General features: G+C 41.1%; 3 protein-coding genes, 1 long non-coding RNA gene and 1 pseudogene across 16 annotated transcripts; 2 read left to right on the top strand and 3 right to left on the bottom strand.

Annotated features, from left to right (window-relative positions):
- Positions 1 to 26673: 26673 nt before the first annotated feature.
- LOC114021031 lies at positions 26674 to 26852 on the bottom strand (annotated as a pseudogene).
- A 14765-nt stretch (positions 26853 to 41617) lies between these two features.
- VCAN (versican) lies at positions 41618 to 175915 on the bottom strand. 4 transcript variants are annotated; one of them, XM_027828734.3, is made up of 15 exons: positions 175565 to 175915; positions 162620 to 162695; positions 154632 to 155009; positions 140215 to 140389; positions 139963 to 140090; positions 126443 to 126736; positions 112197 to 115679; positions 77625 to 83189; positions 75536 to 75649; positions 73624 to 73737; positions 66366 to 66524; positions 64930 to 65012; positions 45901 to 46045; positions 43262 to 43444; positions 41618 to 42763 (listed from the first exon to the last, which is right to left on the bottom strand). In XM_027828734.3, exons 2-15 carry the CDS (start codon positions 162687 to 162689, stop codon positions 42633 to 42635), a joined length of 11022 nt encoding a protein of 3673 aa, XP_027684535.2. In that variant the 5' UTR covers positions 162690 to 162695; positions 175565 to 175915; the 3' UTR covers positions 41618 to 42632. The 4 variants fall into 4 exon arrangements, with proteins under 4 accessions (XP_027684535.2, XP_043403153.1, XP_043403152.1 ...); XM_043547218.1 differs by lacking the exon at positions 77625 to 83189; XM_043547217.1 differs by lacking the exon at positions 112197 to 115679 and having other exon boundaries at positions 175565 to 175845.
- On the top strand, positions 146245 to 148069 carry LOC122465934. Its single transcript, XR_006291084.1, has 3 exons — positions 146245 to 146335; positions 146728 to 146833; positions 148002 to 148069. It is a non-coding gene; the product is annotated as an uncharacterized LOC122465934 (long non-coding RNA).
- Positions 175916 to 226682: 50767 nt separating the features above from the next.
- XRCC4 (X-ray repair cross complementing 4) lies at positions 226683 to 501732 on the bottom strand. 9 transcript variants are annotated; one of them, XM_043546372.1, is made up of 8 exons: positions 501324 to 501732; positions 462746 to 462895; positions 452136 to 452323; positions 359197 to 359363; positions 351891 to 352043; positions 351014 to 351120; positions 311225 to 311369; positions 226683 to 227609 (listed from the first exon to the last, which is right to left on the bottom strand). In XM_043546372.1, the coding sequence occupies exons 2-8, from the start codon at positions 462882 to 462884 to the stop codon at positions 227501 to 227503; spliced, it is 1008 nt and encodes a 335-aa protein (XP_043402307.1). In that variant the 5' UTR covers positions 462885 to 462895; positions 501324 to 501732; the 3' UTR covers positions 226683 to 227500. The 9 variants fall into 9 exon arrangements, with proteins under 9 accessions (XP_043402307.1, XP_043402306.1, XP_007066498.2 ...); XM_043546371.1 differs by lacking the exon at positions 501324 to 501732 and adding an exon at positions 501143 to 501289 and having other exon boundaries at positions 311225 to 311372; XM_007066436.4 differs by lacking the exon at positions 501324 to 501732 and adding an exon at positions 501143 to 501289.
- Positions 501270 to 527281, top strand: TMEM167A (transmembrane protein 167A). 2 transcript variants are annotated; one of them, XM_027828740.3, is made up of 4 exons: positions 501270 to 501424; positions 516132 to 516241; positions 520540 to 520574; positions 526840 to 527281. In XM_027828740.3, the coding sequence occupies exons 1-4, from the start codon at positions 501422 to 501424 to the stop codon at positions 526908 to 526910; spliced, it is 219 nt and encodes a 72-aa protein (XP_027684541.1). In that variant the 5' UTR covers positions 501270 to 501421; the 3' UTR covers positions 526911 to 527281. The 2 variants fall into 2 exon arrangements, with proteins under 2 accessions (XP_027684541.1, XP_043402311.1); XM_043546376.1 differs by lacking the exon at positions 501270 to 501424 and adding an exon at positions 515070 to 515108.
- Positions 527282 to 536892: the final 9611 nt, after the last annotated feature.

The following is a 536892-nucleotide window of genomic DNA, read 5'->3' as shown; positions in this document are numbered from 1 at the left end:
CATGAACAAGATTATATTAAGCTATTTTATAAGACTGAGAATCATATTTACTGCACTCAGAGGCTTATTTTTCAATGCATCTTTCAAATTGAATGGTTTTCACAGTGAGCCAGAGATGGATGGACCTGATAATTTGTCAGTCAATACTGTGATTGGTGCCTCATAAAAGCTTATACTAGGTAGTAGTAAGTGGCAGTAGTAAGAGTAGTTAGATGTACAGTGTTTCCCCTCATTCAGTTACAAACATTTTCGGAGTAAGTTTAATATTTCCTAATTAAACTTCACATGGACCAGCATCTCTTTTATTCTCCTGAATGGCTAGCGCATAGAATATCAGGGACTTCAAAAATCTGTAGCATCAGTATAATTTTTGGCATTATGAATATTTTCATGTGATTTTATTTGTTAGTTTATAGAATGCTGTTAGTGCTATAGGCAAAAAATATAAAAAGCATATGCACAATGTCAAAACGAATTAAAAATGCCTTATCTCAGAACTAATTCTCTGCATCCTTTCGGAAGAAGGTGTAACCATAAGAATAGGTGCTGCATTGTGACCTGAATGGTCAATACATTCAGGCTTTGTTTTACCAGCATGGAAAGAAAATTCAAGAGCTGAAGCCTTTCCACCGAAAGCCACAAAGAGAGATCTCTAAAACAGTCAGGACCCAAGCCATATAAGGTTTTGCGGGTTAAAATCCATCACCTTCAATTCCATCCAGAAACCTACTGGAAGCCAACACAGTCTATGATATAGGAGTAATAGGATTCTTGCAGAGAATCGTAAGGCTTGTATACACTTAGAGATTAGATCAACCTAGCTATGTCTCTCAGGGCTGTGTACAATTTCATGTCCTGAGCACCATAGTTAGGTTGACTTAATCCCTAGTGTAGACACAGCTGAGTAGACGGACGGATTCTTCTGTTGACCTAGCTACTGCCTCTCAGAAAGGTGGATTATCTACATCAAGAGAAAAAACCCTTCTGTCACCATAGGAAGTATCTACACTACAGCGCAATAGCAGCAGAGTTGCATCACCATAGCCGTGTCATTGTAGTGTAGATGTGCCCTAAGGAAGAGAGCAGTCCTGTTCTGCACTAGCTGAAGTTTCTGAGGTTAAATGTACATTAACCCTAAGGAGAGTGCAATGTAGTATTCAGTCTGCAGTTGACAAAGGTATGAATCACTATGGCAGGGTTGCAATAGGAAAGGTTGCAACATTCTTGCCAATCAAAGATTTAAAAGAATACAGTTGGCCACTGCTATTATCTGAAACTCTAAGGACAACCATACTGCCCATGCTGTGAAATGTATTAACAAAAACTAAACTGAGAGAGTACATGCCACCTTTGCCACGTGATGCTGGTAACCAAGTGCCAGCTCTGGCCAAGGCCGTAGGCTAAGAACTGACAAACTTGTAGCTGGAAACCAAACCAGCTCACCTCCATGTTAGTTTTGTTCAAAATAGGTATTAGTCTTATAAGAATGTATTTAGTGTTTAGACTCTAATGCATGCAGCAACTCACAAGCATTTCATAATCTCACTTGTAACATCTGTATTCCATGCTACAAGGTAAAATGTAGGTTTGTTTTATAACAGCAATAATGCCTGCTCTGAACTTGTGAACTCAGATAGGAAGTGTGGTTCCCCTACCTTTCAAGAAGGACTATTAAGACTTAATGGGTCATCTAGGACACAAAGCTTTTTTGCTTGCCCTGTCCACCCATGAAGATGCTATGTGCAGGAGCTCTCATCCCATCAGTTAGAGCTCTGGGGAAAGATGATATAAAGGAACTCTCAAGAAAAAATGGTTCTCTCCGCTGTTTGAACTCTCACAGGGACAGCAACACTAAACTAAAGCAGAGATCTCCTGGGTCAACCTGGGTTCGCCCTGAAAGACATTTTGAATGGACAGATTACTACATCTCTGTCACCTTTAGGAACCATAGATGTTAACTCATTTATGTGTATATGTTTTTTTGCTTGCTTTAACCTGAAAATCTCTCTTATTTCTTTTACCATCTTCATAAACCTTTAGATAGTTTATTACAGGGTTGGGTACAGCTGTTGTCTTTGGTGTAAGATCTAGAGTATAATTGATCTGGGGTAAGTGACTAGTCTTCTGGGACTAGAAGCAACCTGAATACCTGATCTTTAGTGCAAATGATCAATTATCATGAAGTCCAGCTTGCCTGGGTGGCAAGACAGACTGGAGTGCCGGCCCTAAGGGGACTGTCTGTGCTCCATGTTAAGACTGTTACAGTGATTCAGGAGTTCATATTTGTTACTGGGTTGGTGAAATCTAATTATAGACCACACCACCAATTTTGGATGTCTGTCCTATTTTTGACAGTCTGCCCTGAGGTAGGCACTCATGGTCGTGAACCTCTCCAGAGAGTGTGACAGCCATCTGAGCACATCTAAAACCTGATACCTGTCAGAGTTTGCATCAGGAGGACTAGATGCAGGCCACCAATCAGTGGGGAGGCAGCACAACACCCACAAAAAAGACAGCCAGGGGCACAGGGAAATGTAGAGTGCACATGAGAAAAGTAGTGAGTGTAAGTAGAAGACAGACGGAGATGGTTTTGGCTGCTAGGGGCTGGGCACCTAAGCCAAGATAGAGGCTTAATTCCAGGAGAGGGATCATGACTGAAGATCCTGAATGGAAAGAGATGCCTATGTGTGGCCCTTCAGCCAGGTGCACTAAGTCAGATGCCCTTCTTCTCTCTCCCCAGCATTTCACTCCTGGCTAGTTTAGGTGGCTCCCTGCTCAGCTTGCTGGCTTCTGAGGGTTCCTTTCTTAAACTCCTAAGTCTTCCCATGCATTGTATGAGGAGGCTGGGCACCTAGGTCAGGGCCCAAGGATTCCACTGAACAGCAGAATGCCTATGGGTTCGTCGTTGCAACACTACCTTTGAGGATCTGGGCCACAGTGCTTAAGAAGGGTGATACATTAAAACTCTGCGATGCCACACATGCTTTCAGGGCAGATGTGTGGTTCCCTACCAGCACCTCAGAGACTTCTAGACAGGAAGACTGGAACCAGTCAGATACAATCCCATCTCCTTCTGCTCAGTGTCTTGTACTAAAAGATGTTGAAATCTGCTAGGTTTAACTTAGATGACTGCCAGTTTCTGCCAGTCACTAGTTGGATCATCAGTCACTAAACTACACTGAAAAGGGACAATGAAAAAATTAGGCAATTTAAAAAATGCTTCTCCACAAGCTCTGAATAACCTTCCCTAAAAGAGGAAGGTTAGATACTAGACAAGACATGTAGAGATCATCAATATCAAAAGCTAGCTTTCTGAGCATAAGTTTGACAATCACTCATTTAAAAGATGCTGGCACCTTTCCCAGATAGCGGCACTGATATTCTCCTCTAACAATGAAACCAAACACCCTAATTCCAGATTTTGCCTGCCAAGAAAAGTAAAGGTCCAACTTAGAGGTCATAGGAAAAAGTCACTATTTTCAGTTAGAAGATCAGGATTTAGGATGGGCAAATTGACAGACAAGATAAGAAATGACCTGAAAGTCACCACACAAACCAGTTTTGGAATGGTTTATTTAGCTTGTTCTACTTCTTTAAACAGGGCCCAGCTACCAGGCTATTTAAATCCACTGCTTGCAAATCCACCCGAAATTAATATGACAACAGAAATGAGACAATAAGGATTATAAAAATTGAAAGAGTATTGAACACATTGGCAAAATAAAGTAATAAGAGGAATGATGTGTAAATTACTTAGAAATATGTATAAATTGATGAGAAAAATGTATAGAAGGAAAGAAAAGAGGAAGGAAAGTTAAGGAAAATGAAAGGATATTTTATCTTTATTTGAGACCACTGATTGTCATGTACTGTAAAGTATACCCTCAGTAGAGCATTCTCTAATCACCACCCGCTTTTGCAAACTCACAGGTCCAGCAGGCCCCTGCTCCTTTGGTTTTAAGGTGATGACTGTTTGGACTATAGGGGCCATGCCCCAAATTGAAGGGATCTATAGGTAGGGAGTAGCCCAGGAAAGCAATTTAGGTTATGTCTATACTTGCACTTTTGTCAGTAGAACGTATGTCGCTCAGGGAGGTGAAGAAAACCACCCCTCTGAGCGACATAAGTAACACCGACAGAAGCAGTGATGTGGACAGCGCTATCTCAGCGTGAGATGCTCTCCCATCAATATAATTAAACTGCCTCCAATGAGCTGCAGTAGCTATGTCGATGGGAGAGCTCTCTCCTGTCAGCATGGCTACAGGATCGATCTTACAACAGGACACCTGCATCAGTACGGCTGTGCCTCTGTAAACTTAGATATGGCTAGTGTAAATATGGCCTTAGACCCATTGCAGTGAGGACCTTGCCAGTGTTGTGGCCCAGTGGAGAGGGAAGGCCTGGTCCCCCTACCACACCCTCTCAAGGGCTTAGGCCCAGATGTGTTGTGGAAAGCTGAAGATCCCAAGCTTTAGGTCAGAAACAGTTACCTCTACCAGAGATGCCCAGGGCTGGAAGTTGGGAGTTTTAACCACTAGACCACCTGGCCCTCCAAGCTCCCTATCACATGCTATAAGATTTGAACATCTGTTAAAATAGGTAAGTTCCAAGAGAAATCTTTAAAGTTACTTTAAAAATACAGCTCTCTCTCTCTCTCTCTCTCTCTCTCTCTCTCTATAACTGAACATATTGTATTTTACCCCCTCTCGTTTGTCTAACTTATACCGGGGCTAGACCATCCCCAGGACTCAGGCTACGTAAAGATGTCTTAGAGCCACCCACCCCTGTTTACACTCCTGCATGTGCTACTCAGACTGTAGGCCCTGATACATAGGAGTCAGCAACAGTATGTTGATGCTGCCATTAGACATCTGTGGTTGGCCCATGCTAGCTGACTCAGGCTAAGAGGCTGTTTTAATTGTGGTGTAGACTTTCAGGCTCGTGTTGCAGCTTGATATCTGTGACCCCCCACGTCACAGATTCCTAGACCCCGGGCTCCAGCCTGAGCCCAAACATTTACAGCTCAGTTAAACAGGTGTAAGGTGAGCCGAGCCCTGCAAGCCCAAATCAGCTGGAATGGAGCAGCTGCAGATTTTCAATGGCATACCCTCAGTGGGCAGGTAGCAATGAGAAACAGGCGGAGTCTTAGCTCCAACCCCTCTTCTTACTGACCAGCTGAGGTGCTATTTGCTACTCCTAATGGCCAGCAGCAAGTTATTACTGCTCCCCTCCATGGAGAAAGGGAAGGAAATGTGCCTCGGAAGGGTGTCTGGAGTACAGTTGCTCCCAGTCAGGGCTCCTTTGGGGTGCTCCATGGTATCGTCTCCCTGGTACCGTCCATGAAGTTACAATTTAGTCACACCTGTCAACTGTGCTGAACTACACAAAACTTAAATCAACCTCCTTGAAGCTCACACTCATGCACACCTTTTGGTTACTTTTAACTAATGGAAATTCAGAGTCATTCACCAGAAAGAATAACGAGAAACATTATTTGGTTTTTCAGATAATTGGAGGTTGCCTGGCCAAACAGCACAGAAAAATGAGAGACCCAGAAACAGGGCCATCCTTAGGATTTATGGGGCCCTACGCAGTATTATTAAACTGGTGCCTGCGGACCCCCAGAAGAACCCCTCCCCCCATTGCTGACACACACTGAGCTTCGTATGCAGCAGACGCTGTGGCAGCCCAGGCTCACAGCCTGGTGGGGGGGGGGGAGGGGAGGCAGCAAAGGATACCGAGCCGCCCAGCCCACCTCACAGCAGTGGAGAATCACAGCTCCCCACAGAGACCCCTGTACCCTCTCCCTCAAGCAGAATGAGCTGTGCCGGCACATTCAGCTCTGTGAATACAGCCCCTGCCTAATGGCTGCAGGACGTGCTGGGTGTGTAGGAGCTGACCCGCTCTTACCTGCTGTCCGAGTGTTGCCCCAAATTTTTGGGTGCCCTATGCAGTTGCATATGCTGCATATGCCTAAGGACAACCCTGCCCAGAAACATTAAAAGTTGTTCTCTCTCTTGTTTGTGTCTGGATCACACTGGCATTCCATTAAGGGCATCAGGAGGTCCAACTACCCTGCAGAGCACATGGATAAAGAAGGTATTATTTAATGTTCAACTAAGCACCCAATCTACTAATTACCCAAACCAATTTGGGCCTGATTGTGGCATCTATCAGATACTCTGAACTGCGGTTTTATAATACAAAGAGAAAAAGTAAACAGATGCCTGTGAGATACTGTTTGCCACCAGGTTCTGCCATAGGCAAAGACTTTGTGCAGAGGTTATTGTTAGCCAGGTCTCTCCACCCAAGATTATGGGAAAAGTACAAATGGAAACCAATTCCCTCCATGTCTCATGAAGCTGCTTTTTCCATTGCATTGCCTGTGTCCATGGGTTTGCTTCCTTCAGCACTACTCAATGAAAGGGAGCATAGGGGCCATGGTTTTCAAAATGCTTTAGGATCCTTTTGTGCTACATAAATGTATCTAATATGCAATATAAATTTGGTGACCCATATGGAATAAAGTAGTGGTTACAGTCCATTTCCTACTGGACAGGTGTCCACATTGTAAAATCAACATCACAAGAGCCAGAAACTGGCTGCGTGACTAATCGCAACTGTACAGATAAAGCTAGGAGAGAGAGGAGCTGTCTTCACACAGCACTTTCTCAAACACTTACCAGAGAGTGGAGCTCACAAGTAGGGCAGGGTGAAGAAGCTTACACTGGCACTGCCCAGGCTGTATTTCTTGTGTGCATACAAGGGAGCTCAGCTGCCAGTACTGCCAGTTTTAGAACCATGGCCTTTCACTACATTTTCATTATTATATCGAAAAAGTAGAAAACTAATATGGAACCAGTATTGGTGTGATGCTAAGGAGATATTTACTTTTTAGACTGAAGCTGATTAAGAAGCAGCCATACTTTGACTCTCTATAATGCCTATGTGTGTGGGTATGGATGGGAGCGGTCTCTAGGATCACCAGAAACACTGAATGTGTTGGGGAGAGAAGTGCTTAGGCAAAGTAAAACGAAGGCGTCACTCCCTGTGCACCAGATAGACCCTGGACAGCTTCCCTAGAGATGTAAACACCATGGCTCTGACTTTCTAAAGTGACTGGTCAGTTGGATGCTTCTGTTTTTGGATGGTATCTTAAGGGGGCCTGATTTTCTTAAAGTGCTGAGCTCCCATGCTCAGCAAATCAAGTCCCTGAAGGTCCCTCAAGAAAGATGAGGCTGAAGCCATTCAGCAAATCCATGTCAAATTTGTGAGTAGTCCCAAGTTGGCTGAAACTGCATTTTTCAGCAGATAAACTATTCACCTGAAAAATGTCACCTGGCTGTATTCCACACCGTGGTGTGTGGATCCAGGTACAATGGTCCAGATTTTTAAAGGTATTGAGGCACCGATAGATGTAGATACGTGCCTAGTGGGATTCCATGGAAATTAGGCACATAGGTTCCTAGGTCTTTTCAAAAGCACTTATCTGTAACATTAGGCACATAACTACCTTTAAATAACCTGACCCTGTGATTCTGGACACCATTGTTCATACCACCTCCCACGGTGACTCAGGCTTCCAGACCCTTAAGTTAGTCCTTAGTTTTCTCAGCAATTACAACTCAAGTCTATGTCCTCAAGGTGTAACCTGAATAGTCTTCACGCAGGTAAACAGCTTTCACTCAGCCTAGAAATCTTCTGTTACATACAAGGCTTGTTATCAGGCTAACCTGCCGAGGATTCATTTCACATATGTGGAACAGCAGGTAAGGTCAATTCAAGCCAACATTTCCCCATCACAGCTGTCTTTATAAACTATGAAAGACTCTGCTTGTGTCACTATGGAATGGTGCATTCTATAAATAGGAGGCTTAGCCAAACAGAGCAAGGGCGGGAAAAAGAAACAAGCCTAAATTCAGTATTTAGAGAAGAGTGGAAACCATTCAACAGAGCTGTTCAGTTTAGCGTACATCAAGGAAACCATAACCTTTAATGCTCTTACAAATAAAGTCTGTATGAAGAACTGTGACACGTTGCAATTTCCTTTGTGCCCAATGGGTTATGCATTTTTCCTTAGTTACAGTATGTTCTCTCTATCTCACCATGCTTTAGATGAGGAGGTGAGGGGAAAGTGGGCTTATTTATTTAACAGCTCCTCCCAAAGCACTAAACCTTTTCCTCCTCTAGTTCACTGAGATCCCTGAGGTAAAATAGCAATACAGTGTGAAGACACAGATTAAATTTGGGTTTGCTGTGTGGCCATGTGTTTCGTTCAAAGCCCTTGATATATGCCAAGCCCCTGACACCCTGATCAGAGCCAGACATTTAATGGAAATTGTTTTCAGCCCTTATTTCCCATTGCAGGTTTTCTGAAACACTCTCTGTGAATTTCTCCCAAAGGAAACTGTAATAATATTCCATGTAAATATTTATCTAAGGGTGTGGAAGAGGAATCACCTTCCGCACCGCACCCTACAAAAATGTTGGAAAAAATGGTACATTTTTGGTAGTTTGTTTTAAACAAGGACAGTCTGTTAAATTATTTTACTTGCTGGCTGTGTGCCACTTACGACTTTGCTCAAGCCAACCAATATGGAGAATATTCAGTGTATTTTGTATAGAGCAGAGAGTTTCATTTTTTTCTTTTCATTTTCCCTGGGTTTGAGCTTAAAACTTGCTTACAAAAAAAAAAAGTCAGTACTAGACTAAAAAAATGCTTACCTGGTATATGCCTTTTTAAAGGATGTTTCCACACTGTGAGTATAAAATAAGCCCCCTCTGTACACTGTATAGAGGGAAAAGATCCCTAGCTGCTGATTCAGGAAATTGCAGAAAAGTCCCTATATGAGTTTCTCATGGAACACCAGAGGCAAGGGTATTTGAGAATGGAGGGGTGGGCCCTGCCAGCTGCTCCCAATACAATTTCTTTGGGCTCAGCCCCTGCCTTTCTGCAGGGATCGATAGCTGCTACCTCCTGCTGCTCCTCTACTTTTCATGGGATGCAGGGACAAGTCAAATGGAGCAGGCTGGCCCAGTACACTTTCCACAGGTGGGAGGGGTGAGGAAGTGGTGAAGCCCGCCAGCATGTGAAGATTTCAGGAAACTGACTCCTCTCCCTGCACCCCATCCCTTCCCTCCTGTGAAGAATGTAGCCCCAGCCTGCCCCCTTCAAATAAACCCCTGCTGACTTACCGAGTTTCCTGCCTAGGACCTTCTTCCAGCTCCTTGGAGTGGCAAGGAAAGGCAGAGAGGGACAGGAGGTGTACAGCTGCCAGGGGCAGGTCTCTTCTTTCCTCCACCCTGCCAGCCACCTGCTGTTGCTCCCTGTCCTGCAGGACACTGCTTTAGTTTTGGGGCACAGGGTGGGAGAATCTGTGGTGATGTTGTAACCCACACACCGCCTGGGTATGGTGTTCTGTCCCATCTAGTGGCACTAAGACCACTTAGAGAGAGAGAGAAATAAACTGAGTCTGCTCTACAGCCCTAGCTAACAGCTAGTTGGCTTTTAGCTCATGCGGTAGAGGCTCATGCACTGAGGTCCCAGGTTCAATCCTGTGCACCGACAACTGGGGTCTGTCAGCATTACAATGTACCCCCCACAAATGTGGTAAACATGACAGGTCTGTTTAAGAGGTTAATTTGCATAGCTTTATTTAGGGATAGCACTTGGCAGCCTACCTCTTCTCAGCTAGTTTAAGATAAATGTATACTGCTGGAGGTGTCCCAGGAGGAAAGATTTGTCTGCAGTTTCCTGTGTCAGAGGGAAATCAGGAAGCTGGATCTCCTTTCACTTACACCATTTACTTCTGTTTATTCCGTGGAGTTACTCCTGATTTACACTGGTGCAAGTAAGAAGAACCAGACTCCACAACTCCTACCAAAATAAAAACAAGTCCTTTACCTAGTGTGCATGTATGGTTCCTAGGCATATGGCATTCTGCACTTTCCAGCCCCTTGCAAGTTAGTCCAATATTTTTGATCTTGCTGTCTGTTGTCCGGGAAGGAAGCAAGGTGTATGACATTCAATCAAAGTTTCTCTCTCCAAACTCCAGAAAAGATGCTGGTGTACCAGAATATTTTTAAAGGATTGCATTAATATTTTACCATTCTGCCCTGAACATTGGGTCTCATGGAAGAGCTCTGAATGTCTCTAATTCTTAGAATCTGGGGCTGCAATGTACGCACCCCAGGAGACATTCTTCTTGTCGGTCTGAAAGTACAGTTGGTAGAGCCTGAATATTATCCTTCAACCTCATAAAGAACAGAAGATTCACAGTTTGCATGACTAGAGTTACAGTATGTGCTATATTTAGTGAAAGGAAGCAAGAGAGGAATGTGTGTATTGTAACTAATAAACAGAAGAATCAATAAAAAATTTTGAGTCAGGACTTAGCTCCCACACTTCATGAACTGGCTTCATTTATTTTCTGACCCACATGGCTACGACTCCATGTCAGCTGGTGTTCACAATGAATTTAGACAGACAAAATGAGGCTGTTAAAAACCTATCTTTTTTTAAACAAAATAAAAAACTCTCATGTTACATAAAAGGTTAATAGTGCATGAGTGTCTAACTTCTAATTTAAGAAATAATTATCAGTGAAAATTTAGCATTCTCAGTCAGATTATTGAAGACTAAAAAATTAGAATATTTCTTCTCTTACCCAGAAACGAATGAATATATATATATAAATTAAAAAAATTCTAAAGTTTTTGTTTAAATCAAATTGGGGGTGATATATTTGGTGAAATTTATAATTTGTGGTAAATTCTCAGATTAAGTTAAGGCTCCTGGCTTTAAATTAAGACCAGATATCTTTCTAAAATATATATTCCAGTTCATCCACTAGTTATTGGGCTAGGTCACTGATGAAATGTTATGGCTGCGTTAAATAGGAGGTCAGATTAAATTTTCTAAATGGTCCCTCCTGGGATTAAAATCTATGGGTCTAATTCAGAGGTGAGCAAACTATGGCCCGCGGGCCACATCTGGCCCACGAGACTGTCCTGCCTTGCCTTTGAACTCGCAGCCATGGAGGCTAGCCCCCGGCCCCTCCCCTGCTGTCCCCTCTCCCCTGCCGCCTCAGCTCGCCGTGCTGCCCGTCCTCGGGCCCGCCACTCCGGCCAGGCAATGCGCTCCTGCAGGGCAGCGCAGCAGCATGGCTGGCTCCGGCCCGGCGGTGAGCTCCTGCTGCTCTGAGAAGCATGGTAAGGGGGCAGGGAACAGGGGGGTTGGATAAGGGGCAGGAGATCCCGGGGGACAGTCAGGGGACAGGGAGCAGAGGGCAGTTGGATGGGGTGGAGATTCGGGGGGGGGGGGGTCAGGGGAAGGGAGGTGAAGGGGTTGGATAGGGAGTGGGGTCCCGAGGGGGGGCGGTTAGAGGCGGGGGTCCCGGGAGGGTGAGGTCAGGGGACAAGGAGCAGTGGGTTGGAGGTTCTGAGGGGGGCAGTCAGGGGGCAGGAAGTGGGAGGGGGTGGATAGGGAGCGGGGCCAGGCTGTTCGGGGAGGCACGGCCTTCCCTACCCAGCCCTCCATATAGTTTCACAACCCCGATGTGGCCCTGGGGCCAAAAAGTTTGCCCATCCCTGGTCTAATTGCATCACTGAAATCAATGAGAGGTTTTTTTTGTTACTTCAGTAGGAGCAGGATTAGAGTTTATGAATCAAGTCATGTATCCTTGAGGACCATGGCAAAAGGGTGGAGAGGGAGGAACCTGCTGAGGTGTGAAGCCTCAGCAAAGAGTGAAGCCTAAAACGGAGTATGTTTCAGAAGAAAGAAGTGTCTGGGAGCTGAGACTGAGAAAAACTGAGCAACAGCTGTAATAGAGTGAAAGAGAGCCTGGAAAGAAGGAGACTGTAGATGTGAATTTTCTAAACATATTTTCATACAATAGATTTAAGAAGATATTTTAAAATAGAAAACAACTTCACAAGATAAAATTCAGACTAGCAACAAAATTGCTAATGCTCTACAGGTTGAATCGACTCTTCCTATTGAGTCTTAGAGGGCAGTTAGAAAGATGATATATACAGTTTGCTCCTTCCGGGCTCATTCTGCAGCCCACTGACTGATGCTGCAATAACTGTAACCAGCATCTGCTCAGCACCTGTGCAGAGATGCCTCCACGTAGTGTAGAGATACATGTATGGTGCTCAGGAGCATGAGCAAACATCTATGCCTACACTGAACTGATTGCTGGGGAGAATGTGCATGAGGAAGGGGGAGCATAGTGTTTTAATGCAACACAGTGAACACCCATAATGGGTGCTGTTTTTAAGATTATCACTTCTCACTGCTGCCACCCAGAAGTAGTGACTTCAGAGCTGCACTCAGTGGCTGCTTCTGCTTTCAGTTACTTCGGAGACAGATACATGTCAAAAAGGGGTCCTAGGAAAACAGCACCAGCAATAGCCAATTTCCTCTGTTTTACAGGACCACAAGTACCTAGCGCTGATGGTCCTCTTACAACCCCCATCTACCGGTTGGAGCGCTTACAGCGGAAGTTGATACAATGACTCAGGGTTTCCCAAATTGTGAGTTGGGGCCCAGGGAATTCAGGGGCCTGGTGATTACGCAAAAGATGTAAACTAGGACTCACTAGATTTAATATGATGACAATTGGAGACAAAAGATAAGCTCTGTAATGCTGTGGCCCTTTAAGGCCACTATTTTGTTATAATCTGAGAAACTACTTAGTGTTTCAGTGTACATTAGTGCAGGATGTGAGCATATGCAACAGATCTTTAATAATAAAACAGTATTAAACCTGTGCATACTTGGATTTACCTTATACAAAACAGTACAGAGGGGAGCAAAGAAAGCGGTTAAGAAAACTTGAAGCCTTGAAAACTCCACAAGACCAGTTACTCAGATTGGCAGTATCAAGATGGATGCCGTCAAGTGCTATCTAGTATTTCTGTGAATCATACAACACAATAAGGTTAAGGTGCATAACATTGTAGAAAATTTTATTCTTCTCTGTGCAATAAATATAATTTCAAAAGTTATTGGGCCTGAATCAGGTACCAAACTGGAAACAGAGCCTTTGTTACATTTCATTGCTTCACGCTGCATTAGCAGCATTGCTGAAGATGCCCAAGAGAAATGAGGTTGAATCCTCAGCACTGCAGCTCTGAGCAGAGGCCATTCTCTTCGTCTCATCTTCAGAGCCAAAATGGTCCTGGGAGTAACCTAGAGCAGCCCAAGGTCTTCTCTAAGTTCTGCCAGTTACAAGAGTTCCACACAGACTTTTCTACCAGATGAGGCTCAGCTAGAATGCAGTGTATTCCATATGCATACCCAACATACCTCTAATCATTTCTGGCATGCCTCTTTTGCATAATGCAGGTGAACAGGTGGCTGGCACTAGATTTCCTGGGGGATTCCCTTATGCCAGGGACATGCCCAGCCACCCTTTAGGACAATTTTGTTGTGCTGTCTGAGCCCAGAATCTGACCCACCACTTTCCAACTTCAGGAAGTGATGAAGCAAGGGGTCAACTGATGTCTCCAGTGCTGCACACAGTGTGTTATGCTATGTTTCTGATAGTTGTATTGAAGATGATTTGTAAAGACATGCCAGGGTGCACAACAGGAGAATGCTGATTCAAGACATCTCGAGAAGCGCTCAGGATTTCCACATTCAGTGGCACCAGTGAATTTCAACCTGTACCAAGACAATGACAGCAAAGAGTAGGGGCCTGGCCACACATTGAAAACATTACACTGAATGTTTCATGGGTTCAAAGTTTCATACAAAATCAAGTTCTTGTTGCTATGAAAATCCTTGAAACTTCTGCCAGCTGGTAAAGTAGCAAACTTCACTGAAGGCCATGCAATGAACTTATGGCTTTTGCACTGCTCTTTGATGACAGGGGTTCTCTCTGCACCAGCAAGTCCTCATGAGGGAGAGAAGAAGGATAGTCCAGTGGTTAGGAGACTAGTTTAGGACTAAGAGATGTAGATACAAGTACCTGCCCCAACACAGACTTCCTGTGTGACCCGAGGCAAGTGACTTACCTGCTCTGTGCCTCAGTTGCCCATCTGTAAAATGGGGATCATAATGCCATCCTACCTCAGAGATGGTGTGAGGCACTTGGCTAGTATAGTAATGGGGATCACTTATAAATAAGGATCAAACTCTATCACAGATTCCATGATTTCAACAGACCTCTGTGACTTTTTTGGCTTCAGCTGAAGCAGCTGTCCACAGCCCCCACCACCAGCCCTGTGGTCAGTCCCTGGGGCTGGAGCAGTGACCAATGGTCAGCCCCTGGTGGGAATCCAACTGTTAGTCCCCCCATGGGGTATTTTTAGTAAAAGTCGAGGACAGATCACGGGCTTCCTTGAATTTTTGTTTATTGCCTGTGACCTGTCCATGACTTTTATTAAAAATACCTGTGACAAAATCTTAACCCTACTTATAAGTACCTAAGATATATAAATAAGCAGAGTACAAACTTGACTGAAGAGCACAAGTGTAGGCTATCCTGAAAAACCTGCACTCTCCCCTTGCGGACCCTTTCAGTAATCCCCTGTGGGTGGCATGCTTCTCTTCTCTTCTCTGGGAGTCTTCTCACCTCTAGGGTGGAATATGAATGTTCTGTTCAGGTACAACATGGTAGAAACATTTATCAGAAAACTTGGAAATTGGCTTTTCTAAGTGCAATGGAGAAACTTGGATCTGCAGCCTCTCTTTTAGACTGCACAGAGGGAACCAAGAAGCCATCTGGGAACCATCAGGAACTTATAAATCAGTATCTAAAGCAACTTCAGACCCACAGAGGGGAAAAAGGTGGATCACCAACCCCTTCATCCTGTTTGTTTATGACTCAGCAGCACGGGCGAGATCATTGCAAAGAGAAACATCTTGAGTGATGAGACTCTGCTGCTGATTGTCTCTAGCCAGGAACAAAACTGATTTTGGCTGTGTCTAAGCAGGAATACACAGAAGTAGTCACAGAAGCCTTGAATGTTTCTCATCCTAATTTTGCTCTCAGACCTCTACAAGTCAGGGTTCTCTTTAATAATGGCAATAACACTGAAGTATCACAACTAGCTAGCAATCAAAGACTACTTAAGATGGGGGTCATTCCCCAGTTCAACCTTACATTTGGGCTGTAAGGCAATGAAAGAGTTTAACTGTACATTACACTGAACACATTATACTACTTTCAGCTTATTTTATCCGTAGGAACACAGAACTGCTGTTTTTTGCTCCTGCCTGCACCACAATGCAATAATGAGGAATGTTGTTGTGGTTTAGGTTAAACCCTGTTATTATGGGTTGGGGAATCTTCCTTTCATGTCAAAGAAGTGATTGACGCACTGCATCCAAAACGCCGGCAAATTGAAAAGCTTGGCTAGAAGTTGAATGATGTGGCCCAACGGGTATCAAATGCAGGGGCTAAGGAGGCATTGACTGGTGGAACTGCTTGTCTATCCACCCACACAGAAGGCCAAAGTGGGAAGGAAAGTTTGCAACAACAAGCAAAGAAACTGTCTTTCCTGCTGTTTGATTTCTTCCCTGTTCAAGGAAATAGGTCTTTATGTATAGGGTGACCAGACATCCCGTTTTAAAAGGGACAGTCCCGTATTTAAGTCTTCCTGCAAGAGTCCTGACTTTTTCTTAAAGATGAGCCCTGGAAAGACGTGGGCCAGTTCATCCCTCCCACCCCCCCACCCCCCAGCTGGAAGCAGCTCCCATCCTTTCCTTCCCGCACAGTGCCGAAAGGCTGCTGCTGGCCACATTCTGGTGTGAACCCTGGCAGAAAAGTGGGGAGGGGGACATCTGACCCTGCATGCCCTCCCACATGTGTTGCCTCGGGAAGACGTGGCGTCAGGTACCAGGAGAGTCAGGTCTGTCCCAGGAGCCCAGCCAGGCAGGGAGTGCGGTGAGCGCCGGGTTGGTCGGTCATCCCCAGTGTGAGAGAGGTGTGTGTGAGTGTGTGTATGTGTATCACCTCTCCCTGTGTGAACCTTAAAGATGAGTAGGTAAATAAAAAGAATGCAACTATGCAGGGTCTCAGTTAACAGGGTCTCAGTCAACTTGATGTTAATTTAAACGTTTGTACTGCATAGTTCTGATTGACTGCAGTTGAACTCACTTGAATATGAGTAATTTTACCAGGTGTCCCATATTCAGCATAGGGAAATATGGTCACCCTATTTTTGTATTATTTTTATAAATAAACAAGACTGCACCAGAGAAAATACCTGGCTCGATCATCAGTTTCTCCTCCTAGTGGAAACAACTTGCAAGGCCGCAAACTTTGACTAGCTGCTTGGGTCAAAAGGGGTAACAGTATCTTTCATCAGCTGCCTCTTCCACCCCAATGAATTGAGAGTGTATTTAAAATGTTGTACCTTCTTTACTAATGAATGACACTTGAAGTTTCATTATTAGTTGTTATCTCTGCTGTAGTCCTGGCTACAAAATGTCACCTGCTCCTGGCAAATGGTGGCATTCTCGGAAATGCAGATCACAAAATATTTCTTACTAATTGTGAGAGCATCAGAATCTTGCCCTGCCTGGCACCTGACTGCAGGAGTGGCCTCACTGATTCCAGTAGGAGTGCTTAGGATACTAGTCACCATGAATAAGCGTATCAGAATCTGGCTTAGTCTGGAAGGGAGGTCACCAGCTCTGAACCTCCCGAAGCTCTGCTATAGCTGATGCTGAAAATTGTTATTAGTTGTGATATGGAACCTGATTCTGAATTCCTTCCACCTCCTATTGAATCCACTGGGAGTTAGGAGTGCATGGGCAGAGAACAAGAACCATTTTTCACTGATGCAGAAAGTGCTGCTTTTTAAATAAGAAACATTTACTCAGCACCAGAGCTTTCACATATCTTAGCACAACCATCTCATTGCATTGGCAGAGTTTAAATCAACATAAATGAATGCCTTTTGTTAATGCTTGAATCATACTAAAGTTTACATGATTCATCCAAAAGGAAAAAAAAACATGATTTTGAAAAGAAATCATGTTTACATTAATCAAGTCAATAAGAGTACAAATATCTTGGCCTCTCACTGTAAAATTTTAGACAAACAAATTTCAGTCCAGCAAAGATTCAAACTCTTGGAACTTGTCTTTGCATCTGGAAAACAGCTGTTTTAGGAAAATATTCCAAACCTTGGGCTTGATCCTCATTGAGTCCCATTCCATCCCTTCACACTACCCTGGCAGCACAAAGATGAGAGAAAGTTGGCTCAAACGTGGCAAAATTGGCAAGCAGATATTCCTCTTGCACATGGCAACATGAAGCCTATTCAGATAGTTACATAGTCTGGGAATGAGTATATCATGGGTGTGTTGGGTGCCAGGGGGAAACACACACCACTGTGGAAATTCAATACCAGTGGAATTGCCTCATGAGGTCATTACTGCTGTCTTAAGTTAGAGCAGCACTGGGGTTGGTGTTTCTTGGAAGTCAGACCAGCCCCTGGCTGCCTGAGAACAGCGGTAATTGAGTAACAGCATCTCTATAACCCCACTTCCCTCCCTCCAAATCCTAGTCCATACGTAGCTCAGCAAAACCTGAGGATCTAGCCTTCTGTCACTGCTATGTCAATAAAATTGAAACTTTTTTTGTAGTCCAAATTTACTGTATAGTGGCTCTCCAAAAGGACTCAGTCCTACAGTGCTTGCACTGCCAAAACTTCCATTAACTGCTATGGGGTTTTTAGTGGAGAAGGCATGGAGGAGTGGGCCAAAATGTGTAATGAAACAACATGGTTTGATTATGTTGTTGTATCTTTAATGTTACTTACCCTAAATGCTGTAATCAACCTAAATTAACTTTAATGAGTATAATCAAACCACACATGCTCCTCCCCAAGAAAGTGCATGTGAAATGCCACAGCTCACGGAGAATGAGTATATATTCATGTCATCTTGTAGTCTGTCTCCACTATTTAATTTCCTGCAGCAACCCACAGACTGCAATAAGTCAATTGTTGCCCAGAAATCCTCACAGCTGTATGAAATGTGAGTGGATGGAGGATTCTGAAGTAACAGCAAACTAAAGATGTGATGTGTCTAGCCAGAGATGTGATCCGGTCTCTAATCGCTTCGGCATTATGCAAAATTAATATTTTGGTTTGCAATTTTTTTTGCAGATGGAACACAAATGGGGACCCAGTGCAAAAATGTCAGTACTTCTTTTGATGGTGCAAAAATGTCAGTACTTTCTTTGCTCCCATCTTCTTTGCTTTAGCACAAACTGTTCAGAGACCTTCCTTTTGTAGATACCATCATGTAGTTATTTACAGTGCTTCACTTTACCAAGTTTTACATACTCATGCAGCCATAATATTTATGGAGTCATTCAGCCTAACTACCCCTTCTCCCAAGGTGGGGAAGATGGGAGAGATTGGGGAAGGTCTCTCCTCACAGAGAGCTCCCTTTATCAGAGCAGGTCTCCCTCCCTCCCCTTGCACTTCCTTCCTTTGCTCTTTTATCCAGTCTCCTTGTTAGTGAGCTCATTAGCTATCTAGTCCCAATCTGATCTGGTAATCAGGAACTCCTCTCCTTACTCAAAAATAAAAGGAGTACTTGTGGCACCCTAGAGACTAACAAATTTATTTGAGCATAAACTTTCGTGAGCTACAGCTCACTTCATCGATCCAATGAAGTGAGCTGTAGATCATGAAAGCTTATGCTCAAATCAATTTGTTAGTCTCTAGGGTGCCACAAGTACTCCTTTTCTTTTTGCGGATACAGACTAACATGGCTGCTACTCTGAAACCTCTCCTTACTCAAGGTCTCCCAGGGGCTCAGCTGGTTAAACAATGATTAGCCTGTGGATTCCCAACACACCGTTACACTTCCCGTTATTGCCAGAAGAAGTTATGATAATTTCAAAGGTTGGTTGTTCGGTTTTGCTTTTTTCTTTTATAAAATTATTCTTTGCTGCATTCATTTTCATGCTGACAAAAATGGGAGCGAGAGACCTGGTTGAAGTTAATATCCAAGTTAATACCCCCACTTGCCCCCCTCGGGAAAAAAAATGTCCTAGCTCTCATGCAAACCATCCTGGAAAAAATGTGAAGCAAATAAGCCAAAATTAAGACTTTTGTAGTTCTGGAAACCGCTTTTTAAAATACACTCACTGGGTTTCTAGCATTGAGCATTTTTTTACTAGCTCTAGCTCATTGGTTCTCTTTGGTTGTACCATCTAGTTCAGCTAGTGACCTGTTCTCACAGCCAATAGGCTGTTAACTGAGTAATTCCAATACAGATTCTTTGTGATTCCATGTCACAGAAAAATGTCCAAATGATACTTTCTTTCCTGAATGAGCAAGACATTAAAAAATTGCTACCGAAAATATGGCCGTGCTTTGACTGTAGCCACTCTTGCCCTGTGATGGGGACATAATCCTGCCTCATCTTATATGACTGGGTCAGGACATCATGTTCAGCATCTTCCTGTGTGTCACAACTCCACTGAAACTCTTTAGTTTAGGTTGCTTTTAGGGCTGTCAAGCGATTAAAAAAATTAATCGTGATTAATCGTGCCATTAAATAATAATAGAATACCATTTATTTAAATATTTTTGAATGTTTTCTACATTTTCAAATATATTGATTTCAATTACAACACAAGGATACAATGTGTACAGTGCTCCCTTTATATTTATTTTTGATTTAAAATATTTGCACTGTAAAAAACAAATAGTATTTTTCAGTTCACCTTATACAAGTACTGTAGTGCAATCTATTTATCATGAAAGTTTAACTTACAAATGTAGAATTATGTACAAAAAATAACTGCATTCAAAAATAAAACAAAGTAAAACTTTAGAGCCTACAAGGCCACTCAGTCCTACTTCGGCCAATTGCTCAGACAAAACAAGTTGGGTTACAATTTGCAGGAGATAATGCTGCCCGCTTCTTGTTTACGTTACCTGAAAGTGAGAAAAGGTGTTCTCATGGCACTGTTGTAGCTGGGGGTGCAAGATACTACCAGATGTGCTAATGATTCACATGTCCCTTCATCTTCAACCACCATTCCATAGTACATGAGTCCATGCTGATGATGTGTTCTGCTCGATAACGATCAAAAGCAGAGCGGACTGATGCATGTTCATTTTCATCATCTAAGCCAGATGCCGCCAGCAGAAGATTGATTTTCTTTTTTGGTGGTTCAGGCTCTGTAGTTTCTGCATCAAAGCATTGCTCTTTTAAGACTTCTGAAAGCATTCTCCACACCTCGTCCCTCTCAGATTTTGGAAGGCACTTCAGATTCTTAAGCCTTGAGTTGAATGCTGTTGCTATTTTTAGAAATCTCACATTTTACCTTCTTTGCGTTTTGTCAAATCTTCAGTGAAAGTGTTCTTAAAACGAACATATGCAAGGTCATCATCTGAGAATGCTAGAACATGAAATATACGGTAGAATGCAGGTAAATCAGAACAGGAGACATAGAGTTCTCCCCGAAGGAGTTCAGTCACAAATCTAATTAACTCATTATTTTTTTAACGAGCATCATCAGAATGGAAGCATGTCCTCTGGAATAGTGGCTGAAGCATGAAGGGGCATACGAATGTTTAGCATATCTCTCACGTAAATACCTTGTGTAAGGGGACTGTTGCCCCCTTACTAACATTCAGTGGGGATGTTAAAAGTACTAAAAGGGGGAAGGGTCGATTGGGAATGACAGCCCCCAGCTGAGACGGACAGCCCCCAGGTACAATGGGGAGAGGCCAATGCTCCAGGTCAGCCTGAATGACAGGGCGAGCAGGCTAATCAGGGAGTCAGGAGGCCAGGGAGGTCCCGTCCTCCATGTGAGCTGGATTTGCCTGGGTCAGACAGAGTGGGCCCAAGCTAAGGAGAAAGCAGGGGCCCAAGCTAAGCTGGGGAGCAGAGCTGGGCCAGATCCAGAGAGAGCAGACCCTGTCCTGGGAGCAGAGCTGCAGCCCCAAAGCCAGAGGCACAGCCCAGAGAGAGCAGACTTGCCCTGGGAGGAGAGCTGCAGCAACCAGATCCAGAGGGACCAGAAAAGCAGCCCAGGAAGCAGGTCAGTGCTGGGAGCAGAGTCACAGAAGCAGCCTGCAGAGCAGACCTGTCCTGGGAGCAGAGCTGTAGCAACCAGAGGCAGACGGGCTAAAGAAGCAGCCTGGGGAGCTGGAGGCAGAGCAGCAGCAGCAGTGCAGAGACAGAGTGGTGGAGCTGCGGCTGGAGCAGTCTGGAGCTGGGTGCGGTGAGCAGCTGGGGAGACCAAGGGGGACCCTGGGCAGCGGGCCCAACACAGGGAGACTCCTCAGCCAAGAGGCTCTGCAGGCCAGGCTTGGATCATAACCCCGACAGGGCGGGGGCCACACTGGGAAGAAAGGTCCTACCACTTAGAGCCTGAGAGTGTGTGGCCACCACCAGAGCAAGTGTCCAACCCACAGTGTCCCTGCAGCACAGCCTGGGCCTGAGAAGAAGGCCTGAGACGTACAAGGAACAGACTGTGAACTGCCCTGACATTCCAGAGACACTGTTTGTGATGTTCCCTGCCACAGAGCGAGTTGATGTGTTTCCTTTAACCTTTCCCATTTCTCCTTATTCTTTTTAAAATTAATTGTTGATTAAATAACTTGCATTTGCTTTAACTTGTATGTAATGGTCAGTGGGTCAGAAAAGTGCCCAGTGCAGAGAGAGTACCCCAGATGGGGACACCCCAGCCCCTGTCCTAGGTGACCACAGCAGGGTGGGGGGTCGAGCCCCCCAGGAATCCTGGGCCCAGCCTTGTTGGGGTTACGAGGACTCTGCCAGATAGGAGAGTGGAAGGGGAGTCCTCAAGGTCAGGGAGGCCACTGGGTAAAGGAAGTGGGAGCGAGGACTCAGATCCTTTCGCTAGCCCACTTCACCGGGGTAGTGCAGAAGCCAGGAAAGTTCCCCACAATAGCGGGACTGTTCCCCCGCTTACACTTGCAATACTGGCTACAAAAATGCCATGTGAATGCCTGTTCTCACTTGCAGGTGACATTGTAAATAAGAAGCAGGCAGTAGTATCTCCCATAAATGTAAACAAACTTGTTCGTTTTCGCGATTGCCTGACCAAGAAGTAGGACTGAGTGGACTTGTAGCCTCTAAAGTTTTACATTGTTTTGGTTTTGAGTGCAGTTATGTAACAAAAAAATAAAAAAATCTATATTTGTAAGTTGCACTTTCACGATAAAGAGATTGCACTACAGTACTTGTATATTTTATTTATCATTTTTACAGTGCAAATATTTGTAATAAAAATAATAATATAAAGTGAGCACTGTACACTTTGTATTCTGTGTTGTAATAAAAAAAATCAATATATTTGAAAATGTAGAAAAACATCCAAAAATATTTAATAAATTTCAATTGGTATTTGATTGTTTAACAGTGCGATTAATTTTTTTATCACGATTAATTTTTTTTTAGTAAATCGTGTGAGTTAACTGAGATTAATTGACAGCCCGAGTTGTTTTATATCATTTGTATATGATTTTTCACTAATCACAAACAAATACAACTGATTAACCATAAATAGAAATATCTAGGCTAGAGGTCAGGGTGTTGAATATCTGTTAGCAACTTATTAATGGAATACTACTTTTTTTTTTAAACTGGGCTGTGGTATACTGAAAATTGTAGTCTGCTCAGCTTTAGATTCCAGCTGAGTTAACAGATAAAAGGCCACAATACTGGCTCATTTTGTCAATTCTTTTTGATATATTAGTCCAAGCATACTGATGCAAGTCCTTACGATGGACAGTGAAATGAGTTAGCAGAAAAGTCAACACAAACAGAGAAGTTCCCTAGCGGATACAAGGAATCCATACTTAACATTGTTAGAATATCACACTCAGCCTCACAATGCTTTAGTAGGAACACTTATGGGCAGATGAACAAAAATCTCAGTGCCAACATCTAACAAGCTTCTTAAGCCAGAAACAATTAACCCTAAAGTAGTTACAAAAGAAACTAAAAAGAAAAGGAGTACTTGTGGCACCTTAGAGACTAACCAATTTATTTGAGCATAAGCTTTCGTGAGCTACAGCTCACTTCATCGGATGCATACTGTGGAAAGTGTAGAAGATCTTATTATATACACACAAAGCATGAAAAAATACCTCCTCCCACCCCACTCTCCTGCTGGTAATAGCTTATCTAAAGTGATCACTCTCCTTACAATGTGTATGATAATCAAGTTGGGCCATTTCCAGCACAAATCCAGGTTTTCTCACCCCCCCCCCCCCCAACACACAAACTCACTCTCCTGCTGGTAATAGCTTATCCAAAGTGACCACTCTCCTTACATTGTGTATGATAATCAAGGTGGGCCATTTCCAGCGCAAATCCAGGGTTTAACAAGAACGTCTGGGGGGGGGGGGGTTAGGAAAAAACAAGGGGAAATAGGCTACCTTGCATAACGACTAAGCCAAGCCTAAGTTAATTCTATTCAATGTGCAAATGAATTCCAATTCAGCAGTTTCTCGCTGGAGTCTGGATTTGAAGTTTTTTGTTGTAAAATAGCGACTTTCATGTCTGTAATCGCGTGACCAGAGAGATTGAAGTGTTCTCCGACTGGTTTATGAATGTTATAATTCTTGACATCTGATTTGTGTCCATTTACTCTTTTACGTAGAGACTGTCCAGTTTGACCAATGTACATGGCAGAGGGACATTGCTGGCACATGATGGCATATATCACATTGGTGGATGTGTAGGTGAACGAGCCTCTGATAGTGTGGCTGATGTTATTAGGCCCTGTGATGGTATCCCCTGAATAGATATGTGGGCACAGTTGGCAACGGGCTTTGTTGCAAGGATAGGTTCCTGGGTTAGTGGTTCTGTTGTGTGGTATGTGGTTGCTGGTGAGTATTTGCTTCAGGTTGGGGGGCTGTCTGTAGGCAAGGCCTGGCCTGTCTCCCAAGATTTGTGAGAGTGTTGGGTCATCCTTCAGGATAGGTTGTAGATCCTTAATAATGCGTTGGAGGGGTTTTAGTTGGGGGCTGAAGGTGACGGCTAGTGGCGTTCTGTTATTTTCTTTGTTAGGCCTGTCCTGTAGTAGGTGACTTCTGGGAACTCTTCTGGCTCTATCAATCTGTTTCTTCACTTCCGCAGGTGGGTATTGTAGTTGTAAGAATGCTTGATAGAGATCTTGTAGGTGTCTGTCTCTGTCTGAGGGGTTGGAGCAAATGCGGTTGTATCGCAGAGCTTGGCTGTAGACGATGGATCGTGTGGTGTGGTCAGGGTGAAAGCTGGAGGCATGTAGGTAGGAATAGCGGTCAATAGGTTTCCGGTATAGGGTGGTGTTTATGTGACCATCATTTATTAGCACTGTAGTGTCCGGGAAGTGGATCTCTTGTGTGGACTGGACCAGGCTGAGGTTGATGATGGGATGGAAATTGTTGAAATCATGGTGGAATTCCTCAAGGGCTTCTTTTCCATGGGTCCAGATGATGAAGATGTCATCAATATAGCGCAAGTAGAGTAGGGGCGTTAGGGGACGAGAGCTGAGGAAGCGTTGTTCTAAATCAGCCATAAAAATGTTGGCATACTGTGGGGCCATGCGGGTACCCATAGCAGTGCCGCTGATCTGAAGGCATACATTGTCCCCAAATGTAAAATAGTTATGGGTAAGGACAAAGTCACAAAGTTCAGCCACCAGGTTAGCCGTGACATTATCGGGGATAGTGTTCTTGACGTCTTGTAGTCCATCTTTGTGTGGAATGTTGGTGTAGAGGGCTTCTACATCCATAGTGGCCAGGATGGTGTTATCAGGAAGAACACTGATGGATTGTAGTTTCCTCAGGAAATCAGTGGTGTCTCGAAGGTAGCTGGGAGTGCTGGTAGCGTAGGGCCTGAGGAGGGAGTCTACATAGCAAGACAATCCTGCTGTCAGGATGCCAATGCCTGAGATGATGGGGCGCCCAGGATTTCCAGGTTTAAGGATCTTGGGTAGTAGATAGAATATCCCAGGTCGGGGTTCCAGGGGTGTGTCTGTGCGGATTTGATCTTGTGCTTTTTCAGGAAGTTTCTTGAGCAAATGCTGTAGTTGCTTTTTGGTAACTCTCAGTGGGATCAGAGGGTAATGGCTTGTAGAAAGTGGTGTTGGAGAGCTGCCGAGCAGCCTCTTGTTCATATTCCGACCTATTCATGATGACAACAGCACCTCCTTTGTCAGCCTTTTTGATTATGATGTCAGAGTTGTTTCTGAGGCTGTGGATGGCATTGTGTTCCGCACGGCTGAGGTTATGGGGCAAGTGATGCTGCTTTTCCACAATTTCAGCCCGTGCATGTCGGCGGAAGCACTCTATGTAGAAGTCCAGTCTGCTGTTTCGACCTTCAGGAGGAGTCCACCTAGAATCCTTCTTTTTGTAGTGTTGATAGGGAGGTCTCTGTGGATTAGTATGTTGTTCAGAGGTATGTTGGAAATAGTGCTTGAGTTGGAGACGTCGAAAATAGGATTCCAGGTCACCACAGAACTGTATCATGTTCGTGGGGGTGGAGGGGCAAAAGGAGAGGCCCCGAGATAGGACAGCTGCTTCTGCTGGGCTGAGAGTATAGTTGGATAGGTTAACAATATTGCTGGGTGGGTTGAGGGAACCATTGCTGTAGCCCCTTGTGGCATGTAGTAGTTTAGAAAGTTTAGTGTCCTTTTTCTTTTGTAGAGAAGCAAAGTGTGTGTTGTAAATGGCTTGTCTAGTTTTAGTAAAGTCCAGCCACGAGGAAGTTTGTGTGGAAGGTTGGTTTTTTATGAGAGTATCCATTTTTGAGAGCTCATTCTTAATCTTTCCCTGTTTGCTGTAGAGGATGTTGATCAGGTGATTCCGCAGTTTCTTTGAGAGCGTGTGGCACAAGCTGTCAGCATAGTCTGTGTGGTATGTAGATTATCATACACATTGTAAGGAGAGTGATCACTTTAGATAAGCAATTACCAGCAGGAGAGTGGGGAGGGAGGAAGTATTTTTTCATGCTTTGTGTGTATATAATAAGATCTTCTAAACTTTCCACAGTACGCATCCGATGAAGTGAGCTGTAGCTCACGAAAGCTTATGCTCAAATAAATTGGTTAGTCTGTAAGGTACTCCTTACTCCACAAGTCCTCCTTTTCTTTTTGCGAATACAGACTAACACGGCTGTTACTCTGAAACCTGTCATTATGCAAGGCACTGCATTTAGCCGTATGGAGTGGAAATCTATCAACTGCATGAAAAAACTTGTACAGATACAGACAGACATCATCTTCCTTTCCAAATGCAAACAGATGGACATCGTACCAAAAGGACTGAAGGTAAAAAATCCATTACAATCTACATACCACACTGACTATGCTGACAGCTTGTGCCACACGCTCTCAAAGAAACTGCGGAATCACCTGACCAACATCCTCTACAGCAAACAGGGAAAGATTAAGAATAGCTCACGAAAGCTTATGCTCAAATAAATTGGTTAGTCTCTAAGGTGCCACAAGTACTCCTTTTCTTTTTGCGAATACAGACTAACACGGCTGTTACTCTGAAAAAGAAACTAAAGAAGACTTTCTAACAAGAATGCCAAACTGTTACTCTTTTCCAACTAGGAGAGAATACTAGATTCCAAACAGAAAAGGATGAGCAACTGTCAGGATAGTAGCTATACACTTAGCTCTAAGGTCATATATTATAACCACCTGTCAGGATCAGTCTGACAGAAGGAACATAATTGCTATATAATTCTGTAAATAAACTCCATGTGAGTCCACAGTTCTAACCAGGGGTAATTTGTAGTCCGCCCAAAATCTTCAGGTCTTCGTTGGTCCTGGAAAAGTTTCAATTAGCAGTAATCATGCCTCAGTTGAGCCTCACAGACTATGATACTGCCACTGCACACAGCAGAAGGTAACCACCAAAGTCCAGCTTTGCCAAAATTAGGGTTACCATCAACTCCACTCCAGCAGCTTTGGGTTTGAAACCAACTGGAGTCACGTTTCAATTTCTGAAGCATTAGCCTTGAGTCAAGTGCTACCACATTAACATTAATACAAAAAGAAAAGGAGTACTTGTGGCACGTTAGAGACTAACAAATTTATTTGAGCATAAGCGAATACAGACTAACACAACATTAATACAGTTATTCTGCTTCTTATGGTGTCTAATTCCCAGACCATTGTAACATTATACAGAAGCCCTGAATTATTTATTTGATTAAAAGGCTATCTAATAACTTTACTTGACAGATAAACTATTTCACAATGCCCTTAGGCAAAGGATATTAACATCTGGCTTTTTCACATAACACCATAACTTAAAAATAACCTTTGTAATATTTAATTATGTAGTAGTCTTGTGCCGAAAAGCTCCACCATCTGCGATATGGTTCATTGACTTTGTCTGTTCTTGTACACATAGTTTGTTGAGACACTGTAAATTCATATGCTAACCATTGTAAAGCCCTATTCATTCTTATGTTAAACATGTAGAAGTAAATCCCGTTCTTTAATCATATTTAATCTGCATTTGAGCTTTGCAATTTTGCTAAAACAAATTTTAATTACTCACTATTAGGGGCAATTCCACAATTTACAAAAAAACAAAAGTCCCTGGCACTACTTCTATCAGAGACTCCTGTAATGAAGATGGTGAAGTTCATGGATTTAAAGTATTAAGAGTTATTGGTATACAGCATTTATAACAGTATTCTTATAAAAGCAAATAATAAATACATTGCAAAGATGACTTGCCAGAATTTAGCTTAATTTAGGGAAACTTTATGTCATATATTCTAACAAATAAAGATACTTACTGACCTTTAGAGAGACAGAACTATTCATGGAAAATGCTTTACGGGTGATTGCAAAGACGCACATTTTCAATTTTTTTATTTTTTTGTGTTCTACCTATTTGATGAAGGTCTTCCATTTACATGCAATATTCAGTACTGAACTTAATAGTTTGATGAGTTAGAGAGCTACATCTATGCAAAGAAATTAGTGCCCTCTTTTTGCATTGTCTATTGTAGAGACACATTTTAATTAATGTTGTATTTGTTTTCAATACATCATGCACATTTTTATAATAGTAGTTTGCATTTCTTCAGTTACTTTCATCCAAGGATCTTTGCAAACAAGGTATTAATCCTCACCTCAGCTCTGTAAGTATTTTGACCCCCACTTCTAAGAAACCAAGGCACCAATCTATTAAAACAGATGCATATAAAATCTGGGTCAAAGCTGGGAGTAGAATTTAGATCTCTTGACTCCCAGTCCTATTACTTAACTGTAGGATCCACCTTCCTCTACCAATAGGTTATTTCATGCCGCACTATCATGTGTCAATTTTGTTTGAAATCCTGGCATATTTTTGTTATTTATTACGAGATAACACATCTATTGTTAAAAAATGCAAAGCAAAACAACCCCCTCTCACACACTCACACAAAATGCCTCCAGAATTCCAGCTACTGCTCATCCAATCTAATACTGTGAGCCATCTGCACCAGTGCTCACATAAACGACATGAAAGAAGTCTGAAAATCAGTTGATTTATTTTCCTTTTTGAAGTAGGTAATGTAGGACACAATCCAATAAACCTCCTGTTTGTGACATCTAGTGGTAGTTTGTTTGAATGACAGTTTCTAGAAGGAAAAGAAAAGTGATAGGTCAGTCCAAGGCACTAATCCCTCCACAACGCCCTCATAAGTCTCCAGCAACTGGTATGGCATAGCTATGGGTTGGGGTGCAGAATTTCATGACCCCCTCCCCGTCCCCAAACACAGGGTTTGTGTACCTCCTAAGCAACAGAGAATTCTGCTCTGCCAAGTGTCCCAGGACCTCATCTGCAGAGTAGCTCTACCCCATTCCACGGCTTGGCAGAAAGCTTTCTGGCACACTAACCTCTGCCACTGCTCTCTACCACGCCCAAACACTTGTCTTTAGTGTACTGGGGAGAATTTGCCCCTTGAAGGATTGACTGTGTACATATGTTTATCAATGACTCTAGCCGTATTCTTCAGTACTGTACCAGTGAAATAGTGTGGACTGCACTCCATCTTGCCACCTGGAAAATGGAATTCATGACATCACCCTGATCTCGGGCTCTACTCATGCTGAGTAGAGAGGACTGCTTCGTGGAAGGAATGTAGCGCCATATGTCCAAGTGTTTTGTCAGCAGTGGGGATCAAACCTGTCATCTGAAGGGGCAAAAGACCTATCTGGCTTTGAGATTAAACTCGATAAGTTTATGGAGGAGATGGTATGATGGGATAACATGATTTTGGCAATTAATTGATCTTTAAATATTCATGGTAAATAGGCCCAATGGCCTGTGATGGGATGTTAGATGGGGTGGGATCTGAGTTACTACAGAGAATTCTTTCCTGGGTATCTGGCTGGTGAATCTTGCCCATATGCTCATCTGATGCTGATCGCCATATTTGGGGTCAGGAAGGAATTTTCCTCCAGGGCAGATTGGAAGAGGCCCTGGAGGTTTTTCGCCTTCCTCTGTAGCATGGGGCACGGGTCACTTGCTGGTGGATTCTCTGCTCCTTGAAGTCTTTAAACCACGATTTGAGGGCTTCAATAGCTCAGACATAGGTGAGAGGTTTTTCACAGGAGTGGGTGGGTGAAATTCTGTGGCCTGCGTTGTGCAGGAGGTCAGACTAGATGATCATAATGGTCCCTTCTGACCTTAATATCTATGAATCTATGACCTCTGGATTTTGAAGCACGAGTCTCTACTACTGAGCTTAAAAAAAAGAAACAACCAAAAAAACAAAAACAAAAAAACCCTCTAGCTTTTAGCCACCACTGTGGCTGACTCAACCTTTGTATGTGGCCTCACTAGAGAGGGACAGAGCACTACACTGAGTGGATGTGTGTTACAGCGACATAATTAGTGTCCAGGTTGGGAAACCTGCAATACAATTCTTCCACAACAGCCTCAGTGCAGAGTAGCCTGGGGAAAAGGTGGCTTAAATTATCCTCCTCTTGTTGGTGAGAAGTACGCCCTGCCAAAGAAAGGCATGGGAAGAGAGTTTTGGATTATAAAGTTCATCCCCAAAGGAAGGCAGTGGAAAACTACTGAAACTACTTACTCATGCCCATGCGGGGGGGGGGGGGGGGGGGGGGGGGGGGGGGGAGGAGAGGGAGGGGCATCATTGAGATACATTTGATAGCATATATGAAATTGTTCTATGCTTTGTAGCAAAAGCAGTAATAGTATTTTATTCCATGTGTATAGGGGGAAAATATTTCATAGGAATTCTCTCCAAAATTGACAATTTTATCAACTCAATCAAAAACTGACTAAGGTAGTGAACATTGCTGAGTGTTATTGCTATCATTTACAGGCAAATTGCCAACAGGATTGGAATTGTATTTTTGGTCTCAAACTGGCTCCCAGTGTAACCCATACCAGTGGATACCGATTCTTGTCATGTACCGGGTATATTAATGTTTACAAACCTGACCTATGCCAGGTGAGTAGAGCCAGGAAAAAGTGTAGGGAAGAGGCTTTTAAGAGCATCTAAGGGATTTATGAGCGCAAACCGCATTAAAAGTGATCGGGACACATCCATGCTTTTGAAAATCTCCCCCTATCTTCTTATCAGCATTTCAGTGTGTCCAACCTTTGACAGATATATCCGTGCAAAGGGCAAATGAAGCCATCTGACCCATCTGCCTGGGAGGGGAGCTGGCAGATAACTGCCAAAAGGTGATTACAGAGCTTCCATATTTTCCTGAAAGTAAGTAGTATTCAAGACAAACTAGAAAGGGTGAAATATTGTTCTGTGCTGTAGGGCCATAAGCATTTGAGAGATGTATGGCATGCCAATGGGAACATGAAGGCTACAGACTACTGGACAAAGTCATTCTAAAATTTCAGTAATACTTTTATCCATGCAAGAATGCCGCTTGAGAAAGTATACAGTACATTCTCAACAAAAACCCCAGCTGCCAGTTGAGACAATGACCATTGTGTTATAGGGGTACATAATTACTCTTTTTGGCATGAGCAACTTGCCAAATATTCAGGGTCTTCTAGGTTGTTCCAGTTGGGAGAAGAAATTGGTGAGAATCAGATAGTCTTTCTTTGCAAATAAAAACAAATTGCATCAGTGTACAAAAAGTCCTGTTTCCGCGAGCACAAGAGGAACCAAACAAGAAGAGTCTCCTTGCTTACAAAGCCAAACCTCTTCCAGCTGATATCCCAACCCAGAGCTGAATCAGTGAACTGATAAGTTTTGAGGCTGAATTATGTATGGAATAACTGGAAACCAGGTCAAAGCAAGGTTATTGTAAGAAATGAACCTCACATGGTACATATTTGTTAATTCCCAAATTAAAGTGTTAACAAGCAGTGAGAAAAAAATAATAATGAAGGAGCTAGCAGAAAGTCAGAATAACAGAGAACCTGATTTTAAAAGCCCTCGTTGATCCAAAGGATCCATACTTAGTACTGATTATTCTATCACATAACACCAGTCATAATACATCTTCTGAACTTATGGACAGAAGGACAGAAACTTTAGTGCCACAGCTAATGAGTGTCTTGAGCCAGACAATTAACACTGAAATAGTTACAAAAGAGGGCTATAGCAGGAAAGAAGAAAGACTGGACAAGATTGCAAAACAATTATTCCCACTGCAAGGAAGATAGAATATTAGATTTCAAACAGAACATGGCTGGCAGCCTACCAAGAGAACCAAGATTTTCTGTATCAATGTCATATGTCATGATCACCCCTGAAGGTCAGTCCTATAGGAAGGCAGCCAAACAAAACAGAGGAGGACAGTAGTTTTCTGTTTCTTGAGAACATCCAGAATGCTACTGACACTGCTTTGGGGCTGACAGAAGCAGCACATGCCCACCCAGTCAGTGACAATGAAAAACACCAGGAGCAGCACATGGACTCCAGTCCTGCATCAGCCACTCCATTATTTTGCCAGAGATCAATGTCTAGCTGACAGGTCTATAAGTCGCTGGGTCATACCATTTATTCTTTTAAAAAAATTGGCACATTAGCTTGGTTCCAATCATCTGGAACTTCCCCAGTACTACAAGACTTAGTGAAAAAAATAAAATAAAATCAGTATTAGTGGTCCAGTGAGCTCTTCAGCCAGCACTTTTAAAATTTTGGATGCAAATAATCTAGACCTCCTGATTAAAAATCTCTACCTTTAGTAGCTTCTGTTTAACATCCTCTAGAGATATTACTGGAGTGGAAAGAGTGTTCACCATATGTATTACCACATGATTAGACTACATTATCTGTTTTCCCCCCCAAATAAGGAACAAAATATTTACTGAACACTTCTTCCTTTTCTGCATTATTGATAATTCTACCATTTCGATCTAGTAAGGGGCCAATACCATTGTCAAGATTTGTTTTATTTCTTTTTTTTTTTTAAACCTCCTTGTTATTGTCCTTAATTCTTCTGGCCACTCTTGGGTCCCTTGGCTTCCCTTATCAATTTTCTACAATTCCTAACTTCTGATTTATATTCATTACTATCAGCTTCTTCTTTCTTCTATTTCGTGCATGTATATTCATTTATTCTTACAGCTGCCTTCATTTCCCTTCTAAACCAGTCAGTTCTTTTTAAATCAGCATGATTTTTTCCCCTCAATTGGGGGATTGTGGCTTTTTGGGCATCTCGAAAGGTGTTATTAAATTATTCCCAATCATCATTTACATTTTTCTGATTAAGTACATCTTCACTGTTGATTTGGCTCATAATTGTTTTCAGCTTTGTGAAATTGGCCCTATTAAAGCACCACATATCTATAGTATTGGTCTGGACTTTGGTCACTTTTATCATGATCACTTGTGACTAAGCTTCTATTAATTTTCCTCTTTATGTGTTAGGACAACAACTAATATAGTATTCCCTCATGTTGATTACAACACTTTTTGAGTGAGGAAATTGTCATCTATAATGATTAGAAAAAGGATATTTTAGTACTTGCAGCATGAGAATTCTAGCATATATCACTCAAATTGAAGTCCCCCATGATCACACTTCCCCCCCCCCCCCGCCCACACAAATTATAGAGGCAGTCATCCTGTTCCCTAGTGTGATTTGGTTGTCTGTAACAGACATCTAGTACTCCATCTTGTGCATTAGCTATTAGGACATCAATCTATAAGCATTCAAGATCATTTTCTTCCACATCATCAGTGATTGGTAATAGGCAATACCATTTTTGATTTACAGTGCAATTGTCCAACTCCCCTTTTGCCCACTTGATCTTTCCTAAAATAAATGGTTATAATGTATTTAATATTCCAGTTGAGCAAATCATCCCAGCACATTTCAGTAATACCAGCTAACATAAATTTGGTCTAATCAATGAGCAATTCCAGTTCCTCTTATTTGCTACCCAGACTCAGAGTGATAAATTCCTTCCCGTAGTACTGAACATCTGTTTTGTTAGAATTATTTTCTTCACTCATTTCAATAGAGCATACCTGATCCACTGACTTTTTGGGGGAGGGGGAGGATGGAAGGGGGAAGGGTCCTGACTTTTCAAACCTGATCTTTTTTGTGTGCGATAAAGATGTGCTTTATAAATTTAAAATAAAGGTGGGAGCAAATGAGGACACAGCGGAATAGAAATTTATACCCACAGACAGCTAGACATCTACATGCCTTCAGTTCTGCCCACAAACAGAGGGTGCAAAAAAGAAGATTGAGTTATGGCTCCTTTAAAAAAAAATAATCAGGCTCTTAATTGCCTTGTTCTGTTATGCGGATGAATATTTGGCCCAAATTTGCTCTGGAGTGTTACTACTTAGACTTCATTCTTTGTGAAAATGCAAAAATAATCAACTTTAATACAAGCCATATACTGCCATAGTTCTTTGCTCTTTTATCACATTCTTGACTGCAGCAAGGCTACAACTGGAAGGGGGCTTGGCCCTGTATATCAAAAACATATCCACAGTCATCAAGGTCTTTGAAAACTTCCTTTAGTCTTTTGCTCTTCTTCCCAATTTGGACAGGCAACAGATTAGTGAAAAAACGATGTTTATATTAAAGTGGATACTTCTTTGCCATTTTAATGCAATGAGTGAAAAATAACTAGTTGGGTTTTTTGTGGACTTATACAATGTTAGTATACATTCCTGGCTCTATTGAATTTACATTTCATTATTCATTTCTCACATCTTTCCTTTTCAGACTGAGGGATATCTTAGCTCCCAGACAGCTTGTTATACTGTGCGTGATTATCCCAAAGTATTTTTGGTGTGTAAATGAAATGCCGTTTCCCACTTTCAGTGGCAGCAGTTTCTTAAAGTCAGTTTTATAGTGCTCATGAAAGCTGCTGTGTTGACAACATAGGGGACTAAGTTTGTCTCTCCACATAACAGACAGTTGCAATGCAAGCTTACCACTTGCTACTCCATCAATGTACTTCAGTCACGACTTTCAGATAAACACCTCTAGGGATGTGAGTAGTTCTGTCTCCATGACTACTCAGTTCTTGGCTTCTTTTCTGAGACAGCCAATAAGGGTGCCAGTTGTGTTGTTTTTTAATTAGGAAAGGATTCGTGTGCACTGTTAAATTAAATCCTAAACCTCTTAAATAGGGGCTACAATGTAATCCAATTCCAATATAAAGAATTCTGTATGTTCAGGACTCAAATTGTCATCACGGTAAGACAGTTGATATTAATAAACAGTTGTATTTACAGAAGTTCCAGACTTAAAATGCGTGCATACTCTTTACTTTGAAATTCACCTACTTTTCCTTTCATCTCTAATCAACTCTTTTAGTTAACACACATGTACTTCAGCCTGTTTCAGGTGTTAATTCCACAAAGACAGAAAACAATAAAACAGCCTATGTTTTTTAGTTGCTTTCTGCTGAAGATCTTCCGTGGTTCCCCGAACAAATCTCATGGACATATCTGTCTTCACCATATTCCCTGAACCCCACTCCATGGATGATCTGTAGTCTTTGAATACTAAGGAAGGAATACTCCACTGGAGATTTAGAGTAGCTATCTATAATAGTACCTTCAAGTTCCTTTCTAGGAGCGCCTGCTAGGTTTTTCCTACACTCAAAATTGCACAAGAATTAGTGAGTTGGAGAGCATCATGTTTTACAAGCTCTAGAAGAGACAGCTATATAGGTCTATCCCAAAATGTTTTAAGTTAATCACCATAAAAAGCCTATGTCACAAAAGTAACCATTGCTGATTTTTTTTAACTGGTTCCAGTTGGCAATTAGGTATTGGAATCAAGCAATAGATAATTTAATCCTGTGGTCCTCCACTTGAATCCAATAGAGCACAAAGGAATTGAACGTTTTGCTAGAATATCCACTAGAAAATAATGTTTGGAATGTTCGGAAACAACTCAGGGTTATCTCTTACTACACCCGAGCATTCAGCCTGAGAGCTCAACATGCCTGACAGAGTGTTAGCCCTATTTCACAGATAGGGAAACAGACATATGGTGATGAAGTGACATGCCCATGCTCACAAAACAGGTCAATGGCAAAGCCCTGGCTCCCTTATTCTGAGTCCATTGCTTTAGGACAATGAGGAGGACTGGAAGCAGAAAAGTGAAACCGGCCAGTCTGTTTTCATTGTCCAAGCTGAGTGAATCACAAAAAGTAAACAGCAAACCTGTGAAAAGCTAAAATAGATTTATTAATTTAAGAAACTGAGATTTTGTTCATAAAAGTGGTGAAAGTCTCTTAAAACAGAGATTGTTGACAATATGTAAAGGACTGATATTTTCGTCATATCTGGGAAAGTGGTTTCAACCAGTTATTGAGTCCAATAACTTATAATTTAACTACATGCTTTGACACATTTCTGGAAATTACATATTGATTATTCCCGTAAGGAAGACTGGCTAATGCTACTGTTGGTAGCAGATGTAGGAAAGGGGGCTCTTAATAAATACATTAACACAAAAATACATGTATGTTTTGATACTACTTTAATTGAAGTAGTTATGTCTATGAATGTATTTACTAAGAGCCTATTTTCCCACGTCTGCTACCAACAGTTGCATTAGCCAGTCTTCCTTATGGGAATAATCAATGCATAATTCCCAGAAATGTGTCATCATTTAACTCCGTGCTTTGCAAGCTATTGGACTGTAATAACTAATTTAAACCACTTCCCAGATGTGATGGAAATATATCTGGTGATGATACGTATTGAGAAGTACGGTAAGCTTTGCATTTAAACTAAGGGCTTTACTTTGAAGTGGCATAATGGAATATTTAAGTTGTCATATTTGACTATACAGAGGTTTATAAGCAAAACAATACAAAGTCTGAAGATTAAGGAAACAGAAAGAATGAGGTTGTATTATTTATATAATGACATACACTTGCTGGTGCTTGACAGATTAATTAAAGTCTATTCATAGGCCAGCAAGGTGTTGGTGGAGATCTGAGATTCACATCACACGAGAAAGCTGCTTAACTCCCTCTATAAATCATAATTAAAGGATGTGACGTTAGCTAAGGGCTATGCAGCTAAAAGGTGTCTTTCAGGGCTTAGAGGTGAATTAAAGGCATTTGAATCCCAGTTGAGAGCTGATGTTACAGCGAATTTACAGGACAGGATATGGGACGATGTGCCTGCACTGAAGAGCTTGCAGAAGACACCAAGAGGCAAATTGATGTGTGATCATTATAAGCAGTTGGAGAGAGGTTCGAGAGGACAAGAGAATCACCAGTAAGATAACTGGTTTGCTTTGGTTGGTAATGCATGCATTACAGAGGTACCAATAACTGTTTTAAATTGATTGTGAGCAATAAAATGCCTTTGAAATGGAACACTAGGATCTCTGGGCCTCACAGAAGTGAGTCTTAAGAAACTCAGATGAGGACAGGGTGCACACAGGGTAGCAGGCCAAACCAGAGATAGCAGTAATGGTAGGCTCTATGACATAGAGAGACAACAATTTTTATCTAACTCAGTTTATGAAAAGCCATAATGACTTTATAGAAAGATTGTTAGCTTTTGCCTATTGAGTGCATCTTAGTGCTACAAATGACTAGGAAGATTATTCATAGCTGACAATTAGTTAAAAAAAGCGAATATGACACTGGTGCACTCCTTAATGCCAACAGACTAAAAGGTTTGATTCTGCAGTCTGGGGATTTGTGCTGATCGGGACCGGAACTTTGTTTACTATAGACACCATTCCTTAACAATAAGATAAATAATAAAAAACATCACCTCCCACAAGTAATGATTACAAATGTTACTGCCAACTTGGGAGGGGGCGGGGTGTGCCTCTAGGGAAATAAGCTCTGGCTCACAAATGCAGTTCTCATGAACAGGAAGCTAAGTAGTAGCTACAACAAAGAAATGAAAAATGCAGATTTACAACAAAATAAAATTCTAAACTTACAACAGCAACAACATTACCCAGCTTTGCACAGGACACAGTTCAGCTCTGAAATGAAGTCTTCTTCTCAGGTCTTCCCCCTTACGTTGGATTTTCAGAATGTATACAGCATGTTAGTTGACTCCTTTCCCTTCAAAGACCTTTCCTTAATTGCCTTGAGTTGCTGTTCTGCTGGGCTTGTATAGCTCTGACTCCCAGCAGCCATTGCAGTTCTGCCCTATCACCTTCAGGGAGGTGCCTTTGCGTTTTGTTGTTCGCTTTTGCTCCCATTCCCTTGCTTTTGTAAGTACTTTGGCTATATTAATTCAGGTTTTTTCCTTTAAAAAAAAAGGATTGGCGTGGTAATTATTGCACGCAGGTCATAATCCAAACAGCTTGGGATACGTTGGGGGGGAAGAGGCTGGGTTAACAGCTGCCACGCCATCATAGGAATAACCATTATGTCTTCTGTCTCAAAATCGTTTCCCTCATGGCAGCTGCTGAAAATTCCAGTTTTGTGACTATTCCAGAATAGTCACATAACTATTCAACTGGATCCATTTCTGAGAGTCTAATGTATCCCCATGAACAACAGGAGAAGGAACTACAGTATCAACAATAGGGCCTGAAGAGGATCCCACTGATGGTGATGCAGCATGAAAGGTGAGTAAATTAAATGTTTCTACCCCCAGCCCTGGCCACCTGTGTTGCCAGCTGGTAACACAGTCACACAAAGGACCTGTGTCCACTGCTGAGGCCAGAACTCCTGATCTGCCAGTTCTGGCTCATGCTGCATGAAAGTAGCTCCAAATCACTTTCATCACTCGACAGATGAGTGATCTTTCATCACAGTAGGGCTGCTCTCACTTACCATGACAGAGCACTGGAGGACCCTACCTCACTTAGTGTGTGTATGTATATATAGGAATATATTAGAAATGCTTGTGTGAATGTCTACAAGTTGCTGTGTCACCCCCGTCTTCACTCCACAGACCAGGATTACCATGGTAAGTGTGTGCAACATTTCAAATATGCAAAATTCCAAAAGCTCCTTTTTTCAGAGCTAGAAGTGGATTTTGCAAGTTGATGTGTGAACAAATATTTAATACATGATGACTCCCTGTCCCCTCGAAAACAGAACTGGAGTGCCTGACACTCTCTAATGTATTTGTCCCCACAACACCCTGGGGAAGTATCACTATCCTCATTGCGTATATGTGGAACTGAGAATCTAAGTGATGTGCCCATCACACAGGAAGTCTGGGGCAGACCCAGCTCTCACAAATCCTAGGCCAGGGCCATGAGTAGTGGACTGTCCTTCCTCTCTTTAGACCCTCACAGTTTAACACTAGGGATTACCGGAAAAGAACGGAAAACACCACACAAATACTGAATGCAATTTTGCCATGAAAATTTTTTAACCTATTTTTACCCAGCTCTTTTTGAATCTGCAAGGCTGTGCTGGAACAACAGACTCTTATTACATTTCTCTTTCTGGTCAGGCTTGAGATAAAAGTACTGTGCCAACAGCCTTTCTTGCAGTGCACAGACTCTTTTTCTTCCACTCCTGGTCTGTAGTCCAAGTTTTCAGTGAAGGTTCTTCTTTTATCCAAGATGGATCATCCATCCCTAACACGTGCACTGCAAGTACAAAACTGGAGGAGATTCTATTTGTGTTGACATTCCAATTCCAACTTCATCATCTCTGACCACAGACAAAGGCAGGTGTGCAGTTCAGTTTGCCTCTATTGGATCTGATTTCAGGGAAGTGCCCACGGTCATCAAGCTTGAGCGGTGTTTCATAATTGAAAGGAGGGGCGTGTGTCCCTGCGGACAGCCTGGATAGGAATATAGGAACCGTCAATCCATGCAGCATACTCCTTTGCTGAAGCGTTGCAACTTATCCTGCAATATGCAGCAAAGTTTACTCCTGCTGTAAGTAGTAGCATTCCAACTCGCCCTCTGGAGCATATAAACACAATCAGATGAAGCACATGTCTGCAGCCAGATTTACAAGAGCCAGATGTACTGCCAATACTGGAGGGGAGGTGCACAGAATAATAGTTGCTCTGCACAGATATTCACAGATCCATGATATTGGACCTTCTTTCCTTGTAGCATTTTGGGCTCTGTGCACAGGCTTCAGCCCAGACCGCTGTCTGTCCCAACCATCTGCTGAGCCTGCGTACAAGATGGGAATATGCAATAGATTTTTGACCTCTTCCATACTGTCAAATTTTACAGGTAACATGTCCCTTCCATATCCAACCTGATGTAATCAGCTTCTGTACTATGTGGAATAGCACAGAGTGGGCAAATAGAGAGGAAAAGTTTAGTAATTAACCCTGTGGTCAAAAGTAAATTTAGTGGCAATATTTCTTCTATTAATTTGGTCTTTATCTGAAAAAAAATTATTTGCAATACTCTCATCTGACAGAGATAGGTTTAAAAAAAAATAAAAAGATTGTGCTGGACTAATTTGGTAGCCAAGAGGAAGGAGCCATGAAATGCTGATTTTGACATCTATATTCAAATCTCAGACTCCTTCTCCTTTTCCTAATTTTGACCTCAATAACCTTGAGTGTGTTTGAGTTTAGTGCTCCTGGAAGTGAAGGCTAATACTACTGGCTTGAGTAGAGTTTTGGCTTCTCTTGAGCAGAGAGATTAACAAGCATACGTACCTAACTGCTGTCCACATCACAAAACCGCCAGGCTGTGCCTGATGGCCGAGAATGTGACCATCTAACTAACTTTACTTTTGGGATTTAAATCAGGAATTAAATTAGGTTTCCAGAGGTGAAGAAAGTTCAATTCACTTTCTAAATAAAGAAACATGGGTTTGTTTTTAATAAGGAAAGTTGTCAGTCCTATTTTATTATGAGCGACAGAGACAGAAATGGAAAGAATCAACATAAGCGTTATACCTAACTTATTTAAACTACAATCACCATGGTATCTGAATGCCTTACAACATTATTTAAATCCAAAAGCGAACAAGTAAAACAGATTTATACAACAGATTTGTACATATTGTAAGAAAGTTGACAGAGTGCTAAAACCTATTCTATGATCTATATGTGTTTGCACAACGAAATGATGTATAGTATACTCTATATTGTGAACAGAGCCTTGATTTACACAAGTAATAATCTTGCTCTATATTTTAAAACACAGTCCAAAAATCCTGTACAGCTACTCATCTAAAATCTAATCCAAACCCTATTAAAGTTCAATCAAAAGACTCCCTTTGACTTCAGTGGGCATTGGATTGGGCCCATAGTACCTGTGAATAACAGTGAGTACAAACAGCCTAGCACATGATCATATGTAAAATATCACATTGCATAGATTTAAAGTGGAAGACATGCAATAACAAGACAAGTCACAGTATAGCAAAACCTTGTTTCTTTGGTGAAACAGAAGCAGATATTAAAGTTACAAAGATTTTAACTTTCATTCACAAAAAACCCAGACATTCACATTATACACTATACAAGTTATAATATAAATAGAGAAAAGCATTATGTGTGCTGTAGAGGGGAAAAAATGTACAAGTCAATGCAGTGGGGTACTGCAGTAAAGAACACTCAAAGGTTAGATTCCACTTGGTTTAGTAGTCAATGGAATTTCTTAAAGACACCATTTGCAATTGTAGCTACTGTATTTGCTGAGAAGCCATAGAAGGTTTACTTTATGGACAGCTCAATAGGATACAAATTCCTACAATGTTAGCTGGATTTTCACTTTTTTTCTTTTGCTCGCTACTCTCTCCATAATTTTTGTCTACATCAATAATATAAGAGACCTAGACCTATGTCTTTATATTATTATTTTAGAAGATGTATCAGAGGGTATTTATCTTTTTTTTATTTTTATACGGCCCAAAAGTGTGCTAGGTGCTTTGATGAAACAACCAAATTGACATGATCCTTGCTGTAGAGAGCTTATTTTAAATACTACCTTACTATGCATGTCCAGGCCAATGATGAGCGGAATGGGTCAAAGTAAAATAAAGCAATCAAAATAAAGAAGTCCTACATGCACACTTCATTCACTATGATCTATAATCTTTTTCTGCATTTCTTTTTAGATCACCAACATGCTGATTCTTCTACAAGTCACCCATTTCATCACAAACAAGTGATCCTGTTTGCTAGGAATTTAGTTCATCAGGGAAATAGCAGTTGAGGTGGAATATGGTTCCAAATGCATCAAGGGAGCTCAGGGGCTACCACTGAACTACCAAGCGCTTTCAATTTTCTTTGCATGGGTAAAATAACATCCAATAAGTTAAATCAGTATGGCTTACTTCATTTATTTATGTACGCTTCACAGCTGCAGCATTCATACACAAACATTCATTACTTTATAAAAAAGATTAAAAATGGTTATATATACAAAATTATTTACTTTTTTGACTTTTTTGTTTGTTTGTTAAAAAAAAAAGAACACCCCAAAAAACCAACCCTAGGTCTACCTCCATTATAAAATGCAGAGACTTGTAACATAGACCTATGGTTAGTATTGTGAAAGTCATTTTAAGAAAGTAACCCTGGTTGAGAGAGTTAATGTATTAGCACTTTGACTCTTACAGGCCTCCTTTGCCATATACAAGTCCTCCATGCAGTCCTTTCTCACCAGTGATGAAGCTGGAATGCAGAGCAGGAAAAGTTCCACATTGCAGTCCCTAATTCAGGCTTGATCTCACTTTATGTGCTACTTCTAAGTTTTGCATCACATGGACAAAAACTGTTCCTCTGATGGGAAATGGCAGAGATAAAAAAAAAAAAGACATATAACTTGCGTGTTTATCTTCATCTGGCAGTTTTCAGTCAATACAATTATATTTAAACCATCTCCAACCTACGTGAACGACAGACAAATAAGGAAATCAATGATTACAGACCTCTGAGGCCATATAACCATAAATATGCCTGAACTTATTGTGACTTTTCATTTTATATACAGGATTTTAAAAACAACACACAATTAAACATAATAAAATCATCTTATTTACATTTTCATTGGTGCTAAAATTGAGCTGTTTAAATATTGCAGTAGGCTGGTATATGTTATAAAATAGTCCCCACTGGTGGCATATAGAAAACTAACATTTCTGATTGGCTGGAAATGGTTCCTCATATTTTTATTTTTGAATTTGCTGATAAACCCCAACATTTTTGCAAAATGTGTTGTGAATTCTGGAGTCCATAGTTCCAAACAATTTGATAATACTTCTATAAGTGATAGAAAAGGCACAGTAAGTTAGGACTTTGGCTGAAATGGTGAAAATCCCCATTCACCATTTAGCATTCAGCGCCTTGAATCCTGCCACGTCCTGATCCAGCGGTGATAATGTTTTGATGAATTTAAGAAAGTTCCCTTTCCTGGTGAAGGATGTTTATAGTAATATTTCTTAGAATAAGTCCTTTGGAATGTGGATGCTGCAAAGAAGGGGGAAAAGAAGGAAAATATTAAAAGAATACCTTGATCTGAACAATAAACTGGCTGATAGACAATATAATGAGTCACACTTTATATTAAGTTTATTAATGGTTTATATTTGATGTATTTTTAAAGCACCTGCTCCTGACATTAAGTGAGTATGGGAGAATTTCAGCTTTCACTGTCATTTGTTTTTTTTTAAATACATTTATAGCCCTGATGATTGTGGAGAAAAGCTTGAAGACATGATCCAGGGACATCCTAAAGACTGAGAAACCAGAAGACAAATAAAAGACCCCCCCAGACCCTTTTTTTTAAATTATGATTTTTTGAGGCCTGATTCATGGTTTTGAACACCTGAGATTAATAATGCTGCTGGAACAATCTATATCAATTGATTAATCCTGTATTAAAACATCTATTAATCATTTATTAACTCTTCATACATAATCTGAAAATGGATCCTTAATAAAAAGTTTGACCAAATTGGATCTTACGATTCATGCAGGTGATTTTAGGCATATCCCATCTTCCATTCCCTTGACACCGGATAGTTGGAATATGGCGCTGGATGAAACCATCTTTGCAGTGGTATCTAATCAGGGAGTTGATTTCATAGCGAGGCTTCATCTTCCCAAAAGTCTTTGCATTTTCTACAACAGGAGGCTGACCACAGGCAACTAAAGACCAAAAAGAACCAAGTTCATAGGTGTCATTCCAAAGTGAGTCTAACCCAGCAGTCCTTACTCAGAAGGGCACCAACTTACTTCGTAGGAGTCTTGCCTGAATCAGAACTGCAGGATCGGCCCTGTTGTGACATGGTTGAGCAGATTTTAATGTCACAAGAATGTAAATGGAAACTTGCAGACAAAACTGATGGAGTTTCCTTTTTGTTTTTAATTTACTATGTGGTTTGATGGCCAACAGAAAATGGGAATAAAGTAGCAATTTCTGCAGAACTCCAAAAGCCATTAACTCTACATCAATAGGTTTTTCAAAAAGGGCTAATTCATAAACTTAGTCTGGAATTCTCCTTTTGAACAAGACTATATGTGAAACACTGGAGACCTATGGATCCATCAGTGATATATTGATAAAGCACTTAGAGGAGAGGAAAGTGACCAGGAACAGTCAGCATGGATTCACCAAGGGCTAGTCATGCCTGACTAATCTAATTGCCTTCTATGACGAGATAACTGGCTCTGTGGATGAGGGGAAAGTGGTGGACGTGTTGTTCCTTGACTTTAGCAAAGCTTTTGACACCGTCTCCCACATTATTCTTGCCAGCAAGTTAAAGAAGTATGGGCTGGATGAATGGACTATAAGGCGGGTAGAAAGTTGGCTAGATTGTCGGGCTCAACAGGTAGTGATCAATGGCTCCATGTCTAGTTGGCAGCCGGTATCAAGTGGAGTGCCCCAAGGGTCGGTCCTCGGGCCGGTTTTGTTCAATATCTTCATAAATGATCTGGAGGATGGTGTGGATTGCACCCTCAGCAAGTTTGCAGATGACACTAAACTGGGAGGAGAGGTAGATACGCTGGAGGGTAGGGATAGGATACAGAGGGACCTTGACAAATTAGAGGATTGGGCCAAAAGAAATCTGATGAGGTTCAACAAGGACAAGTGCAGAGTCCTGCACTTATGAAGGAAGAATCCAATGCACCACTACAGACTAGGGACCGAATGGCTCGGCAGCAGTTCTGCAGAAAAGGACCTAGGGGTTACAGTGGACGAGAAGCTGGATATGAGTCAACAGTGTGCCCTTGTTACCAAGAAGACTAACAGCATTTTGGGCTGTATAAGTAGGAGCATTGCCAGCAGATCGAGGGACGTGATCGTTCCCCTCTATTCGACATTGGTGAGGCCTCATCTGGAGTACTGTGTCCAGTTTTGGGCCCCACACTACAAGAAGGATGTGGAAAAATTGGAAAGAGTCCAGCGGAGGGCAACAAAAATGATTAGGGGACTAGAACACATGACTTATGAGGAGAGGCTGAGGGAACTGGGATTGTTTAGTCTGCGGAAGAGAAGAATGAGGGGGGATTTGATAGCTGCTTTCAACTATCTGAAAGGGGGTTCCAAAGAGGATGGATCTAGACTGTTCTCAGTGGTAGCTGATGACAGAACAAGGAGTAATGGTCTCAAGTTGCAGTGGGGGAGGTTTAGGTTGGATATTAGGAAAAACTTTTTCACTAGGAGGGTGGTGAAACACTGGAATGGGTTACCTAGGGAGGTGGTGGAATCTCCTTCCTTAGAAGTTTTTAAGGTCAGGCTTGACAAAGCCCTGGCTGGGATGATTTAGTTGGGGATTGGTCCTGCTTTGAGCAGGGGGTTGGACTAGATGACCTCCTGAGGTCCCTTCCAACCCTGATATTCTATGATTCTATGATTCTATGATATCAATAAAATGCAGTAAATCTAAGGATGTTACAAAAGGCAGCAGTGGTGAAGATTTGGGTTTGGGTTTTGACTGCACCAGTCTGTAAAGGCTGAGAATTTCAGATAATCAGCAGAGTGCACAGCTTCTAGTAACAGCAAAGTTTCATAGTCCCACCCATTCTAATGGAGCAAAGCCACTACATAGCTGAGCAGTATGAACCCAAACATGGTTCAGGTTTAGACAGCATGATAAAATAATCCTGCTTTGGAAAACACTTGGATAAAGGTCTGTGAGAAAATGCGTTCAACGGGAGCTGAAACTCCAGCTCAGTAATATCAGGCATTGACTGTACGCTCAGTGCAGCCCGTAATTCTGTTAACTAAAGAGAGTTCTCAGGGCAAACAAGCTCTCTCATTGGTTTTCTTTTCCATCAGCCTAGCAGTAGGAGTACTCCAGTACTCTCTGAAGTTAGAAGGGTGACTCCACCTTCTGACCCTGCCCAACCAGTTGTTTTTGGTTAATTTAGGCTACTGAGTTGTTGGAAAGCTGTACAATCTGCCCAAAATATAATCTTTCTGGGCTAGAGAAAAAAGAAGCCGGTTTAAAGCTGGTAAGCATAAACCCATATGAGGATCCATTATGCCAGTCTCCAGCCAGAATTTGTCCCCATTACTTTATAAAGTAGGGTCACTCAGATATATGAATTCAGGGAATCATGCCTATTTTAGTCACTATCACATGGTGATGGTTTCTCACCTGTTCCTTTCTTGCAGGTATATGTGAGGTGGTAGTTGCATGGCACATCATTCCACTGGCCATTCTCATGCCAAATTATAACAACACAGTCTTCTCCAACAGAAAAGAAACTGTCTGGCTGGTTAGGTCGCCAGTTTTCATATTGCTGCAGAAAAGAGGAGCAAAGTTATTATTTCCAGAGTCAGGGCATATTACATTCTGTATTAGAGAAGATCACATAATATTTCCTCAGAAAGGGAAAATTCAATAGTTCAACACAGGCAATTCAGCACAACTTAAACAAAAATGGATGTACAATTAATAGAAGTGGAAGGGAATTGATTATCTTAATGGAAAAAAAAAATAAAGCTTCCTCCTCTTGCCTCGGACTTGCTTCTACCAGTCCATTTTTATTAATACCACATTCATACAGAAATTGAACAGGAGCAATTCCTGCCATCTAAACAATGCAGTTAAAAAAGCGGTTCAGACACAGAGACACACAAAGGAAACCAACGACATGCAGTTTGGAGCAAACCAAGCACAAGGATGCGTTGCTCTTGTTTGTTTGTTTAATTGTAAGCCTGGGGTTGAGCCTAGCGAACAAATAGAGACAAACTATGGACCTGACCCTGAAAAGAGTTCCATCCCTGGCAGGTTTTGATGGGGCTCCATTCACAAAATTGGTCCACACATACCTCATTGCAGGACATGGACTTAAGATCATTCAGTGATGTCATTTGTGGTGGTGTGGGGGAGGGGAGAGAGAGAATTCAATCCGCTCTGTTGAACAACAAGCCAGGAGTGCATGAAAAGTTGCAATATAGGAACAGTCAATACTGGATCAGATTCAAGGTCCATCTAGTTCAGTACCCTGTCTCTGACATCGGCCAGTACCTGATCCTTCAGAGAAAGGTGTAAGAACCCCACAGTAGACAGATGTGGGATAAGTCTCATCCTGGTTTCCAAACAGATACAGCAACTAAAGACATATTTTCCCCTCCATTATTGGAGATCCCACCCTTTTTGGACTTCTCTGACCCTATTTTAATTTCTTCTTAAAAATACATATATCATAAAAAACAAAACAGAATTTTTTTTTTGAAAACTACATATAATAATTTTCTTCTGTATTCCTTCTGTGTCACTGCTGGAAAAATTGTACGAAGGATAAAAATAAGTATCTGAAAACAGGAATTCATATAAATGCCAGAACCCAGCCAGCCAATCAGCTCCTTCTATGGCCAAAGTGGCAAGATCCCCCCAGTGTTCACATTTGAATTTGGCACTTACATCATCCTGACTGGACCTTGTCCATATAAATGTCCGTAAAAGCATAGCTTTTAAAAAAAAATAAATAACTTTATGAAGTTACCACAATCTATACCCATGGGAACACATTTAGAAATAAAGTTAACGAGCCACACACAATGCTGAATCAAGCTATTAAAAAGCTGAGTTTAATGCTTAACCTCTTCCTACAATGTCATTACAAGTCTTTAATTATCTAAGGACTTCTCAACTGTAATGTTCTAAACTGAGCTGCACTGAATTTATTACAGGTGCCCAACTCTTAAAACATCCTCCTTGATGTGTGGGACTAAGTTAATTTAGGGTTGCCAGGTGTCTGGTTTTCAACCAGAATGCCTAGTCGAAAAGGGACGCTGGTGGCTCTGGTCAGCACCACTGACCAGGCCATAAAAAGTCCGGCTGGCGGTGCAGGCCTAAGGCAGGCTCCCTGCCTGCCCTGGCTCCATGTGGCACCCGTAATCGGTGGCATGTCCCTCCAGCCCCTAGGCGCAGGTGCGGCCAGGGAGGCTCTGTGCACTGCCCCCACCCTGAGCACCAGTTCTGCAGCTCCTATTGGCCAGGAACCACGGCCAGTTGGAGCTGCGGCGGCGGCACCTGCACGCAGAGTCAGCGCCTGCAGGCAAGGGCAGTGCACAGAGCTGCCTGGCGACACCTCTGCCTATGGGCTGGAGGGACATGCTGGTCACCTCCAGGAGCTGCGTGAGGTAAGCGTTGCCTGGCCGGAGCCCTCATCCCACATCTCCTCCTGCACCCCAACCCCCTGCCCCAGCCCTGAGCCCCCTCCAGCACTCAAACTCCCTCCCAGAGCCCACACCTGCACTCCGAACCCCTTGGCCCCAGCCAGGAGTCCCATCTTGCACCCGAAACCCCTCATCCCAATCCCCACACCAAAGCCCGGACCCCCAGCTAGAGCCCACACACACACCCTCCCTTCCGCACCACAACCCCCTGCCACAGCCTGGAGCCCCCTCCCGTTCTCTGAACCCTTCGGCCCCAGCCCAGACCCCCCTCCTGCACCTTCAGCCTCACCCCCACCCCAGAGCCCGCACCCGCACTAGAGCCCTCACCCGCTCCCACACCCCAACCCTCTACCCCATCCTGGTGAAAATGAGCAAGTAAGCAAGGGTAGGGAAGAGCGAGGATGGGGGGATGGAGTGAGATGGGGGCTCAGGGAAGGGGCGGAGCCTCAGGGAAGGCATGGGGCAGAGGGTGGGGCAAGGATGTTTAGTTTTCTGCAATCAGAAAGTTGGCAACCCTAAATTAATTTCACCTCTGCTCTTCAATGTTCAGCATCACTAACGCAAGACATATACAGGTCCTTCTTCATTAAGGGCCAGAATTCAGCATTTTGCGGTGGGAGTGCAAATCCTCCATGCACGGCAGCTAAGCACAATGCACAGCATGCAAACGTGCAAAAGCAGGGATCTGCAGTGTGCATGACTTTCTGTATCACTCTGTGCACAAATGCAAAATGGATCTGCATGCATCACACAGTGCAAAGTGGGTGGGTCAGGGAGGCCTTATCTGGGCATGGTGGTGCAAATGTTATTGAGGATGCATAAGCATGGGTCAGAAATTCTGCCCTAAGTAATGCCAGTAAAAGAGTAACTCCATGGAAGTTAGTGGAATTACTCTGGATTGACAAAGTAAAATCCAAAATGGATGTTCTTCTATGCCTGCTCTGTCCAAGTGTTGGGGCTCTTTTACAGCATGCTCAGATAAGACACTTAGGAAAACCAGATATTAATTACAGCCAGGATCCTGGTAGATGCCTGAGCCAAAGTGTATTCAATAGAAAGAATCTCATTGATTTCAATAGGTTCTAAAACTGGCCCAATCTTTCAGCACTCCTGGAAGGTTCTGTGGACTTGTGGAAGTCGAGGGTGCTCTGCAGCCAAGGTGTGTGAGTTGAGGAGGGCTCAGCTCCTTGTCAGATTGAGCTGTAATCATGTATAGCAGTTTGTGGGAGTTTTACATCATAATGGCTTCAAACTTTTTGTTTTGTTAGCAGGGCTGCAGCCTAATGGTGCAGGATCATATCTAGACTCTGTGGTTTGTGCAAGAATGTCTGATATCCCTCAACATGACACGCCATTGCCTCACATCTGATATCATCATTGCACAGGTTTCTTTTGGCTGGGCAGCTCTGATTTTGCTTGGTGTTAATGCCGGAATTGCTTAGCAGAGGAATTTCCAAACTGTTGAACTGCTTTCCTAAGTCTCCACCCTGCTCCTCTGCAGTTTTTCAGTACCTTATTTAGCCACGCTTCACTGATTGGGAGATAAGGATGTGGGGAGAAAGTATCTCACCGTTTGGATGGCATGTGTTGCTTTACAAATGCATTAATATCCTTTTTCTTGTTATGGGAGAGATTTTGGGGAACCATGATTCTCCTCTGACTTACAATGGTGTAAATCAAGAGCAACATTATTGAGATCTGTGGAGTTACATCAGCATAAAACTGGTGGGAGAGAAGAATCAAACCCCACATGTGTCAGTTACTAGGCTACAGCATTTGCATTCAAAGATATCCCATGTCTATAATCACTGTACTTGCGAAGTTTAAAGGCATCTCCTATATTTGTGAAAATGCATCCAAAATAGTTGATTAATAATTCATCTGTTGGGAAACACTGCTCAAGTATCCTAAACAAAGCATCTTTCTTTTTAGTGGTTATGTCATTTGAGATCCTTATATTTCAACTCAGTTGCTGTATTTTACAAAAATACATTTTACCGAAAAATAGCATATTTCAGTTCCCCATTCCTTGGCACTGTTTATTGTGCAGATATTTTTTTTTAACATCACGTGTAAAAGAGTTCAGCAACTGAACTCACAGATGGATCCAAAGAATACTGTCACTGTTCCAGTCACTCTGCAGCTAGCTTATATCTTCATGTAAATTGTTACTGTCTCCACAAATCATGAAGCCATTATTAAAGGGCTCTTACTCTTATCCTGATAGTTTTCAAACCAGCCTGAAGTCATCAATCAAATGTCAACTGACATCTTACCAATATCATTAGTCTTCATTTCTGAAAACCTGAATACATTCAAATTTCAAGTTAGCTCAAGGTGGAAGAGCTACTATGGGCTTTTTTTATCTACAACAAAAAGATTATGGAGTTATACCATCAAACAGACCGACCTAAAGAACAATATGGAAGCAAGACCAGGAGTTACAATCACTGTAACATATAATGTGAAATGATGCCTGAGATCAAAATGTTAAAGCACATCCAGGTAGCGTATATAGGGACCTATACTCATGGCCATTTGTGCAGCCCTGAGGGGAGACCAATGCCAGACAAAGGTTGGGCTCACTGCACTTGTTTCCTCCAGCCACACAGTGGATCTGCAAGGATGATGTTGATGGAGGAGAGCTATACATTGGAATTAACACTCCGATGAGATGCACAGAGTAGTTCATCTCTCTCAATGCTATTGTTTCAGTCTCCCTGCAGACTCGGGCAGACATTGCTCTGTTGGTAACACCCAGGTCACATTTGCAAGCTCATCTTCACAACTGTGATGGCTAGAGATTCAGGGCTTGTCTAGTCTACAAAGTCTTTGCTAGTCATGTATACAATATGTCAGCAAAACCTCCTAGTGAAGACACAGCATATGCTGGCTAAACTTTTCTGCCAGAATAGCTACACCTCTGAATGACATTAGCTATGCCAACAAAACCACTCTTCTGTCAACATAGCTGCATCTATACTGGTTTTTTTTTACCAGAATAGTTATGTCAGCTGGCAGTGCATGATTTTTTCATTCTCTTAGCTGACATAACTATGCTGGCAAAACTTTGTAGACTACACCAAGTCTTACTCGTTTTCAATGACAGTTGAAATGCTGGTGTCATCGCATGACTCCAGGAGCTGGTCCTAGGCACAGGAGTAGAGTGTCTCTATGCTTTAACCTGTCTCTTAGGAATCACACAACAATACTGCCCTGCGATCATGGTCAAGCTGAGAACAAGAGTAGGCCCTTAATATATCTTCACTGCTTATAACAATAATGCGTCCCTTCAAGTCTTCTGTGTAAAGTTTGCTGATGAAATTGAGGGCCAGAATTCTTGGAATTAGACATCATTAGACTAAACTTTGCTAGCTTTCTTTGCTACAAAGACTTCTTTTGTAGCAAGATGAAGGAGGGTCCAACAGTTAGGAGTCTAGTCAGGGACTTGGGAGATGCAGGTTCAATTCCCTGCTGTGTTGCAGGCTTCATGTGTGACCTTAGACTATGTCTGCACTGCAATTAAAAACCCACGCTGGCCTGTGCAGGTGACTCAGGCTCTCGGGGCTCAGGCTGCAGGGCTGTATGATTGCAATGTAGACTTCTGGGCTCGAGCTGCAGCCCAAGCTCGGGCCCTCCCACTTTGCAGGTTCCTACACCCCAAACATCTACACCGCAATTATGTCCCTTAGCCTGAGAACCACAAGCCTGAGTCAGCTGACATGGACCAGCTGCGGATGTCTAATTGCAGTGTAGACATACCCTTCCTCTCTTGGTTCCTTATCTGTAAAATGGGAAAACAGTGAGGCACTCAGATCTGATGGTAATGGAGACCATATAAGTATCTAAAATACATTTACTATTATGTCCCTCAGGTGCATGGATTTCTATAAACTTCATTTCCCCCCATATTTTGCTTTGAATTAAACTTAACCAGACTCTGACAACTGAGTGACAGACTGTCTTTTAAATTAAATTAAGTCTAAGGAAACAAATAGTTAACAGCAAACCTTTGTCATTCAGAAGTGTCACTAATCAAAATGAGCAAGCACGGTATTCCCATCATGAAGACATCTCTGCAAATATCCAATACATTCTGCTTTATAAAAGGTTAGGTACTTATAATAGTTTATGATAACCACCCATACTTTGGAAACTAATAAGTAATCCATTTAGCTCTTTAGCTGTTTGCACACTGTCAAGGTGAATCTGTGGGGAACAGCATCTAAGCACTGTAGTAGCCATCCAGTGATAACAGCCATTCCTTTATCACAGAAATACATACCAAGTGGCTGTGATCAATAGCTAGGATTTTACATTCCAAATAGTCAACAGACACTGTGTGTAATGAACCACAACAAAATAAACCTCTGAGCAAACAAAACTTAATTACTTGACCTTTTTCTTGTTTAAAGGCCAATAATCCCTTCTATAACTAAACCCAAGAAATTATTGACTAGAAGTATGTCTAATCTTTACACTTTCAGGGTTGCTGTTTTTTCTCCTGGGGGAAGGGAACATTTTCCGCAACCTTATATTACTCTCCGGTACAAATTTATCCTGGCGTGTTTTTGGCACTTGTTATTATGAATGTGATCTGTATTCCCGTGGCTGTTCTCTTTGAATGCTTCACAATGAGAAACTGATATGGCATATCACAGAACTGAGAAAAGGACATCAGGAGTGGGCTGAATGATTTCTCTGTGGTCTGTTTTATCTTAAATTAAAGTTAAGCAACATTTCCTGACTGGCATTTATCAGTAAACTGGTTTAAACTGAGCACTAGAAGCCTTAACAACACCATGACCACTTGCAATTGTCTCCTTTTCCCTAACGCTCCCTGAGAATGGGAATATGCTCTTCCATAATGACAGATAAGCCCTTAGAAGTTCTTATCAGGAACGTCTGCTGACACAGTCATCCACTGGTGGGCTTCTTTTGAAATTCATTTACCTAGGATAGCTCAATTCAGATGTTATATCTGCTTTTGAATGAGGTCCTGCTATTAACCAGTTTTACAGCTGATGCACAAGGAGGTCAATTGACTTGTCCCACGTTACAGTGAGTCAGTGGATCAGTTCAGACTTTACTGGCAGATTACTCTGTTAGACAACATTGCTTCTGTTAACTGAGAGACCTGGAAGAAGACTGGAAGGAATTTCACTTTCCATAAATAGCAAGAAAAAAAGGCCAAGGGTTTATCTGTAAAGATTCAAGAAAGATCATAACAACATTTCCATTTATAATCATAGCATCACTTAATATTTAAATTAATCTGATATTTGCTCTGGGAAAGACAAGATGTTACATTTGAACTGTTGCACTGAATTAGGTCCCAATCCTGCAAAGAGTTCCACATGTGCTTAACTTTAAGCATGTGAGTAGTTCCATTGACTTCTCTGGGACTATTCATGCATTTCAAGGCCCCCCGTTCAGTCAGGTATTTAAGCACATGCCTAATCTTAAATACATGAGTAATCCCATGGAAATCTTTGAGGCAGCTCACATGTTGAAGCACCTTACTGAATCCGGGCCAGAGGTAAGTGTGTGTTTTTCAGACTCAGAGCCTTAATCATTAAGGGTGAAATTGTGGCCTCTTTGAAGACAATGGGAATTGCCACTGGCTTCAACGAGGCCAGGATTTAACCCTAAGGATTTAGGCCCCGAAACTGCAACTGGATTTGTGCAGGCAGACCACTGTTTCCCCATGAAGCAGCTTGCAGGATAGGGGTCTTAGTTAGCGCATGTTCATGTCTTTCTGGAAATATCCCAGAAAGACCACGTGCATGCCCTATAAATATTTACATCTAAAGTAGAATATATATCTTTTTGAGAGAATATTACCAATGCCATATAATGAAGATCCAATCCCTGCTTAGAACCAGTGACTAGCTGATGTATAAAATCAGTGTGAAACTTGTATTTTATATTGCAAGGCTAGGTGTTTGTTTGGCTGCTTGGCTTATTTTCTTTATCTGAGAACTCGTGAAAAGGAGAAACTTTGTGTTGAGCATGACAGGAAGCTTCCACTAGATGGAGCTGTCTACCCATTACTGTGCCTAGATATTAATGATCAGCTGCTGTATTACACTAACTTGTTTGAATAATACTAAAAAAATTAAAAGTTTCTGAAAAGATATTAACTTCTCCTTTCAATGCTTGATTCAAAGCCCATTGATGCCAATAGAAAGACTCCCACTGACCTCACTGGACTCTGGATCAGACCCTCACAGATTAGTTTTCATCATGCTTCATATATTTAGCTTAGTGAGAACAATTTAGTTTGCTTTATTTGCATGCATAAGGGGGACTTTCAGAGGAAGTCCAGACTGCTCCATACAGAAATTAATGAGATACACTGGCACTTCTGGTAAGAGGGGAGTTTCCTTGATGTCTTTGTCTACTAGCTAAGGCTACATTAGAGAAATGTGAACCCCTGTAACTTCGTCAGTGTACAAAGCTTCTCTAATGTAGACAGTGACTATCTAGGTATGTGTATAATCCCCATCTTGAGCAATATGTTAGTTATCTACCTGACTGCTGCTCTCCACCCAAGAAGTAGTTGCATCTATCAGAAGTGCTGTATGTACAAAATCTGCAAAATGTTTTAGGATCTTTGGGATGAGGTCCACAATATAAATGATCATCATGATTTAATGTAACTTTGCTCTCTGTTTGGCTTTTTAAAAATAGGAATATAATTTAATTAATGTTTAGATCTGCCCTATGAGAATGTTGTAGAAGGACCAATCTAACTTGATTAAACTAATTTGCCAGCGCGAAGGTATCTTTGTTTTGAGGAGTATGACAGAGGCTTGTTAATAGAGTACATGAACTCTGGGAATTATACTAAAGTAATTATATAAATCAATATCTACACAATTGTATTTTTCACATGTGACTAATTAGAGAGACACACCAGAAAATACCCCATTTTGTCATTTATTCCAACCGTTATTGCAGGTTGTAGGCTGCTATGAGTTTCAGCCCAAAGCCAAATGTAATGTGCCTCAGAAGTAATTGCCTAGACCTTTGGGGGAAAAAAAGAGACCCCCCCCCCAAAAAAAAAAGTTTAAGAGGCCTCTTACTAGCCTGAGACATTCTGAGCTAACAACATACCTGCCATTAAACAATATACTTTAAATAAGAATAAGAATAATACATAGTTCTCCTGGCTTAAGCAGGTCAAATGAGCATTTTAGAGAGGGGCTATAATGTCTGTTATATCTGAAAATCAAAATATTTGGTAGATTTAAAATCTCTGTCTTCAAGAAACCTATGGATCTCTGGCACAATAGCCTTTTTGTTTGCAGTTGACCACAGTATTTTTTAGTCTGTTTGTTTTATTTAACTCACAGGCAGCCTACCTCCCTACAAAGTTCTATGCATTTTTTGGGTCCTTTTGTGTTCAATACAGCTATTCTTTCTGGAAGGGGAGGTGTTATAGATTTAAGGTAAAACAGTCTGATTCACTGACCAATAAAGGAAAGAATAATAGAGGACTTTGTTTTTAACAGAATGAAACTTTTGTTTTTATGGAGCTACCTAACACTGGCAAAGAAGTCCAGTATTACAAACATGAAGCATAACACTCTTGCTGAAGGGAAGAAAAACTAACGTAAGGTCTCTGGGTAGTTGTTAAAGTGGCAACATGCCCATTACTTTCCTGGCTGCCAGCATTCTATGAGCGACAGACAATCTGGCCACAGACACTAGCCAGCTCCTTAACACAGCACTAATCTTGTGTAATGGAAGTGAGCTCACTGCCATACAAAGCACTAATTATCAACAGCATTTTCCAGAGGATATGAATAGACAGGGGTCTGAAGCACCACCTCAAGTAGCTATATGTGCTTAATCCATGCCATGGAACATAGAAACATAATTCCAGTGGGCTCCTTCACCACTCTACTTGTTTGCAAGGGTGCTTAATGGTGAAATGCTAGCAATCCAACTCCAAACAGAAGAAACTGCCAAAAGTGACACCAGATTTTTCTATTTAGACAAGTGTGCTTTATGGCTATAAAGGTTGCTATTAAACTTCAGTTTCCCTATGAGATTTTCAAATGCCACACAATATCTATTTACTGGCCTTTGAAAAATAGCTTGGAGAATGTCCCAGCTGATTAGGGCTGGTAATATTCATATCTAAGTCTTTCTTGCACTTATCAGTCTTTGTTGCTGAATTTGTCCTAAACATAGCTGAACTGAGCACGGTTTAAGATATGCAATCATCTTGATATGGTCTACCTATTCCTTGCAAATAATTATTTGAGGACTCTAGTCCTTGTTCCCTCTTCATAGTCCCCCTGTGATTTTCCCGGATTTGTTTGGTTATTATTAGTAATATTTTTTACAGTATATTTGCAACTGTGGATTGTTCATAAACAGTTCTTAGCAAATACCTCAATGAGCATTCAATAGTCAAACTGTGTGATTAGTCAGTTAAATCACATGGTATGATTCCTATTCCCTGATGGGATGACCTAATCTGAACTGTTGCCGAACAAATATTTTATTTGCATGAATAAAAAATCCTACCCATACATTCTGGCGAAAGAGAAATAATCACAGAAGTGCTTGCAGAAAAGTGAATAGAAGTGGGGAGGAATATGTTTAAAAGCAAATCACTATTTTGATTTTGCAAAAATGTTTGTGAAAACAAACTCTTACATATGTCTTAGTTCCTAAATAAATTAGAAACTAGTAGAAAAGAGCCTTGTCAGAGGAACACAAAACACCCAACTACAAGACAACATGACATGTAATATGTCATGGCTTCCAAATCCATGGTTAACATATTCTCTCTGGCATAGTATATAATTCAAATGCAGCCTGCTGCATCCAGGGTGCAGGGCAATGTCTTGAGGGGAAACTGCTTGAGTTTCAGCCAGTACTGCATAATGAAGTTCTGGAAGTATTCTGGCCACTACTCATTCACTAACAGGACTTCAACACTTGATGGTGAGGACCTTGCCAACTAGAGGCTGCTACTGAATCTCCTATTTTGTAAAGATTATTAAGAAGATTGAAGCCAAGCAGTTATGGCAATATTTGTAGCCTGCAGATTTCCTGGATGGTGGCCCATCTGGTTTTAGACATGGCTATTGATCTGAAATTGTGTTGGTGGCATAAGTCAATAATCTCTACCCTGAGACCATTTACAGCAGTAGCCTACTTGTTAAACAGAATTGTTTGCTGGGATCAAAGAGCACTTGCGATCTGGGGGCTGCACTGGCTACCTATGGACTTCTGGGTAAAATTCAAGGTTGTTTTTGTTCTTTACAACGCTAAGTTTTTTTGGTCCAAGTTATCATATAGAGACATCTGCTTTTCATGCTGCTCTAATACAGTTGCAATCAGCAGAGGCGCTGAAGCTAGAGCTCCCTTGATATACAAGAGAGGGAACTGCTGGTAGAGTGTTCTCCATTGGGCACCTAAATTCCACATAATGCTTCTTGTTCGCACAGTCTGCCACTGCCTAGATTTGTGAACTTTCTGGACATGCTGCAAAGGTCATGATTTGCTCAGCAATTTGGAGGAAGGACTGGATGATGTTGGACAGGGTTGTTTGTTGCTTCAGTGTAACGTGTTACAGGCCAGAGCAAATTATGATTATACTGGTGATTTGGCAGTAGATTCACACCGTTCAGTGTAAGTATTGGTTATTATGTTTTAAATACTGGAAAAAGTGCCCAGAACTTCGGGCTGGTGCTTTCAGCACATATATTTTAGGAGTAAAAATAAATGTGTCAAATATAAATAAAATATGACCAAGTCTATAAATTCAGGACAGTAAAATGGCAGTTATGTGCAAAATAATTTGTATATGGAAAACTGGCACCCGTCTCAATGAGCACTTGCACTGCAATGCCCAAGTTGTATGATAATAAGGTGATAAGTAACAGTCAGCATGGATTTGTCAAGAACAAATCATGTCAAACCAACCTAATAGCTTTCTTTGGCAGGGTAACAAGCCTTGTGGATGGGGGGAAGCGGTAAATGTGGTATATCTTGACTTTAGTAAGGCTTATGATTCTGTCTCGCATGACCTTCTCATAAACAAACTAGGGAAATACAAACTAGATGGAGCTACTGTAAGGTGGGTGCATAACTGGCTGGAAAACTGTTTCCAGAGAGTAGTTATCAGTGGTTCACAGTCAAGCTGGAAGGGCATAATAAGTGAGGTCCTGCAGGGATCAGTTCTGGGTCCGGTTCTGTTCAATATCTTCATCAATGATTTTGATAATGGAATAGAGAGTACACTTATAAAGTTTGCACATGATACCAAGCTCAGAGGGGTTGCAAGTACTTTGGAGGATAGGATTGAAATTCAAAGTGATCTGGACAAAATAGAGAAATGGTCTGAAGTAAATAGGATGAAATTCAATAAGGACAAATGCAAAGTACTCTACTTAGGAAGAAACAATCAGTTGCACACATACAAAAGTGGAAATGACTGCCTAGGAAGGAGTACCACAGAAAAGGATCTGGAGGTCATAGGAGATAGCAAACTAAATATGAGTGAATAGTGTAACACTGTTGCAAAAAAAAGCAAACATAATTCTGGGACGTATTAGCAGGAGTGTTGTAAGCAAGACACAAGAAGTAATTCTTCCTGCTCTACTCTGCATTGATTAGGCCTCAACTGGAGTATTTTGTCCAGTTCTGGACACCACATTTCAGGAAAGATGTGGATAACTGGATAAAGTCCTGTGAAGAGCAACAAAAATGATTAAAGGTCTAGAAAGCATGACCTATGAGGGAAGATTGAAAAAATTGGGTTTGTTTAGTCTGGAGAAGAGAAGAATGAGAGGGGACATGAGAACGGTTTTCAAGTACATAAAAGGTTGTTACAAGGAGGAGGGAGAAAACTTGTTCTTCTTGACCTTTGAAGATAGGACAAGAAGCAATGGGCTTAAATTGCAACAAGGATGGTTTAAGTTGGACGTTAGGAAAAACTTCCTAACTGGCAGGGTGGTTAAGCACTGGCATAAATTGTCTAGGGAGGTTATGGAATCTCCATCATTGGAGACTTTTAAGAGCAGCTTAGACAAACACCTGTCAGGGATGGCCTAGATAATATTTAGTCCTGCCATGAGTGCAGGGGACTGGACTAGATGACCTCTCAAGGTCCCTTCCAGTCCTATGAGTCTATGACCTCACTGAAATATTTTACAACCACTCTCTTACACTCTCTTGTTTCAAGCTGAGCATGTCTCTGGGTTGTAGGGAAAGTGGCATGCCCCAAAAAAACACCTTGGTGCCAGTGGATATGTCATCTTATCTAGCCAACTCAACCTTTCATGAAACTTTCGAGTTATTCTGCTATTTGTCCACACAACAGGAAAGCACAAAGAACTACTACATGAAAGCAGCTTTAAGGCTAAGAACCAAATTCTGCCAAGAAAACAAGGGCAGACCCTGCATCCACACTGAGCCCCATTGACTTCAATGAGATTCCACATGGGTGTTCAAGGCGACCTGGACAATTCTTTTTGCAGTATCAGGGCATAAGACATGCCTATTTCGGTTATACTAGGATATCTCCCCCATCACAAACAAAAGCTATTTTTTAAAGGAAACAGTGGACAGATGGATAAACATTATTTGGGCACAAAAAAATATTTCCTTTTATTACTTGTATTCACAGTGAATCCATTTGTTCTTGGTTGGTTCGTCAATGACCTATATATTTTCTCTCAGAAATTCTGCCTAACGATCAGTCCATATATTTACAACCAGTATCTTCATGGATTCCAAGACTTGCCTCACTTACTGGAATTGTCATTGCTAACCACATACAAATGCCAGCTGATTCATGAAAACTATGCACTGGGAAAGAAGAGCACTTTTATTGTTGCTGCTTTTGATAAATTGCCAATAGCTGACCATTTTCATGAGAAAACCAAAGGCCAAGATTTTCAAAAGGGGCTGCCTACATATAGGCTCTTGAAAAATGGTACCTAAACAAATGGCCTGATTTTCAAAAGTGCTGAGTGCTTGCCAGTGGGAGCTGGTAGGTGTTCTGTACTTTTGAAAAGTAGATCTCTTACATAGAAGCTTAACTTTTGGCTCTCATTTTTGAAACTCTTGGTTGGAAACTTCCCAAACACATTTAAAAAAAATTTTTTTTAAGTGATGTGAAATGATTTTAGCTAATCTGCACAACAGTTCTCAATGAATTGAAATGGAACTTTTCATTTATATACTGTCAGATTTTTTTCCTCGACTGTATCTTGTCACTTAAACTTTTCTGCATTACTAACCTGATGAAAAAGCTCATTTTATCCATCCATCATATTTCATCATGATAACATCTCAGCGCTGATCTCACATGAGCTTAAAGGGAGAGTATAGAGAAATTTTCTCTTTTTTGGGGGGCAGTGGAAGTGAGAGAAGGCAAAGCCACCATTTTGTTTTTGGGCCGATGTAGTTCTCACTGAAGTCAGTTAGAAATGGATGTGCACATCCAAGGGATGGATTTAGTCCTGGTACAAACTAATCAAAATAAGCATATATTTATGTCCAACCCTGATCATATTTAACGTGGTTGGCACTTACAGTTAAAAAATCTGGAAAAACACAACCTATGATGAATATAAATCGAAAATGTCAAAAGAAAGTCCTGATTTCCTTCCATTTAATTCACTGTTTTAAATATCTTTTAGGTGCAAATAAAAAGTACATTTGAGCCTTTTCCGAGAAACTGTGCTAATAAAATACATGCCACCACTTGGCAAAGGAGTTCCCTTCAATAGATTGAATAATGATGTTGTAGATTTCATCATCTCCATGGAAAATGTGCACCAAAGTAACTCAAACCTCATTCACAATCTCCAGTGGTAGAGTTTGAGGTTTACAGATTCCTAATTCTTGCTCTCTTTGCCCAGAATGAATATAAAAGGCTATGTCTACACTTGCAGAGTTTTTGCGCTGTCAGTTTCACCAGTGATAATGAACCGGTGAAAGAAAAGCACTGGTACTCACTTACTTCCACAGGCGTCAAAGTGCTTACATTTGCAGCACTGCCATCGCCGATGAGAGCAGTGCACTGAGGGCAGCTATCCCACAATGCAGCTCTCTCCATTTTGATGATAGGTCTTGTGGGAAGGGGCGAGCGCGGAGCATCCTGGGTCCCTGCACAGCCTCCTTGCCCCAAACACTGATTAGCTCCAGTAGCTCAGCATTGCTTCAAGCAGGGGACTGTTTGCTGCATGGGGCAGGCATTGTCACCTGGCCAGATGGTAAGTGAGCACTTGCCAAGAAAACAGGAAGGGGAGTTTCAAAGTTCCTGGGGCTTGACAGGGGGAGGGGTGGATGTCTGTTTACCTGGCATCAGAGCAGCAGAACTGCTGGCCAGAGTGGTCACCTAGGCACCGTGGAATATCCTCCAGAGGCTAAAAGCTCTGTAAACAGGAAGAACATGTCTTCACTTGCACATCACCACAAAAGCATCACTGGTAAGAGCTGCACACCTCTCGTGGAGGTGGTTTTCTTTTTGTGGTGAAACTTCTGAGTTTTACCACAAAAAGTTATTGGCAAGTGTAGACACTTCCATGGTTTTTGTGCAAAAAAGGGAATTTTTCTGCTTTAAATGGCAAGGGTAGACATGCCCTAAGTGAAGGAGAAATCTTGGTGATGTAGTAACATATACTATAGTTATTTCATTTCGGCAGCACTGGCTAAGAATGTGTCAGGATTTCCATTTCCATTATCACCACCTATTTCAGAAGGTTAATTTAAAGGAACTATGGGCATAATCTTCAGCTGCTGGCTGAGCTGCTCTTGACACACTAATCAAATGGGCAGTGAGACAAAATCAACTTTACATCGCCTTGATATCCTTGACACCGTGAGGCCAACTGAAGACTGGTTTGGCCCTCTGGCAATAGTGAAATAGTCTTTAATCCAGTCAGAGAACACTGGTGCAGTACAGTACTCCAGCCTCATTCCCAAGACAATTCTAATGCCAGAGGAGTCCTCAGCTGACTCCGTAAATTAGTGCCTTTAAAGTAACAGCTAAGAAGTACTCTAGAAGGACAATACTACTCTGTTGCTCAGAGCAGAGCAGAGCACAGCAAAGACAATACTAGATCTCAATCAGAGATAGGCCTCCGCTATCCCCCGAAATTCAGAATTGTTTAGGGTCACGCTTTATAGGCAGACTCCTCTCTAATCTAAGAAACTGAAGTAAAGAGGACATATTTCTGAGTTTCTTCTTGTTGTAACCTTACTTATGGTGATGTAATGTCAGCTTTCATGATTATAAGTTGGATTGATAGGGCGAACACTTTATTCAAACCAATGCATTTGATCAAGATGTAACTGGAACATTTATTTAGCAGTCCAACAATTAATAGTGACAAATGGTCCATTGAAGAGGGCAGAAATTATGGCAAATAATCTAAAAAGTAGGATACTGTGAGCAAACAGGAAACTCACGCAGAGTCACTGCATGCACAGAATAATTAACACATGGAATAAATGGCCATGGAAAGCTTTTGAATCTATGAGTACAAATGAGTTCAGGAGACACATAGATTGTTCCCAAAGGAAAGGACTGAGAGAAGTTGTAAAAAAAGCAGGAAAGTGGGATAAAGATCAATAAAAAAAAAGAAAAAAAGGCCTGTTCAGCAGATGGTCTTATACTGTGCTGGGAATGTCTCCTCTTCTTAAACGTACAGTTAAAGCAAAAACTTAACACCCGTCTTTGCCCAGCAACATGAGTTGCAAATAGAGCATCAGCTCTGTCTTTTAATTTCCTGGATTTTGTCTGTTTGTGTCACACCAAACTTGCCTTTGCAATGTGCCAGTTTCTAACTCCCTTAGTATTTGCCAGTGCAAAGATATGCTGATCCCACAGATAAAGCTAGATTATACTTGACCCTATCAGAGTGCTTAGGGACAGAGGGATCAACAAAGTGAATGGAGTACAAGGACTATGCAAATCTGATGCAGCCAAAGGTGTAGACTCCCAAGGATAGGTGAAGAGAAGGAAGTGATGTAGAGTAGCAGACTTCCTCTCCCTACACTCCAAGAGACATGAAGCCTCCAGGCACAATTAAGCACATTTGTTCCAGCACTAAAGCAAGCACATGAGAGAAAAGTTTGATTTTTCTTTTCTTTTTCTCTGTACTCTCACCTGCAGCACACAATAGTTCTGCAAGAAATGGATCATTCACAAAACACTGAGAAATCTTGGAAAGGCCTTTAAACCTCTATCTATTTACATCAAGTGGCAATTAATCAGATCAGCTTTGTTTCAGCCTTCTTACTAAATACACCATATCTATGTGATAAGCAGCAGTGATCATAGTCCATATGTATGTGACCTGAGGACCAGATGTTTCCTGGTTATAGAAGGGAAAAATACGCATGACCAATCTGTTTATATAGTGTGTATCAATGGGTGTTAAACTGGCTGTAAATCACCTGTCTCTTCTAAAGAAGAGATTGAATACTTTGGCTTGGATGATACTGAATCAGATCCTACAGCAGACAGATGGTTGAGTTAGTTTAGATGAAAATGGGGAGAAAATGCTTTCTTTCTCCACCTACTTGTTTTTTCCTTATTGCTTTGATGCTATAAAAAAGTATCAATAGTACTCCAAAATCTTAGTGATAGAGCATTGGGTCCAGACCTTCTAAACCCACTTCAAGTCAAGAAGGAGGTGTGCAGCGGTGCTTTTAAGATGTCATTACATCCCTTCCAACTGTAGGATTGCCATGCATCAGAACAGTCTCAAAGCATGATTTAGAGCAGCCCCAGGGTAATCTTCCAGATAGGGATCACTGGAGTGCAGAGGAGCTCCTTCTATGGCCTGGTCTACACTACACAGGCCAATGTAAGGCAGCTTACGTCACCCTAATTATGTCAGTGTACACACTACAGCCTTGTCCCGCCAGTGTAAGTGTCCCACTATACCGACATAATATCTCCATAATATCTGTATTACTTACATTGGCTATTGGCTGTCTTGTCAATTTCATGGCTCCGCCCAGCTCCTGGCTCCCCAGCCAGGCAGCTGCTGGGTCTCCACTCCAAGCTGGACTTCCACCTGGCTCCTGGATTAGGCTGCCCTCGGGGCTTCCCGCTCCCCACACGGAGCTCTGCCCCCTGGGGTCCCAGCTCCCTACTCCTTTCTGGAAGCCCAACTGCACGGAGGATCCCAGCTCCCGGCGGGGAGCCTGGCTGCCTCCTCCCCCACCCCACCCCAACCCACCCCAGATCTCGGCTCCCCGCCAGGAGCACGGCAGCTGACCGGACTCCAGGAATGTATCTCCCCGCCAGAGGTGAGAAGCCCCAGGTGGCTTTCTCCCACTCCCAGCTGGGAGAGGGGAGGCAACAAGCCCTGGAAGCAACTGGGCTCCTAGCAGGGAGCCTGAGTTCTCAGCTCCCCACACTGCCCCTCTTCAGTCGGTAGAAGCGCTCTGGTGAGGATACGCACCGCCAACAGAAGGAGGGTGATGTGGACATCAGCCACTGCAGTAGTTACATAGGTCGATTTAAGACTGCAGGGTAGACATGCCCTATGTCTCCTTCACCCCAAGAATGCCCTCTCCATGGGAGGCCAGGAAGAGGGGAGATATCGGAACCATTATGCTCACCCTGTACAACCTGAGAATTCCCCATGCTGAGGGACTCATCAGGCAGCTGAATACATCAACTTTACAGCCTTTTTGTTCCAGAAAATAAGCACAAAGCAGTTCCACCAGGGATCAGAATCTGGGCCGTATATGATAAGTGTCTCAGAGTGTAATCTCTTTGAAACAGTGTCTGTGCGGATCAGTACAACATATTTTCAGCACTACCATAAGAAGACGACGACGAAGAAGAAGAAAAGGTAGCAGTCCCAAGCAAGGAAGTTTGCTGGGGTAAACATCTAGCTACTGCATTGATTCTGGAATTTGACCTATTTTTTTTTCATTTCCAATGGGTATTCGATAAACCACCAATAGACTTTTAAATTAACTTTTTCTTTTTAAGACATCTTACCAGTGTGCTACCATCAGTCCAGCGGAAGTCATGCTCAAACATCTTATCATTGAGGCCAATCCACTGGTAGTCATGCCCGACACCTAACAGGAAAGGAACCACAAAGATATTTTTATTAACTTTCCCATAAAAGGGAGGAAATTCATCAAAGAATATAAAGAATTTTCACAGAATGAATCAGACTTCCTGTTCTTAAATAGCTTTCACTAAGCATGCAAACAAATATTTACAGGCTCTTCTTTAGCCTTTTTTATTTGAATTCAGGAAATCTACAAAAATATAGTCTCTTACCTAATTGTTTCAAACTATTGCCGTCTTCCCTTTATCCTGCACATCCCAAAAGATCAGATTAGATTTCTACCTAACTGTGCAGTTTAAATGTCAGGCAAAGACAATTACATGGGAAAAAACTGCCTCACCAGTTTACTATAATTAAATAAGTATTTTCTCTTCCTTAGTAATGTCAAAAGTTTTTCCGTGACATTTACAGGAGAGATGTGCAAAGCTCTGTGGCAGAAAGTCAGAGACCTGCAGACTTGTCAGGAGTCCCTGCCAACTGCGTTAAGAGGGTATGTCTACCCAGAATAAAAACCTCCTGACTGGCCCAGATCAGCTGACTCGGGCTCTGGTGCTTGGGCTCTGGAGGTGAAAAATCTCTGTGTAAATGTTTGGACCTGGGCTGGAGCCCAAGCTCTGGGACCCTGACAGGGCGGAGTGTCTCAGAGCTCGGGCTCTAGCCTGAACCCGAACCCAGAGATTTTTAGTTAGACAGCCCGAGCTCTGCCAGTCCAAGTCAGCTGACCCGGGCCAGCCATGACCATGCCATGCGTCTTTTATTCCTGTGTAGACATACCATGAGAGACTCAAAGAGTTTTCTTACATGATATTCTGGGACTGAACATTAATACAATTAATGAGGACTATTAGAAAATAACCATCTCCAAATATTTTAATCAATAGCATTACTCAGTTTGTGCAGGCAGCACCTGATGCTGTGAAGAGTATCACAGGCTGAATTTGTCTTGTAATGTAACGTGAAGTGACTGATTCTTTGTGCCTGCGAAACAGTATTTAAGATGGCTTGGAGAACGAGATTGTCTAAACAATGAGCCTAGAATAAAGTCTCCAGAATAAAGGGCTGAACTTCTTTGTCTTTTATTGTCTTTTTCTCAGGACCTAAAACTTTAGGGGTTAAAAGCAGATTTTCTCTGAAGATCAGACATTTTTCCAACTGCAGGTAATGATTAATACAAAATTAACAGCAAAAGGAATGGTCGAGAATATGGAGTCTTCCTTTTAAATATCAAATGATGATGCATATTTTAGAAGGGAAATATGAAAACTATTTAGAGGTTTGGAGGGTGTTTTCTCCGCATAATTTACTAGCTCTATATCCTCAACCCAGAGTTGCTCAGAGGAATCCTCATGGTACGTACGGTTCACAAATATTTGCTCTTCATGAGACAAGATGCTTGTCAGATGGGCTCCCTGGAGACGACATTCTCTTTCAGCTGTATCCCATGTGCGGCGATGGGCAAAGTATTTGTAGCATTGTCCTTGGAACTTATGCCAACCGTAATCACAAGTCTCTGTATCTGTGACAAGTGAACAAAAAACAACCCTTAAAATACTGAAGAAATGCACACACTTGAGTTTTATGCAAGTGGACAGAGGATTCTGCTATTTAAAGGCTCAGGAAGACACACAACCTAAGCCCCACAGATGAAAAAAAAATCACTGATCCTGTAATTCTTATTCAAGTCTTAGATACTTTTATTTACAAAATTTCACCACTAGCCACAAGGAAAATTATGCTTTGCTTGTTAATACCCATCAAAAACCTCCAGATTATCACATTATGCTGGATCTTGAATATCTCAAAAGGGCATTATTATCCTGTAACTCTGAAAGAATTAAAAGTAGGTGCTCTGCTTGGACATACGACTGCAGTGGTTCTATACTTTTTGTTTTATGTTTTTTGTTTACTTCATCAAATAATTCTTTGAGTTACTCTGTTCCATTACTATGAAGGACTGATCATTGAAAATGGCCATGGAGAAAAGTACCTGTCATTGTTCAGCTAGCAGATGCAAAGCTGAAGTGCTATCTCAGCAAAGATTAAGATTGGCCAAAAAAGGGAGTAGATTTAAGTAAACGTAAGGTATCAATTTCTAAAGACAGCTTTAAAGCTGGAATATAAAGTAATGAACTGCACATTGTCTGTGCTTGGATGAGGAGTGGTATTGATAAGAATACACTGTAGATAGAAGCTCACAACAGCCAATATTTCCATTCAGCTAAAGAGAAATAAACATGAGCTTTGGAATTGTAGCAGTTTCTAGGGTTGATGTCAATTACAGTGTCAAGCTAAGGCAGCCACAGACAGAACAGATGGTGTAAAACTTCCATATTTATTTTGGTTCTGTGCTTTCACTGTACAAAGTGATCACAAGGAAAAATAGTTTTATAGTAAGAAGGGTATAGAAAGAGTGAACCAGCTCCTCGGGTTTGATGCAGGACCCAATGGGAGGAAATGGCTTTGAGGAGGAGTGCAGGAAAGGTGGTCCCATCATGATTTAGTGAAATCTAAAGACTGCTCTGAGATATGCTGGTTGGAATAGTACCTCTTCAGCCACTGAGGATCACCAGAGCGTAGCACGCTCTCACCCCACCCCTTTCCAAACACATGAACATGTCCCTGGCTCAACCCCCGCCCAGTCCCCAGGGTCCCTCTGCCAGAAAGCAGAGAGCCAGCTTTCCACCACCTAAGGATTCTCCCACAAAGCTCTGCATCACTCCCAATGCAATGATGTAGTAGTTGTGTATAAATTACATTTATCTGAGGAGCTTGGTGGGGAGGGGGATTGGGATTTTTGCTTAAAAGTCAATGGCATGATGTGGCCCAAGGGACTCCAGCTGCACATGAGGGAATGATAGCCAGATATTTATACCACATGTGCCAATTCCTTAACTAGGACATTCCTTAGCTTTTAACTGGAGGTCAAGTGTCAAAGCAATTGCCATACTGCAGTAAAACTGGTTAGAATATGCGTACATTTTTATATTGGACAAGTCAAGCTATAAAGAACTGCTCATACTTTAAAGAATCTGAGCTATGGAGAGAGTATGTAATCTACAATACTGAGGTTTTTTCCTAGCTCCAGTGATGTAGGCACATGCAGCAGTTGGAACTTAATCTCCACGATCTGGGGCCGTTTTTAAGTTTGGTCTGTCTGTGGTTGTCTAGAGCTTTTGTTTAACCACATAGCACTGACTAATTGTGCTGTGTCCTTCATGGTGATGCTTCAAATGTTATTACTCATCTTGTTTAGGAGCCTCGTCTCACAGAAAGGAAGTCAAATAACAATAAGCAGATGTAACGCACAGAGAGAGGGCTCGGGATTACGCAGAATTGGGCCATCCCAATCCAGTGACTGTCCACCAGGGAAGCCAGCTAAACAGCGTGTGAGGGAGCAGTGAGGCTTCAACACAAGGCAGACTGAGTTCAAAATAGTAAGTAATATGAGGCCTTGACCTACCGCCAATGCTAGAACCACACACTGTATCAAAATTCTTCTCTTTAACCTAAGCAGTTGTTATTAACCTTGAAGAAAAGAGGGACTGTCACTTGTTTATCAGCCTCAGAAGATCATCGGTGAATATCCTTCCCATAAAACTAAGGCTTTGCCTACAACAGGCTTTCAGCCATCAGTGAGATTGTGCAAACGCAAACGCCTAACGGAGACACGGGCATTTCAAATCAGGATAGACTGCACGGTTGCTGCATTGCTGTAAATGGTGCCTATGCTGGAAGCCTGGACTGGTGCAGCTAAGGAGACACTGAAATCCCACTGTAGTTAAGGCCTTAGTGGCAGCATTTGATAAATTTCGGTTTTTCTTTGTTTGTATCACTATATAATTATATATATAAAATTATTCTTTCAGTAAGTAAGCAAGCTATAGGAAATGCAAACCAACCCAACCAAAAAGCAATGACATATGAAGAGCCTGATTCATCACTGCATTACATCAGGTTGAATCAGTTCCTTATTCTGTTGCCAATGCGCATACCTCCCATTGACATTGCTGTGAGAGATACACACGTGCATTAGCAGGCGCGCTATATAACGGCTTATGCCTTTACTGCACATGGGATTCTAGCTGCAGCAATGGCAGTATGTTTCCGATCTGATCTTTGCCCACTTGTGAACAATTGATGTGGGAGGACTTAGCCAGCCTACACTGCATGCATACGCTTTATTTCCTGGAAGGTAATCACAGCGTTCTGGAAGCGGATCGCAAAATGTGTTGGAAAGACTGAAACACTGCTTGCTATGTTTATGGTGTTTTAAAAGTTGTCTTGCTTGCCCAAGGTTTATTATAATTTAGAGGTTTGTTTTCAGAGCTGTGTGCCAGGAGGTACCCACATGCTTCTGCTTCCTCATAAGAGCAATTGTAGCTGTATAGCTCTCCAAACACTGCATTAAAAATGTGCCCCTTCGGTGCAGTATATGGCCACGTAGAGCTTTTTCAACAGCAGCAATAGGCTGCGGCTAGTAGCTGCCGTGTCTTCAAACAAATTCCAGAAGAGGCTTAAGAAACCAAAGGCTGAAGCACAGATACTAGAATGTAAAGCGACTTGCTCAGCTGTGGATTCTCTGTGTCTCTGGATTCAGGTAATAAATGAAAATCAGAGTCCCATTAGCCCAGACATCTCAGAGTGAAACTGCTTCTCTAATAAATATTCAAGAATCCCCCACAGCTGTGAGATATAAGCTAGAAACTGCCTGTTTCCAAAGAGAATCCTTGCAATAAACCTTTGTCCACCGTTCGGATTTCCCAAGGTACTACAACTGGGAGAAAAAAAGTGAGTCAGCTGAGGAACCAGTATTCACAAACATTTGGACAGGGATCTCAGGTTTGAAAAGCAATGTTGCTGATAATGAAGAAAACATTGTTTTGCTTTGGGAACTTGGAAGGAAAAAGAAAAAGTCTTGTTGTATTACCCCAGCGAGGGACGTCTATTAACAAACGCATATGTGCCATTTTGGCAGTCCGTGAGCACAGCTGCATTCAGTAAACAGGCTAAGCTATGTGTGTGTCTGCAGAGATTCAGCAGTAGGGAAGCCAAACTTTGCTTTAAGTTTAAAACAAAAATGCAGTACCTTGAGAGCAGGTGGACCACAGTCAGAATAGCAGAGAGGGGAAGAGATGAAACAAAACGTAACTTTAGCCAGAGCACAAAAGTGCGGGAGGGGCAAATAGCAAATCTGTTTTTTAATGCTAGACATTCCAGTACCATAGTCCAGAAGATAATGGCCAAATTGTGGGCCTTCTACACCACATTATATGGTATCTTACTACCCAAATACTCCCACTGATATCAATGGAGTTATTTGTGGAGTAAGGTACTTCTCAACCTGAGTAAGGATAGCCCAATATTGAGAAATCATCATGGGCTATATTGTGATGCACTTACTTACACTGAATATTAACTTATCCTATGACTAGTACCACTAACTTGTGGAGAACTGTTCCTCATTGTGAGGAAGGTTATCATAGTGTAGCCCAATAAAACATAGCACTTGTACAGCAGCACTTTATATGTTACAAATGAAAGACCCCAGGTCATGAGCTCATTTGTCTAGACTTCTGTGGAGTTACTGCCAACTTACGTGGCAAGTGAGTGGGTTCAGATCCACTGCCTCAGTCTGCAGTCACACATTTCTTGGATATTTTGCATTGAAAAGTGACAAACAAAAAACTATCTGCTCTGGTGACCAGATACTTTAAACAGATATAGTTGTATTTTGAAAAGTTGGGGAGATTGGGTAAAAAAACAAAATAAGCGACAGAAAGGGATATTTAGAAAAGAGAGCAGGTGTATTTAACTGCACCGGTAGTTTAGTCTGAATTGGAAACAATGTTGCCTCTCTGAATTATTCCTTGAGTTTATAGAAAGGATGGTATCTTTATTTTTTATGCCTGACAACTTTCTCTCGCAGTATTCAAGAAGAAGTTCTTGGCCCAGATGCTCTGATTAACTATGTTTCAATTTGGTGAAACAGAGGAAGGTGGCTGCCAAGGAGCCAGTTATAGTTCACTGGTTCCCAGGATGGATCTGTTCCGCCCTAGGCCCCAGCATAGGTGAGAGTACGCAGGAGGCTGCTCATCCTTCACCAGCTGGCAAAGGTCCCTAAAGGACTATATATCTGCTGAGCACAGCCAGAGTGTATGAGCTCTGAACATACCATCTCCCTAACCCTGACATGCCCAAAATTGTGAGTGAGTGGGGCAGGAACACACTACACCAGCTGAGAGTTCCCTCACGCTGGGGGAATTATCAGCTGGCCATATCTGGCTGCTTTCTGATCTCTGACTCTCTTTGTCTCCTATCTGCAGGCATGATTTTCTGTGCACTCATCTCCCATTAACTACAGTGAGATTGTGGATGCTCAGCACTTCTGGCTAAAGGGCCCTTAACCTTTATTTTGAAAACATGAATAGGATGAATTGCAAACAAACATAATAAAATAAAATGCAAGTAACGAAACATAACGTTTGCATACTCACTCACACCCTTTCTGAGGCATTGAGGTGACATGTTCTGTCATTCTGGCTGTGTTTTCAATCTAGCAAAGTCAGGGTTGATGCCGTGAAATAAAGGCTCCTTGCCAGACAACTGTGTCTGAATTGCCAGCACAGTTTTATTTTGTCTGGTGAAATGGAAATTTGGCACTGATGCTTTTCCCAGGTCCCAAACCACTGCAGGACTTTAAGTGGAGGAAATTTAAATTCCAAAGCTGAGTGAGTAGAGGTCTGTTTCTCATTGACAAACTAGGAAATGTTCCCATTAACCACCTAAAATGTATTCTCAGGTCGGTCATAAAATGCAAATTAAAGCTACCATGATGCTGAAGGCCATTCAGTACTATGGATTTGCTGGGGAAAAAAGAGAACATTTATTCCTTCTGTTATAAAAACATTGTCAAATTCTAGTCTTAGAGAACATATTCAGAAGGTCTTTCAAATCCTGGGCTGCGCCAGACTACTGAAAAGTTGAATTGTGATGAAAGCTGGAGCTAGTCATTCTTCAGAGGTTTCAACTCTAACAAATAAGCCCCTTCCCTTTAGGCTCACTTGGAAAACCTTGTGAACTGCATTTCACCCAATAGGCTCGGGATGAAAGGTAAGCCTGAAACTGCCAACATTTATGTAACTATAAGTAGAAAAAGAGGAAGAAAGATATTTTTGTTAGCCTGGAAAAAAGTGCACCTTTAAGCACCATTTCTTTTTCTCTTGGAAACCTCTCCAATAATTTTAACAATGGGCCAGATTTTGCCTCTCTTACATACATCGAGGAGTATCTTACTGTGTGAACAGTCCCACTGAAATCAATAGGACTTAAGTGCTTAGTTACATGATAAAGTGATATTAGGGCAGAGCTGAAGATTAAAAATGTACTTAGTTTAATATGCTTACTGTGGCTATTTGGATATGCCCTCCCCCCACCCCATTTTCATTTTGTACTTATGTTGTTTATTTCCCCTCCGTGAGGGTAGCACTTAACATTTATTACTGCTACAAAAATCTGCCTTCATTGCTTGTGGTCTCTGTTGTTCGATAGTCTTCGGATCAATTTACAGTTTGTTTGTTTCTGTCCTGCTGTACATTTTCTACCCTTCTCATGCTAGTTTTATTCTAAAATTTGATCATGGGTGAAGTGAATGTATACTAAAGAAACACTTGACATTGTTGAAGTAGTCATGCACAACCTGCAGAGATGTGCTGGAGGTTTTTGTTTTTGTTTTTTGTTTTGATTCAACTGGATATAAGAGCCTCCAGAATTCCTAAAAGAAACCTGGAATGGGCTAGCAACAAGTGCCACTGCTTGCAAATGGATACATGCATCACCTTACCTTTAAAGCCCTTCAGAACATTGTTCTGCCCTACTGATCTATTCTCGCATTCTATCATGCTTCTCCTTGCTGCCTCTTCTGATCCAGCTATTCATTAATTTCTCCCACAAACACCACAAGTTGCTTCTATCCTGTCTCTTGTACAAGGAATATTCTCCTAATTACTCCAAATAGGGCTAGATGGGGATGGATGGGATAGACAGCAGAGCCATGGCCAGCCATGCAGGTGGTGGTATGCTGCACCCTTTAAAGCAGTGTAGTAGCTTGTACATTTCCTGGCATACTGGAGAGTTCCAGGAGGCACTCAGCTCCCCTTAGTGAGGGGCAGTTGTGTAGCACCACCAATGGGGCAAATCAGCTCTTAGCAAACCACAAGCGGAGCAGATTTTGGAGGAGCAGCCAAATTGCATGAGATCAGCATATTGCAGTTTCTTTAGAGATCTGGAGTAATTAGGATTGCATGACCTGAGGAGGCTAAAACCAGACATTCGCAATAGCAGAACCATAAACAGAGACTGAAATTACCTCTCCTGGTTGGATATATCAATGATCATAAGCAAATGGGAAAGAGAATGAAGGATCAAGAAACACAAGGGAGAGTTTACAAAAACAAACAAACACAAAAACCCATAAGAATGGCCTATTCCTGATGTCTTTGCTCATATAAAACTCCCATTAATGCTAATGGGAGTTTTGCCTCCTTGATGACTACATAGTGGGCCCTGGCTAGCCACAAATTGAAAAAAAAAAATCAAAGTATTTGTTAATGTCTTACCTTGTTCGCAAAGAGCACCTACATAGCTTGGCAGACAGAGACAAGTAAATAGATTGAGACCATCAATACATGTGGCTCCATTCCGGCAAGGATTGGACTGGCATTCATCAACATCTATATAAAAATGTAAAAGCGTATTTAAAATATATTCGCCTCCTTAAAGGGAAACAGTGTTTACCCTTATTCAGAATTAGTACTAAGAACAATTCCACTCATGAAAGATAAAGCATTGCAAAAGAGACTGCATAACCGCTTTTCTCCTATGAGAATGATGACTTCTACATACAAAATAACCTCAGAAAAGCTATAGATGCTGAACAACAATTTCACATTTACATGCTTTTGAATCTGCTGTGTGACTCCTGGGTTAATTTCTGTAATTTGTATATTCATTTCCTAGCTGTCACTCCTTGTGTACCTCTGAAAGAAGATACAGTGTACTGTATCTTCTCTTCAGCTGGTTAATTATCTCTGTGAAGAGTATGACCTTCTCTAGACTGTGACCATGGTACACGTCTTATCTAACAACATAAACAGTGCTTCTAGTTTTTCCCTGTAAAACTGCAAGCATTAGCATCTTATTGTATTGTTTATCCATTCCTTTCATGTCATGCTTTCTGCATGATCGGAACAAAGTTTCTTAAAAGGAATTCTCACTGTTTATTATTAGGTGTCTTGATTGATGATAATCTTCATAGAGAGATAGAGGAGACCTTTACCAGACTTATGATCCTGAGGCAAACAAAAGGTTCCTCTCTGCTAATCAAAATGTTAGCACCTGGTATTAAAATACCCATACAGCTCCAATTTCTTTCTGTACAATAGTGTCTCCTGACCATCTAGTATGAAGAATTTGTGAGTTTGAGAATGAGAGTGAGCTGTGAGACAGATAGATCTGTATATGCAAACTGAACCTACAACTGTAATTTTTTAAGGAAATTTACTCTGGCACAGCTAAAATTTAAACTTTCACCCAGATTTTGTGCATCAAAAATCTTGTTCAAAGTTGAATTGCTGATAGCCATTGAGTATCAAAATATAAAAAGAGTATTTTTATTTGACAACAGTGCTCAATGCATAGTTTCACAAGCACTTAAAACAGTCCTAGGTTAAACAACCTCACTGTCTAAAAGATCACACATACATATCATATAGGTTGGAAGTGTGTGTTTAAGGCCTGAAAAAAATGTTACTTTCACCAGATTTTTGCTTGCTAGTTAAATGTAACAAGCTGTGTTATCCTGGGTTCTATTGGAATGTCTCATGTAGCCATATGTTGCGGTGGAAAGAGATTGGACATTAGACCCATGTATAGTCTGGTCAAGCTCTCTTAATTGGCATCAGAGTTGTCTAAATATTGATTTCAACCTGGAACTGATTTCTCCCTGCCCACATCTGCTATTTGGCTGGTCAAATATCAGCAGGCATTAATATAGATAATGCCCTATTATTTGGGGGATTGAGGATTAAATAAAGTTTACCGCCTTCCTGAACCATTAGAAAAAGTTTATAAGAATTTACTGGTTAATTCAAAAGGGTTTAATCAATATGATAATTAGATTATACTGATTATTTGATATTAACCCACTTTATTTTGATTTATGTGTGTATTTTATTTTGTGTCTTTTTTTGTTTAATTTAGTTAATAAATTGGACACAATTTGTGAATATTACCCTCTAGAGGTAGGTAGGTGTGTGGGGAGGGGACAGGAGGAGGCAACGAGAAGCAGGTGTTTCTTTCTCTGTCTCTCTCTACCTGGATCATGTCCAACTACAGAATCTTTCAAAGCCTCAGCATCTGTCAGTGTAACGATACATAATTCCACTTCCAAAGCTAATATATGAAATGTTATTCTAGTCAATCTGCAGACAATCCAGTACAAGGAAAGCTTTCAGGTTGGCATCATCTTACCCAATTCACACTGCTCGCCACTGAAACCTGGCATACATGTGCAGATGTAGTAAGAGCCACGTGGATAACAGGTACCCCCATGAAGGCAGGGATTACTTTTGCAGGGATCTTGGCCTGTGATATGAGTTAAAGAAAGAAAAATTGATACATTGTCTAAAATACTTGGTTAGTTGTTGGTTCTTTTAAGAAAGAAAGGTATTTCCTTATTTCTGCTTTGATGCTTCACTGCAGTTAAAGATTAAACCATTAAAAAAAGTTCTGTACTGCCTGGAGTTGTCATTTTCAATCACCATAATTTTCAGCCTTACCAATAACACTATATTCATGACAGAGAACAATAACTCATTTTCAGAGGTGTTTCATGTTTTTAAAATGACATTTTGTACTACTCCTGGAAATTGAAATATTCTATTGAGGATTTAGTTGGCGTGACATGGCAATTAATTATAGCAAAAAACAGTTAAACATATGTGCACAGTGAATAGGAAATGTATTCTTTTGAATGGGGTTAGGTTATATGGAATGGTTGGGTACCCAGAACATGCATCTTTTTAGCATACTGACTTGCTGTCATTTTGGAATGTTATACTTAACCATTTACTGCTCAGACACTCTTATTTCTTTGAAAGAATCTTTTGCTAATTAATATTCTTTCCCCAAATCATGCCCCAGTTGTCTTCCTTTAAAACATACTTTTAGAAAACAAACTTAGTAGCTATATACGAGACTAAACCAAAATATTTAGATAAAAACTTACCTGCCATGAAATCCCAACATTTATTGGAATCATCATTTTAATACTGTTTTCTTACAGAGTGTAGATGTGTTCTATTGATCTTTATTTGAACTCAGTTCAAACTTAAACATTTGTATGTGGTATACGCAAATAGGAACAATCACTGATACATATATTCATACAAAAGGTAGCTACTCTACATATCACCTGTGTTTTTTGCACTCTTAAGCATTCAGTAAACCAATTAATACAGTGATTCTGACCTGCAAGAAGGAAGCCCATGGCTATATTGGGAGTCTGAGAGAGCAGATATGAAGCAAAAGGTCCTCTTTTAATCTAATTTGATTCAAAGACATGGGCAAATGTTTCAGACATTGTTTACATTTTCCAAATTAGTTTGTTTGTCCTCTGTGGTATATAGGACACAATCCAAAGTCTTTCTGTAGAGTTCAATTAATTACCCAAACTGTTTGAAAAAATTATCAAAACTAGGATATTGACCACCTTTAAAATATTAGTCCAGTTCTTACCTCAACATGCCAGCCATATACAGGTAAATGATGAATAGTAGCTATTGTACACAGAAATCATTCTATCTGTATAGCTTGTGTTATGCCAAATGCTGTCCAAGCCAAGGATCTTTGGTTTATATTTATATCAGACAGAAGCTGTATCAAACCAGTCAGACTGCTCAATAGCCAACCATTATTCAATAGCTGAATTTTTTTAAAACCTCAAACTTCAGCCAGTCTTGAGACTAATCCAGTATATATTTTTTTTAAACTTGTATTATAGATAAGCCTGTCTGCAATTACTTGATGAGTTCCCTGGCTTTGTTCTCCAAATAAATTGGAATATTCCATGAAAGCCACTAGAGTTGTAGAATAATTGTACATTGCAATTGTCATGCTAATGCAACAACATTCATCAAATAAATTAATGATATCTACATATCCATTAGGAACATGGAAATAAAGTAACTACAACTGGATACTGTGCTCGGATCAATGTTCCTTTTCTTCTATATCATCACCTCAGATCTGAACCAAAACCCATTGATGCAAATGGAAGGTCACTTATGAATTAGTGAGCTTTGGATCAGCCCCCTAGTTTTCCTTGAACTTGTACTCAGTAGGCTTCACCCTTGTATTGATTTCAGCATTGTATAATGCTTTTATGTGTATTATCTTCATTGCCTTCCAAATGTAGTTTGATTCTCATATACAAGCACATGTTTGCTACCACCTAGTGTTTTAGTATAAAATAAAGTCTTCAAGTGAAAATAAAGAACAAATTAAATGTTTACTGGTAACAAAACAAGTTTATATGGTATTTATCAAATTGGGATCTCACCTGGTATATGGACCGCTGTGCCTTCAACAGAATCTCCACTGTTGCCGATCAGGAAATCTGATCCATTAGTGACGTCCAGAAGGAAAAATGATGAAGTTACAAGTTCAGTAGTGTTTAGGTCCTCTGTGCTTATTGTTGTCTGTTTATTATACTCAGGAACATTTTCAGGGGCTGTAATCTTTGTTGCAATGTCAGAAGAAATTGTTGTGGACTCCTTCTGTCCTACCACATTTGTTTGTGTTTCCAGGCTTATATCCAAAGATGGTGAAGATGAAGATAACATTGTAACAGTTGCCTGGCCAGGCTTAAATACTCCACCTGCTATACTTTCATGTGGCACTGAAGCTGGTGTGGTGTATAGCCTGGGCAAAGCTCCCTCAGTGCTGCTTTCATCTACTTGATTGGGATCTTTCACTTTCTCTGGAGAGATTTCATCTTCTGCGCTAATTTCTGGAATATCTGTGTCTACTGTTTCTCCAGAATGTATAAAAGCTGTTGGTATGACATATTTTGATAGAGAATCTTCAGAAATGGTTGCTAGTTCTTCAGTAACTAATTCTATTATGGAAGTTTCTTTCTCCTTTGTTCTGTCTGTTATCTGTCCACTAAAATCAGGAGTACTTTCAACAGATGTGCTTTCTGATTCAGGTTCAGGAGAAGAGTCTAGTGGAGACTCAGTTTTAGTGGACAGCACTTTGGTGGGTGGTTTGTAAGTTGCTGCAACATCAGAACTAACTTCTTTGAAGATTTGGCCTGATGTTTGATTAGACCTGTCTGAATCAGTTGATGACAAAGTATTTGGAATGATTACTTCAGGGTATTCTGATACTTCATTAACCAAGTGGATAGTTACTGGAGATTTTGGCATTTGAGTTACAGGAAAAGGTTTGGCTGGATCTGTTTCTTCAGATTCTGTTGATATGGTTTTTGTTTCTGTATAAACTGTATGATCTTTTACTTCACTTATATTAGGTGACTCTGTTAAGTTTTGGGATATAAGTCGTGGGGTAACAATACTTACATCAGACATGTTTGCTGTGAAAGCCTGTTCTGTCTCAGTAGGTAAGTCGGGTCTAAAGGAAGGAAACAAAGGCTTCTCCTCATCAGGCTCTTCTTGTCCCATTCCTGAATACCCAGAGGTAGAGACTATTTCACTTTGATCTGCTATTGCTTGGTTGTCTGACAAAGTACTTGATTCAGGGAGGCCTTCTGTTTTATTTTCTGGTGCTACATGTTTAGTTTCAAATGGAGATTCTTTGGCCTCTTCGCTTACTCGGGGGGGCACACTAGGGCTGGCCATTGATGATATTGTTGGAAGCAAAATATCCAGTTCAGAGAATTCACCAGTGATGGGAGTTTCCGTTGTGAACTGCATGACATCCCCTGAACCAAAATCCATGTCATCTGATCTGGGTCTGTTCTCAGCTGTTACTGATTCACTATTTATTGACTTACTGGAAATAGTTATGGAAAGATTATCACCAGATCCATATGATTTCTCTTCAGCTGTAGAAAGATTAGATGTTAAATCATACTCCTTCACTTCTTCAACATTTATGCTATCATTATTGCCATATGTTGAATGAGTCTCTGTATCTGGAGTTGTCTGCACACTTAGTATATCTTCATGCGTTGGTTTAGAATGATCCACATCTATGATTGTTGTTTCATCTGATATGATTCCTAGTCGTACTTCAATTAGTGTGATCTCATTAAAAGCAGAAACATTCCCTGTAACATTTCTGAAGTCATCAAGCTTTGGGAGGATTTTGTTTTCTATCCTTGTATCATTTATTAAACTCTCATCTGTAAAGGTCTTTGGTTGAACACTAGTCGGGCTTGGTAAGATCTCTTTTTCTTCTGTGTGGGTGGAAAATAACACTGAAACAGTTTGTGATCCATTTAATACAGTCTCTGTGTTCAGTTCTTCAGAAGAGTTTTCCTCATGAGTATGAGGAGCAACTGTTATTTCCAGCTCTCGCAAATGGGTAGTAGATGCATCTGGGTGAAGTGACCCCACAATGTCTACCCAGCCAGATCCTTCTCCAGAACTTTCATATAGTGGTGTGGGAGGCATTTTTGGTGTTGATGTTGCAAGTGCTTCCTCTGTTTCAAGATGAGGAGTTCCATTAAAGAATACAGAAGCAGCAGTTATATTTTCATTGGTCATCAATTGTGAAGTTTCCTCTTGAGTAACAACTCGATCAGTAGCAGCTGGTGCTCCGTATGTTTCATTTTCTTCTACCCATTGAAAAGTTTCTTGTTTGTGAGAGTCTTCAGTGATTAAAAAAGAATGTGATGTCTCTTTTGTGGTACCTTCTTTAGTACTGAAGTTCCTAGAACTTTCTTCAGCTAAAGCAGAGGTACTAGTGGCCATTTTCTCTGTTGTTTCGGAAACTGCCTTTGTTATAGAACTGAATAGCCTGAGTTCTTCACTGGAATCCTTGTTTGATTCAGTCTGACCACTTTCAAATTCTTGGGCTTTGTCAGTAGAAAGTCTTGGTCCCACACTTTCAGGATGAAATGCTTCAGGACTTAAAGTACTTGTCATTTCTTTTATAGTCACAGAATTCAGTGGCACTGCTGATGGAACACTAATAAATTCATCTCCTGATCCTTGTCCTGAAAACAATGTATCACTACTGATCTCTTTATTAGTTGGCTCGTCACCCTTGGGGATCAGAAGTGATCCATGAATGTCTTCTGTAGGGAAAATATTTTGTACCAAGTCTTTTTCTTTCTTTGTAAGTGTAGCTAGAGAGCTTATATCTTTGCTTTTAATTTTTATGGCCTCAGTTACTAGAGTAGTATCACTAAATGAAAGTATTTTTTCAACAGATTCAGTGCCAGAAATTATCTCCAATTTCTTTTCTTCTGAATATGGACTAACTGTGGGAACAACTAAAATTTCAAGTTGTTCTAGGGTAGATTCTGTACTTTTAATGACAGGATATTTTGTTGTTATTCCAGAGGGTTCTACAACTTTTTGTGAAGTTTCTACAGAAATATTCTGGTCAGAACGTATATCTTCTTCCAAAGGAAGATTTGTAGCAAAAGTTCTTGTTATGGATTCAGTAGGCATTTGCTCTTCTATCTCTACCTCAGTGATGACTTTTCTTGTAATTCCAGTTCTAACTGTGCTGACTTCACTTTTGGTACTCATGACTAAATTTGCAGACTCAACAGCAAAGGAATAACCCACAGATGCTGTACTGATAATTTCTCTTTCATCTTCTGTTGCTTGTGTTTCTGGTCTTCTAACTGCTGAATGTGGTGAAGCTGTAGTTTTTGTAAAAGACTCAATGACAGAATCCACTTCTCCAGAACCCTGATCAATTAATGGGAAATTAGTACCAAGTACTTTTTCTGTAGAACCATCTGGCACTGGTACCATGGTACCGCTCTCATCTCTGGATTCTTCTCCAGAGCCTGCCTCCATAAGGATAATGTTCTCTGCTGAGATGGTTGGCGAGCTGTCTCTTCCACTTTCACTTTCTGTAGATTCAATTACTGTCTTTATACTGCTGACAGCACGTGTCACAATGGTGTCAGGAGAAGTGATTTTAACAACAGACTCCACAGAAGAGGTGACCCCAAAGTTTTCTAAGTATTTAGTTTGCTCTTCTGTTGCAATATGAGTTGTCATCTCTTTTCTAGATTGAGTAAAAGATTTTTCTTGAGAAGGAAGAGTTGTAATCAAATAATATGCTTCTGTTTCATGTTTTTGTTCTCCTGGCTTACCTGTACTAAAAATGTCCTTAGATACCTGCCTTCCTATTCCAGCTTCCTTAGTTGAGTCATCTGACTCAGTATTTAACACTGACTTTGTTGCTTCAACGGTTGTTGTATATTCCACAGATGAAGTATCTGTGCTGTAGACATCTCTTTCCTGCTTTTTCGTTTGTGTTTCAATGCCCCCAGTCACAGACCCCAATAGAACCGAAATAATGGCAGTAGAATCAATAACATCTCTTTCTCCAGAACCTAGATCAATAAATGGGGGATCAGTACTTACCACTCTTCTTGTGACACCCCCTGAAATTATGTCTCCAATGGTTTTCTTAGTGTATGTTGGTTCTTCCCCAGATCCTTCATCTATAAAAAGGCTTTTCTCTGTGGAGAAAGGAGCAGCAGTAAACACTTTGCTTTCAGGCCATGTGGAATCTGTCATTGGTATTGTTTTGCTGAGAGTAGTGGATTCCTGACCTACAATTCCAATTCTGTTACTAGAGCTTTCCTGTCCATCACTGAATACTAACTTTCCTATCTCAACAGTAGACGAATGTTTCTTAGTTGAAGAAGCAGTGCTCTGTGCTTCTTTTTCATCTTCTTTCATTTTCATTTCCGTTCCAGTAGCACTGCTAACTCCTTTTTCAGTAACCAACCCAAAAACAGATGTGGTAGTAGCAGTTTCTTCAGAACTTTGATCAAAAACAGAAGAAGTAGTGCTAGTTTCCTTGTGCAAAGAAATGGTGGCTCCTGAAACAGTGGCAGTAATTTCTGTTGTCAGCAGTTTGCCAGACCCTAAGAAAGTTTCTTCTACTGAAATCTTTTCAGTAACTACAGTCTCTGTCACCATAGCTGAAGTTTTAGCAACATCCTCCTCTTCTACATCTCCAGAGCCTTCTGGTATTATAAATGAAGTAGGACTTGCCACAGACTTCACTATATGACTTCTTGTTGTTGTTTCTACGAGGGTTTCCAGTGGGGGAAGTCTATCAGGCTTAATAGTTGATTTATAATCATCTCTTAGAATAGAGGTTTCCTTTTCTGGCATATGGTCTTTTAGGCCTATGTCTACGGTAGCGGTATCAGACACTGGACTGGGAGCAGAAGTTGCGGCAGAACTTTTTTCTGCATGTTCTTTTATTGTCATTTTCACCATTTCTGAAAAGACAGGACCAGGGAACTCAGGGTCAATGGCAGCATCTCCAGAAGACTCTATAGTAATCAAAGGCAAGGTTTTGGGGTCTTTAGTTGAGCTTTGCTGAAATTCAATTCCATGATGTTTTAAGATCTCTAAAGTTTCTGATGAAGGTTGGCCATATATAGATGGTACCTCAGATTTATTTGTAGTGGCAACTTCTGATTCACTACTTAAAACAGGTTCCAACATTGCAACGTCTGCTGTAGGTTGTTGTGTAACTTCAAATGCCCCTATTATTTCTCTAGATACATCTGGTTGCATTGTACCAGAGGCCTCATTTTCAGATATTATGGTGTTAGTTTTGTTGATTTGTGAAAATTTGACATTTTTGGAATGTGTAACACTTTCAATTTGGTCACTTCTTGCTTCTTCAGCTTTTGTGTCTTTAGGTGCACTAGTCACCTGTTGCTTTCCATTGATAAACTGCAATGCTGGAGGAGTTGTAACATCAGTAGTATTTTCACAGTCTTCATCTTCTTCAAACTCAAAAACTGGAAATAAAGATTCCATAAAGATTCCGGCAGGGTACTCAGAAGACTCTTGATCAGGGACTGAGGTACAAGGTTCAGCCTGTGGTGAGTCTGCGTCTATGGGGGGTTCATCTGTTGTGTGTGAATGTATTTCATAATCAAATAGATCTGCAAAAAGAAAGAGCTTTTCACAATCCTTAAATGACAAGTGTGGTAATGAATTATATTAGCCATAGGCAGGACAAACAATTTATCATAGCAAAAATAAATGCATTTCAAATTAAATAAATTAAATATAGTATGTTATTTTATTAGCAAAATAAGTTAAATATAACCTGTTTTAAAAACTGCACACTTGCTTTACCAGTTCAAATGGTTTTGCACACAGAGCTCACCAATTTTTAAATACCATTGATTGTCATAAAACACGTGTGTTTAGTCACAGAAATAGCCTTGTGCTGACTTCTCCTTCAGTAGATTTACACTATTCTATACAGATGTAAAGGGGGCAGAGAAAAAAAATCAGTTTTAGATAGAAGAAGCTATCAGCGGTGCCCAACTGCAATATTACTTCTATGGATTTGTGGCATAAACTAATCTTCCTTAGCAATTGAGGTGAAGCCTCCCATGTTCTAAAAAAAAGTACAGCACATTTCTTCCCAATGCCATTTGTCCTGAATACATGCTAGCTTGAATGAAAGTAATTGCTTCAAGGCTATATGAGACACTCTGCTCTGTACTCTTGACCATTAGGTTAGTAAATGATAGGTCACTCCTCAGGTGCATTATGGCTATTGAGAAAATATATTAAATAATAAATCATACATAAAAATATATTGTACGCAAAAATGATGCCGTAGTACATATACATTTATTAAATTCAATGAGACTTGATAAATTCCAGTTAATTTTTTCTGCAGTTATACCTTGAATAGTATCCCTGTTTACATATACTGCAAAAAATTTAATGTTTTTCTTCAGGGCAATTGAACAAATATTGAGATGGAGATTTCTAAATGCTTGTAAGAAATTTAGGTATAGAAATCTCATTGAATTCCACTGGGATCTATGCTCCTAAATTCTTCGGGTGTTTTTGAAAATCTCCCCCAACATGTACATTTTATCTCAGATCTTCTGGACTATAGGATGCATGTCACCTTCAGATAAGCAAGAGCTATAAGCTCTCTTTGTCTTATACTTGGTCTTATAGAACTCTTTGCTCCACTGACTTGTAGACAGAAAGTTTTGTGCTGCTGTACACAACTTTTAATCCACAAATTTCTCTTACATGTAATTCTAGGTAAATAAGATAAACCAGATCCTTAGCTGGTGTAAACTGAGGTAGCCAACGGAGCTGCACCTGTTTACACCAGTAGAGAATCTGGCCTGACATAGCTAGCTTCTACCCTTTAGCATGATCAGATAAATGCTACTCACCCTATGGTCCTGAAAAGCTAAATTAAAGGAAAGATTCTGTTCCTGCTATATACACTGTGAATGACATAGTACAATAACTCCTCACTTAACGGTGTAGTTATGTTCCTGAAAAATGCGACTTTAAGCTAAACGATATTAAGCTAATCCAATTTCCCCATGAGTATTAATGTAACTGGGGCTGGGGAGTTAGGTTCCAGGGAAATTTTTTCGCCAGACAAAAGAAATTATGTGCAGTTTGACTCTCAGCTGTGACTAGGTAAGTGAATATCCTCTGGCCCCAGAACTCTGGTGAGGGTGTGGGCCAACCACACTCCCACTCCTAGGCCTGCAGAGTCCTCCCTGTGCAAGCTCTGTGGGTTTGGGCTCAACGGGAGCCAGGCAGAGCGGGCAAGTGGCAGCACGTAGGAAGGGACACTGCTGCATCCTTCCCCAGCAGCCGATGGAGATGTCTCTGCTGGCCTCTGAACAGCAGATCACACAAATGCCTGCTCCAGTTAGTCATTGAATGGCCCCCCAGCTCCCCGGGGTGCTGGGGAGACCAGTCATCTCCTAAGGGAACTAATCTGCCAGGTTGCATGGTATGCTTGGGACGCACAACGCAGAGGCACGTGGCCTCTAGAGCTCTGCAGAGCTGGAGACAGCCACAGGCGCCTACTTTTCAAACTGCTAGGGTGTGCTCACCCCCAGGCTCTGCCCCAGGACCCGCCACCCACTCCACCCCTTCCCCCGAGGCCCCACCCTGCCACTTCCCGCCCCCCTCTTCACTCCCACCCCGCTTCTTCCCATGCAATTCCACCCCTCCCCTGAGCACGCTGGGTCATCGTTCCTCCCTGCTCCCTCCCAGCCTCCCTGCACACTGTGAAACAGCTGATTGCAGCGGGTGGGACAAGCGGAGAGGGAGTGGGGAGGCGCTGATCCGTGGGGCCTGTTGGAGGTGTTGGAGGCGGGTGGAAAGTGTTAGAACATTGCACAACTTTCATAGAATTATAGAATATCAGGGTTGGAAGGGACCTCAGGAGGTCATCTAGTCCAACCCCGTGCTCAAAGCAGGACCAATCCCCAACTAAATCATCCCAGCCAGGGTTTTGTCAAGCCTGACTTTTAAAAGCTTCAAAGGAAGGAGATTCCACCATCTCCCTAGGTAACACATTACAGTGCTTCACCACCCTCCTGGTGAAAAAGTTTTTCCTAATATCCAACCTAAAGCTCCCCCACTACAACTTGAGACCATTACTCCTCACTCTGTCATCTGCTACCACTGAGAACAGTCTAGATCAATCCTCTTTGGAACCCCCTCTTTCAGGTACCTGAAAGCAGCTATCAAATCCCCCCTCATTCTTCTCTTCTGTAGACTAAACAATCCCAGTTCCCTCAGCCTCTCCTCATAACTCATGTGTTCCAGTCCCTTAATCATTTTTGTTGCCCTCTGCTGGACGTTTTCCAATTTTTCCACATCCTTCTTGTCGTGTGGGGCCCAAAACTGGACACAGTACTCCAGATGAGGTCTCACCAATGTCGAATAGAGGGGAACAATCACGTCCCTCGATCTGCTGGCAATGCCCCTACTTATGCACCCCAAAATGCCATTGGCCTTCTTGGCAACAAGGGCACACTGTTGACTCATATCCAGCTTCTCGTCCACTGTACCCCTAGGTCCTTTTCTGCAGAACTGCTGCCGAGCCATTCGGTCCCTAGTCTGTAGCAGTGCATGGGATTCTTCCGTCCTAAGTGCAGGACTCTGCATTTGTCCTTGTTGAACCTCATCAGATTTCTTTTGGCCCAATCCTCGAATTTGTCGACGTCCCTCTGTATCCTATCCCTACCCTTCAGCGTATCTACTTCTCCTCCCAGTTTAGTGTCATCTGCAGACTTGCTGAGGATGCAATCCACGCCATCCTCCAGATCATTAATGAAGATATTGAACAAAACTGGCCCCAGGACCGACCCTTGGGGCACTCCACTTGATACCAGCTTCCAACTAGACATGGAGCCATTGATCACTACCCGTTAAGCCCGACGATCTAGCCAGCTTTCTATCCACCTTATAGTCCATTCATCCAGCCCATACTTCTTTAACTTGCTGGCAAGAATACTGTGGGAGACCGTGTCAAAAACTTTGCTAAAGTCAAGGAATAAAACGTCCACTGCTTTCCCCTCATCCACAGAGCCAGTTATCTTATCATAGAAGGCAATTAGATTAGTCAGGCATGACTAATCTAACTTTAAACAAGCATGTTCTCTAATAAACAGTGATGTAATAACAAAACAACTTTAACCAGGAAGACTTTAAGTGAGGAGTTACTGTACCATGAATAAATTAACCTTCCTGATTAAAAAATTCTTACAAGATGTAAAAAAGCAAAAATTGTGACAAAGTGCTATTCCTTTAAAATAATTCTCCTAAATGTGAGCATCAGTTAATTACAGGGATTTTGTAACCTTCGGTGGCATAGTAATCACTTCGAGCATTATGCAGAAGAATGTGTTAAGTCAAATGAAGATAATGGGCAATATTTTGAAGTCTGTGATTTTCCTCAGATCCAGTTTCATTATTTTGTTCATGCAAACTATGCCAGAACAATCTACCTCTGCATTTTGAGCCTGGAAAAAACAGTTTCAGAGTATTGCACCTCGTATGACCAGATTTGCACCTGCAACTGGATTTTTAAAAATCTTGCCCAGTGTCTTGCTAATGACTATGGGCCAAATCCTGAAGAATTTACTTGGTCCTTAATCAGGTAAAACTTCAGCTGAGGAGACAATGGGAGGCTTGGGTGAGTAATATAGTAAAAACTAAGTAAGGGCTTCGGGATTTGGTGCAAGCTAATAGTTATGAAGTGTATGCAATCGTGACACACCCTAACCAAAACTCTGGACTTAATCATCACACAAACTGTGGGGAAATTGAGATCCATGTCCAACGTCTGTAGGTCAGCCCATCTCTAGTATTCTGTATTTCTATTAAAATATTATAGGACACGTTTGAAAAACGTTGGCTGAGAGTCTGTGTTGCATCTCTCAGTGGCACAGCACAAACCTCGTAGCCTGGGGCAGAGGGCTTTAAGGTGCTTTAAACAACATCTGTGCCCTCCCTATGTAGTAGTAGGATTTTATATTTGTATTTTGTATAATTTAGAATGAAGGATAAAGAATTTTGTGTAGCATGTATTAAATGTATTGATGTATGGTTTGATCATATCCTGCCAGCCACCCTTTCTGAAAGCAGAAAGGAATTGGCCTAGTGTGCCATTGGTAAAGATGCATCAGACAGAATCTTGTGTCTGAAGTGGATTTCAAGGCAGTGACAGACCTTTAGGGTCACCAGTTTGTTATAGGTTTAGCATTTTGAAATAAGTAAAAGAATGCAATGACTGTTTTCTTCTGCATTGCAAATTGATGTTCCTGTTCAAATGCTCTGTGTAAATCAATCCTGTTTTGTGTGCGAATGAGGAATGTGTGTGCTAAATGATAAGTGTGAAGGCCATCACCGGACCAGATGTTCTAGGGATGAATAGAGAATGGACTGGAAACGCCAGGAGATTGTCACGACCGACAGAACCCGGCTCCTCCTTACCCGTGATCAACCTGGCTGGCCACTAGATTGATCCAGACTCTGGACAGGTAACTATAAAATCGACTGGAGGGACAGAGAGAGAGAGAGAGCGCGTGTGTGTGTGATTGAATGCATATGCTAATTGCGGTGTATCCAATAAACGCGGTGTATTGCCTTTTCCCTGGAAAAAGATCCTGTGTGCTTCTTATAAGCATAACAACTATTCTCTGCAGCTCTAGAGGCCAGCGTAGCACAACTGTGCATAACTTACACAGCACAAATTATGGTAACCTACTTGGGCTGCCCTGTGAGTGACTGTGATGCTGAGACTTCTCCCTCCCTTACAGTAGGACTTTTTGGGAGGCCTTACTGGGCAGGGCATGGCTACCTAACATAATGCCTCCCCCAGGGGAATTCTCCTTAGCTGGCTTCAGGGTGTTTACAAACCCTTTTTGCTGCCACAGGACCATCCAGGGACACAGCGGGAGGAAGGATCCTTCCCCTCTATTTTCTTCACTATCAAAAAGATTTGAAATACTGATCGCTGTACCTGTTTGATAAAAGATTAAAACCACTTGCTGTATTTTTGTCAGTTTTATTCATAAAGACAAACCCACTGTGTATTATATTTTGTAATGAAACGATTTTTATAAATAGATCCTACAGGATTAAAAATACATTTATAAATAAAAGAAATCAAAATAAATCTCCTACCTGACGAGAAACAAACTGCAAGAAACTCTAGGACATGATGATGGAATCATATTCCACCACAACACAGAACCGATAAGACAAAAGTGTGCTCTATGACAGCCTATGAGCAATTCATTAAATGCCAAAAATCTGGGAAAGAATTCAACATGACTAATTACGTTGACAGACAGTAGAATTTAGGCACATAACCCCCATGCACTGTTATGACAACGTGTCCCAGTACATTAGATTGGGCTAATGTACCTCCCTGATTTTCTAAAGCTTCTTCATTCATACTGCTCATGTTTTTCCACTGCTACTTCAAACATTTCTATTAATCTCCCACTCCACTTGTGCATTTTTCGGTCTGGCTTGCAATGCAGGAGAACAAAGTATCTTCCTCTGAAGTGGTTTCTAACTTTAATCAGAAATGGGGTAGGGTCTGCATTCTTCTTTACCTTAGAATTTTTTTTAAAATATATGGAGTAGAGATGTAAGTTGCCATCAAAATATTCCTGACCCAATGGGCTTTGATTTGATTTTGGACCTACTTTGTGACTATGTGAACAGTGCCATATCTGTTTCCTCTCTCTCAATTTCTTATACAAATACACAAACTCAGAATTCTGTAATATCTTAAATCTGCTCCAATTGGGGAAAGACAGAATTATTTTGAGATTAACAAGGACTCCAGCACATATAGCCAAAGAGCGGTAGCCATTCCCACAAGCTTACTGATTTTAACCAATTTTTGTAAATCATTTACCTCAAGTGACTTCATTCATACATTTTTTCCGCGTAATAGAGTGCTATATCTATTTTAGCTTTCAATGGCAGACTTCATGGTATAAGTATGATTATGTGAAAGTACTGTTCAGTTCTGCTTGCCAAATAAAGGCAAAGAAATATAGATACTGAGAATTTTCTTGTGAAATTTGGCGACTAGCAAACATAGAGGGAAGGAAGGAGTGAAACGCCTGCCAGTTTTCAGGATTAATGACCATAATGCTACCCATAAATCAACTTTGAGAGACGTGTCTACTACTCAGCAGTAAAGCCATTTTTGGAAGACCCACTTCGGGAAGGCAGTACTTCTTTCCAATATATTAAGGGCTTGATTTTCAAAATAAATATGAAGCCTTAAGCCATGTGCACATCTTCTTTATAACACTATTAATGCCACCATGCATGGAAACTGGGTACATGCAAGTGCAAATGACATATTAGACCTACTGTGGGACTTTTGACTAAGAAAGGTCTTCAATATTTGGGTAGTAGAGAATTTAGTATAACTGAAAACAAAATAAATCACAATAAACAAAGCACCACACTTTCAGTACATTGCACACGCAAATGTGGATATGCATGACTATCTTGTGGAAACAGTTACTATGACTATACACAGAACTGAAGTAGTTGTAAGAGCAAATGCCCAGTCAAACTGACTAAACAGGGCTCAAGAAATTACTATGATTTCACCCATTGTCATAGGAATTGTATTCGCTAGTTAGGCATGAGAATATGCACATGGTTTTGCACAAAAATGTACACTGTAAATTCTGAAAATCTGGACTGAACTGTACAAGCAATACTTTGTGGGAGGGTAACATGTCTAACAAGTTCTGACCAGTGCATTATTATTGTAATAACGCACACCTGGGAAACACTCAGATTACTAGCTCAGTCTAAATCATTTATGGTAGATTTATGGTAGATTAATGAATTTAATGAATAACATCTGTTCCAAACTCACCTAGATGACATGTACAAATGCATATAATACTGAGGCAAGCAAAGATCTCTGTCAGACCATACTATATTTTGTTAGCTTTTTCAAGATCTAACGTGACATGACGGTCCTGCCTAAAAGCAACTCTGCTTAGGTATGAAACTATAATATGATTCAGATAAACTTTCAGGTTGACTCCCTTCTGAAACATTCAGCACTGTTGCATGGCACAATAACTGGCCTATAAGAAAAAAGTATCATAAAGCAGTAGTACCCCAACCTTATTACACAGGAGGACACATAAACCTAAGCATAATCTTGTGTGAGCTAAACAGATTCTACATGTTCTAATAAGATTTAAAGTAATAGAATCATAGAATATCAGGGTTGGAAGGGACCTCAGGAGGTCATCTAGTCCAACCCCCTGCTCAAAGCAGGACCAATCCCCAACTAAATCATCCCAGCCAGGGCTTTGTCAAGCCTGACCTTAAAAACTTCTAAGGAAGGAGATTCCACCACCTCCCTAGGTAACGCATTCCAGTGTTTCACCACCCTCCTAGTGAAAAAGTTTTTCCTAATATCCAACCTAAACCTCCCCCACTGCAATTTGAGACCATTACTCCTCGCTCTGTCATCTGCTACCACTGAGAACAGTCTAGATCCATCCTCTTTGGAACCCCCTCTTTCAGGTAGTTGAAAGCAGCTATCAAATCCCCCCTCATTCTTCTCTTCCGCAGACTAAACAATCCCAGTTCCCTCAGCCTCTCCTCATAACTCATGTGTTCCAGTCCCCTAATCATTTTTGTTGCCCTCCGCTGGACATTTTCCAATTTTTCCACATCCTTCTTGTAGAGGGGGCCCAAAACAGGACACAGTACTCCAGATGAGGCCTCACCAATGTTGAATAGAGGGGAACGATCACGTCCCTCGATCTGCTATAAATCAATAAGTCACCTGTATTGATTTATAGTTTAAGTTCAGCTTGTTTTGTGTGTAATTAGATAGGTTGTTTCTATGTACAGTATTGTCTATTTACGCACTTGTGTAAACTAAAATGGTGTAAACATGACAACAAAATGCTAATGAATCGGTTGTTAGTATATTGTGTTGAAGCAGGCCGGGGCTTTACGAAATAATCTGGTGGGTGGGTATGGCTCATGGGCCATAGGGGGACACGTCTGTCACAAAGGATGCAGCTCAATTGTCCTTCATTAAAATATTGTTCTTTACACTAGAATTTCAGTGACTCTATGTCAGTAATCAAGTTACCAGTCCTCAGGCCTATTAGGTGATGATAAATTGTCTAACACTTACAGATGGCCAATGAGCTATATTATAATATTATCAGCATATAATGTATAGCCATGTTATTTATAAATAAGCAAGACATTGGGCTGGAAACCTGAAATCTATCATAAAATAAGAAAAGGAAAAAAGAAGAAGTACTATCTATTAAACTGGACTCTTGTCCCCTAATCCCAAACACTCAAATATTTGTAACAATTTAAAATATACTAGTTATATCTGACATGTATTGTCAACTTTTATGTTTACATCCTTTTCAACTGCCCTAGTATAACTAGGGCCCTACCAAATTCACGGCCACGAAAAATGCATCACAGACTATGAAATCTCGTCTTTCCCCATGAAATCTGATCTTTTGTGTGCTTGAACCCTATACTATACAGATTTCACAGGAGAGGCCAGCGTTTCTCAAATTGGGGGTCCTGACCCAAAAGGGACTTGCAGGGGGGTGACAAGGTTATTTTAGAGGGGTCGTAGCATTGCCACCCTTACCGCCTTCAGAGCTGTGTGGCTGGACAGCAGCAGCTGTTGGCCGAGCACCCAACTCTGAAGGCAGTGTCCCGCTGGCAGCAGCGCAGAAGTAAGAGTGGCAATACCCTATCATGCCACCCTTACTTCTGCACCGCTGCCTTCTGAACTGGTTGGCCGGTGAATGGCTGCTGCTGACTGAGGGCACAGCTCTGCAGGCAGCAGCACAGAAAGGTGGCAATACTATACCAGGCCATCCTTACTTCCATGCTACTATTGGTGGTGGCTCTGCCTTCAGAGCTGGGCTCCCAGCCAGCAGACGCTGCTCTCCAGCTGCCCAGCTCTGAAGGCAGCACCACCACCACCAGCAGTGCAGAAGTAAGAGTAGCAGTACCACAACCCCCCTCCCAATAACCTTGCAACCCCCCCCCCCCCCCAAAAAAACCCTCCTTTTTGGGTCAGGACTCTTATAATTAGAACACCATGAAATTTCAGATTTAAATACCTGAAATCATTACATTTATGATTTTTAAAATCCTCTGATCGTGAAATTGACTAAAATGGACCGTGAATTTAGTAGGTCCTAAGTATAACCAAAAGACACAGATTCTTCCCTATTAAGAAGAGACAAAGAGAAGATTCCAAAGGTAAGGGATATGGCTACTGAATATTATCATAGTTTCCCACATTATAATGGAGAAAGGCAGAGAAAGTGGGCATTTGTTCAGAGGAGCGCTTTGGTAATATGATTCCTGGAAAAAGTAAGTAAAAAACAGCCAGCTGAAGGGAGGGTAGTTCAGATTGCCAATCCAAACAGGCCCTGAAGGGATTTAGACAATAAAGACTTTTGAGGAGAAAGGTGAAGAGGTATGGACTAGAAACAGAGATGGAGTAGACAGATGGATAAATAAATTTGAAGTATGGTGTGTTTCCTCTAGCCTTTTGTTTTTGTACATACGTTTTTTTTAATTAATTGTATACAGTACATAAGTGTGTTCCTTGAACATTTCTAATCAACAATATAGCAAAAATATATAAAAATATAAAAAAAGTGAAAGCTTCCCCAACTCCAGAACCCACTCACTGTGGTCATGGGATGCCTTGACTTCTAACACTGCTACCCACAATGAGTCTGATCCAAACCCATTAAAGTCTTTCCATTGACTTTAATGGGAGTTGGTTCTCACCCAATATTAATTTCTTACTGACTGTGAGGCAGATGTTGTTCCCATGCCATTGACTGGAAAACTAACTCAAAAAGATATGCAAAAAAGTTTTTAAAATGTTTCGTAGAGTTTTTTTTTTAAGAGGGGTTTTTAAAATCTTCTTTAAAGAACTCTGAAGGGCTTTTCAGGGATCTCTTTTTATGGGCAGGAGGTATAAAAGATTTGTCTCCCCAGGACTTCAGCTCAGCAACTATTCAAGCAGAAATAGTGATTAAATGAAAAACAGATTTTGAACATTTTAAAAACTTTCAAAAGAATAAAAGTATTGTTCAGAAGATTTATGGATTTGGTGGGATTTTGCATAGATTCATTCATAGACTGTAAAAACAGAAATGACCATTTTAAATTTGACCATCTACATTGACACCCTGTATGACAGACAACAGAATTCCACCCAGCGATTCCTGCAACTTGCCTACTAACTTGTGGTGGATGGTGGAGCTCAGTTTTCTGTAAATGGAATGGGAGGGGTTTTTTAGGAGGACTTTTACTGTTATGAGATGCCTGATCCAAGCCCAAGGAAGTAAACTGAAAGACTCTCATGGACCCTCATGAACTTCAAAAAATCAGGCCCTAAATTCTGAGTATAAAAGAGACACAGAAATAAAGATGAATCAAGCATTTTGGAGCTGTTGGTGTTGTGAAAGTGAGGTACATTGGACCTGGATTTCATTTCATAGTGTTAGAGTGTGTAGCAAGCTCCCCAAACAGGAGACACCAATATGAAAAGAAGAAATGTATCCTTTGATTTTGTTCAAATTTCGCCTTATGAACATTAGTCTGAAAAACTGGTCGTTAGGGTTTCGGTGGTGTTACACTAGGGATGAATTTGGGTCAGTAGGTTTAATTCAGTGTTGTCTTAAACAATGGTGTAAATTATGTGTGTAAGCATTAAACTACTGTAAATTACCCCCACTTTGGTACTCAGTGGTTGTACAAAATGACAGTAGTGTACTTTACACACTGGAAGATGAAAGGGTGTGATGTAGCTGGAAAAGCAACCAACAGGATGGTATAAATAAAATTGGAGGGGATCTAGTTTTTCTTCAAACACTTTGTTAATTACTTTACATGCTACATTTCCCTATTCCTTCACCTTGGCATATATATTGCTCCCTTTGCACATCCATTGAATACCAAATCAATGCAGGTTGCACTTCTTTAGCACTTCCCTTTTTTCACACACAGTTTATGTCACTGATTAATTTAACCTAAAGACTTTCACAGGAACTTGCACTAGCTCTGAATCTGGCATACTACTCTGATTGAATTCCATAAAACTCAACAAGCTGCCTTATTTACCTTGATAGTTAAGCTAAAATTAACTCAGAAATAACATTTAGCCTCTCTTCTCTGAACGGTTTTTTCGGTGTATGTTTTTTTTTGGTTCATGCTAACAGTTCTGCTGTTGTGGCTGTGTTGAGTAGTTTCAAATTCATTTGCTGAATTAAAGTCCAGTCTGAGAAATACAGTCATGTTCGCCAAGAAGAGCCTCCTCTTCTTGTTCTATAGATCAAGTGCTTTGAGACCAAGATTAGATCTGTTAGGCATAAGAACTAAAGAATTGGCAGTATTTTCATGACTAGTGATTGATGTGGCAGTTCAGTTCTCTGTATAGACATGGAGATCCAGATCCTCAGCTTTTGTAAATTATCATAGCTCAATTGCAGTCAGTGGTGCTATATTTTACACCAGCCCGATGAATCTCGGATCTTGAATCTCTAGAATACACCTTCTAGACACTGATTCTGAGAATGAGGATCCAGGATGAAGATTTTGAAAATGAAAGATACTAGCAAATACAGACTAGCTAGCTAGCAAATTAGCACTGCAAGGAGGTCCATGAGGTTAGATCTTCATAGATTCATCAGTTCTAAGTCCAGAACAGACCACTAGATCATCTAGTCTGACCTCTCATATAATAAGGCCACAGAATTTTACCCAGTTACTCCTGCATTGAGATAGGGGCTGAAGCCACTTTTAAAATTTGACCCTAAAATAAAGTCCATAGCATATTTTGTGCGTACACATGTTGTATCACACATAGGACAATCAAGAACTTTCTTAGAATCTACACTATGTGAAAACTTACAAATTTAAAGCTCAAAAGTGAAGTTTCTGGTTACCAAATACTTGATGTAAGCCCTGATCTTCATGTCTGGATGAGCTATGTCCAGCATAGGATCTGTGCAAGGTGAAGCAAAGGTGGCCTTACATCTCCTTTGTGCTCCCCTGATCTTCAGGTCTGCCAGGGACTACTTCGGCACCTTGTGCCAGTTAAAGCAGCCTTATAGTTAGAGCTGGTTGAAAAATTTCCAACACATTTTTCCATTGTCAAAATCAAAACTTTCCAGGGAACATGTTGATTTAGAAGAAATTTCATGTTGGAAAAAATTGAAAAAAATTGGGGGAAAAAAAAAAGCATTTCAATAAGGTAGACCTCATCAAAACAAATATTTTGATCTTTTGTTTCCAAATGAGTTTTTATTTCAAATGTATTTATTTAAAGTTGAAATCAGAACAGAAGAAAAGAAAACGTTCCTATTGACCCAAAATGAAATTTGTTGACAATTTTGTTTTGCAGGAAATTTTGAAATTTGTTTTCCTTCCAATCTAGAACAAAATCTTTAGCCTTCGATGTGCTGAATCTACTGCCTATCAAGCTGAACAATACTGTCTCATTGTTTCCTTGTACTTCCCTCCAAGTCTATCTCCATCTGTTGTCTCTTATCTTATACTTAGACTGTAAGCTCTCTGAGGCAGCGACTTTTTGTTCTGTGTTTGTACAGCATCTAGCACAATGGGGTTCTAATCCAGGATGAAGGCTCTTAGGCAGACTGGCAATACAAATGAGTAATTATAATAATAATTTCAAAACATCTGAATTTCCCATATAACTGAAATTCCATCTTTTGATCAGCTCTCCTTATGACTGCTCTAACTTGTGCCATCTTGTAATACCATTAAGACATCCAAGCATGCAGGGCCATCCTTACCCATATGCAAAGTACGCAGCTGCGTAAGGCACCAGAGAATTTGGGGCACCACATTTGGGACACCACATTTCCTGGTGCCCTGCATAGATGTGTGCTGCTCCAGCCCCTGCTCCGCCTCTTTCTCATGGCCCGCCCCTGCTCTGCCCTAGTCCTGCCTCTTCTAGCCCCTGCTCCACCCCAGCCCCACCCCACTCCACCCCTTCCCCAAAGCCCCCACCCCCTGCTCTGCCCCCACCCTGCCCCTTCCTGCCCCCACCCCCACTCCCCTGAGGACTGAAGCAGGGTTGGGCTTCCACTCACCGGTGGCAGGAAGTGCAGCAACCCGGCCCCAGTCTTGCCACCAGTGAGTGCTGGGGGGCAGTTCCCAAGCCCGCCCCTCCCACCACACAGAGACCTGGAGCCCCACACCCCCACCTTGTGGAGGGGGGGCTGTGTAGAGCCCCAGAATGGCGAGGGACGGCCCTTCAAGCATGGTCAGCATGGAACAATGCTCTGGCCTGCCTCCTTCCTGGTTATGAAGAGTTGTGAATGGAACTAAGGATCTGGTCTTAAGTGTTAAAGAAACCTGGCTACTCCTATACACACCTAAGTATAACAAAACAAAGAACGTTCCAAAAATAATCAATTTTTTGATTATTTTAATCTTTCCTCCTCATATTAAATTGTCTAGTAAGTAGGATGTGAACTAGTAAAACCCAATTCTTGATTACTATTCAGTCTAAATAAACAGAAGATTTCAAAATGTTCCCCAGCTGGAGATATTTTTCCAGCAGTTTTCTGAGCCAAAGTTTTCTAACTTCTGAAACATTTAAAGGATACAGTGCAAGTTTCAATACATTTATTTTTTTTTATTTTCTAAATTTAATAAAAATGTATGTTTTGTTCTCCCTCTGACAGTTGTTCCCGCACCCCCTTGCATAAAACTTAACTGCTTAACTCAGTTTCTGGAAGGCAACATCTGAAAAGAACAACTTTTGCACAGCTGGCTAGAGAGAAGTTGAAAGTCATACAAGGTGGGTGGTCGGTCTTGACTAGTCAAATTCATCTATCCAGCATGATTTTACAGTATTTGGGTGTCTGTATTTCCATGCTAGACACCGCACTGCTGAAAACCTGGGTTTCAGTTCTTGGAATGTTCTTAAATTCCAATCTTTTCATACAGTACCATTCCCACAAGTTCTAGCCTGACAACATTGTTGGCTATGACCAGAAACACCTGCAGAAAGTGGGTATCATCAATGTGGACATCTGTTTCCCACAGGTTTCTGGCCTGTGTCCTTTTGCTAACATGCCTCTGCCAAATTTTGATGTAAAAGCGATGATGCAAAAACCATATCAGAAATAAAGCAACATTCCGATTTTAAAAGAAACCACCATGAGACCTTTTGCTGACCTCTGAGCTTTCCTTTGCCCTTATTGCTTTCTGCATTTTTTCCCCCTTGGTGGTAAAATTATTACGAAAAACAGATTGAGTAATATATCAAAGGATACAACTTAACTGAAAAAATGTTAAGCTCTTAATTTTTAAAGAGGGGAAAGTCCTATTAGGTCAGATCCCTCGATAGAAGGTGAATTCTTGTCACATGCTACTCTAAGATCAATTATTTTCTTCACATTTCCTTTATAGCCTATAATCTCATTACCAAAACTCCATCAACAGTGAGTATCTCGTATTAAGAGGAACCTACTGCTGACACAATTGTCCCTAAATGAACAGTCTTCTAATGACAACTCACTATCTATTGCCTAAAAAGAACATGATTCTAACACATTGTAGTGTTAAATAACCCAAAACCAAACTGGCAAATACTAAGCCATTATCTCCAGCCAGCATTTTACAAAAAGCAATAAAGAAAATATATCACAGAGTTGTGCAATCACCTGCTATTGGATGGTTTGTTTGGATATATGCATATAAGGCCAAATCCACAGACCAGCTCCCAGGCCAAGTACCCAGGCCAAGTGGTAAGACAGATGTGCTGGTTGGGAGAGGAAGAATCCTGCTCTCCAGACTGTGGAGTAACTGCAGAGTTGCTCACAGAACCTATTCCTGCCGGAGTTGTAGCAGCTTCTGTGAGCCTTCATGTGGCCCTTCATAGGAGGCTGATCTGCCCTTGCCCCCTCCCTAGCCCACTCACACCTTGCTCTCTTTTACCCCATGCTACCCAAGAAGGTGGCACCCAGATGCATCTGCTGTTACACACAGTTGGAACTACCCCATTAAAGTGCAAGCTCTACCCTTACTACCTTAGGTTTACACCATATCAGTGTTTTCGGGGGGGCGGGGGGGGGGGGAATTGTTTGGATTAAAAAAAACCCAGCCCTGCGAAGTCCGAGCTCTAAGAAGTCTATTTTTAAAAGCTAAGTAGTTACACTGTAGTTTTACTACAATGTACTAATTACATATCTATACCAGAATGGTGTGGATGTGGGCCAGATCTTCAGTGGTACAAATAAGCATAGCTCCATTAAAGGCACTGTAGAGATGCTGATTTACATCATCTGAAAATCTGGCCCACAATACTCTTTTTACTGATTTGTAGAGTGGTTAATGTGTACTTAATGTCACTTAATGCAAAGCTTTACTGAGATTTTATTGCCTGTAATTTTCCAAGTTTAAGTACTTCATAGCAGAGTTTTAATTTAACTTCTATACAAGTCCACTAGTCATACAGCCAAAAGTCAAAATCACAGTTGATCAGATGCACTGTTTGGCTGCAGTTCCTGTTCTCTTTGTGGAATTTACCAGGTTAAGATGGTTACTGCTATTAATCATAAGGGAATGTGTACTTATTCAGTCAAAGCAAGGCTATTTTTAGATTCTAATTTTCTTCATTAAAATATGAGCTAACCATTGCACAAATGTAGCCCTGTCACAAAGGGAAAAATTTTCAGTAGGTACAGACTTACCTGTGTAAATAAAAAAATTGTGCACATTTGTGCAGCTACAGTTATGTGTTTATTTACTTCAGTTATATGTATATTTTCTGCAAATGCAACTGGGTATCTAGCCCTTTAAAAACCTATTTGTAGGCACAATTGCACATGTAAATGTGCATGCATCATCTGGGGTCTTCCCCTTTGAAAATTTCACTTGGAAGGCTCAGACGACTCTATAACTGAATTTTTAATGCAATATTCCTCATCCCATAACTTGTGAAAATGGAGAAAAGTTGCTGAAAATGTCTACCCCCTTTTGAAATGTAACCTCATAAATGTGCAGGAACTCCCCTTGAGCTGATGGAATTACAGCAGTGTAAATCTGCCCCTACACTCTATGTTCTGTAAGGAAGGAGTACAGTGCCATGCACACTGATGGTATTCAGTAAATTATATATTAATAACTAGTTGATGATTATTGCTGCTGGGCTTATTTTTTGAGCTGCCTTTGAGCCTTACTCTTCTCTCCACTCTGCACGGTGACATGTGCACTGCCAGGCCCACTGACAGCAATTCCAGGTCCCAGGGCCGTCCCTAGTGGGGTGCGGGGCCCAGGATGGACGTGGCGAATCCGTCACTTCCAGGACCAACCCATTACTTCTGGGACTGACCGTGCTGGCCAATTGCACCAGCCCATGTGGCCCCCCCAAAGCGCAGGGCCCAGAGTGATCACCACCCCGTGTGCACCTAGGAGCTCTGCAGCCCATCCAGGAGATTTAAAAGGGCCCATGGCTTATGGATGCCGATACTGCGGGTAGCCAGGGGCCCCCAGACCCTTTTAAATTGCCCAGGCCCCTGGGAAACTGCCCCTTTTGCCCCATTTCCCCCTACCCCCTGTCAGCAGACCTGTGCACTGCAGATGAAATAGTGAGAAGAGCACAGAACAAAAAGCAGGCCTCAGCGGTACTGAGGAATTGCAAGTTGGGAGGGTCCCAAAGCTCAGGCTGCAGCCCAAGTAGGGTTGGCAATTTTGGGTGGGCATATTCTTGAAGGTTTCATCACATGACAATTTTTAATTAAAGATTAATCTTTTAATTCCTGGAAACTCCAGGATAATCCTGGAGGGTTGGCAACCATAAGCCCAAGTCCAAACATCTACAACTCAATTAAACAGCTCCTTAGCCCAAACCCCATGAGCCCCATCAGCTGTCATGGATTAGCCGTGGGTGTCTAACTGCAATGTAGACATACCACAATAGCAAACTTATCATGGGCAGAGGCCTTTTATGTGAGAACTAATTACAATACAATGTACTTTTACAGATTTGAACATATCCCTGGGCTATTAACAAGAAGAAGTTTTGTAAGCTAGGGTGAAATACAAGAAGGTATAGACGAGAGGTAGAGACAAAGAGAAAGAAACTCTCACAGGGATCCTGTTCATAGTTATAACCTATTTAGGGAGATTTTCAAAGGGTTTAACTCCCATTGAAAGTCTATGGGAGTTAGGTGCCTAAATACCTTTGAGAATCTGGGCCCTAACTGCCTTTCAAATCAACCCCATTATCTTTTCTAGTGAAGATGTAACCATTTCTTAAGTAAAATGGAGGATTTAAGAATACTGAGCAAAGTAGCCCCTCTAAATTACCTATAGGGAAAAATCTCAACAGCTGAGTGCAAACAGACCTTGAACAAACACTGAAACAGCAGAGTATTTCATTTTAAGAAATGTGATTCAGTTTTATAACTTTAAACCAGAGCTGGCTGAAAAATATTAAGTGTTTCAAGAAAAATGTTGGAAAAATCAATTTTCCATGGAAAATTATAGGTTTTTTGAAATTTTTTTGAAGGAAAAATTCTCCAAATATTTCTTGATTTCCAAAACCAAAAAGGACTGTTTTGTTTTTCCTATTTTTTTCTTTCACTTTCTCTCTCCCCCTCTTCCTCTCGTCTCCCGCAGGGAGGAGGAGGAGAGAAAGGAGGAATAAAGAAAAAACTGAAAAACCAAAACCTGAAAACAGAATTTTTTTTCATTTTTGGTTTCCATTTTTTTTCTGTTTTCAGCCTTTCTGCTTAAAAAGGAGACATCGTTTAAACAAAAACAAAATTCTGCCAAATATTTTTTTTCTAAAAATACACACCTTTTTTGTCGAAAAAAGTTTCGAACATAAAATTTCTACCAGCTCTACTTAAAACTATTACACAAAGTAACAATCCAATGCTCAGGACTTTAGGTTAAACCTTTATTAATGCTCTGTACAGCAAAGCTCAGCATTTTTCTAAGTTGAACTGCTACCTACCAGTACCAATGCAAAACAGCGGTTCCATTTGGCCGCTTGCAGCTAAATCATTTCAAGGTGTAAAACCGATGTTATTTCTGAATGGGCAATTGTTATCCTTTTGCCTCAAGCCATGAAATTAACTAATGTCCATTGCTTTTCAGATGATTAATTAAAGAAATCGTGTGGGAATTTACACTATCTCCAGTTCCTTCAAGCACAAAGAGGAATATCTTCACGTGAGGTAGAAGTCAGATTAAGGATTCAAAGACTGGTACACTGACCCTTACAGCTCCATTATCACTGCTGGTTTTGTTTCACCAGAGAATACTTCGGGGGGTCTTTATCTCACCCTGCCAGCCCACATATGCTGTGACCCAACCATATATAACAGTTACAGAGACTTCGAGGTTTATATTCAGAAAGATTTAATAGTCCTGCAAAAGATGTTTGGATCACTCACAATCTCACTGTACGCAGAGTGGCAAAGGATAGGATAAGAAAGAATGACGTATTTTCACATTTTAAGGTAGTTAGTGCAGGTTGCCGGAAGGAGAAAAACTAGTTTAGATATCTACTCAGAATGACGTGTGTGTGTGTGTGTGTGTGTGTGTGTGTGTGTGTTATAGATACAGCTCTCTTGACATAGAAAACCATAATGATGGGCCAAATCTTGTTTTTTGTCATTCAGGCAAAACTCCCACTGAATCATGGGGACTCTTGCCTGAGTAAGAAAAGATTGCATGAGGAATTCAGAATTTGACATACTATTATTACTAACAATAATCATTATTGTCTCTAGAGCATTCCTCACACTCTGCTCAAGGCACTTGGGAGCTCCCCAACAATTTAAAATATGGAACAACAGCAGATAGATAAATATATATCACCAGATGTCTTCGCTTATTCTGTAGCCTAATGATGGCAAAATACAAAGACAGTGATTAATTAAGAGGAGCAGAGGCAGCCTGAAAATAGGCATGGCTGGTTCAGAAAACCAAATTGCTCCTGAACAAGAACAAATTTTAAGTAAAGGAAAGACAGCAATGATCTTTTTTGGGGGTTGAAGATATAGCCCGTTGATCAGAAGATTTCTTTTGCTGTGTGGTGACAGGAACTTAGTTTTCTGGATGGTAACAACAGTAATAATGCACTGGGTGGTCAGACAGTTAGATCATAATACACTGCATTCAACATTTTTCTTATAAATATGAATTATTCACTAGAACAGGACAATCTCAACTCCATGCTCCCAAAATTTTCAGGAAACACAGCCAACACTTTGAGCACAGACTGACAGTGCCATGTAAATAATTCACAAAAAACGTAAGAAAAGCACCAATATGTATTTTGTGTGTTATCAATTAGACCCACCCTGCCAAAAGGAGGGAGACAGATGTGGAAAAGAAGCTAACGATATTTACTGTGCTAGCAGGAAAACTTCAACTGTTTCAAAGTACTGCCACAGAGACCTGACATTTAAAAAAAAAAAACTGCTAGAGAAAATGATGAATAGCTCAAAAAGCATGAATTGCTGACATAACCGTTGTCACCAGAGTAGTTATTACCTGTTCTTCTCAGTGGCACTACTTTTGTGAATCATTTTAACCTTCAAGCTACTTTTAAAGTGATGTTAGCTTACATTCCTGACACCAAACCACGTAGCCATCCTGAATTAGGCTTCAGCAGCAGAGTCACTTCATGTAAAGTAAATCTTCACTACTTTTTGGTAAAGCAAGCATTTTCTGAAGATGGAAAAAAGCTTGAATAGCAAGAAACTTTCACTCACTCAACAGAGAAAAAAGTACAGTACATCTTGGATACTCACACCAACCTATTTAAAAACTACTGCTATTTTCCAAATAGAAATCATATTCTGCAAATAGTCTCCACATAAGAGGAAACAGCCATCTTGTACACATTAAAATTCCACAGGACTATCTATATATGTGACTGAAACTTCTAAGAAAGGATTCCTTCTCCCTTCACAACAGAAATACTAAAAACTACATTGTACCTATGAATAAGATGATCATTCATTTGTCTCATGAATAAACAAAGAGCTATAAGGAAGCTTGAAGTGTGTAATCCCTGTGTCTAGATCTGGGAGGTTTCCTTGGCAACAATGCACAAACAGCAGGGAATGTGTATGCATCCTCCGAACAGTATGTAACATAAGGGTACTGTTTTCTGGTCTCTATGGCTGTCTGTAAAGGAATGTGAAAAAAATATTCATCATTCTATAATATGTTCCACAGAAAGAGCCAACAATCATGGCCAGCACACTATTCAGTAGTTTTTTAAATTAATAAGTGTGAGATTTCAAAGCTGTATTTCGTTTTTTGAAGAGGAAGGAGGAATAATGCACGAAAACATGAATTTACACTGGTTTTTGTTTTTTGTTGGTTGGTTTTTGGTCATACCAAATGACTCCTTCATTTGCATTTCAAACAGAATTTATACTGTATTTGTGTCTCATTTCTTCATAACGCTGGTTAAACAAGAGTATGGTAATGTGGTGAAATTCTAGCAGGCTTAATTAAGCAATAGGTCCTTCAAACAGGCTTATATATATATTGATTTATGTCTCTGCTGCCAAATGGCCTTAAATGTATTTTTAAAAAACCCAGCTTTCTAGAAAGAACTTTTAGAAGTCATTGTGCCAGATTCTGATGCCAATTACAATGGCACGATTCTGATCTCAAGTACCACAGCGGAGATACTCTGGATTTATTCTGGAGCAACTGAGATGCGAATCTGGCTCTCTGTCTATATTTTCCAATTGTTAGGAATGGATACGTAAAGGATTAGGTCATTCAGGATATGAAAATGATTCCTATAGTTCTCTGATAGATTAATTACCTTATTAACCAAACAAGTAGCAGCCGTGTTTCATATAGAAATGTATCTCAAAAGAGTCGTCAATTGATTTTCTGTCTTATTTGAACAGACAAACTCAACCCTAGCACTGACGCATTACTGCACAGAAACAAAAAGATGGGGGTCTACCGTTGACAAATAAATTACCATATCAAATGGCATCTTTGACAGCCAATCAGAATACTGGATGTCTGGCCATGGCAATAATTCACTGCTGATGTAAGTCAGAATCCATTTGCTGAGCCTATTTACAGCAGTGATTAATTTGACCCCTTCTCTGTGTTCGGCAAAAGCACACAACTGATCCATTCTCAAGGTCATCCAGAATGGTACAGGTTAATGAGAATACAGTGCCTGGTCCAACTCCTAGTGAAATAAACGGGAGTTTTTGTATTAACTTAGAGGGGACCTTAATCAGGCCAACAGTGAGCTACTTACACACTACTGCACCAATAAGCCACCAGAGAGAAATGTATTTGGATCAATCTTGTGGCATAATAGCCAGGAAGTTATGGCAAGAGAACACTGTCACAGAACCAACTGGCTTTGCTTTCAAAATAAATGTCACCTCTCTGCATTGGCATTTACATAGCCATAAGAGACCATTTTCCTGTAGTACCATTCTAGTTCAATGATATTAACTTTTAAATATATGATAGCTTTCCCAAGAGCTAAGAAGTTGCTGATTAAGCTAAACTTGTTGCTCATAAATAAAACAATCCAGTTCATATATATCAACAAAGCTATGCAGAGGCCAGATGTTCCATTTCACAGAGGATTTTGAGATTCATTCCAAATCGGAGCAACACCCCAAAATTTTGAAATTCTCTGTGAAGGAAAATTCAGAAAAAAAAAATAGTTTTGGGTCATTCCAAATGCCTTGTTTCAACAAAATTAAAATGTTTCAACTTAGAGTTTTTAATGTTTGTATTATATTATCAAATATATTATAATGTAGAATATAATACAACATAAAAATTCAAAATGAGAAACTGAAATATTTGTTCTGATATTATCAAAATGGTATGTTAAGACATTGTCCGAACTTCTTTTTTTAAAAACAAAATTCCAGCTAAGCTGACCCAGTTGGTGAAGCATTTCTATTTCAACAGAACTGTATATTCGGATGGAATATGGTTTAGTCAAAATTTCTCTGACCATCTCCATACATCTGCTTTTTTAACCAATAAATCATTGCATAACCACCATAGATAATGACAGGGCTACACAACAAGGAATGTAAAACTTTCTTTATAAAACACAAAGATAAACCTGGAATACCTCCTAAGAATAAATAATAGATTTGGGTAACATACATTTATCCTCTCAGTGAAGAAAAATGTCTAATATTTAGTCAATACGTGAGATATTACCGTAGGTGCTTCCTCACCCGCAGGACAAATATCTTTCTCTCTAACTCAACAATGAATACATATAATTAAAATATCCTTGTTAAAAATAGCAAGTAGGTGGATATGTCCCACAGAGTAGTGTCCTGATTCATATATGCCACTGTGCATAGATAATCTTAGTTTTAAAAAACTATTAGACTTATTGTTATATTTTCCGTGCAATATAACACTTAAAGGGGAAAATGCTACCGTATATTGCACAAGCATGTAGAGTGTAGGGAGTCTTTTACCACCCAGTACACACATGCTGCAGTAGAGTAGGATTCCTACTTAAGACTAAAGAGAGAGCCAGCAGGGTTTGGGGGCATTGGCTACCACATCTACCATGCTTGCCAACATACCATGCCCCACGGAAGTATGGTCAGCCTGGCTGGGGATGTGGCAACCAGCTAGCATGCTTGCAGGAGACAATGACCGGAGCCAGCCAGGAATGAAAACGGGTCCTTTTCAGAGGAAAAGTAAAGTGCGTCTTACAGTACTTAGATACAGGCCAATTCTATACTATCCTTCCCTGTGTGAAACATGTGAGTATCTAATTTGTGTATGCATATATATAAAGACATCTAGCAAGACCCTGTGCTACTCTATCAAATCCCACTGCACATGCCCCTTTCATTGAGAACAGAGCACATGGGGTCAGATTCTGATACCCTTATACTGAGTAGTACCTAACTCCATCAATAGTCCCATTAGAGTCAGTGGTACTAGTTGGGGTCAAATCGTGAGCCTCTTACTCCCACTGGTATACTATAATTCATATGAATAGTTCCACTGAATCATTGTAAAGTACTATTTTATGTGAATAGTCTGGCCCATGATGGGCATTCTTAATGTCCAATGAAGAGCCCTAATGAAGACTCTACTTGCCAGTTTTGGGGTTAATAGCCGTGATTAATCCACATGCTGTGTTTAAGGTAATTACTTTCATTCAAATTTCACACACCTGGTTCCTTCTAAGGCAGGAAACAAACATATTAAACAGAAATCACATGTTAAACGCACACAACGTTTGCAATCTCTTTTCATAAAATTCCAAACCCACAAAGCACAGGTTCCCTCACTTTCATTCTGTTCAAGGCTGGAGGGGACAAGAAACCAGACAGTGCAGTTGTCAAACCCTGGATCTAATAAGCACCTTCCAACCTATTCACTAAGTAAGCACTTTTAAATGTCTCTGAAAATGCAGGTGTGCAAATTACTCCTAATACAGACAGAAGCTATTTTTTCAGTATCCCCTCAACCACTGTTAAACCACACACACCCCCCAACACACCCCCACTAGCATTTTTCAGCTAATAAAAGCTTTATGAGTTGAAAAGTTCCTTCAGGTTTTTTTCAGCGGCTAAAAAAACCCTTCCAGCTACAGCATCATAACTCACTGTTACAATCCACTGGAGCTAATGCAACATACAAGGATCATGAGTGGCATGTTTCGTTTTTCCACAGTGAAAGACAAGCCTCATATGACTTGCTCAATATGGTAGAAAATTACTAATATGATCATATAATGCAGTGCAAGGATGTTTTTCCTGCCCTTGTTGAGTCCATTTCAACACTGACCATAAGCAAAAGAGAATGGCATGAAGTTCTATACAAGTAAATAAAGTCTCAAGCACATTCCATTACGGAACTTGCACACCGTCATTTTTATGACAAAAAAGGGGATGTTTCCCCATGTATAAATATATTTTCCTCATTAATTTGCACACCTGTCCTAGACCTGCCCATGTCCCATAGACTGTCAGAAAATGTCATGCTTTATATTCCTCATTAATTTGTGCACCTGCCTCAGATTCATTCACATGCCAGTGCTTGGGCTGTCTGCCAATAAATTTTCTCATGGAAAACTGTTGTATTCTTATACAAATAAGCAGCTTAATCCATTCAGCTATATTCTCTCTCTTATCAGCATTTCAGCATAATTGCCAAAATATAACATAACGGGCTTGCTTTTCAGCCAGGCCTCATCTATCTTCTATTTCCATGGGTGCAATTGTACACCTCTTTGTAACTGAAACTTCATTTATGCACCCACAATTAATTTTAGGCAAAAATACTTGCAGTTAGATGTCTAACTATTTAATTTGTGGACAGCACAAAAAGAGAAGTCGTTGTGGAGAAGATATCTCTGGACATCTAGTCCAATATCTGAATGACACAAATATACATTTCTCATACATATATTTAAAATCAAAATTGGGACATATACTGTACTATATGAGGCACTAATTTCTGACAGTCTAGAATAACCTAATATCCTAGTCAATATTTTTAATTCAGTTTCATTCAATCTAGTCAATATTCCAGATCACTCCTATATAGGTCTATAGTAAATAATAATTATTAATAATAATAATGTTCCATACATCTATAACATCTGGACATCTATAAAGTGCTTTAACAAAGTTGGTGGCAGATTATGGCTGGCCCATGTGCAGTTTTTAAGCTGAGGGGAAAGGTGCAAGAAATCTTTCCCCATTCCACCTCCCACAGAGGCTGACCATAGGTACAAGTCACTAGCTCAAGAAAGCAAGGGAGTTCCGTCTGCTACAATTCACTCAGACTCTAGCCACCCCAAAGGAGTCTTGGGTATGGCCTCAACAGCCATATACAAGTGCGTGGGGGGAGAGGCTATATGTGTATGTACACTAAATGCAGCCAAAAGAAGCATTCAGTGTAAACATGCACTATTTTTCTACAGTGCCTAGTACAATGGGGCCACATTCCTGGTTGGCCTTTAGGCACTACAATAATTAATAATAATAATGCTACACTCCCCTGAAAGAATGCATCAATGGACATAATCACCCTCTTTGCCTGGGAGTTCTTGCAAGAGTTAAGTCCAAAGCAGATTGTTAAAAGTTACAAAGGGATCTCACAAAACTGGGCAACAAAATGGCAGATGAAATTCAATGTTGATAATGCAAAGTAATGCACATTGGAAAACATAATCCCAACTATACATACAAAATGATGGGATCTAAATTAGCTATTACCACTCAAGAAAGATCTTTGAATAGTTCTCTGTAACCATCTGCTCAGTGTGTAGCAGCAGTCAAAAAAGTTAACAGAATGGTAGGAACAATTAGGAAAGGGATAGATAATATCACAATGCCATTATATACATCCATGGTACACCCACTCTTTGAATAACACATGTAGTTCTGGTTGCCCCATCTCAAAAAAGATGGATTAGAATTGGAAAAGGTACAGAGAAGGGCAATAAAAATGATTAAGGGTATGGAACAACTTCCATATGAGGTGAAATTAAACAGACTGGGACTTTTCAGCTTAGAGAAGAAATGACTAAAGAGGGATATGATAGAGAAAGTGAATAAGGAAGTGCTACTTCACAAAACACAAGAACCAGAGCTTACATAATGAAATACTGAAGACAAGGAGGCGAAGGAAGGTAGAGAACCGACTCACACAAACGTACTAATACTACTGAGGAGACATTTATATACAATAGCTTGCATTATACATCCCTCAGCTCACCTTGTAATTCTTTTGCTATTTACATACCAGAGCTATTATTTTCAGGACTTGATAAGAAAGTTGCTATTTGCAAGGCGATATTTACACTTTTTGTACTTCAAAATCCTGGCAGGGTTTGTTCCATCCCTAGCCTATTGTTGTATTTAAGAGTGTTAAAAATATTTTATTGAAAATATGTTAATGCAAATGAGTCCAAACATTGTTTAATAAAGATAATTATAATTCTGAATACTGTTTCCTGTGATCCCTTAGCTGAAAACCAACAAGTCAATGACACTGTTTTATATGGTTCCCTGATGACTATGGATCAACTTTCATTTCAAAGCATAGCAGCAAAAATAGACTGCATCATGTTCTGTAGTAACTAACTTCTGGTGAAGTGCATGTGTTAGTAATCTCTGTCAAATTCTCTCCTCTTTAGCACTTACTGTATGTATTTCCTTCAGAATAAAAGAAAGTTTACGTACTAAGAAGCAGTGAATTGAAAATGTGCTTGATGTGATCTTGCAAATGTTTTCCTTGCGTGGAATGGAAAAAAAAAATGGTCAGAATATTGAAAAGAAAAGCACCTTTAATTGCGGTTATCTGATTAGATGTCTACAGTGCTGGGAAATTCACATACCGTGGTTGTCAGATTTGAAAACAGGCTGGGGGAGAGGAGCGGACCAAACTTCCGTTCTAATCCTGTGCTAAAAAGATGGTAAAATCCCTTCTTTTTGAACACAATAGAGAAAGTGCCATTTGGGGAAATTCCACCTTATTTTACAGAAAGAGTTATTTTGATTTATACTTGGTAGAATAAACCATCCTTAGTGACACAGTTTTAAAACTCCATGGTTTCAACCACTGACACATACACCCACAAACATACACCAACACATACAGAGAGATTTTAAAAGTTTGAAACGCTAACAGAAGGTAAAGTTTGAAGAAATTCTGCTCTAAGGGCTAGATCATTAGTGTAAGATCTGGCCCACAAAAAATGACTGCACACTCTTGTGTTGCTGCTGGAGCATCCCAGGAGGGAATTGTGACTCAGGGAATCACAGCACCCCTCCTCCCCTGACTGCTGCTGCTCCACAGAAAGCGTGAACTGAGACCTGCCTCAGCATATGCTCCCTGATGCCCTGGCATACTTTCATTTTGGGGGAGGAGGAGTCAAGGCTACACTCACTCCCCAAGCTTTCCCACCCTTCCTGACCCCAAGCATGAGGGAAGGATATAGCATCTCTGTGAAGATTGCTTCCTTCCATGCACAGTAAGCTGTGGTATTGTTACACTAGTGCATACAAGTAAATGGCCTCTTCTACTCCACAATCTGGTCCTTAGATAGAGAGTTGATTTAATCAAACTTTCATGAATTCAAAAGTATTTTGTATCTGACTTAAATCCAATCCACATACCTCAATCATTTGAGGTGGCTCATCAGAGTGTCTCATCTAATTGTGACTTCCTAAATATAGGCACCAGGCAGAACACAAACCCACAATGCTGCTAATGTGTCACATATTCCAGAAACAAAAGTACTGCTCAATTAAAAAAAAAATCATGTAATCCTTTCAAGTCTAGTATATTAAGGCCCAATTGATTTCAGTGTATTTGTCAAGACTATGCCGTTTAAATATTGCAGATATATATATATATATATATATATATAGTATAAAATAAGCAAAAGTAAAAAATTGCACTCTGTACAAGCTCTGCTAACTATATTGTAAACATTTAGGGATCTACTTTTGCCTTTTGATTGGTGCACACAACTCTATTAGCTCCCAAACTAACTCCCACTGAAATCAGTCAAAGGACTTGCATTAATTATAATGGGAGTTGGATCAGGTTCTTAACACTAATGGTAGTTATGGTCATGAATAAGTGGGAAAAGAATCCTCTAAGTAATCATACAGAAGCATCATATTCAGCTAGGCTAAAAGACAAATAAAATGTATATTTTTGTGGAAAAAAATAATTATAAATGAATTAAATATAGTATGAAATTCGACAAACCCTACAATATATCTCAGTTAATCTCCCTTTTCTCAGCACTTTCATATCTCTTTGTTTGTAAACTTAATACTATGCGAAAGATCTCAAGTAATGGCCAGTTGTCTAATACAATACTGTAATTCAGGAATTGGTAGCTTAGTTCAATGCTACTTTAGTTCAAAGTAGTTTTGCAGTTTCTGTTCTGGAAACCCATGAAATTAAAGCTGCGTTTGCAAATACAGTGCCTTCAGCTAAAAAACTTCATGAACTTGTGCAAATTATGGTAATTTGCATCACGGACTCTGCAAAGTAATCAGGAAAATGATGATGATACACCATGGCAAATATCCTGTCCCCCAAATCCCACAACATCCACCTGTGGATGTAACAGATGTTCCCAAATGTTTTAGCTGACCACACTGTAAATGGCATTGTTAATGGCTACAGACGAATGGAATGTTAACACCATCTAATGCTACACTTAAGAGTAATAATGTATGGCATGGAAGCTGTGAAACTAAAATGCTTTGTATCACAGATAACGAAAGTCCAATCAGTGATTTGAGTACATCATATGACAAACACCATTCTTATGACTCCCAATAATAAGTACAATACATTTGCACCTTCTTTCAACCATAGTGAATTTGACTAACAGACAATTATAATGTACATTTCTACATTATCTTAAATAATTAGTACCAATATATACATAGAAAAACGTAAAAACTCCTGTTTAGACAAAGCTGTGCTTCAAAGAATAACTTCTGGTATACTGTGAAACCTTACTATTATGGCAAACTGTATGGACATAGGTCTAAAGGGCAAACTCTTACCTGTATTATTGCCTATAATGGCAATAACAATAAATCTTATGTCAGATTTATCTTCCATGTCTGTTTCAAGATCTGAAATAGAGGGAGACACTTCCTGAGGTTCTAAAACCTCTGTGGTTTCCTCAACTTTGGGTGGTCTGGTAGGTCGTGCAACTGCAGTGGCACTTGATGATGTGAAATATTCTTTATCAATTTCTGGTTCCACTGTCTTGCCTGTCAGACCATCGTCAGTAGTGGTTTTACTGGGAGAAGTAGATTCACCAATTATTACCATGTCTATGCTTGTTTCCTCCTCATCTTCCCTGTCAATTATACGTGGAGGCTTTTTAGTAACAAAGGATTTGGTAGTTGAAGTTGGTTGGATTTTGTCTGCTGCACTTAGAACTGTTGTTTTATCTGTTCCAATAGTTGAAAATATAATTGGTTCTATTCCTTTAGGTTCCTTCAATATTCCTGAACCTTCCAGACTATGGGCTGTAAAATTTTCCACTTTTTCCACAAAAGTAGATTTCTCAATCTGATGAGTAATACCTTCTGGTGCAGAAGGACCTGTAGGCACTGTATGTGAAGGTAACTCAGATTCCCAACTCACCACACTGCTGTCTTCCGTTTCATTTTCTTGTTTGATGCGTGGTACTCCACCTTCATCTACTTGAGTTTCAGTGGTTGGTGATACTCGCATAACTTCAGTGGTATTTACTTTGTGGTCAGTAACAGCATCAACTTTTGGAGACAGTAAAAGCTGTATGGTCCCAGTGGTTGTTTCACCAGATGCTAGAACTTTTCCATAATCCCTTATCTTTATATCAGGCACAAAAGCTTCTGTAGTTGTACGTATTTCATCATATGCTGATCCTTCAGTAATTATGTCCACATCCTGCCTTTCAGTAATAGCTGTGTGACCCAATTCAGGTTCTAAAGTTGTCTTTTGTTCATATATTTGAACAAATGTCACAGGCACCTTAGACGTAGTTGCAGTAGAATCAGTGGTAGTAACCAATTGCTCTATAGTAATTCCATATGGTTTTCCTTCCACTGTTTCTTCAGTAATTTGGATCACATCTTGTCTTTCAGTAATAGTTGTCTGAGCAGATTCAGATTTGGATACAACCTCCTGATCATCTGTTTCCATGTGTACTTGAGTAGATGTCACATCCATTTTAGAAATGGATGCTGTGGACTCTGTGGCAGTAACCATTTGTACCATAACTTCATCTTTGGTAGGGTGTTCCTTTTGAAATACTGTTCCTTCTGTATCTTGAGTTTCCACATGTGGGTGAATAGTAGTTATTGCTCTGGAGATTCCTAGGTCTTGGCCCTGCTCGATAGTACTTCCTTCCTCAGTCCAAACAACTTCTTGCCCTCCTGTTCCTCCATTAGGTTCAACCTTTTCTTCATAGGATTTTACAGTAGTGGATGTCATTGCAGATGATTCTTCTTTAATGATTATTCCAGTACTTATCTGGCCACCCTCTGTGACTGCATATTTTGTGCCCTCTTTATCTGTAAATGTAAGGGCTTCAGTAAATAGTGCTTTTTCAGTGGCCTCTTCTGGTTTCATTTCTGGTGCAGGAGAAAATGTTCTCACAGTATCATGATACCTTGAAACAACATCTTCATGTTCTGTAAAACCTTCTGTCGGTTGTTCTCTGTCACTCACTTCCATGACAGGGGGCCTGGCAGTTGGTAATTTTGTAGCTTTTGATGCTGGCACCGATGGCAGAAAGGGCTTTATTGTTGCATTGCTTTCATCCAGTGACATTTTTGATACTGTGATCACTTCCATTTCTATAGCTCTGCGAGTAGAGTAGACACTTGTAATATCTTTACCCCGATCTATATCAGCTGATATAGCTGTAAGTTCTTCATCAGTTTTTGGTTCTGTTGGCTCAACACTTATCTTAGTTTTATCTTTTTCTGTTGAAATTGCTGTTTCAGAGTGCTTTGTATGTTCTACAATATAAAGTTGCCCTGGAGAAGCTGTAGAAAATTCCATTCCAGAGATACCATCTCCTGTTCTTAAAGCTCCATATGTTTTCACATAATGAAGCAAATCTTCTGTCACATTTTCCTGATCTTTATCAGTAGATAGTGGAGTGCTTGAAACTTGAGGAGCAAGTGTGAATTTCTCACTAGCAACATGTCCCTTAGGTTCTGTTTTGTCCTTATCAGCATCAGGAATAACTCTTGTGATAGAGGGGGCTGTGACATCAATTGTTCTCAGTTCTGGCTCTCTCGTTTTTTCTAAGATGATTGACCCTTCTGTTTTTAGAAATGGGTAGATGTCAGTCTGCATTCCCTTTACTACCCCTTGTGGTGAAGTGGTACCTTCTGAGACAGTGATGGCCTCAGCTTCTGTCTGATTAACTGTTAGTACAGATGTAGACATAGGTAGTCCAAAGGAAATTTCAAGTGCATCGGTAGGCTGCACATCCTCCAAATCCTCTCTGCTTCCTTCAGCTGATGCCTCATTATCAAATAGAATATGTTCCTCTGTAATTCTAACTGCTGGAGTTGACTCACTTGCTGTAGAAGATGCCCTAGCAGTTACAGTATGCCCATCTAAGAATGTCTTTGATACAGTAATTACTTCTAATTCTGGGATTCTGCTAGAAGCCAGAGTTCTGTGGTCAGGCATAACAGTGTATGTGCTTGCTTTGCCACTCTCCTCCTCTGTGGGAGGTTCATGCTGATCAGTGTGCAGATCTTTGGGAATTACAACAGTTGTAAGTTTCTTATGAGTTTTTGCCTCCATTGATTCTTTTGTAGGTTGAGCACTAAGATACATTTCCTCCTTTGTTAGTGTAACTGAAGTCTCTATTTCAGCAACCTCTTGTACAGAGGTTTGCGCTGAGGCATTTGCAGATGTTCTTATTGGACCCACCTCTATTTGTTCAGTCTGACTTTCAACAGTTTGTGTATTTTCAGTTTCAACATCTTCCCATGAATCTGTGACTGGAAGTGATGTGGGAATTGCACTTGTATCTGCTCTATGCTCTGGAATTATTGAGGACAAATAAACTTCCTCTCTGATTTTAGACATATCTGATTTCTTAGATAATTCTGCTGCAGAATAAGCGTGCTCCAACTCCTCTTGTATAGGTGTACTCACTGCTAGCCTAGGTGTGGCATCAGCTTTAGTCATTTCCAATGATTCAGAAGTATCTACTTTGCCATCTGTGACAATCTGAGGTAGAATAGTGGTTAACTTAATGTTCTCCTTAAGCATCTTCTCTTCTTGTTTTTTCTCACCCCCTTTGGTAGTTAGTATTGTATCTTCCTTTATTCTTTCCAGGATCACTTTTTCCAAAGATGAAATCTTTGTTTTGGTGACAACTGATTCAGTGATTGAACTATCAGAGATATCAGGTTTAAGAGTAGCTTTGCCAGGTATTATTTTTAGCTCTGTTAACAGATTGGCTGGCCCACTTTCCATAGGAATGTCCAGCTCAACAGATGCAGACTCTGATATATTTTGTTTACCTAAAAAAAGATGTTAAAGAAGCAGTTAGAAAGGGTATAAGTAAGCCCATTTTTATACTTTTCTGATGCAAACTAAATGTTAAACCTGAATAGAATGAATGAAAGCAACAAAATGTTTTAGAGGAAAGTTTTGAATTCAGTACAGCTTTAAATGCCCACATAAAAACACTGTATTACAATGCCACAAGATTTGCTGGAGTTCATACACAATACTCATAAGAAGTTAGATTAGGGCTGAACGTGAGAACGGTATTTTTTCACTGAATGGCTTTAATTAATTTGCCTTTAGCCAAAGTATTTGTCTACCAGGTTTTGAGTTTTTTTTAATTTAGAGGTGCTATTAAGTGTTTTTAAGTAATGGAAGGAAATTAAATGTTATTACTTTTAGTTTAGGACAGGGTTTCCCAAACTTGGGACACCGCGCTCGTGCTGCTTCCCGCAGCCCCCATTGGCCTGCAGCGGCGAACTGCGGCCAGTGAGAGCCGCCATCGGCCGAACCTGCGGAGGAGGCAGGTAAGCAAACCAGCCCGGCCCGCCAGGGGCTTTACCTGCACAAGCGGTATCCCAAGTTGGGAAAACACTGGTTTAGGATATAATATTATTCATAAAAGTCCTGTCTTTGGCTCCCTGAGCTGGGAGCGCTGTGGGGGAGGCATCCTCAGACCTGGGGGAGGGAATCTCTTGCATTGCTCAACAACAACAACAAAAGCATGTCAGTAATATTAGTTTCATGGTGCTACATTAACATTATCAGAAGTCTTTATACAACATAATGTCACCAAAATACAAACATATTGCTCTTTATTGTACTGACTGAAATGTTGAAGTTGAATTTTTCATGTCATACTCTCAGTCTATCAGAAAATTCTTGCAGTTAAAGGAAGAGATGTTTCCCATTCCCCTGGTGCCTTTATGCTATGCTATGTACTAGTTGCATTGCAAATGTCATGGGTGTTTTTTCAAGGCTTACTTTAGCATACAATTCACATGTATAACAGGAAGTAAAATACCAGCTTAGTATATTTTCAGCACATAATTACAAATCACAAAAGGGAACCCTGACAGCAACCGGAGTGTGCTTAGGCAACAGAAACTAACATGCCATCCTAAAACACTGTATAATAATGTCACAAGATTTGCTGTAATCCATCTAAACTATACTCTCAGGCATTTAGATTAGGTCTGAAAGTGAGAACAATAATCCACGGAGGACAAAAAAATACCCACAGGTAAGATCAGAAACCTTGTATTGCAATGAAGTTGACTTTTGGAAAATAATCCTGCTTCCCTTCACACACAAAACTGGGAGCATTATATATGAAAGGACAGCAGGATTGGGCCCTTTAAAACACCAAATAATAAGGGGACAGCAGTTGTGGATCAAGAGTAGAGTATGGCCCTTAGAGTCACTATTAGGACATAGATGATGATTTCAAGATTTTTAGTACATAAATATGTCAGCACTAGGGTGACCAGATGTCCCAATTTTATAGGGACAGTCCCGATATTTGGGGCTTTTTCTTATATAGGGTCTTATTACCCTCCACTTCCTGTCCTGATTTTTCACACTTGCTATCTGGTCACCCTAGTCAGCACTAACTACCCCAGCACAACACAACTGAACCTACAGCCTCTTTCATATGAAAGCATTGCTAAGTATCTAATCAGGTAATTAAAATCCCTACACAAACATGCAAGACATTTATGTAGTTACAATTTTTTAGGAAGACAGGCACAAAGGCCAAAAGTTGGGTTTCAGAGTTAATGAATGAGCTCAGGAAAACTCAGAGACTCAGCGTATGATATGAAAGTTTTATCATTCCTACTTGAGGGCCAGGGATCAGGGACAAAGATGAGGTTTGAGATAGGATTCAGAGAGTCACATTTACAGAAAGGAGATATTCCAGAAGATGGAGCAAAGAAGAATCTACTATCCACTAAGACATCCAGAATTGAAGAGCACAGGGAAAAGATTGTTAGAACAGGTAATGGGACAGGCAGAGAAGGGGAAGAAGTTAAGGGAGAATATAGGAACATGCAAATTGAGCACATCCATCTGTTTAATGCTCAAGAGTACCCAATACATACGCACATATCAGGTATTTTCACATGCACATGGCTAATTAGATGTCTCTCAGGGCTTGTCTACACTTACAGTGCTGCAGTGGTGCAGTTGCACTGGTAGCACTTAATGAAGATAACTACCTTTGCCAACAGAAGAGCTTCTCCCATTGGCATAAATATTCCGCCTCCCCGAGAGGCAATTGCTAGGATGATGGGAGAAGCCTTCCACACTCCTGAGCAACCATGTAGTTATACCAGCACAAGTTTATAGTGTAGACCAGATCGTAGGCATTTGTTCAGGCATATAATATATTTGTGTGCATAAATTAGGCCTACACAAATGTAGGTTTGAAGTTTCACACACCTAATTTTGAAAATGTTGCCCTTACAGACAAACTATTAGATTATACACTGAAGTAGACAAAGAGGTGGTCAACCAGCTTTATCCAAATCCAGATCTAAACTTCCTCAAATTTCAGAGCATTAGGATCCAAGGGTTCAGTCCACACCCAGTATGGAGTTAGATCCATTCATTAAGTTTGGATCAGAAGCCAGAAGTTTGGGGGTGTTCTTGTGTGAGCCACTCTCTAAAGTCTATTCAAGTGGGAACAAAGATTATTGTTTGTTTTAAAGAATATTAAATAGAGGTGGGGAAAAATAGAAAATAAAGCCAGAATCAAAATATATTTATGAATAAAGAGACAGAATGTGATTCACCACTATTTGAGGGCTTTGTAATGCTAGTTATTCGTGACTTTTTAGGTGACTGTCAGGTTTTCATTAAAATGTTTGCAAATCTTAAAAGTTTAATGAATTACAACTGAAGTCTCTATTTCAGCAACCTCTTGTACAGGGATTTGCAGTGAGGCATTTGCAGATATTCTCATTGGACCCACCTCTATTTGTTCAGTCTAACTTTCAACAGTTTGTGTATTTTCAGGTTCAACATCTTCCCATAAATTCATGCCTGATATGCAGTTACTTACTATTCATGACTTACTAACTGCTAATCTCTTGATAAAAAGTTTCAGACATTCAGTGAGGGAGCAGAAATAAACAAACTAAAAAAATAAGGCCAAATGCATCAGATATTTGGTTCAGCAATTACTAATTGACCAACTCTAACAAACAAACAAACAAGCATTTTGTTTCCTAAAGAAGAAGAAGAATACAATATAAATTCTATTCAGTTTATAGATAGGTGGCCAAATTTTCTGCTGGTACAAACTGAAATCTGAGGAGCAGTGCTGATTTACACCATCTCTAGGATTGTTTCAGCTACACTAGGTAAGTGCCTTATCACTAATATGATGTATACATTTTTCATGGACATGTTTCAGATTTGTAAACTTAACTGAGAAGAATTAGCTGAGACACAGATGCTTCTTCTTAGTGAAGACATCTACCAGCATTTCTTTCTGCCTTGTACAAAAAAAAAAAGTTGATTTTTTAATAGGTTCCAACTCCAGTTTTAACTGGTTGCTTCTCTATCCAGATGTTTTGCATTACTGTATTCCTTGCGCCATGTGTTCAAGAAGCTGTCTTCTTTGTGCTTCTTCTGATGTAAGACATGAGACAGATTTTCCTAATAAAATGCATGAATCTTTTAGCAGCAAGAAAGCAAATTATCTCAACAACTGCTGCTTACATCAAAGGCTATCTTGTATTGCTTTCAATTGATTCCTTTTATATTAAGAACAACCTGAATGAAGTTGATTTTGGATGGACCCTATGTGAATTGGTAGAGATACTGTACTTTTTCATTCTCCAACTGTTTACTTTATGCTTTCACTCTGGAACAGCTTTCTTCCTTCTTCACTGTTGTTTAAATAAGGTCATTAAAATGAAGTTATATTAAGACCTAATCATTTTATCTAGGAAAACACACTATATGGCTTACAAAATGCTTTAACTTTGAGACCACAAACTGAGAAGTTTAATAAGAAATGTATCTCTAATTTACTCTCTAGAGGCAGACAATACTAATTTTACAAATAAAGTATGTCTACATTTTCAGGATACTTAAGCATATGTCTAACTTTAAGCACTTGAATAGTCCCTTTGAAATAAATAGAACTACTCACATGATTAAGTTGAGGCATACAGCACTTAAGTATCTAGATGAATTAGGGCCTTATACTACTACATCAGTACCTTATGAAACACGCCCAGCAAACATGCCCATGCAGAAGCTCATCAAGTCCACTTTTTGAAGTGAGTCATAAAAAAAAATAACCCCTCCATACTCCAATCAATAGTTGATAAAAAAAAGTAGTCCATGATTTACTCTCTAGCTGCTGCAGTATCAAGGGCCAGATACAAAGCCTAATGAAGTCAATGGAAAGACCCCCACAGACTTCAGTGTATTTTCAATCAAACCCTAAGAGAAGAAAACAAAAAAACCCTTTTCCTCTCTGTAATGAGTGGCCATAAAGCCAGTATCCATTAGAAATCAAGTCACTTTTGGCTGAAATAATATTTTGTTCCACTGCAGCTGAGCATCAGTGTTCAGCAAATTTTGCTTTCTAATTAATTCTTTTTTAACATTCCCTATCCCACCAAAAGCAATCTTAGCTTTTAACAGATAAAAGACTTTTTTGATGATAGCCTTGATGCAGCAACGTCCTGGAGTACATGCCTAACTCTACGGTCAAAGTCAATGCTTTAGGCATGATCTCAAGTACCTTGCAGAATAAGGGACTAAACATGAGCTGTAGGAAATAAACACAATAAACCAATTAATAGAGGTTAAACTTCAAGAAGACTTCAGACACATCTGTAAGCAACCAAGAAGAAAATGAAAGATAATAAGCCATATGGTTTCTGTAGAGAAAAAAAATACATGATCAAAGTGATGGTCTCTTATTTTTAAAAAACAAGACTTTAGACTTCACATCTCAAATTATTAGTCTGAGCCCATTTTATTTTCCAGAGTCAAGACTACTTGTACAGTATGGTTTTGCAACTGGAAAGCAAACTAAGTAAAATCTTAAACTTAACTATACTATAGATAGATTTTTTTCTTGGCTCATGATTTTATCTGAAGCTAATAAATTGTGCTTTGTGCTAGCAATCTTCAGAATGTGGGTTGGAGGTTTCTTCTAACTTTAATTGCAAAATTAAATTCAATATATAGAATTTCCACCAAGGAGAGTTTGAATCACAATAAAGACTTCATGCTGGGCTGAAGGAAGAGGTGTCTCCTTTTTTAAATACAAGGTTTGTTTTGATAATGATTAAGACAGATGCCTACTCTGGCACAGATCTGTTGCTTTGGAGCATTTGAAAAATCTAATCCACTAGCTGGCTCCACAAAGGCCAGAGTCAGCCACTCTTTCTGGAGCGGAGAAGCATATGTTTACATGTGTCCCACATATTCCAATTGGACTACTCAAAGACATAGAGGATATTACTCAGCGTGAGTGAAAGTGGTAAACTGAGGTCCTTAATCATTGCCATTTCACTTCATACCAAATGCATAATGTGCATTACATTCAAAAAGTTAAATCACTGGCTTTCAGGCAGTAGTATGAGAAAGATTAGGGAGCTGAACATGAGCACAGCAATGTGATGCTGTGGCCAAAAGAGCTAATGCGATTCTGGATGCATAGACAGGGGAATCTTGAGTAAATCATAGAATCATAGAAGCAGCAGTAAATCACAGAATATGAGGGTTGGAAGGGACCACCTCAGGAGGTCATCTAGTCCAACCCCCTGCTCAAAGCAGGGCCAATCCCCAATTTTTGCCCCAGATCCCTAAATGGCCACCTCAAGGATTGAACTCACAACCCTGGGTTTAGCAGGCCAATGCTCAAACCACTGAGCTCTCCCTCCCCCGAGTAGGAGTAGAGAAGTTATTTTACCTCTGGATTTGGCACTGGTGCAACTGCTGCAAGAATATTATGTCCAGTTCTGGTGCCCAGTATTCAATAAGAATGTTCATAAATTGGAGAGGGTTCAGAGAAGAGCCACGAGAATGGGTAAAGGACCAGAAAATATGCCTTATAGTGAGAGACTCAAGGACCTCAGTCTACTTAGCTTAACAAAGAGAAGCTTTAAGGGTGACTTGATTGTCTATAAATCTATAAGTATCTACATGGGGAACAAATATTTAATAAAAGGCTCTTCACTCTAACAGAGAAAGGTATAACACAATCCAATGGCTGGAAGTTGAAGCTAGACAAATTCTGACGGGAAAAAAGACAAATTTTTGATGGTAATTAACCAGTAAGGGTAATTAACCTTTGGAACAAGTTCCATTACTGACCATTTTTAAATAAGGATTGGATGTTCTTCTAAATGATCTGCTCTAGGAACTATTTAGGGGAAGTTCTATGGCCTGTGTTCCATAGGAGGTCAGACTAGATCAGTGGTGGGCAAACTTTTTGGCCTGATGACCACATCGTGGTTCCGAAACTGTATGGAGGGCCGGATAGGGAAGGCTGTGCCCCCCCCCCAAGCAGCCTGGCCCCTGCTCCCCCAAACAGCCTGGCCCCTGCCCCCATCCACCCCCTCCCACTTCCCGCCCCCTGACTGCCCCCCTCAGAATCCCTGCCCCATCCAACCCCCCCCCCCCACTCCTTGTCCCCTGACCGGGACCCCCTGCCCGAACTGCCCCCCCAGAACCCCACCCCCCATCCAAGCCCCCCTGCTCCCTGTCCCCCGACTGCCCCAACCCCTATCCACACCCCTGCCCCCTGACAGATCCCTCCCCCCCGGGACTCCCACGCCTATCCAACTGTCCCCTGACTGCCCCCCAGGACCCCCTACCCCTTATCCAACCCCCTGCTCCCCGCCCCTTTACCTTGCCGCTCAGAGCGCCAGGACTGGCAGCCGCGCTGCCTGGCCGGAGCCAGCCACACTGCCGTGCAGTCTAGAGCACTGGGGCAGGCCGGTGGCTCTCGCAGCCACACTGCCTGGCAGAAGCTTGCAGCCCCGCCGCCCAGAGCGCTGGCGGCATGGCGAGCTGAGGCTGCAGGGGAGTGGGGACAGCAGGGAAGGGGCCGGGGGTAGCATCCCCAGCCAGGAGCTCAAGGCCCAGGCAGAAGGGTCCCTTGGGCCGGATGTGGCCCGCGGGCCGTAGTTTGCCCACCTCTGGACTAGATGATCACAATGGTCCCTTTTGGCCTTCGAATCTATGAGGCAGAGGAAAGTTTACTGGGACACAGTAAAAATGTGACATTACTGCTTTCAACGATAAAAACATCTGTTTTGCAGACTTTAGGCCCTGGCGCTACCTAGATAACTCTGCTTGATTTTGCCACAGAGGAATGCTGTGTGTTTCCAATTAGCAGCCTCTGATCTAATAAATGAATGTAACAATTATTTAAACTTACTTTCCATTAACACAAGTCCCCTAAATGTCAGGATTCAAGTATTAGGGGGAAAATATAACAAGATACATTATGAAAATACTGACAGAGCACTAAGCATTTTACTGAGGTTTTGTGCAAGGGTTTAAGAAACCAAGATCGCAGTGTGGTGACTGCTGCAAAGGAGTGATCTTAACCAGTTTCATATGGAACAGTTGCGCCTGAGCTTCAGATCAGGGATTATGGTATCACACAGAGCCTCACAGTGACTGTACATTGCATTTTCATGTGACACTCTGAGCTTGACTGTGATTTTTAAGCCACAGTCCTGAGTGCAGTGTGGAGCTGTCTCACCTTAGGGAGAGCCACAGAGAGATTGTTAACTATGTCACAATCTCTCTCGTGTTGACTCTTGTACACAAAGAGTGAGCAGTTTCACTCTCCATCAGAGCCGACCACTGCCACCAGTACGCTGGCCTTGTTTTGCAGGCGGAGTCAGAGGTTAGGTAGGTTCTTAGCCTCTCCTCCTTTCCCCTGCCTCCTTTCTGGATCCTGGCTCTTCGAGGGAAGAAAGGCAAACAGGTGCGCAGTCCTTGAGGAGCCATGTAAATATAAATATCCTTCATAAGAATTTGCATGGGGTCATTGTGTTTTTTTTCTTTGCTTTTGTGTTTCAGACAATGTTCACAGATGTAAAGATTTTATTAATTTGCAAACCAAAAAAAGACAATGTATAACTTCAACCCTTTTACATGAAAAACAATAAACAAAACTCATATGGTTTGGAAATACAGTGAATTGCTTCAAAAAGTTTTCTCTAGCATTTTGAATTGCATTCAATATTGCACCAGTACTAAATAAAACCAAATGCTACATACAATCTGATGACACAGAGTTTACCAGTTACCTCTCTGTTTATGGAAACAAATATGTGAGTGTGTTTGAGCCATATTCTGTATTCATTAAGGGCCTGAGCTTGCCAGGTGCCAACTCAGAGGAGCTGGAGCTCTTCCATTGACATCTAAGGCAGTGCTTCTCAAGCTATGTGATGTGGGGGACTGGCAATTTTTTTTTCCAATGTGCGCGCAGACTGGCAGCCGATGGCTCGCGGACTGGCACCGGTCCGCAGACCACCACTTTGAGTAGCACTGATCTAAGGGACTTGAAGATACCCAATCCCTCTCATAAGTAGAGCTATGTGATTTTTTCAATTTACTGGCAGTTCAAAAAAGTGAAAAAAAGTATTTTGAAATTTTTGGAAAGCTGAAAAGTGAAACTTTTTGTTTAGCATCAAATAAAACATTTTGTTTGACCTGAAATAAAATATGTCATTTCATGTTTGAACTTTTAAAAATGTTTTCCTATTTTACTAACAAAATTGAAGTAAATTTCAAAATTAAAAGTCATTTTGAATTGAAAAATTGAAACTTTTCATTTAAAAATGTGGAAATGAAACATTTCAATTTTTTTCAGGGTTGTTTTGGTTTGGTTTGGTTTTTTTTGCGGTTTCTTTTTCTTCCGAACATAAGAACAGCCATAGTGGGTCAGACCAAAGGTCCATCTAACCCAGTATCCTGTCTTCTGACGGTGGCCAATGGCAGGTGCTTCAAAGGGAACGAACAGAACAGGTAACCATCAAGTGATTCATTCCCCCTTCGCACACTCCCAGCTTCTGGCAAACAGAGGCTAGGGACACCATGCCAGCCCATCCTGGCTAATAGCCATTGATGGGCCTATCCTCCATGAATTTATCTAGTTCTTTTTTTAATACTAATCAAAACAATTGTTGTGAATTCAATATGAATTCAGAAAATGTTTTGGTCAATCCAACTATCAAATTTCACGCAGGTCTCCTCGGTGCTCAGTATCTGGCAGGAACAAGCTGTAACTCTTCAATGATCAGTAGGAGATTTTCCTGAGCAAGTTATGAGTAAGGAGAGTGCTGAGTAAGGTCTAAATCTAGTGGATCAGATGGTGTGAGCCTCTGTGCAAATACACGAAAGTAAAGAAAAAAACCCCAATGACCCCATGCAAATTCTTGTGAAGGATATTTATAAGCCCCGGGGTATGTCAAAATTTGCTTTAAGAAAAACTTCCTGAAAGGATAAAGTACAAAGTGGAAAATACAAATTATATTTTCATAGGGTGAAATTCACTCTATACACCTAATGCGCAGTAGCCAGACTCTATGTGAGTGAAGAGCAACTGGGCTGGGGAGGTGAAATCCAATGTTCTAACTGAGGATAGGCTTCCAGCCTTCAATTCAAACAACCTCCTCCCCAGAACAGCCACTATTCCAACCCATTGGAGAGTCTTCTGCAGTCCCTCCACAATAGGGTGAATTTCACCCATTATACTTTAAAATGATCATAAACAAACAAATTGCAAATATATTGAGTCATCTCCCACTTGAGTTGTAAGACAAACTCTAGATGAGTAAGCCACCAATCCTGCATGAATATAGTCTTTATTTATACATGTAGTCCCTCTGAAGTCAATGAGACTATTTCTGCGAGCAAAGTTTTTAAGATCTGACCCACAAACATTAGAAAAAAAACTATTTAAAAATACAAAAAACAAGAGCACCCAGTACAGCAATGTGCTGAGCATCTTCAGCTCCCACTAACTTCACTTAGAGTTGAGAGCAGTTAACATGTCATGTTATGCCACACCCTTGGGTGTGCCATCAGGCACGAGGGTTGAACTGGGATATTGGGATCATAAAACGTAGCCTTTACTGTTTGAGCTAAGGACCTAGCTCTGTAGCAGGCCCATCAACCTCTATATGTGTTGCAGCCTCCACTAGACGGAGACAGAGTGACACACTGAGTGGGTGTGACTTACTGTCACTGAACAGGACCCCAAGAAACCAGAAGTCCTGAATTAAAGGCCCAATACTTCAATGTTTACTCATGCAAATACTTCTTACTCCTTAACTTTAATGGGACTAGTCATGGAAATAAGGATTTCATTGATGTCAATCAAAAGGAATACCGCTGTCATTATGGGTTGCAAGATCAGGCCTTGATGCCTTAACTCAGGCACACTTTGGCCAGGCATTGCATCACCTGCAATTCCACAGCACTAGGAAATCCAGTAAACCATGGGAGGCTGTTGAAAAATGTTTGCCACACTGTTGAGGAACAACAGGACACAGATTAACTTTATCTTAACATTTCCTCTCTCCATAGTTCCTTGCCTTGTCCTTAATGTTATTTTAACACAGTTGTTTCTGGTTGGCTTCTTTGTTTGTTCTGTAAAGCCACAGTAATGAAATGCTTTGGTCACAATATACATGCTCTGTAAGCAATGAAATCAAGCAACATGGCAGGTTAAACCCTTTTGTGACCAAAATGCATGCTTAAAATCATAATAAAAAAAGCTTACGTTGAAAGCAGTAGGCATCAAACTTGCTATGTGGGTAGGGGAAGCCTGTTTGGTTCTCATAGCGATACAGGGTTCTCACCCCAAGTAAACCTCCTCCACACTGGATTCTAGCCACAGACACAGGATAACGCACGCTGCCATCAGCCAGCCAGCCATAGTCACATTGGTCAAAGCCACTCCTCCAGGCAGCATGCAGGTCGCCCACTGTAGCAAGAACTGCATCCCTTTTCTCACACTGCTTCTTAGCTTCTTCAAAGGTTAGCTTGTTGGGCAGTGTCACATGGAACACATCACCTAAGGAATAAAAACAACGGTGAGTTTTACCGAACAGTTCCCTCTTGATACTCCAGCTCCAACTGCCTCTCCATTATTAAGGTTGAGACTCACTTTCCATTACCAACTCAATTTAGTCCCATTCCCCCTGTAAGATATTTATAACATAGCCTTTCCCTTCAAATTTTGCATGTGTGCTCTGTGGCCAGAGAACTAAATCTGCCCAGAATTCACACTATGTACATGCACATAAAATTCACCCACTCACCACATAGCACAAAGATTGAATCTGTGACCTTTTTGTGAGGGAATTATGCAGGGGTTGGAGACAGACTCCTCCCCTCAACATGCAGGCAGGGCACAGGGGAGCCAAACCATATGTGACTTCTACTTGAGCCCTGGGCTGAAATAGGCATTGTGACTTCAGTGCACTTAGTGAACCTGGAACATGGTCTGATAACGCTTTTATTTTTCTCAGTGAAAGCAAATGTACTCTCTTACATCTGCAGGCCTCTTACTTGGCCCTTCTAGTCATCACTAGGATCTCTCGCAAGGCTCAAAGAATACAAATGCTCTTTACTGGCTGCTGTAAATCAATTTTCAGAGTGATACTTCTACAGGTCAACTACTAATAGCATGCCCAATGAAAAGAAAAAGAGAATCATCACTGGACACATTATGGTATGCCCTGAGTCTGAGACTTTAGCTGAAACAGACAAATTAGTCCAGAAGCTCCCTTGTGCACTTTGGCTTCAAGTGAATATTAATCTCCAAGTAACACCTTTCCACTTATAAATTACTGATGGAGTTTGAACAAAATGATTCCTGTGTCTTAGAATCAGTTCCAATGTAAATAGCCCTTTTGTGAATGATCTTTTTTGGAGTTTTGTTTTAGAATCAGAGCTGCTCCTTCACCCACCAAAATAATAGCAAACTTAAAACCCATATCCTGGGAATGGTGCAATGTTTGACACCTTCCTCTGTCTAGACTTAAGATTGTAGCTAATGAGATATAAAGTTAAAAAATGTTCAGTTAAAGAGAGTAGTGTAAACTCAAGATGCTTGTTATGAGAAGTTGATTTTTCTCCCATCTTCTCCCATTGGTGGGCCAGAATACAAAGGTTCCTATTGCTGGGGAGAGCTGCTTAGCCACATTAGACATATGATCTGTCTCACCTATGTATTTGTCTCTAGATAACCTAGCAAAAGACAGATGGAGAGACTGCATCCCCATGAGCAGGTCCAGTCACATCAATATTACCCTTGGTTTAGGCCTGAAAGGAATGCAAGTGTGAAAGAAGGCAGTGGGCTAATTTTTTTCTCGTTCTTAGAAGCATTGTGATTTATTATTACAGCTGTAATATCAATTTCATGGCATGAGTTTCCTTATACAAATTGTAGGGAAATTCTAACCTAGGGATAAATCACTGTAGCCATTAAGGGTCAGACTAGACCTGCTAAGGATGGTTCAGAGTAAGGGACAGCACAGAATTGCATCACACTGAGTAGCATCAGGAGGCAAAATGCTTCTCTTAGACCACAGGGGGAGTACGCCTACTATTATAGGTAGGGCCCTACCAAATTCACAGCCATGAAAAATGCATCATGGACCATGAAATCTGGTCTTTTGTGTGCTTTTACCCTATACTATACAGATTTCCCAGGGGAGACCAACGTTTCCCAAATTGGGGATCCTGACCCAAAAAGGAGTTGCAGGAGGGTCACAAGGTTATTTTAGGGGGAACGGTGGTATTGCCACCCTTACCTCTGTGCTGCCTTCAGAGCTGAGTAGCCAGACAGCCGTAGCTGTTGGCCGGGCGACCAGCTCTGAAGGTGGTGCCCCACCAGCAGCAGAGCAGAAGTAAGGGTCTCAATGCCATACCACGGCACCTTTACCTCTGTGCTGCTGCCTTCTAAGCTGGGCGGCCGGGGAGTGGCGGCTGCTGACTTAGGGCGCAGCTCTGCAGGCAGCAGTGCAGAAGTAAGGGTGGCAATACCACACCATGCCACCCGCCCCCACCCCCATACAATAACCTTGTGATCCCCCAACTCCTTTTTGGGTCAGAACCCCTACAATTACAACACCATGAAATTTCAGATTTAAATAGTGGAAAATTGGGGCCCACATTTTTGCACCCACACATTGAATCGTGCATACCATTCTGCATACTTCTGCCTCTTGTTACTGGATTTACACCTGCAAACGGTGGGAACACTTTTTCATGTTTTCATATTGTGCCTATGCCCTGCTGAAAATCTATCCATCAGTGTCACACAAAGAGCTGTTTATATGGAAGAAACCCTTGCAATCTGCCTGCATTTGCAATGTTAATAATACTGCACATTTGAGCGGTGGGTAGAGTGTCCTTTTTTCTACTGAATCTGTCTAATGATAGACCAGAGGCCAAGTTATTTGGTTTGTTTCCTAAATTCTGCAGGTGTAACAAGATGCCATCTGTGTCTGAAGCTTAGTTTATGAGCAAAAAATTCATAAATGCTGAAAACAAAAAATGCATTTAAAGAAAAATGTAAACTAACTAAAATGGGGCAAACTGCCCGAAGAGAGTCGAGCTTTATGCCCATTAGCACCTATTTGACATGATATTGGGCTTTTTGGAGCTGAAGGCACAAAGAATGCAAAAAGGTGGCAAAGCAATCAGCAAAATACTTTTGTCATTCCATCGTGTATTGTGTAAAAATTAATTTCTTTCAAGAATGCTAATGTGAAAAAAAACCTATGTTAAAATAATGGCAGTTTGCATTTGTTCAAGCCAAGAAATTAGATACTGAGAATCCAAAACCTCTAGTTTAAAAATACCCCAGTAGATTTGTCCAAACCAAATTCCAATTAACCACACATTGACACAACCAGAAATTAGCCTGCAATCAGCCTGTCCAATTTGAAAAGAAACTACAAGTCTATGTGTCAGTGTTAATTTGACCTGCATTTACAACAGTGTAATAACCATCACGACCAAATATAAAACCAAAATCAAGCAAAACTCTCAAACCTGTAGATGAGTCTGGTTATAAAATCTGAAAACTTTTAAAAGTTCCCCTGCAGTTTTCCAAAACAAAAAAAAAGTTTCTTCCCGTCCACTGGGCACATAGGAGAAATATTTCCAAGCCAGTTATCAGGTAGTCCAGAGGTACAGATCTGACTTACACTAGTACCAAACATACCTGGTTTCTGAGACTTAAATGAGAAAAAGAATTATAATATGTGCATGGGGCTGAGTAAGACCAGTGTCTGTCTTCTAGTTCCTTAGTTCTCACTTTAATTTAAAAGAAGTTTTAGAGCTCATTAATGGCTGTAAGAACCAACTACTTCCGGAAGAGGAGGAAAGAGGTTCTCTGCCCAAATGGTGGTTGATGAAGACATGGCGCTGTAGTGGCCCTTACTACTCCAATAGGAAGTAGTGAGCCATGTACTCCCTCATTATCGCCCTATAGACAAATGCTGGGGAACACAGGGGGCATGCTGCTACCCCTATTCAAACATGTTGGTGTAGTGAGTGCAGAGGACAAAATTAATTGGTATCCTCTTTGCTCAAGGACAGCTGGCTGACAAATTATTGGAGTTTCTTGTGCATGTACTCTAGGGGAAGGGATGGGAGGGAAGGACTTACTTGTGCTCTCTGCACCCCACCAGCACTCCACCCTCTACATATGTCCCAATTACAATGGGGAAATCCTTTGTATCTTGGGGTATCTGAAGAAAGAGCCAATCTCACTTCATTGTATCCCTGGTCCTTCCTTTCATCGTAGCGCAACTTATACATGATGCTCCCCACTTGTGTCTTCTCCACATACTATTCCCTTAGCACAGGAGAGGTAAATGTGAGGAGTAAGAGTTAATGCTGAAAATAAACTCATTTAACTCCTCTAGGGATTTCATATGGAAATCCCAAGACTGTGCTAGGAAATGATGCTACATAGAGCAGATGTGCTCAGGCTTTGCACCCCATCTCCTATTTCAAAATTGGCAGAGAGGCCATCAATGTGATTTGGGAAACAGAGTTCACTTAGGTGCTAGTCCTGGCTTCCACTGCTACTGGTCAAATTTGGCTACTGTTGGCACTTATCTTATCCCCTCTGACCTACCAAACAGAAAGAAGAATTTGGCCCTTACAGACTTCCTCAAAGAAGCTTTAAAAGTTGCTGATGAAACTAATAAAATATATTTAACTAGCGGTGTATTCTCTCAAAATAACTCCTCCCTTGTGCATGGGGGCGTTAAGTCTCATACTTAGCAGAGGGATTACTGCCATCACACATCGTGAGCTGCTTAATTATGCTGTCTGGAAACTCCAAGGTTTCCCAACCAAAACATTAGGAGTGCACTTTTTTCACACTTACAGAAAACTCGTTTGGCAGGCGAGTGGATGACATAGCCCCCATCACCAAAGCAATGAAGAATCAACTTTTCTTCTTGAAAAAAATGCCAAGAAGTTAACTGTGATCTGTAATGTTTTGATAGCTGGAGTTCATGCTGAGAGGTAACTCAGCAAAATTATTAAGGCAAACCCAAGGCCTGCAGCAGAAGTGGGAGGAAAAACTAGCTCTGACCATGCCCTGCAATAGCAAGGGCGAAATGGAACCCATGACAATATTTTGATTACAGACAATAATGCAACATGTATTATTCTTGGCCCCTTTCTCAGATCATGTCTCAAGTTGATTCGCTACCCTCAGCAGTCAGAGAATACAAAGAATCTCCAGGATTTTCCTATTGTGAGTATTCGCATTGCTTAGTTTTAAAAAACACCTGACCAAAACTTCTTTCTTTTGCTGTCAAATACAACAAGCTAGATGGGGAAGCCAAGCTTTTTGTTGCAGACAAAGGCTGATTCACTACCACTGCTATGCCAAAAAGTTTTGGATCTACAGGCTTATCAGGTGGATTTGGAACAAATTTCATTCCACTGAGGTTTAATTCACTTATTCACCCTCACTAGAAGAAGTCTCACTGAGTCAGGAGAGTGAGTGAGTTTCATGAACCATATGCTATAAAAGCAAGTATGAAAATAAGGGTGGGCCAGAACCACATCCAGAGAGTCCTCACACAGCACGGACTCAGTAGTCCAAAGCCCCTCATGGAAGAGGTTAGGTATGGGGTAGTGAATCTCAGCCATCAGAGCCAGCATTTGGGACCCATGATGTCAGTGTCCATTCCCTCTCCAGCACCAACCACTGTGGGAAAACTAGAAATGCTAAGGGCAACCTCAGATTTCATTTTTTTAAACTCTATCCTTTCCCCCTATGTAGCTCTGTCACAGTTTGGGGGTAACTGCACCTCTGATCCCCCTTCATGGTCTGCTCAAGGAATTTCCTCTCGGGTCTCAGAGCTCTAGCTGTCACCTCTCTCTGGGCAGAGACTTGTGACTCTTTTCTTTCTGACCAAGGGTTTAGACTCACAGCTTCCTTGCACTTCATTGTGTTTATCCCAGCCGGTCTGACTACTCTCCAGCCCCTGTGCTTTGCTTCCACTCCAAAGGCTATGCCAGCAGTTGCCAGTAACCAAACAGCTTTTCCAAAGGTGGAGGAAAGAGGTTCTTTGCCCACAGCAAAGTACATGATTTTAGGATAAAAGCTTTACAGAGAAAGCATATAAAACCATAACAGGGTCTAATGCAGATTTAAGCTTATCAGTGCCTCCCCCTCCCTCACTCCTAGGGAGTCCCTGGCAGGTTCCAGTCCTTCCAACCCTTCGGCAGGACAAAAGGCATGTCATCCTTTTTTATCAAAATGAAGATCTCTCTGTCAGTTCAAGCTGGCCCTTTACCCAGGCTCTTCCTTTGTCTTCTGGGGCTCTGGAACCCAGCCAGAATCAGTATATCCAAACCCCCTCAGGGGGTGGCAAGCTAGATGGGGAGCTAGGAGGCAAGCATCTCTTGACCTGTTTACTGTTCCCAGGGTCTGCAGCAATTACCCACCACTGTTTTTAGTTCCTGGAGGTGCTGCAATAGCCCTCCCCTATGGCACAGAATACAATCCCTAGCCAACAGTGATACCTATAACCTGTACAGAGAACATTCATGAGATGAATACTATAGTCTCAAGAAAGATATGCCTGTGTTTGTCTTATCTGTCACAGCCCCTTCTGGGGGCACCTCTGCTCTACCAAGAGTGGTAGAGCTCCTTATTCTGCCCTCCTCGAAGGCTCAGCGACCAACCTTAGGACCAAGGAGTTGTTTGTGTTCACTGCCTCGGCCTAGTGGTTGGGTGCATAAACTAATAGACAGCTCAATGACCTCTAGGACATTATAATATATACAAGAAATGAAGGGCCAAAAGATAAGGATAAAAAACCATTTTATCCCTTGACAGGACAGGGATAAATTAAAAGCAGGGAAAGGGAACAGGTAAGGGAAGTTGGGATATTAAATAAGTAACCAGCTAATCCCACAGTAATAAACACTAAATATCAACTAATCAGGTAAAAACAACAAAAATGCTTCAAAGTCTCCCCACAGGCTTTAGTTGTTTGTGGAACTAGAGCTCACTGTGAAGGTCTAGGGTCTCTTACTGGATATAGGCCTGGCTTACTGGGTGTAAGTTGGCTACCCCAACACTGGGAAGCCCAACAGCTCTCCCATTCAGGTGAAGGAGGTCCCTGGTAGCCTCAAGCCCTGACCACCATGGCTCCTGGAACTGGGTGGGGGAGTCTATGGGCTTAGCTGGCAGCTAGTCCTTACAGGTATAGTGGAGCCTTGGGGCTCAGTCTCTCCATTGTATAGCTGGGGCTTTGGTCACTATCAAGCTTTTGGGCTGAGAGAAACAAAATGACATCTCCCCTGCTGCTGCAGGAAGCAACTCCAGGGCTGCTTCCCCTCCAGCTGCTGTAAGTTGATGGCCTGCAGCCAGCTCTCACAAATACTGTCCCTGTCTGGGCTCAGCTCACGTATTGGGCAAGTTCCAGCCACGTGCAGGCTCACTGAGGTCGGAAGTCCATTCATATCAATAGAAGTCAGGCATCAAAATATTATCTTGTTAACCTTCCCCAAAGCTCTTAGTCCTATTCTGTGCAAAGTGATGTGATAGTGCTAGTCGGGGATTTATGACATTTGGAGGAGCTGGGAGGAGACATTTTTTCCACAGGCCTGCCCCCAAATGCTAAGGTGAGCTACACCTCATCAAACTCATCAGTAGCAGCTGTGACCCAGCAGCACAGTTTTACTGGTTCTTACTTGTTGATAGGGGCGAAATCAATTTTGAACTTTCCATCGGCTTTTCAGGCAAATCTCTTTCATGTGTGCCTTACCCACAGGAGGGGGATTAGGGTCTGATCAGTTGCCAGCTTTGTAATATTTAAATACTGGGCACTCCAGGAGGAGTGCCAGAACCTTCCCTGCCCTGCCTCTTCCCCCACAAAGCCCCACCCCTGCCCTGCCCCTTCACCCTGAGGTCCCACCCCTGAGGCCCTATCTCTTCCCCCAAGATCCCACCCTGTCATTCACTCCTCTTCCCCCCACCCCCGTCGTCGCTTGCTGCTTTTCCCTCTCTGCTCCCCCCACCCTCCGGCTCCCCTCTGCTCAGATCAGGAGGGACTCGCCTGCAGTGCTGGGACTGGGAGTTGCAGCTGCTCAGTGCAGGCAGGATGTGGCCCCAGCTGTGTAGGGGCTGGTATGGGTGATGATTTGCCTCCTCCATGCCTCTCCTATCCACACTAACCAGACTTTGGGGTTCGGTCAGTAGTACTGACTGGACACTGTCAGGTTCCCCTTTCGACCAGACTTTCCAGTCAAAAGCTGGACACCTGGCAACCCTAAAAAGCCTATAGAAATCAATAGAAAGAGTGCTATTGACTTGGACGGACTTTGGAGGAGGGCTTGAGTCCTCAAAAAAATACCCTAAGCATGAGGGTTTATTCTGAAAGGATGTTCCTTTTTATTCTTACGCAAATTTCAGTGACAACAGCAAGAACTATATGAGACTGAATGGAAAATGTTGAAAGGCCGTCTGGTTTTCTATTGGTTTCCTACACAAAGTGGGGGAAAAAAAGGTGTGTCACAGGAAAGGGGTTTCTGGAATCTTCCCAACCTCCACCCCAAAAATACTTTCCTAGCACAACTCCTTGTTTGCATGTTACATATACATGGCTCCTACATGGCTTTGGCCAGTGGACCTCATCCCCCACCCCTCCACTTCATCAGCAGGTGTTGGTGAAGGGACTTCACTTAGACTTCACTAGCACTACCCAGATTTCAAATTCATACGTATTATTTTCTAATCATTCATTTCAAATCAACAGGCATTGTAATATTGCCAGTTGGACACTTGTTTCAGATGGAAGTGAAGTTAAGCAGACAGTGAGGTCTTTAGAATAGAATCCCCTAAATTAATAGCCCATTTATGAGACCTTTAACTGTAAGCACTGGTTTATTAATAAACGTATTCAAAATCTCACATAATGAGATGAAATGAACTATAAAAAGTTTAAATCAGCCTATTATAAGTCACCATGCCCATGCCTAGTTTAATGAAAAACTGTTTCCAATCTCTTTTTTATCATTATAGTTCTGAAGTTTTAAACCTACATAATAATTCCCCCAGGTTTTTTTAACAAAACTCAAAATATTTTACTCATAATTATGCACAGCCTTTAATCTCAATGGCTTTGCTCTGAACAAGGAAATGCTAAGCTTTAGCCTAGATGGCTGGTTTTAATTTAGGTTAATTGTTTGTATTGCATCTAGAAATTCATGTCTCAGGCAATGTAATTTTATAAAGCCAGAAAGGAAGAAAGAAGAAAGCTGAAATGCTGCTTGTTCATACACATCTTTGTCTGTAACTAACCAAATAAATAATGTGAATTCAGTACATAATTCAGCTAAAGTCTATTGCAAATATTTCCATGCTCTTTGAAGGCCATCTGGTCTAACATTGCCCCTGACAAAAGGCTCCCAACTATTGAGCAAACATTTCCAAGATGAGCATCTTTATTATGGGCTAGATTCTGATACCCTTACTCAAGCAGCTCCTTACTCTGGAAGTAGTCCCATTGACTTCAATAATACTACTCATGGAGTTGTAATGGCCAGAACATAGGCAGCTGGACCAGTAATGTCTGCTGGGTCAGGGTCAAAAGCAGGAGTCTAGACTAGCTACCAAGTCATCAGGAAATGGGCACCAGAGTCAAGGAAGGCCAGGTTTGAAGGCAAGAGTCAGGAGCAAGATGGGACAAAATATGAGGTCTGAGGCTGTAGCAAGCCAAAGTCTGCGCTGTGGCTCAGACGCTCCCTGGACCAGCTTTCTGGTTTAAACAGTTGGTGTGGGTTAATCAGGGGGCTGCAGGGTTCCGTTGCACTGGCCTCTTCAGGCAGTACTTCCTGCAGTGCCCAACCCTCCAGTAACTGTTGGGTGTTGCTTTGCCTCATTCCCCAGTGGCAACATAGAGGTATCAGTCAGCCAAGACCCTCTAACCCCAGGTTCTAGACACAGAAATCCTTACAGAAGTAAGGTACTATTCAGTGTGAATAAGGCTAGCAGATCTGACCCTTAATCAACATCTTAGAATAATACTTGCCTGTTCTTGGTTCCAAATCATAATTAAGATGGAAAATATCTTGTATGAGCCCAGTTCTGTGAGGTACTGATTACCCTCCATTCCCTTTGTCTTTAACGGGAGTTGAGGGTGCTCACACCTCAGAAGAGAAGCTCTGTCATCTGTTGCAGAATCAGGCCCGAAATGAATAGGGCAATAATAAACATTATGTGGCTTCAAATCCTAAAAGCTAGGGCCTGCTTCCATGGAATTCATGTGTTATTTATGCAGCAAACAAAACATACAATGTCCTTTTATGCAGTGTTTACTGTACACATAAATTACTTGTGTCTTCAGTTTATCAAATTCTCCATGAGCAAATGGTTCCACTAGTTTATTCTCTTTTATGCTATGTAGTTTCCTGAAATCACCTTTTGTCCTTCTAGCAACCATTTTTGTAGAAGCAGAGTACTATCATGGTTCTTTAACCCTTACGTGAAAAGTTAAAGAGCCCACTATCTTGCTAAATTTCTAGGGACCTGCTGGTAAGGGTATGACAAATTACCATTCCAAGGTGCAGCAGGCTCACCTTCTATATCTTCTTGCATCTGGTTTCCCCCATAGATGGGCCTATTGCATGGCAGTATATAATACTGATGCCATATATCCATACTCAGGTCCTAGAGTAGATTTTTCTCTTATCTTTTCTGAGCCTGGACATTCCCATTCCATTGAAAACTTTAGCCCATACAAAAGTAGAAGGATCTCAGGCTATATGATCATAATGATACCTTCTGGGCTTGAAACCTATCAAGACTATAATGGCAACTATTTTGCAACCCTTACGTACAGTGGGTGCCACCACCTGCCCACTATCATTTGTCCACAAGCAAAAAAATAGCATTCATGCATTATTTAGGTTGAGAAATCAAGCCCTCGGAAGTTAGGAAATTCCATAAGCAATGGTACTCCTCGACAGTTAATCCAGCCACACTCAAATCCTATACTTCTTATTAAGTATGTTAAAAACATAGGGCCAGATCCTCAGCTGGCTTTGATGGAGCTGTGCTGATTTACACCAACTGAAGAGCTGTCCCAGAAACAATACTATGTTAATGTTTATATTTTACAAGAAAAAAGCAGAAATATCTATGCAACAAGGGGCTGTTAATGTTACCTTGGGGTGGGGTATTGAGGCTTTCACTTGTTCAGATTTAGCCCATTTCAAATAATGAGTAAGATGTGACTGTTGTTTGATGACTTATAGGTGGTCTCAGTCCAATTCCTAAAGAAAAAATGTCCTCACCACAAAAGAACATAACCAGGATTGGCACTAGCTGGCATTCTTCTTGGCAATCTGAGCACAGAGACTGTCACCAGGAGGATGCCTCCTGAGCACTTCCTCATGGCCAACAGCCCCTGCCTCAGTTTCCCCCTTCAAGGGGCTTTCTCCATGATTCATAGACACTTTTGTCCATTCACACGCATCTCAGGTTCTGATTTGTTAAATTAACAAACATTCAAAATAAAGTTCTCCAGTCTTTCCTCAAGTCCACCTCGTTACATCCCTATCAGGTCACTCCTATGCTTTTCCTGCCTGTAGTCTCACTCCGCAAACCCCAGATGCCTCTGCTGGAGCCTACTCTCACCCATCAGCCTCGATAATCCGTTCTGTTCTCCCTGAGAACCCTCTGAGAACTCTCACTCTGCAGTTTCCTGCTGCTCTTTATAGGAGAATCAGGTGATCCTTGCTCAGGTGTGCCTCATTAGAAATCAGGGTTGGCTACCCACAGGCCTCTAGCCCATAAAGTGCCAAGTCACCCTGTTACAGAGAGCAAGGATTGAATGGGCCACAGAGACTGAGCTACTATCTCACCCTTAGCAGTGGTCTCTCCAGATTAGGATGACGGCCCATTGACATTGCTACTGTTATCTGCTATGTGGCTAACTGGAGGACTTTAGGTTGGACTTTTCAGTGTCCAGTGTTGGCCTAAATCTGCTCCCACTGAAATCAATGATAAAACTCCCCCCATTAATATGCTACCCTCAATCGAGCATCTTTCATGAGCACTTCCTTTTTTTTTTAATTTCAGAAAATCTGCACTACTGCCATGTGTACTTCATCTTTGCCTTTCAAAGATGTATGCACTAAACTCACATTAGTGATGCTTTATTTAAAGCAATAACTATAATACTGTCTCTTATCACCAGGGAGTGACTGTGATATTCTGAACAGATAATATAACAGGTAAAAGATGGGGAACCATTTCCATAGTTCTCCTCTGGGAGCTATTTTGGACCTGACCCTGCATCTACTGAAGTTCATGGCAAAACTCCCACTGACTGCAGTGGGTGCAGGATCAAAGTCTTTATCCTTCTAGATTTTCAGAACAGAAAGAGAATTTTAGACAATAACTGAAATATAAAATAAAACAATCAAAACCTTACAATCTATCATGAAATTATTATTCCTTTATTTAAATATTTGAAGACACATATGGTTCAGCTGGTTCAATGCTCCACGGACTTCGACAAAGCTATACTAATTTATATCAGCTGAGGAACTTGTCCATAAAACTTATAGTTTGGAATTGGTAATGTGTTAAGATGGAAGAGTAGAAACCTAGTTGAATGAAACTCTACTCACAGGGAAACAAAGTGAAAGTCTCATACTGTTTCAGTGCATTGAAACATGACAGCTGTATGTCTCGTTACTGTGGACTTCTGCATATAGGGTAAAATTCACAGCACAAAGGCTGAGTATAAGTCTACACGGAGGTGGAGAGAGGGGGGAGAGAATCTATCTTTATATCTTAAGTGTTTATATTGAATCAATTAGTATAGTCTCTAAGCATGAAGGTATCTAGAATACACCCCCAATCCCACTAGAGAAGTGTAGGGTAGTTAGCTATGCTAACTATAGCTGCTGCGCTAGCCCTATAGGCTGAAGTGAGGGCATGCAGCGATCACAACATGATGTGGGAAATGTGTAGCCATTGTACCCTCAAATCTCGAATCCCCCAAATCCTTCCTGTTTTGATCTTCATAGAGCTGGCACAGCATCTAACTTTGCTATAGACTGGGGTTCAGTCCCTTGGTATTCACCTTTCATCATTGCCCATCCCCCACACAACAGACCCACAACTGTTGCATTGTATTGGGAGGCCTTCCATAGACAAATTTCACATGAATTGATGTCATATTGTGGTAACACAGACAGTTCTACTAAACATGTTGCACATGTCTCACCGGAACTATGTTATACTGTGAAAGCCTTTTATTTCCAAAATTCAATATTAAGCTTGGATTGTCATTTAATATCTATGTAATTCTGGAGTCACTGATAGGTAAGCACCTTAGCTGTATACTTTAGGAACCATAATATAGTTAGTACATAAACTAGATGCATCTTTAGTTCTCTGCAGTACCTCCAAATGTTACAAACATTTCTTGAAGTGTCTTTCTTTTTTTAACACTCTAAAAATGTGAGGAAATGTTCCAATAGCAGGTTTGCATTGACTACTGTCACTAACTATAGAAGCTCCAAACCTGAATACCCATTTGTGAACCACCACCTCCCCGGTCTCCTTTAATTAAGGCCTGCTATACCACAAACTATAGGTTCGTTTTATCCAACCATTCTTTTTCGTATGCAAAATGACTAGGATGGTTTTTATACAAAAATTCTTATTTTACTGTCTTGCCATGTTAGATTCTCCAATTATTTTAGCTTTCGAACATAAACATGGGACTATCTTACCTTCCAGGTGATCCACATAGCAATATACATCATAAGTTTCATTGGGAAGACGGAATCCATATGTTCTAACTCCTTCCTTTCCCATTTTATCTCCATAGCAGCCAACTCTGGGTTGCCTGATTGGATATCTGGAATACAGTAAGTTAATATTTATTGTTACAGTTCGTTAACATTTTATTGCATTTTAAGTATGAACAGATCAAGCCTATTAATTTGGGGAAATACTGTCAAGAGGCAATTTGAACAACTCACCTAACAGTTTGATCAGACAACCAACCAGCATCGCATTGCTCAAATCCATCTTCATATGCAGCTTTCAGCTGATCAGGGTTTGCTATGACAGCACCATTGTCCAGACAAGACTGCTGAGCATGCTGAAAATCCAGGGTATACCTACTAGTTGCGGCACGATAGTGAAACACAACACCTACAAAGACAACAAACTCATGGTAGTGACACAAGTTGCATCACATTTGCTATATTCATTATACAGTAACGTTATCCTGATACAACAATAATTAAAAAAAAGAATAAGGTGACTCCCTCCTTGTACAATAATAATAACATGCTGTTACAAGATATTCCGTGGTAAGTATGATCATGCCTCCTTCTAGTGACTGCCACTAGTGACTAGATAACAGCCTGCTACTACTCAGACTTGGAGAAATTCTTTTAGCTCAAGTGGTAGAAACCTGTGATTTTGGTGAAGAAGGTCCCTGGTTTGATCTCTACATGGTGTCGGTCTCTGCAGCCCAGATTAGTTACAAATATAGTAATACTATTTATAAACATCTGAAGATTGGCCACTTTTTATATTCTATACAATTATATTTTCTTTTATGTACTAAAAATATTACAGGCTACATAAACCTTTCTTGTATTTGGGGATTCCTGATTATGGCAATTGGCAGAATTTAGAAATAAAAAAAATAAAAAACTTCAGAGCATTAAAAAAAGTTTTGTTCTAGTTAGGGGCCACTCTGTTCTCAATACAAGTGCAAATCCCATTGACAGCAGCAGCAGCTGCACACGCATATCTAAGAGCAGAACTAGTGGATAAATTGCCCTGTTCTGTTCATTGCCTCCGAAGCATCTGGCACCACTGTCAGAAGACAGGATACTAGGCTAGAGGGACCATTGGTCTAACCCAGTATGTCAATTCTTATGTTCTTATGACTGAAAAAGTGGACTAACATTCAATGGGCAGAAATCATTTTTTTTATTACTGTTCAAGATCATTCTTCCCCTATTGCCATGCCTTTAAAGTTAAACAACAATGGATGCTGCATGATGATCTTTGAAAAATACTATATAGTAGAACCTCACTAATCACAAGTCCAATAGCAAGGATTTTTAATTAATCTGTAAATTTGGGGGTCATACCCTATGACTGGAGAATTGCTAATTCTCAGCTATTTTTAAGAAAGGGAAAAAAAAGTGACCCAGGAAATTACATGCCTATTAGTTTGACCTCAATTGTATGAAAGGTCTTGGAAGAAATTTTGAAAGAGAAAGTAGTTAAGGACAGAGAGGTAAACAGTATTTGGGATAACATACAACATGGCTGTACAAAAGGTAGATCATACCAGACCAACAGGATCCCTTTCTTTGAGAAGATAACTCATTTTTTAGACAAAGGAAATGCAGTAGATCTAATCAACCTGGATTTCAGTAATACATTTGATACAGTTTCACATGGGAAATTATTAGTTAAATTGGAGAGGATGGGGATAAATATGAGAACTGAAAGGTGAATAAGGAACTGGTTAATGGGGAGACTACAATGGGTCATATTAAAAGGTGAACTGTCAGGCTGGAGAGAAGTTATTAGTGGAGTTCCTCAGGGATTGGCCTTGGGACTAATCTTATTTTACATTTTCATTAATGACCTTGGTACAAAAAGTGGGAGTGTGCTAATAAAATTTGAGGATGACACAAAGTTAGGGTTGCCAATATTGAGGAGGACTAGAATATCATGCAAAAAGACCTGGATGACCTTGAAAACTAGAGTAAAAGAAATTAGATTAAATTTAATAATGCAAAGTCATGCACTTAGGAACTAACAACAAGAATTTTTGCTATAAACTGGGGATTTATCAGTTGCAAGTGACAGAGGAGGAGAAAGACCTGGGTGCAATTGGTGGTTCATAGTCATCCTGTGATCAACCAATGTGATATGGTCATGAAAAAGGCTAATGCAATCCTAGGCTGCATCAGGGAAAGTATTTCCAGTACATATAGAGATGTGTTAGTACCATTGTACAAAGCACTGGTAAGACCACTTCTGGAATACTGTATACAGTTCTGGTCTCCCATGGTTAAGAAAGATTAATTCAAACTGGGACAGGGCAGAGAAGGGCTAGTAGGATGATCAGAAAACTGGAAAACCTACCTTACAAGACGGGACTCAGGGAGCTTGACTTATTTAGCCTAACCAAATGAAGGCTGAGGTAAGATATGATTGTTCTCTATAAAGACATCAGAGGGATAAATACCAGGAAGGGAGAGGAGTTATTTAAGTGCCAATGTTGACACAAGAACAAACTGGCCATCAACAAGTTTATGCTTAAAATTAGATAAAGGTTTCTAACCAGTGAAATCCTGGAATAGCCTTCCAAAGGGAGCAGTGGAAGCAAAAAACCTAATTGGCTTCAAGACTGAACTTGATAACTTTATGGAGGGGATGGTATGGTGGGACTACAATGGCATGTGGCCCATTGGTGACTGCCAATCCCCAACAGCCAGAGATTGGACACAAGATGGAGAGGGCTCTGAGTTACTATAGAGAATTCTTTCCCAGTTATCTGCCTGGTGGGTCTTGCCCACAAACTCAGGGTCTAACTGACTGCCATATTTGGGGTTGGGAAGGGATTTTCCCTGGGTCAGACTGGCAGAGACCCTGGGGGCTTTTTGCTTTCCTCTGCAGCATGTGGCATGGGCCAGTTGCTGGTTTAAACTAGAGTAAATGGTGGATTCTCTGTAACTTGAAGTCTTTAAACCATGATCTGAGGACTTCAGTAACTCAGACAGAGGTTATGGGTCTATTACAGAAGTGGGTGGGTGAGGTTCTGTGTCCTGTGATGTGCAGGAGGTCAGACAAGATGATCACAATGGCCCCTTCTGGCCTTAAAGTCTAGGAATCTATGAATGTATACCATCTATGGTTCAAATTCAGACCTCTGATTAAGACAATTAATTCTACAGCAGTCACTGAAATTACACCAGATCTGAATTTGGCCTCATGGGCAAAATCATTTCTAAAAATTATAGAACTACTTTAATCTGCACTTTACTAATTTGTTCACTTTCGAGTTCATACAGAAAATAATGGTCTTTTCCCACTTCTCAGCAAAGTTTTAATGGCAAAGAACTGTAGTGAAATCTCATATTACGAAGGCTCCATCATTTTTCATAATATAGTAGAGTACATTAATTAGTACATAATTAAATATTACAATAAAATTAAATTTTCAAAATAGAAGAACAAGCACATTGTTCATAATATATTTACCTTGCTTTTTTATTAAATGCACAGATTTATTTGCTAGTTCATAACTCTTTGTAATGTGCAATGATTTGGTCCCATTAAAATGTTTGAGTTTGAGTTTGACCTCAGATGTGATCATTTCTACTTCCATATCCTCATTTCTATTATCCACCCTGCCATTAGTCCTAAGATCCTCATTACCCTTATTAAAAAAGGAGGCAAAGTATTCGTTTAGGTGTTGGGCCATGCCTAGATTATCTTTAATCTCCTCCCCATCCTCAGTGCTTAGAGGTCTCACTTCTTCTTTCGTTGGTTTCTTTTTATCTATATGGCTATAGAACCTTTTACTATTGGTTTTAATTTCCTTTGCAAGGTTCAACTCTGCTTGGCTTTTGGCATTTCTCACTTTTCCCCTATACTTTCTGACCTCCAAGAGGCAGCTTTCCTTGCTGACCCTTCTCATCTGCCATTCCTTGTAGACTTTCTACTTTCTCATAATAACCTGTTTGAGAAGCTTGTTCATCCAATTTGGTCTGCAAGCATTCCCTATGAATTTTTTCCCCTTGCTTGGGACGCAGGTTTCAGCTAGCTTTGCAGCTTTGACGTAAAGTAAGTCCAAGCCTCCTCCCACATTCAGATCCTTGAGTTCTTCAGTTCAGTCTGTTTCCTTAAATAATTCCCTTAGTTTTTTTAAAGTTTCCTCTTTGGAAATCAAGGACCGTAGTTGCAGACCTGTTTTTGTTTATCCTTCCATTCAGTGTAAGCTGAATTAGCTCATTTCTCTTCCCTTGACATGTTTTACTAAGGAAATTTTCCAGTAAATAAAAAAATCTTGTGTAAAACACCCTAATCCTTTCTACATCAATTAATTTAATGGCACAGACAGAGAACAGGATCAGAATCTGGTCTCCATTGCAGCAGTGTACATGCACCATGGAAACAATGGAAGTTCTCCAAATGTCTTCAGGTCTGGCCAAGCTGTGTTTGACACGGGACCTAAGTGGGACAAGACCCTGACACAACTCCCATGCTGGGAAGGAGCTAAGCTGGCACAGTGTAGTGCCAGCTATGCTAGCTTTATGTCCCCTAGGAATTGCCCTAACCTGGAGAATTTACTGCTGTCCAATTAGGGAAGGTTTACAGGCCATTTGCGCTGCTTGAGCTGTACAAACATATGTCGGGCTTTGGCTTTGTGGATCATTTCTGTGCATGGTCTCTAACCACAATCCCAACAAGCACAAGCCCAGAGTGGCATGCAGAGGAATACTGCAGAGCTCTGCCTTGAGATACCCACACAGGCATGGGACAGTGTGACAGAGGGCTATTAGCAGCTATAAACGCAGACCCTAGTAACATAGAACACCCAGGGTTACTCCTGGGAGAATTCTGCACCACTGCACATGTGCAGAATTTATGTCCCCTGCAGATTTCTTTGCTTCCCCACAGAAAAATGAATTTCTGACAGGGAAGCAAAGGGAAGCCACAAGAGCAGTCATGCAGCCCTCCCCAGCAGTATGTTTCAGGTGGCCAGGGCAGCCAGCAGAGAGGTATATCACAGAGCAGGGGGCAGGACCGGGGAAGACTGCTGGCTCCTACCCTTGTGCTAGGCTCAACTGCTAGTTCCAGATGGGCTGGGAAGGACGGGACTTCCTCTTCCCTGTACAGCATCCGGGGCCAGGTCAGACCCACCCCCAGCTGTAGGAAGTTCTGCAAACTCTCCCCCCCCTTCCTGCACCCATCACTCCCCAGCTGCAGGGGGCAGGATCCCTGTACAGGGGGCTGCTCCCCATCCACCCAACCCCTGTGCATCTAGACCCCTTCATACCCAGACCTTCCTGATGACCCTCACCAGACTCAGAAACACTCCCCTCCAATAAGCCCACTCCCCCTGCACATGGACCACCCTGATGAGCCACCCACACCTGGATCCCCACATCATCAAGCCCCAACCAGCTGCACCTGGATCTCCACCCCACTAAGCCCCACTCCCCCAGCATCTGGAACTCCCACTGAGCCCCAGCACACCAGACCCCCCCTGCCAAGCTCTATTCCCCCCCACACCCAACCACTGAGCACCAACCACCTTCACATGGACCCTCCTGCCAAGTCCAATTATTGTTGCACTCAGAAACCCCAAACAAGCCTCTGTGCACCAGACCGCCCCCCCCCCCAGATCCCGCACTGAGCTGCCCACGCCCAGATTGCCCCACACAGAACCCTCTCAACCCACACCTCGATCCTCTCACACTTAACTCCTCTCCACTTGGATTCTGCCTTGCTGAGTCTGCCTGCCCACACTTGGTGCTGTCAGGGTTGGGTGCAGCCTCACTGCTGAGTACATATCCCAGGTGGGAGCTGCACAGTAATCTCCCACTTCCATGCAGCCAGTGGCCTGTGCTCCCCAATGCCATGAGGAAGCCTCCACATTTATTTGACAAATAAAATTTGCAGAATTTTGCAGAATTTTAAAATATTGTGTGCAGAATTTTCATTTTTTGGCACAGAATTTTTAATGTTTTGGCACAGAATGGCATCAGGAGTACAGGTTGTAGTAAAGCAGGAGGGACTTAGATAGTTTGTATTTGGAAGGGTAGAAGGGATCATTGTACCTGTAGGGAGCCTGATGAGCTAATGAGGTAATTAGCTTACCAGCTGGGTAGCTCTGTGAAGAAAGCAAGCGGTGTAAAAGGCTGAGCCAGGAAACCCACTCCACCTGATTGCTGCTATGTTGTAATGTACCTGGAGCATACACAGTAATAAAGACACTGGGTAGACATACCCTGGAGTATTGTGCATGCTGCTTAATTCACAAAGAGGGATTACCAGACAGAATTTCCAGAAGTTTAAGCGGGGAGCCTGTTCACAGGCAGCAACAGATTGTTTCTGGTATTTAAAGGAGAAATGCAACCCAACATCCAAGCTTCTGAGGTTTTAGAAACATACTGCACATTTTATAAGCTATTTTTAAAAACTCTCTTTATGCAGTAATATAGATTGATGCTAAGGGGGCAGAGGTGTATGCTGATTTACACCAGCTGAGGGTTCTATTCTTAATAGTATGCACTAACGGTCCAGTTTTTTAACAGTATATGTTACTTGATATTGAGTTTATATAGCTCAGTCTGAAAACATGTAAAGTGAGAATTATGTGAAGCTGTCTGGCTGGTTTTTAACCTTCACAAAAATGTCATTTTGACACTGATTTGGATTCATGCCTCACAACAGTCTGCACTTCTGATAGATGGCTGACCTGATCTAAAACCGTTTCACTTCTGTAGATGAACTCTGCCATTCAGTGCAAACAGAAAAAGGCTTGATAAGGCATCAAATACATGGAGGGGTGATGACAGCACTTCATTTTCATTTTTCAAACTTCATTTTGCAGTAAGTACATGAGTGCATTCCTGATGACTGGCCATCTCGCCCCCATGTCTAAAGTAATAGCTTATTTTTTTTCGATTGGTACATGTTGCTAATCACTATAATATCTAAATACAGCAGTATTTAAGAGTTAATAATGGTGCCAATTTAAAGTAGCTCTCTCAATGTTCAGAGAAAGCCTTTGGTCATTTGTAAGACTTGGACAGGAACTTAGAGAATGCTTTGTTCTCTTCACTCTGATCCAGAAGGTAAACTTCACCTATCTTAGAGTATAAGACTCTTGCTTTTCAAGTGAGGAGCCAATGGACATAAAGGAGCCTACAGGATGAATAGAGAGGAGAATATCAGTATGTATAAGCCTGTGTAATGGCTATAACAATTAGAAGACCCCCTGGGGCTAAGGAGATTAAATCACAGGACTTCCATTGTTTCAGTTGGACAGGGAGAGAGAAGGCAAAATCCACTGTCCAAGATTTAGCACTTTTAAAAATTTGTAAAGGATTTTCCCGAGTCTGTTTGTTTTAAGAAAGAAAAGCCTACAACAAAGTTGTCCTAGGAGCAAATAAAGCAACTGGAAAACAGACTAGAACAGTGCAGTGTTGTCACTGAACATCTGGCAAACACAATAAGTATAATTACAGGAAGATGCAGCAGTGTCTGTAGGCGAGAGCACTTAAGGAAAGTATTTTGCTGTATCCAAAATTTAAAATAACTCATTTTTGGGTGAGCACAAGAGTGACTTTTAATCAATTACCTGTTTCTTATATTTATGGAGAAAAATTTAAGGAAGGATTTAATTCTTAAGGGAGTAATTTAATTAGAAGAAAACAGATCTGTTTTTTCACACCCCTGGGCTGCAATACTGCTTGGCTATTTGCCAGTGTATTATGCGGCAAAATCCCTTGGTGTTACTAGGAAGGGCTCTAATAATACAGCTGTAACATTACTGTGGCCTACAAATCAAAGCAGACTTTCAGTGGTGGGCTCATGTCTTTGGAACCTGTGCCCTCCAATAGTCTGTCACAGCTGCATTTGGCAAGCTTCACAGAACATTGAAGGATTTCGTTGGGCGAATGTTTGATTTAACTTTTTAATAATAGGAACTGATGGGAGTGGGGGGGAGTTGTTAAAAAACAGGGGCAGTTACTTTGTTGTCTTGTATCATTGTTAGGTGCCCAAACTATAGAGGACGGGGGGAAAGATTTTCAAAGCTGGCATTGTGGGGAAGCAAACAAAGAGCTCATCTGTCTGGTAAGCACAGTCCTGATTAAGAGGCAGTGTGCAGACATACCTCTAGATGTCTCTCATTTTTGTCCCAAGGTTAACTATGAGCCACGCAAATTTGGTGTTGAAAATCATATATATCAGAAATAAAGAATCGCACAATAGAGGTTATAGAAAGAGTCGATTATATGACTGGAGGGAATATCACAGCAGTTTAAGTTTCTCAAATGAATATTTCATTTTTGTCCTTCATTTTAGGGTTTGGCCACAAACTGCATCCTACACATGGGTCTTCACAGCTTGAGTGGGCTGGATACAGAGTTGCCTGGCCCAAGCAGGAATACATTTGGCACTGATTACCAGTATGCAAGGGCAGTGGATCAACGGCTACTCTCCTGTGCACCCAACCTCCTCCTCCTTCCTCAGTGCTCCCATTGGGATGGCTAGGATCTGTCTGCATAGGGACTAGGGTGACCAGACAGCAAGTCTGAAAAATCAGGACAGGGGGGTAATAGGAGCCTATATAAGAAAAAAGACCCAAAAACCAGGACAGTCCCTATAAAATCAGGACATCTGGTCACCCTAGTAGGGACTATGCAGAGGGCACTATGGGATCTTCTTGCATCTTCTCCACTTTGCTCACACGCACAGGAATGTGGACCTGTATTCTTATGGTAAGATCTTTGGCTATTCTTCCAGAGGCTTTGGCATGCTGAAGCAGTTTCAGTCAACTGGAAAGCTACACAGCACACAGGGACTGCTCTTAAATAGGGGAATACTCAGGGAGTGTAAAGCCCCTCCCATCTGACTAGGGGGTCTGGTAGGGTGCGGCCAGGACGCACAGTCCTCCAGATTTTGGTTTGGATAACTTAAAGCAGTCTTTGGGCTGTACTCCAGAAGCCATTTTGCCAGTCTCAAATCAGAAGCACAGAACCGTGGCTCAAAGCCATTCTTCCCTCTCCTCTCCTGAGCTGCACTAAGCACAAACCTTTAGTCTTTTCAACCAGCTAATTACTTCCCTCCTTTCAGAATAGTTCCCCCTTGTTCCTTTTTACTCCTGGCAGGCATACTGGGGACAGAATCGGAGACCACTTTGAAAATTCAACCCAGAGACTGTGAGCAGCAGTGGAGAGATGGAGAAGCCTGTTCAGTTAAAAAGAAAGCCTAGGAGGTTAACTTCCAGAAATGATTGGGATATAAGATAGGCAGTTTTAAAAGATTAACTAAAACAGTCTTTCTACAAATGCTGGATTTAAGGGCTAATCAATGAGAGCTCAGATTTCGGAGAGAACAAATTAATTAGATTGCCAACATAAAATCTCCAAGGGCTGAAAGCACAATAAAGTGGCATTATTCCCACATTAGGAGCAATTCCCATTTATTATCATCATAATGCCTGCACCAAAGGAGGGTTTGCATAAAAATGAAAATGTTCAATTGCAATCTCTCACTCCTTTCCTCTTTACATTTACTCTACATCTTTAACAGCTGCTTCTCCCCACTATCTAGGTCAGGATTTTAAACTTTTTTTTTTCCATACTTGCTTTCTCTGTTTTTGCCTAATACCTGAAAAGTCTGCCAGTCTTGCAGCTGAAACAAATAAAAACAAATATAACAAGATCCATGGAAACAGCCCCTTCCCCACGCCAGCCAGTGAGACAAGGACAAGAAGAGAAGCTGCTGAGAGAGGCATTCATTGGTGAGATATAGACAAGAGCAAGAAATCTACAAGGATTCCACCTGCCACCCTGAACCTGCAGGAGCCCCTGGGAGGGTTATGAAAAAAACAGCTGAATTTTCTTTGTAGAGATTTTTCATTTTCTTTTCCATTATATTTGGCCCTACTGTTATATTTTAAAGCCTAATACCATGGTAGGATACAAGAGGAGCCATTTAATAACATGTCCTACCATATTCTGAGGAGCATAATAATAAATACTTTGCACTTACATAGCATTTTTATGCACAGATCTCAAAAAGATGGATTATTGTCCACATTTTTTACAAATGGTAAATTGAGTCACCCTCTGGGACCCTCCCCAACTTGTGGGGTCTCACAGCTTGGGGTTCAGCTCAAGCCCAAACAGCTACATTGCAATTTTATAGCCCCACAGCCCAAGCCAGGTGACCCAGGCCAGCCGCAGGTCTTTTATTGCAGTGTAGACATACTCACAGAGGCCTGATTTTCTGAACTTCAGAAACCCAAGGTCACACAAAGTTGCTTATGACTGGGCAAATGAGTATGTAGGTATAAAGACAGCCAGTTAAACTCACCATTTGCATACAAACATTTTTGCATGTGCATTTGCAGCAAATGCACATACAAATTAGACATGCAATTACATCCATATATATATTTTGCAGGCAGCCTTAGGCTTTTGAAGTTTTGAAAAAATCAAGCCCTAAATGTTTTATAGTTTACTTTCAATGACTAGTAGCGGGAGTCCAGGTCTGTATAAACTGTGTTAGGGTACATGGATAATCCGCAGAGACCTTTCCCTCCTTCCTTTGAAACTGCTGCTTTCACTCACAGCATAGTCCACCACTTGTAACACATGCTCATTTGATGCAGGCGGGATTCAATGGACTTAATATACCTATTAAATCTAGGGGACGGGCTGAAAAAGGCTATTCAAAAATATATGTTTACTTTTTATATGCATCCACTCAGGAAGCACTAGTCAGTTTCTGTATGTTTTATTTTGTATGGGTCCTCCAAGTCAAAACCCAACAAGGCAGCTGTCTGAGGTTATTTAAGTACTTTTGCTGGTACTGGAACATAGATTCTAAGGCCAAAAGGAACCATCATATGTCCTTTATAACACCTGCCGTAGAACTTCCCCCAAATAATTGCTAGAGCATATCTTTAACAAAAATCCAATCTTGATTTAAAAATTGTGAGTGATGGAGAATCTATCTTGACCCTTGGTAAATTATTCCCATGATTAATTACTCTTGCTGCTAAACATGTACGCCTTGGTTTCCAGCTTGAATTTGTCTAGCTCCAACTTGCAACTACTCAATGATGATTCCCCATTTACAGTTACATTTTGAGACCTATCAGTTAGCCATTTTTTAATCCATTTAATGCGTGCATATTATTTTTATATCATTCTAGTTTTTAATCAAAATGTTTTTAAGATGCGTCTGTTTTGAACATTCATTCAAACGAATAGGACATCAGGAATTGCTTGCAACAGTTGGCCAGATCCTTAACTGGTACAATTTCATGTAGTTCAATTAACTTCAGTAGAGCTACACTGCTTCACAGTAAATCTACAAAGCTAGGATCTGACCCGGTATGGTCAGCCACTTCTAACAAGTGTATCAAATTTTACTGGATGTATCTAATACATCACTGAACACACTTAATAATGTTGGCATTTAAATAGTAGCAATATATCATAATGATTAACAATAGCAACTTTGATCATTTATAAACACCTTTCTTCCAAAAGAATCCCAGGTTGCTTTACAAACACCCATTTTTTCATGTTCTGTGCGTATATAAATCTCCTCACTGTATTTTCCACTGAATGCATCCAATGAAGTGAGCTGTAGCTCACGAAAGCTCTGCTCAAATAAATTGGTTAGTCTCTAAGGTGCCACTAGTACTCCTTTTTTTTTTTTTTTGCGGATACAGACTAACACGGCTGCTACTCTGAAACCTATACTTATCCTTTTATCCATCATTCTAAGGGGTTTAGAGCTATCCTGAATGAAATGAAGGAATTTCACCTTCTGAATCACCAGTAACATTTCTTCCAACTAATGGAGAATTTTGCAGAAATTTCCCACCATCACTAATATGGGTTCAGCTTCACTTGCATTAGCAATTTTAAATAATCCTAGTATAGAAAAGGCTCTAAAGGTCTCTCATCCAAGAACTGTTCTCAGCTCCACTTAGTTTATAAGATCTGACAAAAACACAGAGCAAAGTGGTCTAATGTTTATAGGCTTTGTAGTTAACATCCTTTAAGATGAAAAGGAGAAGGTGGCTCAGATGCTATACTAATGAAGAGCATATAAAATGCCACAGGCAGACAACCATTTAAACATGTAAAGCTCATCTTCACAACTAGAAGGACGTATGTTTTCTTTTTAAAATAAAAGCACAGGTAACAGCAAATATAGAAAAAATAATCGAAACATTCAAGGGGCCAAACTTTCAGCTCGGCCACAACAGCTGTACAGTTAAAGGCAAATGCACTCCTCACACCTACAACAAAGAGCATCTGTCTGTGCAAACTGAAGAATGAACAATATGATTTTCCTCTTTTGTACCTGAGCAGGCCGAGTTTTTTCAAAATTTAGACATTTCAATGAAATTTCAAAATATAGAAAAAAATAAGGGAAGTGGGCAATTTTGAAACAAATATTTGTGATCCCCCCTCCTCCCATTTTTCCCCCCCACCAGATCTAATTTGTGCACTGTTACAAGCTAGCTGGCCCTTCAAGGCTAGCCATACTCAGCCTTGCCTGGGACTTGTAGCTAGTGTAACACCAACAGACCCTAGTCATCAGCGGGCAGGATTGAACCGGGGACCTCTGGAGCTTAGTGCATGAGCCAACTGGCTGTTAGCAGACTTATTTTATCTCTCTCTTTAAGTTGTCTCGGTGCCACTAGATGGGACAGAACACCACACGCAGGAGGTGTGTGGGTTACATACTCCCCCTAGCTGAGGAAGCGCAATGGGAGCTTCAGAGTCTTCCCAGTTGAAATCCTGGATGAGCCCCCACTTGTAACACTGACAGACCCCAGTCAGTGACAGGCAGAATCGAAACGGGGACCTCTGGAGCTTAGTGCATGAGCCTCTACCACACGAGTTAAAAGCCAACTGGCTGTTAGCTAAGGCTGTAGAGCAGACTCAATTTATCTCTCTCTTTAAGTGGTCTCGGTGCCACTAGACAGGACAGAACACCACACCCAGGAGGTGTGTGGATTATAGTAGCACCAGCTGGTGGTGATATGGCAATGGATAATTACTGAATCCAGCTGTGAAAGGATTAGGAAAAGACTACACAGAGTGGAGAATGCAGTTAGGAAGGGATAGAAAGACCACAGAGAAAGCAGGACTCTCCTGCAGGTTGGAGCAGGCTCTGGCTCCAGCAAGTGGTAGCCCTGAGACAGAGCTTAAATAGGTAGGAAGTCAGGTGGAAGGACCCATAGGGAGCAGCATAGGTTCAAGTGGGGAAAGCCCTGAGCTAGAGCCTACAAGGAGTAAGGAGATCCCTAATGGAAGTTGCCAGAGTCCCTGGGAAAGGGAGGCAGGGAAAGAAAGCCTGTTAAGACAAGGAGCAACAAAGGACCAACTCTGAAAGAAGAGGGGAGGCCCTGAGGGAGGGCCAGTGAGAACACTTCAGTGGAGCCTGAGAGGAGTAGAGGGCTTATTAGTCTGGCAGAGAAGGGAGAAGCCAGAGGCCTGCAAACCAAAGAGATGCTGTGTTAAGCACAGGCTGTGGGGAAGCAGCACAAGTGGACTTAAAGGCAGGAAGCAGTTCTGGGAAACAGCAGCGTGTCTAAAGAAGCACACCTAGCTACTTAATACAGGATCCCTGGGCTGGAACCCCGAGTAGAGAGTGGGCTCGGGTTCCCCTGCCAGCCACTGGGGAAGGAACATGCAAGCCCAACTACAGGAGCAAATTAGGCTCCTGTGAGGGAGGGGCAGTAGGAACACTTTAATGGGGCTTGAGAGAGGTGGAAGAACTATTATCTGGACATTTATTTGGATTTTAGGTGTCTTGGCCAGAGGGCTGAGCCATGGAAGACCTGGTGAGAGGCAAATGGCCAGTAGGAGGCACTAGATCAGGATCACAACCTGTGCTGCGGGTGGCGAGTATGGTACCTTACATGTACATAACTGTGGAGTTCCACCACAGCTTTTATCTCCCCATTATTGTGGTGAAGGAGGTACTTTGTGCCTGACATGACTATCACGGCACGTTTTACTGGGAAAACCTGGGAGAAAATGTCTTCCAGCTAAGATTGCATCATGTTTTCAGTATTAGGCAGTGATATAGTGTGTCCTACCATAGTTACAGTGGGTCAAATAAATAATTCTTTATTATTATTATTTATTCCTCACTGAACCAACAACATTCCCAGTGCTATACAAACATTTAAAAAGACGCTACTCCTACCCAACAAGCTTACAAAACTAGTAAAAGCAAAACAGTTCACACACACATTACTGTACATCACAGTCCTGGAGAAAGGTGGTATAGGAATCTTGTAGAGATCATCGTTGAAATGTGATGAAGTAGCAGTATGTCTTGAGGAGGGATTTAAAATTGGTGAGGCAGATCTCTTAGTGAATAAAGGAGGGAGATTGTTCCAAGTGTAAAGGGAAGCATCAAAAAAGCGTGAAGAGGAAAGTAGAAGGATACAACATTGGAGAGAGTCTTGGGAGAAAGAAGGGGAGCAGGAAGAAGTGATAGCAGACAACCAGGAGCATATTTATCAAGGGTGCTGAAGCACCTCTAAATGCTGTGACTTTCCGGTAATTGCTTGTCCTTTCCATTTTAACTATATATATGGGATCATTACTATCTACAGATGTATTAAATGAATCCTTACCATCAACAGCCAATGAGATGACATCTTGGGTGTCTTCAATTCCAAACATGACATCACAGCGGTACACACCCGCATCGCTTGCACGTAGTTTAACCATAGTCAGCGAAGCATCACCAATATCCTCTGGGTGGGTTGGAACAGACACTCTGCCTTTGTAGCCTTGCCCTATTTTGATGTTCCCATTTTGGGCCACCAGAACAGTGGTTTCTTTCACATCTTTTCCGGTTTTATCCTGTTCAACCTTTGACCATTTGATTCGAAGAAATTCACTTGTATTGTTGTAGCTGGGGGGTAAAGTAGGCAAGGTTGAAAAGAAGCAAGGTAGAGTTGCTCTTCCAGAAAGGGAACCCTTTACAGGGGGGCTTTTTTCCACTTTAACTAAAAGAAGAAGGGGAAAAATCACATTAGTGGGCCAACAAAATAAGAACCAGTACAATTTCATTGCAATTTAAGGATTAAAGCTCACATGGGGGCTGATTCTCATGTCCTTTATGTTGGTGTAAATCAGGACTACCTTCATTTGAGTCAATGGAAGAAACTCAGAGGCAGTGTGGTCCACTGGACTAAGATTTGGGAGAGTTCTAGTCTTGCCTCTACCTCAGCCTACTTGGGTAACCTTGGGCAAATCATTTTACCTCTCTGAGCCACAGTTTCCTTCTATGAAAAATGAGATTAATATTACTGCCCTCCTTTGTAAAGTGCTTTGAGATCTACAGATGGAAAAGGTAGGTATGGTTGTTATGCAGAAGTAAAACCAGTATGAGAGGAGAATATGACCTATGGCCTTAAGTGCATTACAACTCTGAGAACCCACCCATTGTTCTGTCAAAGGTTAACTCATTTTGATCTGTTAAACAATAGTCTTTCCAGTGAGATTCTCCTATTAGTTCTTTTTTAATTGTTTGCCTCTTTTCCAATTTCAGGCCTTAACATGTTGCTGAAACCAAATATGTTCAAGTAAAGGAGGCAATGAAGCACATGGAGGTCCCCTCTTGGTTCAAACTTGTGATTATAGGACTTTTATCATAGTTTTATGACATCTCCAGCTGCAAATACTTTACAGGGAAATGCATCCACAAGACAATATCCTTAGGGGACAGTTGGCTACTGTTCACCCAGCTTGCCTACAGCATGTGTCTGGAGAAAGGATTTCTGTTTGCTACCATTACACACCAGCTCTTAATCCTCATTAAGTTATTAGATATGGTTCAATAACATCATATATGTATATTTGTCTCTTTCCTTTTCCACTGGCCTGCTCTATAACTCTTTCTCTGAAAGGCTGACGATAATGGTAATTCATTTTAAATGAACTAGGGTTCATAGTTTAGAAAGATATCTGCAAACTAATACTGACCACCAAGAGTGTAAGGGAAGAAACAAGTGCTGCCAACACATGGAAACTATTTAGTTGTTCATTATTAGTTGTCAAAAATGACGTCTATGCTCATACTGTAGAAGATTCTAAAGAAAGAAAGATAACACCTGGCTATTTCAAAAACTACTATGTTGTAAGCATTTGACTGTTGGTTAAATTATTTTTTTCAAAGAGGCATAGATAGCTCTATACAACATATACTTTAAATGGTCAAATCTCTCTCTATTTAGGCATTGATATTATGCTCATCTCCTTGGTATTTGAGTGTCTCAATATTACAGAAAGATACTGAGATTTAAACAAGTCATGAACTACAATTAAGGTCAAGAGACCACAGTTCTAGCAAGAGTGTATTTGTAAAAACAGTGAAAGACCAAGACAATTCAGATACAATAGCCAAAAAGAGTAAGGAATTGTTAGGATTATAGGTTGTTGGGTAAAAATCACCAAGGTCGAGGTTCAAATGCACTTACTCATGTTGAGTATTGCCTTATTGCACAAATATTCCCACTGAAATCAATAGAGCTATCTGGTGAGCGAGGAGCTACTCAACCTGAGCAAGGGTGTCAGAATCTGGCCCATCATGGCATCAATGGATAATAAACTAAGAGGGCATGATTCTAATGTGAAGTTTTATATTAGGATAAATGTCATTGGGTCTGATTCTCCACTCCATTATACCAGCTTTGTGCTAACGTAACTGCAATGAATTACACGGCACTAAAATTGGTGTGAGAGACTGCAAAATCAGGACTCTCGATTTCAATAGAAGTTACCACCAGTTTATACAGGTGTGAGATCAGAATCACTCTCAAAATATGTCATATTTCTTATGCTGTCTTGTTGCTTTTTTAAAAAAGGTGTATCTTCATTAAAGAGAATATTTAAAAGAATAAATACCTAGTTCTATTTATCCTGCCTGTCAGAATTTTAATAATCTTCAGAGACAGTTGGTGGTGGCTGCAGTGATCTGCAATATCCGCACTGATCCCCGAGGAAATTTTCTCCTTAAAATTGATATTTACATGTTGAGGTGACTGAAAGCTCTTGGCAGCAACCATATCATTATGATATACAGTTTATATCTGTTCTAATCTAGGGCAACAGTTTGGAACGAAAGGAGACCATGTGGCCATAAATGCATCCATCTACTTTACAAAGTAAGTATCCCAGAGCACTTTTATAATAAGAGAACTCTCTGTTCTGACTTGCAGGCTAATCAGCCTAAGTCTGTTATTAGGTAAAATAGGATTTTTTTAAAAAAAAGTTACTTTCCCCATTTGGGAAAAAATGTTTGGCAATTAAACATGGGTTAAGTGATGCTCCTGCACACTGTTGCAAAAACTTTATTTCCTGTGGCAGCCCAGGCTAGCTATTCAAGCATGATTTATTGTCTACTGCTGAAGGCAGCCTTTTCTTCTTTTCTTAACCCTTACACCCCTTCTGCTGCTTCAGCATTTTCCCTCTGACTGAAAGCACAGAACGCTATCTCTTCCCCAGATACTCGGAATGCCACTTTGCAGACCATTCCTTAATAAGCACAGGGCCAGCAAAACAAATGGTCACCAGGGACAGCAAAGGACAGGAAGAGGTTCAGTAACTGCCTGTGTGTTTGTCTGAAGCTGAGAGGGGCAGATATTTGCCAGTTCGCCTAGGTCAACAGCTCTCCTAGAGCTGACAATAGAAGGGGCTATGAAACCTGGACACCCATTTATCCAGCCCCTTTACCCAACTCCACAGCCAGGTGAGACATAAAAGCACTAATGTCCTCTTGTATGTATTAAAAAGAAACATGGTTTTGAAATCACCAGCCAGGATGGTGATTAATACAAGCATTTTTCTATTGCTAAGTGGTATGTAAAAAACTTCTCAATACAACTGGTTAATGGAGGAAACACATGAACACACAGAGAGACTTAAGTCCAAATCACCACAAAGAGCCATACCTTGGAGTCCTTGCTCAAGCAAAATTCCCAGTTAAATCAATGGGAACTTTATCTGAGTTAGGACGGTGGGATCAAGTCCAAAGAATCACAGTGTAGTCAAGTTAGGGGGCCTCACTAAGTAATCGGCCATAACTGTCTAGCCCTAGAATGGGTGAATGGGGAAGGAAGGCATAAGAAATCTTCCCACCCACTGTGGCCCCCTGCAAAGAAATGTCAACCTCAGTCCCTGTATTTTGAAGACTGCAGACACTGCTCCTTCCTACTTCCCTAAGGGTGCAAATCACTTCAAAGAGAGATGGAAAGAGGCTGAGCAATGGTTTCATCCCTTCCACATGGAGCTGATCAACTGCTCGGGCGGAGCAGGTGCACGGTCCAAAGGGATGGAGCATTTATCAGGGAGCTGGGGAAAGGATCATGCCTTAGGATTATACCAGAGTGCTCCCCTGCTGTGGTGCCCAATGTGAGCCAGTGTCTTACAATGCAACATGGCCTCATGTTGCAGCCAATCCTGATCCTAATAAATGACAGATGAAGGTCTGTTTATTTTTCCTCCCACAAATTATCTGGGGGGTTCTTCCTTCATTTATTTATCCACACTAATGTACAGGATCAAGTTAAGGGCCAAGCCTTGTGGATTTAATTGTGAGTTTCCCTACATTCTGGTGGGTTTCTTGGAGCCCTCTCATTACATAAGGATAGGGGTTTTGGTGTAAATATTTAAAAGTTGCAGAACAGTTTCATCTTGAACCTGCTGTAATGTTCTACCAGTCAGAGTTAGTGTATCCTGCTGCCAGGCAGTTATAAAGATTGTGGGGCTGCATAATTAATTAAAGGGAGGTAGTTAAAAATAGGGAGCTCAGTGAGGCTATAAATTCCATACCGCTGCCTCCTGGTAGCTCCCTGATAGAATTTCCCCTTTGTGAGCTTCTACCTTGAATAAAGCTGTTTTCCTTTTGACTTTAACCAGAATTCCAGCTAGCTGTTGTTTTGGACCTTGCTTCGGGTCCTCCCAGTTCACAGTTTGGGTTGTAAAAGTCAGCTCATCTTATCAGTGAAGTAGGGCTTGCTCTCTTTCTTTTGAAGTTGGACACAAAATAAAATATTTGTTCCCTGCCTGAAGACAAAGACTCCTTCCCCAGAAGGTCTTGTACAATCTTTACTTTTGCAAAAGTTGCAAATCCCTGAAAAGTGAAGTAAGCAGAAAAAGGGCTATTTTAGGGTAAAAATAACACCACCACCCATTGGTCTGTATGGGGCAAAGTGGTCTGGATCCAATCAGAAGGAATGTCCTCCAGGAGGAGAAGGTGCTGAGAAGAATGGTCTTGCTGTGTAATTAAGTTTAAGAGAACAGAAACATTGACAGTGAGTAATCAGACAAAAATGTATTCTCATGGAATCAAAGATCCTATTTATGTTAAGCCAAGTTTATAGGGGAAGAACTATTAAAACCCTTTGTTGAGAGTTCATCAATAGTCTGACTACGCATACACTCTATAGTCCAGTCTAGTAGCAGCCATAACAAATACCTATGATCTCATGTGCTCTATTAAATCTAATTTCTTTATATACTGAGCCTAAGCAAACTCTGTTCATTAACTCTAAATCTTTTAAGAAGGAAATTTAATACTTAAGAATATAAGTGTTAGGTTGTTAAATTAAATTTTTTAAAAAAATCAGGACTACCTGCAAGAACATGTATGGAGCTTTGAGAATGGAGGTAATAAATTGAATCCCAACAAAAACTTCACTGTGTTCCTACCAGATGGTTTGTGGCCTGAGCTACTACAGTAAAGAGAGGGAGGATGTAAACCAGGCATAGAGTACTGAAGGATCAGTTACTTCTCATACTCTGTCAGTAAATCATAGAAAACCAGGCAAATGTATATTCCATCTGCAGACCTGAATATTATAGCACACCCATACGTACATATATATAATATACAGGCACAAACAGATGTTTATTATGTATTAGTCACAGACTCAAGTGTCAGACGGCTACTGAGGGGATTTTCTACTCTTTTCAGGTTTATAGGGTCTTCTTGAAATCACACTCATTCGTGACATGACAAATGAATGTTTAAATTGGGGAGGTAAATTCCCACATTTATCACAGTCACTAGTCCAGTTTGTAACCTAACATACTACACCATCAGCTAGTTCAAAAGTGAGTGAATGTCATGCTAGCAACCAATGTAAACTTTGTCCAGTAACTTCTGTCATTAATCCTTTATGTGCACTAGAGCAAACAGCACAGGTCCTGTGATGGGGCATTCCTTTGACCCCACAGGCTTATGTGGTACTTCCTGCTGTTCCGCTCCCAAAAATATCTTATGGGAATTTAAAGGATCTTAAAGAAACCACACAAGAGCCTCTACAATTTACCTTTAAAACAAAAATGCTATTTTTTCTACATAAAAATTATGAGCTTACATTGCATATGTGCTAGGTATATATGGACAGGGCCAAGCTCAAGGATGAGGGAGATGATAAAATGAAAGAAAGACTAGAACAATAATAAATGGTGAATATATAAAATATTACATATCTGTAATCTGCTGTGTTACAAATAAGGTTGGAGTTTTGTCATGTCTATCATGGGAATATTGGATTTCAGGATTTATATGTTAAAAAAAATCCTTATAAATATCCAAACTAAGCCCTTTGGTGACTTTGACATGGCAGGGGGATTGGTTGGGGGGAAGACATGATGACAAGCAGTTGACTAAACCACACAGAGCCTAGGCTGCTGCAAACGTTTAACCTTGAGCTGGGTGACAGATTATTAGAAAACAAAAACACAGGACCACACCAGTGGATGATCAACGATAGTTTGTACTCCAAGAGAGATAATGGTTCTTCCCCAGGTATACAGAGAGAATTAAATCGCGAAGAGGCCAGATTGGGTCTGCAAAGTTTGGGTTCCAGGGAAGTAACTCCTGCTCTCTAAAATGGCTTTGCACATATGAGCTCTGTTCCTGACATTTGTTCTAGAATGGAAAATAATGGCTACTTGAGCTATAAACCAATCTGTTGACACGAGATCTTTTGGAAAGTATTTTTCCCATTTCTTTTGCCCTCTTCACAATGACCATTCTGTGAGGTTTTCCTCAAATTGCTATGATAAAACTACAGCTCTAAATGAATAAGATACACAGCGTTCATACTGCCTTCCTAGGGGTGGGAGACTTTCCATCTGCTCCCACCAAGCCACACACATATGATCACCAGCCAGAATCTAGCCCAATATTATTGTTATCTGCTTAACTGGATGCTCATCAGTGGGTTTCTCATGTACTGTAAAACCCATACTGGAGAATCTCTGAGCCAAATTAAGAAGTGTTAAAGGGTGGTGTAAATTATATATCAGTAACTTGGTGTGCATGTGAGTGTGAGTAGAATTACACAGTATGGGGCAGGAGGGCACAAAGGTATCAGGAACAGAAACTAATAGGAATGTATAATGAGGCTCAGAGCTGCTTTGTCTTCTACATTCTTCCTCCTGCTAGTTGCTTTTCCTGCTAAAACCTCACCCTTTTGCCTCTCATCATGTGAATTACACCCCTTTACAGAATATAAATTACCTCCATTCATGACACTTCTGAAGTTAGCTTGTTATGCTTAATAGCTCGTAGTTTCACTATAACTTATGCTAGATATTTCTATCTTAATGGAACAATACAACTCACTGGATAGGACTTCTAAATTCACCACTGGATTCTTTAGCATGTAAACTCACTTTGCAAATCTAAAAACCCCTTCCCATAATGATTTCCCTTGCCTATTATCCCTCATATAAACAGTGCATTAAATGCAACAAGACCCAGATCTCTCCCTGGTATGCAGTACTTTCAGTTACATTGCTAAGTAAAACTTGAAAAGAAGGTTGCCATTTACTAACCAAAGAAGTCCCAGCTCTCTAGGGAAAAAACTTACAAACTTAGTTGTCTGCTCCTGACCCTCTCACAAAGTCTTTGAGTCTATTGTCCCTGAGGACAACTCTAATCTCTCTGGCCTGCTGTGTGTTTAATGAAGGATAGAAAAAAATAAGGGAGGTTTTAAGTAAAATATAATGGTGCTTCCATCCTGCTCTTAGGAAAAATATATTTTACTTTTTATAATGGGTGGGCTCATTTAGGCACCACAGCCATTCACTTTTCTCTAGAAAAATCTTTGAACAGTTTTGTAAGAGCCATTGGACAAGCTGGAAAAAAGAATTAGTAATTTTACATGCAAGTGTTTGCCAAGAGAATAAAATCAGCTCAGAAAGCCCCTAAAAATAGATGTGTTTACCCTTTGCTGCCTTAATAAAATGTACTGTGTTCTTGGTCAGGAGAATCATAACTTCATTATTAGAAATGTTGAGGGGGAAAAAAACCATTTTGCTGTGTCTGGTAATCTATATTACATTATCTTATGGCACTTTGCATCTTTTTTTTTTGCATTACTGTAGCATATAGAGTCTTCAGGGGAGAGTTTGAAATCCAAATACACAAGACAAACAAAGCATAGGAAGGGTACACAAAGGGGAGGACTCACACGAGGTCATTCAGCAGAGCAGAGACAGAAATAGAACCAGGTCTCCTGAGTCCTCCCCTCTAGATCATGCTGCCTCTAACAGTCACTAAGGGACAGTTCCAGTAAATGTTTCCACGTCAAACACTTACCTTTATGCAGTGCATTTGTTACAACTAAGGTAGAGCACATCCATAAGACACTTTTTATATTTAATAACATCTTGACCTACAAATAAAGAAAAAATGAGTAAGTCAAAAGTATTCTAGTGTGTACTTATGAAGTGTTTTAGGTCAATACATCAATACCTGACCTTAATATTAAAGATGATGATATACTGTAACAAGCTATTTGTCAGGGGGAATGGATTAATATTAAGATTCTTTCACATGTAAATCACTGGTTTGAATCTAATCCAATACAGTAGTGACAGAAAGTCATTACCATCTGGTGGTTGATACATGGTCTTGGTGAAATGAGAACTAATCCAAATCCAATTCTTAGTTGGTGTATATAGCACATAAAAACACCATCATTTAGAAACTTACAAACTGCCATACTGATCAAGGGTCCATTTCATTTCACAAAAGTTACCATCACAAATTGTTCATGAGTTCTGAAGGTGACTGAATGACAGCATCACAGTTCTTTCCAACATTTTGCTGAACACAGGTTCTCTTAGGACTTGCCGCTTGCAACATTTATTCCTTGGTGAAATGTCATTGTAATGACAACGTGACCCCATTATTAGAGAAGCATGGTGGATTTTAGGTTTCTGTTTCCAAAGTGTGATTTGGACAATTCAGTGCCTTTGTGTATACTTCCCTCCCCCTTTCTAAGCTATGAGCCCTATAAAAAACTGAAAGGTCTCTAAAATACACAGTGTTTCCATAACAACACATTGCCATTTCATGCCAGTTCCTAGTCAAATGTGTTGCCTGTATAAATAACATGAAAATGTGAGGTAAGTACACAAGTGAAATTAGAACTATTCCCACTAAATGATAGTCACTATCTCTTTATAAATATCTAACAATCATGAGAAGTAGCTTTCAGTAACAGTAAAGGCTTGTGGGGCACTGTTGTTAAGAGGCTGTTAGTTTGAGTTCATAGGAATTTCCTGATTTTCTTCTCAAAATATGCCACTCATGATCTCTAATTAGAGTAGTAGCCAAAAGTGAGAACTATTTCATGTCCTGAATAGAATATAACTTAATGTCCTTTAGGGAAATATGGAGCAGAGATTTATTGTGAGTCAATCTACATTAGAACTATAAAACTATATATGCTTAAGTATTAAAAAGTCATCACTGGAATTAAAACATTGACCAATGTAACTAGAAGTCCTCACTAGACAAAGTGGACACTCACACATGATTGCAATAGACACAGTGTACATCCTCTGATAACAATGAGAGATATGCTCAACGTAAAGAAATTTGGTTACACAACATACAGGTATGTCCTGAAAACCACATACCTGTATCTGGCCTGGGATACATTCCATAATGGGAGACTGGTTCAGAAAATAATGCAGAACATCTTAAATCAACCATTCACAATGTGGGGCTCTTGAATATCTGAACAGGACAATGTTATAATTCCCACTCGAAAGAGACTATATTCCAGGAGCTTTACATTCCCTGCAAATGGATGGTTAGTTTTACTCTGTTGCATAGGGAAACACATTGTGCAACATTTTCCTAGAGCGTGTGGAGGAGAAAACCAGCTGCTTTCCCATGTAGCAGACCAAATGCTGCCAAGCACACCCCATCCTTTTATCACCAACTGCACTGGGCTGGGATTACAATGTGACAATATTTATGTTGCAAGTCAGTGTTCACCCACGCTGAAACTTGTGTGATGGCATTGACATTGCAACAAAAATGCCATCACACAAGGTTCACATATTTTTGTGGTTAAATCCAAAACAAGAATTATGACATGAATGGGTTCATTCAACCTGATCCATATCTTCAATAAGATTTATCTTAGGGGTAAAATAGCAGTGCTTGATCTAAATCAGTTCACAGGGACATGGCTAGTCCATACAGTTTTAGTTGGCGGTGGGGGAAGAAGATAAGATGATTAATTTTATAAGTCTGGACAGTTATACCATCTCTTAGACCTTCATCTTGAAATGAGTGCATGAGTGAAATGGCTTCATAAGAAAGAGTTGCATAAGTCAGAGCTGATCATTTGCCCTTTATTATTCTACAGGGACTAATTTTCAAAGGTGGGTGTCTCCAAAAGTTGTCCATATCCTGCATTTGTATGCATAAATCATTATTTAAAAGAAATGATTCCTCATTATTGTATATCATTATTGGTAGACTAGGGGGAAGAATGTGTTTGGTGCCTATGGGGCTGTGCAATGCAGAGGATCGTTCAAGCAGCCCCTGTGTCCAGGCAGCTTGGGATCCACCATGCCCAAGGACTGTTCACGGTTGCTGCCCCCTATGGGTACAACTTCTTCAAAGAGGGTATGGAAAGGTTAAGACCAACTAGCTATCCAGCCACAGAGGAGAGCGCATGCTGTGCCCTCCTAAGGGGTTGTGCGATGGGTATTTTTCCCCAGAAGCTTTAGGAAACGGTGGCCTTCCCTGCAGCACAATATCTCCTAGAGTGCCCCCTTTTGGGTTGTGGCTGCACCTCCTCCCTTTATAAAGGTTGTGCCAATGGCTAAGCGGTCAAATAACTTTAACTGAAGAAAACAAGAAAAAAGTCTGTACTGACTGTGCACATTTCACCCTCAGGAGGTAGCCCTGGTCTAAGGGAGTAGGACCAGGATTCAGAAAGGAATTCAAAGAGAGAAAGGCCTGAGGGCTTCACCTCTGGGAGAGAAATGTGCTGCTTCTCAACAGTGTTGGTCACGGATTGCTCCCCACTTCCTGCCCCACTATGGTGCACTGAGAGGCTGAGTGGGAGTGAGGGAGCCTTCAGAGAGAGCAGTGAGACAGGGAGAGGGAGAAGTGTTTGCTCCGCGTATATAACCTCTAATAGGAGGAGAAGAGGAAACCTTGCTTAGTGCCTGCAAACTCTGCCTGCAGATGCGTGACACAACATTGTAATTCTGCAGGCCAGGGCTATGTGCACAGATGCTGGCGTGGGGTCCTGCAGACTCCTCACACACCGCAGAAAAGTTCTCTACTCTGAAAAGCTCCCTGTAACAGAGCTGTGCCAGGGCAGGCCAGAGAAGGGACGATGGGACCCACATTTCTGCAGCTTCAGTGGCCCCATCACTATGTACAAAAGGTGCAGGTAGCCAGTGGCAGCTGTTTCATCTGTGGCCTGGCATGCTGGTTCCAGGTTGGGGCTGGGATTTCACCTCCCCACCCCACTGCACTTCACCCCATTACTTGGAATTCATGCCAGGGAATGGATTTCACTCTGATTGTTCAACAGTTACAGAATCATCTCAAAGAAAGCTACTGTCAGATATTATTGCTGGCTAGTGATTGAAGGCTGCTGGAAATAGCACCAAAAATAGAAAAGTAAAAGAGAGAGGAAAAAATGATGAGGAAGGGTAATTGATAAGGGTCCTTGATTGTAGAAGTCCAAATGGTATTCACATGTCTTGCAGATGAAGGGCAGTACATGGGCATGAATGTTTTGGCATGTTTCATACACAACCTTCTATTTACTACTGCTGAATTTACAGTTGCTACACACAATGTTTTTTAACTGTTGCACAGTGGCTTAGCCATGCCCCACTGACTTTAATATGAAACACCCCCCTAAAACTCCTCACACACTCTGAAAATCTACCTCAAAATATATTAACTTTTAGACATCTTGCCCAAATCTTCTCTAAACTGTAGGACCTACCTAATCAATTTAACAGTGGTTGGTTCTATTTTCCCAGATTCACGGGTGTGACTCCCATTGACATTAGCAGGGGACATTTTCATGCAGTGTGGAAACAATATTCTATACTGTAACTGACCCCAGTACAGGGTGTCCCTGTTGTACTCCAGTCCTTACATGCCTGGTAGTATTCTGGGTGTACAACATGCTGAGGCAAGCTCTATAGCTGCTTCAAAATCTCGGCTCTTCAGACCCTAGCCCTTGGTGGGTTCCCTTAAACATTCACAGATTCTAATGAAATAACAAAGGATTGGTTTACTGGGGCACCAGAAACAGAGGTGCAATTACCTTAGGCAAAATACCTTTAAGACCAAAGATCACAACAATTCCTAACTCAGGCCCTATGGGCAGTCCAGTCCAGAGGTATGAAGTGAGGCTCCTCAGACCTAATACCAGGGATACTCTTTCCAGCAACAATCACTCACTGACCTTCAGATCCTTCAGCCAGTGTCCAGTACTTTTATCCAGCACCTGAAGTCTCATTCAGACCTATCCACCTCACCTTCTGCTTGCAGGCCACTCCCAAGCATCTGTCATGGCTCCCGCTGGCCCCCCTCACCAGCTCCTCTCCTAGTCCTTTGGTCACAGCTCTTAAGATGACCAGCCTTCCCTCTCAGGTGTAGTTTGACTTCTATTTTTGGGAGGGCAGCTCCAGTCAGGCCAATGGGGCCATACATTGGCGGGGTGGGGGGGGAATTCCACACCTGCCCAAGACTTGCAGTTTGGGGGGACAATTCTGCACCAAAACTACACCCATGGCCAGCTTCCACAATGCAGCCACCAGCCTCTTGTTCCTGTTCTAAATCAATCTTTGGCTCCCTTCTAAGCCAGGCTCCCTCTAACTTCAGTTTGTACATCCCTTCACTGTTACAGTTATGGATTCCTCGGCTGGCTAGATGAGAGGTTAACCAATGAACATTAACGAGCCAGCAGGTTCATTACAGGACCATATTTTCCCATAGAGGGAACCTAGATGGGCCATGTAGCAGTTGACCTGCTGAGAAAGAATTCGTCCCAACTCAAGACGGCAGGACTTGGGCATATGTTTTATTTCTGTCCTCTATTGAAAAATGCATGTGTGACACTTTTCAACTTGAAAGAAGCCAAAACACTTGACAAAACTTAACATCTATAACAAGTGCTATAGACACTACACACCCAGCCTGAAACACTGCCTCCTTGGAGATAAAAGAGCAGCAGTACTCTAACAGCTCATAGTGAAGCTACCCTATGTCTGAATACAGGAAGTGAAGAGTACTTTTTATGAATATTGCAGGAAGAGTCCAGATGAGCAAATATTACGCAAGTTGGAATTTGGTTAGCACATCTAGGGCTCCATTCTGATCTCACACTGGTTTTACACAGGTGTAACTGTTGATTTAAGTGGGATTACTCCTTATTTAAAGTGATGTGAGAACATAATCTCTGCTTCCCTCTAAGATTCTAGATCAAGAAAGAGAGGAAAGGCCTCCAGTGTGATACATATCTATGGAACCATCAACGTTTTATCCAGCCAGAGAGATTGATGGTCTCTATCAAAAGGTGTTTGTCATTCCTAGCCATTTCCTCTGAGGTGGCAGTGAAATAATGGTCTCCTAGGGGCGTTCATTCATTATTTTCTTCAGAAGAAGCCAGGTGTCTGAGGCATTGTGATCTGACAAGTAACAACTTCCCATTGTAAAAGTTTATAGTGGTTATGTTTGTTGTGAGCAACAAAAGAATGACCAGAAGAATTAAAGAGGGGTTAGCCTCAATTTTTCCTTGACTCACACCTTGTAAAGAAATGCAGCTTAGTGTTAGTAATGGCACAACATGGATCTAAGTTAAATAGGGATTTACTGTCTCTTAGGAGACCCCAATCCCAAACCAAAAATCAATTTGATCCCCTCTGTGATATCTAAGAGGGAACATCCTGGGGCTTCCTTGTGGTAGCAGGAAAAGGCAGCTCAGGAGCTATGACCTTCTGTGGCCCAGCCCCAGGACCTAGTAGGTTCCCCAGGATAGGAGGCTCTTTAGCATGGAGGGTGATACTATTCTCCATGTCTCTTCTACACTCCTCCACCTTTCAAAAGCCCTGCTAACTTCAGGGTCATCTTGATTAGATCATATTGGCTCACAATTTTATCCACTGGGCTGCCTTTTATTGCCCACCTCATGCTGCTACCATGAGGAACCCCTAGGGAGCTACCTTTCAGATGTCACAATAGAGAGTCTGGTTTATTCCTGCTTTGGAGTCAGGATCTCCTGGGAATCTAACCAGCCCCACCCACTGACCCTTCAAAATGTATTGCCAACCCCAAAAGTTCAAAACTCATGTTAGACCTAAAAAATCATGAGTTTGGCTCCAAAATCACAAGCATTTTAAAAAAAAAGATCCTCATGATTTTTGGTCTGCCTTTTGATTTATAAACTCCCCCTGCCTATCATGTGTAAGAGTATGTGTGTGTGTGTGTGTTTTTACCATGTTGCCAACTCCCCAGAAAAGTATTAAGTAAGTTGATTCTGACCCTTGCTGCAGGAGTTCTCTGGCTGACTGAAGGTGCAAAGATTCCAGCTTCTCCTCACATCCCAACACTCTAATTGATTAGTTATGGGCCCCTTGCAGCCATATATTTGCCTGCATCCCTGACCTCTGCACCCTCTGCTGACCCCACATCAACTCTGTCCCCCAGCCCTACATCTGCACCTCACCCCTCGGTGCATCTCTGCTCCTCTTGCAGCTTCAGGGGTTCTTCCCTCTCCCTGCCCCACCCCTCCACACAGCCTGGGGTCAGCCACTGTGGGGTCCTCTTCTCTGCCTTCCCAGGCCAGGGGGTGAGACAGCTCCGAGAGTTATTCACCTTACTACCCTTTCCTAGGCCTCAGAGTAACAGCCGTGTTAGTCTGTATTCGCAAAAAGAAAAGGAGTACTTGTGGCACCTTAGAGACTAACCAATTTATTTGAGCATGAGCTTTCGTGAGCTACAGCTCACTTCATCGGATGCATACTGCATCCGATGAAGTGAGCTGTAGCTCACGAAAGCTCATGCTCAAATAAATTGGTTAGTCTCTGCATCCGATGAAGTGAGCTGTAGCTCACGAAAGCTCATGCTCAAATAAACTGGTTAGTCTCTAAGGTGCCACAAGTACTCCTTTTCTTTTTTCCTAGGCCTGGTGTTCCTGGGAGGACCAGAGAAGAACTAACCCATTTTTCACAGGAGAGTGCAGAGCCACCGGGAATGTTGAACTATTTCTGCTTCCTCTTCCCCTCCCCAACCTAAACTCCTTTCTGTTCCTGGGGAGGGAAAGAGGTGTAAGAGCTCTGCCTTACTCCTGCAAAAGATTGGCTGCTTTTTCCTAGGACACAAGGAAGTGGGGAAGGAAGCCAATCAGAGGGGGGTTTCCCCGGCAGTGTTAAAATTCTGAGAAAGCTGGAGCTTCTCAGGTCCTAGTGAGGTAGGCTCTAGCTGGGGTCCAAATGGCCTCATGATGAAATTACAAGAGTTGGCAGCACTGCATGCATTTTTGTAATTTGGCCCTTATTGTGCAATTACCCTCCAGGGCAACATTTTTCTCTTAATAAAGTGAGGCTCAGCATTACAGCAACACACAGGGAGAACAAAATCTAACCAGCAGCTGCCTCCAGCCCTTAACAGGGCTAGGCACCAGAGAAGTGAGTTAAGGCCACTCTTGCTACGGCTAAGGGGAACAAAGGGCCACTGCACATCGCAGAGACCAACTCCCCAATGCTGTGTAGGCAAACTAGAAAAGCCCCATCCCAGGCATAACACATGTGCTGCCTCCAGCCCTCAGCAGGACTGGGCACCAGCTGAGCTCTACACTTCCATGTTATAGCTGGAACTTTCACAACTGTTAGCCTCCGTAATCTACAAGCAGTCAGAATTTCATGTGCCCTTTTCTTTTACTTAATCCTGTCTTTCACCCTTTCAAACCACCTGACTGACTGTTAATTGCTGACACATATTAACTTTGCCATGCGTGCCATTTAATTAACTTTGCCAGTTTCTCCACATTACTTGCATTTGATTAATTGCTCCATTGCTGACACTTGGTTAACTTGGCCTTTGTTTAATTCTTCACTTATTATCACTTGCACTATGTCCAGAGGTAGATTGCAAACTCTTAACTAGGGTGTCTGCTCCAATACCTTTCCTCCACTAACTGCCTCAGAAGGAATTCCTCTGGGCCACATACCTAGAGCCCCAAGCAGGGGGGTATGCTGTGCTGGAGGCTGAAGGGAAAGTGTCCCAAGCAGGGTGGCAATTCTGGGCTGTGGCGAAGCTGCCATTAGATCAGTCCCAAGGCCACTTTGGTCCTTGAGGCAGCTCAGAATCTGAGAGATGCAAAGGTAGCAGAAAGCCTCCTTTCCACCCACCAAGGGCTGAGGTGCGGCACAGAATCTGCCTCCAGTGCTTTTATATGTCTTGCAAAATAGTATGCACATGTAGGGTTAAACTGGAAAACAAGTAAGTGATGGTATTCATCCAAGCTCTGCCCACAAGCCCCTTCATGTCTCAAAGCATGTCTCCCATTCTTGGCCCAGGCTTCCTCTACCCTTGCCCCTCTCAATCTCATTTGCATGGTGTCCTCTCTAGCATTATTATGGTAAAAAGGAGAAAGTAGGGAAGAGAGAGGAATGGGAGGGAAAGAAAGAGCAATGGGGAAGAAGAGAAATTGGGGATGGGGGCAGGAGGGGGATCTGGACCCCTACCCCAGGCTGGGAGGGGGAGGGGCAGGGAAGGAGATCCCTGGAGCTACCTTATCCCATTACACCAAGGAAGGCAGTATTGGCTTGGGGGTGGGGCAAGGGAAACCTTGTAGCTCCCTCCCTATTGTATAGAGCAGACTCAACTAGTTAGTCTTATCCGAGGGCTGAATTTGCTGTGTGCAGATTACTGCAATTTAAATACAAACTATGGCCCTCACACTCCACAGGCAACAATTTGATTAGGTGAGCAAAAAGGGACGTATCCCCTGGCAATGCGAGCAGAAACTGTACTAAGCTGGTCTCAGCTGGATGCCTCACTTTTTGCATATCTTACAGACTTTTCCAGCCATGCTGGTTAGGAGCCACTAGGGTTGATTGGATTTGTGTTACCCATTAGGTTCTCAAATACACATGCATATCATATACATTTTAAGATATCTACTGATGTCTTACATACCACTGTGAGTTTACACAACACACTCCAAAGACTCTAGCATGTCTGCGTCTGGGCTTCCACAAAGGACTTTGTGTTGCTTTTATCTTTTTTTAAAGCTGTCATTAGAAATAAGTAAATTATAAAAAGAAATCTGTTCAACCCCCTCCGTGCCATATGAATGCTCTGTGCACATTCAGAATAGCAACACATGTGTGGCCCTGTTGTGCACCTATCAGCCTCATGTTCCAGTTTGCTAGTGTCAGTCCTGTACTCGCATGTCCTACACATGAAATTCCCCTTGACTTCAATGCACATGTGAATCCAAGGGCAGAATTTGCCCCTGTGTTAAGAATCATGGAGTCCTGAAGCAGGCCTCCAGGCCTCTGTGTCCACACTGGGCTAAATTCACAATTGCTGGAGCCCCAAAGGGGCAGTGCGATCTGCCCTTGGGGTTACTACCATAAGAACCCTCTCAAAGGGGCTGCTGAGCAGATGAGTGGAGTTACCCCAATGTTGCCAATTTTGGAGCTTCATTGGCCTCCTATGGTCCTTGTAGACACAACCTCATTCCTGGCAAATTTTCCACTCTTGAAGCTCTCCGCCTAATATCAGCATAACCCTGCCCTGAGTGAACTTGGCCCATTGGTTGTGTTGTGCCTGTGACACATACTAAACAAATGGATGGGAAAAGCATGAATGGGTCAAATTTTGTTTCTCCAGTTGCATCCTCTTAAATCCAGGGTGACTTCAGTAGGGTCACTCTAGAGATTGTCACCTGAGATAACAATCTAGGCCAGGCTGCTGCCAATGAGAACTTGGGCCAATGCCCAGAGCATTGAAACAGGCGGAGTTCAGTGGGTAAAGGTCATGCTGGTAAGATTCCCTGTGATAGGCACAGCTGGCAGGTTAGGATCAAGGTCGCATTAATTCTAAACTGGCTCCGCCTGTGTTACTTTGTGTCATCGAGCCCTGCTACCGCTGCGCGGTATGCAGCTGAGTGAGAAGATACCTGGCATGCTCTGTGCTTCTCCCCAGTTAAACAAAAGGCCCCACCCAGGCAATTTCTTTGCAGTTTCTAGCTTAACGCGTTACCCAAGCGGACAAAGAAACAAGCTGACTTCAGAGCTCCCCACCCCAGATGAATTTCCCAGAGTCCACGTGGCTGTAGGGAACGAGATCTCACCGGCTCCCTCCCCATGAGCCCAGGAAGCCCATAGTATACGTGCAGGCAGCTGCAGGAGCGACTGATCCCAGATCGCTAACCCGGGGGAGGCGCGGCTGGCATCTGAACGTGCTCAAGCAAACTGCCCGAGCCCAACTCCCTTCGGAGCTCATTGATGGCAGCAGCTGGTAACGCTCACACGGCGCTTTCCTGCGATACCCCCTCTGCCCGCCCGGCGAAGACCCACAACTGCCCTAGAGCGGAATTGAACCCCAGGCTCAAGCCCTCCAGCTGCTGCCTAACAAGCCCGTCCTTGGCCTCCGAGCGGCTGCTTCCCCTTCTCTTATCGTCAAATCCACGTTTCCAAACCCTGGCCGGGATTAGAGGGACTCTGAAAACAGGCGGGGGTGGAAGAAACGTTATCTCTGAGCCTGGTTTGTTTGCTTTCCCGAGCAGCTCCGTTTGAGCCACATGGAGGATCCTCTGGGACTTGTCAGGTCACCGTTAGAAGTTTAGTGTCTTGAAGCATCCATCCCCTGGGAGAGGCTGGAGTGTCAGCTAAACCAATATTTAAAGCAGATCTAAGCACTTCCTTAGCAGGAAAGCTTTTCGGAGGAAGCGTTTTGGAGGCGAAACTTAACCTGAAAGTAAACCTCACATTTCAACAAGGCGTCTGCCCTGATAATCGAGAGGAATACCTTACCGTATTTTAGTAATAACACATTGTTTGACTATGCAAAGGGACGATGGAATAAAACAAATCATTGTTGCATGCAGGAGGAAAGTAACCCTGGCCCAATAAACGCCCGGGTTGGTGTTTATTTACCATTCATTGTTGATAACAAATAGGGAATAATCGATGCTGGTTACAAAGATGTGATCGTTGGTATTCCCCGTTTCACCAGTAGGGGGAGCCGAGGGTCTTCTCGAGGCCGGAAGATTCCTAGACATCAGCTCAGCGTTTAGCACCGATTAAATGCACCGCCCCCCACCATGTATCACTGCTCAACAGGAGGACGGAGCCTGTTAGCGATTTTACACAGGAACCGAGCCACTGAAGTCCTATCCAGCCCATTCATTTATTGGCGGGATGGGGGAGGGGTTTCTGCGCACACAGGCTTTCCTTGCTAGAGAAAATACCCTGCCCCTCTCCCGGAGGTTGCCTCAGCCACGCTGCGTGTTTCATGGGAGGACGGATTCCTCTTGGACCAAGTCCCTGCAGTTCTCCAGCTTTTATTATTCCCTGTCTACCCAGAGAAATCCCCCCTCGCTTCCCAAACTCAGCAGCATGCCGATGTGCTAAGCGAACAGCTGGATTTTCAAAGCAATTACTTCCAGCTATGACCTAGGTTTTTCCTTTTCGCTTGTATTGTATTGAAACGACGGTCCCACACCCTGTGACATTTAGAGAAATCTGGGCACGTTCTAATAGGATTGAGTAATAGCCACGGGCTTGAGGTTTGTAAATTGCACATTGCTTAAATCCCCTGGATTGTCGTGGGTATCTCCTAGCTAAGCCATTCCCCTAGGCTCGGAAACTCCCAGGAAGCCAAGTGAGGACTTAACCAAGAGAAAGGGAAAGTTCCTTAATTATTCTCCTTGGGTAACAAAATAAAATAATAAATAATAATAATAATAATAATGAGCGGCTCTTTCATTTGCCCTGCAGTATGCTTCAGAGAAACGCCACTGACCCTTACGTTTGATTTTAAAGTTGTTTCAGATCTGCCAAGTCTTACTCATTTGGTAAGGAAACTCCCTCTTTTGGGAGGAAAAAGCAGTGTTTAAAACATCTCCCTCTTAGGACGGACTGTGCAACGTGTTTCAATGGGACATTTCAAATCTCTCATTGCTCCAAAAAATCTCCACGGCTCCCTCATTAAAATTGGCTCCGCTCTGATGTATGAAGGCTAGATAAATGATAGATAGATCAGAGTGAACGTGACAGGTGGGGTAATGAGAGAGCATGTCCTCGCATCCTTCCTTACAATCCCTTTGTGTGCAGAAGTTTTAAACAAGGGCGGTTCAAAGGGGGAAACGGACAAGATCACAACAAATGCTTCTATCTCTATGATTCTCCTTAGCAAAGGAGCTTTTTTTCCCGCCGTCTAAACTCCCTTAATTCCTTCCATGACGCTCGCTCACTCCCTTTCTAAAACAAAGGGGGAACCGAAGGACTAGGGAGAAAAGGCAACGTCTTGTGTTCCCGGGGAGCAGAGAAGCTGGCTGCGGGTGTAACAGGGGGCGTTTTGCTCCACTAACCCTGTGATCCTTTCTCTTCCCCCCCCCCCCCCTTTTACCAAGAAAATGTGGCTTAGAGAACGCCTGCTTTCTGTCTTCTCTGGAGGGATGCTGTCTAAGAGGGCCCCCAGCCTGGGGCTGCCCTCAGAGCAGCTTTCCAGGAACACCAAAAAAGCACTCCGGGCGTAAGAAACTGACCATACACTGTTCCACAGGCAATTAAACCTGGTGGCTAGAAAGGCTCCCCAGCCAGGTCCACCCTTCTACGGTGGTGTTTTGTGTATTTAACACCCCTACAAATAGTTCCTCATTTCTCCCTTCGCTTAGCCTCCTGAGCCCCATTACAAATCAAGGTGCAGCTATACCTTGCTATCCATTCAACAACCAATACCAGAGAGTTATTTCACTGTCGCCACCCCCCAAACTCCTCTATTTCCCAGATTTCTTTGTTCCAGTCTTTCCCCCAGTAAATGTTATGGGTCACCAACAAAATCTTTTCCTTTTCTAATTGTCCTTAAAAACTTACCCAGATTTTAAAAATTTACCAGATCTTCCGCCACCTTAGCTTTCCAGTTAAATGCTTTGTCTTTGAAGGTACCAACAGCAAACAATAGCTTTAAATATTACACGAGGTGTTTTCTAGCAGCCAAATGTAAAAAGTGCATAAAAAGAAGCATAGTTACCTTAAAAGGTAGTTTATTGCAGAGACTGCAAAAAATCACAACGTGGTGCTAGGGCTAGTCCAGAGTTCCCAGTGGCCGCATGAAAGAATAAATCCCCTGGTTAGTGCTGGAAGGAGATGCTGATTCCGGGGTCTCCAGCCCTCCCCACTGATGAGCACCTGATTCCAAGCTGCTGAGTCTGAACTGAGTTCTAGCAAAAGAAGGAGCAAGACAGCTTGCCTGCAAGTTCAAATGCGAGCTCTAACACCCATCATTACTATATCATTGTACCGTCAGAGCTGCAAGAGGAGGGGCCCAAGCTCTGTAAGAGGAGGGTGGACGCTCACACATGCTCTTGAAGAAGCCCGCAGCAAGAGCAAAGAGCTCAGAACTGTGTAACACAGGAAAGGGGGCAGGAGCAGCTAGCTCCCAGCGCTTGCTTCGCCAGGCACTCCTCAGTCCCTCCTGACAAAGTACCGGGGGAGGAGGGAGCTGCTTTCTCAGTTCAGCGCCCCACTTTGCACAGAGAAGTTGCTCCCAACCCCCGCACACGGTGTGCTTCTGTAGAGTCAGCCCCGTACTTTGGGGGGACTATGCCTTACATGAACCTTAAGGAGTCTGAGGGTAGCGGCAGATCATTCTGCCTGTCAAGGGAAAACTGGACGCGATCTCTTGCTGTTAGAACCACACAAACACACAGAACGCTGAATAAAATTGTCGCTCATACACCATCTTCCAGCCAGAAAGTGGCAGGCTGGGTTTTGTCCTAGTGTGAAAGAAGCATTGTATCCCTAATTAAATAATTAACTGAAAGAGAACGAAGGAACTCTCTCCTATCGTGTCTTCCAACACCAGCTAAATGGGGGGAGTGATCGGAATTGTAATCACTTTAAAAAAAAATCTCAACGGAGGTTTGTAATAAAAGAATATATTGGTGGTTGTCTGTGTCACATTCTCAGGCAGTCGCAATCCACAGCACCGAGCCAGGGTTTCCCCCACCCCAGATTTACTCATCTCTCATCTCTTTTGAGATTAGATTAGGCATTTGCTGTCCACATCTCTTTAAAACGGCAGATGAAGTCACCTTTGCAGTGTAGTTGTAGTCGTGTTGGTCCCAGGATATCAGAGAGTCAGGGTGCACCCAGGCAAGGTAATTTTTTGGGGGGACACCAATTTCTGTTGGTGGAAGGGACAAGCTTTGTAGCGTCATAGCGCTCTTCTTCAGGTCTGGAGAAGGTAACCAGAGTCAGAGTATGAAGCCATGGTCAGAAATATAAAACACTGTTTTATAGGGTCTCTCACTAGCTCCACCTTAGCAAAGGGTCTGTTAGTGTTTCCATGGAAAACTTTTTAAAATGTATATTCATGTTTATCACAGGCATTTACAAGGCACACATCAATGTACAATCTGGGTGCACTATACCTAGCAAAGACCATACCTATCTGCAGAGTGCCAATTCCCCTGGGCACCATGGACCGGATCCTGATCACATTCATAGGGGGGTGTAAATCCAGAGTGAGTTAACTTGAGACAAGAAAAGGAGTACTTGTGGCACCTTAGAGACTAACCAATTTATTTGAGCATAAGCATCCGATGAAGTGAGCTGTAGCTCACGAAAGCTTATGCTCAAATAAATTGGTTAGTCTCTAAGGTGCCACAAGTACTCCTTTTCTTTTTGCGGATACAGACTAACACGGCTGTTACTCTGAAACTTAATTTGAGACAGTGAAGGTATTCTGGATTTACACTGATTTAAATGTGATCACAGTCTAGGCCCATGACTTCAAAAAGAAACAGATTAAGAGTGCACATTGACAGTGTACTAGATGAGTGCTTCTCAGCCAGGGATACCATACCACTGGGTACATCAACTCATCTAGATATTTGCCTAGTTTTACAACAGGCTACATAAAAAGCACTAGCGAAGTCAGTACAAACTAAAATTTCACACAGACAATGAATTGTTTATACTGCTCTATATGCTATACACTGAAATGTAAGCACAATATTTATACTCCAATTGATTTATAATTATATAATAAAAATGATAACATGAGCAATTTTTGTGACAGTGTGCTGGGACACTTTTGTATATTTGTCTGATTTTGTAAGCAAGAAGTTTTTTAATGAGGTGAAACTTGGGGGGGTACACAAGACAAATCAGATACCTCAAGGGGGTACAGTAGTCTGGAAAGATTGAGAACCACTGTACTAAGCAGTAGCCCCTGAAACAGCACTCATAGAAAAACCTGGAGAATAGGTGTGTCTATTATTACAATGGCCGGAGTTGAGCAAATTCCTGGCAATGAATGCTATGAAAATGTGGATGGATTTCATGCAAAGCTTTCATGATTATTGTTTCGACTAATGCACCCCTTGATTTTCTTTTCAGTTCCGTATTTAAGAACCCCAAAACACACTGACAAACTAGGCCATAACTCGGGAGTATTTGGCACTTTAAGGATCATAGTTACCTGAAACTGTCCAATCTTGTCAGGTGTGCCCAAAAATTGCCACTGGTTCATGAAAAGTTTTCACAAATTTTAGCAAAAGTCGAGAGGAACCTGAAGCATCAACTGTGTAGCAGTATCAGCGTTTCTTAACAAAATGGCTTAGGGTTTTATAAATTCTGACTGCTGTTAGTTACAGAGAGCTTTAAAGTCTGTTTAATGCTATTGTATGTAAGAACAGATGGTATGTGTTTAAAAATGCCCTATGCCTATGTTTACACCATTTTTGTGTATTGTGTAAAATAATAAAGGGTTTACTCTTACTGAGCACGCCCATCGGCATTAAAATTAATGAGAATGCTGGTCTGGGGGAAAGAAGAGACCCGCAAAGTGTCTAGTTTTTAAATCCTTAAAGCTACTGCGGTGTAAGAGTTGTCACAGAGGTTCTAATATGTATGTCGATACTCAAAGTAAGCAAGGCGTTTGAATGTGTATCTTACAGACTTAAAAAGGCAAAGAAATTCACGCTCAAGCGTTACACCTGGTCCAGTTTCAACCAGCAGAAATCAGGACAATCAACGTTAGTACTAAAACTCTTATCTTCATTTCGCCTGGTTTATGCTTAAATACTGCAGCCCTAGAGACTACCCTTATGATAGACAGTCGCCCTCTATACTGAGGCTGCATCAGCTGCAATGCTTCAGCACAATGTACTGATTAAAGGAAAACCTTTCACCTTTCACTCTGAATTCCCTTGGTTATGTTGATTTAAAGTCCCACTCCCTACATCTCTCCACCCCCACCTCCCTTTGGATCCTTGCCTGTAGATCAAACACTTACATGACATATGGGTAAAATATTTGCCAAGAGAAACCCAGTTCTCACGATGGGAATTTACTGTTCCCTTCTTTTGTTTCAGATTCATTAGTTCACAAGATGCCAACAATGCTCAGTTCCCTTTTCTGCAGCACCTCCATCGCAGCCTGAGGATGAATGAAACTATTTTCCTACTGCCCCTTAAAGTTTTGCTAAGCTTTATTCGCGTATGCCACAGGAAAATCACTTTCCACTAGGAAGAACGAGGACAAGAGGGAAGTAGTTAAATGGTACTCATTATCTTTACAATTCTGTTCGTAGCCAATCCCCCCGGGCAATTCAAATATTAACCATGGAGCTAAACTGGATTATAAATGATCGAATATTATCGAGGTCAGACCACTCTTTATAGTCTAAACTTTTTCTCACCTGCCTGTTTTCGTCAGATCTTTACACTGTTGCCTATATTTGTTATACTGTCCTTCCCTGTCCCTAGGGAAGTAGCGCAGGTCCGGGGGGAATGACCAGGTCTGTCTTTTCATCGCCTCTCGACATTATTGCCAATTGAAGATTAAACAATTGCTCTTGGCTGTCAGAGGAAGCGAACGGAAGAAACGCCCGAGCACGCCTGCTTTTCTTTAACTCCTGGCCAGATCTACCCTTTCCAGCTGTCCAAGAGCGATCCACTGGGGAGCATGAGGAATTACCCTACTGCAGCCTTTGGCTACGTTTATAGCAAGGGGGGGAAACACACAGAGGGGGAACCACAGCCATTAGGCGAGGCGGGGTCACCCACTACAGCCCAGAAGTAAACGCGCTCGCTGCTTCCCGGCTCCCAGGTCAGAGCTGGCCCGGCGAGGAAATGACCGGGGCAGCTGGAAAGCACGCCATGGCCATGCCCACCCCACCAGCCTCCCGTGGTGCCGGCGCACTTTGAAGGGCCGTCTCGCGAGCGGGGAATCCTTTATGCAAACGGCAGCGCCTCACGTGGGGATTGGGACGCTCAAGAGCTTCATTCATAGCGCCGAAGAAAGCGCAGCGCGAGGAGCCGCCCCCTTTCCCCTCCCCCCGCCTGGCCCCGGGAATACACTGAGCGGGGCGACCGGGGCCTCCCGCGCCAGCTCGCTCGCTACACCGGGGGGAAAGAGGGGGCTAAAGCGGCAGGATCCTCCCCCTGGAGGCGATGGGGCTCACGCAGCCCTCACTCCCTGCATTAGTTACTTACCTAGAGCTAGACCCCAGGAGTTTGCCCCCTGCTTGTAGGGGGAGAAGGGGCTCATTAGACCCTAAGACCGTCCCTTTCCCTGCACGGGCCGTGTAGGAGCAGAGGGGGGCTCGGACTCCTGGGTCCCGTCCCCCCCCCCCCCCAGCAGACTAGGGGTGAAGGAGCGGGGTTACTTTTCAGCTCCCTCCATACAAACGTTTCAGCCCTGGCGAGGAGAGTGGCCAGAAAAGCCTTTCTGAAGAACCCGCTCCGTTCCGTGAGACCCTACTGTAAACACAGGTTTCAGAGTAACAGCCGTGTTAGTCTGTAATCGCAAAAAGAAAAGGAGGACTTGTGGCACCTTAGAGACTAACCAATTTATTAGAGCATGAGCTTTCGTGAGCTACAGCTCACTTCATCGGATGTAGCTCAGGAAAGCTTATGCTCAAATAAATTGGTTAGTCTCTAAGGTGCCACAAGTCCTCCTTTTCTTTTTACTGTAAACACAGGCTCTTTGCTGTGCCCCCCCCCCCCCCCCCCCCCATCACACCAGAGAGCACTAAATGCTAAGTGGGGCTCAGCGCTCTGCACGGAGATCGAGGTGCCTGGGACCAGCCCATCCCTGGCGCGGCCACTGGGACGGCAGATTCAGTCCCACCCAGCAAGGGATCCGATTTTCTCTAGAAGGGGATTCCTGGAGCTTTCTGGAGCAGCGGCGCTTGCCGGGGAGCTCGACCAGTCAGAGACAAGAACGTTTCGCTCCTTCCCCCTTTTTACGAAGCCAACACTTGCAGGCGAACTGCACCGCCTCCCCTCACCCACAGGGAGGCTTCCCACTTGCTAGGGCTGGCCCCGCTTCTCAGGGAGTCCTGAAGCGCTCAGGAGTCGGAGCCGGACCCAGACAGAATCCACCCAGAGCCTCCTGAAGTTGCTAAAACAGAACCCGGGCCATAGCCTCGGTGCGGGGCCCTGTTAGTTGAAGTTTCCCTCTGAACACAAGGAAGCAGCAGAGATCTTAAAACAGAGCGCTACGAAGGCACATCAGAGGGGCATGAGGTTGCACCAGTGGCCTTTTGCTAGCTATGTATTCAATTAAGGCACAGTAGGACTGGGGGGAAAGATTCCCTAATGAAAGGTAATTGCTGCACTGATTACAATAGGAGATTTGACTTTCTGCAGGTTGAGGGAGGGGGATTACAACACAAATCAAATGAACGAGACATTTATATACACAGAGCCTAATTTATCCAGGGAACAGTGTAAATGCAACAGGCATAACTCCAGTTTTCATCTTAGTACCAGCAGGACTCACAATTATATAGTGAATATTGATAACAGAGAGAGCTTCAGAATCTAGTATAGAAGATCGGAATGGCGGCTTTTAAAAGCAGAACTCTCCCACAAGAGGGTTTGGTGTGCTTTAAATTAACACCATCGACGTGTATTATCCTTAATTGCTAGTAATAAAATATCTGTGACAGAGCATTCTGTAAATAATATACCCTGATTTTAAAAAAAATCAATTAAATATTATAAAGAGGGCTTCTGCCTCTTTGCACCTGCCACTGTCTTTTCAGCAAGGGAGAAAGTGGCTATAGGGAAATAATGAAATTGACTATCCAGCGAACGCTATTGAATGCACAAAGAAAGTTTATATCTATGTATCAAGTGTCTCAACTTTCAGTTCCAGTAATTGTAGGTATTATTTACAACTACAGTAGATAGCACATTTTAAACCCGAAATGAGAGTTTGGAGCTGATGTGTCCCTTTAAATTTAAACTGGGACAAAGGGGCTCAGAAGAGTAATATAAGTACCATAGCTTACTCCTGTTTCTTGTTTGCACAGTATACTTCAATCATTCGGTGAAACTTAGGGGGTGGGAGAGGAAGTGATCCACAATTTCGTAAGTCCAAGACGAAAAGAAAACAGAAGAAGGAAACTGATTTACTCTAGAGACCCTCAGGGTTTCTGAGACTGGTGAGCAGTAATGGGAAAGGTGAGGAGTTAGTCTGAATAGAAAAACAAACCTCCTCTACAATCTTTTGGTATTTTAATCCTGCTTTTATTTAGCGAAGTTTTTTTTTCTTTGGGGCTTAGTTTTCTGCAACTCAATCAAAAGTCAGCTGAAGAAGGTGACATTTCCCTCACTACGAAACTCTCATTAAACATTCTATATAAATTAGAATGTGGATGTTTTAGATCTTAACTTCTGATTCATTCCTAATATCAGTGATTTTGTTTGTCCTTCTTGCTGTAAATACTTTAGGAAGATTATAACTGGTGATAGTGAAAGCTACAAGTTAGGCTGCTAAATGTTTCCCATTAAAAATCACTATTTTCAGACGTTCACATGATTTTTGTGACAAATGTTCAGGAAAAGGTCTATACTTTTTCTCAGCCCAAAAGTGACATAAAAGAAGAGTTTGAGAAAAATTCTGTTCACAATTTTGCAGTTATGGGATGGTGAAAAATATTTTTTTCTCATTCTAAAAATACTTTAACCACAATTTTTATATCACTGGTTAAAAATGGTAGTCATTTGAACAGGAAGCCATCTATAAATGACCCTTTGTGAGCAGTGTTTATTTTGAAATTAGTTTTGATTGAACAAAGTTGTGATCATGTGAAAATACCAAACTGAGCATGTGCAGAGAAAATATCACCGTGTTTAAATAGGACACTATTAATGTGAAATATAATGAATGAAAGGAAAAATATTAAAAGTAGTTTACTATACTAGATATTGTCCCTGCCAATTTCTGTGGTTTTACAACCACATTTTCCTATTTTAAAAATGCATTTTTTCTATGTTGTTGGGCATGAAAGACACACAAATCAGGTTTCAGAATAACAGCCGTGTTAGTCTGTATTCGCAAAAAGAAAAGGAGTACTTGTGGCACCTTAGAGACTAACCAATTTATTTGAGCATAAGCTTTCGTGAGCTACAACTCACTTCATCGGATGCATACTGTGGAAAGTACAGAAGATCTTTTTATACAAATCAGGGAAAGGGGACAGTAAAAATGACTATATAGAAAACAGGGTCAAATGCACAATGCAGGATGCAAAGTCTATTGAAGTCAACGGGCATCTTTCTGTAGATTGAGATAGGCTTTGGATCCCATGACCAAAGTAAACAAACTGGAAAAAGAGAGAAAATACTATGTTCTCAAATCTCTTTTAGGTTTAGTAGTCTTACATGTTGCTTGTAACATTAATAGGTAAAAAATATTCCAGAAAGAAGTGTAATTTTTATGGTTATGTCCTTTTAAAAAATGTGTATGTCCTGATAAATGCATTGTATATGTCTATGCAACTCAGAAAGCACTCACAATTAAATGAATAAAATAAATTAATTGTATCTTGCCCATTAAAGGTTTGGCTTCTGGAGCAAAAGTCTTGCTTACCCTACTCACAAGCAGGCACAGCGAAATCAGGACTACTCCCTTGAGTAAAGCTAACAGGATTTGGCCCATAAACTGAAACTCTGCATGCTTAGCCACACCCTAAATGGATATTTTCCTGGAAAGTTTCTAGGTAATATTTTTGGCAATCCTTGAATTACTTGAGCAGATGGGCATGCATTTTTAATGTTTAACTCAAATATGGGTGAAGTGTCATGCTTCAGGCTTGGCACCTGGCTATATTTTAGTGCAGGGGTGGACAAACTATGGCCCGGACCAGTCGGGGGCCGGACCACACAGCTCGGCCCTGCTCTGGTCAGGGTGCTGTGTCGGGGGGCCGCACCACGGCCCTGGTCTGGTTCCTACGCGCTCCAATGGGAGCTGCAGGGGTGGTGCCTGTGGATGGGGCAGCATTGAGACCCACCTGGCCATGCCTCCGCTTAGGAGCTGGAGCAGGGACATGCCACTGCTTCCTGGAGCCACTTGAGGTAAGCATTGCTTGGAGCCTGCACCCCCGAGTCTCTCCCCATGCCCCAACCCCCTGCCCCAGCCCTGATCCCCCTCCCGCCCTCCGAACCCCTCCGTCCCAGCCCAGAGCACCCTCCTATACCCCAAACTCCTCATCCCCAGTCCCACTCCAGAGCCCGCACCCCCTCCCGCACGCCAACCCCAACTTTGTGAGCATTCCTGGCCCACCATGCAATACAATTTCTATTCCCCGATGTGGCCCTTGGGCCAAAAAGTTTGCCCACCCCTGCCTCAGTGAGAAGTAGCTGCTGCTGTAAATTTGGAAGAACTGAAAGAAAAACAATTAGCAACTGATAATCACTTTGTTGTATTTCCCCTTGTTTTTTCCTACCCCCCCCCTCCCCCAGACGTTCTTGTTAAACCCTGGATTTGTGCTGGAAATGGCCCAACTTGATTATAATACACATTGTAAGGACAGTGATCACTTTAGATAAACTATTACCAGCAGGAGAGTGGGGTGGGGGGAGAGAAAACCTTTTGTAGTGGTAAACACCCATTTTTTCATGCTTTGTGTGTATAAAAAGATCTTCTATACTTTCCACAGTATGCATCTGATGAAGTGAGCTGTAGCTCACAAAAGCTTATGCTCAAATAAATTGGTTAGTCTCTAAGGTGCCACAAGTACTCCTTTTCTTTTTGCGAATACAGACTAACACGGCTGTTACTCTGAAATTTGTTGTATGCACCACTTTCTAGTTACACAATTAGTCCGGTGTCCCTGGCAACATGGAAATGAGTTAGAACTTTCACAGTGGAGTTTATAGTGCTCAGGGGAGTTTAGAAATTTTTCACACAGACACAAATTCCAAATGTAAACGCACCAAAACTGATATTCCACACCTCATATTCTTACATCCTATAGTTTAAATAATAGAATAAAATATACCTAGCTCTTGTATAGCACATTTCATCACTAGATCTCAAAGCACTTTACAAAGACGGTCAGTATCATTATCCCCATTTTACAGATCGGGAAACCAAGGCATGGAAAGGTGAATTGACGTCCCCAAGGCCACTCAGCAGGCCAGTGGTGGAGTCAGGAATAGAACCTGGCTCTGCCACTACTAAATAATAGTATTTACATCCTTAGGTATATGCCCATCTTGCATATTACTCATGCATTATGATGTAATCTTTAATTACATGATCATATATTGTTTTCTTCACAGGACCCTGCCTCATTCAGTGTGCAGGCTGGATAGCAAGTGAGGCATTGCTGTGCAGTGAGTGAGGATGGGGCGTGGAGCATGCTGGCCTGTTGGTGCACAGGGGCAAGGTGGTGCAGCCTGCTCCCCCCTGCAATGCAGCAGACCCACTCAACAGTCCAGTCCAGAGCAGGGCAGGGAGCCTGCAGGACCATGAGCTTGCATACTTCCCACCACCTGTGGGTTGCCAGATACCCCCCAAGGGCACACGGAGGGAGCAATCCCTGTGTATACTCATAGCATGCTCCAGCAGTCACACAAGAACCTGTCACAGTCTGGACCTTAGATTCTATAATCTTGTAGTCACCCTTTAGGAACCAAAATTCAATTCAGATAGAGCATCAGGAATTACAAAGGTCAGTTCAAGCAAATCAGGGTTCCCTGTGTGGCTATTCAACTTGGCCTCCTGGCTCTATGGCCCACAATTCAGACGGCAGCCCTCTCCTGCCATTGTACTTTCTGCAAACTCCTTTGCAGTGCCAGCTGTGGGGCGGTCATTCCCTGGTACAGAGGGAAATAAGCCAGATTCTCCTTCCAGTTATAGTACTGGTATAGTAGTATAGTATTGACCTTGATGGAATTACTCCCAGTTCATTCCAGTGAAGGTAAATCAGGTCTCCAGAATCGGTGTAACTGAAAACAGCAAAAACTTTCAAGACAGTAGAACTTTTTAAGTATACTCACTGTATGGTTTAATTTTGTTTTCCAATTTTGTGTTTTAAAAAGCCCTCCTTGTTAATACTGTATTCTAAGCTTTGGCTCAGAACACAGTTTTTACAGCCAAATAAGACACCCTGGGAAATATTCAGGCTTAATAATAGTAGTGCTTATTACAGCCGTCTAAGATGAAAAAACAGATGGCTTATGTTATTGTTCATGTTTCGTGCATGGCAAAATTATTCTTTACCTGTCTATTTTTACTTTGTATTTTATTTGTTGGCACAGAGAGAATTAAGTTATGAATGGCATGTTTCATCTGGTAAAACAACAAACCATAACTGATGGTTCACTTTTATTGCTGCATTAAATTTAATGATGCAGACACCAAATTATCTTACACAGATAGTAAGTTTCCAGGACTGAGTTTATCAGGAGGAAGTCTGGGACACTCAGGCTTTACACAGCAATTGTCTATGGCTCAAACCCCTTCAAAGTGATAACTTCCTCAACTGCATGCTGGGGTTTGTTTGGGATTTTTTTTTTTTTTTTTGGTTTGTTTCTTGGTACTGTGTTCTGTGCTAAGTCTTCTGCTCCGAAGCTAAAGACCAGATGATACTTTTTCTCATGCTGAATAATATTTATTCTGCGAGTAGTCCCTTTGGAATCTGTGGGATTCATGGAGTAAGGTCCCACTCAGTGTGAGCAAGGTTATCAGCTTCTGGCCCTGAATTAGGTTTATAAGGCAGCATGCTCGGCCAGATCTGAGTTTTTAAAGAATAGTGGCGTTGTAGTTTATAGGGGGAACCTTTAGAGAGGTTCAATAGGTCACTACTCAGTTCCTTCTTTGCTCTGATTTGAATGAGAACAGAACACAGCACCAAACCGAGGGAGGAAGAGAAACTTGTCAGTATCAAGCGGTCTCAGCCACAGTCAAGTGCTGTGTTAATCCTTACTGTCTCAGACTTCCTCTGATAAACTCCATCCTGGACACACATTATTTTTGTTTTGATAAGTCAGCGTCTGCATCATAATGCTCAATTGTGGTTTTGTTCACTTGCTGTTACCAGATGAAATAGCCTTTCATAACTTTTCTTTTTTACGATATGAAGGTACTATCATTGAGGAAGGAATAAATTGTCCAGGTCTGGTTCCACACTGATACGGCCAGCTCTTGAAATGGACTAAAAGAGACTTTCTCAGTACTCTTTTTCCTGAGCCTCTATCAGTCTCTGACTGTCTGACAAAATGACAACAAATGTGCACTATGGGCCAGACCCAAAGCCCATTGAAGTCAATGGAAAGATTCCCATTGACTTCAGTGAGCTTTGGATCAGGCCCCGTGTCCTTATGTTCACCTCTTCTGCGAGGCATATATGGGGACAGATATCAGTAAAATGGGACAGAAAAGCCCCAAAAGCTATAGACGAGGGAATCAGAGTCCACTCAGCATTTATCCGATCTCTTGGCAACTATGGAAGTCTCCCCAGTGCACCCCAGCTATTTCCAGGAATTCTGTCTGGCAATAGAGAGAGCAGATCATAATATGAGAGGAGCAATTTGGGTAGCTGTCACTGGAGTTCTCAATGTGATGTAACACTGTAGTTTGTGGTGGCAGGACACAGCAAGGGGAAAACAATGGAGCAAGAGAAGAAATATACCTGAAAGGAGTTCATGTCTCCAAGCAGGACCATAACTAACCAACCAAAAGTGTGCATGTCTGTCTTTAGACTAGACCAGGATGGAGGATCTGATATAGAGTAAATATTCATAAACAGAGGGGTTTGGCAGGCTTGACTGCAGAGACATTTTGAAACATTAGGTGCATCTTAGTGGATTTTTACGCATGTTAAGAAAAAAGATTTTACACACAAGAATCTATGGATTATTTATCTGCCTGGCCCATCCAGAGGGGAGCCAAAGCTCACAATAGCAGGGAGAGTTTCCTTGCCTCCTTCCCTGGTGGACAGATCTCCCTTTGGAGGAGAGCAGACAAATAGGCAACTCCTGGCTTCTCCCAGAAACTGTGACTGCTGCTCCAATGACCGCAGGAAGACTAGGAGCATTATAGACTTCCCAGCTAAACACTCACTCCTCTTGCTGCTCTCACGCCAGATCCCCCGACCCGATGAGAGGAGTGGTGCCAACTATCCCGGTTTTACTACAGGTCTTGTGATTTCTGGTGGGTTTAAAGCCCTTGCAACCAGAATCACAGTACTGCATGAGAACCTCAGCTTTCATTTAAAACAAAGAAGCAAAGACTTTCTAGCCATCATTGTTGTAGAGACTATCCTAAAAATGTGAAGTAAGTGCACCTGAAAGGCACAAACACCAGAAAGCAAAGGGGGAAAATGCACATTTATTAATTTTTTAAAATCTCATTTTAAGCCCATCTTATGATTTGGGGGTGGGCTGGGCTCATGATTTTTGAGCATTTGGGGTTGGCAACAGTGACATGGGGCAGAAATAGCAGCTGATCAGTTCCAGTTTCTGGGAACAACTCTTCTCTGAGGTGCTGCTGACCCACCCATGCCCCTGATAGCACTCCTTTGGAGCCCTCCTAAGCTATGAGTAGACCAGGAGCGTAAACAAGACTCCCCACACACATACACAGAGAAGGGAGGCTTGTCAGGTCTCAGCAGAAGGGAAGAACAGGCAATAACAAGTGCTACAATCCCAGCTCAGTCTGGGGGGGAGAGAGGCTCTTCCCCTACTGCATATGGAGAATGTGTTGCTGTTGGCTGCTCAAAGGGCGGGGGGGGGGGGGGGAAGTATGCCCATACACGCACACAATACTCTTTATCCGAGTGAATGAGGGATCAGTAAAGCAGAGCTACTACCATAGATGCTGACTTTTAGTTTTCCCCTGGGGTGCTCCATCCCCTCTCCACAGCCCTGCCCCCACGGTCCTGCCCTCGCTCTGCCTCTTCCCACCCCCATTCCACCCCTCTCCTGAGGCCCTGCCCTTGCTCCATCTCTTCCCACCCCGCTCCACCCTCTCCCTGAGACCCCTGCCCACCCGCTGGTATCCGCCCTCCCCAAGCCGCCAAACAGCTGTTTGATGCAGCTGATCAGCAGCGGCTGGTGGGTGCTGAGCACCCACTCTATTTTTTTTCTGTGGCGCACCCATGGAGTTGGTACCCAGGGCTACTACTAGGGGCTGGAGGTACAGAATTCAGCTGGGAGAAGGCACAGGGGAACACAGGAGCAGCCAGCCAGAGGTACAAGAGGGGAGCTGAGGGACAGGACTCCGGCAGCAGCAAGACACATGGTATATTGGAGGCAGCAAGGCAGAAGTGCAAGGGGCTAGCAGAAGTTAGGAAGAGCCTGAACAATGCATAATGGATGTGGAGGTACAATGAGTTGGGGGCAGTAAAGCTGAGCTGCTGAGGGCAAAGTCATGTCAGAAATGTAACCTTCAAAGAACAATAAAAGTGTTTTGTTTCCTTACCATCCCTCCCCACAATCATACTAGTATTTGAGGGGTGTTAGGGATTTCTAAAAAGAGGGTTTGTTGCTGAGCTGTTGCTGGTGTGGTTCCCTGCCCCCATTTCTGTCAGAATTTGAGTTCTAAACTGCAGAGTCATCACACTTTGTCCTTTGCCACCACTTATGTTTGAAATTCCTTATACAGCAAATAACGTTCCTCTCTTTAGTCAGATCCCTCCTTAACCCCCTTCTTTATTAAGATTTCTATAGTTATTCATAGTGAATAATATTAACAGAATGAAATGAAACTTAAACACCATAACTAACTATATCCAACATCTGCATCTGAACTGTATAGTCTGATTTAGAAGACTGGGAGTTCATTGGGACAGCAGTTTGCCTCTCTGTTTGTTCCATGACCACCACTGGCATTCAATAAACAAGTAATATATTAGGCTAGTAATGTGGGCTGTGCTAGAAAACTGCATTTGCATATTATCAGATAGCAGAGACCTCGAACAAAAGAAATTGTACTTCAGATACATCAAGCTCATACAATTAGAGCAATGACAGGATTCTTTTCCACTAGGTGGTGCTTGGATTTCTCTCTTACATATTATACAGTAATTACACTGTAATTGTGTGGTGTTAATAGTTACTGGCTACTTATTTAGGTAGGTTAACAAGATGCCACACCAAACTTTACTACAAAAGGTTCGCACGCATTCCTTATCTTAGTCTCCTCGCTTAGCTTTGGCTTAGTTTTTCAGATCTTAAGATCAAATTATGAATTCTTGGCCTCTGCATAGTTACTTAGTTGAAACTAGCCTGCCTCCTACATTATAATGAGGTTTGACTATTTCATTTAGAAAAAAGTTGCTGTGTGATATGCAGACAAATTTCACTCTGAGTTTTAGGAAGCACTCAAAATCTTGAGCATTGCTTATTGGGTGTTCTAAAGCCAGAATCCACCAAAACACAACAGCAAGGAAAGAAGAAAGGATGGAAAGATAATAGCATGCTCAGATTAGGTCCTGCCATCAGCCCTTTCCTGCCATCAGCCCATTGGGAGTTTAGCCCCAGTGAAGACTCAAGGATTTCAGCCTAGAAGATCCGTACGGTTTCATGGTAAGAGGCTACCAAAGTGATTTAAAATATTTTACCATGCGTTACATGGCATTCATTTTGAGGTTCAGGTTTTCACAAAGCCCAGTTTCAAACTTAGCTCAGACTGCTGAGTTGTGCTTGATTTCAGGATGAAACTAGGCAACACTCAGAGTTTCATCTAGCTCTCACTGAAAATATAAAGCAGTCAAGAGGTTCACTTGAGGTTCACGTTTCCTCAATACTCAGGCTCAAGGCAGCGAATCTGACCTGACTTTCACACACACACAATGAGAAAGCTGCAAGGGTAGGGAAGGGGAAGAGAAAAGAATAAGCATGATTTGTCTTTTCCTTAATTCAGAGGATAGGACCCACCTCCAAATTTTGACAGGCAGTGGCAAAGAATTCTCAGTACTGAGTTTAGATGATATTCAGTGGTTTAGTGCAAGCATGTTAGATACAAATGGAACAATGATAGGGAAAGATTTAGAAGGATTTTTTTTTGTGTGTGTGTGTGAATGCACTGATATTATAGAGCACATGCTGCAGCTAGAAATATATATAACCAGCATAGGTAACCACTGGCCCATATTATTTGTACCTTCATGTGCCATCCCCCTATTTTCCCTTCATCCAACCCCCTTTGTTTATTGCTTTCTTCTGTGGCATCATCCTGCAAAGACTTATACAATATCAGTAATTTTATGCATATGAATAGTCCCAAATGAGTTCCCATTGAGTTTAATGGGATTACTCTTTGCAGGAGCAGGGCCTAATATCATGCACTCCTCAGGGCAGGGGCCGTGTGTGTTAAGTGCCTACCACTCTGTTAAATAAATAAATACTCATATTCATAACTTGCCACAGAGAAATCCCATTTTGAATTCGGGGCTGGTATATCAGCCACTTATAGATTCAAACAACAAGGGTTTGAATAAATTAGTTTTTCTCAAACGTTTTCATCTCAACATTCATTAAAAATTGAACAAAAAATATCAGATTTGTCTTGTAATATGTGTTTTTTGAGGGGTGGGGGGAACTTGAAAGACTGAGACTCTAAGGAGATTCTGTTTCTGAAACAGTTAACTAACATACGTCCTCACTGATTTTCTTCTCTCCTGTTTACAAGCAGTTATTTTCCACTTTGATCCATTCAGAACTTCTGCCTGTGACTCTTCACTAGTCTCTTGGATTACTTAGTTTTGATTTACTAAAATACTTCTCCCCCTCCCCCAGCCTTATTCTGCAGCTTTCAGCATAATGCAGAATGCCTGCCACACACCTCTCTGTGCAACATGATCAATTCCATAGTCACAAACACCAATTACTTGCTGTCAGCATGCACTAGGATGCTTTTCTTGTATACAGTCCAGCTGTGCAAGATGAACAATGGTGCAGAGAACAAGACGAAATGGTGGCTGGATGAAAGGTGAAGGCATTTCCTCCCCTGCCACACACACACACATTTTAGGTATGCAAAGTTGAAAAACACCAGGATGGGCACATTTGTGAATTCCAGGTCAAATTTGGCCAACAGTGCACTAGCATAAATACAAATGGCTCAAAAAAGAGTTTCAGTGAAATATTTAAGGACAGAATTTGTCCCCTAACAGCAGAGACTATAAACTGTCATTGTACTTGTCACCATGACTGGAGAAATCTTTTCATAGGGTTTGCCTCTTCTTGCAAAGTTTACCTACTATTTTATGTACACGTCTTTCTTGAAAACATGGAGTATCTGTCTTCTTTCCTGGCCCTCTCCTTTCCTTCTACAAACACTTTTTTTGTTGTGTTGTAAACCCCCCAGAAAAGCCGGGTTCTTCATTTCTGTTTGAGTTCCCACACATCAGTGCTTACAATATCCCAGGGCACTCCTGGAGAACAGGATCTTACTCCATGGCAATATCTTTTTTCCACAGGATCCGCCTTCGAAGTCCAAGTGCTAAAGAATAACTGGTTGTGTGTTTTGACTTTCTGCCTCACAAGTTCTATTTCTGGAATCATAATCCTTGTAATGACAGGTTTCAGAGTAACAGCCGTGTTTAGTCTGTATTCGCAAAAAGAAAAGGAGTACTTGCGGCACCTTAGAGACTAACCAATTTATTTGAGCATGAGCTTTCGTGAGCTACAGCTCACTTCATCGGATGCATACTGTGGAAACCGCAGAAGACATTATATGCACAGATATAATGTCTTCTGCAGTTTCCACAGTATGCATCCGATGAAGTGAGCTGTAGCTCACGAAAGCTCATGCTCAAATAAATTGGTTAGTCTCTAAGGTGCCACAAGTACTCCTTTTCTTTTTGCGAATCCTTGTAATGCTACTGGCACCTTGGGGAAAGCTTGTCAGAGTCAGGAGTGATTGAACTGCAAGTGCTGGTGGCTGCATTACCAATACCTTCTTTAATTGCTTGGTGTTATTGGGCTGTGATCCCTGGACACCACAATAAATAAAATTAGAATGGTGTGAGAAGAAGGAAAAAACTCAGCAAGAACAAGTGTGAAACAAAACAGAGGAGGGAGTCATTTGGGGAAACCAGAGACAGGAGAATTTTACATTCGTTGCCCTGTGGCAATTTTTTTCCTCGACACTTCCTTTGAGATGGGACTGGAGCTGATTCCATGACAAACAAAGCAGTCGAGCCTGGCAAGTTCTCATTTTAAAAAGTAGGAGGGTTGAGAGAAAAGAAGTCCATGGGGAAATGTGAAAAAATAAATTAGATTTTAAATTTTGTTTTCATCCTGCATTGGAACAAAAACCTGAGACGTTTTCATGAGGGGCGAGGGAAAGAGGATAAGACCTCAGAATACCCAGTAGCCTAATGAATCAGGCACAGCAGGAACTAGAATGTAGGTCTCCCACATCCCAGGCGTGTCCCTGACCATCAGGATAGACAGTCAATCTCTCTCGGCCCAATGACTATTATTTATACAAAGTAGAACAAGCTCCTACAGGGGAGATTGAGGGGGATTGAGATTCAAGTTCCTGTGCCAAATCAGGCAGAGCACAAACTTTTGAACATGGGTCTCCCCCTTAGGCAAATGTCCAAACCATTGGGCTATTGACTATTCTAGTGTGGCGTGCTCGCTCCATCCCAAGAACCTTCCCAATGAAGGTCTAATCAAAACCAATGTGAACTTTCTGACAAAAAAAGTAATGTTGAAGAATTCTCACCCAGCTCTATTCAGCAGACTTCAGGGAGCTGTGGCACCCTTAGCTCTGAATTTCCTGATTCCCAAGGATTTCAGCCAGTTCCTTAATGTTAACTTCTTGTATATTTTTGTCTGAGTCTATATCTCTATCTATATACATATTATCTGTGTACTTTTATTATGTACATATGAAATGCATGCATATTTCAGAAACATCATGAGTCCAATTTTCAAACGGTGTCTTATCGGGGTATCAAAATGTCACATATGAGTATACACTTAAGTGTCCATTTAGAGCCTTAGGCAAAACTTCCATCGACTGCAATGGGCTTAAAGCACCTAAGAGCAGATTTAAAATGCCACACATGAGATTTTGATGCCCTGATTATTGAAGACCCACATTTGAGAAGCAGGCCAGGTGTAGGAGTCTGTTTAACTATAAAATTGAATGCATTCAAATAGAAAAATGTCATTTTGTAGAAAAACCTTTTAAAGGCAGGTACTTATATCTCCCTAAAAGACTGCAGTTGCACCTCACACAATATATTAATTATTTTAATATGGCAGAAGTAATAACGGGGGTGCACTAACATGCACACATACTGTTACCTACTGGGGAAGTGAATGGCAGTCTCCAGGTCTCATTACTCTGTGTATTATTATAGAAAAAAATACATTAGTATTTGTTGGCAGAGCTTAGCTCTCAACTCTCAATTTGAAAGTGGAAAGCTGAGCCCTCTGTTAACGTAGAGAAACTTTGATGAATGGCGAGATAAGCCAGCATTGATTTAAGGAAACTAGCTGCTCCTTTCATTTAAGGGTGGAGAACTCCCATGGGAAACTGGAGACCACCTGGGATTTCATCCTATCTACCCAAGGAATCACTGTGTGTACAGCTGCCTATCAGAAAAGGTGAGAGATGTCTTCAAACGATGTGTTTGTAATCTGGTCGGAAATTGCATGGAAGATTGTTTCTTGTGTGAACTGGTCACTAGGACAGCAGCCAAAATGTGTTTTAAAAAAAAAAAGGAAAGAACAACAAAATAGTTTACCAGTACTCCTGGTAAATATAAGCAAATGCAAAGTGTTTTTGTGTGGTGGGGGGTCTGTAACTTAAGTGCAGGGGCAGTCATTTTAAAATGCAGTCATCACTGAAGTCAGGTGTGGAAATATATACTTTAGGGTGAGGTTTCCAAGCATTGAGGTCTAGCGCATTGAGACACATTTACAAATAGCTATAATGGAAGATGCATGACTAAGATCCCTAAATGGATTGAAATGATGCTCAACCATTGCCCTTGTCTAAGAATTGGGTCTGGTAACGGTAAGGCAGGAATTCAGAAGACATGGGTTTAAATCAACCAGGACTGATTCTCATTTGCACTAAGGTCCCTTTATATTGCCAGCATGGTATAGAGAAGCCTTAGTGCAAATAAGCATCAGGCCCACCACATAAGCATCAGGTCCGTCCACTCACAGAACTCCTGGGCTCAGATCCCCAAAGGTCGTTCAGACTTAGGTATCTAGGTCCCAGTTTTAAGCTCCACTGTGAACCACAAAGCTCCTGCTCAGCTGCCATCAAACCCCGTAGGCACCTAAACTCACTCGGCACCTAAGATTTTTCAGTAAAAGTTCCCTAGATGCCTAAGTTTCCGCCTCTGGGCATACACACTACTGCCTCCTCCTAGACATCTAGACACCTATCTCCTGCCTAAGCTCCAGAGAGATCCACAAACTGGGGTGAGATAGATGTTTGGGCGCTGCAGGCAAGATAGGCAGGCGCACTCAGAGGCAAATGGGTAGGGGAGGGAAGGGAAGGGAGAGGTGATGAGAGTGCCCATCTTACAACTTTTAGCCCAGTGGTTAGAGCACTCACTTGGGATGTAGGAGACCCCTCGCCTTCCCTCACTTAATGGTGAGAAGTGATTTGAACAGGGGTCTCCCACACCTCTCAGGAGAGTGATCTAACCAGTGAGCTATGAGATATTCTGATGTGGGGCTCGCTTGGTCTCACCTGTTGAAGCTGTTCCACTGTGGATAGAGACTTACAGATTTACTAGGCCAGGGCAAGCAAGCACGAGAATGACTCTGTTGTAGGCTTTTGGTTAGAGCACCCAGCTGGGAGGTAGAAGTCCCTCTACTTCGATGACCTCAATGATTCATCCACCACCACAGGCCATCATGTTTGGAGTGAGGAAGGCACCTAACTCACCCTCACAAAAAATAACTTAGACACCTAAACCACTGCCATTTCCAGTGTGGTGTGCAGTGTGATTCAAAACAACAACAAAAAAAAGCTTGCCATAACATTACTTTCTAACCCCACTCCCATACAAATACTCCATGTGCCTAAATTTGTAAGGCAATCTATATAAGGCCAGCTTGCTAGCCAAGTAATAGCTTAGTATAAAATATAAAGTGCAATGACACTAACAAAAGTAACCAAGATTTAAAATATATCTAACCAAACTAATTAACCCCAGTGTAAAGAAGGCAAAGGCTCAGAGTTGAGTTTTTTTTAATCTCTCAGCAACATAAGAGCTGATTTTAAATAGCATTATGATCTTAATTTATCATTCTGTTATGATTTTTCAAACAAGGATCAAGAAAAATATCCTTTTGAGATTTAGGGCTGGAGAAGACAAATGCTAATGTCTTGGGAGATAGCCCTGTGATATGCAGTTTCACTAGGACAGGTTTCAGAGTGGTAGCCGTGTTCATCTGTATCAGCAAAAAGAACGAGGAGTACTTGTGGCACCTTAGAGACTAACAAATTTATAAATTTATTTATTAAATTTATTTATAAAATTTGTTAGTCTCTAAGGTGCCACAAGTACTCCTTGTTCTTTTCACTAGGATAGTAATCTGTTATTCATGTCTCAGTAATAACTTAAAATTGCTTAGAGACTAATCAATTTATTTGAGCATAAGCTTTCGTGAGCTACAGCTCACTTCATCGGATGCAGCTGTAGCTCACGAAAGCTTATGCTCAAATAAATTGGTTAGTCTCTAAGGTGCCACAAGTCCTCCTTTTCTTTTTACGAATACAGACTAACACGGCTGCTACTCTGAAACCTTAAAATTGCTTATAACTTTCCTGATGAGCTCCAGTTTAAAGAGAAGACTACCATAACAAAAAAATAAGTCTTTAATCTGAAAGTGCTGAGTGATGATCGAATGTATCTTTGGAAAGCAAGGCAGAGATGCCTGCTAAATCCCAAGAAGACTGAATCCCCAGTTTTATATTTTTGTATGTGAATGTGTGTGCTAGATGGTTTATGGAATATGGAGACTTTCACCTTTTGATAGCAGGTCAAATGCAGCTCACGTCAACTGTAACTAGAGCCCGGGCTATCCACCCACCCATGCAAAGTGAACAGCTGATTTCAGCCCCATTCTTAGTCACATCACAAAAACCTTCAGTGCAACTGGCACTAAATCAACCCTTCTTGGGAACTGCACTCAGATATCATGGTGACAGGCATGTTAAAAATAACCAAGGACTCTCAGCAAAAGAGGCCAAGGACTGAATGAAACCGGAGACTGAATTTGGAGGCGCCCACAAGTAAACCCTACAGGTCAGCAAAGAAGCACAGTGGTGGGTCAGGGTAGCATGGTCTCCAGTTGAGCCTTACTTATGCTTGGGTTAACAGAGAGCATGAGTTCTCTGGCTGCCAGTCCAACACCTCTCACATTATTATTTATTTATTTATTGTGGTCAAAGACTAGCTGGCACAAATTGATGATTTACACCATGGTGCTTCTTAAAATAGTGGATTATTGCTGTAGCCAAATATGAGTTTGTCTATATGCCAAGTTGCACCAGTTTAACATAATGTGTGATTTTAAATGACTTAAATCAGTGCAAAAGGCTGTGTATTTCAGTTTAAACTGGCCTTATTTTGGTCTAGGCCTTAATTCCATGGGAAAGTTGCACTGGGTTAATTTAAAATTGGTTCTTAAACAGATATAGTTAGACTGGTGTAAATCTATTTGGGTACTCTTATTTTAGTTTAAAGATGGCTTATTTCAGTTTAACAAGCTTGTTTCTAATCAATTTAAGCTAAATTGAAAAAGGCCATTCTTATGCTAAAACAAGTGTGACAACAAGGGTTTGCATTGGTTTAGCAATATTGGCTTAAACTCACATTAGATTATACTGGTGCAACTTTCCCATGTAGACAAGGCTTTAGTTTAAAATAGATTAGGAAGAGGTTTAAAATAAAGTGAAATAAGCCATTCTTAAACCAAAATAAGTGTCCTTCCCAGAGTTTCAACCACATACAAGTTTGTGTATTAAACATGTCTACCCAGTAACTTCCTGGAGATTGGTTTGTCCTGATGTAGGAAAAATGGATTATCTTTTACTGTGTCCAGTTAGAACCTGATTTTCAGAATTAGGCATGAAGGACTCAGTACCACAGGAGTCTGAATGGAACTGCAAGTTTGTCTACATGGGGAAGAATCCCACACTAGTGTGCACTTGCTACTCTGCACTTACTCCCCGTGTGGACACTGTTATGACACACTCAGGCCTTGTCTACACCACCAGGGTAAGTGGACCTAAGTTACGCTACTTCAGCTATGTGAATAATGTAGCTGCAGTTGATGTAGCTTAGGTTGACTTATTGCGGTGTCTACAGTGGGCTGTGCGTCAATAGGAGACGCTCTCTTGTCGACTTACCTTCCTCTTCTTGTTCTGGTGGAGTACTGCAGTCGACCGGAGAACGCTCTACCATCAATTTAGTGGGTCTTCACTACACCCACTAAATCAATCCTGCTGCATTGATCGCAGCAGCGTTGATCCTCGGTAAGTGTGGACATGGCCTTAGAGTGCCTTTGTGTACAATAGCTTACTGCCCTTTGGAAGTGAGTTAAGCTAAACCACCCAACGGCACTCTTAGTGCACATGAGGAGTTAGGGTGTGTAGCTGATGCACTTTAAATTCACAAAGCTTACTGCACACTAACATCCCCAGGAAGATAAACCCTGAGACACTGCATCTTGCACTCCACTGGAATAAGATAAAATCAGATCGCTCCTATGGGAGCAAATTGTTCCCTGGGTTAAACTCACTTAAAGTCACTGCAGTTATATCAAGGATTAATTTAGTCAGGAAATATATACATCACTGAATTTGAATTTCATTTAAATACAGAAGGCCAGCTTTTGCCTCACTTATTCATGTTATGTAGCACTTTATTCAATAAATGGTCTCATTGATTTCACTGGGACTATCCATGGAGTAAGATATTAGTAAGCATAACTGGCAGAATTTGGTTCTTAAAGAACAGAGGGTACTTTTCCCAACCCTTATGTTACATATCTTTAGTTTTGTTTTCACCAATCCTTGCAGTGGTTGAAATTTCTGTATATGCTTCTTTCCTTTACTTTATGTTTTATCGCACCATGGTGGCAATGCTAATGTAGAATGTCAAAGCAATAAGAAAAAATATCAAAGAATTTAGTAAATACGGTTTGCAAGAATAATTTTGCTGTATTTTATTTTACACATATATTTTTCCCTGCTTGAATTGCTAAGGGCAGAACCCTTCATGTGGCAGTACCTTCTGTTGTTAAACCAATTTCTTTCTTTCTTTTTGGAAAGTGAAAAGCGTCAGAGAAACATATCTAGAAACTGGTATTTTAGAAAGAAAAAAAAGTCTCTTTCCTAGCCTATTTAGGGAAAAACATAAGCCTAGCAACTGTAAACTTTATCTGTATGTGTTCGTTGGAAACAGTGATCTATCTACAATAGCCAATTGCTATTCAGCTGTGATTTTTGAGCCCAAGCTATGATGAAATTGTGGAGTCATTTCACTTATAAATTATGAACTAGCTACTTCCATTGGAAAGTTTTTAGTTTCTTTTATTTTCTCACATGAATATATGTACAGCTGCTAATTAACGATCCCATGTGATCACCTCAACAAACATTAATATTATATCATTTCAATAAACTGCCAGTGTCCAAAGGATAGTTTTATAAGGCTGCGTTTCTCAACTCCCATTTGTCTCTCTTCCACTGCAAAAAAAATCTGAGAATGTAATTGTTGGCCAATGTTTCTGGAATCCATTTTTTCAGATTTTGTAAGGGAACGGTAGCATTTGTCAGCCAGCTTTGCTTGTATGTTCCGCATGATAAAAAACTGTAACAAGATAATAACAATGTCTCTAGATAATAGGGCAGAATTAAAAATAGCATGACCATGATGGCATAATACTTGGATTCTTTCTCCGTTTGATAGAAAAGGTTTGGTTAAGAGCCAGCCGCAGCTTTATAGCTCTGTTCACAATTTCTGAAAAGGTCCAGCTGATGTGCAAGTGAATGGCCCCGTCCAACAGGCCTGCTTATGGGCTGCTTTGGCAGATGTTCTCTAGTTATAAATGATATTAACTCCGACCAGCCTTGTACTGTAACTGTTGTGATTGCTCATCCTTATTGTGTATCCTGGTCACAGTCATTTCACCTCATGTTATATGTATGAACATACTTTGTTATTTTTAACACTTTCCAGTCATATTTTAGAATGTTTTTATAGTGTTTCAAACTATAACAGCCAACTAAAGGACCGCATGAAATATCTTATTAATACTAATGGGGAAAGAGGTAAAAATTAGAGCAACTGTTTTAAGAATTAGCTCACCTGTGAAGCAAATCCTGCTCTCTCCCCGCTCCCCGCCACCACCCTTCCCTTGTGTATGCAGACGGCTTCACAGGCAGAACCAGGAAACAATATGGAAAGCTCACACTTGCCACTGCTTCCCTCAGAGAAAAGCTCAGCATCTTTCATCATGATAGAGATTGTAATAAACTAAGCCAGCATTTGGAAGTCCAGACTGAATTAGGCAATGGAGTAAATAATAAGATTTGATGGCTGGAGGTAGGAACTAGGCAAATTCAGAGTAGAAATAAGGCATATCATAGAATCATAGAATATCAGGGTTGGAAGGGACCTCAGGAGGTCATCTAGTCCAACCCCCTGCTCAAAGCAGGACCGATCCCCAATTAAATCATCCCAGCCGGGGCTTTGTCAAGCCTGACCTTAAAAACTTCTAAGGAAGGAGATTCCACCACCTGCCTAGGTAACGCATTCCAGTGTTTCACCACCCTCCTAGTGAAAAAGTTTTTCCTAATATCCAACCTAAACCTCCCCCACTGCAACTTGAGACCATTACTCCTTTTCTGTCATCTGCTACCACTGAGAACAGTCTAGAGCCATCCTCTTTGGAACCCCCTTTCAGGTAGTTGAAAGCAGCTATCAAATCCCCCCTCATTCTTCTCTTCCGCAGACTAAACATCCCCAGTTCCCTCAGCCTCTCCTCATAACTCATGTGTTCCAGTCCCCTAATCATTTTTGTTGCCTTCCACTGGACTCTTTCCAATTTTTCCACATCCTTCTTGTAGCGTGGGGCCCAAAACTGGACACAGTACTCCAGATGAGGCCTCACCAGTGTCGAATAGAGGGGAACGATCACGTCCCTCGATCTGCTGGCAATGCCCCTACTTATACATCCCAAAATGCCATTGGCCTTCTTGGCAACAAGGGCACGACTGTTGACTCATATCCAGCTTCTTGTCCACTGTAACCCCTAGGTCCTTTTCTGCAGAACTGCTTCCTAGCCATTCGGTCCCTAGTCTGTAGCGGTGCATGGGATTCTTCCGTCCTAGGTGCAGGACTCTGCACTTGTCCTTGTTGAACCTCATCAGATTTCTTTTGGCCCAATCCTCCAATTTGTCTAGGGCCCTCTGTATCCTATCCCTACCCTCCAGCATATCTACTTCTCCTCCCAGTTTAGTGTCATCTCCAAACTTGCTGAGGGTGCAATCCACACCATCCTCCAGATCATTTATGAAGATATTGAACAAAACCAGCCCCAGGACTGACCCTTGGGGCACTCCACTTGATACCGGCTGCCAACTAGACATGGAGCCATTGATCACTACCCGTTGAGCCCGACAATCTAGCCAGCTTTCTATCCACCTTATAGTCCATTCATCCAGCCCATACTTCTTTAACTTGCTGGCAAGAATACTGTGGGAGACAGTGTCAAAAGCTTTGCTAAAGTCAAGGAACAACACGTCCACCGCTTTCCCTTCATCCACAGAACCAGTTATCTTGTCATAGAAGGCAATTAGGTTAGTCAGGCATGACTTGCCCTTGGTGAATCTATTCTGACTGTTCCTGATCACTTTCCTCTCCTCTAAGTGCTTCAGAATTGATTCCTTGAGGACCTGCTCCATGATTTTTCCAGGGACTGAGGTGAGGCTGACTGGCCTGTAGTTCCCAGGATCCTCCTCCTTCCCTTTTTTAAAGATGGGCACTACATTAGCCTTTTTCCAGTCGTCCGGGACTTCCCCCGATAGCCATGCATTTTCAAAGATAGTGGCCAATGGCTTTGCAATCACATCCGCCAACTCCTTTAGCACTCTCGGATGCAGCGCATCCGGCCCCATGGACTTGTGCACGTCCAGCTTTTCTAAATAGTCCCGAACCACTTCTTCCTCCACAGAGGGCTGGTCACCTCCTCCCCATGCTGTGCTGCCCAGTGCAGTAGTCTGGGAGCTGACCTTGTTCGGTGAAGACAGAGGCAAAAAAAGCATTGAGTACATTAGCTTTTCCCACATCCTCTGTCACTAGGTTGCCTCCCTCATTCAGTAAGGGGCCCACACTTTCCTTGACTTTCTTCTTGTTGCTAACATACCTGAAGAAACCCTTCTTGTTACTCTTAACATTTCTTGCTAGCTGCAACTCCAGGTGTGATTTGGCCTTTCTGATTTCACTCCTGCATGCCCAAGCAATATTTTTATACTCCTCCCTGGTCATTTGTCCAATCTTCCACTTCTTGTAAGCTTCTTTTTTGTATTTAAGATCAGCAAGGATTTCACTGTTAAGCCAAGCTGGTCGCCTGCCATATTTACTATTCTTTCTACACATCGGGATGGTTTGTCCCTGTAACCTCAATAAAGATTCTTTAAAATACAGCCACCTCTCCTGGACTCCTTTCCCCCTCGTGTTATTCTCCCAGGGGATCTTGCCCATCAGTTCCCTGAGGGAGTCAAAGTCTGCTTTTCTGAAGTCCAGGGTCCGTATTCTGCTGCTTTCCTTTCTTCCTTGTGTCAGGATCCTGAATTCGACCATCTCATGGTCACTGCCTCCCAGGTTCCCATCCACTTTTGCTTCCCCTACTAATTCTTCCCCATTTGTGAGCAGCAGGTCAAGAAGAGCTCTGCCCCTAGTTGGTTCCTCCAGCACTTGCACCAGGAAATTGTCCCCTACATTTTCCAAAAACTTCCTGGATTGTCTGTGCACCGCTATATTGCTCTCCCAGCAGATATCATACAATTTCAAGAGTGAGAGTAATTAACCATTGGAACAACTTAGGAAAGGTTGTGGTAGATATCCATCACTGGGAATTTTTAAATCAAGGTGGGATGTTTATCTATATGCTCTAGTTCAAACAGGAGCAAATTCAGGAAGTCCTATGGCCTGTGTTATACAGGAGTCTGGACTGGATGGTCATAATATGGCCTAATACATTACACAGACCTGCTTGTTTTTATTTTCAGTTACAATTTCAACGAAAGATAAACTTCCTAAGTTGACCTCATGCTATCTTTCCTCTTGTTGAGTTGCGTTCTGTTACCATCCCTGCTGTTTTCAATTCCAATTACTTTATTATCATGGTAACTATGCAAACATAGCCAAAGTTAATAGAGCAAGTGGATAGGAAAAGGTTTAGGGTGGGATTTTCAAAAGCACACTGCAATGGCCTAACTCTGCCTCTTGGCATGTCTTCTGTTGTATGCTGCATTACCCAGTTGATGGCAATGTTGAAGAGGATTGCACACAACACACCTCTGACGTACTCCTGTTTTGACTTCAAAACTGAGCGCACTGTGATCAACACAGCATGTAAAGTTGAAATAGAGTGTAATAGAGCCGGACTCACCCAGCGGCGCCTTCTGCTGGTTGTCCTTGGGAATTAGCTCATCAGCCTCTGGAGCACCCTCTGCTGTCTGGTGATCCTCCTTACCGCCAGTCCCAGTCCCTCCTAGGACCCAGTGCCTCCTCCCACTAGGGTGCTGCCCCCTGGCAGTACCCCAACAATCCCTGAGGGTCTCCCCTACCCGGGGAACCCCCACCCACTACCCCCACCTTGCCTCAGTCTTGGCTAGTGCCAGTCATCGCTTAGCCCCACTCCCCAGGGCAGACTGCAGTGTATCAGCCACTCATCACAGGCAAAGGGGTTTGGACCTGCTGCCTCTGTCTACCCGTGGGCTGCCCCCTGGTAACCCCAGTACATAATAGGCCCTAATCTAGGCCTTGCAGCCTGGGGGTTTCCAGGCCGGAGCTCCCCTGCTCCCAAGGCCTTTCCCCCTCAGCCCTGCTCCAGTCTAGGTATTCCCTCAGGTCCCTGAAGCCAGGCTCTTCCCTCTCTGAATGTAGAGAGACACTTTGGCTAAGCGTCAGCTTAGCAGCACCTTTATAGACCCAGCTGTGGCCTGATTGGGGCATGGCCCAGCTCTGGCCATTTCCCCAATCAGCCTAGCTTTTCTTGCCCTCAGCCCTGGCTCTCTCCCAGGGCTGGTTTTTAAGCCCCACAGGGCAGGAGCGGGTAACCACCCCACTACAAGAAGTTTTTGATGATGTTGATTATACAGAGAGGGATTCCATATGCCCTCAGAATGTGCCATAAGCTGGTCCTGTGAATGTTATCAAAAGTCTTCTCAAAGTCTATGAAGTTTATGTAGAGTTGCCATTGCCATTCTAAGCATTGTTCTATTATGTTTCGTAGAGTGACAATCTGGTTTGTGTATCCATGCCCTTTCCGAAAACCGGCTTGCTCTTTTTTTGAGAACATTATCAACTGCCTCTGATATACGCTGGACTATGATCTTACACAATACTGTGCTTGGCACACAAAAAAGTGTGATACCATGCCAGTTATTACAATCACTGAGCGTTCCTTTCTTTGGTATCTTCTCTATAAACCCATTGGTCCACTCATCTGGCACTTTTTCCCTTTCCCAGACTGGGAACTCTGATGCATGTTAAATATTTGAAGTGTAAATCAGGTGGAAATCTAAGGGTACATCTACACTGGCAAAAAACACCTGCAACAGAAATTCTCGGAGTCCTGATCAGCTGACTCAGGTTTGCGCTACGGGGCTAAAAACAGCAGTGTAGATGTTCACACTTTGACTGGAGCCCGGGCTCTGAGACCTGCCACCCTTGCCAGGTTTCACAACCCAGACTCCAGCCCAAGCGGGAACGCCTACACGGCTATTTTTAGCCCGTAGCATGAGCCTGAGTCAGTTGACCCAGGCTTTGAGACTCGCTGCCCCGGGTTTTACTTTGCAGTGTAGATATACCCAGTGTGGCTATTCGCACTAGCAGGTAGCTTATTGGCACATACAGTTGTATTAATCTGTGCACACAAATCTTTGCCTGTAATTCTAGTCATTGGTCTGTTTGAAAACCTGACCAAGTGTGTCCATCTTTTATTATTATTTCAAATTCCATGGCACACATTGTGAGGCTGTTTTTGCAGCCACTTTCCTTCTTGCCCAATTTTTTCCATTCACCTTCCTCACTTTTTGATGGGAAATCCTTTATTGTTTCAGAGCTTGATGCAGTATTTTCCTCCCTTGAATTTTCACTAGGGCTTTATGGGGGTTTGTGATCATGGCTGATGTGGTAGTTTGGTGAAGGTGAAGCTTTTCTGTAGGGATCTGGAGAAATACAGAATTATTTATGTTTCCTACTTACTTGTTAAGTGTTATTTGTTTTTTAGTAGGTCTGTTTGTATCCTGGGTCTGAGCGTTCATGTGGTTGAAATCTGGGAGTGATACTATGCATAGACGCATAGACTGTCGGTCCTTCATCAGTTGAGACTGAGCCGATGACAACACGTCTTCCAATCTCCTCTCGCTCTGGCCATCTTTCGCCATGCTTGTCCATATCTCCTTGTTAGGAAGTCATCCCATCTCTTTGGAGGCCGACTGCGTGGCCGTTTCTGTTCTCGCGGATACCACTCGGACATAGTCCATCTGTTGTCACTGACTCAGGCCACATGTCCCGCCCACCGCATTTTACTGAGCCTGCTTTTGACAACAACGTCTCACACTCCAGACAGCTGCTTAATTATTTCATTGGGGATGTGATCGTGGAGCGAAATGCCCAAAAATGTTCGTTCCATCGCCCTCTGTGTGACAGATGGTTGATGTTCTTCAATCTTTGTCAGCAACCATGTTTCGCTGCCGTATAACATCGCTGAAAGCACAGTCCAATTAAAAAGATTTGCACAAGTTGTTTTGCTGATCTTTCCTTGGAGGATGTCCTTGATGTCCTTGAGTGCTCACCATCCAGCTTTTTTTCTGCGCGACAGTTCGCCTTTCTGATCGTGGCGCATGTTGACTTCCTGGCCCAAATAAACGTATTTATCAACCTCTTGGATCTGCTCTCCTCCAAGAGTTATTTGGGTTCTTGGCAGAACATCTGATCTCATGTATTTCGTTTTTGACTAGTTCATTTTTAATCTGACTTGATTACTTTTCGCCTTCAGTTCTTTAAGCATTCTCTCAAGCTGGGTTGTATTTTTGGCTATCAGCACTATATCATCTGCAAACCTGAGATGGTTTAGCCACTCACCGTTGATATTAATCCTGCCTTTCAAGTCTGCTCATTGAAAAACTAGTTCAAGACAGGCTGTGAATAGTTTTGGTGAAACGGTATCTCTTTGTTTCATACCTTTCTCGATGGGGATTCGGAGGGGAGTATCGAACAGTGATATGTCTGTGCTGCAGCCAGAGTTCGCGTCCTTTAGTAATGTGATATATTTCGCGCTGATGCCCTGTTCTGAAAGAGCTTCAAGAATGGCGCTAGTCTCTACACTGTTGAATGCCTTCTCGTAGTCCATGAAGGCAATGCACAAAGGGAACTTGTATTCCCTTGAACACTCTAGTAGTTGGTTCAGAGTGAAGATGTGGTCTATTGTGCTGTAATTCCTTCGAAAGCTGGCCTGCTCTCTAGGTTGCTGTTCATCCAGGTTTCACAACAGTCGATTTGTTATTATTTTAGTGAACAACTTACAGATATGCAAAAGCAGGCAGATTGGGTGATAGTTCTTTAGATTTTCTCAATCGCCTTGCTTATGCAGCAAGATGGTATTGGACTCTTTCCAACTGGACAGTATCATCTGGATTTCCAGGTAGCGGTTGAACCTTTGGGCAAGAGCTTTCCAAAGTTCTGACCTCCCACCTTAAACATTTCTGCTGTCAGACTGCCCTTGCCTGGAGCCTTCCCCGCTTTCATTTGATGGACTGCATGACAGACTCCGCTGATGAGAAGCGGGAGTATGTGTTCATCAGTTTGCTGAAGTGATGGCATTGGGACGTCTATATGGGATGCAAACAGCTGGGTATAGAAATCCCTGCAAATTGCCTCCATCTCTGTTCAATCAGTTACTGATTTTCCATCCCTGTTCTTCAAAGCCAATAATGATGACCTGTACAACGCCAGTCCCGTTTGCGTTTTTTGAGACTTTTACGATCTTCAGCAGCCTTTAGGAGCTTTTCGGTTCGAAATTTCTCAAAGTCTTCCTTCAACTTCAGTCGTATGAGTGATACTATATAGAAGCAAAAATATGTTTTATTAGTAATAAATCAAGATCAGAACTATATTTTTGGATTAAAATTAGATTTAGGTTTTGGGTACAAGGTAAATATCAGGGCTAGGGTTCAGGTTTGGATCTAGATTCAACAGCACCAAATTCTTTCAAGATTTTTGCCTTAAAGGGAAGCAGTCTTCTAAGATCATTTGAACATTTTCACCATTTCAGGCTGAAATCTCACACGTATAAAATGTTTTTGTGAGATTTCAGCTGTCTGAACTAAACCCAGGAAAATAGGCCTCTTCTGTTTTGGATCTCAACCAGAACCCCAGATTATAGGTGCATGCTGGATGTGTGATAATTTGCTGGTCAGGTTTGGGTTTCATAAACCAAAAGTAGAGCGTGGTTAGGATCTGATCTCTATTTTATCTGGATTGCTGCCATTTGTCAGTGCTTTACCTTCTGCCCATCTCTTTTCTATTGTTCTTATCAAATTTGTTTCTGGCCTTCTAGTCTTTGTGAAAGAGGGAGAGACTGTTACTTTGATTAAGACGGTACCATGATCTGTTGACATCATATACATAATAAAATAATAATGCCCTTCTCAGCTTGTTAAAGGTATTTGACATATCACAGGAGTTGACAAGTTCCATAACTTTGCATAGCTTTCATTTTAATACAGGAAAGTGGGATTAGAATGCCTATTCAATCTTTTTGTGCAAGCATAAATAGTCAAGACATCTTCTAGTCTAGTCTAATTTGACAAAGAAAATATGTCTGTATATTACGTCCATAATATATGTAATCTTAGCACAGAAAAACATGGCATTTTTTATTTCACATATCTTAAGCCTATTTTCCTCTAAAATAATTTGCAGAATCCTCAAGGAAGTTGTGTTGCAGCATCTAAATATTTTATTTGTCTGGTTTGCATTTCATTTGTGGAAAACTAGACATTGTCAGGTCAATGGCTAACGGCCATTCTTTTTACAGCTGCCTCCTCCTGTTTATCTTTATCTGTCAGTAAAGTAAACTGTCTTGTGCTTGTTTAGAAACCATTGTATCTTACACTGTCCTCTCTCTGTGCTTTTGTGTGTTCATAGGCAAGCAAGGGTTATGCTCAGTTTATATTGGTACTTAAAGAGACCCAATTCTACATGAGTAAGTAAAACTCCCATTGACTTCAATGGGAAAACTTATTGCGCCAAATTCGGAGGCTCTGGTAGATGGCATGGGTAAACCTCCTTTCACCCAGATGGACTACCTTAGACCTGCCTAAAATGTGTAAGGGTGGGAACAATTTAATTTACCCTTTCTTGCACCCTCCTGCTCCTTGCTTTTCTTGCTACACTCCTCTATGCTGGTCCTTCAGCATGTTAGTTACATCGCCACAGATTACTCTTACAACCAGTTAGATTCCATTAACCGAATTCAGAGGCAATGTGTAACGAAGGGGTGAATTATGTGCTAGTAAGTAGGTGTGAGTCTAAGTGGATCTTACGGCCCAGTTCTTCAACCTTTGCTCACAAAGCATAGAGCTTTGTTCCAGTGAATAGTCCCAGTGAAATGTGCATAGTTCCACTGCGCCTACTCAGGCAAAACTCCCTCCTACAATGGACCAAATCAGAGGGGAGCCTAAGCTGATATTACTCAGAAGGAGACAGGATTGAGAGTCAGATCCTCACGGAAGTCAGTCGAAGGATTTGTCTACACTACGGGGTTACTATGGTTCTAACCCTGTAGCGTAGATGCACACTACAGCAATGCAGGAACGTCTTTCATCACTGTAGTAACTATCTCCCCAAGCAACAACAGAAGAATGCTTCTGTTGACCTCGCCACATCTACTGTGGGGGTTAGGTTGACTTAACTACACCTCCTGAGCCCTGTAGTTATATCAATCTAAATTTTAAGCGTACACCACCTAGGCCTTTGTGTATCTAAGTCTAAGGTAGGCCCGAGAGCATCTAGAAACTGTAATTCACCTCTGAACCTGGCACACTAAAGGGGAAAATTTTGCGTCAGTAGGGGCAAGATCCTATAGTCCCAAGTGTACCCAATTAAAGAGCTTCCTAGTATGCGTATAAATCTCCAACATGACAGCTACACAATAGAAACCGAATGAATTGTCGCTGTTCCACTTAATGTGCCATTTGGAGTTTGCGCTGTTAAAATGTGTACACACTGTAAAATTTGGTCTCATGTTTTAAATGTGTATGCAATTGTCTAACGGTGCTTTCTTAGAATATGGAGATATCCAGAAAAGGGGTTATAAATATTATCTTGAAGGTAATTGCTCAAATTTGATCCATTTATTAGTCCAAAAATGTTTCTCCAACTTTTAGGCTGCATGGCCAACTTGGTATGTGAACACTGAAGCTGTGTTTGCTTCATAAAATACATCCGCCGCAATGATCAGTTAGTCTTTAAGGTGCCACAAGTACGCCTTTTCCTTTTGCAAAAAGATTCTGGAATCAGAACTCATCAGGCAATTTTGTTTAAGATCCATTAGGAATAACGGATGGCAGCTTGTTCTTCTGAAGATATTGGCTTTATAATGCTAAAAGAGCGTGGGGGGAGCGGGGCGTGGCGGGGGGAAGTCTCCTTTTAAGTAGAACCAGGGAACACATAGGGCCAGGCTGTGATGCTGCTATTGACATTGAGTAAAACCTTGTTCACAAAGGCCCATTGAGCTCAGAGAGACTACTCATGGAGTAAGGTACTATCCAGTGTGAGAAAAAGGTCTGATGCAGTTTGGCCTCCAGGGAGAGCAGAGGTGCAGTTAGCCAGGGACAAAGTCCGTGCTGTCTCTTACCCCTTTTTTGCTCCTTGATTTTGTGCTCCAAAAGCGGCACACACAACAAGTTCAGATCCTGCCCTAAAACTCACATCTCCCACAATGCTGATTATCTATAACCCTCCACTGAAACACACTTCATGTCTATAGCGATATGCTTATATATTTTATAAGTAAACAAAAGCAGTAACTAGCAATGCATCTATGATGCAACCAGCTTTAACCGCTCACTTCTGAAGGGCCGTATTCCTCCTCCTTTTATCTGCCCATGTGCTCTCCGCATATCTGTGTATATGAAGATACAATCTGTGGTTGCTAGTCTAGGTAGAACTGCTGCCATAAAGACATATTCCAGAATAGCTTTAACCCTAGAGCACCCTGGAAGCTGCATTGTAAGTGTCAGCTTCTGGCACCAGAAAAACAGCAACTACGCTTGTTCCTCAGATAAAGAAAGTTCCCTAAAACACATTTAAGCTCACTGTGGGAGAACAATTCTCCTTACATGTATCAAAGAAGAGATTTGTTTGACAAAAAGGTATTTGATTTAAAGTCAGCTCTCTGGATAGTTTTGGCATTTGTCCTCAGAAGAATATCACAGTTATGATGCACACACTACAATATGAAAAGGAGGACTTGTGGCACCTTAAATTGGTTCATCTCTAAGGTGCCACAAGGACTCCTTTTCTTTTTGCGCATACAGACTAACACGGCTGCCACTCTGAAACCTGTCACACTACAATATGTACATGTACATGAAACTAACAGGTTTTTGGAAGACAAAACACTTTTTGCCACATCCTGAAGCTGTAACCCACTTTCTTACTCACTGACTGAAATGAAGGCTTTAGTAAGGTAACATTTTCAAGTTTTGACCTTGCTCCTGCACTTTAAGGAATAGAGTTTATATCTCAAGACCTCACAAATCCTTACAAAGTCTTCAAAGTCTCTCAAGCTGAGGACTTTCAGTCTGTAATCAGCAGATGTAGACAGCTACCATCTGGGCATGACTAAGCTAGTTTTACACTGGATAAGCTCAAGCCATATTTAATTTTCATTTCACTATGTGCTCATATTTTAGTATGCTAGTGTGAGATGAAGACAGAAAACTAGCCCTTTTGCCCCCCCCCCCATCTCCCCTAAATTGCCAGGTTTGGTATGCTAATGGACACAGCTAACTATATTCATGTACTGGAGCAATCCTGCTAACAAATTGAGCAAAAAAAGTTGAGAAAGAGCTGAGGGGAGGGAACAAGCAGCTTCTGGGGATGTTCCCTGAGCCAATGACTATTATACATTTGTCATGAAATAAAATCATAACAATGGTAGCCTAGGAACACAGACATTACATCATAAAACACTTTACTAATAAGGTTAAATAACAATTCACTCTGGCCATCAGTGAAATGCAGCTAGTTCTGGGGTAGAACATGACAACTGTTTAACAGTGTATAACACCACACACACGAAACAGGAAGTTAAGATGAAAGCCATTTGCTAGTGAAGCTACAGGGAGGAATTCATGTAGGCAGAACATAATCTTGCAAGTTAGAATTTGGCCAGAACACTAGGGTTAATCCCCCCCCCCCCCCGATCTTGTGAACAAGTAACAAGTATAAAATCTATAGGGCCTACTTTTAAAAGAAACTGGCTTGAGTTTGTGCCTAACTTGTTACCCAGTGTTTGCACATGCAACTAGCACAACTGTCCGCAAAACTGGCTAGGTAGGCACTTAACTAGTACTTTGCATGCACAAGTGTAATATCTACATTTGCAATAACTGTGCACATATGAAGGCATACAATTGTAAGAACAATTTGTCACACAGAGGCTGTCAGCTTTGGTTCTAAATGGCCACAAGTAGTCAGGACCAAAGATTTGCAATTCACCTGAAACACGGCACCTCCAGAAGCACAGTGTCCTCTTAACAGTGGTTAAGGAGAACGTGATTCAGAGGATGGAACTTGAACAGCAATACTGCTGCACCTATTTGTCAGTGGAGATCTCCTGTTTACTCTTCCAACCCTGCTTCTCCTGGGCACTCAGAAGATAACACACAAGCACGGCCTTTGGAAACAATCCATTGATAAAATGCACTCACTACTTACTGAGCAGCACACTCGTGTGGTGTTACAACCCCCTTCAAACATCACTCTTGTTCTGTCCCAGTTATGTTGCCTCTGTTGATCTGACACCATTAACTTCAGTGGATGCTGGATTGGGCCTCAACATTTCTGCCCTGAACTATGAAATAACCAGAGACTGCTTCCAGAGAATCCTTCCTGGGGTTTTACTCTGAACCCAGTGCATGCTGGAACAGGGCTGTGGGAGTTAGTGCTGTATGGATACTCATGCAAGGCAGACATGATCAATTAAACTCTCAGTTATGTGCTTCACTGAGTACTTTGACTTCAGGAGCGCAGTAACTGTGCACATTGTTAATCTTTTCCTGGTTTCTTAGGCAAAAAGCTTCACATGTGTGAATATCATGGGAGAAATTGCTGTAAAATATGTTTATACCAAGCTTGGGATAAATGCATCATAGCCAGAATATTCACCACATCCTTTATAATCACCTCCCAGCTGCTCCAGCACACTGCACCTGGAGCTTGTTGTCCATCTGCTTAGCAGTGGAGACTCCCAATTTCAAATCTATGTGCTCTTAAGAACTTTTTAAAATGCCTGCGTGAAATCCCAGCCCCATTGAAGCCGATGGGAATTTTGTGGTTGACTTCAATACGGTCAGTATTCTACCCATTGTCTCTCCTAATGTAAGGCAATAAAATAATTATGGGCTACAATACAAGCCAATTAATTATAAACATGAGCAGACAAAGAAATATAGCCCCCCAAAAAATTAAAAATGCACTTTTGGCACTAATATTTATTGAAGCATTTTATATTAGTAAGTTTGGAGGCCTTCAAAGTGGTTTTATTTAATGGTTGAATAGCAATTTTCCACTCTAGTTGTAATTGGTAAAGAACTGGGTGTGGAATAATTTCTATTTGGCAACTAGTTCTTTGTGGGAGAAGGGGTATGTGTTATGATTAAATCACATGTAATAAAAGAACAGAAAGCCTCCAGTGAGCCTAAATGAGATATGAACAGCCAATTACTCAAGTCTTTCCCCCCTGAGCAGGGAATCAAACTCATAACATCAGACAGCTGATGGAGGGAGAGACCTCAGATGGGCCTCACTGACTTCAAGTTGGCATGTCTTTTTGGCATCCAAAATGTGTTTGTAAATTAGAGAGGGAAAACTTTATTGTGAAACCCACTGTAAAAATGTAGCTTTGTTCTTCTTGTTTTACTTCCATTTCATTTAACTGTTTACACTGTTTGCTGAAAGTAGAACACCTGACAACATCCATTTGTTTTGGAGTTTCCAGCGGCTGTCATGAATGTTTTGGTGTTAGCAGCATCATTTCTGGACTCCATTAACACAATGAGACCCAAGTCTCTCCCCAGGCTAAACAAATAGGCTTTGCAGAAGGCAAGTCCATGGGATTCAGAAGATGGAATATTCCCTTTAAAAGTTGAACTTCACATTCATTATACTCTCCCCTGACACACATACCCCATGGGTCAGTTCCTCTTCAGTCCCGGTGCAGCTGTGCTAAAGAAAGCCTATCTACTTTGTAACTGGGAATGCAGGCCTGTAGTCCATCTATACTGTGACTGAAAACAATCAATATTAGATGCACTAATCAGAGGAAGGTACATAACTCCCATGTTACAGATTGAGCTGGTCCTTTAAGAGACATTAGGCCCGCCTGTCAATTTTGAATCTTTCCTTTGATTGACCTCAGGCTGCCCTTATATTTCCCAGCAGGCCTGGTGCCTGTCACATGCTCCCATTACAACTCATGGGCTGGGAGATGAATTAGTCACAAGCAACCATGAACCTAGGGCTCCCTTAAAGGACCAGCTCACCCGTGAAAGCCCACAATAGATAATTATGAAATAACCAGTTAGTAGTAGTTGGCATATACACGGCAGCATGAGGATTTATGTAGGTTTTTATACTATCTGGATAAATGACAAATAAGACTCTAGATCTGTGTTGGATTCTGACCCCCTACTTCTCAGAGTTCAGGTATAGTCGGGGGATTTGGTGTTTTAGTGGGGGAACGGCTGTCTGATAGCAAATCCAACATGGGAGTCCCTATATCAGTTCCATGTGCTGCAGTTATTAAAGCAAAACTTGAAAATATGCTACAGCCTGCTACAGCCTGCTACTCTGTGTATTAAACTAAAAGCAAAGTCACCCTTTAAAAAAACAACAGCTTAGAGTGGGCTTACTGCAGCTTATTACTGGGAGTTACCATAAATCGTAATCGTGTTGGGCAGCTCTCTTCTTGCCTGATTGCTGCTCCAAGCCCAGTGAGACTAAACAAAATACTCATATGATTTGTTCGTAGGAGCATTGCCACATCTTCCCAAAGTCCAGCTAAGAAGGAGAGAGAGCCTGCTGAAAAAGCAGAAAGGGAGGGAAGAGAATATTTTGCTTCCTTCACACTCTTGCAGCACAAGGCTGATTGCCCTAAAGCAGTCCAGATTAGTTTTTCATATATGTTTTTCATATATGTTTCATAAATATCTCAATTGTTCTTGAGAATCCAGTCTTATTTTTCTAGATATTTATTTGTACAACTTGGAGACAGCTGATTTCATTTCCTATTTGTTTCTTTGCTGGCTGCGTTGCGGGAAATGCTGTGTCATAAAACTGAAATACACAGATTCAAGAAGCCAGGAGTATGCAGGCGTTTTCCCCATCTCACACTTAGATGCGGAACTGTTTGGTTAGCAGACTTTATGGACAGGCTATGATATAGCCGAGGGCTGTGTTTTCGGGTGTTCCTTGCCTACAGACATTCTGCATTCAGTGATAGAAATGAAGCCAAACAAAGTCTTTGGATACATTCATTGAGTTATACATGCCCTAACACATATTGTATATTAGGGTGTTTTTCTTCCCTCTGAGTGTATGGTGCATATTGTAAACAACAGTATATATAATTCTGTGCCTCTCTAGCGTGTAATCAGGAAAGGATGTTAACATTGTCATATAGTCCATGTCCCCTGTCTCTGATATTAATTCACTGTATCTTAGCTTCCGGGTGTGTAAATGAGATGGAAAATGACCTTGTAATTAGAGCCAGGGACTGGTTATTCAGAGTCCTGGGCTCTCTTCTATTCTGTGGCTGATCTTGGACAAGACACTTAATTGCCTCAGGTTACCATGTGCAACACTTACCTCTCAGGGGTGTCATGAAGATTAATTTAACAAATGTTCATAAGGGGCTTTGAAATCCCCATATGAAAGGTGCTGTAGCTATGCCAATTTTGACTTCAGTTTTGAAACATGGGTGCCTAAAATTAGGCCCCTAAATATTTGTATTAGGCTCCTGAGTGCTGATTTAGGCTCCTACCTTTAGATACCCAGGTTTGAGAATTAGTCACATGAGTACACTTGCTACAGTAACACCTAATATAACACTTGTGCTTGGCTTCCGTATAAACAGTAGAAAAGAGGGTGGAGTGAACTTTACTTCAGCATGTCTGGTAACAGTTCCCCGCAGACTATATCTAATATATTGTAAGGGTTTGATTTTCCAATATAAACTTACAGCAACTAATACAGATACAGAATGTTCTCTGTTCAGAACACTTCTCTCACACAAGGAAATCTCACTACCAAGGGGCCCAATCCTGTTAGCCTTACTCCTGCATGTAGTTTAGTTGGTTACAATGAGGATTAGATGCACCAGACAGGTGAGCAGGACTGAGCCATATTAGATTTCACAGGGCCGTGTGCTGCTGAACCCCCCAGATGCTACAATTGGTGTGCCTGGTGCAGCTCATGCGGGGACATTCATGTACAAAACAGATCATACGGTATGCTGCAGAATGCCATGACTGACACCTTGAAGAGGCTGAGTTAGCAGAACTCCGATCAGTGCACTCCCACGATTGCCAAAACACCTTCCAGTAACAATAGAAGAAAGGGAGAAAAGTGACCTCTTCCCTCCATGGTTAGGGAGCAAGAAATGCTGTGTTGCACCCACTCTCTGAAAATCAGGCCCTTTTAGTGTGTCTCAAAATGGCAGTCTAAAAAGAGAGGTACTCAAAACCACTAGTCACTTTGGAAAATTTTGGCCTAGGACTCCTCTGGGCCATTGTGAGGACATATGGAACTCAGACCTGAAGCTTTCTGCTGATTCACTGTCTATGCACCTGGACTTCTGTGTCTGATTCACGTTCATTAGCCGTTTTGATAAAATCTTCCTGCTTTATGTTTGGATTTACCAGTTTGGCTCTTAGAGAGACAGAATTGAGCAGTGTCTGAAGACAAACAGAAGTATGTTTCTATAGTGCCTCAAGATCCTTCATCATGGCCAGAGAAAGTTCATTATATGTCTTGTCTGTTGTAGTTCATGCCATTTAAGAACATGTGCTGTTCATTACATTTCTATTGCATAATAAACACAATTAGCACCTCTCTGTCCATGTTTAATGCAGGAAAACAGTCTATCAGTCATCCCACATATAGGCCTTTGTTGTTAACAAGCATTCTATTAAAACAACAAATCACAAATACATTTTAATCCAGAGAAATGGAATCCATTCTCCCAATGCTGTCCCATTAAAGTGTCTGTCCTGATTAACTGCATCCCACTTAAGTGGCTTTGCCTGTACAATGAAATCAATGTTTTTCTATTTGATGCATAGAATTAGGTACGTACGTCCCATTCAATTATCACAAGCTGTTTGTTTTCCCTTTACTTGTTGCCTATGGAGTTATGAGCAAAAGGTCCTCATATCTTTGTTAACAAAACATGTTAAAGGTGTCCAGGGCAGCCTTAATTAATTAGGGTGACTGTGTTGGGTATCTGTACTATTCATGAAGACCTGCAGAATTGAGAGCAGGAAATTCACTTTATTTATCAATGGGAAACTGATATTTTCCCCGAGTACAATATGGATTGAGTATTCTTGAATGGAGAACAGAATCTTGTTAGTTTCTTGGGTTAGATGGTGGCAGATCTTGTGTGATTATATTGGGATTGGGCACAAAGAGCCTTTTCCTCCTTTGCATCCCTCTGCTCAGTGACTGACCAAATTGCAGCTTTTGTGATCTCCCAAGTGCAATGACTACATAGGTCTACAACCTGAGGCCACTAGCCTCTCCAAAGAGGCCTGGAGGAGGCAGAGCAGAGCTGGCCAGATATGGAGGGGAGTGCACACTGCATTCTCTTCAGACGTGGCATAGCAGCTGCACTCCCCAGGAGCTCCCGGAGGCATTCTTCTTCTTGTGGCACATGGCCTCCCACAGCCCCATTGTGCCTTACCGGTACAATCTGGCTGGTTCTCATGTTCTACTCAAGCCAATTCTCTGCACAGCATTGGCAAGAAGATGTACAAGATGATCTAATAACGCAGGTCTTTTCCATCTCCAATTTCTATGATGCATATGACACTGGTTTTCCCTTGCTCCTTTAAAAGACTAACAATATCCAAAAATTCGGAGAAAATCTTAGTAAAAGCTGTGGTTTGTCTCTGTTACAAGCAATGGGAGTTGTGCTGAAATTAATTTATTTGGATAGAGATTTCAGTTACTTTCTGGGATAGGTCATCCATACTGACAATATGCCTAATACAGTATCGGAAATATAAATTGCCTCATATATCTTTCACATATTGAGCAAATTGATGTTCATATCTCAGTGAGTACAAAGCCTGAAAGCACAACTGTCTCTGGGAAACTGGTGTGTAATCCCTCATCTTCTTCCATTGTCCTGAAATGCTGCATCAGCTGACACAAACACAACTGTATGCACCTATCTTCCCCTTTTCAGCTTGGAACTCCTGCTCTTGGTGAAAATAAAATTGATCTTTAAAGCTACACTTCAATCACCTTGTTAAATGAAAGAGGACATTGTACTGGCTCCGAAGGCAAAATGGAATCTAAGGGCTGCAGGAGAAAATGAGGGTGAATGCTTTGATCAAATCCAGGGTTCACTTTTCAGCAGACGTAATCGGAACCATGTGCTGAAAATGGAAAACAGGATTTTCAGCTGTTCTTTAATTAACTAGAATAAAAATGATCGCTTAACTTCCACTTTTTACCCAGCGGCACTTTCCATAGTGCTTACTTTTCATGCTTAATAGTATGCTAAGGAGCACTGTAGAAATAGCTATTACATAAAAATAAAACTAAGTAAAAATACTCAGGACCTGCAAACACTGCTGGAGTTGACCTGCAATCTGTAGACCAAATTCTTCTGTTGGATACTCATATACAATTCCCAGTGAAGTAGACAGGAGGTTTGCATGGATACGCAAAGGTAGATTTTGGCCCTTTGTAATACTACTAGATGATGACACAGGTGCCTGCATGATAAAACTTTAGAGGCAGTGGGACTTTTACTATTAAATGTTAAAATAATCCATTTATTCCTCAATTTATTCCCTAACTGCCCCCAGAGGACTCTTTGGCAAGGGTCCTGGGACTCTGACCCTCATCTATACAAGGCTTGATCCTACAGAGATTTACTCATGCGCTTAACTTTACATACTGTGAATAATCCCATTCACTTGGGACTGCTCATAATGCACAAAGTTAAACACATAAATAGATCTTTGCAGCACTGGGACATAAGTAAACCTTACTCATTCAAGTAGTTCCATTGTAGTCAGTGGGACTAATCTCATGAGGAAGGGCTTTGAAGCATTGAGCCATGGCTCTATTAGGTTAAACAAGCAGGAAGTGTGATCAAAAACCACCAATAGTGGGAGACAAATTGAATTTCACATTCGAAACTCCCAATTATGTTAAAGCCTTTTGGAAGATGGGTATGAATTTTATTCTGTGATCAAGTTAATGGAATCATCTTAAATATAAGTTTCTTCTAATGTATATTTTTGTTGAAAGCAACACAGAAAATATTTATAATATGAAATGCAATTCCACAGCAAAAGTAGAACAGGAATAACAGTAAAAAATGGAAATATATCTATCTTTTCCTGTCACAGAAAGGAAATAACATGTTATTGTTCATTTTCTTTTTTTTTCAGGGCATTAGTAAACTACTCACCCAAAATATCACCACATCCATGCTGTGCAGGCAGCTATGACTTGCTCAGTACATGGGAGTCGTGATAGAATCCGGAAAACTGATAAACTGCAATTTATGGTTACAAACACAACATGCTCCTGGAATATTCATGCTTTCTCTTTCTATAGGCAACATTGTATACCTTGGGTAAACAAGCCCCAACTGCTATGCCTAGGACTCATGGAAAGTAGGCAATCTTTTAGGATTCCTGCATTATTTCCAGTTTTTTCGGGGAAGGGGGGAGTTCCCCTCAGAGAAATGAGTTTTCGGGTGTTGGCCTTGAATGGGAGAGTGATCATTTGGGAAATAAGGAAGAGGGAGTGAGGTCCAGATGTTGGCAAGCATTGCATGGAAAAAAGTCTGATGAAGGTTGGAAAGATGCCAAAGGGATATTTAGGAGAAAGGTTTGGTAGAAGCATAGGCAGTGGGAAGGGAGGACAAGAGACCGAAAGCAGAAATATAGTTATTGGCGAGTGGTGCAGAACAACGGAGTTGAGAACAAAAAGGCTGAATGGGAGGGATATAAAACGTGACAGGAAGTGGAGGAAGGATTCCAACTGAAAAGATGGTCCTAGTTTATGTAGTGTTTTTTTTAATGAGGGCAGTCATTTCCTGGCTCTCCTTTTTTGAAGTCCGTTTTGCTCAGAAAAACACTCACAATTGTTGGGGGCCCCTGAGTGTGCGCATGTATTTGTATCCACTTTTGTTTTCCTTCCATTTTCATTTCATTTCTTTTCCTCATTTTTCCCCCCTACAGTATGGCTGGCCAAGCCTTTTAAAAGGCTGTTTTGTTAAAATTTTGCAGCAACATCAGAATTACCCTGTGTCAAGGCTTTTGAATTTTAGATCACAGGTACTTCCCCTCACCCATCCCTATTGACTAATAGTCTGCTAGGAAGGCAGTAATGCAAAACTGTCTCAGTGAACTGGATTGCATTTAGCATTTCAAGAGAGTCATGTATATACTCAGTAGTTTACATGTTACAAGGTACAAAGCAAGAAGAAATAATATGTTGAGCATCTAGTGTATACATTGGTTTGTATATATTAGAAAGAGTGATGGCTTTTGAGAACAATAATGGGAAAGGCCAAAACATTATCTCAAAATCAAGGTAACCTTTCTTTCTTAAAGGCATATTGTATGCAGCAATCATTCAAGAAAACAGTAACTATTTAGTTTATTACACTTCTCTCTCTCTTTAAAAAATGCTGTAAATCTTTCAAACCTTAAAGATTTGTTGGACAAACCCAGACTTCAAATGATGAATGGTTATGCATAAAAACATATAATCTGAATAAGTAGTTATTTTTAAAGCATAAAACACTGCAGAAGTCCAAAAATTTAATGAGAGAGAGCATGTTTTCCCCACTGTAAAAGAGTTACACATTTTAGCCTGCCTTAATGTACATTTATAAAGTACTGTTTCAACCAAACACTTAATTGGGGAATGAAGGATGGTGTTTGAGCTTTAATCTGAGTTTCTTCACTTTGGTTACCTTCTTGAAAATTTTCTGTTTTTCTGTTTTTTTAATTAGATTTTCTTGGTGCTGTGTTTTTGTGTAATCCCATACTGCTGCAGAATTTAAACTTTCATTTAAAAATTTATACATCTCTCTTTCTATTTGTTGCTAGGCTCTTATCATTGTGAAGAGAAACTGGATATAAACTGAAGCAGTGATGACAATGAGATTCCATGCACACAGTGAGAAAGCCCAGTATAGGAATCAAGGGATGTTGTGAAGATCTGTTTGCAGAATTTCATCCTGTCATGGAGTGCAGCATTTTATGGTACCACAAGAAGACTTAGATTTTTTCCATATCTTATCGACAGCTATTACAGAGATCCCTTCTGATTAGACGACCACTGATTAGATTGGAACAGCATTTGCTCAGTGTGGACTATAAGACACTGGACGTATTAGATTTACTGCTGTAGCTATAGTGGTGGAAGAGTTTTGAGGATAAATTGGACCTCACAGCCTTTAAGGCCAGAAGGGACAATCATGATCATCTAGTTTAACGTCCTGCACATTGCAAGCCACAGAATCTCACCCACCTACTCCTGTAATAGACCCTAATCTCTGGCTGAGTTACTGAAGTGCTCAGATTATGATTTAAAGGCTTAAAGCTACAGAGAATCCATTTTTTTACTCTAGTTTAAACCTGCAAGTGGCCCATGCCCTATGCTGCAGTGGAAGGTGAAACCCCCCCACCCCCAGGGTCTCTGCCAATCTGACCTAGGGGAAAATTCCTTCCTGACCACAAATATGGTGATCAGTTAGACCTTGAGTATTTTGGCAAGATCCAAACAGAGGGAAACCTGGGAAAGAATTTTCTGTAGTAACTCAGAGCCCTCACCATCTAGTGTCCCATAACCAGCCATTTTGCTACTGGCAGTCGCAGATCAGCTAAATGCCATTGTAGGCAGTCTCAGCATACCATTGTGACAGTCTGTTTTTACCCCTATTTTTACCCCTTTTACAAAACTATATTACAATTTGTACCAAGTCTACTGTGTAAGGTATCCTTCAAAAACTCCTTATTTGCTGATCATTACTGTCCTGTAAAACATGTGTGGCAACATTGTAAAAGTTATAAGATTCCACTGTATGATATTACCCAGGATATGTTCCAACATATTCTGGAGGGCAGTCACAAACAAGCTGCCCAGAGACAAAAGGTTAGCCCATGCCTCAGCGAGGTGTCAACAGAATCAAATGGACCACCACCTGATTAAGTGACCACTCTTCAGCAGAACAGAGGTAGGGGGCAAAAGATCTACATTTTGACAAAGAAGCAGCTTAAGGTTCCTGGCCACACCAAATTTCTGTCTGAATATCATCTGTAAGTAAAAGGCACCCGAGGTTTGAGAACTGAGGGGCCTCAGCTGTCCGTCAGTCCAGATTGTACCCTGGGGAATGTCACAACCATCCCCTCCATAAACTTATTCAGCTCAGTCTTTAAACCAGTTAGGTTTTTTGCCCCTACTGATCCCCTTGGAGGCTGTTCCAGAACTTTACTCCTTGGATGGTTAGAAACCTTTGTGTAATTTCAAGCCTAAATTTGTTGATGGTGGGTTTATTCCCATTCATTCTTGAGTCAACATTGGTGTTTAACTTAAATAACTCCTCTCCCTGGTATTTATAGAGAGCAATCACATCTCCCATCAACCATCTTTTAGTTAGGCTAAACAAGTGAAGCTCTTTGAGTCTCCTCATATAAGATAGATTTTCCTCAGATCATCCTAGTAGCCCTTCTCTGCACCTGCTCCAGTTTGAATTCATCTTTCTTAAACATGGGAGACCACAATTGTACACAGTATTACAGATGACGGTTCACCAGTTCTTTCTATAACAGTACTAACACTTCACTGTCTCTCCTGGAAATACCTCACCTGATACATCCTAAGATTGCATTAGCCTTTTTCACAGGTGCATCCATGGAGAGAGATTGATTTGTCCCCACGTGGCAGTATCTCCATTGTCCTCATCCAGAGGTTCTGGCAGTGGAAGACAGCTTTAAATTCTGGCATTACATTTGGTAGAATTTCCAACTTTAAGTTCCATAAAAACCTTACCAGTGGAAGCTGGCCAGGAAAATCACTACCTTCTTCACATCTCTTAAGCTCCACAAAGGAGAGAGCTTCTTTCATGCATCTTCACATGGGCCCCCTGTGGAGACAGATACATAAAGAGTGGACCGGGTGCGGTAACTCACATGAGTGCAGCACTGTCAGGATGGGTATAAACAATTCAGGAAGGACAAGTAGGGGAGAAAAGGTGGAGAAGTTGCACTCTATGTAAGAGAGCGGTATGATTGCTTAGAGCTCCAGTATGAAACTGGAGAAAAGCCTGTTGAGAGTCTCTGGGTTAAGTTTAGAGGCGAACAACACGGGTAATGTCATGGTGAGCATCTGCTATAGACCACCAGACAAGCAGGATGAGGTAGATGAGGCTTTCTTCAGACAACTAACAGAAGTTTCCGGATCACAGGCCCTGGTTCTCATGGAGGACTTCAATCACCCTCATATCTGCTGCGAGAGCAATACAGCAGTGCACAGACAATCCAGGAAGTTTTTGAGTGTTGGGGACAACTTCCTGGTGCAAGTGCTGGAGGAACCAATGAGGGGCCATGCTCCTCTTGATGTGCTGCTCACAAACAGGGAAAAATTGGTAGGGGAAGTAGAAGTGGGTGGCAACCTGGGCAGCAGTGACCATGAGATGCTTGAGTTCAGGCTCCTGACAAAAGGAAAAAAGGAGAGCAGCAGAATACAGATTCTGGACTTCAGAAAAGCAGACTTAGACTTCCTCAGGGAACTGATGGGCAGGATCCCCTGGGAGGCTAATATGAGGGAGACAGGACTCCAGGAGAGCTGGCTGTATTTCAAAGAAGCCTTACTGAGGGTACAGGAAGAAACCAGCCAAATGTGCAGAAAGAATAATAAATATGGCAGGCGACCAACTGGGCTTAACAAAGAAATCTTCAGTGAGCTTAAACACAAAAAAGAAGCTTACAAGAAGTGGAAACTTGGACAGATGACTAGGGAGGAGTATAAAAATATTGCTCGAGCATGCAGGGGTGTAATCAGGAAGGCCAAAGCACAATTGGAGTTGCAGCTAGCAAGGGATGTGACGGGTAACAAGAAGGGTTTCTATAGGTATGTTACCAACAAGAAGGTGGTCAGGGAAATTGTGGGACCCTTACTGAATGAGAAGGCAACCTAGTGACAGATGATGTGGAGAAAGCTGAAGTACTCAATGTTTTTTTTGCCTTGGTCTTCACAGACAAGGTCAGCTCCCAGACTGCTGCACTGAGCAGCACAGTATGGGGAGGAGGTGAGCAGCCCTTAGTAAAGAACAGGTTAAGGATTATTTAGAAAAGCTGGACATGCACAAGTCCATGGGTCCAGATCTAATGCATCCAAGGGTGCTGAGACATTGGCTGATGTGATTGCAGAGCCATTGGCCATTAAATTTGAAAACTCATGGCGATCGGGGGAGATCCTGGACAACTGGAAAAAGGCAAATATAGTGCCCAGCTTTAAAAAAGGGAAGAAGAATAATCTGGGAAACTACAGACAGGTCAGCCTCACCTCAGTCCCCAGAAAAATCATGGAGCAGGTCCTCAAGGAATCCATTTTGAAGCTCTTGAAGGAGAGGAAAGTGATCAGGAACAGTCAACATGGATTCACCAAGGGCAAGTCATGCCTGACCAACCCAATTGCCTTCGATGATGAGATAACTGGCTCTGCGGATATGGGGAAAGCAGTGGACGTGATGTACTTTGATTTTAGCAAAGCTTTTTGATACAGTCTCCCACAATATTCTTGCCAGCAAGTTAAAAAAGTATGGATTGGATGAATGGATTATAAGGTGGATAGAAAGCTGGGTAGATCGTCGGTCTCAATGGGTACTGATCAACGACTCAATTTCTAGTTGGTAGCTGGTATCAAGCAGAGTGCCCCAAGGGTCGGTCCTGGGGCCGGTTTTGTTCAACATCTTCATTAATGATCTGGATGATGGGATGGATTGCACCCTCAGCAAGTTCGTGAATGAAACTAAGCTGGGGCGAGAGGTAGCTGCCCTGGAGGGTAGGGATAGGGTCCAGAGTGACCTAGACAAATTGGAGGATTTGGCCAAAAGAAATCTGATGAGGTTCAACAAGGACAAGTGCAGAGTCCTGCACTTAGGACGGAAGAATCCCATGCACTGCTACAGGCTGGGGACCGACTGGCTAAGCAGCAGTTCTGCAGAAAAGGACCTGGTGATTATAGTGGATGAGAAGCTGGATATGAGTCAACAGTGTGCCCTCGTTGCCAAGAAGGCTAATGGCATATTAGGCTGCATTAGTAGGAGCATTGCCAGCAGATCGAGGGAAGTGATTATTCCCCTCTATTTGGCACTGATGAGGCCACATCTGGAGTATTGCATCCTGTTTTGGGGCCCTCACTACAGAAAGGATGTGGACAAATTGAAGAGTCCAGCGGAGGGCAATGAAAATGATCGGGGGGCTGGGGCACATGACTTATGAGGAGAAGCTGAGGAACTGGGCTTATTTAGTCTGCAGAAGAGAAGAGTGAGAGGGGATTTGATAGCAACCTTCAGCTAACTGAAGGGAGGTTCCAAAGGAGATGGAGCTTGGCTGTTCTCAGTGGTGGCAGATGACAGAACAAGGAGCGATGGTCTCAAGTTGCTGTGGGGGAGGTCTAGGTTGGATATTAGGAAACACTATTTCATTAGGAGAGTGGAGAAGCACTGTAATGGGTTACCTAGGGAGGTGGTGGAATCTCCATCCTTAGCGGTTTTTAAGGCCTGGCTTGACAAAGCCCTGGCTGGGATGATTATTTGGTGTTGGTCCTGCTTTGAGCCCTGGGTTGGACTAGGTGACCTTCAAAACATAATCTTCTATGATTCTATGACTGGGGGCAGGGCAGCAAAGGTAAATAGACCTAGAGTCCCAGAAACCAGCATAGAGATGCAAGTACCCATACTGAAAAATGATCATTGTTCATATAGCACAAGACATGTTCAATGTCACGTTTTTCTGCCCAACTCTCAGCTTGATTCTTCACACCTTCAAAAAAGTAAACATTCTCTAGGGATTTATTACATTTGTCAATTGGCAGCAATAGTTGCTATTTATATAACATTTTATTGGTAGAAACTAACAGCTTCTTGAGAGTAGAATTTTGAATGACATTCAGCTTAGGTTAGCTAATTTTTTTTTTTTTTTGCTTCAGGCATAATTAATTCAAGCGTTTCTATTTCAGGTTAAGTCATGGAACATTTTAATGTTAAAGTTGAGTCTATATACAAACATTTGCTGCAGCAATCAGTCAGATCAGCAGTGAAAGATTTTAAATCAGGCAATGTCTATGAATGGATGTATGAATGAGCCTTTTGTGGCCCTGTCATTTCTCAGACATAAAACTTTTGCAGCAAGCAAAATATGCTAGCTATTTATGTTTTTACTTTGTGATTTATAACATTGTTCTAAAGCCCATTGTGAGTTTCAAATGGTGTAGCAACGTTCTTCAAAAATGGGTGCCTTAAGTTAGACTCTTAAACCCTCATTTAGGCTCCAGTGCTGCAAACACTTACACAGGTGATTAACTTTAAGCACATGATCAATTACTCATGTGCTTATAGTTAAGCACATGCACAAATATTTGCAGGATCAGGGCATGAGTAGCCAGTTTTTCAAAAGTGCTGAGCACCCAACAGTTCCCACTGAAATTTGAAGCAGTGCACAGGCCTCAGTCCAGCAAAGCACTGAATAATTTTAATTCTTAATTTTAATCGTGTGAGTAGTCCTGTTGATTTCAGTGAGACTATGCACATCCTTAAATACTTTGCTGGAACAGAACCTTCCTGGGACAAATGATCTAGTCGCTGTTAACTTAAATGTGAGTTGGAGCAGGCCCTGCCTTTGCAAGGCCCAGCTCCTGCAAAAACTGAAGCCCATACTTAACTTTACACACTTGTGTTGGCCCATTGCCATGTAAGCATGCAGGATCAGTAACGCAAATGAACTTGGCTTTCTAGGACAGGAAAAGGTCGGCCATTTAACTTTGCCAACTAACCCCTTTACATTTATGGCTCCCAACCTGAAAAATAAAAGCAAGCAAACAAACAAAAAAATCCAGGAAAGGTGTCTTTTTCTAAATGCATTTATTCTTTTTAGAAATCACCTTGAGAAAAATCAGTAAAGCATTACATAAATGACTATATTAAAAGGCTATGTCAGTGTCTCAGTACAGAAAAATAATTACTTTGACAATATTCAATATGTTAGAAAAAATAGACAATATCAACTTACAGCCATTTCACTCGCAAAGCCAAAAATACATCTCAGAGTACATACTGAAGTTATGTTCATGCTAGAAAGGTGGCCTTTGAGAGCTTTAAGGAGCAGCCATAAATTAAACTTATACAGGTGTTTTCCATCACAAAGTACAATTTCTAAACTAATTCTTTTAGAATAAACACCTCAATAATGCAGAGAACAGTCCAGTCCCTGAGCTGTGCTTTGTGCAGCTTGGGAAAGGGGGTGATGGTGAGGTGGGGAGGGCAAGTATAAGTTGGCTTTAAGCCACCAGCAGATCCCCACTGTAATGTAGAGCAGCCAAGGATTGCTGGGGTGTAGAGATCTCTCGGCCATGCCCTCTTTCCCCAGACACACTGCCTACACTGGAGATGGTAGTATAGGGCCTCTAATTTTAAGACCTCACCAGAGTCACACAAATCAATCTAAGGATCAGGTCCAAGAGCTGGAATGTCCGTAGTGAAAGATTTTGACAACTGATGTGATTATACAGATAGGCTAGAATAATTTGCCATCCCCATTTATAAATAACCCTCTCTGAATAAGGGCTTCAACTCAATGTGTAATTAAACTTAATGGTTTAACAGCTAGAGTTGAACAGGAATTTTGTTCTGATAGTTTCTCAGCAAAAACAGAATAAAAAGCCTAGTTAGATGTCATCAAAGAGGTCCTCTGGCTCAGCAGTGTTTTTCTGAGTTTCCAGTGATGACACATCTGACGGGTGCTTGCCTGATGCCTTTGATGGGGCAGGATCAAGTCTGGAAATGTAAAGAAAATAAATTTATTTGAAAGAAATTTAGCTACATAATTAAAAAATCAGATACAAACACATGAAGGGAAGTTAATCCTTTAATAGTCTATTCTAAGACTTTTTGTTAAGACTCAGCATAGGATGAATATATCCTTTGAATGTGTCCTTTGTAAGACATACTAGTAACTTGCTGAGATGTCATTGGCAAAACAAGCCGATGAAATATAATCTTATAATTATTTAATCTCTAATTGCTTTTCTGTTTAATTTGTCATGACACTAAGGACACTGAAAATTACAACTCCATCTGCAGAGCCAACATGAAGAATTTGATAGAGTCAAGAAAGGAAAGAAATATAGAGGCAGCTGTGCAGCATTTATGTCAGTTCCATGATAGGTCTATCGATAGCCATTCCTGCTATCACACAGAACGATGCAGAATTAATTGCTCCCTTCTCATTCCCTAATGTTTGAATTGTGGCTGTTGTCCAAAATGTTGGCATTTAGGCATAACTTTTAGTCCCTGACCTCTACTTGTGTGCATTCCATGTTTGAAGTTTTATGTTAGTATACGGGTGGTTAGACTTGTGAGCCATGGGTGCATGGACATTTTGCTCATGCACAGGTGGAAGGTACATAGAGCTCTAGCAGAAAATTTAGGATCAGATTCTCATACTCTTACATTATTCTATTCTACATAGCTTCTTATACTGCCCTCATCATCATAGTATCTCATGACCTCTGATTAGTGCATTAAGTGATGTAAGTAACATCTATGGTTCATTCTTTCTCCACCTCTCCCAGGGGGACAGTTGTGTGTGCAATGTAATATTTTGTTTTGGCAGTGTTTTTGTTTGTTTGTTTGTTTGTTTTTAAATGTATACAGTATTATGCCTTTATGTTAGAGAAGACAAGCTCAAAGAATTGCACTTTGCATTTGCAATGGAAGGTGGTGAGGTTTGTGAAGGTACTTAGTTGCTGTGGGAGTTTATTCTCAGCCTCAGACCAGCTCCCTGGGAAAGTTCTGTCTTCCGCACAGATGAGTTTTACCCTTACGGTAGAAAGTTCCATTGTGCCTAAGGAGCAGAATTACTGACACAGTCTTCATCCCAGAATTTCAGGAAAACCCTTAGATAAACTGGGCCCAGGTGATAAGGACCAAAATCTTGAATTGAACTCGATATTCCATGGGAAATCAGCATAGCGAGGGAGGACAGGTTTGATGTGCTCATGGTAGCGAATGTTGCTGAGGAGACATGCTGCAGAGTGCTGTACTTGGAGTTTCCTAAGTGCTGGTGGCTTCATGCCCAGCTATACTTTATTGCAGTAGTCAAGAAGGAGGTGACAAATGTGTGTATAACCGAGGCCAGATCATCATCTGCCAGGATGGGATGAAGTCTTCTAGCCAACTGAAGATGGCATAAAGCATTAAATGCTGCTATGTGAGAGCTTAATGTCAGCAAGGAATCCAAGAGCACTCCTAAATTACAGACTGATTTGACCGATTGTGGGTGTGTAATCTTCAACCAAAGGAGACAAATCCATGGCTGTAAACTCTTCAAAATATTTTCCTTTACCCACCAGCATCACATCTGTCTTACTCAGATTTAGCTTCAACCAGCTATTCTTCATCCATGAGCTGACCTCATCCAATCATTAGGTTATCTTGATGGTAGTAGTCTGGTCATATGTGGTGAAGGACAGGCAGAGCTGTGTTTCAACAGAAGTCAGTGGAACAAATTGTAGAGGAAGGGCACCAGAATCTGGCTTTTAGCCCATAATCTCTGGCAAGCAGGATCAAGCAGGCAGATTTATTCAGATACCAGTTGTTCATTAGCAGTCATCCAATTAGTGTTTTATTCTTCTTTATGTACACTGTGATATCCAAGTTTGCCTCTTTTCATCAGTGGGTTGGTTTAAATGATTATACCGCTAACTCCAGTACAGGACTGCACACCTGTTGAGTTTGAATCCCTAGCTATCAACTACCCATATCTACTTTACAAATTAATGTAAAGACTACAAGCTTGAAAATAGGCCTTCAGTGTTAATTTCAGCAGTAATTTTATGCTCCATATGTAAAGCTAATTGTTTTAGGCATTAAACATAAAACCAGACTTATAAATCCCTTCCAGAAATCTTTACACTCTACAACAAAGAAAAGTGACATAAATTAGATTAAACAAAATAGATCATGAGATGAAGAACCTGGCTACTGATTAATTTTAAATTTATTGGTGCTACTGATGCCTCTGTGTTTTTGTAACAGTTAAACTGCTGAAATGATAAGAGTGGGTCTGTGAAGCTAAGTTTGTAAACTGAAAGCATTAGCCATACAGAGGAAATACATTTCTTACAAGGAAGTCTCATATGGAAAACTGAATTTTGGCTTTAAAACTATGTGATTCATTTATACATTGAGATTATTTGTTAAGTGCCTGCAGTATGCTCTGTGCTGGGCACAAAATAAGGACTGGTCCTGCCCCAATCTGACAAAAATGGATATTATAGTGAAGGACAGTCTGCCCAATAACACAATCTAAGGTGTGTAATGCAAAAATCTGAGCAATAACATGGACTGGTTTCTTCTGAAATCAAGCCATGGAGAGATTCTGACAAAGAGCAATTCATCCAGTGCACTGAATGACCCAATAACAACTATGTGGGTGAAATGAGACAATCATTACACTCTCGAATGAGCTGACATAGAAAATTAATAAAAGACAAAAACACCATATCACCTGTGAGTGAACATTTTTCACAAAGTGATCACTCTGTATCTGATCGGTCAGTCCTCGTCCTCAAAGGAAACCTGCACAACACCTTCAAAAGATGAGCCTGGGAGCATAAATTCATAACTTTGCTAGACACAAAAAATAAAGACTTAGAGACACTGGATTTATGGCTTATTACAACAATTTATAACCCACTGACTATCTACTCCCCTACTGCCTTTTTTCTTCCTGCGTAGGTGTTAACTAGCCACTTCACCTTGAACGGTCACTTGAAATATTATGTAACTACTGATGCTAAACAATCCGTTCCATATTGTATTTAGCTTTGAGATTCTGAGGACATTTCCCACACCCTAAGAAGAGCTCTGTATCTCGAAGGCTTGTCTCTCTCATGAACAGAAGTTGGTCCAATGAAAGATATAACCTCACCCAGCTTGACTCTCTTAATATCCTAGGACCAATACGACTATGACAACATTGCCAAGAGCAACTAAATCAAATTTCAGTATAGTCCTGGATTTATGCAGGGATTAGGGACTATACTTACAACCTTAGGCAACTGGGGACCCTTATGTTTACATGGAGTCCCACTGAAGTCATTGGGTCCTGCATTAGGCACAGGAGTTCTCCTGTGTGGTGACGATTGCAGGACTTGGGCCTTAATTTTCCCAAGTTTCAAAGAGAGTGCGTGCCTGTTGGATCACTTATTGAAGACTTGCCTTTTGGGAAACTTAAACTCCATTAACGCAGCTGGAAAACTGCTAATTCAATGAGATAATTTCATATTTCCTGACATTAAATTCAAACAGGAGGCCAGATCTGCAGAAGGTGTAAATCAGCAGAGCTCTCTTAATGTCACTGGAGCTCTGCTGATTTACACCAGCTGAGGTTTGAACCCACAATTTGGAAGAAACTAGTTGAATTACTGGATATTTCTTTCCACAGCTGAGGATGAGCCCCAAGAAAGAGAAGATACAGTTGCACTACAATACTTGACACACTAGTGCAGCACTGCATAGCAGGGTAGTACAATGGCATTGTATAACCTGGTGATAAAAGTTTTTCCTTCTGTGCAATGAGATTCAATACATGCCATTTATTTCAAGTGACTTAACTATTTCTTTGTTCACACAGACCCCCACAGGAGATCCCTGCAACTCAGTTCCTGATGGAACATGCAGCCAATTTCATTTTGTAAGATCTCTGAAGGGGCCTTAAATAGAAAAACATTTTTTGTGTGACTGCCCCATTACTAAAAAGAGCTTTCCAGTGGCAAAGGATTAAATATTTTTACTTGCACTGGAATAAAATCAGGTCAAAGGCAGCCAAATTGGCCCAACTGCCAATCTTAACATATCATTTGCATATGCTGGGAACATGCAAAGTACTTGTACTTAGCCATGTTGGTTTATCCACCACCAGGGTATGTTGACACTTCTATTGATGGTTTTGTTCTGGCTACTAACATGGGATTTGAAGCAATAAATATTGCAGTAAATTAATATTTTAAAACTTTTTCCGAAAAAATTAAATCAATTTTGGAGATGTACTAGTGTCCTTGAATCCTGATGTTCTCAGCTTTTCCTTAGGTTATTGTCTTAACTACTTAATGTCAGAAGGTGACATTTTGCTAAGAGAGGAGATGTCTTCCCCAGTCCTCAAGATGTGGGGTTGCATCTCAGACTGGGGCTGAAATCTTCAATTTCAAAGGTTTGGGGATGCCTTTTCTTTGAGTGTTTGTGATGATTCATGACAGTTTTGCATAACATTTTATTTTTTATTGATTGACAAAGAATGGCCTATTAAGGCATAAGAAATTAATAATATTAGAGGAAAATCTGATTTAATATATACTTTCTTTGGAGTCATCATAAAAAGTAGGTGGCAGTAGTAGCCCACAAACAGAAAATTAGTATTCATTTTAGTATTCAAGTTTAGACAAAGGTATGAAATCTCAAACGGTAAAAATATAGCCACATTGCATCTAACAGAATAAAAGACAGGAGCAAAATTTGTGTTACAGAGGCAACATTTAGTGCCAAGAGGCAAACTGATTCTTTGATTGATCAACAGGTTCGTGTCTTATTGGTATTAATGACAGGTTTCAGAGTAACAGCTGCGTTAGTCTGTATTCGCAAAAAGAAAAGGAGTACTTGTGGCACCTTAGAGACTAACCAATTTATTTGAGCATAAGCTTTCGTGAGCTACAGCTCACTTCATCGGATGCATACTGTGGAAAGTGTAGAAGACATTATATGCACAGATATAATGTCTTCTGCAGTTTCCACAATATGCATCCGATGAAGTGAGCTGTAGCTCACAAAAGCTCATGCTCAAATAAATTGGTTAGTCTCTAAGGTGCCACAAGTACTCCTTTTCTTATTGGTATTAATGGTGGCCTCATAGATGGTCCCCTCTGGCAAAAACTGTCATTACTAAGGAAGGAGCATTAGGAAAGAAGTTTAGAGTAAAGGCATAGGGGAAAGCTGCCCAGCCCTTGTGGCTATGTCTGAGATCCTCAGCCTGCAATGACAGAATCTCCCCTTAGTAAAAAGAAAAGGTCTGCAGTTTCCACAGTATGCATCCGATGAAGTGAGCTGTAGCTCACGAAAGCTCATGCTCAAATAAATTGGTTAGTCTCTAAGGTGCCACAAGTACTCCTTTTCTTTTTGTGAATACAGACTAACACGGCTGTTACTCTGAAACCATTCATAGGACATTTTTTTCCCCATAGCTGAATTTAAAAGTGTGAAGTAGATAAAGTGGAGTTCACATGTGACTTAAATATGATCAGCTGTTCTCCCTGGTATAGGTTCCAAGGATTATAAGGTATAAGTCAGTCATTACAATTTTTTATTTTTTTTTTAAAGAAAAACCTCTCAAGAACCTGGTTTAGGTTTTGGCAGCACTAATGATTTCAGCACACTTCCAAGCAGTCATTTTCCAGATTTTGTCTGTTCTGGCATTTGGTCCTGGAAGGAGAGTGTAAACTAAGCCATAAATTTCCAATTGACCTTATAAAGTGAGAAACCCTCTCCTGGAGTCCTGAGAAGCTTACTCGTTGAAACCAGCAGCCCCAGAAATTACCGCTGATGAGCTGTCCCCGCAACATGTGTCAGTAAAGAACCTGAACATTAATTCTATGGAGTTCAGTAGTCTTGGATGTAATTTCATCGGCTCAGGGAAAGGATGAACGAACAAGTTGGAAAAAAGCCCCTTTCTGGAAACTGTAGAATGATTAATGTGTTAGTTAAGTCATATGACATTTAAGTTTTAAATAAGATGTTGAAAGCCAAATAATTGATTTCTGCTTAACTTTTACTATGAAAAAGAAGCAAAAAAGTGTATTTGGGGTATAGAAAACATACCAATATGTTTCATTTAAACGTGGACTATCTCTAATTCAATGCAACTTTAAAATGACATTTTAAATGCTTGACTTAGCTTTCCTTTCATTCACACCAGTGTAAATCAGGAGTAACTCCACTGAGATATACTGGTGTGAGCAAAGTACCACATCCATCACTGTAACATCTTGTCAACTGCTGGAAATGGCCCACCTTGATTATCACTACAAAAGGTTCCCCCTCCCCCACCTCCCTGCTGGTAATAGCTCACCTTAAGTGATCACTCTCGTTACAGTGTGTATGGTAACATCCATTGTTTCATGTTCTCTATGTATATAAATCTCCCCACTGTATTTTCCACTGAATGCATCGGATGAAGTGAGCTGTAGTTCACGAAAGCTTATGCTCAAATAAATTTGTTAGTCTCTGAGGTGCCACATGTACTCCTTTTCTTTTTGTAACATCAAGGTGACAGGTTTCAGAGTAGCAGCCGTGTTAGTCTGTATTTGCAAAAAGAAAAGGAGGACTTGTGGCACCTTAGAGACTAACAACTTTATTTGAGCATAAGCTTTCATGAGCTACAGCTCACTTCATCGGATTTTCTTTTTTCATCAAGGTGACAGTAACTCTTAGTAGAGACAAATCACTGGCAAATTTAATGTAAACTGCAGGTATGTGTCTCCACTATAACCAGTTTTTTTTCCAATGGACAATCCAAATATTGTGGGCTCACTGAGCACCAGGGTTCAGATTGTGTCCAATTCCAATACAACTACACCGGTGAGAGTTCTCCACACCGCCAGCACACCACCCAGCAGAGCTGCGATGGCATGGGAAAGTGGAGAGGAGTATGCTTTGCTCAAGAAATGGCTACAGCAAAATACTCCCACCTCAAAGAATTATCCATCTCCCTCCAGGAGCACTTCCTGGGGGGAGTGCATCTGCACGTCACCCCATACTTCGTGCACTGAGAAAATATTCCATGTAGTCCCAGCTAAGGTCAGCAGAACACATTATTATGAACTTGTTGAATTACATGGTTAATGAACAATATATTCAAGGCAGAAACCACAAATCTAATGTTCAGACAGGGAATCAATATCTCTTAATCAGCCTCAACCTTTGGCTGCAAGCCAGACTGTACCTGCATTCATCATAACCACTATGGAGAGTATGATAAATCTGGAAGTTTCCCAACAAATAAAACCTAAGGCAAGCCCTTGCACGAGCCACTCTTTGTTCCATGAAATGGTAAACTATCAGTGCAGGAGCTACATTTAAATTACGCACGTAGAATGAACTTTCTATAACTATCCTTGTAAAGGGGGCAGGATGAGTTGGGAATCACTTCAAAATGATGAAAACAGATTTACTGGTTGCTGCAACAGCTAACTGGCACATCCATTACACTAATATGACATTCATATGCCTCTTAATTCTTGTCAAGATGGGTTCATACAACATTAATAAGAAGCTATTTCATAATTTAATCTGAAAACATTATAAATGTGTTAAGAACCCTACGAACTCTATACACAAGATTTATTAATTGCTGTTTAGACAACACTTCACCTAAAAGAACAACAATGTCAATGCTTTTTAAAAAGACCGGATCTTGCTTGATGGCAAGATTCCCAATGACTTCACTGGTCCTTACTCAGTATAAACTACAAATTAATAAATATCCAGGGGGTAAAATAAACATAGTGATGGACCTTTTATCTGATCAAACACACTTATGATTCCTTACTAATAAATGCTTGCTTTAAAAACTAAGCAATAAATGTAACAAATAAAAAGCTGAAATCATGTTTGTTTGAGACAAGTAGCATACATTTCTGTGGCTCATTTCTACTTAAAATCCTTTTTACTTAAATAAACTAGACCACACACCTAGTTTGAGAAATATATTTGTAGCCACTGTCTTCAGAGGAAAAAATTAAGAATCCAATTCCTAAGTCATAACCACAAAAGTATACGCTGCAGGAAAATTGTAGTTTTCTTAGGAATTAATAGCTTTTATAAAACCAGTGAATTATAAATGCATCAGTTTAAATTTTAAAAGTCATTTTATATGATTGGTCCTGTAGTTGGTTTCATCACATTTACATTTATATACTAACAGTAAAGGCCAAATTCTGGCCAAAGATTCCTCCGTGACGTAGAGAAGGAGCTGTTCAGCCTGGCCAGACATAGCACCTGGAAATCCTGAGATGGGGCAGACACGATCCCCTTGAGCAACTGTGTAGCTTCTATGCACTGCCCAAATATTTGCCTTGCTCAAGGGCAGAGTGTATGACCCTGCCTCACTGGGCACTGAGAGGTGATACCTGGGAAACTATGAACAGACACAATACTGGTTGGTAGATTTCTGACTGGCCAATTCACAATCAGCTGTGGAGATACTTAAAAGGTCCACGTGGCCCAAAGATGAAGCTTTTAGCTGAGAACCAGGAAGCACATGCAGGATCTCCAAGGTAAAGAACCGAGGCCAGTTTGAGGAGGATAGAGGAAACAGGGCAAATTTCAGCACCCTGATGGTGGTTACTGCAGCAGCAGCCTTCATGCTTCCAGAGCAGTGAAAAAGGGGCAGGATACACAGGCACTGCTGTTCAGTAGTGGACAGGGACCACATTTATAGGAGACCTCCAGTCCCTCCCAAGCCAATCCAGAACATGCACATATACACTCCATAACCCTTGCAGAGCAAGCTCAGCTGTCCCCAGAAAGGTCAGTGTGGTGTGCTATTGAATTGTGCGGCAGTGGGAAGCTAGCTAACCCCTGCTACTGAATAGATCAGTACCTGGATTTGGTACTGAAGTATCCTTTACTGTAGGTATTTAATGCCTCATTATCACAGTTCAGCTCCTTACTGGCACAGATAACTTCAGACTGAAATTAATTACCGTTTTGCTGCTGAAATGTCATTATTCACATGGGGGTAGGCCATGACATTTAAGGCACAGGCCTCTGAAGAGACAAAATAGAGCTTCAGTGCCCTAGGAGAAGTGCCTCAGGACTGTGACTGAGTCCGCCTCCATGCACACTGAGGGTGGCCAGTCTGTTCCATCGTGGTGGATGAAATAGTTGCTGCCCTCATTGTGCCAGCCCTACTCCAGGATAGGGCCATGACCAAGCCTCTTGCCCACCCCTGATTTTGGTGTCCTGATCTGGGGGGAAACAGGAGTCCCTGCACTCCCCAGAGCACAGCGAGAGTCGGGAACAGCCCATGCCCAGCTGTGCGTGGTGAAGGGAAGGTTCACTGCATGCCTATCCGCTCCCATACACCTTCTCACTGACCACTCACTATCAGGCCCATGTTGTGCGCTGCCCAATGTCAACACAACCGGGGGTCATGAGCACTAACCCACCCCACAGGAAAAGTTTTAAAATACATTCTGGTTTTCATTGGGTCTTGAAAACACAGAATACACAGATGGCAGCTACCGCAGTGAAATCATGCCCAGTACAATCAGAGAAATAAAGCTCCCAAAGCTGCAGGAAATCCAGTAATAGGACTAGTTTTGAAATCTAGCCTTGAAACTGCATTTCGTCTTCCATGCCTCAACCTTTTCTATTTTAGTTTGTGCTATCGAATCCCTAACTCAGGAAAGCATTTAAGCGCATGTTTAAATCCCATTGACTTCCATGGGAGCTAAGCACATCCTTAAAGTTACACATGTGCTTAAATGCCTTCTTGGATCGAAGCCTTAGACTAACTCTTTGGATAGAAATCATGTCTTCACACTTTCGTCTACAGTACTTAACCTACAGTACTGGGGGAGGGATAGCTCAGTGGTTTGAGCATTGGCCTGCTAAACCCAGGGTTGTGAGTTCAATCCTTGAGGGGGCCATTTAGGGATCTGGGGCAAAAATTGGGGATTGGTCCTGCTTTGAACAGGGGGTTGGACTAGATGACCTCCTGAGGTCCCTTCCAATCCTGATAGTCTATGATTGAATACTTTATAAATAATAATTTAAAAAATAAAAATAAATTCCCTTTTAAGAGCAGAGGATCAGTGTTTCCTTGATGTAAGGTCACCTAGTACTGACAGAACAGGGTATCCCTATATCTATTACAAAGTAATGAGTGGCTCAAAATAAACCTGCTGTCAGAAGGATGTAAACCCACAAGCTCCTTTAAAAAACAGAATCAAAAGAAAAAAAAGCCACTTTATACATACACAACTGGCATCTGTCCGAAACCTGTTCCTAGGTTAAATAAACCTGCTCATAAGGTTTGAATTAAGAACATAAGAACGGCGATAGTAGTCAGACCAATGGCCCATCAAACCCAGCGGTCTCAGGCGGCGATTTAATGGGTCTGGGGCTCCAGCCGCTGCTACCGCAGTGGCGCCCCGAGCCCTTTAAATCACCGATGGCTCCGGCAGCGGGGCTCCAGCAGCAATTGAAATGGCCCGGGGCTCTGCTGCGGGTAGCGGCGGACGGGAGCGCCTGGCCCTTTAAATGACTGCTGGAGCCCTCTGCCGCCGCTGCTACCCCAGGGCTCCGGTAGCGGGGCTCAGGCGGTGATTTAAAGGGCCCAGAGCTCCACTGCGGTAGTGGCAGCGGAGCCCAGGGCCCTTTAAATGGCTCCAGAGCCCTGGGGCTCCCAGCTGCCTCCACAGCTGGTAGCTCTGACGGTGATTTAAAGGGCCTGGGGCTCCCAGCCGTCTATACTGCAGCCGGAGCCCCGGGTCCTTTAAATCTCGATTTAAGGGCCCCGGGGTTCTAAAGGCCCCGCCTCTTCCGGTCGAGGCCCCACCCCCTGCTCAGGACTCGGGGGCCTCAGTACGGATAAGTCCTTTAAGTTACTTTCACCCCTGCCAATGTGATTTATAAACACATTTTTCACCAACACCATTCACCTGGATGCAGAAAGCAGCAGCGCATTCTTAATAAACCTGGGAGCTATTTAACCTGGGAGCAGAACTGATATAACATACAGTAGTTATATATTTTTACTGGGTCTGAATTCCACCTAGAATTCTTTTGGCATCCAACAGAATTGTACTTCATCTCTCCCCACTCAAACTCACCCATGCTCTTCCTGCCCTATCTTCAGCTACAGAAATAATTTTTTCAATAGTGGGGAAATCAGACCTTTGATTAATCCTGAAATATGTATGATCATTCCTAGGGAGACTGAAATCCTTATGTAAATTTCAGAAGTGAAATGTGATAAAATGGAGCACTGGGAGGGAGAGGAGGGTCAACACCCCGCATTCCCCCCCACCCGAAAAATAAATTACATCCATGGAAAAAATGTAAAATAGATACAAAGCAGCCAGTGCGTGGTGGATAGGAGAATGGAGTAAATAGCTGCTATAGCTGCTATAATAAGAGGGTGGCTTTTCCATCTTCATCACAGTGCCACCTTTTCTTGACATGCCACCTAAGCCAGGGGTAGGAAGAGGGAAGGATAGGAGCAATTTCTACCAGCTCTGCATCAGTTCAGAAATCTCTTCCACCTTTTACATCAGCTGCCAATGGATCACGTCCCATTCATGCTGCTCAGGTGGTGCAAAGGGGAAGGAAGTGGGGTTGAGAATCTAGCTGAGTGTATTTAACCTGTTAATTGCCATAAGGCATTCTTCTTAGAACCTTCTTGTTCTTTGCACTTTTGACACTTTGCAAGATGTTCCAACGTCTTTCCCTTTAAAAAGAAGACATACTAAAATGCCCATTAGATGGAGGAAGGGGCACACAAAGGATTTTCATTTATTTGCATGTGGAAAAGCAACTCTCTGGAGTTCCCAGTGCTGTACAACAATTATTTGAAAGACATACTATTCCACAGATCAAAAGGACCACTCAAAAAAGACCTCCATTCTCTTCAGAATGATCCACTTCTCTCACTCCAAAACTCTAATTGGCCTTCAGGCCAGTCTTGTTCCCTGTGCTTGCAGCAGGGAAGACAGCTCAAAATCACCAATGACCATTTAACAGAAAAGTTTAACAAAAGACCAAAGAGCTGGGTCATCATTGTTTGGAAGGATGCTGCAAAGAGTGCTGGACCCTAGGAATTTTAGAAAGGATTGTACCATCTCCATAAACAACAAAACCTCAACTAACCAGGACCATTGTACTTCTTTCATGAATTTCACATAATATATAACAGATTTCTCCTAACTAGCTTCTCTATTACTTCTTTGTAGTTGGTCCAAATTCAGACTAAGATTCATTAGCTCTCTCTCTTTCTCTCTCTCTCTCTCTCACACACACACACACACACACTTCTTTTCAATACAGGTATTTCCCCAAAACCTTTAGTTATACAGCTAGAACGTTAGATGCTCAAGTGGTATAAATCAACATAGCCCAACTGATTACAATGCAGTTATGTCAGCTAAGGATCTGTCCCAAAAGATCAAATGGAGGGAACTACAGCATGGGAGCTGGCCAAAACCACCTCAGACTCCATGCTGGCCCTCCGAGATTCTGATGTTTTTACACAGAGTCAACTCTTAGAAGAGGGACAACTTCAGCTTCCAAAGGGTGAGCCATAAACCATGCTAATGCACATTTTCTAATCCATTTGTAAATAAAATCGTTCTGTAATTATACAGAAGCAATAGCCAATGAAAGTATATATTGTGTTAGATTATCTTTAAAGGCTACAAGGAAATTAAAGTTTAAGAGCCCTAAAAATATCTCTGAAAATCCTTTTATGTCATTGCTTAAAGTAGTGTTTCCCAAACCTGGGACACCGCGTGTGCAGGGAAAGCCCCTGGCGGGCCCGGCCGGTTTGTTTACCTGCCACGTCCGCAGGTTCGGCCGATTGCAGCTCCCACTGGCCACAGTTCGCTGTGCACAGCCAATGGCGGTTGCGGGAAGTGGTGCAGGCCGAGGGACATACTGGCCGCCACTTCCCACAGCCCCCATTGGCTGGGCACAGCGAACTGCGGCCAGTGGGAGCTGCGATTGGCCAAACCTGTGGATGCAGCAGTTAAACAAACCGTCCGGGCCTGCCAGGGGCTTTCTCTGAACAAGCGGCGTCCCAAGTTTGGGAAACACTGGCTTAAAGCATCCTGGATTGAAATTTTGGGCATACTGCAGACAATATATTTACATAGAGTAATTGATTTTACAAGACATGAGTTGATATGTGTTGCATGCTGGATGACTGCAATCAACTTTATTTTTTAATTATGAATGTTCCTATTATTGATTTTTTCTGTGAATTTAGTGTTCATAAATAGCTGGATTGATGGGCCTCAGAGCTAGACTGCAGAGAGAATGGATGCCACAGATGGCAGTAGCTGAAGCTTCTTCAAACTGCAGTGCCAATGTGCATCAATCCTGATTTGGAGAAGTCACAGTACAGATGAGCGGGCAGTTTGGTTTCCATGCCCATTCAGTGTTTGATGTCTCTCTTGTGTTCCAAGATTCAGATATCTGTCACACTTATTTTACACAGGACACCAAACAAACTTCAGTGATTTTGGTCACCATGACCTCATCCAGATTCAAATTGGTGACCTAGCGGGAAATAGGTAGTGAAAGGAGATCACTTCTCAGGCCAATACGGAATCAAACCAACAGTACAAAATCATTCCAACACAAAATTAAGGTTGTTTTCCTTACAAAATCTTCTTGGGTCTATGTGTTGAATCAGACTCTGATCTCAGTTATGAAACATCAGTGTAAATCTGGATAGCTTCACTGAAGTTCACCTGTACTAATTTGATATTAAAATGACAGTTCAAACCACTAACAGCAAAAGAAGTATCAATCTTTTGGAGTCTTTAACTCCTTGGTGATCAGTAACTGCAGTGCAGGATTACTTACTGCCAAACATGGACTGACTTTCCTTTTTGCAAGCTTCAGCATGGTGTTCTAAGGACGTTTTGTCTGTACAAGCACGTTAAGGAAGAAGGCAGCACCACACATCTGTGCAACTGGGACTTTATTAGGAGACTACAGATGTCAATCAAAGTAGAATAATCACAGTGCACATGTGAACCAGATGCTGCCTATGTAAAATAACCCAGGGTGTTATACAGATGAATCATTGAAAACGTAATTACACATCAGTCTTAGGTTATTAGTATCAAGGCCACTTATTTGAAACCCATCTGGTTTCATCAACCCTGCAGTACTGGGAAACAGGAAGAGAGGAACTGAAATTTTTCAAGTACAAGCCCCTCATTTGATGGCTTCACTTTCTTTCTCTGAAGGATAAATAAGTAACAATTGTATGTTCACAGTCCTCCATCTCAGAGGTAGTCCCCATCTGCTGTCTTTCATTAGTTAAGATTGTGTCAATGTTTATATTATGAATCCTGTTTTTGCAGAAATCTATATCTTTATTGAAAAAAAGAAATGTTCCAAGCTAAACCATGACACACAAGGTCTTGACCCTGGGATGAACTTTGATGCAGAAAAAATTCAGAAAGATCAGTTCAGATATAAATTAATGTAGGTATCTAATAGACTTATGGTTTAAGAAGCATTTTTTTAAAGTACTACTATAAATAAAAATGGCTATTTGAAAAATTAAATTTGGCACTCAGCTTTTTATACAGTGTAATCACTGTTGGCATTTGGGAAAAATAGAGAGAGTGGGATTTATAAAAAGGTTCACAGTTGACCTCTCTCTACTATCAATGAATCAACTTGTTTAGGAGCAAGGTTAAGTCAATGCTTACGCACTTCTGAAAAAGAATCCCACCCAGAATTAGCTTTCCGTGGTGGCTTGGGCACATCAGCATTGAGGATTCAGTCCCAGATCCTAAGAGGTATCCAGGGGCCTAACTCCCATTGAAATCCATGTCAGTTTGACCCCTAAATACCTTTTGAGATTCTGAGCCTCAGCCCAGCAAGGGGCTGAGAGGTCCCATCTCCTATTCATTTCAATGGCAGCTGATGGTGCTCAATAGCTCCTTCAGTCAGATTCCCAGCATGTTGCAGCTTCAGTCCTGACGGACTTTTCAAAAAAAAAGTTTTATTACTATTAAGTATTTGAGGCTTAAACAATGTTTAAATACACAAGTAATTTCTACTTACATATTTCCTGCCTGCTGCATTTGGGCCTCATTCAAAGTGCCTTGAAGTCAGTGGGAGACTTTCCATTGACTTCACTAGGCTTTGGCTCCTAAGTACAGAATATACTTACATGAGACTCTCTCAAAGTTCAGGAGGGTGTCAGTGGAGTCAGAGGTACTGGAACTAGGGGTGCTGGGAGTGCTGCTGCACTCCCCTGGTTTGAAGTGGTTTGTATCATATCCAGGGTTTACAGTTTTGTTCAATGGCTTTCAGCCCCCCCACTATAAAAGTTGTTCGAGCACCAATGGGTGGAGTGTATTTTTAATCTGTATTTATTTACAGAACACACTTTGCTTTTTCCAAATGTCTGCAGATAGATTGACAAGAGAGTGCTGTGAAACTTCTCAAAAGTCAACTGTTGTACATATCAGGGAGATTTTTATCTTTTTAAATAACTGTTAAAATAAAAATAAATAAATCAAACCACCCTTTTTTATGCATTATTAAGACGGTGATACAAACCAGAAGCAAGGAAATTCAGAGTTAAACCCAGGACATTGTATTTAACTCACCCTCTCTGGTGAAATTTAAGGGTGATCTTTTGGTGTTCACTTTGAGTGTACTTGCTTGTGCTTTGCTGTGTTAGAAATTATAATTATCCGTATATGAATATACAATACCACTCACTATGAAAAGTAATAGAATATACTGATATGTACTGAAGGGGGAGAATGTAACCTCTACATCTTCAAAGGCCATAGTCTTTGCCTGGACTGGTGGGGAAAAGGCGAGTGGCTCTTTTTAAAAAAAAGGAGTACTTGTGGCACCTTAGAGACTAACCAATTTATTTGAGCATAAGCTTTCGTGAGCTACAGCTCACTGCATCCGATGAAGTGAGCTGTAGCTCACGAAAGCTTATGCTCAAATAAATTGATTAGTTTCTAAGGTGCCACAAGTACTCCTTTTCTTTTTGTGAATATAAACTAACACGGCTGTTACTCTGAAACCTGGCTCTTTTAAGGATCTCCTCTCCCCCAGGGCTTGCTGAAAAGGGAGGAAGGCATCACCTGGGCTGGAGGCCTGCCGGTGGGGTTCAGGTAAGCCATTGGCCCCATGCTCTGGGGAGAGTATATGAACCCTGACCCCCCCCCCCACCCCCCTCCATGCCAGGATTAGACATGAGATGTGTTCTTAGGAAGCAGTCATCACATAATTGGGTATCAATATGCAAAACTGCAAACTGCAAAATCGAGACACAAGGTCAAAATTTAGCGTGAAGCCCTAAACTGGGAAATATTGAGACTACTTAATAAGCAACATGAGCTTTAATACTAATTTACAATCTAGAGCTAGCCATACACTGTAAGAAAACAAATTCTGTAATACTATATATTGGTAATTGTAATAAGATATGCAGGCAACAGCAATAAAACTCTTCTGAAATCTGGTTGGAACTGCTGAAAGCAATTAAGGAGCGGCTTGGAACTGTCAGGCGTCAAGCTTAATGTAATTCTTTTGAGTTTGCATTTTTTTCCACACTCTGAGGAAATCGAGTTCAAGCCATTTTCTGGAGAGAATGCTTCTCAATGAGACCAGGAGAAATTGAATTGTGCAGTCCAGAAACACCATATAATGCACAAATAAAATTATACTCCGTGTCACAGCACTCCTTCAGGAAAAAACCCACATTGTGAATATCTTTGGTGGAAAATATGTGAGCTCGGTTTATTACACTGATCCAAAAGAGACTTTTACAGTGAGAGCATGAAAATTAACTCCTCAGGTCTGGTGAGCCCTTTTTTTTTTTTAAATTATACCAATTGTTTTTTGTTTTTCTAAGCTGGAGAAATGCTCCATTTTGGGGGAAACAATGAAATAATAAAAAATAATGAGTCACTGGCTTCAGTCACTTGAATACCGTCATTTATTAGCGGAATAGATTCTGGCTAAAGGAGAGCCTACAGCTGAGTTGCCACTTTAGAACTGAGCAGTACTGTAAAGCACACAGGACTTCTCAAGATCCTTTGGAACATGAGCCAAATGACCAGCGAGCACCCCAACAATTACCAAAGCCAGAACTTCATAGTTATGTGCTGATACGACATTGAGATTAAATAAAATATGAACAAACATGTATTTATGATTTACTATTTAATGGCAACATTGAAAAGAATTTTAAAAATAAAGCAGAATTCCGAAAGATTTTTAATGATGATGATTATTTGTACAGATTACACCAAGCCAAATTTTGTTTTATTTATTTAATTAATGCATTTATTTTTAAAGTTCAGCGAAGTACATGGTCATGAAAAGTGCCAAATTATCAGGGTGGAAGATCCAGCCTAATTCCTTTATTTATCAACAGACCAGGTACAACATGGGCAGCACTCGTGACACTGGTCACCTGACAAAGCGCCAGATCCAAAGCCCACTGAAGTCAGCTGGCATCTTTCCATTGATTTCAGCATGCATTGGATCAGCCCCATAATGCTTAAAGGGACCGTCCCTTTCCGGTACCTGTTCAGTCTACAGTCTCTCAACTGAGGCTGCCCACAAAAGTGCTAATTAGCACAGTGTTTTCTGAGATGTAGATACCTATCTAGCAGGATCTAAAATGATATAATTTACTTATTTCACATGTGCCAACAACTAGCTATCAGATAACGATGACTTTCAGGCACCAATGAGTGGGGCTGGATTTGAATGGGTGGCACAGAGGTGAAAGGCTCAATGTCCCAATACCACTATTCTCTTCCCGCTCCTCCACATGTTGAATTGCCACAGGAAAGGGGAACCTGCATGATCTTCGAAGAAGATAGCAACAAACAGATTGGAACTATTATACCAAAGTACTTTTCAAAGTCCTGAATGTTCAAGAAATTTCAGATTATATGGATATCAGACTTGATACACAACGGGCTATTTACTCCCAAACTATGGTCTACAGATCACTTGCACGTGGTCCATCAAGGCTGGCCAGTGACATGCTCCTTGCTCTTCCTTAAAGCTACTAAATTACATTCAAGACAGCTATAATACATTTAACACATTCCTAATATTTTTCCAGGTAAACAATTTGTGAACTGTTGCAACAGGCTATATTTGCTCTTTAGAGAGTGGAGGGTGGTCTTGTGGTTAAGGCAGTGAACTGGGGTTCTTTCCCCAGCTCTGCCACAGATTTCTTTAGGCAAGTCACTCTAATTTCTCCATGCCTCAATTCCACATCAGTAAAATAGGGATGATAAGACTTCACAGGGTTGTTGTGAAGTTAAACACATTAGTGTTTAGGCGGCATGCAGATATTATAATGATGGGGCTATAGAAATACCTAGATAGATATAGAGATGGTATACATACGGTAATGGCAGAAGGAAATGCTAGCTCAAGTATTAAAAGAGTGTTAATGTGCCTTCTAAACTGTTTATGTCACATCTGTTTGACTGGGGCAAAGAAGACATGTACAAATTATACATAAATTTGCACAGTATATCAAGCACAAATAGGACTTTCATAAAACTTGCATTAATGGCTTTGGCTGGTGAAGCTGGCAATATTTCTTTTTTTTAAACTTCCACTGTTAGCCAAAATGGTGACAAAAAGAGCAATGTGCTGATCTGCAGCCTAAGAGACAAGACGCTTAAGGGAATTAATTGAAATGAAGTTGCCAGACAGACTGCAGTGGCTGAATGCACTAAAGAAAAAAACGCAGCTGAGGGGTGCAGTCTCATCTGGACGCACAAGAATTTGATCCCTAAAACTACAATAGAGGATGTTACTGATGGACTCTTTGCAACACAGATGTTGATTATTATAGATGCACACAATGTTGTTTTGGAAGCAGCTGTATTACTAACCCCTCTTCCTCCCATTAGGAAGGAAATGTAGTAGAAGGTGGAAGGAAATGGGTGAGTTGGGAGCATGCAAGATACATAGAGTAAAACTGTTTTGTTTGGTCAGTAAAGTTACTGTATGTTCTGAAATGAAGGTGGGTAGAAATGCCTGTACTTCTAGACTGAATATGGCCAATAGAATATTATCTTGCTTCTTGCAGGAAATACAGGCCAATAGTCCAATATTATGATTATTAGGTATGAGCAACCTGAAAAGACTTAGAGTCTGGATTGGGTGTTTATCAGACTCTCCTGGTCCCCCAAAATGGGCTGAAAATCTAGCAAGAATAGATGTTCCTGTGAGATTTCCAGCCTTTGAAAGTGGAGCTTTGATCTAAAAATGAGTAGAGGCTCAGAAGGAGAAGGGGAATTCCTATTTTATCTTCATGAGTTCATCCAGCTCTAATGCGGATCCGTGTGTTTATGAAGGGTATGTCTACAAAGCAATTAAACATCCACTGACTCGGGTTCGTGGGGTTCAGGCTGCGGTGCTTAAACCTGCTGTGTAGAGGTTCAGGCTCAGGTCGGAGCTCTAGGACTCCATGAGGTGGGAGGGTCCCAGAGCCAAGGCTCCAGCCTGAGCCTGAATGTCTACCCAGCAATTTTTAGCCCTGCAAGCCCAAGTCAGCTGATCCAGGCCATTCGCAGCCAGGCTGGGGGTCTTTTAATCCAGTGCAGATGTACCCTAAGTGTCAGCAACCAGAGATAAGAATAAGGAAGAGTGGTAGAATTTGGCCTATTGTACAAGGAAGCAAGTTGCAAGTGACTGCTCCTTGGAATCACTCTCTAGAGAAAATGTTAAATTTGGTGGTTTATGTGTCTTGTTGCTGTTATGATGTCTCTGTGTGTGTGTTTAATTATTTGGTTAAAAAGATTAAAACTGAAAATGTCCCTGGTGAACAACTGAGATCAATATAAGACTAAGGGTGTGAATTAAAATGAATAAAAGGTATAATGAAGCCAAAACAACTTTCTTTAAATCAAGAACCCAGGTAGCTCAAACTCCCTGGGAGATACTGTCCTGCTTCACTAGTGTGAGTTTACTGATCTCTCCAAGTCTGAAATCCGACTTCTCTTTGCCTCACTTTATTGTCTAAAGAACAATGTAGAGACTAATTCGGCCCTGTGTTGCATGGTTGTGCTAATAGGGAAAAAAGAGCTGTAGGGCAGGATTTCAATCTAGTACTTGGAAGTACAGGGATGGAGGACAGGCTACTGCCTCAGCCTTTGTCCCACAGCCCCAAGGATATTCATGGTCTGCCAGCTAGGGGACTGATCAAGGTGTCAGAATCTGGTCCTAAGGATCACTAAAGTAAACCTCCCCAAGAGCATTGTGCCAGCACTCACTTCACTAAATCAACCAGTTATAACCTATAATTATAAAGAGTAGAAATTGGAGTGCCTGGAAAACCAGGAGAGGGAAAGAAGCATATGGGTCTCCAGAGGACCACCTGAGGCAAAGAAGACATAGACAAATTTACATTTATGGAGAAGATGACATTGGCAGATTGAAGGTAGACACTGAAGAGACATGGACAGATGTGATGCTGTTGTGTAATATAAAGATGTTATTGGCATGTGTTTGGGACAGCCACATTGCACATGTGTCTGAGCCACAAGTGAGTTATGTGGCTTATCTCAATTGAATGCCAGTAACACCTCCTTAACCACCATGCCTCATTATGTATTTTGTTTTTTGCTTCCACCCCTGACTTCCAGCAATATAAATGTCAGAATCTATGCACTTGCACTGCCAAAAAGTGGTAAGTCTGACTAGACTAGGAGATGGCTGGCATAGATCCAGGGTGGATCCAAGCCAGGAAAGGCCAGGGCCAGGCCAGATGCAGAATAGACAGCCTTTGGTGTCAGCAGCCATAGCCATATGCCATACACTAGCAGAACCTCCGGGGGTGATGTGTTGACACCAACCTCTTCCAAGTGTGAACTCCCCTTATCATAGAAATGTAGGGCTGGAAGGTACTTCAAGAGGTCATCTGGTCCAGCCTCCTATTCTGAGGTAGGAACATTTATACCTAGACCATCCCTGACAATGTTCATCTAACCTGTTTTTAAAAACTTCCAATGACAGAGACTCCACAACTTCCCCTGGAAGCCTATTCCAGTACTTAATTGCTGTTATAGTTAGAAAGTTTTCCCTAATACACAACCTAAATCTTCCTTGCTGCAGATTAGGCAAATTACTTCTTGCCCTATCTTCAGTGGATATGGAGAACCATTGATCACCATCCTCTTTATAACAGCCCTTAACATATTTGTTAAGTCTTCTTTTCACAGGATTAAACATGCCCAGGTTTTTAAATCTTTTCTCATAGGTCAGCTTTTCTAACCCTATCATCATTTTTTTTTGTTTTCTTCTGTATTCACCATAGCCACAGAAGGATTTGCTGAGTTAATAAGCTGTGGGTTTTTTTTGGGGGGGGGGGTGTGTCTTTGTTGATAAAGAATGTCTCCTTGAAAATCCTAAAATGAATGAAACAAAAAATACTAAGACACACAATTCCCAGAGGTATCTGTTGAAAAAACTGAGGAATGTTGTGTTCAGGGTTCTCGTGGGTAAAACAACACCGATAAAGGTGTATATAAGAATATAATGTTAACAAAAATGAAAATGACAACTAGCATACACTGTAGTGACAGGTGTTATGCTAGGCCAAATTCTGTCCCACACCATGCAAAGTCAGAATAAAGTAACCTTAAACAGGTGATATGAAAATTGAATCTTCCAACATATCTTGCTGCCAGATTGCTAAGCAACTGTACAGTCATTCTGTGGTTGCTCTTGCAGTCCCTGGGTTACAGCAGTCACCACCTGCACCGGTCTATATCTATATAGTAGATATACACCACCTGCACCGGTAGTCTAGTCAAGGTATACTTGTGGTATACTTTTAAACTAACCTTAAACAGGTGATATGAAAATGGAATCTTCCAACATATCTTTCTGCTAGGTTGCTAAGTAATTGTACAGTCATTCGGTGGTTGCCCTTGCAGTCCCTGGGCTATAGTAGCCACCACCATATATATACAGATAAGATATACACCACCTGCACCGGTAGTCTAGTCAAGGTATACTTGTGATGCATGGACCCACCAAGCATGTCTCCTGTGCATTACTTTAGTGAGAACTATAGAGAGACCTGTGCAGTATGAAAGGTATACTCTGAAGCCTGAAGAAAATGAGGACTTGTGGCACCTTAGAGACTAACAAATTTATTTGGGCATAAGCTTTCGTGAGCTACAGCTCACTTCATCGGATGCAACAATGACAATCACATACTATCCAAAATTGGAAGCTATTGAGCAAATTTCACAAGGATAAGTTATTGCCAACTGTTCCTGGAATAATTAACTTGCATGAGGTTACTTAGCTGTGTAGCCAGTAGGGAGTTGCCTAGCCACAGTTTTTACAAATTTTTCAGCCAAAACAGAGATCCATATAAAATATCCATTGCATGGGGATTTCAAGTTGGGGCAGTAGGACTTTGGGTCCGTAATCCAACGACCTAATTACACTCATCTACTGTGACAGGGTCGGGCCAGATGGCTATAGAAGAGGAATAGAAGGCAGACATGTTAGCCCCAGGCTAAGTAGGTCCCTTTTCTCTGACTAAGGTAACGGAAGATTCCAGAACAATCAGGAACCTTCTGGAGACAATTAAGACAGGCTGATTAGAACACCTGCAGCCAATCAAGAAGCTGCTAGAATCAATTAAGGCAGGCTAATCAGGGCACCTGGGTTTTAAAAAGGAGCTCACTTCAGTTTGTGGTGTGCGTGTGAGGAGCTGAGAGCAAGAGGTACTAGGAGCTGAGAGTGAGAACGCAGACTGTTGGAGGACTGAGGAGTACAAGCATTATCAGACACCAGGAGGAAGGTCCTATGGTGAGGATAAAGAAGGTGTTGGGAGGAGGCCATGGGGAAGTAGCCCAGGGAGTTGTAGCTGTCGCACAGCTGTTCCAGGAGGCACTCTAGACAGCTGCATTCCACAGGGCCCTGGGCTGGAACCCGGAGTAGAGGGCGAGCCCGGGTTCCCCCCAAACCTCCCCACTCCTGGTCAGACATAGGAGGAGTCGACCTGGACTATGGGTTCAGAAAAACGGCCAAGCTGAGGGCTGCAGTGAAGTTCCAAGGCGAGCAAATCCGCCAATAAGCGCAAGACCCACCAAGGTATAGCAGGAACTTTGTCACACTACATACACCATTTTTCCTATTTGTTACAGGTATAATATGAATAATATTATCTATTCACCTTCCTGAAACCTGTTGTGAAATGTTTCTGTCACAAATGGCTGCTGAATTCCTTCTTAGAGTTGTCTGCATTTCAGTGATGGCTCCCTATACTGCACATATTGTCTGAAAAATACTTCAGGATCACTCAGAATTTAAACTATAAAATCTGTTTTTTAAAAAAGGGAAAGTACATTTTAAAATGCTTACGAGATGTAATACTATCTGAAACTATTTAACATGCATATTGCACACGTCATATTAATGAATACCCGACGTCTTGTGTTCCACGACCTAATACATATATCTTAGTGGGCCTGAATTTTGAAGTCTACACACAAACGCAGATGCAACTAGGCTCCTAATCTGAATACACAATTACAGCAGTTGATCATGCAACTGCAATAATAGTACATGCAAAATATGCTCTCATTTGCACCTGTGTTCTTGAAAACTTCCTCCCGTTTGCAAAGTCAGGCACATTGTGTCAGATGATATCTGATGATGGATGATGATACCTCTGTGCAACAGGGAGTGTGTGACGTGGAAGATGGACATTTATATTTTCATGTTTTCCACATACAATGTCGGTAGCAAATACCAAACTACAATTTTTATGTAGATTCTTATGAGAGCAAGGCAGAGATTAGCTATTCTATTTGTAGTTATGCAGATAGCCTTGTTTTTCTGCTATTTCAATTTCTGTCATACTGTTCAACCCATTACAGTACTTCTGGGCATATACATTTGATATACTCTGGAGAGTTAACAATAAACTACTAATTGACAGGTGGAGAATGTAAACTTTTTTTTGAAGCATTTTCAAATTCAGAGCTAATGGTTTCAATACATTAACCCCACTATGTTAAAGACTGCTGAAAACATCTTCTGGAGAAGGTGCATAAATGAACATGTTAGACTATTAAAAGAACCTAGTAGGGTTGAAGGATCAAATGTCTTCCTCTCCAAGGCTAATATTTAAACAAGGACTTTGGTTCATACAGTCATGATTGAACAGTTAAATAGCAATTTTGAAGAAACTAACAGTATCAAAACAATGTAAATGTTAAAATACTACTGTACATTTTTATCATACAAATTCACTCAAGTATTATCTCAGGATTTAAATAGCTAGTTTTACAATAGCAAAAGTACAGTATCTCAAGCTAAATATTGGAGACATACACTGTACAGAAAATAATTTCAAATGACAAAACTGATTTTGGAAGATTGACATTCACTGCAGAGTTAACTGTAAGTATTCCTAGGCTTAGCTTTACCGCCATATGATCTGATCCAACCTGAACTATAAACCATTTCTTGGTTTACCAGCTCTATATAATATGAGTTTAACATGGTTGTGTCAAGTATCCCATAGTAAAAGAGCAGACTGAAGGCATGCCTATTTCCTTAGACTACTAAACAGCCTCTCCCTGTACTGATGTCATTGTGAGAAAAGCAAGACCTTTGATTGAAAGAATTAACACTTCATTGCTTAACAAAAAACACATTTTGGACCCCTCTGCATGCCTACTTTGTGTTAGTCTTAATCTTGCATAATATATACTTGAGGTAGATATTTTGCTTCTACATATTGTATATATGCATCTCATAGCATAGGAAATGATTTTCCCATAGGAAATCTGACTTGCATATAATCCTTATATTTGAGTTTTTCCCTCCTGACACACAACTTGTGATTTTCCTCCTTTCTATCCTGATGAGTTCCCTGGAGATTATATACATCTCGACTAGCACCATGCAGGCCGCTCCCTTAAAAATGTATTCTCCATCTTCACTGTCCCTGGAACTGAGAATCTGAGCCATTCTTACAACCATGCTCTCCACACATCCAATCACCATCACATGCTGTCAGGCTTCACCAATATTAATTTATCAGAAGATAACAGGAAATAATCTTATGTAGATATCTACAAATTACACAACCTTCATTCCTTCCTTCCCTTTCAGCTTTTGATCCATACTCCTCTCTTCCTACTTCTCTTTACTCTGTCTTTCCCTTTCCACTTCTGTTACTTTCTTTTCCCTTTGCTACAGTTCCTTTACTGTTAATGCACAAACAGCTGAGCCAGGATTTCAAGTTTCTCCTACTTAGTGGTCTGCCAAAGCTTGTGAAAGTCCAGCATGAAGAAGCAGTTCAGTGATCCAAAGTTCCTATTGCCTAATCAGTCCTTTCACCTTAGCCAAGAGGCAGCCATGCCTCTGCTGTGGTTTTGCAAACAACATGAATTATATGGTTGTACGATGTAATATCAATTACACCCCAACTTTCTGTGCTGCGAATCAAATCCCAAAAAATCCAAAGGATCAAAGGAGGATTGTATGCTGAAAATTCAATTGCTGTATTTTTACTGGAACACAGTTTATTCCTCCTAAAATCTTCCACATTAACACAATACTTCCATGGTCTGGAGTCATTTAAACAAGCCCCCACTTTGCAAATCAATGTTTTCAAGGAAATTAGCCAAGTAACGAGACAAAGCATTTTCTCAGAGTATTTAAAAAGTTTTGTAAATATAACTTTTGACCCTGGAGCCTTAAGCTAAAACACTTTGGAAATCAATCTTGGGTTTTGGGTATTAAAAGACTTTTGCAAGGGATTTTAGACTTAAATGAATGAAAAGCACTATAGAATCTGTTAGACATTATAAAAGCAATGCAAATAATTTACAGATACGTAAATCCTACCATTTAATTTCTTGTGTATTTGGCCATTGGTATTTAAAAATTAATAACATTTCTAAATAAACCCCCCGCATCAAAACAGGGAGAGATAGGATTTAATTTAACCTGTAGAGCGAAATGTGAATTTAATAAGTCAGCTTAAGGACTGTCTATAACTTTCAGCCACTCCATTTTCATTTTCATATTTTCCACTCAATGTCTTGTTGATTGAAAATCTGACTGTGCATTGTACATATTCCTGGAAGTAGATGAAGTACAAACTTGCAACACTGGTGGCATAGCCAAGATTTAAATACATGAATTTGCTGAGCTCTCCATTTTGCTGAGCTACTTTCCTAGCTTTCACACAAACGCTGAGGTTCAAAATTAAGACTAGAAATGAAAGCCTATTGGGTTCACATTCCAATGAGGTTAACTCTCCGGGACAGATTAAGGCAAGCTGGGGTCCTATGCATACCATGACATACATGCGACCTGTGGCTCTGGCCACACAGCCACCTGCCCACCTCACACTCAGAATGGTGGTGACAGAGGGTCCACCTCCCTCCCTTTTTGGATGGGCAGGAGAAGAAGGGGTCCCCCAGCATTTACCCCTTACAGCCAGGGTGTATTTGCTCGGATGGGCAGACCAAAGTAGCTCCACTCTCCTCCTGGCATACAGAGTGTTCTTCTGGAGTAGAGTTGGTGGGGTCCCCCAGAGCAGTGGGGCTTGGAGATCACACCCCATTAAGAGCGTTCTCTCTTTCTAGCCTATTATTTCAGGCTGTCTGTGGACTCAGACATGGATCACAGTTTCAAGCTTTCCTTCACAACCATGAGGGCTAGAAACTTTCACTTTGTTTTTTAAGTGAAAGCTGAATTTCTAAAGTAATTACATGGCTCCAGGAGCTGGGGCTCTAGGCATGTGCCTTAATCTGACCCAGATAACCCTCCCAATAAGAGAGGAGAGGAGAGCGACTGAGTGCTGCCCCCAACTGACAACAGGGTTGCGGGGGGATTAAAGAGGCTAATTGCCTTTCCCCCGACATACAGCTGGCAGGAAGGACAGGTAGAGTGCCCCCAAACCAATAGGGACAAGAAGTGTTCCTCACCAGCCCACCGAAGAATCTGAGAGAATAGGAGAGATTTGACTAACCCAAAGTCTGACCACTTTTAGAATTTGCTATGAGAGTCCCCTTTTCAAAAAAGGTTTTCTTTTAATATTGAATATTAGATACATATACTACAAGCAGAGCTTCCTAGAATCAGGGAAGAGCAATGAGAAGAATCTTCAAGTGTACCATCGGCTTTGCTGTATAGAGCTAATTTGCCTGCATTGCCGGTGATGGGCACTATAGAAAACTGATAGACAAGAATGCCACAGAGGTCTCCTATAAGTATAAGCCCCCTATACGATAAGGGGCTGCATGTGCAGTCCATAAGAGCCTAAAGTATGACTCTTATAAAGCATGCATGGCTAAGTGTCTGAATTTGATAAAATGCACATTTTATTAGACATTAGAGCTTTTCCCATATTCAGCCAGATGTCCCTTACAGATCTTATATGATATACATGCCTTAAGAGCCATGCTTTGCAGCTCTGACTCTATGCAGAAACCCTAGTAGCACTTCTCTCTGTTGCTGCTTCTAAAAAGGCACACTTGAGAATGCTCTCGATCACATCTGCTATCTTAGGGGGACCCCAGCAACGCTCTTTCCCCTTCACTCGCTGGTGTGGGGAAAAAAGGGGACACTCAGACATCCTCCACTTCTTCCACAGGCTGCTGAGTTGCTCCAATATGTTTATGAACTTTAAGTCTTTTGAACCCCGGAAAATATGAGAAGTTTGCAAACCCAAAATTCCATCTGGTTCACCCATTCCTATTTTGTAATGCATGAGAGACATTTAGTGAACTTGCCACAAGATAACATTTTCAAAATGTACTTAGAACCTTAATCCCATTTTCAAAAGAGACAGGCATTTAGGAGCCTATGTCTCATTGGTTTATTCCCAAGATGCAGTAAGTACCTTACTAAATGTAGAAAAAAGTGTGTTTTTCAAAGTCAGCTCATCTCGCTTGAATCCCCCATCCACTTTTCAAAGCCCATGTAGACACAATTTAACACCATTAATGGTACAACTACACTGGAATAAAAGATCTGCGGCACAGCCATGGCTAGCCCAGGTCAGCTCACTTGGGCTCACAGGCCTCGGGCTGCGGGGCTAAAAATGTCTGTGTAAACATATGGGGTCAGGCTGGAGCTAGGTCTCTGACACCCTCTGCCCAGAGCATCCATGCAGCAATTTTACAGCTCTACATTCCAAGCTCCCAAGCCCAAGTCAGCTGACCTGGGCCAGCCGCGGGGGTTTATTGCTGTGTAGACATACCCTAAGATTATTTCAGCTGGTTGAGTTGTAGCCTAGGTGAGATTATTAAGGGGCATTAATTGGTGGGGAAAAGGTGCTTCAATTGAAATGATTAACTCAGTTGAGCTAAGTCCACTGAAAAAATACCTTTTCTGCTTGTATAAATAGACCCTCAGGGTATGTCTGCATTGCAATGTAAGTCCAGGGTTAGCAGAACTCGAATTAGCAGACCCTGGGTTTGTTAACCGATGGCTTGAGCATCTGCACTCATTTGTAACCCCATGTTAGGAACTGCTGAACTCTGGGTTTCAACCTAGAGCTCCAGTGTCTACACTGCATTATTCAGGGCTGAGTTCAACCAGCCATATCCCAGACTTCCTACACTCTCCAAAAATGTGGCAACTCTAGTCCTTTGTTTGTGATGCAGGGTGGGAAATTTTCCTGTACATCAAACTTGACTGTGAAGAGGACAAAGAAAGTCAGCCCATGGTATTGTGGGATACTTTTGGAGGAGTCCCACAGCATGAGTCCGGTGGAGCTGTGTCTATACTGCAAAGATATACAGCTTAAATCCTGGATTAGCACAATTTGTGTATAGACAGAAGGGAGGTAAGGCTTGAGCCTGAGTTCAAACCCTGGTCTTACATTGCAGTGTAGACATACCCTAAGAGAGCAAAGCATGGCTTAAGAACAAGACAGGGAGTCAGGAACTCATGGGGTAAAATCCTGACTCCGCTGAAGTTAATAGGAATTTTCCCACTGACTTGAATGGAGCCAGGACTTCACTCCTGCATTCTAATTCCAGCTCTCACACTGCCTTTCTTGTTGGGCAGGTTACTTAACTTCTCTGTCTACCTTAGTTTTCCCATTTGTAAAATGGGTTTAGAAGAACTTATTCACCTGTGGTTGTAATACCTTGCAAAGGCTTTGTGAAGATGCCTACCCCGTACAAATGAAACAGATATATTAAGCCATCTAATCCATATTCTGATAGTGCAGGATTGTTCCCTATTACTACTCAGGGCCAATTTACCCCTTATGCTCCCCTAGGCACAGCATCTTCAGCATTCTATCCTCCCCTGCCTTGCCTACAGCTGACCTTCATGTTGCACAGTTTTAGAAGGTAAGGTGCCCCTACTGTGCCTAATTAGAAATCCGGCTCTGTTACTACTAGTGTTTGTTCAGTGCAATTTTGAATGAAGCAAAGGATGGGGCTTCCTCACTTCTCTTGAAACATTATTCTACAAGCCAACAAATCCACTGTCAAACAATTTCCTGAATATTTAGCCCAAATTTCCTTTTCCTAATATCATCCCATCACTCCTTAGCTATATCCTCTTTTATAATGCTAAGTCCTCTCCCTCCTTGGTGTTTACGCTGTTCAAATATTTCTAGACTATTATCAGGTTTCTCTTTTGTTGTCATTTAGCTGGGCTCCACATGTTTAACTCTTTTAATCATTCCTTGTAAATCAGTCACTCCACCCTGTTAATCATTTTTGCTGCTCTTCAGTGAACTCATCAAAATCCTTCTGCTAATAAGGTTCCCAGATTCCATGTGACACAAGGCCTCTGCTTATTCAGCCTAAACGTGAATTAGTTTTTATTGCTATCATATCACATTCCAAACTCATTTTTAATTTGCTGTGAGCTGCTGCCCCTAAGTCTCTTTTGGCATTACTGCTTTCCAACGTTTCTTCGACTCATGGAATATCTGCATCTCAGATTATTTCCCCTCTCCCCCAATACACTTTAACTTAATTAATAAAAAGGAGTGCCACAAGTACTCCTTTTCTTTTTGCGAATACAGACTAACACGGCTGCTACTCTGAAACTTAATTAATGTTTCTACAATACTTTCAAGATAGAAAATACTATATAAATATTAAGAATTCTTATTTGTAACATGAAGCATGTTCCATTACCCTTATCACATGAGTTTAATGTGTACAGTCCTTGACCATGGACACTTGATTCCCTAAAAACATTTTGAACTGGACAAATTGACAGGAAATGTTTCTTTGCAGAGTATCTGTACACAAGGACTGGAGTATACATTGCATGTGTTATGCAAACAAAATAAAAATGCAAATGATTCCATCATCTACTACATGTTTATTTAGCAGGAAGAGAAAGTTTAGGCGACTGCGCAGTTGTGTGAGTAATTCAGAAAGAACACAGAGAAATTTAAGACACTTTCATTACACAAGTGTGGGAGTGTGTGTGTGCCAACAGTCTAATAACTGTCTAACTACCAATGACTGGTAAAGGGCATTATTCAATATTTAGTGACATGACATCTTGTAAGTGCGCATGGCATGAATAACTACTCCAATAAATGACATGGCAAAGTCTCACCTTCCAAAAATCCTTACTCTCAATCCCAACCACTTCATTGGTGTCGATTTAAATGAATATCGTTCTAAGTGGTTTATTCCACAAAGACACTCAAAGTACACCACTACCTTTTTACCTTTAATCTGAAAGGTACATAAGGAAACTTCACTTCAACACTCTATTCTGTAAGGTCCAGCTCTCATTAAAGGGAGTTGATGATGCTCACTATCTAACAGGATCAGGCCTTCATGTATTAGTACCTAATGTGCATGTCTGAAAGAGCTGGAGAAATAGACAAAGGAGAGAAACTGGCCCAAATAAATAGTAAATTAAAACCAGAATAAGTCAGGTTTATAGGGCTCAGTCTCTTTGACCTTATCCGTTAAGGTCAAAGAGACTGAGCCCTATAAACCTGACTTATCCGTTAAGGTGCTTAAGAGTGTCCTTAATTTTAAGCACACAAAGTAATCACTGAAGTCAATGGGATTATTCAGATGCTTAAAGTTAAGCACATGTTTTGCTGGATCAGGGCCCAGAGTATTCAACTGCTTGCATGATCAAGCTCATAATTTGCATAATAGGCATTCAGGCTAAATCTTGCAGACTTTGCCAGTTTTAAACAAATAATTTTGGTTTTCATTTTTGCAATTTTTCTGCAAGCCCGTCTTCAAAATCAGGCATATGGGCCATCTCTTTCCACCTATATTTCCTTCAACAAACCAAGCTAGGGTGGACAATGCAAAGAAAATCTAGCTCTCCATTCATGTTTTAGCGCTCTATTCTCTTTGCAACATTTCAGAGCAGTATCACAGTACAGAATATTCTTGTACATTGCCTCTTTTCTATGGTCCATCTCAAGCTGGGCCAGAGAACAAATGGTAATAGTTATTGTTCTTCTAGATCTTGCGAAAGCAGGTCTCATATCTGTTTCTTGAAAATCCATGTAACTATCTCTTGTGCAGTATGGTGTAATATGTAGAATGGCTCTCATTGTGTCCAGATACTGAATAATGTGTACATTGCAATTTATAAATTTCCATTCTTCCCTTCTATGTTTAGTGGTCAATATGTCTACATTATGTTTTCAAAACTGTATTGCAACACACCTTCAGGTGAACTCAGCCAGCAGACTGCTTATTTTGGACATTATTTAGGCAGAACACCACACAGCCAATGCATATGTCATGTTGCCATAGGATCAAAAAAAGGTGTGTTTGCATACCTTATAAAAATGCAAAACAGGGCTCGAAAGTCATATAAAATGTCTAGACTCTATATAAATAGCAACCAAAGCCACTGCTGCTGCTAGTTACTGAATTGCTGTGAAGAGAAAGTGTTGTTATATTCTGATTATTAATATCGTTTATATAGCACTGTCTATTTACACGACATAGTGTTAAAACATATTCTCAGCCCCAGAGGACTCACAGTCTAAAGCCTCAGTCATGCAACTATATGCTTGTGGGCAGCCCCTTGAACCCCACTAACTTCGGTGGAGCTTTGCAGGGGTCAGCCGGCTTACATCATATTGCTGGACTGGTGCCTTGGAGAGACATGTCAAAAGGTAACAGTTTGGGGTAAGATAAAAAAGGCACCCTAATAGAAGTGTGTTTTATGCACAGATCTGGAAGGAGGAGAGTAAACTTGTGGCTTGATCCTATGAGTTTCTGAAATCCCTTAATTCACATTGACTGTAATGGAAACTTTGAGTGCTGACCACCTTGCTGGATCAGCCCCTGGGTGAACAGGAAGGGAGGTGGGAGGTAAGAATGAAAGAAGAAAAATAAGAGCGGGAGGAGACCAAGGGAGCAGTAAGGGGAGAGGACTGGGGAGAGCAAAAGGATAAGAAGGATCCAGTGCTTTCTTTTATCTCCAATCCAGCTCTTTGCTTCTCTCTCATTCTGTCTCTCTCTCCCAACAGCCTTACAGTTCTGATCATCTGTGTTTTGCCCTGAAATTTTCCTCATTCGTTTGACCAGTTCAGTGATTTCTTTCTCTCACTACTCTCTTCCTTTCCTCTTCTTAGAAAAAAAAAATTAATCTTTAATCTCCACAAGCCTTGCCTTCTCATCTCCCAGGGTGAGGACAAAGCAATGCATTGCACTACGCATATACTGTACCTGTATCTACAGCTTTTCTAACTATTGTGAATATAAATTGCTTTAATAGTTGAGAAAAACTAGGTCACTGAAGGAAAACCACCTCCCTTTATTGAAACAACTGTTGTGTGTTAATGTAGAGTCGAACATGGCATTAAACTCAGGCATTTTGTCAAAGAATGACTTCAGCATTTGTTTATAGGCAGAACATAGATACCCAAAGAAATACCCATATGTTTTCAATGTGCCATCACCTCAGATTGCTAAGGATGATAAAGATGTAATAATTAGCTGCTCCAGTAGATCTCTTTATTGTGCTGTCTTTGGAATTAATACAAAAGTGGGATATTCCTTTGTGAAGGAGGAAAGACTAAAGAGATTCCAAAGGCAGTCACATCACTAGATGCCAAAATACCCAGGTGACATATAGAAAAGAGAAAGTTCGCTGAGCATTGCGTATTGCGAGAAAAAGACAGAAGTAGATGCAGCATTGTCTTAAGTCTGCAAAAGAATAAATGCTTTGTTCCTAACCAGAAATGCTTGCAAATGACGCTTTGTTCATTTAAAAAGAAGACGCTACATAGGACACAAGAGCAAGCTGTCAAAAGCTAGCTGCTGATGTCCTTATGGACAAATGCCAGTGATCAGCTAATGACAAGTTATTCCAAAAGTTTGGAAGCCCCTGCAAACAGATAGCCACTGTTTGGCTTCTGTAGATTGCATCATCTTTGCTGTAGTAGTAAAAGCAGCTGGAATCTGCCAAAAGGAGAATTGTCTCATTTGTCAGTACTTGCCAAGGGACCTAATGTGTGTGCGGAAAAGGTATACATTGTCTAGCACCATAGTACCACGGAGCAACATACTGTGCTGTAAATTTACTGTATGTTATCATGAAGTAACAGCACATCTAGGATGTGCAGTTTACTGCTTTTGACTAATTCTGCAATTATTTTCTGACAATGCGTTTACAGTATATGTTAATAGTTCGACAATAAAAAGATATTTGAATAGGGTAAAGTACCACTTTTTTTTTTAAATATGTGGGGCTTGATTGAGAAAGGAGCCTCAACTTGAATTTCTTTAAGTGCCCCTAAAATGACACCCACATATCAAATAGTTAGAATCTGAAAGACATACTTACACCCATACATAATGGCAGGCATTCTGCCGAGGCCACAAATTGCAGGCACAAAAAAAGAAAGAGATGGGTTTTAAAAATCATGCTCTGAAAGGTCAACTTTTCAAAGGGCATCATAGATTGCATGTGGGATATTTGAAGGCACAAAACCTGCATCTGTGAGCACAGGCAGAGGTGTCCATTTATATGTGTAAGAGCAAGTAATTGCAGACACTTTTTAAGAATATAATCTCAGAGGCCCTATGAAATGTTGATATTAAATCCCAATGAGGAAATTTTCAGAAGCACCCAGTGAAAGTCACTGAAACTTGTGCTCCTAAATATTTCTGAAAATCTCTGCTCAAATGTTCCGCTGTGAAAAAGGAAAAGCATCAATTTTTAACTCTTCCCTCTCATAGTCAGAACTGCTGAAATTCATCCACAGACTTCAGGATCCTAAAGTAAAATTAAAGTGCAGTTTTTTTCTTTGACATAACTTAAAAAAAAAAAAAAGTTGAAAGTCAGGGTAACTGACCCATCTTGATATTTAAAAAGAAAGCAAAACAAAAAACCAAAACAACCCCCCCTCCCAGACTATAATGCTCGGGGTGAGAGAGGCAACTGAATTCATCTTTAACTTCCAAAGAAGCCCTGCTCAGATCATTTAAACATCGTTCGGAGATGGCAAAGTGAAGATGTAGCAGAAGCAATACCTTCCTGAAGGCAAGAGACTGGTACTGCTTCAGAGAGCAGCAGCCCAAAGCGGGATTAAGGGAAGATAAAAGAGAATCTACAAGTCTACATCTAACAATCTGGGGAACCCCCATGCCCTTCAAGATAGACAGGGTAGTGGGAGCACCCGTACCCCATCAAAAGATCAGTGGAATCTTCTCTGCCTGTGTTGCTAACTCTTGTTTGTTTCCAGCTCTTACTCATGTGAGCAGTCCTGTTGATTTGTTTTTAAACAGGACCGAGATTAGCTATTTACTCACCCCAACACCAATTTAAAAAAAAAGAGAGAGCCAGTTAGTTTTTATTTTAGATATATTAGTGCACTCCTTTGGAGATAATTGCTGCCAATTGGAGATAGCAGGCCAAATATCCTAGCTATGTCATTAAGGTAACGCCAGGACATATCTGACTTTCTTTCTTACTTATGTGAATTTGCTACTCATGAATGTGAAGGACTAACAGCACTGGTCAGAGTGTAGACAAGGCCTGAGACAGATACATAGTGGGTATACCTACGCCAGCTTCTCACACACATCTACCAATAAATTCATACTTCCCACACACATACAGCAGTCCCATCCACTCCAAATGGCAATATCAGAGCTAGCTCCTCGCTTGAAAATGACCAGGCTGACTATTATAAAGTTGTGTGGTGGAGTTTTGTGATGTAGATGAATGATCATAGGGAATCTGATAACATCAGATTCATTTTCACTTGGGATGTAAACAAGGATTTGAACTCAGATTACAGTTGTGAGAGGCTAGTGGAGGAACCCGCTTTTCCACTTAACCCTGCTGATATGTTGAGTTTACCAGAAGCACAAGCAGGCATACACAACAGTAAAAATCACTTTGTTTTTATTGCACTGCAAGTCCTTATAAATGGCCAATTTCTCCCCACCACCATTTTAAAGAACAATTTGCTCCTAGTCAAAAATTTTGTATGCCAAATTTCAGCACAGAATGAAATTTTTACATCCAAGTTATACATTTTCGGAAAGTGCGTTCTAGGTACTAACATACCCTTAACTATTGCAATGATAGCAGGTGTCACCATAACAAATGATGTTTAAATTCAATTTAAACATCACAGAACTTGCTGAAATACTTTGGAAAGTGCCACAGCTCACTAACATTTTATATGAAAGAAAAAATAAATAAAAAATCCCCAACTCCCCTCCCTAACATTTATTTTTTTCCCCCCAGAAGGCAAAGTAAGGAAAACAGACACAAATTCTTTGTAATTAACGGGACTGTGGTTTTACAGCCAGACAAGAGCCAAAATGTGAAAAGTTAACAAATCATTATACAACCTACATTGCACTCTATGAGAACTAAAGCAATCTGCAAAATAACTTAAGATATATGAACATGAGGTCAACTATTTTCAATAGATAATTGCATTTATAAGCATCTTTATCTCAAGGATAAGGCACGAAACATAAGACAGGAACATTCTGACAGTTTCAAAACAACTATGTTTGTCTTCAATGTTGTTTTAACAAATATAGAAAGTAAAGTCACTAATCATATTTATGATCTAAGCAACCTTGAGTAAAACCCTTCAGCTTGCCATTTATTCTTTCTTTTCCTATTACTTCCACTTTTCTGCAAGTCATCATAGTTTCCATAACAGCAATGCTGTTTATAGCGTATGGATTGGGGGAAAACTAAGACATTTTCTACCACTAATTTTTTCCCCAAATCTATCAAGGCCCTGGTTCAGCAAAGCACTTTAGCAACTCCTTAATGCTAAAAATAAGAGTAGTCCCATGGAAGTCCAAGAGTTTAAGTGCTTTGCTAAATCAGGACCTAAAATACTTGAAGGGGGAGTCGGGGTGTAACCATTTATTTACACACAGAATATTCTTAATTTTCTAGAATAGTTTTCCAATTAAGTTTCTTAGGGGACAATTGAACTTAGAACACTCTATCCAATTTCCACATTAGGAAAGTCCGCCAATATCAATTTAGTGTTATGAATTGAATTTGGTAGGTGAGACTGTTTTGTTAATATCACTTCATGAAGAAAAGTTTCACATTGCATTTCAGTACAGTAAAAGGTTCAGCTGCGTCATTGTCAACCAGCACGATCCAGCCCCATTTGAAACACTCTTACTGAGTTCAATAGGAGCTGGATGCCACAGGGCAGCTTTATATAGACTTTGTGAGGTAATCAGCTCAATAGTAAGATCCTACAATGCACAGCTTTCTAACCTGCGCAGTGACAGACTGACTTGGATGAAAACTAAAACTCTGATGCTAGGGCAAGTTACGCTGTGCTGCAAACATATTGGGGAATGACTTTTTTTAAAATGAAATTTTATAAAAGTAACAGCTCAGAGATTGAAATAGCGTACCTCAAATTAACAATTCAAGTGTACATAATGATCACCGTATCTCAGAACTCCTATGTATCCCAAAGACTTTCATTTTGTGAGCAGATCTATTCATGATTATTGGCCAGGTTTATCATATATTTTACAGTAACTCAGTAATATACACACAAAGGGCCAACACCTGGCAACATGCCCAAAAGCCAACGCAGCTGCATGTAACTGGATACCAATGTGAGGTAAGGCTAGTGCAAGAGAAATTCTGCTACCACAGTGTGGCGTGCCAGTTATTGTGGTGGCTAAATACACTCCATTATGGTATTTTTACTGTATCTCTCTACAGGAACTATGTGCTCATGTCTACTAATTTTCCTCTTGCACTTGCTGTGGATGGCAGCTTACAGTTCACTGTAAACTACGCCCCTCTTTCCTTAAGCCACACACACTAGTCAAGATGCACATCCCATCGTCTTAGTGGGGTTATTTGCTAGCACACCCAGGCCTCCAACTACTTGGACATTCACAATATGCACACGCTTGTGCTTACACCTGTAATCATCTCACACTGCCCATCTGGGCCTTCATATTTTACCCTATGCTCACACAGCGTCTCTCATTGAGTTTCAGCCAGTTTCACCCACTGAAGTTATAGAGTTTCTTTGGGAGTTTTGGATTAAGACCTACAATTTTGATCCATGATCCGCTTGGCTGCCAAAAAACCAATAAAGCAATATTGGGGGACCAAGTTGCCAGCACCTCTTAAATGAGTAATTCTGAGGCTCTTCATCAAGTAGTCATCTCTTGATATGGACAATATGATCTAGAAAGTACTGTACTATCTGATGGACAACTCTGTTGCCCATTTCCTGCTTCATGTTAAAGACTTAGGGCCTGCTCCAACGCAGCACTTAAGCATATGCTTAACTTTAAGCACACGAACAGTCCTATTGAAAAAAAAATGCTTCAGTTAAGCGTAAGACTGAGACATGCACGTCAGTGTTTTGTTAGACTTGGGTTTAAATTGCAGGAAGAATTTCCATTCATACTGTACGATATAAACATTAACCCACCAGCAAGTTTATACATTTGATTTAAAAACATTTTCTGATAGCCAACCTTTAAAGAAGCTTCAAAGCAGAGCATACAGATTTCCTTCCTTTGAAGGAAACTACTTTTAGCTAGCAATCCACGAATGAAGAGTGACAATCTACTGTAAAGAATGAGTGGTAATTTTTCTGCCAATCATAGCTGCTGTAATGAAACCAAGAATTCCTCGTCAGTTTCAATAAATTAGATGATATTGTTTTGAAATATCTCTATACTCAGATGTGGGGTTTTTTTTAGCTTTTCCTTCATTCATTTTTTTCCCCCAATGTGCAGTAATTCATGCCATCAGAATGCTCTAGACCACGCGAATGTCAATATGACTTATACATATATTAAATCAACTGTGTTTTGCAGTTTATTTTAATATTATTTTTGTGGGAAACTATTATGATTTATATCACTGTCTTCCCCAGTGCATCTATAAAAAGAAACTGAAACTTTATACTGCTATGTTTTGAAAAAAAACTATCCCAAATAAACATTTTAAATGGCAAACAAAAAGAATAAACGTGGTAAAATATTTTGTATTTTAGACACTGTGGGCCTCAAGTCAATGAAGTTAACCCAATGTAAATTCAGAGTGAGAGGAAATCATAACCAGTCCGTGAGAAAATATTGTATTGTTTCACTTTAATATCTATTAGGATGAAATAGCCCTTGGTGTTTTATACTATGATCTCTGACAATGGGCAGTACCTGGAAGCTTCAGAGAAATAGAAAAAGCCTGCATAAGGCATGTAACCAATTATGTAATATTGTGTTTCTGTGGCAAAATTCATTCCTAACTCCCTCAGGAGATCCGCTTATGCCCCGAAACATGAGGTTTAATTGTCCATATCATTGTCTTTAAATGCATAGTAAAAAACACTGCATTCTTCTATCTTCACAAAGAATGTTACATTTAATTTTCAATGAAAATTTACTTGGCCAGGTTTACGAAGCAAAAAATATGTATGACAGCTATGATTTTACATTTCACTGGCCCACTTTCTTTGAGACAGTGGGTGTCATTAAAAAACAATATTTATGGCACTGAAGTATTTACTTTATCAAGGTATTTGCAATATTTTTTTTATGGAGAATAGATAATAAAGTAATTATAAGATGTGACAGAGTCGGGCCAGATGGCTACAGGAGAGTAATAGAAGGCAGATATATTAGCCCCAGGTTAAGTATGTCCCTTTTCCCTGGGTAAGGTAACAGGGAAGGTTCCAGAACAATCAGGAACCTTCTGGAGACAATTAAGACAGACAGGCTGATTAGAACACCTGCAGCTAATCAAGAAGCTGCTAGAATCAATTAAGGCAGGCTAATCAGGGCACCTGGGTTTAAAAAGGAGCTCACTTCAGTTTGTGGTGTGCATGTGAGGAGCTGGGAGCAAGAGGCACTAGGAGCTGAGAGTGAGAACACGGACTGTTGGAGGACTGAGGAGTACAAGCATTATCAGACACCAGGAGGAAGGTCCTATGATGAGAATAAAGAAGGTGTTGGGAGGAGGCCATGGGGAAGTAGCTGTCGCACAGCTGTTCCAGAAGGCACTCGAGACAGCTGCATTCCACAGGGCCCTGGGGTGGAACCCGGAGTAGAGGGTGGGCCTGGGTTCCCCCCAAACCTCCCAACTCCTAGTCAGACACAGGAGGAGTCGACCTACTGTGGGTTCAGAAAAATGGCCAAGCTGAGGGCTGCCGTGAAGCTCCAAGGCAAGCAAATCCGCCAATAAGCGCAAGACCCACCAAGGTAGAGGAGGAACTTTGTCACAAAGAGGAAAGCCAAATGACAGGCTATTTTTTAAATCACCCTGCACTTTAACTTTTTCTGGCCATTATCATTTAGATTATTATTATTTAGCAATGAATAACAGGGTTTCCCTACTTCCCCCGAGACTCCATTAGAATTGAATAATGAAATTGGAGAAGAAAATCACTTCATCACCCATTAAATTATTTTACTAATTGAGGATCTAGCTCCCAGATTGGGGATATATCAGAAATTAAATTGATACTACATTTAATTTTAAGAAACGTTAGACCTTTTATGGCTTAACATGGAATGTGGGTTTGAAATCAATGGAAGTTTCATGTGTTGAAAGTATGCAGAATCAGACTATAGCATCTTTAGCATGTCAAGATACTTTCAAATGCTTTATTTAGAAGAGAGAGGTGTGACTATACTGGAAATAAAGATCTGCCCCCACGCACTTTGAAACATGGCTCTGGGTATTGCCTATGGAATGCAGACCCAACCCCCTCTTGCACATTTGCCAGTTCAGTATGTGCAGAAATATCACAAGAACTATTTTTCTTATGAGATTTCTTTCATTTTCCCATTGAAATTTTGCAAGCATGACTTGCAGGATTTCAGGTCCAATAAAGACTCTGCCCAATTCCTAGTCCACTGTCCACAGTGGCCTACTGGTCTGTTTTCAATGGAGCATCAGGATGATAAGGGAGCAGCGAGCATTGTGTGACTCACCTCAGGGGCAGTGATAGAAGAACGTGTGGAGGGAAATACTTATGGGACAAGAAACAAGGTGAGTGTATAACGGAGAGGAAGACATGAGGAATCGTAAGAGAGTGTTTTCCCTGAAGCTGTCAGGAGACAGCTGCCTGTTAGATATGCACTCTAAGAAGCCTCTACCATCCCTCCTCTCTAGCGATTCAGACTCAGTGATATCCATACAGTAACCTGAGATTCAGAAAAACAAAGTGAATTGTATTACTATTTATATGCACAGTACTCTGTTCACCCAGTGTGTAGGAAATAAGAGAGATTATCAGCAAAGCACTTTAATTATCAGAATCCATGTATTGAATAGCTCAACTGATTAAGAAAGAATAGAATTTATTTACACATTAGTCTATGTTAGAGAGACCCATCAATAAGCGAAGAGCAGTATTTTATATGCTTTACTTCATATGGGACCTGTCCATGGAGAGAACCATTACAATATTTTATTAATGTAGGTTCATAGGAGAGCCCTGGACTGGAACTGATTCCATCACCTAAAGAGTTTCTTTATTGTTAAGACACTTCCAGTGATACTGTGCTTACACTGTTTATGGCCAAATGTAGGCTGCTAGGTAAGAGATTGAAGTCCAGGACTCCAAGATAGCAATCTCTGAAATGCTTCCAGTTCCATGGGCAGGGTTAGTTAGACAGACAAAAATACAGGGTCTCAACGCATGGATGAGATGATGGTGTTCAGAGGAGGACTGAGGTTTTTTAGAAACTGGGAACCTTTTGGGAAAGGAGGAAGGATGGGCTCCACCTAAACAAAACAGAACCAGCAGTCAAAAAAGCTAATGGAATGTTGAGAACCATTAGGAAAGAGACAGATAAAACAGGAAATATCACAGCATACTATATAAATCCATGGTGTGCTCACACCTTAAATACTGCATGCAGTTCTGGCTGCCCTATCTAAAAATGATATATTAGAGCTGGAAAATGTACAAAGAAAGTCAACAAACATGATTAGGGATATGGAACAGCTTCCATATGAGGAGAGATTAAAAAAACCTGTGATTGTTCAGTTTAGAAAGGAGATACTGGGGGAGATATGATACAGATCTGTAAAATCACAAATGGTGTGAAGAACGTGAATAGGGAAGTGTTATTTACCTCTTGAAATGACACAAGAACCAAGGGTCACCCAGTGAAATTAATAGGCAGCGGGGTTTAAAACAAACATAAGGAAGTACTTCTTCACACAACGCACAGTCAACCTCTGCAATTCGTTGCCAGGGATCAAAAAAGAATTAGTTAAGTTCATGGAGGACAAGGCCATCAATGGCTATTAGCCAAGCTGGTCAGGCACACAACTCCATGCTCTGGATGTCCCTAAACCTCTGACTGCCAGAAGCTGGACAACAGGGGATGGATCACTCAAAATTGTCCTATTCTGTCTGAACCACCTGACACTGGCCTCTGTTGGAAGACAGGATACTGGGCTAAACGGACCATTGGTCTGACCCAGTATGGCCTTTGTTAAATTCTCATCTACTGAATTCATCTCTGTTAGGGATATACAGTATACTGATGCTGTGCTCCCATCATTCCATACCAGGGCCTTTTCTGTTATAAAGTGCTTCTACAGATGCTTTGCTCCCAAGACCTATCCACAAAACCTTCTTTGTTATAAAAGACACTTTCAATCCAGCACTTACACAATGATGCCACTTTTCTTTTGCTTGGATTTAAGTCCACCCGAGGTTTTAAAAGACTGTCATGTCACAGATGTCATTAAAGGGAAATGAAAAAGAGCCACCCAGTCTTTGCTGCCCAGTACTATGGAATCTTCATTTTCAGTTGTAGGTACCAAATCACGAGCACTGAGGACAGTGCAGCCCAACTCCATGCTCCATTGATAAGCTAAAATACAAGCCAGTACCCAGGCCCTCCCCAAAAACCACAGCTCCCCAATGTGGCAACGAGCCAGTGGCAAATAATCAGGTTACAGGGAGCAAAGATATTGCCAGAGGTATGAGAGTGAATAAAGAAAGAAAAAAAACCCCTTACTCCACTTTTGCTTAATATAATGTGTTATATCACCAGAAAGTACATGTCAGATGTGTTAGCATCAACACAGACTCTGCATACATTCCTCAGCCTGTCAGAATGAGAGTCTCTTCTCAGGGTCAGCAAGCAATGATGAGGAAAGAGATCCTGTTATTTTCTGTGTGCTTGCAGACAAAACAAAACTAGTGAAAACTAGGAACTTAGGATAGGATTTGCAGAAAGTCCTTGAGGACTTAGGAACACAAGTGATTTAGGTGCTCCTGCCCGAGATGTGAACATGTAAAAGTGCATTGTCACAGTGATGGCACTGGATGCCACTTTCAGTGACAGCAGCAAAACACAGTATTCTGGGGTAAGAGAAAGGCCATCAGCTCTTTTTCTCGACAAAACACAGAATGCAGAGATGTTTACCTTAATGTGGAGACACAGAAACTAGAGAGACATCTGCCAGTCACACTTTCATAGTTCATTTATGTTATGACTTGTATTCACCTCTTTTACAAATGTGTAAGCCTAACAGCCACATGATTGGCTGAGAGTAGCCCCCTACTTTTCTTTCAAATCAGTTAATCATACATCAACTTCCATTCACATTCTTCCGCCATTGTAACAGACTTTAATAAATGTGCATACGGGAGCTTGGAGGAAACTAGGTTTAATGATGATTAGCTGACTTGATGCAGAACACCATTTGTTCAGGGCTACACTGACTGCAAAGTCAGGTTCAGCATCATATCAGCTAACTCAACTCTATAGTGTTCAATCATGGTGCCATTTTGAGGCGTAGTCCCACTCTGAGAACAACAGTGACAATAACAGAGTTGTGCAAGTTTTCAAAATGGGAAATTCAGCACACATCTGCAATGAACTATAAGAGAAGTTGTGCCTTAGCAACCTGTATCCCATGCTGAAAATGTATTCCAATGTGTGACTTAACTGCCATAATTCAGACGATGCTACAACCTTCCAGCCTTAACTCCACAGTCAGATGGCAATATTAGAGACTAATCAGGCTTGATAAAGTGAAGGAAAGTTTCCAACTGTTATTTTATCATCTCATTTGTTGAACAAATATTTTCCAATCCTCACTAAAACTACATCATATCGATTCATGCAATAAACCCAGGTGAAAATTCTGTTCTGTTTTCAGTCTTGAGGGTGATTTCAAATTGGGTAAAATAATATAGCTTTAAATAATTGTGTCAAACAACTTGTAACTTCCAGTTCAATAACATGTCTGCACATGTGTGTAGCTGTGAAGCAGTCTAACTACAAAAATAAAATAAAATAAATAAATCAACAATATAGACAATATTTGCAACAGATCCTTCCCAACAAACTTCAGAAATAAAACCACCCTCCTTCACTTTTTCCATTGGCTGTACTTGGATTAAAATTAGGGCTGTCAAGTGATTAAAAAAATCAATTGTGATTAATTGAGCTGTTAAACAACAATAGAGTACCATTTATTTTAATTATTTTTGGATGTTTAATACATTTTCAAATATAGTAATTTCAGTTACAACCCAGAATACAAAGTGTACAGTGCTCACTTTATTTCTGATTACAAATGTTTGCACTGTAAAAAAAAAAAATCGTATTTTTCAATTCACCTCATTGCAAGAGTGCAATCTCTTTATCATGAAAGCTGAACTTACAAATGTAGAATTATGTAAAAAAACTGCATTCAGAAATAAAACTATGTAATACTTTAGAGCCTACAAGGCCACTCAGTCCTACTTCTTGGTCAGCCAATCACTCAGACAAAAAAAGTTGGTTACAATTTGCAGGAGATAATGCTGCCTGCTTCTTGTTTACCATATCACCTGAATGTGAGAACAGGGCATTCACATGGCACTGTTGTAGCTGGCGTTGCAAGATATTTATGTGCCAGATGCACTAAAGATTCATATGTCCCTTCATGCTTCAACCACCATTCCAGAGGACATGCTTCCATGCTGATGATGGGTTCTGCTTGAAAACCATCCAAAGCAGTGCAGACTGATGCATGTTTATTTTCATAATCTGAGTCAGATGCCACCAGCAGAGGTTGATTTTCTTTTTTGGTGGTTCAGGTTCTGTAGTTTCTGCATCAGAGTGCTGCTCTTTTATGACTTCTAAAAGCATGCTCCACACCTCGTCCCTCTCAGATTTTGGATGGCACTTCAGATTCTTAAACCTGGGGTTGAGTGCTGTAGCTATTTTTAGAAATCTTACATCTGTACCTTCTTTGCGTTTTGTCAAATCAGTGGTGAAAGTGTTCTTAAAACAAACATGTGCTGGGTCATCATCCGAGATTGCTATAACATGAAATATATCCTGAATGCGGGTAAAACAGAACAGAAGACATACAATTCTCCCCCCAAGGAGTACCATCACAAATTTAATTGACGCATTATTTTTTTAATGAGCGTCATCAGCATGGAAGCATGTCCTCTGGAATGGTGGCCGAAGCATGAAGGGGAATACGAATGTTTAGCATATCTGGCATGTAAGTACCTTGGAACACTGGCTACAGAAGTGCAATGTGAATGCCCGTTCTCACTTTCAGGTGATGTAAATAAGAAGCAGGCAGTAGTATCTCCCAACAATGTAAACAAATTTGTTTGTCTTAGTGATTGGCAGAATAAGAAGTAGGACTGAGTGGACTTGTAGGCTCTAAAGTTTTACACTGTTTTGTTTTTGAGTGCAGTTATGTAACCAAAAAAAAATCTGCATTTGTAAGTTACACTTTCCTGATAAAGAGATTGCACTTCAGTACTTGTATGATGTGAATTGAAAAATACTACTTCTTTTGTTTATCATTTTTACAATGCATATATTTGTAATAAAAATAATAATATAAAGTGAGCACTGTGCACTTTGTATTCTGTATTGTAATTGAAATCAATATTGAAAATGTAGAAAAACATCCAAAAATATTTAATGAATTTCAATTGGTATTCTATTGTTGTAAGTGCAATTAATTGCGATTTTTTTTAATCACAATTAATTTTTTTTAGTTAATCGCATGAGTTAACTGCGATTAATTGACAGTCCTAATTAAAATTAAGCACTATAGACTCAAAAGATGAGTGGATTAAATTTACAGCCTTTTTCATAACCTTGCAGTTAATTAGAAGACAATAAGGAACTGACAGGTTTCAGAGTAGCAGCTGTGTTAGTCTGTATCCGCAAAAAGAAAAGGAGGACTTGTGGCACCTTAGAAACTAACAAATAAATTTGTTAGTCTCTAAGGTGCCACAAGTCCTCCTAATAAGGAACTGAGTCTTTCATGCTTACCCGCATCTGTGCTAATATATATTATTGTGAAAAAAGGGAATATTATTGAACAAAGAGAGATTGATTTGTACCAGCTATGTTGTGGCAGGGTCTTCATTCATTACATACATTTAATTTGCCATGGACACTAAATTACACTAGCTCAGCTGTACATGCCACATCAGTGAAAACTCTTTCCAGCACTGCTATAAACATTTTTGGTGATTTACACTGACAGTAAAAGGACTCTGGCAGCTGATTTTTTATACTTTTGATTACACAATGCTAATACTTTTTCAAAGGGGCAGTTCAAATTGTTTTTATATTCCTTCATTGGTATCAAAATTGTATTCTATTAGGCAATGGCATCTTACACAGGGGTGCTTGACCAATTTTTACAGAGGGGGTGCTAAAAGTGGAAACCATGTATTTGTTTGTTATTACTAGTTCAAGCCAGGGGGCTGCTGCTGCACCACCGGCACCCCTAGTTCGAGCACCCCTGATCGTACATTTTTCCATTTTCCCCTCTATAGTATTAACCCCTAAATTCATCACTGTTGTCAATAGATTCATAGATACTAAGGTCAGAAGGGACCATTATGATCATCTAGTCTGATCTCCTGCACAACGCAGGCCACAGAATTTCACCCACCCACTCCTGCGAAAAACCTCTCACCTATGTCTGGCTATTGAAGTCCTCAAATTGTGGTTTAAAGACTTCAAGGAGCAGAGAATCCTCCAGCAAGTGACACGTGCCCCATGCTACAGAGGAAGGTGAAAAACCTCCAGGGCCTCTTCCAATCTGCCCTGGAGGAAAATTCCTTCCTGACCCCAAATATGGCCATCAGCTAAACCCTGAGCATATGGGCAAGATTCACCAGCCAGATACTACAGAAAATTCTTTCCTGGGTAACTCAGATCCCACCCCATCTAATATCCCATCACAGGCCGTTGGGCCTATTTACCATGAATATTTAATTACCAAAACCACGTTAACCCATCATACCATCTCCTCCATAAACTTATCGAGTTTAATCTTAAAGCCAGATAGATCTTTTGCCCCCACTGCTTCCCTTGGAAGGCTGTTCCAAAACTTCACTCCTCTGATGGTTAGAAACCTTCGTCTAATTTCAAGTCTAAACTTGGGCTGTGTCATTCAGTTCACTCCCAACATTTTCAGTCACAGAGGGAAATCTAGTATCTGTTTAAGTGTTTTGAACTGGTACCCATCACTGTAACATCTGAGCACCTTCCCGATTAACTAGCTTGGCCTGGCGATATCCCTAATAGACTTCATATAGTCTAGTTCTTCTTCTGCCTTTAGCTCTGCACAGGGTAGGGCTGACTTTGCTTGCTTGCATTTTTATGGTGGTCAGGCAGTTGGAGTAATAAACAATCTTTCTGGTTATCATGCAAAGGTTTTATCAAATGAGAAGATTGTCATGAGGTGGCCATAAAAATTCCCATTCACTCGATTATGTTTAAGGCTAAGATTTTGTCACGGATATTTTTAGTAAAAGTCACGGACAGGTCATGGGAAAAAAAGAAAAATTCACGGAAGCCATGACCTGTCCCTGACTTTTACTACAAATATCCGTGACAAAATGGGGCTCTGTGGGGTCCCACATCACCTGAATAGGGGCAACTGCGCAGGGGTTAGGAGCTTCCTGCAGCAGCTGGGAGCTACAAGGTGCTACAAGGTGTAGCTGTGGGGTACCCCCACCTCTCCTGTCAGATGGGAGCTGTGGGATACCGCCTCTGTCTGCAGCTTCAGGGGCCTGCGGCACCTGGGAGCTTGGGGGTTCCCCTGGGGCTACAGTGGCTGGGAGCTGTGGGGTGTCCCCACGCCCGTAGGGGCCAGGAGCTCAGGGGTTCCCCCACCACCCACGGCTGCTGGGAGCTCGAGGGTTCCCCCACCCGCAGCAGCCAGGAGCCCCACCGCCCACAGCAGCCAGGAGCTGTGGGGTATCCTGCCGTCCACGGCAGGTGAAGCTCCGGGGGCTTCCAGAGGCGGTGGGGGTACCCCACAGCTCCCTGCCCCTCTGGGCAGCAGGGGACCCTGAAGCTCCCGACCATGGAAGGCTGAAGTCATGGAGGTTGCTGGAAGTCACAAATTCCATGACTTCTGCAACCTCCGTGACTAAATTGCAGCCATAATTATGCTCTATGTTCAGTCTCAAATTTAAAACAGCAGTGTTTATAATGAATGTATACAAATACATGAGTGCACAGATTTATTTCTCATATATTAGAAATATGTATGCTGTCTGGTATCATCTGGAAGTGGAAAGACATTTTTGGTCTTGTTTATAAATGATAATTATTGTGGAAGTAATATTAAAATCAATGTAATAATTGTCAGGCTTCCCATTTCAAGAATATCAGGAACAGTTACGAAATCAGTCTTTAGCAATTTATGCTAAAGATAGGTAAAAATAAAATAGGTGATTTAAATTCTTTATACTATTGTATCATTTATTACAGGTAATGTTAAATATAGGTAAAGAATGCTCTTTTTACACAGAAGGTAAAGAAAAATTTTCTTGCCTCTTTACACCGGTTTTTATTCTTTTTTAAATGTAGCTGCCTTTTTATGTGCAAATTTTGAGTTAAACCAGTAAAAATACATTTTTAAAAGTGCATTGTTTTCTCCCTCATCCTTCTCCTTCCCATGTTGTAAACTCTTCCTGTCTGTTCTCATCTTAATTTAAGTCCCAGTCTTGCAAACACTTACTCCCCAGGTGTATTGCTTATTACAATGAGTAATCCCATTGAAATCTGACAGGATTGTTAAAGATAAATGCATCCCAGCAGACCAGTTCAGTCGGAACTAGATGGACATGCTTCTTATAGGGTACTGTACAATGAATACAATAAAGGCTCATATGACAGAGGTAGTTCACAATTTATAAATTAATTCTATGGAGTCTTTCACTGGAAAAAGTACGCACACTATTATAAACTAAATCTAAAGTCCTTAGAAAGTGTCAGAGTTATATTTACATTAGTCTATTATTATATTCAAACACTTGTAAATGTAGATTTTGGACTTAGATTTAGGATAAAATTTTTCTATTATTTTATCCTTACATTTTAGAAGGTCCCATATTGACCAGAATTGAACAATGAAAGATATTCTTGCACAGTTGCACTAAGGAAACCTTATAGAGAGTACTTGTGGCACCTCAGAGACTAACCAATTTATTTGAGCATAAGCTTTCGTGAGCTACAGCTCACTTCATGCTCAAATAAATTGGTTAGTCTCTAAGGTGCCACAAGTACTCCTTTTCTTTTTGTGAATACAGACTAACACGGCTGTTACTCTGAAACTTATAGAGAGTGTTTCCTATGAAATTAACTGAAAGCTAAAATCCCGAGAGGCCAGATTTCAAAAGAGCTCTGTGCTAGATTTTCTAGTTCTTAGATTTTCAAACAAAACAAAACAAAAAACAAAACAAACAAAAACCAACCAACCAAACTGTCAGCTCCCAGTTAGAATGAAGTGGCCAGATTTTCAAAACTGCTTAGCAGCCAAACTGCTGAGCTCTTCTGAGAATCTGGCCACTTATTTTGGTGCCTAAATGGGAGCTGAGTTTTTCAAAAAATGGGACACCGATTAGGTAAACTAAGGATTTATAAAAATGTGGCCCTGACTTTTTACTGCAATTCAGAGGATTAGATTAGCTATTTGTCTCCCATTAAAATCAATGCCCTGTGCACTACTTTGAAAATTAATAACCAAATGGAAACACACTTATTTTAAAAAGGAGAGGAGAAAAGACAAAAAGAACATGTGACCACATGAATTTATTAGAGTTGGTGGGGGAGGAATACCGCTGCATCAGTAGTCATCACAGCAGTGTGAATTGCGGGTGCCGAAAGACAGCTGAGAGTCTCCTGTACAAAATGCCTTTTCTTCCATTTGATGAACCAGTGAGTATTGTACCATGCAGAATATAACAGGAACTGCCTACGCAGTATCCAAACATGTGTTATACCCACATCAAACAAGTAACTTAACTAAATACTCACACTGCATCACATACAAGTGTAACTGTTATGACTCACTATACTCCATGGAGGATAAGTAAGTGAACAATGTTTCTCTTTCCTTATTAGTTTGTAAGAAAACAAATCGCATAGGAAAAACTATAAGGAAATATAAAGGCAAGGAAACAATTACACATTAGACAACTATGAAAAAGGACCTTTCTCCTAAAAGGAAGTTTTTCTGAAAATACTTTATTTTACACACTCTCTATTTGTTATTTTAAATGTTACCAGGAATTTTTTTTGTTGTGAATCAAAAACAAATGTACCATAATGTTTTATTTACAACATCAGAAAAAAAAAGACTTCTTAAATGAATGGTCTCAGCATCCTAAAGGTATCTTCTTACAGCAGAATTTCATTTTTTAGCAAATATCTCACAAATGTACCTGTCAAATGTCCTTCATTTTGTAAGTCACTCATTTTAGATGCAAAGTCACCTGAGTTTAAACACAAATTTAGAGACCCTGCACTTTTATTATTGAAAATTATTTACATCAGCAATGCAAACTCATAGAATGGAGGTTATACAGAGTTACTTACAATAAAAAAACAACTTGCACAGCATGAAGGATTTTTGCATGAATAACATTTTTGTGCCCATCATTTTGAGTCTTTGTCACACATTGCATCCAATATTTGGCCTTGGCAGGCTGAGAAAAAGACTCACAAACAGCTGTGCAGAATCAGCCTCATCATCTCTTAAGGCAATACAGCTTATGGACTATTTGGAGCATTCTATTTCTACTTTCATTCCTTATAATGTTGAATGCCTCTCTGACCCATATACTCAGATTCTTTTATGACAAACCATGGACATTTAAATTAGTATTCAGGATTCAACACTGGCCTTTAAGGCTTCCACAACCCACTCTACCCCCCACTTGGATCCAGAGATACATTTCCCCCTTTAAATTAAAGATGGAATTATCCACAAATTCCACACAGTGCCCTGAAATCTAGTGTGTACGTATGAACAAGCTTTGTTGAGACAAAGGCAGGATCCTAAGAGGCCAGGTGAAATCACAGATATCGATTCAGACTTTTCAAGGGATTCACAGAGTGAAGACGTAATATTAATAATAATCTGTAGGGCAATGATCAAAGAAATAAAGAAGTCCAGGAGAAAGAGGGAGAGAACAAAGAGCTATGTTTTCTCTATTAATGAAGCCGGCAGCATAAAGTTAATTGATCAAATATGTAGCATTATGAAGATATTTTGTCTTTTTATCTGCTTGAAAATTACCATGAACACTGGTGGACCTCTATTAAAATAAATAAATAAAACAAACATAAAAACATTGTGAAAGTATGAAAAATACCAGTCTTGCCAGTTCTTCTTATCTAATTCCCCCAGTCAGTCTCCAATGGTGTTCATCTCTTCTATTGTTAAATTATTTCAAACTATCTTCAGGAAAAACAAACAACTTAATGGACCAGATCCTCAGTTACGTAAATTGCTGCATTTCTGTTGACTTCACTGTCGCTACAGTGATTAACACCAGCTAAGGATCATACCAAATCAGTGTGTACGTACTAAACAAAGTCAGGTTTCAGAGTAGCAGCCATGTTAGTCTGTATTCGCAAAAAGAAAAGGAGTACTGGTGGCACCTTAGAGACTAACAAATTTATTTGAGCATAACCTTTTGTGAGCTACAGCTCACGAATGCATCCGATGAAGTGAGCTGTAGCTCACGAAAGCTTATGGTCAAATAAATTTGTTAGTCTTTAAGGTGCCACAAGTACTCCTAAACAAAGTCAGATGTCTTCTGTTTCCACTGTTTCAGCAAAAGATGTTTTGTGTTATCAAAATGGCACTGATAAAATGACAGGAAGTGAAACGCTACACAAATGCCTGACTACTGCATAATGTCACTTACATGCCTTCTTTCAGAGCACCTTGTATCACGTTATTTTTCATCTGATATATGAACATAAGTAACTCTCATTAATACTAACTATTCTATTCTTAATGATTTATTACTCAAAGATTTTTTTAGGATAACGCAGAACTATTTCCACATAAATAATTAGCAAATTAAAAGCCAATTAATCCTGCTAAGGGAAAGAACCTCTCCAGATTCTCCAACCACAATCCAAAACCATGACAAAAACTACAGATCAGAATAGGCTATATAGGCCCTGATCCCACACATACTTATTTAGCTCAATGGGACTGTTCAGGTACATAATATTATACAGGTGCATGTTTTGGAGAGTCAGGCCATAAAAAACCCACTTCTTAGCATGAAGAAGGGAGCTGAATAGAAAACCTTTAAAAAACTGAAGCAAAACATATATTTTTTGTGTCTTCTGAAGCAAGTAATAAAGAGTACTGGACTAAGACTAAGCAGTTTTTACACATACAATCAGATCTGCAATTACTGTCTCAGTCCATCCCAGCGGGTTAGAGAATGAAACTTATTACCTTTTGATTGTTTGGTGGCCTATATGAAATGAACTGATTGTCCCAACCCGAGACCAGCTGGGCAAAACAAAATTCACCATCATAATAGCACTGTCTGGCACACCGCTTGGCAACCTCAGCAGACAAAATCTCAGGATCGAATAGGTCTGTACAACAATGGGGCAGAGTGGGTAAGATTGTAGTACTGTTGCCCGTGTTGTTCCTGTTCTATGGAAAAACAGAGGATCTCAACCTCTGTCCAGATGGATCCTCTCTCATCATCTCGGATGACAACTGTCCCCAAATCCCTGGACAAAGTAAATGTGTCTTTCAGCAGAAATCATCAGGAGACTATGCACCAAATTATTGTCCTGCATCTTCTGTAGTCATTTATACCAATGATAAGTGAATGCAAAGAGATGCATTCTGATCTGGCAGTGTTTTACCCCAATTTGTATTGGTGTGAATGACTACACAATGCACAGGGCAGCAGTGAATTAGGTCTTAGGCAGTTTAACAATAGCCATAAGCAATGGGAACATTGTTGGAAAGGTTTCAATCATGTCCTTGTGCATAGTTTTAGCCCAGTCTCTGCTTCCTGTCTTCATTAGAACTCTTTATTTTTGCTAAAATCTGTTCTACTGTGTTAAATTTTTAGAAGAAGTTTGCTGATTACCTTTATTGTAAATGTAGATGCATGTCACAGGCTAGTAATACTTTAGATTTTACACATACCCCTGGTGTATGCAATGAATATTAGTAAAGTGTATCTCCTAACAAATGAAGGATTGCCACTTAAGTTAATACCTTGCCATGTTCTGAAGATTTACACCGCTAAAGCCTTAGTGATACTTTCATATGTGCATTTCATCTCTTTTCATTCATCTGTTCCTATCCATTTCCTCCCCATCAATCCTGCTAGCAGGGGTCCAAGTGTTATTGGAAAAAGTGATTAAAAATAGCAAATAAAATGTCAAAACTCTGACCAAATACTCTTTTATTACTGAATTAATTTTGTATCTTGTGCAATTTAATTTACGGTAAGGTTTTAGCTGATATAAATTTAATCTCCAGCCTCAAAGACTTCATCTGAAAGAAAACAAAAAAAAACCACTCCTGGATTTGACTGCAGCTTTCCCCCTCATGCTGCTGTGGAATAAGGTGGCAAGTTTTTCCCTAGATAGGCCTAAATCTGCATTTGGAACATGGCTCACAGGGAGAACCCAGATATGATTTAAGACAACAGTAACTTACACCCTCAGGGGAAGCTTATCTAGACTCACTGATAATACCATGGAGAATGACAACACTTTAGAGTAAACATACTGCTTGTCAGTGCATGTCTGTTAAGAGATGTCTTTTCTCATAGTACTATCTTTAGAATAGAATAGAATAGAATAGAATAGAATATCAGGGTTGGAAGGGACCTCAGGAGGTCATCTAGTCCAACCCCCTGCTCAAAGCAGGACCAATCCCCAACTAAATCATCCCAGCCAGGGCTTTGTCAAGCCTGACCTTAAAAATATCTAAGGAAGGAGATTCCACCACCTCCCTAGGCAACGCATTCCAGTGTTTCACCACCCTCCTCGTGAAAAAGTTTTTCCTAATATCCAACCTAAACCTCCCCCATGGCAACTTGAGACCATTACTCCTTGTTCTGTCATCAGCCACCACTGAGAACAGTCTAGATCCATCCTCTTTGGAACCCCTTTCGGGTAGTTGAAAGCAGCTATCAAATCCCCCCTCATTCTTCTCTTCCGCAGACTAAACAATCCCAGTTGCCTCAGCCTCTCCTCATAAGTCATGTGCTCCAGTCCCCTAATCATTTTTGTTGCCCTCCGCTGGACTCTTTCCAATTTTTCCACATCCTTCTTGTAGTGTGGGGCCCAAAACTGGACACAGGACTCCAGATGAGGCCTCACCCATGTCGAATAAAGGGGAACGATCACGTCCCTCGATCTGCTGGCAATGCCCCTACATATACATCCCAAAATGCCATTGGCCTTCTTGGTAACAAGGGCACACTGTTGACTCATATCCAGCTTCTCGTCCACTGTAACCCCTAGGTCCTTTTCTGCAGAACTGCTGCCGAGCCATTCGGTCCCTAGTCTATAGCGGTGCATGGGATTCTTCCGTCCTAAGTGCAGGACTCTGCATTTGTCCTTGTTGAACCTCATCAGATTTCTTTTGGCCCAATCCTCCAATTTGTCTAGGGCCCTCTGTATCCTATCCCTACCCTCCAGCGTACCTACCTCTCCTCCCAGTTTAGTGTCATCTGCAAACTTTGTATCATGATATTCTCAACCAGCTGAACTGACACAAGTAACTGTATTTTTGTTTTAAACTTTGCCTTTGCTGAACAGTATCAAATAGAGTAATTCACTTTTAAGGTGTGACGATATACTGAAAATGACTAAAAATGGTATTGTGGAACTGAGGGATGAGCCAGATTTGTTTAGGACTATTGGTTTCATGTGAGTAAAACTGTCCTAATCTGGGGGCTCCCTTTTTATGTTTGATTACTAATAAAGGGAAATAAAGGAAGCTCTAGTGAGGCAGGACTGACCAGTCTCCTGTAGGTCTGGGTTTCCTCTTTTGGGGGTGAGCCACACCATGACTCAGAGATTTCATGTCAGAATATGGAGAGCTGAAGGCCACACAGTCTTATTGTTCTCTTCAGACAAGGTGTGTGATCCAGTCCCTGCAGTGCTCTAGTCTTAATCACCAGATGGCTTTAGATATGGAAAACAATTATCCAGATAAAAGAAAAGGAGTACTTGTGGCACCTTAGAGACTAACCAATTTATTTGAGCATAAGCTTTCGTGAGCTACAGCTCACTGCATCCGATGAAGTGAGCTGTAGCTCACGAAAGCTTATGCTCAAATAAATTGGTTAGTCTCTAAGGTGCCACAAGTACTCCTTTTCTTTTTGCGAATACCGACTAACACGGCTGTTACTCTGAAACCTGTAATTATCCAGATGTACTAGAGGGATAAAGAGAGCAAGAGATTGCACGGAAGCCACAGGAGAAGGCATATAATAGGCAGCTTTTTATAGATACATTGGCTGTAATGGCTGATACCTAAGAATAGTTGACACGAAGCATATCTAGAGAAATCTAGTCATGGCCTTTCTGATCCAAAGGTGCGATTACTTTTCAGTCTGGGTCATGGTGTACCAGAATATCCTGTGTCTAGAACTTCACCCTGTGGTGAGCATTATATTATTAACCAGGAATTAAGAGCTGGATCCTTATGCTAATCTCTAGAGAAGCATGCCAGGTGTTGGGTATAAATCACTGCTCCTCCATCGTAGACCTCTAATAATTCTGACAATAAAATTGCTTGTGTGGCAAGTAATGTTTCCAATTTTGATGAATCAATTGCAATGTTCCAGGAAGGTGGAGAGGGCAGAATGAATTGCAATGTGCCTCCATCCATGAGCAGATCTCAATAGAATAAAGCCCAACGGAATTACAAGAATGGCCATAAAATCATATTTTTAATAAATGAACACTGTTTGTGTTTTTTTACTTAAAGGTTTGCTTTTAAATCTCTTAGGCTGTCACAAATGGAGACTGTAAAAAATAAGACTAGAGAAATTGAAAACTCATACCAAATAGAGCACTACTACTCACAGGGCTTGTCCTGCGTGACTAATGTTCAGATTTTGGCAAGAAATATGATTGCTAATAAAGTGAGGGTTTATGTTGTTCCTGGCAACAGATATCTATTTTTCTGCTGCACCTCAGTTATACCCTTTACCAAAATCCACACTCACCATACATAATTGATGCTTTTCTAAATACAGCATGTACCCAAAATTCAGTTACTGACTTACAAAGATCTCTTTCCAGAACAATATCAGGAAAATAAATAAATATTAACATTTTAGTTCTATGGTGTTACCATAAAAAGACAATACTTTGAGTCCAAATTCCTATGATAAGCATAAATCAAGCAAACAATCTTAAGTTGTGAGGCTGTATGAAATTAACATTTTTTGTCAGTGATACAGCTTTCAACATGCAGCATTCTAGCTTCTATTTGATACCATGTAAATGTGGAAGGAAACTACCACAAACATTATTTAAGGTAACAGAACCTAGAAAGAACCATCTAAGTTTGTCAATAAAATAAGGCTATAAATAAATATAAAGCTACATATTAAAACTTTTATAAATTAAATTTAGTTTTGTATTACTGTTATAATTATTGCTTTCATTACTCTTATTAATTTTATCATTAGTAATTAAACTGAAGAGTTCCCAAATTTTACAGCACGCTACTAAATTAAAAACAGTCCACTGTGCAAACACCTAGAAACAAAACCACAGATTTGCCAAAGTGTTTTAACTTATAGAAGTAAATCCAGCTGTTACTTTTCAAAATCCAGTTAAGACGTTGGAGAATATAACCATCCAAGCTTTTCTGACACTTAGAAACTTTGACTAAAGCAAAATAACATTTGTGGTTGTACGAGGTGAAATGACATAATTTTCCATCTAGTGCGCAGGATGCTTAGATCAATAGTAATAGCTAGAATGGAAAGGAAAAGGGATTCAGAAAAACTCAAGAACTGCTATCCTTTGTCTCACTGATAGATACAAACTATTCACCTGAAAAAAAGAAACAAACAAAAATGTGTGAAGATCTCTACCGCCCACGCCAGTGTGTCTAAATAGCAAAAAGGAAAGGAAGGGTAACACAAATGCCGGAAGAAAGGAAATTGTGTGTTATCAAAGGACTATTAATTGCTCCCAAAGTAAGAGCAAATTATGATCTTCTTCCTTTATTTACCCAGAGTTTCAGCTGTACAATCAAAGAAACATTGTGTTGGCTGTGTTAAAAGCTGTGGCTTTTGTTTCAGTTATGACCAACAAGAACTTATGGGCTTTCACTTGATTGATTTTATAGCTTGTTACTATAGAAACAAGGAGAATAGAAGACAGCTCACATGGTTAGTAAACAGGAACAGGATTCCAAAGCACCCCACACAGCTCACTGAGGTTTTGTTGGTACTATTGATTGACTAGCCCCTCATGCAAGAATGAAATTTGTCTTGATGGGGCAACTTCACTGTACTTCGAAATCTGACATCCAATTTATAATTATTTTTACCTTTAGAGACAAGAGATCAATATAGTAATTCTAAAAGCAAAAGGCTCTCTATTGCCTCCTGGATGATCAATGGGAGGCTAGGGCCTTTAGCGTAGAGGCCATGTGTTTCTGTGCCAAGTCTATGCCTCAGTAGTACAATCCCCGTTCCTTGGCAGAATGGCTTGACTACAACTTTACTGCCAGTGCTCCTCCTGCAGCCAGCAGCTGAGCAGGAACACTTAAAGTGGGTTTCCAACTACAAAAAGGGCATGACAGTGGCCTAGGGTGAATTAAATTTCTGTTCTCCTCACTAATGGGTACAAGAGGTGGAGGAGATGGAAAACGATGCACATCTACCTCCTCCTTTTGCCTGCCCAGTCCTGGCCTTCCTTCACGTGGATCTCCAGGTGCACAGACTGTCCTCCACAGTCCTGATGGATTGGAGGAGGGCAGTGAATCCTTCTAGAAGCTGTCTGAGTCCCCATTCCACAAAGGGAGGTGTGAGACCCATGTGAAGGATTGCCTTTGAATGAAGAACAAGGTGCATGATTAGGCTCAAAGGTTCTTTAATGTTTCTGGCACAAAAACATCACTTGAAGATGATGTTTTCTTGAGAAAAGGTTTTACACACACACCCCTTTGCAGATAGGAAAGATGTTCAAAGTGCCGTACAAATAGAGAGCTCCACTACTAACATGCAGATTCTTCATCTAAATCTGTTCTATGCTGTATTCATAAGCCTTGTTTAACTTGAAGAATGTACCTGTTTCTAACAATGGGTGCCAGCAAAGAACACAGCTGACCTGCACTGAAAAAAAAACAACAAGAGTATTTCCTAGCTTGGACAAGCCTTTATATTTACTTTTATTTCTTTTATAATAAGGACCACATACATGAGTGGCATTTGGAAGCAACAGAGTGATGTTTTTATCAAGAGAAAAAAATATTTTTTCCTGATATTGCTTGGGAAATGCAGACCTAAATAGTATACCTTGGGGATTTTTTTGCATCTTTAGGGACTGACACTAACAGGTCTACATGCCTGCAGTCCGGACACGGGGGTGCTAACTGCAGTGCCCACTAACATGTTGCATTGTGACTGCCCCGTGCAGACCTGTTAGCATGAACTAAAAGGTACCGAGTTCATGTTAATGTAGCGCTGTTTAAAGTGTAGACAAGCCTTGAGATTGCTGTTTGAGGAGCAAACATTTGTATATGATGATGATGATACAGTATTTAATTGGTGTATTCTAAGAAGCATTAAGATCAGGAGAAAGAGCAAACAATGGATTTACATGAGGATAGATTAGTGAATTCTGTTCTGCCTAATTAGGTTTAAGAACTAATAATAGCATTTGTACTGTACATATTTATGACTGATTTTCTTTTGAGAGTTAAAATGATCTACCAACATATATATATATATATATCTTTTTAAAACAAAGGGTCCTTTGTGAAGTTCCTCAAATGTTAACATGGGAGCCTCATCTCCTATTTAGTTTCTTAAAGAAACATTTGAGGAAATAATCAATAAATAGTTCTGTGAAGAACTCTATTGACCTAACTTAACCTTGCTTATCTACTGCATTATCTGATTTTTGGGAACTCAGCACAGCATTTTACCTGGAAGCAGATTACCAACTGTGGTTACAGTGACAACATCTGCTGCTACAAAGTGCAGGCTTCTTAGTCATTCTAAAAATATTCTGATTTTTAACCCTCATCAGATTGTAATCCATCATTTTTGCATTATATCTATTATTAGATATGTACTTATCAAAAACCATGAAGTTGAACAACCCAGAACTTTGGGAAAATGTGGATCTGAGCCAAAGGATGTACAGTATTCACACTCATGGAGATCTGAGTTTGGTTTAGATTTTCTTGGGGGCATACAATATAATTTCAAGGAACCCCTTGTTGAGTAAGGATTTTAAAAAAATGGATTGACACCTTTTAGGAAAAATAAGGGAAGAGTTACCTAGAAATATAAGGACATATGAATGTTGTCCAGCATGTAAATACACTAAGATCATCAACTAAAGAGGTGGTTAATTTATAGCCTCTGGAGATGAGGAGCATATGACTTTGTGATTGACTAGTTTTTCTAATGTTGCTCTCTCTCAGTTAAAACATAGCCTCAACAAGCAGGGAGAAGTATGCGGAGGAGAAGAGAAAAGTTGACACACTCCTCTGACTGTGGGATTGAAGGCTGAGAGCCTACATACTAATTCAGAGCTCAATCCTACAAGGTGCTGAACACTGTGGCCCTGATCCAGCAAAGTATGTAATCATGTACTTAATTTTAAGTACATGAATAGTCCTATTGACTTCAAAGGGCCAGAGATGTAGAGGTATTTAGGTGCCTAAAGATCCAGGGAGGTGCCTAATGGGATTTTCAAACATGACTAGGCCTAATTTATTGATTTCAACAGGAGTTAGACGCATAGGCACATTTAAAAATCCCACTAGGCACCTATCTGCATCTTTAGGTACCTAAATACCTTTACAAATCTTGCCCAAAGCGCTTAAAGTTAAGCACAAGCTTAAGTGCTGAACCCTAAACAGGGAAAGATGGACAACTCACTGGGCAGGTTTTGCAGAACAGTTCCACTGCAGGTTCACCAGCTTCTGTTAGTTTACAGCTCAACCCCTGATCTCTCCCAAGGGATGGCTGGTGAGATGAAAGGGGAGTAATCAAGTGCTATAAAAGCCTGACCTAGCTACCAGTGAGGGAGAGAGGCCTTCTGGCTGTAGCTGTAAGGGGAAGCAACTCCTCGAGCCAGGCTCTTCCTCTTTGTGTTTCAAACCTGTCCTGACAAAGGCTACCTAATTATCCTATTTACTTTCTTTTGGTTAGTTTTGTTTGTGTGTTTAATAAACTGGTAATTTTATCTATCACAGTTAGCTCCTCTGAGGAGACCTCCTGCCGCCCCCCCCCCCCAAATAGCTTGAAAACCATGCACACAATTCACAGATTCCTAGGGTTCAGATAAGTGCAGTTCCATGCAGAACCCTTCATAATGATTTAGGTACTTTTAAGATAATTTCTCCAACTTTGTTATATAAAGTGTCATGTTAAGTAGTCATACAAATACTATCCTGCAGCTTTAACTACTCCTGGCTAAAGCTACAAGCACGGAGGGTCGGGCAATGGAAATATTAAATAATTCAGATCATCTATTTAGTAGAATGCCAAATAAAGTATCTACCATAAAAGCAGCATTGTACTGTCACAAAATATTGCCAAAAATTAAGTGCAACAGCTCCTGGGATGTTTTTTGTCTGTTTCTGTGCTTAAGATATTTCAGGGAAAAAATTAATATACTTATTTGCTTATTTTTCAGTTAATATATGCACTAAATAGAAAACTGGACCAATTTAATCCTGTACTGAAATAAAACAAATTACAAAAGGGTTGAATTTGTCTCACTTAGCTCAGAATTAATTTACTCAAATAGAAGTCTCAAATTCATTAGCTTTCATAGAATCATAGAATATCAGGGTTGGAAGGGAGTCCAACCCCCTGCTCAAAGCAGGACTGGTCCCCAACTAAATCATCCCAGCCAGGGCTTTGTCAAGCCTGACCTTAAAATCCTTTAAGGAAGGAGATTCCACCACCTCCCTAGGTAACCCATTCCAGTGCTTCACCACCCTCCTAGTGAAAAAGTTTTTCCTAATATCCAACCTAAACCTCCCACACTGCAATTTGAGACTATTAGTCCTTGTTATGTCATCTGCTGTCACTGAGAACATCTAGATCCACCCTCTTTAGAACCCCCTTTCAGGTAGTTGCCAGCAGCTATCAAATCCCCCCTCATTCTTCTCTTCTGCAGACTAAACAATCCCAGTTCCCTCAGCCTCTCCTCATAAGTCATGTGCTCCAGCCCCCTAATCATTTTTGTTGCCCTCTGCTGGACTCTTTCCAATTTTCCCACAACCTTCTTGTAGTGTGGGGCACAAAACTGGACACAGTACTCCAGATGAGGCCTCACCAATGCTGAATAGAGGGGAATGATCACATCCCTCGATCTGCTGGCAATGCTTCTACTTATACAGCCCAAAATGCTGTTAGCCTTCTTGGCAACAAGGGCACACTGTTGACTCATATCCAGCTTCTCGTCCACTGTAACACCTAGCTCCTTTTCTGCAGAACTGCTGCCTAGCCACTCAGTCCCCAGTCTGTAGCGGTGCATGGGATTCTTCCGTCCTAAGTGCAAGACTCTGCACTTGTCCTTGTTGAACCTCATCAGATTTCTTTTGGCCCAATCCTCTAATTTGTCTAGGTCCCTCTGTATCCTATCCCTACCCTCCACCATATCTACCACTCCTCCCAGTTTAGTGTCATCTGCAAACTTGCTGAGGGTGCAATCCACGCGATCCTCCAGATCATTAATGAAGATATTGAACAAAACCGGCCCAAGGACCGACCCTTGGGGCACTACACTTGATAGCGGCTGCCAACCAGACATGGAGCCATTGATCATTACCCGTTGAGCCCGATTATCTAGCCAGCTTTCTGTTCATCCTGTAGTCCATTCATCCAGCCCATACTTCTTTAACATGCTGGCAAGAATACTGTGGGAGACTGTATCAAAAGCTTTGCTAAAGTCAAGGAATTCTTTAATTGGCACCTTCCTTCTATATCAACACTTACAAATTATCTCCATCTCCCACCAATGAAAAAGTTAAGCAAAGTTATTGAACCCCTGATTCAATAAAAGAGGGAAACATTTTCAAAGGGGTTGGACCACTGAGTAGAGCCTGGAATAAAAGGGCTAAATAGCTGCCTACACTCAGGTGGCTGAAAAACTTTGCAAAACCAAAGAGAAAATATGGAACATATCTATAAATGCTGGTCAAGATTTTCAGAAATGCATATCCAGAGGTAGGCACCTAAATCCATATTTAGTCATCGAAAAAAATCTGAGCACCCACCAACTCCAGCTGACTTCAGTGGTGCTCAATTCTTGAAAATCAATTCTCTTATTTAGGTGCCTAAATATGGATATAGGGGAGGAGGTTTTCAAAGGCACAAATGAACGTAAGTCAGTCATAGAAGCATAGAATATCAGGGTTGGAAGGGACCTCAGGAGGTCATCTAGTCCAACCCCCTGCTCAAAGCAGGACCAATCCCCAACTAAATCATCCAAGCCAGGGCTTTGTCAAGCCTGATCTTAAGAAACTCTAAAGGAAGGAGATTCCACCATCTCCCTAGGTAACCCATTCCAGTGCTTCACCACCCTCCTAGTGAAAAAGTTTTTCCTAATATCCAACCTAAATCAATGGGAGTTAGGTCCCCAATAGCCATTTGTGCCTTTAAAATTTCCCCCCATCGAAGCCCAACCTTGGGCAACCATTTTTAAAGCTTTATAGTTGTGAATAATTACATATACACATTTTCACAGAGGTTCACTGATGACCCTCAACTGCTACAGTTAAAACGTTCGATCAGCTCTAACCAGGATGAAATACTTGTTAAAATACAGATGGTAATTTCTATGTACCTAATGTACTATTTCTCTGCTTCTGCCTAGGCTCACATGTGGTATCTAGGCATTGCCTCTGGCACACTATCTCATTCAAAAAGCTGTGATAAGTTCCTCCTCCTATTAACTGGGCAATTTTGCAGCACATTACCTCCGGTCAGTTAAGCAGGTGAATGGCCTCAGTGCTAACCTATTGAATTCATTGAGGTCCTGTTCGAACTCGTATTAATGACAATGGGAAGGCTCCTGTTGATTTCAATGGGAGCAGTCTCAGGCTCTTCAGGAGCATAAAGCCAAAGAGAGGGAATTTTTGAGCTCAGTATTTTTTCATAGCAGCACAAAGTATTTATTTCTCCTCAGCCCCCCCTCCCCCCGAAGCACCTATCATAGTAGTGTCTAAGGTGCTGATCTTGTAAATGAAAGCATTGGTTGTGACCCTCATCACTGCACAGAGTCCCATCAAGCCATTGAAGTCAAGGGAACTTCACATGGGTATCTGAGTCTTCACCAGTGAACCAGCTCACAGAATCATGTCTTATACACTGTTCCTGAATAAAGCCAGCTGGCTGTTTATTTTTTTAATAATACTTTGTGCCAATTTACACCAGCAGAGAATTTGGCCCATGTTTTAATAGCATAAGAACTTCTTGGCTAGAAGCTTCATTTTTTTCAAAATGGTAAATGTTTCCTATAGAACCTGAGGCTTGTAAGAATAGTATGCTCCAGGGATTCTGTGAAGTTTTGCTGAGAAATTACACAAAAGAGCTAATGTTTTCATTTTATATTGTGGCTAGACTCTGGCAATCTTTCAGTGAGCCAGGGGTATTTCAAGGCTTTTTGTTTTCCTCTTGCTATCATTCTATTTGAAGGGACTTTATAGGTATTGAACATCAAATTAGATTGCCACCACAGTTATTCTGATTGGGTTAAACCTGCTTCTTTTATGAAATACATCTTCATGAAAGCCCTAATGGGCCATATGACAGCAGAGCCTGAGATTATTAAATATATTTCCTCTTGTTCTTTTGTATTAGAGAACAAAAATGCCTTTATTATTTCCAATGAAATTTTTTTCACGTTACTTCAAGTCAGAAAATTCTGATGAAACTCTGCCTAAATAGGAAGAGGAGGCTTTAGTTTTGAGATTTCTTTTTCAAAAAGCATAAATATTCTTTGAGAACTGTGAGCTTTCTGGACCCAATCCTACTTTCCTTAGCTCAAAAATCTCCCACTGAAATCAATTCCTAAGAGGTGTAAGATCAGAATCTGGTGACGGTTTAACCACATGGATCAAATTCCACTCATTTACTCTGGTCCAGTATGGTTAAGTTAGTGCCTGTCGAAGCCACTGAAGTTAACAGGGTTGCATCCTGATAAAACAGAGAATTAGGTCCCCAATATTTATATTTTTGTGTACACTCTATTTTTAATAAAACAAGCGCCAATATTTAAAATTGGTATCTATTCTAGAGCTTTTGATAAACATTGACATTTTAGATATCTTCTGCTAATTAAACTAAAGAAATTTTCATCATTTATTTAAATGATCTGGAGGATGGTGTGGATTGCACTCTCAGCAAATTTGCGGATGATACTAAACTGGGAGGAGTGGTAGATACACTGGAGGGGAGGGATAGGATACAGAAGGACCTAGACAAATTGGAGGATTGGGCCAAAAGAAATCTGATGAGGTTCAATAAGGATAAGTGCAGGGTCCTACACTTAGGATGGAAGAATCCAATGCACCGCTACAGACTAGGGACCAAATGGCTAGGCAGCAGTTCTGCGGAAAAGGACCTAGGGGTGACAGTGGACGAGAAGCTGGATATGAGTCAGCAGTGTGCCCTTGTTGCCAAGAAGGCCAATGGCATTTTGGGATGTATAAGTAGGGGCATAGCGAGCAGATCGAGGGACGTGATCGTTCCCCTCTATTCGACACTGGTGAGGCCTCATCTGGAGTACTGTGTCCAGTTTTGGGCCCCACACTACAAGAAGGATGTGGATAAATTGGAAAGAGTCCAGCGAAGGGCAACAAAAATGATTAGGGGTCTAGAGCACATGACTTATGAGGAGAGGCTGAGGGAGCTGGGATTGTTTAGTCTGCAGAAGAGAAGAATGAGGGGGGATTTGATAGCTGCTTTCAACTACCTGAAAGGGGGTTCCAAAGAGGATGGCTCTAGACTGTTCTCAATGGTAGCAGATGACAGAACGAGGAGTAATGGTCTCAAGTTGCAATGGGGGAGGTTTAGATTGGATATTAGGAAAAACTTTTTCACTAAGATGGTGGTGAAACACTGGAATGCGTTACCTAGGGAGGTGGAAGAATCTCCTTCCTTGGAGGTTTTTAAGGTCAGGCTTGACAAAGCCCTGGCTGGGATGATTTAATTGAGAATTGGTCCTGCTTCGAGCAGGGGGTTGGACTAGATGACCTTTTGGGGTCCCTTCCAACCCTGATATTCTATGATTCTATGATTCTATGATTCTATTAAATAAGCCATTTTCCAGTTTTTCCTTACTTGGACTTCACCTTACATGAAAAAACAAAAAATGCAGCATCTATGAAGAAAATGGAATTCAACTCCTATTTAATTGCATGGGAATCAGGGCAAATAGCATCTACCAGAAGAGATGAAAGCAGAAATATGTTCCTGAACTAATCTGTTTACAGGAAGACAAAGTATACTGAGGCACTATGATTTTTTTAAAAACGAAACAAGCCCTGAGCAAAGCATTTTGGGAACTGCACTGATAACAGAAGTTGTGCATGTAGTGTGATATATGTGCAAACACATTTGCAAGTGTAAGATAAGTGCCCACATTTGAACAATTTTCACTATCTATATGACTCTGGAAGTCAACACACTAGTTCTACACATGAAAGTAAAGTATTTATTTCAAATATGATCGAGAGCTGTGTCTGTCCATTAAATTACAGCAACTATCTATTTGCTATGGATTTTTGTCCCTGAGGCAATTTGAGCCCTTATTTATTGGCCCATCTTTTTTAACCATCCAGGTTCTCTGTCTCCCTATCCATTTTTTCCTTCTTTTAGGCTGGCATTTGTATGTAATTTAGGTTGGCATTCGTATGTAATTTTTCACCTCTAGATGAGAATGGGGAGTGATATAAAACACACCCCAGAATACTTTTAAATCCTACTCACTGTTTCATCTGTACTCATTGACGTGAGCACATCACTTACACAATAATTTTGCAGCCTAGGAACCAAAAATCCATCATTTGAAATCTCAAATGGTTTTCCATTTGATATTTTAGTAAAATATACAGAACCATCAGACTCATCTGGAATCTATAGGATGTATAAGAGAACCAATTCTGCTTTCATTATTTTCCGAATGCAAAGAAAGAACTATAGGTTGCAAACAGCCAACCTTCTGTGATGATTAATAGCTCCAGGGACCAGATGTCATGCATACAATATTTATACATTGTCCTTTAGTTTTCAGAGGCAGGTATATAAAATACCTAAAACAATGTAGCAATTGTCAGACTGGCCTTTGGAGATTTATGTGAAAGAAGCCTCTATTGATGAGAATGGTAATATAAATAAAAAACACATGATAGTTTTCATTGATCTAACCCACTGAAAATGTATAACCCATCAGGGTGTTTGAGAACATTTAGATGCCTTGTTTCAACAGCGATCCATGTCTGTCAGCAATTTGAATTTTAAATTCATACACTTGCTTCAGGAAATAGCAGTGGGAGTACTTAGCAGGCTGGAGTATGAGGATGAAAAGATATGAAACCCTTATAAAATCCCCTCACCAAAGACTGTCTATTACAGTGTATGTACTCTGAATTAATGGACGTATCATTGATTATATGCTGAAGAGAAAATGCACAAATATTCCTGTCATGAGGTTTTATCTCCTCAGGTTTAGAAATACATTAAACTATACTCAAGATGGAAAACATTTGTTAGAATTGTTTTCAATCACCTGCTTTATTTTCCATTTTACATAGTATTTTACTGTGGTTTTCAGAATTCAATTCAGACATTCTTTATTTAAGGATAAAACTTCAGATCTCCTTGACAAAAGCCATAATAATTTTGTTGTGGCCAGTTCCTACCCAATTATTTCCAGGGATTCACAGAATTAATAAATCATTTTTGAGGTGTACAGAACATAAAGTTTATTCTGGACTAGGTGCAAGGCTGCATTAATCAAAACATGAAACAACTCACGTGGGAGTGCCAAAGCGTACTATAGGGAAATAAACACTGTTGGCTACAGTGATACTGCATTGTCCCAGTGAGAGCTCCAGGAGGCATTGTGTCTCTTGGATGCACAATGGCTCCTGGAGCTTATCGGTACACAGTAGCAGTGTGCTCATTGCACAACCGCTTATGATGGAGCGGCATGCACTCCACTCCAAAGCAGCTCTGCTTATTGGTCTATGTGTGGTGGTGGACCATTCCATTTTGGTATGACTAACAGACTGGTTCAGTACAGGGACTACAGTTATATCTGTCTTCTGCTTCTGCAGGGGAACTGGGGAAGAAAGCGGGAGGAGGAAGGAAGTCCAAAGACAGAGAAAGAGTTCTTATGCACCCAGTCCCCCGATGTACTCTCTAGGACCAGGCAGCTACATATCACACATATTGTATATTAAATGAAATACAGGGAATACGGGATGTATTAAGCACTGCACTGACTGGATAGGTTTACAACCTGTAATTCATAATCTACCTAGGAAAGTATCTTTGTATTTATAAGATATAACAGGTGTCTTCTTTCCAATATATTTTGTGGGATCTCTTTCTCTTCATTTTCAGTTGCCTGATATTAGAGATCTCTCTTGCTTTAATTAATAACATGCTTTCACTACAACATGGAATTCACCTCTCCAGAAAATGAGAACTTGTTTAACAATACGACCAATTCTGTAGCCACATTATGTGGGAACTCCCATCTAAGTTTCAGATACAGTTAAGTTTCTGTACCCAGTTAAGTCTTTTGTCCACTAGAGAATGCTGCTTTAGGTTAAAACTGCAACAACATACATTTAGCTAAATTTAGGAAGATAATGAAAATCTGGGTATCTATTGCAGGTACTCGGACAGGCAGGCATTGGCCTGCCCAAAACTAAGGGCCCACCCCCTCAACCAAGGGGGATGAAAATCTGGATAGAAGTCTCCATCAAACTTTTATAATAAAACTTTAACTTGCCAGTTATGTCTTAAAGTTCCCCTGTCATTTCCTGTCTCTCTGTGCAGATTCCCTCTCTGACTTACTAAAATGAATTTAGTGTGGTGTACAAAGGGTGGGCTTTGCAAGACGACTTTTATTTTCTCTTCTAAAGAGGATATCAATTTTCAACTATGCCTGAAGGTTTATGAGAAGGATAGTGAAGAAAGAATTTTAATATCAGATGTTAGAACTTAAAATAAAGGCCTTGATTGTGATTTCACATCAGTTTTATTCAGGTGTAATTCCACTTCCAGCAGTGTAAGTGAGAAGAAAATCAGGCTTTAGATTGTAATTAAAGGATAGTGTCGTCATTTTTTTGCTACTCATCTTGAACATTTATACCTTTTCTTTCTGAAGTGATTCATCAAAATGCAATGTCAGGTTGTCATGGTGATTCAACATACTACATTGGTAATATGTCAGTTCTAGCTCAGAGATGCAGCATTTAAGTCGAAAAGCTAACCCAAACCACTAATAGCATAGTTATGAGGTAGGCCAAGAAAAATCTGTAGACGTGGATTTTCTGATGTTCCTTCTTTTATTTCAGAGCATTTGTTAGTAAACTTTGCCCTTTCTTCTTGCATCCCTCATTTCTGTGTTTAAACACATTTCTTAATATAGCAAAATAGTATGTTATCAAATGCACTAGGCACTGATACCTGACTTCCTCTCCCCCCCCCGCTTTCTGCATATTCAATAATCTGTGGAGTCACATTTTTCTCTTGCACACAATAAAGACTGTGTAAAGCATACAGTGTGCTTTTGTAAGATTATACAGTGGAAGAATAAGATCTGAAGATGTCAGATGATGGTGAATCAATTTATAAACAGGTGCACTTTTACGTAGATAATTATGTCAACCTATTCAATCTGACATGAATTCAAAAGTCAAACTACATTCATTTTGCTCAGCCCCACAACTGGAAAGTCCACAAGGTAAGTAGCACTTGTCAGCATGACTCAATGCAGCAATATATTTAAAAATTGACAACCTAATTACATTTGGTATGGCTGATCCTCCTGGTTGGTGCCACCATACCAAAGATGGGACAGCAATTGTGGCATTGCCAATATGGGAGTCCTACCTAAGACTCAGTTTTCTGGATAAATTGAATATGGTTTTAACAATTATAAGAACCATGGGAATGTTTTAAAATTAAATATTACATAATACAATTTTTCTTCTAATATTGGGTTTAAATAAAGAAGTTAGGAAACTGGATTAGACTCAGACAGACTAAGCCCTAACTCACAGCCATGAGAAAAGGTTTGCCTTCAGTCCTAAGTCCAGATGAAATCAAGCAAAATTAAGGGTTATATTTTATCGTCTACAAATTTTAACAGACTGCCCCTGATGTATCCATTTGCCTCAATCAGCACTTCAAACCCCTCAGAGTTTCCTTCTAGTGTAGGAAATACTGCCATTAAGTTGATAAGCTGTGAAGCCTAAACATTTCAGGGGAGAATTTTGGTATTTGGCTCTGGGTTCTGACATGAAGGGGAAAAAAAAGATGATTTTGAAAATGCTTTAAAGTGTAATTTAAGAACCAAATGATCCTCACAAGAGTTTTGGGGGGACATCCTCAGAATACCTTTGAGATGGATGGGTATTCACGAGCACTTTTCTTCCTTTTATGAAAGCATATTTTTTGAACCTAGTGATTGTAATAAAACATATTTAATATCTTCCTGTGTAAACATGTATCTTTGTCTCGGTAAGTACTCCAAAGCCCTGTCTTTGGATCAGTTATTTTTTTAAAAAATCACAAATTGCTTTAGTTCTTTCTTCAGACAGCTTGGTTTTTTCAACAATCCTGTAAGACATTATTTTCCCAGGAAATTTCCGGAGAAACACAAGCTTGGGAATGTCAATTGTTTTATATAAACAAAAGTTCCTTTATCCTAATGCAGAACTCTCCTTTACACATCTGTATAAATGGCGTAGAAAGTATGGAGGAAATATATTTATGCTCTTAAACAATTGTATTTTTATTTTTAAAGTAAAACAACTCACATTCAATTAGAGGAATCACCCATTTCTACTCTGGCAGAATTGAATCAGTCTTAGGAAACAAGAGTAGTGATGTTCACATGTATGTTTTTGTGCTTTTAGTAAGTTTATTATTATGGCTCTAAAGGTATTGGGTGAAATCCTGGCCCCAATGAAGTCAATGGCAAAACTCTCATTGGGTTTGAGTTTTTCCAGGAGGCAGTGTCATCTGAACCTGTGCATTTACTTTGAATAAGAGCCTCTTTAGGCTCCACACAGCTTTTCTTTTTATGTCATAGCTATGACTTATTTTCTTTCCTTCCCTTTGAAAACTTACATTGAAAAAATATATGTTTTGCTTTAAGTTTGTCTTTAAAGGTTTTAGCATTTTCATTTCACTTAGGACTCCAGATCAACCTGCGTTTGTAAAAAATTCTAAGCAACTAACACTTGTACTTCATTCCAATTTTATTTTATTTATTTTTGCTTTCCTATTTACTGATTGTATGTGTATGCCTGAACGATGTGATGTAGGCATGAATATTTTTGTGAATGTGTTTGATTGTTGAACTAAATAAAGAAGGATTTATTTGTTGTTAAATAATCAACAGAATTCTCTAGCAATATTCCATGTAAACAAGACCTATGTATGTTTAAATCTGTTCTGTTGCAGGTTTTAATAAACCATTGTTTGCCCTCAAGGAAGGGAGGTTAAAGTTATTAACATCATTGCACTAAGTTATGAGCATGAACATAATAGTGTAATTTCTTCATGTTTCTGGCATATTTTACATTTTTCTTTAGAAAGTTTGCAAAAAATGGTCTACATTCAATCCTACTGACAGTAGAATGTAGCAGGGAAGAAACTAAATACTATCAGCCTGAATCTTGACCCCAGTTGACAGAAACAGATGAGTCTTCCCAAAGGACCATGAAAGTACATTTGTTCATATTGTATGGACTAGTCACGCTAAAAAGTTTATGAATATTTATCCATATTAACCAGATCTGGAGATTTTCTGAGTATTATTGATGACAATGAAACTATAAGAAGACTTAGAAATATTTGATTTATTGCATTCTGGCTCCATCTATAAGAGTAATAGAAAGGCAAAAACATAGTTCAGTGCCTCATACCAACCTTGCCACCATCTGCTATCTACCTGGCTAGATGCCATCTCTGTTCCTTTTCCATACTGCCTTTTCTATGCAGAATGACTTCCCTGGACTGAAAGCCCCTCTTCGCTTCCCCTTCAAATCCCTTCAAAGGAACCACTTATTTTGTGAGGTTCACACACAAGGAAAAAAAGAAAAAGAACCAAGGATTTAAAAAAAAATAAAAAAAAATCTACGGTCAGGTCTTCCTCTGATCTCCTGGAGGACCTGGTCATGGTATGTTTGTATTCTAGACTGTAAGCTCTCTGGAACAGGAACTGCCTTAATATTTGTATCCCATATGGTTTTAAGCACACCATTGGTGTTTAAGGAAAAATATAAGAAATAATGACATTAGTTTAATCAGTTCTTCAACCGCCTTACACATGTATGTCTACATGCTGTTGGACTCCTAACAGAGTTTTATTTTGATACTCATAAGTAGTTCAGTGAAGAACTGCCATGAGGGAGAGGGGGGAATTTACAAGGGAAAGTGAAGCACTGTTGTCTTAGATACACGTCATTCCTTTAGTTATCTACAATTTGATCAAAGGTTACTCTTTGAAAAAAATGACACTGAAATGTAATACACTGAACATCTGAGAGCCATCACGTCATATTTAGCAAACATGACATAGAAAGCTTTCATATAAATAGTAATGAAATCCATAGTAATGCTATAACTGAATCTACTCTGTATTATACATTACATGTAGGGACTCACAAAACAGTGCTGGAAGCCATGAAAGAATCTATATCTAAAGATACATTGCATAATCCCGATTCTGTTGTCTTGTGCTGTGAATGGTCACTTTACAACAGTATAAAGAGGGTATGAAATGCTAGTAATTCAGAATGACAGCATTTTATCCCCACTTTGCACAAATGTAAATGACAACATATGGTACAGGGCAACAGGGCTCTCCCTAGCCATTTTGGTGCCCTATGCAGCTCCCCCAGCCTCCGTGGAGGGCAGAAGCAGGCTTTGGGAGCGAGGCGGAAACCGCCTCCCAGCACGAGCTGGTGGAGCAGAGTGGGTTGGGGCCGGGACGCTGCACCTACCTCCGCTCAGCAAGGCAACTCCCATCATTTCATATGCTGTGTATTTATACCTCTCTACTGTATTTTCCACTCCAAGCATCTGATGAAGTGGGTTTTAGCCCACGAAAGTTTATGCCCAAATAAATTTGTTAGTCTCTAAGGTGCCACAAGGACTCCTCGATGTTTTTACTGAAATGCAAGTGACCACTAACTGAGTCTCCTTTATCTCAAGCATTTAAATGACTAACCCTCTTGTAATGTGCTGTATGTCTAGATATCACATCTTTAGATGACTGATATTTTCTGTTACTAGCCAGAATTTTTTCCATGTGAAATATATTAGATTTCATACACAGGGTGCCAGTAAAAGCTAGACATTTCCCAGATGGAGTGATTAAAGCCTCATTCCTCAAGAACATAGTGCATCATTTTCCATCGTGAATCTAGTTAATTGTTAGGGAACTTAGAACATTTTTTGTATGGGTCTTTTTGATGGTTATTTAAAATGACAGAAAAAAATAATATATCAGTAGTGCAATATGACTGAAAAGGTAAATATTTTCGCGCAATGGCTCCAGCACAGTATCATAGGAGCTGACCAGAAGAAAGAGCCTAACAGGAGCATTTTCAAGTATCTGCAAGGGAACCGTTAAAAATTTTTTTACAGTTCAAAATATTTTTTTCATGTAACATTTTACATCCTATAAGACATTTGATCCAGAACACTCACTGAAATCTATATAAAGTTGATAATTTTTAGGTTAGAATGACAATAAAATTACGGGACTTCACTAAAGCATGGTGTCACTGGATTAAATTTTGCACCTAGACTGATCAATCAAAACAGATTTTTTAAAGCTATCTGAAGCAGCTCCATCTCATTAATATATCAAAGCTTTAGTATCAAATTCCTGTATGCTGTCTATGTCAGTATCATGGCTCAGCCACTGGAGCATGGTAGTATAGGCTTTCTGTCAACCTGCTCTAATCTCCTGCCAAAGCACATAATGAAAATCATAGGCAGCTACATTGCCTGTTTCATCCTATTAGGAGCAATGTGAAAAGCATTCTGCTTGAGTAGCTGTTTTAGAAAATGTAGGTTTAATTAACGGCCGTTGTAAAGAGAATTTTATAGAAACCTTTATAAAAATAGCACATATTTCCTGCTGTATACAAGCGTTAGGATGTACAGGAAAGGTTATTAATATGTCTTTCTTTGTTGTTTTTTAATGAGAATTCTTTCTACCCACCCTTCCCCCCAAAATACTGAAAATATTGCAGTTTGTTCTCCATCCAGGAGCACAGATTAGTTCAACTGCAGAAGGTCTTTCTTCTTTCTTACTTTAATTTACTCTGAAGGGCAGTCCCTTTGCCTGCCACATAAAAATAAACCTACAGGGATCACAGCGTCCAGATGAAATCAACCCATATTGCTATGATTTAAACCACACAAGCCCACTGGTCATTGAACAGCTGGAATACAAATATAAATTGCATATTAATATACAAGTCCTGTTACAAAGGCAAGGAAATGAGACTAATTTGCCAAAGCAGCAGACAGGAGGAAATACTGTTTTAACTTTTTAAGGCTACCTATTACTACTATACTACAGCTACCAACCCCAGTGAAATCCACTATAAATTAACTTTTTGGGCATATAGCTTACCAGATCCATTATAATTGTACTTGTGATGCACTATGCTATAGAACATTCCATCAAAAAATGAGCACAATTTTGCCAATCTTACTCATATTGAGTAGTGAGTTACCAGGCAAATAGTCCCATTGAAATCATCTGAAGGGCCACAGAATTAGGCCTGATGTGCAGCAAAAAAACAGCACAGAGAGGCTCTGCTCAGGAATTAATGCAGTCTCAGAGGTGAGGGACATGATGCACATTCTCCCCTGAGCTTTGTCCCCAGCCCTACAACTTCCCTTGCTTGTGGACCCCAGAGAATGGGGGGAACAGAGAAGAAATGGTGCTGCAGAATTGTCTAACACCCTTACGCCTTCTGTGCAGAAGATCCTGGCCATGTAGCTCACCTCCACCCATGGATCCCATGGTGACAATCCCCCCTAATTATCTACCTTCGGATAAGGCGATGAGGCACTCTGTCAATGACAAGGTGAGAGACTACTGCTGAGTGGAAAGCCAGGGTGCCACAACTTGCCAAGTCCTCAGAGTTATCAGAGTTAGCTATGTCTGCCCGATTTATTGCAGCTGTGTGCAGGACCATTTTAGATTTTGTGCAGCTATGGGGGTTGGGATGGCACCAGACAGCTAAAGCATGATACGCTAATTTTTCTTTTGACCATGCTTCTTCTTAGTTCACCTACAAGTCAGATAACAGGTGGATGAGTACACCTGCCATTTTTCATAACCTTGCATTAAACTAGAAAGACATATACCGGTGAGGTTCGGAAGATGCATGTGTCATAAATATAAAGGGAAAGGTAAACACCTTTAAATCCCTCCTGGCCAGAGGAAAAACCTTTTTACCTGTAAAGGGTTAAGAAGCTAGGATAGCCTTGCTGGCACCTGACCAAAATGACCAATGAGGAAACAAGGTACTTTCAAAGCTGGAGGGGGGGGAGAAACAAGGGTTCTCTCGGTCTGTGTGTTGCCTTTGCTGGGACCAGAGCAAGTCAGAACTCCTGTAAAGGGTTAATAAGCAATCTAGGTAGATATGCATTAGATTCTGTTTTGTTTAAATGGCCGATAAAATAAGTTGTGCTGAATGGAATTCCTGTTTTTGTGTCTTTTTGCAACTTAAGGTTTTGCCTAGAGGGATTCTCTATGTTTTGAATCTCATTACTCTGTAAGGTATTTACCATCCTGATTTTACAGAGGTGATTCTTTTACTTTTTCTTCAATTAAAATTCTTCTTTTAAGAACCTGATTGCTTTTTCATTGTTCTTAAGATCCAAGAACCCAAAGTTTGGGTCTGTGTTCACCTATGCAAATTGATGAAGATTTTTATCCAGTCTTCCCCAGGAAAGGGGGTGTAGGGTTTGGGAGGATTTGGGGGGGGGGGGAGACGTTTCCAAGTGGGCTCTTTCCCCATTATATATTTGTTAGACGCTTGGTGGTAGCAGCAATAAAGTCCAGGGGCAAAAGGTAAAATAGTTTGTACCTTGGGGAAGTTTTAACCTAAGCTGGTAAAAATAAGCTTAGGGGGTTTTTCATGCAGGTCCCCACATCTGTACCCTAGAGTTCAGAGTGGGGAAGGAACCTTGACAGCATGCCATTTAACCAGACTCCCACTGGGTCACGAAAGGGTTAGGATATAACTTTGAATGTTTGCATGTTTAGAATTTGGCTTTCAAAACAGCGTTCACACTCTGCAATTAGAAATGTATTGTTTCTGGCAAAAGTCTTTGGATAGTTGGTATTTTTTTCACTTCAGCTTTCCTTAAAATTAGCAGGAATCATTTTATTAAGTGATTAACAGAAATGGGTGAAATCCAGAAGGTTCAGGGCTCACTTCAACTTTTTGTACAAACATTTGGGCTGGTTCTTATGTTATATGAATCTATTTGTCCACCTCTAGTGATTTCCTAACCTGCTGATGTTCAAACCTACATGAGTATTTTTGACAGCTTTCTAAAAACTCCATTGTATGTGTTTAATTTGGTAGGAATCATTTTATCATTCTGTTTTACACATGTTACGGCGAACCCTTTGTGAGGTACCAGTAACTGTAGCACTTTGTCACACTATGCAGGACTGTACAAGTTCTCTTTCCAATTACATTAAATAAATACATTTAAAGTATAGAAAACTAACATGTTAACATGTACTTTCAAAAGAAAATAAGATCAATTTTTTTTAAAAAAAGGGTGACTGTGGTATAAACTTTATACTGTCATTGGGTCATGATAGGTTATGGTATCATTTCAACTGGAATATAATTTCACGTGGTTACACTTTTATTGGAAAGTATTACTTCATGTGTGAGACAGTAATACTGACGTCTGCATGCCCCTCTGAGAAAGCTGAATTCCAAGATAAACCTATGCTCTTGCTACCTGAATCACTGGTGGTGGCAAACCACATTTTAAATAAACCTTGTGTTAGAACTTTAAAAATGTGAACCACAAGCTATAAATTAAATAAATGCAGAGACAGTCCCAAGAGGATTCCTGACACACCACAGGCTCTCAGTGCTTTAAAGGAGCAACGGATTATCAAAAGAAGGCTGTCTAGCTACTCACAACATTTTAATATAAAACTAAGCAACTTTTTTTAACAGAAATGTAGAACTCAAAATGATACCTGCCTATCTAAGGTTTAAAACTCTTTTGAAAGGTACCAGAAGAAAAGATGGTGTGAAGGGGTAAGGCCCATTTTTAGTTACCATGCAACAAACTATATGCCTGATCTCGCAAACAATTACTTGCATGAGCAACTTTAATCAGGCAAGTACTCCCATTGAGTCAGAAATGGGCTCCATGTTTGTGGTTTTTTGTCCAGAAATTCTTTGAAATTTTGCTTTTGGATCAGATTATTGCAGTACAGATTATACAAAATATCATACTCCCATTTGTGATGCTTTCAAAAACACAGTTAACATTTTGTCAAGAAACAGGATTCTTTTTCCTGACTCTGACTCATTGTGTGACACAGAGTAAATTAGTCTCTGTGGGTTATATTCAGAAAGGGACTTAGGCATTGTGACACTGATTGTTGGAAGACCTCACTTTAAGATGTCTAGAAAATAATGGGAATACACTGTGATTAACAAAGCCTGAGTTAGGTGTATACGTTGGGAAGATAAGTGTGGTGATCAGTGGTTTCTTGTATATAGTTGTCGCTAGGGTTCCATTGTTTGTTGATTCTGGCACAGAACTGTTCTAGAGAAATTTTGATGGATGGTTGGCGGTTCTTGAAGTTGTGGTGGAAATCTATGATAACTGACAGCAGCACTTACTGGAGGAATATCAGGACTCATAGAAACCAGCCTCAAACCACTCACCACACAAAGGGCCAGCTTCCTCCAGGGCACAGCAGAATTCCTCCAGAAATTCTGCAACATTAACAATCTCCCTCACAACCCCATGCTTGCCACCATGGATGTCACCTCCCTATACATCAACATCCCTCACGACGGCATCGCTGCCTGCCTCAAATATCTACAAGACAACGGACATCACTCAGATATCCATTCCAGACACATCACCAAACTCATCCATTTCATCCTCACCCGTACCAATTTTACATTCAACAACAAACACTTTGTGCAAACCAGGGGAACTGCCATAGATACCAGAATGGCTTTCCAATATGCCCACCTCTTCATGGGCCACAATGAGGAAGAACTTCTGGACAAAAAACACCACAAAAGCAATGATATACCTAAGAGACATCAATGATGTTTTCATCCTCTGGATAGAGGACCAAAACTCCCTGACAGACTTCCACCAAAACATCAATAATCATCATCCATCCATCACTCTCTAGAACACTCTCGCACGAGCATCAACTTCCTGGATACCACAATCAGCTTCAACAATGCAATCCTATAGACAACTATGTACAAGAACTCGACGGATCACCACACTTACCTTCACAGTAACCACCCCAAACACACCAAGAAATCTGTTATCTACAGCCAGGTCCTCGGATACCACAGAATATGCTCTGAGGAGAATGTCCAGGATATATACCTTAACACATTTAAAACCTCCTTCACCAAACAAGGACACTCCATCAGAGAAGTAGATCGCAACATGGAACGGGCCACCCAAATATCCTGAGAGAACCTGCTTCAATACAGAAAAAAAAAACCTCTGATAGCACACTCCTAGTTGTCACCTACCACCTAACTCTGGAAGCCATACGAGGTATCAGCAAACAATTACAACCCAAACTCATGGGGTACACACACTGAAAGAAATCATTCCTGAACCTCCTCTTCTGGCCTTCAAACAATTCCCCAACCTCACCATGCCCATCATCAGAAGCAAGCTCCCCACAGACCAGGACACAACAACTCAAAATGGCACCAGACCCTGCCAGAACAACAGATGAAAAACCTGTAGACAAATCTTAACTGCTACAATGATCAATACCCCGCCCCCCAACACACCTTTCAAGATCTAACATCCAATCCAAAGCCTGAGCAACTTAGCTTCACGGGGCCCCCTGGGGTGTGGGGCCCTGGGCAATTGCCCTGGTTGCCTCCCCCTAACACCAGCCCTGAGAGTAGGAATAGACTTAGGCTGTGTCTACACTACCACTTTTCTCAGAATAACTTTCGTTGCTATAGGGTGTGAAAAAAAATCATCCCCCCGAGCAACATAAGTTACACTGACAGAAGTGACAGTGTGGACAGCGCATGTTGGTGGGAGAACTTCTCCCGCTGACATAGCTATCGCCACTCATTGGGGATGGTTTAATTATGTCAATGGGAGAGTTCTCTGCTGTTAGCATAGAGCGACTACATGAGAGATCTTACAGCAGCACAGCTGCATCGGTACAGCTGTGTCATTGTAAGCTCACTAGTGTAGACATGGCCTCAATGTGGAGAAAAACTTAATGGTTGCTGTAGCTTCACTGCCTCCCACAACGACAAGGCTCACAAGTGAAAAACAGGCTCAAGTATCACACTGAAATGTAAGTACAATATTTATATTCCAATCGATTTATTTTATAATTATATGGTAAAAACGACAAAGGAGGCAATTATTCAGTAACAGTGTGCTGTGACACTTTTATATTTATAGGTCTGATTTTGTAAGCAAGTGGTTTTTAAGTGAGATGACACTTGGGGAACACAAGACAAATCAGACTCCTGAAAGGGGTACAATAGTCTGGAAAGGTTGAGAATCACTGAGTTACAGAATCTAGCAAACCTAAAAATCTAATACTTAGCTGACCATCCATATATTTCTTTCCTTTTAAAGAACTATCTCAGCACATCATTATATTGGATATTTAAGTGAAATTTTTTTATGCCATAAATTTCATCTCAACTGTTGCAAATTCCATTTCCATATCCAACAGTATTTTCTTGTAGTTTAAGAATGTCCATATTACTTTTTCAGTTTTCCTTAACAGTGTCATTTTATTGACTGGCTATACTGTACATTAACATATGGTAGACAGATGCTTTAAAGGTGATATTCGTTTTGTACTAATTTCCATATCGCTGACACCTTTTCTTCCTGTCCAGCTCCTTCTTTTCAGCCTCCTTGCTCAGGTTTAAAGGTATGTTTTCATTCCAGAAGTCTGGATTGTTACTATATCACTAGTCTCAAAAGCCAGAACCCTAACACAGTTGGTGGAACATTTTGCATGTCCACACATTTGTGCTCATGAAAGGCTCTCCCACCTTTAACTTAATTTAAGATAATATAAAATTAAACAATTGACTGGCTGTAGGGCCAGTTCTTCTGGTGGTGTAAATTGGTTGGTGAACAGAGTTACACTGCTGGAGAAACTGGTCTATATTTAATAAAATTTCCAAATTTTCTTAGGGGCTCACATTAAGATCAAACATTCTTACCAAACTTTAAATTTTTTTTTTTTTTTAGAAATTTCCTTATATACTTATTATCGTGCAATCAAGTAACCAAACATTTCTTGATAATAAGAATTAGGTTAAAGTCTCACTATATGATCATAAAGACTGTGATGAAAAATATACGCTATAGTTCTAAAATTTTTTGAGATTTGGGTTATTTTATTGTAGAAAACATTTTAAATTTCTGCATCCATTTAAACCAATATTGAAATCGTATTTCATGACTTGCATTCTGAAGTCACTGTAATCAAAAGTTTTTTGATATGAATAAAGAAGAATAAGATCAACTCTTTTTTGGCTGTTTTTGTTTGCTTCTTATGTACATAAAGGAAGAAAAATAATGAATTGAGCAGAGGAGCTGGAATGAAAAAAACTGCTCTTTGATTAATGATAAACATGGAGTCGCAAATAGCCTTTTATCTTTTCACTTAGTCACTCAACATGTGTTTTTTCTTTTGATTTGGGATCTTTCCTGCACCAACTGTCCTATATTATAAAAATTAAGAGGCAATACAAAGCACTTGGTGTGGCATGTATCTACTCGTTAATCGGCTGAGGAACATGAAACATGCATTGATGTGATCATCAAAACTTGTAAATGGAAAAGAGCACTAAATAAACTTTAGTGTACTGGGGATATTAAGGGATTGGGATGGATGGGAAAACAAATTAAAACATTTACCCATATAACAGCGTGCCAAAATCTTTTAGCTCTGTGAAGTTAGGAGTATGTCACTCATTTGAGGATGACATCACAGTCTCTATGCCAAACATTTGCTCTCCTAATGTTATGTTATCCTCCCAAAACCTGAACATCTTCCATGTTTATGATGGTGCGTCTCCAAAAGGTGATGGAATTTGGAATTCTGAGCAGTTATTTTTAAAAAGGGTTTTATTGCAGAAATAAAACATTCCCATGACAGAGTCTGAAATAAAGATTTGTTGCCAGTTTGGGTTCTATTCCTACAAGATGCCAAGTATCATCAGCTCAAAATGAAGCCTCAAAAAGTGCTTAACACCATGCAGGGTCAAGCCTGTAGTGAGTATAAATTACAAATGGTGAAGAAGTTTTACAATAATAGATAATGGATCAAATATAATCAGTTATATTGGGAAGCTGGATAATTATATCAAATCTAGGTTTTCACATCTACATTTGGCACACAGAAGAGAAATAAAATTATTACCTGAGCAAGCTGACTGACCATTCAGTCAGCAACCTTATGAAGACTCAAAATGAAGTTCAAAGAAACCAGAACTCATCAGCAGTGACAGCAAGGAAAAGCTTTCTCAATAGAATGGAAATTATATTATTACAGTTTTGTTCTTGTACCTCATCAGATATAAAGCTAATATAGAAACATAGTAACTGAGCTACATGATTGAAAACAACAACTCATTTTCAGTTAAGTTAGGGATTCAAATACATAATCTAGCACCAAGGGAGATCATGTGGATTTGTGATACTCACTTTGGGTTCAAAAATAAGCATGTGGAAATGTCATCGTCAGGTATACCTATCACACCACTGGCAGACATGCCACATATCAAAAAATCCTGCAATCTCTACTGCAAAACAGTTGTACTATAGATGTGCAGGTACTATGTGTCCTGTTTCAGAGTAACAGCCGTGTTAGTCTGTATTCGCAAAAAGAAAAGGAGTACTTGTGGCACCTTAGAGACTAACCAATTTATCTGAGCATAAGCTTTCGTGAGCTACAGCTCACTTCATCGGATGCATCCGATGAAGTGAGCTGTAGCTCACGAAAGCTTATGCTCAAATAAATTGGTTAGTCTCTAAGGTGCCACAAGTACTCCTTTTCTTTATGTGTCCTGTATTGCTGAGCTACATTCAACTGGGATTGTAAAAGATAATAAAGGATTGACAGGCAGATGTTGGTAAGGAATGAATTGGAACATTTCTTGTCAGGTGATAGCCAAGAAAACTACTCACACAGGTTCATGGAAATCAAAGACCAGATGTCTATCATAACTTGCTCTACAAACACAGTATGCACAGTATGTAACGTCCAAAATCTTTCCCTGTCTGATATTTGTATTTATTAGCTAAAGAATTAAGAATAAATAACATAACAATCATCTCAATCCTTCTCCCCAGGCTTGGCTTTTCTCTTCAGGACTGCTCAGCCCAAACCCTAGATACTCTCTTCCCCAGGGCACTACTCTTCCCCCATTCCTTATATCCAATCACCTACCTCAGGGAGTCCACTTCAACTTTTCCCAGTAGAATCAACACTTGCCAACAGGGAAGGGTCTTTCAGGCAAACACAGCCAGCCTGTTACAATGTCACAATGACTGTGGCTACCACAACTACATACAACTGGCCACCAAAATTATCAACCTATGTGCTCAGAACTTCAGAAGAACAGAACAGCAGACTTTGGCTTTGGTGAATATGGCTGCTGAAAATAGTATTTTTTCCCTAATAAAATAGGATTCTAAATTTAAACAAGCTTGTTGGCACCAAGCCATAGCTCTCTACATCAAGATAGGATATTTGCTGAGTGATTTAAAATAGCAAATCCTCTTTAATAACAGGAAATGTCTTTGTAATGTATTTGTTTCCATATCTGTTTAGACAGTTTATTATTTATTAAATATCACACATGAAAGGAGAAAATTAATATTTTCAAAACTAATTTAGCACAGATCTCAAAAGAAGACCAGTTTTTGAAGCAAACAACTCCAAACACTTTCAAAAGCCCTTACATAAGTCCCATATATAATTTCACCCCCCTTGGATCTTGTGAAAATATTTCCACAAGTCAGTATCAATATTTCAGGAAACATAAAAACTTTGCTAACTGTTTATATTACAAAATTTGAAATATTATCTTAAAGCATGAATTATTTTTGCAGTGATCATCACTTTGTCAAAGAAAGATCAGTATGAGTTGCAAACCATGCTTGGTCTATTAAAAATTCTATTAATTTTAATTTTCCTTTGTTTCAGAATCACCACTAGTTATCTCAATTTCTTTCTACCAGTTCAGAAGAGTTCTGAGCCCTGCTGTTATGCCTATTTGTCATATGATGTTACCATCAAGGAGAGAGAGCTGAAAGTGAGAAGAAGCCTCCGTGATGACTCCTGCAGAAATCTGCCAGTTGCACTGGTAAAAAAAGGTGTTAGGGGATGCCCACATGCCTCCCAAAGACATTTTCCAGCTAGGAGTCTAGGAATAAGAGATGGGAAATAGAGAGAAACCAGGAAGTGAAGACACATGAGAATAAACAATGGTTTTTTTAAAAAAATGTTAGAAAAGTTTTGGATCATTTTAAAAAAAAAAAGTCTTTGTTACTGCTGGTTCTGATCTGATCCAGTGCATCTATCCCTCTTAAACATGTGATACTATAAATACAGTACTAATGCTACTCTTTCCTGTGGTGTCAATTAGTCTGTGTCCCTCACCTTAATTTAATCCTTATTGCTAACGCACTCTTTTTTACTTTCATAGAAATATGGTAATTCATAGATTAAATTTTAGGCTTATTTTGTTTGCTTGACCAAGTGAATGCCTTTCTTTCAATGGCTTCCTGCAAGTTTGACTCTGAAGATTCATCAAACTTAGTAAGTCCTTGGGGCTGATTCTTCACTACCTTGCTCCTTGTGTAGTCATTTATGACCCGTGCAAAATGGGTATAAAAGGCTACCAAATCAGAATGCCAGCAATTTTACACGCATTTTGCACAGGTGTAAATGACTGCACAAAGTACAAGATGATAGAAATTAGGCATTTGCGATCTTACAGTGCTTGCAATGAATGCAATTAAAAAAGGGAACCTCTATCACTCAGAGAGAGACAGACAGACAGACACAATGTTATATCATTACTTGAATGAACTTTCAAAACTCCCTTACTTTTCCTTTGCCAGTAGCTGGGTCTCATATGTAGCCACCTTAGGTTCCACTCCAGCAGGTTTTTGTATCCTTTGTCTCCGTTTTCTACTTGGTGCAATATCAATGACATCTGGACTATTGAGAAGGGAATCCCTCCTTGGTAGAGCTGCCGAAGTGAAAGCAAAAAGACCAAAGCTTGACAAGATGCCCAAAAAGACAACATTATAAAATAATTTCCCAGTTCTACATCTTTTCTGTGAATATCTCTTTGCTGGTAGCATGTGCTTAGATACCATGTTAATGGGAGCCATGTAATAACCTAGATAGACAGATATACAGACGTCAGAGTTACCTACAAAGATGATAGCAAAGGACTCGGAGTCAGGACTTACGCATTCTAATTCTGACTCTGCCACTTACTTGCTGTGTGGCTTTAGGCAAGATATTTAACTTCTCTGTGTCTCAGCATCCCCATCTGTAAAATGGGATAACAATAGACATCTAGTTCACAAGGGGGTTCTAAAGATTAATTAGCTACTAGGCTCAACCTTTGAGAGGAGCTCCTTTGCTGACCATGGTCAAGAAGGATCTGACTGGAACTTTCAGAGAGCAGCATTTCTGCTCAACAGAGTTTGATATGCAATGGCTGATATTCAGCCTGGGTTACATGCCATCATGCTACCTCTGCCTTCAAGGGTCAAAAACCGTAAGAATTAAGGGAGTTCTGCTAATACTGCAGTAAGGAGCTAAGACCCAGACTGAGAATCATGCATAATAGTGTCCTTAGAGAAATAGGTCTTACAACCTCAACAGCAGAAATACACACATGGGGTCAATTCTTGGCCCATGCATCATTGTGGAGATGAGGCATAAACCTGGGCATCAGACTTGGCCCAGAATTTATATGAGAAAACCCCTTAAATTCTTAAAGGATTCATAGAGTTTAAGGCCAAAAGGACCATTACATTGTGTAATCTGATCCCCAACACAGGCGATAGAATGTCACCTAGTTACTGAGGCCAATAAATTGGGTTTGACTCAAGCTAAAGCTAAAGCCAGGCCCGCCGACATCAATTCCGGGCCCCAAGGCCAGGGCCGTCCCTAGGGAGGAGTGGGGCCTGGGGCGGAAGTGACCAATTCGTCACTTCCGGGACCGTCCCGCCACTTCTGGGACCGCAGTCCAATAATACAGCATTCCAATAATTTTTGTCTCTGCCCTTTTCTGAGCCCTTTCCCATTTTTTAACATCCTCTTAAAATGTGGAAACCAGAACCAGATGCAGTATTCAATTATCAGTCTCACCGATGCTCTAAACAGAGTAAAATCATCTCCCTATTCCTGTTCACTTCTCCTGTTTATATCTCTGAGGGCTACATTAGCCCTGGCCACAGCATCACACAGAGCTCATTTCAACATTTTTGATTAAAGTTTTTTGGAACAAGTAAAAAAAAATATTTTATTTTGTTTTGACTTGACTTAATTGTCGTTCATTCATTTTAGGTCAAATACAAAAGATGATCCCGCCCGCAGCTCCAACAGCTATCTGATTATTTAAAGTATGCATGCGAAGACTCACCTCTATATATACACATCCAATGTGCCCACATTTTTCTGCAAGTCTTCAACAGTCAGCAGCACACTTTTATTTAACAGGCATATTTTTAATTGTAAAAGCTTTCATCATCTTTAATTTTTAAGATAGCACTATCCAGACTAGCATGGTTTTCAAGGGAAATGCAACAAATTACAAGTTGGTGACTGAGAGCAGTGGTGCTAAGGTAACTTTCCCTGGCTGTTATTCCCCCCATTCATCTTCAGAAGAGTTCATTTCTGTGTGGATGAAAGGCATGCTTGAGAATGAAGATTTTTACATGAAATTACACAATTTTTCTTACTTCTTCATGGTGTGATCCTTTCTTCACAAAAACAACATACAAACAAAGGAAACTGGAGAATGGTTTTTACTCCCTTTACTAATCTTGCACAATTTTTTTCATTACTTCTCTCAAAACTATGATCCTGATTCAGCATAGCATTTAAGCACATACTTACATTCAAGTACATGAGTAGTCTTATTGAAGCCAAAGGGGACTACTCACATGCTTAAAATTAAAAGCATGCTGAAGTGTTTTTTCTGATTCAGGAACTAAAAGCTGAAAACAATCTGCATTTTATTTAATTAAAAGAGACTCACAGGCCTTGTGTAGGTATGAAGCTAATGCACTAACACGTTTTCAAAGTCTAGTATAGACAAGACACACTGTCTTTAACACGTTAAACTGTTTTGAGCTAAAACCAATGCTGCGCCACTCCTCATGCTTTAACTTGAGTAGTTTAGCCCACATATTAAAAGGCAATGTGCCTCCTTTATACTAGACTTTGAAAACCTGTTAGCTAGCATAACAACCTCACATCTTAAATCTTAGTCATGACAAGCCCTAGAAATTAACCCTAATAGTAACATGGCAATAAAGCAACAGTAGCATTATTACTATTTACTGATAGTGTGTTCAGAACAGTACATCCAACACCCATATTAATCCCATCTAGTCCCTCCCAACCTCAGCTGTTAAAAATTATCTCCTTTGCTTACCAATGTGTATAAACAACAATAAAACAGCAAACCAGCAAGACCTGCACATATAGCAACAAACTGGAATCAGGGTAAGCTTATTATTTTAAGCCTTATATTCTCTGCTGCTGCTATTCCTCCTCCACATTATTTACTCTCACTCTTTTATTCATACCCAGTATTGCTCAGGCTAGGGGCCATAGCTTTGTATATCCATTCTGTAATTAATTTTGTACACTTTTGATGTTGTATAAAGAGTGCACCTCTGTGTTTACATCTGCGTAACATATAACAGTGAATGGTAAACCTGGGCGTATGCTAAACATTGATGAACATTTACAGGCAAATCCTGCTTAACCTTGCACAGAAGTCTTGCTAAAGCTTATGTGAGTAAGGTGAACAGAAAATGCACCCATATTACATCTGCCTTTAATTTCAGATTGCCAGTAGACCATAGTACTTGTAATTGAATGCAATTGGCACAGACATTTAAAATTATCTCATTAAAAGAAAATTTGGTTTGAATGACATGTTGAAGCCAAGAAGAGGAAATATTCACCTAATCAATTAATCTGAACATCACACAATGAACAGAAATTCCTCTTCTGAGAAGATTCAATTTCATGACATAAGGAAAAATGTTTCCACTTCAGATGGCACAGAAAATGATCTTATGATACGCAAAAATAGGCTGGCTTATATCGGATATTACACTAAAGTATGTTTTTAAGCCAAAAATGAGCACCTTCATGTTAGAAACATTAACTGAAAAGCTGTAGTATGTTTTGAAGCTGAAAGAATCAACTACCACACCAAAGTCTTCATAATGCATACTACAGCTGCTCAGAAATGAATTACATTCAGGCGTATGAAATCGTGATTTTTGGCTAAGGGCCAAGCAAAGCACAAGCAGATACATATCTGTTTAGTCCTTGAGAAAAGTGTATGTGGCACAATTGGACTTGGTCTTGAATCTAAAACCCGCTTTCTGGAGATTTGTCAAACTCAGCATTTCCCTCGAGTATTCAGTGCATTGTAATTAATGGGTTCTTTGGGTTCTCTCAGAATGTTACTTCTCAGTCTTAAAAAGTTTTTATTACAAAAGTGGATGAGCATTGCTAGCATTTTGCTAACAGGCACAATTCTGAGCACAAAAAGGATTAATATTTATGAAGAAAATTGCCCAGTTCATCCTGAAAAACAGCTTGTATAAGCTTACAAAAAAAAGTGTTCCTGATATACAAGATGCAGCTGACATGTCAATTGCTGCAAGTGACACAATTGATTAGAGATCAGGAACATAAAACCTAGTTCAAGCGATAAGGTAATTTATGTGTAAATAAGATTAAAGATCTTATGAAATATAAACCCTTGCATTCCTAATTTTATCCCTTTGTAAGAGAGCTATCACTGTGTTGTTTTTGTATACAAGTATGGCAGTCCACAGTCAAAAAAAGGACACTGTAGAACAGAACTTAAGGTGAAATCCTGCAGAACCCTCCCTGACTTGGGAGAGCCCAAATTCAAAGAAACCATTGCAGTTCTGAGGGTGCACGGGCTAGGAAGCAGAAAGGCTACATAGTAGGGATTTGGCAAGCCTCTCTATGTCATGGATCCAAATTCCACAGTGGAGTGGGGCATGGTGGGTGGGCCAGGGAAAGGCTAAGGCCTAGTCAGTAGTTCTATGAACTACAGTACATGGATGCAATGGTCATAAAATCCAAGATGGGATGGGTGTCAGCTGATTAGGGGGCTCTATAAAAAGGTCATCCAGCTGGAATGGATACATTTGATACTGCAATGAAGTACAAGATGGTCAGTAATCTCAGGATGGAAAATAATTGAAAACCTGTATCATGTTTAAATTAATAAACATATATTTATTATGCCACATAGGAGCCGTCACTAGGCTGCACAGATGTCCCAACTTTAAGACAAGAGAAAGATTCTATTTCCTTAACAGCTATGCTAGTTCCCTGTGCAAAGTTTATTTTGGGGGGCTGTAAGTGGTGTGCATGAACTTCTCCCCTACTTACAAGTATATTCAAACCTCTTAATTTGTTCCTCTGGCAGTGTGATAAATAGCCATAAATGGTCCTATGTACTGCCTTGCATTATTTTTCTCTGTAGCGTTTCTGAAATCAGTTTGCATGAAAGGCAGTATACAAAATAAAGCTGTAATGTATTGTAATCTAGGTGTTGGTATGTAAGTGACAGTATCAAGTGCTCTCATTTTCTTTCATAATTCCTCTGTCCTGTACTGGTACAAGAAGGTTTTGAAACTGTGTGTTTGTGGAGAGAAATGTAAATTAGAAAACTGTAACAGAATAGCAAAAGGGAAAGATGGCTATTTTCCCTTCTTTCAAGTAAACTTAGCCTGATAATGATGATAAAATACGAAGTGAATGGCAGTATTCACACATGTTTCTGAAATCAGAATTGGGCCTTGAAACCATTATTTACCAGGGTGGATTTGTTTTAAATCACTAGTCAGGAAGACTCTATTTAATCATGGATGTCTACATAAAAGTGCATTCTTATTGGCTGTTATAACCTTAATACATATTCTTCACAACTCAGAGATAGTTGTAGGTTTCATTTTTAGAAGGTACACACTATACATTTTGTAAGTGATTTATTTTGAAAACTTTTCAGATTAGTTCTACATCTATATCATAAAATGAATTATTGTTGGATTATTTCATTTACCAAAGGTAATTGAAGCAGATATTTATGAAGTCATTGGGAGATGAACTATCTCCAATTCAACAGGTCAATCATTAATATTTGGAGGATTCTCTTGCCATGCTGTATTAGGAGGAGAACATCACCAGACAGACTTTTAAATGGTTTTATTTAACTAAAACAATGTTACGTATTCTGGATTTTTTTCTTCAACAGCAAATATATATTTTAACAAAACAAGCATATAAATTTTTGAATTTAGTTAAACATTCAAGTTTTTTAAAGTCAGGTTTGTTTTTGTTAAAATTGTTTTTAACTAAAATAGTTAAATGAAATATTAAAAAACAAAAATTAAATTGACTATGTCAGCCAGGTCAACATGAGAAACTTAAAATATTGGCTTCTGCAGTTAACTGAGTTGTCTTCACCTCATTTTCCTGTTTGTTCATAATCTGGAAAAGAAAAATAAGCTTTCCTGCTTTTTCAGGTCCCAAACGATTTCTCAATTTGGAATGAATTAGTCCAAAGGAAGAAAATATTCTTTCTAAACCAGCAGAAGAAGCTAGTGCTATTAAAAGTGAGATTATCACTTCAACAGTCTCTGAATCCAAGCGTTTAAGTGACTTCCACCAGTTCACTGGTGACTTTCTTTAAAACATCATCAGCAAACATATATTTCTTGAATGGTTCTTATTCCCAAACTGGATCTCTTTTACGGCCTGCTGCCATTATAGGTTTCCCCTGCTTGTGAGAGAATGGTACGGTAGATCTCAAATCAATGAAGGCTACACTCAGAAAGACATCAAGACTTCTGGAATATGCTGCTCTAACGGTTTCACTTTTGTTTCTACTGCCTGTCCCTCCCATCTCACATTTATCTCCAGATTTCTTCTCCTTGTCCAGATCTATTCCGCCCCAATAATCTTCTATTCACTGACCTTTTTGAAACTTTGCACTTTTAGAGAGAGGTAAGGGATTGACTTTGTGTATACAAATTTTCAGAGGGACAATAGGGTTGAGGTCTGTTATTTCTCACCTCTATATATTAATTTATTTATTTATTTAATTTTTTTTTTTTTTTTTTTTTTTGCTGTTAACAAGCATGTTATCTCTGGAGACACAAATCCACCGTTTGAAAACTGCAAAACTAAGCATCTCTGATGGTATCTTCTAGACTGAGCCCCACTGGGTAGATAGAAAGATTAACCTCAATAATCTATACAGAAGCCCCTGGAACCCCATAAAATTGGGTCCCTAATCCATGAACTATTGGAACTCATTTACAAAATGTTTCTTAAACATTACACAAATATATTGTCTCATATTATAGAATTCGAATTTATAATCCCTATTCCATGATGAGATATCTTTGAGCTGTAATATATCTTAATTAAAACTATCTTTAGATAGGCTTTTTCCTCAAAAAGCATTTTATCAAAAAAATCAGATTTAAATAAAAAAAATCTGATAAAAAAAATCATTGATTTTTATCCACCTTGTTATTTACACACTGCTCTAGCCTCTGTGGAGTCATTAGCCCTTTTGAGAAGGCAGAATACCAACACCTTTCTTGCTATAAAAGTATATTTACTAAAATGAATAAGGGGTAAATTTACTAGCAGTACAAAAATCACATTATATTATATAAATATATATGAAGGGACTGTTGATTCCTTACTAAAACTTCATGGGGTTTTTTTTATTAGCCCTCTCCCCATTCCATGAGAAAGGGGAAGGGCTGAAGAGGAGTCAGGACTCTGGAACTGACAGGGCCTCTGCTGGTATAGCCTCAGTAGGTAGATAAGGGGAAGCAAGTCCTCTAGAGATACTAGTGTCCAACTCCTGCCCACAGACAGGGAACCACACCTCCTAGCCTGTTCCTCTGAGTAACACCGGGGCAGTGACAGATGGGTTGCTTCTCGTCTCACCAAGAAAACTTAGAATAAGATCCCATTTTACAATACCCCCTGGTTCCTAACCCCATTACGCACACACACACACACCATTTATAAAATACATGTTTATACATACATTGAAAGACAATAAAAATGGAATGCCACAATGTAATCTGTGTGTAGTTACACTTTAAAACGTTTATTCTCTCTCACTGACTTTTCAATTACATATGTTTAATTTACAAAGAAAAAAATACGATTTTTTTAAAACTTCCAGCCCTTTAACTCAGCTTTGCATCTGAATATCAGATGTAATTCTTTGCACATCGTCACCTATAATGAAAATTCTACATTTGGAACTTAGTTAAGAACTCCATTGATGTTGCGTGAGCCATAGCAGAATCCAGCTCCCTCTCTCCCATGCTGCACTGGCTCTGTGGTGTTAACGGGAGTAATAAGTAGTAAAAACTTAGCTTGGTCACAAAAGTAAGTAAATATTACTCGGAATATACACAGTGAGCAGATCTTTTGAGTAAGAATGTTCCAAATTTAAATACTCTATTTTCCTACAATAACCACACTTCAAATGTGTAGTATGAGAACTCTCAGTACCTGTATTTGTAGAAGTTGCTGTGCAAGCAAAAAGGAGTAACTTTTTGTGAGATCTGACCAGCAGAGAAAAATGATCATGGAGACATAACTCTTTATTTCCCTTAGTGCTTGTTAAAACATGAAGCCTTAAGGAGTAACCAAAGATAATCACTTTGATGATTTCAGTTAATGCATTCATCTCCAAAACATCTGGTAAAGCTGCCACATGTGCTTCTTTTATATTTAAACAAACTGCCCCTTGTAGAATATGTTTTAGAATATATATTTTAACAAGTATTTACAAATGATCTAAGGCCAAATTTTGTTTTGATTTAAAGACCACTGACTTCTGTGGGAAGGGCATTGTGTAAATGAGCACAGCATATGGTCCCTACTGCTTATTGTTGATAAAAAACAGTACTGTTGTGGATTAGAAAAGGTATGTTGATTGTGTGTGTATATGTATATTTACTAATATACATATATCATCATCAAACATGCATAGTCCACTGAGGACCATTTCACAAGCAGAGTGACTACGGTTGTTGGCATCATACCAGGCATCATAAAGTGAAGTTCCCAGATCTGGCTTAATTCTGTGAATTCACAAATCTCGGATGGCCTTGGCGGTGATGCCAGGTAGGAAGAAGGCATTCTCCCCTTCTCACATTGATGGACAATTTAAAAGCACAGTGTGCTGGGGTGTTTTTTTGTCCATCCTGGTGACATGGCTGAAAAGCATGCAATGCCACTTTTGAATGTAGTGAGCGACTGGCGGAAGGCCAGATCTATGCGAGACTATGGCATTTCACACAAAGTTAAACCTCTTTATGCTCAGGATTTGGTACTGACAGGGCATAGGGAATGCCTCGACAGGATAGTCCAGATTTCTGACCCATATGGAAATACGGGCAGTACACAGATTTGACAGGACTGTTTCAGCGCAGACACATACTTGTGTCCACAACCAAGACTCAGACTTCATGATGGTGGAGGTCATTGGACAGTTGGTTTGCTGAAACTGAACTCTGTTTGCAGCCTACTTGTCAACATTTTCCACCTGCCTGCACCCGGCGTCCGGTGGCCCAGCTCCAAGATTCTGGACCATTCAACCCTATAGTGTGGGTAGTACCTTGGAAACCTTGAGTGGCAGGGCTGAAATTCTCTGGCTTCTCCACAAGCAAGGCAGCAGCATCAGTATAGTCTTGCTCAGTAAACTTCGTGACCATCCTTGCTTCCGATGTGTGAGCGGAAAGTCATAACATCTAGTCGCTAGCTTGACAGAATAGTAATGGGGTGAGAATGCATTCCTGTTGCACACCTGAGATTCTGTAGAAATGTGGTGAAAGCCATGAATCAATATGCACACTAGTGTGAGGATAATGCACCACATTTAGCAGTACATCTGGGACATCAGCTCCCTTCAGTCAGAGCCAAAGTGCTGACCTGTCAACTGAATCAAAAGTTGCTTTGATGTCCATATATGCTATGTGAAGTGGACAGTTAAATTCTCAGTGCAGCTCAGCCAGAAGCCAGAGGGTAATGACAGGGCCCATTCTTGACCATCCAGCAGTGAAACCCTGATTGCTGTGGATGACGATGTCAGTTAAGGACTGGCTGCATCCTGCAAAGCAGAATGTGAGCGATAATATTTCCAGGGACCAATAGCAATGAGATCAGCCTATAGTTCCCACACTTGTTATGAGATCACGTTCCCTTGTACAGGGATGTTATGATGCCATATTTCCATTCATCTGGTACTCTGCCATATGCCCACACCAATTGATGTGGGCCAATACTCACTAGTTCCAAGGTACCTTTGAGCAGCTTGGGTGAATACAATCATGTCCATTTCACAAGGTCTGGATGGCCTTTCATACTTTCTCAAGTCACAGAGGATCAGTGTTCACCCCTGGGTCTACAGTTGTATAGTTTGCCAGGTCACATGGCTCTAAACAGTCATCAACAGGCGTGTCATTCAGCACGCTTTCATAATGTGTTTTTCATATATAGAGAGGGAGTCAGATACTTCTCTTGTAAAAATACCACAATCTAACAATAATTAAATTCAGGGGATTACTAATTGCTATTTACTAATATTTTAGTTCCATTCTAGTCTAGTCAAATACCCTAATAAATAAAAACACTGGGAAGGAAAACATATGTAAATAACTCTATCATAATCATATAAGACAAATGGTCAATATGCAAAAAAATCAAAAAGATATGATAATTCTAAAGCTAATTGACAAGAACAGTTAATTCTGTGGAACAATTAAACTCATTAAGACAATAACCAAATAAAAGTTTGTTATCCAATGCCTGTTTTTTGCTCCCGATGAGGAGCTGTAAGATAGAACAAATTCTTGTCTGTCTACAAAAGGCAGGTGCTCTCTTTCTCCTGGATATTTCTATGGGGAAACACTGTGGCAGAAATAGAGATTTATATAGGACACAAACACTTTACTGTCAAGAAAAGGTCAGCTTGGCTCTCTGAATCACCCATTTTAGGGGTACCACAAATGTTTACAGAGAATGTTACAAAACCTATTCAGATTTGATAGCTATTGTAAGCTACTGAAGCTCACTTGCTCCTTCCTTCTTTTGGATAATCCAAAGTAGTACAAATGTATTAATGATATTATGGAGACTATTCAGACTATCATCAGATGCACACACTTCAGTCTGCTAAATTTCTCTCCGAGTCTGGCTGTTGACTGATCAGAAGCTTCCAGTTGAACTTGTTACTGTTTAATCTAAACAATGTCTCTTACTCTGTAAAGTTAGTTGACTGCTCTTTCTTCAATGCTCCGCTGTCTTTCTACAATGAGAGACGCTACTTAATGTAAAATAAGTCCCTTGGATAATATTTATTTTTTTCAGTTTGGGGAGCTGTTGTTCAGGAGGTACAATGAATGCTGGCCTATCTTTGTTCTGTCATCAATGCACTATAGGCAGTGGTTAAAGTAGATAGAAAGGGACAGAAAACTCTCACTGCCATCATCCAAGGAGTGGAAGCTAGGGGTGAGAGCTACTCCCCAAGCCAGGGAGAAGAGAGGTGGTTCTCCCTGTGGTTTTTGCAGAGGAAAAGGAGCTGAACTCCTCCTTACGTTAATGCTCGATTATAGTATATAACTTAGGTAGCAATATGACAGACATTGGTTTGTAGTCTCAGTCTAGTTCCTAATGGACCATTATAGTTGACAATAATTGGTACCTTTGTTGACAATCTCAGTGTGGAGGCTATTAAAGGAATGGGTATGGAAATTCATCTCTCTCTCACTGTTCTAGGCAGTCGCTTTAAATTAGGACTAGGGGTATTAGCAAGGCAATTTAGGAAGTCTGCCATTCTCCACGCTATAGCTGTTCTGCAGATAGATATAAGGACTTCAGCCAGAAATGCCATCAGTCTAGCACTTTTCATGACTGATAAATCCATAAAATCATTCAATGGTCTAAAATAAAACACATATTTATGGCCCATGAATATTCTCCAGTAAAAGTAGCAGAAAGAAGTCTCTATTTTAATTTTAGGAAAATAGTAAGTATCACAGTTCCTTCCTCTTGCCACATGCTCTGACATATTTCATTCTTTGTATAAACATGTACGTACAGTATTGTAATACCCTGGTGTCTAAAAGAGGCTTGAGACTGCTTTATTATAAATTCTGTGACAGTGAATTATTAACATTTATTTTTATAACTAATATCTCCATGGAAAGAGCTTACTAAGACACATGTTAAAAAAACTGTAGCAAAAAGTTTAGATTCATCTGTACAAAACTGTATAAATTGTATCCAGTTCAGTAAGGAAGTTTACATTTACACAGTAGTGGACTGTGTTACCATGGCATCATTGGTAATGTGTGCTGAGACATAAGTACTAGCCTCTCAAGTTTGCATAGGCAATGCCTAGTCTTTTTCTGAGGTCACCTTTTTTAAACAATTCTTTATAGAGATGTAAAATATTTTTATTATAATTAAAACAGCCCATCAACTGCCTTCAACTGGAGGGGAGGGAGATAACCTCAGGGTAAGACAGAAATTTGGTTAAAATGTGTTAAAATAATTTTTCCTCAGCATTTATTTATATAGTGATCATTCCGGTGCCAATCTGCCTCCTTTGTGTTCTTCAAATTGTCTGGTACTCTTGCCAGATAAACTGTTTGGTACCCAAATGAATACTGTGGTTGGGTGAATGGGAAAGAGGTCTTTTCATATATCAGAGGGGCTTCAGAAAGAAAATAAACATCCCTTCACAAATAGTAGCAAAAGGTCCCTGAACCCTGCTTATATATTATCTATAAATACAAACTACCAAAGGAGCTCAGCACTTGAATCCTGGTACCCATGACTTGAAATCCATGTACTGTTACTCTTTTACTCTTTAAAAATAATGCATTGATAATGTGATATTTTCAGTGTCAACAATGCATGCTTCATTGGGTGAAATATTCTCTTTCAGTAATCCATAAGAATAATGTCTGTGATTTTTTATTTTACTAATGCCATAATTCCAACAAAGTACACCTATTTTTAACATTTCCATAAATTGTGATTTATAAATATCTAAAAAGGAATCTTAAAAATCCTTGTTGTACGGCGCATGAAGAAATGTCACAAAGTCCCTAGAAGTTAATACCTGCTTTACAATACAACAATGGAAGCTTTATAGTGTGTTCAAAATCCTTCATGACTTGGGTCACAGGTAGAGGCTCCATTATGAAGCCGGTGAAAGCTAAAAAACGGTAATTTTTGTTATTTGAAACCTATAAACCATTAAAGCTGCTTTCCCTGGTTTATTATTTATAGCTGCTTGACAGAACGGTTGGTAATATTGGTGGCTCAAACATTCTTGTTTTGTTTCTTGACTAGCCAAAAGCAGTTCAATGAACAGTCAGACTGTTCAGCAGCAACATGCTCTGGGCTTTCAATGTTCTATTGAAAGTCAGATTTATTACCTGCAACCTTTTCCATCTCTGATTTATGAATAATTTCAACAATTCACAATAATGCTAGGCTGGTGGAGTTAGTTCACTTCATTGTGCTGTCATCCAGCACACCAGCACATCCAAGTTCAGCAAAGACTATGTATTATGAGGTCCTGATCTGAAAGAGGCTCAGATAAGCTCATTGCTCTGAGTGTGACTATTTGCTGCATCATTTTCTGGAACCTGTTGCTGTCTTATTTGGATCCTCCATACCTACCAGGCTGGAGATAAGAGGATTTATTAGTAGTTTCCTCAAGAGAAACTAAAGGGATTAATATGTATGAAAAATAATCAAAAGAAAATTAGAGCTGTCCTAAAATGAGAAACAAACAATCATGGGAATAAAGGAAATGAAGCCAAAAAAATAAAAGTTTTTGGAAATTTTCTTAGGTGCAATCATTCAATTTCATGTTAAGGAAACGTAGCTGAAGTTTCTACAGGTAATATAAAAACAGGCAAATATTAGTGCTTAGAACTCATGCGTACTATTGCCACCTTCCAATTTTTATGCCTTGATCTCTTCTGGTAACGGTAGTTTATCTTTCCCAGCCCACCCTGGAGACCCTGCCCCTGACACTGTGAGTGTTGGATTTCCAAAGATCACTTCAAGGGTTATTCTAAATGTTAGGTAGTATTTCTCATTATGTCTAACCTCCAGCTGTGTGGAGTCTGACTTCTGAAAAACAGTCTTAAAGAAGATCTTGCACACTGGTAATTGTATTAATTATTTACAGATTGAAGACCACTAATAGGTTAGTGTGTTGACCTTCTATGCAAGATGGTCATCACCACTGCTATTCATGTTAAGATGTGAAATCATGCTTTGAAACTGGACTTCTGGATTAATAATAAAGGAAAGGCTAATGGTTCCTAGGAGAAATTATTATCCTAGAGTATTGTTAATCTAGAGTTGGAGTATTAACTCTATCCCAGAAGAATGCATTTAGAAAACTGGAAGCCTGAGGTGGGTAACTACTCATGTGTCAGCTTCTTTGCTCAAAATCATGATAACCCTGACAATGAATACTAACAAAAACAAAAAGGATTTGTAAACAGTAAAGCCTTTTGATTCTTTTACTGGAATAAGTATTTGAACACCCTTATACTTTAGTAGTCTTATTATTTTGTATGTTGGTTCCTGGAAACCTCTGTAACTGCCTATTAATTTTAGGACAGCCCTGGAAAACTGCTATTGAATTTTTTTCAATATACTATATTTCTCATTGGCCCCAAGATTGCGGGTAAGTCACAAAGCCTGAGTAAACAAGAGTCAGTTCAGGAATTCTTTCCTCCCACCCTCCTCTTGAAGTTGGAGCCATGGTGCTGGGCACCCTTGCAGCTAGTCTGTAGCTGCTTTTACCATTCTGATCTATTGGCTATAGTAGCAGCCATGGCCTATTGACGTCAGTGGACTTACACTCATGTAAAACCAATATGAGATCAGCATCAGACTCACAGAGTTTCCAGCATATGGATCCATGTTGTTCACAAATCCACTGGCTATGCTCTTGCTTGCCCACCCCCAGAACTCCTCTCTGAACTCCCATGAAATTAGCCACCACAGAGCTTGACTCCTCAGTGTTCAGAGCACTGAAAAGTCCACCTGCATGACCTTGCTTCATTCTGGCTCCCTCATGGAGTGGATGTAAAGTAAGACCACTGCACTTTGGGACATCTGGAGCCTGGATATATCAAGGATATTTTTTTAAATTCTAGTGAAATCAATAAAACTGAATACATTTAGGTTAACAAAAGGCATAGAAACCTGTCCAGAAACACCACATATGGTGATGAGAACAAGCAGATGTTTCACTTGGGTCCAGATCTGGCAAAAACATAAATTTTGTCTGACAGTTTTAACTGACTTCACGGCAGAGGCTGAAAGTAACTTTGACAAGCGTATGGAGTCATGATCCTGGCATTTTAAAATGGATAAAGTACTGAGCTGTACTTATAACAATATTGTGTACTCTGTACTAAGCTACCCTCACAATTTTTGAATTACATTATAAATACCAAGTTTTCAATATATAATCTTCTGGGCTTTTTTGAATTTTGAGTAAGTGTCTTTCTGGTGCATTCCAACACAGACAGTAGGGTCCAATGGACACTGCACTGGACTAGAAGTCAGGAGACATGGGTTTTATTCTTGGCTGTACCGATGACCTACTGTGTGACCCTGAGACAATCACTTCCCCTTTTTGTGCCTCACTTTCCTCAATTGTAAAATGGAGCTAACAATACTTATCTTTGTGAAGTACCTTGGGATTTAAGGATCCAAAGCACTAGGAGAGTCTGAGCCAAAGAATGTTAAAGTAACTGGGAGAGACGCCACTAGCCATATCAAGAGCGAGGTGTTCTTATTGTAGGCACTGTTATAATAATTAGGATTTACTAGATCTACTCCAGTTGTGAGCTCATTTGGTGGAAAGTGGGTGAAAGTGTATAAAACATTACAATAACCTATGGCAATCAATGTTGATGGAAAGCATATGAAAAGAAACAGAAAGACTGGAGTAGTGCAAAGAAAACAGAGGCTACTGATAGCACCCACAGTGCTAAGATTGTGATTTAAAAACAAGATGAAAGTAAAATCAGAAATCAATGGACCAAAATCGGTGTCAGAAATTAGACCTAACTGATGAACAAAATAATGAGGGAATAACCTATTCTGCCATCATCCCCCCTTTTGCGACCTTAAAGGGGGCACATTGGGGGGTCAAAATGGCCTAACAAACTCCTGGAGGATTCCCTTGGGAAAAAGCTGACAGGTGTCTGCTTTGCTCCTGAGGCTCAACAATGAAAGACAGAGTCTCTAGCATCATTATGACACCCAGAACTCAGTGCACAGTGGAGATGATTGGCCACCACCAGTAGACTAGCAAAGACACCAAGGTTATACATGCAAGATGCAGCTCTGTCCTCTCTTGCCTTGTGTGTTCCTTTCCATCTCTCATTATCTTCCTTCTCCACTTTCACCCCCCCTCCAAGCTTTTGGCCTAATCCCGAGACCAGCTGCATCACACAGCACTAGCATAATGAGATAAGGCCCACCCAGCTCTGCTCAGCCTTAGAAGGACTGTTGAAAGAGAGGAACCGGCCCATGCCTGTCAAATGGGGTCTCAGACTGGGTAAATCAGCCAGGCTCCAGAGCAACAGTTGTCATCACCAACTTGCCAGCCCAGAGCATCTATCCATGACTGACAACTTTGTATCCTGAACACATACACAAGAAGCTGTATTTCACCGAGTTTTACAAACCTCTCTCTTCTCCCTTTGTGTCTATCTGTTTTGTTGAAAACAGGAAAAGTAACCACCAAACTCACAAGGTCCATTCAAAATTCAACCACCAAACTGGCCCTTTGTTTCCCATTACAAAGGATAGTTTGACTCTAACTGATATCCTCTTTGATAAAAAAAATGTTGATTATGTTTGTGTTGCGTAACTACTCAATTTCAAAATTAGGGCTGTCGATTAATCACAGTTAACTCATATGATTAACTCAAAAAAATTAATCATGGTTACAAAATTAATCACGATTAATTGCACTGTTAAACAACAGAATACCAATTGAAATGTATTAAATATTTTGGATGTTTTTCTACATTTTCAAATATATTGATTTCTATTACAACACAGAATACAAAGTGTACAGTGCTTACTTTATATTTTTGATTTCAAATATTTGCACTTTAAAAATGATAAAATAAATAATAGTTTTCAATTCACCTCATAAAAGTACTGTAGTGCAATCTCTTTATCGTGAAAGTGCAACTTACAAATGTAGATTTTTTTGTCACAGAACTGCATTCAAAAATAAAACAATATAAAACTTTAGAGTCTACAAGTCCACTCAGTCCTACTTCTTGTTCAGCCAATCGCTAAGACAAACAAGTTTGTTTACATTTATGGGAGATATTGCTGCCCGCTTCTTATTTAGAATGTCACCTGAAAGTGAGACCAGGCATTCACGTGGCACTTTTGTATCTGGCATTGCAGGGTATTTACATGCCAGACATGCTAAACATTTGTATTCCCCTTCTTGCTTCGGCCACCATTCCAGAGGACGTGCTTCCATGCTGATGGTGCTCGTTAAAAAATAATGTATTAATTAAATTTGTGACTGAATTCCTTGGGGGAGCATTGTATGTCTCCTCTTCTGTTTTACCCGCATTCTGCCATATATTTCATGTTATAGCAGTCTCGGATGATGATCCAGCACATGTTCGTTTTAAGAACACTTTCACACCAGATTTGACAAAATGCAAAGAAGGTACCAATGTGAGATTTCTTAAAATAGCTACAGCATAAGACCTAAGGTTTAAGAATCTGAAGTGCCATCCAAAATCTGAGGTGTGGAGCATGCTTTAAGAAGTTTTAAAAGAGCAACACTTCGAAGTGGAAACTACAGAACCCAAACCTCCAAAAAAAGAAAATCAACCTTCTGCTGGTGCCATCTGACTCAGATGATGAAAATGAACGTGCATCGGTCCGCTCTGCTTTGGATCGTTATTGAGCAGAACCCGTCATCAGCATGGACGCATGTCCTCTGGAATGGTGGTTGAAGCATGAAAGGACATATGAATCTTTAGCAGATCCGGCATGTAAATATCTTGGGATGCCAGCTAGAACAGTGCCATGCAAATGCCTGTTCTCACATTCAGGTAATATTGTAAACAAGAAGTGGGCAGCACTATTGCCTGCAAATTGTAACCAAGCTTGTTTGTCTGAGTGACTGGCTGAAGTAGGACTGATTGGACTTATAGGTTTTACAATGTTTTATCTTTGAATGCAGTTATTTTTTATACATAATTCTACATTTGTACGTTCAACTTTCATGATAAAGAGATTGAACTACACTACTTGTATTAGGTCAATTGAAAAATACGATTTCTTTTGTTTTTTACAGTGCAAATATTTTTAATAAAAAATAAATATAAAGTAAGCACTGTACACTTTAATTTTGTGTTGTAATTGAAATCAATACATTTGAAAATGTAGAAAACATCCAAAATATTTAAATAAATGGTATACTATTACTAACAACATGATTAATTGTGCGATTAATCATGATTAATTTTTTTAATCGCTTGACATTTTAATCGCTTAAAATTCTTTTTCTCTTGTGTGTCCTAATCAATACATTTCCAAACTTTGGTATGAATTTCCTAATGTGCTTGCTCTGGCACAAAGCAAGCAATCTTGAAACTCATAACCCTGAACCATGTTTCATGGTTTAGTGTTGCACAGCAATAGGGTCACTTTGACTCTCTGAGCCCACTTATTCCATCAAAATTAACACAACACTACTGCTAAACCAAGTGTATACTTAGACTACTTTATAAAAATTTCTATCAGCTACCTACTTTTTTCTGATGTGCAGTGACTTCCAAAAGGCTTTTTATACTGTGAATTTAACGACAGCATTTAAGATGTCATTATGGCATGTCTGGGAATATATTGCTGACATTAAGTCTTAATAATGGATTCAACAGTGATGTACATAGAAGGTGCATGTGTCTTGATCAGACATATGACATTAACAGTAATGTTTTTATGGGAGATGTGCTGGCACAATTTCAATCAAAATTACAAGAGAATTTTTCTATGGAAAAAAATCACAGGTAACTTTGTTCAGTCTAAAAGCTTTTTCCCCTGATAATGTACATATATAAAGAAAGAAACTTGAAATTATTGTTCTAAATGTTGGAAGAACAAGGGAGCACTATCATTATTAAATATACTTATTGAGCACTGTAAGTATACTGTACCTATCCAGTAAGGTCACAGTTTATAAAGTGTTATGTGGCTAACTGAAACTTTAATAATCAGTTGTCATGGACAATTCAGGTTCAACAGGTCAACAGGATGGTTATAAGTCCGGTTTATAAACATCTATCATACCTTCTAATGATGTGCTTATAACTATCTATACTACAGACTATGTATCCTTTGTGACAGGGTCGGGCCAGATGGCTACAGGAGAGTAACAGAAGGCAGATATATTAGCCCCAGGCTAAGAAGGTCCCTTTTCCCTGGGTAAGGTAACAGGGAAGGTTCCAGAACAATCAGGAAACTCCTGGAGACAATTAAGACAGACAGGCTGATTAGAACACCTGCAGCCAATCAAGAAGCTGCTAGAATCAATTAAGGCAGGCTAATCAGGGCACCTGGGTTTAAAAAGCTAACTTCAGTTTGTGGTGTGTGTGAGAGGAGCTGGGAGCAAGAGGTACTAGGAGCTGAGAGTGAGAACACATACTGTTGGAGGACTGAGGAGTACAAGCATTATCGGACACCAGGAGGAAGGTCCTATGGTGAGGATAAAGAAGGTGTTGAGAGAAGGCCATGGGGAAGTAGCCCAAGGAGTTGTAGCTGTCGCACAGCTGTTCCAGAAGGCACTCTAGACAACTGCATTGCACAGGGCCCTGGGCTGGAACCCGGAGTAGAGGGCGGGCCCGGGTTCCCCCCAAACCTCCCAACTCCTGGTCAGACACAGGAGGAGCTGACCTGGACTGTGGGTTCACAAAAACGGCCAAGCTGAGGGCTGCCGTGAAGCTCCAAGGCGAGCAAATCCGCCAATAAGTGCAAGACCCACCAAGGTAGAGGAGGAACTTTGTCACATCTTATAATATTTACTAATCATGTATTAACGCTTCATAAATGGAAACTTAATATAAGGTTGAAGCCTGAGGCGTGTACTCTAATCCACCCCTGACCCTTCATCAAGATGACAAGCACAGACCCCTTGTGCAGATGCAGAGTCCCATTGATCTTCAAGGTATATACACTGACCTTTATGGAAATTTACATAAGTACAGAGGTCAACATTTGTGGATCAAGATGAAAAATCAGGGCCTGGTACAATAAGATATTTAAGATAACAGTGCAGATACCAAAATCAGTGAAAAGATCAGATTAGGAACACTTCGTCTATGTCATGGAATTACCTATGAAACCTATTGTCACTGATGAGTTTAAAATCTGTCAACCTTTCAAGACCAATGATGAAAGTTAACTACAAAAGAACTACATCCTGACCCCAAGTTAGTCATATAATAACTGAGTAGTGTTATCAGGATTAAGGGGGAGGCTAAGATTTAAGATTAAGTGCTTCTTTTTAACTAATGACTCCAATAACTGCTGCTACATTTTTAAGGAAAGAGGAATAAACTCCTTATAAATTGCTTAAAAGTAAGAATAAATCAGAGGATTAGAACCAGCAGAAACAATTTAATTCAACAGACTCCTCTATACTGAGGGGAAGGCGGGGGGGGGGGGGGGGGGGGGGGGGAAGGACTTTCCCTGGGCACTTGTCTACAATGAGAAGGAAGGGATGAGTTTCCACAATATAAAGCAGATATTAACTTTAGTGAAAGCGTATTATAGAAACTTAATATTCCTAGTGAAAGGATATAATAGGCTTATTCTGTGACATGATTTGCCAGAGAACAAAGACAGTAAGCATCCATTATTTTATAATATTGGAAAAATTTACAAAATGACATTTACTGAAGACCAAAAAGGAAAATGCATATGATACAGGCTACACATAGATATGTGATAAAGGTTCATTAAAAGTCAGATTGGAATAGAATGCCAAAACTTATTGAGCCATATTCTGGTTTTGATCACAGTACGTGCACTTAGAAACCACTGACTTCATTGGGTATTGATTTAAAGCCAGAACACAATCCTATGTAAATTGTATGTGCTCAGAAAATATATTGTACCATTTGACTTTAGCCTTTTTCCAAGAAAGGAGAAACCTGTATAAGCAAGGCTCAGTGAGTCATTTTTTTTCTTCTTGGGCAGAAAGTTGTGGGATGAAGTACTACACAATATTCCAGCTTATACCCAGCACCAAAAAGCACAACCAAGGTCCTGTAACATTAGAACTTTTGTCCTGCAGATAACATGTTAAATCTATATTCTTTCTGTCCATCTTTGATGACTTTCTAAAAAAAATGTTCAAGACCCCATGCCTGACCCCTTTCACTGGACCATATTCTAACAATCCTATCACGCTGAGTAGTACCTTATTTCATGAGTTGGTCCCATTAACTTTAATTGGACCACACATGGAATAAGGTACTATTTAACATGAATAAGGGTATCAAAATCAGGTAGGGGATAGCTCTGAATGTCACACCAACCATATACTCTCCGATAAATGCACTCTGTCTCACTCAATAAAAAAACACTCTAGTGTCCAAGGCTGAGTGTGAAACATTGCTGTTTGAAAATGCCTTCATGGCACAGGTAGTAATAAACACATTGGGCCAAATATTAAGCTGCCATAAGTCAGTGTAGCTCCAATGAAATTAATGGAGCTATGCTGATTTACACCAGCTAAAGATCTGGCCCATTGTTTCAAAATACCCCCACTATTAAATGCACTACATGAAAATGTCATGAGAGATTTTTAAGAACAGGTTAGACAAACAGCTACCAGGGATGATCTAGGTATATTTAGTCCTAACCTCTGTGTAGGGGGCTGGACTAGATGAACATTTGAGGTCCCTTCCAGCTCTACATTTCTATGATTCTATAAAAGCTAATTTTGTTCAATAGATGAACAGAGATATTTCCTGTTTCCATATTTCCTAAACAAGTAACTGAATAATATGATTACTGTGTAGATTATGCAAAATCATCCTTCCCCCCCCCATAAACATTAAGGACTTTCAAACATTTATACTAGTGTGTTAGTAGCTGATTTCTTTTTTCCTGCAGCCTATGAAGTAACAGAGAGGAGGAAAGATTTTCTGTGAATACTATCTCAAACATTCTCTCTTAATTTGTTAATCTTTCAGTAATAAATTCTGTCCATCCCTGAATCTTGTCAATGAGCAGTAAGGAAGATTATGGTGGTTTCTAGATTGCCAGTAACCATACGTTTTCACAGTTATTCCATTTCAGGCAATACATCTTTTTCAAGCTTGAAAAATGTCAAACTGAGTTGTTTAACCAAAGGTTAAAGATCAGTCTTAAGAGGACATTCCCTACTGCTACTAAGGCCTTCCAGTTCTTGTAGCTGGTATCTGTTTTTCTGCTAGCCTACATGGTTGCACATGAAGAGATTCATTTTAGAATCTCTTATTTCAGTCATACAAAAAATACTGCATATCCCAATGATTTACTCTCTTACTGGCTCTTTACTACTAAAACACCTGTTATTTTCTCCTAAATTATTTTCACTAATAACAAAACTGTTGATCTTGTTACCCAAGGATATCAAAAGATAATAAAACAAAATCTTCTATAACAGGAACCATGTTCAGATTCTCTTGATATAAATCACCATCTAAAGCAAGTAATCTAGCATGATGCTTTCCCTCAGATTAGGATTTAAAATGTGTTGGGTTAATATTTAAAGCAGGCATGATTTACAAATGAATGCTGTTTTAATCATAACAATAGTGGTATGAAATCAGCTTAAGTAGTTAAGACAAGCATATGCAATTCAACTTTGTCACACAAGAGTGCTGGTAAGAGGCTGTTTTTTATATTTCCTGGCCCTGGTTACATTACACGGGTCAGGGGCTACAAAAGGCTATGCCCTGTCATAAGGCATGGGTCAGTATCCATTGACTCCAGTGGCTACTGTTACAAGCTAGATTTATTTTTTTCTATAACTTCACATTTTAGCAGGAGAAATCAATATAGGGGGAGAGGGGAGGGAACAGGGGAAATAGTTCCCAATCTCATTAAAGTGCTATCCACATTCGGTGTTATTTATTCCACTTAATTTAAACAAAACAAAACAAGGAAATGTAAAGTTTTTCTCCTTCTTTCAAATCCTTGTTCATAATCCACTTCTTTCACAAAGCTCTGGCAGTGATCTCACCAACAACGGTTCTGTTCCCCTCCGTATCTCATGCATATTTGCCTATATTAAGCTTTAAACGTCTGGGGAGGAGGGACTTTATACTCTTATTGCTTTGACAGTCCATGCCAGCAGAGCTACAAGCCCACGGAGTAAAGAGTGAGTGGTCATGCATGGTGAAAGCAGTGGGAGAAGTGCACAGGGAACCCACTGATTCAAGGTTACCTAACTGCGTTGGAAGGTACTGCTGCACAAGGTCAGTCCTAACTTGAACTCACCGCAGTAATGTCCTTCAAGGACCTGTGTTAGTGGAGGATTGAACATAGAAGAGGTCCATTCTGCCAGGCCCTCTTCTTCTCTGTCCCACTCACTCCTCTCCACCCTCCTTTGCACAGCTTCCACCCACCTGGACCTTTGGGCTTGGGTGGGGGAGGCAGCAAACCTCCTCCCACTAGACTTCTGGGAACTTATGTCCCCTTTACACACCTTCTCAATTGTCTGCAGCAGGAGAGAACATAAGAACAGCCATAGTGGATCAAACCAATGGTCCATCTAGCCCAATATCCTATCTTTCGACGCTGGCCAACGCCAGGTGCTTCAGAGGGAATGAACAGAACAGGCAAACCTTGAGTAATCCGTCCCATCGTCCACTGCCTGCTTCTGGCAAACAGAGGCTAGAGACAATCAGAGCATGGTGTTGAATCCCTGACCATCTTGGCTAATAGCCATTGATGGAGTCTATCCTCCAGGAATTTATCTAGTTCTTTTCTGAACCCTGTTATAGTTCAAAACATTATTTTGCTTGGCATCCTTCAAATAAAGGTAATTGGCTTTTTCTTTCCTGAAGATATAATGGGAGAGATGACTGCTGCTTTTCCACAAAAGGATGTGTGAATTATCCACCAATTGTACTGATGAATCTTGATCAATATGTATTGACACCTCAAAGCTGAGCAGACAGTCTTTAGCTATTTTAAACAACTTTGTTACACTCATGTGATTAGGTTCATGGTTTTCTTTGACATAGAAGATCAAAAAAGATTAAGTATGTCACCAGTTGAGGAATGAAGCATCCATAGACGTTCAGTAACCCAACAAAGGAGCATAATTCACTCACACAAAGCCTCCACCTATAGCCTTGACCTTACTGACACTTTATGAAGACCAATGACATCAATCTTATGGTCTACATACTCTAAGGAATGCTTGAAAAACTCTTATTGTACTTGAGAATTCTCAGTGATAATGCTCCAACCTTTGTCATGCGTCACAGATGACAGAATCCTGTCTTGACTGATGGCACAAATTTGTATTCACCTTTTGGTCTGATGACGCAAATATGTCGTTGCCTTGCAACAGTTGGACTGAATGTCCAGCTTAATGATTAGCAGTCTGGTGATGTCTTTCATGCTTAGCATTTGGATTTCAGAGGTAGGCAACTAAGTTCAAGGTCTCCAGTGTCTCCACTTTCAAATCACCTCCACCTCAACCCACAAAGAAGAGGCAAATGTATTCCCTTCATTATTGCTAAAGGTCTTCACCACATCCTGGGTCCCTGGAACCACTTCCCATACTTCTTTGGATGCCAAAAGTTCTAACTGTTCCTCACACATGTAAACCTTAAGGGCAGGAGCAACAGAGGAAAGAGCTTTTCTACTCCCCTATTGGTGAAAAGGGAAAAGTACTGCCAAAGAGAGATTAATTTGCATAGGCTATCTACCCACAATTCCCATAGTGACACTTGATGAGTCATAACTATACATGAACTCAGATTTTGCAGGGTAATGGAAGGGGAGATTGGAGAGGGGAAAGAGCTCTTGTTTTATGGCAAAGAGCTCATTTCCAAGCAGCCAGGACTCTATTCAAGGGTCCTAAGTGCTCTTGACTCCTCTCCCATGGGAACTTCATTGCAAGAGATAATGTGGACAGAGGACTTTGTTGCAAGAACTGTCACAGAGGACAACAACAGAGCTGAGTGGATTTCAGTGAGGCCCTGCCTACTCAGCACCTTAATAAAGATAAATTCCTTAGTTAGGTGGTGGCGGGACAAGACAAGCAGCTCCCGTGGGACTGGAGACCGACCTGCAAAGACACACTTGAACTAATACTACTCACTGATCCAAACTATGAGTGGGGTTTGGGGGATGGTGAGTGGTGTGGCCAAAGGATTATTATCTGTTGCCATTCTCACTGGTGGTTGGAAAGGGAGTCAGAAGGACTACTGTCAAAGTTACTGGAAGGAGTGGGGGATATTTTATTTTTTGCATGCATGTATATTTTGTTGTTGTGTTTTCTCAAGCCTATGATTGAGTTCCCTGTCCACTAATAATGATTTTCTTCTTTGTATGCAAATCTCAGAGTGCTTGCAAGTGGGAAAGTCGTGCCTGTTAAGGGCACCCAGGGAGGTTGCCTTCAGTTTTCAGAGGTTTCAGGATGGGGGCTTGAGCTGGTTTAATTATTTGTCAAGAAGGACCATAGACATATTGAATCTGGCTGAAGGGTTACACACGGATGCCACTTTTCCCTGACAACTTCCACAGTGCATTTATCTTTAGTCAATGCATAGATTTGTGGTACATTTAAAAAAAAGTGAATAGCATAACATCAAAATCAACACAAAGAACACTATACTGATTGCATATGCATTTGTATATTTCAGTTAAAAACCCACTGATTCTTAAATCTACCCACAACTTTACAGTTCATAGTTTTCACCAGAGTACCATGGAAACCAACATGTCTTGCCACAGAATGCAAATTCAGTGTACAACAGAGGGTACAGGGCCTTGTCTATCAAACGATGCATCTGACATAAGCGATACTGCAACTTATGCATCCCATTCATCCAAAGTGATTGTACTGCCAATAACAAAGGTGTCATAAGGTGATCCCGCACCTGGAGTGCCCTTCTGTGACAGGCCATTTCAAGATCAGTGTGCCTGCCTCAATTTCCCCTCCAGTGGTTCCCGGAAATAGTCTACACAGTCTTTGACTATAAGTAGCTCTTGTGGCATTACTTTATTACAAAAGAAAACCCTGTGTGTATAAACCACACAAAATTAAGTCCCCAACAGTCCATCAATGTACAGTCCATGCGTCTCTCACCAGGCTTAGGCTTTCTTCAACTTCAACATTTCTCACCATGCCTCATCCCAGCCTTGAGCTATCTCTGGCCCTCTGGTTTCAGCTATCAGGCTCAGAGAACCAGCAGGCATCTCCCTCTACTGCTCTTCAGAGCCTTCAGCCCTCTCCAGCATTGGCCATGGCTCTCTGGCACAAGAAGGTCAGTAGGTATTTCCCTCTGCTGGCTTCCTGCATATTCCTCCATCTTTCCAGGGAAGCCCTGTAGGGCGTTCTGCAGTCTCCGCCACCCCCACCCAAGGTAACTCTCTGATGTTCTTTCTGTTTCCCTCTAGCCCACGTGCCTCCTTTTAAGCCTAATGGGGGGTGCCAGATGACCAGTCACAGGTAGACTAGCTTCTTCCCTCTTAAAGGGCCAGAAGCACCCTGCAATAGTAGTCATTCTTACTGAGAATCTGTAATGAATACTTGGCCTAACATAAAGCCTAATCCAGTCACTTGAAGTCAATAGATTTCTATGGTGGTTGGATTAGGCCTGTAGTAAGACTGTGTGAAGTCATTTCTTCCTCTTCTGTGCTATTGTCTCTGTGCTCCTCCTGGCCCTAATGAAGGGATGTAAACACTTTTTCTTACCATGACATTGTTTTATTATTTTTCTTAACTCAGCTTACCAGTATCAGGCTGTATTGCAGTCCCTTTCTTCCATTTATTGGCATGCCTATGATATCTCTTTTTATCACAACCGTTGTATACCACAATTGTTTCAGAATAAGCCAACTGCCACGTTGGCTCCTGAATAGCTGACATTTTGCTTTTAAGTTCCACTATCTATCTTGTGGACTTCTGTAGGTGTTGAGGACCAAATCCTCAGCTGGTATAAGTCAGTATCGCATCATTGTCCAAATTATACCAGCTGAGCATCTGGCCCCAATAATGCTGCCAGGTTCTTAACTTTCACAGTATTGTTGGGTGCTGTAAAATATGATTATAACTAAACATTTAAGGATTTTTTTTGTTGAGGGGAGGGCTAATTTATATTAATCAGTATATTCTAGTCAAGGCAACTGTAGATGGCAGAGCTTGAAGGTGGCATCATATAGGTTTAAGGAGCTTTTTGCTACATAAGACCACAAATAGAAATCAGAAGGATTTAGTAAATAGCTTCACTGGGGGTGGGGACAGCATTTTTAATCTTCTATAAAGTAGGTCATTTCTGCTGAACTACCATACAAATAAAGCAGTGTTGGTTTGTTGGGAGTTTTGGTAAGCACACCTTATTACACATTATAAAATTAGTTAGCACTGGGAATTGTGACTCAGATTTGCTGTTGTAAAATGAAGGAACAGGCAGCCTACAATTAATCATACTTACTGTAATCGGTGAATAAGTGGCAGAATCTAGCCAAGGAGCAAGTAATGAATAGAGTGCTTTTAATACTAATTTGGACCAAACAGCAATGTTTAAATAAGTGTTATGATGCCGGTTGATGCACAACAAGCAGCATAAACCACACTTTATAGTGCAAAGATAAGCAGGTGATTTTGCCAAATGCCATAAACTGCTGAGCTCTGTTTAGCACTGTGCAAAAACATAAAATAAACTGTTATACATTAAAAGAAATGGAGGACTTGTGGCACCTTAGAGACTAACCAATTTATTTGAGCATAAGCTTTCGTGAGCTACAGCTTACTTCATCGGATGCATCCGAAGAAGTGAGCTCCGATGAAGTGAGCTGTAGCTCACGAAAGCTTATGCTCAAATAAATTGGATAGTCTCTAAGGTGCCACAAGTCCTCCTGTTCTTTTTGCGAATACAGACTAACACGGCTGCTACTCTGAAACCTGTTATACATTGGTACTATGTTATGCCAATGAAAGCAGAGTCAGGTAATTACTATAAACATCTGACATTAAAATAGTATGCTTTAACTTTTTTGAACACACTGGCAAGTAAAATGATTGTCAAAAAAGCTTCTAGTTCCCATTATACTCCCAATTCTTCTGTTTCAAATAGATTAAAACCACACGCCAGATAGTACATTGTCTTACCAATATTTCTAGGCTAAAGAACTAAGATAATAGTAATCCCACAGTTAAAATTGCTGTTTCTTTGCTTTCTGCTTGTGGAAAAGTACTTTCGTTAATAAAACTAACAGCCTATTTGTATTTGATGGTGCAATAAAATAGTTTTCCTCGGCTATAGAAAAGTAGGATGCGAATGAGATAAATTAGACTCTCATTAGTGGAGCTCTGTGTTACAGGCTGCCTGAAGGGTACCTCCCTTTTCAATCCCTGATAATAGTGCAAATTAGATTCGCTGATATAATTTTACGTGCTCTCCTTTAAATGGCGAATAGTTGCTTCATTAACATTTTGTTTGGCTGTCACTTATGCTGATCGGTGATGCAAGAAACTAGCATCTCAGGTCACACGGAGGTGTTCCAGGTCTTCCCCTTTGTGTTGGCAGTGACACATTTCTTTCAAAACACCTTCTGGGAAATGACTTGGGGTTTTCATTATACAATTCTTAAAGAGAAAAATAAAAGCTTCAAAGGTATTTCTTACCATCAGAATTAGGAAGTTCTTTTTTAAAATTAAGAGCCACATAGCAATACTTTTATACATTGATATAAATGGGAGTGATAAAATTACAAGTGAAGTGCTTGGTTAATGATACACATTTTATAAAAACTATGTAAAATAACTGAAGGTTTTATATATAATTGAAGAAGTTAATATTTGAAGAGGTGTATTGGGAATTCAACTGTTTTTAATAGGGAATAACTCAATTTTTATTTATTCATATTTTACATCTTGGCATTGCTTGGTTTAGTTTTTATGCTTAAAAACCTTAATTAGTTAAGCTTTTTTCTTGATATACAAAAGGAACTGAATACATAAAGATACAAAATTTTGAGGAATAAGTAGCCCCAGTACTGCAATATACTCTTCTGCTAGAATAATTTAAGGTTGAAATGGGTTACGTAGGTTGTTTAGACTAATCTGACAACTATATAACTGTTAAAGGGAGCTATTCTTTCATTGGGAAATATTTATTTTACTGTTATTAGAAAATATTCTTACCTTGGAGACACGATAGTTGAGAAATATACATATTACACTCCGAAGTACTAACATATGTAAACGTATATGGCAATTTCTCCCATTTTATTTATATTATGCCCCATGTAATTTTGAGTGCAGTTGATAGACACTCTCTCTCTCTAAAGGGCTTGTCCTGCATTCCTTGAAACCCAAAACTCCCTGGCCAAATTAAAAACAAAACAAAACAGGTACCTAAAGTCACTCCTTATATAGGCACCTCAATAACTGACGAGATTTTCAAAAGTTTTGGGTATCCAGCAGCTCACTTAGGTGCCCAACTCTATGTATCTAATTTTTTTTTTTAAATCATAGTCCCAGAGATCAGAGTAACAGCCGTGTTAGTCTGTATTCGCAAAAAGAAAAGGAGTACTTGTGGCACCTTAGAGACTAACGAATTTATTTGAGCATAAGCTTTCGTGAGCTACAGCTGCATCCGATGAAGCTCACGAAAGCTTATGCTCAAATAAATTTGTTAGTCTCTAAGGTGCCACAAGTACTGCTTTTCTTAGTCCCAGAGATGTGTCATTGAGAGTTTTGAGTGTCTGAGGAATACAGAATTAAGTCCGAGGGTTTTAGCATCTTGGTTAATCCCAGGTGAGCTAAATCAACCTAATAACTCCTATCTGCAAAAAAAGAAAAAAAAATTATTAATTTATAATTTTGAATTGAGTAGGGAAAGTGCAGAAAGATGTCTGTAATCATACTTTGCCTTATACCCATCATTCTTCAAGCACAGCTAGGTTCTCAATTTCTAAAGCAGTACTTAGCAATGTTCAGGATGTACAGACCTATATTATCATTCTGTCTGACCATATACCTGCCAAGTGGAGACTTAATTCATCCTTAGTGAAAGATATCCAATTTCTAGAATATATATTATCAAATACCAGAGAATGTTTTGTGATAAATCCAAACTGCCTTTCCACATGTAATTTGTGAAGCTTGGAATCTCATGAATTAACTCTTAGCTATTAATAAAGGCTTTGGACTTGTCACATTGAATATGTGATACTTGAATGAAATAAACAGAACAGATAAGTAACCATGTATAAATAGGTTTTTGCAACAAAGGGATCCTTTTCTTTCCTCAATATCACGTATCTTTGATTCTATTTCTCTTTTTGATTTTAAAAAGCAGAATGTGGAGTTTATGATGCTCTTGGTTTGGCTTTGTGTCTTTTCTTCCTTTTAATTTATACAGTAAGGCAACGCGCGAATACTAATAAAGCCACTGCTGCCAACTCCAATTTTGAAAAGTGCTTCCTTCTCGTAAAGTTACACATCAGTAGATGTTTTTCAAAAGATTTGTTATACGGAAATATAACATGTGATTGCCTGGTACAAAGGTTTTTGAAGAAACAGTTTCTCCTTGGAGCACTTCTGTATATTAGTCAGAAATGCACACCTTAAATATGTCTTATTTACCTTTAGAAACAACTAGGAAATAGCTAGGAGTTTGTATAATAGAAGATGAATTTAGAATGACTTTTACAGAGCAACAATTTTTGTTGTTATTTATTGCTGCTGGACTGTTTTATTTTAGAACCCCTTTTTCCATCTTCACTATGTTTTACAAAGCTTTGATACCCAACCTCGAGTGTGTGCATGTCATGTTATGCAGATCTAGGGAAAGTGCCCTGTGGAGAGCTTTTCATCATGAAGCTGAAAGAGAGCTTCCAGGCTTTCCAGCATGAAGCTCACTGTACCTGTTTTTCAAAGATAGAAATTGTCTGGTAATGGCAGTTACCAGTGCAGCTTGGCATCATGCCAAACCATTCCTGTGGATTTTTTTCATCACTGAGGACTGACATTAATTAAAGCTTCCTTTTAAAAAATTTAATTTATCTACTTCAGTACTTCACTGTCAACATCTTTCATACTGATGTACATGCTGCTTCTTTGAGGATAAGAACTAATAATCCTTGGGACAAAGAGGGAACTAATTTTATGAGAGAACCTATCATCATGGATGAGAATGTAAATTCAAAAACAGTAAAATGAGCTAAACAGTAAAAAGTTGAAGCACATTAATGGATTTTGGGTGTAACCCAACCCAAATGAAGACAAGGGAACATTTCCATTGACTTCTGTGGGCTTTGGATCAAGCCCTTAGTATACAACAATTTTCTTTATTATTATTATTATTGTATGTATTATGGGGCTTTTGATTCATATACATTTGAATGAAGTTTTATATATATCGCCTATAGTGCATCACAATACCGACATTTTTCTTTATCGTCATGTTTCTATTATTCTTATTTTTAAAGGGCTTCTACAGCAAATGAACTATAAAAATTGTACTACACTACTTGAGTTAGAAAGAGTTAAACAGATATTTGGGAGCGGTCTGAATAAATCACCTTCTTTCAGGTTTCCTACTCATGCACTACATTGGGGAAGATCACAGAATAAACTGACAAATTCAAAAATTCCTATTAATCCTTTGTAGCTCAAAACTTTACAGTTTTGCTTTGCAATTATTGCAATAAGGTAGAAAAAGATAGCAAAACACTTTTCTTTCTTTTTCATTTTTGCACAACTTGCAATCAGACTTTCATCTACCCCAAATCTATGCACAAAGAGGCATAAACTTTCTAGGGTAGTACAATTTGGATATTCATTAAAATAGTCACTAAATTCAAAATTTGAACTAAAAATTAGGCGTATACTCCATTTCCCCCCTCAGCTTCTTTCAACTGGCCAGAAGTAAGATACCTATTCCTCTTCCCTATTTTAAGCACTGATCAAAATTCATTAGGAAAAAACCTCCCAAACACTTTTAATTTACTTGACTCAGTAGTAATGCTTGGCATTTATATGGTGTTTCCCACATCCAAAGCACTGTATGAATATTAACTAATAAAACCTCACAACATCCCTGTCAGGTAGGTGGATAAGTATTATATCTTTTTACACATCGGGAAACACATGGAAAGATGGAGTGACTTGTCCAAGGCCAGTATAAATACATAGTAAGAGATTACTAGAACTCAGGACGTCCTGACTTCTAACCCCATACTCTACTCTCAAGCCACCTTATCTGATTCTTTTCTGATCTATTAGCCCCAATGTACAATCCTTCCAAAATTGACAAAAGGGCTTGATTGAACATGACCTTATAGATCAGTTCAAGGAGAGTGTTCTATGCATAAAATATGGTATGTAAGGAAGCACAAAGATGTTTGTTGGATGAGCAGGTAAACTGGTATCAAGGATCAGAAGATCTTGTTTGGAAGAATGACTCAGAGAACCCAAGGTCTGGCCTGGAAGTCCTTTACTTTGTGAGATAAATCGGGATAAAAACAAGTTGAAAACACTCATTTCCACAGTTCTCTATCTGAAACAGACTATACCACAAGAGTCATGACAGAGTGCATGCAAAGCATTAACTCTGAAATCTAAAAAGACACCATATCAAGGATTAATGTTAAAAATAATTGTTTTTAAATTTGCAATCAGTTGCTGGCATTATGTTCTTCCACCAAACTATAGTTGAGTGTGCTGCTCTTCAAAAATTCCCAGATTTCTAGTCTGTGAAATCTAGTCTGGCTTTGTTGATTGCATCTCATATGCAGCCTTCTTCAACAGCTGAAAATAAAGGCTTTATCCAGTTGCTCAGGATTATAGAACCTTGCGATCAGCTCTTCTCAACAACTCTCTAACTGAAGAACTGATTCTTCCCATTGATGAAAGGATACTTCTGCAAGTGCTAATTCTGTCAAAAACTAGAGCTGCTCCCTCCTTCCTTGGAACATGAATCCTGTTCAAGAGTTTAAGGTTTTTCAGATCCAAGGTTTTGATTCACACCCAGGTCTACTATAAAACAACCCACTTGGACCAGCACTAGCACTCAGGAGACACACAGTGGGTCAGTACATTTTCAGTTCAAAATTGTTTGTGAAGTATGACTTACAGCTAGGTCTTTCTGGCTTTATTCTTCCAGGTCACTCTCAAATAGAGTCAACTAGTGCCTAGAAGAGCCATTAGCACTGTTTGTGCATGTGATATGATAAAGGAAAAGGAAAGCTACTGACATAATCTTCCTTCACCCTCCTAAAAAAAAAGTTATATTGCTTCTTTATTTGAACTGCTCTTTTATTTTATTATCATCTTAAAATAGGCAAAATTAAACGTATTCATGGAAGTACATCAGGGTTGGGCGTTAGAATCCAGTGAGTTCATGGTTTTTTTCCAAATACAAATGTAAGTGAATATAAAAATAGATACTGAACTAGAATCTCGGCAACTAGTGCTTTATTAATACACCTGATCCCATAATTTGCATACAAAAATCAATGGCCTCTCCCCAATTTTCTGAAATGTAACAGGGCAGTGCTGTAGTGAAATGCTGGGTCATCACAACAACGTACTAAGCTTTAAAAAAAAAAAACTACAGAACATTTGCTAATACGAACCAATGTAGTCACAACTAAACTACAGTTGTCAAATAAAAGGCATGTTGTGATTCGCTATTTTGGTTATTTGCTTACTCATAAAATTCAGTAATCCACAATGGTTCTTTCAGTCATCTCTGCAAATTATTGATGTTCTAGTAGATTTATTCAACAGACTGCAATAGCTCATTCAGAGATTAGGACTTTCAATTATACCACAATGTTAATATCAATATAATAAGGAATGTGCAATAGAAATGACAGGTGTATGCAGAGTAGGCTGTTTTCAAATGTTACTATAGCTATTCTATATTAACCCCTTCCCTAATGCAACATTTGGAACAATAGGATTGTGAAAAGAAAATAACAAGTTTGTGAAAGCAGCACTGTGTCTGCATTTTGAATCAAAGACCTGGTGTACTATGCAGATGGGAAGCAGTTTTACAAATGCAAACCCAAAGCCTGCAAAATGTCAGGTTACAGAAGAAAGTAGATTTTCACTACAATTTAAGGGAAGTGCATCTAAAATCATAAAAGCAAAAATCTGATTTGTTTCATTTAAAACAAAGAAAAGAAAAGAAAGGACAAAACAATTCCAATTACATCTTTTTTGGGGGGGATGGGAAGTCATTTCAGCTTGAAATGAATTAAAGTGCCCAAGTTCTAAACTCCTTAAAACAGGCTTTAAGAGAGAAGCCCTGACAGACTGCATTTTAACCGCAGCAGCACAGTTGGGTGCTGTTATAATAGACATTTTTTTAATAACTTGGATCAAAGCTTAATAGCCAGCAGCATCAAGCCACTGGTGGCTTGGACTACACAAGAGAACTAATTAAATGTAAAGGGCCATAGCCTCAAAAAGGCACAACATGTAATCCCCGAAATGGGAACCTGAGTGAGAGGGCTGAAAACATTTGCACTTCACAACACTGCAAAATGGCAAGAAGCTCGCTATTATTTATTTTGGGCATTAGACTAAGTTTCTTACAACCACCTCCCAATGTGTGCTCATAAGCAAATTCTATAGAAATGTACAGGTGTGGAAAATATGAGGATTCAGTGGATACAGGTTCTTTCCATAGAGCTGGCTGTTTGCTGCAGAATAGAAGCTTCCATTTAAACATGATTGTAAACCCTGCTCAGAATGTGGAGCAGTTACTCCCATAAGTAGTTTCTCTGATTTCAGTGGGACTGCTTATGGGAATAGCGGTTCCCCAATGTGAGTAAGGGGTTCACAATCCAGACCAAAAAAAATATTTAGCCCGTCTAGTGATGGAGATTGTGTTTACACTATAAATCAGTGCACTATTGTTTCGTTTCCTCCACAGCCAGCTAAATAGGATAGCACCATCACAGATCTGAACCTCCCCTTTCCGTTCAAAGGAGCATCACTTCAAAGGAGTACTTGGCAAGTGGAGAGCGTGGAACAATGTTATGTTGTGCTCTGAATTGTCCATGTCTAGAAGGTGGACTACGGCACCAGGGGTATGTGTACCCCTTGGGGTACGCAGACCTCTTCCAGGGGTACATCAACTCATCTAGATATTTACCTAGTTTTACAACAGGCTACATGAAAAGCACGAGGGAAGTGAGTACACTCTAAAATTTCATAAAGAAAAGGACTTGTTTATACTTCTCTAAATACTATATACTGAAATGTAAGTACAATATTTATATTCCAATTGATTTATTTTATAATTGTATAGTAAGAATGAGAAAGTCACCAATTTTTCAGTACAGCATGCTGTGACACTTTATGACTGATTTTATAAGCAAGTAGTTTTTAAGTGAGGTGAAACTTGGGGGTACACAAGACAAATCAGACTCCTGAAAGGGGTACAGTAGTTTGGAAAGGTTGAGAGCCCACTGGAAGGGGCTGCAGCTTCCTTGTGGGCCTACACAGTTAGTCTCTGGTAGAGTGTATGATAATAGTACAACCTGAAGTTGATCACTGTGGATCAATACACTTGGTCCTAATCAGAGAACAAGCATAGTCTCTTGGCAAGCCAAAGATGGGGAAAAAAGCTTTTTTTTTTTTACGACTGTTGCTATCTACTAGGAGCACTAATGAGTGCAAAAAGACTATATCACCTTGTTGATCATAAGTAAGGCTGTGAGTTTGTCATGGAGCTCACGGAAGTCACAGATTCTGTGACTTTACTTGACCTCCGTGACTTCTGCAGCAGCTGGTGCGCCTGGCCGGAGGGCAGCTCAGGCAGGCCCTGCACCAGCCGCTGCTGGGGCAATCTCAGGCCACTGTGCCCCACCGCCCAGCAGCAGCAGAGTTTGGGTGTGGGGGGACAGGGGATTGGGGTACGGAACAGGGTGAGGCAGACTCTGGGAAGTGCTTACCCAGGGGGCTCCCTGGAAGTGGCGACATCCCCCTCACTCAGCTCCTAGGCGGAGGTGTGGCCGGGCAGCTCTGCATGCTGCTTCTGCTCAGCGTGCCGGCTTCGCAGCTTCCATTGCCCGGTAACCCAAACTCTGCTGCTGCTGGGAGGGGGAAGGTGCGGAGCCAGGTAGGGAGCCTGCTGGCCCCGCCAACCTCCCCCACCAGCACCAGCGGGGGTCCCAGGCCACGCTCCACCACCCAGCCCCCTCCCCCAAGTTTTAGTCAGGGGTATATAGTAAAAGTCGTGGACAGGTTACGGGCTGTGAATTTTTGTTTACTGCCCGTGACCTGTCCATGACTTTTACTAAAAATATCCATGACTAAAATGTAGCCTTAGTCATAAGTCCTTTAGAGAACAGAGTCTGAAATATAGCCAACAGCTTAAAGTGTTTCCTTTTTCCAACCAACATCTCTTCTAGTTTACCTTGGCTGAGCTTGCACCATCCATGTACTTACATATTATTATTATTTACTATTTTTCATTACCGTGCACTTAGGAACCCTAGTCATGGACCCCATTGTGCTAGGTGCTGTACAAACAGAACCAAAAGGTGGTCCCTATCCCAAAGAGCTTACAATCTAAGTATCAGACAAGAGATGGATTGACAGACTGATGGGGGAATACCAGGGAACAATGAGACAATATTGGTCAGCATCATAGGCAGTGGTCTCAGCTCACCAGCAGCCTTAGCACTGGGTCAGTAAGGTGCCAGATTCCCATTGCATTCACTGATACCTAATAGCTTTGTGAGCAATAGCAGTGAAAGTGACCACAATATTGTAAATTTCTCTTGGGAGCAGTTGGAATTCTATGCACTTCAGAAACAGCAAGTAAAACAGAAATTCATTCTTCCACTGCTTTGGAAGTGCTTTGCAATGGAAGGGGAGACTTAAGTCTTTTTCTCCTTCACAGGTGGAGCATTTTGGAGTAGCACCACAGTGAAATTTGCAAGACACTGGTCTGTGTAATACAACTGCTTCTCAAAAGCTATTGAACCCTTATGAAACTGATGATCTTCTTCTCATTTTCTGTCTGCTACATTCACCAACTCCCCAGGTACACTTCCCACTCACCAGGGACAAATGGGTGGATATATTTTTGCAGGTCTTGATTAGCAAGTAACATAGAATATTTTATGAAGCTATACTTCTCAAATATATCTGATGTTTCTTTGTTTGTCTTATATTAATATTCCTTCTAATCCAACTGTAACTGTCACTTTTTTAAACACAAAGTGTTAACGTAATGGTGTGCAAATTTGAGGAAAACAGTTGGATATTTCTGTTGACGCTGGCCAGGAGCCATGAATTAGGCACTGCAGTTATTAAAATATTCTATAGATCATACAGGCTTGCACTGTCCAATATTTTTATTGCAAACAGTGGAAAGACCTAGATTTCTACAGGTTATCAAACTGTTGCATGGAAGGGACCCTGACAAAAACCTCACTTGAATTTGTGCACAATCAATACATCTTATATTTTGTGGAAAATACAAGAGCTTGTTTTATTCTGTGATTCTACTGTTACCCATGCAATGTTAAATTGCAGATCTAAATGGGAGGAAAATGTAAATAAATAAATAATTGAACAGGATGTAGTAGAGAGACAGAGAGCCTGGAGCACTGGGCCTGGTGCAAAACCTGGTGCCTAAACCACAGGCTGTGAGCCAAAGTCAGGCCATATATTAAAGCAAATGCTTACAAGTTCACCGTCCGATACATGAACTTAGCAAAGTTGCCTCTAGCATTGCTAAAATACAGGTGTTCCTAAGAAGTACTAGGCACTAGATATTTACATAAATATATTTCAGAAGGCTAGTACAGATACACCCCAATCTGGTACAAGATAAGATGGTTTGACAGAATAATGAATAGGGATGTTTTGTCCAAGATATCAGGACAAGGTACAAGAGAAAGTAACAAACAAATGCCATGAAATATGTAAGGTGCTACATAACTTGTTTATCCCAGTTGTTTGTCTCAGTCTGTAAATGACAGTGTACCTTGCCTTAACCCTTTGTGTGGCCGAGTGGACAGCAGAAACTACCACTGCTGACTGTGATGCTCCTTGCCATGGGGCACTCATGGGTGAATGTACTTGTACAAGTTGTGCTAGTCGCTAGGACTGTGCCTTGAGGGCAATAAACCTGGCTGAGTCCCTTTGTCACTGAACCGTGCCTGTGGTCTTTCCCTCGGAGTAACATCAAGGTCTGCTGAATTAGCAGTCTGTGCTCTCTGCTAGTGCTGATAACATAAGAGCTCCAAGGACAGAAGCACTAAGCAGCTGTAACAGCTTAGGAGCCTTGACAGTGTTGCAACAACAACATTCCTCCCCAACGACACAGGAAACATAAAAGCAATGTTATTTAAAAAAAATTGTAGGTGTTGTTTGCTCCAAGGAGTGAGTGCTACAAGGAGAAGCTAATACAGTCTGGGACGGAATCATCTTTTAGGCCTAAGGACTGTGGACTGTGTGCATCTTCCCCTTCTCTCCCCAAACCTCATCCCTGAACCACTCACCTCCTCCCCAGGGTTCATTCAGTCCCCACCCATCCCCCAGCATCGATCCTTGGAAAGGTGAACAGGCCTGAGTAGGGCACTGGGAAAGGAGAGCAGTACCTCAGAGGCATATGTACACTTCTTCCTTGTGGGAAGGGAAGACTATTTTATGGAGGAAACCTGTTGTGCCCAGAACCAGGAAGTATTATCTGGCCCCAACTTCACTACATGTTTAGTGCCACAGAGTTAACATTACTATAAAAAACTTGACTTTTTAAACACATTACTTTGGAACAGTTTGTCTGTTACCTGAATATCACGTTCATGTTATTTTCTCTGATAGTCACAGAAAGCAATTCTGAACATATCTGACTCTCACAGGCAAGTGGAGTAAACATTTTTCATAGCTAAAAGATTATGCACGTGCTTTTCTCCCTACAAATTCAGGCATCAAGTTCAGTCTCTCATGCTAGGCAGTTAAAGGAAATGCTACACAGATGTCTGTCATAAAAATGCTATCTAGTAGCTTAATTTTTACTGGATCTAGCAAAAAGTTGATAATTGAAGTTATCCCTTCTCCATGCTATTTTACTAAATGAAGTATTTCTCAAGACATTGTTTGTGCCACTGATGAAATACAGATTGAAAGCAAAGAATTATCAACTAAACAGATACTTTACCACTACCAGTTGGTCAACAGAAAATTATTTCTTTGGATAGTGTCTGCACTTCACATTCTTTCTTCACTTAAATGCATGCTACAAGGCTGGCTACTTTCTAAATCTATTACCTATGTCAATTGTGTTAGAAGGTCTTCAAAAAACCCATACACTCGCACTACAGAGTTGGAGACTAATTACACTATGGTGCTGAGAACCTCAGCTCCCACTGAAGACAAGAAGCATGTCAGTTATCTGCTTATATCTTTCTTTGATTATCTTACCCTATAGTAGAGATAAATGGCTCAGGTGAGAGAAACCATACAAAATCAATAATCCTGAAGGGAAATCCTTAAGTATGTGGTAGCTGTCAGTGTAAGGCAGTTTTTATGCCCTGACAGCATTCCCTCTACAGAGATTTGCACACACAGCATTTGACACACCAAGCTGAAAATTCGTATGATGTGAAGTTTTATAGAGTGTATTGTGAAATGGGCAATCGCTATATGATGTACTCCCACTTCTCCAGTTTTAGGCGGATTAATCAACTTAATTTTCACACTCAGCTACCTGAGGTTAAGAGCATCCCAGTAAATTTCAATGAATTCTGCTGGATGTTATAAAAATAGTTTTGCTCCATTTGTGCACTACAAAAATAGAGCAAAAAACTCTCCTGATTGCAGGTAAAACCTTTTTTTTTTTTTTTTTTTTATTACAGACTATGTACTGTCAGCAATTACATTTTAAATCCCAGCAATCTTTACGTGTACATAATGATTCCTGGAACTTAAAATGTAATTGTTGACAGTTCACATACTGTAAAAAAGGTTCAGATACTGTAAAATGGCTATTAGTTATGCAAAGTATGTAATTTGTCATTTCATAAACAACGACATTTCCTTCATTTACGCTACATGCTTTTTAATACTTCCTTTAATTTGAAATGTCAGCATTATACTCTGCTTCAATAGAGGGCTTTTTTTTTAAATGCTTGTAAATTGGCTTGTCACAAAGCAATTTGTCAGGTAGTGTTTTGTCGTCATTATAGTTTATTCATGTAACATAATTGGCCTGCTTGCAATATCGCCAATGAGAACAACATATTCTGTCTTACCTGATGCTAATGTAGAAGGCTGTGTTAAATTTTCACATTCCTCATCTGTGCTGCCATCATAATCTCTCTCTCTTTCAACAGCAGTTTGGACGGTAGCCATGCTATCCCTAGAACAACAGAAAGGTAATTTTCCATCTGTTAGCTGCTATTTCTACAGCACTTTACAGATAGAGGTCAATACTAGGTCCCTATCCTGAAGACTTCACAACTTAGATAAACAAACTAGATAGATAATGTCCTAAAAGGAAGTGGGGTCAGACCGGATTAAAACAATGTCATTGATTTAACGTGTGTCTCTTGGCAGTTCCATGATTTTTTTTTGGTTTGGATTTTTTTTTTCTAAGTAAATGTTATTTGCTTCTTAAGTAAATATTTCCAGTCACCTCACTATTAACACTTCTTTAAGGAGGAAAGGCATTTTGGAAGAAGAGAGTTTTTAAGAGGCACTTGAGGAACTAGTGAAGGCAGGTTGGAGTGGGTCTAGGGATCAACTGTACTCTGACACAAAACACTATCCATTTCCACCTCCTGCCCCCCGCCCAAGAAATAATTTGAAATATTTCAGGAAACATTTAGAGTTAAGTAAATCTCTGTATTCAATTTTAATTAAACACCTTTCATTGAAGCCATACCACTCAGAAACTTAGCCCTGGTCAGTGCTTAGATAAGAGACATTCAGTGACACCTCAGGTAGTGGCTAATTTTCTCTTCCTTTTGAGTCTGTATTTAACAAAGCACCTCATAACATATGATGATTTATTAATTGTTATTACATTGAAACAATGATTACACTACCATCTATTAAAACTCAGTAAATACAAATGAAACCTATGTATGTGCCAGGCACAACAAATAACTTGAGCAAATTAACAAATACCTTGCATGTGTTGTATCCTCTGCAGGTTCCTGAGCTTCTTTTAACAACTTTTGTAAATTTCTTATCTTTGCTTTCTTTTCATTGAGCACAAGAATAAATCTTTTGTAAAGATCTGCCTCCAGTTCTTCTTTAGCTTCCACACATTTTTCCAGCCTAAAATATAACAATAGTTAATATCTTCACATTTTACTAACAATGTTCTATAGTAATACCAGCCCTCCTAAAATATAATTAGGAAGAGAGGTACATCGGAATTGCCATTATGGATCACACCAACTGTCCATCAAGTTCAGCGTTTTGTCCCCAAAAAAGGTCAATAGAAGCTGCTTCAGAGGAACATGAAAAAAGCCCTACAGGATGCAGTTATATAATAATCTGCCCACAGGGAAAGTGTCTCCCTAACCCCTGTTTCTTAGAGGTTAGCTTATGTGTATACTATACAGACAGCTACATGTTAGATATCAGAGTTATTTAGATTCAATGGTGAATTCAGCATAGCGTGTATAATTTAGAAGGATACACTGAGATTATAAATAGAGAGTTATGGTCAAATTCCATGGGCCCAAAATTTAAGCCTATTCATTCTGATTTGCATTTTTAATGTATATTTATATACAGGAAAAAAACAAGCCCTCCAAATGTGTTGAAACTATCTTAAAATTCCAGCTGATGTTCCTGGCAACTCATGCAAAACCACTTAATTTTTGTCAGGATTCCAGAAGCAGGTGTGTATGTTACATGAACATTTGCCCACTTATTGTCCCTTTGGTCCTGTGAAGTCTTTGTTCCTCTGGTGCAGCAGGATATTGAAACTGATTCAGCAGAACCACTGAAGCAGGATTTGTGGCAATTTCAATTTCCTACTGGCATACAAACAACTACAATGCTAACAAACCCTATGTTGTGCTGTTTGTTTTATTTGAGTTGTACAGTGAGACAGCTGAGATTTTTAAGACACTCACAGCCCTAATTTTGGAGAGTAAATGACTTTTTTTCTGTATCTAATGTAAAATACTTTTTAGAGGGATACCTAATTCTATATATAAAAATCTTATGAGTTCTGCTGAATGACATCTTGGAATAGGGTCAACCTCAAGTTTTTATATGATATCTAAATATAAGGAGGTTAGTTTGTTTTGGTTTTTAAATAAAAAATGGATTGACCTTAAATTTCAACCCAGAATCTAAAATCAACAAAATAAATAGTGTATAAATAAATATATAGTGTCCAGTAAATAAGGAATGGGGCCACAATATGAATAAAAAAGTCCTGTGCATTGAGTGAAGCAGAGGTCCTGTGAAAAACATGGTAATCTAACAGGCAACTTTAAGGCTGGTATTTCCTAGTTTTTTAGTTCTTGACTTTGCAACCTTAAGTGTTTTTAATGTAGATTTGTGTGTGTAATATATAAATAAATATACAAGCTAGTAATGATCTTACTGCTCATTGCAGACTTCAGAACATAGACATGGTAGGTAAAGTAATAAAGCAAATGATGATTAAATACCACCAATGTATGGACAATATCAGAACAATGTCAGAGATGGTCCAGGTGTCCTTAATCCTGCTTTTGGGGAGGTGGCGGGGGGGAGAGGCTGGACTAGATGGACTCTTGAGATCCCTCCCAGACCTACATTTCTATGATTCTATCTTCCATTGGACTGATATGTAAGAGTGTTGTGATGAAGAGGCTGATTCTGGAAGACATGCCATTTTTCACAGTTAGAACATTCAAAAGCATTGTTCAAAAATTTGTGGGTTTTTATTCAATAGCTATTGAAAAACTACCGGTAAGTTATAAAAACGGAAGTGTCAACACTGTAATAGCATTATATTTTTTCAATGTGTATTTAAAACAAATATTGGTTATTTTGTCATTTTAATATGAAATGCCTATAAAATGAAAAAGACAAAAGAAAGGAATCTTATGAAGTATTAACTTAGTCTGCTGTGATATGCTTTTGGGATATGTTTGATAGTTGATAAATAATTCATCTAATTTAAATGCAAATCATGCTGAACATCATTACCATATAGATCGGTTCAATAATTCTTAAAAGAAACATCATATGTACTAATCAACTACCAGGAGATTTTCCATCTATAAATGGGAATTTTAACCGTTTAATGGAACAATATACACCAACATGTTAAAGCACAGTACAAAGAGTCACAAGCCCTAGCAGTGACATCTTTATCCAGTTTTGGGCGGGAGGGAGAGTGCCAAAACCCACTACCTGCTTAAATAAAGATTCAGCATAAAAGCAAGATGGTTTAAAATGCTAAGCCAAATTAATCCTTGGTGTAATATCATTGACTTCAACAGGGTTGAAATTAACCATTATCTCCATTTACATATATGAACTGCATATACAAGTGTAGGTTTCAGAGTAACAGCCGTGTTAGTCTGTATTCGCAAAAAGAAAAGGAGTACTTGTGGCACCTTAGAGACTAACCAATTTATCTGAGCATAAGCTTTCGTGAGCTACAGCTCACTTCATCGGATGCATACTGTGGAAAGTGTAGAAGATCTTTTTATACACACAAAGCATGAAAAAATACCTCCCCCCACTCCACTCTCCTGCTGGTAATAGCTTATCTAAAGTGATCACTCTCCTTACAATGTGTATGATAATCAAGTTGGGCCATTTCCAGCACAAATCCAGGGTTTAACAAGAACGTCTGGGGGGGGGGTAGGAAAAAACTAGGGGAAATAGGTTACCTTGCATAATGACTTAGCCACTCCCAGTCTCTATTCAAGCCTAAGTTAATTGTATCCAATTTGCAAATGAATTCCAATTCGCAAATGAATTCCAATTCAACAGTCTCTCGCTGGAGTCTGGTTTTGAAGTTTTTTTGTTGTAATATCGCAACTTTCATGTCTGTAATCGCGTGACCAGAGAGATTGAAGTGTTCTCCGACTGGTTTATGAATGTTATAATTCTTGACATCTGATTTGTGTCCATTTATTCTTTTATGTAGAGACTGTCCAGTTTGACCAATGTACATGGCAGAGGGGCATTGCTGGCACATGATGGCATATATCACATTGGTGGATGTGCAGGTGAATGAGCCTCTGATAGTGTGGCTGATGTTATTAGGCCCTGTGATGGTGTCCCCTGAATAGATATGTGGGCACAGTTGGCAACGGGCTTTGTTGCAAGGATAGGTTCCTGGGTTAGTGGTTCTGTTGTGTGGTATGTGGTTGCTGGTGAGTATTCGCTTCAGGTTGGGGGGCTGTCTGTAGGCAAGGACTGGCCTGTCTCCCAAGATTTCTGAGTGTGTTGGGTCATCCTTCAGGATAGGTTGTAGATCCTTAATAATGCGTTGGAGGGGTTTTAGTTGGGGGCTGAAGGTGACGGCTAGTGGCGTTCTGTTATTTTCTTTGTTAGGCCTGTCCTGTAGTAGGTGACTTCTGGGAACTCTTCTGGCTCTATCAATCTGTTTCTTCACTTCCGCAGGTGGGTATTGTAGTTGTAAGAATGCTTGAGAGAGATCTTGTAGGTGTCTGTCTCTGTCTGAGGGGTTGGAGCAAATGCGGTTGTATTGCAGAGCTTGGCTGTAGACGATGGATTGTGTGGTGTGGTCAGGGTGAAAGCTGGAGGCACGTAGGTAGGAATAGCGGTCAGTAGGTTTCCGGTATAGGGTGGTGTTTATGTGACCATCGTTTATTAGCCCTGTAGTGTCCAGGAAGTTGATCTCTTGTGTGGACTGGACCAGGCTGAGGTTGATGGTGGAATGGAAATTGTTGAAATCATGGTGGAATTCCTCAAGGGCTTCTTTTCCATGGGTCCAGATGATGAAGATGTCATCAATATAGCGCAAGTAGAGTAGGGGCGTTAGGGGACGAGAGCTGAGGAAGCGTTGTTCTAAGTCAGCCATAAAAATGATGGCATACTGTGGGGCCATGCGGGTACCCATAGCAGTGCCGCTGATTTGAAGGTATACATTGTCCCCAAATGTAAAATAGTTACGGGTAAGGACAAAGTCACAAAGTTCAGCCACCAGGTTAGCCGTGACATTATCGGGGATAGTGTTCTTGACAGCTTGTAGTCCATCTTTGTGTGAAATGTTGGTGTAGAGGGCTTCTACATCCATTAAACCCTGGATTTGTGCTGGAAATGGCCCACCTTGATTATCATACACATTGTAAGGAGAGTGATCACTTTAGATAAGCTATTACCAGCAGGAGAGTGGGGTGGGGGGAGGTATTTTTTCATGCTTTGTGTGTATAAAAAGATCTTCTACACTTTCCACAGTATGCATCCGATGAAGTGAGCTGTAGCTCATGAAAGCTTATGCTCAAATAAATTAGTTAGTCTCTAACGTGCCACAAGTACTCCCTTTCTTTTTGCATATACAAGTGTAAAATATGACATTAAGTGTATCAAATCCTTCAATGAGGAAAAAGAAGACCCCCTTCCCGCAATGGGAATAGTAACCAAATAAAGGGTAAATCAAAACAACACTAGTCAACAAAAACTAATGTTGTTTCGTACCATAGCCTTGACATCATCTGATTTATTCAATTTACTAGTAGCAGTCTCCTGATTTAACCAAAGGCGGGTTGCATGCAATGCAATTTCAGTGAAGGACTCTTGACTCTGGAAATCACTTTCCCCCTTAATATGGCAAGAGCCAAAGGGCCCAATCCTGCAAAAAGTTCTACTTGTGCAGACCCTTACACCTGTGAGAACTAAGCAAAGGATTAAATTTCAGTATTTCACCAACTACAGACGCAACCTTTCATTGCAATTTGTCACCCACTGGTGCCTATATGGGATTTGTTTCACAGAAGTCACATCTCCACAGGCCCATGTACATAAGCTACTCATCTCAAACAAAGCTTTTAAATTTAATAAAAAAGTGAAATCACAAGTGAAAAAAGCTAATGGCCATAGACATTTTTATTAGTCTTATTTGCACATGCTTTTCAAGTTCCATAATCAAAGCGATCTTGGAGTTAATAGAAGCATGATACTTTTAATATGTCAAGTTGGGATGATAGTAGTCAAAACACAACCACAACCTACTGAAAACAACTGGTGTTAGTAATGGTTGCCATTTGAAGACAAGTAATACTGGTGACCTAAATCAAGGATTAACTGTCCATTTCTCAACCTCTTCCATTTCTGAAGAGAGACACAGGTATAACACAAATTAAAGAACTTGTGGCAATTATATGTGTGGAGGTTTTGTATCCAAAGCCTGGCTGAAAATTTAATCTTATATGTATAAGGTTGTCTGTGTCTTAGAATGGTTCTGGCATTTACATTATCTCCTTCTTACATTTTAGCTGCATCCGATTCCCTTTTTGTTCTATAGCAGTGGTATTGAATGCTGGCAAGCTAATGTGGATGAGTCATTTTCAAGTGATTTATTCATATACTAAAACACCAAACACTCATTTTTATGCGTAATTTATGGTTCCGATTTTGTGTCACTACATTTGACCATAATATAAATTGACAGTTTACTTGACTATAACTCATCTATATTAATTTTACCTGGTTAGTATAAAAGACACACTACATACAAAACAGAAACTTATCTTTATTTTCCGGGATTTAGGAAACTTTTCTATTAAAGATGCTTAGTATTGCTCTATATTTACCAATGTAATAATCTATATAAAACAAAAACATTGTCTATTCTAGTTTGATATTTTAACTCACCTGCCCAGTGTGTGTGTTTGTATACTCATGCACAAAGGATATTCAAGATAATCCTTACTGAATTTTCTATTTATGTTAAAACACAAGGAAACTGAACAAATTCATGTTTAAAAAACAAATGTTAACTAGATTCCAAAGTTATTATGTAGCTAAAAGCAGTTAGCTGGCAAGAACTCAGTTCAGTCCAGCGCCTAATTAATAACAATGGTTTCCATGGCGTTCATCTCTATATTTGGATATTGCCAATTAATGACTCGAGGTGGCAGTATTTTATTTATTTAATTTTTAAAAAAAATTAGTGCAACAGTTCAAACTTGTAAACTATAATTTCTCAACTGCTTTCAGCATATTCAACTGTAAACTAGATAGGTTTATTGATTAATTTTAATATAAGAAGCCTTGCAATGACACCATCTATATCGTACCTCTAAAACAGGAAAACTGCTTTACAGTTGAATCCTGCTCCTAGCTGTTGGCAAGTAGAAGGCAGTTGACTAGATGGGATTCAAGCCACCCAGCTCCTCACTGGAGATGCTCAGCACATTCTGTATGCTATATAATTGTGACTAGGCATTTAAATATTTTATTTATTTATTTTAAGGTCAGGCTTGACAAAGCCCTGGCTGGGATGATTTAGTTGGGATTGGTCCTGTTCTGGGCAGGGGGTTGGACTAGATGGCCTCCAGAGGTCCCTTCCAACTCTGTTATTCTATGATTCTATGATTCTATGAAATAGTTTAAAGTTAAGATGTAATAATCACTGTTTGTTGTGGAATTATCAAATACAAGTGCCACAGCACTACACAAAACAAAATGGCATTTAATGCAGTGCAACACATTAATTATAAAAAGTTATTGTTTACTACACTGTTAAACTATTAAGTAGTCAAACACTACTAGTGAGGCTGTATATTTGTCATGACAAAACTTTCAGGACAAACTCTGACCATTTTTTATTCTTCTTTTTTAAAAAAAGATATGGTCTTTGTCGCCCTACCCAGCACACCATTGAGTTAATTTCTTCCATGAATATTTCTAAATTTGGCACTCTATTGACAAATACAAATATCTTCCTTAAAATAATGTGATCTTGTGCAATTTTTTTTTTTAATTTGTGTCTTCCTCCCTGCTCCCTTGCAAGACATTCACAACCCTTCTGATACTTTGACAATATAGCTGGCTTTAATTACTGTCAAATTACATTCTCTCCCCCTCTTGCCCCCCATGGCCCCAGGAATAATCTAGTTTAAAATGTAAATCACAACTGAAACAGAAATCAAGACAGGCAAAATAACGCTCATCATTAAGGGACCTATGCAGAAGAAAACGCACACTGCATTCTGCAGGAGGGGGAAAGGGAGAGTGAAGATATTTCTGGCTACATAAAGCTACAATCAGCATTATATGTTAGCAACTCAGGTGTTGCCTGCCACCTTGAAATAAGAAGAAGCCTCTACAGCTGTGTAACCTATAAGCTGTTACGGCCCAAAACACTATCAATAGGTGCATTTCATTTTGCAAATATCTTAAATATATAGTGCCCATCAGTATAACCTACACTTTGTTGCATAGGTAAACTGCAAACACATAGTATATAAAGAATATCTTATTGATGCATTTTTCAACCTACAGTCCTTGCACGTCATTCCAATCACTTAGAAGCCTTTCATTTTCCTTTTGCAGATGCTCCTTTTCGGCATGTAGTTCTGCTACACAGTCGAGGCAGTGGCAAATCAGCTCTTTGATGACTTCAGTTGGACTTGAGACTTTTTGTAGCTTCAGTGATCCAAGTCTAAACTGGGACACAAGGAAAAACTGAGTTACTTTGCTGGATCTAAAAAGGTCAAAAAACCCAGCTTCAATCAACTCCAGACATGCTCTTAACAGGCATCAGCGTATTGTATGATTACAATCCCTTGAATACTTTCCTGTTAAAATTACAACAGAATGGCAACAAAAATAAGCCTCCTGAGTAAGTATGTGGCAAGTGGGATAAAGCACCATTTGCTTATATGTCTAATTTATCTACATTTGTATACAGTCTTAGGTGCATATAGGGTATCCATTACCACAGTACCTACACACTGATAAATCAGTACCAAGAGAGCCGAGTATATGCTACACTAACAATCTGCTCCCTAACAAAGAGAAAAAATTAACTGCAGGAAGATGCAACAAGATGTCTCAGGTGCTGAGCAAAGGCAGTTTTAATGTAGTGCAGAGCTATAGGAAAAGAATTCTGTAAGGCATTTATAACATTATTCTTATTATACTAACTGATGAAGTATCTAGAAAGCTATTTGCCACCTATTGCAGGAACCAGAACAGCCATAGGACAACAGAAATATGAAGAAGTCCAATGAGCATTATGTAAATTCATAATAAAGATCTCTGGGTTTAATATAGCACCACAGGTTTCTTTGGTGCTTTAAAGATCTATAAGAAGGGAAGAAGCCCATCCCAGGAGCTTTCCCTCCAGGGACCCGCTCCAACAAACCCTTAATCATGCAAGTAGTCCTTTAATCATGCAGACAGTCCCAATTACTTCAAATGGGATGATTCACATAAGTAAAGATTTACAAGATAGGGCATTTTAGCAGCAGTGAAGTTTCTTTGCTGTTGAAGATGCTATCGAAAATGTAGAAATGGTGTTGTAGAAAGGAATGGTTGAAAATGTAGAACAATTCTTACTAATGTCCATGTTCCAATATAGAACAAATTATTAGTTTTTTTTATTTTAAAGTAAACTATTTTATTTTATATTTGGACTCATTGTCCTGTGGACAATCCTGACCTCTATAGGATGCAAGTGATTCTGGTATGGCTAGCAGTTGCAACTGTGGTGAAATGACCTGAACTAGATGAAGTTTGGCTGGACAAAACTTCAATCAGATCTGACAAGTCCTTCTGAGCTTTTTCTAGAAACTCACCAAAAAGTTTTACCCAGAAGTTGGGTCTGCATCTGGAGCGCACAGCCACATATTTTTCCATGCAAGGGTGTTGCACCAGAGAGATCAAGCAGAGAATCTAATGATGTCTCAAGAAGTATCATAGATGAAGGCTAATTCTTTTGTATGGGAGTTTTTGAAAGAAATCAGCTTTTTCTTATTAGTGCTCTCCTAGTCTTATGGGACCTCTTCTGAGAGTGCAAGACGAACTTCCCCAAAATAATTCCTACAGCAGGTCCTTCAGGAAAACATCCAACCTTGATTTAAAAACTGTCAGTAAGGAAGAATCCACCATGACTCTCGGTAAGTTATTCCAGTGGTTAATGACCATCTCTTTTAAAAAATGTACACCTTATTTTCAGTCTGAATTTGTCTAGCTTCAACTTCCAGCCATTGGATCGTGTTATACCTTTCTCTGCTAGATCGAAGAGCCCAATATTAAATATTTGTTCCTGATGTAGATATTTATAGACTGTGATTGAGCCACCTCAACGTCACTTTGAGGTAGCTGGTATGAGGAAATGTGAGCCATCTTAGGAGGTGAGAGGTGCCCACTACTGGGAGCATCCATAGGACTTACCTTTGTATAGGCATGGCCCAAAGGGATAGTAAAGTCAGCCAAGGATATCTGCAAAGAGTGTAGACTCTGCCTAGTCTCTTGGAATCCTTAAAAGATTCACAAGACTGTTTTGGTATTTTGTGACATTATTAATTAACAGTCCTCTTTTACAGCGTAAGGAAAAATAAAAACAACAGGTCTTCAGAAAACACCGGCAATTTTACATGCCAAGGAAGGGTTTAGTCTGCACAGCATATCTTGCTGCACAAAGAATACAAGACTTTAAGAGGGGTAGGTCATCCTGTCTATCCCATTCTCACTTTTCCTCTGTTTTCTCTCTACTCTACTCCACCTTAATCAGGAGAGGCTGGCAGCTAATATAAAAACAGTCAAAGGGGAAAACTGACAACAGCATTATATTAATTCTTCAGTCTAGATTTAATTTTTACTTAATTAATCATTGCAGTTGTGCAACTTACTGCAAACAAGCAATGAAACTATCATAAAATCACTGTCTTTAGTAAGTAGAAGATCATCAGGAAATGTGTTGAAAATGAAGGTTTAGTCTAGCACTGAGCATGTGAACCTGTTCTAAATGTAAATGTACACTTCACAATACACAAGTTTCCTTTATGTTGTACAAAACTGCTATTTAAGGTTAAATAGAACAGATGACAAGATGAGTTTTATTTATTTTTAGAAGTTAGATTACATTATCAGTAACCCGCCAAGTGACATTGTATTCCCTGGATATCCGACTTGCCCGACAGCATTAACAAAGATAGACTTGTGTAAAGGAAACTGTTTTTCATCACTTGCAAGTCACACCAGGCCAAATGGATAAAGAATTCATGCCACACTGATACTAGACAAAGATGTAAAAATATAGTAGCACAGATAAATGAAATGCAACCTTTCTGCCCTCTTAACTTTGATTAGAGAGAAAAGATCGAGAAAGTTTAAAAGATTTTGCCACGTAAATTACTTGGAATATAATGAATTCAGATAAATTAAATTAAAATGTTTATTCAGAACAATGAAGTGTGGTGCATCTTACAGTTTACTTTCTGTTGTTACGTGTTATGTAATGAATTCTGATTACAAGACTAACAGGAAATGAAATTTATTTCTACAAAGCAGACCAATAATGAAATATTTTATTTGTAAGATTTCAAGATAGCAAATACGATGTGATTACACTGATGTAGCATCACTCTCACCCATATTTTTCATGAACTATGTAATCCCACCCTGACTAGTGCAGTGAGGTAGAGATGAGATTCAGCCAGGTACCTCCTTTCCTTCAGGTATTCTACCTGCTATGGAAGGGTTCCTCAGGGCAGACAGGGGAGGTCACACTGCAGAAAACAGTAGAGGAGCTGCATTCAACAAAGAGAGGTTTCAAAGAGGGATGGGCTATTACCAGCAGGAGAGTGAGTTTGTATGTGTGTGTGGGGGGCGGGGGAAGGGTGAGAAAACCTGGATTTGTGCTGGAAATGGCCCTACTTGATGATCACTTTAGATAAGCTGTTACCAGCAGGAGAGTGGGGTGGGAGGAAGTTTTGTCTCATGGTCTCTGTGTGTATATAATGTCTTCTGCAGTTTCCACGATATGCTATGCATCCGATGAAGTGAGCTGTAGCTCACGAAAGCTCATGCTCAAATAAACTGGTTAGTCTCTAAGGTGCCACAAGTACTCCTTTTCTTTTTACAACCTAATGAGCTAATCAGCTAGGACAGGGTGCTAGACATATCTCCTGAGCTGCATATTGCAGCTCCTTGGAGATGAAGTGCATTAGCTAGAGCACTAGCTGGCTATCTCTTTTTAAGTGTTTTTTTTTAATTCTATGGGAGATTCTGCCGTGTTCTTTGAATGAGGGTGTGGAAAGTGAAAGAAACTCTCTACATCCCTTTCCCTGCTGTAAACCAGTGCAGTAAAGGGCAGGATTTAGCTGTATCATTTTAATAGGAACTGGTCATCATGGTAAAAGCAATGGGTATTGTGTATCTTCTTCCATAAAACAAGCTTAAGACAGAGTAAAGCATAATAAATAAAAAATTGTACCATATAATCTATATCCTTTTTCTTCAGCTAAGTGTTAGGTAGCAGGGTGGTAAGAACATTCATCCAGTCTACATTACAGCTTCCCCTACTCCTACCATCAATAGAGATGCAGCAGTTAAGAAAACACTATCAAGTTTTTCTAGAGTACCTATGGCCCCAGTAAGATAAAAATGTCACGACAGTGACTATATATATGCCTTTGGTTAGATTAAGGCAAGTAAACCTTCTTCTTACAGACACATATACCAAATATGCTGAAGAGAGCTCTTATTGTGTTTCCTGAATATAAAACTATTTGGTTCAATGAGCCATCGTACTGTCAATTTAACAAACATAGAAAATGTTAACATGCACTATCAACAGTAACACTATTATCTGATTAAGATACAAACTGGTTTCATTTTTCTCTTGTAAGGAGGCTAGTGCTGAGAGACTGATAAGTAATTCATAAAGAGTGATAAAACTGCTAGATTAGTTAAAATGTTCATCCCTCATTTCTAGCCATTTGTTTGGACGCAAACTACTGACTATTCACAAGAGAATTGAGAGAGAGAGAGAGAATAAAATCTCAAGCCAGTTGTACTCTGAGGTCATATTTATTGTACAGTCACTGAATCCCAAACTGGAAAGCAAACAGCTGAAAGTACATAGACGTAAAAAAAAGCCACGAAGATGGAAGTTCAAAGAACTTGAAAATAAAACTGCAGTTATAGACTAGAATACTCATTACATATTTATACTGCTGTATCTTTCAGAAGCCCCATTGTAGTGGGCATTCCACAAATACATAGTAGGAGCTAGTCCCCGCCTGAAGGAGTTTACAATCTATCCATTTAGGGGCTGAACTGCCCTCTCCCATGCAGGAGAAGGATAAGAGGAGAAAACTCAAACCTTGCAGATCTCAAGTGATTCACAGAAGCCAAGGCTGTCCACAGAGGGGCCTTTGCATCTATAACAGCTCTGGAACTCATCTCTGGGATAAACTGAGGGATAGTGCCACAGAACCGTCCCCATTTTTGCAATGCAGACATTTCAACACTCTGCTGGTGCATCAGAACCAGAAACTAAACAGCTAGACACAATCCATAAAAGTGAAATCAACTAGTTTGTTTTCATTATTGACGGTGAGAAAAGTACAATCAAATGTGAATATAAAGTGAAAAGTAATTTCAATTCTCAAATTTCTGGCAATGTTGAACATTTAAGGCCCAAATCCTGCAAATATTTACACACATCACTTTACTCACATGAGTGGTCCCAATGGGATCAATAAGACATTTGTGTGAGTAAAGTTAAACATGCAGCACTCCAGCAATCAGCTGCAACACAGGAGCTTAAGTGTGCACAGAATCAGAACCTCACATGTTAATGTAATACAGAGGCCAAATTAAAAACAAAACAAATGATTTTTAAGCTGACATTGATCCTTTACATTCATATATATTTTTTCACCACCTATGTAAAATATTGGTATATGATATATCTTAAAACTATTTCAATTATTACTATTCTTAATTATTGGTAGCACACAAAGCCCTTAAGCGAGATTGAGGCCTCAACAAGCTAGATATGGACAAACACACAGTAAGACATAGGGCCTGTCCTGGAGAGTTTACAATCTAAACAGAAAACACAGAAAAAGGGAAAGGGAAACAAAGGCACAAAGTGATTAAAGCACTTGCCAAAGCTGCAAAACTCGGATTAGAGCACAGGAGAGTTGGAGGTTTTGCCATTGATTTCAGTGGAGCCAGGATTTCACTCCAGGCATCCTCATTCCCAGCCCAATGCCCCAAACCCTGCTGCTTCCTTACATTTATTTTAAAATGTTGCTGAATCCAAAGCAAAAAGAAACAGAAAGAAACTAGTTCTATTATTAAGAGAGGCGGGGACAAAATCATTGATAGCTATAAATTGGATGAGATTATGGACTGATATTTTTTCAAATCTGATTTAAATATGGAAGTTGGGACCTTGCAAAACTAGCTAATGATTAAAAAATGGGAAAGCAAATATGTGGAAAATATGCAAAAGCATCTTTATACAAAGAAAAGGAGGAATTAGTCTCTCTGAGAATAACTATGGTGAGACCACAGTGGAGTAAGTAGTTCAGACCTTTGCTTTTCATTGCCAGAAAGACAGCAAAGCTGAAGAGAGTTCTTGGAAGATCAATCGAAGTGATTAAAGGGCAAAAATGTGCATACAAATATGGAAGCTGGGGTAAGATCTCACTATAAATCATGTCCTGAACTTTCTGACTAGTGTGTGATTGAAAGCTCAACTTTAACCCTGTATTAATGCGGTATGGCTTGGATCAATTTTCCCCTTAAGAGTATAGGTTTCATTTTTCCACATTGAATCTCACTTGTTAATTTCTGCATATTATTGAAGTCATAGAATCATAGAATATCAGGGTTGGAAGGGACCTCAAGAGGTCATTTAGTCCAAGCCCCTTCTCAAAGCAGGACCAATCCCCAATTTTTGCCCCAGATCCCTAAATGGCCTCTCTAGATCAATTTGTATTTTCTTGCTATCATTCCAGCTGGTTGCAACTCTAGCTTTGTATCATCTGCAGATGTAATTAATTCACTTTCTACTTCCTCTTTCAGATCATTCATGAAAATATTAAATAAAAAAAGGACTCAGCATTGAACCATTAAGCACTTCACTCAAACAGGGACTGACCAGAACTCCTGGAGGTCCCAACAGACAATGAATTGCCTGTTGCTGATCCATCATTTCTGTCATCACCCTCTGTCTTTGGTGGTGGTGCTGGTTATTATTTCAGAGACAGAGTGACAGAGAGTGAGAACTCTTTAGGAACATGCCACCTCAGCTTCTCATGAAATTATGCTCAGCCCCAGACCAATATCTTCAAGTCTATTAGAAACTTAAGAGTGACACTGTCATTTCTCTCATACTTCCCCCCACCCGCCCAAATCTCTCTTCTGATTTACTGATGACAGAAGTTCTGCTATTAGCTAACTGTAAGGGTGTGGTACGGATACAGGCTATCCTTTCAAGTAAGCTAGATAGTTTACAAATATTTCATCCAACTTTCTTTTAAGTAAATTCTTTCTAAATTACTGGATGTTCAAGGGACTACATTCATTTGAGGCAATATCTCACACGTCAGTTAAGTATGATGCAATGCATCTTTGGATGAAAAATTTGCAAAATTGCACCAACAACAACAATCGCAGAATCCTATGATTCTCTAACTGCCCTGGGATTAATTCTTATGTGAACTTTTTGGCTATGATTTTCTCCACATTACTTAAACATCTACTTGACAATCCTTTTTAGCAGTATTTGTTGCAGAAAATCTGTTTAGGGAGTTAAAATCTCCCATGAGCACAATATCATATGAGGAGGATCTTTGATACTTGGTTCAGAAACTCAGTTCTTGCTCTCTTTCAGTACTGATGGTCTACAGCAGCTGCATACTGTGGTTTCTCTTTTGTATGTTGTAATCTTAAAACTTGACCCACATTGTTGTTGATGCCATCTCCATTTTGAAACTGCATCTGGCTCCATGGGTGCTAGGACTTGGAGTGTGGGGATTGATGCCGCACCCCCTGGCTTGAATAGGTTTCCATTATATGTAGGGTTTACGGTTTGGTTCAATGGCTCTCAGCACCCCCACTATAAAAATTTGTTCCAGCTCCCCTGTCTGTCTGCTTTTGAAATCATTCTCACATACATTTCTCCACCTCTGTCTCTTCCTCTCCTATAAGGATTATACCCATCAATATTAACATTCTAGTTGTGTGAATGATTCCATCAAGTTTAAATTACATGAGCTAAACTGTATTTCTCTATGATGTAGAATGACCTTAAGTTCATCTTGCTTGTTTCCCCTTTTCTTTCTTGCATCTGGAAATGAGTGATTTCTCTTATCACACTCCTTTTCTTGTAAAAAGAAAAGGAGGACTTGTGGCACCTTAGAGACTAACAAATTTATTTGAGCATAAGCTTTTGTGAGCTACAGCTCACTTCATCGGATGCATTACCGTGCTATGCAGTAGTGCCAATTCCAATGCATTTTGGTCTTTGGGCACCCTCCAAGGGGGTGAAGTACATTTAGGCAGTTATCAGTAGTCTGAAATCTTACATAAATATAGCAATTGTCCAAAAAAGCTGAAAAAGGAATCTTGGTCAGGAAACTGCCCGGCCAAGAGAAGAAATACTTTAGAAAGCAGCAAATATATGCAATTAAACTAAGAAAGAATCCACATACATAGGAATTCCAGTATTCTGTATTCACTAACAGACACAAAATAACTTCCATTTGGAGCTGTCTGATTTAACACCATACCCAAATTTATTTTCAAACTCATTTGTAATGTTTACATTACATGAACATCTATACCTAGAAATTTTTATTGGGATAAAGTATTGAAAATTTGTCAGTACCAAACAAGCTTTCCCTCTTATTGCCTTTAGAAGGGGAGGACTTTCACTGGACAGCTGGGGAATAAGAGAAATCCAAACACTTGCATGGCAGGAAGGAGGATGTTCCTTCACCCAAACCTTTGATTCTTCGATTCTCTGCTTGGCCATTGTCTGGGTAAAGCAGGATGGGGCCAGGTAGGGGACTGCTGCGTGCTCCCCTTGCCTATCTGAGCTAAGCTTGGGCTTTGCACTCCTGGTATGTGAGAGCTAGGGTGGACAATGTAGTGATCCCTTCCAAGGTATAATTAATTAAAATTGTGGTTTGCCATTTAAACCCATATGATGTGTCTGTCAATCCTTCAGCTACTTATCCTGGTCAATGATCTTAGCTATAACTGGCCCAAAAAATAATTCCATAACAGAAGCTTACAGAGAAGCCAGGTCATATGTGGTGGCTAAAAACTGGTGCCAATTAAGTTAGGCAGCCTATGACAGACTCAGGGTGGAAAGAGCTGCCATTCAGGTTTGAGCTGTGACATCCCTATCCAAGTCATTTGAAGTTTGTGAAAATACAAGTCCTCCAGTAAAAAAAGACCCACTAGTTATCATTTATAAAACAACATGGAAAATGCCTATTTTCAAAAAAATGTTATAGCCAGCATTATACATTAGAAAGGAAAAACAAAGGCTACCAACTTTTTCCCTTTGCAACTCACCTTTCACCTTTTTTACAGTACAATTTATATCAGCAACTTTATGTCCTAAAGCCAGTTAGCATTTGTATTTCATTAAAGTGGAGGGAAATTTATCAGACAACTTAGATCTTAAAAGAGAAATGTTCCCCTTTGGTTGAAATAGATTTAACACATTCTTCTAAACCAAGTATTTTGGTGATCAGAAGATGGAAAAGCACAGTCCTATGGTAAAGGGCTCCAGTCAGAGTGGATCTTGAATACTGGATATTTGCCTTCAGCCATTTTAAGTTTTTGGGGGGGGAGGGGGGAGTGTTCCTAGCCCCTGGTGACTGGGGTGTGTGTGTGTGTGTGCGTGTGTGTGTGCACGCGCGTGTGCAGGCTGGCAGACACACTATCAATGTCCTGCTGTTTTCATAGGCAGCTTCTATCTAAATTTATCTCTTTTAACACCAAGAGGTGTGCTAACTAACTATTAACAAGGAGTTAGAACAACAATAGCTAAGAAATCTCTTGTGGATTGAAGAGATGCAGATACCACAGGGTTCTGTCTCGCAGCCATGGGTGGTAAAGCACTGAGAGTTAATTGAAGCTGCCCCACACTTTCTACCCTCAGCTATGGAGATTGTGATGGATTCCCAGGTAGAGGCATGGCCTCAACAGATACTGCTATTCAGAAGAGAATCTGAGCTTGTGTACAAGGAGCACACACATACCAAGAGTGAAATCTGTGTGGACAATCATTTCAAAAAGAACATTTATTTATGCGCATCAGAACCTGAAGCATTCTTCCACTCATATTATACATTACAATGTGCTTTCTTTTTTTTTATGGACACAACCACATCCATATTTTAATGCTTTAAGTGCAGAGTAGAGAGGGAGCAATATTAAATAAAAAGTAAAGGTATGTAATGTGACCAGCCTAAACTAATTTTAAAATTAACCATTTGTAAATTGATCAGAAATCATTCCTATTCCAGAAATGTAAGGAGTATTGAAATAATTTCCACAGACAGAGGTGTTTTTTAAACAGACTTTATTTATTCAAATCCCATAGGAATATTTTCTGTAGCTGTTAAAAGACAAGAGGCTTATTTTTTCAGGACTGAGTATACCGAGGGGATTGTATCAGACTTCTTTGACAAAACCGCTCTCAGAATACATTAAGCTTGCTCCAGATACTCCAGCCAGAAAATAATACTATAACTCCACATCTTGCTTATTATCATGATTGTTTATTAAATTCCAGCAATGTACCCTATGTTGGATATGGTGCAAATATAAAGACAGTCGCTCTGCAATGTAGAAAATTAGACTTTAATCAAGTAAAGATTTTCACAATCAAGATTCAAAGGGATTAAAGAGATTTAAAAGCAGAAAATGTTAATAAAAAGGCATCTCCTGGGTTAAAGAACATGAACCTACAAATGAATGATGATGACACTTAGCTCCTTATATAAAGAAAGTATTGTTCTTACAAATTTGGATCTGGAAAGCATTATACCATTTTATTTCCTAAATCCATCAGCTAGTGGTCTTGATTTTTTAAAGCCGTGCCATCACTATCTCCAGGGAAATCATTCAACAGTAACCATGACATCTGTAGGTGGGGCAAAGAACCAGTAATAGCCAGAAAACTAAGCTGTTTACATCAGTCAATATAAAAAATATGATTGAGAGTAATTAAATCACATTTTTGAGACGATTTACGCCTTCCTCCTTTTTTTTTTTTTTGAAATAACATTTGTATGGAGAAGCATTGTATTATCTTCCTGTTTGACACAGAACACTTTCCCAATTGACAAAAACATATTGCACATTTACCCTGCAGAAGTTTGACCATTCTGCTGACACAAATTACTACCCCATTTCAGTTTTGCTAGAAATTAAAGAAGCTTTCAGCATAAATTGCACTCACATTTGCTGCACATCAATTTAATTGGTGAAGTTACATCTGGTTTCATTATATTGTATGACATTATTATACTCTTCAAACACTGCTCTTCTATTAAGCCTGGGAAACTGTTTGTGATACCATGAGCTTTATTCTCATCCCAGAGGTGGAGCATCAGATATCACTTCCTTTGTAAAAGGAAAAAAACCCACCAACATTACTTCGATGACTGCCTTTAAGTTTCTAGTTGATACCCACCTATAGTTGTAAAATTTGTGCAGATAGAGTGGATGCCCTTAAAAGGTGAATTTCTGTTTTAGAGGTCAAACTGGTGCCAGCAGTATTCCCTATTTTAAGAGGAGGGAATAGTGCTGGAATTGATATTTCTAAAACTGAATTGAACTATTGAAGTGTGACCACTGTATGAGAGAGAGCACCTACTACCACGCATGACTTACCGTAGGAAAGCTTACCTTTTAGTGGGTATTTGAAATTTTTTAAACATGTAATATTACTCAATACTGGGAGCAGCAAAACATGTGGACTTTGTCATAAATCTGTCACCTGCTCTTCACAGGAAGACTCTGTGCCTGCATGGAGTCCTGTTGATTTCAAAGAGGCTCCCATGTGGGCACTGGGGTCTGCCCACACAGTATAATTTGCAGGACGGGGTCTTATTTTTGAAGTGCTTGTGAAAGGGTCTGGAGTGACATCCCTGAAGGCTGAAGCACGCTATCTTCCCACAGGAGAAGTACGATACATGCAACAAAAAAATCGACTTCCTCATCATTGTGCCTAGCCATTGTTCTAGAGGTATCACCTCTATTCCTTAGCCCCTGCTGACATTACTGAAACAGATGCCAATTAGTTTCACTAGGCACTGGACTGAGAACGCAACTCACCTCACACAGACCACAAAAATGCTATCACATGACCGTAATTTTTAAATACTAACAGCCTAAATTCATTTAAATTCATTAACTTTACCTATACCACACACTAAGCACATTACTTATTAGATGTTACTCTATTACATTCTAATGACCAGAGCTGTGCACAGGGGAGACCTCTCTCCTGGAATCATGTGGCCCCATACCCTCCCTAACAATGTGGACTCAGGGAAGGGAGAAACTCCCAGCAAAGAGCTAGCCAACTTGTCTCAAGGAGCAGATGCAGCTGGAGAAGCAGCTTCACCTCCATTGAGGAAGCTGATGTGAATCAGAACACATCTTCTTCAGTTTCAATTCTAGACATACTTTCCCCTAGGATGATTGGCTCTTTGCTGCAATGTCCTCATGTCTCCTGTTTTACAGTCACTTCTCTTCTGCCCTCCAGGCCCCTCTTCTTCCCTCTGCTTTCCTCTCCTATCCCATTTCCCTCCTTCCTCTTAGTGTCCCCTTTACCTTCCTTTGTCTTTCCTTTTAGGGAATCACCTTTTACCTTCCTCCTCTAACCACCCTTGCCTTACTATAAAATTTATATTACATAATAAATAAAGTAAAATAAACAGAAATCCATAGGGAAAAATCATGCAACTAAAGTGACATTTGCAAATCATCACTGCTCGCTCTGCCCGTTACTTCACTTTCTCCCATCTTTTATCTGTCTTGTCTCCTTAGATTGTAAATCTTTGGGGCAGGGACCACTTCAGCTCTTAGCATAATGGGGCCCCTGTTCTGAATTGCATTGTCTAGCTGTATTTGGAATACAAATAGTATATAATAATTACAATATTACCTGAAATATGTCATTGATATATATAACAAAATTTAGCAACCAAACAAGGTAATAAAACTAGTTCTGTGCGTCAGCTAAAATGATGGTCTGCCAATGAATTATTTGTAGTTTAATCCCAATGCTGCTGAAGTGACTACATTTTGACTACTGTATGATCATTTGGACAAGCTCTAGCCAGGCTATGATTCACAATCTTAATGTGGTCTATAATCATTTTGCTAGAATCATACTAACAAACACATTTTTTTCCATCTACAGTAAAATAAACCAGTTTCCTGTGAGAGATTACATGATTATATCATAATCTTGAAATATTTCTCTAATTTGGCATCCTTGTACTGCAGAGAAAGACTGAAGCCCAACTTATGGCTTTACTTTTGAAACTAGATCTATTTCTAATTTGAAATGCACTGAGCACAGCTATGAAATAATTATGGCAAGTCAGTGTTTGCTTTTTGTACTGCTAAACTACAAAATATATTCCCACTTCTTCTCAAACCATTTGTATCATCCTCATCACCCATTTGAATATTTTCCAGTTAAAATCATCATGCACCATAATGTTCTGGCAAAAGCAAGATTCTGTATTTGTAACATTAACATTAAACATTTGTTGAAATTTGCAGTTATTTTCCAATGAACATTATATGTAACATTCTGCTAAATAAACCAATAACAATTTGACAGTGGTTAGGCTGGAGAGTTGAGAGCACTGCTTAACATGCTGACCAGTGTTGTCACACTGTTTCCTTGTCACACTGTTTCTTCCATTTAGCTAAATCCATCTGCTGTCTATTTTCTTATACATCTCTACCCCAATATAACGCGACCCGATAAAACACGAATTTGGATATAACGCGGTAAAGCAGTGCTTCGGGGGGGGGCGGGCAGGGCTGCACACTCTGGTGGATTAAAGCAAGTTTGATATAATGCAGTTTCATCTATAACGCGGTAAGATTTTTTGGCTCCCGAGGACAGTTATATCGGGGTAGAGGTATACTTAGATTGTACATTGTTTCGGGCAGGGATTGTCTTTTTGTTCAGCTCCTAGCACAATAGAGCCTTGGTCCATTACTAGGGCTCCTAGGCACTATGGTTGGTAGGTAGATAGGTAGAAAGAAACATCAGTGGAGTAGTTGCAGCAAAACAGCCAAAAGCAAAGCTGAAAGGTTAACACCATTGTTAATACTTTTTTAAAAAGAAAGAACTTAGGGTAAAATTTGCAAAAGCCACATAAGTGAGTTAACAGCTTAAGCCTATTTTCAAAAGTCACTTAGTCCCATGACTTGCTCTTCAATAAACTAAGCAACTTTTGAAAATGGGATTTAGGCACTTCTGAAAATTTTATCTCCACATCATTTATTTTTCTACCCTTCTGGTATACATTAAAAACTGAATTTTGGTTCCTAGCATTAGTGTCATAGAGATGCACTATATCATTACTGGTTTCATTAAAGATGACAGGCAATACTAGTGTCACTCATCTCCTAATTCTGCTTCTAATAAAAGTAAGATTTTTTGATGAAAGTTCAGTTATGTTTGTTGTTATTAACTGAATGATAAATATAGAATAAACAGGGAACTTCGAAATATGGGGTCATGATTCCATAAACAGGAAATTGTACCGACACAAATCATAAGTTCATGACCATGAGAATAAAAAGTGTGAATGGTTTACATAGTCACCAGTATTTCAGAGGAAGTTACAATCCCAAAATTCCCATTTTGCCTGGTTTATATTTTATTCATACACCCAATATTTTTATACCCTTTATACTTTTCCTGTTTGTTCTTTCATGAAACTGCTACCATTTTTGAAGTACCACCAAAATGGCTGAAGTACCTCTGGAATAACTTTTCAAAGGCTGCTGAAGTGGCTCAGCCCCAGGGTGGTTTTTTCTCATTGGCTCAACAGCTCTATGAACAATCAGGTATGTTTAGACCTCATTTCATAAACCCCCTCATTTCCGCATGTTTTAAAAGGCCTCTTGATTAATTAAGTAATTGGATTAACTTTAAAATCCACTAGATTTTTTTTTCTACTGAACTTTCTATAATAGTTAACTCACTGTAAATACAACATATGGGCTTCAGTCATAACCTTCACGTCTGGATTTTGTACTCCCAAAATAGAAAAGTGTTCAGATCTTGGGTTTTGGTTTGCTCTATCAGAATTAGTTATGAAGGAATTTGGATTTGGGTTTAGATTTTGAACCCACTACAATTTATTTTAGACTTTAACTGATTTTAGAAAAATCTTTGGCTGGAAAAATAAAGATATATTGGTGGTCAATAATACTAACCTGCAATATAGTTTGAATGCTTTCATTCAACACCAAAAAAAGTATGAAACCCTTTTGCTGACCTCTAGAAAGTTTCAGCAATGTTATGAATTGTTACAGATCCAGATAAATGTGCTTTTAGCCTAGATCCCCAATATAAAAGCAAGGCCTACCAGAGTGATGGTGATATTACTGTCAGTACAAGTTACAAGTTAGCAAAGTATGAATGATTAATATTTTCAGCTTTAAAAAAAACCCACCATATTATGGGCTAGCTGCTACATAATGGGAGCATTTTAAAACTACCTCTCAATTGATCATATTCATACAAGTGAAACCCAGACTAAGAGGTTTTTTTTAACCTTAATAAAACATAACTGAAATGTCTAGAGTAATAAATGTCAGATATGAAGAGAACTTGTCTTGGGAGCTACTTCCCTTCAAGTGTTGACCTTTACGTTTGGGAAGTAATGGAAACTATAAAGTGCTTCTTGAATACACCCTTGGAACTAACATACCAAGAATATGCCGTAATTTAAGACTGCCTCCCCTTGAACATGCAGTACTCTGAGGGTTAAAGTCTCAATGATTGTGCTTTAGATTTTCTAGCTTGGAAAGTAAGTGTACACCCACGTGAATAAGCATGAGATAATGCCTAGACTGAGGCAAAATATAAAAGTGTTCCCAAACTAAGCACTACAAACAATTTTCCAGTATGAGTAATAACACAGGATACATTTAGAACAACCATAGGCTGTTTTGACTGTGTTTTCTTCTTTGTTTACAACATCCTTTTAGCATCTCAACAGCATCTTGCTGAGACCTCTTCAAGATCTAAATAACTTACCAATAATAAAACTTCACAAGATGTACATTTTATACATAAATTATAAACATAAATTATGTTAGCCCACTTTGGTAAATTAGAAACCTGCCTTTGAACTAAATTCACCTCCCTGAACTGCACTATGAACATCAGCAGTTATTGTGTTCTCCCTAAATACATGGAACCCCTGTGGCATCAAGGTCTGAATCCCATAAATGGACCTAAACCATAACAAATTCCCATGCCAAATCAACACAGTGCTAACTATGGGGGAAGAAGCAGAAATTTATCTGATAGAACAGAAAACACTAGCTGACATGTTCTTGTTATTTCACACAATATATCAAATCTGCTTAGCACCTTCAGGTCTGTAGGTAGTTTGCTGAATTCGGGTACTAGAGACTAAGACTAAGGTTTCAAAAATAAGAATCAATTCATTGGGAGATGTGGGGTGCATTTTGAAAATCAGGCAAGTGCCTAAATATGGAGTTATTAGCCTATGTTTAGGATCCTACATTTGAATATCTTTGCCTAAGAAGAATTCAGTTCAAATACTTAAGAACTATTAACATTTTCAAATGTAAGCAATTCATGTAAAAAACATTTTAAAGAAGGTGTCCAACTGTGAACTTTATTTTAGAAAGTTTTGAACTCTTAAACTATTTTTATTATTATACTTTGAGATCATTCTCTACCAGTGCTAACTGTGTTACTTGGACCTCTGCCTTTTGAATGATTACATGCACTATACAGTAAATGAGATACCACACACCATAATGCAACATTTAGGAAACTTTCCATTTTCAAATGTCACCTAATTAAATATCATTTTGTTGAGGCTGGACAGCACATACAGTCTCTTTGCATCCAAAGTACATACTATATATAAAAATGGTAACAGGACATGCAGTTTTCATAACATTCTAGACTCCTTTAACAGGAAAACAAAATGAATTTTGAATAAAATAAAATTTCTCCAATCAATTAATTCGTTATTTCGCTCCCACCCCCCCGTCAGTCTCTCCAGCTATGGTCTGTAGAGCACTTGCTTGTGATCCTAGGACAGCTGACTGCTTACATGGTGCTGGGTCTCTTTCTTGTGTCCAGTTTTTATAGATTGCATTATTTACAAATATTAGTTTTCCATTCAAGCAAATGCATGTACATTACTAGAAACATGCATGTTACTATTGTGAATGAGAGGTGAGGTGCCCCCATGCAATCATGCAAGACAAGGGAGGAGACTTATGAAACGCTCTAAGACAGAATCCCAGCTAAGATCAAAGAGACATCTAAAGTTAAGCTTGTAGGACTGGAGTTCCAGGAAGGGGGAGTCTGAGGAATTTTGTGGGTCAATGTTATCTTGTATGGCGATCCCAGGTGCATTACAGGGTGAAACTCACCATTTTCCTTATTAAAATTTGCACCTTTGGCTGAAGTTTGCAAAGATCCCAAACTCAATATTTAAACTCAGGGAGTGCAAACTCCAGTAAGACAAACTCATTGATGTTGGTGGGCTGGTACTCTGCACAGAAACCATGCACAGCTCTAACCAATATCTTTTTCCTTTAAATGAAAATAGCACAAAGAATACATTTAATATTTGACAGATGTCTATTATGTACCTTCTGGTTTCACTGACAATTTTCCCCCCTTTTGGTTATATTCATGGGTTTCTGAAAATTCACATTCAAATACAAAAGAGTTTGTTTACATCTTAATATAAAATTTTAAAAAGAAAGATCATATTGAACATAATTATATAAACTTTAATTAGCAAAAGTGAATTGATTTAATCAGAAAAGTTCTGAAAAAAATAAGTAACAATATACATCTCACTGGAAAGGAAGTTTCTGCTAAGGGATTCAAAAGTGGGTTGGGTTTATTTAATTGAAAACACTTTCCCTGATTTTCATATGATCCCATCTGCAAAAGAAATGTGGTTAACAGATACAGTATTTTAGACTAAGACCGGGTTGCTAGCAACACAAACAAAACATTTACTTTTTTCCACATAATAAAATTATTTTCAGAAGTTGCTATAAGACTATTTAATGAATCATGGGTTTGGAAGTCCTCAGCAAGACAATCAGGAGGGATGGGAATTTTTTCCCCCATAATTAGAATTCTATAAAAGTATGATTGATTATTTAAAGAGACTGTGTTTTAATGTACATTACTGGCCTGTTTGCTGAAACTACAGAGTTTCAATTCACTAAAAACTGTGTCTAGACTTGCCATGCAAAAATTCTACTCACTCACATGCCTAGAAAATGTAATTTTTATTTTTAATGAGTACATTTTTTCCCCGTTATCATCAGAGCAAAGAGAAGGCAAATAGGTTTTGTGTTGAGGCTGATCAATTTTCATGAGCGTTTGCAAGACAGAAACCATTAGAAAAATATGTATTAGTTGTGAATGAGAGTGCAATCTGACTGGCTTAATAAAGTTCCAACCCATCTTACTATGGTTCCAAGGTTACTATAACAACCTATTTTTCTGTAACTCTAAAAGTTAATTATATCACTTTCAGCATAACATCATAAATCAATAATATGCTCTCACCTGGAATACTGGGTTCAGTCCTGGTCACCCTATCTCAAGAGAATTAGCAAAAGTAGAAGTCGTTCAGGAAAGTGCAGCAAAATTATTAAGAGGCACCAAAAGACGTCCATAGGACAGGAGTTTGTAAAATTTGAGACTACAGTTTAGATACAAGACATGTAAAAGGGATATAATGGAGGTATACAAAATAATGAATGGTAAAGGGAAAATAAAGGTACAGCTCCTTTTTTGCCTCTTATAATACAAAAAAAAGGGGACATTCCATGAAACTGAAAAACAACGTATTTAAAACTGATAAAAGGTAATACTGTTTTACACAGTGCATTAGCCACCCATGGAACTTAGTGCCACAAAATATCTTTAAACCAACAATTTAGCAGAAGGAAAGAAAAGATTATACATTTACATGATAATGAGAGCATCTACAGTTATATTAGACAGAATAAAAGATGTAAATCCTTTGAATCTCAGCAAAGCATGAGATCTATCGTCTTTCAATTTTTGACTGATAACAGCTCATAACAAAAACTCTTGGACAACTGGTTTAAATATATGTAAAATAGTATTATTTGTTACTTAGTTTAGGCATATGTGGTAGAGCAGTGGGGACTTCAAGTACTAGAGTGAATACCAAAGTGAAATAGTCTGAATAGCTGAGCAGCGAGTGGTAGGTGACTAAATCAGCCCACACAAAAGGCAGGTCTACACTTAAAATGCTGCATCAGCATAGCTGCACCAATGCAGCTGTGCTGCTGTAGTGCTTAAATGAATATGCTCCTACAATGACAGAAGAGAGCTCTCCCGTCGGTGTAGTTAATCTACCTCCCTGAGAGGCGGTAGCTATGTCGACAGGAGAAGCCCTCCCATCAACACTGCGCTGTCTACACGGGAAGTTAAAGTCGATATAACTACACCACTCAGGGGCGTGGATTAAACCAACATAGGTCTGTAGTGTAGACCAGACCAAAGAATAGTTAGGGATGAACCATAGTGACACAGCAGATTAACATGGCTCTCAACAGCTGCCCAACCCAAGAGAGCAATAATTCACAAAAGAAACCAAAATGAACCCATATAATTTATTTGCAATCTGAAGTTCACACCAGAAATATTCTCCATTCATGATCCCAAATCCCGTGTATGTGCTTCAAAACACAGCATAAGATAGTAAGAAACTTACAAGAAAACACCCCAGACAGGGAATGTCAATGTTGCTCTCTATTTGCCAATTAGGGAATATTATTTTGCAGTGTTCAGTGTGGTAGGGTTAAAAAAAGAACTACATACATTCTAGATGGAATTCTGGATGGATAGATCCATCAACGGCTATTACCCAGGATGGGCAAGGATGGTGTCCCTAGCCTCTATTTTCTGGAAGCTGGGAATGGGCAAAAGGGGATGGATCACTTGACAATTACCTGTTCTGTTCATTCCCTCGGAGGCACATGGCATTGGCCACTGTCAGAAGACAGGACACTTTCCTAGATGGACCTTTGGTCTGACCTAGTATGGCCGTTCTTATGTAGTATTACCACTCTGTAGTCAGTGACCAACTCCTCTCAGTGGCCTCTTATTTTTTTGGCAGATCTGCAAACTCAGCAACAAACCCTATTTGAAAACCTGGTTTAACAATCATTAAAATAGCTAATGCTCAAACACAATGTTGCAATATTTAACATTAAAGTTTGTTCTCTCATATTAAACCAGTAGAAACTAATGACCCACGCTACAACTAATCTTGTCAGGTGCTCGCCAAACTTCCAAGGCACTTCAAAGAACATGAGCAGACATGATAACTGCCTTGTATATTATTGTTGTAATACAGAATATGTGTCAAGGTGCCTAGAGATTTGCATATGAATTGTTTTTATTATTTATGTTGAAATAAATGAATATACAAGCACCTGAAGAGACTAGAAATCAAAGAGAGAGAAGAATTGTTTAGGGTGTCGCTAAGGTAATTAACTAAGAATAATAGAATGAAAATTCTTAAAAAGGGAAATTTAAGCTGAATAGAAGGAAAAACTTCCTCATGCTGGAGGTCCAATAGACGGTGGACCAATCTTCCAAAAAAAGCAGCATAAACGTCATTGCTTGAGATTTAAAAATAGGCTGGAAAATTACTTGCATATACATATTGTAAGCAATAATTCTCTACTAGATGCGGAGAGGATCTGTTGATCTAATAAATTTTCACACCTCTGATTTCTATGTTGTCATGAATATTCACCTTAAACGTCCAAAGTTAATTAACAGATTCTTTCTAAATTCCAATTGCCAGTGAGGCATCTTGACCCCAGCTTTACAGAAAGATAAGTTTAGTGAACTGGCCCACTGTGCCACCTAGCCCTTGGTATACATCTGCTTTTCTTGACCACAGAGATTCAAATGACTTGTATCAACATGACCATGAACTACAGTTGTAATTATCTTCAAAACAAAATCCCCCCCACAAAAAAGTTAATCCCAAAATCTAAAGGTCACGATGAACTCACATAGAACATAAGAATGGCCATACTGGATCAGACCAAAGGCCAATCTAACCCACTATCCTGTCTTCCAGCAGTGGCCAATGCCAGGTGTCCCAGAGGGAATGAACAGAACAGGTAATCATCAAGTGATCCACCCCCTGTTGCCCCTTCCCAACTTCTGGCAAACAGAGGCTAGGGACACCATCCCTGCCCATCCTGGCTAACAGCCATTGATGAAGCTATCCTCCATGAATTTATCTAGTTCTTTTTTGAACCCTGTTATAGTCTTGGCCTTCACAACATCCTCTGGCAATGAGTTCCACAGGTTGACTGTGTGTTGTGTGAAAAAATACTTCCTTTTGTTTGTTTTAAACCTGCTGCCTATTAATTTCATTTGGTGGCCCCTACTTCTTGTGTTATGAGAAAGAGTAAATAACACTTCCTTATTTACTTTTTCCACACTACTCATGATTTTACAGACCTCTCTCATATCCCCACTTAGTTGTCTCTTTTCCAAGCTGAAAAGTCCCAGTCTTATTCGTATTCTCCCTTGTTTACACATAAACAAACCTAGTGTTCTCCCTTGAACCATTGTTGTTTCTCTACAAAAACCCCTACCTATGCTCAAGTAAGTGTTCTAATGCCTGGATCCAAAATCTGTATCGTTGTTTTGTTCAATCTAGACATGGGAACTGATTATTCCTGGCTTTGGGCGGTGTTCCTTGGAGGGAACTCACAATGCAATTAGGGAGCTTCACTATTTTGGATACAAATAAAGGATTAATTACTAGAATTGGTCTGATACCTACTGAGCTGGGTGTGTGCAGGTGTGGGTTCATTAACATCTGGAGTAGAGATCCCCCATCATGCAGTGCTTCCCTGCTTTTCTGGTCCCAGAGTTCCGTGCAGTTCTTGCCTTGGAATCTCTGTTCTCCATTCTGTTTGCTAATGGAGATGCCTCCTTGTCCCGTCTTCGATGCAAATGAGGCTAGGGGAGTTTCCTTAATTCTGTCATCCTTATCCCAAGGGTTTAGGTGTGTCTCCCACTGCCTTTTCATTGCTTTTTGTAAATCTTTCTTCTGATGCAGATTTGGTTCAAGCAGAGGCCGGAAGGGGGGTCTTTCGTGAGTCAGACAGGCTAGGTACTGCGCCCTGGTTCCCCAAGAACACAGAGCTGCTAGGTAACAACCATGATGCTGCCATTAACTCAGGAGAACTTCTGTGTCTGATTCACTGTCAAGTAGCTGAGAAATACTTTGTCTCCTGCATTCAGACTCAAGGAGGCACAACTTTTTGCATTTATAACGTCATTCTTCTAAACGTGAGGATGGACTTAGTCCCCTAAAAAGGCAACAGTCAAGGATGTCTGTGCACTGTCTGAATGAGCATTATGCAGCTGATTCCAAGGGAGAGGTGATAATCCACTCTGAATTGGGTGCAGCATCCGCAGTTGCACAGCCTGTGCAGATTAAAGAGTATCTTTGGGGAGCTGCCAAAAAGGCTGTTTTCTTCTAGATAAAGCCTTTAGAATAGGGAAGTTACTCATGACGTTCTGAAAGTACATCACACAGTAGAATGCTCTACAGTAGTATTCTCTGAAGCCATAGAACAGCCACTTAAAATTGTGCAGTTACAAAATAGTTTTTAGGGACATAAATCACTCGCCCGTATATTATGAGACAGCTCTCATCATAGAGAACATGACACTTTTGTCAAAACTCTCCAGAGGAAAAATAGTTCTTCCCTGGAAAACTGGACATTTCATTTTAAATCTGGAAGAAATCCTAGTTACTATGTAAACAAATACTGTATCTCAAACCCCACTGGGCTGAGCTTATTGTGCAAGAAGTCCAAAAAATTGTTTGCTTATTATGACTTAAAAAGTCTTGACCAAAGAGCAAAGGGTAGTTTATAACAATGAGATCACATCTCTCTCACTATAACTATTCTTTCTTTGTACACCAATTAAAAAGGACTCATTTTAAAGTCTGTTTTATCTTCCATTGGTTCTTTCAAAACAAAAAACAAAAAAGCAATGACTGAGAAATAAAATCCAAGGAGCAACAAATTTTGTCTGATTTTTCTCTTTGCAGGATTAGAAGCAGCAGATTTAGCTATTCAAATAAAGTTTAAGAAGAGCAAGAAATGAGTGAAATAATTAAATGTAGTAATCCAAATATCTGGAAAGCAATCATTTTCTGAAACATTAGAAGCCAAATTGTGGCCTGGTTAGCAAGGCAGTGCAAGAATATAATGAGGCAGAAAACCACCCCTCAGAAGACAGTTCTGGCTACTTCCATCCTGGATTGCATTGTGGAGGGAAAGTAGGCTCCAGACAGCTGCTACATCCCATCCTTGTACAGGTGGTAGGAGGAGATAGCATGGAGACTGGGTGAAGCCTTGGTAATAACACGCCATACCTAAATCAGGGCTCCAGTACAGTAAATCTGTGATCCTTGAACCAGAGAGAAAGCAAACACCACACAATACAGTTTCGCTATAAACCTGTGCCCAATATTTGTGTGATTCTGCAAGAATTCCCACATGGGTGGGCCCCTGTGCCTTTGTGGAGCCCAAATGACTTCAGTAGCTTTCCATACAGGTGCAGGCATCTACCCATGTGGAGCACCCGGCAGCACCAAGTTAAGTGAATCTTTATAAGTTAAAGAGATGAACTTGCTGGGTGAGGAAAACAGTTTATTACTTTATAAAATGATAGGAAGATGGGTTAGGGCTTTGAAGAGGGAATTTTGGAGGGGAGACTTATTTGGGCAAAGAAAACATTGCTATCATAGCAATTCCAACGCCTTTAAAATTAATAGGCTATTTACAGTTGGGGTATAGAAAAACACATAATAGGTAAGGAAAATACTAGCATTAGATGACTTCAAGTAATGGGTTGAGACTACAATCTATAGGCAAAATTCACTAACAGAAATACTAACTTCCTACATATGAATTTCCTATTTTGCAGTCATTGTAATCTATAATCCTTACACAAAACAGGGAATCAGGATAACAAGTTATTACCTAATTCTCACCGTCGAATCTCTGTTTTCTTATTTGATTGACTACAACATGAAAAACTCCCACTGACTTCTGTGGGCTTTGGATCAGGCCCATAATGTATTATCAAAGAGAAAGATTCCAGATTCCACAAGTTCTGAACACAGCACAGAAATTTACTATGGGTTTTTATTCTTGTATTTAATTAGCATCTCTTCAATTGCATTAGTTTCATGTCCCAGCTGATAAAATATATTTGCAGATAAAAAACTATTTGGTTTCCCTTAAATGAGTTCCCTAAAGCCTGAAGATTACAATGAGATGGTCAAATTTTGGGAAAAAATATACCCACAAATAGTTTCTTCAACATTAAAGAGAAAATAAATATAAAGATGGACATAGAACATAATCTATGTTGAGAAAACGTAGAGGTATAGAGTTAAGTACTCAAAAGTCATGATAAACCAAAATTAAGGCTGCATACTTGTACTTGTACTCTCCCCTTATATTTATGCATTACGATACAATCTAATTTACATTTTTTTTGACAACCTTAGATGTTCTTTGACCTTTCCCTCTCTCTCTCCTCCTCCCCCGCAACTAACTTTGTTGTTGTAACATCCACTATAATTTCATTGTGTTTTTACACACATTTGCTTTTAAACTAAATTTAGTAAGCAGCCACGTCAATCCATTTATAGCCTAATTTTCTGAGGTATTGAGCTCCTGCAGCTCCCATTTACTTTATCTAGATTTGTGGGTGCTCAGCACTTCCACAAATCAAACCCTAGTTGTCTCATATTAGGCCACCCAAAAAATCAGAGGCCATTTTTGAAAATATGGACTATGACCCCTCTTATTTAGAACTATAGTACATGCAGTGTAGGAATCCTTTGGCCTATCAATGAAATGCAGGCTTCTCTATGGTCGAATACAGAAAATGTTTAACAGCAACACCCACAATAGTTAACCACCCAAAGTGCAGGACAAAATATTTAGGTTGCTGGGTTGGTATGAAGAAGTGAATTACCAAAAAAGGGAATTTGGGCTTGATGTTTTGACTAATACCCCTACTCTTTTAAAAGTGACATGAGACTTTTAATCATCGCAAGTTGTCAGGCTTCTATTTTTTTTTAAGTTTCATACAAGAAGAGCACCTCCACCCATAATACCATGCTAAGGTCCTGCTTCAGTATTGACTCAGAGAAAAGAGTGCCACATATTTCATCACGAACACCAAGAGTTCCAGAGAAGTCTGTTCAAATGCAGACCCTGCTTCACTGTCCAGCTTGTGAGATCAGATGCAATCATAGTCTGGCAGGAGATAATGCAGTAAGTGTGTTGTGGGGAAGGGAGTCAGGGACATGAGGAGATACATGATCACTGTTTTTAAATATGTAAAAAGTTATTATAAAGAGGACAGTGATCAGTTGTTCTCCATGGCCACAGAGCATAGGCTAGAAGTAATTGGCTTAGTTTGCAACAAGAGAAATTCAGGTTAGATATTAAGAAAAGCTTTATAATTATAAGGATAGTTAAGCACTGGAACAGGTTACCTAGGTAGGCTGTGGAATCCCTGCCATCAGTGGTTTTTAAAAACAGGGTAGACAAACACCTGTCAGAGATGGTCTTGACTCAATGTGGGAAGATGGACTGGCTGGTCTCCCTTCCAGCCCTACATTTCTGTGACTTTTTCCTATGGATTTTTCTAAATCACTTTGTCACCACTGTTTCAAAAAGGTCACTACATAGTGATACTCTATGTGGTATTTTGTTATAATCATGTAAATAACTTGTGTCACTTACAGAGTACCTGGCTGTTAAGCAAACACAAAACCCCTTCCACAAAAGACTCATTCAAGTTTTGTACAATATCAATCACTTCTACAGAACACACTGTATAGAATTCCACCTACGATAACTTCAACCAATTTATGGTTCTCAGAGTCATTCTTGTTTCAGAAAGTTTATATGTTTACAACACCTTACAATAATACCCCAGCCATAGAAGAGTTTCTGATGTCAAGGGATCCATTATATTTTTGGGTGCAAGTTCAATGACAACAGCTGTTCCAAATTTAATAAAGGTGGTACTCAAGGGACAGACATTTCCTTGATTTATTTATGGGAGCTTATACAAAATGTTCAATATGTACCAAAATATACATTGTTCAGAAACGTTCATGCCTGACAGTGAAACTCCCAAGCTTTGATTCATAATGACTATTTCATGAGGACTTACAGGAAATAGAATTGTTTGTTTTAACTGCATATAGCAAAAGGTTAGAACAGAAAGATTTATGTTCCCCCAGCTACAGTGAATGTTTTGGATTGGATGGTCATGGTTACCATGTACATAGCATAAACACAGGAATAATATTTCTACAACTTTACTCAGATTTTCAGATAACATAAGAACTTGTATCATCAAGTACATAGGGCTTGATTTTTTTTTTTTAATTTTCATCTAATGTGTCAACATTTATGTATACCCCATATCCCAGTTTAGTTGGAAGGGTTTTTATTTGTTTTGTTTTTATTATAGTTCCCCACTAAGAGGAAATAAGAACAAACAATAAGAATACAAGGATTTGTTTTTAAGTGGTTTCTAGCTGGACCTTTAAAATCAAAGCAGTGAATTTCCTCAGGATAGTGTGATACAGCATGGCCAGAGGGCAGCAGGAGAGTGTTAGAAGGGAGCCTTATTCCCTGTGGAGGGAAGAAAGTTTGCTATAAATTAATTAAAGCACCTGAAGTCAATCACATGATAAAAACCCCCCTGCTTCAATCAGACAGGAGGAGGAGTTGAAGCAGAGTGGATTGGTGTTTGAGCAGACAGCAGTTTGGAAGAGTTGAAACAGATTTGATTGGTGTTGGAGCAGAGAGCAGTTTGGAGGGAAGCAGAGGAGAGCTTGGAGAAGTGATGTGGTGGGCTAAGAAGATCAAGACCCTGGGTAAAGGGACACCTGGTTTGTGCAGAGGGAGGGCAGGAAGACCCACAAGCTGAAGGGCAGGAGAGGGAAGTGGCCCAGGGGAAGGAACTGCTAGTTCTAGTGGTTTACCGCTATCCCTAGGACCCTGGGCTGTGAACCGGAATAGAGGGTGGGCCCGGGTCCCTCCCTCTCCACTCCCGTCCTCTAGGACACTAATGGGACAGTTAATATTCCAGTTCAGGGGCAAGAAACGGTGCCCTGAACCCCCACCCAAGAAAAGAGAGCGTGAGACCCATCATAGTAGTGCCGGCAATTTGCCACAGGTGGTGTTAACAGTGGGATCTACACACTGGGGACTTAAAACAGAGTTAGCTGAAACCCACCCATCCCTAAGATGGACGACGTGGTCAAGGCCCTAATACAAGTCACCGCAGCCCAGCAGGAGGCTACCCGGGTCCAAACAACCGCCCAACAGGAGGCAACTCAGATGCAGCAAGGGACTAATCGTCTGTTGATGAGTCAGGCTGCCCAGGACCGAACCCTGCTACAAGAGCTGGTGAACCAGATGAAGGCCCTTATGGAGCTGAACCGCAACTGCAACGGGACCTGGACCATACGGGCCAGCCACTGCCTACAGAAAATGACATGGGAGGATGATGTGGAGGCATACCTCCTGGCTTTTGAAAGAGCAGCCCTGCGGGAGGCCTGGCCCCAAGATCAGTGGTCTGGTATCCTCGCCCCGTTCCTGTGTGGGGAGGCCCAGAAGGTCTACTATGATATGGCCGTGGAAACTGTGGCAGATTACCCCCAGCTGAAGGCAGAGATCCTGGCCAGAGCCAGAGTAACGACGGCGTTGCGAGCCCAGAGATTCCATGAGTGGCAGTATACAGAGAACAAGACACCCCGATCGCAATTGTTTGACCTGATCCACCTGACAGAAATGGCTGCACCCTGAGGCCCTCAGCTCTGAGAAGATGATGGAGCTCCTGGTACTGGACCGGTATATGAGGGGGCTACCACCAGGCCTCCTGGCTTGGGTTGGCCAGAATGACCCCTTCACCTCTGATGAGTTTGTCTCCCTCGTGGAAAAACAGCTGGCAGCCCGCGAACTGTTCCAGACCCCAGGGGGTGAGACACGCCAAACCAGGAAGCCAGTCCCAAACCCAAGGCCCCGGCCTGTCGAGAACTCCAGGAGAATCATAACTGGGAGGAAAGACACTGAGGAATGGCCTGAGGCCAAGAAGCAAACTGGGGGTTTGGGAAGAGAGGACTCGGGGGGGGGGGGGGGGGCGGCCAAATAGCCCCAGGCAGAGGGTGGCAACTGGAATAAGGGGGCGGTGTTACGAGTGTGGGGAATTGGGGCATATAGCAGCCCAATGCCCCAACAGGGAAGAGCTTATGCAATGTAATCTGGGGGATCATGGGGAGCAATGTGGCCTAATCGGCCTGGTAGGGGTCGCAAAGACCTCGCATGGGTATACAAGATCAGTAAAAATGAATGGTATTGAAACCATGGCATTAATAGATTCTCGGACTGCTGTCACTCTGGTCTCGGGGAAGTTGGTGGGGCAAGACCAACTAATCCGGGCCAAAAACACAGGGGTAACGTGTGTTCATGGCACCATAAATTTCTACCCCACAATCCCAGTATGGATTGAGATCCAGGGGAATACTACCAGGGTGACTGTAGGGGTGGTCCCCAGGCTCCCCGACCCTGTCTTAATTGGTAGGGACTTCCCCGGGTTTGGGAGCTTACTCCCCCAAGTAGAGCCAGGGGAGGGTAGCAACCCCGGGTTGAGACGGAGGCACCTACAGATAGCCTCACCCCAATGTTTGCCGAATTTGCCCCAGAGTTATTCTCATCCCCCAGAAAACCCCGAAAGTCTAGGCGGGAAAGGAGGGCAGATAAAAGATTGGGGACCAGGATTTTAGCAGAGAACCAGAAAACCTCCCTTGTTGGTAGGCGAACCTGTTCAGGAGGCCAGGAGATAATTCAGGCCAGTGAGGACTCGGAGGCGGTTCCTAGCCCAAGTAGGGGCAACCCAGGGGGCAGAGTAGAAACAGGCCCCCTGGAATTAGATCAGATTGGTACTGCACATGAGAATTTCGGGCAGGACCAAGCCAATGACCTATATGCGAATGTAAGGGAGGAGGTAGTGGAAGTAAATGGCTTACCTGTGGAAAGAAAGACCAAAGACCCCAGGCCATATTATGTACTCAAACGCGATCTGTTGTACAGGATAGCGCAAATACGAGGGAAAGAAGTAGAGCAACTCTTAGTCCCGGGGAAACACACAAGGGCAGTACTAGAGTTAGCTCACAGTCATCTATTTGGGGGACATCTAGGAGTACACAAGACACTGGATAGAGTCCTAAGAAGGTTTTATTGGCCAGGAATACGAGCAGAGGTTCAGTGCTATTGTGCCTCCTGCCCTGAATGCCAGTTGCATAGCCCCTGACCTCACTTGCGGGCCCCATTAGTACCTTTGCCTATTATTGAAGTCCCTTTCAAGAGGATAGCCATGGACACAGTGGGCCCACTGGAAAGATCGGCATGGGGCCACGGAAACTACGTGACTACGCCACGCGGTATCCAGAAGTCATTCCTTTAAGAAACCCCACAGCCAAGGCAATAGCAAAAGAACTACTCCAGGTTTTTGCCAGAGTGGGCATCCCTAAGGAGATCCTGACAGACCAAGGAACCCCTTTCATGTCAAAATTAATGAAAGACTTATGTACCCTACTCCACATCCAGGCCATACGGACTTCAATCTACCATCCACAAACAGATGGACTGGTCGAGCGGTTTAACCATACCCTTAAAAGTATGATCCGGAAGGTGGTAGCTCAGGATGGAAAAGACTGGGATATCCTTCTACCATATCTAATGTTTGCTATACAGGAAGTTCCCCAGGCGTCCACTGGTTTCTCACCCTTTGAACTACTATACGGACACCACCCACGCAGAATATTAGATATTGCCAAGAAAGATTGGGAAGAACAACCCAACCCAGGAAAGAATGTCATTGAGCACGTGACACAGATGAGAGATCGAATAACTCGAGTAACTCCTATAGTACAAGAACACTTGGAAAAAGCACAAGAGGCCCAGCAGACATATTACAACCGGGCAAAAGTACAGAGATTTCAGACAGGGGAACGGGTGATGGTGCTAGTGCCGACAGCAGAAAGCAAACACCTAGCCAGCTGGCATGGATCATATGAGATAGTGGAAGCCATTGCGGAGGTGGACTATAAGGTCAAACATCCAGACTGCTGAGCAGAGCAAATCTACCACATCAACTTACTGAAGCCCTGGCGTGACCAAGAGATGTGCCTGGTCATTCGGGGAGCTCCACCCCAGACAGACGGCCCACAGGGGCAGGTGACGATATCTCCTGAGTTCACTCCAGAACAACGAACAGAGGTCATTGATATGATCCAATGGAACCAGGACATGTTCTGTACACAGCCGGGCCGTACGACACTGGTCCAACATCATATTGTCACCAGGCCCGGAGTAAAGGTGACGATAAGACTGTACCAGATACCAGAAGCTAAAAGGGAAGAAATTAGGACAGAAGTGAAGAAGATGCTGGAACTCGGGGTTATTGAAGAATCCCACAGCCAGTGGTCCAGCCCTATCGTCCTAGTCTCCAAGCCTGATGGCACCCTGAGGTTTTGCAATGACTTCCGGAAGTTGAATGAAGTATCTCAATTCGATGCCTATCCGATACCACGCATTGGCGAGCTAGTTGATCAGTTAGGCAAGGCCCGATACCTAACCACCCTGGACCTGACCAAAGGATATTGGCAAATTCCCCTGGCCGAGAATGCCAAGGAAAAGATTGCCTTCTCTACATCCGATGGCCTGTTCCAATACACTGTCCTCCCTTTCAGACTCCATGGGTCCCCTGCAACATTCCAACGACTTATGGACAAATTGCTGCGACCCCATGCCAAGTATGCCGCCGCCTATCTAGACGACATAGTCATCCATAGCCCTGACTGGTAAACGCACCTAGGAAAAGTAGAAGTGGTGCTAGATGCCCTGCGGAAGTCCAGCCTCACTGCCAACCCTCTCAAGTGCGTGATAGGACTAGCTGAGGCCAGATACCTCGGGTATGTAGTAGGGAGAGGTTTGGTGAAACCCCAATGGAATAAAGTGGAGGCAATACAAGGTTGGCCTCAACCCAGTCCGCAAAAAGCAGGTCAGAGCATTTCTAGGGATAGTAGGATACCATCGGAGATTCATCCCTCATTTCACCACAAGAGCAGGGCCATTGATGGATCTGATAACGGCTCAGGGTCCTGAGATAGTGAAGTGGACTGATGCGGCAGAAGGAGCATTTGCAGATTTAAGGACAGCCCTTTGCTGCCATCCAGTACTCATAGCCTCAGACTGCGAGAAGGAATTCATCCTACAAACAGATGCCTCGGAGGTAGGGCTAGGAGCCGTCCTTTCGCAGATGGTAGGGGAGGAGGAACACCCAATCTTGTACCTCAGCCGGAAACTCCTCCCCAGGGAACAAAAGTACGCCGTCATTGAAAAGGAATGTCTGGCAGTAAAATGGGCTATGGAGACTCTCCGCTACTACCTACTGGGGCGACGGTTTACTCTTGTGACAGACCACACCCCACTCCACTGGATGCACAGAAACAAGGAGAAGAACGCAAGAGTGACTAGGTGGTTCCTATCCCTGCAGTCCTTCTATTTCCGGGTACAGCATAGGGCCGGAAGCCAACACGGCAACGCTGATGGCCTATCACGACAGCACTGCCTCTCATCCCAAGTAGCCCAACCCCATAGTGTTGAGCAAGGGGGGGTGGGATATGTGATACAGCATGGCCAGAGGGCAGCAGGAGAGTGTTAGAAGGGAGCCTTATTCCCTGTGGAGGGAAGAAAGTTTGCTATAAATTAATTAAAGCACCTGAAGCCAATTAAGGCACCTGAAGCCAGTCACACGATAAAAAAACCCTGCTTCAATCAGACAGGAGGAGGACTTGAAGCAGAGTGGATTGGTGTTGGAGCGAAGCAGAGGAGAGTTTGGAGAAGTGCTGCAGTGGGCTAAGAAGACCAAGACCCTAGGTAAAGGGATACCTGGTTTGTGCAGAGGGAGGGCAGGAAGCCCCACAAGCTGAAGGGCAGGAGAGGGAAGTAGTCCAGGGGAAGGAACCGCTAGTTCTAGTGGTTTACCGCTATCCCTAGGGCCCCTGGGCTCGGACCCGGAGTAGAGGATGGGCCCGGATCCCTCCCTCTCCACTCCCCTCCTCTAGGACGCTAGTGGGGCAGTTAATACCCCAGTTCAGGGGCAAGAAACGGTGCCCTGAACCCCCACCTAAGAAGAGAAAGTGCGAGACCCATCATAGTAGTGCCGGCAATTTGCAACAATAGGTATACTTTTATTAATTTTTCTGTCTAATTTTTATGTATGTCTATTTTAATTGTTATAATAAAGTGTTCTCAGAAAACAGCTAATCTTATTTATCTTATTTACTATGTATTATATTTCCCCATTTAATACATATCTTCAACTCTTCTTAGTTAATGTGTGTACACTGTTTTGAGATACCTTGATGACATGTAGAAGTACACACCATTAACAATGTTAGTAGAATCTGTGCACATGAACGAAGAGAATACACATTATTTATTTCTAAATATCTTAGGATGTGTCTACAAGGCAGTGGGGGGAGAGAGAGCTAATCCAGAGCATCAAGTAACTCACAGTATGCAGTTAACACCAACAGCATGCATATGGAACACCTGTTCGATTTTCAATTTGCATTGCATGAACACATGGCAGTGCTTTGCTGTGAAGTGAAGGTGTAGCATTTGCAGGGAATCTCCTATGGTCCTTTGCTTGGTTGCTGAGCAGCGTGCATCCTGGTATTGTTTTTGCTGTGAATTGTGGGAAGCCAAGTCGGTTGAAGTTTTTAAAAAATCCCATGTTTCTGGTCTCTCTTTCTTTTTCTGGATGGCTCAGGCCATCTTCGAGTTGCTGTCTGCCAACATGGACCCAGAAATGCACCATGCCACTATGGTGGCAAGGGCAAATAGGCACAGTCTGCTTGAGTGGTATTAGAGCAGTCAAAACCGGACATATTTGGGATTGGATTTCCCCCACTGCACTACTGAGCAGATGACGCAGGTGCAGAAGAACATCCTACAGCAGCAGCAAAACACTTTGCGGCAGTGGCAGCAGGTCAAAGAGCAAAAACAGGAAGATGCCAAGCTGTTTGAACAAGAGGACTGGGTCCTGGAACACCTACGTGGCATTTAGTGCCATTTCTGGGCCTGGAAAACATGTGTGGATTGGTGGGAGAGGATCATTCTGCAGACCTGGGATGACCAGCCGTGGCGGGAGTACCTTCTGTGCAGAACTGACCCTGGACCTTCAGCAACAGTGTACCAACAGTGTACCACACCAATGAGGAAACAGGTCTTCATTGCCATCTGGAAGCTGGTCACCTCAGAACATTACCAGTCTGTAGCCCACCAGTTCAGCTTGGGGAAATCAACTCTTGGGGCCATTCTCATGTAGGTCTCCTATGACATTGATAAGGTGTTGTTTAACAGGGTCATAAAGCTGGGAAAGGCTCAGGAGATTCGTGGTAGCTTTGGGCACATAGGTTCCATGAATTACCCCAATAAAGTTTGGGAACCCCATGTGCCTATCATTTGCCTCCCCTGCAGGGTGCAGCATTTATAAACACAATGGGGTAATTCTCCAGGGTGGTTCAAGAAGTGGTTGATGGCCATGAGAGGTTTACAGATGTAAATGCAGGATGGTGTGGAAGGGTGCATGATGCTACAATCTTTTGGAACGGAGTTCTATTTAGATTAATGGAAAAAGGACTGTTTGCCCCCAGACCACAGTGGACATTAACGATGTGGAGGTTGGTCTGGTTATTCTGGGAGACCTGGCTTATCCACTTATGCCTGGCTAATGGAGTCACACAGATCGCTTGGACAGAAGGAAGGAACATTATAAATATTGTCTTAGAAGTTGCAGAATGGTAGCGGAGTGTGCTTTTGGGTGCTTGACAGGCAGATGGCACTATTTATGGAAAAGGTTGGAGCAGCGGGGGGAAAAACATAACATGCAGTTGTAATGGCTGTAATGTTCTACACAGTATTTGTGAGAACTGGAGAGAGAGCCTTACTGATAGATGGGAGGCCAAGGTGCAGAGATTAGCTCAGTGGTTCAAGCAGTCTGCTAGGCACCTCATAGAAGACACTAACACCAGGAGGATTGCTGTCAGGGATGCATGTTGTTCATATTTTGAGTCTCATGCCTGAACACGTTAGTCCATGGAGGGGAGTGCTGGCACAGAAACACTGAGCACACTTGGGTATTGTGTATGAATAGTGGAAGTGGAATGTTCCCCACGGACTTTTGTGAAACCCTATGAATTACTTCAGCTTTATTTAAAGGTACTTGCGGTAAATGCAATAACTCAAAATTGACGCTTTGTAAACGGTTTTCATTATAAAGAACAAAAAAAACAACAGTAAGAACATTGCAAATAGAACAATCTGGGTGTTGGAGGTGCGGGAGTGCTTAAAGTTACAGCCACATATACAATTTCTCTCTAGCTTTTCCTGTCCACATGGGTTCTGAGGTGAAGCGCCGTGGCTCAAAATTGTCAGGGGCATTGCAGGGCTCAAAAGAGATGCGCTCCCAGGTGCCAGTGTTCTGAGTGCCCAGAGGTTGGCTCTGAGAGGGGAATGGCTACAGGGAGCACTAGTGCAGGGGTACAGTAGCAGGAGCTGCTGCTGCTCCCAGTACCAACTATTGTGCAGAGACTGAAGGACACAGCTAGGTCCCAGATTACAGGACTGCAGGCCAAGCAGAAGCACGTTTTGGAGGAGGGTATTGTGACTCAGGAGAGCATCCATGAGTTGCCTCTACATCTCCCTTTTTCCATGTTCTCTTTGGTCCTGGTGATGCTGTCATTGGTCACATCCATGCTGTCCCTTGCCATTGCAACATTTTCTTTGGCACTGCCACGAGCTTGGGAGAGCTGCATTTCTTTCTCCTTCTGGGTCCTCAGGTATAGCCTCCACCTCTCAGTGTGGATTTCCTCTGGCAAGTTGGGAAAACATCTTGCCCCAAGTCAAGCTGGCTAGCCTCCCAGCAGTAGACAGAGGCCCTGTGCTTGATGGTCTGGCAGTTGTAAGTGCTGTGGCTACGGCAGTATTGGGGGGAAAGTCACAGACTGTCCATATTTCACTCAGGCCATGATAGCATTTTTTTCATATGTATATGTGACTACCTGCCTGCAACTCTTTTCATTCTTTGGGAATCTCTGAGATGGTAAATGGTCTGCGTGTGAGGACACTACTGGGTGCACTCAGATTTCTGTCTGCGGTATATGCTGTTTTTTGGGGGGAGGGGGTGCTGGAATTATGTTCAGGTTTTGGTGTACAGTTTTGTTTATGTGTTTGAGGTACTTCTGTGGTATTGGAACAAATAAGGGTGGCATCAGGATCTGGAGAGTAATCTCCTCTATATGCCCTTTAGGCTGTCCTGACTCTTGATGAAGTTACACTGGTGGGAGGAGGGAAGAGGGGTGACTAGGAGGCAGAGATTGGTCCTATCAAAAAAGGAAAAGGGCAGATCAGCAAGATAAGTTGTGAAGTTATTCACCAGGACAGTCCCTCCCAGAAGTGCTGCAGTAGTGGAAGGGGTTTGCAAGATATAAGAAAGGGGGGGCGGGGGGGGGGGGGTGATGGGTGCATGGATTAATGTGCGAAACAAACAAGGAAACAAAAATTCAGAAAATTCTGTCTTAATTTCTGCTATATGGCATAGAGAGTACACTTATAAAGTTTGCGGACGATACCAAACTGGGAGGGGTTGCAAGTGTTTTGGAGGATAGGATTAAAATTCAAAATGATCTGAACAAACTGGAGAAATGATCGAAGGTAAATAGGATGAAATTCAATAAGGACAAATGCAAAGTACTCCACTTAGGAAGGAACAATCAGTTGCACACATACAAAATGGGAAATGACAGCCTCGGAAGGAGTACTGTGGAAAGGGATCTGGGGGTCATAGTGACCACACACTAAATATGAGTCAACAGTATTACACTACTGCAAAAAAAGCAGACATCATTCTGGGATGTATTAGCAGGAGTGTTGTAAGTAAGTCATTCTTCTGCTCTACTCTGTGTTGATTAGGCCTCAACTGGAGTATTGTGTCCAGTTCTGGGCACCACATTTCAGGAAAGATGAAATTGAAGAAATGAAAGAAAGTCCAGAGAACAGCAACAAAGTTATTAAAGGTCTAGAAAACGTAACCTATGAGGGAAGATTGAAAAAAACTGGGTTTGTTTAGTCTGGAGAAGAGAAGACAGAGGGGACATAAAAGTTTTCAAATACATAAAAGGTTATTACAAGAAGGAGGAAGAAAAATTGTTCTCCTTAACATCTGAGGATAGGACAAGAAACAATGGACTTAAATTGCAGCAAGGGCGGTTTAGTTTGGACATTAGGAAAAGCTTCCTGTCAGGGTGGTTAATCACTGGAATAAATTGCTTAGGGAGGTTGTGGAATCACCATCATTGGAGATTTTTAAGAGCAGGCTAGACAAACACTTGTCAGGGATGGTCTAGATCAGTGCTTCTCAAGCTATGTGATGTGGGGGACCGGAAATTTTTTTTTCCAATGTGCGCGCAGACTGGCAGCCGATGGCTCGTGGACCGGCACCGGTCCGCAGACCACCACTTTGAGTAGCACAGGTCTATATAATACTTAGTCATGCCATGAATGCAGGGGACTGGACTAGATGACCTCTCGAAGTCCCCTCCAGTCCTATGATTATATACAAGCATTTTCAAACTGAATTTACTCAGTTCGATCTGATTTAAAACCCCTTTGTAGACAAGCCAACGACTTATTAACATCACAAGGTCCAGGTATTGAATCACCTTTCCTTTCCTCTAAAGTGTAGGGCCAGCAGCTGAAAGGACAGTAGGAGAAAACTCTTGCCAACTATCACAATATTTGATGTTTTATTTAAAGACCTTAGTCCTGGAAACAAGAGATTATGTGAGAATCTCAGCTTCTATTAAAAAAATGAAAGTTTCTAGTCCACATCTTTGCAGAGAAAAGCTTGAACATATGACCCAAGTGGCTCAAAAATTAGAAAAGAAATAAAATGATCCCAACTAGTATTTTTTAAAATGTCATGATTTTTAAGCCACTCATGATTTTGGGGGTCATGATTTTTGAATTTCTGGGGTTGACAATAGTGGGAGAATACCTGGTGGAAGTCAGAGCTCACTGCCCCAGCCTCAAGGGTTGGGTTGATTTCCACACTGGGGAACTATTTTTGTTTGTTACTCTATTTGCTTATTTACCTTCTTCTGATTCAAGATTATAAAGACTCTGTGACATTTCTTGGGGCACCAGGAACATGAGTCACCTTGTTACTCCCTGCCTCCAGCACGAGGGAGTCTTGCCTGTGCCTGGCTGAGTATCAGCTTCCTAGCACCACTAGCCTTTTCACCACTCACATACTCTCCTCTGGGCTATGCCAGCCCTGTCTTCAGCTTGCAGGTTAACAGGAGGTGCAACCCAGTCCCTCTTGAATTGTTCCCTTGTCACAGCCAGCCCCTGACACTGGCTACTCATGAGGATTCCAGATCCTCTGCCCTCCCCCCATCCCAAGGGTGCAGTGTCCAGATTTACTTTAAACCACCACTCCTGTAAACCACACAGCACTTGGGAGCACTTTCATAAAACAAAGGTAAGTTTATTTAAGAAAGAATAACCAATTTATTTGAGCATAAGCTTTCGTGAGCTACAGCTCACTTCATCGGATGCATCTGATGAAGTGAGCTGTAGCTCACGAAAGCTTATGCTCAAATAAATTGGCTAGTCTCTAAGGTGCCACAAGTACTCCTTTTCTTTTTGCGAATACAGACTAACACGGCTGTTACTCTGAAACCTTAAGAAAGAATAAAGATTTAACTAGAAGTGAAATGTAAACAGGTTACAACATAAAACAAAATCATAAAACAGAACCCTGGGCCAGCACATATTAACAGTTAGCCTACTTTATTAGATAGGAAAGGTTTCTCCCCAGAGTTCAATCCATTGCAGAGCTAGCTAGCTTCACAAGAACCAGGATCCACACATTCATGAAAGCATCCCTCTTTACGGGGTTTCCTCAGTGAATGGATACAAAATGCTTCTCCCTCTTCTGTGTTGTACTGAAAACATAACCTTTTGTTTTTCTTTACATGTAGGGCGAACTCCTGTGTTGTAAAGTTCCTTTTTCACCTCCAAGTGGTTTTGATCGTGGTCACTGTCTCTGAGGTTTTCCATTAATAGTCTTGAGAGGGAACAAGGCTAGACAACTGAGCCTTGCATTACCCCATCGGGTAAATAGGGAGGAGACACAGGAAACCACTAGCTAAACTACAATTCAAGACATTTGATTCCTGTGCTTAATTGGTACACCCCTGATTAATACTCTTTTATGAACAATAGCCTCTATCATTAGATTTTGTACCACCCAATGTAGCGACTCAGGGCATTAGCTAGTAGCAGTGAGTCACTTGGTTTTTACTGGAACTTTCACGGTGTGGCTGATATTTTTGCTAAGGTTTTTCTACCACTCCCAGTGTGTCATTTGCCTGATGTAGCAAAACACCGCTTCTCTATCAGAAGTGTCCACAGCCTCTCCTCAGAAGCACCCACCTGCTAATAAGATAGGACAAAGCACTGTCTTGATCCATTTAAATTCAGATTCTTTACCAGCCAATAGGTGGTCATTATTGTAGATTTGCAAGGTTCACCTTTCCAACCCCTTGCTCTTGAAGGGCTTATCTTCATTGAAAAATTAACTCGAGTTACTCAAGTGCTGACCCTAACTCAAGTTTAGGTTATCCTAATATCAAGTATGGTGGTGCTTTTAACTCAAATTGGCTGGTCCATTTTGGTATAGACTGAGGCTCCAGTTCGTACAACTCATAAGCTGCTAACATGACTACTCTGAGTGCAGACACAAGCTAGCTTCATTCAAGTACCACTAATCCTCCAGTGCCTTCCCACAATTGCCCAGTGTGCCCACAAAAACCAGACAAGTTCTCCCACAATTCATTGGTAAAGAATTTATAGAATAGCTCTTCTTACTGCAAAGAACCAGAGGATATAGCCCCCAAAAGTTTTACTTCACCTATGAATTTGTGCAATGCTAGTTTGGACACAGTAGCTTGAGTATTATTTTGCGGTGTGGCCACGCCCACTCGAAGTAGGCTAACTCAAAAGAAGTAACTCCAGTGTAGATAACTTAGTTAACTCTGCAGAGAAGATATACCCTAATTCTGAAAGGAGACAGAGCTCATTGAAGCATACTCAATGAAGCTCTTTACAATATTCACGGTGCTGTTTCTCCTTATAAAATCTACTGTATTTAATATGGTGCTTTTCCACTGATGATATAAATACACAATACAATTTATGAATGGAAGAGAGTTGTGGTTTAAACTGGATCTTTTACCTCTTGAGAAATGCTTACACGGTATGGTGTGTGGATACTTAGAGACAGAGCATAGTATTCTCTCTCTGTTCTTTAAGTCTGAGAGCCAAGAAAGAAACAAAATTTACTTTATACGGAATCATGATTCCCTGGGTCACAAGTTTTAAGGAAACCTCTTTTGACAATGTAATAACTTTTAACAAGACATCTCTCTTCAGCAACAACAAAAATAATTGCCTGTTTGTGGAAGACATAATTAGAAAGAACAAAAGTTAAAGCAAATGAAATGTAGGCCACATTCACAAATATATTTAAAAAATCATAAAAATAATCAGGAAGATCCAAACTACCAGCTTCCATGGTGCAGAGCCTGCAGGAGATCCAGGGAATGCAGTGGGGACAGGAGGCAGAGGCTGCCAGCTGAGGCTGCCACCCAATACACAAATGTCCAAAATCCCCACCTGACTGACTTCTTTCATTCACTTGTACTACTTATGAAGAAATAAACAATGACAGCTGATGTAACTGCCACAGAGCTGATCAGAGTTTGTGTCCAAGTTTTGTCCCTCAGTGCCAGGATGAACAGGGAGGTTTGTGTTGCTCTGGGAGCACTGGGAGGTTTGTGTTGCTCTGGAGCTATCCTCTAAAGCCATTCCAGAAATGGCAGACATGAAAGCAGTATCTGCCCTTTTAAATCAGAAAAACAGGTTGGTCAATGCAGCACCTTGAATGGGAGAATGAAGGAACACTTCCTATTCCCAAAGTAACATAAAATAAAAAATAATGGAATAGGGACCATGAATAGGTAATACACATAAAGAGAAAACTATAAAATTTTGTTTTAGCAACTTAAGTTAAAATGATACTCTGAAACCATAAAAGAAAAAGGAACAATGATACATATTAAAATATGGAATCAGAGTTTGTTTTGTGGCCTTATGATGGCTGAAAAAAAGAAGTACAAAAAGAAGTCCTTATAATTCAAAAGTGTTGTGAAGACAGCAATGATGCAAGCTTTTCCATTGTTATTGTCCAGTCAGTGAGTGACCTAGAGGAACCACCCTGTCTTGGACTAAGCAGAAGCCTTCACGCCAGTTAAGTCACAAGCTTCTTTTCAGCAGTAACAACCAATTGCAGTTGCAGAATGTTTAAGGTAGACAAGTCCATTATAAACTGAGTTTACAGCTGTCTGGTGGTAAAAAGAAAAGCCATCAGTTTTTTTCTGGCAGGATTCTAAAACTGTGATTGCGTAAGTAAATCGTGAGGGTGGCAATCAATTTAGTTTTCATGTTATAATCCAATAAGCATTGTACCATTATACCACTGAAAGACAAAGTCTGGAAATATCAGAGAACAGGGCCATTTTTATAAATATTTAGGGCTGTGGTAAAACAATCGTTATACTTTGCAGAAGATAATCCTCTTAAATGAACTAACTACTCATATGATAGATTTTAGAAAGATCTTTTTTCAATGGTGTTTACTGTCTGGTTTCCATAGCAATACACAGCCTGTTTGTTAAATATTACCGGCTGAGTACATTAATAGAAGGCACTTTTCCCCTCAGCTTTATACTGTACATCTACTAATTGTTCCAAGCCAAACTGAACACAAGAGGTTGAATGCATAAAAAACTAAAATGATCCAAAATGAACTCTAGCCAATCCCCAGCACAGAAATGTCAAACTGCAGCTGTTGCAGTTTAATGCAGGGATGTACATCCCACTTCAGCCCAGCGTTTCCCTGCCTTTCCCTAGAGCGGAAAGAAGTCCATGACCTAATATGTCAGCTTTGCTCATTAATGTATATATGTTAACAAGAAGTATGACCTGCTTTACCTCTTCGTTCCCTCTTATAATCTACTTCTCTCTCTTAGCCAACAAAATGCACAATAGTCCTCTCAGGAACAAAAGTCTCATACACATCTTTCAAAGACTTTGAAGAATTGTTCACGAAATTAGTATAATATATAGAAAATAACATCCTAGAAAATTGACATTCTTTGTAAAATAGAGCTGTCCACAATATGTGCACTATATGGAAGTCAAATCTAATTTCTTAATCGTGTATTAGTTTGTCCTTTTGTCTTTTAAATTTTAACATAAAATTCTCACCATTGGGCAATAAAAATAATATTACATATTTAAAAAGAATGGCCAAAGTTCAAATAAATAATGGCCAAAATAATGGCCGTTTATATTGTCACTGTTTTAAAAGTAAATCCTAAATGTAATTTCCCATGCAGAAAGTTCAATCACACAAGTAGATTGAGAATGACTGATGCAACAGAGCTTTGCAAATGGGATTTGTAAATGTCTGAAAGTCTTTCAATATTGCTCTCTTCATGCAATACAGTATGTGATGCTATATGTTAGTATAGATTCTAAAAAGCTAAAATCTTGAACAGATTTTTTTTTTTTGGACATTTCATTTGTCCTCCCAGACTCAGTGCAAGCACAGCATTATTTGGGTCTCCTCACAATGTTTGCCATCCTAAAGGAATTTGGTGCACTGGTCCTACAGAATCTGAAACCTAGCATGACAAAGATTTTAAGGCTACATTTAAATTAGTCTCAACGTGGCTGGTTTGAGTGTATCCAGAACGGCTGACTGTGTTACTGAAACTCATTTCTTCCTAATAAAATAAACTAACTCTTTCAAAAGGTCAAAATTGTCAAGACAAAATATTTCTCTTCCACTAACGATCTTTTAAACCCTTAAATAGTATTTTAATTAAGTTATCTTAAAATTCCATTTTTACATTTTCTCACAGCTTTAGAGAGTCAGACTTACTTTCTTAATACAACAGAGCATGTCACTGATACACATACACTTTAAAATGTCAGAGTAAGAGTTTTGTAAAGTTCATCTAGAAAGAAATTAAACCATGTTTAGACCGTTAGGGGGGAAAAAACTGTGGTTCCATCTCGGCAAAACATCATATAGAGTATCCCGGAACCAATGTCACACACAGTAAAGTACATGGACCTTGAAAGTACATAGTAAAATTATTATGCAAACCATCATTAATCATTCAACTCTTAATAAAATCCATGGGCATTGCACAGATAAAACAGCATACAATCCTTTGAAAATGCACCCATATGTGTCTGCCCATTCCAACATAAAGAAAGAGGCCAGCATTAGATGAGCCCAGTTGTGGGAAGCCAGGAAGGATGCTTCAGAAAAGTTAGATATACTCTAACTGGCAATTTTTCATTATTACTTAGAATACTGGGGGAGAAAACTATCATTTAGTCTCAGAGATCCAAGCCTCCCAGAGTAATACAATAAAAAAAAGTTGGGACCAAGCTCAGAAACTACCTGAAATATACTTTTGAGAGCTGAATTTGACCATTTGATAAAGTGATTATGGACTGGATGCTTTGTGGAGGCATTATATTCAAACCAACGGGCGGGGTGGGGGGGGGGGATGGGACCTTGCAATATTTGATTGGTTGCCTGGTTTTGGGAGGAGTATGGGAATGGCATACTCCTCCCAAAACCAGGACAAAGCACAGATGACTTCAATACTGAACAAACCTAGGATCCTTAGGCTACTAGACCAGAACCAGCTCAGGGAGCTGCCTGCATTTCTTGTGGCTATGCCCAGGACGAGAGGGTGATTTCCCCTTCCGTCTCAGAACTTCCTCACTACTTCCCCTTTTCTATTCCCATCTATGTCAAAGTAATCACATTTGTGGATCGCTCCCTTTCTAGCTGGCAGGATAAGCAACTTCTCTGGTGCAGAGCAGTCACTCTAATGGGTTCTCTTGGAAGCCAATTCATGCTCTCCCTGTTATAGGGTAGGGTACGTTCATCTCATCACACTTAGATTGACACGTCTACCATGCCACCTACAAGAATAAGCCACCTAGCGATGGCTCATTCTGAAACAAAACACAACGTCTTTGAATGATTCAGAACCCTCAAGTTGTTCATATAACTGCAACCAAGAGAACTGTTACCGACCTTATCCTCATTCCAATTTGCCATATCTTGTCTCAAATTAGACCATAAACTAAATTCATAAACTTTAGCTCACGAAAGCTTATGCTCAAATAAATTTGTTAGTCTCTAAGATGCCAGAAGTCCTTCTTTTCTTTAAACTAGGGATGGTTTCTTCCTAGGTGTTTCAACAGTGCCCAGCCCAATGGAGTCTTTATTGGACTTTATGGGTGATACCACAATATAAACAACAGCAATGTTGTTGAACTAAGTCAGTACTTGGATGAAAGATCTCCAGGGAACATAAGGTGCTGCAGGCAAGTGTTCTTTGCTCAGTCAGTACTAAGCCAGTGCTAGGGGAGACCGTACAGAAGGTGCTGCCTCTCAGATGAGACATAAAACTGAGGTCCTGTCCACTTGACTGAGGTCCTGACCTCTTGTAGTTAAGGATTCCACAACACTTGACAAAAAAGAGTAGAGATGTTAGTCCCAGTACCCTGGTCAAAGTTCAATTTCCGTAATTACACTTTATCTATCTACTGTCTGATTTTCCCCAGAATAAAAGAGTTTTCATTTTCTGTCCAAAAAATGTTGAAGCGTTTGTGCTGTTAAACATTTGACACATTTCACCCAGGTACTGGCAATACTTAACAGGTGCATTATGTGATCTGTGTGTATAGTTTTGTTTACTTTAATCAATCTGCAAACATTTTGGGATTTTAGGCATGAAAAGCATATAAGTATGATTACGCTGCTGCAAATAAAAAATGTAAATATGATGATATTAGAACTCCTATTACATTTTAATATTTTACTGCACAAATGCTTTCGAACTGCTAGTTTGTCCTTCACAATTCTCTCTGTCTGTTCAATTTCAGATATTTTGCATAATGCATATGTAGGACACAATTACTGCACCAAGTTTTAAATATTGCTCAGATATTTCTTAAGTGATCAAATAATTTAACTGGTTTTCATATAAAATAAATGGCTCACCAGTTTCCTCATGATAACCCACTGCCCTCTCCACCATTCACAAAAGTATACTTATGCACCTCTTAACCTTGCATGTCAACGCAAGTGATTCTGCATCACTTCACTTTGTAGCTGATAAACAAACCTTGCAAAGACATATGAATGTAGAGTGAAATCATTTCTTAAGGCATTGAAAGGTGTGGTTTCCAGCGTATTGCATATCACAGGTCTTCCATTACTAGCATTTCTTTACAAAGCATAAACTTTTATGGCTTGTCATTCATGGAAAAATAATAATCACTTTGTGCATACTATGTGTGAGAGGTTATATGAGTATTTACAGTACTGTAGGAGGGTGAAATCCTGCAAAAGGATGGCTAAAAACAAACAATCAGTGGAGTGACTTTCTGGAACAGCCTTCGAAGGGAGCAGTGGGAGCAAAAAATCTAACTTGTTTAAAGACTAAGCTTGTTAAATTTTTGGAGGGGATAGTATGCTGAGATTCCCTACAGTGGCACATGGCCCATCCACAACTGCTATTATCAAATATCTCCTGTGGCCAGAGATGGGACACTAGATGAGGAGGGCTCTGAGTTACCACAGGTGTTTAATTTGTAGATTATGCCCACATGCTCAGGGTCTAACTGGTCACCATATTTGTGGTCAGGAAGGATTTTTCCTCCAGGTCAGACTGGCAGAGAGACTGGGCAGATTTCGCCTTTCTCTGTAGTGCAGTTCTTAAATCAAGATTTGTGGACTTCAGGGTCTCAGCCAGACGTTATGTGCCTATTAGAGTAGAGGGTGGGTGAGGATCTGTGACCTGCAATGAGCAGGAGGTCAGACTAGATTATCATGATGGTCCTTTCTGGCCTTAAAGTCTATGAGGAAGTATTAAAAACTTGATGGTGAGGATGCTATGGCTTATTATCTCTGAACAGCTCCTGATAAATCAGGAACAGGAACTAAAATGCCTGGCTGTGTGTGAGAAAGAGGTGGGAACAAAGGAGAGGGGCACAAAATTCACAGATGATCATTAGATCATCTAGTCTAATCTCCTGTACATCACAGGCCATTAAAATACACCCAGTTACTTTTCTATTGAGCCCAATTACTTGTGTTTTGACCGAACCATATCTTCCAGAAATGCATTCAGTCTTCTCTTGAAGACATCAAGAGATGGAGAATACACCACTTCCTTTTTTTTTTTATGCATCCGATGAAGTGAGCTGTAGCTCACGAAAGCTTATGCTCAAATAAATTGGTTAGTCTCCAAGGTGCCACAAGTACTTCTTTTCTTTTTGCAAATACAGACTAACACGGCTGCTACTCTGAAACACTTCCTTTTGTAGTTTGTTCTAGTGATTAATCACCCTCACTGTTAAAAAATTGTGCCTAACTTTTCATTTAATTTGTCCATCTTAAGCTTCCATTAGTTTTTTGTTATGCCTTTCTTCACTAAACTGAAGAGCCCTTTACTACCCATGTTTTCTCCTCATGAAAGTACTTATACACCATAATCAAGTTAGCTCCCAATTTCTTTTATTGATAAACTAAACAGACTGAGCTCTAAGTCTCTCACTGTCAGGCATTTTCTCCAGCACAGAAATAATTTTTGTGGCTCTTTTCTGCATCTTCTCCAATTTTTCAACATTTTTTAAAATGTGGTCACCAGAACAGTATACTAGTATTTGTCTCACCAATCCTGTATAGAGAGGGGAAAAACGTGTCTTGGACTGTAAAATAAGCCCCCTCCCCTGAAATCCAATCTCCCGCATGCTGCTGGGAGCACCCCAGCCACATGCTCCTAGCTACTTGTCCTGGCTGGGCTGAGCAGGGACAGGACTTCCTCTGCATGGCCACTCTCACAGGGGAGAGCAGACCCACCTCTGGGTACCTCACCCTGCTGCAGGAAACTCCATGGCTGGGCAGCAGCCCCAGAGCTTCCTGCAGCCAGAGGAGGCTTCTGGAGGTGGAGTTGAGTTTGATTTCCTCCATGCTTTTGGGAGCACCCTAGCGGGGGCCCTAGCTGCTAGTCCCAGCCAGGCTGGGGAGGGACAGGACTTGTTCTTCCCCTGCACGGCCACTCTTGGTGGGAGAACAGACTCACCTCCACATCTGGGAACCTCCTGCAGCTGCAGGAAGCTCCACGGCTGCTGCCTTCAGAGCCCTGATCTGAAGGAAGCACAGAAATTAGGGTGGCAATCCTGCGACCAGTGGTGCGCTGGAGCCGGTTGACACAGGTTCGCCCGAACCGGTTGTTAAATTTTGAAGCAGTTTTAGAACTGGTTGTTAACCCACTTCACCGCAGGAAGCGCTGAGGCTTTGATGGGCTTTGGCCGGGAAGTGATGTAATTCCTTCTCCGGCCACCGGGGGCTCTGCGCTGCGGGAGCCATGTGGGCTGCCACCTGGCCCTGGGCACAAGCCCTGTTGCAGCTGCTGCTCCCCTGGCCCTGGGGCTCCCGATGCTGCCTGGTGGGTCCCCGGCTGCTCGGTGGGGCCTGGGCTGCGTTCTGCTGCTCTCCCCGTGAGTACCCACCACCCTGCCCGCAGCCAGCCCCTATCTCCAACCAGCCCCTGCCTCCAGCCACCCCTGCACCCGCTGCCTCCAGCCAGCCCCTGCCGCACACACCCGCTGCCCTGCCCGCAGCCAGCCCCTGCCTCCAGCCACTCCTGCACCCGCTGCCTCCAGCCAGCCCCTGCCGCACACACCCGCTGCCCTGCCCGCAGCCAGCCCCTGCCTCCAGCCACCCCTGCACCCGCTGCCTCCAGCCAGCCCCTGCCGCACGCACCCGCTGCCCTGCCCGCAGCCAGCCCCTGCCGCACGCACCCGCTGCCCTGCCCGCAGCCAGCCCCTGCCGCACGCACCCCTGTCCTGCCCGCAGCCAGCCCCTGCCGCACGCACCCCTGTCCTGCCCGCAGCCAGCCCCTGCCGCACGCACCCCTGCCCTGCCCTGCCCGCAGCCACCCCTGCACCCTCAGCCCTGCCCGCAGCCAGCCCCTGCCGCACCCCCTCCCCTGCCTCCAGCCAGCCCCTGCCGCACGCACCCTCTGCCCTTCCCGCAGCCAGCCCCTGCCGCACGCACCCTCTGCCCTTCCCGCAGCCAGCCCCTGCTGCACCCCCTGCCCTTCCCGCAGCCAGCCCCTGCTGCACCCCCTGCCCTTCCCGCAGCCAGCCCCTGCTGCACGCACCCCCCAGCCACAGCCAGCCCCGCACCCCCTGCTCTGCCCGCAGCCACCCCCACACCCTCTGCCCTGCCTGCAGCCAGCCCCTGCCGCACCCCCTGCCTGCAGCTAGCCCCTGCCGCACGCACCCCCTGCCCTGCCTCCAGCCAACCCCTGCCGCACGCACCCCCCTGCCCTGCCCACAGCCAGCCCCGCACCTTCTGCCCTGCCTCCAGCCAGCCCCTGCCTCCAGCCAGCCCCTGCTGCACCCCCTGCCCTGCCTGCAGCCAGCCCCTGCTGCACGCACCCCCTGCCCTGCCTCCAGCAAACCCCTGCCGCACGCACCCCCTGCCCTGCCTCCAGCAAACCCCTGCCGCACGCACCCCCTGCCCTGCCCGCAGCCAGCCCCTGCCGCACGCACCCCCTGCCCTGCCCGCAGCCAGCCCCTGCCGCACGCACCCCCTGCCCTGCCCGCAGCCAGCCCCTGCCGCACGCACCCCTGCCCTGCCCGCAGCCAGCCCTGCACTCCCTGCCCTGCCCGCAGCCAGCCCTGCACTCCCTGCCGTGCCCGCAGCCAGCCCCTGCCGCACCCCCTGCCCTGCCTCCAGCCAGCCCCTGCCGCACCCCCTGCCCTTCCCGCAGCCAGCCCCTGCTGCACCCCCTGCCCTTCCCGCAGCCAGCCCCTGCTGCACCCCCTGCCCTTCCCGCAGCCAGCCCCTGCTGCACGCACCCCCCAGCCACAGCCAGCCCCACACCCCCGCTCTTCCCGCAGCCACCCCCACACCCCCTGCCCTGCCTCCAGCCAACCCCTGCCGCACGCACCCCCCTGCCCTGCCCACAGCCAGCCCCGCACCCTCTGCCCTGCCTCCAGCCAGCCCCTGCCTCCAGCCAGCCCCTGCTGCACCCCCTGCCCTGCCTGCAGCCAGCCCCTGCTGCACGCACCCCCTGCCCTGCCTCCAGCAAACCCCTGCCGCTTGCACCCCCTGCCCTACCCGCAGCCAGCCCCTGCCACACCCCCTGCCCTGCCCGCAGCCACCCCTGCACCCCATGCCCACAGCCAGCCCCTGCCACACCTCCTGCCCTGCCTCCAACCAACCCCTGCTGCACGCACCCTCTGCCCTGCCTGCAGCCAACCCCTGTCTCCAGCCACCTCCGCACCCCCTGCCTCCAGCCAGCCCGTCTCCAGCCACCCCCGCACGTCCTGCCTCCAGCCAGCCCCTGCTGCACCCCCTGCCCTGCCCGCAGCCAGCCCCTGCTGCACCCTCTGCCCTGCCACACGCACCCCCTGGCCTGCCCACAGCCAGCCCCTGCCACACGCACCCCCTGCCCTGCCCGCAGCCAGCCCCGCACCCCCTGCCTGCAGCCAGCCCCTGCCGCACGCACCTCCTGCCCTGCCTCCAGCCAACCCCTGCCGCACGCACCCCCTGCCCAGCCTCCAGCCAACCCCTGCCGCACGCACCCCCTGCCCAGCCCACAGCCAGCCCCGCACCCCCTGCCCAGCCCGCAGCCACCCCCGCAGTAGCCCCTGCCACACCCCCTGTCCTGCCTCCAGCCACGCCCGCACGCCCTGCCCTGCCCGCAGCTAGCCCTGCACCTCCTGCCCTGTCCACAGCCAGCCCCTGCCGCACGCACCCCCTACCCTGGCTCCAGCCACCCCCACAACCCTGCCCACAGCCAGCCCGTCTCCAGCCACCCCCCCACCCCCTGCCCGCAGCCAGTCCGTCTCCAGCCAGCCCCGCACCCCCTGCTCGCAGCCAGCCCCTGCCGCACACACCCCCTGCCCTGCTCGCAGCCAGCCCCTGTCTCCAGCCAGCCCTGCACCCCCCTGCCCTGCCTGAAGCCAGCCCCTACCTCCACTCAACCCCTGCCCTGTCTCCAGCCAGCCCCACACCCCCTTGCCTCCAGCCAACCCCGGACCCGCTGCCCTGCCAGCAGCCAGCCCTGCACCCCCTGCCTCCAGCTAGCCCTGCCCCACACCCCTGTCTGCAGCTGGCCCCATGTCCACTGGTGCCCTGCAGTTCCCAGGGCAGTAACCCCACACACCTGCTTCAATGAGGGGGGCAGGGAGCAGCTGGGACTCACACGTGCATACCCTAGGGTGACCAGACAGCAAGTGTGAAAAATCAGGACAGGGGGTGGGGGGCTAATAGGAGCCTATACAAGAAAAAGACCCCAAAATCGGGACTGTCCCTATAAAATCGGGACATCTGGTCACCCTAGCACACCCCCAGGGATTGGCGGGGACCCACACATGTGAAATGGAGCTCATTTCTAGTTCAGGCCCATCTTTTTAAAAAAGAACTTTAGGCAGAGTTAACATACAGCCGTATTTTCCCGGACAGGTCAGGCTTTTTGGTTCTTAAATTGCCGTCCAGGAGGAAAATACAGACGTATGGTAACTCTGTTGGTACAAAAAATGCATACTGGGGCACATCCCTTAAATCCCAACTTTTTATAGGGAACCGGTTGTTAAGATTTTGGCAGCTCATCACTGCCTGCGACCCTCCTACAACAGGTTTGTAACCCCACCACACCCATGGGTCAGGACCCCCACAGTTACAACACAATGACATTTTAGATGTAAACATCTGAAAACATGAAATTGACCAGAATAGACTGTGAATTTGGTAGGGCCCTAATTGTGTCCCATGGACAAATAATATTTTGAAGTCTGTCAGTTAGCCAATCCTTCAACCATTGAATAGGTTCTTTATTTATTTTGTTTAGTGTTGATTTTTTAAAAATGAGAATGTGGCATGATACTAAGTCAAACACCTTGCAAAAGTCCAAGTATACCGCACAGTGTATCTACCTTTAGCAGCCAAACTTGCAATCCAATTCAAAGAATGAAATCAGGTTTGTTTGACAAGTTTTTCCATTATTATGCCCATGACTTATGCTAGGCTAACCAACCTACAATTGCAAGGGTTAGCCCTTTGCCTTTTTTGAATATTGGCATAATATTAGTATTCTCCTGGCCTTCTGGAATTTCTCTGCTATTCCAAGTTTTATTAAAAATTAACATCAGCTGGCCAGAGACTTCCCCAGCCAAATCATAGGACCCTTGTGTACCAGTTATCTCAGCCTGCTGATTTAAAAATCTTTATCCCTATAAGCTGCTGTTTCCAGTCCCTTAGTAACGAAGAAGAATTTTAAAGTACTTATCATCTCATGTGATCTGAGTACATCATACTGCTTCTTTTTCAAATACAGAGCAGAGATATATTTTATTTTGCATCATTACTAACAATTTTATCATCTCCATATAATGGAACTATACTATTATTAGGAGTTCTCTTGTTCCTAATATACTTAAACAACTCCATATTGTCTTTAGTACTGCTAGTTGTGGATTTTCCCCTGAAGTCTTTATCAATCTTCTACCCTTTATAACTTCTAATATTTATTACCATTTCCCCTTCTCCCTGCCCCCACTTTAATAATAATAAAAAAACCTATTTAAATTTTTCCTCACAAAAATATTAGAACCTTATTTGTTTCTGCAGATTTTCCCAAATCTAGTTCGAGGATAGACTACTTGTCTCCCAGAAAGTGTGTGAATAATATCTGAAATCTCAGAATTGTGTATAGAGAAGAAATACAGCACCCCTCTCTAGCTTCTTTCTGACTAAATCTGTCTGTCTATCCTATTGAGGTATTTATATGGCCCTTATCACCTAAGTTACTGAGCCTTTAAGAAAAAAGAAAACGAGGATTTGTGGCACCTTATAGACTAACAAATAAGTCCTCCTTTTCTTTTTGCGGATACAGACTAACACAGCTGCTACTCTGAAACCTGAGCCTTTAAGCAATCAACTTTTCTGACAGCAGTATTACACAAGGATCATCTAGGATTCTAATTTGTGCATACAACGTTTCTACTAATTTTTACATAAAATTACAATCCTTATGATCATTCAAGGGGGGAAAAGAGGGGGAAAAGTGGATTTCAATGAAGAGTATTACAATCTAATTAAAGATAAAGTCCACACATGCAATATTGATTGTATTTCTTTGCTCCCATTTGATTATACAGTATTTAGAACTTTAGTAACTTTTTTTCACAGTCACAAAAAGAGAAATTCCAAAACTTCTAGAATGACCCGTGAATAAAGACACAAGATTAACTCTAAAGTTGAGAGTCCCCCATGCATCAAAACATGCTGAAAAAGCATACTGCCAAAAGGCCACCGATGTACCCACATGAGCTGCTAAAACTTGATCATGAGGGGTACAATCAAAGTTCTTTGGTCACAATGCAATCACGTAATTCTAAGGTGCAATGTGCATCTGTTCTATATTTATTTAGGTATTTATTTAAAGTAGTAACTTCAGAGATATCTAAACAAAGGAGTGTCTACTATAAAAAGCATAGGGGAAGAACTCCAAAAAAACAAAGGGAATAAAAAACCATAGGGTGACAACAAAAGCAAGATGGTGAGAATTATACATGGTTTGAGGAAAATATAAAAAGGTGTTTCTGCTGTCATTCACCTTGAAATCACACTTTCATTTTAATGATGGAATTATATATTTCATCATTAAATCCATAATCCTAGTTGTAACAAGGTGAGATTTTAGCAAGGATAGGAAGACAGGCCTTCTTCTAGTCTCAGTTACTCCACTTCAAATTCAGAATACTTGCCCAGACTTCCAGATTTATATCAGAATGAATTTCTCTCCTCTTTTTATTACTGCTTGAGAGGCTGTCTGCAGAATGTGCTGAAAACTAGCTTTCACAGCACTGCTTAATTTCATGTGACCAGTTCAGCAGGAGATGGAAATCTATTTGGGTTAAGTCATTGCGAAGGAGAGGTGTAGAATCTTTATGGTGCAAGTGCAAAGCTATACTGAAACATAGACTGGTTGACCCAGTAGCCATTGTGAGGCTCTCCATTATCATATGCAGGAAAGAGGTTCAGTCTTAATTCCTGACTTTTTCAGTTTTCAATAAGCAACTTAAAGTGTTTTGAGCCTTAGATTCACATTAAGTAGCTCAATTCCAATAGCATGTCAGAATTCAGAAGCTTCATCAGAAAAAGGTTGAGGTGGAATTGTATTTGATGGTATCCAAAAAAAAACCCAACAAAAAAAAATCTAACACTTTTTAAGAAAACTCAAACATTATAATGTCTTCAAGTAAACAGCTAAGGGATCCAGGCTGCTCCACGCTATCATTTAATCTTTTATAACTCACAGTTCACTGATATTCACTCAGTTCACAGCTGACCATCCAAACTTAACCTTGTCAGCTAACATCTGCAAAAATATACACAAAGGTCAAAACAACATAAACACCGAATAGTAGGGTTCAGATTTTCAAAGCAGACTATGGGATTCAGTAACACAACCTCCACTGAAATTAAAGAGAGTTGTGTGGCTAAACCTATTAGTCAACTTTAAAAATTATTGTTATAAACAGATCCCTTGACCTGGAAATGGGATTTATACTCTCCTAGTGCCACTCCATAACAATTTCCAGTGAAAAAAGAGATTTTACTCTTAGCCACATAATTTCAAACTTATCTGCCTGTAAATAACACTATTGTACAACGATGTGCTAAATGCCTTAATATTTCAGTCAATAACTACTGCCATTGCTAGCAGTTACTTCTTTGCATGAAGTAGAATGAAGTGAGACTGTTTTCAATTATTTGTCAGAATAAGCACACACTTAAAGGCATTTGTTTTCTAGCGAATGTTCTAAAATTAGTTTCCTTGTTAATAGGAAAGAATTGAAGGAGAAAGTCAAGACCTGTCTTCTGTAGGTGTCAAATTGATAATGAATGGAAATTTTAAACACTTGATGTGCAACCAGCTATTCCCCAAATACAAGTGCTGAAGAAAACCAGATCTTCTCTCTCAAGCAAACCTCCTTGATCCATGACAATCACTACTGAAAATAGCACTTCTTTAGAATTGTGACTGACAAAGGAATGTTTATTATACAAGATCAACTTAAAAACCTGATTTGATAGGAGGTACAAAGAGTTCATTCATCTTGACCAGAGCATGAGAAGACAATGGAAGCTGAAGTATAGGGGTATAAGCCTGACCTTGTCTCATTTACAACATTAGATAAAACATCTTTCAAAACTATTTAAACATGTTAGTATTTTAAAACACAAAGTGGATATTAAAGGAAAGAATGGCTCTTACACAAAATGGATGTGTGCAATGCTGGCAACCTTATGATAGGTTTTAAAATTATTTAATTTTCTTTTTCAGAAGTTTTAACATACCATACAGACATATTCAAATGCAATGACAAAGAAAACACAGCAGAAGTATGGATTTAACAAAAACAAGGTATGCAATATTAATAGATAAATATTCCTGACCATTATAAGAGAAATAATTCCCTAACAAGCATCAGAAGCCCAATCCATCCAATCACAATTTGTAATGCTCTCATGAAAGACCAAGTATCTCCATAACTGGATCTTGTGTCTTTACAGACTGTCAGTTTTTCCATGTGGGCAGTGTTGGTTAGCTCAGTTAGACAATCCAAGACTGTGGGGAAAATAGCAGACTTCCATTTTTGCAAAATGACTCTTTTGACCATTATAAGTGGTGCAGTAATCTGTTTCCTGGCTTTGCTCAAACAGGGCAGATCTTCTAGAATGCCCAAAACACAAAGGCTTGGCATGAGGGAAACCCCTACACCGGTCACCTGATAAAGAGCACCAAGTGCTTCCTTCTAAAACATGGATATCTTTTGACATTCAAAGACTATATGAGGCAGGTTTGCAGTGGAGTTTGCAGTGGAGCCACTCCATTTACTATGTGGGGTGAGTCCAACTTTATGAAATTCAGGAGTCCAATAATATCTATTTAAAACTTTGTTAAGAAACACAAAAACAGAGAACTGTATGTTCTGCGTATATTGAGCTAAACATGATCTTACCTGTCAGAGGAAACAGAGATGGTTAGCTCCTTTCCCATTTTTCTTTTATAGTATAGTAGGCTAAATCAAGGAATTCAGCCATTAGTATGTCACCACAAAATGTTTGATTAACATACTTTTTAAGGTGCACATCAAGTGGAGTGTTATTCCCCAGCTCTTTTATAATTTTGAGTCAAAGCTTATTGCAGAAAGTACCTTGCTCAATTGGCAGCTGATATTTATCATGATGATATGTGAAGGAAGCTAAAGTTGTCCATTCAATAATATCTTTTATAGTTAATAAGCCCCTGGTAAACCACACAAGTTTTAAGCTATTAGTAAATTTAAATAGGGAATTATTCCTGATTAGCATGGAAGAGGTTGGTTGGTGAGGTTAGACATGGTAATTAACTTGATTTTCTGAAGAACACTCCAAGAGGATGTAAATATTGTTTTTTCTTAAAGGTGCAGGCAACCGTTTTAAAAATGGAAATGCACAGAGAGCGCCAAAGGGATTAACACTCTAATTTTTCTTCAATCTCAAACGACCCTGAGGTTTGGGAAGAGTTAGTGGGAAAGAACAATTGTATTTCTCATTAAAAATCTTAATTGAAGTGATATAAATACAAGTCAGATAATCCTATCCCCCATATTCCATAAGAATTGTACAGTAACTCCTCACTTAATGTTGTAGTTATGTTCCTGAAAAATGCGACTTTAAGCGAAACGATGTTAAGCGAATCCAATTTCCTCATAAGAATTAATGTAAATTGTGGGGTGGGGGGGGCTAGGTTCCAGGGAAATTTTTTTCACCAGAAAAAAGACATACTATATATATATACATACATACATACACACACACACACACACTATAAGTTTTAAACAAACAATGTAATACTGGTACACAGAAATGATGATTGTGAAGCTTGGTTGAGGTGGTGAAGTCAGAGGGTGGAAGAGCGTGGGATATTTCCCAGGGAATGCCTTACTGCTAAATGATGAACTAGCAATTGACTGAGTCCTCAAGGTTTAACTCACTGTTGTTAATGTAGCCTCACACGCTACAAGGCAACACAGATGGAGGGAGGGGAGAGAGCATGGCAGACAGAGAGCAGAGACATACACCGTGTGTGTGTGAGAGAGAGATGCACTTTGCCCCTTTACGTACACTGACCCCACCCTAAGTATACTGCCTTGTTAAGCAGATCAGCAAGCTGAGAAGGCAGTGGCTGCTAGGAATCTCCCTCCGTCCTGAGCCCTGTCGTGTAACCCCCCTGCTCTATGGAAGATGGGGTAAGCGGGGTGCAGGAGCACGGGGGAGGGGGACACCCTGACATTAGCTCCCCTCTTCCCCGCCCCCTCACAGCAAGCAGGAGGCTCCCAGGAGCAGCTCCAAGGCAGAGGGCAGGAGCAGCATATGGGGAGGAGCAGCTGAACTGCTGGCAATTGATAGCCTGCTGGGCAGCTGCCGCACAGGGAACTGGTCCACCCTTGTTCCAAGCCCCCCACCAGCTAACTGCACCGGGATGCTCTTCCTGCAAGCAGTGGACAAAGCAAGCAGCTACCAAACGACGTTCTCAGGGAGCATTGCACAACTTTAAATGAGCATGTTCCCTAATTGATCAGCAAAGTAACAACGTTAACCAGGACGACTTTAGGTGAGGAGTTACTCTACAACTATTTATTCTTGTGAAAGTTGAAGCAGGAAATTTAAGTGGAATTAAGCTAAATATACACATTAATCTTAGTCCTATATTCATTTTAATAGCTTCTACCTTTCCCAGTAAAGTCATTGGTAATGAATGCCATTTCTCCATGTCTTTTGTCCCTTCTCTGAGTAGGACATCCATGTTTGCAGATATTATCTTTGATAAATCAGAGCATATTCTGATGCTGAGGTAATCTCATTGCATGAAAGGAGAATGATTATATTTGAGATGGATTTGGTCTTCAAGAAATATCCAGTCACCTGAGACTTGTTCCAGTTTATCCAACATCTCAATATCTCACTGAAGTAGTTCACTGCAAATAGTGGCAGTGGAATCGTAGACAAAGGATTTTTGACAGTGAGCAGAGTATCATCCGTGGATAGACTAATCTTGTACTCCTTATCCTGCACGGTAATTCCTTCAATGGAGGGTGTCTGGCTAATATATGCTGCTACAGGTTCCATGGCTATGTCAAATAGTAGAAGTTGCCAAGATCGTCGGGCTCAACAGGTAGTGATCAATGGCTCCATGTCTAGTTGGCAGCCGCTATCAAGCGGAGTGCCCCAAGGGTCGGTCCTCGGGCCGGTTTTGTTCAATATCTTCATTAATGATCTGGAGGATGGCACGGATTGCACCCTCAGCAAGTTTGCAGATGACACTAAACTGGGAGGAGTGGTAGATTTGGTGGAGGGTAGGGATAGGATACAGAGGGCCCTAGACAAATTCAAGGATTGGGCCAAAAGAAATCTGATGAGGTTCAACAAGGACAAGTGCAGAGTCCTGCACTTAGGACGGAAGAATCCCATGCACTGCTACAGACTAGGAACCAAATGGCTAGGCAGCAGTTCTGCAGAAAAAGACCTAGGGGTTACAGTGGACGAGAAGATGGATATGAGTCAACAGTGTGCCCTTGTTGCCAAGAAGGCAATAGCATTGTCAGATGTATACGTAGGGGCATTGCCAGCAAATCGAGGGACGTGATTGTTCCCTCTATTGGACATTGGTGAGGCCTCATCTGGAGTACTGTGTCCAGTTTTGTGCCCCACACTACAAGAAGGATGTGGGAAAATTGGAAAGAGTCCAGCAGAGGGCAACAAAAATGATTGGGGGGTTGGAGTACATGACTTTTGAGAAGAGGCTGAGGGAAGTGGAATTGTTTAGTCTGCGGAAGAGAAGAATGAGGGGGGATTTGATAGCTGCTTTCAACTACCTGAAAGGGGGTTCCAAAGAGGATGAATCTAGACTTTTCTCAGTGGTACCAGATGATAGAACCAGGCGTAATGGTCTCAAGTTGCAGTAGGGGAGGTTTAGGTTGGATATTAGGAAAAAGAATTTCACCAGGACGGTGGTGAAACACTGGAATAGGTTAGGGGAGGTGGTGGAATCTCCTTCCTTAGAGGTTTTTAAGGGCTTGACAAAGCCCTGGCTGGAATGATTTAGTTGGGGATTGGTCCTGCTTTGAGCAAGGGGTTGGACTAGATGACTTCCTGAGGTCCCTTCCAACCCTGATATTCTTTGATTCTACAAATGACAGAGGGCACCACTGACACATTCGTCTATTTAACTGAAAAGCAGAGAAGATAACATCATTTGTCAGAACAGAGGCAAGGGGTAATTTGTAATTAATATCAATCCAGGTCAGAAATTTAGATCCAAATCCTAATTTTCTCAGGATCACTTGTAGGTATGGCCATTCCATTGGATTGAAGACTTTTTCAGCATCTCACGATAAAATAGCAGCTAAAGCATCAGTTGTTTGTGCCTGGTGAATTAAGTGGAATATCTTTTGAGTACTGTCTACCACTAATCTGTGCGAATAAAACTCACCTGATCTGCAAGAATGACTGATGGAGCAACGTTGTTTAAGCGTGAATCTTTGTCAGAATTTATAGTGTTCAACAGAGAAACGGGGCAGTAATTGCTACACCAGCCTTGTCTTTTTTTTTAAGAGACATCCTCATGTCTTTTGTAAACATTATTTACATTATTTTCTTTTGTAAACATTTCATTATAGACTTCTGCTGGTATAAGTACTAATTGATTGATAAATGTCTTATAAAATACTGCTGGAAAGTCATTGCACCCAGGTGCTTTGCCCGAATTGAGTGAGACAATTATCTGCTTAACTTCTAGTAGAGAGATATCTTCCTCCACATAACCAGCCTGAGATAGCAAAAATTATTTAGGTTAGTCACTCCTTGAACTGGTTAAATAGATTGGAACTGAATTCACCGGGAGAGGAATAAAATGATTGTCTGTTAATTGTACCAGGTTCCAGTACGGAAAGACTTCCTACAGCAAAAAGGATATACACTTATTGGATGAAGCCATTTTAATTTTCCACTCTAGGACTTTGCCTACTTTATTTCCCCATTCATAATGCCTCTGTTTAACTCTATTAGGCATGAATCGATCTGGGTGGATACATATTCACTTTATTTTATTTTGAGGTAATGCGTGGAAAAGCTCATTATTCTGAGTAATTTTTTTTTCCAATGTAGCAAACATTCTTTGCCAAAGTATTAAGCATTTTTTTCCTTTTTTCTTTTCAGATGAGAATGTTATGCATTCGCTCCTTAATGTAGCCTTTAAAGCCTCTTATAAAGTTGTAGTAGAGGAGATAGTATCTGTATTTTCCTTTAAGAAGCTGGCAATGGATGTTTCAGTCATCTGAAGAAATTTAGGTAGATGTGTTTTAACTTCCATCTTGTAGATCTTGTAGCACTATTACCAGTATCTCTGTGAAGAGAAATTGGAGCATGATCAGAGATGGTGATATTACCGACTTCTGCCTCCAGAGATGCTTAGCAGGTGCTGGACAGTGGTGGAATGTGCATAAGTTGGCTGAAGGCAAGATGGTGTTGCCTACAAAATCATCTGGGTGTCAGTGTGGCCAGTGCCATCCATATGATTACAGCCTGCTATGCTCTGCACAACATCTGGTAAAGGTGAGTATTTTCACTTGGAGTGGGCTCATTACACTGCTGGTTTGTAGCCCTAGGACAGGTAACCAGAAAGTGCACCTATCAAACCAGCACTGGGTCCAAGTAGGCAAGGGAAATAAGGGATGCTGTGTGGTGCATGAACATAAGACTGCTGCAAGTTTTAGCATTTTTGGAATGTCTAGATCTCTCATTTGTGGGATCATCTGTTCAGAAGTTGCTTGCTGCAAATGTTGTAAGACCAGAGACACATTATGATAAGAATAATTTAACAGTCATTACAATTTTTCTTTATTTGGGCCTGGCTGAGCAGGTATATGGGGGTGATGGAGAGGGGCAGTTAAAGTCCTAGCAAGGACTCTGTTACCAGTTTTGGTTATAATGTTTTTTCAGGCTGGCAAACCCCTTGAAAATATAGATCTCTTACAAGTACCAGATGGAAAAGGAATGTAGCATTTCAAGCCAGTGGTGAAGTTCCATGAGGGTGGGGTTCCATTTCCAAAGGAAATTTTGAGGCATTTTGTGGTTGACCAGCATATCACTGAATGGAGAGATTTGGTTAGATGGTACGAGCAAGTATGCCCTCCCCATTAATCTGCTTGACCAACTAGGATTCCTGCTCAATGAATAATCTGCAAGCATAACCAACCAGGAGAGGAAGAAAATTAGGAGGAACATCAACAGAATGCTGAACTAGGATGTAGAGGACAGAAAACTGTGGAGTTCAAATACACTGCCCCACCAAGCTCTTTCAGCTTCCCAAGAATGAACAGACCGAGAAGTAGCAAGGATGACGTCAAACCAAACTAATAGCTTTCTTTGACAAGGTAACAAGCATTGTGGATGTGGGGAAGCAGTGGATGTGGCAAATCTTGACTTTAGTGAGACTTTTGATACTGTCTCACATGACCTTCTCATAATCAAACTAGGGAAATACAACCTAGATGGAGCTACTATAAGGTGGGTGCATAACTGGTTGGAAAAACGTTCCCAGAGAGTAGTTATCAGTGGTTCAGTCAAGCTGGAAGGGCATGTTAAGTGAGGTTCCACTGGGATCAGTTCTGGATCCAGTTCTGTTCAATATCTTCATGAACGATTTAGATAATGGCATAGAGAGTACACTTATAAAGTTTGCAGACAATACCAAACTGGGAGGGTTTGCAAGTGCTTTGGAGGATAGGATTAAAATTCAAAATGATCTGGACAAAATGGAGAAATGGTCTGAAGTAAATAGGATGAAATTCAAGGACAAATGCAAAGTACTCCACTTGAGAAGGAACAATTTGCTCTCCTTAAGGAGGATAGGATAGGACAAGAAACAATGAGCTTAAATTGCAACAAGGGCAGTTTAGGTTGATCTTTAGGAAGAACTTCCTGTCTGGGTGGTTAAGCACTGGAATAAATTGAGTTGGGAGGTGGTAGAATCTCCATCACTGGAGATTTTTAAGAGCAGGTTAGATAAATACTTGTCAGGGATAGTCTAAATAATACTTAGGGTGGGATATTCAAATACCATAACTTCTTCCCCCAAACTGAAGTTAAACAAATTCTAATTCATGGCATATCCTCCATGACAAATTTTATTGGCCATAGCCACCAGATACTCTCTGTGTTGTCCCTGAACATGTCCTCAGATAGAAAAGGAGTACTTGTGGCACCTTAGAGACTAACAAATTTATTTGAGCATAAGCTTTCGTGAGCTACAGCTCACTTCATCAGATGCATCCATCATGGCAAAACCCACTTGATCTGAAAATAAGACCATCCAGGTTGAGGATAATACCATGGACGATGGTGGTAGGCTCTGACATGGAGACATTGGAAAGCACCCAGTCAGGGTCTCATAGCAAGGGCACATGGAGGAGCCAGTTTCTACCCATGGCTCTGTGTTACAGCTGCTTCAGATCCTTTATCTGTTCCTGGCACTGCAGACCAGTCTTTCGGTCTCTCCCCAATTTGCCTGTTTAAAGGCTTTGACTGTAGCCAGTGGGGACGGGTTGGGCACCTCCAAATGTCTCAACACACAAAGAGCCTGCAGCACAGACATACGATCTGGAATAGTCTCAGGTGTTTGGTATACAGCCAAGGCCAAGAATAGAGTGAGGAATGCAAATTGCTTCATAATTTTAATCAAAAGGTGAAAAGTTCTAACAGCTCTTATTGGTGAAAATGGCTTTTTGGGGGGAGGACTAAAAAATCCTATATCCACTTCTAAAAAGTTATTTAACTAAGCCACCAACAACCTCATGGTCCCACTCAAGTCAGTCAAAAGATTTTTCTGCTTCCATTCAGACCAAACTACGAATGTCACCTTGGAACATCAGTTTCATCCTGATCAATGAGGAAGGGCTGGATTACTTTCTGGTTCAAAGGGAAACAGTGTGGTTTATGCACAGCTCTCAGGATTTTTGGAGAAGGGAGAGACCATCAAGATTTCATGACTGGCTGAGAAAGAACTCTTAAAAAAGGACTGGCTGGATACATTTTTAAAGTCATAGATGTAACCTGTTGTACCAAAAGCTTGTAAAAAATATTTCTGATATTCATACTGACTTATGACCTTACCAGAATTCTGCAGAGAAGCAACAGCAATTTTCTCCAACCAGTACGACTAATCCAATTTCCCCCTATCTCCATCCTCACCCCCCCCACACTCCGTAGGATTCATTCAATCTGATAAATTTAGAAAATACGAACACTGCTGTATTGTCAGTGGTTGCCTAAGAATTATGGGAAAATTCTGAACACCTGTGTGTGTCATTTATTACTTGTGCCATCAGGACCTCTGCATTGTTGAAATTAATTTTTGACCCTGTATCCAAGTAAGGACTCATTTTCTAGATTCATTAATTTTTAAAAGTTATGATTAACAGTAAAATGATGTTCATGAGATTCTTTCTTCGAAAGTGGACTTTTAAAGCCAACTTTATTTGTGAGAAATCTTTGGAAACTTGGCTTTTGCCTCACTAGCAATAAACATTGTGATGGGGTGGATCACGGAAACCCCCTTGAGACTGCCAACTGATGAGCTGAGATTACCTCTAAGCCCATTTTCCCTGGAAGCTTGGGACTTCAGTAACCTGCCTGGTTGTGACAGACATGCTTGCCTGCTACAAACACAGACCCAGGTCTGAACCACATCCCCCAAAGCTGAAGGCTTAACTTAAACAGCTTAAGAAGTGCTCCTGTCTCCAACACTCAAGTACCTAACTCCCAATGGGGTTCAAACCCCAAATAAATCCGTTTTACCCTGTATAAAGCTTATACAGGATAAACTCAAACTGTTTGTCCTCTATAACACTAATAGAGAGATATGTACAGCTGTCCCCTGCCCCCCACCCCCAGGTATTAATACATACTCTGGGTTAATTAATAAGTAAAAAGCGATTTTATTAAATACAAAAAGTAGGATTTAAGTGGTTCCAAGTAATAACAGACAGAAAAGTGAATTACCAAGCAAAATAAAATAAAACATGCAAGTCTAAGCCTAATACAGTAAGAAAGTGATTACAGATGACATCTCACCCTCAAAGATGTTCCAGTAAGCTTCTTTTACAGACTAGGCTCCTTCTAGTTTGGGTCCAGCAATCACTAACATCCCTTTGGTTAGTGTCCTTTGTTCCAGTTTCTTTCAGGTATCCTTTCGGGGTGGAGAGGCTATCTCTTCAGCCAGCTGATGACAAAATAGAGGGGATTTTCCAGGGGCTTATATAGTTTCTCTCTTGTGGGTAGAAACCTCCCTCCCCCTGTGTAGAATCCAACTACAAAATGGAGTTGTGGAGTCACATGGGCAAGTCACATGTCCATTCATGACTCAGTTTTCTGCAGGACTTCCCAGGAAAATTCAGATGTGTATTGGTGTCTATTAAAGTCCATTGTTGCCAAATACTCCCAACTACTTGAATAACCCCTTGTCATAAATATAAAGGGAAGGGTAAACACCTTTAAAATCCCTCCTGGCCAGAGGAAAAACCCTTTCACCTGTAAAGGGTTAAGAAGCTAGGATAACCTCACTGGCACCTGACCAAAATGACCAATGAGAAGACAAGATATTTTCAAAGCTGGAGGGGGGGAGAAACAAAGGCTCTCTCTGTCTGTGTGATGCTTTTGCCAGGAACAGAACAGGAATGGAGTCTTAGAACTTAGTAAGTAATCTAGCTAGATATGCATTAGATTCTGTTTGTTTAAATGGCTGAGAAAATAAGCTGTGCTGAATGGAATGAATATTCCTGTTTTCGTGTCTTTTTGTAACTTAAAGTTTTGTCTAGAGGGATTCTCTATGTTTTGAATCTGATTACCCTGTAAGGTGTTTACCATCCTGATTTTACAGAGGTGATTCTATTACTTTTTTTCTTCAATTGAAATTCTTCTTTTAAGAACCTGATTGCTTTTTCATTGTTCTTAAGATCCAAGGGTTTGGGTCTGTGTTCACCTATGCAAATTGGTGAGGATTTTTATCAAGCCTTCCCCAGTAAAGGGGGTGTAGGGTTTGGGGAGGATTTTGGGGGGAAAGACGTTTCCAAGCGGGCTCTTTCCCGGTTATATATCTGTTAGACGCTTGGTGGCGGCGGCAATAAAGTCCAAGGGAAAAAGGAAAATAGTTTGTACCTTGGGGAAGTTTTAACCTAAGCTGGTAAAAATAAGCTTGGGGGTTTTCATGCAGGTCCCCATATCTGTACCCTAGAGTTCAGAGTGGGGAAGGAACCTTGACATGGTTCTTAAGCAATCAGGTTCTTAAAAGAAGAATTTTAATTGAAGAAAAAAAGTAATAGAATCACCTCTGTAAAATCAGGATGGTAAATACCTTACAGGGTAATCAGATTCAAAACATAGAGAATCCCTCTAGGCAAAACCTTAAGTTACAAAAAGACACAAAAACAGGAATATCCATTCCATTCAGCACAGCTTATTTTCTCAGCCATTTAAACAAAAGAGAATCTAATGCATATCTAGCCAGATTACTTACTAAGTTCTAAGACTACATTCCTGTTCTGTTCCCGGCAAAAGCATCACACAGACAGAGAGAGCCTTTGTTTCTCCCTCCCTCCAGCTTTGAAAATATCTTGTCTCCTCATTGGTCATTTGGTCAGGTGCCAGCGAGGTTATCCTAGCTTCTTAACCCTTTACAGGTGAAAGGGTTTTTCCTCTGGCCAGGAGGGATTTTAAAGGTGTTTACCCTTCCCTTTATATTTATGACACCCCTTCACACTATGTTAACTATATCTGCCTTAGGTGCTTTCTACAGCAAACACTTTAAATACAAGCATAGAGCCAACACTCATAACTTCAGATATAAAAATGATACATGCATACAAATAGGATGAATACATGCAGAATAACATTAGCTTTGTAATGATACCTTACAAGAGACCTTTTGTAGGAAGCATATTCCAGTTGCATCATATTTACACTCATAAGCATATTTCTATAAAGCATTATGGTGTACAATGTCACAAACATAACCTCTAAAAGCCTCTGATTGAGTTTATTCCACAGGTAGGCATGATCATCCCTATAAAACAAATCTTGATGGCTTCCCAGAAAAGTTGTGGGTTAATGTTTGAGATATAATGTTTGAGTCTCTTTAAACTACTTTTAGTGGCATACTGGCCTTCTAAACTAGAAGATTGTTTTTAGGAGACCCAGTATCAGCCCTGCAGAATCCTGAGACTATTTTTAGGAAGCATTTTGTCCTGGGTTTAAGCACATTGTCTAAATCCATATAACACCATCCTAATCAGTGCTAACAAGGTTTGGGCTACTAGACCCATAGTTAACCTTAGTTAATGAATACATGAGCACAAAAAATAGTTGAAAAGTGAAAATCATGCTTCTTTAGATGTAACTGTCTCTAGACAGCTATTAGAGAAAGCACTCTAGTCTTTGAAATGGGCCTATCATGGGGTACTGCTCTCCAGCATATATTCATAGATTCTATGAATGCCCATTTCTGACTCCTTGTAGCCCTTCAAGTGCACTGCACTCAGCGCCTCTTGGGTTCTTTCAATTGACTATCGAGACGTAGGCTGCTCCAAAACACATGCCTCCTTGTGGGATCTGATTTTTAAGTCATTCTACAAAGTTTAACTCACTCTGTTAGTTGCTCCAAGTCACCCCACTCTAAGTCCATATAAGAGTCCTGGGCCACTCTCATCCCAGTTCAGAAGACACACCCCGCATCCCCACCCAACACCCTTCCTAAAGCAGGGACAGTGCTTGCTCAGAACAGGAGTCCCTCAGCTCTCCTCTTTGGAGCTGGGTTGTATGATCATCAGCTCTAAGCCTCTAGTCAGCTTCTGCCTCAGCTAGCCCCTTTTCCGCAATTAGTCTCAGGTTCAGGGGGTTCTGCAGGCCCATCTTCTCTTGCTGGTGTCTGCCCTGCTATGAGGGAGGAGGCAGCATTTATGCTGGTCCCCTTCTCCGAGCTCATCTCAAACTGCTTCGGTGAGAAGGAAGCCTTGCCCCACCCTCTCCACAAGGCTCCTGGCCCTGGGTCCTGAAAGACACAGTGACGGGATTTCCTCCCAAGCACTACTTATTCCCAAGATCGCTTCCCCTCTATCAATATGTTTTAGGTCTTTGTATGTGTGTATATAGCTATCTCTACCTACCTCAGACATTTCAAAAACTCAAAGGGCCACACTAGAATGGGTTGGGGTGACCACTAGGCACCACTACTCTGAAGGGGGAAAACTACACCAGCACAGGGCCTAAGTAGGCAACTCTTGGAATAGAAGATGCATAAAAATTAGGAATTATGACACAAAATCTCTCACACCACATTCACAGAGAGTGTCCTACAACTGTATAATGAAAAAGTAGTGATTTGACTCTGTTGGGGAGTGGTAGGGGGGAAGTAAGCCCTAATCTATGCTTTTGGGGGCCTTCACAGTGGATCTATGGTCTATCAAAATTAACAAAAGAAATGTTAAAGAGTCACATCTAACTATCTCTGTGTCCAGCAAAGCCCCAGGCTGAGTGTATGCAGCCAGAGGACATGAGCTAACTCCTATAAAAGGATCACCATATTAAATCTAAAGAAACAAAAATATCACTGGTGATAGAAACATGATGGGGAAATTCCCACCGATAATTATGAAATAACACACGTGACCTTCCCCCCCAAAATGATCCAAGATTTGTGTATAAATGTGAATGAAACCTTACCCTCTTGGGTTAATGGATTTTAACACCTGAGAGACAGATGCCAGGCCAGGAAGGATATGTCTGAATATGTAAACTAGCCCAATCCAAAGGATTTACAGTGAGTCCTGGACAGAGGAAGAGTTTACTTGATATTTGGACACAAGTCAGAGGAGAAAAATGTTTTCATGAGATGCAAGCAACTGATTTTTCTTTTATTCTCTGTACCTAAGCAGAAGAGGTCTTATCTAGTTTAGTTTATGCAAAGCCTAAATTTAGATATGTTAAGCAACTTGTTTCTTTTCTTTTAATTCCATTTGTGTTCCATAAATCTTGGTTTCTGTAAGGATCCCTGTTGTATGTAGACACCCCTGGAAAACAGAGAACCTCATAACTTCTAAGGAGAGGTCCAGAGGGGTAAAAAGCCTTCTGGAACAGAGATCCCCTCTCAGTCTTGGTCAAAGAGCTTGGACAGACAGACAAGTCAGCTCTCAGACAGCTGTGTTGCGATCAGCCTGTGAAAGGCAAACTAGGGTGACTATGGACACCTGGTCGAAAAGGGATCCTGGCGGCTCTGGTCAGCACTGCTGACCAGGCCGTTGACTGTCTGGTTGGCGGCGCCATGCAGCAGGGCTGGCAGGCTCCCTGCTAGCCTCCGTGCCGCTTGGCTCCCGGGGATAAGGGCAGCCAGGAGATTCTGCACACTGTCCCCACCCCAAGCGCCACCCCCACTGTTCCCATTGACCAGGAATTGCAGCCAATGGGAGCTGCAGGGGCAGCACCTGTGGTCAGGTCAGTGCACAGAGCCGCCTGGCTGCACCTCCATGTAGGAGCCGAAGCGGGACATGCCGCTGCTTCTGGGAGCTGCTTGAGGTAAGTGCTGAGCAGAGCCTGCACTTCTGACCCCATCCCAGGTCCCAACCTCCTGACCCAGCCCCGATCCCCCTCCTGCCCTCTGAACCCCTCAATCCCAGCCCAAACCACCACCTGTACCCCAAACCCATCATCCCCAGAGCCTGAACCCCAAATCCCTCATCCCCAGCCCCACCCCAGAGCCTGCACCCCCAGCTGGAGCCCTCACTCCTCCCACATTCCTCAATACTCTGCCCCAGCCCTGATCCCCCTCCTGCCCTCCAAACCCCTCGCTCCCAGCCCAGAGCACCCTCCTGCACCCCAAACCCCTCATCACCAGCCCCACCCGAGAGCCCGCAACCCCAGACAAAGCCCTCTCTTCCCTCCCCCCCATGTCCCAACCCCCTACCCCAGCCCTGATCCCTCTCCCGCCCTCCAAACCCCTCAGTCCCAGCCTGGAGCACTGTCCTGCACCCCAAAGCCCTCGTCGCCAGCCCTACCCCAGAGCCCGCACCCCAGCCCTCATCCCCCCACACACTCCTAACCCAACCCTGATCCCAGTCCCTTCCTCTGAACTCCTCAGTCCCAGTCCGGAGCACCCTCCTACATCCCAAACTCCCCAGCCCCACCCCAGAGTCTGCACCCCCAGTCACAGCCCTCAAACACCCCACACCCTACCCCAACCCAGAGCCCCATCCTGCACCCCAAACTCTTCATTTCTGGCCCTACACCAGAGCCCACACCCCCATCCCCAAGCCAGCCCAGTGAAAATGAGCGAGGGAGGGAGGGTGGGGAGATGGAGTGAGCAGGGCCAGGGCCTCAGAGAATAGGCGGGGCATCGGCAAAGGGGTGGAGCAGGGGCGGGGTAAGTGTGTTCAGTTTTGTGTGAGTAGAAAGTTGGCAACCCAAAGGCAAACACAAGAAAGAAGCCAAAAGACCAAACAGGAGATGAGAGTTGATAGTGGGGTTGGTCAAAGGCGCATACAGATTGCATAGTATCGTTTGCTTTGACAAAAAAAACCAAAAACGTCAATCTGAAAAGGAGCACTTTCACATGAAATGGGAGATAGAGTTCCAAGATACTCGCTCCTTTTTTTCCCCTCTCTCTCTCTTTCATTGCACAGAAAGAGAAAATTCTTGGCTTACTCAGACTATGAAGTATTGAAATTTCCAATTCACATAAGTGGTGTCTCTTGGCCAAAAAGTAATTGAGCACAGTTAGAATCCTATTATTTTCACATGCTAAATAAATATCTTTTATATTCAAGAGGTCAGATTTTTAGCCCATTGATCATATTGGCCTAAGAAAAACAACAGTCTGCCATCACTACATTTTTATGAATGTGGAAGGGGAGCAAACCAGAAATGTATATAATAAAGACATTGGTCTGGCTCCAGAGTATCCCCCACACACCTGTATTGTGAATTACAGGCCTGATATACACAAAGCCACTCTGGTTTAACTGATTGTGTTATTTTAAACAGATTTAGTTAAGATGGTGCAACTTTATGTAGATACTTTTACAGAGGCTTAAACCTGGTTTACATCGGTTTAGGTATACAAGTTAAAATGGTATAAGCTGGGTTTAGACTGATAAGGGCATCCACAACCAGTTTTGTAGCAGTTTAACTAAATTAGGTTCTAATCCTACTTCAATTAAAACTTGTGCAACTTCTGTAAACAAGCCCTCAGTGGTGCTTCCAATACAAACCCCAAAAGAAATACGTGTTCACCCCAATCCACTCCCAAAGCACATAACCAGATTGAGAACAATGTAGACACAAGGGAAAGGATGGCAAGAGCTCAAACCAAAACAATTTCTGGGTCTGAGCTGCCCCTTTCCTCTGTCTGCCCTGAAGAACTGAGCAAACCCAGAGTATGCAAAACTTCAGAGAAGACAAAAGGTGCCATGTCCACTTGCCCAAGAATGCTACCCTTCAAATCTGCCATTTCTAATATTCTTATCATCATTCTCTCTGCACTGAATAACAGTGAATATACAAGACTTATCTACTAGTTTGACTAGCTGCTTCACCACAGATTAGTTAATATTTTAAACAAGTTGCTATTAAGCCATTTGCACATTACAGAGAGGAACCAACAGGTTGAGAAAAGTTTCACAATAGGAGAGAATCTGAATATCCAAGACACTCATGAGAGTCCCAAGTTGGATACAACCTATGGTTGTAAAAACCTAATAAAGACTGAAATATGCAATCATGGAATGTATTTACTGTAGCTTAATATAATAAGATTAATGAAGGAACAGGTTATAACTAGAGCTTGCCCTCATCTTTTATAATATAAACTTGTCAAGATTTGCATTTTAAATGGATTTCTTCACTATTACCTTCCCTTACAAAAAGTGTGCAGCAGAAAGGAAGGTAATAAGTTTAAGTTTCAGCTGAAACCTTTCCTGATGTAAGAAGACAGCTGGTGGCTATGAGGTCCAGACTTCCTTTTCTGTACCACAGGAGTACTCCAAAATTCTCTAGATCTAGACTTGTAAAATTAATTTTCCCATTAAAAGAGACAGTGTTTAAATTTAAAATAAACAGTAAATAAAATGTTCTTTAAAATGATCAACCTTAAATGCTAATTGATATATGTATGAAGGAAACAGATAGCTCTAAGAATGCAAACTTCATTTCTGCTGGAGCTCTTTTGGATGTGTATTTCACTGCCTCAAAAATGTATGGACCATTGAACTATAACAAAAGGAACACTTAAAAAAGGTAAAAATACTCTACTTCAGTATATCGTAAAAGAATGTATTGTGAGCACTAAACAGCAGTTAGCTCAAATGAAAATAGTTGTCCAGATAATATACAAACTCTGAAATCAATTTGATAGACCCAAGAGCATATATCAAAATGAAAATTCAAACAGTTTCCACGGTGCCATTGATAAACACACATTTTGCCTCATCCTACAGAAGGATGGTACACGAAGTAAGTGTGCTTAACCTTGAACTAACCATCAAGTTTGAAAAGCTTTTGTGCCACCATCCAAAAGTTGCTTGGACTACCCTTGAAGGGGGATAAATTCAAAGAGTAAGGTGGGCCTCCTTTCTAAGATAAGTAGTATGCATCCAATATTTACCTTGATTTTTAAGAAGGATATTGCAGCAGTAAAAGAAAAGCATGTCTCTTTTATGCAGAGGCAAGATTTTGTTCTGTTCTATCTCCCACATGGGGCCAAATCCTGCTCACCTTACTCACACAACCAGTCCCATTGGAATCAACAGGACTATTCACCTGAGTTAGGCAAACAGTTTGACCCATTTTCTCCCTTACACTCGTCATCACCATAGTTGCTGGAACTAGGGGTGTGCAGCTTGAAGTAGTAATACCAACCCAAATACATGGTTTCCGCCTTCAGCACCTCCACTATAGAAATTATTCCAGCACCACTGCTCACCACACTCCATAGACAATAGAAACATAATTCACTAAGTTATCAGATTTGGAATACCATACTTTACAAATTAAAAACTAAATCATGGACCTGAAATAATAGATGTTAATTAAGTGGAAAATCTTGATTCCAAGTGTTAGCTATATGAATGCTGCCTGTATAAAGATTTGTACTGCAAGTCAATAAGAATATAACTGTTCACCATGTATTTTACTAAAAATTGCAAGCAGAAGGATCAAGACTCAGTATACTTTTGTCAGATGGTAATTGAAACCTAAGCAAAATATATCTTTTTCTTCTTGAGATCAAGGTATATTTCATGAAGCTAATGATGAATTCTACTTGAGATCAGAGAGATCTTAAGTAAAATCTGATTCTTCTTGGATTGATTTCATGTACAAAGCTTTCTATACTGTTCTGTCTCATGAAAATAAAGAAATGGGACATGTGTTGAAGCTAACTACCTCTCTACCAACCTTCTTCTTTATCACATGCCCTGAAAACAGTTAGACACAAAGGTGACAATATCTGCTGCCAGCCAGACCACTTATGTGTTACAACTTTTACCCTTCAATTACAGATAAATACATACGAATTTAAGCATTTTACAAATATTAGTAAAATCTTTACCACATGGAAATGAATTTCGTTCCAAACTTGCAGTCCTAATTAAATTAAAGTTGTAGTTTAATGGAAAATGTTTGCATATTGCAAACTTCACATGTTAAGGAGTGCAACCTGAAATCTAGACTTTTTAAAAATGTAGCTCACTATTATTAAATTAAAAACATCATCTTTTCTGACCAAATGCTCAGTAGCAGTACGAATACCACTTCTATTCATATACATCACTGTTTTGTTATCTTACAAAAAAGAAATATGATGGATGCAATAGTGATTGTTGCATTTTATGGATTATTATTTGATGGTAAAAAGAGAATAGAAGTTATTCTTTAAGGTCCAAACACAAAATTGTCCCGCAGAACAATTCTTGTCAGTGTTTAGGGACCACCACAGAGAAAACCACAGAGACTGGGAAACAAACTTAGAAAGAACTTGGTCATATTAAGGACTTGATTGTGGATTAAAGCCACAGACTGTGCTAAAGGGGAGCGCAGAGAGGCCATTCTACATTTGGAGCACATGCTGCAGGGGCAGCTCTGCCACATTGAGAGTACTTAAAAAACAAACAAACAAAAAATACCACCTACTAAAGCTGCCGTGACTCTGCTTTTGAGGAGGCTAACACAGCTGTGCACAATCCCACATTATGGTATTTGTATGATCTTTGTGGAAAGGCCTCCTTGTAGCTTCTCCTCCCCTATATGCATCTAGGGGGCCAGCCGCCATCTACCTGTATACTTTCTGAAAAGTGCATGTTTTGCTACATTCAAACAACACAGGACTGACATTAATATCTGGAAACACCAGACTGATAAAGAGTTTGAAAATATCCACATTTTGGACAAGTTCTGCGATAGCTAATGAAAAAGACGGCTTTTGTGAGAACCATAGGCAACAGTTAACTTAATATGTTTTGTCAACTTCTAAATTTGAGGGACAGCCAAGAAAAGAACATCCAATGAATACAATAAGGTAGGATTGTGAAATCCTCAAGCCCATCCATGAAAGGAAGAGAAATGCATTAAGGTGTGTGTGGCTAGATCCCTGGATAGATACCTGGCAAAAAGACCTGCCATTGAGTCAGTTTCAAGCTTCTCTTCCAGCAAAGAAATGGCAAAATCTCTGAGAAACCACTGTGAGAGATTATGGATATATTTGGAAACATCCAGGCTGGGACAACTAGCCTTTGACCAGCCTTCAGATCAAACAAGGCAAAGAGAAGAAAAACATTTCCCAAAGCAACCATTTCCAATGAGGAAAGAGGCCCAATGAAGATACCCAAGCCAACTCTGGGGGATACTTGGGCAATGAGTTTGTACTGCGTCGAGTAATGTCAAAGAGCTCAAAAAGATTAAATAGTTTTCTCTTGCCATAGGACAACTGAGCTTCAAAATGACTGACTTGGCAATGCAAGTGCTATTGTTAGAGCAGAACATTTTTATTTTGTGTGTAAAATGACTTTTCACACTATGTATTATTCTTATTGGCATTTGAATGTTAGCAGCACACCATTTCCTACTCAGTTTGGTTTAACTCATTTAGGCATACTAAATATTGTGACTACACTAACATTTCCCCCTTTTTTTGGAATCTTGTATTTATAGCAAATTGTAGGTGGCAAGACCGCTCCTCATTCATGATACAGAATTATAGTTTCACATCTCTAAGCGAATTATGTATTCCTGCTCCTTGAGTTTCATGTACAGACACAAGTATTTTCTGATTACTAATAGGGGACTCAAATCCCATTTCCTCATAGATGAGCTAATACTGTAACTTGAAATAGTTAGCATTCTTTCAATATTATTTGAATATCTGTTCTATGTATCAGGTCATGCACTGTGATCCAATTAAGAAACTATTACAAAAGGAGAGGAATAAAAGCTTGTTCTTTGATAAAACCAATCTTGGGTACACATCAACTGTGAATCAATTTTACAGATGCTGCTTTTGAAACACTGGATCTCATTTTCCTATTATGAAACTTTATATTGAGAGCAATGCAAAGCGCAGGAAGACAAAATATACTATCCAGCTCATCCAAAAACAATAAAAGTTCTCAGTGTCGACTGTGGGTCCTTTAATCAGAGATGCTGACTTTGTGAATTCCCAGGAGGTGCTTGACCCTTGCTTCACACCAGGCCCCGCCCGCACTCCACACCTTCTGTCATAAATATATAGGGAAGGGTAAACCCCTTTAAAATCCCTCCTGGCCAGAGGGAAACTCCTCTTACCTGTAAAGGGTTAAGAAGCTAAAGGTAACCTCGCTGGCACCTGACCAAAATGACCAATGAGGAGACAAGATACTTTCAAAAGCTGGGAGGAGGGAGAGAAACAAAGGGTCTCTGTCTGTCTATATGCTGCTTTTGTCGGGGATAGACCAGGAATGGAGTCTTAGAACTTTTAGTAAGTAATCTAGCTAGGTATGTGTTAGATTATGATTTCTTTAAATGGCTGAGAAAAGAATTGTGCTGAATAGAATAACTATTTCGGACTTTGTATCTTTTTTGTAACTTAAGGTTTTGCCTAGAGGGATTCTCTATGTTTTGAATCTAATTACCCTGTAAGGTATCTACCATCCTGATTTTACAGAGGAGATTTCTTTACTTCTATTTACTCCTATTTCTATTAAAAGTCTTCTTGTAAGAAAACTGAATGCTTTTTCATTGTTCTCAGATCCAAGGGTTTGGTCACCTATGCAAATTGGTGAGGCTTTTTATCCAACATTTCCCAGGAAAGGGAGGGTGCAAGTGTTGGGAGGATTGTTCATTGTTCTTAAGATCCAAGGGTCTGGGTCTGTAGTCACCTAGGCAAATTGTTGAGGCTTTTTACCAAACCTTGTCCAGGAAGTGGGGTACAAGGTTTTGGGAAGTATTTGGGGGGAAAGACGTTTCCAAACAGCTCTTCCCCAGTAACCAGTATTTGTTTGGTGGTGGTAGCGGCCAATCCAAGGACAAAGGGTGGAATATTTTGTACCTTGGGGAAGTTTTGACCTAAGCTGGTAAAGATAAGCTTAGGAGGTTTTCATGCAGGTCCCCACATCTGTACCCTAGCGTTCAGAGTGGGGGAGGAACCTTGACACCCTTAAGCCCCCACCCTGCCTCTTCCCTTCCCGTTCCACTCCCTCCCCCACTCCTCTCCCTCCTCCCTAATGCCTCCTGCATGCCGCTGAACAGCTGATCATGGCGGGGGGAGGTGCTGGGAGCTGATCTGTGGGGCCTGCTGGTGAACAGGAAGCACTGGGGGGTGAGGGAGGGGGTGGAGTTGGAGCTGATCCGCAGGGCTGCCGGTGGATGCTGAGCACCTACTATTTTTTTCCCCATGAGTGCTCCAGACCTGGAGCACCCATGGAGTCGGCGTCTATGACTTTAATGTTTGAGGCTCTGACCAAAATATACAGGAAGTTAAAGTTAGTATGAGCAAGGCCCGGATCTAAAACAGACCTAGCAGCACCCTATGAAATCAGTTTGTTAGGGTTAGGAAAATATATGTATAATTCTAAGTCTGGCATCCTACCAATTTTGTATACTGATATTTCTAGCCTTTCCATAATAGCGGCCTTGATTCAAACCCATTGCTCATGAAAGGAAATACATGCATTTCCAGATGGCATAAATGTGCTACAATGGCTAAACAACATTTGATGAATACATGCAGTCCTGGCGAAATGCCAGAAACAAACCTTTGTGTTATATAAATACTGTCTGGGAAATCTGAGATAGATTTACATCCATATGCCTGTAGGCATCCCCAGGTTTAGCCCATCCACACTCCTACCTCTAAACTACAAAAAACGGTTTGGCACTAAGGGTCAAACAGAGTATAACAACAGAATTCACTTAAAAGGGTAGGACAAATTATTCAAGACATCACTTTAACCTCTCCAAGAAAAATCTTCACTGCTTGAGAGAAATGAGCCTGAATCCTGATGCCTATTTCTGATCAAGCATTTTAAATTATTAGCTTACAACAAGGCAAGACGTTGCCTGCTTTATATTTTCTGGATGCTGTTTTAACTTTTCATCTCAAAAACTTGGAAAAATATTTTTAAAAACTGAGCGAAAGTGAATTTTGCAGCTTGTTCTCCCTTCAGTCAATAGATCTGATTTATTAAGTAGGCATACTGGCCAGTGACTGGAATAGCACAAAGAAGTCCAGTCTTTTTAATGGTAAAGGTAGCTCACTATATGCTGTGACTTTTTTTCACAACCAAAACTTTTACTCAGTCAGTGGACTGTCTTTATTTTAATCTTTGATGAGTCCCACACAATCTAATACACTCCTGTAATTCTTAGCCCTGGTCTACACTACAAGTTTAGGTTGAATTTAACAGCATTAGATGGATTTAACCCTGCACCCATCCACACAAGAAGCCATTTTTGTCAACTTAAAGGGCTCTTAAATTCAATTTCTGTACTCCTCCCCGACGAGGGGATTAGCGCTAAAATCGACATCACTGGGTTGAATTTGGGGGTAGAGTGGATGCAATTCGATGGTATTGGCCTCTGGGAGCTATCCCAGACTGCTCCATTGTGACCGCTCTGGACAGCACTCTCAACTCAGATGCACTGGCCAGGTAGACAGGAAAAGCCCTGCGAACTTTTGAATTTCATTTTCTGTTTGGCCAGCATGGCAAGCTGATCAGCACAGGTAACCATGCAGAGCTCATCAGCACAGGTGACCATGGAGTCCCAGAATTGCAAAAAAGCTCGAGCATGGACCGAACGGGAGGTACTGGATCTGATTGCTGTATGGGGAGATGAATCCATGCTATCAGAACTCCATTCCAAAAGACGAAATGCCAAATTATTTGAAAAAAATCTCCAAGGGCATGAAGGACAGAGGCTATATCAGGGACCCGCAGCAGTGCCGCGTGAAACTTAAGAAGCTCAGGCAAGCCTACCAAAAAACCAAAGAGCCAAACGGCCACTTCAGGTCAGACCCCCAGACATGCCACTTCTATGATGAGCTGCATGCAATTCTAGGGGGTGCCCCTACAACTACCCCACCCCTGTATGTGGTCTCCTGCAAGAGAGTCTCACACCACAAGGATGAGGATTTTGGGGACAAGGAAGATGAAGAGAAGGAGGAGGAGGAGGAGGGTGTAGATAGCGCACAGCAGGCAAGTGGAGAAATCGTTCTCCCCGACAGCCAGGAACGGTTTATCACCCAGAAGCCAAGACCCTCCCAACCCGGGCTTCCCGGACCTTCAAGGTGGAGAAGGCACCTCTGGTGAGTGTACCTTTGTAAATATAATACATGGTTTAAAAGCAAGCATGTTTAATGATTAATTTGCTCTCAAGACTTGGGATGCATTCGCAGCCAGTACAGCTACTGGAAAAGTCTGTAACGTGTCTGGGGATGGAGCGGAAATCCTCCAGGGACATCTCCATGAAGCTCTCCTGGAGGTACTCCCAAAGTCTTAGCAAAAGGTTTCTGGGGAGGGCAGCCTTATTGCCTCCTCCATGGTAGGACACTTTACCACGCCAGGCCAATAGCACGTAGTCTGGAATCATTGCATAAGAAAGCATGGTAGCGTATGGTCCTGGTGTTTGCTGCCATTCAAGCAACATCTGTTCTTTATCTCTCTGTGTTATCCTCAGGAGAGTGATATCCTTCATGGTCACCTGGTTGAAACAGGGGAATTTTATTAAGGGGACATTCAGAGGTGGCCGTTCCTGCTGGCCTGTGTGTCTGTAACTGAAAAGAAATCATCACCGCTGTTAGCCACGCAGCGAGGAAAGGGATGAAGTGATCATCCCAGAGAATTGGGTGTGAGGGGGGGTTTAGTTGGGTTTCTGCTGCATGTTAGCCCGAAAACCGCAGCCCCACCTTTTAAATTGCCAACCCATTTTAAAGGGCCAACCCAATGGGTGCTTGGTATGGTAAATGAGGGTGCTGCTGTTTGAAACCACTCTCACATGTTATGAAGGTTAAAGAAGCCAAAAGACTGTGGCTTACCATGGCTACCTGCAAGGCGAAGTCTGTTGCCCGGCCCTGCGTGTGTGATCTCTCACACCAAACCGGCAGGCCCTCAATATAAGAGGCAAAATGCGACCTTGCAAAGAAAGCATACGTGCTTCCCTCCTCCCCCACCCCTCCCGGGCTACCTTGACAGTTATCCCCCTATTTGTGTGACAAATTAATAAAGAATGCATGAATTTGAAACAATAATGACTTTATTGCCTCTGCAAGAGGTGATCAAAGGCGGGAGAGGAGGGGAGGGTGGTTGGCTTACACGGAAGTACAGCAAACCAAGGGGTGGGGGGTTTCATCAAGGAGAAACAAACAGAACTTTCACACCGTAGCCTGGCCAGTCATGAGACTGGTTTTCAAAGCTTCTCTGATGCGCAGTGTGCCCTGCTGTGCTCTTCTAACCGCCCTGGTGTCGGGCTGCGCGTAATCAGCAGCCAGGCAATTTGCCTCAACCTCCCATCCTGCCATAAACGTCTCCCCCTTACTCTCACAGATATTGTGCAGCACACAGCAAGCAGTAATAACAATGGGAATATTGGTTTCACTGAGGTCTAACTGAGTCAGTAAACTGCACCACCGCACTTTTAAACATCCAAATGCAAATGCTACCACCATTATGCACTTGCTCAGCCTATAGTTGAACAGCTCCTGACTATTGTCCAGGGTGCCTGTGTATGACTTCATGAGCCATGGCATTAATGGGTAGGCTGGGTCCCAAAGGATAACTATAGACATTTCAACATCCCCAACGGTTATTTTCTGGTCTGGAAAGTAAGTCCCTTGCTGCAGCCGTTCAGACAGACCAGAGTTGCTGAAGATGCAAGCGTCATGTACCTTTCCTGGCCATCCCACGTTGATGTTGGTGAAACGTCCCTTGTGATCCACCAGTGCTTGCAGCACCATTGAAAAGTACCCCTTACGGTTTATGTACTGGCTGCCTTGGTGCTCCGGTCCCAAGATAGGGATATGTGTTCCGTCTATCGTTCCCCGTTAGGGAATCCCATTGCAGCAAAGCCATCCACTATGACCTGCACATTTCCCAGAATCACTACCCTTGATAGGAGCAGCTTAGTGATTGCGTTGGCTTCTCCAAATTGATTCCCGACTGACCGGTAGCTGTCTGACATTGCAAGCTTCCAGAGGGCTATTGCCACTTGCTTGTGAACCGTGAGGGCTGCTCTCATCTTCGTATTCTTGCGCTTCAGGGCAGGGGAAAGTTCCATGAAAGTGCCCTTACGCATGCAAAAGTTTCGCAGCCACCTGGAATCATTCAAAACCTGCAACACTATGCCGTGCCACAAGTCTGTGCTTGTTTCCCAGGCCCAGAATCGGCATTCAATGGCATGAACCTGCCCCATTACCACCATGGTGTCCAAATTGCCAGGGCCTGTGCTTTGAGAAAAGTCTGCATCCATGTCTTCATCACTCTTGTCACCACACTGCCGTCGCCTCCTCGCCTGCTTTTGCAGGTTCTGGTGCTGCATATACTGCAGGATAATGCGCAAGGTGTTTACTGTACTCATAACTGCCGTGGTGATCTGAGCGGGCTCCATGCTTGCCGTGGTATGGCATCTGCAGGAGAGCAGAGTGGCAACAGAAGCGGTCGTTCGATGATGATGGTTTGCAGCCCTCCTGCACCGTCTGCTGCCGGCAGCACCCAGAACACAACAGCGGCAGCTGAGCTGAGCGCGCTGCATGCTTGCCATGGTCTGGCATCTGCACGGAAAAAAGGTTTGAAAAGATTGTCTGCTGTTGCTCTCACGGAGGGAGAGGCGACTGACGGCATGTACCCAAAACCACCCGTGACAATGTTTTTGCCCCATCGGGCATTGGGAGCTCAACCCAGAATTCCAATGAGTGGCGGAGACTGCAGGATAGCTACCCACAGTGCAATGCTCCGAAAGTCGACGCTAGCCTCGGTACTGTGGAAGCACTCCGCCAACTTAACGCGCTTAGTGGGGACACACACAATCGACTATATAAAATTGCTTCCTAAAAATCGACTTTTATAAATTCGACCTAATTTCATAGTGTAGTGGAATTGCCAAGAGCTTTATGAGAAAAATAGACAGAAGAATTTATTAGAAAAAGAAAACCAAATTAGTGTTGTCAGTACTAACATGTTTGCAATATGGGCTAAGGACACCAATAGGGTCTAAAATCTGACAATGTATGTAAGGAGTTCATTGCAGTCACACCAAGCGTTCACCTAACTTGGTATTCTCTTACAGTCAAATCCATGGATCTCCTGCTTCTCATACATCTTGCATTTGTTTTAGAACATTTTATCGAGCTAGGTATTATCAAAACAATTCATAGAATACCTTCAGAAAAAAGCATCTGGTGGGAATAATTTTGCATAAATTAAGGACAACTTTAGTTGGAATACATTTGGACTGTTTAGCACACACTGCTGTTAAGTCACTAAGGAACTGTCTGACTGAATGTGTATGTTTCACATCTGTCAGCTAAATCAGAATTCCAGATGCAAAAAACTACCACTAAGGAACACTATCTGAATTTGTATCATTCCCTGGACGACTTTTGATCCACACACCAGAGAATGGATTCTAGCAAGACAAATATAAACACCAAGAATGGAAAGGAATTGTTTGGGTTGTCTAAGGAGCGTAAATAAAAGTAGAGGATGAAACTGAACGAAACAAAAAATTTAACTACAATGAAAACTGTTAAACTGTGGAATAATATTCCCATTGCTGAAGTCACCTGAAACTGAACAGGACAAACTCAAGAATATATTTATATCAATCAATCCTGAATGGTCAGAGATGTGTCATTACTGATACCAATTCAGGTATATATGTGTTACATTAAACATATATAAAAGGCACGTTATTGTCAGGGCTGGGCAAATCTGTGAAAATTTCACAATTGTTTTGTTAGCCAATTCACAACATTACTCAAATTTTACACTGAAGTCAGTGGAATAAACACAACAGTGAATGCCTTTATGTTTAGATGTCAAATCCTTCAAACAGGTGCCAAGGTAACACTGTTTCAACTACTTAAGTGGGTCTGGGAAAGCGTGATATGAAAACAATTCATTTCTTTAATTGCTAAGCAGGAAAACCTTTAAAAAGAATCAGACGTCTATGGGTAATTAAAAAAGGAAACATTCAGAAAATATTTTCTTACAATGCAAGATTACTCAATGATTCAGACTGGTTCACGGGATATTTTTATTTCTATTTTAAATATGTTTAATATTATTTTTATCTGGCTTAAATATTTTCAGTTCTGAGCCATAGAATAATATTTATATTTTCAAAAGGCTAGATTATCTCATGGATTTCCCCCCAAATATAGGTTGAGAGATTTCAGTAAAAGTCTACAAACTATTCAAGGGTTAGACACTAAGACATTTTCCAGACTAGAGTTTTTGGTATTGTTGTAACTTGAGTTAATTGACTACCAACTAAATCAACTAACAAGGCTGTGAATGCTAAAATAGACACTCCACAAACTTTTTTCCTGGCCATGATTCAGAGCTTGTCTACAGGAGGACACTCAGGAAAATTAAGGCAAATTAGTTAATGGTGTGGCATTAATTAACATAAATTAACCCTCCCACCCCCCATGTGGATGCTTTCATTCAGGGATAAAGCAATCAGAGGCTATGTCTATACTGCCCCAAAGTTCAGACCAGAGGAGGGGGGAAATAGGAGAGCATACCAAAGTGCTGTGCTGTAACTCCCCTGCATGGACGCTGTGGGCACGAATTAAAAAATGTGTGGTTTGCATTAACATAATGTAGTCTGCTTTGAAGAAGACTAACACAAACTAGGAACCTTTTGGTTTGTGCTTGCAGCATCCACACGGGGGAGTTACAGTGCATCACTTTGGTCCACACTGCTATTTAGACCCCACAGTCTGAACCATTCATCGAAGTCCTTAGATTGCTGTAACTTAATCCATATCCAATTTAAAAGAAATCACAATTCTATGTATATGTTGTTCCTGGGGTGGCACAGATAAACACTACCCTATAGTCGGGGCTCAGAGTCTCCTCTCAATCTAGCTATAAGTGAGTAGCAACAAATATGCATGCATAGAGCACTAAGGTGATTTTCCACTGTCTTCCAACTTGTGTAACCATTCAATAAATGCACAGAAAGAGGATGTAAAATGCTACCATTTCCTCAACTACAGTTCTGCCATCCTCAAATGTTGAAAAAAAAATCATAAATCAGGATGTTTTAAGAGGACTATTTTAAACAAGATAAGATTTTTTAAAAGTCATATGTTTAGGGCTTGTTTAAAATTTGTCTTATGTTTTTTGAGCCTTTAGGATTCACATTTTCAAACTTTGCCCTGCAACATTAAGTCTAGAAATGTATCTTTTTTTTTTTTTAAATGAAAGCAGAGTTTCTCACATAACAAGACTCCAGGAGTTGGGGCTTTAAAAAATAATCACATGTAGCATTTTATTCCCAATTTGATGGTAACCATCCATCTAAAAAGACAAAGATGTAAGAACCAAGGCAGTTGTTACTATGTGTCATGCTGTAGCATAAAGAGTGGCTAAAGAAATCCAAATTTCAAGCACCAGTCCTTGCCACAGAGCGTGCAGGCATATGGTGCAGGGCCAGTAAATGAAAACTGGTGCATCTAATCAAATTTAAGGGACCTTATTTTTCCACTGCCTCACTCCCTGTGCCATCATGTAAATGGAAAAATCAGGCCCCTTAAATCTGATTAGACTTTAAAAAAAATCCATTTCTTCAAATTTCAACTTTAGTAAATTTAAAGTGTGTTCCTAGCTCCACAGAAACTCCGTTTCTCACTGCTCTGCCCAGGAACACAGCATGTGCATTTTCAAGCTATGGAGCTCCTAAAGAATGAAAAATAGCTACTCCGTCCTGCAGCCCACTAAAATGCACAAAAGGGGACCTGAACCCCACTTGGACACATTCACAAATGATGTACTTTCCAAAGCTGATGAGCTCCTATGATTCAAAGAAGAGGAGCTCCATGCTGCTGACCAGGAGTGTAATATCAGGAAGTTTTGTTGATATTTCCAGCTTTTAAAATTTATACTTGCTGTTTGCAAGTTTTTTGCAAGCCAACAAATTTCTAAATCTTAGATAGTGAAGCTATTTTTTTCCTTGTATCCCCAAATTTACTCTTTTTAAAAACTAGACAATTGCATACAGAGATTGTAGAAACTGTTTTTGAAACTATACTACAGTGCAGTAGTTAAACAGTATGTGATCATGTGATTTCAGTGGGACTGCTTATTGATTTTGATCCTATTTGGTGAGTAAGGGTGGCACAATCTATTTCTGTAGTAACAGAAAATTAAGGATGCATGGTTAACCTCTCAAGTCATAAAATATTCAAATATATATTGCATCTATGTCCTTAAGTCTACACTTTGTGCATATATATGGTACAACTTTTATATCCTATTACATGAAAAAAATATATTAAAAACATTAACATTGCAGACCCAGCAGACCCAGAATGGCATATGCTCAATCCCTCTCTGGAGACACTGCTTGCACAGTCTGGCCTAGTCTAAATGTAGGAGCTGTGACTAGTTGGTGTATGCTCAGTGCTGATGGAATCTTCAAAGAATTAAACTGCAAGACTACCAAGTCTACCAAACATGTATGAACTGAGATTTTCACAAAGGTTTATAACTTGGCCAAATTTGGGGAATTTCTTTCATGTGAATAAGAAAATAACATCATTGTTACCCCCTGCCAAATTTCAAGCCTCTGCTCCAACACATGGAGTCACTAAAGCTTCTAAAGAATAGTAATACAACCAATTTGTTAATATTGGCAAAACAACTTATTTTACCCTAATCTCATTCTCAGAAATGAATGAAACATTTGTACAGAAACATTAAAATATAAATACATAAAATTAGTCTGAAGCAGACAGCCAGCATGGAAATTTTTAGCCTGAATGGTTAAAGTTTGGGAAAGTAATAATCAACTGAAAACTGGGTCTTATAATGGGAATCACTGGGGCAACCTTCACTACAGACATTGTTACCTGTGCCACCTATAATGATCACATAATATTTATTAATTTCCACAATATTGTATAAAAATAATTTCTACAATCTTTGGGCTTTTCCCACTGAAGTCACAGAATTTTGCCTGTGGCATCATTGGAAGTAGAACTGAACCTACAAATACACGTGTAACATTTTTTAGTATTATATGCTACTGTGTATATGCCAGGCAGAGTAAAAATTTTCTGGTATATATAGGCCAGCATATATGTCAGACAGAGTGAAGTTTTCTGGTATATACAGGCCACCTAAAGCTGCCAATCCGACAAAGACTTATGCGCCTGTTTTATTTTACACATGAATGATCCTATTGAATTCAATGCGTGAAGTCAATACAGAATTGGCACATGAATAAGTTTTTGAAGGATAGGGGACTTTGTGATTGTAAACTATTTGAGGCAGAGACTGTTTTTCCATTGTGTGCGGGGTGTATGAGTGGCACTAATTCCCAGATGGGGCTTCTAAATACTAGTCCAATGCAAATAATAAACTAAACAATTGACAGTTAACTACAAAGCTAGCAGTTTCATTCCTTGTGTAGCAACTAATGAAGACTGCTCAAAGTCTGTATTTATCGCCTTGTTTTCTCATCTGTTTCAATACACATTTTACAAATAATTAAAGACAATCCTAATTTTATTTTGAGATATATTGTACAGCTTTACTGTTCTTATTGACTAGTCTATAACTCTACTAAACATTTATTTTGAACCCCTGGTTTTTTAAAAAAGTAATAAATTATAAACACATTCTCTCTAGCAGGCCTTGACCTCCAGACTGAACATTAAACAAGTATATTTTTCTGTGTTTTTCCAGCTCTTAGTTATTTCATTAATTTTTCAGCGGGTTCTAGAGTTGCCACCATGACAGGCACCAACCGCCTTCAAGCCACAGCTTTTCGTGGCTGTCTCAACAATTGAGGCCCTGAACATGGTCCACTCACACTCCATGTCCAAGATCTCATCCAGAACACAAGAAAAGTTCTTCTAGAGGTGGGAATTGAAGTCTTTACACACAGGGTTTCCAGGTGACTCACACTGATTGTTTGGGCTTCCCATATCTATCTGCCTGGCATCCTGTGCATTGGATCCAACTCACCACTAAGTGGTGATCGGTTGCCAGCTCGGCAACTCTTTTAACTTGAATGTCCAGAACATATGGCCTTAGGTCTGACGAGACAACTATGAAGTCAGTCATCGACCTTCAGCTCAAGATGCTCTGGTACCAAGTACATTTACGAGTAACCTTGTGTTCGAACATGGTATTTGTTATGGATACTCCATGACTAACACAGAAGTTCAAAAACAATTCACCTCTATGGTCCAGACCAAGGAGGCCTTTCCTCTTAATCACTCCCCTCCAGGTAACTCCATCATTCCCCATGTGAGCATTGGAGTTCCCCAGTAGAACTACAGAGTCGGTAAGTGGCACTCTATTGAGCACTGATCCCGCCGTCTCTAGAAAGGCCAAGTACTCTGAACTGCTATTAGGTGCATAGGCACAAACAACAGTTGGGGTTTACCTCTCTGAAGCCCGAAGTCTCATTGAGGCAACACTCTCATCTGCTGGGACAAACTCACAACTGTGCAGCCCCCAGCCAGGCACTTGTTAGTATCCCCACACCCACCCAGGGCCTCTCATGCGGGGCCACTCCTGAATAGGAAATAAACCACCCTCAATTGATAAGTTTGTTCCCAGAGCCAGTGCTATGTGTGGAGGTGAGGCCAACTATATCTAGTTGGTACCGCCCCACTTCTTCCACCAACTCTGGCTCCTTCCCCGCCAGCAAAGTGACGGTCCATGTCCCCAGACCCAGTTTCCATTGAGGAGGGCCAGGCCATCATGGTCCATCCCTCCTACTGCCATTATGGCATCTCACCCAATCTTCACCCTTCGCCTCATTCAAGTTATACAAGATTTATTTCTATGAAACAATCCTAACTCCCTTACTTCTATTATTTTAGAAGTACAGAAGTAAGGGTCTTACGACAACATTAACTTGGCCACGTTGCACATATTTCTACCCCTGTTTATCTTTTTAAACACACCATCTATCTATCTAATTATAACAGAAATATATTAAATAACATTTCTATAGAGAAAAAGAAATAGAAATGTGTACAACATGGCAATGTTCTGATAGAAGCATTAATTTACATTATTTCCTTTGTTATTTAAGCACCATAGAAGCTTGATACTCCAAAAATTCACAGAACTGAACAACGCTGTTATCACTAAACATCTGTCTGTTAAGTGTGCAAGATCTTTAAAATGAAATCTAAAGGAATTTGTCTTAAGCAAAGGTATACCACAGAATTATTCAAAATATAAAACAATATTTTTACTAAGTTACACAGAACATGCACAACAGTAATTGGGTATGCAAGTCATGTATTTTATAATTACTTTTAAAATTATATGGCATGGTGATAGGCAAGTTTTTTTGTAAATGTCAAAACACTACAATATCTCAGGAAAGCTTCAGGTATACAAGTATAGCATAACTGCCACAAATTGCATTAACCTAAAAAAAATCATTCATCAAACTTTTAGAGAGCGAAAACATGTCAACTGAGAATTTAAAACTAGTACAGACTTTACTTTAGTGAAAGCAAAAGTTTGCAACACATTATTATTTTGAGCTTTAGGGGGTTCCTGCATCTGCTGAGGTGGAAGACAAATACCTAGAGGTGTGAAATCCTTGCAGAAGAGAAACGTAGATAAGATACTTGCTGTTCTGCAGGTTTAGACTGTTATGCTTCCTTATGAAGGATATGGGAATAGATTTTTGAGGTAGAATTTAAAAAAAACCCACTCAGTAATCTCTTTTGCAGAACATCTACTGTCTCCAATCTTTTTCTAGGGAAACCAAGACTTGTCAATAGACAGTGATTTAAAGTTTTGCCTCTTCAAAGGAAAGTGATTCTAACTCAGCAGTACAAGTAAAAGTAAACCTTGATTTCTATAAAAAGGAATGCACAGCACATATTCCAAAATGGGAAAATCTGAAATGCAATAATAAATAAAATAAATAATAAAACAATAAAAATAATAATAATAATCTCACAGACAATTAATATTACCAGTGAGAAAAGGACCACAGGCAGGAGATAATGCTGATTTGAGAGTTTTATATATTTTACTGTTCTTAATGTATATTTAAAAGTGCTATGCTTTTCTAATAATAGATCCATTTCACATCCATGGAAAGACTTATCCAGAAATTACAATCACTAAAGATATTGTACACTTTGAGCATATCAGGTATAATCAGTGTTCAGAATTTTTTTTTTCCACTCTAGTGCAGCAGTCATGACAAGTAGGGAGTGGGTGGAGGAGAATTTATTAATGCCAACCTTTTATAAAATGCTTTTTTTCCCTTTTGCCGTGCAGCCTCACCTTTTTCAAAAAAGTATTTTATTGATATTTAAAATCTCCTTCATGAAAGCAAAAATATATTACATGACAACAGTTAAAAAAAGAAAATGTCACCCTCTGTGAAATAATAAGTTTTGTGTTTTTTGTGTGCCTTCAAATACAGCAAAAAGGGCTCTTAAAACTTCAAAACCAAACCAAAATAAAGCTTTTATGATTCAGGTCTGGAAAGATGACTTACACTTATATTCACATCATGCAGGACTACTTTAAACTTCATAAAGTAAGTGTTGGGGAGCGGAGGGGGGAGGGAAGAATCCTGTATTACACAGAAGTCTTTCAGCAGGCAAGCAACATCTATGTTTGTCTCAGGCACAGTACAGTAGTAAAATATTCCTAAACCAGATGTCTTGGAAAAAATAATTCAGATACCTTCTCTTATACTCAGAAGTATGTAGTTAAGAGTAATATAAAGTAAATTACCTTTACACTGACTTACCAGTTTATCTTCTTGTCTTTGTGCAAGATTTCTTCTTTTCCCTTTCCATTTTTAATTAATTAGTTAAATTGCCTGGGAAACTATCTGAACTCTGAATGACCTTTGTTACCCAAACAATGTATCTTCAACCATTAGAGCTAAGCACCTATTCAAACCTTGGACCAAGACTTCAACATTTGGGAAACTTTTAGAACCATACCAATTCTGCTTAATTCACTCAACACATTATGATAAGTTATATTTCATGCACATATGTCAAGATACTTTAACCATAATGAAATTACAATGATCTCAGATTCCCTGCACTATATTTTAGAACCCACTGTAGAAATGTTGCCATGGAAAACTAGAGAGACAAATAATAGCATTTCTTTCATCAGCCCAATTAGTAATGGAGTTTTGTACCTAGTGCTGGAACTTCTTAGGCTAACATCTTGCCTATTTACTAATTTTCCTAATAAGCAAGGAACAAATATAATACCTGCCACATTATTGTGAAAAAGTTTGCTAGCCCTCCAATGTTGTTTATCAAAGGCTATTTAATCAATTTAATTGCCAGTTTCAAAAAGAGAATCTTGCAGGAATTCCATTATTTATCATATGTGGAGTTACTAGCTAAAGTACTTGGAAAGATTTACTTGCAAGTGGTCACCTACTTAGATCAAGCGCTAAATCACTGACTCTGTGATGATGTTTGTTTAGGTGGCAGCAGTTTAGCTGGCCAAGTCTCAATGGCTCCTTACTGAGCTCTGTGTGTGTGGCCCATTTTGCATTGCAGCTGGCTTGACACACAAGTCCCACTGTATACCAAACGTATTGTTATTTTAATGTGACTCTTAACAGTCTCCTTTGCCCTTACCACCCTAAAAACAGCTCCTAAGGGCAGTGTGTTCAATACCCTGTGGCAAAGCCACCTGTCATAAAGAAAATAAATTGTATAAATTTAAATTAACTGGCACAATTATCAGGCTGAGATGCCGCTAAGACAAATATTTCCAATATTTTGAGACAAACGCATCTTCTTTGATCACTGTTTCAAAAGACTAACAACAAAGAACACAGAAATAGTTCCGTATGACAGACCTTTTTAAAGTTTTTCCTTTTGTCTAAATAAATTATATTCCTTATTTAGAAAACTGCTTTCAATCATCATTATGCTACTATGAAATTGTAACACGAATGTGTCTATATTAGAAGTGTTTCTGAAGACTGAGAAATGAAATATTTGGGACAACTGGAAGCTTTCCCCCCTGCATATAAAAATTTAGGATATAAGTGGCACAGCCCCTACTAAGGAAACCTTCTACCTTACAATGAAGAGGCAGGGTCAAGGCAAACCCACTGCCCCCAATCCCTCCACGTTGCCTGCAGTAGGGGACTAAGCCATACCGCAGAAAGGGATGTCACACTGGGTTTACTGTATGGGAGCAGAATGCTTTCCTGCACTCCCTCTGGGTTGATTTGGCTCCCTCACAGTCTTCAAGGGAGGGCTGTATCTAAATAGTGTCATTGAACCCTTAGTGATTTGGCATAAAAGATAAAATACAGGTTGAAAAGTGTAACATTTCTAATGATCTTCTGACAAATTAATTGCTTTAAAAATTAACCTCTGTCCAGAAATGAATGTATTTAAAGTTTACTCCCATGTACAAATCAAGCACCAGGTGGGATTATTCTTCCCTATCAGTTAGAAAATGCAAACCAAGCTGATCTAAAACAGCTTGTTTTTAACTTCCCCTTGGCCAGAGGATGTTTACAATTCTGATTGATTTTTTTTTTTTGTAGACGTGGAGACTCATCTGTCAGATTTACCACTGTCAAACATTCCATCTAGACACCAAAAGGCAACATGAGCCCTGAACAAACAACCTAGGGCATCTAAAAGGGAAGGGCAATCCTATTTTCATGCAGTGACTTGTAAAACCTATTTTATCCTTTCCACCACTTTCCAGACTTCTAAGTGGGGTTTTAGGATGTGGATATTACTTCCCTAGAAAAGTTTAGGATGATCAATGCACTGCTCTCTGGACGACTTTTATATCAAAGATGTTCTACCTACGCAACCAGAGAATCAGACTTTTGATATGGAAAACACGTATTAGGTCAGCCATTGTACCCCACTACCAGTGCAGGATTGTTTACTACAGTGTATTTTCAATTGCTTTGTCCAGTCAAGTTTTAAATGACTCAAGGAATGGAGTTACCACCATTTCCCTTGGCAAAACACACACTTCCACAAACAGATTTCACTATTAGAAAATGTTTACTGATAATGAGCCTATATTTTCCTTTTCTTAAGTTGATCCCATTATTTCTGCATGTACTTCTCTGGACCATTCTACACCAGTCATGCTTTGGCAAATGATACATTTGAGTTAATTATATTAACCAGGGTTTCCTTAGTAAGATTCAAAAAGGTAAATATTGCCATTAAAATACTTCAGAACACACTCTTAGGAATCTGAATTTTGCTTTTGGCTATAGAATCCACATGCTTTCAAGTTTGGTTTTTTTATTAAATCACTACTCTGAACCACCACTCCAATAGTACATGAGAATGCATTCTTTCTGCTCTAGTGGCATTATGCTACTCTCACAGAAGTCAACAACAAAACTCCCACTGATGTCACTGGGCACAGCACTGGGCACCAAATGTACAAACTTTCAAACAGAACACCACAGAAACTCTTGAAAACAAATAATAGCATTTTAAGGTTTTCAAACTCCTTTAAATCTATGAATATTCACAAACAGAAACCACCCCTAAATGGTGTTGGTACTGAAACTAACATTTAATTCACAGTTAAAGCAGTCAGAATATGTTCAACAGTTTTAGAAAATACACCTGCATCATTTTAAAAGTCAACATTCAGTTCTTTTGCCATTGAAAGTGTGTTTTCCCTGTCCCTTACGGGTGTGTGTGTGGGGGGGGGGGACAAGACCCAAGTGAGTGGCTTATATTATTTATGATAATTAAGACAGTTCATTAAGGACCCAATTCTGCATGCGATGAGACTTCTCATGTACATAATGCTAGTCAAGTGAATAAATTTTTACAGAATTGGGGCTTAAGGGCTTGTCGATTTAGATTGCAAGCTCTTTGGGGAAGGGAGAGTCTTTTGTTCTGTAGTTGTACAGCACCTAGCACAGTGGGGTCAATGACTAGTGATCCAAGGTGCTACAGTAATACAAATAAATAATATTACACAGAAAAAAATAGGGAATAAGATATGCCAAAAAGTCACTTAAATTCTACACAAGGGTGTCCACAGGGGTAGTTCTACTGACATAGCTACAGCAGTACAATTATAACTCTATAGTTCTGCTGGCCAATTTCCCTGGGTGGGCAAGCCCTTAGGTCAATAAAGCAAAATAACAATTAGAAAGCAATCAGGGTACTATCATCATCGTCTCCTGTTAATTCAAAAATGTCATTCTATTTCTGAAGAAAGTCAATGGAGACACTTCAATAATCAGAAATACACACAAAAATTTAAAAGCATGGATTTTTCCGAATAATGACAGAGACGGAAGGGTTAAATAATAAAAGTGAATGTTGATAATTAAAAAAGCATTCTTGAAAAAACACCTCGTTCTGATGAGCACCATCCATGCCTCTATTGCTTACTGTATAAACAAAGAAAGTCATCTCTCTGTGGTCACAAGCAACACACAGCATGAAAGAATGAAAGCAGAAAAGTAAAACAAACACTGTAACAATATTATTAGTGCCTTAATTAACTGCTATTTTAACCAAGTTGTCACTCTTCCTGTTTGTGCCCACAATTGATTTCATTTGGGCTATACTGATGTTAGAAAAATATATATCCAAGTTCTGAGCAAGTTTTCATGAAACAATGGTAAGAGCACCTGAGCCCCGTCTACAATAGTAAAACGGAAAGGAGTACTTGGGGCACCTTAGAGACTAACAAATTTATTAGAGCATAAGCTTCCGTGAGCTACAGCTCACTTCATCGGATGCGTAGCTCACGAAAGCTTATGCTCCAATAAATTTGTTAGTCTCTAAGGTGCCACAAGTACTCCTTTTCTTTTTGAGGATACAAACTAACACGGCTGCTACTCTGAAACCTGTCAGTCTACAATAGTATTTACACTACTTGCCGAAAGGCTGCACCTTCAATGTAGATAGAATAGATACTAATTTTCCTAGTGTACGCAAGGTACATTAGACATGTAGGCGTGACCAAAACTTGTATTTGCATGAGCAAACTAGGTACCTGTGTACCTAAGTACCCATTTTATACCACTTAAAAACTGTATTCTGTCTAGTAACTCATATTTGTACATAAGACATACAAGTGAGATGACTAGCATGGTTGTTTTTAATTTGTGCTAAAGTAATACTCTCCGTGTAGTCACATCTTCCAAAAACAAAGGAAAAAATAAACATTTCTGGCCTGTATGTTGAAGCTGATGGGTTTAGCTGAAGACTGCTTTTCAGCATTTTCAATTTAATGAAAAAATCTCTGAGTAATCTTGCTCCTATTTAATGCTTTAGGATAGGGCTTTCAAAGCACTCAGCATCGGCTTAATTCTGGTTCCCCCAGAAGTCAATGGGAGTTAAGCCAAGAAAATCCCACCATAATTTATAGCGAAAAAAAGATGCAAGTACCAACTCCTTTTTCCAAGTTTGTGTAACAAAGCAATCGTTACCACACTTCTCTAGGAAAATAAAGCAAATTTGACAGCCAAGCACCAAAGGAAAAACATCTTAATGTTTAGGCATGTTTCTGTAATGATTTTGCTACTCATCAAATCGTAAAACTGCATTGAATTAATAAAAGTAATCCTATAATTGTTCTCAGTAATTTACTGGATTTTTCTCAAACGGTGATGATTGATTACATAATGGGGAGTGGGCGTTTTAGAAGCAGTGGATTTACACAAAGCATACTATGTAGCATTATAATTACTGGAACTCATCACTTCCTTTAATTGAACCTATATTTTAAAATAAAAACAGCCATGCCAAAACTTCTCTCTTTTGCTGGAAGGAATACATTTAACTAAAGAACTATGAAATACTTTTATTACACACCAAAGAACTGATCTCCGCAAAAGTGGAAATGATGAGAAAGATTTCAATATATACAGTAGAACCTTTGAATTACAAACACCTTGGGAATGGAGGTTGTTCGTAACTCTGAAATATTCGTAACTCTGAACAAAATGTTATGGATGTTCTTTCAAAAATTCACAACTGAACATTGACTTCAAACAGCTTTGAAACTTTACTATGCAGAAGAAATATGCTGATTTCTTTTTATTTTTTTAGTCGTTTACATTTAACATAGTACTGTACAGTATTTGCTTTTTTTTCCCTCCTCTGCTGCTGCCTGATTGCGTACTTCTGGTTTCAAATGAGGTGTGTGGTTGACTGGTCAGTTCTTAACTCCAGTGTTCATAGCTCTGAAGTTCTACCGTATAGCAGATGTACATACACAATCTTTTTAGAGGGAAGATATATAAATACACATTTCACAGTAATTACAATATTGAGACACAGCAATAAGTTCCAAACACATACTACCACAGGGGTGGGTGCCATAGAAAAAAGAATGTAATCCTCAACCTCTCCTTATGTGAAAATAAATAAAGCATACGTATTGTTTCAGTACGAGACCGAACTGCAACAGCAATCTGAACCGATCCTGTGCTTATGGAAAACATACAATTACTAAACTTTTAGAACAAGTTATTAGAGGAACACACAAAGGAAACAGTAATCAAATTAACAAAATAGGGTTTTGATCCTACAGCTGTTACATACTCAAGACTCAAATAGCAGCCAATGGGACTTCCAAGAAGGGAGAGGCGACCATATCAGCCTCAAGGCCCCAGTCCTTTTCCAAAAAGAATTTTAAAAGGTCCTGAAAACGATTCTGTTGTTCGTAAGTTTTGTGAAAACTTATTGTTACAAAATCTTAATATTTTGGGCCATACTGGAGTTGACAATATCTATTTAACTCAAGATTTTTGTTACAACTTATAAAAAGTACTGGCCATGTTTTTAAAAAGAGAAATTTATTAAACTGAGGGATGTGCTCAGCAAAAGGCCCTTTTTCAAATGTATTGCACCAGATATAACTTTTTACAACATGTAGTGTTACAGAAATACTTACGGAAACATCTTTCAGATTTTTTTCATATGAGAAATCACAGCTTTCCACATTTTCTTCATCTTTAGAAACATCAAAGGTGTACATATTGGCTGGGCCTGCTCCCAACAGTGCTTTCCTCAGTTCTTTAACATACTTCTCTCTTTCCATTTCCATGTCATCGGCCTCCTTAGAAATCTCAGCTTCAGCCACTGGGGAGGGAAGAGGAAATTGGAGAAGTCTAAAAAAAAATACACTTTAATTCTGGAAATATATATTAATATTAAAGGAAGGTTATTAAAAACTATTTGAAAAGGTAAATCTAAATTACTATTTTTAAATAAAACTAAACTCAACTTAACTAAAACTAAAACACATCTCTGAATGTGGTTTATTACCACTTTATCCCAACACTTTTGCTTAGCCAGAGTAATGACAGATTAACTTCTCAACAACAAAAGAGAGCTCTGAATAACTTTGTATGTTGTCTTGTATCTCATAGTTTTCCTTGGGGGGTTTCTTCCAAACTCCTAAGAGATAGTGGCCTTCACTACACTTATTTCCTACCCTCACAAGTTACTTATTACCTTCTCCAAGTTTAAAGACCACCCTAGCCTCTGGTTATTCCCCTCTTCTGTCTTCAAAATCCATTGCAGGCTGCAGTTGACTCTATATTGGACTCCAGCACTTCCCACAGTGAATTCTCTCACACCCTTGAGCTTTAACCATCCCCAATTTCATTCCATGCTAAAATGTGACAGAAAGGATTATGGAGGCATTGAACATGATGCGCCTCGTGTGAGGTTTCAGGCACAAATGTTTTGGGTTTTTAAAAATATTGCAAATAATTATTGTAAATCTCATTGCTATGTGAGTGTAACTGACTCTCCACAATGGGAAGCTCTCCCCAGAGTCCTCCTGCCAGCAGAGAAGGAATATGCACAGACCTCTGCTCCAATTGTCATGAAGTTATTACGGGTATTCAGAATTTTTCTTGAAACAAAATCTATGTATGTGGCTGTTTAGAAACAATAAAGCTTTCCTTAAATGATTCACATCATCTCTGTCCTCATAAAATATGCATCTGTTTTCTCTTAGTTTTCCATTTCTCACTTGTTAGCATCTCCCTTCAGCATCAGTAATAGTGGGATCCAAGCCTCTTTGCAGTTCATATGAAAATAATTCAGATTTTATAAAATTCTATTCAAAAATGTTTTGCAGACTAATCACATATTAATAGCCTGATTTGAGTTCTAATAGTCTAATTTTTATTGGAGTGCAAGATCTATTGTTGAGCCAGATTTCACTGTACTCTATTGTATGAGAATGTATAAGGACTCAAATGGAAGAGAAAAAAAATGCACTACACTTTTTAAAAAAAGTATTCCACCTGGGTCAGATCTAGCCTTATTCTATAGGCTATCAATGCTCTATGCTCTTTATTGGGTTCACAAGTGTTTCACTTTCCAGTTATAGCACCAATCTTCTGCAGAACATGATAGAAAGTCATTTTTCCTCTATTTGGGACTGAAGGACTACCCAACATTTGAGACAGTGAGGGGGAAGAGAAGAGCCATAGCTTGTGTCAGACTGAAATAAGCTCTTAACAGCGAAGTGAACTCCCAACTGAAAAATGTCTCACATAGTACTTTAGTTAGCTGTATTTCTTCTTTTCACAAATCTCGTCTTGACGACTGTTTCACCTCAAGAGATACACTTGCATACATATCCTGATCATGCAGATGAAAACAGAAGAGCTTTCCAAGCAAGGAAACCATGTTGTAATTGCCTCATTCTTCTCTTATTTATATTATTGACAGCGTAGGTAATCTGGTATTGCAATGGAAGCACTACTCGTCAAATCATCAGTCATCCAAATGTATAACAGGGGGGTGAATGGGCAATTATTTGCAACACACAGAGGTAGACATATCTTCTCCCACAATTATTTTTAAGCAGTTTTGCACATCATCTTTTTTTTAATCAGCATTGATAAACATGAGATCACATCCTTCACAGCTAGTTTCAGTATTTTCTCTGTGGTTTTTTTAAATGCACACACATACACACATACACTCCCTTGTAAAGGTGGTAACTATACCTATTCATGCACTTTGACAGAATATGGAAAATATGTAGACACTATACATTTTTAAAAATTTTAAATCACACAATAAGAAAAGGAGTACTTGTGGCACCTTAGAGACTAACCAATTTATTTGAGCATGAGCTTTTGTGAAGTGAGCTGTAGCTCACGAAAGCTCATGCTCAAATAAATTGGTTAGTCTCTAAGGTGCCACAAGTACTCCTTTTCCTTTTGCGAATACAGACTAACACGGCTGTTACTCTGAAACAAATCACACAATGGATCAGGTTTTCAGACAGAAAGTAGTAATGCATTTGCACAGGTATGAATGCACTAATCAGTGATTTGCATACAAAAAAGCTAGATAGGGACCTATTTGCCAGATGTGCAAATCAATCATTTTTGCATGCATATGCATTTGTTCATGAATATTTGCACAAATAAAGGAATGACCAATTTCTGACTGAAAATCAGGTGCAAAAATATTTGCAAAAGCTTTGAAAAAATAATTAAACCCAAGATGACTAATAACAGTAATGTGTTTCTTTCTTTTGGAATTGTAATGGGTTAACTCCATGACCTACAGAAGCTACTATCTGTTTAAACAGAGTAAATTTGTAAATTCTGCTTGGACACAGGAAAAGAAAGATAAAACACATCAAAGTTCAGAGACAGCAGAGGAGGGACTGCCTAGGTTCTGTTTTGCTCAGTATGTCCTGAACAAAACGTAATTGAGGAATTACAGAATTTTAAACTTTTAGTAAGGTCCAAGTAATAACGCAAGGACCTTTCAACACTAAGCTTATAGAAGGAACCTCACTGGACGATCATGTGGGCATGGGGAATAGCTGATATCATTGTAATCTCAATAAGGTGGAGTTTGCCTTTTAGATTTTAGGAAAACATCTAATATAAGTCTATAGCACCATTTTATGCTCGTAAAATCTGGTATAAGGCAGGTCAGCCATTAAAGCCGAAATCCATGGTGCAATCTGAGGGACACACAAAAATAGTGGAAGGATGGGGAACCAGGACTGAGAATGTATTAGTGCTACAGCTGCACTGAATGGGACATAAAAGTAGTGGGGAAGAGGGAAAGGGAATACATCATCCTTATTCCCTCTGGTGGTTGCACCTATGACATGAAGCTAACTCTCTTTACCGGCTGAAGTCCCCTGCACAAGGAAAAGTTATCTGTTCTTTACGAAGCTTGAGCTCACAGGTATACAATTGGTCAAAAATACCCTTCATCAGGCTATCCTGGATCATATTAAATATCCTTTAGTACCATGGGTCTTCCAATAAGTGTTTCAAATATGTTACGCCCTACATGAACCTGACAGCAAGGGGCTACAGAGACATTGGTCTATCTTTGACCGGTTCATAAAATAAAATAGCTACCAAATAAACAGGGATGGAATTAGTCTCAAGTAAAACAAATAAGAAGGTAGCCAAACAATGCTTCTGGAGGCATTTAAAGAGCTCCATGTGGGTCTTCTGGTATCACACTACTCACCTTAGCATGACAGGAGATCCCTTCTCTCTTACACTGGAGAAACAAGACTCAAAACTGAGAATCCTTAAGTGATGGTATCTTTAAAGAATTCCATACAGATATTATATACACCATCTTTACTTACAGTCAAGGACAAGGGCAGACTATAGTATTTTATAAGCATTGCAGCACTACAGGAAACACAATCAGATACTACAATGGTGAGTACTTTAGGTATGTCTATAAATATGCAAAGCAATGCTGTGAAGCATGTATGGCAAAGAACTAGAAGTAAAATAAAAAGTTAAACTTTTTAATTCAGTTTTGGTGAATTGAAAAAGGAAGACAAGCTTAGATTTTCTAGATATGAAAAAAGCAAAAAGGAAAGAAAACAGAATGAAACAGGATAGAGCTCAATATCCCTGCAGATTGTAAGGCACAATAAAATAAATTTGATTAATCAAAATTCCTGTGATGGATATTGTGTTCTGTTGCCTATTAAAGCACAATTAACAGCTAATAAGACATGATGAAGTTGACTAAGTTTTTCACTGAACCTCTTAGCTGAGCTAAATTAAAATAATATACACTGCTGTAAAAGTGACAAGATCTGTACTTGTACCTCAGCATACAAGACCTTCTGGCAACACAATTTTTTTTGTTTTACTTGGTCTATGTTTTTTGCAACAGCAACAAAATTCAATTTTTTTGTTTGTTTTACAACCTATTGATAGAGACATTAACGTACAGAAAAAGACACATCATAGTGCCATATACAAAGTTAGAATAAAAAAGTCCTTTGTGTGCCAGAGTACATTTGAGAGACAGAGACAGACAGACAGAAACAAACATGCTGGGAAAGAAGGGGGGCAAAATCCTTCTCCCAAGTCAGGGGAAGAAATTGGTGCAACTGCACAGGTGGGCATAGCCAGTGCAACCCCGTACCCATAGCGATAGTCCAGTGAATCCACGCAGTACACTGGATATGCCTCCAATACAGTCCTGTCTTGCCTGCAAACCACCCACCTCCATGTTCCATTGGAGACCTAAAGGAACCAAAATACATACAAATGGCTTTGTATCCCGAATAATGAATTGCAAGTGTTTTTTCCAGATTTTTTAAAGGCATGTTTTAACCACATTGAGAACATAATTATAAGGTCACTAGGAACTAGGAAACATTTTAACAGTTACTTTTTTCCCAAAAAAGGTTTTGTATGACGTAAACACCATTTCTAATGTTCATAGTAGCAACTGCTACAGTTAGTTTATATATGAAATTCTGTTATAATCCTCTTTTTCAACTGTTCTACATTTTTTCAAAATCCTGTTTTATATTAAGGTAGCAGTCACAATATGCTAGGCATTATACACACTAAGGACCAATCCTACAATGACTAACTTTGCACATGTGAGTAGTCCTACTGAAGTCAATGGAACTACTCATGCATTACATGAAGCACATGTGTAAATTTTTGTAGGATCAGGGATATATAGCAATACAGTCTTCACCCCACAAAGCTCAAAATTAAATACAAATGGCAAGCAAAGGATATGGGGAAAGGGATAAAATTTACAATCCAAAATTGTTTTTTAGTTTTAGATTGTATGCAACAGCCCACAACCTAGCCATTATTAGCTAGCTGCTTTCTTATAGATATTGCAGTGGAAGTGGGTCTTGATGACGAATTTAAAGGAGGAGAGGGTAGTGGCCTCACATGTTTGTTCAGGATGGACAAGAGACAGTATGGAAGAAGGTCTGGACATGTCTCTGGGTACATCAAAAACAGGAGCCGAGTGCTTGTCACCATTGGCAGAGTGTTCAGGGGGAGTGATGCCACAAGAGACAAGCAGGATAAGCAGAGAGGGGCAAGAAAAAAAAATAGGTAAAGAAATTTTGTTTTCAACTTTAAAGTGGCTATTTAAAATAATGATTTGAAGATTGAGGAAACAAGTTACCGTATTATTGAAGAATAAGTCATCACCAAGAACATAAAATCATTATTTGTGGGCTATAATAAAGGGATCAAGGTGATTTTCTTTTTGTAGGTGTTCGAGTACGTATGTCAAACATGCTAGACTGGTATGTCAGAGCTGTAAAAGCAACAGGAAATCCAAGTTTTTTCAGAGAAACATAAGTTATAAATGGAAAGTCTCTATAGATCAGTGGTTCTCAAACTTATTTGATTGCGCCCATCTTTTTTGTGTCTGTAGTTGCTTATTCCCCGCCTGCCCCCAAATACATATACCACTGCCCAGCTCCGAAGGCAGAGTGAAGAGCAGCGGCTGGTAGTGGGCATCCAGCTCTGAAGGCAGCACCATATCAGCAGCAGCGCAGCAGTAAGAGTGGCAATGTGAAATATTTGTCAATACCACTTTTCAGAGCAGATTTAACGCCCCATGGCCACCCTTACTGTTGCGCTGCTGCTGCTGCTGTCAACCCAGGGCTGACAGCTGGAGTCCCGCCGCTGCCTCCCAGCAGTGCCGGATTTACAATGACGCCAGTGGTGCCATGGAGCCGAGCCCATGCTCAGAAGGGGCCCTGTCCTGCTCTGTGCCGCGATCTCGCCAACCCGCTGGCTTCCCCCCGCCGCCCACCACTTCCTCCTCTCGGCCTGCCCTCCAGTCGGCTGAAGGCTCCTCTTCACGTCCTGACCTCACCCTCTGGCTTCTCGCTGCCTCCTGGCTAGACCCCAGTGCACCTCCGGCTCCGGGCAGTCTCTGCTTCCTGCCACCTGAGGGGCCCCACCTGTCTCCCTGGAGCTGAGCCACCCGGGACTGGTGCAGAACCCTGGCCAGCTCAGTCAGTTTTTTGGGGGGTGCAGTGTGGGGCGCATGGCCGGGCCCCTCCAGGCAAGTGGGTCCTGAGAGAGCCGGGCCGGTGCAGGTGCTGGCCTGGCTGATCGCACCACTCCTGAGGGGCCGGAGCGATTCCCCGCCCTGGGACCAGCCCTGGCTGTGCTGCCAGCTCAGCCTGGTAGACAGTTGCCTCCCAGCAGGGCTGCTGAGTGCGTCCGGGTGGCAGATCTTGGGGGAGTGGGTCTCTGGAGGGCCTGGGCAGGAGGGTGCAGGGCTGTGAGGGGCCGGGAAAGATGTGTGGTGGGGCACTAGGGAGTGGGGGTTCTGTGTGGTGTACTGGGCAGTTGTCGTGGGGCTGTGGGCATGGAAGCGCTGGGCAGTGGTGGTGGTATGCAGGGACTGTGCATTTGTGGCAGGGTCTGGGGGGGGGGGCTGGGCACAGCAGGTCTGGGGGGGCTCTGGCCATAGGGAATTGGGGGGGCAGTGTTCCGGTGTTGGAGGATGTGTGGCGCAGCATGGGGCAGACCACTGTGCATCTGGCAACTGCCAGTTTGTAAATAGTGCCCTCACACTGGGCTGGGCAGAGCAGGACCGCCTCTGCCATGCCATTGCCCCTGGCAGGCCCCTCACTCCGGGGACTGACCCCCCCGACACCATGCTCCATTGCCCCTATAGGGGCCCAAAAATATGTTTGTCGCTGGGTCCACAAAAGATTAATCCAGCCCTGCCTCCCAGTGGTGGATTGGGGAGGGTAAGAGATGTAGAGTCTGGGCAGCAGGGCTTTCTGGCTGTTAGCCCCAGGGTGGCAGGGCTCCGGCTGTCCCCTTTATCCCATCCCCCCAACAATGGGTATGTACATTTTTCTGAACAAGCCCCAGACACCCAGGACTGACAACCAGAGCTCTTTAAAAAAAAACAAAAAATACACACAGTTCGCAGTTGGGAGGCCCACCCCCTAGTTTGAGAACCACTGCTATAGATCCTTTTGTCCGCCTTCAAAAGTCAATACAATATCGGGTCATACAGTACATTTTGTAGGACTTTTGTCAAGTTTTTCTATGGTTTTACATTTCTTAAACAGTGAGGCTTCCACCACTTTTCATCATCACACTAGATCCATAAGAACTAGAAAAGACCAATCCTTCAGCAACTCTTACTCATTTCCTGACCTGGTTTGCCATGCACAATATCCCACAACATGAGAAACTGAAGGGATTTCCCACTGTTTAACAAAACAAAACCTAACCACTGCTTTCTCCCTCAAGCAAATAGCTCCAAAACAGCTGAAATCTGAAACTTCAAAGTTGAGATGTGAAAAGCTTGAATATGCTTCACTCACTTTGAAAAATGGTCTTAAAACAGTTATGAATTTCTGAAAATGAAGGACTAAGTACGTGTAGTAGAAAAGTCTTACGCTGTTAGCTGTGCACTTAAAGAGAAAGATCGTGCACATGCACTTAACTGTGCTATTTAGTTAAGGGAAGTTTCAAGCTCAACTGCTGAAGCAAAAGAACACTGAAATCTTGAGAGGTTTAAAACAAAACAAAGCATGTTGTTGCTTGTTTCTTCAGCAAACAGCTTAGCTCTGGAATAAGGATAACACAGCCACATTCATAGCTACACAAAACAACTCATTCTAGAGCAAAGGGATGATAAGCTCAGCTAGTGTAATGAGGTTTCAGAGTAGCAGCCGTGTTAGTCTGTATTCACAAAAAGAAAAGGAGTACTTGTGGCACCTTAGAGACTAACCAATTTATTTATGCTCAAATAAATTGGTTAGTCTCTAAGGTGCCACAAGTACTCCTTTTCTTTCTAGTGTAATCAGTGGATCTTGTAATATGAACAAGATAAAGTTTTCTGGATTTCTCCTTGTTGTCCACTTTTTTTCCTACAACAAACCAGGAAAACTAATTGCAAAAAGCTAGCCTCAGGGCAAACAGATTGTAAAACTAGGCTGCTGTTGTAACAGAGGTAGTTCCACCTAATCCCATCCAATTGACACAACAGCACAAGGAGTTCAATTCAGCTCCCTTTCGACTCAGTTAAGGGACTAGAAAGTTAATAGGAGTCAATATGAATTGGATTGGCCTTAGGAGAGGAGGTCAAAGACCACTCCCCCCCGTGTTTTTCTGGTGCTGAAGCTGGACTGTGTTTTTTTCTTCTTTTGACATAGTGATGTCCATGATCCCATCCTTTGTGAAGTGCCTATACGACAGGTCTGTCAGATGAAAAAAGTTAAATTGAAAACAAAAGGATAGAAATGTTCTTCTATATTCTCTTTCTATTGTAGGGATGCTAGGTTTTACTTAGAACAACAGCAGGTGAACATAAATACAAGCGTGACTTTAAGTTGGTAGTCTCCTTTAACATAAAACAAATTTCAAAAGCCTGCAGCCAAAAATATTGAAACAATCACCAAATACCTAATTAACAACAACAAAACAAAGCAAAAATACATTGATATATTTTGGCCACCCTTGCAGAAAAGAGAAAGTTTTCACATGTAATCAGTATGCGTAGCCAGGTCACAATGTTGGCAAATATTGCCTTTTTAACCTGTGCAACAACTTCTAATTATGTTCAAAATATATTTGAAACATTTCATATTTCAACAGAGGATTTAATTAAACATTAAAATAAGCCTGGTTTCATATGTCTAGAGTATTATAATTTAGTTTGAAAAGAAGAAAAGAGTCAGAAAAATAGTATTAAAGGAGAAGACTAATTAATTAAGCTATGCGTAGCCAGGTCACAATGTTGGCAAATATTGCCTTTTTAACCTGTGCAACAACTTCTAATTATGTTCAAAATATATTTGAAACATTTCATATTTCAACAGAGGATTTAATTAAACATTAAAATAAGCCTGGTTTCATATGTCTAGAGTATTATAATTTAGTTTGAAAAGAAGAAAAGAGTCAGAAAAATAGTATTAAAGGAGAAGACTAATTAATTATGAGTATTAACTTGTTCATGATGGAAGAGCCAAATGGACACACAATGGAATTAAAAAGGCCAGATAAGAACAACATAAACAAAAAGAAAGAAATTCTAAATGGAACACACACAAACACTGTCCAAAACTCACTGCCACAGTACATCACCGAGTTAAATAGCTTAATAAGATTTCCAAAAGGATTAACCACATAATTTGTATAGCCAAATTTTTCATAGATTTCCACTGAGTTTTGGTGCATTGGTTTTTGGGAGCCCAACTTGAGATACCTTAGATGTGATTGTCAGACAAGTTGAGCATCCACAAATCCAACTTTAGTGAATAAGAGCTGAGAGTGCTCAGCACTTCTAAAAATACAGTCCAAAGTGTTTCAGGGTGGTCAGCCAAACACTGAGGCCCCCAAAACCAGTAGTCACTTTTGACAGTTTGGTTATACATAAATAACAGCAGCAAATGCAGTAATATCAGTTAGAAAAAAATGGCATGGGTATCAGTTCTCATGAATCAGGACAAAGGGTCAGGAAACACTTTTCCCGGGATATACTATCCACCTTTATGAGCTCTTCACCTGCCCATCCCCCACTGCCTCTCTCCCAGACATGTTTACTGCTAACAGAAATGCTCTTGATCAGTTAAATGATGTGCAGTTCTTCAGGAAAACATCAATATTTTCTTCTCTCATTGTGCATAAATGAGAGTAGCGTGCCCTTCTTAAGGAACGGACACCTCTCATTTGGGTTTCTGGGCAGAACAAACACAAAGCTACATTTTTCCTCACAGATCAACTCCAGGAAAAGCAATAATGTACATTTTATTCATTTCCGACGCCTTTCCCCTCTCATACATATATTGTGACTACTGCATTCAACTACATTTAATAACTAATAGCTTTAATAGATCATCTGAAAGGACTAACACAGGTAGTTCATGAACTTTATAATTCACAGATGAAATTAGCTTGTCACATTTGTTCAAAGAGATTGAGAAGTTGCAGAGTCCTGGGGTAAAATCACAGGAAATTATATTACTGTGAAAAATATATACAACTATTGCATAGCCATATGTTAAATTAATTAGTATTTGTTTTGACAGTTGAGTCTTTACATGGATTTCAAAGATAGATTTGAACAAGTCCCGTGACCATCTTTCCTTCCTGGCTAGATGGAGGGGAATCAGGAAGCCTTCTTCTAATGTAACATGGGGTCACAGAAAAAGTCAAGAATCACTGCTCAAAAGCCAATGGAAAAGAGTGTATAATTAAAAAAAAACATCTTTTCATCTTTTGTTTTCAATATTACCTGTCCCAGTCCATGCTGACTGACCATCGCTAAGTGTTATAATAAAGCCAGTGCCTAGGTCTTTTTCCCAAGTGACTTGTAGAAAATATATTGTGCTTGGCTCAGAAACTGGATAAATCCTGCTCACTTTTTTCTCCATTCTTTAGTGACCTGTTTTGGAAACAAAAGAAAGTAATCTTGTGTTTATTCCATCTTACAACAGATGAATTCCCAGTTGCCCATTGAGGGCAGCTTAAAGACCACCTTACAGCACCAGAATAGCACAAAGGAAATTTAGTAGGGGTGAGGAATTGGCCTTTAAAATTTAAGGGCACACGAGGTTCCAGATGAGTGTTTGCTTTGGATTCGCGTCTGTGTTGCCAGGGAAGGCTTGGACATGGAAGACAGCATACAGGGAGCAGTAAAAAGGGTGGCAGTGGGCTAAAGGAGAAGAAACCAAAGCAAAGGAGACAAGATTAGAAAGTGCCTCCAAGAATAGGACTCAGGTCCATTTCTCTTTGGTCCAGGTTGTTCCCAGTAAAATAAAGCCACAAAACTCTAGACCAACCCCAAGTTCAGTTTGGCACTTCACCAGGAAAGGTTCTTTTCTTTGGATCCAGACTTCTCCCTTATACCCCTTTGGCCCCTCAGGTCCATTATCACCAGGCACTAGCCTAACATACCCCAAAACAAGCCACTTGCATTTGCACAGCCCAACAGATTATGGTGACCAGGTGTCCAGTTTTCAACCGGAATACCCGGTCGAAAAGGATCCTGGTGACTCCGGTCAGCACCTCTGAGTGGGTCATTGACTGTCTGGTTGGTGGTCCATGCAGCAGGGCTGGCAGGCACCCTGCTAGCTTTTGCGCTGTGCGACTCCCAGGAAGCAGCCGACATGTCCCCCCCTTAGGCTCCTATGTGTAGGGGCAACCTGAGGGCTCCGCAAGCTGCCCCAGCCCCAAGCACCGCCCCCGCAACTTCCATTGGCCGGGAACCGCATCCATGGGAGTTGCGGGGGCGGCACCTGCAGACGGGGCAGCGCGCAGAGCCACGTGGCCATACCTCTGCATAGGAGCAAGAGCGGGACATGCCGCCACTTCTGGGAGCTGCTTGAGGTAAGCGCTACCCAGAGCCTGCACTCCTGACCCTCTCCTGGGCCCTAACCGCTTGCCCCAGCCCCAGCCCTGATCCCCCTCCCACCCTTCAAACCCCTCAGTCCCAGCCCACAGCACCCTCCTGCAACCCAAACCCCTCATCCCCAGTCCCACCCCAGAGCCACCACCCCCAGCCGGAACCCTCAATCCCCCACCCTATGCCCCAACCTTGTGCCCCAGCCCTGATCCCCCTCCCACACTCTGAACTCCTCATTTTTGGCCCACCCAGGAGCCCACGCCCCCAAGTGGAGCCATAACCCACTCTTGCATCCCAGCCCTGCGTCAGCCCGGTGAAAATGAGCAAGTGAGTGAGAGTGGGGAGAGCGAGCGACAGCAGGAGTGGGGAATGGAGTGAGCAGGGTGCGGGGCCTCGGAGAAGGGGTGGAGCACGGGTGTTTAATTTTGTGCAAGTAGAAAGTTGGCAACCCTACATTAGATGCCAGAAAAATCTGCCAAAGGTAGCCATGAAATCTTGGTCACTTATACTTTAAAACCAAAGTTTTCTAAACATGGATGCAGCTAGACAATAAAGTTTTTTGTGCCAACTTTCAGGACCCCTCATATTTAAAACCTATGAAATTTCCACAGAGAAAACTTGTTTAAAATAATTAAAGTTGAAAGGATCCTAAGATTTACTGCAACCAACATACAACCAAAAACATTTAAATCTTCCGACCATAAAAAGAAAAAAAACATCAAGTGTCAAAAAGTCTGGAAATGCAGTGTTAAGATATATAGGCAATTCCCCACTGCCATATAATAACTGAACATTCACTGTCACCCAAATGTACATCATCTGGAATACGATCACCGAAGAGCCAGTGTGCTATTGGATGGAATATTGCCATTTAAAAGAATGCTATCAAGCTCCACTGCAAAACTGAAGTTACCGTGGATACCAGCAACAGCAAAGGGAATTTAAAAATGAAACTGGAGGCTGAAGCTACAGCTTCAGGAAACTGACTTTATGATACTGTGGTGGGTTTTACAGCCCAAAACAAGAACAATCTAGTAGTCTGCACTTTACTTGAGACCTTTTAAATTTTACATTTATTTATATATTGTTGAAATACAGGTCTTTACTATTTCTCAGTTGCTTGGTACATTAAGTATAGCGTTTAGGCTTGCTACACATACTTTCATAAAACTGATGAAAGTTTCCTACCAAAGGGACCAGACTCAGGCCTTACTGATTTTGTGATTATATAGACATTCATTAACATTGCAAAAGCCATGGAGCCATGTAATAAGTCAGTGGCACTATGTAGCACAGCGGTTCTCAACCTGCGGTCCAATCATCACACAGCTGCAGCCCATATGACATCCTCAGAGCCATACAGATAGCATTGGATGCGGCCCACAATGGTAAAAAGGTTGAGAACCCCTGATGTAGAGCCTACCCCCACAACACAAATTATACCTGCAGGTAATGGGAGCAGTCTGCACGGGATGCGGAATGGCTGCACCAGGGACTCTGTATGTGCTAAAATGCTCTATCAAGCTTTCAGTTTTAGGTGTTACAAGAAGTTATTGTGGTTGATTGCAGCTTAGTCCTCCAGGGGACTGTATTCTACATTAGAAACCCCACAAAAGATGTGGGATATAGTCTTTGATCAGAGGTTCAGACCTAAGTTTGAACTGAGATTTAATCACTACTCTGACTCTGCAGAAGGACAACCTGACAGGAAGTAGGAGGTAGTTTTAACTCCAGTTGCCTGCACTGTATGTGACCTTTGTTCAAGTATGTGTCTTAAAGCAGCTAGAAATGCCATTCCCTTGTCCTAACAAGCGTAAAGTGTTCATAGAAAAACGAAACACAGGAATCTTAGATTCATTACTGGCGCATAAACAAGTATTAATACCTAGAAAACAATCCCCTTGCCAATAACGTACTTTGCCAATAACCTACCTTTCCACACCTGCTAAGACTGAGTAGTTGATCTTCAGAGTCCTTAACTCATTAATTTGAATACCAAATAAGTTCCAAGAGCTAATCAAACTATGATACATACACAGATACTTAGCTAAATCAATTAAATATTATTTTCAGTTGTTTATATTTTCTCTACACAGCAATAAGACAATACACTGTAAAAATGTTTTGTATAGCACCTGATACGAATTCCTTGTTGAATTTTGGTTGAAAGCCTAGAATTGTTTATAATTTCTGACAACACTTTTGAATATCCGGTAAGTGAATATCTTTTTTGAATATCTCATAGAATGAGCTAAGTTTATTTTCTTCAGTTTAAAATGTAAACATGTGTCTTTAGCAAGCTAAAGAGGTATTTCTCTGCTTTTGCAAATAGAGGAATAAAAAAAGAAATCCAAAACCAGAACTTATAAATAGGGTGACCACAGGTCCTGTTTTGGCCGGGACAGTCCCTTTTTTAAGCTTTTTGTCCAGGTCATCCCAACTTTTTTTTTTTTTTTGCGCAAAACTGGGCATTTGTCCCATATTCTCTTGCCAACCGATGATCAGTTAGCAAGAGAAAAATGGGAGAAATGCCCAGTTTTGCAAAAAAAAAGGGGGGGGGAGGTGCAGCCCCTACTGGGGTGTGGAGGAACATGCTGGGGGAGGAGAAGTGGCAACACCTGCCCTGCGTGGGAGGGAGGACTAGGGAGAGTGGCTTGGGCCGTGACAGCCGTGCGCAGGGCGAAGAGGTGAGCCTTGGCCTGGCCCCGTGTGCAGGCGGGCAGGGGGAGGTGGGGCTCGCACAGAGGAAGGGGGACCCATGGGCCGGCACCATGCAGTGTTATGTTTTCCCTTTGGAAAAATATGGTCATCTTACTAAATAGCCTAGAAATGTCAACACTGTGACTAGGTTGAGAGGAATAAGCAATTTATACACACTAGATGCCATAAATTCTCTTCATCTTCAACAAACAATGACGAGGTCATTACTATCTTCAGCTGTAAACTACCACTACTTGTATTACTATAAATGGCTGTATTGTGAAAGGTACACAGAAGCTCAAGGCTCAATTCACACTGAAAGAATGTCGAGGGCAGAGAGGTTACTTAAAACTGATAGTATAAATCACGGCTGAATTCATCAGTCTAAACCAGATTCTTTTATATTCCATTCCAGATTTTAAAAGATCAATACTTCACTCCTGAAAGTATACAAAAACCTATAATACACTGTACCACCTCCACACACCAAGCAGCAAAAAACAAAAAGGTAGGGCATAGAGGTCTGTAGCAATTCACTTGAAATTACTGGTTTATGGGGGAAATTCTTGTTTTAAATATTTGTGATCCAATATCTGCCCAGATAGGGGGCAATAAAAAGCATGCGACAGGAAATACTGCTCAGTGTGTGGGGTGTATATGAACAAATGGGATTCCTCCCTTCCCCCAACTTTTGCCTGCCACAGATTTTTCCTTTTCTTTTTCTGGTTGTCCTAGAGTGAGCCAGAAACCTGCAAATCTTACCCAGTGGCAGGAAGCATTCTTGATAAAAAGAGAGATTTAAAAGGGCACTGTACCTTTGAGAGGACTTTGGAATTTAGGAGCTGTTTATTTCCTCTGATGATGAAAGAATAATTAAAAGGCTGATTGTTAAAACCTAGAGAGAGTAGTTGTGCAACATATCGAAATATGCATTAATAGATACCTTTTGTTGTTTGCATTTTTGATTGTTGCTGCATAAGCAAACATGCGGGTCAGTGAAAACTATCAACACTGCACGCATTCCTTTCAATTTGGAGTTTCCTAGGCTATGTCTACACTACAGCTTATGCCAGCAGAATTTAGGTGAATAAACCACCCCCCGAGTGACATAAATTACACTGACATAAGGGCCAGTGTGGACAGTGCTATGTCAGCAAGAGAGATTCTCCCGCCAATATAGCTTCTGCCGCTCACAAAGGTCGTTTTATTATGCCAACAGGAGAGCTCTCTCCCGTCAGCATAGAGCGTCTTTACCAGACACGCTGTACGTGTAGACATGCCCTTATAATGGAAGCAAAGCTAGGGACTGGGGCCAGGTCCATACCACAGATTTCTGCTGTCAGAGCTATGTTGGTCAGCAGCATGAAGAGGAGTAACCCCTGGTTAACATAGCTGTGTCTGCAGAAGTCTCTATGCTTTTACCAGTACAGCTTGTTAAGTTACGGATGGTTGTACTACACCAGTATAAAGCACACCTTTGACATTATAGTTGTGTCCTCACTAGGAGCGTCTGCCAGTATTGCATACCAGTATTACTATACTGGTGAAGCACTTCTAGTATAGACATGCCTGTGGCTTTTTATACGAAAAGATAGCCTGAACTCTGATCTTAAGTCCTATGGCCCTCAGGAAAAATCTAGTTGAATAACTGTTTGGGCACTTTATTCAATATGACTGATTACCAAGAAAAAACCTTGAAACAATGTGGTATTACTAAGAAAATTACATAATCTGGGTAGAGTGAGATCAGTAAAATGTGGTTAGTTCTGACTGCAGAAAACAAGTGTGGGCGGAAAATGTGCCCTCTGATATAAACCATTGAAGACCCTCTGCCCTTCCCCAGCAGCTCAGACATCGTTTATTTTTCCTTCTACATCCCCCTTTCTCTCAGTGCGCCACAGAGATAAGCCCAATAGAAATACATATGGTGAAACTGTGGCCTAACTAAAGTCAATGGCAAAACTTCCACTGACTTAAATGACACCAAGATGTCACTTATAGACTGCCTGGCTAGCTCAGTCGGTAGAGCATCAGACTTTTAATCAGAGGTTCCAGAGTTCAAGTCCCTAATGAGGCAGTGTGCCTTTCCCCCTGTTGCATGTCCCAGGAGTTATAAATGCTCTCTCTACTGAGTCTTCCTTAACATTACTAGTTTGCCAGAGCCTGGAGTGGGCAGCAGGGGATGGATCACTTGGTAATGGCCTATTCTGTCTGGGGCACCTGGCAGTGGCCACTCTCGGAAGACAGGATACTGGGCTAGATGGATCTTTGGTCCGACCCAGTATGGCTGGTTTTATGTTCTTACACCAGATTATTACACTCCCATTTACATCATTATTTAATGTAGTATAGAGATTTCCATAGGGGTTACACCAGCCGACAAAAGATCTGAATTTCACACATTTCTATCTGTTTGGTTCAGTATAAGTAAATCCCCAGTATAGTTCCACTGATGGTACCCATTCATTGCTCTGGCCTTCTTATGGTAAACATATTTTATATTTAAATTGAAAACAGTTACCCATTCAGCACTCCAATTGCTGTTTCACAATTCTTCATTTTGAAAATTCCAGCATGCTAATACAGTGAGCAACTAAATGTAGCATATTAGTTTTTACAATAATTTGCATTCAAAGACAATTGATAAGGTTTACAATTAATCATGAACATTTTTAGCCACGAGATTTCCTATGCAGATCCACACAGATCACAAGTGAAAAGAAAAAAAACAGTGGGCAGACTTTAGTCATTGATGGAATTTTGGTATTTGTGCTATAGACTAGTCAAGAGAATCTGTTACTGCCGTAAAAAATGAGATACATTTGCAAAATAATGAGGAAGCTACCACAGTGTTTATCTGCCCTCTGCCAAAATATTACCTCAAAAAACAAAACAAAAACCAAACAACATAAGAGTGTTCAGTTAGGAAGAGTGGTGGTTTGGGGAAGAGGGACAGTGTAGTGGTTCATTAACCACACTGGGATTTAGGAGATCCAGATACAACTTCTGATTCTGCCACAGATTACATTGGGTGACTTTGAGCAAGTCACTGAATGTGTCTTTGCCTGAGTCCTCCATCTGTAATAAAGTGAGGACAATACTACTACTTTTTTCCAGCCTTTGACTAGCCCTGATCTTGGCTGGGGCCTCTAGGCACTATTGAAATACAATTAATAATAAATAGATAAAACATAGATTTCTTGACTCTGTATAAATCAAGGCCAATTTCCATTCTCTTTAAACCCTTGCCACTATTTCTGAGAAGACTGATTCCTTCACACAAAGGCCAATAAGCTTGAGCTATGTAGTACATTCACCACTACAGAGTTAAAAATCAAAGTAAATGTTGTGGCTCTTTATTTTATAGCAAAGAGTAGTCCATACGCTATGTAGCTAAGATTACCATTGCAGATTGCTTAACTTTGCAAAGGAGCAAAAGCACCAGTCTTGCACTGAGCTCCTCATGGGCAAAAGTGTGCCCAAATGAAGCCCCACTACCAGAACAAGGGTCTGCCCAGCCAGAGCTGATTGCATGAGTGGGATCTATGAGCAGATTAAAAAAAAGATATCAAGGATGAATTGCAGAGTATATTTTCCCCCCACCCTTCTTTTTACACATGTAGAATACCAGTAACAATACAATGTATTGTACTCTAGCTAATGCACTGTGGTAGATTTTGTAAAAATAATTAAGTCTTAATATGAGCAAAATGCAGGTAATTAGGTCTATTACAGATCTGCTGCAAAGTGGAAAACGGCTGCAATGATTTAGTTAGAATTATTAGGTTTGCACATTACTAAAGTGAGAATTAATTAGATTGATTTTTGTACATTAATAGATAAAGAACATGAATATATGCACATACTGAATGACTATCAACATCTAATCACCCAGTTACTAACAATGATCCTAACCATAAAGAGAAAAACAGACAAAAACTAGGTTTGCCAGAATATTCTGTCTGTCTTTCTTGCTCTTTCCTTTCCTTTGAGCCAAGCACACAGACAATTGTATACTACCTCAACTGACCTATAAAGCTGTAATTTACTGGAACCAATAATTCAGGGAGAGGAAGCTTCAAAAGTCTGCAGCTGTGTACCTAACTGCCTGAATCTTATGAATTAGCTTGATACTCACGGGGCCACAGAACTGTCTCCTTGACAATCCTAAAACAGTGCAAAGCCCCTTTTTACTTGGTTTAAAAACAAATTAAAATCCCCCTTCCTAGACAAAATATCTCAACCCCAATCTCTCTTATCTCCTTACTGTATTACCTCATCACCTAACATCCTTCCACATAGCAAGCCTAAGTCTCACTTCACACATCTGTTACATCCTCTAATCTGAAGGAGGTACCTACCAAGTCCTTGCTAGAGCTTCTGCCCAATGGGTATCAGTGTGTGAAAGCAGGGTATGTTGCTGAGGGCTGGGGCTCTGAGAAGGGAAGATTCTCCCAAGGATATTCTTATTTTAACTGATTGAAATATTTACAGCCTTTTTATTTTAATTTAACTGCAAGTCATTGTGCTTGCTCCAAAAGTACAAAAAGGGCAACCATATTTCCTACGTTTGATTGATCTCCCTTGTTTTGTGCTGACATAGACCTTGATCCTGCAATCATCTCGATGTAGTCAAATCCCCCGCACCTGCATGGAAATGTAGGCTTGGGGCCACAGTGCTCTAATTTTTCCATTATTGTTAACTTCCATTTCCATAAGTGCAGCAAATATAGGAGAATGTTTTTTTGTTTTGTTTTTTAATTTTTTGGTTAGCACTAATCTTGCTGAAATCATTCAGTCAGAAGACAATTTCTTATGATTTATAATTAGAATTGGGTGACATTTTCTGGCCTAAACTTTTTTATTTTAAATATGCACATTCAGATCAACCAAACCATGTGTCCAATTCGCTGAATTGTTCAGTTGAAAACAAAACAAAATCTGAAAACAATCAGAACATTTCATCTAGACATTTTCAAACAGAAGTGTTTCATTTTAAAATGAGTTTTTGTTTCGAATTTTACTTAGATGGTTTTTAAACTTTTTCTTTAAAAAAAATTGAAGAACATCTAAGTTTAAAAACAAACCCAACATTGTGTTCTTGGTTAAACAAAATGTTTTTTTTTAAAACTCAAAATGATTTTTTTAAACCTCAATTTTTCAGTTCAGCCAGCAAAAGAAAAAAAAAATCACAGCTCCTTTCCCAACAGATCCCTTTGCCAGTCATGAAGAGATATTGGGTACTGATTTTAAAAAAAAAAATTTGGGAGGAGGGGCATTCTTTTTTAAAGCACCCTTTATTTAAAAAAAAATCATTTCAAAATTAAAGTTTTTCTACTTCCCAGCTGTGTTTAAGTGTCTGTGAGCAACAAACCCAAAACACGCTTAGCCCCATCCCGTCTTGCCCCTTTCCTTTCTCTCTATAAACATGCCTGCCTGCTGTCTCTTCAGTTGCACTGTCAGATTTATTGCTACTGTTACTGTTAAACACTTTCTTTTAGAGACAAGAGAAGACAAGAGATTCATATGAGCACCCCTCACAGCAGGATGCTGATGACCAACGAAACAAAGATGGCTGTCCAATGCACACAAACGAACAGGAAAAAAATATTACAAATCCAATCATCGTAGGGGTTACTTGTAACAATGATAGGTTCAAAATGTTCAGATGGAAATGTGATCTTCAATTTGACAGGTTCTGTTTAAGTGTCCCAAGTGATGGGATACCTACTTTTTGCCTGGAGACCATACCGAGATCTACTGGATCTCTTCAGGATCAGGACGTTTTCCCCTTTTATTCTGCTTAAAATGTTTTTTTAGTATCCTCCTGCTTCTCCTTCACAACATTCTATTTATTGCTGTTAGTGTTTTTCCATCTTCTAAGTGTTTTTCAAATATCTAACTCAACAATATAAGTTAATAACCATTACAAGATTCAGCCATTAACTGCCAGACTCAGGCTCTCTTTAAGTATCTTTAAAAAAATCATGTTACTCCTGCCATAACCCTCCACTAAACTATTTTGTAGTTTGCTACTTTTTCATTGTACAATAGAAAATCATTATAGGCCCCAATCCTGCAAACACTTACGCGTGTCTTTAACTTTATGCATATAAGTCAGGGGCGGACAAACTTTTTGGCCTGAGGGCAACATCGGGTTTCCAAAATTGTATGGAGGGCCAGTTAGGGGAAGCTGTGCCTCCCCAAACAGCCAGGCGTGGCCCAGACCCTGACCCCTATCCAACCCCCCCTCCTTCTTGCCCCCTGATCGCCCCCCTGGGAATCCTGCCCCATCCACCACTCCCTGGCCCCTGACCGCTCCCTAGGGTGACCAGATAGCAAGTGTGAAAAATAGGGACGGGGGTAGGGGGTAATAGGTGCCTATATAAGAGAAAGCCCCAAATATTGGGACTGTTCCTATAAAATTGGGACATCTGGTCACCCTACCGCCCCCAGACCCCCCGCCCCTGACTGTCCCCTGCCACCCGATCCAACCCCTCCTCTCATTCCTGACTGCCCCCCCCCCGGGACCTCTGCCCCCATTCAACCCCCCTGTTCCTCACCCTCTGACTGCCCCGACCCCTATCCACACCCCCGCCCCCTCACCACCCCACGAACTCCCCTGTCCTCTATCCAAACCCCCCGCCCCCTTACCACGCTGCCTGGAGCACTGATGGCTGGCAGCACTACAGCCAAACCGCCCGGCTGGAGGCAGCCACACCCGCGCAGCACAGAGCACCGGGTCAGCCCAAGCTCCGCAGCTGCACTGCCCCAGGAGCTCGCAGCCCCGCTGCCCAGAGCATTGCGCCAGCAGCACAGTGAGATGAGGCTGTGGGGGAGGGGGAACAGCAGGGGAGGAGCCGGGGGCTAGCCTCCCGGACCAGGAGCTCAGGAGCCAGGCAGGAGGGTCCCATGGGCCGGACATGGCCTGTAGTTTGTCCACCTCTGATATAAGTAGTCCCCTTAGATACATGAGTAGTCCTTAAAGGCATTCTAAGGTACTCATTTCTGGTTATAACTAACTTAGATGCTAATTGTACCTCATAATAAGAGTCTGTAGCAATTATGAGATCACACATACCACCACAATTTCTACACATGGAGGGCAAGACACTCAGCCAGTGCAAATAATCGTAACTCCACTGACTTCAGTGGGGCAGAGTGATTTGCAGCAGCTGAGGATCTCTTTCTGTGACTTCCATGAAACTATTTACATGAGCAAATGTAAGCAAATGCTTAAGTGTTTGTAAGAACAAAGCCTTAGCTATTCATTTATTATTTAAAATTCTTAATTATATGTGTCGCCTATATTTTAATACCGAAATAAACACTTTGGGGACAATGGTTTAAAAAATTTTAAGAGGCAGTGTAGTGAGAACTGAACTGTCAAAACCAGTTTCACCTTTCAGTTCTTCATATGTACAGAGAGATAATTATACTGTTTCAAATGCTTAATATTCCTGGCACACTGGTCAGCTGAACAGTGAACTTTTGTACCTTCAGAGCTTGATAGTGTACTATCCATTGACGCTTCTGAGAAATCGTTTCATGAAAATATACCGTTTTACCGTGCCACTTCAGTTTAAGTTACTGAAATCAGCCCTTTACTATGCAGTATAACAAACATCTATAAGATAATTACACCAGAACGGAGTATCTTGGAATGCCTTTAAAGATTCAATAACATTGCCCCTGTAGTCTCTCTGAATTCACTAGCTCGGTAAAATGAGAACAGTCCGTCTTCTTTTTTCTCCCGTGATTGCTAGAAAGAAAAGCTTCAGAAGAACTGATTGATTAGGGCTATAAGAAAGCCAGTGTTTTGTTCCTAAGGGCACAGAAGGTCGCACTACATCTCAGCACCTCACCATGTAATAGCCAAGGAGCTGAGACAAGCCTGCAGGTGGGGACAGTTGAGTCCCACCCCAAATTTGTACATCAGTAGTTTTATTGAGGCCAGAACAGTTGAGGATTGAGCTGTTTATCTTTAGCACTTTGTGTCTTTGGTGTTTGGCTTCTATGAGCTATATTAGGCAATGTTTCTTTCTAAGGAAAAAAATCAGCTGTTGGCTGGTTTGCAATTGGATTGGGGTCTACTTTCTGAACAAACACTGTACACAGTTGCTTCTAAATAAACAAGACACCTTTTAAATTAGTTTACAAAGAATTTTGTATGATGTTTTGGATAACAGTAGGGCATGGAGCAGAAGCCAACTCTCTTACGTCTGTTCCAGCTATCTACAACAGTGTCACGGATAACATTTTGAACTTGGAGCTTTTTATTTTAATTTATGCAGAGCTAAGGCTTCCCTCACTCCCCTAAATTGTTTTTGCTGCAGGTGTTTCGAACTGCAGCAGCTATGCATGGAAAGCTACCTACAGATTAGAAAGAGCTACTGTACATTTCTAATAGAGCAATTAACTTAAGTGCTTTCTTGTTAAGAAAAATAGGCCACTATCTGAAGTGATTTCAGAATAAAAGATTAGCACACAGAGCACACTGCTATTGAATTCAGTTTGATCCCTGGTGTCACAGTTCAATTTGACCATGGTAGAAAATGAGAGCCTGGATCTGAAATGGGGGAGGTGAGAAACTCTACTGAGTGGTTTACCACGAGAGGAAGAGAAGCCACAATAAAGGGAATATAACGTACATTTATAAATACACTCTTTGGCATTTAAACCAGGAAAGAAAAGCATGTCAATTGCTTGCAATAATCATTTATTTGTGTCATGCTGGTCTTCTGACAGAAAGAAGGGTTTTTATGATTTTGCAGCACAAGTATTTCTACTGCTTTTAATCAAAGCTTATTTTTTCCATGTTAAACTAGAGGTGATGAATAGAATATAAGGTTTTAAATGGAGAAACAGAACAAAGGCATAACAAAAAATCTGTAATTACAATATCTCAATTGATTTACAAAACTTCCCCATGTCATTAGCAAACAGTTTAAGATATTATTAGCCTAAAGCAAGAGGAAATTCTTACTTCATGTAAAGTGGCTAGGCCTATAAGTGTCAATAAGAGTAGAGCATTCTTGAAGTGTCATCTCTCACAAAACAAGCCCTCCATGCTTTCAGGCAGGATATTGGTTCTGTTTGAAACTCTCTTCAGCTCCAATTACAGACCTTCAAGTGGAATTGAAACATACTTTTCACAACCAAAGAAGAGATTTTAAATGCCAAGATTCCTTATTCTTCAGACTAAAAGAATTGATAGATTGATAGATTTCAAATTATACTGAACTCAGTCAAAACTGAACACTCCCTCATTTTTACACGGTTCCATATTAAAAGAGCAAAGGGTTTCTTGATTAGTCAATAATTTAAAACACCTTTGCAAATAAAAGGAGTAAGAGTCAAACGAGATAAAATGTTGGCTGAATGCTTTACTAACCTAGCAGAAGATTTGATTGCTACCATCTAAGGCTTTGATTCTGCAAGTTAATCTGTATCAACAGAATTACTTTAATGGTGTTCTGTGCAAGCCCAAGAGTCTGCCTACCTGGATGCAACTGCAGGATTGAAGCTTTAGACAGAGGCAGATTAGGGATTTGTGGGGCCCTGGGCCAAAGCAAGTGGGAGGCTCCTCCCCACCCCTTCGTCCCCCCCCTTCCCACGCTGCTGCCAGGAAAATGGGGTCAGGGCACGGGGACTAGCCCTTCTTTCCCCCTCCCCCCAGTACTCCTGGTAGGGAACAGGGTCAGGGTGCGGAGGGTTCCCCCACTCCCCGGCAGGAGTGCAGCAAGCCCCCGCACCCCGACCCCACTTCCCCCAGGAGTACCAGGTGGGGAGAGGGAGGAAGGGGCAGGGGCAAGCCTCCATGCCCTGACCCCATTTCCAATTTTCTACTTGGGTGGAGCAGGTTGGGACACAGGGATGCCCATTTTTCCAGGGGCCCCCAACTGACCGGGGCCCATAGGCATGTGCCCATTGGCCCAGTGGCTAATCCGCCAATGGCCTTAGATAGTACCAGCTGATTATCAGATGGGTCACTGAGGGATCATAAACACACACACAGTTTTGCACAACTGTCCAGGTAAAGTATTTTGTTTCTTTACCTTCCCTTGAAATATGAGGAATAAGCCAAAACCAAAATATCAGACTTCACGAGCTAACATGATATGCAAAATTTCCTATACCAGATTTCTAATTTTCTAAACAGCAATTTCCCCTAAATAAGGGTTCAGTAACTCTGATAAAGATTGTATTGCCTCCACGGTTCTTTGTTGTTCCTCTTCTCTTTAGGGTAGGAGTAGTGAGAGCATGCCTGTGTAGTGCAATGGTCCTAGGCACGTGGGGGGAGGTGTGGGATTGATCATGGGTTTAAGAGTCAGATGAAGCCAATTACAAAATAGAAAACTTCTTGAAAATCTGGAATACTCATACCACAATCTTTGTACAAGTGTTTCTATAACACTGACCCACATTCTGTAAACAAGGGAGAGTCAACATCAGATACAGCCTAAAATGGGCCTATTTAAAATAAATATTTCCAGGGCTTTTGAGGGGCTACTAGGGAGCCCCTCCTCTGCCTCAAAAGAGCTCCTTCTCAGCCCTGGTCTGCACAACAAACTTATGTCGGTATAACTATGTCGCCCAGGGGTGTGGAAAATCCCTGACCATCGCGCTATGTCCATGGGAGAGCTTCTCCCATCGACATAATTATCACCTCTTGGGAGGCGGAAGGTGGAGTACCCTTGCTAACAGGAGAATCTCTCCTGTCAGCATATGTAGTGTCTTCACTAAACGCTACAGTGGCATAGCTGCACCACTGCAGTCCTGTAAGTGTAGACAGGCCCTCAGACATAATCTGAGGGAAAGATAGCAGAAGTTAACCCAGCTGTGGAATGTGAAGCTTTTTAGATGCTTTAGGGAAAGGGAAGCAGGCCAATTCTCACTCCCCACCCCCCCTGCAGCCAGCAGAAGTACTGGGGAAAGATCAAACAACCCCATTCCTCATTATTAAGAAAGGATCAGTGTTTCCTACCCTTGAGGTAGACAGCATACAGACATTTTGTATCACAGCAGATATTGCAAAAAACTAAAGCAACCTTCTCTCTTCAGAAACAGAATGCTGCAGTCACCAGGGGAAGATAAAATAGGGGGAAGCAGCGCAAACCACAGCCAGTCCAGCACTCCAGCCAATGGGAACTTTACCACCCAGGCTTTGATCATCCCTGCAGCCTGGAGGCAAGGTCATCCTGCTGCTTCTCTCTTCGCTTTGAAGCATCAGGTCCACCCCACTCAGATACTGCCGGATAGATAGGTGGGAGCCAAACAATTGGCTGAATCTGCCCAATTCCCCTCTTAGGGCTTGTCTAAACAAAGAAGTTATACAAGCATAAGACAGGGTGTGAATTTAAAGAACTACAGTCAGACTTGGATAACTCTCCTTGTGGACACTTCTTCCAGGATATGAGGGTGGTTTTTTGAATTTACTTTAGGCATTTTGGAAGCAGCTCAAGCTAAACCAAAAAAGACATTCTTATTCCGGAAAGGGTCCACATGGTGAAATTAAACCACTATAGTTATATTGGTGTAATTATAAGGATATTACTCCCATGTAGACAAGCCCTTCTTCCCACAGTCCCAGAAGGAGAAGCCCTTTAAAGCACTCTTCCCAGATTGCATTCTCCAGAGGAAAAAGACAGATCTGCCAGGAAGGCACTACAGGAACAGAAAGTACATAGAAAAGGAGTACTTAGATCAGAGCCCAGCCAGCTGGTCCCAAGTAACAGCTAAATGGCCGTGGCTTTTCCCTGGTGACTGAGTGAGGAACAGGGAATATGAATACAAGGTATTTTCAGACGGATTGCCCAATTGCCAGCTGCTGTATCCTAAATTAGCCCAGACAAATTTATATACAAATCTAAGGCCATGTCCACACTACCTTATCTCAGCAAAATTTATGTTGCTCAAGGGTGTGAAAAAAACACTGCGCTAAGCAACATAAATTTTGCTGGCATAAGTGGTAGTGTTCACAGCACTATGTCAGTAGGAGAGCTTCTCCCACAGACATAGCTACCGATGCCCGCGGAGGTGGTTTTATTATGTCAATGGGAGAGCTCTCTTCCATCGGATTAGAGAGGCTACATGAGCAATCTTACAGCAGCCTAGCTGCACTGGTACACTTGTGGGTATCACTCAAAACACAAATTCTGGAAGTTTGTCTCAGAAATAGAATACGTTAAGTAAATTCTGACTACCTGGAAAGAGAGTAAAATTAAGTCAGTTCATACAACTGAAATTTTTGCAGATGGAAAACAAAAGCAGTTACTTCATTAGAGAACAATTTGGCTGCCTTACAAGCTTAAAAAGAGTGATTATTCCCCTATAATACCCCTAAAAAGACAAAATCTGAAAGGATGATTTTTAGGAATTGAGAAAAAAAAAAAGGAAACAGTGCTGTATTGTATTAACAGGAAAAGTAAAGGGGAAGCTCTGTCATACAGATCTATTAAGCCTGCATATAGCATAGACTGAGAAAGGCAAGGGCTGAAGCCATGAATTCCTGAGATCTAGTCACATTTCTGACAATCCCTCCATGGCACTGGAACACTCCTCCATTTCCCCATGCCCAAAGAGGTGTTATAAAGATTAAAAAATTGAACAGACTTTGGAAAATTAAACAGTACTAATTATGTATTAATAGTATGCTATGTTTTGTTCTGTGTTTATTTGGCTTCCCCAACACAGCTTTCTACTGGATGAAATGTTATCGTCAGACCTGATCAAGTGCTTGTGTGTAGGCTTGGTAGAATTCTTTTTTTATATATGATTTTGATGGATAATAATGTTTATTGTTAAGCTCTTGTTTTTTGTCAATTTAAATGTTTACAGTTGTGCAAAGTTCTGGGGTCAGACAATTATTGAATGACAGCAGATGTTGAGATTCAAAAAGTTAAAGCTTTATAACTTTTAAAACACAAACTGTCAACGTCAAATGTCAAAATATACAAAGTAAATATCCTTACACAAAAACTAGTAAGTTCTAAACAGCATTTTTCTTACTTTGTCTATCTGTAAACTTCAATTATCATTGGAAATATTTTTTCATCAATTTGTGTGTGTGTGGAAATCAATGTTTACCAACATTTACCAATTAAAATCTAATCTTTCCAAGACTAAGTATGTGTGATAAGCCCTAAGAGGTAGCAGGAGAGCACGACAGAAAGGGAAGAGAGATTTAGAGGTTGGAAAAGGCAAGGGGAAGAAGAGAATAGATAAAAAGAGGGGAGGAGAAAAAGTACCAAATCTGGTGGAATCTCTTAGGTTCTAATACCATTGTCAAGCACGGTGCTGGCTGACTGCAAATGGCATTCTTCATCTGCCAGACATCAAATTAAGGAGACACCAGCTTTTTCAAAGAATAACATGTGCAAAAGCACCTAAAGAGCCTGACTTTCAATGGACCTTAGAACTCAAAGGGTACGTCTACACTGCACACTAAGTCCAAGCTCTGACTCAGGTTTGAGCCCAAGCCCCCTTCCATCGACACACAACTCAGTCTGACTCAGGTCAGAAAACACTAAGGATTCAGGTCCTAGCAGCCTGGTAGAGGATGGGCCAGAGCATGAGTCCTGCTTTGATTCGGGTCCAAGCAGCAGACCCAAGTCAGAAGGTCTGCAGTGCAGTATGGACATATTAGCACAGCTGAAAGACCTGAGGCCAGCAACAGTAAGACTGAGTTTACAATGCAGTGTGGACTCTCAAGCACAAGCTTGGAAACACTGCATCCACAAGCCCAGGGCCCACAGATGTAGGTTAGCCATGCAGTGTAGACATACCCTAAGGCATCATCTACTACAAACTTAAGTCAACGGAAGCCATGTTAAGTCCATCTAATAATATGTCTACACTACTGAGTCCCTTCTGTCGACCTAAGTTGTCTGTAAAGTTGGCTTCTGTACTCCACCTCTGCAAGAGGCATAGCACTTGATTCAACATCCACGGGTCGACATGGGGATAGTGTAGACACTGCATTGTGTAATTCGAATGAATTGGCCTCCAGTAGGGTGTCCCACAGTGCTCCACTCTGACTGCTCTGAAGAGCACTTTCAACTCCACTGCACAGCAGCCAGGTATACAGGAAACAGCTCCTCCCCTGCTAAAGCTCCGTGAACTTTGGAATTTTCATTTCCTGTTTGATCAGCGTGGAGAGCTCACCAGCACAGCTGATCATGGAGACTCAAGGCCACAAACACGCTCCAGCATGGAGTACACAGGAGGTGGTGAATCTTATTGCTGAGTAGGGAAGAGAGTCTGTGCAGGCAGAGCTCTGATCCAGCGGAAGAAACACTGACATCTATGCCAACATCACGCGTGGCATGAGGGAGAAGGGCTACACCAGGGACATTGAGCAATGCCACATGAAAATAAAGGAGCTTTGGCAAGAAACCAGAAGACAAGGGAGGCAAACGGTTGTTCTGGTTCTGCCCCACAGATATGTCGCTTTTACGAGGAGCTGCATGCGATTCTCGGTGGCAACCCCACCACTAACCCAAAAGGCAGCATGGATACCTCCCAGGAATCCCGGGCCACCTTGGGCAACAACAAGGAGAACATTGTTGACACGGAAAAGGAGGAGGAGAAGGAGAATGGAAGGCAGGCAAGCGGAGGATCCATTCTCCCCAACAGCCAAGAACTGCTTTTAACCCTGGAGCCCATCCCTTCAAAGGACCAGGTAGCGACCAAGTGTGATACTCGGAAAGGCACCTCTGGTGAGTACACATTTCCAATCAAACTTTAGGGGTTACATGCTATTATTTTTTATGTATGATCTTAACAAAAAAGGAGATATAGTGGGTATCTGCTTCCCCATGGCCACTCCAGCTATGCAGAGGTTGCTCTCCCAAAAAGACTGTTCCACAGGGATGGCCCTGGAATCCTCCATGGAGATCTCTAGGAAGCTTTCATGGAGGTACTCTACAATCCTTTGCAGAAGCTTTCTGGAAAGGGCTGCCTTATCTCTTCTACCACAGTAGGACACTTTCCCATGCCACTCCAGTATTAACTCCGCTGGCATCATTGCAGCACACAGCACAAGGACCAGGTCTGTACCCAGACGCTTGCAACATCTGCTCCACTGCCACCTCTGTTACCCTCAGGAGACTGATACCGCGACACATAGGGTCACCTAGAAGAAAATGGGGGAAGTTTTCAATGCAAGTCCTTGAACCGCAAAAAGTATAACAAGTAATCTGCTGTACTTTGTATTCTGTGTTGCAAGTGAAATCAATACATCTGAAAATTTAGAAAACATCCAAGAATATTTAAATAAATGGTATTCTATTAATAGCACGATTAAAACTGCAATTAATTTTTGTAATCGAGTTAATCGCTTGAATGAACTGTGATTAATTGACAGCCCTAATAATAAATAAAATAAGCCTGGATTTTAGACTGTTTTATCTTACTAAATGGTTTCCTAAGGCATCTGCTTTGAAAAGCATACCTGTATTTTACACACACACACACACACACACACACACACACTCACTCACTCACTCTCCCTCAGCTTTGTTATAGTTTTCTTTCCATTTTACCTTTAGGAACTGGAAGAGATTGCCACTGATTTTTCCAATAAAAAGTATTTGCTACTTTAACGTACTAATTTTGCTTTATACAGCCTACACGGAAAAATTATTTGTATAAAACTTTACTTTAGCTGTGATATTCATGTGCTTTGCAAAATGGCAACAAACGTGATAGACTTACTTATGATAAAGAAATTAAGAATCTCATGGCTGGCAGAAGTTTGTCTGGTTTGTCACCTAATACATTAATCAGCAAGATTTGAGTCCAATAGAGCATTAATGCCCCAATTCTGCAATGAGCACTGATTTCAGTGGGGCTCTGTGTACGTATAGGGGCCTGCCCTTGTGGCACACAGTGCAGGCAGGAAGGGGCCTTATACCATAATATCATTCACTTCAGTGGGTATTGGATCAGGCCCCTGCAGTATCAACTAAAACAGCCAAAGGGGACTCTCTGTTCCTGTGCCATACTGCTGGTACCTCAGATCTGGTCAACTTGATGTCTACTTATTGTGCGCACTGGAAAGGGGGGAAGGGGAGGAGATGAAGAGGGGAGAGAAGAGGGTCTTCAGGAAAAATAAGACATTTGTATAAATTTTCAATCTTTGTTAAAGCTCTGCATGCAACTGACTGTTTTTCAGTAAATGTCAGCTCACTGTTTTGCTGATTAATTTTTCTGAAACTTTCAAAGCTTTAAAAAAAAAAAAAAGAAGAAGAAGAAGAAACTTTTAATCCCCCCAGACACTGGATACCAAGCAAGGGGTAGTATTTAAGGAAGTTGGCTCTTCAATATTAGTTTTTCTTTACAAGCATTAAGGTATGTTGGATTACACTGCAGTGAAAAGAAAGTTGCAGTCCAACAATTGTATCAAAGACACAGCAGGGGCATATCAAAGGAAAACTGCTATTTTGCTTGAACAGAGAGGGTGGCTAGGTACTCATTAGGAAAGCATAGCACAAGATTGCTTCAATATTCTATCAGCTATGAGTTATAATAATTTATCCTTTCCAATCTGTAAACAAGGCAATTATATTGAGCACTGGCATCTAGTTCTGAAAGTGTTTGTTTAATGACAAGGTCACTGTTTTCACGTATATTATGTGACCAGTAAAGAGATGATAGCATAGAAAATTGAGCAGAAAAAGGGGAGAAAATCGGGAGGGATTTTTGTTAGTTTGCATTTTTCTTTTAAAAAAGGCAATTTTGCCACTTTTCCATAACATTTTAGAGACCTCATATATTATACAAGTAAAATCATGTTAGAGTAGCACTTCCTTAACTTGCATTTTAGAGTCTTTCTAAAACCAAATGGCATGCATCTCTATCACTAAATGAATTGGATATTACTGTAAAGTATGTTTTGTCAAGCAAAGTCTTATCAGTATCTGTTTATAGTATTTAACAGTTAGCAAATTACTTATTTAGAAAAGGGCCTTGCAGTCATTAGTGCACAGTTCTTTTATATGTGCTTTTACTATGTATGTACTGAATAAAGAAAAATGAAAAGCTGCAAAAAGTTCAATTAACTTTTCTGTGATTTTTGCCCTAAAACTGAACTATTCAATATATCACTAACCTTATACTACTGGATGCTGAAAGGATATTCACTGAGCCTTGAAGAGTAGAGTGCAGATATCGTTCTTCCTGGACATTAGTTAAACGTTTGCAGTGCATTCAACATTACCAAAAAGCTTTTTGTCCCAGTTTTTGTAAACCCCTGCTGACACTAGCTGACTCAGGCCTTGTCTACACTATGGAGTTTTGTCGACAAAAGTTATGCGGACATACAGCCACTGCTTTAATTAAACCGCTGTTGCATGTCCACACTATGCACCTGCACATCTACCAATGTGATATATGCCATCATGTGCCAGCAATGCCCCTCTGCCATGTACACTGGCCAAACCGGACAGTCTCTACGCAAAAGAATAAATGGACACAAATCTGACATCAGGAATTATAACATTCAAAAACCGGTAGGAGAACACTTCAACCTCTCTGGCCACTCAGTAGGTTTCCGGTATAGGGTGGTGTTTATGTGACCATTGTTTATTAGCACTGTAGTGTCCAGGAAGTGGATCTCTTGTGTGGACACTACAGTGCTAATAAACGATGGTCACATAAACACCACCCTATACCGGAAACCTACTGACCGCTATTCCTACCTTCATGCCTCCAGCTTTCACCCTGACCACACCACACGATCCATCGTCTACAGCCAAGCTCTGCAATACAACCCCTCAGACAGAGACAAACACCTACAAGATCTCTATCAAGCATTCTTACAACTACAATACCCACCTGCGGAAGTGAAGAAACAGATTGATAGAGCCAGAAGAGTTCCCAGAAGTCATCTACTACAGGACAGGCCTAACAAAGAAAATAACAGAACGCCACTAGCCGTCACCTTCAGCCCCCAACTAAAACCCCTCCAACGCATTATTAAGGATCTACAACCTATCCTGAAGGATGACCCAACACTCTCACAAATCTTGGGAGACAGGCCAGTCCTTGCCTACAGACAGCCCCCCAACCTGAAGCAAATACTCACCAGCAACCACATACCACACAACAGAACCACTAACCCAGGAACCTATCCTTGCAACAAAGCCCATTGCCAACTGTGCCCACATATCTATTCAGGGGACACCATCACAGGGCCTAATAACATCAGCCACACTATCAGAGGCTCGTTCACCTGCACATCCACCAATGTGATATGTGCCATCATGTGCCAGCAATGCCCCTCTGCCATGTACATTGGTCAAACTGGACAGTCTCTACGTAAAAGAATAAATGGACACAAATCAGATGTCAAGAATTATAACATTCATAAACCAGTTGGAGAACACTTCAATCTCTCTGGTCACGCGATTACAGACATGAAAGTTGCTATATTACAACAAAAAAACTTCAAATCCAGACTCCAGCGAGAAACTGTTGAATTGGAATTCATTTGCAAATTGGATACAATTAACTTAGGCTTGAATAGAGACTGGGAGTGGCTAAGTCATTATGCAAGGTAACCTATTTCCCCTTGTTTTTTCCTACCCCCCCCTTCCTCCTCAGACGTTCTTGTTAAACCCTGGACTGGACCTTGTGCTGGAAATGGCCCACCTTGATTATCAAACACATTGTAAGGAGAGTGATCACTTTAGATAAGCTATTACCAGCAGGAGAGTGGGGAGAGAGGAGGTATTTTTTCATGCTTTGTGTGTATATAAAAAGATCTTCTACACTTTCCACAGTATGCATCCGATGAAGTGAGCTGTAGCTCACGAAAGCTTATGCTCAAATAAATTGGTTGTCTCCAAGTACTCCTTTTCTTTTTGCGAATACAGACTAACATGGCTGTTACTCTGAAACCGCTCAAATAAATGTGTTCGTCTCTAAGGTGCCACAACTACTCCTGTTCTTTTTGTGGATACAGACTAACACGGCTGCTACTCCGAAACCTGTCACTGTGCTCCTTGTGTCAGCAGAGCGCATCCACACTAGCAGCTATTCCACTGTGCAACTGGCTGCAGGGTGCTTTGGGAAGGGTTTGCAATGCCTCATGCAGCAGGTAGTGTCACATGATGCAGGTTTCTCAATCCCATCATTCCATGGGCATCCTACTAGATTGCCAGCTGCTTTTCCACTGAAGTGTGTGGGGGAGAGTGTGTGACAGGGAATGTGGGGGGTGGTGAGTGTGTATGTGAGAGACAGTGTGTGTTAGGGAAGTGTTGGTGTTGGGGAAGAGTGAGTGTGTTGGCATGCTGTCTCTTTAAGTTCACACAGCAGTCGGAAGCAACCAGTCCTGAGGCAGGGGGAGGGAGGGCCCAGTACCAGGTTTACCATGGCGCCAAGCCCAGAGTCAGAAGGCCAGCTCGATCCCCCAGCCGGCTGAACCAGCCAGAAAAGCTGCCCCCGCCCCTGCTCCTCCCCCACCCTGCTTCTTCCCACCCAGGCTCCGCCCCATCCCCATCCCCACCCCCACTCCACCCCTTCCCCTGAGCAACATCCCGGGCGACTGCAGGAGGGGTCGGGCGCTCCCTATACTCACCAGGTGGTACAAAGTGGAGTGGCCCGGCCCAGCCCGCTCCGCACGGCCAGTGACTGCTGGGGGGCAGTTCCCCATTGCCCCCCAGTCCCAAGGCTAGGAGCTGGGGGAGCAGAGCGAAGCAGGCTGGGGCCGGGTCACTCCAATTCCCGCCACCCCATGAGTGCGGGATCGGGACCGCCCTGCAATCGCCAGGCGACCCAGCCCCAGCCTGCTCCATTGGCTCGTGCTGGGGGGTGGTTCCCCCTTGCCCCCCAAGCCTGGGGAGAAGATGGAGTGGTGGGAAAGAGGCATGGGATGGGGAAGGGGGATGGGGGAAGCAGAGGCAGGGGGAAAGAGGCAGTGGGGAAGGAAGAGGTTGGGATGGGGAGGAGATGGAGTGGTGGGGAAGGGACATGGAATGGGGAAGGGACATGGGAAGGGGAAAGCGGGGGCACGGGGGAAGTGGGGGCCCAGCATGTGGATCCCCTTGGCAGCAGCTGGGGCTCCCCTGTTAAGCAGGCCTATCAAACCCTCACAAGCCCCACCTCCCCTGCATCTGTACCACCCCAACGAGCCACCCCAGACACACTCCTCACTGAGCCCCAACCACCTACACCTGGACCCCCACCAAAATGAACCCCACCTCCCTTGTACCCAGACCCCCTCCCCGCTGAGCTCCAATCACTTTCACGTGGTCCCCCCTGCAGACTCCCATTGCCCCTGCACCTGGAACCTCCCTGTGCATCCAGATCCCCCACTGAGCTGTCTGCAACCAGACTGCCCAACACAGATCCTCTTGCCCCCATCTGGATCCCCACACACTAAGTCCCTCTGCGCTTGGATCCTGCTGCCAGACTAAGCCTCCCTGCCCACATCTGGTGTGCCTGGCGCAAAAGGGGCAGGACCCCAGGGTGTTTCTGTGGCAGGCATGGCCCTTGTGCTGTGTCAGGGTCAGGTTCAGCCTCACTGCCAAGTCCCTGTCCCGGAGTGGGGGGCGGAGGGGGGAAGAGGAGAGGAGGCTGAAGGGTATTCTCCCACCTCCATTCAGCCAGTGCTCCCCACTGCCATGGTGGAGCTTCCACATTTATTTATTGTAAAAACAGAAAATTGCAGAATTTTAAAATACTATGCACAGAATTTGATGCAGAATTCCCTCAGAAATATGGGGCGCTGTACAGCTGTGATGGTGAGACTGTGAAGGGGGTGCTGAACAGTAAGGGATCTGTGGGTGGGGGAGCTGGGCAGAGGGTATGGTGTGCAGGGTGCTATGCAGTTGTGGTGGGAGGTCAGCGGGAGGGATCTCTGGGCAGGGGGTGCTGGGCTAAGCAGGTCTGGGGGCATTGGGCATGGGGATCTGTGGGAAATCTTTGGGTGAGCGTGTGCTGGGCATAAGGGCAGGGCACTGGACAGGGGGCAGTGTGGAAGAGGCATGCTGGTAGCGCAGGGCTGGGCGGGCCAGTGTGCATCTAGCAGTTGTGGGTTTGTAAACAGTGCCCTTGTGCTGGGCCTGCGATCTGCCTCATTGCCTCCAACCGGCTCCTGGCTCTGCGGACCGCCCCCCATCACATGCCCTACTTCTCCAATGTGGGCCCACAAATATGATTGGCACTGGGCTCACAAAAAGTTAATCCGGTGCTGAGAGGGCCACCAACCCCAACATCAGCCCCCGCTTCCCTTCCTGTCTCTGCACATCACAGCAGTCCCCGCCTCGCAGCAGCAGCCTGAGTGCCAGAAAGCAGGATTCCACCTTAATGATTTGCATTTTGCTGCCAGAGTGGAGTGACATACTCAGTTGTCAGAACTTCCAAGAGCTCTGAAAGGGGAGGGGTGCATGCCTGTGTAACATGCCTGTGCCTGCAGGGCAGCAAAGTTCAAAACAGTGAGCAGAGCACTCACAGCAGGCATTGTGGGATACTGGGGAAGGCCTGTTATAGCGACATAATGAACAGCAGCATCTACACTGACACTTTGTTGTTTTAACTTTGCCACAAAAAGCTTTATGCCTCTTGTCAATTTTGCCGACAAAAGGAGCATTGCAGTGTGTACATCTCCGCTATTTTGCTGACAAAACCGTGGTGTAGACAAGGCCTGAGCCGGTAAAGCTGTCAGCACGCTGCAGTGCTGAGTGCACGTGGGTCTAAGGGGAACAGTTTCAACAGGCCTGGTGCTATGTCCTAGCCCTTTCCCTACCAGCAAGGCCTTCTGGTAATCCCACCTACGGTTGCCAACTTTTTATGCACAAAACCAAACATCCTTGCCCCACCTCCTGCCCGAGGCTCCACCCCTTCTCTGAGGCCCCCCCCCACTCACTCCATCCCCCCCCCCCCCAGTCACTCGCTCTCCCCCTGACCCCTAAACTTTCACTGGGCTGGGGCCAGGGGTTGGGGTTCAGGAGGGGATGAGGGCTCCAGCTGGGGGTGCAGGCTCTGGGGTGGGGTAGGGTAGGGGATGAGAGGTTAAACAGTGCAGGAGAGGGCTCCAGGCTGGAGCTGAGAGGTTCGGAGTGCGGGAGCGGGCTCAGAGCTGGGGCAGGGGTTGGGAGGGAGTGAGGGCCGGCTGGGGGGGCAAGCTCTGGGAGCTGAGTTAGGGTGCAGGAGGGGGTTCCAACCTGGGGCCAGAGGTTGGGGTGCAGGAGTGGGTTCGGGGTGCGGGCTCCAGTCAAGCAGCGCTTACCTCAGGGGGTTGCCAGTCGGCGTCACAGCGGGGCTAATGCAGGCTCCCTGCCTGCCCTGGCTCTGCACAACTCCCAGTAGTGGCCGACATGTCTGTCTGCTAGGCGCAAGGGCGGCCAGGCAGCTCTGTGTCCACAGTTCCTCGCCAATAGGAGCTGTGGAGCCGAAGCTTCCCTGATCGCCACTGCGCCTAGAGGCCACAGGGATGTGACAGCCACTTCTGGGAGCTACGCAGAGCCAGGACAGGCAGGGAGACTGCCTTAGCCCTGCTGCACCGCCGACCACACTTGTAACAGCCTGGTCAGTGGTGTTGACCAGAGCAACCTGGGTCCCTTTTCAACCAGGCGTTCCAGTCAAAAACTGGATGCCTGGCAACCCTAATCCCACCTCCAGATAAGACTTCAAAAGCTGCCCCTAACCTGCGTATAATCAGATACAATTGGAGTCAGACTCTGGGCTGTCCTGAAAGTTATGAGCCTACAAGCAGTTCAACTACATCACCACGATGTACAGTGACCCAGCCTGAGCACAGTAATGTTTTGACACCATGAAATGATTTTGTTTCTTGCATGATTATAAACCATAGACAGCAGATAAGATGCAGTCAGATGATTGACTGATGCGGTCAACTGCATTTATTAATGCAGGATTGGTTTCTAAAAATAACTGCACCACAACCAACCATACAGATTTCTCTAAGATGTAACTGCTATACCTATTCTTAGGGCTCGTCTATACAGCAACTAACTAAAGCTGTGAAATTAAGACAAGTAATTAAAAGCATACACCCTGTGTAAATGTTCTCTTTCAGAAGTAGTGTGGCCTGAACAGTTCTACGTAGGCAAGCCCTTAAACAGAACTTGCAAGGCTACCACTGCTGAGTCACCAGAGGCACTAGTAAATTACAACACTTCTCATCTCCTCTCATCAGAAATAAGCACTCAATTGTGCCAAGGCACAGGTGGAAAAAAGGAAGCCCGTGTGTAAGGCCTTGTCTGCATTGGGTTTTGCACACTGGCATAGCTACACCGGTGCAAACCCCTAGTGTACACACTAAAAATTGACTTGCGATGGTGCAGCTGACCCTGGTTTTAAAACAATGTTTGTCATCTAGACAGACTGGTGTAAGTTTTTTGGTGGTTGTTTTCTTTTTTTCTTTTAAATACCGTGAAGCAGTGAATCTACACTAGAGTTTGCACGGTGTAGCTACGCTAGTGCAAAAACTAATGTAGCCAAGTCCTTAGTCTGGGGGGAGATGAGACAAAGGACTATGGGTATATCTATACAATAAAACAAAAGTGTGATTGTAGTGTGAGTAGGTATACCCATGCTATCTTTAATCTAGCTAATGACTTCAGCACAGGCTAGCAATCCAAGTTCATACCAAGGGTCTCTGGCAGGCTTGTACTAGGATTACTAGCTGAGCAGAACCCTCTGCCGCCGCCTCTTCATTACTCATTACCCATGCTGGATAGATTTAAAGCAGTGTAGGTATGCCTTTCTGTTTACAATCACACCTTTGTTGTACAGACATACCTGAGAATGTATGGAAGAAAGAAAAGTCTGGGGGAGGGTGAGAAAGCAAGACAAGAGACAGAGAATAAAGATGGAATGGGGTATGATCTAACAGCAGTGAAGGATGTGTTTGGTTTTTTAAAATTCTTCTACTCAGGTTTATTTTCTCAGACTGCTGTACATTTAAATGGTCCTAGCTAGACTTTAAATAGAATTAGCTAGACTTTAACACCTGACTGAACTGAATAGGTGATCTACTTCATACTTTTCCTGCTGTTACAGTTTTTATGGAGAGACTTTTTCCATTACATTGTATTATATTAACCTAGCAAAAATCTCATGTACAAAAGACTCTTTCCACAACAAGTAATTATTAGGAATGGGTATTTTAAAAAAGTGAAGGAAAGCTTAGATTCTGTAAAAAAGATAAAACTACAGAAAGACAACGTAGCCTATTTTTCCACTGCTCTAACTAATGATACTATTAAGTATGAAAAGGGATAAACTTCTATAATATTGATTTTATGTTTACATTTGGGTTACAAGTCAGTAACTAACCTAGCTTTGGTGATCATTCAATATTCTTCAGCTGTGTTTCTGATTTTAAGTTAATGAATTTGTAATAACACAACTGTTAATCTGTCTTGTTTACAGGTGAGGTCTGAAACACTTGGGTTATTCAAAGACCAGAAAGTCTATCCCATAAAAGCAAAAAAAGTAAGTACTAATCCTTTGAATGTTAACTACTTTAAGAGTCCAGTTCGGTAAGTCAACGTGTTACAAGGACAACCTGAAAAGGCTCAAGAGCAACATAAAGATATCTAAAGAAGACAAGAGAGTGTGTGTGTCATTTAAGATAGTGAGTTGAGTTAAACCAATAGATAGGAAACAAGATGGTTAATACTCTGGTATAGGATTTAATATCTGGTATTTGGCTCTTGAACACTTTGCCAGTTACCCAAGGAAAGAGAGAGGTTGGAAGGTTCTTGGAAAAATTTTATTAACGTGAAAACATGCATTTTAATTAAAAAATAGTAGTTACACACTTACTCCTACTCCCCTCACAGCCATGCACTACGGGAGGGAAAAAACACATTATCTTATGTAATTTGAGACGTAAACACAAGAGGTTATTTTAGGCCCTGATCCTGCAAACCTTATGCATATGCTTAACTTTAGACACCGTGAATAGCCCCATTGTTTTCAACTGAACTTTTCATACTGCATGCAGTTAAACATCTGCAGAACTGGAGCCTTGGACTGTAAACTCTGTAGGGCAGGGAACATATCTGTATATCTGTACAAAGTCTATGCAGCAGAGCTCTGAACCTGGTCAGGCCTTCTAAGCATTTTATCAAGAAAGTAAAATAATTCAAAATAGCGACCAACCATGGAATGTTTGAAACTAAACTAATTTTAAACCTGAACCAGGGACTCTATTACCACATAGATGCTATAATCCCTTTAAAAAATTCTGTTTAATTGCTACCACCTATATTGCTTTATTGTCAGCAATCTTCACTTTTTAACAGTATTAGGGCCCATTCTTGAGCAAGCAGAGTCATTCTCTTCAATGGGAACATTCATGGTAAAGACCATGTAATGCTTCATCTAGGCTAGGATAAGGTGTGACATTATTGGGTTAGTTAACTAACGTGCTAACGTCACACCTTAAATCATAGCCTAGACAAGGCCTCAGTGTTTTCAAGACTGGGTCCTTAATTTTCAGTGTACTCCTCACTTAAGCACTAAATATACCATACGCAGAAAAAACAATTTTTCAATCTGTGCAATCAATTCCTGTTTAGTTTGCAGTTACTACCCTACCATGAAGTTTCAAATGTTATTAATACTATATAGCTCCTAGCGTTATGCATCGCCCACTGCATTGTTAAGCATGTTCATGTAAAGCTAAAAATCGACTTTTATTTGGTTTGCATCAAGCAGACGAAATCATGATAAAACTCCAACTAAAATAATGTATGTTGTAAGCCATGGTGGAAAAGTCCGAGGAAAAAATCCAGTATTGCCAGTTGTCAAGATTTTATCACTAGTCTCATGGTATTTAAAGCAGCAGCTCCTTGAGTCCTCTGATTATACGAGCAGCTCAGTTTGCATTTACCCAAAAAAAGTAAGTTTATAGCCATCATGTTTGCAGAGAAAAGCTGGAAGATATGACTCAAGTGTAAAATAAAGGCTCAAAAATCAATGATGATTTGAATCAAATGATTCAATCAAATGATTTGGAAGCTGGGTCATGCTTTTATAATACTTGCGGTTGGTGATAATGAAATCCTTAGTGTAGACAAGATCTAAGAAAGGTATTTCCTAAATTTAAAATATATATTTTTTTACCTGTGTGTGAAGAAATGTATTTTCTTGACTAAGGATAAGGGAAAACAAGCTCTCTTGTTCTCTCTAAAGGTGTGTTCAAGAGGCTACCAAAACTGAGTCTCCTGTCTTGAGAATTCTCTTTGCCATCTATCCTAGTGGTACTCCAGTGAAAAAACTGTTGATGATATTGGGAGTGGGGGGGAGGGAGAAAGGAGAAGCAAGTGACAAATTTTGCTCTCTGATGTGCATCCATGTCTCTCATTGAAATTAATGCTTCAGCCCAGACAGTCCTCATTGCATCCATGGGCATTTTAAGTAATACTCCCTATATTACTTTTATTTCAAGATTAATTTTCATGTGGTGAAATTTAATATAAATCCACACAATATAATTTGCTGCTAGCAACTTTCTAAACTGTTTTAATTTGTCCAGATACAAAAACCTGACGAAAGATTCACTGAAAAACTTCCTCCATAAGCTGAACACAGCTGACTGCATTTAGAAACGCCTGTGCTCCCTCTATCCTGTCCAGTTACTATATTGAAAACAGTGGCCTGTAAGATCCTTTTGTAGACATATAAACAAACAATCCCTTTCATAATTATTTGCCTTATTTGTAAAAACAAATGCAGCTTGTGATAGGATAGACAGCCTCACTTTACTCTTGCATTAATTTTTTTCTTCTGATATAAACAAATGATTTGGCTAAATTTTTGTCCTTATGCAAAGTTATCATTTCCACTGTCATTGTGTGAGTGAACCAATTACAGCTAAAGATCAGACTTCCCCCTCCCTCCCATCTCTGATCTATCCATCTGGTCTGTTTGAGGACACCCATTCACACAGTGCTAGACTGAAAACTCATCTACAAGTCTGTGTAGCAGATGTAGGATTGTTTGTATTATTCCAATGATATAATTCCCAAAACTTTCAATCCCTCAGTACCTTTTATCAAACAATCTTTTGTAAGGTTACTAGGATGTCTCTGAAGGGAGTAACCTTGGTGGTCTCTGCTTATTCATTTGATGAAAATACTTTATTGTGTAAGTCAGAAGTTGTCTCCTCATATTGAGTTAATATTCCTTAAAACCTATTGCGTTATATTAGCAAACTACAGTAACTTTTTAATAATTCTCTTTTGAATGTCTCCTAAACTCACATCAATTTGCTGTCACAAATAATCCAGTAGTATCTCACTTACGACAGAGGGAAAAAAGGCCTATATCATAGTAATAGCTTTAACATTTAATTCTAGGAATAATCTTTGCACACACAGGGCCTTTCCTCCAAGGAACCCAAAAAAACACTTTACAAAACTACATATTGTCTCAATTGCAGAGTTGGGGGATGGGGTAGGGAGTGGGGAGAAGCTAAGTAACTTGCACAAGGCCACAAAAGTCAGTATCAGAGTAAGGAACAGAACTTTTTTAGTGCAAAATTTTCTACCTTTTCAGATAATTTTAACCTTTTTCCTAAAAGGCAAAAACAATTTGAAAGATAATGTAACAAAATATTCAGAGTTTTCAAAAAGTAATGTGCCTTTCTGCTAAATTGCTTTACTCTATTTTTTTTTCTTCTAGAATGATGCTCTTTGGGATGGTCTGCACTGGACTTCAAAGAGCATGCTGAAGCTGTTTAAATATATGGCTTGTGATACCATTTTTGTCTATTTTAGAAATAGCCTTCTAACCTAGTTGTGTAGTGGGATATAGTCTAGGGCATGATTAGTCTTTATTTATGTGCTTTATTTTATTCTTCTATCTTTTTCCTAGTAACTACAACTACCATGGTCCATTCTTTGCCAGATGTACTGCTGAGGAAGTCAACTGAACCTTATTACCCACAGAGATATTCATACCAGCTCAAGATAGAATTTGTGCATAAATTTAGCTGATTTTACCTACCTTTCCAGAAGTAGGACATCCCTGAATCTGGCTAAATCTTGTTCCCCTTATTCATGCAAAACTCTCATTGGCCAATAGCAAGATCTGGCATCTATTTCCCACATGCCAGAAAAATCCCTCAAGGAAAGTAATTTAAATTGAAATTTCTTTACTAGTTTGACAGATTAGTCTTATGAGATTCAATACCCACAAAATATAGGTTAAGGAGTACATTTTAATTAATGTCTTACTTAGAATCTGCCACCCAGAACAGATGCAAATAAAACCATCAAAAGTCAGTCACATCCAAATGGCACAGAAACACGTGTGTGCTATAAGAAGGCATCCGGACAGAATGATGTATGATCCAGTGAGGCTCACATCATGGATACACAGATATAGCACAGTAGTGGATACAATGGAACAAAATGAAATGCAATGGTCAAGGTTGTTCATTTAAGAGAACATAAGAAAGGCCATACTGGGTCAGACCAAAGGTCCATCCAGCCCAGTATCCTGTGTACCGACAGTGGCCAATGCCAGGTGCCCCAGAGGGAGTGAACCTAACAGGTAATGATCTAGTGATCTCCCTCCTGAAATCCATCTCCACCCTCTGACAAACAGAGGATAGGTAAGTCATCACTCTTGTACAATCCTCTGTTAAACAATGTCCAACAGTCTAGGTGCTTTGTTCAAATTATGAGGTCTGAAGCAATATAATGCCTTCAGGCCAGATGTTTCAAGGTATTTAAACGTCTAAAGATAGCACAGGTACCTGTGACATTTTCAGAATCTCACTGGGCGCCTATCTTCATTTTTAGGCACCTAAACAGCTGAGAAATCCAGCCCTTTGAGACTTTATGCCTGGTACCGAAATACTACCATGGGTGCACTAGAAGCATATATACTATATATCATATCCCTTTGGAAACTGCACAAACTGATGTATAGCATATCTGGCTACTACCTGTGTGCACATGTGCTAGAAAGTCTCAGACATATTTGAATAGCATTTTCTATTGGGAAAAGGCCTACCTAATGTTGTAAGGCATATGGCATCTGCTGTTCCAAACAGCATCATTCATACAGCCCTTAAACATGTCATTGCAACATTCTTTGACATATAGTTCTGTGCCCCTCTATATGCTGAGGTATTGTATTGTGCCCAAGAGTCAAAACTGCAATACATATTGCTGCACTGCTGTGATAATAATGCATAGCTATTGTCTGCATCTCTCTCTTATGGTATATCAACGTACTTGCCATATGTCATTGCAAATTTTTGTTCTTCGAGCTGTCCTGAATTCAACAATTTGTTGACCAAGCTAGGTAGGAAACACCTAGCTGTTTTTGCAGTAAACCTTATGACAGACCTCAGCACAGCTGCCCTCTTCTGACACCATCTGTGATGTCCTTAACTGTTGCGACCTCACTATTAAACTCTCATGAAGAAATGATGCCACGTGTGGTCCCACCTGCTGGCCACTGACGGTCACTAGCACATCCAGCCATCACAATCTCCATTGTGCCTTTAACATTCTCATCAAAACCCTATCTGAGACAGGTACACCAGCTATTTATGTCATTCATAGAATACCATGCTACTGACACTGGGTGTTGATTTGCATGGGCCTTGTGATCTGTCATTCTACAAAACATGACACTTCACCTTGAATGGTCTCTTGAAATGTGTCAACTATTTACGCTAAACAATCTATCACAGCTAAATACAATGTGGAACACACTGATTACGTTTCTCAGACCTGAAGAAGAGCTCTGTGTAAGCTTGTCTCTCTCACCAACAGAAGTTAGTCCAACAAAAGATATTACCTCATCCACCTTGTCATTCTACGAAATAAGCAGTTTAACGGAGGAAGGGGGAAATCAATGTTACACACATGACTCCTGGTCATAATCTGTTTTAAATCTAAAACAGCTCTTCTCCCTCTCAAGATCCTGTTAACCTTTATGAAAGAAGAAGAAAATGCCAGGAGCTAAAAAAAACTACATCACGTACAACTTGACATGCATTACTCAGGATTGTGTGTGCATTTTACGGCAACCTAAAACCTTATTCTATAGACACTTTTCAGCAAATTCATTGATATGCTCTATCGCTTAAACAATTCAAATGGAACACAGAACAAGCCCTTCACTTTCAGCTGTATTTGACAGTACAACTAACAGAAGAGTTTCTGTTGCTTATTTTTTTTATTACAAAACAGAAACCAAACACTACTCATTAAAACTGGTTTATTTCACTCTTTAAAAAAAAAAAAAAAAAAACAGGCAACTGGTATCTTTTATGCCTGCATTTGGATCAAAGACTGCAATCTCACCAGATGTCTCCACCCTAAGCTAGACACAGTGAATATTTGGATGGGAAAACTTTGAGGAAAACTACTGCAGGATGTGGTGTTGGTAGTTCATAAGTGGCACTCTTCAAATCTGCACTGAACCTATACCATAGCACCAACCTAAGGGGCACTGTGCTGTTGGAGATGCCAGTTTTCAAATGAGATATTACTGAAATCCTCAGCATCCAGGGTTATTAATGATCCCATGGCACTTTATCTACAAGAGCAGAGATGTTAAGCCTAATATTCTAGTCAAATTCCAGTTTAGGTATTTACAACCTACATTTCCTCTGCAATTTCCAATTAAACTGAAGACAATATTCTACTTTTCCTATAGACTCTAAGCTATATGCAGTAGTGATTATCTCTTAAAAGTGAAATTCTGTGTTTAGTGATGTTGAAAAAAGTTCCAAATCATTTCAAAGCATTGCAATTTTGGTTATAGTGAATTGCCACTGAAAGCCAAGTTGTTCTTTGGGGGGGGGGGGGGGGGGGAGATTGCACTGTAAGGGCAACTTATTTGTTTAAATGTAAAAGCTGCTGAATACGTTTGTTTCACTGGCCCATAAATGTTTGGTTTGAATAGAAGACTGTCTAGATTTATTACAGAAGTAAGTTTTTATAAGTGTATCCTTTATTATATTGCCATGTTCTGACTTCCTAAAGCAACACTTCAGAGGAAATCAACTGATATCCAGGTGGGGTGGAATTATTCTTCATTTTTTTCCAGTGATAGAAGAACACTGTCACAAGATTCTGTATTGCATAAAGACTCCCACCGTCTTTAGACTGACGCCATTAAGAAGTCCAGCACTTGAAGTATGAACCTTAAAAAAGAGAGGCCCCAAATCAAGACTATCATTCTTGAACTGGTGCTTTTAAAATTATTTAAGCACCAGCAAACTTGAAAGTGGGAAAATGATGTTCAGTTCTTTAATAAACTTTCAGAAAACAGATCAGTGGTGACAGCAACATCCAGTTACCTTAATGTAAATAGAATATTCATGATGAAGCTCTTCCACCAAAATTGACATTCACACATATAGTCTTGTCTTACTGAAATTCCTCAGAGGATCAAAGCTACCTGCTTACAAAACAAATACACACCACATCAGTTTCATGGTGAGGCAGCAAATTAAATCCTGTCCACTACAAAGACCCTGGAGGTAGATGTACACCCTCTTCAAAATCAGGTGCCGGATGAAAGAGTTACTATGGATTTCATAATCTAACAGGCTTCCTAATGCATGTAATGATTTCAGGGAGCCAACAACCTAAAACAGCACACTGAGCAATTAAAAAATTAAGAGGTTTTAATTAATGCGTGCCTTTTAATAGTTAGTTGTGAGAAAACGTGTTGTAGCCCTGACACACACAAATATTATCTTTATTCAAGCATTTCCAAGTTGACCTCAAGTCTGGCACATAAACTTAAAAACCCACACCAAGGTAGCATTTCCATAAAAGAAAGGAAGATAACGAAATGAGCAATCGCACAGGAGCCGCAGTAAGACCTGAGCAGGGGAGACTGATCGATGATTCTACCTCTTTTTTTCTTTCTAAGTCTACTCTGCTGTCGCATGTGCTTCCAGCAGTGAACAATGAGGATCATTCTAAATATACCTGCAAAACCAAACCAGTTGTTAAAATATCCTTCTTTTTTGTGCTTCATTAAAACAATTCCTTGCTTTATCACATTTTACAATAAAACTATAAGTCCCACTGTTGATGAATTCACTAAGGCTGTGTCTACAATGCCATCTTCAGCACTTAAACTTTAGCCGTTCAGGGGTGTGAAAAAACACCCCCCGAACGACAAAAGTTTTAGCACTGAAAAGTGCCAGTATAGACAGCGCTTTATTGCCGGGAGCTGTGCTCCCGGCAATAAAGCTACCACCCCTCGTTCAGGGAATTTATTTTTTATCGCCAGGAGAGCTCCGGCCACACTGTAATTTGGGAAGTGTAGACATACCCTACATAAAACAAGTAGAAGATGACGTTACCTCAGCACTGAAGTTCTCCATTTCTGAGTCACGGTTATAAAGAAATTATTTCACTTTATGCACTTCACACAACAAGAAGTAACCATGCAAGGGTTCACAAATACTAGAAAATATTTTAAGTACCGTATCATGGTCATGGCACAAAGCATGATAAATTAAATCTTTACAGGTTCCCTTGTCTACTACAGGATACCAAGCAGTTCTACTATGAATTAGAAAACAAGTCAAGGGAAAATCAGATGCATCCTTTAAATCAGAAACGCTCAAAAAAATGTATTAGAGCTGCCCCTACTTTTTCAAAGAGACAGGTGGGGTTTTAATCGCATGATTCCCAATTACAGTTCTTGGATTTTGTATCTATAGCTTGTTCAGTTTGAAGTGAAACAACAACAAGATGTTCTAGGATAGGTCTCTCATGTATGAAAAAAAAAGCAGATAATTTATTTAGAGAATGGGAGCTGGTGATATATATTCTTACAGATGAGGATAAAAAGATGACAAATATTCCATTACAATGGTAGTTTACAGCTGTTAAATTAAATGGAATATCATTTGCCAGTAAAGACCTGCATCTGTATATATGAATCTTTGCTTGTTAACTTTAGAAACAATTTGCCCAGCATTGAACAGCAAGAAAAACTCTTCATTTACAGGTACTCAGTGACAATAAAAAGGAGAGATTCATTCTTCATCCCAGCAGCTTTTATCCTAAGAGGGCAAAAGGAGGCCAAGTCTGATGCATGTACACCAAGTGCATTCATACCGTTAACGTAAAAGCAGACATCTGAGCCAATGAACGGAGCAGGGCTACCAACTGTGGTGCTTCAGTGTAGACACTACTTATGCTGACAGGAGTGGTTCTCCCATTGCTGTAGTTAATCCATCTCCCAGAGAGGCAAAAGAATTCTATCAACCTAGCACTGTCTACCCCAGGGGCTAGGTCAGCATAGCAATGTCATTCAAGGATGTGGACACAGTAACTCCTCACTTAACATTGTAGTTATGTTCCTGCAAAATGCGACTTTAAGTGAAACGATGTTAAGCACATCCAATTTCCCCATAAGAATGAATGTAAATGGTTGGGGTTAGGTTCCAGGGAAATTTTTTTTGCCATACAGTACAGTACTATAGTTGGGAGGTGCCCCTGCCTTACCCCACACAGGCACAGCCCACTGGCACTGGGGACAGTAAGGCAGGCAAGGAAGCTAAATGTGCTGTAAGCTAGGAGAAGCAGGTTGCGCAGCAGCACTTCCCTTACTCTGCAAGCATGGGGGGGGGCTCAACCCTCGGCCCGCCCACTCCACCCCTTCCCTCCAAGCCCCCCCTCCCCCTTTACTCTGCAGGCTATGTCCTCGCTCCTCCCCCCTCCCCGCAGCAATCAGCTGGTTTGTGCATGGAGTCCTTGCTCCTCCCCCCTTCCCTCCTGAACATTGCAAGCCAGCTGATTGCTGCGGACAGGAGGCGGGGGAAGGCGCTGATCTGTGGGGTCTGCAGGCGGGCAGGAGGCGCTGTGGGGGGTGTGTGTAGGGGAGCTGATGGGGGGCTGCCAGCTGTGGACAAAGCATGCAGCACACAACGTTATAGCGAAGCATTGCACAACTTTAAATGGACCGTGTTCTGTAATTGAGTAGGGATGTAAGCTGAAAACAACGTTAAGCGAGGAGTTACTGTATTTCACACCCCTGATCTATGCCGATGCATAGATGGACCAGTCTAGAGCATAAGGAAGAAAAAACCATCCTACCAAGGCTTGAAATGCTACCACGCACACGCCTGCTAGAGCGGGGCACAGCGTCCCAGCCACTGCCCCACAACCCAAGCATTGGTTCTGGAATTACCCCCACGCTGCTACCCCTAGACCCTGCTCAGGCGGGGTCAGAGAGGTAAGGCCCCGGCACTCCGCTCCCACCCCCAGAAATCCCCCCGTCGCTGGTGGAGGAAAAGGTGCCCATTACCCCACAGCTCTGATAGCCCCTGGGAGGCCCCTGCCCTTCCCCTGCTTCAGTTATATGCCCCCGCCCCGCCAGACCAAGGCGGCGGGGTGAACGCAGTGAGTCGGTTGCTTCGCAGTTTCTCCGCTGCCCCGGGGGGCGCCGCCAGCGCTACGACCCGAGCAGGACGCGACCCGCAACTCGTTGGCCAGCCCAACAGCAGGGCCCGGGGCCGCCTGCCCGCAGGCTCAGGCGGAAAGACGGCCCGGCCTCCCCGTCCCGCGGACAGTACCCAGCCCCTGCCGCCCAGTGCGCGCCTCACTTCCCTACCTCACTGCCACAGCCCGCTTCCGCGTTCCGGAGTCCCGAAGAGGAGGGGCCTTGCTGCAGCCAATCAAAACCGTCAGCTGCCGAACGCCGACACAGTCGTGACCTCCTAGCCCCACCCCCTGTGGCGGCCACCTCCAATCAGCGCGCGCAGTGACTTCAATGATGTCTATCAGTCACGTACCGGCACTTCCCTGACCAACCAGGAGAAAGCTAAGCACCGTCCCTTCCGGCTCCGCCCCCTCGCTCCCGGAAGTGTGATGTGGCTGGAAGCGGGGAGCTATGGTAAGCACGGAGGGTGCTTGTCCGTCTTGCTGTCCGCGCGCGGCTGAGCCCCCCTCCTTTCCTGCCCCTCTCCCCTAGGCTATGCGGGGCTCCGACCGCAGGAGCTCGCGGCCGGCGGGTCTTTGCGAGTGACGCGCTCGGCTTGTGGCGCCTGCCCGGGGCCCCCTCCCACTTCAGCAGCCGAGCTGGAGGCTCAGTCTCGTGGCCGGGGCGGCCGCGCTGTAGGCGGGGGGCGGCTGCTCCTCACCCCTCCCTGTTCGGCGCGCGGAGCATCCCGCGAGCCTGTCCCGGTTCGGTCGCCAACGCCTGGTTTGAAAAATTAGCTAAGAGCGTGCCGGTGACGTCATTCAGCAACCCAGACAGGAGCAGGGGAAGGACGGGCGAAATCTGTCCCTGGCCCCCTTAACTAGCACGTGATGTATGTCAGATTCTGTGGTTCTCACCCAAGAGCCTCAACTCTGACCCATGGCCTGGCGTCTTAGGCATTTATACCTTGGCTTTATTTCTTTAAAGGGCTAAATATACTTAACCCACTTTTCCTATTTGTCAGCTGGCAGTTTGATTCTTGATACACACCAGTGACTGATGTTTCTTGAAAATAATGAGGGTAGTTAGAAAAGAATGATTATATATCATTGGACTTACACGTGAGGCTAATCAATAAGTGTTATTAATTACTTCTGATTCAGAAGGATTTTTTGTGTTTACATTTTGAGAATATGGGCATAAATATTAGTATTTATTTTGGGGTCAGAGTTAAGGTTGTTACAGTTTGATAAAATATTCATTTCTGTGCTGGATAAGGATAAGATGTTTGTGAACAGTGTAAGATTAATGATATAATTACTTCTTTCCTTGCTTTTAAGCGTTTGATGTTAATGTGAGTTACGTAAGAAAGTAATTCATCAAAATAAATCTTCATGCTTATGATGCCTTCTGAGTTACTGAAGTACAAGTTGACTAGTCTCATCTTCGTGAGTTTTTGTCAGGCTGTAGTTCCTGACCGTGATAAGGTATCGCTTTCTGTCCGCAGCCCTGCTTTATGGTTCAACAGAACCTGTATCCTGCTTTAAAAAAGGGGGGTAAAAGATCTAAAGAGGGTTTCCAGCCTGTGGATCATGACCCCAGTAAAGAGCCACTAGTAGTTGCTTGTGTAAGCATTCCTTGGCAGATCTTTCTGATGAGCTGTGTCTTGTAGGCAGAGTGCGTAAAGTGTCAGACAAGGCAGTTATCTGCCTGATGTGTTGCATGGTCTCTGAAAATACACGGACACTATGGAGGATGAGCATAAGTAAAGTTTTCCCTTTTCACCAGAAGCCTGGGAGAGCTATAGAACTTTGGTGTCTCTATGACTTTTCCAATGGCACTTTGAAGGATTTGAGGATGTAGGATCATAGGAGGAAAAAAACTGAAAATTCCTGCCTAAAACATAAACTAAGATACCACATTGATCAAGGAGTCATTTAATTAGTTAAATTTGGCTCTTTAAGTGCAAAATTGGAGAACAATCTGGGGGTCTATGTCTACCATGAGATAAATTTTTCTGAAAAAGCAATAGAAATCCAAGTAAGGGCATGTTCTGCATAGAGCAACTACCTAGAAAAACAGTGTTCTGACCAATGAAACATACTGCTCTGAAAAAGTTGGGCTAGGTGTTCCAAGGAGCCTAAAGGAAACTGGGGGGCTTACTTTATGTGATTTCCTCATGCTTCACAACAAAGGAAAGGGATTGGGGGCAGTTCAGGCAGGTGATAAGAACTGCAAATCACCGGGAGCCCTAGACTCTTAACGGGAAATCAGGCTCCATTGTGGCAGATCCTAGGACTATTAAATAGGAAGCTGGCCCTTCTGTGGTGCTTACCTCTGGTAGCATGACTGTGAAGAACTATGCTATTGCCTGTTGCTCATCTGTGAAGATCATCCTGTTGAGCTAGAAGAAATGGGCCAAGTTTCGTGTTAGCGTGATGAGCATTATCTTCCTCCTGTCTTTAACTGCTGCGGGATAGCGGGGAGGTGCTGGAGCTTTTCCCCAGAGCTGCAGCCTTTTCCAACTGCTTGTGTGTATGGAGAACCATGTACCGTACATACATTAAAGGTTCACGCGTGTGTTTACTCGCTGAAGCCATGCCTCATGGTCTACACTGCTATTTATGCCCATGCTACAGGGGTGAGAAGCGCACATACATTGCCCATTGCCGTAAGGAATGTGCAGTATAGACATACCCTTAGTGTGAACTGGGGAGAGTAGAATGGTCAGAACCACTTACATTCTACAATTCTGTCAAATTTTGCCACAAAACTGTACAGCCCAGAAACTAAGATGTTGGTAAAAGCCAAAAATTAAGTTTCTAACTTTTGTGATTGGGGGTGGAGGAAGACATTGCAAATATGATTTTGAGTTTAAACTTAATTCATTATGGTCTTCCTGAAACTGCAGATATCTTTAAACAGTAGTTCTGTGAAGTGTGAACTGCTCCCATCCATCTCAGTATTACTTTTGACTTTGAAGTCTTATTAATGATTGCCTTTTAAATGCCAACATTAACTTTTTAGCAGAAGCAGTCAGATAACGTGCTTGATCATCGTTACTGGCTGCAGTGATAAATGTAGATGTGGGGGGCCGCAGGTCGGCTGCTGACTTGAGTTGCTGATGTGGGAATCTTGGGGTTCAAACCCACCAAAAAATTTCAAATTTCTACCCTGTTCACAACAGGGGCGTGAAAGAAGAGGGGGCATCCTATTCCATTGTCAGATGTCTCACCTGCCTCTTAGGTGCTAAAAATCCAAACCACCAAATCTTCCCAGTGCTTCTACCTGACAACTTCTACATTGCAGCCATATATTGTCGATACAAAAAACTGTTGTAAACTGAAAACCTCTAAGTTTGGATGCAGTGTAGAATCAATGCAGTTTTAGAATAAATAACACAAGTCTCCAGCTTCTCAGCTGTGCCAGGGTGATTGTTGCTGCTCTTGGGATCAGGATAATGCAGGTATTTTGATACACCTTTATGCTCCCCAATCCCCAGGGCTGCTAGAGGCTATTCTGGCACTCAGCCTGTTTTGTTGGATCCTCAGGGCTGCTCTAAATTTCACACATGTACAGTGGTTCCACAGGGCTATTCCAAGAATTGTCAAAGCACAGCACAGTTTGGCCATGTCCCCAGCTGTGCTTCATAGGAGTTCCTTTATGCTAGGGGAATCCCTAACCAGATGTTGAATCTGCTTTGTGCTGATGGTGCTGTGCAAATCAGGCGGGGATGTAGGCAGGATCAAGTCCAAGGAATTCCATACTTGTTTTCATGGAAATACTGAACTTACTCATTTTCATATGTTCAGTAAATATCTCACATTTTTAAAATTTAAGCTGCTGCAAAACGTCCAGTTTGCCACAGAATTGTGCACAACTCTGGTTTAAAAATCAAGGGCCTTAACACAGAATAGGCAAGGCTTTGTCTGTGGCACTTGGTGCACATTGTAGTCTTTAATTCTGGGACGTTCCCCCTTCCTCCAGGGATGTGGTGAGAAGGTTTTAATCAGTGGCAAGTGTGAAAGTCATCATTATTTGCCTGCGGTCATAAAAGTGGTGTGTATTTCTGAAATTGGGGTATATTTAATATTTATGCAACTTGTGATGAATTCAAAAGTAGCCGTAGTTTTGGAAAATACTGACACAATTCTTTGGAGCTATCTGTTTTACACAATCACTGGATCAGATGTTTACCAGTTTTTTTCATAACTTCTTGGGCCAATATGGTTCATCCTGACAAGAACATTTTATTATTTTCATGTTTCACATGTTAAAGGAAATGTCTTTAATATTTAAGAAGAACTAGATGCCATAATGTAAGGTAAATATTATTCATCCTTCATTTATTAAAATAGAAAGTTACTTAACATAATTCTTGGGGAATGTAAATCATTTGTTCGTTTTAAAAATGTGAAGCACACCTAAAATTACTTTTGGCTTAATAGTTAGGCTGTGTGTTGGTGAAATGGAAGAAAGATCTCTTTACATTATCCAAATTTATTGCCATAGTGAAGTTTTCCTGTGTAGTTCTCTTTACACTTAACAAAAGTTCAGCATCATGTTAATAGAAATTATCATTATACCATTATTCAATTTCTGATTAGTTGTAGAATATAATAATTGTGTTTGGGTCTGCATTATGTAATCTTGTAGATGACTATCTTCCAGGGGAATGCAGAGAGCCAGAAGATTTGAGTACTTTGCTATTGAGTTATGGAGCAAATCTCTGATCTATTCCTGGTTCTCAACTGTAAATTTGTCAAGATAGCAAAATTTTCACCATAGTCCTTTTCTTTGAGAGCCAAGTTTATCAAATATCTAGTGTTAATACAGTGATTTTCCACTATGTCAGCATGCGGGTAAATATCGAGTATAACCAAGCAATGTCTACTCCTGGGGGAATTTTGCATCACTGCACGGGACCAGAATTCATGGCCCCCGCAGATTTCTTTGCTTCCCCGCAGACAAATGACTTCTAACAGGGAAGCAAAGGGAAGCCACAAGAGCGATCATGCACCCCTCCCTGGCAGTGCAGACAGGTCAGTTTGGGTGCCCCGAGCAGCCAGTAGAGACATAAATCACCTCCGGGCGGAGTAGGGGGCGGGCTGGTCAGTCGTGTGTGTGAGAGAAAGAGAAACTCTGTCCCTCTTGCTTGCTGTTGCCGCACGTTCAGCCTGGAAGGGTAGAGTTTTGGGGTGTTTCTGAGGAGGTAGGTGCAGAGCAGACTCTGTTCCCTCAGGCAGAACAGAATGTAGTAGCCTGCCTGCTTAGTGAATTATTCCTATTGTTCTTATAGTGAATTCCCCCGGGGGTATAAAACAGTTGTAAAAATTTTAAGGCTCCTTTACATTGCCAGAGTGGTGTAAAAGAGCCTTATTGTAAAGGACATCGTGGCCTTATAAATGCTTATGGTGCTTTAGTGATTAGAACTGGTCTAAATTTTTGGACTGAAAAAATTTCCTATATAAATGTCCTCCATGAACTGTGTGCTACTGACGTTTCTGGAGATGGTCAGTAGCCAATATAAATTGTGAGTTTGAGTCCCCAGCCCTCACTTGTTCTTTGGTTGCGTATGAGGTAACACTGAGTGTATGTACATATATTTGCCGACTAATAACTAGAAGTAAAGGGTCAATACTAGCTACATTAGACGGGGAGGCGGGTTTTGGGGATTTCCTCCAGTGCTCCCCACTCCCATTCTCTATCCATTGTATTGTAGTTTAAATAAATTACCGAAATAATTGAAACCAGCATGATTATATTGCCTTATTTTGACAAATAAAATATGCTGAATTTTGCAGAATTTTAAAATACTGTATGCAGAATTTTTAATTTTTTCATTTATAATTCCCTGGGAGTAAATGCCATTTTAATCTTGACCTTTTTAAGAATTTTAGCTATTTCATACAGAGTCATCCTGAAAACGTGTAGTACTTTCTACCATTATACACAAGTCAACCTTTCACTCAAACCATTTTGGATGCTTTATTAGGGTAAGAATATCATAAAGCTATTTTCACATCAATTGTACTCCAGGACAACTTAATTCTGCCACATATCCATGAAGTTTCTGTAACACATTTTGAGTAGAGAGAAGAAACTTGAAGCGATATAACTTGTAAACCTATGTAGCTCAAAATATAAAAAGTGTACCATACTCTGTTGTTGAGGAGTCCTGGATCCAAGAATCTCCATTGATAAACAGCAGTAATACAAAGAAATAATAACAACAACCTGGATTGCCCTACTGAGCTGCAAGAAAAAGGAAAGACAAGATTACTCATCATGGAGTAATATCTCTTTCTTTTCCCAAGGAGAACTTCTGTCTGCTCATATTGCAAAACAATTAGCAGTTTCTTTTTATGAGATTCCCAGGACAGACACAGCAAAGGAGTTGCAGATCAAGATTTAAGTGCATCGGAAGAGTTATTTGGCAATGACTGAACATCCCCTGGCCTAGTGACTGGTTCCAACAAGTACTATTAATCCGTTATTACTAAGAACATCATCTTTGGTTCGAGCCTCAAAAAAAAAAAATAAAAAAAAAAGTCCTGGGAATAGTTCACATTTTATGAGGAAAAAAAATCATGGAAAAATTAGAATAAATTGTATTTGTTATATAATACATGCAGAGTAGTACCAAAGGTATCTTTAAATTTTACTAATATGTCTGGCAACAGAATGTGTTAGATTGATGAATGTAGACATGGAAAAATAAAAGCGCTGCTTAACAAAACGTAGTGAGATATTAGGCTTTCTTTACTGAATTTTTACTTGTTTGCAAGTGTAATACATATTGTACATCTGCTAGCTCTTGGCACTAAAAGAAGAGCTATGAGATTGTGTCTACCGTATATCCAGAATTGATGTGTGAGTGAATAAACATGATGGTAAAGAATTGAAGTGAAGCATAATATTTGATTTGTGACCTTAAGAATCTCATGGAGTTATCTATATTTTTAGTACAAACTGAAGTATTTTACAACCAAAGGCAAGTTTTATAGATTGTCTTATTGATTTAAAATCATGCAGTTATGCTTTAAAACAGGATGTGATGTGCAAGAGATATTGCTCTTAGTTGGCCTGTAAGCATATCAGTTGTTTCCCATGCTGTGTATTTATTATTGTATCTACAGACAATATTATTCCTCCAGTTTTTGTTAGGTTCTTTGAAAATTAAAGCATTTATTATAATCATCCGTCCATTTACATCTCCGCCAGTGCTCAGCAGTCCTGGCCACTTTTATGCTCATGTGAAACATTTACAAGCTTTGTTAGAGGAACAATGCACAGTGCTCTTTAAAAGAAAATCCTTATTCACAATGCGGCAGCAAAGTGTGCTAGCTGCCGTAGTGTTCAAAAACTTTTTTCAAACTTGAACCTCTTTTCAACAGAGGTGTTAGCATAGTTTAGTTCGTTAGTGTGGACAATGGTTTACTAATAGCTTGTCTCCACTTACTGTGGATCAATGCTGCAGCGATCGATCCACTGGGGTCTAGTAAAGACCCGCTAAATCGACTGCCGATCGCTCTCCCGTTGACTACGGTACCTCACCGGAGTGAGAAGCATAAGCTAAGTTGACGGGAGAGACCCAGCATGGTGTAGACATTGCAATAGGTCGATTTAAGGTATGTTGACTCCAGCTACGTTATTCACGTAGCTGGAGTTGCGTAACTTAGGTCGAGTTAGCCCCGTAGTGTAGACCTGCCCTAAATGACCACATAAAATTTACACAAGTAACCAGAATACAAAGTTTGTATGTTAACCCATCGACCCTAATTTCTTAGAAAAGGACTTTTCTCTGAATACTTGAAATATATTAATCCCTTCTCCATTCTTATTTTCCTGTTCTGAAATAGCATGCTTTCCATTCGGCGTTCAAAAAGAAATGGTTAAAGATTAATTATATTTTTAAACAAATTCGGAAAATTATCTTTGGGAGTAAAATACACCAAAAGCAAGGGCATTCAGAACATTGTTAACTTTAGACTAGTTTTCAAATTTATTAATTTCTGCTCCCCAAAAAATCATACTGTCCAATCAGTCTCCGTTCCTTCTCAGAAGGCATATCATATACCCAATGAATATAAATATTTTAAATCAATTAGCAAAATAAGATCATGCTATAATATGTGCTGGATCCATAGTCCCGCTGGAAACATTGTTGCATAGCTGTAACATGACCTCTAACAATGCATTATTATGTGAAAATAGACCTTACTGATGTAACTTTGGGGGAGCTCAGGTGGAGAAAAAATCAATTTGAAATTAGTTGAATTGAATTCCCCTCATATTATTGATCTTTGGGTCATTTCGCACAATATATATATAATGTAATTTATTCTTAATCTTTGTGAAAAAACTGCTGTATGGGAAAGGAAAAAGAAGTTCCTCCAACATGTATTTCAGAGTAGATTAGAGAAATGTAGAATTCGGTGCACATATTTATTCATTATTTCCAGCAGTGATTTTAATAGGGTTTTTTTTATTATTCTCATAATGGGAATAGTTTCTATATATTAATTTCCTGTTAGAGTTTTAGGGGTAAAACATTGGAAGTTTACTGTTATTTTTAAAACTAACTGCTTTTTTCCCCCCTTTCAAAGAGTCACTCTTCCCAATGGAGAGCTCCGAATAATGTGGATCCTTTTTAGCCCCTTCACAAAGGTTCTGTTTATTAAAATTTTATGTGGGTTGATTTCACCTTTTTATGTGATTGAGACTGTAAATTGTACTTCTGAGTCGCACACATTTTACTGTAGATTTTTTTAGGACCATGTGGGTACATTTTAACTGCTGCTGCTGTTTGATTAGATATCTAATATGGGCCAGGAAAAACATCCAATATAAGGTCTAATCACTCAAACAGAAACTGGGATTTATCAGTTTTGTTCAAACAATCACCATCATTCTTCCCTTTTAGCTTTTCTCAAGATAAAATAACAGTATCATAGCATGTGATCCAACACACACACACACGTAAGGTTTCCTTTGTACCCTTTGTCATTTAAGCGTAAGCTTTAACTGTCTTTTTATCACAAAAATGGTCTTATAAAATTTCTGTGCAACAATCCATTTTTGTAGTTATGTCTGTTTAAGCAAATTGTTGGTAGTTTGACAAGTCATAGTAATTTGGGGGAAAATTTGCTTGATGGCACTGCAGTGGCCTCTCATTGACAGAGGACGAAACTGTGAGACTGACCCCTTAACTCATAGGGTAAAAGTCAATACATAATTCCCATTGACTTCAGTAGGGCCAGATTTCACCCCTACTTCCGAAGAGTGAACATTGAACGTTTTCTTGAAATAATGTTGTTACTCTACCCATTAGGGTGCTGCTTACAATGGAGAAGCATTCACAGCAAGTTACAGCAAAAGAACCTCTGTGTTAGTGTTGAGGCCTAAGGTGTACCATGTTAAGCTGGTCTGAATATAAATTCTGCAATAAGATCCTCTGATTCTGCAGCATTCGTGTGGAAATTTTCCATCAACTTCCAAAAAATTTATAAAAATTAGATTTTCATTAAATTAAATATGATTGAGTAATTCCATCCACAGAGTACCCCCCGTGTTGTTTATTTTGCTAGTGCAAAAATCTGACTTTAATATCTCCACCTTTTCAGTTTTTTATATGCCACAGTATTTTGTATTGATAACGCACAACTACATTGTAAAAGTCAGGGAATTAGGAGGTTTTGGTATCTGGGGAGGTCTGGGAGGCAACTGATTCAGCTTCACCAGAGGTAACAATAATTGGAACATTAGAGTAGATGGGGCTCCCAGCAGATAACACCATCTTATCTATCTTGATGTACACCTTCCTTTAGTGCAATGGTGGGCAACCTGCAGCCCATCAGGGTAATCTACTGGCAGGCCACCGGACAGTTTGTTTACATTTGCACGGCCGCCTGCAGCTCCCATTGGCAGAGATTTGCCATTCCCAGCCAATGGGAGCTTTTTCTAGTTCAGCTGAGGCAGCTGGTGCATCAGGATCCCTTGTTCTGTCTTGGGGTTTTGATGTGCCCCAGTGTCCTCAGGGCTGGCTGCCATGGTGTTTACATAAGGACTCTGATATGAATATATTTGAAACCTTTAAATTACAATGTATTTTATCTTAACTATTGTATATATTCATCTGAGTATCTCTAATGTCTCACTCAGTAGTGTGGCACCTGACTGCAAACAGATTTGCCTAAAGCAGGCAATCAGAAAGATTTTCTTTCTGTATGTTTTCCTTGTGTGGTATGCTGCGGTATGCTATGGATTTCTTAACTATTATTGTATTACTTGATATGTTCAGGGAAGTAATGCTAGGCCATTTTTCTGGCTATCGTTTTGGGAAAATTACTTCAAAGACAGCTGTCTTGCATGTGGCTCATAAAAGGTTAAGATATTTGGTCATTTTGATTTCCAAGGAAAGCATTCTACAGCTGTGGGCCAACCATTGGAAAAACCCTTGCTCTTGCAAATTTCACCTAAAGCATTAACAGCCTCATTGCCCTAGATGATGTGATAACAGTCCACAAACATTTAGAGACAATCACAAGGAGAGAGGAATAATTTAGCGTAGTACCAGAGAGTATAGATACTGGGGCCCTCTCTGTATTGTGAATTTGCTCCGATTCCTGTAAATGCTTACCAGCCACAGATGTACAAAACCCAAGCACAGACAAGGAAAGCCACAGTGTGCACTGGTTGAGCTTTTCCTTGTTTAAAATCAGGATAAGCTCTACCAGACCAAATTCCTTGTCTACCAATGCAGGTGTATCCATGGCTCGCCATCAGTTAGGACTGTGCCTTCAATCCTGCATTGTAGACAAGGCCTAGGAGTAATGTTACAGCACCAGTTCTTCCCTTCTGAGTTTCCTTTATAATGGAACACAAGCTCATGTGACCCTATATAAGCCAGTTACTAGCACGTGAAGTTTTAAAGGTAGGGCAGTATTTTAGGTCACATGACCCCAATTCAGCCAATTAGATTTAGTAATCCCAACATATATGTAATAAATGCAATATTAAAAATATATAGTTAAGCTATTTGGAAAAGGAATCCCAAGTAATATGTGTTTTGTTATAGTAGTTTTTAATTATACCAATGTCAGCACTTGTATTTAAAATTCCCTTTTCTATTAGTTTGACTTAGCCATAAAAATTCCTTCAGAGCTGAAACCTGAAACTCCAGGGATGAATTTTCATTTCCAGTTTTTAAGAAGAGTTATGACTTTTTAAAATTGTACAGTAATGTTTTTAAAATGTACGTATTTGTCATTTTAAGCCATGTATGTATTTATAACTCAAAGCCTTTTTTAAAATGGAATTTTTGTAGTATTTAATCATATTAGTGCTTTAAGCTATTAACATGGGGAACAATTTTAAAAGTTCCACAGCTGAGGCCTCAGTATGAGCTACGTCACCTCTTCATTGATTATTGGCAATTAAAATGCTATGAGCAATATAAATGTAAACTAGGATAAATTGTGGACAATGAACCAAATCTGAATACCCGAGTTTGATGCATAGGGATTTCACAGGGGCTGAAGGAAGGAATTCCTCCTTCCAAACTGTAGAGCATCAACTGAGCCACGCTGCTGGAATCTCTCCCCTAAACATGTGAATGATTAGTACGTACCTGAGGATGCACCTAGCTTGACCTAAAAAGCTATTCTGTGGAGAATCACAGGTAACCTCTCACAGCGCTGTGCCTTGGCTTTCAGATTTTTGCTTTCTGCTGAATCCTGGTCCTTCTACTCTTGCAGGGTCAAGATTAGCTTTAGTGTTCATTTGTGGTAGCCTTAATAATAATACAGTCTGTAGCAAGGACTAACTGTTTATCACGATTGGGGGAAATGATAAATGGCAAAAATGTCAAGTTTCAGAATTTAATAAAAAAATTAATTGTTGGACAAGATTTCTTCTACTCTACATTTTTAAAATGTGTTTCTCCACATAGTTTTCATTCTGAACTTCTAAATCATGTTTCAGCCCTGTCAGTTTTTTTGGGTGTGGTACAGTTTTTCCTATTGTTATTTTTGTACAGATTTTATAGATACTGTCAAATCCCTATCTACTTATGATACCTAAAACCTCAACAAATTATCATAAAAGTTTATTGACTTCTTTTTTAATCATTTCATTTGTAACCATAAAACTCCCCTGCCTTGCTCTCTAGCTAAGTCACTGTTGTACAATATGAACATTTTTTTCATTTCACTTAGTTCAGAAGGGTTTGATTCCTGATCTCTTTCTCCCTTAGCCAGGTAGAGATGAGAATTGAGCAGCGGTAGAACATGTATGTCTTTGCATACTCCTGGGGGAGTTCTGCTCATGTACAGAATTCATGTCCCCTGCAGATTTTTCTCCCCCTGCAGAATAATACATTCTGCTGGGGAGGCATTGCAATTACAATTTTCGCCCACCAGGGACTGATATGGCGCCAGAAGAGAGGGCAGCCAACTCAAGGTTGGAGCAGCCAGCCAGGGAGAGGGAGGGAAAGAGGCTGCCTTCCTCACAGCGCCCTGCCTGCAGGGCCAGGTGAGGAGGCACGGGATATGTAGGGGAAGGATGGATAGAACAGGCTACATGTTGTTGCTGGGGGTCACATAGACAGTGGTTCAGAAGGGCTAGTGGTGGGAGGACAGACTGGGGTGGGGGCACAGGAGCTAGTGGAGGGCAGGTTTGAACCAGGGGCTGAATGGGTGTGGGGGTGCATGGAAACATGGCGATGGAGGAGAGGGTGCAAAGACACATGGGGACAGGGACAGATGTGCCTGACTGAATGAGAGAGGCTGGGGTCAGCCAGGGTCTGCATGGGGAGACTCCTCAACTCCCTAACCATCCTTCCACTGCCAAAAAAACCTCTCTTTCATACTCCTCCAGCCCATACCCAACAACCTGCCAGGTTCACTCCCAGGCTTCCACCCAGCAATTACTTCCCTCTCCCTCAACTCCTCCTTTACCCCTTACTCCCTAAATCCTTTGCACTGCTTCTGAGAGGTGCAGGAAATATTTTTCTGTAGTGTTGTTTAAATGAATTATTGCTCAAAGTTGTGTATTAATATGCCTTGTAAGGAATCTATTTGTCAAAAAACATTTCCTGAATCTTTTCTGCTGTCTGTACTGTTACAGACATACTTGCTGACAGGTATTTTGAAATAAATTACCAAAATAATTGAAACTGGTGTGAGTATATTGTTATTTTGAAAATTAAGATATGCCATATGTTACAGAATTTTAAAATATTGTGCGCAGAATTTATCATTTTTCGGCACAGAATTACGCCAGGAGTACTTGTGGCAGTGGAAAGAAAGTGCCATGGCAGTTCTTGACCCCTAAGGCCTTTTTAATAGTAGCACTGATGAGATCTTAATGAATCCCATCCAGTTCTCTGCTAGAAGATTGTGTGTCTTCATGTTGCAGTCTCAATAACTGTTGAGTACATACAGATACAGTATTAACTAGTCTTTTATAATGAAGCCTCCTGGGTCCAACAGGAGGAAAAACAGGTATTCAGACTGCAATCTTTCAGGGACCTAAAACCCCAGAAGGAAGGAAAAACTTAATTTTACTTGTTTTGTCCTTTCTGGAGTTGAGAATAAATAAGAATTTAGAGCATAAAGAAAATAAGGCAATTAGCAGTTGTCTAATATACTTCCGATAATTATCTTCAGTGAAACAGCATATGCTATTGAGTTAATCCAAATACCAGCTGAGCAATATTAAGAAGGAAGCAATAAAACTACAGTCTCAGATAGGTGAAACATTTGCACATTGTAAAAAGAAGTTAAATAATTTGAATCTGACACTATGAATCACAAGCAAGAGGCTGACTAACGTCTTTTTAGAAAATGTAACTTCCTGTGAGCCCACTACAAAGAAAAATGCACCACAGAGGTTGCTAGTGTTTTATTAATTGAAACATAGTGGCTTGGCACTTACAGCAAATTAGCATCAGTATAGATAATGTGCTTGCTAATGGAAATATAGAAAGTCATAACTGAAGGTTTGTTTTCCCTGCATAGCATCTGCAGTTTCATAAAGGGTGCTATATATCTCATGCCAGCAATGGTAATCACAGTCTCTGGTTTGTGAATAGATAACACAATGTCCAGACAACATAAATTAAGTGCACAAGATGAATTTGCTGTGTCTTATCAATGTAAGTCAGACTAATAAACTTGGTAATTTTATATTTCATTGTTTGTTTGTTTTTTTAACCTATAGTAAATGGTTTTAAAATAAATATTTCCCAGAGACAAGAACAGATTCTCAAGAATCATTCCGGGTTCTTATGGCCTTTAGGCAGTTAATTAAAATCCCGACCAAGTGTTAGATGTTTACATCCCAGTATCTTAATTAAAATACTGTGCCTTATTTGTGCAATATTTACTATACAATGAATTCCTTGAGACATGTTGTTTATATGAAGGCCACCTTTTGAGTTTCAGAGAAAAACATAATTTGAAAATGGTAACTGATTAACACTGATATGGCTTTAAAAGACCACAACTGAGTAATGCTTTTAGTTTATTTTATGGGTTTTTTTAAATGATTGGATTAATGTAAATTAATTATATCTATTCTGCAGAAGATCTTTTGTAGGTAGACTGCTGATCTTGATAAAATAATATATGAAAATTTTAATGGCTGAATGGTTCTGTTTTTCTTAGTGGCAAATCCCTATTTTGATGCCCCTCCACATAATTTGTGTCTTTTATTCTGGGGCTATCACTGCTTTAATTGTCAGTCTTTTCCCCCTCTTTCATCACCTACTGATGCAAATCACAGTTTCATTTACTTTTTGGCTGAGAGAGGACAGTATCTGTGTTCTTTAAATCTGAGGATGCAATTTAGGGGTTTCTCTGAATCAGCTTGGAAACAGGTGTTGGAGCAAAAAAGTAAAGTACACCCGTCCCCCACACCATACCAAATGAGTGTGAATAAATGCTGAGTTAGGAACTAAAAATCTTGACATCACTTAGGCATTGTACATTGCATATGGCTGATACAATCCCAGTGAACCAGACTTGTTTAGAAGAGCACTCATTTTTTAAATGAGTATTGTCTCCTTGCTCTCTGTTTTGTGTGTGTGTGTCTGTGTGTGTTTAGAAGAGGTAGTGGGAGACTTTGAAATGGCATGTAATGCAAAAGTGTAATTGTTTTTTTTAACTTTCTTTTTTAGTCTGCGATCTTCAACTTTCAGAGCCTACTGACAGTAATCTTGCTGCTTATATGTACCTGTGCTTATATCAGATCCTTGGCTCCCAGCTTACTGGACAAAAATAAAACTGGGTATGTTATTAAGTCTAGTTGCTTCTAAAAAAGTTTTGTAGATTGTCTGCTCACTTTGTAATGAACTGCGTATATCATTTGTGTTTTCACACAAGATGTTTAAGAGAGATTGAAATTTTGGTACTAGGCATTTAAATAATCTTTACATACTTCAGAATGTAAGTCAACAACAGTGTTGTAGTTTGCTCATCCTTACAGAAGATTTTTCTCATCTTAAAATTAAAAATGCTGCTGACATAAACGGGTATCTCCTAAAATGAAGAGGATGAAATGGCATTTGCAAGTGACCATGGAATTTTATAGTCGAGATTTTTATTATATAAAACAAACCCCAGCAAATCTTGCTGGTAGAACGATTCTGTAGATTTTTAGCTTTCTGCCTGAACAGGTGCTTATTAACTTCAACTCTCAGAAATTCGCTATAGAAAAAAACCTATTTGGTCATCTACCAATTTTTCTACTTCCATTTATTCTCACAGATGTGCATGTATTATGTCTGTATGGTTTTTAAGGTGGGGATGGAAAGAAAGGGGGAGAACCTTTTATTATAGTTCTTTTAAATTAAGTCTTTGAGGGTACAACTATGAAGGAAAATAGTACCACAGATAGTTAAACATTTAACTAGGAATTCAGATTAAAATGAATTTTCAAAATATTTTTAGAAATATCGAACAAAGCCTCATTATCTCCATAGAAGTGAGTAGTCTCATCATGCTGTTTTAATATTTTTCAACGATAAGGAACTTGCCTTAGAACCAGTGTTGCCTCTAAGCTGCGCACCTGCATGGCTGTACAAGAGTCACACACTTGATTAGTAGAGCCACGCACATCCGGCGACTTATGTTCAGGTGCCCTTCCCCTGTTGCTGTTCGGCTGCGCTGCTCCTGCCCTCTGCCTTGGAGCCCTTGGCCAGCTGCTCCCAGGACCCTCCTGCTGCTGTGCAGAGGGGGAGGGGCGCTGATGTCAGGGTGTCCCCCTCCCCCACCCATGTACCCCATCTCTGCAGAGCAGGGGTGGGGGGACAGGGCTTGGGAGTTAGAGCCGCTGGCAGCCGCTGCACTCTGAATGAGCCTTCACACTGGTGAGGTGCGGCTGTGCTTAAAGAGACAGTGCATGGTCTTTCATGCACTTCCCCAGCAGCCCCCACACACACGCACACTGCCCCTCCCCCCCTCTCTCTCTCTCTCACACACAGTCTCTGTCTTGCATGCACGCGCACACATACTGTCTCACGCGCGCACACAGTCTGTGTGTCACACACACACACACACACACCCCTTCCAACACAAACTTGTGTTGTTGTTACTTCTTGGTACTTCCTGCAATGCACCTATATTCTCTGTAGTTTTATTCTTGCAAAGTGCTGTTATTTTTGTTTTTTGGCTGGTCTATGCATTTCATCATTTTATTTCTCTCTTATGCTTAAATTTAATTCTTTGAGTAGTGAGTTCAAAAATGCCTAACCTGTCCTGGCTGGAGTAATTATCCCTATGGTAACTTTTAAAAATATATATATTATGTCTAGGTTTTTTGTTTCTTCTGGTGGCACATATCCGCACATTACCTCGATATTGGTGCACATAACAAAATTCACTCCGCACAAGGATGGAAAAAATTAGAGGGAACATTGCTTAGAATAACTTTAGAAATTTCCTACTCTCCAAACATACAATTGGATTTTGCTGTTTTTGTCCTCCTTTGACTGCCAACATGGTATTGTCCACTTTGAGTCTTAAAGTCTGGTTCTATTCTGGAAAATGACAGTTTGAAAAGGGCACTAACCTATTCAACAAATTTTCTCCATCTGTGTACTCAAAGTCATATCAGTATTTATATTAGTATTTATTACTTATTTCTGTTAATATTGCTGGGCCAACCGTTGTGGGAAAATGAGCTGGATTCTGTTCTGGTTGCTTCTCAACAGAATGGTAAATGAGGTACCAATTGCTGGGCTAAATTCTGTCCTCGTTTACACACGTGCAACCCCATTCATCAATTATGTTTGAGCCAGGAAGAGTAGAGCTTGATATTTAGATCCCATATTGAGTTTGCAGGGCTGTCATTTAAAAATACCATCTTTTTGCTTGAAAGTACAGCCAATTTGATCTGGAAGCTTTTGAGAACAATAACTATATATTATCCTGCTGTTTCTACATTTACTTTTCAGAACAGACCATTTTTTAACTAATTCTTTACTAAGAGAATTGTATTTGTAAAATCCTTAAGAATGATTTACTCTGCAGTGCATCCGATGAAGTGAGCTATAGCTCACGAAAGCTTATGCTCAAATAAATTTGTTAGTCTCTAAGGTGCCACAAGTTGTCCTTTTCTTATCACACTGGGGTTTTCTTTTAACTTGTACTTGAATGTCTATATCAGAAGATGCACTAGCCTTTTCCATTTATCTGTCCTTACACAAGAAAATCATACCATTACCATTGAGATGAGGGATTTTTCTTGACATTAATTCAGAAGAGAAGACAGGAAGATTTACTGAAAGATTTTATTTTTTATCTGAGTTTCTGCTAATGGAGGATAAGACAATAGTCAATGAGGTGAACACAGTAAAAAGTTAGAATATTTATTTTACTGATTAAAATTCTAGTGCTGTTTTTGGCATGTAATACTTCCTTTAATCTGGAGCTACTATGTTTACTCTTGAAGCAAATCTCTCTCAAGTACAATAGAACTGTCTTTATACCCCAGGAATGTTTTCAAAGGGTGCTGTCACAGTGGATGACTTAAGCATTTGATCTGTAGGGTTATATTTACATAGATGTTGGAAGTGCCATTTTATTTTTGTTATATAAAATATTGAATACTTTGTACTAGAAAATGAAATGTCATTGCTTCCAGGCCAACACTTAGTTTCCTGAAAGTTAGATATTTACAAAGAACTAATATACTGTAAAACCCCGGTCCCTTAGTGCTAGAATATTCCATGCTTAGTTGGGAACGTCTAGACATACTGGATAAAATGAATTCTAGTGATATTTCATCTTACCACAGAAAAGTATGTACCTCATTATGCCTGCTCCAAATTAGGACCAGCAAAGTAATACTATTTCCTGTTCACTACTCTTTAGAAATGATCAACAGTAATATTTATTAGCTACATTTCTGTACTAAGAAAGAAAATTTGCATATGTTGAGTGTCTGTTACTTTAAATACAATCTCATCTTTGATGGATGGGAGATGATACAGCAAAGTGATATAATATACCCCCATAGCCTTTAAGAAGCCCCTTGTATTTGCTGCTGGCTTTTCTCTTTGCCAAAATAGTATTGAACTGTATCTAGCTACAGCCTCAAAACAAACTTTTTAAAACCTTTTCTTACTCTGAAGTATTTTGAGTAGTCCCATGTGCTATATCCTTCCTGTACAACGGTCTTTCTGATATCATTTGGGATGATGGGATGGAAAAAATTCCATTTATCACCCACTTCAGGAGTTTTAAGCCTCTGAAAATGAAGCAATTTGTTTTCATCTGCAAACTTTTTAATAACAAACAGCTCTGTCATTTCAATTGAATACAGTACATTCTTCCCCTCAAGTCATCAGTTTTAAGTGATATCTTACTTGCGGTGCCAAAGCTTTTAAATTGTGTGTCACCTATACTCTGCCAGTCTTCTGAACATGACTCTGGACATATTGTTAAATCACAGTTCAGTAAAGAAGTAAAGGAAAAGCCTGTAAAAGGCTTAACTTAAAGGAACCCTGTCAAGGTAAAATTTGGCCCCATATCTAGATTTTCAGAAAAGTTTTTGGAAAACACCACCAATAGTAATGCTTCCATGATTAATTAATTTCCAACGAAAACTGATTTGTTTAAATGTAAACTTTCCTCTCTTGTGTTTGCAACACAAAATGTGTAGCATTGTTACATATGAACCTCAGAAAGATACTTTCTCTACTTTTATTGCCTAACCTGAGAGGAATGCAGAGTAAAGAAATAAATAGTGAAAACAATTAGATATCAAAAAACCATTAGGAGATGGTTATGTGAGCAAATACCGTGTAAGTTTCCTGTAACAGGTTGGCAGAGCACCACTTCTACCCTGGCACTTTGTTGGCAGAGACTGCCATTTGTGTTGGTGTTTTGGGAGGGCAAGCAAAGGATGAGTTGATCAAATTAAACATTTGAAGTCTTCAGAGGTGAAAAGTTAGTGCTCTAATGCACTGTTTCCTTATGGAGAAAAAACTTAAATAGTAAATCATGCATCAAATGTCATTTAAATTATTTTTAAATTATCATATTAAATGTAGAACTTTAACAACTTTTTATATATCTATACAGATTATTGGGCATATTCTGGAAGTGTGCCAGGATTGGTAAGTGTGTTTTTTCTCCTTGGCTCTGATAGCTAGCTCAAACTTTTTCCATAATATACAATATTGTTACAGTGATTATAGCTGTATGTAAACATGAAAAATATACACTCATATATCAGCTTAAAAATGCAGGATGGTATGAGATCCTGTCGGATTTTGCAGGACTGGTTTTGTAATTGCAGGTTTCTCTAGTGCTAAGTGGACTTGTTACTGAGTGCTTATTAATTGTTAAATTTACAAAATCCTTTGGACTAGGCCTTATTAATTCCTTATATTACATATTATTATTTTTTATTTATAATAAATGTGTGCAAAAATTACCTATATTGTTAAGAGTTATTGCCCATTAGAAATTCTAACTGTAAATGTCTGGCTTTGGGCAGTAATTTCTCATAATAAAGGGACCTGGAATTTTTCATGTAGTAAAGTTCTATTTCATCATAAATAATCTTTTTCATTCCCCTTCTTGGTTAGCTTCTCTACTCTTTTCAGCTATTCTTGAAAAGCCATTGGTGCCAAATGGCAAGTATAAAGAGCTTGGTCAGCTGTTTTTATGACCTAGAGGGAAATTTCCACTTTAATTGAAGTCATAATTAATTTAGCCTTCCATGATGCCAGTTGTGGTTAACTTTATATTTCAAATGTCTTTTGGGGAAATGGTACAGCTCAGTGGCAGTTCTGTGTGGGTGTGCTAAGTAAAGAACAATCAGGTATACTTTTCTTCTGTGAATAAAGTGTTTAAAAGAAAAATGAAATGCTAAAGTTTAGATTGTACAATATGCATATAGCCAACATATACTTATTTGTGTAGTTCTTGCTAGTTGCCACTCAAGCTTAAATGAAAACTAATTGTTCCCATTTTTCTTTGTCTAGTTATTTAAATGGTAAGACGTATTTCTCACTATAAACAAAGTGCTGGTGTTGTCTATCTTGCCTAAATGAAAGGTCAATTGTGATACTGACATCAGGGAACTCAGTGTCGGAGACTGCAAACAATTTTCTTTTCTAATTCAACACAGTGGAACACTTGCAATCAAAACTTGAATCATTAAAATATTTGGTTGAAATATTTTTCTGCAGCCCAGTGTCTTCCACAGTTCTGAACCTGTGGATTGCTCTCCTCTCTCTGCAGCTCATGGAGGTGGAACAGTGTCTTGGTGTCGTTCAGTCGGGCCACACCCAGTTTGCTCCTACTTGCTGCAGTTTCTCTGCCTCCACAGCAGCAGACAGTGGTGATTTCTTTTTGCTCCCACCCTTACTCCTATTTTAATGTCTCTGCCCTGTTTTTTGGGCAATGGGGAGCAGTGTTCTCCCACCTTGACGTTCCTGGGTTGGTTAACCTGTTGGGGTATAACCCTTCCTGAGCCTCCACTGCAACATCTACCTGCAGGCTCTTCTTTGCCTGATAGGCATGGCAGAACAGCCAAGAAATCACCAGGTCAAATCCAAGCATTGCTCTATATATGAGGCAGCTTTCCCATGCTCAGCAGATGGCGAGTTGTGCTCAGCCTGGACCCAGCCTTCATCCTTACCTCCATTAGGTTGTGGGGCTCCGAGTCAGCAGACAGGTGGAGTCTCCTACCCACCAGGGCATCCACAACTCTAACGAAACAAAAATGGACTAGGAACCCCAGCACAGAGCAGGGAGAGGCTCCAAAAGCAAGGAGGATCTGGACCACTCAATTCAGGGGGTAACTCCTAAGAGTCCCGTGCAGTACAAAGAAGTTAGGTTTGTGGGGCCGCCAGTTCCTTCCCTCCCTTTAAGTTTTAAAGTGGATCTTGAGTGCCCTTGACAAAGAAGCAGAGCTTCTAATCAGTCTCCCTCCCTTCCAAGCAGATCAGGAGGGCTCTGACAACAAATTCCCCCCTTGCTGTGGGAATGGGACCCAGTGTGGGAGGATTTTGAGACAGACCTCTCGAGAGGTCACCAGGGCTTTATGGAAGCCAAGCTGTCAAAGGCCTCACCAAAGTAACAGCAGAGCGTCTGCGCTCCCAATGTGCGCTAAAAAGCTTTAAAAAAAAATGTAAAAGGTTAAAATTCTCCTTCTCCTCTGACGAAGGTGAGATTTCTGAGTCTGATACCTGAACAGACCACTGAGGATAAGCCTCAGTAAATTCCTCCCTTGAGGCTGCAATACCTCTTCAGTCTTCCTTTGAGGAATAAGCCTAATAAGAGCAAGTTTGGGGAAAACAAAAGTGACCTCAGACTCTATAATATTCAAGAACCAAAGGGCTCTATTGCTGAGACACTGAAGGTTGATGCCATTGTAGCATCCCTCACTAGGGATATGGTTATCCCCTCAGAAGAGGAATCCTATCCTAAGGAACCCACGGATTGAAAGATGGAGTCCACTCTCAAAAAAGGGCTCTGAAGCCGCCTCCTCCACCCTCTGAGCCTCCCTGGCAGTTAGCTGTTTTTGCAGGAGTATCTATTTCCTGGCTGGAAGATCTCAAAGCCCTTAATGAGAGAGATCATCCTGACTTTTGCTCCACTTTAAAGAAAGTTTCCCTAGCAACAGCATTTGTAGCTGATGCCTCAATAGGTGCAGTGAGGTTCTTAGCCCAAGCCACAACTTTCACCTCAGTAGCCAGGCATCACCTATGGCTGTGTCCCTGGAAGGTAGATACGTGTTCTAAGTAGGCCTGGTGGTTGGCCAGGTTTACAGGCTTCTTCCTGTTTGGCAAAAAGCTGGATAAGGTGTTGGCTGACAATACAGCAAAATCCAAACGGTGTCCCCCTTCCCCACTAAGGACTCTCAGAATAGAATATAGACAGTGCTTCAGAGAGAGCCACTCTTTTCGCTCCTCTTCCTCTAGAGGTACCAGAAAAGGGACAACAGATTCCCCAAGGAAAAACAGTAGAATCGAGATCCAAAGGGAAAGTCCAGAGGGACCTGGCACCCTAATACACTTTATGACAAAGGTCACATAGGCTTCTGCCTAATGCTGAAGCGAGGCAGGATTTTCCATTTCCTAGAGAAATAGTTTTCATTGACCACAGACAAGTGGGTCAGGGAAATAGTGAGCCAGGGATATTCCTTCAGGCTGAGTCAACACCCCATCCATTCTTCATCCAGTCACCCATTTCCAACAACCCCTAAAACACAGTCTGATCCAGAACAAAATATCTCATCTTCCAGATATGGGAGAGATAGTCAGTGTTCCCTCAAAAGAAAGTTTCTCCAGGTTCTACTCCATTGCCTTCATTGTACAGAAGTGCATGAGGGATATCAGGAAGTATTCTCAACCTCAGAAGGCTCAATAAGTAGATGAAGAAAATTAAATTTTGGATGGAGACCTTGACCTCTACTGAGACATACCTGTCTCAGGAGGACTTCTTCATTTCAGTATATCTAGTAGACACATATCTCTATATCCCCATCAGACTGCAATCACAGACTTCTGAGGCTTGCCTATGGCAGGAAACATTATCAGTTTCAGACATTCCTGTTTGGCCTCACACGGCCCCCAGGTTTTTTTAACAAAGAGTTTGGTGGTGATAACATCCAGACTCAGGTTTCACACAACTCACCTGTTTCCTTTCCTGGATGACATCCTGATCAGAGCTCCATTGCAGTCAGCAGCACACAGGGCCATGTCTCAGACATTGAATATCCTCCATGCACACAGCTTCATCTTCAGTGCCAAGAAAATTCTCTGATTCTATCCAGGAATTTATTTTCTTATGCCAAAGCTGCAGAGCCTATCATACACTATGCCTCCAACTGCAAGGGACTCCTGATGTTGTGCATAGGGATCACTTCATCAACACAATCACCCATCAGGAGTTTCATGCCTTCATACTAAAGATGTGGGACCACTCCCCAGAGCACATGAAAGATAAAGAATGGTTACGACACAGATGTGCATCTATCTGTATGTACAGTGTGGGCTCAGACATTGGTTTTTTGGTCTCATGCAAGATTTTATATTTCTTTTGTCTGAGAAAAATAGGTTAATAAAACATTTCAGCACGTTCACTGAGTGGTTTGGTTTGGTTTGATTTCCTTCCCTTGGATTATGTTTCCTGACATGGTAGGTTGCATCTTGGCATTTCTGCTGTTCACCCCCTGCCCTCTTATATGACGTCATGACATACTCAGTGTAGGAAAATGGCTTTGGAGATGTTTATATACTATTCTTATCAAATAAAATGTTAGAAGACATGCACAAATACTTCTACCAAAATGACAGGTTTCAGAGTAGCAGCCGTGTTAGTCTGTATCTGCAAAAAGAAAAGGAGTACTTGTGGCATCTTAGAGACTAACAAATTTATTTGAGCATAAGCTTTCGTGAGCTACAGCTCACTTCATCGGATGCATGTAGTGGAAAATACAGTGGGGAGATTTTATATACACAGAGAACATGAAACAATTGGTGTTAACCATACACACTGTAACAAGAGTGATCAGGTAAGGTGAGCTATTACCAGCGGGGCGGAGGGGGGACTTTTGTAGTGAAAATCACTGTGGGCCATTTCTAGCACTTGACAAGAACATATGAGGAACGGGGGGGGCGACGGGGAGGATAAACATGAGGAAATAGCTTTACTTTGTGTAAAGACACATTGACTCCCAGTCTGTATTCAAGCCTAAGTTAATTGTATCCAGTTTGCAAATTAATTCCAATTCAGCAGTCTCTCACTGGAGTCTGTTTTTGAAGTTTTTTTGTTGAAGAATTGCCACTTTTAGGTCTGTAATCGAGTGACCAAAGAGATTGAAGTGTTCTCCAACTGGTTTTTGAATGTTATAACTCTTGATGTCTGATTTGTGTTCATTTATTCTTTTATGTAGAGACTGTCCAGTTTGGCCAAAGTACATGGCAGAGGGGCATTGCTGGCACATGATGGCATATCACATTGGTAGATGTGCAGGTGAACGAGCCTCTGATAGTGTGGCTGATGTGATTAGGCCCAATGATGATGTCCCCTGAATAGATATGTGAACACAGTTGGCAACGGGCTTTGTTGCAAGGATAGGTTCCTGGGTTAGTGTTTTTGTTGTGTGCTGTGTGGTTTACTGGGTTTACAACAACCCAGGAAAGAGTCTGTGGGTGGAGGCCCTGGGGCAGAGCAGTAACTAGGAATTTTGGCACCTGGGGCAAGAACGCATATTTGCATCCCCTACCAGAGGCAATGCATGGGCGAGGGAGGCACATGGGGTCACTCTACTCACTTTTTTTTGGTTGCAGCCCCCCAACCCAGACAGATTGGGCGGCCTGCTGAGGTGAGTCAGGGGGTGTAGGTGGTGCTCCCTTCCTGAATCCCACTGTCCTACGCTGCCTGGTGTCACTGCCCCGAGCCCTGACGCACTCGGCCTGCTCTGGTTACAGCATGCCCTAGGGGTGGTTTCAGTCAGATCCTGCCCCATGGGGCGAGACGGGCAGTTTGAGTCCTGCCTGGCGTTCACCCCACAGTGGCGGCTCCTGCAGTTCTTGTGCTGTGGGGCTGGCGGGGCTTGGCTCTCTGCTGTGGGCCTTGCAACCTTCAGGCTTGCAGCGCTGCTCAGTTTTGGCCCTGCCCCCCTGACTGGACCAAATGTGTGAGAGTGGAGTTGTGACCTGGCTCATGGGGTTGCAGTGCCACTCACTCAAATTTGGCCTACCCAGATTCCTGGCAACATGATGACTGGGCCAAACCTGAATGGTGCTGGGACACCAGAGGTTGCAGTGCCTGGACCAGGGAGGTGAGCCCAGCCAGCCCTGTGGGACCAGGAGCTGCCACATGGCCCTTTGAAACGTTCTGACGACCCAATTTTTGGGTCCCGACCCACAGGTTGAGCAACGCTGATGTAGAGGGTGTAATGGGAGGGAGCATGGCCAAGCACTGATGAGCTACATCTGTTCTCAACGGCTATAGAGCAGCTCAACGGCTATAGGGAGCTGCTTTAAGCTAAACTGTGCTGGGACAGAGCTAGGCAGAGATTTGGGGAACCATAACTGGCTTCTTGCTGACCACCTCTCTGTTTTGCCAAGTGGACTTTGGATGCAGCAGCAAATCTGCCTCTATCTTTTACTTATAATTTTCCCCTTCTCCATCCTCTCTTCCACCTTCCTTCAACATCCTAAAGTAGCTACATTCACATCCTTACAATTCTTTCAACTGTTGAATATAATTTTCTATTTTACTAATTTAAACAGGATTGTACTCATTGTATCATACATTATATATCAATATATTCTATTAAGCCAGAACCAGTTAGATATAATGTCTGCCTGCTCCTGTGGTGACATCTGGTCAGTAATTCACTTTAATTCTTTCCACCAGGTGAACGGAAGAGTCCATATGTAGCTGTGTGCTGTATAGTGATGGCTTTCAGCATTCTGTTCGCACAGTAGCAACTGAAGAATGTCAAGAATATCTTGCTATCAAGCTAGTGGCTTAACGGACTTTGGGCAGCAAAAAAGATAAAAAGCATATTCTAACCCCTCTGTCTCTTTGTTGCGTGTATTGGATGGGCCATACTTTTGGCAAGCGTTTCCTTTTTTATTTTTTATTTTTGTGAGTGGACCATGGTGTACAGTTTAACAAAATGTAATTCTGGAATTGAAGACCTGTATTTTGATTATGTAACGTTAATTTAGTAGTATTGATACTGATGTGTTAAATTCTGCAAAAGTCATTGACATGCATTGTATATTGGATTTCAAAGTGGTTATTTTTAAGCCATGCAGTTGAAAACAAAGTTAATAAATATACATCAGTTTGAGAGGTCTTTTTCTGTGTGTTTAAAAAGACATTCTTAGAACAGGAAGACCTGATAGGAATAAAAAATCCACATGATCATAGAGTATGGTTACAGAAATGCATTCAGTTCACTATTAATTCATTTAATGAATTCCTGTGTATTTCATGGCCCACACATTTATGTACACTAATCATAATACCTCTGGTTTAAAGGACATCTGCAATTTTTAATACTTTTTAAAAAAAATTCCTATACAAATATGCAGTAATAATCGATGCAGGTCTTACCAAATTTAAAAACAAACTTTCTACAGTTTAAAGTTCATAATCATTGCAAATCATGTAGCTTTGCATCTAACTACCTGATTAGAATACACAAAGCTCAAACCAGTAGGTGTATAAACTGTACATGTACATTTTTAGAAGGTAAAGTTCTCCAAATATTTTCAATACTGTACCACAAAGGAATTCTAATGACTGTACAGTTGAGTATTTGTTAATGAGCTGTTTAGTACATCAACTTTCTAAACTGAAGATTTTATGTAATCTAGCCATTCATTTAACTGTTTCAGCAGCCTTGTAAGTGCCAGTGTTCTAAAGCAGAGGTGGGCAAACTACAGCCCGTGGACCGTCCTGACCAGGCCTTGAGCTCCTGACTGAGGAGGCTAGCCCCCCTCCGCTGTAGCCATGCTGCCATGCAGGTAGTGCAGCTGGCTCCGGCAGGGCGTTGTGGCTGCTGTCGGGACGGGGAACGGGGGTTGGAGAGGCGTGGGAGTCCCGGGGGGCCTGTCGGGGTGGGGGTGTGGATAGGGGTTGGGGCAGTCAGGGAAGAGGGGGGGTTGGATGGGTTGGAGGTTCGGAGGGGACGGATAGGGGGTGGGGCCAGACTGTTTGGGGAGGCACAGCCTTCCCTACCCGGCCCTCCATACACTTTCGTAACCTCGATGTGGCCCTTAGGCCAAAAAGTTTGCCCACCCCCTTCTAAGGGATAAGAAAAGCTACTGTAATTAAATTAACTGCTGCATATTAATGCTTGCATTTTGGGTTTATTCCAAATTTATGAAAGCTTTAGTCTTTAAAAAAAACTATCTAGTAACTTATTTTGATAGCGTGCCTGAAAGGCATATTTATACTTCGTGACATTTTTGCCTGCATCTGAGAGTTGTCACTGTCACTATTGACATTTTGAAAAGCTAAGCTGTGTAATCAGAATGAGCAAGGCGGCAATAAAACAAACTGGAAGATGTACAGAAGTCACTGATTCTTGTTAGAAAAATACCTTTCAGTTCCTACAGATGCCTAAGTTACATTGAATGCAAATTGTTTTACAACTCAGAGAAGTGACTATTTGACACCCATTAACTGTTATAGAAGCAGGCCATAGGTATAGCCAAGCTGATGCTATCATGCAGTTCTGAATACTAAGATTCATTTTTCTAGCTCCAAAATACAAATATAAGTAAGACTGAGCAGTTGAGAATGGGTCACATTTTTGGCTGCCGTTTGCTCTAACTTATGCCAAGCAGTTGGTTCGGTATGCAGCAAGCTATGATCAGAAGATTACAGAGGTGAAATTTGTGACCATTTCACATGCATGCGCACACATGCCCTGACCTGTGCTGTGTGTGTTTTGTCTCTGGTCCCCAAGATTTGGTCCTATGTTTAAATTTGGGCTCCAAAAAGCACTTTCAAAGTTACGTGGTTACAGGTTTCCTTTTCCAGAAGATTTTTAGAAACAAAGAAAAACCATATTGTTGCCTTTGTCACATGTAAATTATGCATCCCAAACAAAGAATTATTTGATAAAGCAACTACTGCATGTCTCCTTACGTTAAGAGATTCACGTTTAGTTGTATTTACAGAATTCCAATTTTTTTTTTTAATATTCATGTACAGCCCCACCTCATCTATGGAACTACCCATTTAAACATATTAGTTCCTAATATTCCCTACTATTCCAAGCCACAGGTTTAACCATATGGTGAAGCAATCCAGTGTTCGTTTCTGGATACTTGAGCATGAAAAAACATAGCAACTAATACTTTAAAAGAGCTCTCTGGAAAAATCTTTTTATTTTTCCTTTTCAAAACAGTTGTTACAGGCCAACAAATTCAAAAATAAAAACTTCCTTGGACTATGCATAGTATTGCTTCATTTTAAAATGTTTGATAAATTAATTAGATTTGTAGACATAAAGTAACATTCTTGCTGTACAAAATACTTCTGCATATTAACTATGCCTACATCCATCTGTATCCACACTGCAGATGCATCTGTGAGTTCTTGACATTGGTTCCCCCGGTGTTTTATAGGAAGCACCACTGAAATCAGTCTCCAGAGTAGCAGCTGTGTTAGTCTGTATTCGCAAAAAGAACAGGAGTACTTGTGGCACCTTAGAGACTAACAAATTTATTTGAGCATAAGCTTTCGTGAGCTACAGGTCACTTCATCGGATGCATTTCCAATGAAGTGAGCTGTAGCTCACAAAAGCTTATGCTCAAATAAATTTGTTAGTCTCTAAGGTGCCACAGTACTCCTGTTCTTTTTGTGAAATCAGTTGTCGTCGTTGGGACATTGCTTCTATGCTAGCTGCCTGTTGGCTGAGCAGTCCTGCTTCTGCAATAGAACGAGAGAAATAGAATTAATGGCTAGCCAGTTGCTAACAATGTACATATTAAGAACCAGTAGGGTATCCACATAGCACAGTTTGTTGTGCTGTGCAGTGAATAGTGCCACCTATTCTTAAGGTTGACCATTTCTTCCCACTGTAAGACCTTGTTTCCAGCTCCTTTTAACTTTGCCAGTCTTTAACAATTGAGGTTGAAATTTGCTCTAGCAGGCTGACTTTCTGGGGAAAGTTTCAGCCAAAACAGTTCAGTTCTCTCAGAGAACAAGAGTAGCAGAAAATGTTCTTTTACAGTGGTGTGTTTTGTTTTTTTTTAAAGAAAATATCCATTTTGTTGAGAAGCTTTAACACTGTCCTGTGTTCTGAAGCCCCACCCTTCCCCCATTAGGCAACTTGCAGGAGAAAGGATCTTGACTCAAATGCAGAGGGGAAGGAGTAGATTTGGGCATGGAGGTGGCAGAGGGAGAGACTTGAGATTGGCTAGTCAAGTAGACCACAACTGGGAGCTAGGGAACGGGAGGACTGGGAACTACTGAGAGAGGAGATGAGCAGGTGGGGGAAAACTGATCCGATGAGCTGCATTTTGGGGGCAGAACAGGGACTAATTGGGCAAAGACACTGATCCACTGATTGAAACAGAGAACTCCTGGCTGGAGTGTGTGGTGAGTACTGGAGTTAGGAAATGCTTGACTTAAGGTTGCCTGTAAACATTTATTTGGACCTCTTGTGCATGTGTATTGTGCTACAGTCTTTAATTACATGATCACATAACCATTTTTTTTTTCCTATAAGACCCCTGTTTCATTCAGTGCACAGGATTTGACCAGCTCTGGCTTCTTACAACTATCTTAAATGAAAGGTGGTGATTTTGCTCAACCCATAACAAAAACATTGTTTACAAGTGACATTAGCACTTCTGTAAAGCCCTAGATTAATGAACCCTGAAGAGATTCGTGCTCTTTAGCAGTAGGTCAGATGAAGCACTGAAAATTGTAGTGTATGCCCTGCCTTCTTTAAACTAGACTAACTGTCTTGTCGGTAAAAATGTTTTTTTCAAGTCCATGTCATCTTCAGTCGAGCTCTCTGAGACTGTCATGAGAGCATTTGTGTCAATATAGGTAAAATGGGGACTTGTCTACTGGGAACAGGATTAAAACCACCAAATAAATTTCACATAGGCCACCAAAGTGCTCTTAAATGATAACCTACTGTTCATTACTGAGCTAAATTGAATTAGTGGTTGCCTCTTAAGGGTGAAAGACTATCCCATTACCAGTCAACACTATCTTGTTTCCTTTTAGACCAAAACGTTATTTGATGGTAAAGGCTCACATTTCTGAGCCTGTCCTCTGATTCTCTGTCCAACCATGGGATGCAGATGTGAACATTTTCTCCTCATTTTGGAAGACTGAAGGAGAGGAATGGTGTAAGTTAGGATGCACCAGAGATTCCTGTCAAGAAACTAGTTTTGCTACAGATTTCCAAAGAGAAATAATAGCTTTTTTTAGAAGCTACTTTCTTCTCAGTATTCTGTTTTGCAATGGGATTGTTAACCTCTTATTGTTAATCGACGCTTATATTTGATGGGTAGGACAGTGCACAGAGCGCTATTTCCAAAGCACTTGTGGGGGACTAAGCACCAGAAACAAAATTAGAGTTTATTTTTTTTTTTTTTTTTTTAATGAAAGGCCTAATGCAGCTTTCAAATTCTTTGCAATGTTTATTTTAGCAATATCCAAAATGATCTGTGAGGCAGATAGTGCTGGTCACCTGGTGCTAATGGCTCTTCTTTGCTTCGGTGACCATCCCAACTCGTCACAACAAACTTTTTTTCAAAAATGACAATACTTGTTAAAGATGCATGCCAATTTTTCTTCTATTACCATATCAGGTGAACAATTACTGTTGCCACATGGCTATTGAAAGACATTGAGAAACAGTCTGTTCCTGGCATACACCAGGCTATGCTTTTTATACTTATTGCTGATAGAAATACTGTGGTTGTTTTAACTGTGGTGCTTTTAAAAAGGAAAACAATGTCCACTGAAAAGGTCCAGATTAGAAATTACTCAGAGATTGCAAACCAATAAAAAGCATTTTGGTATTTGTTCTAATTGTCTCTGCCAAACGAAGGCTGCTTTGAATTGTTTCATCAGGTAATTGGCCTTAAAGTAACCATGTTGGAGAGTCTCTGTGTAGAGCAGGGGTCGGCAACCTTTCAGAAGTGGTGTGCCGAGTCTTCATTTATTCACTTTAAGGTTTCACATGCCAGTAATATATTTTAATGTTTTCTAGAAAAGGTCTCTCGCTAAAAGTCTATATATAATATAACTAAACTATTATAGGTAAACAAGGTTTTCAAAATGTTTAAGAAGCTTCATTTAAAATTAAATTAAAATGCTGATCTTACACCGCCGGCCCAGGGTTCCATTCACCTAGGCTGAGCAGGGCCTGCGGCCAGGACCCCGGCTGGCAAGGGGCCGGCAGCCAGAAATCCAGTCTGGCAGCGGGCTGAGCGGGGCTGGTGGCCGGGACCCCAGACCAGCAGTGGGCTGAGCGGCTCAGCCCGCTGCCGGTCTGAGGGTCCGTCCGCCGGCTCCTGCCAGCCAGGGTCCCGGCTGCCGGCCCTGCTCAGCCCCGCTGCCTGTCTGGGGTCCTGGCCCTGTCCACATAGAGTGATTACCTACCTTCTCCCTGGTTCTAGCCATTCTCTTCCTCTCTCTGCACTGAGATGAGTGTGGGAGTGCGCTGAGTACAGGGCTGGGGGTGAAGGAGCAGGCTGGGGGTTGGGGTGCAGTTGTCTGGCCAGGAGCTAGAATGAGGGAGGGGGCTCAGGGTTGGGGCAGGAGGTTTGGGTGTGGAGCGCTTACCTGGGCAGCTCCCATTTGGTGTGAGGGGTGCAGGTGGGAATGTGGGTGTGTGTGTGTGCAGGAGCTCCCGTTTGGTGCTCAGGGTGGGGATGCGGGGGGTGCAAGAGTCATGGCATGGGGTGGGGGGGTGGCTGGGTATGTGTGGGGGTGCAGGAGTCAGGGCAGGGGGTGTGTGAGTAGGGTGCAGGAGTCAGGGCTGGGGTTGTGGGGCGGTGAAGGGGTCAGGGCACGGGGCTAGGATGTGTGGGAGGGTGCAGGGGTCAGGGCAGAGGGCTGAGTGTGTGTGAGGGGGATGCAGGAGTCAGGGCAGAGGGCTGGGGGTGTGGGCTGGGGTCGTAGGGGTGCTCCCAGCCCCTTTCCCTGAGCAGCTCACGGCAGGGGACTGGAGGGGATATGATGATTCCACCCAGGTCCCTGGAGCAAAGAGCGCGCTGCGGCTCCGCTTTTCCCTCTCCCCCTCCGTAGCAAGGGCCGTCAGTTGATCGGCCACAGGGAGGGAGAGAAGGAGGGGCAGGAACCTAGCAGGCTGGGGGAAGAGGCAGGGGGAGGGGGAAGCTTGCCTGCCCTGCAAGGAGAGAGCGGTGGAAGGGGGTCGGAGAAGAGCAGGCCAGGCCGGGCAGGATTTTTAGTGGCACGCTGCTGTCTGCCGGTGTCCCCAGCAGACAGTACCGTGCCATTAAAAATTGGCTCACGTGCCGTCTTTTGCACGAGTGCCATAGGTTGCCAACCCCTGGTGTAGAGTCAGATGCATTCACGTGTTTTCAGTACATACACTGAAAACTTTTTCCCCCCCATTGAAAACATTCAGTGGTTCCGAAACATGCAAAATGTATGGGGGTTGGGGGGCAGCGGGGAAGAGGGAAGAAGAGTGGGGGGAGTGGAGAGGTTTGGGAGGAAAGGTCAGGAGTTCAGTTTTAGCTATATTAAACTTAAGCTGGCAACAAGGCATCCAGGAACTGTCAGAGAAACAAGATGAGATATGTAGGTTTGGATAGAGGGAGACAGGTCAGGACTGGAAAGGCAGATGTGTGTGGAATTAGCATGAAGATAGTAAGTGAAGCCAGGATAGCCAATAAGATCACCTACAGAAAGGATGTAGAGAACAAAGGAGTAAGGCAAGGACAGGATCTGAGAGTCACTCAGTGGAGGATGGAAATATGTGGACCCACAGAAGGAAATGCAAAAAGCAATGCCCTGACAGTCAGGAAAACCAGAAGAGGCTGGAGTTAATAATACCAAGGGAGGACAAGATTTCAAAGAGGGTATGACAGACCGTTAAAAACAGTAGGAAAGTCAGGGAAGATGAGGATGAAAGAGAAGCTCTGAATTTTGGCCATTAATAGGTCACACAACATCTGTGTGAGAAGTTTAGAAGAATGGAGATGATGAAAGCCTGCCAGAGGGAATCCGGAGTGGATTAGAGAAGAGGAACTTAAATCAATGGCTGTAGGTGATGTATGCTTAGATGTGAAGGGAGAAAGGAAGATGATATGGTAGCTTAGGAGGCAGGTGGGGTCAAGTATGGACTTGTTGTTTTTTTTAAAGGGGGGAGTCAGATCAGCATATGCTTATATTGTGAAGGGAAGAAATCACAAAGAAGAGGGGCGGAGAGTGGAGATAAGGGAATAGTTGGTCTCACTAGAGTAGATGGAGGGAGCTAATAGGAGGAGAGCAGACAAGAATCATCAATATTGGTAAAAGTAGGCGTAGAAGGACAGGCGAGGTGGGAGGTCATGTCATGTCTTGTTAATCTCTTTGAAAAAGTCAATAAAATACTGTGTGGGGACAGAGGCGTGTGCAGCAGGTGAAGGCCAGGGTGACAGCTAGATGACTGAGCTTGGGCATAGTATTGTTCTGTGAAGGTGAGTAGAAAAGTAGCACTATTTGACAAAAAAGGTGGTGGCAATGAAGGAGATATGACCAGGTGAACTTCTTCCACTACAGATGTGGTCCTGAGATTAATTTCATTCAGGCAGCAGAATGAAAGCTGTTTTTAGTCACTAGGCAATTTTGTTTGCATTACATCAACCATAATAAGTCCATTTGTGATGAAATACATATTTAAATTGGGATAAAAAGAGCAACGTATTGCAATAAGGCAACTTTATTTCTTCATGGTAAAACAGCCCACGGTCTGAGCTTGGCTAAGGATATGAAGCCAAACTGAGACTCTGCTGACAATTTGGGCTGGTCTACACTGATAAATTACATTGGCTTAGCTACCTCTCTCAGGGTTGTGAAAAAATCCACACTCTTGAGAGATGTAGTTAAGTCGATGTAAACCCTCGTGTAGACCTGCCCAAATTGTCAGCATGCCTGTAGGGTTAGGCCCTGCATAAAAGACCGTAGGGGTTGAGGGAGAGATCCATTAGTCCCAGTGTACCCAGTGCCTCAGACACTCACCTAAGATTTGGGAGACCCAAGTTTGGGACTTGAGGCCAGGCCTCCCACATCCAAGCAAGCATCCTAACCACCAGGCTATTCGGTATTCTGGGGTGGGTCTCTACCTGCTTTTTTTGCAAGGAAGGGCTCATCTAGCTTAGGAGACGGTTCATGCTCAGAGTCTCATGCAGAGGGAAGTGCCTATCCGTTTGGCACCTGACTCCCAGATCAATGGGAGTTAGATACCTAAGTGCCTTTGTAAATATGGGCCCTAAACTCTGCATTTCACTCCTGACTAACTTAGGTGAGTCCCTGCACTGCTTGCTGGCTTCTGAGAATCCGTTTCTTAGGCACTTATCTTTCCCCCTACAATGATTGGGGAGCCTTGGCACCTAACTTGGGGCTGGGAATTCCACTAGGCAACAGCGCACTAGGGGTTAGGCATTGCAACCTTTGTGAATCTGGCCCTAGTCTCCTAAATCCCATTAATTTTCATTGGGAAGAGTCAATGGGACTTGGTAACGTAAATCACTTAGGGTAAAATTGTCAAAAGCACCTATGAATAATGGAGTCGCAGAGTTAATTTTTCTCAGATGCTGTGGGTTTTCTTTTTGAAAGAAGTATTGTCTAGGAAGAGAGAGAAATGTTTTTAAGCTGAGTTTGAAATGGAGAATCAAGCAGACAGAGAAATACAGGTAAATTCTTCCAGATTGGCATGTCATGCTGCAAAGGAGAAGGCTCCTCACCACCTATGACAAACCTACACTCAGGGGAGAAGAGGGGTCAAGTGTTACATGAGCAGAGGGAACGAGGTAGGAAACGTGATCTTGTGGTTGACACCAGACAGACTCAGATCTGGATTCATTCACCAGCTCTGCCTTAGATCTCATGTGTTGTTTTTAGGCATTTTGCACATAGCAAAACTGAGGTACCGAGAGGTTAAGTAATTCAACCAGCGTGTCAGAGGAATTCTGTGACAAACGAGACTGAAACCCAGATTTATTCTTCTACAAGCCCACTACCCTGCTCCACATAATGCACACAGGTGAGTGTGTCACAGTTTGGAAGCTGGACTAGACACATGATGATGCTGTTTCTATAGTTCAGTTTAAACTCAGTGCTTAGTGGTGCAATACACTTGTGATATCATGCAAAGATTTCATCTCATAGGTAAAATCCTGACAGATGACATGTCGTTTTTTGGATAAGCAAAAGTCTTTGCATCTTTTCCCAAATCCAAAACATACGAATATTAACTTTTGCGCATAGCTACACTTTAAATTCAAAGTAGTGATTTAGGAAGGTTGTGAAAGAGGAAATTGCAATAGTCAAGCTGGGAAATGAGTAAGGCATGAAGAAGAATTTCATCAGACAGGGTCAAGATAAGAATTTAGTCTGACAATGTTCTGGAGAGACTGATAAGCAAATATGCAGACAAGGGAGATGCAGGAGGAAAATGTCAAGTTTGTGACCAAGAATGATTCCAAGATTTCTGGCCTTGAAACAAAGTTACAGTTTTGTGAATGCACTTACTACATTATTAACTAGAACGAGTGTGAGCAAATGGAGTTATGTTGTAGCCAAGACGTGAAATTACAGTATGGTAGAAGAAACGACTATTCTATTGTTAGTGCTGTAAAGCATTTACTTTTCCAAATAGTTCACAAATTGCGTAAATTCAGGGAGACTGAAGTTCTGTGAGGTACAGTACTGTATTTAATTCTAATTACTATTGTACAGCACATTTGTGTCAGA

Source organism: Chelonia mydas, chromosome 5 (genome assembly GCF_015237465.2).
Source record: "Chelonia mydas isolate rCheMyd1 chromosome 5, rCheMyd1.pri.v2, whole genome shotgun sequence".
NCBI classification, from domain to species: domain Eukaryota; kingdom Metazoa; phylum Chordata; order Testudines; family Cheloniidae; genus Chelonia; species Chelonia mydas.
The sequence above is the reverse complement of the archived record's forward strand: the minus strand, read 5'-3'. Positions and strand labels throughout refer to the sequence as shown.

Coding starts and splice junctions, on each gene's coding strand:
- VCAN (XM_027828734.3), bottom strand. CDS start 162,689: ATGTTATTAAATATAAAAAGTGTCTTATGGATGTGCTCTACCTTAGTT. Junction 140,091..140,214: donor TTGTCTGATCAAACTGTTAG/GTGAGTTGTTCA, acceptor ACTGTATTCCAG/ATATCCAATCAGGCAACCCA. Junction 75,650..77,624: donor CACAGCGGTCCATATACCAG/GTGAGATCCCAA, acceptor CTCATATCACAG/GCCAAGATCCCTGCAAAAGT.
- XRCC4 (XM_043546369.1), bottom strand. CDS start 462,884: ATGGAGAAAAAAGTGAGCAGGATTTATCCAGTTTCTGAGCCAAGCACA. Junction 452,324..462,745: donor GTCAGCATGGACTGGGACAG/GTAATATTGAAA, acceptor TTCCCTCCCCAG/TGGCTGAAGCTGAGATTTCT. Junction 310,539..311,224: donor CAGCTACTGGCAAAGGAAAA/GTAAGGGAGTTT, acceptor TCTTATTCCTAG/ACTCCTAGCTGGAAAATGTC.
- TMEM167A (XM_043546376.1), top strand. CDS start 515,085: ATGAATTTGCTGTGTCTTATCAAT. Junction 515,109..516,131: donor ATTTGCTGTGTCTTATCAAT/GTAAGTCAGACT, acceptor TTTCTTTTTTAG/TCTGCGATCTTCAACTTTCA. Junction 520,575..526,839: donor CTGGAAGTGTGCCAGGATTG/GTAAGTGTGTTT, acceptor TCTTTCCACCAG/GTGAACGGAAGAGTCCATAT.